This window comes from Camelus ferus, chromosome 3, assembly GCF_009834535.1.
Source record: "Camelus ferus isolate YT-003-E chromosome 3, BCGSAC_Cfer_1.0, whole genome shotgun sequence".
Taxonomy (NCBI): domain Eukaryota; kingdom Metazoa; phylum Chordata; class Mammalia; order Artiodactyla; family Camelidae; genus Camelus; species Camelus ferus.
Window position 1 is genome coordinate 41,153,107 of NC_045698.1, and position 576,716 is coordinate 41,729,822.

Here is a 576,716-nt window from a genome sequence, read left to right on the forward strand (position 1 = left end):
AGCTTCATCCACATAACAAAAAACATTGTCACTAATAGCTCCAGAGTTTTACATCTAACAGCTTTAGTTGCTGGTGAGAGACTGACTCAGCTCATTGAGTCCCAAATCCCAAAATCCTAGGTAATGGCTTTGACTAGCCAAGTCCTACTTTAGGTACCCATTCTTAACCAGTCAGTTATAGACAGAGAATCAGAGTCCCAGCACAGTTATGCTAACTGTGTGGAAGGCAGGGGAGGCAAACAGCTCCCAGATTAGGGGTGCTGATATTCAACAAGCAATCCCATCCATGACCCTGGTAGTAAACCTTCTTTTCCCGAGGTGGGATATGGATGTTGGATGCTTATCAAAACAAAGCCTTACTCTTCTCTGAGACAGTGGGGCCACATCCTTCAAGCTTACGTGGCATTTTGGCATCCAGACCCTACCAGGCACAAGGCATAGTTAGCACGGGCATCTGAGACCAGGAACTGGGTTGACACAACTATCTATTTTCCAAGTTCATAGTGAACACTGAGCAAAATCTCAGCAAACACATCCAGGTAATAAGTATTCTTAGTAAAGAGCAGATACAAACATACAGACTTACCTTAATGGACTTGATGAATAATTGATAAGTAATCAACCTATCCCCAATTCACCAGATAATTTCCAACCTTCTGTTTCACTGGCTATGTGGATCTGACTCAAAAGACCTGGTTAAAAAATAATACCTATTCCTAAATGGATGGTGAGTCACTTGAATACATTATAATCTTGTGTAGGGCAAAAAGACTTTCAAAAACTTTAACTCTGATGTTAATAAAAGTGAGAGGAATACGATTTTGTGTCACACTTCTTTTACTTGTTTTGATTGGAATGCTGGGTTCTTAGGTCTTTCTGAATTCTTTTCAGCTGCTTCCAAATCTTTTAGTATTTCACTTACCTTTTGCTCTGTCTTTTCTTCTTCTTTCAGCTATTGGTTTCTCTTTATACTTCCCTCTTCAACTTTTGGTTGAGATGTTTATCTACAGAGAAAAACAATTTCCTCTGAAGAAAGCAAAAATCTAACTTGCAGTTGTGAAAAGTATTTTACACTATTTTTGTATAATTACTTTCATTTGCTATAGTGGAGCAGCTGAGAAAAATTGCTCTAATTGTGTAATTTTCTGCAACTACTCTGGGACAAAAGTCATGGTAATTGGGTTTTTTTAAACTAACAAGTAGTCACAATTGGATAGTTCTTAAACGATTTGTGCTTATACCTCAGAAATTTTCAGTGGATGTACAATGTATTTTAAATGTTTTGCATCAGCTTATAGTCTCAAATTTGATTTATTTAACTTCAAATTTTAAAATAGATTGACAACTCTGATTATACATCATTTTCACTGAAGGGAGCTTTGCTAAGTTTTGTAGCATGTTCATCCCCACCCCACAGTCTGCTGTTGCCATGGGAGCCGAAATCCTGGCATGTGTAGCTCCGCCCCCAAGTAGCTTTGTCTCCCAGAGTGCTTTGCTGTTACTATGGAAATGCCTGCCTATTAATCTTGCTGTCCTTTTACCACCAAAGCACCCGTTAACTGTCTCGAGCAATCAAGTGATACTACCTACAGCAGGGAAAGGAAGGAGACAACTGCTTCCCATTCTACAACTGCAGCACTGATTTTAATCAAGATTTAATCAAGGAGCAGAAGGAACTAAAGCTATTCTAACAGCTCCCTTTTAAAAATATACAAAGCCGGATCTTTCTTGATGCACAGGCTCATGCCCTTGTTCATGCCCTTACTTGAGACCTCTGAAAAGCAATACTGTGTATTTTTAAAGCTACTTTTGTATTTAATATACATTATAAAATAGCACAGTGGAATCAGGAGGAAAATCGTCACTCATTTTTACAGACAAAAAGAATGTAATACTTTCCTATAAATTTTCTTGGAGAATGTTTTTGGGAATAGTCAATGAAAACCACCACCAAAAAAAAAAAAAAAATGTGCCCGCTGATTTGGACAAAACCTTATCATCCTATAGAACTTAGGTAATAAACATGAGTCAAGAGAAAATTAGCTTATGATAATGAGTTAAAGATTCTTCTGTAAGCTTTGCCTCTTCTATTACTTTCAGGTTGGGCATCTATAAAACTTTGGATTTGTATGGTTATTTGTTCAAAGTGAAAATAGGACTTACTGGTAATTCTGGAAGTATTTTCCAGGTCATCAGAAAAGAAAAATATTTGAGAACAAATCTTGGCCTGGCCAGCCTGGATCCGAGATGGTAAGTGTAGAAAGATAGACTGGCCCTGAAAAATGATATGTGCCCCACAGCTGTTTTTAAAACTAGGTAAAATTAAGGTGTATGAATGTATTGGGGGATGTAGTTGATGCCTGCAGTACAAAGATGCTGCTTTTGTGCTGAAAATAATCAAGTGGTATTGAAGTTGGTAAAGGAGGAGAGGGAAGAACCATGATGGGGAAATCCGCCAAGACCAGATATGTCCCCTCTTTTCTAAAGACCTGCAGGAGCAGGAGTGGTTGTGACTCTAGGCAGTCTAAATAAGGCTGCCTGTTACTTTGGCACTTTGTTTTGATGCAAGAAAAAAAATTAACGCATGAATATAGCACAAAATTTGAAAAGTTTTGTTAAAGTGTCTGATAAGAAAGAAATGTATGTTCATAGCCTACCACTAATACAGTGGTGAGGAAAGTCTTGCCCTAAATAGCAGAACTTGGCATTAGATTAGAATGAGAGGGGGAAAAAAATCAGATTGGTAGGATTTTGTCAAAACCGTCAGAAAATGAAGTGACAACTTGAGCATTTGAGTATCACCCTAAGCTTCCAATGACCTGATTGATTGGTTAAATCTATTATCTCCTCAGTAATTTTTTTTCCATCTTTCTCTATATTAGTTTCCTAGGGCTATCATAAAGTACCACAAACACGTGGTTCAAAACAACTAATTTATTTTCTCACAGTTCTGGAGGCTAGAAATCCAAAATCAGAATATCAGCAGGGTCATGTTCCCTCTGAAACACGTAAGAGAAAATCATCCTGTGCTTCCTCCAGCTTCTGGTATTTGCCCATAATCCTTGATGTTCCTTGGTTCGGAGATGGATCATTCCAATCTCTGCCTCCATCATCATCACGTGGTCATCTTCATAGCATCTTCCCTCTGTGCATTCCTATGTCCAAATTTCCCTCAACTTACAAGGACAGTCACATTGGATTAGGGGCCCACCCTACTCCAGTATGGCCTCATCTTAACTAGTTACATCTGCAGTGATGTAATGTAACCCTATTCCCAAATAAGATCACATTCTGAGGTACAAGTTGTTAGGACTTCAACATATCTTTCTGAGGACACAATTCAACCCAGAACACCTTCTCTGTGAAATACTGTTAGGAAAAGTACACAGGAAAATTAGTGAATAGTTATAAAAGTCAGTTATTAGAAATCATCACTTTAGGCCAGTTTGTTGGGGTACAAGTTAATGGAGTCATGTTTATTAAAGCTCAATTTATTTTCATACCCAGGAGAATAGACATGAGAAAGATGCTGGTGGTGATAATGATAGGAGCTTAACACTTACTGAACTGCTTATGATGAGCCAGGTTGTATTCGAAACACTTTACATGTATTTATTTAGTCCTTATGACCACCTCAGGAGAAAGGTTCCTGTTATCATTGCCATTTTATAGGTGAGGAAACTGAGGCACCGAGAGGTTACTTTAGTTGGTTTGAAGCAAAGCAGCCAGCAGAAATGCCCCTGCAACATCTGTGTTAAGTCTAGCCTCACTTTCTACTCTAAAGGCCTCACTGTGGTTACACTGAAGCATGGAGCTTCCTGATTTACAGAAGAATTTTCACCCACCCAGCTCCCCATAAATGAATGCAGGAAGGAACTATCTAGCTGGTCTTGTATATCTTTATATCAGCCCCCATTTCTCCTCCCATGTGAAAGGAATGTGCAGGTGCCTGCCCACATGGGTGTCTCTGAGAGGCAATACAGCTGGCATAGAATGTATCCTCTTAATACTAATTTTTTCAATAATTTTAGATGAATATGAATTCATTGCTGAATACCAAGAAAAAAAAAAGAATTCTGAGTCACCAGTCTAAGCACAATATGCCCCCAAAAGTGTATATTATGATTATTATTTACCCAGCTCTGGGAGAGAGAGGGTGATTTTATAGCAATTAAGACATCAATAGAAACAGATCTCATTCTCTTGGGATTTCTTGGATGCATTAGAGGAGCATACTGATTTGACTTGTTTGTCCATCCATGCATTTAATTAGTTCCACCAGACAACAACAAAACAAATTCTTTGTTGTATGCTTCTCAAATCTTCAAAGTCCTAGAGTGACTTTATGTAAACGCAGCATCCTCAAAAATAAAAAACTCCATGAATGCCCTGTCTCATCATTAGATCTTGAATGTTGGGGACAGAAACCCTTACATTGTATAATGTAACAATTTTCATATAATTTAGAAGCTTAAATGTGGCATTCAATAGTTACGAAACAATAACCAAGTTAATCAATTAAGCAGAAAGCTTAAATTAGAAGCAGTCTCACACTTTAGGTAGAATGACAGCTGTTAGCGCCACTCTCAAGGTCTTGAGACATTCTGCTCTGGAAGGAGCAAAAATGAAACCTGCTCTATTTGTGTTTGCCTTCCCTGACCAGTATCTGAGGACTTTTAGAACTTCTGATTGACCTCTGCGGGAGCCTTTGATGAAGGGACACATTTTGCAGCAGAGGATGTGTGTCAATGGGAGGGTACCTGACCACAGGGTCCACTTGTCCTACCATAAGCATATTCATCCAGAAGCAGTAGATCAGATAGAATGTTGGAATGGCCTGTTAAAGATTCAGATAAGGCAGCAGTTTAGAGATGAAACCCTCCAGGTTAGGGAGCGCCCTCAGATGCAGCAAGCCAACAGCTGGTGTATGATGCTGCACCCCAACAGCTAAAATATACGGGTCTGGGGATGGAGGGAGAGAAGTTAAACTGGCCAGTTTCATCTTCACTCCCAGGAACTCTGTATTTGTGCTTCCCAGTCCTACAACTTAGGTTCTGATGGATTAGAGGTCCTGGTTCCTAGTAGGGCTACCCTTTCACCAAGGACCATGGAAAGGGTTCCACTGAGCCTGCAGCCACAACTGCCAGCTGGTCACTCTGGGCTCTTCATGCCTGTGGACCAGCAATCAAAGAAAGGAGCTACTAAACTGATGGGAGAAATCTTTCTTGATGATCATGAGGTGCTGGGGTTACTGTTACATAATGTGGGCAGGGAGGAATATGTCTGGAGCTCACGAGATTCAGTGAAGTGTCTCTTGGTGCCTTATTCCTGATGGTGATGGTGAAGGGGAAATTGTAGTAATAACAGCCTAACAAAGGCATGGTAACTAGCGGGTCAGAGTCTCAGAGACAAAGGTCTGGGCTACTCCATCAGGCAAGCAACCTAAAGCACCAAAAGTGATGGCCAGGGCAGAGGCACTCTAGAATGGATGGTAGAGAAGGGAGATGATAAATATTGATTACAGCCTGAGAACCAGCTACAGCTCACGGTAATGTACTTGTTCTTCTAGCTTTCTTATATTGTCTTAATGAGATTGTGGCTGATCAAGACCTTGAAGAGGTCATGCCACAGAGTAGCAGAATGGGCTTATTTTGAGGCCAAGCAGGTAAGAGAGGGGAATACAGCAGTTAGTTTGTTTGAGATTTTTTTTCAAGTGATCCCTTGAGGAGCCAGTGATCCACAGAACATACTTTTGGGTATGCAGGTTTTTGCTTGTAGTTTAGATGATTTTGTTTTATTGATTTAAAAGTGCATCTCTAATGATTGAGCTATCTCTTTATTATACCACTGATAAAGACTTTTATTCCTATCATCTGAATTCCCGCCCCCCTCCCTCCACAAAAAGGAAGAAAGGGAAAAATTTTGAAGGCAGCAAAAATCCACCACCAAAATTGTTGTATCACTGTGGGTACTCATTATACCTGAAAAACTGCCTCAGTGTATCTAGAAACCACACTGCTTGAAGAGTACTGGTGTGCACATTTTGAAAACAAACTCCCTGGCCTCACAGATTATCATTTAGAACCTAGTGTTTTCTTAGAATGTATTACTAGATTCAAACTCATTACAGGGATTACTCTAAAGTGATGGGGTCACTTTGCTGAAAAGCCAACCTTACTCTAGTGAATTCTAACATTTGAAGAGATCAGCGTGACCTTAAAGGATTGCAATGATATCTGTCTTTCATTTAAGACTTCTGTGTCTTAGAATAATTTAGCTTGTAAATATGAGCTTGTTTGATAAGACTGAAAAGATATGTGCATTTGTTAAAGTGCAGAGCCAAAGACATACTTCTGAAAAAGGGAAAAAAGAAAAAATGTGAAACACGGAAAAAAGAACATCCTTCTGTCTGTCTGTGTCTGACTCTCTCTCTATCTCCATCAACTTTAAATAACTCCATAGCAACTATATATGCAAACATGTTGCTAGTCTTCATATTTCTCTGACTTGGAGCTCAGTGGTCTTGGTACTTGTGAGTTGTTTTCAGAACATTATTTCTTCATTTGGCTTTTCTGGCATCAAATTGGATGACATGTATCCATAAATACATTAATCTGTGTCATTTTTTTTTAGTTTTGCTTTCTTCCTGAATATTAACTCCCTAATTTTTTTCAACTCCTTGCTCATAATAAATTTCAAAGCAATGCGATATATTACCTCTTCCACACAACTTAGAATTCACTGTTTTACATTTGTCATTTGAAGATAATCAAGATTCTTTCACTACAAAATGACTAAACAGTGTGTCCTGAAAGAAGTAAATGATGGATTTCTTCTCAAAACACAAAGAGAATGGTATTGAAAACAGTGCATCCAAGATAGTGTCAGAAAAGTAACATTAATTAAATCTCCACACACAAATAATATTTGGTTAATCCTAACTTGCTCAAATTGAGAAATATTCTTAAAACCACTATTGACCCATTACTTGGTCCAATTTCACTTTACCAAGCCAATAGTAATAATGACAATAGTAATAGCTGGAGTTTATTGAGTGTTCACTGCGCATGAGGCACAGGCCCAAGTGCTCTGCACACATACTTACAGTCCACCACTTCTCCCCATCTCCACACCTTCACCTTGGTCCAAACCACCATCATCTATAGCTTGCACTTCTGGAGCAGCCTTCTAATGAGTATCTGTTACCTCTTTACAATTAATTCTCCACACAGCAGCTGGGGTTTTCCTTTACACAGTACTTTAGAGCGTATCACTCTTGCTTAAATTACTTCCAAAAGTCTCCCACTCTACTTAGGAGCTCCATTCCAAGCTCTTTATTGTGAATTGCAAAGCCATACCTATTGACCTCTGGGATCCCATCAGCCCCACAGGGATTCGTCCAACACATCAAGCCCACGCTGCCTCAGGGCTGTGGCAGTAGCTACTTCTTCTGCCTTCGCATCCTCAATATTGTCCCCTCAGAGAGGCATTCCACGACGGCCCAGTCTAAACTAGCCATCTAGTCACTACCTATTGCATTATTCTACTTGAATTCTTTACATAGTGTCCATTGCTATCTGATATTACCCTGTTTTTCTATTTGTCCATCATCTGATTCCTCCCCTGGAATACTTGCTCCTTCTCTGTACTATTCACCCCTAGAATAGTAACTGATACATACTGAGTGCTGAGTGAATAAATGAATGAATAAACATCCTTGTGAGCTAAGAACATTATCCTTAAGAGGAGAGGAACATTATATTTAGATATGAAGAAACCAAGCCTTAGAAAGGCTAAGTAATTTACTGAAGCCCCAAGATTGATATGATAAAACCAGAATCCTTTGAGTAGGGAAGGTGACAGAAAGGGGTAGGGTGAGGCAGGACAGGTAAGCAAGCAATTGCCCTCTACTGTTAAATTGAGAAGAAAGTTGACTTAAATCCACCAGACCTCTCACCACCAAGCACAGAGATAGCACTGCTCCATGAAGGAAAATAAAACACTTTAACCGTGGCACATTCAGTGCTTTTTACCTGGTGGCAATTTCAAAAGGGATTCTTCTCAGCCCATTTTAAGGAAGTCTTTGGAGCAATCACTCTTATCCTTTTGGGGCATCTCAGACAACTTTGAGAATCTGATAAAAAGTAAGAACTCTTACTCTAGGGAAAAAAGGACATCTTTCATATAATTTCAGAAGCTCTTAAACCTAAAGCATAGTTCTGATACAGAAGGAAGAGTTTTGTTTTCTCTCTGCAATATTAAAAGGAGTTTTTGGCCTCTGGGCAAGGCCAGCAGATATCCTCCCCTCCCTGGAAGAGACTGAGCAATGATATGGTCCTAAAGGCTAAGCCTTCCCTAACTTTAAAGAAGAGGAAGCCAGCTCTTGGTTTCTACTAATCTGGGCTCAGGTTTAAAGGACTACCCAGGCCCTTACTTACGAATCCTTCATTCTTTCACTCAACAAATATTTGTGAGCACCTACCATATGATAAGTATTGTACTAGGTTCAGAGGATACAGGAGAGCCAGGTGTGGCCCTTGCCTTCATGGAACCCACAGACTCATAGGGAAGGCAAATACACAAATGGACAATCTGACTCCAGAGCACCATGGAAATACTCTTCCTGTTCCCATTGCAGTAGGTGGTAAGTGAGCATCGTTTAATCAGCAGTAGAGTGAGAGAAATTCAAGTCATCAGACTTGTGTGACCAAAGGGTTTGCGTAAGGTCCATAAAACACATTTTTAAATACATTTTTTAGGTTTTGTTATATGATGTGTATGATTTACTTGAATTATACAGACCATCTGGAATGTATATTCCTGACGGACTTAACAGCTGACTTCTGAGGGAATGGGGATAAGGCTTGATGAAACTGCCAGGAATATTTTGATCTTACCTAACTCTGAGCTGCAGAAGTTTCATTTTCTAAAAGCTAGAGGCACCTGGGGCTTTGGGGAGAGAAGAATCCTTCTCTTGGCTAAAAGCACTTTTATACTAAACATTTATAGTGTAAATGTATAAACAGTTTATACTGTTCAGCTGCATTCCCACTCTTCAGCCTCCATAAATGTGAAAAGGGTAATATTAACTAAAGAAGAAAATGCTGTGAGGACATGAGTGAGGCCCTTACACTCAGGTCTGATGGAGCAGAGAAGCCCCCCTGAAGGACAATCAGGAGTTAGCCATTTTTTTTTAGTAGGAAGTGGCAGTGATACAGGTTGTGTCTAGGCAAACAGACGAGCATGTACAAGGGCAGAGTCAAGAAAATACACAGAATTCGGCCATCCACCTCTGCGTTGGTGGACTGGTCTTTCATCTTGGCAATAATGCTGGTTGAGCTTCTTCTAAATTTCCAAATCAGCTTATCTAGTATCCAACAGATACATCTTGTATCTTCCCTTAATCCGCAACATAAACAAACACTTTACATTCTCATTAGAGTATAGCCTCAAAATGTCTTCATATTATAATACTGAAGACAAGAAATAAAGCCTTCTCCTCCTGAAAGATTTTTTAAACTGCTTTGACAGAAGTTGAGTTTCCTCAACTATCTAATAGTTTACAAATTCAGGGTGTTTATGTTCAAGAACCTACAGCTTACTCATGAAGAGTTTATACTGTTCTTGTGTTTACATTGGCCCAAGTGCCATTTTAAAACATTACTTTGTCAAAGTTTGCAGCACATTCAAGTTGCTACACTTTCCAGCCTGTTCTTATCTTTAAGTCATTCAATAGCAGGCTATGAGGAAGTAACCTCATGCACTGTCTGTAATAGTAGTCCCTACCATTGCTTAAGCACATTTTTTATGCCAGAAATTTTGTTACATATCTCATTTAATCCTCACAATAACCCCATACAGTGGGAATCTGAAGCTCAAAGACAGTAAGTTACTCAAGCTCACACATCTAGACAGTGGCAGAATCTGACAGCTATGCTATTAATTATTGTAAGACTTCCAGTAATGTATTCTAATCTTAAGTTTACACTGGCATAAGTCTCTGTCATGGATCATCTTTTTTAAAAAAACAAACAAAAAAAGGTTTTCTGGATCATCTTAAAAAGTTTCTCATCATTGAGTATTACTAGGTGTTCCTTTTACTTGAATTAACTTACCTAAAAAGGAAAATAGTGTACTGATACAGTGTTGGTCACATCATAATTTCTCAGAAAGTACTCCTTGATTTAATTTAGATGTTTATCTGCTTGGATTCCTTCCTCAGACTGTAATAAGCTCTTTGAAGATAGGACTGGGTCTCCTTTATGTTTGGTTTTGCCTTAAACTAGAAAGATTCAATGAGTGACCAACAAAAATTAGGTCAACCTGCAGCTGTGCTTCTTCACATAAGGATTTCCATCTCATGTAAAAATTATTTCCTTTTTGTAAATATTGATAAAAGTAACAATAATAATTTACACACATACTGAAAATAGAATGGAAGGATTTACACCAAAGTAAGAATAGTAGTTCTCTTTAGTGACAGAATTACGGATAATTATTTTTCTCATATTGTTTTTCTGTATTTTTATATTACCTATGCTCTTAAATTTTCTACAATGAATTGGTAGTACTTAAATAATCAGAATACATTATGTTAAAATGTTCGAAAATCTAAACCAGTTAACATCAAAAACTTCAAAAGATTCCATTCCCCTCCAGATGTCATTGACTTTTGTTCAGGGAAGTTTAACTTCACAGGACTCTTCATTCTGTTCAACTACTAATGACACACAACAATTTTCTCTTGAGTACTTTACATATCCCTTTATTGTCCTTTCTCCTTGGTGACTAGTGCCCAGCACCTCTTGAATTCCTTCAAATTCTACTGTGCTAGAAAAGGGAAAGTCAAGTGAATCAAATGTGTCACTTTCAAATTGGACAATTTTGCAAATAGATTACTGATGCAGAGCTGAATATATCAAACATATCGAATGACACTTTTGTCCAAGGCTAAAGGCTTTCCAAGTTGATGACTGCAGCAACTAAAGTTGACACTAAAATGAGCTGGATAATTTTAAAAGCAAAACAAAGATTAAAGTAAAAGTGGGCACCCAGAAAATATCAAGAACAAATAAGTTTGCAGTGTTTGTTACTGTCATGCTAAGTTTGCTGTCATTGTTATTGTTGTGGTTACTACTTATCATTAACAATGATGAATAATATTAACTTCTCTTGCAAAGTGCTTTTCTATTTCTTGTGCTAAGTGTAAGTTCTATTATCAGAGGAGAAAAGTCAGGGCTAATGCATGTCAGTGCCTGCTGTGAAGTACTCTTCTAATGTTCACCACATTCATGACTTAAATGTCCCACGTCACCAACTAAGTTACAAAATAAGGTCATATTTCTTTTCATGTCTTATCCATAGTGATGCTCAGCTCTTAAATGCCCACAGTGCAAGGAAGTCAAAAGTTTCTGTAGGTTTTCCACAGCTTAAGTAATTTCAGGGATTCTTTGGACCATTCATCCTTGTTTTGCAAATTAGTCCCAGTGTACTTGTCCCTTTTCCCATTCTGCCCTCCAAACTCTACAATACCCGAGCTTTCATGTCTCATTGTGTCATCACAGAATGTACTCCCCCAGGCTGCTCACTCTGTGCAGATTTGATTAATGCATGGACACTGTTCTCTCCCTGATAGCCTTAAAGTCACAGTCAAGACCAATCAGTGGTGCTGGCCAAAAATACAGTGAAAGTTTGGCAGGTATAGTAGTGAGTGCTAAGAGTATCTTACTCTTCCATTGCTGTTGTCACTCCTAGAGCTTACAAACTGAAGCCAACTTCAGAGTCCCTGCCTCGTTCTCAGTTGAGTCCAGTATAATAGTGGGATCAACTCATCTTTAACTACTCTTTCCACTTTGTTAATGATTATCTCTCGACCACTTCACCCAATAGTCATGGACTCCTAATCCTCTGTCCCTGGTAGTGAAAATGGTCCTTTCCTCCCTAAAATGCAAGGCCCCTTTTTTTTTTCCACAAGCATGACAGAGTGGGAACAGTCAGAACCAACAGCAGAATCATTTATACCCACTTACAGATTGAAGTTCAGTCTCCATGGCCCAGACAAGGCCATCACAACACAGACAGTGCGTTTCCCAAAGTCAGAGTCGTTCATTCTTGATTATTACCTCTATAGCAGGTACAATGCTGCATAGTCCCCAAGTTCTATTTCATTTTCCTCTTCCTAGGCACGCAAGAAGATAATGTTTCCCAGATCCCTTTGCAGTTAGGCTGTAACCATATATGTCATCTTGCCAATGAGCTATGTGTGTGGTCTTCTTAGCTGAGACAGTGAGAAGTCCTTGTACGACCCTCCATCTCTCTTGTTCTCTGCTGCTGAGGTTAAAAAGTTAGGCTTTCCAGATATAAACAGCCTGGATGCTTTAATTCTGTCCCTATGGAACTAAAATTACCTTGGAGAGGTGGTGAAAAATAAAAATTTACTAAGTCCTACTACTTCATAGTCAGTGAGCTGGGTTCAAAGACACATGGTGAGAAGATAGACATTTTTCCTGCACTTATGATCTTGAGAATTATGTCAGGCTAAGGAGTTTGGAATTCATCTTAAGATCAACCATGGAAGCTTGAAGGATTTTAAGCAAGGACAGACCAGGATCCAATATTCATCTTAGAAAGATCCATGAAAGACATATGAAAAAAATATTTGAGGGGAAAGTACTACAGGCGGTAATCCAGGGAAGAGCTGATGATGGCCTGAACTTGTACGGCAGCAGCAGAAATAAGTGGGGATAAGAGATGCGGTGGGCGCAGAGAGAAATGGGAGGATGTGATAGGTACAATCCACGTACATATGAAAATTTAAATTCTTCTTAACTTTTTTTCCAGAAGACTGCTTTATAGGAATGTGTACTCATTTTCACAATTTACTAGTAATGTTTCAAAATAACCAAAAAAGAAACAGCTTTAGCTCTGAATGGGCACATCGGTGCTCTCAGCAGCTTGAGGCCGCTGGTGAGGACTGCTCTCTAGCGTTTAGAATCCTCTACTAGACACTTTCTTTTCACAGCATATGGAAATCCCCGACTCTGATTCAGAAGAGCCTGGAAAGTTAAAATGGTGGGAAGAACTGCATGTGGGCCTGTCAAGAATTGTATGATCATAAAAGAGAAAAAACTAACTTCAGTTCTCTCTCCTTTTCTTACTAAACAAAAAGCTCTTAACCTCTTCCATTCAGTTTACCGCAGCCCTCCATTTCAGCCCTTTATCTTTCTCCAAGCAACCACATAGTAAGTTTCCTTTGGCCTCAGGATAGAAAGACTCAAATGTCAAAGCCCATGATTCAGAGGAGTCTGGGGATTCACCCCTTCTCACACTTCCCTCACCTTGTCCCCACCTTCTTAGGATAGTTACATCTCCCCTTCTCCCTCCTTTATCGCACCAGCAAACCTCAACCTTTCTCCTTACATAGGCACTGTACTTCAGTATGTTCTGAAAAATTAACTCCTTTTTGAGATACTATTGTTTTGTCTTATTTCCCTTTCCTAAATAATACATAAAGTATGCTTATAGAAAGTAAAATGTACAGATACATTCTAACGTTTATTTTGTAATATTTTTATTCCTTAATTACTTTTTAACTTTGATTTTGGAAAGGGAAATCAATGATAGTTGAAACAGTAAATAATCTGGAAACTGTCAGAAAAGCATGAGGGGAGACCTGAGAGGAAAACCTTAACAGACAATACATTTTCTTTGTCACTTCATGGTTGGAGAGGATGTATTTCAGGCCAGAGTTGAGGATAAACCTCAGAACCCCTTATTTTTACTTTTTTTGATCATGTAGCAGACACCTGTGATTCTCCATGCTGCAGTCTATCGGCCCATTTCTGATTTCAGCCACAGCTGTGGTGGACAGTTCACATGGGAGCGCAGACCCGCCTCCCTGGCAGCCACCTCAACAATACATCTTTCCTCTTTCTGCTGACAAGTCTCCTCTCCCTTAGAAATGTAATGAAGGTAGGGGAATGTCAGGGATAGCTAAGTTCCTCCTTTGCCAGTCCAACTTTTCATTTTCATATAAGGGTTAAAAAGTCAGTGACTTGATAAACCAGAACCCATGTTGACTTTCTACTGGAGGCAAGGGAAGATGTGAAATAATATAATCATTGAATGGAAAAGAAAAAGCCATTTAGAGATAGTATGGTAACCCTTTTAAGTAAACCATGAAAATTTCAAATACTCTTTAGCACAATTAATGCCAAGGGTTCTAGTTTGAAATTGAAGAAGTTCAAAGTCCTGCTAACAAGAAAAATAGGCTTTCTTCATATGAGACTAAACAGTGTGAACATCAAAAGCATCAGGGCTACGCCTGGCAAGCTGGGCTGGGTTCTTAAGAAAACTAGTGAGGAAGCTCTTGCTCATGGGAAAACTAAACCGGAACTAGAACACCTTCAATTCATGGGACAGGGACTAACATTCTGACCATGAGCGCTGACCTTGACCTAATGAAAAAGAGATGCCATATTCATCCAACCGAAGCCTGAGGCTTTCAACTGTATGAGGCAGAGAAGGTGGTGAGGACACAGACCTAAAAATCCTCTTTCTGTGTGGAAGGGGGTTAAAAAACATACCCCAGGAAGGGGCTGGAGACACTGGACTAGGGAACTCCAAAGAGAGAACAGGATGGAAAGGAAGAAAGAGTTGGGGAAAAAAGAGCATCCAGAATCCTAAGTCTCTGGGTTTTTCCACTGCATGATACAGAAGGACAGATCAACTTACCACATCTCCTTCTCCCACACTGTGCTGGGCTTTTTGAGACACACATGGCTCCTCAAAAAGGAACATTTTATATCTCTATCATAGTGTGAGTTGTGTTGGTCTGGGAGGCTCTGGCACGGAGACTCTGGGGCAGGCAGTACTGGAGGGCATCGCAGCGTCAGTGCCAGAGTCCTTGTGCAAACTAGAAAAGAGCACCTTTTTCATGCATTGCCAGGCCAACTGAAAAAGCTGTCTTTATTGGATGAATTAGGCACCTCTTTTTCCAGCAGATACATGCCAGGGCAAAGCCTTCCCTCACTTCCTTAGTTCAAGACCTTTATGCAAAGCACAAATAACACAACACTGTGGCTCTGAACAAGTCAGGGACCCATGTTCAGCAACAACCCTATTCCTCTGTTCACACAGCAAAGAAGAGCTAGCATCAGAGGGAGGGAAGGAGAAGCCCTGCCCCAACACCATTACCCGTGGACCCTGACTGGTGTTCCTGAAGGTTGAGTGGGTGGCAGGGAACTTCTCCTGCCTTGCAGAGAAAGAGGTACAAGCTATAGGTGTGGTGCATGTTGAAGGAGATAAAACAGCATGGACCTGAGAGGGGGAGGTGAGGAGAAGGTCATGGACAGGGAGCACAGGGGCAGGAGCACAGGGCTCACCTTCGTCTCTGCTCCATTTGTGATTCTATCCAAAACCTGGTCGCATCCCCACACAGGGGAGAGACAGGAAGCAAGGGATGGGCCCAGGCCACTGTGGAAAGGGAATTTCAACCCCAAGGGGTAGTTAAAATTTATAATGCATAGTAAGAAAATTTTAAATAACAAAATTAAAAGTTATTATTTTTTAATTTTAAAGAAAATCCTAAAAGGTGAAGGCAGAAAGGGAAAGGGGCCCCCTTGGCCTCCAGGCCAGCAGACACCACTGACCCTGGGCGCAGGGACGCACACACCTGGGTAAGTCTCCACGGTTACACTTCACTGTCTGCAGATCGTGCCTGGATGGGCTTTGATGGACCAGCCAGAGAACAACTACTGTTATAAACATTCTTTCAATTAAAAAAAAAAAAAATCACTAACCTAAAAGCTGGCTTGTACTGTAGCTGTAAAAACTTAGAAAATGGGGCTGAATGAGCACACAACCTATGATGTAACCTGGAAAGTTCTGAAACAAATCAATTTCATGATAGCTTGTTTACTTGTCATTTTTCTCTCTTCATAAAAGTAAAATACAGCACCCCCCCCCAAAGGGCACTCTATTTGAGTTCTCTTTAGAAATGAGTTTTCTGTACACATTTATGCAAATCTTAGGAATTCTAATAAATTAGGCAATGACTAATCAGATTTCCTTCCCTTTCCTTTTTTTTTTTTTTTTTTGCTTCTTTCCAGGGGTGGAGAGAAGAGGGTTATGAGATTCCCTTATTGACTGAATCATAATTAAAATATATTTACAAAATTTATATTTCTGCATAACTTTTCAGGAACATATTTTCTGAAGAAGGTACAAAAGCAAAATGTTGCTAGGTGTAGCTCTTCTAGACAAACATTGACCAGTTTTAGCAGAAAGGTAGTACAGAAGGAATACTGCATCTGACTTCTGCATTTAGGTGCAACAGAACTTTCATTTGGCTTTTCTTCCTTTTTTGACAGGTTTGGGCTAAAATGTGGAGAGGTGTTCAGCCAGTGAGTCTGGATTGCTTGATGATGAACATTCCTCTTTTATAGTGTTTATCCAACACACATTTGTTGAGCACCTGTACACAACAGGTCCAATCTAGGCACCAGGGACCACAAAATGAATGAGACCTACCCTCAAGAAACTACCATCTAAGCAAGGAGTTAGACTCTAAAAAATAATTACAGCGCCTTCTAGTAACACCATTTCTAAAGGTACAGAGTAGAGTAGCAGTGTATCAGTTATTGTGTTTTGGGCTACAAATAGGAGAAAATGGGACTAGGTAGGCCTTAAATGATAAGAAATTTATTATCTAAAAGAAGTTTAGGGTAAACTAATTTAGTGACTCAATAACTCATCAAAACCCAGATTATTTCTACCTTTTCACTGGGTCATTCTCAACATGTTGACTATATTATCCTCATGGTTGACTCTGTCACAAGATTGCTGCCATAGCTCCAGGCATCATGTCCTCACACAAAAGCAGAAAAAGAATAGTTTGTCTTAACACGTCTTTTTTTTCTTAATAAGAAAGAAATTGTTTCAGAAGTCTCCCAGCAGACTTCCCCTCAAGTCTCATTGGCCAGAACTGTATCACAAGACGCCAAAACCTAATCACTTAGAGGAGAAATGAGTCCCTGATTAACTCTGACCAACCATAAATCATCTCTTGGAGCTAAAATTGAATTATCCCCAGGGCACAAGGCTACAGATTCTCTTATCAGAAAGGAAGCAGAAAAAGCATGAGGGAGGGGAAGGGGGGGGAGGAAGAGGTCAAGGAGGAGAAGGAAAAAGAATAGCTGTTGAGAAAAGCGACAAGGTATCCCACAAGAGGCCTAAATGGCAGTGATCCTTCCTGCCTGGAGGCTTCAGGAAAAGCATCCCAGAATTATGAAAACAAGTGCTAAAGGCTGAGTGTCGTCAGCCCCACACCCAGGCCCATCCCTGTACCTCCACACAGAAGAACCACTCCAGCTTAGTCCAGACCCTTTTTCTCGGCAGGGCTCAGCCAAGAACCACGTCTTTCATCTCAGATAGGCAGCAGGTGTTGCCAACCCCTTCTAAGCTACTCACTGAGGTACCTGAGCCATGGCTGAAGCCCCATCTGCAAAGCCCCTGCATTGCAGAAGAGTGTAAACTGCTTTCTCTTTAAATACAGAGGTAATTAATAATGACCTTTAAAGTTCTTTTTTAATGTCCTACAAAACTCAGTATCTCTCAAATAGTTGACAAGTGGCAACAGAGAACAGCAACAAAAAAAGAAAAAACACATAATGATATCAGAGTGGGCATTTGGTGACACTGTCATTGACCCCTCTTTAGAGAAACATGGGCTCATAGGAAGGCAGAATAAGCCAGGGTTCTCTGTGCCTGGTAAGTGCTGAGGAAGAGCCCATCAGAAAAATAAAATAAAATAAAATAAAAGTAAAATTCGTACAAAGTCCTCACGCTGTTCCACTTGAATAGAAAATGGTACGAAGATGAAAATAGAGAAGGCACACGACAAAGCCCAGTAACCTACAGTCCTGCTAAATAGAAAACGCAGGGCCTCACCACAGGGCAACTCCATAAAGCACTTTGGATGCCGGTTTGCTAATTGTGTTTGCTATGACACCAAGCACCGCTTAGCTGGGCTCCCAGAGTGTCTCCATAATGGCCATCACTTGCCAGGAGCGAGAGTGATTTTTATTTGATATCTATACAAAGCAGAAGCAAATGAATTACCATAATGAGAAGCAACATAATGATGTGGAGATGTACAAACTGCCATTGTGTTTAATAACAACAAATCCTTCCCTTTTGAATTAAATTTGCAGGAAGATTCTTATTGAAGCATCATTGTACTGAAACCAAGTTGTTTAAAAAAAAGAAAAAAAGAAAGAAACAACTCCAAAGTATTTCAAGTCCATGATTACTGGAAAGGTTGTTAGGAGAATTTTTTCCTTCAATTTTTATTCTCAGTAAAATCGACTTAGTTGTAGCACTACACAGCTGCGATTTGTGGAGTAAATGGCAAAGCTAAATGTGCCGAAACCCAACATGTTCCCTGAGCAACAAAGGGATGGAAGGCAAATGTTACAGTATTATTGACAACACTAGTAATGCTTGTATAAGCATCTGCTTCATAAAGGGGAAAAACCTACATTATAAACAAAAGGAGTTTCCAAACAAGGCCTGCCAGCTCAAATTCTGGCTTTGATATGAATTTTCACTTGTTAGAACAAATATTTCCTCTTTTTACCTTATCCCTCCAAAACAACAACAACAAAAAAATTCTCTGATTTGCATTTTGGAAACCTGACTCCATTTTTTTTTCTTTCTCTAAAATTATTTTCTGTATTTTCTGATATTTACCTGTTTCCCATCACTTGATTTTCAACAAAGGATGAAGGCATTGTTGAATAGCACAGTGTTAACATAAACCTGGTTCCGTGATCATCCTGAGGGTATTGTCCTCCTCTTAGACTGAGTCCAGTGTGTGAATGGGATGTTTCCTTCCCCAACCTGCCGCATCCCAACCCTTTCATTTACAATAGGACATCCTGGTTTCATTAATAGACCAACCCAGAGCCAAACCATGGCCTGCATTAGATTGAGCTAGACTTGGGAAAAATCTAAAGTGCACTATTGTAAGACTAGAAATTGGGAGCTTTGGGTTTCTGGATCCAGCTCACTACTAAAGTTCATGAAGGAAAGCCAATTTCTTTGTGCCTGTCTCAGTTTTCCCAGATGTAAAATAGGCATAATATCTGCTCCATCTATGTCATAAGAGTGTCCTGAGAATCAAATCATATTTAACTGTTAAGACTATGGTCCTGAGAAACAACAGAAGTTTTTTAGTAAGCCCAAAACACATCCAGAGAATCATGTAATTTATAAGGATCTGTATTTTGGTTTTTGTCCTTTTATCATCCAATAAATATTGAGTTTCTATAATTTACTATTCTATAATTTATGCAAGGCACAATCCTTAGTGCTATGGATATACAGATATAGATATCTATCTATCTATCTATCTATCTATATATCATGATCCCTGCCCTGAAGGAAGTTATAAACAAAATGAGAGAAGGCACACCATTATACGTGTGACAACTAAAATTAGAGTTCATACATAAGTACCAGTGGGAGACAGTATAACACAGTAACTAGAAGAACAGGCTTTGGCATCATACCTTCTGGGTCTGAATCCTACCTCTATCGTTAACTAGCCATATGACCTTGGGCAAGTTACATAACTTCTCTATACCTCAGTTTAACCATCTGTAAAATGGGGATAATACTACCTACCTTACAAACTTGTTGTGAGGAGTGTATGTGTTAATATACCCATAATTTTCAGAACAGTGCCTGGCACATACCTAGGACATATTTAATGTTAGCTGAACATCCAGACGTCTTGTGGTACAATAATTGAGAGGAGGAGAGAGCACTAAAGATTGTGATCAAGAGTGGCTCAGGGATGCTGATCTAGGGGGTATAGTTTGGGAAGGCTCAGTGGAGGGAGGGTGAAGGGGATGAGGGACCAGACGGCAGAAGCATTCTGAACAGGTTGGATGGCCAGCATGAATGTTCACAGCCCAGTTTGTGTGCGGCTACTTATGAAGAGAAGGGTCGGGATTGCCAAGTGGAGACACTGTGGAGGAGGGGCACTGAAACTAGGCACTCTAGCTGGGATGGACGCTAATCTCACTTTACATCTCCACGGCCAAAAGCTGGAGTGAGCAAGAGGGCCACATTTTAAAGCTTCCAGCAGACTTTGTTTCTCTACAGAAGAGTTAGAATTTGCCTTTCAAAGTATATTGCTTTTTGTTTTGGAGGGAAAAACAAAGCACTTTAACAGGCTTTTTGGTCCTACAAAGATTAATTTAAATATGCTATATCTGGAACAATAAAGTTCTTCACAGTGAGATGTTAAACTACTCTGCACAGTAACATTGAGGCCATCCAATTAGGCTTGCATGAAATTCACAGGATTCTACCTATGGACACCTGGAAAGGGAAGGAGAGAGAAAGGGACACAGAAAAAGAGTGAGAAATTAGTTAAAAAGTGTGGACACTACTGCCCCAGGAGTGGGTAGAAATTGAGATTCTACTGTTCACCAGTTTTCAGACCCTGTGCCTTAAGCAGTATGAGTATCTCCCCACAATAAATGAAATTCTGAAGTTAAAATAAACCTTTAACACAGAAAAGCTATCATTAGCATTCTGCTGAGGAAATGGGGACCCTATTCCAAACTCAAAGGGCCAGCCAGGCCCTGCTGGGCTTAGTGAGAAAGGTGTGTCCTTCTGCAATGTGGCTCTCCTCCAAGTGGTTTCCAAAGTTATTTCCTTATAGAGATTTTGCCTTACACACTGACTTTAGAACCTAAATCTCAGGAAAGATACAGCCCCACTGTACAAAAGATTGTTTCATTGTGGGTAGAATTTATCCCAACAGATTATGCTTATGGAGAAGAGGTGTGAGTGAAGACCAAGTATAAGGAGGGTTCTTCAACCCCCTCTTTTCGGGGGTTACATGCTGTGGCCTGAACTTCAGATAAGGAAGACAGCTGAATTCTGTCTTAGTGAAGAGAGGTAATCAGGCCCCTACAAAAGGGTTGCAGGCCAGGAGCTGAGGCGAGAGACCCAGTGGAGATCCTATGGCTTCTGGGCTCTGGAAGGATTCACATCTAGTGTTCAGAGTTAAAGAGTTGGGGAGTCTGTATTATAACATCTTCTGCTATCCCTTACTTTTCAGTGGAGTTTTGAATCATGAGGCATGATCTAGACTATGCTTTGGGCCAAGGGGTAAAGGACCGCAGGAAGGGCGGTGAAGGAGTAGCCTAAGGGAAGCCAAGGTCAAGAAGGTTAGAGCATCTGTGAGGAGCTGGCCAGGTCTGGCCCTGGTGCTGTTGCCCACGGTTAAGAAGCTTTCCACTGAAAATATTCTACTTCAATTAGTACCTGTCCTCCATAAGCACATGTTAAATGTGAGTCACTGTACATTATCCCTGCACAAAGCCATGAGGAAATTCTTCCCAGAGGAGGCAGGACTGGGCCCTGAGGAAGGGTGTTCCCTTTCCAACAGCTAGCCCTTCAGGAGCACCCAGGTCCTGCCTTGTCCTCCACAGCACTCCATGTGCCCCTCTCACTGCACTGGTCACTCAGGACTGAAAATGCCATTTGATTCCTGGGAAGAAAGATCCAAAGTGAGAGAAGCTGTGAGCAACAGACAGGACTTGGTTGCTGATAGGATGACTGGGGAATAAAACTATAGAACCTTCTCATTTCTTAGTTTGTTTCCTTACCAACTCCCCCCACCCCAACACACACACACACACACACACACACACACATACTCCATCTCAGTGAAATGTGTGAAACTCCATCTCAGTGAAATTATTTCCTAGCTTGGATTTCACATGTCAACCAAAAAATTAGAACTACTTTATAAACACTAGTCTTACCATGCCAGGCAATTGGCAAGAAGTTACAGGAGTCTGCAGTCTCTACTTGCTTTTTATTGCAGACAGCACATTCCTGGAGACCACGTCATAAAGTGGATCATTGAAAAGCAAATTACATTTTCCCACAGGAACAATGTTATAATTAGAGGCTGTATTCCTGACAAAGGACTTGGCTTCACGTAAATAGTAGACATGAACAAAAATATTTCACAAAAGTGAAGATTCAAGAGCTATAAATCCTTATAATTGTTTAAAATAATAAAATTTTCTCCAAGTATTATAAACCAGGCAGGATTAGAGGGAGTACATATTGATTATTCAGGGACTCCAATGTACTATAAAGTGTACATTAAAATATAACTACTGTGTCATAAATTAGAACCTGAAACTAACTTTAATATAGTCATTACACACTTAATTAACAATGGGAAAGCAGTGAAGTACCATGTTTAAATGTGGCAATGGGCATTAGGGGGGCAAATATGCAGATTCACTCCCTAGACTCTGAGCTCTGTGAAACCAGTGGCTGGACCAGCACATGTAGGTAAGTAGCTGCACACAGCTGGACTCAAACTCATCTTTACAGTAAATGGGCCAGGTATGGATTATCATTTGGAGTAAGTAAATAATTTTCTCTGGATTTTTGCCTCTTCATCTGTAAAAAAAGGAAGTTGAACTGTAAAATCTCTAAGGTCCCTACCAGCTCCACAACTCTAGGGCTGCCATTTTGTTCTCTTAGAATTCAGAAAAGTTTCTGGGCGTGGTCAGCTGCTACTTTGGTGAATCTCAATATGAACCTCCAGCATTCATCCCTTTCTATAGTCCCCACCCACATTCTGGGCTTGGCCACATGAATGGCTTTGGCCAATGGGGCTTTAGCAAGCAAGATACAAGCCAAGGCTTAATAAATACTTGCATATCTGGGCTTGTTCCCTTGGCAGACTCCCTCCTGGAACCCAAGTACCATGCTGTGAGAAGCCCAAGACCCACAGAGAGGCCACATGGAGGAGAACCCAGAAATCTGGTAGACTGCCCCAGCTGAGCCCCCAGCCAATGGCAGCACAAACTGCAAGTCCTGACAGTAAGCATCTCAGACTTCACAACCCAGTTGAACTCCCCAGATGACAGCAGCCCCAGCTGACATCTTGTGGCACAGAAGAACCTCCCAACTGAGCCCAGTCAACCCACAGAATCAGGAGAGATAATAAAACAATTGTTGCTTTAAGACACTAAGTTTTGGGGTGATATTATGCAGCAATAACGAACAGAAATTCAGGACATAATTTAAATGGCTTTGGGCTTTTGTTAAAAAAAAAACTGTTCAAGGAAGATTGAATAGTGTCTATTTTTCTCTATGTGAATTTTCCTATAATAAGAAATATTCAAAATATTTCAATTATCTTAAAATAGACTCAAAATACTGCAATAGTGTTCAATAAATATTTGTAGTAGATAAAGATGTTTCCTCTTCCTGAAAAACATTTTCCTCTTTACCTTCTCTTGAGAAAGTAGAGTTGTTCAAATGCACAATCAAATAAAGGTCACAAGGAAATGATATGTGCTTTTCACTCTACTTGACACTTTGTTGACAGCTCTCCGAATATTCCTTCTCTACTGACAATCCATAAAAACAATTATCCAGCAAAGCAACAACTTCAAAATAAGAATGTAGCATCATTAAAAAAAGGAAAAAAAAAAAAGGAAGGCAGAACTTTACTTTTTCCTAATAAGCTCTTGGCATTCAGAGCTGGGGAGAAGTGGGCAAATTCATATGAGTCAGTAGGTTTTCTTTAAGTAAACGGATGACACTCCACTCGCAACCTTTCTCTAGGAGATTCAAAATTATTGGAACTTACCAGAGGCACCCCTGATCAAGCCTCAGTGACAAAGACAAGGAGTCTACTCCATGAAACACTCAGCATGGGAAGCAGAAAGGGACTGAGTCAGGGGCCAGCGCCCTGTGGAGTTGGGGCACCAAAGGAATGGTGGTTCTGGGCCTATACTGTGCTCTGGGGCAGCAGCTGTGTGAGTGAATTTTTTTTTTGAAGTCCGTCAAGCTGGGCTGCCTGCTCAAATCTGATGCGAAATTCCTCTGGTCAGTGATCAATAAGGGGTGGAGGATGATGCTTCCTCAGACCTTGAAGAAGCGGGCTGCGGATGGGACTGCCCAGGTGCTGGAGGCTTCAGCCACTTTGCTCAGACACTGCCACACTGTCATCCCAGGAGTGATGAGTCAAGAGGCCTTTTGACTGCTCAGGTGTTGCCGTGCCACCAGGTCTGCACCTTGGCGATGCATTTACCCCAGCAGAAGCAAGTTCCCAGTGACAGCTGCACCATGTTCTCACTCTTAGGGGTCATGTCTAAGGTCTGGCTCTCGCAGAAAAATAGACCCTTAGGACATCAAGGCTCCTGAAGATTATCCCAGAAGGGTAGAACCAGGGAAGCAGGACACTGAGACAGCTCAAGCTGTTTAATGGGAATCCTTAAAAGAGATACGGTTTTATACCATACCTCTAAGCTGGCAAATTAGGTTGTGTCTATTTTGGGCACTTCAAAACATCTCTCAGATCACCTAAGATGTTTATAAGAAGTACATATATTCTTTAGTGAGTGCTTCCCTGTGCCAGGCTCTGTTTTAGACTTTTACATGTGTTATTTAATTCTCATATATGATTATGAGGTCAGTATTTTACAGAGGGAACTGAGGCACAACAAAGTAATTTTAACTTTCTTTTGGTTACACAACCAGTAAGTGGTGAGGCCAGAATTCAGAGCCAGCAGTGCTCTGAAATACCGAGCCACCCTCGCTGCCTTCCTGACATCCCAACTTGCTGCCTTGCTCCACTGAATATTACAGGGTATGTCCCGAAGGAAGCCTTCAGTGGACCTAAAGGTGAGGGAGAACAAACTAGACTTACTGCCCTGCAGCAATTATCTCAGGGACCTACTTTCTCTGTATCTTCCTTTCAATTTAATTAATATACTCAGTCATCTTATCCAGTGAGCGTAAAATTTGTTTTTTAGCACTTAACCCAACCTAGGACTGTAAACTACTTGCCAACATCCTCACTGGAGCTTGTCACAATACCCCACGGGAGATGCAGTCGGTGCATTAGGAGCGTGGTCCTGCGACGCAGAGAGAGCTCAGAAGGCCAGCTCTCCATTTCTCTTGGCCTGGTTCATTTCACCTAGAACTCTGCAATACAGTTCCCCAAGTGCCTTGGACTCTGCACGAATGTTGTTATTATCAATTAGCGGCAGTATTTACTATTGATGTAGCACTTCATACTACACGACATACATACAGTAAGTCCTTTCCTTCAGGTGTTGTGCATGGCTGGTCTTTATGGCCACAGCTCTGTTTGCAATGACATCACCTGCCCAGGATTATTCCTGTGGGCTAACTGATTTGCTTGTGGCAATTGCAGAGGTGCGTTTTAGAGAATACAAGATGAGCGATAAAGAGGAATGAGAGGAAGGGCAGCACAGCCTACTGTTGAAGGGAGTGGGCGAAAAGCTCAGAGAACCAGCAGCTTGTTTCTACTTACGATCATAAAAGTATTATTATTAATGAGGTTACTTTGCATTTTATAGCTCCTTTTCAGCTGGAGAGATCCCAAAGGGTTTTGCAAACTCTGTGTGGCTTCACTGTATTCGTGTAGCCGTTGCTCTTTTTCCCTCTTACTAACAGCAAAGGCAGTGACGGTAGCAAAAATCAATAGATTAAGCACAAACGTAGACATTATCATTTCCCCCCACCTCTGCCCAGTGTTAAAAAGGGGCTAATCTTTGCCCCCATGATCCATTTCCTAGGCAGGAAAAGGGGGTAGCAGCTCAGCATCTATTGGTGAGGGCTGAATTCCTGCCTGTTTGTACCACCGGGGACAATTAGAGAAAAATGAAACTGCAAGCATCAATAGGGGAAAGGCTGCAAAGAATTCCAGCTAGAAATCTTAAGATTTGCTCCTGTTTGTTACAGTGAAATACAGACTTTAATGCCCTAGAGACGCTAAAACTATAATGCCAACTCTGAGAATATGAAACACAAAAGAAACACAGGGTAAGGTCCTAAAGTATGAGATTTAGAGGAAATGAGTAGAACGTTGAAAAAGAAAAACATGGACATGTGTGGTATGAAAGCAGAAGAGTCTCAAGGCTAATAGCTACATTAACAACTCTGAGCGAGCATCAAAATCCAAAGTCCCCAGCCCCAAGTCCCCAAAGCCCAAGTACCTTGCTGAGAGCATGCTGTCTTTGGGGCCTGTTTCCCATTTGTTATTAAGTCCAGCTCTCTGTGGACCCAGAATCCATTTCTTGAGAATCATGATCATCTGCTTGATTTAGAAGATTTTTATTTACCTGAAAATTCTAAAGGCTGTATTTGGTACTAGCTATTGCTAGCTACACAGAGAAGCTCAAGAAATATGGGTTTCTTTATCCTTTTTTCCTCCGTAAAAAAACAATGGGTTAGATTCTACACAGTTTGGTTGTGCCATCCTTTATTTTTAATTATTTTAATTAAGTAACAAGTACATTTATAGCACTTACCATGTGCCAGACACTGTTCTAAGTGCTTAACAATATCACTCATTCAATTGTCGTAACAACCTTAAGAGACAAGTAATCCTGTTTTACAAAAGAAATTTACAGATAAGGAAACTGAAGCACAGAGAGGATAAGTAACTTTCCTAAGGTCACACAGTTAATGAGTGGTGAAGCCAAGATTCAAACTCAGGGACTCTGATTCAAGTCCATGTTTTTACTACTCTGCTATGCTGCTTTCCTTGTTCGTGCATAATTATGCACACAAATTTTGAGAGGTAGTTTTCAGTGGACCATCAGGGAAATATCAAAGCAAAGGGTAATGAAAACTTACAATTTAGGAAAATGGTTGTAATTTTCAGGTTGCTTCCATCAAAATCTTATTTTTAAAATCATTATCTTATTAACCTTAAATTCTAAGACATTTTTTCCCAAAAGAAGGAGCCATGCATTCATTGGTGGTGCTTCCTTTTTGTCTTCTCTCACTTTTTTGTAACTTCAAAGACGGGAAGGTGGGTAAAGGTAGAAAGGGTCTGACATACACAGGGGAACTGAGTAGAGTGATGAGCGCTTGGGTTCAAATCCTGGCTTTGCCACTTACTATTTGTATGACTTTGAGCAAAGTGCTTAATCTTTCTGTGCCTCAGTTTCCTGATCTGCAAATGGGGATAATAATATTACCTAGCTCATAGGCTGTCGTGAGAATTAACTGAAATAATATTTGTAAAGTACTCATAGTGCCTGGCACATAGTGAGCACTCCACAGAAACTGCTACTACACTGAGAAACTGGGCAGTAGAGTACAATGAGAAGGAAGTAGAAGACGAAAGGACAGAGCCATCCCCCTTGCTGTCAGTCGGCTCTCTGAGGGAACACGGGTGTGGTGCCTAAATCACTGAGGGCAACAGGAAGGCTGCCCACCTTTGAGGTGTGGCCTGCAGTTGAATTTCTGAACTCCCCACCCTTGGCCTCAGAGGGCCCAGCTCAGCCCAGAGCCACTGCTTTCCTCCCTGAACATCGTGCAGGCCCAGCCCCGGGCCATACTCACCACCGGCCCCACTGGCCGCCGGAGTGGAGCTGCTGCCTAGGCTGCCCGCTGGGCAGTTGGTGAGGGCTGACTGGCTTGGTCTGAAGTTGGGGCAGAAATCAGCCAGTGGACCAGGTAACTGGGGAGGAGCGGCACATGGTCCTGGCAGATCACTGCACCCCTGGCGTATTCTGCCCCCTGGGAAAGGGGATGGGGGAGTCCAGCCTGAGACTGAGGCCCTGAGGATGACTGTTTCTACTTCTGGTTGATTATCCTTTCTTTTTGCTTTTAGTTATATAAGTAATGTGTGCCTACTGAAGAACTGTGAGATGATAGTGTAATACAGTGAAAGCCCTTCCTTACCCCACTGTCTTATCACACTCCCTAGAAAAAACAAAACAAGACAAAACAAAACAAAAAACGGTTAGCAATATGGAGAATTCCTTATCATTCCAGACTTTCATGTACCTCTACACACACACACACACACACACACACACACACACAATGCTCTCTTTTCACCAAAAATAAAGGGGAGGGGCCATACTATTTACAGTTGTCTTCACCTTGTTTTCTTCACTTAAAATGTATCACATACACCTTTCTGAGAGAGAACATAGAACTCATTTTTATCAACTGCATATTCCTCAGCTGTATTAAGTTCCAAATGTTATTTAACCTTTACCCCAATGACAGTCATTTTGGTTTTTGCTGCTGCTACTGTCTGGTTGATTTTTTTGCCATCACATTCAGTGTTCCTGTGAAAATCCTGATACACATGCACAAGCACTGCTGCAAGAAATATTCCTAGAAATGCAACTGCTAGGTCATAACATGTTAGTATTTTTTAAATTTCAATAAATGCTCCAAACTGAGAAGAACCATTTCCTAAATAAAATGCAAGCTACTGTTATGATTGCTGTCCCCAAAAAAAGGTGATTGATAAGAATTTTACACTTCAAAGAAAGGGCATTGATGAATATTTCTTTTTTTAAAATGGTGTTTTTTTACTTAAATTTTTTTTTAAACCTCAAGGTTTGGCAAATACAATATTAAGATACATCATGAAGCAAATCACATTTTGTAATTAAAGTTTAGAAGATAAATTAAAGGAAGACAAAATGAACCAGTCCCAAATCTCAGTGCTGAACCTCATCCTTGCCTGATACCTCCCTGCAGTGGTTCTCTCAGTTATTCTAAACATTGTTTAAGCCTCAGACAAACTTGAATCAGAATCTTCAGGGGCGTGGCCTGAGCAACAGAGTTTTCAAATGTTTCCAGGTGATTCTGAAATATGGTGAGACTGAGAACACAGCTACAGCCCTTGCTAACTTCATAATTTCTGAAATTTTAGCAAAAAGGTAACTCAGTCATTCAGTGGAATTGCAATAATAAAAGAACATTAAATAATAAAAGAACATTAAATTTTCTAAATTTCAAACGAATTGAATTTACTTTTAAAAATGCAACTTCAAATATTTTTTATTTTCTTGAATTCACCATCATGCAATAAACAGTTGTTCACAACACGGAGGTCAAAGAGAACAGAGTAGTGGTTACCAGAGAGTAAGGGACGGGACAGGGCAAAATGGATAAAGGGGAGCACCTGCATGGGGATGGATGGAAACTAACTTTTTGGTGGTGAGCATGCTGCAGGGTCTACAGAAGTAGAAATACAGTGTTATACACATGAAACTTACATAAGGTTATAAACCAATGTTACCTCAATAAAAAATAAATCTAAAATATAAGTTGTCACAGACAAACATACATAATTCTGACTATGACCAAAGTTATCTGTGACAGGCAGATGTATGATTCTATAGAAACCAAACAACAGAATTAGCTGTAATGTTGAAGAAAACAAAGAAAAACAGATGAAGCCAGGCAGAGTTCACACATATAGTGGGAGTCAAGCAGAAGTTTTTGAAGCCCAAAGCCATGGAAAAATTCTTTGAAAAGCCAGGACGGTTGGAGCTTCAATTTTTAAAAATAGATGGGCACCGCCCAATGAGAGCCAGATAACAACCTGGTAAATGATTATTATTATGGTGGTAGTGCAATCACATCATAATAGAGGAAAAAAATAGTAAGAGAAGAGATTATCAGCACAGGAGGAGGTCAGGCCAGCAGCCAGCTCCAGTTCTTGTCAAGAGCCAGCAAAGATTCATAAAGTCAGAAAAGGTGATTATGGAACAGGGACTTGGGAGGGACTGTTCCAGGACTAAAATCCAGGCCCTCTTCTGCATAGAGTTTGAGGGAGGTGTCCTTTACCTTTTCTCCCACTAGAATCTCTGTGTCCAATGAAAAGTCAGCTATTTTAAACCAACAGGGGAAATTTTATGCCAGTGAGTGCAGTGCAATTGCATCTTTTCCTAATAGTCAATGAGCACTCCACATTTCACATCAGTTTGACCATAGCCTGCTACACCATATTCAGCAATTTCTAGGTGATTAAGCATTTAGAATTTCATTTTCTAGTTTTGTTATAATAGCAGCATCCTATACCTTTCCAACCTTTAAGACTAGGGTATGGTTATAAGGCTTAGAAAATTCATTTGGTAAAAATCTACAGATGGAGTCAACCACATTTTTAAGAGTGGAACAACACCTGGAATCCTAAAACTAGAAAAGAGTAACCAGGACAAGAAAAACAGATGATAACCCATGGATTTCAGCATCCCTGCTCCTGGTTAGAACCAGGCCCCAGGCTGTCCAAGAAGGAACAAATGAAGAACTTGAACACATCAAAGACTGCATTCAACCTAATTTGAAGGATTAACCCAAAACCAGACGAAGGACTTTGTAAAATAGTAAACAAAGCAACACAAAAATAGAAACTTCCACGTATGACTTTCCAACACCATCAAGATAATGATAGAGGCCCCTTCACTAGAAGACAGAATGCTTCTTCCTACATCTCCTTCAAGGATGTGTGTTGTGTATCAGCCTTGCTACCATGACATCAAAATAATAATTTTAACAGTGAAATCATATTTATTGCTTCCCCAGAAGATTGTTAAAATCTCATGGGCTTTTGTGCACATTTCAAAACAAAATTCTGGATTCACTGCAATGTTTTCAATAAACATGTATCACTTTGCTAAAGTCTTGGAAACCAAACAAGAATAAGGCAAGAATGGGATAATGCTATCAAAAAACGCTTGGAAATTTCTGAATGAGGAAAAGTTATCTAGTATTTCAGAGAGCTCCACAGTTAGAGCTTCTCAGAGGAGAGTACACGTGGATGGAAATATGCCTAGTAACGCTACACAGGCACCTGCTCCTAGGAAAGAAAGGAGACTTGCAGGAAGAAGAAAAGTTCACAGCAGAAGCAGAGAGCTTAGAAGGTAAAAACAAAGGTGACTCTGATCCACAAAGCAGGAGGGACCCCACAGCACACATGCAGTAAAAATCTGGTATAACATTTACTAAGAAATAGAGAAAAGAAAACGGCGGGGGAATTCACATGGTGTACATTCTACACAATTTAGCTATGCTATTCTTGTATTGATTTTTAGTTTTTATTCCAAGACACTTTGGCTTCTTTGTGGTGAGAGCTGAACAGAAATTAAACCAACAACTGGACCAAAAAATGTTAACAAAAGCACACAAACCGTGATTGTTTCTGCTCCCTAACCAGTGCCCAACGCTGGCTGCGGCTAAGGACCTGCACTTGTTTGCTGGACTACATCACCATGAGAACGACAGGCCTGGATTTGTTTTCTTTTTGAACTGTTTCCTCTAATTTGACTAACCGTGAGGCTGGTTTATATGTTTACAAACATCAAGATCTGGATTGAATTTCCAGCTGCATCGTCACTCAGCCTGTCAGCATCCCAAAGGCCCATGAGTGTAGGTCCCCTTTCAGGTGAGAGCCCAGCTGCTAAGTACAAACCTTTCTGATTTTCAGGCCAAATTCTCATTCAACTTTTGTGAGCTGGAGACGGTAATTAGAGTATGAGTTGGAGGAAACGTTGGGAAAAGAAAACAAAACAGTCCAGAATCTCATTCTGCCCATCTCCCTTTCATATCAAATACTACGTATTTACAAAGATCCTTTGTCCTTCTGGGTAGGGAGGAAGAGAGCAGCTATTCATCACCAACCTGTACTGTAAACCGTGGAGCAGCGGTAAACTGCCTGGGCAGAGGACATGGCTTGAACCTAACATCCTTACTCTTTCACATAGTGATTGTTGCCTTTTAGGGTCCTCCTGTTTCTGGAACGGTGGGGTCCCACATGTTGATCCCCACTGGGCTTCTTGCACAGCCAGCCAGCTTTTAATGGGGAAAGACACAAAAGGGACTAACAACTGTTTCAATCTTTTCCTCTAAGTGAACACTCTTTTTTTTCCCTTCCCTTCTGAATTATCGTTGCCACGGTACTTTAAGCTTCTCCCATCATTAAGCCTTCTGAGTGAAATATTGAACTGATTAATGTGGCATTTTCCACTAAACTGTTTCAGGAAATGTTGCACCTTACCAGTGGGATGCTTTTGAATAATGTAATCTCCTTAGTATAATTAAAACTAAGTTCTGAAGTTAGTACCTTTTCTCCCTGGAGGCACTCATCAAAATGTCAAGTGTTCTTTCTAGTAGAACTGCAATCCCATAATACAAACAAATATATTACCCACTGCTCCTCACTAGCAAGGGGCCCTTGTTGCATTTTATGTCACTTCATTTCTAACCTGAGCTAGCAGCACAAGAAATATGTTCACTGGAAACCACTGTGACCCCAGCACCCAGAGCAGTGCTCCATGTGAGCTGCATGGTTTGCATTCACTACTATTTCTTTTGACTATTTGTCTTCAACAGATGAACTTGTTGTTGTGGTGTTGTTATTAACGCTTAAAGAATATCATGGTTGTAAAACTCATTTGCTTTCCACTTATTTTAAAAGGAAAAAAAAAAATCAGGGAGACAACGCCCTCTTCTGGCTGAGAAGCATTTAGAGGACTGTGAAAACTGGAGCAACATTTTATCAGATTTTTGAAGACTGCTTGGTATACAATGAATAATAAACAAGTAGTCAGCATTATTGCTGAAGTTTGTAACATCAGTCTTTCTAGGCGCAAGGTAAGGTCTGGCCTGGGAGGGCTGGTTCCAGCTGCCTGGCTTTTAGGACCTCTGGAAGGAGAGAGGTGGGAGGACCATTCCCCAGGTGGCTATGAAATTGATAGAAACTGATGTCAAGAGTCCCATCCTTCTCTGGAACAAATATTAAATCCAAGACAAGGGTAAGTTCACTCTGCCAGTTCAAGAGACTTCTCTGTGAGTGGATAGCAGAGAGAACTTGGTATTTCTTGCTAACTACTGGCTTTCTCTAGAAAAATCTGAGAGGGTTTCAAAAGTTTCCAAATAGCAGCCTATTATTTTCCTATGATTATAATTGCTCTAATGGTTTGCTTCCCGAAGACTGTATTAGAGTCTCCTCCAGAACCTGCACCTGCCTTTGAGGAGCTCCATCCCCAAATCAAGCGGCCCTGCCAGTCTCCATCTGGGAAGGAGGTGGGAGGCGGTGACAAGGAAAACGCAGACTCTGGGAGACAGAAGGAGCCCAGCAGGACTTTGAAAGAGAAATATTCAGTGCTGGAACATGCTTCTTAGCAAATAATGTTTTCACTCTCTAGAATAACATGCTTCTTTCCAGGCTGAAAGCCAGGCTGGCTGCCACTTCTCCTCTTTATGCCTGCCAACTAGTCATTAGCAAACAATGAATGACAGGGTGACTGCAAAGGAAGGAAATGGGCATCAGCAGCAAAGGGAAAGCGAGATGGGGTCAATGAGAAGACATTATCCAAGTACCAGGCTGGAGGCTGCCCTTTTCACTGGGAGCTTCAGGATGAAGAAAAGGGCGAGGTCAGCAGAGCTAGGAATGCTGCCTTCTGGCCACACGGTTGGACAGGGGCCTCAAGACACATACACCTGCGGACATGCACACCTGGGGATGTGTGCAGCTAAGGGTTTGCAGACCATGACAATGGCTGGGGCAGGATATTTTCTATACCTGGACAATGAAAGAAATTCTTGGAGTGAAAATTTCTGGAAAGTAGTTTTCAGAACATCCAAGTTAAAGCTCTTTGGATGACAAGTATTAGAAACCCTCTTATTTTAATACAACTTAAGCAAAAAACAAGAATTTATTGGAAAGAACTCCTGGAGTGTCTGATACACTCCAAGGCGAGGAATTACAATGGGGGCAGGCTGCTTGTGTGCCTCGAGTGCGGAACCAAAAAGCAGTTAAAAAACAAGGCAGCCACCCCTGCTGCCTGCCTAGCTCTATTCCTCCAGCACCACGCGGCTTCTTACCTTCCTGCTTCTTTCTTCTCTCTAATTTCTTCTTCATGTGTATATGTCTGGGGGCCACAGCCGCAGAGTTTAATTGCCACCACTTCAAATGACCTATAAAATGAATAACTAGCATCTATTCATACCTGTTCCAGATTTCCAGGAGAGACCATTTGCTCCATCCTGCTTAGGTTCACCTGTTTTCTAAGCGGCCGTGAAAAGAAGGAAAGGTCATGCACTATAATCATGGCAATCGGGATTCACCCTAGAGAAGAGGATGATGGACTGGGAAGAAAATCTAATAATAAACACATTTTCACATTGACTCTAAAGGACCTTGAAGTGCAGATGAAGTGGTTTTATTAAATGTAAAATAATGAGCAATTTTTTGGATTTTTTTCCCAGAATTTTGCCTGTTTCTGAAAATTTTTAAAAAGGGAGGAAGGAGCACCAAATTGTATCCTACTATATAGTGGAAAAATAACTAACTTGGGAGCTGGGTGATCTGAGGACTGCTCCTGGCTCCACCAAACTGCATGTGAGCAAATGATGTAACCTCCTAACATACTTTTCTTATCTACAAATAAGAAATAATAGTAGTTACCCCGTCTGTGTCACAGGGCTGGATAAGAGTGAGACGTACATATAGGAGAGAGAGGAATTAGGAGAGTTTTGGCGTTCCATGGTTAATAACTATAGAGGCATGGAACTACATTACAGATGGCTACAAGAAAGAAAAACAATGGAATTGCTCCAGTCGCCATCAGCCTTATGTGTAGGACTCTGGAGGAACTAAGCTGTAAATTTTTAGAGAGTTAAAGTCTTCCAAAGCTACAGCAGTCGCTGAGGAAGTAATATAATATTAAAAACTAGGTGGAGATTGATGTTGGTGGGTGAAATAGGGAAGCTCCCACTGATACCCACTGGGTCAGAAACACGGCAAATCCGTGTTTGCTGGCGCGTTGGATGTAACCCTTTGTTTAGCAAAGTGATTCAATGGGACTAAAGTGCTGCTTTACTAAATTGAGTTAAAGCTGGTTATTGCCAGCCAGGGTGTGAAGGGGCTGGGGCAGAGTGACACCTGCCCAGCCCTGGGGGATTAGGCTGACTTCCCTGGCTCAGTAACTCCCTCCTCCCTCAGTGACTTTCATGCATCCCTTCTTGAAGATCCCTGCTCAAAGAAAATGACTTTTCCAACAAAAACACCATTCTTCTGGCAAGTGTGTCTTCCCCAGTTTGTTGTGAGACCTGGTAAGATAATGGATATAAAAGTGCTTTGAAAACCATAAAGCACTACACAAACGTAAGTTACTATAATTATGATGATTAACAATGTCATAAAGGGAAACCATTAAATCAGTCACATAAATTGACACATGTATTCAGTACCTGAAAGTAATCAAGCAGGGAGCCTAGAGCAATTTGATCATCTTCCTCTCCTTCCAAGTTCCTTTCCATCAAGCTTTTGCAGGTTTGTGCATCCATAAAATCAGAAGATAATTTGGCTCCAGGCTTTCTCTTTCTCAGCTGAATGGAGGAAGGCCTCCTTTGATTATTCCTTATTCCAAATCCAGGAAAGGGAAAATGTTTGTCTGTCTGTGGGACACCCCCCATGCTACCTACCAAGTGTTGCAGAGAAATGTCAAATCAGAGCTGAATTCTGGTTTCTTCTTCAAGTTCCTTGCAGCCAAGATGGGGAACGCAAGGGTTGAAGAGGTGAGAGAAGAAGGAGAGACAGAAAGACAGAGATAAGGACATGGACACAGCCAGGGACAGGGACCACTGTGTTCAATGGGCCTTCTTGTGGCTCAACAGAGATTAAATGAAAGAGCAGCAGTCATTCCTGCAGCTCCATATTACAAGGGGCTCTGAAGTACAGTGATCTTACTCCAAAAATAGGCAAGCAGCCCGTAAGAGCCACTCTCAGGTAGCAACCAGTACAGCCTGAGGTTTTAGGTCTAAGATAGCCATTCTGAGCTATAAACAGACTAAAATCCAAATTGAAGGACTATGGTAGAGGACAGTGGAGGCTCTTCCAGTCAATTCATGAAGGTGTAGGTAGAAATTGGAAAAGAGTCTATTTAATGAGTGTAGGAAATCCTTTGACAACACACAAAAATCTGTATTTTGTGAAATAAAAAATGATGGAACTGAAGAGAGGAAAGCATAATTTGTTCCTGGATGTGACTGGAAAAGGGGAGTGAGAAGCATTTTGGGAAGAGATAATGTTTGCCAGTTTCTAAGTGTAAGACTGCAAATTCAAAGCTCAAGAAACCTTTTCTCTTAGGTTCCTTATTTGCAATTAAAGTATGCTGACTGAGAGAGTTCTGGGTTACCTGCAGCTTCTAAAATGACGGCCTTCTATTCAAACTCACCAGATTCATAGTAATGACCATTCTAGACCTTGTGTCCAAATAATAATAATAACTCTTATTAAGATTAAAAGGAATGATAAATAAGTAGAAAAACAATCCTACTGAATTATCTTTTGAAAAATGAAAACTCACGTAACTTGCTATACTTAACAGGGCTTTTAAATAGTAGGATTACTACTCTTTTCCTTACCTTCCTTATAGCTTTTAAGAATGTAACTCTTTGTTCCTTCTCACAGGAGTAGTGGGGAAAATGATGAAGTTTAGAGTCAGAAGACCTGAGTTCTAGTTCTATCTAGTTGTGTGATCCTAAGAAGTCATTTAATGTTTCCAAGTATATGAAATGAGAATGATGATACATGTCCTTACTACTTTAAGGAATGAATGGGTAGGAAAGATGAGAATATGTATGTTAAAGAATGTTATAACGTATGCAAAGCCTTACACTGGTAACAAACCAATTTTAAAGATCACAGAATTACAACTAGAAGGTAACTTAATATCAACCTGTCCTAAGATTTTCAAGTCTTTTAAGATGAAGGACCTTGTCTTAGTCATTGCAAGCCATTATGACAAAGCACCACAGACTGGGTGAGCTATAAACAGCAGACATTTAGTTCTCACAGTTCTGGAGGCTGGAAGTTCAAGGTCAGGGCACCAGTATGGTCAAGTTCTGGCAAGAGCCCTCTGCCAGATTATAAATTGCAATCTTTTCATCATATTCTCACAGGGTGGAATAGAGCAAGAGCGCTCTCTGGGGTCCCTTTTTTAAGGGCACTAATCCCATTCATGAGGGCTCCACCTCTATCACCCGTGTACCTCCCAAGGGCCCCACATCCCAGTATCATCACATTGGAGGTGAGGATTTCAACATACGAATTTGGGGGAGACACAAACATTCGTCTGTAACAGACCTTTTCTCCAAACAAAATCATACATAACAAATAAAAAGCAGAGCAGTTATTTTAAAGCAAGGAAGGGGGAAGTACCAGATCCCAGTTAGATTTACACCACAACCAAGCCCAGGCCCACAGCACCCCTGGCCCAGCAGTCTAGCCTTGACCCTGGGAGAGGGGAAAATGTAGTGTTAGGTATTATTCAGTGTACAAATTTTAAAATTCACTGATATTTTCCAGTCTCTTTAAATTACAGTTGAGGAAACTGAGGTAACAGAGTGGATTACAATCAGTTCTGCTATAAAATATGCTTCTAAGATACCAATTAGTTTATACATGGTTGGTATATAGGGCAATTATGTCAGTAAAATATAGATGCTATGTTGGTTTATATATTTTTTTTTCTTAGACAAGGGGAGCCAGAATAAAATGAAGAAATAAAGGGAAAAGCCCTCATCTCTGCTGTCATACAGGCAGGAGTACTTTTAGCTCTATTAAAAGTAAATAAATACAGGCATATTTTGTTTTATTACATTTGCTTTATTTTGCTTTGCAGATACTGTGTTTCTCATAGTTTGAAGGTTTGTGGCAACCCTGGATTGAGCAAGTTGGTTGGTGCCATTTTTCCAATAGTATTTGCTTACTTTGCATCTCTGTATTAAATTTTGGTAATTCTCGCAATATTTCAAACTTTTTCATTATTATATTTGTTATGGTGATCCATGATCAGGAATCTTTGATGTTACTGTTGTAATTGTTTGGCAGTTTTTAGCAATATTTTTTAATTAATAAGGTATGTACATTTTTTAGACATAATGCTATTGCACACAGTAGACCCTAATTTAGTGTAAACATAATTTTATGTGCACTGGGAAACCAAAAACCTTGTGTGATTCGCTTTATTGCAATATTCACTTTTTCACTGTGGTCTGGGAACAAACCTGCAGTATCTCTGAGGTACACCTGTGAAGAGAAGTACCTGCATGGCTCTCAGCTTGTGGCAGGCTGCACTTCCTCCTGTGCCGACCTTGACAGCAGCACCACTAGCTCACGGCTCCACTTCTGTCTACATTACCTCAGTGCCCTCAAGTCAGCATTTCCACCCTATTGCTTTTGTGCTTTTTAAATATTCCATGGCGGTCTCTGGCTATGCCAAATGCTTGGGTTTTGCCAAGAATCTACAAGGGTGCTGTATAAGTCAGTTCAGGCTGGGTGGTTTAAACAACAGAAGTATATTTTTTCATAGTTCTGGATCTGAAGTCCAAAATCAAGGTGCCTGCGGAGTTAGTGTAGGATGAGACCTCTCTTCCTGGCTCACATGAACTCTCTCTGGGTGCTTAGAGAGAGCACACACTCTGGTGTCTCTTCCTCTTCTTAGAAGGACAACAGTCCTATCTGATTAGGGCCCTGCCCTTATGATCTCATTTAACTTTAATTAACTCCTTAAAAGTCTATCTCCAAATATGGTCACATTGGGGTTTAGGGCTTCAACATACAAAGGGGGACAGGAGTGCAGCAAGGACACAATTCAGGCTATAACATGCACCAGTCACGTTTTTGTTGTTGTTCTTAGTGTTGTATCAGTTTTGAGTGGTCTATCCTTCACTCCGTATTTCCCATAGGGTTGAAAAGATATTTTTAAATGCCTAATGTTGGTGAAGAGTTGAGGAAATAGTCACTCTCTTACACATCAAGTGATAAATGAAATTGACACAACACTTATGGATGGAAATTTAGCGATACGTGTCAGAAGCCTAAAAATTCTGCATATCCCTTGACTCAGACATTCCATTTCTAGTTATTTATCCTAAAGAAACACCAAACTGGAGCTTCTAGGATATTTACCATAGCATTAGCATTTGGAAAAACGAAAGTACTCAAAATGTTTAATAATAGGAGACTGGTCTATCACATGATGAAATTCTAAATTCTATAAAGCTATTAATGTAATAATGTAGAACATGGACCACAGAAATAAACATTTAATATAATAAGTGAATAAAAGTAAACTAAAATTATGTGACAGATATCACATATGATGTCCTTTTTACTAAAATATTACATTGTAGGTTATGGATAGGAGATACATTTTAAAAACTACTTCTAGGTGGTAAGATTAAGGCTGATATTTATTTTCTTCTGTTTACTCCTTTTTCCACAATGAACAAGCATCATGTTTGTATAAAGGAAAAAATACACACACACACATAAGTGTTTAAACTGTTAGAAGAGTAGCAACCGTAAGGCAAATTAGAACTTTTCTCTAAAATGATCATCTGCATCCATCACCCATTTCTTAGAATTCTGTACATGCTATGAATTCCCCAAAGACTGTTCTTCTTTCAGATGAAGAAGCCACAAAGGGATTACAACAACAAAAATTTCTTTCTAGACAAATAATCCTTATTAGGCAATCAATCACCCTGTCTTCTCTTACCCTCCATCCCCTCAAAAATCAAGCAAAGGAGGAGCCAGCAATACAGCTTAACAACAACACTTTCCTAACAGAATATGTCCTGCTGTTTTCTACAAATTTGATAGCTTGAGAGACCAAGGAACATGTCTAGGACTGCCCTGAAAGGTGATTTTAAACATTAGCATCATCCTTGTCAAGTAAAGATAGCCTTTCCTTTGGAGACTTGAACGGTTCCTTCAGAGTGGTTCAGTTCTCAGAGGCAAATATGTATCCAGGCACTGTGGCGGAGAGTATTTGCCAGTGAGAATATCAATGCCCAGGTACACACGCAGTATGTGTTTTGCTACAAATATTTTCCCAGTAAACAAGAATGGTGCCATCAAAAGAAAGGGAACACTAATTTTAAATCAATTAAATTCAAACAGAAATGCTTCCTTTGGGTGTAGTTGCCTTTTAGTAAGCACACTAATTTTGGAGACTTGTATTATTTACTCACAAATTGTTTTTGAAGTATCTGTGGCACTGAGAAGTTGAAGTCAAACCCATCTCTCCTTGCAGCTCCCTCCCAGTCCATGAACTACTGAGGGTGAAATTTAATGGGGCCATTACTGTTCATCACCTTGCTCTAGTCAATACAAATGCACACTCGGTCATTGTTGCATAACAGAGCATTCCTGTGCACTGCTCACTGAGGTGAAAGGGGATGCCCAGGAAATCAGGAATCATGTGGTTCTGTGGGTCCCTCTTCCAGTCACATTAGGACCACTAGACAGAAGAAAATGCATCAATATCAGCTGCTGGCCAGAATATCAGTTTGGGCAAGAGAATGGACTCTGGACTCTGTCCAAAAAGAGGGAGACTTAGTCCTAGACCTCACTTTAAAATGTGCCTATGGCCCTGGGTGGCCTCAGGCACTCGGGCCACATGGGAAGGGAAAGGTAGCAAGGTTTGTGTCCCTGCCAACCCAGCTTAAACACAGGGAGGATGACAGTCCGGAGCCTACAGAGATAAAGTAGTTGGATCACATCCAAGAAGAGAAAAATCTTCCAGAGATAACAACCATAGCCCAGCATCTTAAACAAACAGATCAAAGGTGGTACAAGGATCGCTGCGCATGTTTGCTCCCCTTCCAATGCAAGGGTCACTTAACATCCAGTGCTTGGGTTTAGATGTGCTGTCACTGTTTTTATTGTTGTCTGGGGTGAGTTACTGGATTGAAAGCAATTTGGGTATTGTCTCCTCCATGGGGTTGTGCAGCCAAAAAGAGATTGATGAAAAGCAGGGGTTTGGGGCAAATGATTCCAACAGAGCCTTCCTCAGAGCAATACAAATGATAAGGTTGTTACTTGGGAAAACAACAGGCCATAAGAGTGATTTCATTGTCTCCGATAGGGAAGGGTGGGCATAAACATTAAGTACAGTTCATGACATGGGGGAATGATGGATGATAGGATGCTACAGTCTTGTTTCCTCATAAGGATTTCTCAATGTTTGCAGGAGCCGTATTTTTATACAGTCCAGGAGGCAGCACAACTCGGCAGCAGTCCTTGACATCCGTACAGCACTTCAATTCTTACCAAACCCTTGAACACACACTGTCACAACTGATTGTCAAACACACACGCTAAACAGGAGTAGGGCACGCTCTGTTTTACTAATGAAGAAACTGAGGTTCAGAGAGCTAAATGACTGGCCTCAGTTTACCCAGCCAACAGTTTTCCTTCTGAAACACCACCATGCCCACTCAGGAGAAATCAGGAGTCTGGTCATTCTTTACTTGTTTCTAACCAACTACTTAATGAACCTGTGTTATGTCTCAGTTCTACTTCTATACAATGGGACTATTAATAATAATGTAACGATGCTTATTTTAAAATAAGGATTGTACGACTGAAACCTGGCAACATTTTAAAAAGCCTGTCAGGATACATTAGAAGCCACAAGCAAGCCTCGGACCACCAGTAAAAGTAATTCGTTAGCTCCATTTGAAGCCAACAAGAACAGCAACCGCCATCTGAAAGATGGTCCCCACACACCCTCAATTTTCAGCCATGGTTTAAATACAAGGTGATTCTAAGGGAAGAGAAATTATCACCAGCAAAGCCCATGAACAATTCCTGGGAAATAAAGATAGAAGCTGGATAATAAAGACTAACCTTTCTTTCTTTGTGTTTAGTCTAGTTTCACTTGCTCACGGGGGCTGCATACAGAGGCCTTGACCCCCACACCTCAGAACAGAGTTCCTTGTGCGAACGGCGCAACCCGGAACCTCAGCTCTGACGTGTACAGAAGCGCCGCGCAGACGCCTCCACCCACGATGGCGGAGGCGGGCCGTGTGCAGAGACGCTGCGCCCGGCGCCACGATCGGGCGCCTAAGCGGCGCGGCCCCTCCCCCATTCCGTCCCGCCCCGCTGGCGAGATCCCTGTAAAGTGGCACCGCCCACGGACTGTCCGGAGAACACGGACTCTTGAGATTAAGTTCACACCTCTTCATTCTCTGATCAAAAAAAAAGGCCTTCCTTTGCTTCTGAACCAGACTGGGGCATGTTCTGTTGGCCCCCAGGGCACCAGGCAGAAGGACTTTTGTTGCAGCTGACTCAAACAGGTCAGTAACACAATCTCATTTTAATCTTGGGTCTCATGTTTACGGACATTTTAATAAAAATGATTGTAAATAACATTACTAGCTTACATTTGTCGGTTGCATTAGTGACAATCAAGTGAGGAAATAGAATTACACAGCATTAGAACTGAAAAGATTCCAGGAGAAACCGAGGTTTTACACAGAACAAAACCTCATAGTTAAGCAAGCACAAGACTGGACCACGAGTTGGGAGCGAGCCCAGGAGTGAGGGGTTGCAGCCCCAGTCGTGTGGTGTTGTGTGCTTGATCTAACTTAACCCTCATTCCACCCCTGAAGACAGGTAGAGATGAACATTCTTACCAGCTGACAGTGGAGCCCTTTTGGGAAGGTGAGCAGACTGAGAGAGAGAGACAGAAAGTGTGGCACTGGGAATACACATTACACTTGGAGTTGGCAAGCCTGAGCTTGAATAGCAGGTCCACAACTTGCTAGTGTAAAGAAAGGCCTTAGAGTTAGCTTCTGAATCTCCAGGGTGCCAGGGGTGCCAGGAAAAATTTAGTGAATTAACCAAACAGGCCTGTGCTCTCTCAACCCTGCATGCATCCTTCTCCATTTAGCTGTGTGAAGCTAGTTAGAAACTTACAGCCATGTTTCCCAGGCTCCCTTGCCCAAGACTTCGTATTAATTTCTACCAGTAGGAGGCACTGGGGCAAGATCAGAGGGCGGGAGCAGAGGATAAGCTGTGCTTTCGTGCTCTTGCAGCATCTTTGGAGGTGGCTGCCTCCCTTTGTGATTCTAGCTCCTACAGAGGGGCTTCTCTCTGTGGCTCTAGCCCAGCAGCAGATGATGCTCCAGGATTCTGTGAACATGCTCTCCTCCCTCTGCGTCCCCCAGCCCTTGGAAAGGGGACTGATTCCTGAAGCTGCTGGTTTCCGCGTATGACCTCTCCTTTTTGATCGCTCTCCCCACACCAAATCCTCCTATTTGCTGTTACAGCCCATCCAAAATATGTGTAACCCAATGTCTTGTCTTAAATTTGCTTAAAAAATCTACAATGGGCTCCATTTCCTGAAATGCACCCTGACTGATACATAAATGAACCTAGCACAAGAATCACCACATAGTTAATGTGCAAACATCAAAACAATCAAAAATAAAAAGCTTTGCCAGTGTTATATACACTGGGAACCACATGCAGAATCCACTGTCCCATTGCGCCACCACTGGAGCCTTGTGGTAGGGGTGATGGCTGTATGAGAATTGGCTCCAATCACAGAATGCTTTTAAATATCCAGAAGTTTAAGATTCTTTTAATGACGCATGCACCAATTTAATGTAATTTCCGAAACAGGGATGATAAAAATACAGACCTACCTCATAGAACTGGTTGGAACAACTAATTAGCTCTCGTAAAAACACTTCAACCACCTAAAGTACCTCATAAAAGTTTATTATGAGTAGTAATGCTAATAGTTAAACATATAATGATGGGCATCAGATGGGCACGCTCCATGAGCTGATGGTGTTTTAAATCCTCTTTACAACCTCACTGATGTTTAGCAGTTCATATGTTGAAAGCTCTTCACAGCTGTAAATTAGTTATTCCCCATGACACTCACTGCTGAGGGATAGGCCAGTGTTATTTTGTATTACTATGGCAACAAACCCTATGTAAATGCCCGATGATAGAAGTTGGAGATGAGAAACAAGAAAGGTTAAGTGACTTGTTCAAGGCCACACATCAAGTAGGTGGCAGGGTGAGCTTTATAATGCAGAGGTGCCGACCCCAAAGGGCACTCCAGTCCACCTGGTCAACACTAAGGGGGTTATTGACGTTCATTTGCTTAGAAATTCAGTGAAACAGAAAATATCAATATGGTCTACATCTGGGAACAGAATGTGAACAATTTCAGTTGCAGGCATATAATTAGATGACGATATTTCGTTAGTCCATCAGTGACAGGCAGTAGCGGGTAGTGTAGCATGAGTTCTGAAGACAGGCTGTTTGGATTCATACCCCAGCTCAGCCTTGGCTGCAGGCTTGCTGTGCAGACTTGGACAGGCTACTTCAGTTCTCTGCACCTCAGTTTCAGAGACTGTAAGATTAGAAAAATGAAGCTAATAATGGGATCTACTTCATACGGCTACTGTGCGGATTTAAGGTAAAGCACTTAGAACCAGGCCAAGTACATAACAAGCATTCAGTAAGTGTCAGCTATTAGTAGATAGATGGATTTTACTGCTTTCGAACATTGTACCAAGGACAGAGATGCTTAAGACACAGACCTTACCCTCAACGAGCATTCAGTAGAATAGGTCTACAATGTGTAACTTGCCAAACAATACAAGGGGCAAGTGTTCTTAAGTGACCGTAAGTGTTCAAGCAATGCTAATGTTTTCAAAGAAAATGATGTAATTCCTCAGTTCTCTGATGGGGAGTGCTCAACCTGTTCCCTCCTTCACCTGTCCTTGGGTTTCTGCTTTCATTTAATTAACTTTATTTACATTTTTGTAAAAAGGCAGAGCACAAGTAAATAAACAGTCACTAAAAGGTTCCACGTGATAAAGTGCCATGGATGCTCGGAGGAGAGCAGGATCATTTCTGGCTGAAGTGTTTTAGGCAAGAGGTGGTACTTGAATTTGGTGTCAAACGATAAGTCTGGTTTTAAAACCTCAAGATGGCTGTGAGAGTTGATGGGGGAGGTCAGGAGGGTCGATGGAGGGAGTACTTGGACAGACAGGAACTATGGGATACCAGAACTTAGCAGAGGAAGAATGGAAGGATGTTCATTGAACATCTGTTAAGTTCCAGCAACTGTCTTAGCCCCTTAAATTACTTACCAAAGGTCACATACCTGGTAGGTGACCTGGCTGGGGCTCAAATCAATTCATCTATTCCAAATTTGAGACATTGACAGCTTTAAGAGGGGAGAACATGACAAAGTGTGGAACTTTTGCAAGATTACTCTGGGTATAGTATATAGAGAGGACTGAATAGACAGTCTGGGAAAAGCCAGAGAGGAAAGTTTACGTTTTACACTTTGTGAGGAGTGATGAAAGCTGGAATAGGATGGTGATGTAAGACTGGGAGAGAAAGGAGGATGGGAGAGCTGCACAGGGATTATCAGCTCTAGCTGCATAGTAGAACCACCTGGAGATATTTTTAAAACTCCTAATGCATAACCTCATTGACTATTATATACACAGTAGGTGGAAACAAAAGGATCCCATTTGAGCTTACACTAAAAAGAAATGAGATAAAGTTAAATTAAAAACAGAGAGCTAAGGGCATTTTTTTATTGTGGTAAACACAGATATCATAAAATTTACCATCTTAACCATTTTTAAGTGTACAGTTCAATAGTGTTAAGTAAGTTTACATTGTTGTGAAAGAGATCTTTAGAACCTTTTCATTGTTGCATAACTGAAATTCTGTACCCATTGGACAATAACTCCCCTTTGCCCCCAGGCCCTGGTAAACACCATTCTACTCTCTACATCTATGAATTTGACTACTTTAGACCCTCATATAAGCAGAATCATACAGTACTTGTCCTTTTGTGCCTGGCTTATTTTACTTAGCATAATATCCTCAAGGTTCATCTATTTTATAGGATGTGACAGAATTTCATTCCTTTTTGAGGCTGCATAGTATTCCATTGTGTATGATACATATCACATTTTGTTTAGCCATTCATCTGTCGGACATCTGAGTTGCTTCCAACTCCTGGCTATTGCGAATAGTGCTAATATGAACATGGATATGCAAATATCTCTTCAAGACCCTGCTTCTAATTCTTTTGAATATATATCCAAAAGTAGGATTGCTGGATCACACAGTAGTCCAATTTTTAATTTTTTGAGGAACCACTGTACTGTTTTCCATAGCAGTTGCACCATTTTACAATCCCATCAACAATGCGTAAGAATTAAGACCTCCCATATCCCTGACAACACTTTTATTTGTCTATTTTCTGTTTTATTGATGGAAGCCACCCTAATGGGTGTGACTAGGGCATTTTTAAAAGCTATAAGTAGGAAGATAATCTCTAAAACAAAAATATATATCACCCTAAATCCCAAAATAATTTAAAAAGAAAACAAATTACTTAGAGAAACATAGCAAACATAACATAAAACATAATAATAATAACAACATAAAATAACATGGCAGAGTTGTGACTAAACTTTATCAGTAAAGATGTATAGGGCTTAAGTCGTTTGCTAAAATGTTCTCTATCTGGCTCACAAAGTGAGACCCAACCATATTCTCTATTTAAGAAACACACTTGATACAAAGTAATTCATAAAGGCTAAAAATTTTTAAAGTGGGCAAAGATATTCTAGGCAAATGGAAACAATAAAAAAGCAGGGGCTGCAATCCTGATACCATCACATATATTCTTGGTGGAAAAGTAAAATGCATTGTATCTACGTTAGATTCCGATTTTGTAATGGCACTGTGGTTACGAAAGAGAATGTTCTTATTCTTAGGAAGTACATACACTGGGGGAGAAGGACTTACTCTCAAAGAGTTCAAAAAATAAAAAGAGAATGATAAAGAAAATGGTGCAAAATGTAACGGTGAATCAAGGGTATATGTGAGTTATTTGTATTTGTATTTCTTAAAAGTTTTCCCTAGGTTTGAAATTTTACCAAGAAAACAAAAAATTAATAATGCCCAGATCTAACTCCCCAGAGCTTCTAATTTGCTTAGGTAGGACCATGGTATTTTTTTTTAAAGCTCTCTAGATAATTCTAATGTGCATTCAGCATTGAGAGCAGGCAGACTAGTCAATCCATGGGACTTAATTAGTGATTGGATATGTGTGGTAACAGGGAGACATCAAGGAAGACTACAGGAGGCAGAGAAATGTTCCCCAAAGATATCCAGGTCCTTATACCCAGAACCTGTAGATGCTACCTTACATAGCAAAAGGGACTTTGTAGGTGTGATTAAGGATCTTGAGACAGGGAGATTATCCTGGATTATCTAGGCAGGCCCTAAATTAATCACAGGTATCCTTATATGGGGAAGGTGGAAGGAGACTGGCCTACAGAAGTAGGAATGTGATCCCAGAAGCAAGAAGTTGGAATGATGCAGCCAGCAGCCAAGGAATGCCAGCAGCCACCAGAAAACTGGGAGAGGTAAACCAGACTCTGTCGTGGAGCCTCCAAAAGGAACCAGACACTGATTTTACACCTTGATTTTGGCCCTGTAAGGTTAATTGCAGACTTTCGGCCTCCAGAATTGTCAAGAATAAATGTATGTTGTCTTAACCCACTACATTGGGGTAATTTTTTACAGCAGCAAATAGAAAACTAATATTAAGACTTGAGTGTTTTCGAGGTAAAGAGACAAAAGTGGTGCCATGAACAGAAGTCTGACTTTTCCTGTTCAAGAGGGTGAACTAATTTTATATCCACTCATTTTCTGAACCCCTGAAAAGAATGGAAAAGTGGGTAATTAATGGATGACACATTTCAACAAATTTCTGGAAGATGGAGGGAGGATAGGAGCATGGTGACAGATGAAACTGTGATATGGGAACACATCCCAAAACATCCGATTTAGGAGGCTGCAGAGGAGGTGAAACCTAGTCTGCCCAGAGTTTCCCCCCAAGGCTCCAAGCTCAGAGCTGGCATTTGAGACAGGTGACCACTGCACTAACAAGAGGATTCTTTGATGGTCTATAAACAAAATAGGTGTATTAGGGAGCACTATCTCCCCTTTATTCTCCCCTCTTGCTACAGGGAGCCCAGCATGTATCTGTGACAAAAATTTTGAGATTTTTAAGGAAACTCTTTAAGGAAACTGAATAAATATTGATTAGAATAAACTAAATTTTTATGTTGGATGCTTTGCCCAGAGGTTTGTCCTCCTCATTCTGAGCTGAGAAGCGACTCTAGGCCTGCTCACCCTGGAGTTAAACTGCAGGAAATGTACCCCAGACCTGTACGTGGTGACCAAGCAGAAGACCTTCCTCCACAGGACAGAGGAAATCCTTTTCTTTTCAATATAAATGAGCAATACAAGTCCATTAGAAACCCCAGGGGAAAAAAGGCAGTAAAAGCAACAATCAAAAGACGTTTGAAAAAATTCATGGTTTAATTATGAAGCATTCTATGACTTTAGGCAATTACTGCAATGTAAGGAAAGAGAAATCTTTTGACCTTGGGAGCTACAACCATTGTATCTTGAGTGGCCCACAGGACATTGCACTGGGCTCACAAAGAAGGATGTGCAGTCCTAACACACGACTTAGCTTTGCCATGAGCAATGTTCATACGGTCATAATAAAATCAATTCTGTTCTTTGGTTTTCAATCTGTAGCAAAAGCTCATAAGAATTAAATATGGTTTCAAGACAAATATAAAATGTTAACCATCTTTGCAGTGTAAAAGTTAAGACATGGCTGAGATGAGGCGGGAGGTGGCAAAGGAGGAGCGGACTAGACCTAAGTAATGAAGAGGATAAATTGGAAACTAGAGAGTGATAAATGTAGTATCTAATATCACAATGTTACCTAATAAAATAACTCAAAAGCAAACAACATGAAGACCAAATACTCCAAAGGTGGAAGGGTGGAGTGTAATACAAGTGAAATAAGTCTTGGTCTTTCATGGTTGAGTCAACGTTTATTACCTAAAATTTTTTTTAAAAAACCAAGTAATAGGAGTACATTATTTAGAGGTATAGAGGTAATCATTAGAAGACTTGAACTCAAAGGCCTGACATAAGAAGAACAGACTGGGATGGAGAAAGGAACAACTCTTCTGTTCTATGTGTTTTTTCTTTTTTACCATGTGGATGTATTTCCCTAATAAACACAAGTTTTAAAATGATAAGGTACTAGGGATATATTAGATCCTCAGTTGTTGGCATTCCAGTGTTATTTTCCAGAGGATTCAGTACCTTATGTTGCCTCAGTGCCATTATTTAAGGAACATCATGGTTATACGCTCTTATATCCCAGAGTCATGTACTCTATAGTTAACCACTGTGTTCTTGTGTTAATAAAGGAGGTGTAGGGAAGAGGAAGAGAAGGGAAGGAAAAGAAAACAATAGGGAAGTCAAGACAGAAGAGACCCTGAGAGGGTCAGATTGCTGAAGTCAGACTCAAGGTCAGACTCCTCCATCTCTGGATGGAGACTTCTAACAGGAAGGAGAGCCTTAGAGAGCATTCCAAGCCCAGAGACACTGTCTGGGCCCTTGTTCACACAGACCAGGAAACTCTTCAGTGATGGCAGTCGTGAGCTCTGTTCTAGTCCCCATTGCAACTTCCCCAAATAGGCTTCCTCCTGGCACTCACCAGCCCCACTCCCCTCCCCTCCACATGCACAAACACTGTCTTTCTCTACTGTTCTGCAATGTGCAAGGCCTTCCCAGGAGCCGCCTTCATGAAGCCTTTCTCAGTGATCTCAGCCCTTACCACTCTCTCTCCCTCTTGCTGAACTCCATGGGGCTCGACACTTTCACACTTGACAGCAGCCAGTAGGTACCATATGCTTTACTAATTGTTTGGGTTTCCTAACCCCTTCTTCCCAACCAGATCATAAGTTCTTTTAAAGGAAGAAGCGCTGACATCCATCTTTTGTCTCTTTTAGGAAACCTAGCACAGTGCTGGGCTTCAAATAAGCAACTACAACTCTAGTTACAGCAGAAAGTAGTAGATGAAGTTCTCATTTTAACTGAAACAAGTTTCCTTCCCTACCATGCCTTGCGTTGTGAAAGGGGGAAACTGACTCTTTGCTTGTCAGCTTTGTAACATGGTTGTGATGGCTGGGATCCCCTCCCTCATAATGCCAGCCACCTTTTATTCTCTGAGACAGGCAGCCTGGAGTGATGAGGGGTGGGGACCTGAGGAAGAGGAGGCACACCACCATGGCTGCCTTTTGTTCCAGCAGATACTGCCCCTTCTAAAGAGCAGAATCACCCAGATAGCAGGCATGAGTCCCTAATGCACAGGTCAGAGCAGGGCACGATGTATGACTTAACATTTGCTGCTGAGAGAATAGGGGTCCTGCGGGAAGCACAAAGGCAGGACTTGATGCGATCTAGAGAGGGAGGGCAGTTTGCTGGGCATCCACTGTCCTCATTCTCTCCACCATCCCTCCACCCCTTCCACTCTCCATGCAGATACCGCTGCCTGCAACAAGAGTTCTTCCAATTATTTCAGTGTCTGTGTCAAGGTCACTTTCCATTATTCACTTTAGCAGACTTCTTTCAAGCTCAGGTCAAGACCTCTGCTCTAGAAAGAAGCATGTCAACGTTTCTTCCCCCTGTTGCCCTTCACATCATGGCAACCATTCACAACACATGTTTGCCCAGAAAGCCCCAGGCAGCCAACATGCTCAGACAAGCTGAACAGAAAACTCTACTGTGTGTAGGAGGACGGAGTTTCTGGCATGCCCCGTGGCCCTGAAAATAACAATGGTTTTGCTATGAAGATATATTTACCTTCAAAGCTTTGTCCCCACATGTGTATAGAAATACAGACCTGCACACTCTCCTGACTTAACTTCTTTTCTCCCTTGTTCACAAAAGAATTCACAGAAGACAGGACACGCCTGGCTGTGTTTGAGTGAGACCAATTCTATAGCTCACTCTTCCTCAGATTTCCTTCGTGATTTTGACAGGGAAGTCTGAATCAAAGGGGACACTTCCATGGCAATAAAGAAGAAACCAAGAGTCAAGCTACAATGAGTGATTAAATTGCACGCTTTAACCATCCCTTCTGCGTTCCAGCACTTTTCCCCAGAGCACCCCCTGTAATTGTGCTGAAGCCCCGTGTATTATTTACATTTGCCTTATTTTCTTCTGAGGTCAGGCTTTGTTTAAAAGTCATTCAAGACTGGTCATACTTCCACTAAGGGTCAGTTGACGCTTCCATGTAATCTGCTAGATGTCAAATGTCATTATGTTACAAGCCCCAAAGCCAGCACATAAGGAAATAGATTAACCTAAATTCAAAGAGGTTGCAATATTTCTTAACAGAAACTAAATCTCTACAAGGACATGTCAAAGAGAAAGAAACAACAGTCCCACCGTTTACTCTGCTGTCTGGTGTACGTGACACTCATCTCTGGCACGTGGATATTTATGTATACTTTGTGTAATTCTTGCTAATTGTAATTATGATTGCTTACTACAGTTTCCAAGGTAACAGTTGTCACTGCAGTGCTTCACTGCCAACTCAATTTCCATTCTCCTGCTGATACAACAAATATTATGTGACATTTTAACTGAAAATATCTGTAAATGGGCGTCTGAGTGTGGTGTATTTCTTTAAAAGGGAGGGAAAACAATTATTAGCTTCTCATTATTCATCTCAGTGGCACTTTTGGTCAGTAATTACTTCAATTTTATATTTAGAAAGGAATGAACTGGGGTCCCACGAGGTCTTAGATTTGGAGGTTCTGGGTTCTGATCCTGCCTCTCCCTGTGACCCCCGTGATGTGATCCTGGTTCAGTCGCCAGGAGCTTGTCCAGAAACTGTGCTACAGTAAGCGAAGCAGTGCCCATGGGTGTCCTGTTCCTGCACCTTCATTTCCCAGAGTGCATTTTTCATGCGAGCATCCTTTATTCTCTGAGACGGGCAGCCAGGCAGAATGAGGGGTGGAGCCCAGAGGAGAACAGACGAAGCAGATGCTCTTCAGTGTGGCTGCCTCCTGTATGCCCCCTAAAGAGCAGAACCACCCAGTTAGAGGGTCAGAAACACCTCATGAAAAGAAGGTGTGCCTACAGTTGTTTCCGATGACGGCCAGGGTGAGGGAACTTTTCCTCAGCCCTGTAGTGCCCTGTCCAGGCAGGGATCCAGTCAAGGATGCCACTTCCAGCCCACCCAGAGATCACTTCCTGTCTTGGCAGGAGATGTACATAATATACACACTGTGTCTCTATTCAGTGTGAATGTGTGCACAGTGGCAAGAGCTCCGACCACTGTTGGTAGGCGATGATGCTGGAGCCAACCTCCTGGCTAGCCTTTGTTAGATTTCCAGTCTCTCCCCTGGAGTTTCTCCTCTTGCTTGTTTACAGCCTGGCTCCTAAACCACTGCCTGGCTCTGACCTGGTTTCTGTATTCTACTAGCTGGACTTACCTATCCAGGATGCCAGGCTGCGCCCACCTCTGGCAACTGTGTATGTTCTACCTCCTGGTCCCCACCCAAGGCACCCGTGGTCACCTCTGCTTCAAACTATGTTGTTTTTCTGTTCAGTTCTTCTTTCTTTGTTTCACTGTGTAATTTCCTGGAGATCAGAAACCATGCTTCTCACTTGTTCTCTACACTCCCATAAGATCTGGTAAGCATTTAATAATTGATCAATTAAAAAATTAAGTATCAACAAACATTCAATATCCATGTATGAAACAGGTATAAGAACAAACTGAGTTTGAGCATCTTCAAACCTCCAAAAACTTCCCATGTACTTCCACATTATAAAATAGTGCTCAAAGCAGTGATTCACTGCCACAGAGGAGCAGGAACTCTCCTGCGGAGTTTATTAAAAATATAGATTATACATAATCTGAACCGGTTCGGTGAACATATTTTTAAATTGTCAGCTTTATTAGGTGTGATGCCTTCACTGTGGTTATGTGTTTTAAAAGACTCCTCTATCATTTCACAATGCAGACTGAAATATTTCTTTAGAAAAGATATACCTGGGATTTGCCTTTAAATAAAGCCGGTGGAGGTGGAGAGAGGGGAGATAAGTACTGGTGAAATAAGCTCGGCAAGAGGTGGTGATTACTGGAACTCACCGGAGGGACGTGGGGCTCACTGTACTGGGAGCCTGTACCGTTGCCTTTGAAGTTTTTCATGATAAAAAGTTTTTTAAAACACATAAAGTAAATATAGCAAAATGGTAATAATTGGCAAATCTAGGTGAGAGTATGTAATCTCCTGAAAGTGAGAAACTATTTCGGACTTTCATGTATATCTGCAAATTATAAATTGTTTTTAAAAGAAAAAAAGCACAGATTCCCCAAAACCTAACCCTTTTGTCTTTTCTGAACCCAAATCTCTACAGTTAGGATATAGGTGGGTATATATATATTTTTTCTTTATATATATATATAAGTATAGTAGGTATATTTTTAAAGCATCAAGAGCTTGGAACCCCTACTAGCTCTTCATTAACATAATTTTAGTTACTTGTGTTACTTGAAAGTAGTAAATCTGCATTTCTTATAAAACACTTTAAATTTCTTAATAGTAATTTGGACAGACTTTACCCTGCCCTCACCCATATGCAGTTAATTCATATTTTAAAGCATTTATTGTGTATTACATGTTTATTCTCCTGTGAGATTATCACAGCCTGCTTAGAAAATAATGCCACCATCTGGATTCCTCAATTATTAAATGAAAACTTAATGGAAATACACTGAGGTGACCGACTTTGGAAAGGATACTTTCTGAATACATTAGGATGATTTCATTGTGTATTATTCTAAATATAAATATTTTCCTTTAACAAGAAGAGAAATAGTAATTATCCATTTAATCTTTACACATTTGTATTAGTTTCCTGTTGCTGCTGTATGAAATTACTACAACTTAGTGGCCTAAACCAATACAGACTTATTATCTTACCACTTTAGAGTCAGACGTCTGAATAGAGCTTATAGAACTAAAACCAAGTGTCATCAATGATGTTTCCGTCTGAAAGCTCTCCTTGCACAGCTTCTAGAGCCTGCCCTCATTCTTTGCCTCACAGCTTCATCACTCTGACCCCTGCTTCTGTTGTTACATCTCCTTCTCTAACTCTAACTCTCCCACCTGCCTCTTATAAGGACTCCTGGAGATTACATTGGACTCACCAGAATAATCCAGGATCATCTCCCCATCTCAAGATCCTTAACTTAATCATATGTGCGAAGTCCCTTTAACATGTAAGGTAACATATTCACAGGTTCCAGGATTGCGACATGGGCATCTTTGGGTGCTGTTGTTCTGTCTACTGCAATACTCTATTATTTTGCCCCTCTCAATAAGTGTAATAAGGCAGCCATTACTGCAGTAATGTTGTGCAGCAATGGTTCATGGCAGCAAGCATGTTCTTTTCTCACTCCAGGGTTGAAGTTGAGCTGGTGTGGCTCTGTTTCAGGCAGAGGGTTAAGGCACTTGGCTCCAGGGTTCAGGTTAGGTTTGTATCTGCTCCACATGTTTCAATCTGGGGTCCAGGCTGAAGAGGCAGAGACTGTCTGGGGCATGCTCTTCTCTGCACAATCACAAAAATGCAAGAGGCTAAGCCAAATCTCACATGGAAATGTAAAGCCTTTGCTTGTAATACAGCCACTCAGATTTCATTGACCAAAGCAAATCGCATGGCCAAACCAAAAATCAGTGAAGTAGGGACATATGCTTCACCCCCAGGGGGAGAGGGAAGGGAGTGACTATTTGCTGAATAGGAATTCAATTTCCTGTTAATTAGGTGTGATACTATCAAGCTGAAACTTCTTAGTGATTATATACCTTCAAAGTGTTTCAAGATTTGACAGGTCACTGAAATAAGTGCATAACCTCTCATTATGACTTCTTTAAAGGCACTGGAATGTCTCCAGAAATCTCACTCATTTAGGACACAGATAAAAACAAGGAAGCAGACAAGAAAGGCTACTGAGCCCCAAAACAGATAAATGAAGGTATGTAGACAACTCTCCAAACTACTTATTCTTACCTTACACACAATTCTAACAATGTTGAATGCCTCATATCTAGGTCCACAATGAAATACACCCCTCCTCCACAAGAACAAAACAAACAAACTGAAGCCAACAAGGAAAACATAAAATATAGAAATCAAATCTAAAAAGCAGCAAAAAGAATGGAATTATCTGATGCAGAGGTAAATAAACAGCTTCACATGTCTTAGTAAATCTTAAGATTCTAATCCATCAGGTTATAAACATGATTGGGCTAGATAATAAGATACATCACGGAAGGGATCTTACCCAACTTGTTCACCACTGTTTTCCCATTGTCTGGGACACTGCTTTGCACAGAGTAGGCATTCACTACGTATTACTGAAATTAATATTTGTAGCAAGTAAAATCTTCTCTTTATTATATTACATTTAAGATGGTAAAGAAGGATTCTCTGTGTGCAGGTATCTGAACCAACATGACTAAGTTGAGACTCTCATGGAGGAGTCAGGGGAAATGGCTATTAACAGGCTGCAGAGATATTTCATGAAACCCAAAGGCAGAAGAGCAGATGGGAAGCCAGAGAACACTCTCCACTCCCATCTTATCCCTGCTTCTCTATGCACATCTACTTTATAATCTGAATAGAGTCGTTCCTCCTCTCCCCAGGCAACAGGGAGGGTGCAAGATAGACACCCCATCGCCAAAAGTTTTATATTTCAGGACTAGACATATGCAAAGACTGGCTAGGTCTCCCTTGGTTTCCCTCAAATTCCCGGAAGAGATGATTTTTCTCCACCGCCTGTTCCAATCAACTAGCCGACAGGCAAGCAAAATAAATGTGGCTACCAAGGGCCTGTGTTTGGCAGACTGCTGGTATTCACACCATTGTGTGATCCCTTGCTCTTGACTGGCTCACTGCTAAAGAATAAAGTAAGTGCGGAGGGTATAGCTCAGTGGTAGAGTGCTTAGTATGCACGAGGTTGTGGTTCAATTCCCAGTGCCTCCATTAAATAAATAAGTAAATAAATAAACCTAATTACCTCCCACAAAAAAAAAAAAAAAAAAAAAAGGAATAAAATAGAAAATAGTGGTAAGCTATCACTTCCAATATCAGATTATAAAAAGACTTTGGCTTCCATCTTAGGCACATGTGATCTCTTGAATCACTTGCTCTGGGTATGCCTGATGCCTTGTCCTGAGCCAGTGCCATGCAAAGGCCCTTGTGACAAGGGACCAAGATCTGCCAAAAACCACATAACTGAGCTTGGCAGTGGATCTCTCACACCTTCAGATGAGACCTTAAGCCACAGATACCCAGCTAAGTCATACCTCAATTCCTGACTCACAGCAACTGTGAGATGATAAATGTTAGTTGTTTTAAGCCTTGACATTTTGGAATAATTTATTATGCAGCCGTAACTAGTAACATTAATAGATAACTAGTAACTTCCAAAGAAGAGGAATTGTTTGCAAGTTAATCATTCACTCTAAAATGTCTACTAAAGTCTGTAACACACTTACAAAAATACTTCTACCCCAAATGATTAAAATAAACAGGTTTTCATAACGAAAAGGCTAGTCCCCAACCGTGCAGCAAGCCTAGCTGCCCAGAAGGATTTATCCCCTAAATTTCTACACAACCACCGTTTTACTATATAAATTCTGAAACATTCATAAGCAGATTAGTTTTGTCACTTGGTCGCTTCCTGCTTGATGAATTATCCAGGCCTCTGATGTCTCTTCCTTCACTGTCCCTCCATCTCCTTTCCATTCCTTTACTATTAATTAGCATTCCAGTTAGACTTCTGGCAAAGGAGCTAAGCTGCTACACCAGCAGGTCAGGTTAGCAGCACATCAGAAGCTCTGAGTGAGGGTTTCACAATGTTACAAGTGGAAACAACTGACTGCAAGATTTTTAGTGTTGTGTGTTGGTTTTATTTTCCATAATATATCACTTTCTCAGTTTATCACAGGTAATTGAAAATTGTGTATTGGGGTTTTCCATTCCAGCCCTGGTCAAACCAGGAGCTTAAAGCTTTAATGAGTACTTCCTACTTGCAAGACACATAGGAGATGTAACCACAATTCATGCGGTCCTTGCCCTCAGGAAACTGATAACTTTGTGGAAGGAAAACATTTAAACACATAAAACAATGTAAGGACAGTACGTGTATGGTATAGATCAGAGCATAATGGACGTTCAGCAAAGTCTACTGTGGAATTGGAGTGATCAGAGGGAGATTTAGAAGACGGTACGACCTGAGTTGGGTATAAAGAGTCGGGAGAACTGAAAAAGAAGAAAATCAAGAGATGGAGTTCTACAGGTAAAAAAATAGAGAAGAAATTTTACAAATCTTGCTTTGAATTTTATTTGCAGGAATCTATTTTTTAAAGCATAAATAGTGTCTAATATATAAAGGATGTGATTGTATTCAATAGCCATGACCCTTTAGGCCTAGGGAATGTTAAGAGGACAGATGTGGACAGCAGAGGCACCAAGGAATGAATGTCTTGTTTCAGGTTCCAAAATTGGCATTCCAAGCAAGTTTTGTAAAAGGAGGAAAACACTCTTTGCTACTATCGTGGTTCACAACACCATCCCAAATTCAACCCCCTCCCACCCTCTCATCCCCCAGTACTATTATCGGGAGGAATCTGTTACTACTCCCTTCTCCACTCCTTTCGACCTATCTGGCTTGTGGCCTCCTGTTTGTGGTATCTTGTGGCACACCCTCCAGGGTGTGCATTAGTACACTGCAGAAAGTACCTGGTGGATAGAGTCTGAGGAGGATCAAATCAAACTCTAACAAATTGTTGGTGGAATGTTTTTAAACCATACATTGTCCCAAAAGTTTCTGTGCATTGTGCAAAAAAGAAACTTGGGAAACATTTGGTATTAAATAAAGTTTAACTGTTTTATTTACCAAAAAAAAAAAAAAAAGAAAAGAAAAGAAAAGGATCAGGGATGGGCTGCATCCACCCTAAAGAAGGGGTGTTTTTTTGTAATTCACTTGCCCAAAGGAGTAGCTTTTTTGCAATTTGCCCAAAGGCACTCTGTGCTAGCAGTGACCCTGACCACTGCAGGGTCCAAGCTTGCTATATATTTTGAAGTCAGTGCTATCACTCGGATCCTCCCCTTGTATCCAGCATCAATTGACCTGACAAATAATGAAATACCACAGATCCTACCTATCAACTAGGGTGAATCTGACCACAGTTTTCTCTAAGACAGTGAGAGAGTATGAGTTCTTTACAGGCAGCTCTGTTTACTATGTAAAGAAATGCAGGCTGTCAGAAGACTGTAAGTAGAGGCTGAAAGAGATACCCCTAGGCCCTCAGCCTGGAATGGCATCTTCATTTCTGATTGATGCCACCATCCCCAAAGGATACTTACCACACCTTGGTCTATGAACTAAAGGCTTAGCTAGGTGTCCCTGCATCTAATTGCTTCAGTCAAGCTCTCCAGGTATGGGCTGATCTGATACAATACTCTCTTGGTGCAACTCATCCGCTAAGACCTCGTCAACCACAAAAGAAAAATTGCTAAAAGATTTGAAAGAGAGATTATTGCAGTTTGGAAAGAGGAAAATCATTAAATATCTCAATGAGTGTAAATAGTCAAGTCTTTCTGAAATCAGCATATAACACGATGATGATGATGATGATGATGATAAATCTTTTTTTCTAAAAATGTCTTTTCGACATAAACTTAGCGACCACTTCACGAACAATTGAGCACCCAAATAATTGGAAATATTTCAGAAGAGCAAATGAAGCAAAAGAGATCATGGAAAGCTGGAAATATATGGATGCAATTTTGAGCCTAAATGAACGTGCAGCACCTTATACAAAATAATCAGTGAGATGTGAAAACGGATGTGGATCCCTTTGATTTGAATCAACAGGGTGTGAAGGGCTCTTATTATTAGAGAAAAACCTTGATGCGGTCTCGCCCTTGTCTAGATCCAGACATCCAAGGTCCTGACTTTGCAATGCAAAAGCCCACCACTGAACTGCATCCACACACGAGGCTGGAGAGCAGTTTCCACAGCAGTGCTCTTTGGCTGACTAACTCAGAAGCCTTCCTCCCTGTCATTCTTCTCCTGTGAAATTGTCCTCCCCATTAGCAATTTTAAAAAACCCTGGCCAATACATGACCTCCAATTCAGAAAAGAGAGGAGGCCTGTATTTTCACACCAAGCCCTGGGAAACTGGTGCACTGTAGCAAAAGGAATGACCAAATGACTATTCTCCAAAAAACTAATAGAGGGCAAGAAAGAGCAGTGTCCTTCCTATCCAAAAGAAAGAGTCACCAACCATTTTTTCAGAGCTCCAAGGAACCCTTAAGACTTTCTCTAGAGGTTTCCAAACTATGTTCAGCCAAGTCCTAGGAATATTGAGAAAGGCTACAGATAAAGAAAAGGATGAACAGATAAAGGTGAGATCATGGTTAGCATTTTCTTTTTTTTTTTTTAATTTTTATTTTATTTTTTACTATTATTATTTTTTAATTTTGGGGGGTGGTAACTAGCTTTACTTATTTATTTTTATAGGAGGTACTGGGGATTGAACCCAGGACCTTGTGCATGCTGAGCACGCACTCTACCACTTGAACTATACCTTCCCCACCGTCAGCATTTTCAAAGGAAGATTTACTTAAGACTTCCTTCAAAGTTAGTTTCAAAGTCACCTTAAAATTAAAAGGAAAGAAAATAAATATATAAAAATAAATAAACCTAATTACCCCCCACCAAAAAAGAATAAAAATTTACTAAAAAATAAAAATTAACAGGAGAAATTTGAGGTAAATCTGTACTGTGGCAGGATTACACCTTGAAATCTTAATCTGTGTTTAGGTTCTGTTCTTCCCTGTTTTCCCAATGATACTCAAGGCTGGTTTTTCCTTCTTCTAGCCAAAATGGAAGGAGAAACAAAATTCAAAGAAGGTGCTAGCTTGAGAATGGGACTAAAAGAAGTCTATGCATAAAGTCCCTCCAACTAAAGGCTAGAGGGAGAAGGGGTAGGAAAGGAAATTCTTCTCCTGGGAGAATTTAAGTTGGAAAAGAGGGAGGACACCCAGGAGCCTTCAAAGTGGGAAAAACAAAAAGGGCATTCTGTCTAGAGGACAAGGGAAAGGATGGAAGTGTTACCGATTCTCCCAAGTTGGTTCGCAGCAAAGGTCCTCCTGCCCAGTGTCGTTGGAGTCAATAAAGTGAGACCAAGTTCGGTTCCAAAGCAAAGGAAAACTTTTCTTTGATGGAAGGAGAGGTTGGAACTTAGGCTCCGGAGTCCACACTCTCCCGGACAGGCTGTGGGCCGGGCTGCTTTACGTGGGTCTTGCCGCGGGGAGGGGAGAGGGGGAGAGCTGGCGGAGCCGGCACGGCTGCGCTGCTCAGGCGCCAGGGCGAGGTGCCCGGCGCAGCGTCTGTGCACACGGCCCGCCTCCGCCATCTTGACCGAGGGTCGCGCTCAGCGCAGCCCTGAGCTGAGCGGCCTGGCGGGCGCGCGCAGCTGTTTTGCACTAGGAGCTCCAGTCAGAACTGCCCAGGTGCTCGACACTCGGCCCTCTGTGAGCAAATGAAAGGAGACAAAGCATAAAGGATATTTTAAAAAGGTAAGACTTCATTTTATTACCCAGATTCTATTTTTATTTGTCGGGAGTTGTTCATGGGCTTTGCCATGGACAGAAGGGTCGTAAAAGTGAGCTGACCCCAGTAACTGAGGATAATCATAGGAGAGTCCTGGGCATTGCTAATCCTCCAGAACTGAAGGTGGGTGACTTGAACCCCAAGGGTGTGTTTGAGGATGAGAAGGGAAATCTTTTCCCCGACCCAGGGAGAAACAGAATGGAAGAGAATCATCTGGGAAGTCTCTTAACTAAAGTGGAGATGGGTGCGTTGCCCTGTTCCAAGTCCGTCGTAGGAGAATGCCCTGAGAACCCTGTGCTATAGAAACAGCTGCATGAGCCTGGGGGCAGAGGGGGACATTTAGAAAAGATACTCCTATCAGAGACCACCGTTGTTTTACACAACTTTAATATGATCGGAACACACATGTAGATAACTAACTGAGTAACTGAGGTTAACCCAGTTCTTTTTACTTTCAAAGGAGCGTAGAGATAAAGGATTTTGTCGTGTAGTTGTTTTTCTAAGTAGATAATATGACTTTTTAAAAAACTGAAACTACTGTTGACAGCAGGGTGTGGGGAGGGATGGGGAGGCAGCCATACAAGGACATGTGCAAATTGCATCTGTGACCAGCAGTGTCATGGGAGCAGTGAGGTACCTCAAAACCATTATGCAATCTGACTATAACAGTATACTATTCACCAAGAATGCCTCACCCCAAAGCATCCGCCTCTTGATCTTTCTGGGTTCAGCGAGGTGGTAAAAACGGGTCAGATGACTTCAGCTAGCCACATCACAGCAGCTCTCAGTGAGAAGTTGTAATTAGTGAGATGTCACCAACAGTGGCATGAAAGTGCCCTGAACCCTGTCTTGGAGCATCAACATAGCTTATAAAACTCTGAAAAGTCTGCAGATATAACTGTCCTGATGTTTATGAGATTGGGTCTGAAATATTAAGAGGAAGGAAACTTCCTGGACACCCAAACTGATGTGCTGTGCTGGATCTCCATCGCTCATCAGGGTTCTCCCCAGTGGAGAGACTCTTTGGAAAAGATCTCACTCATTAACCACTAAATTAGGTAGAAAACATTTTCATGTTTTCCTACAGTTTGTGATTTAGAAGTCTTTTAATGTTAAAACAGACATAGGTACGTTGTAGAATTTTAAAATTCACATGAATTTCTAACATAAAAAAGTAAGAATTTTCCTATTTTCTGAGGAGATGAGGTTAGAATATGGCCCCAGACGTCCAGAGATGTAAATTTGATGTCCATACTATGAGGGATACTTAATGTGAAAGATTAAGAAGTATTGGCCTGGAGTCTATATACAGAGAAGCCTAGTAGATATAAATCACTCAGCTTCATGACTGACCATGCCAGAAGAGGCACTTGCCAATTGTTAAAAGCCCTTTTGGTAGACGTAGTTATCTAGGAGTCATCACATAACATTTATAAAAGGCAGTAATGTGGACAAAACACATGTCCAGGCAATATATCGCAACTTTCCTTCAAAGATCAATGGACCCTGTTAGGAAAGAGACACAAACTGGAATCCACACAATCTAAATCTGCTAAAAATAAAACATTCATTAGTTGACAGAATATTTCAGATGAACATGTTTTAAAAGATGGCAATGTTAGCTTCATCCCCAGATTTTTAATCATTTAATCATTAGGCTTTTTTCCTCTTCTTGTGTGTTTTCTTGGCCATAATAACCCAATCAAAACCACAGTGAAAATCTTCCCTTCATTAGCCCTGCCAGCCCCATACTCAGCTTCCGTGTTTCAGCTTCAGAACAAGTTCTAACCCTCTGCAATCTTATGCCTTCAGTTATCATCCCTCCCCAGCCTTCCTTCACTGGTATTTACCTTACTGCATCAGTTAGTTAGGCTGTAATCAACCCTATATCTCAGCTGAAATTTTAAAAAAAATAAAGCAAGGATAATTATTTTGAAATGAAATGAAAACTTCAGTAATTTGATTTGCAGGAAATGAAGAACAAAGTGTCACAACCTGAGTGCTTTTAAATAAGTCATAATTAATTACGCATGCATCTATGTTTGGATGCTCAATTTATGACTAATTATGCAGAAAATGTAATTGCATAGTGAAGTATTGAATCCTGCCTTCTCTTGCTCTCATTGATGGCAACCGGGTTTTTAGTTGTTGTTGTTAATGGTATGTACCACCTGTTGAAACTGTTGAAATGTTGTTGAGACACAAATAATCAGATGATCTCTCTTAAAATATAGTTGCCTTTGTTGAGAAAATTGCAGAAAGACCTAAAGTTGTTTCCTAATTTATCCTATTTTCAAAAAAAAAAACTTTATGTGCTTCTATAATCTTTTGTCCTCTACTGAAATACACTTGCTAAGAAATCACGTTAGGCCAGGTTTGTTTCTCCTATGGCTTTGCAGAATAGACTTTTTATTTTCTGGAAGAGTCATAAAGCTCGAAGGAATCATGAATGACCATCACATTTATGTCATTCTAGACAGGCTTCTTTTTAATGACACTGAAGGGAATTTATAACCTTTTCTCCATCTTAAGATACCTAATAAAGTGAATATCAAGGAAGCAAAGGAAATAAAACCAAATTTAAAACTTCCTCTGAATAAGTCATGGGAGTAATTGCATTTGCGAGTATTTTCTCACTAAAGGGGTATTTTCTCACTTGTTTATTCCAGCAAGCAGATAAAAAATTTCAAAAGCTCTTATAGTACTTAGCAAAATAACAACTACTTTGTTTTTTAGAAACTTCTAAGGAAGTTTTATTATATACAGTTGCCTTTTTTCAGTATAAGGCAAATAAATTCCAAGGCCTTTGTGGCCCAGTCTCAGAGAGGTATCGCCTATGAGAGACACTGTCCAGCCACTTAAAGTAAAAGCAGTTCCAGTCCTCTGAAGGTTTTTGAAGAGCCCATGGCAGATATTAGCAGAGCTCACCTATATCCATTTTTCACCTTCCAGGCCCATGCAAGACTGTTTCCCAGTCCCCTTGCAGTCAGACTGGCCATTCCAGGCAATGGGCTTCAGGCAAAAGTCTCTTCCTGGCTAAAGCTTGGAAGTGTGGTTGTGAGTTCCCCATGCCCTCTCCTCCCCTGCCATACTTATGACAGCAGAGTCATCAGATCAAAGCAGCTTAAGCCACTAAGTCACCACATGAAGGACTCCGGCCCACATGAGTCTGGTGATACCAGCACCAGACTTTCAGTAGGAAATGAACTTTTGTTATGTGATGCCAAGGAGATTTAGTTGTTTGCACCTTGCAACTACAGCAGAGCCTAGCCTGTCTTGCCATGTAAGCCATTCATTCCTCTCTGCAGCACTTCCTAAAGCACCTTGTCCTCTCCTCTCTCTCCCAGCCTACCTTGGTCTAGAGCTTCTTACTCTCTCAACCTCCCCACCATCCCCAGCGATCAGGATCCTGCATTGTTTTTCCTTCTCTTATCCTCCCTGCTCTTGAATCCTGTTTATTCCTGTAGAATGTCTTGATTCTGCATGACAAAGCTCAAGACCTGGGTTGACAAAAGCTAAACTCTATTTAGAGGGCTAAGGACAGGAATAAACTGAGCTTTCAAGGAAACAAGGGAAAAAAGAAATTTTCTTTGGAATGGGCAAAGCAGAGTGGAAGTAGTGGACACTTGTTGAAAAATGTTATGCCTACCATATTTGGTTTTGGTCCAAAAACAAGTGTGTTAGTAACTTCTTCTTACCTGCCTAACCTTTTGCGGTTACTGATATGTGTTTTATTTTTGAGCACTAGTGCTATCATTCTTTGACCTCTGTTTTTCAGAGCCATTAGAGGCAATCACCACAGCCATTGTCTATGTAAATAGGCCCCTCTAGAGTTATGCAGTGTACAACCTGCATGACTGTACAGGCACCATCTCCCTAACACTGGTAATATAATATTAAAAGAGTCAGAAAACAACCATAACTTATACAATAACAGTTAATATAAAAGACTATGCAAACTTGTAAGACTTTTACTCGATTTTTCAGCAATTGTTATTAATAAAATCTACTATTGCTAACATTTTACTAGTAGCTGGGGAGGTTATAAAAAGATGTAAGACATGATCTTGACCCTCAGAGAGGTTGCCTCTACATAGGGAGATAGGACGCAGTCACAAAAAGATCAGTATCAGTGGAGGGTAACACTTAACAGGGAAAATAAACAGAATTTGTAATAATGTGTTACAATCAAGGTGTGCTGAATGATCAAGGAAAAGGAGGGTGTCAAGCTGGACCCCAGTAGATGTGTGCAAATCAGAGAAAAGAAAAGAGATGTATCTTTAAATTTCAGGGTATGAGCTGCAGTGTTTGCTGACAGAACTATAAAGGGAGACTATTTGTCATTGTGTGAGACTAGACTACTCCCAAGGCCACCCAGAACAAACGGGAAGGGATGTCACTCTCATATTTCACAGGAATGTTTGGTAGCCACAATTTCACACCAGCCAGCTCATCTGAGAAAAAGCATTTCTTCATACCCCTTATCAAAATCATCTAATCAGCACTCATCCAGTGAAGGTGTAAAAAGTGCATTATGCAGATATGGTCCCTACCCTCTAGGGGATTACAATCGAAAACCAGCAAACCTGACTCCAACAATCACACAGACATAATTAGCACAGATAAGGATGAGGAATGTTATTTTCTGCAAGCCTCACTGCCATCAGACAGAACAATTTGTAGTCATCACTGGTCTGAGCTGAATTCAAATTAGTGACCCAAAGCCTCCACTGTCTGGGTGTTATTTTCAATCTCCTTAGCTATCCAATCTCCAGAAGTTTCATTTTTCATTCTTACTGTGCAGTCATCATCAACTACCAAAGGGAAAGACTGCAATCCAGACACACTAAAAATAGCATTCTTGCCTTCTGAAAGCCAGACTCAGATTTATGACAGTTTTAAAATTTGGTTCTTCGTCTTAAAAGTTCAACATTCTACAAGAACAGTGCAAAGTAATACCTACCTGGCCTTTAGAGCATGAAACACCATAACTTGCTGCAGTGGGAGATGAGGCCTTTATATAATCCATTTACATTAGGGAGAGATAGCATTTTCTTTTGCTTGACAGGTTGACATGCCCTCATGTGTTTTCCACTTAATCAGCAGAATCATTAAGGCACTGAGGGTTTTGATGGTCTCAATAAAAAACATCTATTTCTGTAAAACCTATCACTATAAATAATTTAACAAACACGCCCCCCCAAAAGGCTATAAAAAGAGAGGAAGAATTATTCTTTTGTACTTAAATCACAGGCTACTTAGAAGTTAAGCCAAAGCAAGTCCAGATTTGAAATGAGGTCAGGATGATGTCCAACAATAAATGATAAAGTTCAAATGAAAAGCAGATTGCAGAAAATATAATCCAATTTATGTCTTAAATATGTATTTTATATTTATTTAAATATATATAATATAAATTTAGGTTTATACTTCCATAAAAAAGGTCTGAGAGGATTATATCATTGTATACTGTTAACATTGTTCATCAGTGGTGTAATTTGTAGTAGGGGGAACTTTCAAATTCTCTGTGTTTAAATTTTTTTTACCATAATCTCATTCTATCAGAAAAAAAAAGATATTTCCATTTCTAAAATATGCACACATATGGAGACTTATATACATATATAAATGTATTACCAGTGAAAATCAAGCTGGATATTATATCTCTTTCTGACTGCCTGAATATCAAGACTCAGTTGTCAGGAATGGAGTGGCCTTAGCCTGGAAACTTATGCCAGGAACCTAATCTTAGTCTGGAAGGAAGAGGTAATGACTGAGACTGGGGCCAGGAGGGAATTGATTCCGTTACAGGATGTGTCCCCAGAAGAGGGGACAGCAGTCTACATTACAGTATCTCAGGGAGAACTGATATCCACAGAATTTGAGTTGTGGATTGGAACCTGGCAAGTAGGCGTCCCAGGTCAATAGTGTACACTGATTTCTGGGTGTACAGCAGTATCTTGCTTTGGAAACGAGCAGGAAAGGTGTTCATCTGGTTGAAGCAATACCTCAGTCAACCAGGGAGAGAGAGCAGGCAAGGCTTGGCAAGGCCAGCCCTGGACAAAAAGTTACTCAGAGCAGGCTCTGGTTTCAGCAGAGTTAGGGTAACCACCAGGCACCAGATCAGAATCCTAGCCAGACCTAGGACAGATGGTAGGAGTAAGCAAAAAGGCTGTAGCTACGTGGGCCACCCCACGCCCAGGTCCACAGGGTCATTTCAGATTCCACGGGCCCATACGGTGGAGAGAAGTTGCCTTCTTTGACTCCAAGTTTGATTCTCTTGGTTCAGGGACTGGGCCACAGACTGAAAGTTTTTAGGACCTAGGTTAGGGCAACACTGAGCAGGCAAAAATAACACCAGCAGTTTCGATTTGGTCTCTCTCACCAAAATTAAGAGGATTTTTTTTCTCTAATTCTCACCAGTTAAAAATAAGCAAGAAGAAGTCTAGTCCCAAGGGAAGGATTTCTGAAAATTTACAGAACTTTGTGTCACCACGGCCAGCACTACCTACCTGCTCAGTAACTATGAGCCTTGGAGGTCCTCAGTTAACTTACAAGAAGACAAAGGGAAGTCCATTTCACAGAATCTTAGAAGATTTTATCCATGTCATGATACCTATGTGGAAAAAAGGAAATTAGCATATGGCCTTTCCAGCCAATTTCATAAATGACATTCAGAATAAGGATTCTATATGAAAGAGGGGGGAAGAATCCTTCCTCGTGCAGTGACTGTGATCTTTCCTTTTCAGATGCACTAGTTTAGCTAGGAAACCAATCCCTTCCTACCTTTTCCTTAAAAGCTCTCAGCATCTTGAGACATTAAAGCTGACTGCGTTGGCATTTTAATCCCCACCCTTCCCAGAATCAAGAGATTAAATTAATACACATCCCGTTTATAAACTAGGGAAAATGTAAAGGTGGTTATGTTTTATGCTCAAGGCTATGAGCACTGGAGGGAACCATCATGTGCCGTATTCCCGGGGAAGGAAACGCTGGAGGGCAGGGAGAGCTGCAGCAGTGCTGCAGGCTTGCCTATTTCTGGGACAGCAGACCACCGCTGCTCTAGGGGGGGTTCCAAACAGCCCCAAATTCCAGCTGAGATCATCCTCAACATAGTCTTGCCTTATAATCCAAAGGCTCATGAAGTCAAAGCATTAAATTTGTTTCAGTGATGCCATGGCTTTCAGACCATGCTTCTTTGGGAAATGAGCATTCCACTGCTAAAAAATAGAAAAATGATATTTCTCCCACTCCTAATTCTCAGGGGAAAGAATCCTAAGTGAATGGACAGCAGTTTCTCAGTTTTAAGATTTTTCTCTTGTAAATGCTTCTCAGATTTTTTGTGCTTGTAACAGAGGCCAGAACAGTCTAGGGTAGTTGGAGCCACAGAAAGCCATGGCCCCGGCCAGATACATCACCCAAGATGGGGAGAGGATGTGTGGGAGGTGGGGAGTGGGAGAGGGGAAAAGAAGTGCTCTTCCTTCTCCTTCCGTCTCTGCCTGCAAACTCCTGCCTCGGCCTCCTGATGGCCGAACCTGACAGGAACCCCAGAAACCAGAGCCTGCAGGGATTCACCTCCTGAGTAACACACAGAGCAGAGAAGGGCAGTAAATGAATCTGAAAGCCAAGAGGGCAAGGACCAGCATGTATGGCATCTGATTTAGCAAGAGTCCACACACTAGTATGCCACATTTAAAGTATTAGCATTTCTGGGTGGTGCCCACCATTCTCCCCTAACATCAGGTATTTTTGTACCTGTCTATGTCTGAGCATGAATGTTGGATTTACTTAGCAGCCCACGGCACAGAGTGGTCTCTCACAGTGTTTCTAGAGTGTGTTCTGTAGACCCAGAGGTTCCATGAAGTGCTCCTGCAGCTACCATCAGGTGGAGTGAGCTGAGCACACCAGCTCCAACCTCCATCTCTGCTGAAGCCAGAGCAGTGTCATTTTTTTTTTTTAAATCTGTTTTACTGGGTCTGTATAGATTTGCTTGAACAAAATGCTTCTCAGCATAAATAGATAGCAATTTATTGGCATATGAAGCTGCTACCAAGAGTGATCTCAATCATCACACTTTATTTTTTCTCTTAGTTTGTTATGAAATTGAGTTATTATTTCTCCATGTTTTATACTCTACCATATTTATAGACTACATATAAAAATGGGCCACCCCAGTTTCTAGTATGTGTACATAGGTAGTTATGAACCAACTGTTTGGAATTTCGAATGCTTTTTCCCAAAATAATATCATCCAGGTAGTTAAAATCTCAAATCAGCCCCACAATTCCACTTAACCATAACATACCTGAAATAGGATTCTATGCTAAAAATAAACAAATTAGAATCTGGACAGCATTTTTAGGAAAATTCCGAAGGAAAGACGTATTCCTGTTTCCCGTCTGTAAGGCAGGAAATCTATCTCCTCTCCCTGAAGTAGAATCTGAGGCTTCTCTTCCTCACACGCTCTGCATTTTTCAAAGTAGCACAGATTTTGAAACTATCAAATGCTGACAAAGGTGAGATAAAATACTCACACTCGTAGATTACTTGGGGGAAGAAGTAGAAACAGGTATCACTGTGTTTGTCTGGATCTTCCGAGAAGCAAATGTCAAGACTGGATTAAATATACAGGAATTTTATTAGAGGAAATGTCGGTGCGAGAGAAACTGGAGAGTGAGCTGAGGAAGGCTGAGAGCTGTCAGACCACGATGCCATCTGACCTCGAGTGAAGGGAGGGAAGATTGGGGTGAGCAGCCGGGACTCTTGTGTGTCTGTCTCCGTAGCCTAATAATGTCCTGTTGATTCTATTTCTCTGGAGAACCTTAACTAACCTAAGACTCCTCAGTAAAATCACAGATACAGATTTGTGAAGTGTGAAGGGTTAATCATGTGTTCAGCCTGAAGAACTGACCATAACATCCTCCTAAAAGTGGACCCCAGTGCAGCATTCATTTATCAACTCCATCCCGAGTATCTTTTGAAATGAAATTTAGAAACAATCCCCTGCCTCCAAAATAACAACCAGCCAGTAAGCAGGAAGGCACAACAAACCCTTGAAAACCCTTTTACACTATTCAAAGCCAATGGATTTTGAGGACAAAAGAATCAAGTTCTTTGCAGAACCTCAATTATTTTCAGGGTTATGAAAAAAGAACAGCGTCTTGGCCTTGTCTCTTCCCAATGTGGGTATCTGAGTGCTCTGAGTTCCCATCCCCCACTCCCGGTATCGTGTGATGAGTTAATAAGGAGAAAATATTACTGCAGTCTCAGCTTTCACGTCCCTAATAAAGCCCATATTTTAAAGCAGTTATGGAACTTTGCACAGAATCCAGGTTTAAAGGCAAATTAAATACGTAAAAAACTAAGCCCGACAGCAAAGTTTAGTTACCTAAGAAACAACTACTAAATTTATCTCTTCAGTCAGGAGCGTAAGATAAATACTTCAAAAAACTCACTGCTTTTGCTCTCAGTTTTCCTTTAGGCTTTATTAAATAACACCTTTGGCAAAAAAAATGTACATATATAATTTAAAGCTATCCTAATCAGAATGAACTATAATAACTATGTAAAAGATTCTCTTTTTGCTACTGTAACGAAGCTTATCTTTCTGTCAGTTTGAAATATTGTGGGTTACTTCTCAATATCCATTCTTCTGTTCTTCCGTACTAGCAGAGCCTTCTTTTGATTCTGGGTGGCAGCATGCCTAGGCGAAAGCAGTAAGTCAAAATTGGTTCACATATTCATGACAATGTTGTTCTCCTTTGCTAGATACTAAATATCCCAGTTTCCTATTGCAGCTAGAAATGGCCATGGGACCCAGTTGTGTCTAAAAAGATGTAAGGGAAAGTCTACTAGGGCCTTCTAAGAGGGCTTTACTTTCCTGATCAAAGGAATATACTCCTCTAGCACCATCCTTCCCCACTTTTCCTAATGCAGAAATAATGTGTGGTACTGCAGCAGCAGTCTCCAGCTCATGAGGCAGCAAGCAAGAGGATGAACAGCAATCACATTGACGAGCAGAGGAGAAGGTTAGGTCAGTTCCTGAGATCAGAAGGGCAGGATTAAATTAAGAGTCTCAGAAATAGAAAGGGCCTGGCAATGCTATTTAGGCAATAAAATAGAGAACCAATGAAAAATGAATAGTAGGAATCCCAAGGTACATTGAGAATCCAGGTAAGGCTAGCATTAATTTGGAGCAGAACCATACTCTCATTCATATTGGGTAACAGTGTAAACTGGGATAACTTTTTTGGAGAGCAACATAGCAATATCTATCAGCATTTTAAATCCACAGATCCTTTAAACTAGCAATTCCACTACTGGGAAATTATCCTACAGAAAAACACAGGTGCAAAAAGACACATGCATATGGTTATTTAGTGCAGCATTGTCTAAAATAGCAACCTAAATATGAAATTGGGAAAATAAAGTACATACACTCATACAATGAAATGCTGTGCAGCTGTTCAAGAAAGAATGAAGTAGTATGCATGTAATGACATGGAAATATGCCCAGGAGACATTGTCAAGAAAAGCCAGAGCAATACTTATAATCCCATTTTTTGTAAAAAAATAAGTAAATAAATAATAACATAAGTTAAAAATGCTACATGTGTATATTAGTATATGTATAGAAAAAAGTCTGAAAGAAAAGCGTCAAATAGACAAAATGGAATCCAGTTAGTATGTTTTCATGCCTTTTCCAACAACTATTTTTGGTGCAGCAACATAAACTGAAAGCAGACAATAGAAATAACTCAAAGATGAGGTTCAACATGGGTAACAAGCAGAGAGAAATCCTGCAGATTCAAAGTAGCTCCAAAACCATTAGCCTTCTAGACAAGATTTGGTAAAGGAAGCAAGTGCATGCCAAAGAAGCATAATAAGGAGGGAGAAAAGAGAGGAATTAAGAGACTCAAAATTATTATCAAGGTCAAGAAAGGTTTCGGGAAATGTAATCTGAGTCTATAGAAGATAAGGAAGATTTTTATGGAAGAAATGGAGGATAGGGGCATTGCACTGGGGAGAAAGAAGGAGCTCTGAGCTTGAGTCCCTGGAGCTAGAACAGATCTGAACAATGGAAAAATCTGAGTGTTACCGGGGAGTAGGTTCTTGTCTCATCGCAGAAAGAATTCAGAGATGAGACACCGAGGTCAAGAAAGCAAAGTGAGCATTTACAAAGCGATAGGACACTCCCAAGAGGAGAGCAGGCAGACTTAGGTGAGTAGCTACCCTGCGTTTCTTTGGCAAGCTGATTGTATGGGGAGTAAAAATGAATAGGCAGAATATTCATGGAGTGTGGGAGGTTTGAAGTCCTATTCCCTAATTTTTATCCCAGCTCCACCTTCTCGAGGGAAGGAGGGATTTTTGTCTTTATTTAGTCTGGATTGGTGGTGTCATGGTGTTGGTGCATGATGGATATTTCTAATCTGCAAGGCTAATTTTATTGTAATGAGGGCATAATGAGCAAAAGGTTATATTCAGTTGCCAGAGATTCCCACCTTTCTTTGTCTGCCTCCAAAAACTACGTGGTTTCTTATCAGTAGGCAGGTTCCTGTTTTCCTCTGCCTGCCCAAGGACCCCCATTGTTTACAAGCTGTATGGTTTCCTGCCATTTGGCCCATTCCCCCCTTTCTCTACTCATATCTAGCTATCTGTCTCCTCTAACATGGGGAGGGAACATGCCTATGGTTGGCTGGTGGGGCAAACAGATTATGATGTCAGAGTCCTCCCTCACGTGTGCACCTGCAGACTATGCCTCCAAACCTGAGGACTGTTCCTGGTTTACTCCATGAGGTCCATTCCATTTCCATCAGCTTTTTTTTATCTGAATTTCTCTCCTTTATTGCAAAACAGTACATTCTTGAGATTTCTTTTCCTGGCCTCTGCTCCTAAACAAGCACACAGTTTCATGTGAGGGTTTCTAAGGGACTTTGTTGCTAGAATTTCAGAGGGTAACAAAATAACAAATGTACTGGTCTTTACTGTTAAATCAGTGGAATGAGCCTATTCCCTTTTACAGTGGTTGTGATATACCTTGATTTCAAACCCAGACCCTAAAGGCTGACCCATCCATCTTTTTAGTGCTGGTCAGGTTTCTAAAGTCCCTTTCCTACCATCTTTCTCTAGTTTTAGCTCCTTTGGTTTGAGTGTTAATACTTACACTAATGGGGAGTATTAGTTTGTAGATAGACACATTCCATTTCAGAGCACGTTTCACACCTGTCCCTCCCACCTCAGTGACTTCTTGATTCACTCAAAACCATTTCCTGACAAAGGCCATTGAAGTTGAGAAAAGTACAGTGAATCATCAATGAGAATGTAGACTTTTGGGGAATGAAAGCAAGAAGCTGGATACAAAAGTGATTCTGGAAGTCAATGGCAACAGTAACGAGCTTAAGTGAATGCTGTTACCATGGAATTGAAGTGAAGGGACTGTGATAGTGGTCTCGGTGTGGCAGAGAAGTTACCCCTTCTCCTCTACTGGGGAATATGAAAGAGAATGACCTCAGTTGATGAGATTTTGAGGGAGACAACATTAAAAAGCAGGAAACAAGTGTATCCATCAGAGTTTTTAATTTCAATATGTGTGAACCAACTCTTGGATACTGTATTTAGAAAAGGAAGTTATTAAAAGATAATTGGCTCACAGAATCTCCAGCAGGGCCAGAGAACCTCTTGGAAGCCTCACTGCCAGAAACAAGGTTCTCTATCTCTCTGCATAGAATTTGTCCTGTGAAGACGCCAGCATCTCAGCTGCTAGACACTTTACTTGGCTCACACTGCCAACACCAAGTCTATGGGACACCATTGCTGGACACCACCAAGGACAACTGCCAAGTACACTACCCACTTTTGGAACCACTGCTGTCACCTCTGGAAACTGGATTCACTGTTGCCAACAGTGGCTCCGTGAAAACAGGTTCCTGTGGTCTCCACTTCTGTGCATCTCCAGCTTCCAAAGCCAAGTCTAGTGCAGGTGTGTCTATTTGATGGGACCTGAAACGTGTGCTGTACCCTGGACTCAAGGGGGGGCAGCAAAGTGCCTTCCAGACTTTTTAGCTTCTCTCGTGGAAGCTAGCCAAAAAGTGGGGGGAAAAGTTTCCACACCAGGGGTCCAAGAGAGTGTGTGGAAGAGTTGAAAATATCAGACAGTTGGTTTCCACGTGCTAAGGAGTTCCATAAGATTGAGTGCAAGAGATGAGTAGAGTCAAGCCCTCAGCCCTAGGAGAGGTGAGGGGTTGAACTGGAGATGGGGAGAGAGAGCAGGAAGATAGTTTTTCCTGAGAACATTATTAAAGGATTCATTTCACTGATTAAAGAAAATAAATATCCACTATAAATAAAAGTACTGAAAACACAGTAAAGCTCAAAGCAGCAAATAAAAATGTACCTCCAACCTCATATTACTACTGTTAGCATTTTAACTATTTTTACCTCTTTTTCTATGAATATACAGACCATACCCCACATAATATTTTTACTGTTTTTCACAAATACCAAATTATAAGTTTATGATTATTAAAATTTCACCCTTCGGATACATCGTAATATTTTGGCATGTAACAGATTATTTTTACCTTAAATTTCTAGAAGTGAAATAAATGGGTCCAAAGAGTTTGAATATTGGCACATATTGTCTCATTGCTTCAAAAGTACTATGCATTTCCAATCATGAATTATTGAATATTTCATTTCTCTGAACCTTCACTGAAACTATGTGTAATCAATTTTTTAATGTTTATAAGTTTAAAATTTACCTACTTACATCTTTTCCCTTTTTTCTTTTGAAGATACACATTTTTTCATTTATTTGTAAGATTTCTTTAAATATAAGGATATAAATTCCATGTCAAGTAGGTTTAAGATACTTTTTTAAGTTTTCATTTATCTTGCAAGTTCTTTCTCACAATACAGAAGTTTGAGGTGTTTATGTAATCAAATCAATTTTTTTTATCTGTGTCATTTACCTTTAGATTTGTGCATCATTTTTTGAAGGCTAGCCTTTTTAAATAAAATTATGAGTTTGAACCACTGGCATAAAGGAAACAAATTAGCTGGTCCCTCAACCTCTCCTAAGCCAATAAATGAGCCCTTCTTTTAGTTGCTTAGGACGACTCCCTGGAGTCAAAAATGACATCTTTTTCTTTCAGATCACACCTCCAGCCATCAGCTCTGCCTTGAAACATATATCCAGAACCTGACCCCTTCTCTCCACCCCAGCCACCACCACCTGGGTCCTAAGCCCAGTTATTTCTCACTGGATTTTTGCCCATCAGCCTTCCAGTTTATCTCTCTTGGCTTTCTCTCTGCTCCTCGCATCTATTCTAAACACAGCAACCAGAATGACCCTTTTTAAATGAAAATCAAATTATACTAATCCTCTACTTATACCCTCTGGTGGGTCCCCAACCCATTCAGAGTAAAAGCCAAAGTCAGCACAGTGAACAAGAAGACCCCACAGGACCTGACACCAGCTCCTCCTCCTCTGCCCCCTTAGACCTCATGTCCCATCATTCTCTGCCTCTGTCCCTCTGCTGGAAATACACGGCCTTCAAGCTGTTACTCAAACTCACTAAACACTTTTCTGCCTCAGGACCTTTATATAACGTGTTCCCTCACCTAGGAATGTTCCTGCCTTAAATATCCAAATGCCTCACTCTCACTCCATTCAGGACCTCTGCTCGAACACCATTTTGTCAAAGGCTTTCTGTGATCCCCCTATTTCAAACAGCACCTCGCCATCACTCCCATCCCGCTATCCCCCACACCCTGCGTTATATTTCTCCATAGCATTTATTATCATCAGACCCATGTATTTATCATGTGTCTGTCTGCCCCTCCTAGAATGAAAGCTCTTTAAAAACAGGATTTGTTTTGTTTCCTGCTGTATCCTCAACACCTAGAATGGGGCTTGGCACTTAGCGGATACCCTGTAAATGTTTGTAACAAATGTAAGTAAATATTTGTCTTAGGTCGGGTTCTTTAAGCAGACCCCAAAGCAAGCGTAAGTGTGCAAATGATTTACTGTAAAAGTGGCCCGGGAGTAAGAGAGACAGGGAAGTTCCCAGCTTCAGCCGATTCCTGCAGGGAGCTCTAGACTGCACAGCTCCAGCTCAGAGTAAATGTTGCCCAGAGGCAAGGGAGCTGAGCTTTGTACTCCCTCATCAGTCAGTCATGGGCCACCCAGGGGGTTGTAAACTGACAGGCACTCCTGCCTCTCAGTTCTTAAAGCTCAAGAGAAATCCTCTGAAGAAGGAAACAAACATCAGCCATTAGTAGCAAAGCTATAGAAACTAGTAAAAGAAATCCAAGGGGCATCTGGACAGGGAATCAACAGTGTCCACTACACTAATGTATGAATGCATGAATGAGTGAATAAATGGATGGACGAAAGGGTGAATGTAGAAATAAGATGTTGAAATATTTGTAATTTTGTTAGTGGAAAATGTTGGGCTAATGAAAGGTAGATGTGAGAAGTATCAATTTGATAACAAGTCCTGTCTGTATCTTCCTGATCAGTGTGACTACTGGCTTCCCTCTGCATCTTTACTACAAAAGGAGGTTGGTCCTGACTAATACTGGACCACTGGATATTTCTACTGGGATGCTGCTGAGGACAGAATAGGATGGGACAACAAAAAGAACACTACTGTGAGCAGCACTGCTCAGATTTTCAGCCCCATACACTGTCAGTGAGAAATCCATTTGGATCAGTGGCTTTCAGAGGACATTCAGCTTCATGGGGAGGAGCTTTTTATAACTACATCCCTTTCTTTAACTTCTAGCATGCCCCCTTAAGAAAGCATATGAATATTTTAGAACAAACAAATACATTTTCCCAAAACCCTTGAAGACTTTAGCTATCAACTCCACCCTTACCCTAATGATGGATAAGCTTCTTCTTAGAATTCTAAGTCCTTGTGAAATAACCAGATACTAGAGATTCTGATTCACAAAGTTTTGTGGGTTCTGAGCATCCATAATTTTCAAAGCTTCCCAGAATATTCTGGTGCACAGCCAGGGTTAAGAAACTGGGCTAAGTCTTCCAACCACTCCTACCAAAAAATAATAAAAGAATCTCTCCCTCTTCCCGCTAAACAAGGGTACTGAAGGAAGGAGAGGATTTCCTCTCAACATTTAAAAAATGGATACTATAAAGGCATTCTTTTTATATTGAGTAATTGCTAACACTCTGTATTTCTCCCTATTGGTTTTATTCATATATCCTCATACATTCATGTATACAGATAGATCAGTATACATACCTATATATTGTTGGATCATTTGAAATAAATTTCAGACAGTGTGACCTCTTCTAAATATTTCAGCAAGCAATCTCCTAAAAATAAGAACCTTTTCCCAGATGACCACAATACCAATATTATACTATACCTGTCTGGGTCCAGTCAGATGACAGAAACCATGTGGTTATTTAAAAGATGAAATTTAATATTGGGAATTATTAAGAAACAGTAAGAGTAACTATGAAGGTGTAGAGGAACTCTAAAGACTGCTCTGGAGCTCAGAGAGAATACCAAGGGGAAGACACACTTGGAAAAGGAATTCAGATCTCATTGGAGAAGGTATGATTGCAGGCAATGGATGACAGAAAAGTCTGCTGGATTTTCTAGGCTGGAGCTGGCCCACAGTCTCCAGGCAGGCAGGAAAAAACCTTGGGGGCCCCAAGATCCCAGAGTGGAGAACAGATGTATCAGAGAAAGTCATATGACTGTGCAGGCACAAGATCGGGAGCTCACTGTGCACTCTGGACATGCAGCCAAGTCAGTGTGCCACCAAGTGTCCCCAGACACACATGCACCCCTGACCAATTAGACACCTGGAACAAAAACAAAACAAAGCACACATTCAGAAACCAGGAAGAGAAGCCCCCTTCCTCCTGCAGTTTTCCTCCTGTGCTCTCTATTGTTGCAGAGTTTAACGTTATACTTATAGTGAAGGAGAAATGCTTAAAAAGAGTCTACTCTGGTATTGCAGAGCAAGTACTGAAGGGTGAGTTGAATCTGAAGAAATACGTTGATAATTGGCATAGACCCACACCCAATAAAATTAATAATAATTCCCTGATATTGTTTAATCCCAGATCATATTTGACTTTCTCCAATTATCCCAATGATATCTTGCATAGTTGTTTTTTTTTTCTTTTTAACCAGGATCCAATCAAGGTTGTATTTGACTGTTCTGTCCTTTCAGTCTCTTCTGATTTAGAGCAGTCCCTCCCAAACTTTTAATTTTAAAGACATTCGTCTTTAGAAGAAATCAAATCAGTGTTTTATAGATGGGGTCATACTCTAGATTTGTCTGATTGTTTCTTCTTGGTGTTGCTCAATTTGTTTTCTGTGCCCTGAATTTCTCATAAACTGTAAGTTGACTCTGAAGGTTTGATTAGGATCAAGTGAGATATTTCTAACAAGAATACTTCATAAGTGACACTGCGTTTCTCATATTGCATTGAATCAGGGACATATAGTATTGGTTTTCCACTATTAAAACAAGAAACTTGACCACTTGGTTAAAGTAGTGATGGCCAGATATCTCCGCTCTAAAAGCCTGGTTCTCTCTTTGCAACTAGCAAATAATCTCTGGGGAGTTACTTTGACACTTTGAGAATATACTGTTACAGCCTTTCTCTTATTGGTTTCAGTGTTCAATGTGTCACTAGGGGTTTGTACAATGGAGATTTTCTAATTCAGTCTTTCTGCTATATTTTTAAGCTGACATTCTTCTGTAAAAAGGGCTTTCCTTTATCAACTGGAAATTAACTGCACTTTTCAAAAAAAGAGTGGAAAATGTATGATTCCCTGTTTTTCAGAGTCACAGAAAGAGTTATGATTAGAGGGAAATGGGAATTATTTTGGAGAAAAACATAGGTGTGGGTAGGCACGTCTGAGCACAACAGGAGAGCCCTGGTTCCTGCGAGACACAGGAGAGGGGATGAGAGAGGGGATGCTGGGAGGTTGGGAGGAAACCAAGATAAGCCATCAGTTTTGCAGTTCACCTGCCAAGGGCCTAGAGTGGAAACCCCATTATCTTTCCAGTTACCTTTGACATCTTAGCTGCAAAATGTTGATGCTGTCTTTAGAGATGTGACTATGTTTAATTTACAACCAATACTGAGTGAGCAAGTGACTACAGGGTGAAGAGGCCACGTGGACTGGTGTGTGTGAAAGTGCCCTGAAAATGTGACACAGTAAACAAAAATGAGACATTACTGAGTACTTTTGCTCTTACAAATAGTTATTTTCTCAACAGTTTAATGATTTATTGAAGAAAGTTTTTAAACCATCATCTCATTTAAAATTTGAAATCCTCAACTAAAAACCTAAGAAGCTGATTCTACTTTATGTGCCTAACATATTTTCTCCACACTAGGGTACATTCTACTTGGTTACTTTATTCAAATTTATGTATTAACCTATTCAAATTTTACAAAATGCATTATCTAAACAGAAAAGCAATAAGGCACCACGCAAAAGAGTATTGTACTAAGACTTATAATCTAAACTCTGGTATAGCAGCATAACCATGGGCAAGTTACATAACCTCTCACAGAATCAGCTTTGTCATCCCTAAAATGAAGATAAGAATTCCCTGGTGTTGTGGAAAGTGAGTGTGTATTCTACAGGCAGAAAGCTCTCCCTTTGTAGCCTTACACCCCCTCATTCTTGATATGTAAACTCGGTGAAGACACACGCACATGCACAACATTCAATTTACCACCTTAACCAGTTTTAAATGTACAATTCAGTAGTGCTAAGTATATTCACACTGTTGTCAATTTAGAGCTGTAGAACTCTTTGAACTTGCAAAAATAAACTCTGTAGCCATTAAACAACTCCCTACTTCCCTTTCCTCCCAGCTCCTGGCAAATACCATTCTACTCTCTGTTTCTGTGAGTTTGACTATTTTAGATAGCTCCTGTAAGTGAAATCGGGTAGTGTTTGTCTTTTTGTATCTGGCTTATTTCACTTAGCATAATGTCTTCTAGATTCACCCACATTGTAGCTTGTAACAGGATTTCCTTCCTGTTTAAGGATGAGTAATATTCCATTGTATGTACATACTGTGGTTTGTTTATCCACTCATCCATGTGTGAGCACTTGGGTTTCTTCTACCTCTTGATGGTTGTGAACAATGCTTCTATACACATGAGTGTCAAATATCTCTTCAAGACCCTGCTTTCAATTCTTTTGGTTATATACCCAGAAGTGGAATTGCTGGATCATATGCCAATTCTATTTTTAATTCTTTTAACAACCACCATACTGTTTTCCATAGTGGCTGCTGTACCATTTTACATTCCCACCAACAGTGCACAGGGTTTCCAATTTCTCCACCTCCTCCCTAACACTCATTATTTTCTGTTTTCTTTTAAATGGGTGTGACATGATATTATTTGTGTTTCTCTAATGATTGGTAATATTGAGCATCTTTTCATATCCTTGTTCATGATTTGTATACATCATCTTTGAAGAAATGTCTGTTTAAGCCCTTTGCCTATTTTTCAATCAGGCTTTTTTGTTCTTGTTGTTGAGTTGTGGAGGCATATCTTTAAGCCATACTTGTCTTGCAAGTTATTACGAGATCTAAAAAAATTCATGTATGTGGATCACATTAACTGTCACATAGTAGGCACCCCAAAAAATATTACTTGTTCTCAGGGTTGTTAAATAATACATAAAAAACTGCTTTAAAAATTAAGTGCTATGCAAATATGAGTTAATACTACAAACCTGTATGCAAAATATTTTAATTTTTTTCTCAGTTTCTCTACATTTAAATATATAAATATTTTATCTTTGGGGTTTTTTTTCTGTTTTTTAACTGTAATCCCTTTTTTCCCATTTTATTTCAAGTTTTATCAAAAAATAGCAGCCAAAATAGAATGAGTAAAGGAGTAGAAACAATAGCTAATTTCACTAAAGCAAAGTCAGAGTACGATATATTTGAAAAAAAATAAAATGTGAAGAAAGCTGCAACAGATTACACTATTGAAAAATCCTACGAGAGCCAGAACTGCTGTTCCTTTAGAGAAAGTGAGTGATGTTGAAAGATTAATAACGTTTGGATAACATTAATTACAGAGATGTTATAAATTCTAGTATTCCAGTTGCCATAACAACCCGCTATATGTTGGTTTTCTAATGACATTTCGAACAAGTGCTGAAGAGAACTGCATCACTTCAGAACTTTGATTGCTGTCATTCAGTGGTTTTTAAGTTGAATTGTTTTGTTCTTAAAGAGTCAGAATATGTCACTGTCTTCAAAAAAGTTCTCAAAATTATGGGGAGGAAATGCTACGCATTCCTATACAATTATAGAGTAGTCAAGAAAAAGAAATATATTTTGTTTTTAATACAAAATTAACAGACTTTTTCATAGGGGAGAGAAAAAAAATCACAGAAGGAAAGGGGAGAGTGTGCTTCAGACTTCTCAGAAGATTTTGTTCCCTCAGGAAATAACTTCACAATACAATTCTTCCTAGAAGAGCTTTCTCTTATTGGTTATATTTCTCTTCTCTCTGTTCTCTCTTTTCCTTTCACTTCCCTTCTTCCTTCTGATGAGTTCTTGGAACCCATGAAGCTGATCAAGTTGAATGCTCCATCTTCAAGTAAGAGGGGTGAGGTCATATCCTTCACATGACTTTCTGATCTCTCTTCCCTCTTCTGACCAACCCATGCCTTTCTTTTCAGGCCCTGCCCACTGTATATAATGAAAGAAAGATTACTTGCCACAGGCATGTATTATATTGAATGTTAATATTCCCAAGAGAATATGTTAAATATATATTGTTTCACTGACAAGAAGCAAAGTATGATTGCAATAGACATGTTTCTAAGTTCTTGCTCAGTCCATAGCCTACTCTGCACCTGCTGCTCGTGGGCACCCCTCCCCACCACCCACCCACCCACAAATAAGAATCATTGATTGAATCAGACGTGAGCACCAAAACCAACTCATCCATAGGCAAGTGAGTTGAAGAATCAGACTCTCTTTCTCTCTCTCTCTCTCTCTCTCTCTCTCTCCCTCTCTCTCTCTCTCTCTCTCTCTCTCCCCCTCTCCTTCCCGCTCTACGAGTTAAGCTTAGGTTAAGACTGACCATTTGCAGTGGTGTTTACAGCAGAAATGTGACGTTCAGTGGTAAAACCCTGCAGCAGGACTCTGGAAGGAGAGTGTTCGCACCATCCCCCCAGACCCAACAGAACCTCAGTCAGTACCCCGCGTTTCAGGCAATGAAGGTGGCATCATTCCATGTAAAGCACATCAGAGTGCTCTACAGATGCTGATCACAGTGTAAGGCCTTCTTATGTAACCGCGGGTCTGCCCCTTGGCCAAGTCTGCCATTAGCACCCTTACAACACTCTCTCCTCTATGTTTAGAACTCCCTCCACCCTGCTTGGATATCCAAGGGCTTCCATCCTGCCCTCCTCATGTCTCCTCCTGTGGCCAACTCTTCAGAGGCTTCCCAGGGACCAGCATAGTGTAGCCAACTCCTAAGAGGCTGATCTGAGCTCAGAGCAAAGTGAGCTAACTAGTCCAGTCCAGGCTTCTGTTGATCCAGAACCACTGCAGGACCAGGATCAGAGCTCAGAAAGCAAGTGGCAGGGAAAGAGGTGACAATTCCAGTGACATCAGCTGGAATTAACAAAGGTCACATGCATTCAACTCATTGCTCATCCAAGATGAAGCAAGTATGCTGACCCTCCCTTTCCTGTAAGTCTTCTCTGAGTCTCCTCTTAACCTGCTTTTACTGGGACATAGGTGACCAGGTAAGAAGAGCAGCCTGTGCCGGAGTCGCTCTCCACCCTCCTCACCCCAGTCTCTGCCTGGAGACATGACTTGTACGGGTTTCATCGGTGGACTCCCTTGTCCTCTGACTCTAGCCGGATTCTGCCAATCAGGGATCTCTGACAGGAGATGAGAGGGAGGGAGGCAGAAAGAGATCTGGGGAATTCATGTCTCTGGCTCCTTCCCTGCAAGAAGGCCTTGCAGTGATCTCTGTGTGATTCTCTCCTGCCAGGGTCCAGTAACGGATCCCTCCCATGTCTTTGTGAGCTCAGGAGTTTAACTGAATCCGTGGTACTGCATTGTCCTTTGTGAATTACTTACACACTGCCCACACCTTTGTAAAGAGTCACATTAATTGAATATGAGCGTTCCTTCGGTTTCCTGCTGGGAGCCTGATATAGGTAGGAATCCCTAAGTGATATGATCTCTCCTTTCTGCCTAGGATGGCCTTGAGTCCCATCCCACCTCACTCCCCAAGGATGATCTACCTTAAATCACACCCACATTAGGATTCTCCTCCATGCCTGACAGAAAGAGAGACGTGGTGGGAGTAAGGCTGACTGAGGAGTGGGGACAGAGAAAGGCAAGGCTCAGTATGGTCACTGACAACCCTGTAGCTTCTAGGCAGATGGAGGTCAGAGTCACAGAAGGCTGCTCCAAGCCCAGGTTGGCAGGTGTTCAATCAGAGAGCGTGGATTAGGCTCAGAAAAGCCTAAGAATGGCAGAGCTCTGGAGCATGTCAAGAGCCACAACTGGGGAGGGAAATAAGATTCAGAAATGTGTGGGAAGGTCAGAGGCTCTTGCCCAGGTCTGAGGGAGTACAGGCTGGCTGGTTGTCTGGAGGCACTGGTCAATAGGGGATGGGGTGAGTGGGGAGGCATCAAAGCAAGAAGCAATGTACTGGTTAAATAGGACAACCCTACAGATAGAAATTTAAATCACACACGGCCAGAGTTGCAAGGGGATTTAGAAATCACATATTTAAATATCTTCACTTCTAGATGAGGACTATTAGACTATAGACACGGAATGGTAAGGGAGAAATGAGGACAAACGCTGGAACTTCTCACTTCTAAACCCATGAAACCTGTGCCTCCTGAGGACATGAGGATACTACATTTTTAAATTTTTTAATCAGAACAGTTTTGAATGAAAACAAGATGTTATGACTTTGATATTTTGACTTCAAGTACAGTTTGAACTTGTTACCAGAAAAAAAAATTAAACATAGTAGAAATAACCCATGCAGAATCAAATGTATAACTAAAACCATATATGTTAAGTTTGATATTAACAAAAAACTGACTAAAGAATCTCATTGTGTTGGTCATTCTCAAAAGTACAAAAATTGACTCAGTTAGAATTACACTTTGTAGAAATAACACAAAATAAAACTGACAGAGGCAAAAACCGTACACGGCAAAATCTGTTATTGAGTTTAAAAGTTGACTAAAGAATTGAATCCTCTTGTCAAAAATTATACCTGCAAAACCTGACCCAGGCAAATTAGACTTCGTAGAAAATGACCATGAAAGAAAATTCAAAATTGCTGAAGGTAAAGTAGAGAAAATTTAATATGGACACAAAATATGATCATTGAATTAAATCTAAATTATTTCAGTGAAATAAAGTATTTGCCTGAACAGTAAGAAATTTTATCGAAGAATTCAGTTAATTCAAAGGAGCTGTTTTCAGAAAATAATTTCTTAATTATATTCTCAGCAATGTTGGAATAATTCTGATGAAAATGTTTGTATTCATTCAATAAAAATGTTTTCAGAGTCAAAACAACTGAAATAGAAAAATGTGGAATTTCTCTGGCAGCCTCCACTCCTGGGGACTCCTGCTTGAGCACTTTATGGTCTTTGAGGAGATCTAGAATCTCCTTCAGTGGTCCTAAAACATCTTTCTCTACATCAAAATGATATGCATTTAGTGAGAGATCGCAGCTGGTCACTAAAATCAAAGTTTACCAGAAGGCATGAAAGTTCCCAGATACCCTCACCACTCCAAGGAGAATTTGCACTTTAGAATCAACCTACATGTCACCTCACATGCATTAGGATAGCTATTACCCCCCACACACACACACACACTAAAGCAGAAATTAACAAGAATGGGCAAGGATGTGGAGAAACTGAAAAACCCTTGAGCACTGTGCAACCACTATGAAAAAAGTACAGTGGTTGCTCTAATATATATATATCTCCTATAGTGTTGCACTGTCCCCTGGCCCCAACCACATATTCCTAAAGGCATAGGTATCCTATGCCTTTGAGAAGATAATGCCAATGTTTGAAGCCACACCATGTGGTCAGAGCTACCAGGCTTCAGAATTTAGTGCCTCCGTGAAAGAGAAAATTCCCCTTTCCCACTCCCCTGTCTCAAAGTCAGGGTAATTGAAGGGAAAATTTCTGGAGTCATTACACTGGAAAAAGAACCATAACATTAAAGTTTTGCCACTGGTCACGTTCAGTACTGGAGTGAACACTAAACTACTGGGGCACCCACTGTGCTTTTCTCTTCTTGGCAACTGCTAGTTGTCCCTCAAAACTCACTTTGGGCATCATTTCCAGGTGAAGACTTTGCTGAGTCCACCCATCCAGCCATACTTTCTCACTGCCTCTCCTGGACCACTTCAGTACTGCAGGACCTGGGCTCTTTCCTGTTGCCAGGGTCAGTCTTGGCTGACCTCAAAGCGATGTGGGTGATTGTAAGGACACTTGAGGCAGTGAGGAAGCATGGGCATCTGTCTAAGCAGTCACACAGCCCGACTCTGTGGAGCCCTGGAATGTCGCTAAGGAAGTAACAGCAAAAACATGCTCCCCTAAGAAGAGGGCCCCTTGGCTGCTCACTCCTGCAACTATGCCTGACTCCCAGTTCAGCTTCACTTTTTCTCCAGCTCTGCTTTTGCTTCTGACCAGTTTATACTTCTACTTTTATTTCTTCCTAATTCAACTCTGGTTCTGTTGCTTTCTGGATTTCTCACACTGGAAACTAAGAGATCATCAGTTGAGGAGAATTATGATATTAGGCCTCCCAGAGCTGTTGTTAAGCCTAAAGATGATTGCCTTTGGCCAAGTTACAGGTTTCTGGTCAGTTTAATCATGGCCAAGTGACAGGGTTGCATGACGGAAAATGTGACAACGTATGAACAGTGAACCACCTTTGCTACGTTGCTCAGAAGGCATTTTGCACATAGTTCCATGATTGCACATAGTTCCATGATTGCACATATCATAATGTAGTCTAATCATTTCTCCACCTGCCCGGCCACCTACACCCCTTCACCTGAGGCCAGTGATGACGTCTCCCATCTATGCACCTCCAGCTGGTAGCACATTACCTGGCACATGGTAGACTCTCAGTAAAAGTCTGTTGAAGTTAACTATAATACAGATGAAATCAGAAAATCTGAATTCAAATTCCAGCTTTGCCATTTCATAGGTATGTGAACTAGGGCAAGCTATTTAATCTTTCTGAACCTCCCTTTCTCTAATGTTAAAAGATACCATTGTGGTAACTATTAAATGAAAAATGGACATACCTAACACAGGGCCTGGCCCATAGTTGCTCTGTGTGTGTGTGTGTATATATATATATAAAATAATACATAATAATTATATAGTAAGTATGTAGCATTATGCATTGTAAACTCTATCTGTTTATATACCACTGCCATGTATTGTAATTATGTAATTATGTAAATATGTAATTATGTCCGAATATGTCTTCTCTCCCAATCAGAGGGTGAGTTTTAAGGACAGGATCTGTTTCACTAACCTTTGCTCCCCCACCTCACCCCAGCTCTCTGTACACAGTAGGTATTTAATATAAATGAGTGGGGGTGGGGCATGGATTTAGAAACTGCATGTTCTTTAAATATGCAAATCTTAACATTTTTCAAGAATTAAAAACAAGCAGGAAATATGAAGCATCACAAATAAATTATGGTCAAAGTTAGTTTTAATAACTCTAAGTGCCTAGCAGTCTTCTAAGAGCCAAATGAAAACAAGGGTGACTGTGTTCCAGTTTTCCAGTGTGTGTCTCCACCTACTGTATTTACTGGAAAGTAGCTGAGGCATTCCTTCTAATAGTGAATGTTTCAAGCATGTGTCCCTGGACAACTAAGCTCCGCACTGGACACATAGACACGTATGCATCTGCAAGGACCACTAGAGGGCAGACAAACACTTACTACGCTTAAATGCAAAGCTAAGACCTGGCCAGCGTGTCTTGAGGGAAAAACAAATGAACGCACCACTGGCTTCTTAGGTTTGTTTCTAAATGGAAAAATACGTGTGGGCATGTCCAGATTTGAATTTCATGTTCCCTTAGTTAGTTATGCGATCTTTCAGCTCAACTTCCCTTTTGAGTTCTATTTCCTCCTTCAAGTTCTTCTCCTTTGGATTGTAACAAATAAACCTTTTATTTATTTTTTTTTTAGAGGCTTCACCTACAAAAATAAATCAAGGTGAGGTAACACAAGTAAACACTGCATGATTTAGTTGATGAAGTTTGGAAAGCTGAGTTTTCATTTGGGTTTGTTATTTAAAGTAAAGGTTTTTTTAAGGTTTGATTTCCCTAATTTTTCGTATTTTGCCAGCTTGGCAAGGTAGGAAGGGGGAAGGAGATTGGCAGAAAGAAGAAAACCATGAGAGCTAAATGTGTGTGTGTGCAGGTGAGGAGAGGGGTCACATTTATAGGGATGGAGGAAGGACAGGACAAGCAGATGCTATGGGGCTGGTTGGTCCCAGAAAGCAGAGTGGCCACCACAGCCACCACAGCTAGTCCTGGGCTCTCACTCCAGCTGGACAGCTATCCCTTTATTTAGCCTTAGAGCAGTTGCTCTACTCACACCTCAGTTACTTTGTCTAGAATGTAACAAATATATACTAGATGATTTTCCAACTCAAATATGAGGCTATGTTGAACGAGAGATAATTTGGAGGGAGTGGGGGTGGGGTGAAAATGCAGGATGAATGTTTATGTAGAATTCTGAGAATAATCATTAAATAGAAACAAGCAAACAAACCAGCAAACACACAATGAAGCCAGAGGCTCCTTCCAGCCAACCAGAGTATATAAACAGTACTCCCATGCAGACTTCCCTGGAGTACTCTCTCCTCACATGGCCAGAGCTCTCAAACACTGAGCTGCCCTCTGTTCTACTCCACGGGGCAGGGGAGACAGGGATCTGAGCAGTCAAGCAAAGACACAGCATGGCATGGTGGCTAGTCTTAGTTGGAGCATTAGAGGAGAAATTTCCAACCCAAAATGACAAACTAACAAAATTCTCAGTAAGAAACTTACTCATGCTGACTTAAAGCAACGTTTAAAAGAAATACACACCCGTGGGGATGGTACTGCTACTTTTCCATGGCTGGTGTAGCTCGGCTGTCTATGTAAGTGTTGGCTTTTTAAGACTTTTGGAAAAAGCCACTATCTTTCTATTTTATCTCCACAGTTGCAATTACTCTAATGTTACAGCACCCTAATAAGCAGCTAGGCTGTGGGTTTAGAGCTATTACTGCTCTCTGACATTGTAATAGCCAAGTAATGACTACTTACAAAGTTTCAATTATTTTTTATCTTAATACTTCTGAAAGTTCTCTCCAGATAATCACTGGAGAAGAAGGAGTTTCCACCCCATTTGTTTATTCCCATAAAACTAACTCTATTATAAACAAAAAAGATTACTTTGTAACAAGTACATATGAAAAATTGAAAGTGTTTTGCATGTATTAAAGTTGCACTTTCAGATATCCACCACTAGGGAATGCTGCTAAGTGCTTACCATAATTCTCAAAGTTTGAGTCACAAAAATGCAGGTTTCTAGGCTTCATAGAATCAGAATCTTTGGGGTATGAGGTTGGGAAATCTATCTTTTTTTCTTTTTTTTTTTAACATTTTTTATTGATTTATAATCATTTTACAATGTTGTGTCAAATTCCAGTGTAGAGCACAATTTTTTCAGTTATACATGAACATATATATACATTCATTGTCACATGAACACTAGGGTGCAGGTGTCATCCTGAAGTAGGGTTCGTTTTGGATATATGCCCAGGAGCAGGATTCCTGGATCATATGGTAAGTCTATTCCTAGTCTTTTGAGGAATCTCCATACTGTTTTCCACAGTAGCTGCACCAAACTGCATTCCCACCAGCAGTGTAGGAGGGTTCCCTTTTCTCCACAGCCTCTCCAGCATTTGTCATTGTGGGCTTTTTGAATGATGGCCATTCTGACTGGTGTGAGGTGGTATCTCATTATAGTTTTGATTTGCATTTCTCTGATAATCAGTGATATTGAGCATTTTTTCATGTGCCTTTTTTTTTTTTAGTGCATTAGCCTTAAAATATAGTTAATTTTATTGATAATAGAAATCTTTAAAACAGGCATCAGTGAATGCCATTTGGGTACATCTTTTTTTTAAAACTTTTTTTATTGATTTATAATCATTTTACAATGTTGTGTCAAATTCCAGTGTTCAGCACAATTTTTCAGTCATACATGGACATATACATACTCATTGTCACATTTTTTTCTCTGTGAGCTACCATAACGTTTTGTGTATATTTCCCTGTGTTATACAGTATAATCTTGTTTATCTATTCTACAATTTTGAGAAATCCCAGTCTATCCCTTCCCACCATTCGCCCCCCCCCCCCGGCAATCACAAGTCTGTATTCTCTGTCTATGAGTCTATTTCTGTCCTGTATTTATGCTTTGTTTTTGTTTGTTTGTTTGTTTGTTTTTTAGATTCCACATATGAGCGATCTCATCTGGTATTTTTCTTTCTCTTTCTGGCTTACTTCGCTTAGAATGACATTCTCCAGGAGCATCCATGTTGCTGCAAATGGCGTTATGTTGTCTGTTTTTATGGCTGAGTAGTATTCCATTGTATAAATATACCACATCTTATTTATCCAGTCACCTGTTGATGGACATTTAGGCTGTTTCCATGTTTTGGCTATTGTAAATAGTGCTGCTATGAACATTGGGGTGTGGGTGTCTTCATGTGCCTATTGATCATTTGTATGCCTTCCTTGGAGAATTGCTTGTTTAGGTCTTCTGCTCATTTTTGGATTGGGTTGTTTGGTTGTTTCTTATTGAGTTGTATGAGCTGCTTATATATTCTGGAGATCAAGCCTTTGTCGGTTTTGTATTTGTAAAAAATTTTCTCCCATTCCGTGGATTGTCGATTTGTTTTATTTACAGTTTCCTTTGCTGTGCAGAAGCTTGTAAGTTTCATTAGGTCCCGTTTGTTTATTCTTGCTTTGATTTCTATTGCTTGAGTAGACTGTTCTGGAGAACATTTTTGAGATGTATGTCAGATAATGTTTTGCCTATATTTTCTTCTAGGAGGTTTATTGTATCTTGTCTTGTGTTTAAGTCTTTGATCCATTTTGAGTTTATTTTTGTGTATGGTGTAAGGGAGTGTTCTAGCTTCATTGCTTTACATGCTGCTGTCCAGTTTTCCCAACACCATTTGCTGAAGAGACTGTCTTTATTCCATTGTATATTCTTGCCTCCTTTGTCAAAGATGAGTTGACCAAAAGTTTGTGGGTTCATTTCTGGGCTCTGTATTCTGTTCCATTGGTCTATATGTCTGTTTTTGTACCAATACCATGCTGTCTTGATGACTGTAGCTCTATAGTATTGTCTGAAGTCTGGGAGAGTTATTCCTCCAGCCTCTTTCTTTCTCTTCAGTAATGCTTTGACAATTCTAGGTTTTTGATGGTTCCATATAAATTTAATTATGATTTGTTCTAGTTCTGTGAAATATGTCCTGGGTAGTTTGATAGGGATTGCAATAAATATGTAGATTGCCTTGGGCAGTGTAACCATTTTAACAATATTGATTCTTAAGGTTGGGAAATCTATCTTTTTAATTAGTTTCCTGAGTGAATTTGAAACTAGCTAAGTTAGACACTAGTAGCTGAACTCTAACTAATATAAGTTCCTTGAATTCCTTCCACAAAAGAAAATTAGTTAAGGAAACTAAAGTATCCGTGATTAAAAAAGAGAGTATGAATATCCATATAAAGTGTATTCATGCCAAACACCCTTCACCACCTCTACTGCCCACCATCATCCCGTGGTTAGGCCATTGCAAAAACCTCCTAACCAGTTTCCTTGCTTTGATTTCTCTGAAATCAATTCTCCACAAAGCAGCTAGAACTTTTGGTCAACTAATCTTCGACAAAGGAGGCAAGAATATACAATGGAATAAAGACAGTCTCTTCAGCAAATGGTGTTGGGAAAACTGGACAGCAGCTTGTTAATCAATGAAGCTAGAACACTCCCTTACACCACACACAAAAATAAACTCAAAATGGATCAAAGGTTTACACACAAGACAAGATACAATAAACCTCCTAGAAGAAAATATAGGCAAAACATTATCTGACATACATCTCAAAAATGTCCTCCTAAGGCAGTCTACCCAAGCTAGAGTGATTTTTTGAAAAATAAATTCTGCCGTTTCACTTGCCTGCTCAGAGCCTTCCAATTACTACCCATCACCCTCAGGATAAGATCCAGATTTCTATCTGTGGTCTGGAGGCCTGGCTGGCCCTTCAGTCAGCCTTCCAGCACTGCTGGCCTCCACCCTTGCTGTTCTTCAAGCAACCCTCAGGGCCTTTGAGCTTCCATTCCCTCTGCTCTTCCCCGGACCTTCTTGGCTGGGTCTTCTTTTCTTTTAGCTGTCTGCTCAGATGTCACCGCCCCAGGGAGGCTTTTTCTCACCACCTAGCAGCAGTCCTGCCAACGGTGGCTGGGGGCCCAGGTGGGCACTGGGCTATCAGAAAGAGACACATCATTATAGGCCCTTTTGCTGTCACAAAACAGAAGTACAGTCCATGTTTGCTGAATGAATTAATGGGAAAATGTAAGCTCAGCCTAGGTGTAAACTGGGACCCTCTTTTTATTATTTGAACTATTCAGTGGCTTTTTAACTAAGCTTTCCATATATATCCACTCAACTTTAACACAATCTTCCCTTGTCTTATTTCTTAGTGATTTTCAGTAGGGGTTTGTAAGAGACATACCCTTCTAAAAAGTCACTTTAGAATTTTCAGGAACCAAGGGATATGTAAAGTTTAAACTACATGCTCAATACATTTCAAATTAATATTTTAATAAGTTATTAATATATTTGCTATTAATATGAACTAAAGAAAACAGGTTTCAACAACATTTCTGGCACTGTCCATCCAACCCTAGAGCGTTAACACAGCCTCTTCCCTGTAGTTGAAGATGTCTGGTGCGCAGGCCTCTTGATCCACTCCCTGTACTTGTCTTCCCTGCTCAGAATGCTGACCTTCACGGATTGCATCATGTGGGCTTTCTTACTCTCCATCTTACGGGAGTTTGGCCACTGGGAGTTACCAGCAGCAGGTAAGAGGATGAGATCCACAGCTCCCTCCCTGTGGGTATGCTTTTCTAGACCAAAGGACCCAGAGGAGGCAGGCAACCTTTTGCTAAACTGCAGGTCTCTCTCTGGGTTCTAGTAGCTGCCCCTCCCCTCGCCTCTTTAGACCTGGGAGTGGTAATGGATCCCTGAGTGGTGAGCTCTGGGGTGTTTCCTTTACTCCTGCCCACACCTTCCTACAGCCCTTTCACTAATCCTTCCTCAGTCACTCTGTTTGCATGAGCAGTCTGTCTACTCAGTCTGTCAGACTCAGACTGATGGGGGTGGTGTTGTTGTCATCTCTTTACAGTAATAAACACACCTAAGTTGCCTAAGTGACTACATTTCAGTCTTTTTCTCTCATCACCTCCTTCCCTTCATTTTCTGCACTGTTCTCATCAACAACTTCAATAATATTGACCTGTGCCTTTGCCAACACCAGCAGCCCGGAGAGTCTTAACATCCAGCAGCTCTGTACAGGAAGGGTCTTGGCTTTTGTTTTCTTTCAGAATACTTGTATTTTAAGCATAGAGAGCTTTTAAAAAAAGAATCAGCTACTAAGACTTTTTAAAATGACTCTCCCATAACACCTGTCACCCTGTTTATTCTCAACACCCCATAGCGATACTGCTTTAGGCAAAACTGGTTGTGTGAGCATTTAACCAACAAATGTCAGCAACTGGGAGCCCATAAGTAGCAGCAGAGAGGACACACAAGATGACTCAGTATGCCCTCTGAGTCAGCCTGGCAGGGGCTGGCCTTTCTTCTTAATTGTGGGGCACTGGACCCAGTGTCTCTGAAGTCACCTCTGAGCCTCATCTCACCAATATCAGACGTCCAGTCTCCTTTGAAAATGTGCACTCTTCCTCCTTCTAGCTACCATTAGGAACTAAGGTGCCTGGGCTGAGAGGCCTCCTGCGAGCTGGCAGTCCACGTCCTCAGCAATTAACCCCTTTCTGAGATCAGCAGCTGTTCATGCTCTTGCCTGGTTCTAGTCCTGGCTTTGGCACTCTCAATTTGTGGGAACTCAAATATGTCACTTCACCTCAATGACTTTGTCTCCTCTGTGATGGAGGTAGTAAAAGTTACCCAACTACAGGGTTGTCAAGGACATTAAAATCAATTTGGCTAACAATATGACACTGTAGAAAAGGCAAAACTATATAAGAAAAAGACCAGTGGTTGCCAGGAAGTCAGGAATGAATAGATGGAGAACAGGATATTTTTAAGGCAGTGAAACTATTCTGTATGATACTGTAACGGTGAACACATGACATCATATATCTGTCAGAGCCCATAGAAGTACGTAACTCAAAGAGTGAACCCTAATGTAAACCATGGACTTTGCTTAGTAAGAATGTACCAATATTGGTTCATCAATTATAACAAACAGACCACACTAACGCAAGATGTTAATAATAGGAGAAACTGTGCAGGGAGAAGGGATGGGTATGTGGTAACCCTTTGTACTTTCTGGGAAGTTTTTCTGTAAACCGAAAACTGCTCTAAAAAATAAAGTCTTACCATATGATCTCACTTATCTAGAAAATCTAGAAAAAACCTTGAACTCATAAATACAGAGAACAGATTGGTGGTTGCCAGAAGCAGGGGTTAGGGGGGTGTGCCAAACGGGTGAAGGTGGTCAAAAGGTACAAACTTGCAGTTATAAAATAGACAAGTCATGGGGATGTAATGTACAACATGGTGACTATTTCAGTAATACTATATTATATATCTGAAAGTTGCTGAAAGAGTAAATCTTAAATATTCTCATCATAAGAAAAAAGATAACTGTGTATATTGATGGATGTTAATTAAACTTACTGTGGTGATCATTTTGCAATCTATACAAATATCAGATCATTATATTGTACACCCAAAACTAATATAATGTTATATGTCAGTTATACCTCAATAAAATAAATAAGTAAAAATTAAAATTTTTTAAACAGAATAAAGTTATTTTTTAATCAATTGAGAAAAGAAAGTGCTTTACAGACTCTTAAGAGTTATGTTCACATACAGCATAGCACTCAAATGATCTTCAAGAATTTAATTTTTAAAGTGTGTGTGGAGGCCTGCTGAGAGTCCGTTCCGCATCTCAGGGCAGAGCCCCAAGTTTCTTCTTAATCGCCTGTCTCCGTGCCTACAGAGCTGGTCAAGACGCAGCGGAGGATGGAATGTCAATGAGCAGTTTGCCTTCACTGCCGGCTGAAAAGATTTCTACGAAAGCTAAGCCATGGTACATCGATTCTGCCTTCACGCAACCACCCCTGTGAGAGTTCTCTGCATCAAACACCTCTTTCAAACTGCCCAGGAAATTTTAATACAGAATATCCTTCAGCATTTTTCCTTCTAATTCTCTGCTCTGCCCAATATTTAGCTGTCGTTTCTGATTAAGGCCACGTTTTTCAGAGGTGTGAAGCTATGAGAAGATGTAGATGGGGATTAAGTTCAATTAGGTTAGGAAGGAGAATCTTTCCTCCTTTTAAGCCAGAGAATGTCTAAAATAGACAAAGCTTTTTATAGTGTTTTGCTGTGGGGACTAGGGACTGAGAGGGTGGCTGTTGCTGGGGTTCTACAGACATTTCCTCTGATGCCCCCATGAGCTTGTAAAGTGGGGGCTATGAATCACAGAGGAGGAAGGAGCATCAACCCTCAGTCACGTGGCAATTATGGAACAAGGATTCAAAATCAAGCAGAGGAAGCCCTGCCAAGTGACCCACTAGCTAATTTCAGCCAACTTATTCTTGGATAATGGTGGTCAACTGCATTACCTCTTATGGACAATACATGCAGCTTTGACAAGGACTTTCAAAGATTTTGACAAAGACCTTCAGTGTTCGCCATGCTATGATTGTTGGAATTCTGTTCTAGGAGCTATTAATAGGCCTGCTATGAAAAAAGAGGTTCCATGGTCGAATAACTGGGAAATGCTACACATGACAAACCCCTTTGTGAACAATAATAATGCATATTCACATGGTAAAGCCTCCCGGCAGCCGGCAGCTTAGAAAACTACTTAGCTTAGATTAACCCCGTTTTCCAAATGTATTTGAGCATTGAGCGCTTGTTAATATTTTCTTGAATACCAGCATGGGGAAAGTTGTCTTTAAAATAAAAAAGAAGGAGAAGTAATTAAAGATGGAAATTATAAGTACTCTGACATGATTTTGAAAGAGCCATTCTGGGGGAAGGATCTCTCATCAGTAGCTTTCCCACTTATCTGTGGGTGGGGTACTCCCCGTGCGGTGACAATGTCCTACGTCCACAATCACCCACAACTTGACGCTGAGACCGGTTATTATTGATTGGGTATTAAAGGTACTCTCAGCCAAGGAGCACTTACTTAGAGATTAGCTCTAGATTCTGAGGTAACACTTACTATTGTCAACTGGAAAAAAAAAAAAGGAGAAACAGGTGTCTGAAGAGAGAATAGAACAGAGTCTGATGAAAAGGAATGGAGGAAAACAAGCTGTGAATTTGACATCTCTTGCCTCCCTCCCACTCACTATCTGAATATGTAGACACAGGCATCTATGTATTTAGGGATCAACATCCCTAATGAATGGTACTTGAAATTTGAGCCACTTTGAATACAAATAGGATACATCGTGTTTGAAAATGGAAGGAGGAAAAACATAGACAAAGGGAGAGACTTCTTTGCTGCATGGGGGTGGAAGCTTAGATCATTGGAATCTAACAGTTGAGGTCACTTTTTAAAACCACTCCCAATTTCAGGACACAGAATGTCTTAGTCATCCTCAAAAGGTTTAGCTAAAGAATGTGACTAAAGCAGGAAAGCAGCCATAAGGTTTTCCAGAGGATGAGGACATGTCCTGTCTGGGGACACGCATGCTTGCCTCTACGCAGAGTGGGCCCCACAGCTGTCCCCTCTCGGTGCAAGCCTGCGGGGAGTGGAGCCAGCAGGGAAGCCTGCTATGGGCAGAATGAGGTGGGGCTGCACTGGAATGAGCCACTCCCTCAGAGAGTCTAAATGAGGGTAAGAATTTCTGAACCAGCTAGAGACCAAACCTATCCAAGAATAGAAGTGGAGGGGATGAGGACTTTTTGAGTTTCTTCCATAGCAATCCAGATTAGAACGTTGTTTCTAAGAAGCCTTTGGTTCACTTGGGAGAGCTCTGGTTTCAAAGTGGCCTTTCCTGCACATAGAGGTTTTCCAGTAAAATTGGTTGAATGAGTGAGGGTTAAGTTAGAATGCAGTGAAGAGTATCAGGCAAGGTCCTAAGCATGAGTTGCTATGGGAGGGAGAGACATCTCAGAAGCCAGCTGTGCCTCATGAGAACACTCAGTGGCCAAGTAGGATGATCTTACTGTGAAGTGGGCTTTAAGCAAGACATTCAAGTTAGAATCACAGCCTTATCACCTACTAGCTGTGTGATTTTGGGCAAGTTAATGAACTCTGCAGAGCCTTAGTTTTCTTAACTGTAAAGTGAAATTAAAAATCTCTAACTTACATGGGGGTTAAATGCAATAATACATGTAGTATACTTAGTTTGTGCTGACAGTTCTCTCCACGACTGGGTTAGGAGATTTGAGGAGAATAGGTAAGCAGATAAGATATAAGGAAAGAGAAAGTTAAATTCTCCTATGACTTGGTTAAATGTCCATGGAAAAAGACAATCTCAGTAGGGTTGCATCAGGTGAATTGAATGGGTCTTCTGCCCATATTTGTGCCTGGGTTTTTATGGCCTCAGCAAGCATGACATTGAACTGATATGACCAGACGGCTCTGGGGGAAATGGAAGGATGGGGTGTGTCTGAATTTGGAATGGGTGGTTTGCTTTGAAGAAATTTTTTGGTTTTGAAGAGGAAGAGTGCCAAGCTATGAACTTACCATGAAGCTAATATCTTAATATCATTCTTTAATTTTCATTTTAGTTTTAAATAAGCTCCAGAAAGTCTTCATTTTTTACACTATGTCCTTGGAAATAAGGTCAGAAAACAGAAAGGACGAAGCCAAACCCCACCTCCCACATACCTACTGTGCTACTGGAAAGCCAGACTATGGTCCCTCGCCAAGCTCGGCTGTTCCTAATTTCCCAGTTCCCTTCATGTCTGTGCACCATTCAGACACCTCACCTCAGCACTTTCAGACTGTAGGACAAAAAGGAAAAACTCTAGGATATTTTTATAAAATACAGTTTAAGATCAATTGGATGGTTTTGAATACATTTGCTTGCTAAGGGAATTTTTACAAGAGGGAAATAAAAGAGAAATTAGTTCAAATTTCCCTAGACAGATGTTTTAAAGAAATTTGAGCCTTCCCGAATGCTACCAAAAAGCTTTTCTAGTCTGAGAAAGAAGCAAAATTGTTCTTAGTTAAATGTTTAATGTTTATTATCATGAGTATATTAGTTTTAGAGCAAATTTATACCACATTGAGGTTACATTTTCGTGTACTATTAGTACATTTTATACATCATTAGGATCCCTAGTGTAATCAAGGTAACAACAAAGTAGGCCCAATTTATAGGCGCTAGAGAAAATTTTTACTATTTTTTTATTGGTTTAGAAACTTATATTGTCATGTATTTTATTTAATAATGTTTTGGAGTATTTGACCAAATGTCCCTGACCGAGGAATGCAATCTTTAATTATTACATTATTTCCATGAGAATAAACACTGTCACTGAGTGTGTTATGATTCAGTTTCCAGAGTACGTGGCAGCCAGAAGCCTGTCTGGGATGACATTCCTACATGTTCAGGAGGGTCAAAGGTAATTGAGTTACCTCCACTTTGTGTTGAAAGCACCCACCAAAATCTGATACGTGAGCAGGTTCCTGAGGCCAAAAAATAAAAATAAAAAGCCGAGTGTTTGCTTAGTAGTGTCCAAATAATAGATCAGGACCAGTTAGGTGGCTGCCCTATTATTCAGAGGAAAAGTGTGTGAAAAAATACTATTCTTGATCAAATTAGGTCCCCAACATGACAACATATAAGAGAATTAGGAATCCTATCACTGTTAAAAATGGATGGGAAAGGCACAAAATAACAAGAAACTTCATTTGGTGTCAGAAGATTACCAGAGGACAATATTTGCTGCAGTATTTGCTGCCTTTGCTAATTTAACCATGCATGCTATTCTTCAGTTCAGATCACGGCATATTTTACGTTCACTTTAGGGAGATTACAGATCAAGAAACATTTACTTGTATATCCCAAAACATTCAGAGTTAGTAGTAAAAATCCACGTATATGACATACATTTAGATAATAGCTACTGACTTCCTCCTTCAGAAAAGTAGAGATGCCACAAAGACTGAGCTCTCGATGTGAGGACAGCAGTGATTGTAGGCAGTTCTGTAATCCCTGAGGAAAAGGATTACTTCACTTTCTGAGGAGGAATTTATTTATACAGCATGAACAACTGTCTGCTGAATTTTAATTCTGTTCTTTCTCAAAAATAAATGTGGGCTTTGGTTTTAAAAACAAGCCCAGGAAATAACAGCCTAAGGGGGCCTGAAATAAGAAACCTTCTCAGACAGCTAGCAGGGATGTTCAATATTAATATTTGTTCCACAATGGATGTCATACACTTTAAGCCCTTGATCAGGGGTCTCTCTAAGGCTCTGTCTCAACCCAAAATGCAGGTGACCCCTCAAGTCTCAGCATGTGTTTGCCTCAAGAATGATATAAACTCATCTTTTGACCAAAACAAAGGCCAAAGGTGAATCCTGAGGTGTGATCAGCATCAATTATGAGCTCCGTGGAGAAACCCAAATGAACCAGAGAAAAACAAATGGGTACAGTGGTGGGATGCTGGGAGATTATTTTTTGTTTCTAATTTGTAAATTTTCCATTATTGTTGCAATATCTGCTTCACTCACAGGATGTGTGACAGTGCCGTAAAGTGCCACCCTTCATGGGGACCTGTGTTTCTTAGTATGGAGTTCCAGAAACCAGGCTGTTTACTTGGAACAGCTTCCAAAAATGGTCTTTGAAGTGTTGAAGTTTCCTGGAGATCTGTCCTCACTTCCATTATTTTCATACATAATAAGTCTCCTTTGGAAATCTCATCCATTCCCCCTGTGTAATCTTAGCCATAGTGTCAGTTATTAACTATATTTAGTCAACACGCAAGTTGCCAGATTCCCCCAGTGAGCACCAATGCTATATATCTAACCCCCCGATGAACATCTCCACTGCTTGTGCTGCAGCCCTCACACTCAGCAATGACCTCATCTCTCAGTGACTGGTACCTGCATCCAGCAGAACACCTTAAACCAGACACTTGAATGTCATCTTTTACTTTCTCTCCCTTGCATCCAATCCATGACCCAATCCCATCAATTCCACCCTCAGTTTCTCTTGATCTAGTACGTTCCTGTCCACCTCTATTGCCACCACTTTTGTCAAGGAAGCAGCCATCTGTTCAAACCTGCATTACATCACAGGCTTCTTAATTGGACTTCTAAGCATTTTAAAAACTCAAATCTGATTTTTTTTTTCTTACCCTCATGCTCAAAACCTGTTCCCCATTGCCCTTAGTCTAAAGCCAAACTCTTGGGTGGCATAAAAGGCATTTCTTGATCCATCTCCAGTTTATTGCTGTCTCATCTTTTGCACTCTGTAGTCTAGCCATTCTGACTTACTTGAAATTCTGTGTTCTCTCTTGCCTCCAGGACTTTCTGAAATGTTTTTGCTTCAGTCTAGAATGTCTTCCCCCTCTACTCCCTAAACCCACATCCCTAAATCTGATTAAATCTGTGTACTTTCAGATCTCAGTTCAGATATCTTCTCTTCAGGGGAAACCTCTTTCCCCTCCACACTGATTAGATGACCCGTAGTTTTACATGGCACTCAAATCAGAGCACTTACAGCTACTATATTTTAATTGCCTACTTATTTCTCCCCCCACTATTAGATTATAAACTCATTGAAGACAGAGATTTAGTCTTGCTCATAATTGTAATCTAGCACCTAGCTCAATGCATGACACATGGTGGGTGTTCTATCGTTGAACAAAAATGTATTTCTCCCATAATTTTTCTTAGGTTTTGGCAGCTATGATTTTGAAAGTTAGAAGACAATGTAAAGGAACAAATAGCAAATACATAAAAAGCTTAGATGCATAAGACCTGCCTGCATCCATATAATAAAGATGTATTTCCTGCAAGTAAATTTTTTCTGATCTTATGGGAGGAAATATAATATCTAAGTGTTTTATAGCATTAGAAAAGGAGAACCTTGACTTTCAGGTGGACAATACCCAAAGAAGTTTGATATCATCTTTGTTCAAAGATGTCACATTCCTGGGCTCCTTAGACACTCAGGGTGCTTCTTCATTAGTCACTCTCACATTGTGAATGCCAGAAACCCAACTCAATTAATTTAAACCAAAGGGGAGGTGCTTAGTTCATGAGATCCAAGGAAGGACTGAATAAATGACCAACACACAGAAAGGACAGCTATGCAGCTAATCCTCAGAAAGGACTCAAAGCCAACAACCAAAAGTTATTAAGACTTTCTGTGATTTTTGCAACACTACATTCTGCAAAACACCGCCTACTCTCTCATTAGTTCTCTCCACATAATGGGAAGCACCATTGTGTTATTTCCTAGGGCTGCCAAAACAACATTCCCAAAACTGGATGACTTAATAGAAATGTGTTGTCTCACAGTTCTGGAGATTAGCAGTTCAAAATAAAGGTGTTGGCAGGGCCATGCTCTCTCTGACAGCTCTAGGAGAGAATCCTTCCTTGCCCCATCTAGCTTCTGGAGTTTGCTGACAGTCCTTGGTGTCCTTTGGCTTGTACATGTGTCACTCTAGTCATCTGGCCATCTTCTCCCTGTATGTCTTCACATTGTCCTCCTTCTGTGTATGTCTTTCTCTGTGTCCAAATTTCTCTGTTTTATAAGGACACCAGTCATACTGATTCGGGTCTACCCTAGTGATCTCATTTTAACTTGTTACTTCTGTAAAGACCCTATTTCCACATAAGGTCATATTCTGAGTTAATAGGAGGTTAGAGCTTCAACATATCTTTTTGCAGGGGACACAATTCAACTTACAACAGTTTCCAATATTTGCATCTAAAGTTTTCTCCAGCAGAGGATAAGTTCAGAAGCCCTTGACTCAAGTTGTGTGGAGTTCTTACCCGCTGGACCAATCTACTGAGATAAGGCAGCAGCTACATAAGAACACGCCCATTTCTGCAGTAGCTGTATAGACAGGGAAAGGCACTTCCAGGAAAGAGGTGACGTGCAACAATTATGCCCATGTCTACTTCCCATCTAGTTTTAAGGGGACAGATCACTGTAAGAGCATAAAGAAATAGTCATCTCAGCAAAATGACTGGAAAACATTCATTTATAAGGAAGGGGGTGTTAGGAAATAGATCAAGAAAGGATTATATGCCATTCCATATCAAATGTTTTTTTTTAACATCCTAGCTGGGAAACAAACCAAAGCTTTTGTTCTATTTATTGCTGTTGCAAATGAGAAATGTGTTATTCCTCTTTTTCTGAGTGTATAATCAGCTAGTTTTTCTCCCTACATACAATGTTCCATTATGTACTTTTGCTCTTAACTTCTCTTATATTCTTGAGGTAAAAACATGTAAGAACAAATTATCAAAAATTGTCGCAGCATTGTAGCACCAGAAATAAAACTCTTTTCGACATTATGAACTATAATTAAATGAGGGGACAAAGGTGACTGAAAATTTTCTTAACCTGAAGATTAGGATGACTATTTAAACATACATTGGAGTTTTCTAATTGCGAAATTTATTTTCTCCGAAATAAATGGAGCAGGTCTGTTTTGGATGTCACTTAAAGTCCACCACAGAAATTGTGTTTTAAAATACTTATTAACTATAGAAAAACAATACTTCCTCACTAAAGACATTTTTAGAAAAAAATCTATGTAAGGATTTTTTTAATTAAAAAGCACCTATAATCCCACCACTAATTGCTAATGTTTTGATATCTTATTTTCTCTGCAGATGTGAACATATTTTTTAATTTTACAAAGTGATATTTATGTTATACAGTTTTATATCCCAGTTTTCTTCATTTTACCTTTTGTCATGAACCTTTTCCCCATAATTAATCACTGAAAATACATTTTAATGACAGCATAATAGTCTATAATATGCCATAATTTATATAATCATTCTTTTGTTGTTGGACATGTAGTTTCCTCATTATAAAGTATTTTTTATTATAAAATGTCCCAAATATATACATGCACAGTTTTATAGTGAACACAGCTAATCATCCCTAGGAGAGATGTAAGACTTCCAGCCATCACTATGAGAATTTCAATTTATTCTACAGAATCAGCCTCTAAAATAAAATAAGATCTAAATCATCATAAGGATTTTACCAAAGTGTGTACAATTAATAAACATATCCAATTCCTATTTTCAAGCTGCCTTGTATTTTGAAAAACTGCTCAAGTTCCTTGCCTTCCTCTAATCTTTTGGAATCCCATCTCTTACTAATAAATATTTGTAGAGGCAGAAAGAGGAGATGGAACTCAGAGTTCCTGTGTTGCTGTGTGTTGTTTTGGTGGGACTGAAGGGCTCTGCATTTCGCCTCTGTTCCAGACCTGCACATCCACGTTCTCTTGGGCAGTTTGACTAGGAATTATGTATAACCCTAGTCTTCTGGGAACACGTCTTTGGGCAACTTAATGTTTGTGAGTCAATTTACTATCTCTAAAATAAAGATGAGGAAAAGTTAACATTTATAGAGTCTATATGCTTTACGTAAGCTATCTCAATTAACTCTCTATAAAAATGTATTCACCACTTTTAGAGATAAGAAAACAGGCTCACTTGGAGTAGTAAAGAAACAAACTAGGATTTTATTCTGAAAATTGACCCCCAAAGCTCATGTTTCTCCCCAGCTTGTGACATGTTGCTTCCTGGTCTCACCTGGCCTGTGGGGAAGTTGGTTGGATTTGAGTGTCTCCTCTACCGTGGTGAGCACGGCTCCTGTGGTACATTTTGTATTACAGTTGCTTGGGATTGAAGGTGGGACCAAGGCCAGGTCTGGGGTGTAGCAACTGAAGTACTCACTTCATACACAAAATTTAAGGGGAAACAAAAACTCAGTAATCAAGATAAATAATATTTTAACGCGATTAATTTTAAAGAATCTAACTTAATGCCGAAAAGTCCATGGTGAACAAAATAACAAAGTTTTAAATAAAAACAAGAGCTGATAGACCTACACCAAGCCACGTTGGAGGCTAAGGCAGAAGGAAAAATGTGCACTGATATACACGCTTTTGTGGCTGTTTCACTATTTAATTATAATCAGGGCTAGGTAACATTACCTTCCACACATACGATTTTTTCCAGAACATTAGAGTAGTTAAAAACACTAAAACATTGTAAAGTAGATGTATTCGAACTGTATTTTAAGTTTGCATTATTTTAAGCTTAAATATTTTATTTGTACTGAAAACAGAATTTATAATCATTTCACTTTACTGGCTTTAATAAAAGCAAACTCATTGCTTTTATTTTCATGAAATTTTTATTTTCATGATATTTTCATGAAAGCCATTATCCAGTTTTAAATGCAGCACATACTCATTTTTTTTTATTGAAGTATAGTCAATTTACAATGTTGTTTTCATTTCTGGTGTACAGCATAGTGATTCAGTTATACATATATATTCCTTTTCATATTCTTTTTCATTATACACTATTGCAAGGTATTGAATATAGTTCCCTGTGCTACACAGTAGGACTTTGCTGTTTATCTATTTTATATATAGCAGTTAGTATCTGCAAATCCCAAACTCCCAATTTATCCCTGCATCCCCTCTTCCCCCTCTGGTAACCACAAATTTGTTTTCTGTGTCTGTGAGTCTGTTTCTGTTTTGTAAACAAGTTCATTTGTGTCTTTTTTTTAGATTCCACATATAAGTGATATCATATGGTATTTTTCTTTCTCTTTCTGGCTTACTTCATTTAGTATGACAATCTCCAGGTCCATCCATGTTGCTGCAGATGGCATTATTTTATTCTTTTTTATTTATATATACTGTGCGTGTGTGTGTGTATGTGTGTGTGTATAATATATATATATGTGTGTATATATATATATATATATATATAATATATATATATATAAAATCACAACTTCTTTATCCAGTCATCCATCAATGGACATTTAGGTTGTTTCCATGTCTTAGCTATTGTAAATAGTGCTGCTACAAACACTGAGGTGCATGTATCTTTTTGAATTAGAGTTTCCTCCAGATGTATGCCCAGGAGTGAATTGCTGGATGATATGGTAAGTCTGTTTTTAGTTTTTAAAGGAATCTCCATACTATTTTAATGGCTGCGCTAAACTACATTCTCACCAACAATGTAGGAGGGTTCCCTTTTCTCCACACCCTCTCCAGTATTTATCATTTGTGGACTTTATAATGATGGCCATTCTGACTGGTATAAGGTGATACCTCATTGTAGTTTTGATTTGCATTTCTCTAATAGTTAGTGATATTGAGCATTTTTCTCATGTGCCTATTGGCCATTTGTATGTCTTCATTGGAGAAATGTTTGTTTAGGTCTTCTGCCCATTTTTGGATTGGGTTGGGGTTTTTTTTGTTATTGAGGTGTATGCGCTGTTTGTATATTCTGGAAATTGAGCCCTTGTCAGTCGTGTCATTTGCAAATATTTTCTCCCATTCCATAGATTGTCTTTTCATTTTGTTTATAGTTTCCTTTGCTGTTGAAAAGCTTATAAGTTTAATTAGGTCCCATTTGTTTATTTTTGCTTTTATTTCTATTGCCTGGGTAGACTGCTCTAGGACAACATATGTAGCACACATTCTTTCTTTTGCCTCAGGCTTCCGAATAGCTCAGCACAGTGCTGGCCGGGTCCATGACTGAAACATCCAGCCTTAAATATCAAAGGGGCTCTGTAAACAGGAGTAGAACATTTGATAATATAGTACTCCTCTGCTTTCCTATCACAGCTCCTTTGGGTGGTAGCCTCTCTTTTCATAGAAAAATATCACAGTCAGGCCCCCTTTTAGGATAATGTTCTTCAAGACTGATGAAGACAAGCTGTGTTCTCACAGCAGCAGGCATAAATCAACCTCACACATCTGCTTACACTAGAGGACTGACTTCTCTGTGGACTTCCAACTTTTCTCATACTAATTATTGGTTGCAGTCTCCTAAATACCCCAAAATTGAAGTTTCACATAACTTTTCTGGAGCACATACATTGTTTTAACAAACATTTATTAAGCACCAGATCCCAACTAAATAAAGCAAACCATACCCCGGTTTGCAGGCTATACTATCCAGACCTATGTTTTTAGAATTCCAATTTGTAGTTTGTTTCATTGTGTATTTTGTCATTTAAAAAGCATGTATAAACATGTTTTATTACAGTCAGATCCATCTAATCATGCTTTCTACTTTTACAATTTCAATTACATTTGACACAACAGTCCTGTGAAGTAGGTAAAGCAGATATTATCTTTTATGGAAAATAATTTAGAAACTTGTATTTTTTTTAACATTTTTAAAATTGAATTATTGTCATTTTACAATGTTGTGTCAAATTCCAGTGTAGAGCACAATTTTTCAGCTATACATGAACATACATACTCTCATTGTCACATTTTTTTTCAATGTGAGCTACCATAAGATCTTGTATATATTTACCTGTGCTATACAGTATAATCTTGTTTATCTATTCTACATTTTGAAATCCCAGTCTGTCCCTTCCCACCCCCTGCCCCCTTGGCAACCACAAGTTTGTATTCTATGTCTATGAGTCTGTTTCTGTTTTGTATTTGTGGTTTTTTTTTAAAGATTCCACATATGAGCGATCGCATATGGTATTTTTCTTTCTCTTACTGGCTTACTTCACTTAGAATGACAGTCTCCGGGAACATCCATGTTGCTGCAAATGGCATTATGTTGTCTGCTTTTATGGCTGAATAGTATTCCATTGTGTAAATATACCACATCTTCTTTTTATCCAGTCATCTGTTGATGGACGTTTAGGCTGTTTCCATGTTTTGGCTATTGTAAATAGCGCTGCTATGAACATTGGGGTGCAGGTGTCATTTAGAAACTTGTATTTTTTAAAGCTGGAGAGTGTCTGGCGACCAGGCCCCCTTGTTTTCAAATAAGGAAATAAAGCTTTGGAGCAGTGAAAGCTCTTGAACTTGGTCACTCAGCTAGTACGTGACAAAACTGGAGTTAGCACGCTTTTTGAGTCCAGGTTTGGTGCTTTTCCCACAATGCCAAGTTGCCTCTTCTACTGACTATGCAGCCTAACAGGGCATGATTTCAGATAGAGAGGTGTAGACAGACAAAGTAGGAATGTGAGGTTGAATATGAGGAGGTCTCAAATGACCGAATTAATTGAAATGATGTACCAAGGGAGGAGTGAATCTTCTGGAGTGGAGATTGATGAGGAATGGGGTTACTCAGCCTTGGACACAGCAGTCAAGCTCTGGAGGCCAAGGCCTTTGAGAGTAGGGAAGCTGTGTGGTTACCACATGACGGGGGGCAGGAGTGTGGTCAGCACAGACAGAGGTCAGTGCATGGCCAACTTGAAAAAACTTGAGTCACAGATCTGGCCTGATCAGAATCAAGAAACAGACCAATGCTCAAAGTAGGCACCACTGAGAAGAGCTAAGAAAACTAGAAATAAAACACACTACGTTTCTTTTTAAAAAGTCAGGAGGAAAAGATGGAAACTTATAGCAATGGATGCCGGTGATGGATGAACAACAATGTGAATATACTTAATGCCACTGAGCTGTACAATTAAAATGGTTAAAACTGCAAATTTTATCATATATATCTTTTACCACAATTTTTGAAAAACCATGAGGTAATTCAGGTTGACCTAGTTCTCTCCACCTCAGAGGCAAATCCTTCTAGGTCAAGAAGAGTCAGAATCTGTAAAAGCCGTAGTTGGGGTGAAGATGGGGGAAATAAACCCCTCTAAGGGGACATTCTGTAATTTTGTGGGTGTTTTTGGTTTGCACAATGAATAGAGTATAACTGTTCAGGGTCCTAGGATTAGAGATCTCCAACAATTTGTGAATCAGTCATACGACGAAAGAGCTATCTCATGTCAGAGAAGAGCTTTGCATGTCATTCCTAGGTAAAAAATCTGTTTACAGAGATCTGAGCCTAAAATCTAACTTTCTTTTACACATAAAGCACAAAGTATTTTTGAATGGTTTTAAATGCACTGAATTTTCTAGGAATGCAACTACCACATAAATGCAAGGAAGATTAGACAGTCTCACTCAAACCTTCGCTCAGAGTTGTTTCTCATTTTGGAAAATCACATCAGCAATGGTGATGCCACGTGCAGGATTTGAGTTACTAATACAACATGCCAGTATCAGTCTGCATTTGTGGCTGTCAACATCATGGTGATTCCATAAGTGCCAGCATCTGACTACAACATGTGTTTCTTTATTATAAATTGCTTTCTTTAATTTCTCCTTTCTTAGGCCATCATCTTTTAATATTATATGTAGGGTTACTCTATTATCTATTCATTTTATTTTTAGAATAAAAGGTATTTGTGGTAGAAAACAGGTGCTGAGAATGGTGAGATGTTATCCACATCCAGCCAAGATGTCTTGAATGATTTTCAGTTATGAATGATTTTCCAGACACTTTGGGGGAATCTGGGCATTCTGGTGTCTGGACAGAGACCACTCCTTTATCACTGGCCTCCTAGATTCCTTTTGTGCTAGTACCAAGAGCCTAGCCTTGTCCAGACAAGCCAGAAGTATCTCTTTGAGTGGTCTGCATCATCTTCATTAAGGAAGAGGAATTTCAGGTATGTGACGGCTAGAGCCCTGACAAGGGCACCCAGCACAGAGTGCAGTTACTCAGGATTCTGAGGAGGAGGGCAATGATCAGTCCAGAAAAAGAGTCTACAATATATTGTCTGGCTCCAAGGATTGCTTCTAAATTAAGCAAAAACTTTAAAAGATATATGCCAAAGATTCATCATACACAATGAAAAGGAAGTTGAATTTAACTATGATTGCAGTTTTTCACAAGGTTGATCAATTCCTAGATCATTTTGAAAAGTTGATCACATCTTTTTGCTCCTTGGGGAAACATTGAAAAAGTCATTAAAGCAAAGGAATCCCATTAGGAAGCATGGTCTATGTCCTGGCTGAAAATAGAGGGTGACTCAACTCACAGACAGTTTCTATACTTCCTTCTTAATGGCCTCATCAATTTCCTTTATAATTATTTTCCTCTGATACACATTTATATCAGTTTATTTTCCTTCAATATATTTAATTCTCTTGAGAATTAAAAGGGACATTGTATATTTCTTTCAGAGCATTTTAAAAATAACTCTTCTTTGTACAACCACTTTATAAAAGCAAAGCATGCCCAAACTTGATTTCATAATCTAAATTGTACCATGAAAAAGCCAAAGGTTAATTAGGAAATTTACATCCTAATTACTTTATTGCTATGTTTATAATAGTAAAAAGCTGGAAACAACTTAAATGTCTACAACAGGAACACAGTTCAATAAAATACAGCACATTCATAAATGGAATACCATGCAGTCTCCCAAATGATCTAATAGAATCATTAATATTATTGAAAGATGTGCATGACATATTTAAATCATGAGAACATTACTCAAATTTTGGGGGGAAAAAAATACATATTTTTTAAAAACCTGAAAAGGTATACACCAAAATGTTACAAGTCATAGTAAGATTGTATCTGAGTAACAGCAACAATTTTTTTGTGTGTCTGAATTTTCTAAATTTTCTGCATATATATTACCTTTGCAATAAAAACAATAAGCCTTATCAAAATAAAGAAATACATTTAACTTTTGTTGACAACCAATATTTTCTCTGGGGCTCTCATATTTTTCCTAAGGCGACAATAAACTAAGCAATTAGACAGAATAGGAAGGTAAAAAAGCTAAGCTCATTTTCTTTATTAGTTACTCTTGGCCATCATTATGCAAACTCATCACCCCCAAATTCAAAATTATTCTACAGGATTCCTTTTTCATGAATGCTATCACCCAGCTAGCTGCTCAAGGAAGATTTTGTCTCCTTTTCCCCCAAATCCAGGTGCCCACTTCTGTCTAATGGTTTCTCCCTAATAGCTCCCAATTCTAACCCCTCCTTTCCCGTTCTCATCATCTTCCTGCCCAACGACTCCAGCCCCCTCCTGAGTCCCCTCCCTGCCTCCAGTCTTGTCCTGACCCACAGGGGCCCACATTGCTGACCTACGGAGCTTTTTAAAATTCTGAGCTGGTCGTGTCACTCCCTGCTTAAGCTCCTCCCAAAGCTTCCACTGCCTTCAGGTGAAGGAATAAACCAAGCCCTTCAGATTTGGTCCCTGCTTCCCCTCCAGCCCCATCTCTCACCACTCTTCTACTAAGAATTTTTCTGTCATAATGAGCTATTACTTCCTTCCAACAAGCAATGCCCTGTCACACCCCTCTTACTTTGAACACATGGATTCTTTTGCTTGGCCCACCTTTCCCAGTCCCTTCACTGACTTACTCTTCAATCCCTCAAACTGCACAGCTATCCTTTACTACCCTGTGAAGCACCTTCAGGCCACAAGCTCTATGCAGGGGAGTTAAGCCACAAACTCATCTCTTATACTAGAAATCACAGACTCTAGTGTCAAACTAGCCTAGTTCTGTTCTGCTGCCACTGCCTGTCAGGACTGTGCTTTGGGCAATGTTTTTTACCAGCAAGAATTGGCTTCCTCATCAATAAATGAGGATAAAATTAAAACCTTGTAAGGCTGTTCTGAAGTCAAACATGACAGTGTATATAAATGGCAAATAAGATCACTCCATGTTTTATCTAATTTTCTTTATATTCTGCTATGTGTTGCTTAAGCCAGTCATCTTACTTTCTTTTTTTAGAACACTGCAGCATGAATATAAATAAATGGATACACCAATGCAAAACTCTTGCCTGCCCTTAAGAACTCAGATTGTACTACCTCTTCCAGGAAGTCTTCCTTAATTACCCCCACCTTTTCTGCCTGGGTCTCATTTAGATGATATCCTATATCTGCATACTTCTGCAATCACAGGGCAAAATAATGACTTGCTTCCTGGGCTACATTTTCAATTCTCTTTCCTTAAGGGAAAAGACAATGTCTTACTTTCCTTGGCATCAGCAGATCCAACACAGTGCCTGACAAATACCAACTCCTCAATAAATGTTTGTTGAAGAAATGAATAAATGGCCATTTATAACTCATATCTTTTACAACCCAATTAATTCCCTTTAGACAATTCCATAGGTAATTTCCTGGGACAATTTTGAAATTTTTGAAAATCTCCAAAGGATCTCAAGCTTTCCTAGTAGGGGAAGATGTGTTTCAAGTTGACATCTGTGCTTTTTTCACGCCATTCACCCAAAGGCCTGCCTCTCCTTTTTGCCAATGTCAAGGTGGCTTAGATTTTTGTACCACTGAAAACCTTTCCTTTTCCATAAATCCATTTACAGATTCTTCCAGTTCATTGTAATCCTTCATCCTTTGAACTCTTAACATCTAGGGTCTATAACCGTTAATCCAACAATCACCTCTTGGATCATGTTCTCAACTGTTATTTTGCTTCAGTCTTGTTTAACTTTTTTTTGTTTATTTCTTATTTCCCTAGCAAAGGAAGTATATTCCTTAAAGGAGCTACCAAACCTTTCTCGTCAGGGCTTTTCCTGCAGTATGTCACATGTGTGCCCACAGATGTTTTTTAATCGACTTAAGACAAAGAGACTCTGTTTAAGGAGCTGTATCCCTGTTAGCCAGGTCCCACAGACCCCTGATTCCCTGACTCCCTCAATCCATCCTCTGCCTTTCTCTGCCCTTTCTCTGAGGGAAGCTAACACCTTCCAACTTTCTCACCAGGGCTCCTTTGCCCTTGACTTCTATTTGGGTTCAACCAGTAGAAGGCACAGTCAGGAGACCAATGATAGGAGGACAGAGTGGTAAGTAATTGCTTCTCTTTCTTGGCCAGGTCTGCAGTGTTGAGTCCTCCCAGGACTGTGGGTTCTCTGGGGCTGCTCTCTTCTAAGTTTCTGCCTCTCACCTAAGCTGCCATAACATCATCTCCTCCCTTTGTTTCAGGCCTTATGTTTCAATCTTTTCTTAATTCCCTTAACCCTGACCACAAGCTTCCATAAATAATCTCTTCATCGAGATCTCTTTAAAATCCCTGTAGAGTGTGCTCTTTCTTGTTAAAACCTTGACTGATACAGGAGACTTCAATTTAGTTGAGGTAAAACTGTGGTAACCTTATAAGTTACCATCCAAACCAGGACACTTGAGAGTGAAAGGGGGCACTATTAATAATTTTACCATGGCAGCAGGCATAAATTAGAACTGCCTGGGGCAACCTGGAATGAATGGAGATCCTCAGTAAATTAGAAGCATAAAAAGAATTGTTATGAGATAAAACATTTCTAAAAGAGATAATATTACAGGATAGCATAAGTGCCAAAGGGTGGAACAGACTTTCAGGGCTATAGCCATTCCAAGAGAAGAGAGATCATCTCTCCTAGGGGAAGACATCTGAGATCAGCATGGTCAGCATTCCTTCTCCAACTAAATGAAGTCACACAATCCATGTGTGCTTGGCCCGTTTTGTAGATTTCCTTCAAGAAATTTCATTTCCAGTTTAGACCCCACCTCCATCCCCCACACATACCCAGCATAACTCTTACCATTTCTTTCCATTGCTCAGGGAAAGCAGACACTTAAAATTTTAGTCAATTATTCCTTTTTAAAAACATCAAATGCATTCCTGATGCAGCTATAAGTCACTGTAGAAATATGCTATTTTTGATTCTTTGAAAATCATCTTTTAGCTTCATTTTGCAAAGATGTCTGACATGATTTATAAGCTTCACTTGCAAACTCAGGCTTTCTTACTAAAAATAACATAAAGCATAATAAGTAACCAAGAAACATTTTTAATGTATGTGTGTCTATTTTGCCTCTACAAACAAAGGACTGGACAATTAACAAATACTCTAAAGCTTTGTCACCCTCAGCAAAGGGCATCCAAACTCATTGTTCCCCCACTTCTGGCTGATTCAAAGCCACTTGGCAAGGAAGTGTTTCTAATCCTCATGTTGCTAGTAGAAGCAAGTTGCTATGAGTCCCAGTGTGTGACTTCAGGCTTGCCAAATCACTGCTTTGTTAGGCATTTCATACTAATGAGAACAGTTCATAAAAACACTTGCACCCCTACCCAGGAGCAGAAAGAAACCATGTAGATTAGTAAGAAGAGTTTCTTTTCTCCTCCTTCCCAGCCTGTGCCAGCCTGTGCTGCTAGGATTAGACCAGTGAAAATGGGGCTTGGAGAGATCCATTGTGAGAGATTCAGAAAGGATCATACAAGACCAAGACAAACAGGAGAGGAAAGCAATGACAGGAGATAAAAAGCAGGTGCAGAAGTTTAAAGGAAGTGGTACAGATCGATGCAGACAGGTAGGAGTAAAGAGAGGAAGTCAGCGAAGAGATGTAAAGGATGTAACAGTCACATGGCAGCGTCATTTCACGCTGGCAAGCCATTAAGATGTGAGAGAAGCAGTGTGCGTAGCGCAGTGTTAGCAGGATGCAAGGTTCAGGTGTGAGAAAAAAAAAACTCTGCAGTGTGCCTTTGATAGCAGAAAAATTAGAACTGACCTAAGTGGTTTTACAGATTTGTTCCATTTCAGGCCCAATTCAGATTCTTCTAAGGCATTTTCAGCATCCTGCTCACCTTATCATCAGGGAAGATCTCCAGCTGTTGCACTGATGGATGGAGAGTTTCTCCCTCTCTTGGTACCCGATACATGTCGTACTCTGTAGGAGGAGAGGGAGTGCTGGAAACTCCCTGATGAGAATATTCTGGGTCCATATGGGGTGTAACATTCTATCAGCCTGTGAATTTTAAAAACCACCCTAAGGCCCAAAACTAATCCTTCAATTATGGGCCATTGCCTGCTGTGCTTTGCATGCATTATGTGAAATGGATTATAACTAATTTTTCAAAGTCAGCAGATTGTTATTTACCCATATGTTGACAATCAGTTTGAAGAGGCAGAAATTGTGTGTCAGCTACTCCATGAAAAACACTACACCTACTCAAAAGTCCTCATTAGCAACATCTACCTTGGCTTTTCCTTTCAAAGCTACATTAAAATAATTTTAGATTATATATAAAGTTATCTGTAATTTATATATAAATATATTTATAACATTATATAGCTGTAGAAATTTCTATAAAACTATGTAATAAACATTAAAATATATAAAATAACATATGTTTTATATAAATGTTATATAATTTGTATGTAAATAATTTATATTCTATATATGTATAGAATAAATATATACTATAAAATTATATGAAAATAATTTTACATTGTATATAATTTATATATCAGTAATTTTGTTATAGATAATTTTTAAAGTAAAGGCCAATGTAAATCTTGCTGATCTGTGTGTGTGTGTAATATATGGTATTGATAAAAACCTTTTCTAAAATGTGCCCAGGATCAACATGACAAAATGTCAATATGTGCATGTGCATTTTAGAAATACACCATTACAATGGTTCACTGAAAAGTAACTACATTTATATACAACTTCATTTCCAGTCATCTCACAAACACATTATGAAGCCTACTTTGTGACAGGCACTATGCTGTATATCCTGACATGAACTCCAATAAGATACAACCCCTATTCTCAAGGAGTTCTGTAGACCGGTTTGAATAAACCAAGTTCCTTCACATATGACAAAGGTCTTGACAGATATATGCTCAGGTGCCAGGGGGATCTGGGAAGATCTTCCCAAAGGTGGTCTCAGCAGGACCTGAGTTTTGAAGGATGAGGAAGAGCTGGTTGAAGAGAAGATGAAGGAGAACAGAAAGGATATTCTTGCAGAGGATAGAGGGAACCGCATCTGGCTAAGGCACCAGAGCACGGCCGTGCCTGATGCATTTATGCCTAGGGCTCAGGGTAGACACTGAAGAATGGTAGACAACGAGACTAGCCAGATAAAGCCCGCGTCATTAGGGCCTTGTATGTTAGGCTGGCAGCCATGAGAAGATTTTCAGCAGCAACATAGCATGATCTGATGTTAGAGAAAAAAAGAAGAGGTTTAAGGAGAAGGGCTATAGGACAATACTGGAGACATTAAGCCATCCATGGAGGGAGAAAAAAGACAGTGGAAAGAAAGAGGTGAGATGACTCAAGTTATTTAGAAGAGAGAATCTGAGGTGTTGGGACTGCTTGAATATGGAGAATTTGTGGGAGAAAGCGTAGGTTTTCTCCCAGATTTCAAGCTAAGATCACAGGGTGAGTAGTGGTGCTGTTCACTGATACAAGACTATTGGAGGGTGAACAGGTTGCCATTGTTGGTTATTTTCATTTTGTGGTGTTATGAAAGGAAGGATTTGGGCTATTCTTGTCTGGGGAAACTGTGTGGTTCTGGAGCTCAGCAACGAGGTCTGAACCATAAACTCAAAAATGGACATAACCAGCGTATTAGCAGATGTTGAAGCCATGTGATGGGTCATCTGGGAAAAGTGAGTACAGGTCAAAGAGCAAAGCCAAGGACAGAATCTTGAGGTCCAGCATCATAAGGCAGGCAACAAGCACAAAGTATAACAGAGCAGTCATTTCTTTTAAATGAAAGGGAAAAAGTTTAAGGAGTGAGGCTTAGAGTGTCAGATGATACACTGAAGTCAAGAAAGGCTGAAAGAAAAGAAAAAGGTGTATTGTTTTAGCAAAGCATTTCAGTGTGTTGAGAACAATTAAATTTCTGGTATATAATTAATTGATAAATTTTAATGTGGTAATTTAATAACAAAAGACATCAATGGACTTTAACTCAACATATAGTCTACTCTCAAATGATGGCTGAAAGATCATCCCCCCACAAAATAGGACTGTTTTAAGGTCATTCACTTTGCTTGGTGTCATAGGTTGGATTCTCTAGAAGCAGATGCTGGGAAATGACAAAATGGAATCTGGGGTGTAAGATGTTTATGGGAGATCAACACTAAAGGGGAAGAGAAGGAGGAAGGTGGAGCAGAGGGAGATTTGCCTCTCAGAGTCTCCCACACCAGGCTCACTCAGTCACTGGAAGGACATGGCATCGGGAGGGGGTCTCTACAGCTGGGGCGGACCCTGAAGAGCAAACAGCTAGAGTGCTCTCCCACAACTGGGCAACAGCCCTTCCTTGAAGGAAATCTAGGCAGTGCACATTCGTCCCAGCCTCACACAGCTTGCAGCCTCAAATAGCTTGTAGCATCTTTGACCAAACATGTGAAGCAGAGCCTAATCCTGCTATGATAATGGTATTTGAAGTAGCCAACTATTAGTGCTTTGCCCCTGATTGGCATTATAAAGCCATTTCTCTGTTACAAATATGAAACAGTTTTTGATAGTAAAAGACATTAAATTATAGTCCCAACACATTGGTTATGTGAGTGTAAAAATCTGGACCAGAAAAGAATGTCATGATTACATTTGTTTTTGGAATTAAGTGTTGAATATTTTATATCTGAAGAAAAAAGAAAATAAATTGAAGCAGCAGATAATAAGGCAGTTGAGCTGTTCCAATAATATTTAAAACAAAGTTTGGGTTACATAAGTTGAGAGGAACATCATTTAACAAACACTCTTCCAAAAAGTGCTCTGTTACCGGACAGCCCTGAGAAAATAGAATGAGGCAATCTTATTTGGTTATATGTTGCATTTATACCATTTGACATCTCCTCCTTTGCAAAATAAATTTCCTCTGTGCCAGCTGTAATTAGAAGCTGAGATAAAGCTGCCTTAATATTCTGCATATTTGATCAGGGCTGCCAGCAGCTGTCAGATCACTGGCTCTGTTCTCATGCACAATGAAAACATCAAAGACATCTGTGGTTTTCCCTAAAATTAGTGCCAGAATTAGCCTCTCTCCTTTATTGTGTAACCAGCTTGGCTGTTTGCACAGCTAACAAGGGAACCTCCAGGCATTGTGGCTGGGTCTGTGAAGGAACACGACCAAAGGAAGATTCTGGAAAGTGGCCGATATGTCCTTGTGCCCAGCATAAGGCTTCAGTGCCTAGGGTTTGGAGTCACACAGACCTCAGGTTCAGACCTCAGTTTTCACTTCTTACTTGGGACTTTAGGCAAGTTACATAAACTCTCTCAGCCATAATGTCTTTTTAGGCAAAATGGGAATGATAATAGAACCTACTTCATGGGGTTCTTTTGAAGAACAATGAAGATAACTTATGTAAAGCATTTAGCATATGCCCACAGCTCATTCCTTCATCTAATGCCCTTTCGAGAAATAATAACTACAGTGCCTTTGAAACATTCATTTACTGATAAAAACAAAAGTATGGAAGGAACTCTCCATGAGATTTAAAGTTATGAATACACAGCACACGCGCACATGCACACACACACACACACACACACACACACACACACACACACTCACTGTCATCTTCAGAATTCCTAAAAGTCATGGAAACCTCTTGAAGCTTTTCCTAGCAAACAATGAAAGTCTTTTTCACTCCTGTTTACAATTTTGTGACAGGTTCTGAAGGAAACCTTTCATTTCCTTCTTATAACCATTCATTTCCTATCCAGTCACTGTAATCAAACGATCTGTAGTGACTCTTCTAAGGAAAGTATCAGGCTTTTAACTGAAAGTAACAGGAAGCTTGACTTGAGGACCTAAAACAATAGACATTTATTACCTCATGTTGTAGGAAGTCCACAGACAGGCAGCTCCAGAGCTGTTCCATTTAGTTGCTTGGTATCTCATCAAGGCTGCAGGTACACCCTAGCCTTGTGCTCTGACATCCCTCCCGTGTTGACTTTGTCTTCAGGCTACCTGTCTCATGGTTGCAAGATGGTTGCCACATATGAACAACTATATCTGTTCTTTCTGTGTCTCTTTCTAAAAAGAAGGGAACTTGTCTCAGAAACCTCCCAGCCAGTGTCTCAAGTCTCAGTGGTCAGAACTGAGTCACATAGTTATTCCTAAACCAATCAGTAGCAATGGAAATAATTACAGTGACTGGCTTCATGAAGCACAAAGCAGAATGGAACAAGATGGATTACCTGCAGAAATTAGGGGCTTGCAATGAAAGAGGAAGGTAGAATACATGTTTAACTTCCACAGTACCAGTACAGTTATGTATAGCTAATTCAGGATTGGAAATCAAAATCCTGCTTTTCTCCAGTCTTCCAGAAAGTACTACACATTTATATATATATGTATATATATTTATTTATAATAAAACAAATTAATAAATTAAATAGAGTTCAGAGATGATACTTGGTTGTACACATTGGTACAACATAATGGCTGGGGTCTGTTCTGATAGTCAGTGCCCATATGCCATTCCAGGCACCAAACAATTTGGTCGTCATTCTTGGACAACCATATGAAACTCTTAAGTTCCATGAGAGTAAGGACCAGGTCCGCTTTGTTCGCCATTGTATTCTCTGAAGCACATGATCAGCACATAGTAGATACTGAGTGAAGATGTGTTAAATAAATAAAGGAATGAAATGATACAAAAATAAATAATAAGACACGAGTGTACTCCGGCAGGACTCCTATCCCTCAAATCCTCCAAAATCCTCCAACGTGTACAATTAGAGCTATCTAAAGTCCTCCTTCCTCAGCCTCTGAGTTTAGTACTGTTGTTAACCTGGGAAAGTAAGGAACCCCAGGTTGGTAGCTTTATGTCAAATCAGACTTTTGCATTGTTCTTCAACCATCTCAATGCCCCAGCTTTTTCCTGTACAGCACAGCAATTTCTGGGCATCCCAGAACTGTGCCACTAATAAGTTAATTTCATATCCTTGAGTTCCAGACTGCCTCTGACTGGGAGCTAACACTTTTGCCAGACCTCCCCAAAAGCTGACAACCTATGGAAAATGCAATGCCCTCAGCAGAAACATGTCTTTTAAAGACACCACTTTTAAAGGCATGTGGTTGATCTAAAATGCCCATTCTGAGCACCAAAATCATACCTGCACTTTGTCAGTTAGGACTGCATGTGATCCCACTCTCAAAAGAATATCAGTAAGAATTAACATGGGGTTTTATTAAAGATAACTATAGGATTAATTGAGAATCCAATCCGTACTAAGAAAATAAGACAGATATACAGTTTGCAGTATAGTCAATTTTAGAAAAAAATATATATATACATTTAGGATTCTAATTTTAACTTCTACTTTTTCTCACTAGGATTTAATAAATCTTTCTGGCAGATGTTGAGCGGGGAATGGAGTCTGCTCTGGTCTAGTTCTCTTTTCCTTTATGTATTGGATAAGTTTCTGCTGATTATTTCTTTTCTGCAGGATGATTACTTTCTTGAATTGTACTGGCCAATGCCCATTGTAGAAAGTAATCAATCAATACTTGCTTCTGGTTGTCTATTTTTTAATCTGAATTTTGAACAAATTCGGATGAAGTCCTCATCAATTGATTTCTAAAGAAACATTGCTTTCACCAGGACATTTCTGCAAAATGTCTGCTGCCGGTGAGCTGTTCTGTTGGAACGGTTTCTCTGTCTATTCACTCAGTCCTGCAGCTCCTAGTGCTCTGAGGGCTCTCTGCTCCTGATTCACTCTTCTGTCTGTGCTAGGATGATAAGATGAGTTCTGAAGCCTGCTAGAGGCAGAAAGAGTAGAAATACAATTTCCTGTTTGAGTCCAAGCTGGGAAAGATTCTTCTATTGGTACATATGGACTCCATGACACTGTATGAGGGGCACCACTGAATATACAGCATTTAGCCCCTTGGAATCCACAGCTCATCAGGCTGGTGGTTTTAATTTAAAAGCTTTAATTTTTTTTTACTCCTTGACTATTTCATGCTGTTTTGGAGGGAGTATAAGCTAATGTACATTTTTGGAAAACAAACTGACAATAAATGTCAAATTTAAAATGTTTAGGCTATTTAGGCTTAGTGATCCTTAAAATTCACTTTACAAAAATACTTGTAGAAGCATTTATTATTTAGGATAGACAAACTAAAGTGAAAAATAACCTCTCAAATCTCAGGGGTTCAATAAAGTAAGTGTGTACTTTGTGCTCATATCACAGTCCAATGCAAGTCAAGAGTGGGACTCTGCTCAGAAAGTCATTCAGAGAACTGTCTGGTGACTCCACCCTTCTCTAGGTCTTTGGAGTCCCCTCTTTTAAGCTGGAAGTTGGAGAAAGAGAGTGTGTGGGAGATGTTTATGGTCCAGGTCTAGAAGTGAAAAATATCACACACTCAACCCACATTGTCTTGCCAGAAGTATATCTACAAGAACTTGCCCTATTTACCTGGAAGGGAGCCTGGGAAATGCAGACTAGCTGTGTGCTCTGGAGAAAAAGAAACAAGGTGTGGTGAGCATTGCCACAGGGAATTGAAGGGAGATGTCCTTCACACAGTTGCTTGTGAAAGCAAAAGACTGGTGAAAACCGAGTGCTTGTAAGCAAAGGTGTGGTTGGATGAATTATGGTGCAGCCATATTATAATAAAGGCTGTGGTTAAAAGAAAGTGGTAGTTTTGTGTGTACTAATATGGAATAATTCCTATAATATATTGACAGGTTAAAAAAAGACAACTGTATGATAGTAAGCCTGATATGGTACAATTTTTATTACAATTTTTATTACACATAATATAACAGGAATGTAAAGAATCTAGCCTCAGGGTAAGGTCTTGTTTTAAAAAAATTAGCCCTATTCACAAAATGGAATGGTATGCAGGTATTAAAAAGAATGAACAGCTATATCTATACTGGTATAGAGTTATCTCCAACAGGGGTTGTTAAGAGAAAAATACAAAATGCTGAGTAGTGTATAAAAGATGCTTTTATGTACAATTTAACATGTATATTCACATATATTTGTGTGCACAAATAAGATAAAAACTCACAATATTTTAGGGAAGGAAATCTGAGTAGACAGGGAACAGGGAAACAAACCCTGGGTTAGGACAGGCACATCTTTTGTAATGATTAATGATTAACCTTTTGTGCCTTTTATATTTTGTACTGTGTAGATTGAGTAGGCAAAATATATTTTTTAAACACTCAGTCCTGGAAAAGAGAGATCAGGCAATCAGAGGGAGAGGGGTAAGTCAAGACCTCTGCTTCAGTCACACTGACTGTGAGATGTCTACTAGACAATCCAAGGGTGACATCAGGGAGCAGTTGGATCTCAGGAGAGAAGTCAGGGCTAAAAATATGAAAGTAAGAGTTTTCAGCATATAGATGATATTTAAACCAATGAGAATGGTTGAGATCACCTCGGGAGAGTATAAATTAAGGAAAAGGGCCTAGAATCAAGCCTGAGTTACTGCAAAATAATGCATGTTTGTGGCCAAAAGTTTGGAAAATGCTAAAAAGCACAAAATAAGAAATAAAAATCAACTACAATCCCATTCTCTAGAGATTAAATAAATTAACATTTTTGTATATCTCTTTATAGTCTTTTTTCTCTGCATCCAAGAATGTGCCATTATGAACCTCTTTGTATAAAAATCTCTGTACATATTTGAAGGGAGAAAAATAAACTAGCATTCCAACAAAACTGGAATATTTGTAAAAGAAACACACCCCCCAGTAGTAATTTTTTTTTTTAATTTTAATTATTTATTTTTTGGTGGGGGAGGTAATTAGGTTTGTTTGTTTGTTTATCTAATGGAGGTACTGGAGATTGAACCCAGGACCTTGTGCATGCTAAGCAGGCACTCTACCACTGAGCTATACCCTACCCCCGTAAATTTCTTTAAAAATCCCTTTTACAACACACACACACACACACAAACACACACACACACACACACACACACACACACACACACACACACACAGAGAGCAACAGCATAGTGACAGAACTCAAGGATCTTCAGCTTCCTCTAAATACCCCCACCCCTCTTTTTCCTTGTAGGGCTCTGGCAGTGTTTTCCATCCCTCCTCCTGCCCTCTAAGATATGTATTTTCAGAAACATGTTGTGCTGGACATCCTCCGGTTGCCCCTCCAGCCCCCTTCTCTTTCCTGCTCTGTGGCCTGCTCTGAGACTGACCTAAGTGGATGACATCACCAGGCCCCTTTGCCTTCTGGCTTCCAGTTGGGCCAGGCCAGTGGAGAGCCTTGGCAGGAAATGGAAGGAAGGGAAGAGAGTGAGGTCAAGTTCTTTATCCCCTCAGATCCCTCCCTGCTGAGTTGTCAGCCTGTGTTCCAGTAGTAGTCCCCACTCCTTGCCCCATGAAGCTGGAGGGGGTAGCATCTCTCAAGTGTTACTAGCCCTGGGGTAACTTCTTTAAACCTTGCTCACCCCTTGGTAAACAGTCCTTCAATTAAGTCCTCAGTGCCCCGGCTTGAGTGTCCCATCTGTTTCCTGCCAGGATCCTGATTGATGCAAACATCTCAGGCTCCTTAAAGTTCTATGTCTATTTTAACTCATTTTCTTCATTGCCACAACCAAAAGCCTGAGTTCTAAGTAGGCAAACATTCTTTTTTTCATGATGGGAGGAGCAGGAAATGCATAGGGAAACTTTGTGAATACTACTTCACAATTTTTACCCCATATGAAACATTAATATAGATAATAAGAATCCATGCTATATGCACAAAGAAAATCTATAAAAAGTGACTAATCTTAGGAAGTTGGGGGTCAGGTAGAAAGGAGAAGATAGGCTTTCAGGTTTGTCTTCATGCATATTCTTGTTTCATTTTATCTTCAATAGGCAAGTGCTACTTTTGCCTACATACACACACACACACACACACACACACACACACACACACACACACAATAGTTAGTATATAAATATAATACGTATTTTTAAGGGAGCAAATACAGATTCCAGTACCCTACCCCAGGAACTCTGAATCAGCGGATGTGTAGTGGGCTCCTGGGGTGAGAAGCAGTGATGCAGTGATGCACTGATGCAGTGATGCACTGATACAACCATTCTGGCAGAGCCACTATGTGCATTTGTGCAGATGGGTCCCCCGTATGGATCCTGGTTGATGGGGGCTGACATCCAACCTACAATTCACTCAACAACCCTTGAAACCTGACATTGAGCACCATCTCCCAGGAAGAAGGGGTGGCTTTTACTAATTTGCACCAAAGCACCTTAAGACCAGAGCAGCCCTCTCCTACTTGTCTGGATCTGTGCTGATTTTCTGCCACTTGGAACTTTTGGCTGTTGTCTTCACTGCTTTTACTAGGAATGAAACTTCAACTTGGGACTTGAATTGGAGCTATGCTCTTGATACGCAGATCTTGCCTTTCCTTTTTCCTCACTCCACTCCAACCAGTGCTGCTCAAATCTCCTATCCCTTGGCCTTGTTCTAAGGCTTTTTACTAGAATAGATTTCTGCCCCCCAATTTTCCTGGTCTGACCCATTCCATAATTCCCTGATCCCCAGCTTAGACACTGCAGTAATTCTCTTGGAGATTTTCTCCTGTATTTAAATAGCTGTTTAACACTTCTTTGCCACTAACCAAGTCACCAGGAGTTATCTAATCTGAATTTAACTTCATTTTCGATCTCTATTCATATCTGACCTTTTTTTTCTTGAGTAGCTTCCACTTGAAGATACGTTAGAGTATTTCCTTATTTTCCTTGCCTTAATAGCCATGACATATGATGTCACCACCTCAGCCATTTCTAAAACAGTCCCATCTGCCAACCCTGACTCGGCAACCTGATTTTTTGGGGGTGGGGGAAGGTAATTAAGTTTATTTATTTATTTTTAGAGGAAGTACTGGGGATTGAACCCAGGACCTTGTGCATGCTAAGCATGTGGTCTACCACTTGAGCTATATCCTCCCCTTAGCAACCTGACTTTTTAATAAGCTGTTCTATTTTAAACTATGTTACACTTTCGAAGTAGTCATTAAAAATTGAATATATAAATATTACATTTTTATATACATCACATATATATTTAAAAATAAGGAAGTATCCCTTAAGGTCTCTTTACTATACAATGAAATTTTTTTAATGATAAATAGTATATCACAGCTGAATCAAATTTTCTTAAGGGTTCCAGAGTGCACTGAGGTTCTGTTATGTTTGACAGCAGTACTCCCTGGCACAGTTCCAGTTGACTCTTCCTGAAACAAAGGGACTGGGCCAGGAACCAATCACACTTCCTACTCTGTGATTCACCTTCAAAGGTGACCTCACCACTTTGGGAAGCTCAGACATCAAGTAACAAACTGAGGCTCCATTCACCTTCGGTTCAGCAGACTTATATTCCATTATCTTTCCCTCCCACTCAGGAGCAAGGTTTAGTTACTCATTAATTTTAAGGGGATTTCCTAAGAGACACCAGGAAATCTTTCCTGGTGATGTGAGCTGACAGCTATGAAAGTGCTAACAAGGGAAATTATAAAATCTCTTCGCTGGGAGTCTTTATGAAAAGCGAAATCAAATAGATCTTGTTGAGAAGTTGTATTTGAAGGGTCAGGGAGACTTGAAAGAGGTGAAGTGTCATCTGATTCTTTGATTTTGTAATAACAGATTGACTACTAAGTCAAAATAAGAAGCAACAATCCATTGACAGTTCATGATTCTCACATTCCATAGGTCTTTTAACCACAGATATGTGCTAGCTCCATTCTTACCTTCTTTGGGCTTAATAAAATGCAATACTGCAGCGCAGTATTCACTACTGCACAAACAGCAAGTTTAATTTGCTATTTGATATCTGATAGTAGCCCATCTCCCTCCTTCATGTAGTTCCAGTATCTGGTGGAACACAGAGTTTTCTGATGTAGGTAGAATGTAGGATGTGGCTCTTTAATATTCAAGTTCCCTTCTGCTCACTCTCTACCCTTCTTGTACAGGAGAGAATGAGCCATGAATACAGCTTGCCCATGTCTCCTGTTACATCAGAGCAGAATTCAGCTTTGACACACAGTTTCCACACTCGATTTTGCCATACAGTTCACTGTAGTAATCACTTGCTTTAACCCAATTATCTCTATTCAGTGAACAAAGCAGAAATCCTTAACTTTATCTGTAAAATCAAATATTTTTATCATTCATACATCTTACAGGTTCGCTTATGGTGACTGCATCACCACCATGTACAAATACCCCTGCAAAGTCATGTATCTTGGCTTTTCTTTTAAGGAGTTTGTTATTACGGTGCAGATGAGTTCAGACTATTCAAATAAAAGAATGTTACAATGGTTGAGTTTCAAAAGCCAAGTAACTGCTGAGGAGAAAAATGGGGAGGCTTCAAGTGCTGCAAACCAGAGTCGTCCTGGTCCCTCCATTGTCAAGGTCCTTAACCAGAACTTTTTCCACTGCCACAGCGGAGATGTGGGGCTTTATTTATTTATTGTACACTGAGATTTTTTTAGTTTTAGAATTCATAGAATAATGTTCTATTATTGAACACCAAGTATGTACCAAACACTATTCTAAGTGTTTTACTTTTATATCTCATTTAAGTATCATAACAACCCCATGAAATACCACTACTATTATCTCCATATTACAGTGAGGAAAAAGAAACAATGAGATTGAGTAACTTGCTCAGAGTCACAAGCAAGGAAGTTGTGGAGCCAGGATGTACTACTCGAGGTCCAAGTAAGCTTTTATTATCCAAAGGAGATTTTGTGTACAGAAAAGCATATTTATAATTACTTATATTTTTATTAATATTCAATTTATTAAAATATACCTTTTAAAATCTATATTTCTTTATAAATTTTTATACCAATATAAAAAGTCACTTCTACTTCTTTGATTGATGCTCAAATATCACTTACATTTGACAGCTCACTCTTAAAAGTATTTTATTTATACATTTAATTAATTAGATTCTCTTAGACATCCTAAATTATAATGACAAAAAACTCACTTGACAAGTCGTATAAAAAAACAAGCAAAATCTTTTTCTAAGTGATTTTATATATCTAATAAACCAGATCTTTAAATTTAGAAGTTTAAATCCTCTTCAACCTAAAATACAAACAGAATATATAGAAGTGACTTGCTTACAAGCCTAGTTACTAAGCTTGTTCTTAAATTTAATATAAAAATACTAAACTATAGGGTTTTATTGATCAGTTCATTATTTCTACATCTTCCTGGGGTTGCACATTTATTTACTCAAGCAAAGAGAACAGAGGTACCCCCCAAAACTACTTGTCATAGAAGCACAAAGTATGGGTGCCTCTTCTAAGATTAAGCCAGTGAATATTGGGGTATGCCTAAGTTTATGGTCAGATTTTCATCTCTACATCTTCTGGGCTTCCTAAACCTGTATTTCCAGCTTAGTTATATAAATTTCCAATCCCCCATCCCTTAGAATACTGGGGGGTTTCCAGACCCTCAGGTTTTAATTCCCTTCTGATTAACTATAGACTGTTCGATTAAGGCCTGGATAATAATGAAATTTTGAACCTGTTACTCAGACTTCAATTTCCCCCCTTTCATTTTCATCTTTCCCATCAACCACCTTTTTATGGTAATGTTTTCCCTTTTCTAATTGTCCTAAAAACCTTCTTATGCTTTCCGTAGCATCTCTACCTCTGGGAATGAGTTTCTAGCCATTACTATTTCCAATAGAAAAACATGTTGTTGGGACACTTCTTTTTCACTGTAGAAGTTTTACTGTAGTGTCAGAGTCTTTTTTTTTTTTTTTTTTTTTTTTTTTTTTACTGTAGAAATCTTGCTGTAGCCTCTACGAAGTACAGAACTGAATTGTCCTATTTAGAGGTCCAGGTGGAACCAGCATAAAGTATTTTTCCCATCAGAATGTGGTCAGAGCATAAAAATACCAGAGACATTCAAAAAGACCATGAATGTGGCCCAAAAGTCCCTGGCCCCAGCCTGTGATTACTACATAAGGTCAGGCCAGTTTACAAGGTCACAAACTACTTCACCTTAGTTGCTAGAAACTAGCTCTCTTCAAAATTACCCAAATGGTGCTACCCCTCAGTTTCCCAAATAGTCTCAGATGTGCTCAGGAATAATCTTTGTATTTGGCCTCTTTATCTTCCCACCTTGCTGCCACCTCAGTGATAATGGCCTGTTGAGAATAGCACTGTCCTGGGCACTGATGAGCCCTCCCTATCACTCCTCTGCCCTCAGGCGAAGAGAACACCAATCTCCTCCTTGATTCTGCCCAATTTCCCGAGTTTAGGAAGAATGAGGGAAAAAAACAACCCACCAAATTCTTACACCTCCCATTCGAAGTTGCAATTAGAGACCAGGGGGTGCACCCCCAAGAGGATACATTCTATTCCCTTGTGTGGAGGCCAGCTCACTTCCACCTCTAAGAATGATCCAAGTATTTCTACAATTTAGATTTCTGGGCAAACTGTCAAGTTTAAAAGAGAGAACAGAGATTCTTTTCTGCCCCAACCTAGAGCTCACCTGCCAAGCACTCATTTTCTGCCATGGGGCTGACTTCTTCCCTAGATGATCCATTCTCTTCAAGGGGGCACTGTTCTTACACCGTAGCCTCCAAAAGGCACCAAAACCATGGTTATCTCTCACATTTCCCATGATCCACCAAGCTGTGTCACAACAAGCCTGCCTGAGGTCTCTCCCCCAGCAAAAGTTAAATGTCAGCCCTAAGTGTATTCCCTATGCTTTTGGAGGGTTCTACTGCTGATATCCAGAGGGAAAATTCTTGGATAAAAAACACATATATACACATGGTGGTACAAATTAACTCTGCAAGAACAAGAAAAAATAAATAAGCACAGGGCTTCTAAATTCAAATTGAAGAAAAAGATTTTCAAAAGAGTGTTTCCCAACTTCTAAGTCCCTGAAGGACTTGTTAAAATACTGATTTTTGGACCCTGTGCCAGACCCAATTGTATAAGAATTTCTGTTGATAGGGCCCAAGGAATCTGTATTTTTAACAAGGCCTTCCGGTAATTCTTCTATATGTTAAAGTGTGAGAACTAGTGCTCTGAGGGCAGCCCACCCCTAACATTGTGGTGCCCAGGGCAAGGGTAAAAATGGAGTCCCCTGGCTCACCGCTTTCTCCTTCAACTCAGCTCCATCCTGTGCTGCAAGGGACCTCACAATGATCACTTCAGTTTACTCCTTTAAACTCTGTCTGTACATCCCTGGGCCTGCAAGCCTTCTCAGAAAATCAGACTTAGTAGAAGGGCCTGCACAGACCCTGGGAGCTGGATCAGAGTAGTCTGAGCAGAGGATTAAGGGGTCCTTGATACCCAGAATGCGGTCAGGAAGTGGGAGGATAGCTTTCCTCTGGCCCTGTGGACTCCTCGCCCTGAGGAGAGTCGTAGGCCAGAAGAGGAGGCCTAAACCCATTTCCAAGGAAAATATCAGTGGTGGAAACATAAGTTTCCTAAAAGGTGCATCCAGTTTATTTTACTAAATAGAGCTGCTCTAATGGATGTATCTGTTCCTGAATAACTCCTCTGATTAAGTTTTTTTTCCCCAAGAACAGTAGGAAAGATACTAATTTGTCTTGTAGTATAAGTTTTCCCAAAATAAAGGAACAGTCTGTTCCACAGGTAAGCTTAAGCCTCAATCCTTAGAAAGTAAAAAAAAAAAAAAAAGTTTAAAACTATGAAACGGCAAGTTTTCAAAATTACCACATCCATTAAATTTTCCTTGAAAACTAACAATTCAAAATGTTATTTTGAATACCCCGTTACACCACAGTGCCCTGTTACCTGAACTTCAAACCTTCTAGAGCCAATCTACATTTAGGAGGGGGAAATGCAGGATGAATGTTGTCTTATCTTTGATGATAATGAAGAGTTGATACAGTTGACACCCAGGAACAGATATTGGGCTCTGTACCAAAGCATGTTTTTAAGACAGAAAGCTTCTTGATATTTAAAGCTATTTCTGACTCATTATTAATACAAACTTTTCACCATAAGTAAGATAAACATTTCCAGAGTAAAGGCCCCAGTTCACTGCCTCCTTGATACCTTCACTGCCTCCTTGATACCACCACTGCCTAGGACACTTAGACACTCCCTCTTAGTGAATGGCACTGTGGTGGCCACACAGGAAGTTGTCTGCCTAGACCCTCTTCTCTGAGGACTGCTCCCTCGCCCTGCATTGTCTCCCAGGAGCCAAGTTTGTGTTACATAACTCTGCAGCCCTGGCAACAGTTTCTTGGACTGGGGGCGCCTGACTCCAACTGGGTCAGCTTGATTGCCTTTGAATCAGGAGAGACAGAGAGAATGTTTCTTTGTGTAGCTGAACCTGAAGTATGCAAATTTGGGAGCTGTGGGCCAGCAATGAATTGTTCCATGTGGAGTGGGAGCCAAGGAAGCCCATCTGCACAGACAAGTGAAACAGATGTTCGGAGAAGAGAAGGAAATACTTCCTGTGCTCCTACAGCGCTGCATTCCTGGTTTTGTATTCTGTGGGTCACCGCTGGAGCCTGACAATAAATACTTTGGGGGAGCTTAAGTTAACTCGTAAGGGTTTTTGTTACTTGCAGCTGTTCTACCTGGAAGGGCACCACTAGTGATGTGCCTACGTGCCTTGACTTGACTCTCTCCCATAGGCCCCCATCCAAACAGCCAGGAATTTTAATTCTTAATACTTCTTCAGCTCATCCACCTCTCTCTGCTTCCACTGCCACACGTTAATTCAGGTGCACATCTTGAAGTCATATAGACCTGAGTTCAAGCTCCAGCCTTGCTGATTGTGTGACCTTGAGCAAGTTACTGAACCCTCCTAAAATGAGGATAATAGTAGTATTTGCTTCGTGAGATTGCTGTAAGAATTGAACAATAGTGCGTGTAACAAAATGCAGGGTCCATATTGCCTAATAAATGCCTATTATTATTGCCATGCCACTGTTGTTTTTATTTATATTATGCTATTATTAAAGGCGAAAGTTTAAGTGACTTAGAGATCCTAGCTAAGTTGCTAATAGACCCAAACATACTTCTTTTAGGAGTCTATGTTTATCTTAACGACTGTGATAATGTACATAAAGGGCTTTTGCTTTATTAGACTATCTAAGTTATTTTAATTTAATTCAGGTCTTTAAAAGGTAGGAAAACAGTATTTATAGCAGACTTGATATATGAGATATTCTGATAAGCATTTTATATACATTTTTCTAATTTAACTTATAAGAGATGATACTATCTCTATTATAAAGATGGCAAAACAGAGGCTCACAAACATTAATTAAAATTACTAAGAGGCCGGTAAAAGGGGACAGATCTGGGATTCAAATCCAAAGTCCATATTCTTTCTATAATACTTTTTATTTTCCTGATTTGGAGGTATATTTTTATATTGGAGAGAGAGCTGGAAAGATTCATGACAATGATTGCGGTATACAATCTTATAAACATATCATTTCAACCTAGTATGATAGCAACAAAGAATCTTTTTTTCTTTTTCAGCAGAGAAGCATTGTTTAATTCAGTGAGTCCCAAACTGTCAACATCTCACTGTACATAGTTTTTGGACACAAAGCATCACACATATTTTCAAGGGCGAAGAATCTATTTTTGAGAAAATAATCATCTGAGTGTGTTGAGTGCCCTGGTACTTTGCTATCCCTAGCTGGATCCCCTTAACTCCACCTTGCACATTAACCTGAAGTGACAGTACTAACCATTCAGTTGGCAGTCTGGGCAGCTTAAATATAAGCAGAAGTTTGAACTGCTGATGTAACAGATATGAAGAGTCTGTCAGTATATCAAATGCTATATAGACACAGATACAAATATAGCTTTAGATGGAAGTAGATAAAGATGTGGATTCACAAGATATTTAGCTTCACAAGGCTTTTATTATAGGTATTTGACATGAATTTGGGATACATGAATTTTTCTTCTTGGTAGGAAAATTTAGAACACCATAACCTTTGTCAGAGATTTCTCTTTTTTAATGGGAGCTATGAATGTGGACATATTTACAACTCTCCTTAGTGTCTGAGTGTGCATATTATCTTTAGATAAACTCAAAAAAAAAAAAAAAAGAAACAAAATCAAAGGAGTTTTGATGCGTAAAATAATTAAAAATAAGAGAACAAAAAAAGTATCTCTTTGCTTTTATCATCTCAGATGTTTTTGATGTTCAGAGACTTATAAAAATGAATTACACTCTAAGAAAATATTCCTTTCTTAAATACAAATTCAGATGACAACAAAAATAAAATATTAAAAAACATGCTAGATTGTTTAAAAATCACCATCATGTTTAATAGCATTGTTGAATATGCTTCAATGCAAGAAGGAAAAATGTAGTCTGTCTCATTCTTTAAAAACCTGACTAGTAGGCAAGTCACTTGGCCTAATGTAAAGAGAATATAATTTCTCCTACACAGTGTTTATGTTGAGTTCCAAGAATGCCTGTGCAACACAGACTACCATTTGTGTCTTCCATAAACTAAAAAATGTTTGAGAGTGCACTTTTATTGTAGTATTAAAAAAAAAGGCTCAGGGATATTTTAAAATAGGGAAATATCTTTAGTTAAGCATGTTAAGTTAAGATTACATTGCTACTACTGGTATTTTCTAATCCTATTTTGCCCCGTCATATGCTTCTTCAGTGTACATTTTCTGCTAAAATTGAGGGTCAAAACAGAAACACATTTCTGGTTCCTGCTGATAGTGTGAACCCAAAATAGCCACCAATGAAGGCAAACATCTGTGACAGCTTAGCTAGAGCAGTTACTCACTAGTAATATCGCCTAAAGTGCCACTGCTTCTGCTCTTAGAAAAACATTTGACGTGCTTGTTCAGTATCTCGACCAGCACCCTCTAATCACCAAAGCAATCTTCTAGGGAAAGGATCTGTACAGAAAAATAACTTTCCCCTTAAGTTTGAAGCAGTCTATAATGCACACCACCAAAAGTTAAGAGAACCCACTAGTATAGGCATCAATCAATAAAAATGGGATATAGATGTAGAATAGATAAGCAAGTTTATACTGTATAGCACAGGGAAATATATACAAGATCTTGTGGTAGCTCACAGCAAAAAAAAAGTGACAATGAATATATGTATGTTCATGTATAACTTGTGCTCTACACTGGAATTTGACACAACATTGTAAAATTACTATAACTCAATAAAAAATGTTTAAAAAAATAAAAGTGATTAAAAACAAAAAAAATGGGATATAGAAAAAATGGGATATAGATGTCAGACTTTTAAGTTTAAAACATTTTAAAGTAATATTTTAAGGCAAAGCCATAACTTTCGTTGAGTACAATCATATGTATTGATACAATTGGTATTTTTCACTAGGTAAATGTCACTGGTTAAGTGTGACATGTTAATACTCAAATTCATCAGTAATCCACTGAAGAACAAGTTTATTTCTCAGTTATTGACATGAGGACTAAAATCCAATAGGAATGACTCTGATTTTCCCATGGAGGTTACCCATCCAGGAGAGAATACTTTGGAAAATTGAAGCTATGAATGGTATTAGATTTCCTAAAATAGATTCCTAGTGGTGTGGAAAAGTTCCTTCTCAAAACACTTTTGCTGTCCACCTTCTAACAGTGAGGGAAAGCACAGACTGTCCCATCACAGCTTCTAGCAATATCACGGTGCCCATGAAATCCATCCATTCATCCAGCAAATATTTATTGAGCAAAAGCTTCACTGATGATTAAAATATTCTTAAGAAAAATGCTGTAGGAAGTCTTTTTGCCAATTGTTAGTAAGTCACAACTGGATCTGACTGCTTTCTTGCGCTACTGGCCAACGTATTAGTAGTGTTGCAAACATCCATTTTACTAGAGCATCTGTCTGTCCTATCATGAATATGAAATTACACATTTGGATTTCATTATCTTGTGAATAATCAGGGTCATCAGAAGTCAAATGATGTTCACTTTTTGCTCTTGGGCTTTCTTTTGATGCATTTTGCATGGTAAGCTCTATGAAGGTCGAGTTTTTATATACTCTCTGCCTCATATCATTGAATCTGCAAAGAAATCTGCGAAGAATGTGGATGCAACATTCTTGATATGGTATTTCCCACTCTTATTCTGTGGAATGTGCAATTTCCATGTTATACTGACCCATTTAAAATAACTCCACCTGCATTTTTCAGACAGAACTTTTTAAGAAACTGCTCTTGAAATTAAGAGAAGTCAAAGAGAGAGTTGGCTGTTGCAAAAGGACACTGTGGTAGGTTGAAAATGACTCCCTGGAGATCTGCCCATGGGGTCCTAATCTCCAGAACCTGTGACTGCTGCCTTTGGATGAATTACACTGGATTATCTGAGTGGGCCCTGAATGCTGACACAAGTGGCCTTGTAAGAGAAATACAGAGGGAAATTGGCACAGATAAACAGAGGAGAAGGTGATGTGAAGATGGAGACAAAGACTGAAGTGATGGGACCAAAGCCAAGGATGCTAAGGAATGCTGACAGCCACCATAAGCTGGAAGAGGCAAGGAAGGAATTGCCCTTAAAGCCTCTGGAGAGAAGTCTTTAATTTGAGGGCTTCTGGCCTCCTGAACTGTGGAAGAATGAATTTTCTGTTGTTTAAGCCACAGAATTTGAGGTAATTTGTTATAGAAGCCCTAGGAAGCTAATACAGATACCTTTACTTAATTCACCAACTCAACTTTGCTGTCATGAAAATTCAATTTCATTCATACAATCAGAATTGCATTGGTTCTGGATGACTACCTCCCACTAATCAAACTCGTAAGAAATGGACTGAGAACCAGATTATGAATCTATTCATTTATCAAGGAAATATCTATGTTTTAATAACTGGGACTAATGATATGCTTAGAACATTTAGAGCTATGTTTAGAAGGAACAAGATTTCTCTCATAACCAGACTCAAGCACTAGACTTTCTGGGACCTCATCCATGTTGTCTGGGGAGAAGACAGAAGAGAACCAGAAATGATGGGAGAAGGTTAGGAGAAAACTGATCCTGCTGCAAAGCTGGTGCCAGCAAGGGCTGCTGGAAAATAAAATGTCCAGTATTCCAAGAAATGGGAAAAGTCATGTTTGGGACAGTCAGGTGTAGATATTGGTGGGGACAGGTCAAAATCACATGACAGTGGGTGAAGCCCAAACAAAGGGTAAAACTCATAGTCAGGGGGTTCAGGACAATGAATCTGTATTAGTCAGGTTCTCTAGAGAAATAGAACCATTAGGACTAGGAGAGATTAAGGAAGTGGCTCACGCAACTGTGGCAACTGGCAAGTGTGAAATACACGGAGGGACCAGCAGGTTAGAGACCCATAATGCAGTCTAGAGGCAGAGCTCCTTTTTCAGTCTTTTCTCTTAAGGCCTTCAGCTGATTAGATGAAGCCCACCCACACATTATAGAGGATAATCTGCTTTACTCAAAGTATACTGATTTAACTGTTAATCACATCTTAAAAATACCTTCACAGTACCATCTGGCTTGATATTTGACCAAACAACTGGATACCATAGCCTAGCCAAGTTGACATAAAATTAACCATCACTCTGTCTATTCAGAATAGGACTCCAACCAACAGAAAGAGAACACAAAATGCAGGATCCAGTTCTCCAGAGAAGGAATCAATGGAATAGAGTGAAGGACCCAGAGTAACCAAGCCTGGGAATTATTGGAGATTATGAAGAGAAGTGAAGAGTGCTCAGGATTGAACCCTGGAAATACCTATAATATTTAAGGTGGGGTCAGGTCTTAGGCAAAAGGGTTTATTTTGAGCATCACCCTAAAATATAGTTGCAACCTACTGACTCCTTGACTTTTGGTATTAAGATGTAGGTGACTGTTCAGTAAGTCCAGGAGCAGCTGGGACCATCATTTCAGCCAGATGGGTGACAGACTGATGTATATCAGGCAAGAACACCTTCTGGGTTATGATGTCAATAAGCACAGAAAGACACAATCAATACAAATTCCAAAATTCCAAAACCAGAATGTCTGGAAGGAAATCCCAAATAAATAATGTGATGTTGTTATCCAAGGAATTGAAACCACACAGGGTGAAAGACAAAACCAGAACTATGTCTTTAAGTTATTGTTGATTGGGGGACAGAGGGAAGGTGGTTAATAAGCATCCCTTCACTTGTCTAAAGTATCACTTATTCCTCTGAAGAGGGTAGGAAAGGGGGAACTTCCGGAAGTTGCTTGCAGGAGATGAAAAGCAAAGAAAAGTCTGAAGGGTCAGCTTTCCTGAGAGACTTTCAGAAATGCCAAGTACAAGTAGGGTTACTTTGGGTCCCAGGTGAGAAAGGACACAGACCCAGGGTCATGGAGCAGATGCTGACAACATCAGGAGATGGCAGCCTTAGCACAGATACCGTCACTAATAGAAATTTCACATGTTTTCAAACCTCATTATAGTCATTGCCAACATCTCAAAATATCATTATATACATCACTATGCACTTGAAAATTATGGTAGTTATGGGACATGATCATTTAATGTAATGGGTTGATAAAGAAATCCATGTATCACTTTATCTCAATTTTCAGAAATACTTTATTTGTTCAGTATATTTGATTTCCTTTGTAATCCTATGTATTTTATTTTATGCATTAAAAACATTATTCTGAGGTGAGTCCGTAGGCTTCATTAGACTGCCAAGGAAGTCCAGACACAAAATAAGTTAAGAAGCCTTCAATAAAGGCATCTATTATTCTGTCCTATTTATGTTCATTCATTTAACAAATGTCTGTTGGAACTTACTTTGTTCCATGCACAAACTCCTAACTCAAAAGTATTTTGGAGGAATTTGGGAGAATAAGTTTAAAAAGGAAACAGGACATAGGAAGGTATTAATTTAAATCACAACATGAGTGCTACAAAAATAATGACACAATGAAAGCCATGAATTTAGGGACAAATCCATTTGAAAGATTTCTTAGTTCTATGTAATTTGTTACTTCTAAGCTTCTGATTACTATATAATCAGGCTGACATATGACTAATACTGGGCAGGTCCAAACAAGTGAATTCCAGTTTTGTTTGGGATTTTGTCTCCCCATCTTTGTGTGGAGTCTTTCAGAATTTAATGGTCCTACTTCCCTTTGGGTTCTATCTCTCTGTATGACCGACAAAAGCTTTATCATCTTTCTCGTCTAGACTACAGACACCTAGACTACAGACACTGGGTGAATTAGTCACCCAGAAGCTTAGAGCACATTTACTTTGTCTATCATTCATTTCTAAAAATTATATTCACAAGTAGCAAGAATACACAGATTTTACAAAATGTGAGACATTTTGATGATAAAATACCTGAAAAGAAAGAAGATAGAAGTAAGTGTAAATCTGCCAAAGTTCATAGAAGTCACTTGTAGGAGTTGACCATTGATTATTTAAAGGAAATAGAATCATAATTACAATGAGTAGTAAATGTTGGCATTGATGAGTTTAACAGAGAAGATCATTACACCAAAATTTGAACCTCAGTAGAAACCAAATGAATGAATAACAAGACTGTAGACAAAGGCTAGACCTGATAGAAAGAGCTAATGGCATTAATCATGGTCCTAGCAATGTAAAAAGGCCAGAAGTCAGGATCCATGGAAGCCCAGGGTAAAAATGAGCAAGAAAAGTCCACAAGCAGTGAAGGAGGTTGGTATATGCTTCCTCTGCCCTCAGCCCACACAAAGGCAGGGATGAGCAGGAAACACTGCTGTTGTGGAGGTCATGTTTCCCTGGTTCTAATGCTGGCTTCAGTGGTACTGTCAAAAAAGTGGTGAATGTAGTATATGACAAACAATAAAACAAAGCTTTTGTTTGAGGGCCATTGAAGAAAGGATCTAAGAATAGTCTTCATTCTTTCCAGTCCTTCCCCCACAACACGCACACACGCACACACGCACACACGCACACACACACTCCCTGATAATTAGAAGCCAGGCACTTGATAGAAACTGCTATGGTTTGAAGTTCATGTTCTTCCCAAATTCATATGTTGAAATACTTTGAAATTCTAACTTCCTATTAAGAGGTGAGGGGGTCTCTGGGAGATAATTAGGTCAAGAAGGCAAAGCTCCTATACATGGAGTTAGTAGTGTCTTTATAAAAGAGACCCTGAAGGCTCCCTTGCCCCATCTGCTGTGTGAGATTGTGACAAAAGGACAGCCATCGAAGAAGCCAGCTCTCACCAGGTACTGAATTTGCTAGAGCTTTGATGTTGGACTTCCCAGCCTTCAGAGCTATGAGAAATACATTTCTGTTGTTTATAGGCTACCAGTCTCTGGTATTTTGTTATAGCAGCCCAAACAGACTAAGACAGCAATGTTTTACGGAGGTAACTTCACTCTGATCATACTTCTCTTCCTTTTAAAAACTAGATCAAGAATATATTGTTCCATACATTCACCTTCAATAGCTTCACATTTTCTACTTTACTATAATAGCAACATTTATAATGGCAGCCTTAAAACCTTTTAGAGATACTTTCTTTTTTGCCAAAGTACATGAAACAAAAAAGAGTAGGTAGCATTAAATTTTTTTTAGTTTAAACATAGGCATTAAACTCCCAGATGCTGAAGTCAGTTATTAGCAAATCTACCACTGTTGTCACCAAAATCTTAGAAGGAGGTAGGTGTTATAACAGCCATCTGAATCTTCCTTTATAGCTAAATAATGTAGTTAAAGCTGTAATCTATAGCTAATCTCATCTGACACCTTCCTCAGCATGTCAGCAAAGGAAATTAAAATCTTAATTAAACCCTTTTCATTAGATGTAGCAATGAAGACAGTGTTTTCACCCTAGCCAGGATGATGTTGCAATAAAAATGACTAGAACATGAGAAATGTTACCCTGTCTCAGATCAAGATTCCAGCCAACCTTTTCTTACAGTGACACTGAGTCTATCTTGTGATTTCATATCGAACTCCAGAGACTGTGTTGAACCTTGAACGAACTTCGTGTTTTATAACAAATATGTCATCCCTTCACTTATCTAAACCTTCACTGAACAGATACCTATTGTTTTGTCTACTGAGCAACTATCTTCCAGAAATTACCCCCATCCTTTTATCCATTCTCTAGGGATGCAACAGGTTTTGCAATATTTCTATAATGTGACACTGCCCCTAGGCATGATCAATTAGCCTTGGGAGTGGGTACCTGACCTTAAATGAGTTTATTGCTCACTTCCCAGGAATTTAAAAACTGGAGCTAAGAGAAACAGATCATCTCTTGCTAAGTAGCTGCTCTATAAATGCTAACTTGAGAACTGTTCCTACTGACACGTAGATTGCAAACAAGAAAGCTGATCTGCACTGAGAAAGTGAAAGATGTGGGGAGAAAGCAGAGATAAGGGAGATAAGGAGAAGAATCCTGGGTTTCCTTTTGTGCTACAGTTAGCAGCTCTATTCTTGAGCATCTGGTGCCTCTTGGATTCCACTAATTACTCCAGTTACTTTCCAATAAATCCACCCTCCTTTTATTGTTAAGTTAGTGTGAGCTGGGTGCCTGTTCCTAGAACCAACAAAAAGTCCTAACATTCACTTATTCAATAAATGTTTATGTATTTAATACTTAAATTACTTATACTTCAGTCTGTTCTACCTTTTGAAGATATAAATTTCATAAACTTTTAACTCATTTCATCCAAAGAGCTTGTCTTTCAAGTATCAATAAATGCCTTCTACTCTGAGATTTGATGTTAATTTTGTGTTCATCCTAACCATACCTTTAATTATTTAAGAACTTGGCTCATGTCCTCTATCTGTTTAGTTCAGTTCAGTTCACATATATTTAGTTGTCTGCATTGTGCCAGGCAGCATACTTGGTGATGTAGACTCAAAGGTGAAGGAGATCTCATAATCTAGCAGAAGAGAAATATTTGTAAATGAATGATTGCAATGTAGTATGCACAGAAGTGCATGCAAAGTATGAACAAGGGAGATTTTTTTTTTAACATTCTGACTAGTAATTGACACTTATTTTTTCTCCAGCATTCTTCCCCCAATTTTTCTAGCTATTTCTTCTTCATGTTTTCCATCCATTTAGTGCCTCTTCTCTTCACCCACGGGAATTGAATGTTCTTACATGATCTCATATATTATCTCCACTCTGGCCACATAGGCTAGAAACCTAATGCAAGCTGTGCAAATCACAGTACCCTTGGTACCCAGCCCCGCAAGTTGCCCCCAGTGAATCTCACCTCCTGTCATTCACACACTTGTGTAGTCCCCTCCCACACTGAATAAGGCTCACCTGTGTAACTATTAGGATACTAAGAGAAAACAGAGTATGACTTCCATGTCTAGGTCACAGAAAATATTACAACTGTATAATATATGTTACTATATATTATACCTCAATAAAAGATAAAAATAAATTTTAATTAACAAAAGATTTTTTAAAAAGAAAATATTATAGCTTCTGTCTTGCTCTTTTAGATCACTCTCACTGGGGGAACATGTCTTAAGAACATTCAAGCAACCCTATGAAGATGTCCACGTGGTGTGGAACCGAGGCCTCCATGTGAACTTAGCAGGAATGTAAATAAGTCCCCTTGGAAGTGGAGCCTTCAGCTTAGTCAAGCCTTCCGATCACTGCTGCTCCAGCTGACATCTTGACTGCAGCTTCATCAGAAATGCCTCTAGCCTCTGCGCAAGATAGAACCACCCAGCTGAGCTGCTACTAAATTCCTGTTGCACAGAAATTGTGAGAAAATAGGTAGTCATTGCTGTTTAAAGCTGCTAAATTTTAGGGTAATTTGTTGTGAAGGAACAGATCATTAATACCATACCCCATCCTTTGGTACTACATAATTGATTCAAGGATGGATAAATAAACCAAGTAAGGCCAATAAGTAATTTCCTCCCAATTTTTTTGATGGTCTATCACAGAAAATATAAAGACAGCTTCTCTTTGATGAATGAACTTATAAAATGTAGAACTTAAATGCTTAAATATTTCCACCAGGTGAAGGAAAGCAGTCTTAGGCAAAGAAGAATGAAGTTAACACAGAGAGAAACAAAATGGCAGAAGGAAGACATGATAGTGTTAGGATGTTAGTGCAAACTATTCCTGACACTCAGCTGGACCTTGTCCTTCTTTTGGCTTAGGTATTTGACTCTTCTCCAGAGTCCTCCATCCTGATGTTATTGCCTCAGGGCCTTTGCATATCTTGGTCATCTCATTTATTCTCTTGGCCAAATCCCTCACCTTAGTCACTGTGCAGATATCTCACCAATGAGACCATCCTGCCTAAGCTAGGTTATCCAATGTGTGATAGTTTTTTAATTTATCAACTTGGCTGGGTGGAATATTTCCTAGAATTCACCTTCTTATATGCTATATCTTCCCCTGGATCATTCTTCAGCTCCAACTCCTGGTCCAAGTGTGTATATTTATCTCCATGCCAAACAGCCCCAGTTTCTGCAGGATACCCTCATCACCAAGGTCAGAGGCAACAAGAATGAATACAGGTTGTCACTGGTCCTTGTGGGCTCACATCTGAAGCTTACGGATTCCAGCCTGTCTTTAGTCATCTTTCCCACTTTACATCCTTCTTCCCTCGTACATCAGCAGACACAGAGACAACAGTCCTACAGAGACTGCCTAACTAGCTTCCGCAGTTGTACAAGTCCATATAGAGAGAGATATAGATGATTGATTGATTGATTGATTGATCGTGTGTGTGTGTGGAGAGAGAGAGAGTAATAAGGTTTTTAAGGATAAAATGTTTTCATAAGATGGAAGGCAGTTAAGGGAAAACTATGCTCCAAGCTAAGGAATCAGCATATTCAAAGACAAAGAAGTATGAAATGGCTCAATAGAAAACATGTTTCCAAAAAGAATAAATAAGTAATTACAAATTGAAAAAAAAGAAAGAAAGCATGCATGTTGCCTAGAACACAAATGGCAGAGGTAGTGGTGAAACGGAAAATGAAATAGGTAAGAGAGGCCAAATACCGAGGGGGCTTGTATACCCCTAAACGCCATCTTACAGATTACCATCCCCCCAAATTTTATGCATAAAAACCACTTTCTAAAAATACAAGTTAAAAATGTCTCTGATGGGGCCTAGGAATCTGCTTTTCTAATATGCCATCCAAATGATTCTAGTCAAAGGTGTTGTAAGACCACACTTTGACAAACACCATAGTACAGTGAGGAGCTGCTGGAAGGTTTTAGGCAGGAGTATCACTTCATGAGATCTGAATTTTAGAAAGATTAATCTAGATGCAGTATGGCAAAATGGACTTGAAGAAGGTAAATCTGGATAGAGATTAACTAGAAGGTGGTTGTAATAATCCAAATGAGAGGTAGTAGTAGCCTCAACTTAAAGCAATAGAAATATTGATCCTGGAGAGAATTAAAACCTAAAGTACAAAACCTGATGATTGAGTGGGATGGTAGGGAGGCCAAGGGGGATCCAAGATGATTCCCAGACTTTTTTCAAGTAAATAGGTAGCTGGTTAGATAAAAGGATACAAATGGAAATACAGATTCTGAGGTTGGAATGTATTTAAAAATAATGAGCTTAGTATGATAGATTTTAAGTTCAGTATGCCTGTGTGACGTATTTAAGTATAGCTGTATAGTAGATAGTTACAAGTAAACTATTAATCAGGAACATTTTCCCCCTACAGCTGATGTTTTCATGCCTTGGAACTTCCATTAAAGTAACATTTCCATTAGAGTCCTTTTTCTTACTACTCACTGCCTTCTACAGAGGAGAGAGGCATCTGATGATGAATTTGAAGGAAGAAATTGAGGTATGTGCAATTCAACCCATTCTTTCTCCTTCCTTTGAAATCTGCCTGCCTGTAGAATTCAAATGTTGTATGTATTTCTACAATTACATGTAGAAAATGGAATACTGAAGGAGCCTTGAGGACAGAAGGCAAAGCAGAAGCTGTAAGGCAGCCACCGGCTGAAAGAGGTCATGTTCTTTCAGAGAAGGTCTTGGGAGGCAGCTTAGTCTGTTCAGGCTGCTGTAACAGAATACTATGGACTGGGTGGCTTATGAACAACAGAAATTTGTTTCCCACAGTTCTGGAGGCTGGGAGATCTTGGAAAGTCCAATATTAAGGGACTGGCAGATTCCACATCTGGTGAGGACTTGCTTCCTGATTCAAAGCTGGCCGTCCACACATTACATCCTCACCTGGTGGAAGGGGTGCAGTTCTCCAGAGTGTCTTTCACAAGGGTACAGTCCCACTCATGAGGGCTCCACTTTTATGATCCAGTCACTTCTCAAATGCCCCACCTCTTAATGCCCTCACTTTGGGTGTTAGAATTTCAACACACATATTTGTAGGGTGGGGAGACACAAACTTTCAGTCCATAACAGGAGTATAGGCCAAAAGAAGCCCTTAGCATCCGAGGGGGCCAAGAGGACTCTGAGAAGTACCCGGAGAAAACCTCACTCACCAACTACAAGGCAGAGGCCATCACCAGGCAGAGTCCAGCCATAGAGGACAGGTCCAGAGAGAGCCAGAGGAAGACCAGTTACACAAAGTAATTCTGCCCTCCCTCCTAGTGAACTCCAACCCAGTGAATCAGAAGGCAGAGGGGAGGAAAAGTGAAAGAGGTAAATTTGAAGGTCCTTGGACTGTGGGTCAAGCCTCGGCTGGTGGAAAAGTGGAGATGTGACTGGAATTTTAAGTGGACTCCGTTGCTTTGTAATGATTAAAAGAGTCTAATGTGGGATCTTCTTGACACATCATGAAGAACCTACCTAGTAAGAAAGCTGATGTAACATAGTTGAGGACAGGGATGGGAGAAAAATGAAATCTTTACTGTTTGTACTTCATTAGGTTTATTCTGTGCAATAAATTGGTGATATTCATATGGACACTTTTCTGGGGTTGAAGATCATATTCTCAGAGAGTTATATGACCTAATAAAGGAAAAGAATGCATAATGATTGATTGTGAGAAGAAAAAGGAACTAAGAGCAGACCCAGGAGGGATCCTAACTTTAAAGAATGGGCTGAGGAGCCAGCAAAGAAGACTAAACAGTCAGAAGAGGCAGGCCAAGGGAGGGGTCACGAGGGAAGCAGTTCCACAGTAATTTATGCTGCACAAATGCCATCTGGCTGATCCCCAGTCCTACCAGCCTATGGATACAAATTTGATCGTATTAATTCCCAAACTTCACTGGCCCAACCCCTCTGCTGTGCAGCTGATGTCACCCTTTTCCCCTAAAGTGTTCTTTTCTATGACTTCTTCATGAGATCAGTGTTTCTTTGTTGCCTCTCAATTCCCCAATACCTCAAAGCACAAAAATCCTGAATAAGCTAAATGGACTGCATTTCATTCATTCTTCCATGTGATGAAGCCACATTCTCTCCCCTACAAAAATGGGGAACATGACAGTAGCAGAGACTGCTAATTTTACTTTGACATCCTTTTTCTCTGTCTGTTTGCTATCCTGGGCCAAGAATAAAGGCTATATAACCTAGCTTTCCTTGAAGCTAGGTATGGCAATGTGATCAGGTTCCAGCAATAGACTGAGTGGAAGTCGTGCATACAACTACCAGGATATTTCCTTTTCCTTCTTTCCCTTCTTCCAGCTGATTGGGATGCTGGAATTACAGCAGCCATCATGGACCACAGGTGATCTTCGGAATGAGGAGGCTGCAGGGGTTGATACTGAGACGTACCTCCTAGCAATTTCTTCAAAGAAGGCTGCTGGCAGTGATGGCAGTAGGCAGACCACCACTCTCAGCCCCTTCATGTGCAGAGAACCACCTTGCTCAAGGCCATAGCCATTCCAGGGTGGCCCACATCCAGTGATAGATCATTCTGGCCTAACTCAAGACAACTCTGAGTGATTGGCTATAATAAGGCCTACATTACAGCCTGACTTTTCCCTCTGCTCACTCCTGCTCTTCCTCAAACCAACCAGAGGAGCCTTTGTGTGGCTGCTCCCTAGGGCTGCAGTGCTCTTCGCCCACATAGTCACAGAGCCAAACTCCTTCGTTTGTTCAAACCTATCTCAGAGATCTTTGCCCTGACTATCCTACATAATCCTGTAGACTATCTGACCCACCAACACTCCTGATCCTCCTCACCCTGCTCCACTTTTTCTTTTTTCCATATACCTCTCATTCTCTTACTATGCTATGTCACTTAGTTACTTACTTATGACTTTTTACTTATTTTCTTTCTCCCCATAGTAAGGTGTAAGGGCCCAATAGCATGAGGATAGGAACCTTGGTTTTGTGCACTAATGTGTCCCACGCACCTATAATAACGCCTGGCACGTAGCAGGCATTCAAAAATATTTGTTGAATGGGTGAATAAGTGAATAATTCTCAAGGAGAATTGTGCAGACATTCACTCTTCAGGACCCTGAATTCCAGAAATGGCTTGGAAAGAATTCTTTGGCAGCAGATTCACTATTGTATATTCTATATTATCCAATAAGAAAAAAATTGGTCATATGTTTTTATGGAGTACCCTCAGTCATTTTTTTTATCGTTTACATTCATTAGCATTTCACACACACACATACACACACACCTCTAAAGACTATGCTGCTTTATTTCACAGGTAGGGCCTGTGACTTGTACCAATGAGATGACCATCAAGAAGAGTAATTTTCCCTAGAATAGGAAACTTAGGAAAAACAAACCTGAATTTCTCAAGGGTGCTAATCCAGGGCGGCTTGCTGGGCTACATGATAGGGTACAGTTACTTCTAACAGGAACTGTCTGTTCTCAAGTACAATTCATTGCAACTGAGTTTAGAAACTTTGTTTTGCTTCATATTACCAGCTTCTGAAAGAGGTCAGTATTTGTGAGGTTTCAAGAAGTTTCCTTTGAAGTCAGCACTCCAATGAAAACGTGAATTAGATCAACTGAACACCCATGAAGTTGGCCTGAGGATTTACTTCTGTAGCTGTAAACTCTTAGGGGGCTTTCCTCTCCTGGACAAGTTCCTGCTTTTTCACCATTTGTCTTAAGAGTTGGTAAAGGTTATCTAAATGTCATGGTGTGAATTAGAAAGGTAGTCATGGGATTATGACTGAGTATAATTCAAACTAATCATTTTTCTGAAAAATAAAGAATATCATTTAAAAATATTTACAAGTAAAAAGATCTTTGACTATGAGCAAAATATATGTTGTTATTATTCAGTAACTAATTATTAGTTATTAATAAGGGATGGTGGTGTACAGATGTTAATTATATTCTCTTTTTGTTTGGGGGCAGTATGTTAATAACTTCAAGGAAAAAAGGTAGATACTCCATCACTGAAGTTCTTTTGTTACCCCTGGAGCAATGTTGCCCTCAATCAATCTACCCCTCATTCATTCAGGCTCTATAAAAAAAGCAGAGTTTGGAATGTAGTTCTAAAACACTAGACTTAAGCTCTAAATGTGGTTTATCTTTGGACAAATTTTCTATGTTTTCATGACATTGTTCTGCAGCAAATGATAAAGATTCATTAAGAGAAAGATTACCTTCTTTAAAAATGTATTAAAAGTCAAGTTTTAAATTCCTCAGTGAACCCCACCTTGACCATTTTAATAGGCTCCAACTGGTTTTCAATGAAACTTGATTATTATCATCAAATGGATAATAAGAAAGTTAGTGGAGGGTAACAATTAAGCTGTGTTTTATTTCATGCAGTTATCTTTAGCCAGGTCTCTCTCTTGGGTAGAACCTCCAGGAAGGTTCTCTTCCTTCTTCCATCTACCATCGTCTGGTGTCTTTATACTAATTATTTTCTCAAGCTCTTTCGCATTTAATACAGACTTTACTTAAATCCTTTGGCCTCAGCAGGCAGTCTTATTCATGAAGAATAAATAGCTCCTTGGCCTATTCATTAAAAGCATACTGCCACTCACAAACCAGCTTCTGGAATGTTCCTGAAGTGAATGTGTATTGCACTGCCCAGATCCAGGGCATTCATTTCCCCAGTTAAAGGAGTGTTGGCTACTAGGGGCTCACAGCTGAACTCCTCTTCAGGAGCTGCTCACAGCCAATGGAAGCTCCCTCGTCCAAGGTCCACTCCCCTCCTCCAGGGGTACCCAAATGCAAAAATTGACCCATGTGTAGGGTTACAGTTACTCCCTCATCTCAGCTTGAGACGACTTTGAAAGAATATCCTAGCTCTAAAGCTATCCATGGAATTATAGTGGCCTTTGTTTTCACTGCATCACTATTCAGTTTCTCCCTCTGCCCAGGCCAGCTTCTTGTGCTCTCCCAAATTTGTTGATCCAAAGCCACTTCCGGGTAAATTCCTGCATACTAATTTCAGAGTCTGCTTCCTAAGAATCATGACCCATGAGAATTTTTTTGGTCATAATTTAACCACTTTCAGTTATCATTTAGTAATCTAAAATTTTGATGGTGACTTGTGTATTAGTCATAGCAGGCTAACTTCTATAATAAATGATATCAAAATGTTATAGTGGCTTAAGCCAATAAAAAATTCCCTTTTACTCATCCCATGGTGCATTGCAGTTAAGTGGGGAGAGAGACAGGTATTCAGGGGTCCAGACTCCTTCCAACTTTGGGCTTCACCCTTTCCTAGGAGTCCTGTCCTTCAGCTGACAGATGAGGATAGAAAATGAGGAAAATTCATGGAAGTTTTGATTGCTTGAAAGAGTGCACATTGATTCTACTAACACTCCATTGGCCAGAACTTCATCATATGGCCACACTAAGATGAGGGAGGCTGAGGATCACCAGCAATCTCTGCTACTCATTTATAGAATTCTTGTGCTTTTCAAGCCTTTCATTTTCCATGACCTGTGACATTCTTATACCATCCTTCAACTTGCAAGGACTGAAAATTCCTTTATTAAGTATTTTAAAGGATTCATGGTCTCTCCACTCTAATAAAAGTTTCTATTGTGTGTGTGTGTGTTTCTTTAACAAATAAGAACTTTTTTAAAAAAAAAAAGAGAACCACAAAATTGCTTTCCTACCCAATAAAATTGACAATTCCTTAATATATATAACATTCAGTAGGTGTACACATGCCTCTGATTTTTCCTCAGAAGTCTTTTTTTGAAGTTCTTTTCATTCCTGGGCAGGTACCGATAGCTATGTCACAGTTCCAGCAACTGGCCATGACAGTGCTCCCCCTAAACTTCCCAAAACTTCTGCAGGATACATTTATTCCTTCTTTGAACTGCCCTGACTGCCTTTGTCACAACTACATGCTAATTTCAAAACCGTAAGCTAAAACTTCATGGATTCTCTGAGATCAGCTGCTGGTTTACTTGTCTTTTCTTCGGAGAGTCTTCATCCATTTTCTTAGTCATCACTCTTTTACCCATGGCACTGGCTAGTGCTTCAACAGCAGCTCTAACAAATGCCACAAGGCTTGGGGCCACTCCTGCTACAGTCTCTTCAGAACTAATATGATTTACAGGAAACTGCTTCTACATTCTGAGAAAAATAGCTTCTATAAAAAGATTTCCCAAATCTTCAAGTTCAATTTTTAGGATATATGTTTACTCAATGACATGTTTCAAATAGCACCTTATGGCTTCAGATCTTATATAAAACCAAGTGAGTTGATTTCAAAATGAAAATTTAAATTTTGCATTTTTTACATCTCTTAATGTAGCACAAATACTTCTCATCAAAAGGTTAGAAAATAAACTAAAATTGTTCCCCCAGGCTGCTTTACATCTTTAGCCCCATTTCCCCTAGTCCTTGGTTAAATGGTAAAATGAAGCTTGATAGGAGATTTCTGAAAATAATTTTTAGAAGCCAACTTGTAATAAGTCTACTAAGGAGACTATTTTAAATTCTACTAAAGATTCAATATCCCAGTGGAAGTCTGCCCCTCGGTGACTTCAGCTTCTGCTATAAATTCTGCCAAAGCACAAATTCAAACCCTAACCTGAGCTCCATTTGCTGTACATGACACATAATATTGACAGTGTCCTCCAGAGCTTAGGACAATACTGACATCCACAGGTGCCATGTCACTTGTATTTAATGGGATTTTGGGTGGCAGGCAGTAGAAAATCCAGCTTCAACTGAAACACTGAAGTGAATTTATGGACTATGTTGCAGAAAAATTCAGATAGGTCTGACCTCAGATAAGCTTTCATTCAGCTCAGCAGCTCAAGAATTTGGATGATACCCAGCTTCTTTCCCTCAAATTTTTGGCTCTGCTTCTTCAATGGTGAATCCATTTTTACCAGGCCCTAACTTTGTGGTCATAAAAATGGTTGCTCACAACTTTGGAGCTACTTTCTTCAGGTCCATTTTCTAGCAGAAAGGTGAGAGTTTGCTCCCTCAACTCAAGCCAATTCCAAGAACAGACATTCTTTGTACCTTATTAGAATGTTTTCATCTATGAACGAATCATTGGGTCAGGGGGATGAAATACAGTGACTGGCTTAAGTTAATCAGGGCCTACCCTTGGAATTGTGAGAGGAGGGGTCAATCCCACTTAAACAATATAATTGAGAAATTCAAGGTACTACTAAGAAGAAAGATTATTCAGAAGGAAGCAACAAATGTTCACAACACTAAATCTAAAGTGACTGACTTAGGCATTCTACTGAAATAAAATACAAAGTGACATATAGCTTTATATAAACTGGTTTTTGCTTTGTATTTTAAGAATTTGAACTCCAGAAGAGGTTTTAGGTGAAGATGTATTTTAACTTTTATTGCTGGTAGATAAGTTTGTCTTGTAAGTATTAAATGTGGTTGTAAAATTTTCATGGTACCACCACTTGGTGTCAGTAAACTAGAAAGATAAATTCCAACAAAACCTTGTCATCTGAAGTTGTATTCTTTAATATATTTTTCTAAATTATCAGTTACCTGTACATTCTTTGACTTCCATTTTGCTGGTTCTTGCTTCCCAAACTACATTTTATAGATATGCCAATATAGACTACTTCCTGCTTTATGTAATTACACCCCAGGAAAATTCTAATGTCAAGTAATGACAATCTTCTCCTTTGTTAAGAATCAGAGCATTCCACATATCACTCTCCTTTATCTTCCATGTTTCATATGTAATCACTTTCCAGTCTTGACATCTCTATGTCTGTCTTTTCTCTAATTCCCTTCCATCCCACTAATTCAAACTTGAATAAGCTCATACCTCATGAATCTTCCTCGCTGACCATCCTGATGCAAAAGTCTCCTCCTTTCTTTCTATTTGGCAAAATTTGTAATATTCCTTAAATAATTATAGCAGTTCTTTATCAAGGGCCTACTTTGTGCCAAGTGCTTTATAGCTCTTACTTCATTTTGTTTGATCATAATAAAAGCTCTATGACATAGGTATTACCCCCATTTTATAGACTAAGAAAATTTTGACTTCAAAAAATTAGTAACTTGAACAAGGCCATACATATAAGAAGCAGCAAAACTGGTATTTGAAACCAGGTCAGTCATACTTCAAAGTCTATACTTCTTCCATCACATCATGATGCTGCTCTATTAGTTCAGGTCATACCTGTCCTCAAAGGAGTTCCCTACAGATGCCCACACCAAGGGTAAACGTCCCTGCATGGTGTTCAAAGCCCACCATAACTATATCCACCTAAAGATTTTTTAGTCATTTTCAAGATGTACATCTCTTATCAGATATGTCTCTTCAATCTCCCTCCTGTAAACATTCGAGATCCTATATTTTTGAGGAAAAAAATCTTGATTATAAAAACAGTACATGCTAAATTAAAGGTTAAGCAATATAAAAGTGAATAAAGTAGAAGACAGAAGTCCACTATATTTAGAGTGAGCACTAGGGATAGAATACAGATTATAGATGTCTGGTTGCACACATTACTTGTATTCAGAAAAATCATGTTTACATTTTAACTGAGCTGTCTTACCTAGCATAAAAATGGTTGCATCGAAGAGGTTATGTGAAAAATATCCTGCTTCTGCTGCTTGTTTGCATTCTTTTCTGCTGTCTGTTTAGATCTCAGTCATTTTTCAGGGCTTGAGGAAGTCATACCTGTTGACCTCTACTCCCTTTTTAAAATTGAACTTCTTCAATGCTCATAAACAAAACATAAAAATATAAAGAGCATTTAAAAAATCTTTCCTGACTGCTCTAGTTCTCACTGACTTTCTTCTACTCTCTACTTAGAGCCTGTACCACACAATTAGCATTTAACTACAGATTGTTTATATTGTTTGCTATTGTTCCATGTTTATAAAAGTAGGTGACAAGGATGTGGGTGGAATTGTTTTATGGAGTCCTGGGCTGGGGTGTGGATTTACAGAATCATGACATAGTGATGAGTGCAAGGGAGGTGTGGAAACAGCTAGTCCTGGGAAATTACAGAAAATTGGGATGTGAATTCAGAGCAAGTGTCTGGAGCAAGTCCTGAGGCAGGCTTTGTACACAAACTTGAAGTCAGAATAAGGCAGTATGTCGAGGCCAAGAATTTGGTTAGAAACCTGGAAATCTACAGGAATGAGAGAGGGTATATTAGGGCAGGGATTAACAATAAAAATGATGATGATATATTATGTTTAGTTCAAATATTGTGTGAAATGTAATTGATGTATAGCATCACAAACATCAAAGTAACATTAAAACAACATTAAAAATTGCTCAATTTTACCAAAATTGTAATGTGACTATTTTTTGGCTGAGCAATTCTATTTCTAGGATGTTATCCTAAAGAAATATTCACACAACTGTACAAAGTGAATGCATTCAACATTGTTGATAAGAGCAAGAGATAAAATGGAAACAACCCAAATGTCTATCTAAATGCTTGTTTACTTACACTTTCCTTTACTATTCACAGATACATTGAAATAAGAGCCAACTATTAAAACAGAGATAGATCTATTGTAATAGAAAACAACAAATCTGATTCTATACTAGGTCTGTTCCTTTAACACTGTGCTCTCTTTCCTAGGTTAGCCTTGCTGGTTCTACACCTTTCATAAAAGAATGTTGCCTATAGCCTAAAATATACAGGATAGCCTATTGCCAAGGTTCTGACCATTAAGTTATTAGCACTTTTCCATTCATATAAAGATAGCAAGTTGCAGAATAAAAAATAACGTTTGTTTTGTTTGCTGAGCATCTGTGTTTCAAGTACTGTTCTGTGTGCAGAAGAGGTAACAAAGAACATTAAACAAGTTTCGTACCCTCAAGGAGCTTACTTTAGAGTGGGGGAGGAGATAAACAAATCAAAAAGTAAATACAGGAACAAGTTATCACAGGCTGTGTTAAGTAACAGAGTGATGTGATAGTAAAACAGGGGTGAGGTGGGGGGTAAGGGAAGACTTTTTTCAGGAGGTGATTTGTGACTGAGACCTGAAAGAGAAGAAACAGTCATGTGAAAAGTTGAGCAAGAGCCACAATCCTGATCTGGGGAAGAGCCTGATACATTTAAGGAACAGAAAAGAACTCAGTGAAGCTAGAGCAGAATGAGCAGGAGTGTGGTATCAGACAAAGGTGGAGAGGTGGCCAAAGCTAGATCATGTATAGTTATGTAAAGAATTTAGATTTTATCCTAGGAAGTTGGTGATTGGTTTTAAGAAGGAAGTGATAGTCTATCTTTTGCATTTTAAGTAATAACTTTCATACCCTTTGACCTGATATTTTCATTTGGAGGAATTTTCCCACAAAAAAAGTTTTACAAAGATGTTCATAATTGAAATGTTATTTTGAAGATAACCCAATAATACAATGAATGTATAAGCAAAAATGATTTAGAAATATATGGAATAGTATAGAGCTATCAAAAATGATAAGTGTATAGATTATAAAAACACACTGTAATAGTCATAAGAAATGAAGTCAAGCAAAACAAATATTTTTAAGAGAGATAAATTTATAAGGCAAAAAATGTCTTTAATACATTTCTACTGTTGTAAAATGTATTTGCTTTGTCCTAGCTATGCTCCACTCACGGTATATAACATATATTTTCCATTTAAACAGCCACAAAAAGTAAGTACTCATATTAACAAAGATTAGGGAAATAGAATGTGTTTGTGGGCCTTAATATTTATTGGAAACTTTGCTTTCTGTAAAGTTGATTACATCAGAACAGCAACAAAAATATCAAGTGCTATCCTTTAACAAGAAGTATTTCATGGAAACCTAGTCTCTCCAGTTGTACTTGACTTGGACTGAATACATTGAAAAAACTAACAGTGGCCATAGTTTTCTTAAGATAATGAGGATGTGTAGCACACCATCAATCACAGAGTAAAGTAAACCTATAGAAGAGTTTACTAAGCTCCTGAATTAATAAGAATTATTGTAAGCATATGTAAATGATTTTTAATTTGAATATATTACTACAAATGGTGAAAAGATCACTTCCTGTTATTTCTGAGTTCATACTCATCAAATTACTGAAAGTCTGGTAACTTCCTATACTTTAGAGGAATTTGTTATGTAAATGAAAATTAAAGCAAACATATTAATAAGTATAAAGATTAGAAATATCTCAATGTAGACAATAATTTAATATGACACTATATTATTTGATACCTTCTATATAGCTCTAAGTTCAATATGGAACTTAAAAGGCTTCGTAAATTAGGTCTCTACCAAAAACTTACCATTAATACAATCCAATACACTATCAAAAAGTATAAGCGAAAGTATACTATCAAAATAAGTTGATAAGTAGACTATCAAAAATATACTTGAAAGAACTATAATGAAGAAGGTGGACTAGGAAAATAATCAATCAATGTCTATTCAGTACCCAGTCCCTGAGCGGCCAATGCACAGAAAATATTGAATTATGAAAATTTGGGAATAATCAGTAGTTCTCAACCAGTTGTACATACGCCTCAGAATTTCCTGATGAGTTTTTAAAAATTAGACCACATTAAGTTCCCTCCAGAATTTTAAACCACTAGGCCTGGAGTAGGGTTTGTGCTTCTGTATTTTTATTAAAATCTTTCTTAGGTGCTTCTGATGATCATGGCTGGTGGAGAATCACCCAGATAGGACAACCATTATAGATTAGATTAGGTGGAGAAAGCTCCAAAAAGAAGAGAGACTTCAGCTGTGCCTTGCCAGATGGAAAGGCTTTAAATAGAGAAGAGAAGAGAAGAGTAAATCGTTTACTATATGAGCAGAAACTGAGGCAGAAATGGGCAAGGTATTGTTTGGAAGAGAGCAGGTAGGCCATTCTTCAATGAATTGAAGGCAAATAAAGATGGTAGGATCCACTGAATGAGGTAATTAGAGGGTAACCTTTGACTTTAAAAAAATACAATTCAGTAGAGGGTTGAATCCAGGTTTAGGAAATGAATGAATGATGGGGAATCAAGGTAGTGATTTAGAGCAGTTGTTTGAGATGTGGCAGGCGAGAGAAAGTAAAAAATAGAATAGAATTTAAATAGAAAGGGAATCAAGGGAAGATTTTTTTTCTTTCCAAGACAAAGGAGACTGAACATGTTTGCAAGCAGTAAGAGAGATCCTATGAAGATGAAAAAAGCAGTTATTTTAGAGCAAGTAAAATTGGAATTTATATCTCCCAGGTGTTTTTAATATATTTGTTTAAAGACTAAAATATAATTCAATGAAATTACACCAGTTTAATTAGAATTAAAATTTGAGTAAATTTAATGGGAATGGGAATCACTAACAACCAGAAATCTCCAAAACAGTCCAGGGCATAAAGTAGATAATAAAGTCAAAGAAAGATTCTGCCAGCCTTACCCATTTTCTCCACTTGATCCTAGATCCACAAACTTTGTGGAAGTAATGGAGAATAGATGCAAACATTGAATGGAAAATTTCAAGTAAGAAGATGTAGACAAGTACATGGAAATTGAGCTAGACCCGGAGCCAAGTCGTGCTTCTGCTCTTCTCCAGAGGAGCAGAAAACTGGTTAAGGTGAGTGCTGGCTTCTGCTTCAAATCTTGCTCAATAGTTTAACAGCCTCTTCTTCGGAATAATCTCTTAAAATTAATATACTAATGACCCCAAAGCAGAGAATTTTTTTAAATCTAGGCATTATAAGGATATTGGCTTGGCTCAATTACAACAACTATGATTTTTTTTTGGAATAGTTTATCAACTCAGGATAGGCTAGGACAATAGTAGCCACTGTTAACAGATATGACTTAATGGAGAGATCCTTAAGCAAGATTATTCTGGCTGTTAAGGTAGGATGGACTCAAGCGGGTAAAAGAATATAGACAGATCTGTTAAACTCTTGTTATCCTCTCCAGTATGAGATGATGAGGGCCAAAGCCAAATTGCAAAGTGTGCTTGATTTTATATCATTGGACATAAAATTCAAATTAATGATTTGAAGATTATAGTAGAATACTAGCTTATTTTTTCATAGACTGGTTTACTTTGTTTTTTTAACATGACTATAGTTTATAAATATCAAAGCACTATCACATTTTATTATTTCATTTAACCCTCACAAAAAGTTTCTGCAATTGAGAGAATGAAAGTTACTTTTCCAGGCTGTTCAAAGGGGTAAAACAAAACAAAACAAAGAGGTAACAGAGATTTGGAGCAGTTGAACAAGTTAATTCATTGAACAGATGCCTGAATGCCTATTAAATGCCAGTCACTGTTCTAGTTAGGGGTATGCATCTTGCTGATGCCTGAGTTAGAATCAGAATTCTTGACCCAGGATGTTGACTGAAGCATAGCCACATTGCATTTATTTATGGCTGCTCATCAGGAGGCCTGTGGCATACAAAGCCCAAGATGCAAGTCTTGGGAAAAATAAATACTGGATGGGATAAACCAAAAAACACAAGCCTTTGGGGTATAACCTATAAAGGAATGGTTTTTATGTTTGACACATAGCATGTCTCATACATTGTTTTATGGAGTAGGATGATGTATATATATTTAAAATACCTTTGAATATGGATTAAAGGTTTAGACTTCTTAAATTATATAACCCACAGGGTGCAAGGTATGTGTCACCAACTATGATAAAACAGTATCTTATGAAGTAATTTTTAATTTAATAGATGTATAGCTTGATTTCTTTGCATTCTTTAAAGAATTTGCAAGCAAATAAATAGATGCTTTATACCTCAGTCATAGAAACATCAGAGAATGAGATCTACTAGACAGAAGCTCAAAGAATTGAGATAAAACTCTCAAAGTTATTTAAAAAAAAAAAAAAACCTGAATCTTGATTTGGTCAAATCTTATTTTGAAACAGAGGTCCTGAAGTGAGATTTAGTGATGTCATTTCTAGAATGTAAAAGCAGAAGTTATTTTCTTAGTTGTCCACCCAGTGTTTTTTTCCTAGACATTATTTTTACTTTAGACTGGATTTGTGAAACTTTGTTCTTTTGACAAGTATGCCTTCAATATATTCAAGCTAAAAATGGAATCTGAATCTTTTAAGATTTTTTAGGGTCTGCTTGACTTGATTATCTGCATGATGTTGAAAACTCCACATATGCACCTAACACACACATATCCAGTTTCCAATTTTTTAATTTTTAAAATGTACGTTTTTAGTTATTATTACAGGGAGATTAACAATGACTAGAGAAAGTAGGGCATGGTAAGTATGTTTCCTCCATATCAAGTCCTAATACTAGAAGCACAGGTCACACGTTTGGACGTTTTTACACAGTGCTGTAAACACGGTTTCCATGGTCCCTGTCCACATGGCCTTCCTGCTCTGCCAGGATAGAATCCTGCTCTCCAAATGCTGATGTGGTCAGACTAATCAAGTGACTGCAGAAAAGGCACAGTCCTTAGTCAACTTTCTGTGTCTACCCTCTGTCCTTGAATCATAGTTATTGGTTTTATGGGCCAGGGAAAAAAACCTTGAACCCTACAGCAGAGACAGGACACCAGCATCGAATGCATCACAACCGAAGAGTCAAGGCCGCCCCACCTCAGGGTTTCTTTTTGAGTGGTGATGAGCTGTAAGGGCTACGAAAAGCAGATCTTCATTCCGACTTGGGGTAGGTGACACATCAAAGGTGTTTCTTATTTTTTTCCACAATTGGAATGGGAAACCTTGGGACGGTTACTTGCGTAGGCCACCTCTAAGCAGCAATAGAGGTGACACTCTCAAATGGAACACCAAGCCTCTGTTGTCAATGGCCAGCCCCTAAATTCACATCTCTCAGCCACGCGCTCTAGCCGGAAAGCCCTGAAACCACGGGGCCCTTAATCCATTCCAGCTACAGCGCCAATTCTTGGAAGACAGGATGGCACCGGTGTGCGGGTTCCCGCCTCTTCCAGGCCGCGCTCTGAAATCAAACTAGACGCGGGTTCGTAGGAGGTTCCGCTTCCTCCGCTTGCCTCGCCGCGGCCGCCGCCCGCCAGCCCCGCCGCGGAGCTAGGCGGGGCCGCCTCGAAGCAGCGGGGAAAGGCGGGCCGAGGAGGAAGAGACGCGGGAGGCGTGCACTGCGCAGGCGCACGGCGCCCCGCCTCCCCAGCGTCTGCTCCCGGGCGGGCGGCGCGGGCCCTCCCACTCTTCCCCGCGCCGCCTCTCGGCCCGGGCCCTCGCCTCACCCCGACGCCCCGGCGTGCGCGTCCTCCCGCCGGCCTGCAGGCCCGGGGCCTCTGCCTGCCAGCCCGCCGCTGCTCCTCGCGGCCCCGGCTCGCGTTCACGCTGTCGCCCGGGCCGGCGCGGCCGCGGGCAACCGCTCCCCCTCCCACACCTACCCCGCCCCCTCCCCGCCTTTTCCGCCCTCCCGTCCCCCTCCCTCGGCCCGCCGCCGCTGCTCCAGATGAGGTGATGGCAACGGCCAACTTCGGCAAGATCCAGATCGGGATTTACGTGGAGATCAAGCGGAGCGATGGTGAGCGTCGCCACCGCCCCTGCCGGCCGGGCCCCGCATTCGGCTGTGCACGGAGGGGACGCCGGCGCCGGCCGCCTCATTGATTGCTCCGCGGGGCTGTGGGGGCGGGAAGGCGGCGGCCGCGGCGCTTTTGTGTGGCGTGTGTGCGAGTGAGGCCGGCGTGGGGTCCGCGCCGGGTACCGCTGCAGTGCCGGGGCGGGGAGGGGCCCTGTTGGGGGCTGGACTGCGGGGATGCCGGCGGGGAGGGCCCGGCTGTCCCGGGCCGCGTCTCTGGGGGCTTCAAGCGGGCGCCCTGGAAGGTCCCGGTCCGGGGGCCCTTGCTCCTTCCGCTATCTCCATCCTCTCCGGGGACTCCAGCCCGTGGGGCGGGGGCAGCGGGCTTCGTTAGGGATGGCCCAGTCTCGCGGTTCACCCCGGCCTTTTCATTTTCCGGCCTCATCTCTGAAGGGGTGGGGGTGGGGAGAGCGTGAAGACTAGAGATTGCAGTATTTAGGGAACCGACTACCGGTCCGAGGTCGAGGTAGGGAGAAAGGCCAACCCCGTTGCTTTAAATTGTCTGGTTGTCAGGTTATCTTCGATTTTCATTTCTCGAGCATGCCTTTTTTACTAGTCCCTTTCTTGGACGAAGGATGCGGAGCTTGTCGTGCTCAGCCATGAATAAGGGTGGGGAAGCAATGGGAAGAAGTATTCAATAAGCTTCTCAAAGGTGATGAGACTGAAAGGGAAGGAGGGGGATGAGCGTAGTCCCTGCGAGGTACTACTTAGAGGGTGGGGGTGGGCCACCGGATGTTGATATTTTCACACCCTCCGGAGAGGTAACCGAGAGAAAAGTCTACAAGTGGAAGACACATGCTTAATTAAAAAAAAAAAAAAAAAAAAGCCCTAGGCTTATGTATCATTCTGTAGGTTCCTTTCTTTTTGGGGAAAATGTTTTATATCGCTAGCTTGGGGTGTGGAGTGAGACAACGCCAGCCAGGCTTAGAAATAATTTGTATTGTAAAGGAGAAAATGTGTGGAGGGAGATAAATGAAATTATCTTATTTCAATCCAAATATTGGAAGAAATAGAGATATGTAATACCTAGAGGCTTACAGTGTTCCTTATAACATATATTTTATTTATATCTTATTTATTATCCTTTAGCTTTGTCAGTAGTAATATCGCTATCACATCCACACCCTCTAGGTTTCTACCAGGTTTGAGCAAGTTATGTGAAGCTAGATTGACTTCATGTTATCTATATGATATATTGGAAGACCCTATATATGGCTAATGATTTTTTCCCTTCCTTTTATTTGACATAATTTGTGTTAACAACTGGAAGCATTATTATTATCCTGTATGTGAGAAGATAAATTATACCACTTGGAGCTTTAGAAGGTACTAATAACACCAGTGGGAAGGATGTCTGGTTAACTTGGGTTGAGGTTTCTTTATATTTTCTCTTTAAATTATTTTTCTCAAGCAGTGCTGTTACTGTCATTTCTCTTTTAGGTAAATGCAGTTTCACTGTATATCAGCAAAAGTAGGGTTTATATATTTAAAATCTGGGGGTGCAGTAAAATGTGTAAGTTCTTTACATTCTAAACCTTTAACTATGATTGTAAGTGTTACTGTCGAATCTATCAGAAAAAGTATTGTGGTATTTGAAAGGTTTCGATATTTTTATATTTCCTGGGGTAACATCTTTTTATTTAAACATATTGGGCTGGAAACAATTTTGGTTCTTTTGGGGTTGTAGAACAGAGACTTTTAATACTCTTTCTGCCTTCACCTTCTGCCTATACCAGAAACCCAGACATCTAAGAGCTTTATGCTCTTACATAAGAGCTAGTAACCAAAAATCACATTTCAAAGCAGTTTGCCCTTGAGAGAGAATGGAAATCATTACAATGTTTATCATCCTAACTTTTAGTTATGTACATATTTATCTGCCTCAGGTGCTTGGTAGAGCTGAGGTTAAAAGATAAGTAGAGAAATTGAAAAGAAGGGAATGATCATTTGCATTGGATGATGGTGTTTCACAGTGAAAATTGATGTCTGGGAGACTCCCCTCAAGCTTTCCCTTTTTCACTTGAAAGAAGCTGTTCTGTTTCCTCCCACTTCTACAGCATATCTGTTTTGATTAAAATACTGGTGGTCATTGTAACAAAAATAAAATTTGTGGTTGGATGAGCACTAATATAATGCCTGAGACAATGGAAATCACATGAGTGAGCTCTAGACTGTTATTAACTGGTGACTTGATGTTTTTCTGCATGCTTGCTAATGGTGATCCTTGTCCTTGTTTCAGCTTCTTCCCCATCAGTGATGCTTATATATTAAAAATATATATTCCAAGGGCAAACAGGTAACTAAAATGAAAGTTATTCCCATCTTTCAACACCCTACTCAAAACTAATCCCAGTAAGTCTTCACTGATTACTAAAACCGGATGGCCAGTCAGCTTCTGAATTCCTAAGTCATTCTGGGTCACTCGTGAGACAGCATATTTCCTTAAGTATTAATATTTGGGTACATTTCTCCTAATACTTTATTTTCAAACTGCACTGCAGAAGGGGTGGTATGGAGAATGCAATTTAGGGATGGCAGATTACCCACACTCATTTCAACCACAGTCAGGGCATTACGGGATTTTAAATTCCCTGAATTCATCTGTGTATCATCTCATGTGCTTAGCAGAGTTCCTTGCATGTAGTTTTTGAGTGAATCATTTATTACTGAGCTTAGTTTTCAAACATTATTTTAACTAACCATTAAGATAAGATCTTACATGGAAAGAAAACTCTTCCATCTGTGCTTATCCTGTACTGCCACTTCCCTACTATGTCCTCCTCACCCTCCCACACCCCCCTTTACAGGGCTCTTAGTTTAAGATTCTCAGAGTTGGTTGAAATTGAGTGATCTGAGACTTTCTGACCTTTTTTTTTGATATTCTGAGGTTAGAAGTCTCAGAGGTTAGGCTTGGACTCCTGAGAGTGTTCCTAGCCACAGGAGATAACCTGGTGTGAAATTGGAATGGTTTCCGGAAATGAGCCCTCATATTTATATATCTTCTTGCATGTGTCTTCCTAGTATCTTTTTATTCAATTTCTTTTTTAGAACACAGTGACTCTAAAAACTGCACTGTTAAAACATTTCTTATGTGTTCTACAGTAGCTGTGACTATCCTTTAGGGACTGAGAGTGATGAGAAATGTTTTGAATATTTAGAAGCTATAGCTAAGATGAGATTGTTCTTTGGGGGTCTCTTGGTCATAGGATTGATATTATGTGATCTAAAGAGAATCATACACTATTTCAACCAGCCAGATCCTTGGAGGTAATCTAGCTCTCATTTTTATAGCTGTGGAAACTGAGTTCCAAGTCACTGTAGGAGACTTGTGTAGATTTGTACAACTTCTCTATGGCAGCCGGGAACCTTGCTTACCTAGCATAGAAACCAGGCTGTCAAGAACTATGTCAGTAAAGGAAGAATTCTCTGTTATTTGGGAACTGTGTACAGCTTTCTGTAGCCCATTTAAGATGTGGGAAATTGCTTCTCACTCATGGGCAAGCCACTACAGAGCAGTGTTACAGAGCCCAATTGGAATGATGCAGTAAAAAGTGCTATGGTATATTTAACTAGAAAGTCATAAAACTCAGAACTGTGGTAGGAAAATATTCCTGTTTCTTAATTAAATGATGAAAAGAGTGCTTTAATTAAGCATCTGAAATCCAGAGGAAATTGAAGATTTCAAAGGACCTATCAGGAATCTTGGAGTTTAGGGCGAGCAATCTTTAGAAGATTTTAAATGGCCTAATTCTCTACCTTACCTACTTGTCACATTTATTCTTCTACTAGTTCATCTTTACATGTTCTTATATGGACTTTTGGAGAATAGACTGTGAATTTAGGTAATAAAATGAACCATATAGCAATATCGTTCCTTTTGGTACAGTTATGTCACTTTGATTATGAAGTGGGTAGAATGGAGGAAATTGTGGATTAATGATTTCCTTTTAACATGGTGATTAGCATGATGATGGTTCCATACTATGTTTTTGTTAAGCCTTCATAGTTTTCCCAATAGATTATTTAATTGAATCCTCACAGAAACCTGTGAGGTAAGTAGGGTAGAGGGTGGCAGATTCATTGTTTTATAGCTGAAGAATCTGAGGTTGGATTATTTGCCAAGATCACATGATTAATAAGGGGCATGGCCTGGACCAAAACCTAAGCCCTTTTACTCCTAGCTCTCTTTAAGTGCTGGCAAATATTTGCTAATGATGGTATAAAGTTGTATACTTTGTGTACTTTGATTTTTTTTTTTTTTGAGATATATAAAGGCCCTTTTAGCTCAGACCTACAATTAATAATGCTTAAATTTGCCAAATTGGTAAGAGCGAATTGATCTGACATTTTACTAACTGTAAGTATTAAGATTCAGCAATCTAAAGCTTTAAAGCCCCTTTCAATAGTGAGTCACTTGTTGCTTCCAGAACCAACACAGAAAGCAAGAAATCTATATTCATTGTCCAGTCACTTGATTCTTATGACAGAAATTTTGGAACTATGGGGAAAGGATGTGTGTCATTTTGTTTTATGTGTCATAATTTTTAAAAAATCTAGAGAAAATAGAAAAGAGCCAGTTAAGCTGGGGCACCTCAAAATAGGAAAGGAGGCACAAAGTGTGGAAAATCCAGGACAAGATTCCTTGAGAGATCATCCAGACTCATTCTTCCTAGTCAACTTTTAACACCTCTGTCCTGTAACCTAAAGTAATCTTTTAGGGTGTTTATTTGTTTTGAGATCATAGTTCTGAGCTTGAGAATACAAATAGTTTTTAACCCCTGGATAAAACTAATTTTCACTCTTCTAGTGGAGCAAATACAGGAAGGTTGCCCTTCCATCACATACCAGTTCTTTTGATTAAAGTGGTACTAACAATGCAGTGCCTAAGTGAAAATAGACATTAGAACTTCACCATATTAAATATTCAAGTGCTTTATTACACATAGTGTATGCTGTGCCAGGTACTTAATATGGAGAACTGAATACAAATTCATGGTCATTGGGATTTGTCTAGTGAAAACTTACACAAAATGAAATGAAGTATGGTTTCATTGTTAGTTAACCTTAAGTTTAACTTTTTCTACTATCTCCCAAGAGTAAAATGAGGGAGGAGTTTTCCCTTTTAAAAAGTGGTGCTTCTAAACCTAGTCCTGGGCTTTCTCATTTTGGGCACTATTTATTTTTCTTACGATCTTGAAGTCAAATTTGCAATTCAAATGGGCATATAGTAGGATGTGAGGGTATTTTAGTGTATAAACCTTAAATGATTATGCCGTATCACAGAATAGTGTGATCTCATATTTCTGTTTTCTTATTACAGAGATAATTAAATATAATTAAATATTAACAGCCTTTTACATATAAGGCATTCTGATAGGTGTTGGAGATACAAGAAAGAATAAGGCACACACAGTTCCTGCCCTCAGAAACAAATAAATAATTGATACATATAGTGTGATGAGTACTGATAGAAGTATACTATTCTGTGTGTACATCATTACTGCTTCCCTTTTTAGCTTTAGACTCTTTAGACTCTTGAGTCTTCTGGATGGAAAATATATGTCATAACATGCTGTCCCTGTCTTCTGCCCATGACCAATATTCTTTATCTCTTAGACCAGTATGCTTTCCTGGTGAACCCATATTCAATCTCAGAATTCTTAAAATACAGCACCACCAGTCCTGGTAGCCCCTGTCAGTCTGTTGACACTGGCATTATTTGTCATTACTGGTCTGTTTTCTATTCTCTAATACCCATTTGAGTTTTGACCTTGTAACTTTTAACCTTTTTGGTTTTTTTGATACCTAAAAGAATAAGCTTTATTCAGTTTTAAATTTTTGGCAGCACGTTCCTCTCTGCATTTGGGTGCTTGTAAACACAGAGACCAAGGAAGGAAGTATATAGAGCCAGCTGCTGGTGTTTCTGTGTAATTTGGGAACAGTCTCTCCACACAGTGTGGCCCAGGGACTGTAAGAATCAGGCACCTCCTTGGGGTATAATTTACATACTTTCAAATACTTTTCATACTTCCAAATACTTTTACATACTTTCGTACTTTTCTCCAGGGTTTTATTGGTTTTGGCACTAATTTTTAACCAGATTTCACCTGTATAAAAAGTTTTAAAGGAAAGACTGGATCAGGATGGAACATACTTATGCTAAAATTTGCTGAGTGTATACTGTACAAAGAATAACACCCCTTTATTAGAACTCTTGGCCAGCAGCTGTCTACTCAGCCTCATTTAGATGGCTTGTATCTTTCATACTACCACTTGAATTTTGTTTCTTTCTTGAAAGTGAATCCACCTCTTGGCACCAAAGGGTTTTAACATTTGTGCCATTTATAAGTCAGTTGCTTTGCTAAATGTATAATATTCAATATTTTGTTTGATTATTTATGACCTGTAAGGTAGACAGTATCTTCCCCATTTTATAACAGAGGAACCCTATGCTCAGAGTATATAAACTATTGTACAGAGTTTTAAGCCTTATGAAGGGCCATTTATTTATTTCTTTATTATTTTTTAATGGAGGTACTGGGCATTGAACCCAGGACTTCATACATGCTACACATGTGCTCTACCACTGACCTATTTCCCTCCTTGCAAGGACCATTTTAGATATTTATATTTTATGCATTGATCAAAGCTGTGTGGTAAGTGTATTTTAGACATGTCGGATATAGATACATTTAGAGAACATACTGGATAAATGTAGTTGAGGGAGTTCTGTTTCTAGGCTGAGTAGGCTTAATATAATGGTTCATAGCCCTGGCTGCTCATTAGAATCACCTGTGGGGCTTTGGTAAAAAACAAACATAACTCCCCAGCTATTACCACCAGTATCTGGTCCTTTGCCTAGAGATTCTGTTTTAATTGTTATGGTATAGAGCCAGGGCATCAGTATTTATTTTAAAACACGTTATACACTTGTGAAACTTAACTTCACATACACTGGAAAATGTGCACCCAGGATTGTGATCTGTTTTAGAAAAAGTAGCATCTCCTAAGAGTGATCTGACAAGACCTCATGGAGAGTGAAGTTAAAGTGGTTGGAGGAAGATGACCAGTACATTTCCCTGTCTTGAGGGGAAGGAGATGTTCTGGGAATGTGGCACAACATGTGAGAGGCCTTTGAGTTGAAAATGGAGAACCGTCAGGTAAAGGGCCTTTAAAACAGGCATACCAGAGGGCGATAGATGAGGAACGTATGGAAGGACAGGTGATCTGGGGCACCGTATTAAAGACTTGGAAACAAAGGTAAGGTAAAGCATCTTGGAATTAATTTCTAGGACACTTGGAAACTTCTGGAGGACTTAATCTCCTAAGAGCAGTAATAGAAGTCAGCTAGTGATTAGTGATAGATTAGAGGGAGAGTAGTACTAAAAATGAGAGCTAGCAAGGATAAGATTACATCAGTCTAGGAGGGTAAGCAATGATTAAAGAACAGATGAGGTACAGAACACTACCAAAATAATTGATGTTATATGCAGTGTATCACTTGTGCTGAATAAAGGGCAGATGTGTTGATAGGAATGAATTTAACATTTGGAAAGTCTAAATGTAGGTTATAAAATCTCCTTAGTCTGTCTCATCAAGCTAATCCTATTTATGAATACAGTATAGAAGACTGTAGAGCCAGTGTACAATGTAATATCAAAGAGCATCCAACTCAGGCTATTTATAGTTTTTGCCACTAGTATCTTACAAGTAAGTTGAGTCTAAGGTATGAGTCACTTCAAATAAATGTTTTTATGTAGATTAGAAATTTACTTAAGCTATAACTGCTTTGCCTACTTAAGAAAACTCAAGTTAAAGTGTACTAGCCAAGATCCTCTCAGAGTTCCTGGAAGGGAATGGGAAGGAAAAACAGAGAACTTAAAGGATCTGGCTTTGGCTCTTTGAGACATGGAGTGTTTCGATTCATAAAATGCGGCTGCTCTCCTTTACTTTTCCTTTGCTCTTATTTTTGGCCTATTTTTTTTCTGCCCTGGCTTTTGCCTTCCCTTTTCATCCTCAAGATTCTGAATATCATTTCAGTGTTTAGAATCTTAACTGCTATTTTCAGTTTAGGACTTAAAAATGGGTAAGCAAGAGATGAGTAGACAGAGCACAGCGGATTTTTAGGGCAGTGAAATTATTCCCTATGATACTGTAATGGTGAATACATGTTGTAAATTTGTCAGAACTCAGGATACAACACCAAGAGTGAATCCTAATGTAAAATACTGTACTTTGGGTAATAATGATGTATCAATATAGGTTCATTGTAAAAAGTGTACCCAGTGTGGAATGTTGATAGTATGGGAGGCTGTGAGTATGTAGGGGCAGGAGATACATGGAAAGTCTCTATACCTTCTACTCAGTTGTGCTGTAAACCTAAAACTGCTTTTAAAACAATCTATTCGTAAGTAGGGTGGTATGCAAACTTTAGACATTAAAAGTCAAAGCAACTCTTTTTTTTAAAAGAAAGTATTGGGGATTGAACTCAGGACCTCATGCATGCTAAGCATCCACTCTGCCACTGAGCTGTTACCCTCCCCAAAGCTACTCTTGAAATAATGGACCAATTAATGATAAGACTTTTGAGAATAAGAATCAACCCAATAGGGTTGCAGTGAAGGTAAATTTTTGCTCTTCATCTTTGTTATGCTTAGTCTGTTGGCCAACATGAGAGACTTTGGGTTTGCTGACAAAAATTTTTAGATGAGCTGTAGTGCAGATTGTCTGCCTCTGAGGTTCTTTACACTGTAGTTCCTTTAGAGTTCTTTGCATACTATCGATATTCCAGGCACTGAATCATTAATTAAATAATGATTTCACTTTTCTTTCTGTGGTATAGGTTGCCTTCAGGTGTTTTTATTCCAAGTAGCATTTGTTGCATGACTATTATGAGTCCCTTCATCTGATGCCTTTGAGGAAATAGATATAGGACTTTTCCCTAAAAAAGGATGTTTTGTCAGTTACAACAGAATATTAAATAGCTATTGCTGTCAGTGCAAGTACTCTGGCTGTATAATTTCTTTTCTTTTTTTTTAACATTTTTTTATTGAGTTATAGTCATTTTACAATGTTGTGTGAAATTCCAGTGTAGAGCACAATTTTTCAGTTAGACATGAACATATATATATTCACTGTCACATTTTTTTTTTTTTTGCTGTGAGCTACCACAAGATCTTGTATATATTGCCCTGTGCTATACAGTATAATCTTGTTTATCTATTCTACATTTTGAAATCCCAGTCTGTCCCTTCCCACCCCCCGCCTCCTTGGCAACCACAAGTTTGTATTCTGTGTCTGTGAGTCTGTTTCTGTTTGGTATTTATGTTTTGTTTTGTTTTGTTTTGTTTTTAAGATTCCACATTTGAGCAATCTCACATGGTATTTTTCTTTCTCTTTCTGGCTTACTTCACTTAGAATGACATTCTCCGGAAACATCCATGTTGCTGCAAATGGCATTATGTTGTCTGTTTTTATGGCTGAATAGTATTCCATTGTATAAATATACCACATCTTTATCCAGTCATCTGTTGATGGGCATTTAGGCTGTTTCCATGTTTTGGCTATTGTAAATAGTGTTGCTATGAACATTGGGGTGCAGGTGTCATCCTGAAGTAGGGTTCCTTCTGGATATATGGCCAGGAGTGGGATTCCTGGGTCATATGGTAAGTCTGTTCCTAGACTTTTGAGGCATCTCCATACGGTTTTCCACAGTGGCTGCACCAAACTGCATTCCCACCAGCAGTGTAGGAGGGTTCCCTTTTCTCCACAGCCTCTCCAGCATTTGTCATTGTGGGCTTTTTGAATGATGGCCATTCTGACTGGTGTGAGGTGATACCTCATCATAGTTTTGATTTGCATTTCTCTGATAATTAGTGATATTGAGCATTTTTTCATGTGTCTATTGATTGTTTGTATTTCTTCCTTGGAGAATTGCTTGTTTAGGTCTTTGGCCCATTTTTGGATTGAGTTGTTTGTTTTTTTTCTTGTTAAGTTGTATGAGCTGTTTATATATTCTGGAGATCAAGCCTTTGTCGGTTTCATTTGCAAAAATTTCTCCCATTCCGTGGGTTGTCATTTTGTTTTACTTACGGTTTCCTTTGCTGTGCAGAAGCTTGTAAGTTTAATTAGGTCCCATTTGTTTATTCTTGCTTTTATTTCTATTGCTTGGGTAGACTGTCCTAGGAGAACATTTTTGAGGTGTATGTGAGATAATGTTTTGCCTATATTTTCTTCTAGGAGGTTTATTGTATCTTGTCTTATGTTTAAGTCTTTCATCCATTTTGAGTTTATTTTTGTATGTGATATAAGGGAGTGTTCTAGCTTCATTGCTTTACATGCTGCTGTCCAGTTTTCCCAACACCATTTGCTGAAGAGACTGTCTTTATTCCATTGTATATTCTTGCCTCCTTTGTCAAAGGTCCAAAAACCCAAAAGTTTGTGGGTTCATTTCTGGGCTCTCTATTCTGTTCCATTGGTTTATATGTCTGTTTTTGTACCAATACCATGCTGTCTTGATGACTGTAGCTCTGTAGGATTGTCTGAAGTCTGGGAGAGTTATTCCTCCAGTCTCTTTCTTTTTCTTCAGTAATGCTTTGGCAATTCTAGGTCTTCTGTGGTTCCATATAAATTTTATTATAATTTGTTCTAGTTCTGTGAAATGTGTCCTGGGTAATTTGATAGGGATTGCATTAAATCTGTAGATTGCCTTGGGCAGTGTGATCATCTTAACAATATTGATTCTTCCAATCCAGGAGCATGGGATATCTTTCCATTTTTTTAAGTCTTCTTTAACTTCCTTAATCAGTGTTTTGTAGTTTTCCATGTATAAGTCTTTCACCTCCTTGGTTAGATTTACTCCTAGGTATTTATTACTTTGGGTGCTATTTTAAAGGGGATTATTTCTTCACTTTCTTTTTCTGTTGATTCATCGTTAGTGTAAAGAAATGCAACTGATTTTTGAATGTTAATCTTGTGACCTGCTACCTTCCTGAATTCTTCGATCAGCTCTAGTAGTTTTTGTGTGGACCTTTTAGTGTTTTCTATATATAGTAGCATGTCATCAGCATATAGTGACACTTTTACCTCTTCTTTTCCAATTTGAATCCGTTTTATTTCTCTCTCTTGCCTGATTGCTGTGGCTAGGACTTCCAGGACTATGTTGAATAGGAGTGGTGATAGTGGGCATCCTTGCCTTGTGCCAGATTTTAGTCGGAAGCTTTTGAGTTTTTCACCGTTGAGAACTATGCTGGCTGTAGGTTTGTCATATATAGCTTTTATTATGTTGAGATATGTTCCCTGTATAATTTCTTTTGGGGAAAAAAAAATCTATCTTATTCCAGGCTGTCTGCCATTACCTAAGTTTAGGCCCTCCTTACTCACAGACTTTTCAAAAGTTTAGACAAGTACATGTCTAAACTTTTGTGTCAGGTACATGACACTTGAAAGAATGCTTCTTATTAGATGAGCAGCTATACTGTCAGGAAAATACAACGTTATAGCTACTTGCTAGGAGTCTGCTGACATAATTGATGACTTTGAGGGCCTGACTAGATTCAGTGACCTTTATTTTTATAAAACTGTTGTTTGAAATTGTTTTGGGATAATATGTGGGTTACATTTTTACTAATTTTGTTTCCAGTTATTGCTGATATTGAGAATGGACAACAACATGGCCCTAAAAGTTGGGACGTAGTTTTATTGAGTGGTACATTGCCTTTAACCTTATACATATTCATTTGGGTTTAATTAAAGCCATTCCTTAACTAAATAAAACTTATTTTCCTCTTATACCTCATACCTTTTCTTCTTAATCTTTGCAAAAGATTTTTCTCTCCATTCTCTAAATGTTGGTGTCCTTCAAGGCTTTGTCCTAACACTGCAGTACTTCTCAAAGTAAATGCTTCTCTTCATCTCAGGCTAGCTGAAGACACATACTGTTTGTATGTCTAATGGATTACTGATTATCTCCACTAGAACATAGCATAAATACCTCAAATTCAGCATGTCCAAAATTGAACATCATCCATTTCCCAAATCTACTTCTTCAATATTTCTCATCACTTTCATTCACCCTATTGCCCCAGTCAGAAATCTAGTTGTCTTCCTTGACTCCTTGTTTTGTCTTAACCTTATATCCTATCATCAAGTTCTCTTAACTCTCATGTACCTCTTTAGTCCATGATTTTTTTCCATCCCTCTACTATAACTTTGATTAGGCTACCATTATGTCTTGCCTGTACTGCTCAGCAAATTCCTAATAAATTCCTAAGGTCTGTCTTTGGTTGTTGACTCTTTCAGACTAACCTTTCAAATGTATAAATTTGACCCTCTGATCACCTACTTAAAACATAACTTACTGTAGACCCTGAACAATCTGACCTCCCTCTCCAGTCTCATTTCTTGCCACTTATCTGAGACACACTGAACTTAGACTTGTACCTAACATTTCTAATTGCTTTGCTCCTTTTTGTCTCTTAAACATTTCATCCCTCCTGACTTCTAGACCATGATGGGTCCCCTGCTTTATGTTTTCCGAGTCCTCTATTTACTCTGCCAAATCACTCGTGAGTTTTTAGTATTTAATTATCTCTGGTCAGACTTGAGCTACATCATCTCCCCAGTGCCTAGCACAAGGCCTCTACATACTTAATACATTATCTATTTGCTGAACCAATGATTAAATGAATGTCTAACTGTGCTGCTCTTTCACTGATCTGTCTCTTCAAATTTTGACATTCTGAAAAAATTTGATTTGTGTTCATCCTCCAGTCATCAAGAGTATGACATAACAAAGTATGCCATTGTTTTCATTTTTTTTATTTTTTACTTTTTTCAGTTTGAAAGCCACAGACAATTTATCTTTCTATAATTAGATTAAGAGAAAAAAATGAACCCACTGTAGCAGGAAGAAGCAAGAGTCTACGGTCTGGCATTTGATGAGCTATTCAGTTACTGTGTATTTCTGTTGTTTTTCCATGACAGAACGTACGGCAGAGACTTGGGAACGCTCATGCCTGAAGCCAGGTTACTCTTATGTTCCATAACTATGTTGCTTGCAGGGCTGTTTCTGCCACAGTAGTTGGCTGTGCCCCAGACAAAAGGGTTGCTGGTCTGTTCCCACAAATCTTTATCCCAGTCTTCGTCACAAGGAGGGCACTGCCATGTGTTCTCAGCCAGAGTCTCTTGTCCAAGGTTCTTGGTTTAGTTGACTACATCCTACTCAATACAGCTTTTGTCATCACAGCTTGAGATACGATGACTTATTTCAGCCCGAGGAACCTGATGGCGAGCACTGAAGGGACAAGTAGCCAGTTTGTTTGTGACATCAGGGTGATTCTTTCTGTGCTTGATAAGATAATAAGGAAACCTGTAGGCCCTGATCTGGTGGTTTTTATCACAGGGGCATTATAATAGCTTTTCAGGGTCCAGGGAATTGACTCGGCCGAGACATGCTCTCCTGACAGTTGCCTTCGCCTGCCATTGCTTTTAATGTACGCTTTTAAGTTTACCTGTTTTGAATAGCAATAAGTGTGATAGTATACCTCTTCCTTACAGATGATATATTGTACATACAGGTGCTTCTTAATTTTATTTTCACTGAGTAATAACAATATCTTAGAGAACCTTTGAATGCATAAAATACTCTTATTCTTTTTCGTAGCTGCATTTTATTTATTTTTTAAAGTTTTATTTACCTAGTTTTTTTTTTTCTAATTTCATAGTTATTTATTTTAATTGAAGTGTAGTCAGTTTACGTTATATCAATTTCTGGTGTAAAGCATAATGTTTCAGTCAAACACACATATGATATTCCTTTTCATACTCATTTTTATTTTCATTATAGGTTACTACAAGGTATTGAATATAGTTCCTTGTACTATACAGTATGAATTTGTTTATTTTATATGTAGTAGTATCTACAAATCTTGAACTCTCAATTTATCCTTTCCCACCACCTTCCCCCTGGTAACTGTAAGTTTATTTTCTATGTCTGTGAGTCTGTTTGTTTTGTAAATAAGTTCATTTGTGTCTTTTTTTTAGGTTCCACATATGAGTGATATCATATGGTATTTTTCTTCCTGTTTCTGGCTTACTTCACTTAAAATGACGATTTCCAGGTCCATCCATGTTGCTGCAAATGGCATTATTTTATTCTTTTTCATTGCTGAGTATTCTATATTTGTGTGTGTGTGTGTGTGTGTGTGTGTATACACACATGTGTATACCAGATATATATACCACAACTTCTTTATCCAGTCATCTGTCAATGGACATTTAGGTTATTTCCATGTCCTGAATGTTGTAAATAATGCTACTGTGAACATGGCAGTGCATGCATCTTTTCAAATTAGACATTCCTCCAGATATATGCCCAGGAGTGAGGTTGCTGGATCATATGGTAAGTCTATTTTTAGTTTTTAAAGGAAATCTCTGTACTGTTTTCCATAATGGCTGCACTAAACTATATTCCGACCAACAGTATAGTAAGGTTCCCCTTTCTCTACACTCTCTCCAGCATTTATCGTTTGTGAACTTTTTAATGATGACCATTCTGATTGGTGTGAGGGTGATACCTTATTGTAGTTTGAATTTGCATTTCTCTAATATTTAGTGATTGAGTGTCTTTTCATATGCCTGCCGGCCATTTATGTCTTCATTGGAGAATTGCTTGTTTAGGTCTTCTGCACATTTTTGGTTTGGGTTGTTTATTTTTTGTTACTAAGTTTTATGAGCTGTTTGTATATACTGAAAGTTAATCCCTTGTCAGCCACGTCATTTGCAAATATTTTCTCCCATTCTGTAGGTTGTCTTATTTTTTATAGTTTCCTTTGCTGTGCAAAAGCTTGTAAGTTTAATTTGGTCCCATTTGTCTGTTTTGCTTTTGTTTCTGTTTCCTGGGTAGACTGCCCTAGGAGAGGAGAACATTGCTAAGATTTATGTCAGAGGATGTTTTGCCTATGTTTTCTTCTAGGAGGTCTATAGTGTCTTATGTTTAAGTCTTTAAGCCATTTTAAGTTAATTTTTGTGTATGGTGTGAGGGAGTGTTCTAACTTAACTGGTTTGCATGCAGCTGTCCAACTTTCCCAACACTACTTGCTGAAGAGACTATCTTTTCTCCATTGTATATTTTTGCCTCCTTTGTTGGAAGATTAATTGGCCATAAATCTGTGGGTTTATTTCTGGGTTCTCTGTTCTGTTCTGTTGATTCATATGTCTGTTTTTGTGTCAATACTACACTTTTTTGGTTACCATTGCTCTGTAGTACTGTCTCAAGTCGGAGGGTTATGTCTCCAGCTTTGTTCTTTTCCCTCAGGATTGCTTTGGCAATTCTGGGTCTTTTGTGATTCCATATACATTTTAGGATTATTTGTTCTAGTTCTGTGAAAAAATATTCTGGTTAATTTCATAGGGATTGCATTGTATCTGTAGATTGCTTTGGGTAGTATGTTCAGTTTAACTATTGATTCTTCCAATCTAGGAGCATGGGGTATCTTTCTGTTTCTTTAAGTCACCTTTAATTTCCTTAATCAGTGTTTTGTAACTCTCCGTGTATAAGTCTTTCACCTCCTTGGTCAGGTCTATTCCTGAGTATTTTTTAATGTGATTTGAGAAGAAATTGTCTTTTTTACTTTGCTTTTCTGACATTTCATTGTTAGTGTAAAGAAATATGACTGATTTCTACATGTTAATCTTGTATCTTGCTACCTTGTCGAATTCTTTTATCAACTCTAGTAGTTTTTGTGTGGAGCCTTTAGGATTTTCTCTATATAGTGTTACGTCATCTGCATTTAGTGACAGTTTTACCTCTTCTCTTACAGTTTGGATCACTTTTATTTCTTTTTCTTTTCTGATTGTTACGGTTAAAACTTCCAATACTGTATTGAATAGAAGTGGTAAGAGTGGGCCTCCTTGTCTTGTTTCAGATTTTAGCAGGAAGGCTTTTAATTTCACCATTGAGTATTATGTTGGCTGCGGATCTGTCATAAATAGCTTATATTATGGTGAGATATGTTCCCTCTATACCCACTTTGGTAAGAGATTTTATCATAAGTGGGTGTTGAATTTTATCAGAATTTTTTTCTACATCTGTTGAGATGATCATGTGATTTTTGTCCTTTCTTTTGTTGGTGTGGTTTATCACGTTCATTGATTTGCATGTGTTAAACCATCCTTATGTCCCTGGAATGAATCCAACTTCATTATAGTGTATGGTCTTTTTTATGTGTTGTTGGATTCTATTTGCTAAAAGAGTTTGAGAAGGATCAGTATGAGTTCTCCTTTGTATGTCTGGTAGAATTCCCCAGTGAAGCCATCTGGTCCTAGACTCTGGTTTACAGGGAGGTCTTTTTTGTTTTGTTTTGTTTTTTAATTGCTGATTCTATTTTACTTCTAGTGATTGGTCTGTTCAAGTTAACTATTTCTTGATTCAGTTTTGGTGGACTGTATATTTCTAGAAACTTGTCCATTTCTTCTAGGTTGTCCAATTTGTTGCCATGTAATTGTTCATAGTATTCTCTTACGATTTTTTTGTATTTCTATCGTGTTGGTTGTAATTTCTCCATTTTCATTTCTTACTTGTGTCTTCTCTTTTCCTCTTGGTGAGCCTGGTCAAAGGTTTATCAGTTTTGTTTGCTCTTTCAAAAAACCAGGTCTTGGTTTGATTTTTTTTCTTTTTTTTTTTATCTCTGTTTTATTGATTTCCTCTTTGATCCTTATTATTTCTTTCCTTCTGCTGACCTTAGATTTTGTTTGTTCTTCTTTTTCTAAGTCTTTTAGGTAGTAGTAGTAGGTTAGGCTGTTTTTATGAGATTGTCCTTGTTTTTTGAGGAAGGCCTGTATTACAGTGAACTTCCCTCTTAGGACTGCTTTTGCTGCATCCCATAGATTTTGTGTGGTTGTGTTTTTGTCGTCATTTGTCTCAAGTTATTTTTTAATTTCTTCTTTCATTTCGTTGTTGACCCATTGGTTTTTTTAGTACAATATTGTTTTGTCTCCATGCAGTAGTTTTTTTCTCGTCTTTCTGTGATTGATTTCTAGTTTCATGCCTTTGTGGTCAGAAAAGATGCTTGAAATAATTTCTATCCTCTTAAATTTGTTGAGGCTTCTTTTGTATCAGTATGTGGTCTGTCTTAGAGAATGTTCCATGTGTACTTGAAAAGAATGTATATCTGTTTTGGGGGGATGTGATGTCCTGAAATATCAACTAAGTCTAACTGTTCCATTGTGTCATTTAGTATCTCCATTGTCTTATTGATTTTTTGTCTGGAAGATCTGTCCAGTGGTGTTAGTGGGGTGTTAAAGTCTCCTACTATTATTGTATTCCCATCAGTTTCTCCCTTTATATGTGTTAGTATTCGTTTTATATATTTAGGTGCTCCTATTGCTGCTTATTAGTGATTGAATATACCACAATTTAGATTTTGCTGATTCTGTAGCTACTATACAGTCAGTAGTGTACTGAATAATCTTGAACTTGAATCTTTTTTTATGTACATGACTATATTTGTAGGATAAAGTCCTAGTAGTAGAATCTCTGGGTCAGAAAATTGTTTATTTTTAATTTTGATAGATCTTGCCAATTTGCTTCCATGAAGAGTCTGTGAATTTACCTTTGTATCTGCAAAACTGGCTGATTCCTCATACTCTTATCCACACAGTGTACAACATACATTTTTAAAATTTGCTAGCTTGGATTATGAAGTTGATACTGTGCCTATAGATTGTTTTTTTCTGAAGTTAAATGGCCCATAAAAGATAACAGGTTTAATTTTTAAAGTGTTTATGAGATCCATACATATAATGAAAAATACTTAAGCTCTAGTGTTGTGAGAATCAATATAGAAAAACAAGATGTCATGTATTGTGTCTGATTATAAGAATAAAGTGATTTTTTTATTAAAAATTTGAAAATGAATGTTACAGTTTTTAATCTGATAAACTTAACAGACTTACTAAATAATAGATTGGGATTTTTCCAACTCAGAACATGGTTAAATAAATTATAAATTTAGAAGACAAAGAGATAAGAAATTAATATCTTAAACATAAAGAATTCAAGCAAAAAAAAAAAAAAGAGCCAAGAATCTCAATAGACATTTTCTCCAAAATGACATACAGATGGCCAACAAGTATGTGAAAAGATGGCTCAACATCACTAATTATTAGGGAAATGCAAATCAAAACTACAGTGTGATATCTCACACCTGTTAGAATGGCTCTTACCAGAAAGTCAAGAAATATGTGTTGGTGAGGATGTAGAGAAAAGGGAACCTTTGTGTATTGTTGTTGGGAATGTACGTTGGTGCAGCTATTATGGAAAACAGTATGGAAGGTCCTCAAAAAATTTAAAGTAGAACTACCATATGATCTAGTAGCAATTCCACTTCTGGGTATTTATCCAAAGGAAACAAAATCCTATGTCAGAAGAAAATCTGCACCTTCATGTTCATTGCTGCATAATTTACAATAGCCAAGACATGGAATCAATGTAAGTGCCCATTAGTGGATGGATGAATAAAGATATGGAGTCTGTGTGTGTGTGTGTGTGTGTGTGTATATACACACACACACACACACACACACACACACACACACACACGCAGTGGAATATTATATAGGCATTAAAAAGAATAAAGTCTTGCCACTTGTGACAACATGGATGGTCCCAGAGGGTGTTAGGCTAACTGAAATAAGTCAGAGAAAAACAAATACTACGTGATCTCACTTGTATGTGAAATCTAAAAACAAAACAAAAAACCAGACTCAGGTACAGAGAACAGATAGGTAGTTACCAGAAACAGCAGGCATGGGAGGATGGCAAAATGAGAGAAAGGGGGTCAAAAGTTACAAACATATAAAATAAAATGTCACAGGATGTATACAACTTGATGACTGCAGTTGTTAATACTGTATTGTATATTTGAAAGTTAAGACAGTAGACTTAAAAGTTCTTATCATAAGAAAAAATTTGTAGCTGTATGTGGTAATGGATGTCAACTTATTGTGGTGATCATTTCACAATATACACAGATTATTTTGTTGTACCTTTGAAACTAATACAATGTTATATGTCAGATATATTTCAGTAAAGAAAAAAATCAGGTGGAAAAATTCACTTTTTTAAAGTGTACAATTCAGTGATATTAAGTATATTCCCAGACTTGTGTGACTGTTATGACCGTCTAATTTCAGAACATTTTTATCTCCCCAAAAAGAAACTCATACTCATTAGCAGTCTGCATTTTCTCTTCACTCCAGTCCCTGGCATCTACTAATAAACTTACTGTTTCAATGGATTTGCCTGTTCTGGACATTACATATAAATGGAATTGTACACTCTGTGACATTTAATGGCTAACTTCTTTCACTTAGCATAATCTGTGCTCACAGTTTATCCATGTTGTAGCATGTTTCAGTATTCTGTTCTTTTCTACGAGTAATGTTCCATTTTACTTATCCATTTGTCAATTGATAGACATTTGGATTGTTTGCAGTTTTTTTGCTGTTACGAGTACCATTCATCTACAAGTTTCCATGTAGGCATACGTTTTTTGGTTTTTTGGGTATATATCTACCTAGGAGTGGAATTGCTGAGTTATGTGGTAACTCTATGCTTAACTTTTCGAGGAACTGTCATACTGTTTTCCATGATTATACCATTTTACACTCTCTCCAGTGATGTAATATTTGAGGGTTCCAGCTTCTCCACATCTGTAATAAAATTTGTTACTGTCTTTTTTATTACAGCTATTTTCAAAGGTGTGAATGTACTTACTAGCCATTTGTGTATCTTCTTTAGAGAAATGTCTCTTCAAATTCTTTGTCTGTTTGAAAAATTAGTTTATTTATCTTTTCATTACTGAGTTGTAAAAGTTCTATAAATATCCTGAATAGTGTTCCCTTACTTTTCTTTCTTGTATGCTTTGCAGATATTTTCTACCATTGCATGGGTTTTCTTTTTTTGAGTAGTATCCTTTGAAGTACAAGTCTTAATTTTGATTAAGTCCAATTTATCTATCTTTGCTTTTGTTGCTGTGCTTTTGTTATATCTAAGAAACCATTGCCTAATTAAAGATGTAATCTACTTTTATGTTTTTGGTTTTTTTTTACTTCTGTAGTCTTTTCCATGACCTTTATTACCTAAAATATTTACATATGTTCTTCCTTGATCCTAACACTCATTCTTGACCTTTTAACATAGAGAGCAGATTGATTTAGCATTTGTCAGCAGACACTGCAGTTTTTGATACAAGATGAATAAGGCTTCAGAATATATTGGAATCCTAATAGTGAAGTCAGCTGTCTTTGTTACCAGAGTTGAAGGGTGTCTATTATGTGTGTAAGTGTGCATATGTGATACAATGTCTCTGGGATTTAGAGGAACCATAGTAAGCACAGCACAAAACCAAGCATAAAGATACATGTGGGAAACTGAATTTAAACTTGAACTGTGGTGAAGGTGATTTGTTTTGGTTTGGTTTCTTTCATGACCATATCTTTAATATTAAAACAGATCAATGCATGTGGATCAATTTATTAAAAATCCTTCCAGCTATACAAAAACATAGAAAAAAAGAAAAATGAATTTACAGGAAGGGATTTCTTTTTAAAAACAGAGAATGTGAAAACCCCATAAAATTTTATCTCCATACATACTGAAGTAAATTAATATGGTTGAGTTGATGTCATGTCTGGGATTTGCTTCAGAATAATCCAGTCGTGGTAGTGGGAGGAGTGACAGTAGGATTGGCTATGTGTTAAAATTAATTAAACTGAATGAAAGGTATTTGTCATTTATATGTTTCCTAATTTTCATAATAGAGTAAAGTTTTTTTAAATAAAAACCTTTTTTAAATGACCTAATCTTTCTCCTTGGTTTCAGATCTGCCTTCTAGATATCACCACATGGATTTCCTGCTGGTATTTCAAATTAAACTCATCAAAAATGAAATTTGTTGCCTTTATCTCCTCATTTCTATATTTCCTGTATTCCTTATATTGGTTAGTGGAAGCACCATATACCTGGTTTCCCAAGATAGAAATTGTAGGCATTGCCAACTTCCATAATTTCTTGAGGATTTTTGCTCCTCTTTCACTCCTCTATTCCTATCTTTTTTGATAATTGCATTGTTCATATGTAGATGATCCTTCTAGTACCGTAATCTCTCAGTTCTTTGAATTTCTTTCTTTCCTTCCTTTCAGTGGTCTTGCCCTTGGCCTTAGCTCACTATATCCTGACATCTTTATAATTTCAGTTTCAAGCATCCCGGTTGTTGGTCACCATCCTGTCTTTCTAGCATATTCCTTGTAGTATCCTGACTCCACTCATCTTTTGACCCCACTAGGATTTATAATCCTACTATTTTTATTATTCCTTTCTCCCCTTCATGTCCTCATTTACTTTCTTATAAGCACTCCTTTATGTATATAACTTCAACTCCCTTGCCCCCTCTCTTGATTGGCAAAACCCCAGATCACTCCCTTATATATGTTTTAAACCTCCATTCACTCTTTCCTAGCTGACTTTTGTCATAAAATCCATAGTGTTTATTTACTCACCCACACTCAGTAGATGATCTTGCTTGCTATTTCATCGCTGAGAAATATGAGCAATCGGAAAAGAGCTTTTTCAAGTCTACCATGGTAGACTTTGTATAGTAGTTAAGAATATGATTATTAGGGCGGAGTATAGCTCAGTGGTAGAGCGTGTTCTTGGCGTGCACGAGGTCCTAGGTTCAATATCCAGTACTTGGGTACTGTTACTGTATCCAAGTACCAGTATCTGTGCCTGTAACTGCCTTTCTTACTTAGCCAACTGCCTTCCTTATTTTGCCATGGATAAATTTTCTATTTTAGGCCAGTTTCCTCCACTTGTGCAGAGGATCCTATCCCCTTCAATCTGCCCAAAGTTACCACTTCATCAGTTCTCTCTTTGTGATGTAACATCAGTATTTTCTTTTTTACTGAATTATTTCCATCAGCATATTGGAATGTTGTTATTTCTCTCGTCTGAAAAACAAAAAACAAAAAAACTCTTGATCCCACTTTTACTTTTAGCCATTGATCTCCCTTTACTTGATTTGTTAATAGCATTTGGCAGTTGATTCACATTCTCTTCCTCAAAATAACTTTTTCACTTGACTTTTAGGACTTTGCTCTTCTGATTTTTGTCTTTTTCTCTGGCAACTTCTTGAATATCCTTTGCTGGTATCTCATTATCTCCCTGACTGTACATTGAAGACCAGGACTTCTACCCTCATTTTCTTGTTGATCACGCCTGCTTTAAATACTATCTATATCAGTGTTTTTCAAACCTTTTTTCTTTACTACCCCCTTTCCAAAGAGCCGTTTTAGACCTTTATTCCTAATCACACTGTCCCATGGGATTTTAATACCACACATACTGGGTATTTGTTTATGTGCTTTCTGTGACTCTTCTTTGTGTATGTTTTGCTCTAGCCAAACCAAATTTGCTATTTCACATTTTACCTTATCGTTACAAAGGTTTGAGGGAGTGATTATCTATTCTCTTAATCCAGATTGGCCAAGCATTGAAAGTAGAAATTTCCCTGGCTCAGAGGCACTACCATCATAGGCTTCCATAGGTAGAGTGGAGCAGAGATTTTTTGTGATGACAAATTCCTGGGAGAAGTAGTGACATTACAATCAAAGATTGAGATTTTGGCATGGGGCAGGGAATGTGGCTTACTTTGTATTCTTACTGCTTGATTATATTCTTAACCATTTGAAAGAGGGTATATTAGTCTGCTCAGGCTGCTATAACAAAATACCATAGACTGGGTGGCTTAAACAACAGACATCTATTTCTTACCTTTCTGGAGGCTGCAAGATCAAGGTGCTGGCTGTTTGGATTCCTGGTAAGAGCTCTTCCTGTCTTGCAGGTGCCATCTTCTCAGTGTGTCCTTACATGGTGGAGAGAGAACATCTCCCTTTTCCCCTTCACAAAGTCACAAATCCTATCATGAGGATCCTACCTTCAGGACCTCATCTAACCCTAATTAGCTTCCAAAGACCGTATCTCCGAGCAGTTGGGGTTTAGAACTTCAACATAGGAATTCGGTGGGGGGCAAGTGTTGGGGGACACAGTTTAATCCATAGCAAAGAAATTATGGGTTAAGTACTCTGAATCTGGACTGCTGTTCAAGACCACAGCAACACAGTAATGCATTAAGGAATGAATTTTGTATTGTAGTTAAGAATGTGATTATTAGGGTGGAGTATATAGCTCAGTGGTAGAGCATGTGCTTGGCATGCATGAGGTCCTAGGTTTAATACCCAGTACCTCCATTAAAAAAAAAAAAGAATGTGACTATTTTAAAATTCATTTTTAGTGATGAATGGTTTAATATTTTATTAATATTCAGCATTTTCCATTAAAATTCCATTTTTGTCTGTAGCAGTTTTATTTTTCATGTTTAGATGTGTGTATCATTATTATTTGGCTTGAACAGGCATTTCCCATATTCTACCCTTTCTGGTGACAAAATACTTTTTTGGGATTTGTGTTTTTGAAAATCACTTACATTGTGTTTATAACATTCTTTAAGGTTTTAAGAAAAGCTTTTCTTTCCCATTATCCTGGAAGATAGGAAAGGTAGACAGGCTAGCTTTTCAATACCAGGTACTTTTTCTTATTACTGTTGGCATATACTGCTGTTTCTATAGACAGTAGCAAGTTTGTCTTATAAGTGTTTTACAGTACAGTCATCTCATAGTAAAATATTCAGATTGCTTAGCCTCTTTTTATCCGTGAGAGGTTTTTTTTTTGAAAGATTCTGAAGTTTCCAGTCTGCTTAGTATTCACGTTAGCACATCTGCAAAACACTTACTACACTCAGTCACCTGAATTTAGGCCTTAAATTCCCTAGTGAAAGGAAGGTAGGTAAAAACTAATAGGGATGGCTGAATATTTTATAATGTTTTTGGCAACTTTCTGAGTTATGTTTTAATTTTGTTAATAAGTGTATGTATAAGACCATGCCCAAAACATACGAACATAGAAAGCTTGAAAATAGAAGGATGGAAAAAAAATATGTATAAGTCTACATTGCCTGGGTTACTGCTGTTAACTGTTGAAAAACATTCCAAAATATCCCTAGCTCTTGTTAGGATGTATTTAAGTATAAGAGAAGATGATAACGACATGTTGCCATGAAAAGGTCACAGAATAGTGCAGCTGTATTGGCATGGAATTCCCTTTTGAGTATATAAGAATTTAAGCCAGGGAGCAATTAGATAGCATTACTCAATATATGCAGCAGAATGTCTGTGAAAAGCAGTTCTTCAAAACTTTGGATTAGTGCTTCCTTTGGGAGCACATGTCCTAAAAAACTTTGGACTATCAGCAACGTGTTATTTTAGCACCACCGCTTGTCAAACTCTGGTATTCTAGACAGCAAATCTTTTATTGTTAAACAAATGAATAAAGATATATTTTGGATATTCTGTCACCCAGAAAAATGACATTTTAATTAAAATGTTTTGAGATTTAATTATTAAATTTTAGCTAGTTAATAAACTTTATGAAGTTTTTTAATGCTGTTTTGTAAGGTTTGTTTACATTTTCACTGTTTCAACTAGAATCCTAATTATATAATGTATGATGATTTTAGATATTCAGTTTTTATGTTCCCTTTACCAGTGGCTTTGGATACTTTAATACTTTCTTTCCCCAGCCCCAAATATGCAGAGTAGTATCAGGAAAGTATAGTGATTTAATACTTTTTAATGGGATCATGGCCCCTTTATAACATTTTTCTTATTACCTTTGTGGGTAAATAAGGATAGAAATTCTCAAATATAATTTACAATGGGCCCTTCTAAATGATAACGTTACCCAGATTGTTAATGTGTAGTGTGGTTCAGTCATCTCTATAAAATCCCAGCAAGTTCTGAAATTTCCCTGTCAGCCCAGAAAAACTGAGCAGTATTGAATTTTCACATCCCTTTTCAAAACAGTGGACAAATGAGGTAAGAATTTGAGAATTTGTAGTTTGTTTACAATATGAATGTCCCATTTTTTAGTTGTATTTTCTTTATGAACATTCTTAGCTGTACCATTCCTGTTTTTCTCTTCTAGTGTCAAAATTCCAGCTTTGTGTTTAAAGTCTTAAGAAAGGAAATGCTTGAACTTTTTAATTTAGTTATAAACAGTAACATCTTAAATGTGATAAACCAAAACAAAAAGGTTTCTATGTTTGGCAGTCATATTCCCCAGAGATTTACTAAACAGCAACAGCACTGTTAACCAGTGTCAGCTGAGGCATTATTTGTGCCCTTCTCTAATGGCTCCTTGTTCCACCATAGCTATTGAAGAAGGTGTGACGCTTACGTAGTCCTCATTAAGGATTCTTTTCATCATTGCTTCAATTAGCTAACAAAACCTGGCTATCAGAGTTTGGGAGTTTGACTTCTACTGAATCTGCTATAATTACCTCCAACAAATCACCAGATACTTTTCTGTCCTCATTTACTGGTCGTTGGCATCTAGGAAAAGATTGACATTTACTTTTGGAGAGAATATAAATAATAAATTATAAACTGCTTTGAGGTAGTTGGCAAGAAAAGAAATAATGTATGAATATTACTGCGTGTGTGTTTTTCATTTTCTAAATATTGCTCTTAGTAACATCCTCTGATTGTCATATTTAGTCTTTCTACTTTAAGGCAGCATTTTGGAAATCTTTATTTTCCCGTTGGAATGTCTCCATGTTCCTAAAGGAGCGTCCTTTTAATAAGTTGAAGAAAGGAATTGTAGCTCTTTTAAAACATAGCTTTAAAACAAACCTCTTTAGACAACAAAAGTTAATTAACATAACATGTTTTGCTATGACTCTACTTGGAAAGATGCACTCAAATTTGCATTGTACACTGGCACTGGTTCTTATAACAATGTATACAGTTGATTTATTTTACTGAAATCAATATTTTATATAAAATTTAAGAAATAATAAGAAACTTAAGATTTTAATCAGTTGTGTGATATGAAGTTCCAAAAGTTTTGAGATCAGTATGTTTTAAGAAAACTTACCAGGATTCTCTTCTGGTAGGAAGTGACTTCCAAATAAAGTGCTTCTTTCAGAGATTTATTTACCAGTTGCTTTGAATTAAGCAAGCATATGTATTTTATCCTCTGGAAACAGCATCATTCTCCCAAGCACTTGTTCTGAATGTGCAATATTTTATAATTCAGAGTAATATTTATTTGAGTATGGATATTTATACTTGCTTTTCCTCTTAGTCCCTGCTTGCAAAAAAAAGTGCGTAAGAAGCCTTTCAAATTATGCAATAGTATTCTGATTGAAAACTGAGGAGGTTACTAAACGTTTTATTGTTATATTAGTTTTCATTATATGGCTATATGCATGTGAATGATCAATAACTACTATTTGTTTCAAAGCGTGTAAAAAGATTTAAATATTTTTAGCTAATGATATTTATTAAGCATTGATCTCTGTCATGCTTTTAAACTTATCAAACTTTAAACAGAGACGTTAACTTCTAAGGGTTTGCAAATCACCATTATAAATAATCTTATAATTCAAGTTTTATTTTCACTCATTCATTTTAGTTGTGTTATTCTTACATGTTTCAATTTTGAAATTTTTGCTAAGGTCTTACTGTTTTTAGAAATATGAAAAGAAAATTTAATAGAAATAGCTGAAGAGGAACTGATAGAAATGTTTACTTTTTAGGAAGGCTCGTCCGATATATGCTCATGTATACCTCAACTCTGATTAGGGTAATTAGAAATAGGAAAAAAAAACAAGGAATTTGTTATCCTAGGTATGTCGCAAACAGCTGCAACCTTTTTAAAAACAGCATGAGTCTGAATGAAAATAATTGATTGCCATTTTTTCATATTTTTCCTTATGTTCTACGACTATATTCTTTTCATTATATACATGTATTTGTTAGCATTTTGAATATTCAGACTTTAAAATACATGTAAGGATACTTTATTAGTATTCTTGGATGTTTTATTTTGGTTCTCGCCTTCTGCATTTGCAACCAAATTATACTTTATATGCTAGACAAGGTTTATGCCAGCCTAATTGGTTGCTGGCATTTCCTAGCCTCACAGCTGCTGTGAATTTCAGCTGTGAACTGGGAAACATATAATAGGATTCTGTTTTCAGAGACCAAAAGGCGATTGTCAACATGTAAGACTTGTTTTTGACAGCTAAATAAATATATGAGATTTTATGGCACCTTAAGTAGCTCCAATAGCAATCATAAGTAACCATCTTAAATTTTAAAGATTAGAAAGCCCTGAAATATAGAATCTATATATTTGTTATTTTTGTTTACTGCGGCAGTTATTTGTGGGTATTTTTTCTGTTTAAAAAATCATTTGTCTTAGTATTTACTAACAGATTTTTAAAAGTTGAGATCTGAACTATTTTCCCTTTGATTTCACTGTAACAAATAGTTGAGACTTAACATGATGTAAAGATATTTCTTAAAATGAACTAAACATAAATGGCTTTGAAATACAGATTATGATTTCAAAATATTTTATGTATTTATAGTATTTGATTTGATAGATATTATAAATTATCCTGACATCTCAATTTGGGGTGAAATTTCTATTTTTCTTAGGTTTAACTATATGAAATTGCCATTTTTCAGGTTGAAAATGGTCAAATATAGACTCTGATTTTTTTTAAAATCTGTTAGTTCTCAATAGCAGAAACTAAAGGGATCCTGTTTTTAAACAATATAATCATCTACCACCAAGATCAGTAATCTGTTCCTGAAAAATCACATGTTGTGTGTGAAAATGTTGACAGGGAGCCTATTTGCCTATATTTTAAATTAAAAAAAAAAATTGCAATGTTAATTGCCCAAAACTCCCTAATTTCAAAATGTAAAACTGACACTGTGAATCACCTGCATAGAGTAAAATACTATCATGTTTAACAAACAGTAACTAAGGATAACAAATTCATTTCATATGCAGTAAAATCTTTTTTCTTTCATTCTGATTGTTTTTTGCCCATCCCCAATATTTTCTTTCAGCATTTTCTTAATTATTTTGGGACTCATTCAACACTTGGCAAAATAAGGACTAAATAAATATGAAGGCTGTGGAATACATTCAGGACAAGTATACAGTATCAGAAAGTAGCTCACAATGAGTATGATGCCTATGTTTTGTATCACTTAGATATTTGGCATGCTTTTTAATTGTGATTCTGACCATCTATCAGTTATATTTGGAATGCAACTCAGTACTCTGTTGTTTAAAATGCAAATTGAGTTTTAGCATATACAAATATAAATCTTTCCCTATTTAAACAATGGCCAAAATACCTTACATTGAAAAATAAGTTCTATGAAGTTTAAGTATTAAAAACCAAGAGATGTTCTACTGGGAAGATAACCGGGGAGACATCCTGCAGAATTTGCCTGTACTTTACAAAACTCTTTGCAACTATTTTTTCACTTCACTCTCCACAGATAACATTTTCTACACTGTAAAGATAAATTAAAATAAAGCTGGAAACTTTTAAATCTGTCTCTAGATTTTTAAGTTTTAAAGAATCATAGTTTTGAAACTGTAATAGTTATAATTAATTTATATAGCAGTGTTGACTTTATGTAATAGTGTGAACTTACAGTTTTCAAATCTGACTGCCATTTTCTGTGAGTATGATGTATGACTTATAGGTGGATCGGTGCTTCTGGTCAAAATACTACAGTAAAGTTCATGTACTGGCATTCATCTGCCCCAGATATATAAGAGAAAACCTTCAAAAAGGCATAGCTGAGCTCCAGAACAAAATCACTATGAAACAGGAATGGATCATAAATAGTAAGGAACAGGTGGGGCTGAGCAGGCAAAGATGGCAAAAGTTTGACTCGTGAAGAATTATAGGGGTCTAAAAAAAAAAGAATCAGAGTCAGATTCACTGTTTAAAGACAAAGACTTGAGTGGCTCCTCTTTAAAGATGTTAATAAAATTTCTGCTGGTTTGCTCCGTGGAGCTAGATTTATAGGAAATTTTTCTCCAAGGGAGGCAGTCAGTGTAATTAAGGTAGAAATACAGGGGTAGTACTCAGCCACCATGCACTGGGGAAGTCATACCAATTATTTGTGGCTTTATCTGTTCTGCTTGGTCATATAGCTCACCTTTAGAAATCATAAACAGGACACCTAGATTCAGAGAATCATAAAATTAGAAAATAGTCTGAACTGAACAGTAACAAAAAAATACTACACATGAAAAATTTTAAGATGCTGCTAAAGCTGTTCTTAGAAGTGTGTAGCTTTAATTGCTTGCTTATAAGGAAAGAAGAAAGGATAAAGATGAATGAGGTAAATAAGCATCCACCTGAAGAATTTAAGAAAGAGAACCAGCAAGATATGACCAAAGTCAGTTGAAAGAAAGAAATAATGACTAAGAGCATTCATTATTTAGTATCATATAATACAGGCGCTGAACAAAACCAAATGTTCTTAGAAAAGACAAACTTGACAAATCTCAGGTGATATTTATCAAGGAAAAAAGTTGAAAAATTGGAGATAAAAAGTGATTATCATTATAGGTGCCACAGGCATTCTACATAATTATGAACACATTTATGCCCAAAATGTGAAAATTCAATATAAATCTCCTAGAAAAATATAATTATCAAAACAGGCAGGGATAGTAAACTATATATATAATTACAAGATTACTGTAATCTTATAATTATTAAGGAAATTGAATCTTCTCACGAATAAAACACTAAGCCAAGATGGTTTTAACCAGCACGTAACAAACACTCGAGGTTCAAATAATTCTACTTTTACAATAACTATTCCAGAGTAAAGTTTGTATGAGAAAACAAACAAAAAAACCTGCTGGCCAGTCATTACTCTTGATCAATGATGTAAAAATATAAACAAAATATTCAGTGCAACTCTATTCAGAATCCTAACAGGTGGATTTTTTTATTGTTAATTTATTTGATTTTTGGAATTTGTCAAGCTGATTCTAAAATTTATACAGATATGCAAAAGGCTAAGATCAAACAAACTTAAAGAACAATAAGGCAGGAAGACTTCTTTTACCAGATAGCAAGACTTATCGCAAAGCTATAATAATAATAATAGACACTGTAGTTTTGGTTCAAGTATAAAGAAAAAGACTCATGTGTGTATGCTTGAAGTTTGACAGGATGGTATTGCAGATAAGTAGAAGGGAGGGCTTTTCAGGAAATGGCGCTGGAACAATTTGTTTTCCATGAGGAAAAATGGTAATTGTGTTACCATACCCAAAGATCGAAATGACAGTGGACAGTCCTGAATATAAAAGGCTTTAAAACTTTAGAAGAAAATGTAAGAAACTGTCTTAATGACCTGAGTCTTAGAAAGAATTTCATGACATAAAAAGCCATAATTGAAAAACATATACATTAGACTACATTAAAATTAAAAACTAATTCATCAAATACATCATAAAAAAAAGTGAAAAGATAAGCCACAATTTTGGAGAAAGTATTTGTAACACATATAATAGATGGTTGTTACCAAGGATATAAAGGGAATTTCTGTAGAGAAGTAATAAACAAACAGGAAAAAGACACAAACATCCGAATGGCCAAAATACACGGAATAGGTGTAACCTCATTAAGTCAAATTAGAACCACAGTAGGACACATTAAATTTGACAAATATTAAGTATTATTGTGGATGTGAAGTAATTGCTAGTGGGATTACAGATCTTTACAGGTAGCCAGTATAGGAAACATTGTAATACTAACTAGAATAGTTAGATATGCCCATACCGTTAATTTCTTCTCTTACTGTATATCCCAGAAACATTTCTGTATTTGTATCAGTACCCATGTATAAGAATGCCTTATAGCACCATTGTTCCTAACAGAGAAGCAAAAGCAAATGTCTATCAACAGTAGAATAAATTTTGACATATGTAGTGAAAATGAGTGAACTATGGTTAATATACAGCAACATAAAATAGTGTTGTGCAACAAGAAAGAAGTCTTTTTTAAATTTATTTAAACATTTTTTATTGAGTTATAGTCAATGTTGTGTCAAATTCCAGGGTAGAGCACAGTTTTTCAGTTATACATGAACATACATACATTCATTGTCATATTCTCTTTTGCTGTGAGCCACCACAAAATCCTGTATGTATTTCCCTGTGCTATACAGTACAATCTTGTTTATCTATTCTACATTTTGAAATCCCAGTCTGTCCCTTCCCAACCCCCGAAAGAAGTCTTAAAAGTATCCATTTATATACAGTTTTAAAAATAGGCAAACTTTAGGTTTCTTGTGTGTTACATTTATAAGTGATAGAACTGAAGAAAAGTGACAGTATGATTATCTCAAATATGGGGTAGTGGTTACTTCTGGTGGAGGGGAAAAAGAGGGGGAGAGAGGCAGATTCATTTAGGAAGGTAGATACACAGGGTTTCAAAGGTATTGTTTCTTGACCTGGCTTATGGTAAATACACAGGTGTTTGCTCTTTTATTTTTTTAAATGTGTATGTGTGTACAATATAATTCATACTCAAGTCAATGAGATTAGAGAGTTAAAGGATAGTGAATTAGGATGGAGTACAGGAATTTTCTCAAACTGGAAAAATGGGATGGTTGGGGGAGGGTCATGTGAGAAGATTGTCACAGGAACCCAATCCTAATTTGTTTCTTGAGCTATAATTCTGTATCTGTAGATTGTCTTATTAACACCAGGGCATGATTGCTATTAACAACTGACTTAGGATAAAGTACCTCACTCTCCCACTAGTGGCATTGTTTTCTCAGTCATCCAGGCTCAGAATTTTCTTATTATATACCTCTGTGGTGTTTATCAATCATGATTTTTTTCCCTTTGAAAAATCTCATTTATCTGTCCCTTTTTATTCTATTATGTAACTCCTTTGTTAATAGGTGACTGCTATTTGACTTTTGAAAATAATCAAATTATAAATTTTTACAATTTAAAATGAGGTATTTGTGTATCTCAACTGAACCATGTGTAAAACAAATAAAAACTTTTGAAGGCATATTAGGAAAATTGAGTCTTAGAGATTGTTTTTTAGAAACATCTTTTGGTAAAAATAGTTAAAAAAAAAAACCATGCTAAATAAGTACTGCAGATATTTCTAGTTACCTGATCCACTGGCAAAAAGCAAACACTTACGACTTCATTCGTTCATTCACTTCCAGCCTTTATTCATTTTTTTGCTGGAATTTCACATTCATTTCTTGTTGGATGAGTAAACTGGACTCTGATAGAGAGAAGCTAACATTTTCTTAGTCCTGCCCTACTAAACCTGTAGCGTTTAATCTTCACTGAAACTGATCAGCTGATAGATCATGTGATTTTGACTCTGCTAACTCGTGGTTTAAGGCTTTCTGGGTGTCTGCATTGGTAATGGAAGTTGTAGAGGTACCAGTGTTAAGAAGACTGCTGATACCAGGTGTTACCTCCTTGATTTCTTTATCTTCTTTGCTGATCTTTCCAAGCCTTTAGAGATTAAAGTCTATGTGAAATCATGACCTATAGTCCTAATACAGATTTAGTCCCACTGATCTGAGTCTCTTCTCACACGTGTAGTTATCAGTATACTAAGTCACTTATCCCTCCTTAGGAATGTTAGAATATTGTGGTAGATGCCTAACAGTAGAAATGGTGGTGTTGGTCTTACCTTTTGGAACATGAACGTGCTTTTCCCCATTCTAATTATTGTGGTATTTCTGTTAGGAGTTGCATGGGGACCTTTTTTTATACCCTTCTTCAACAACGTCAACCACAGCCTCTCCATTTCTTGCTAGAAGTTATTGTTTATGGTAGTCTGGTGTTCAAATAAATCTTCCTTGTGTCGTTTCCTATTGATGAAATCATATCAATGTCTTATATTAAACCACTTCACTTTCCCCAAAACCTTTGTTGTAATAATCTTCTTGTCCCCACTAGTGGGTAATTACTGTTGTGAGGCTACTAAGGGTGGTGGGGTGGGAAAACAGTGGCTGCTGGGTCTCAGTCTCACTATTCATTTTATGGAGATGGTGATAAATTTGGGGCTTGATGCAAGCAGTGGTGGCTCCTCTTAGGTTGTGTTGGTGAATAGCAGGGAAGCTCATAACTCTATGGAGTCCACTCTCCACTTCCATTACCAATTAAACTCAGTCTCTCGCTTATTCATATCCTGTGGCAACAATATGTATACACACTGCTTAGATCTCACTTTGAGAAAAAACTTCTGCTTCAGGGAGTGCTTTTGAGCTGAGGCTTTGCATTTCCTGAGAAACCTCCAGCCAGTGACTGAGCATGGTGTGAGTTCTAGGGTATTTCCACTTTGGCCCAGCGTGGGCCTCCTCTAATGGGCATCTTTGCTCAGGAACTCCCTGATGTGTTGGCCAAGCTGTCAGATCTGCATCGAGGTCTGAGGCTTTCTCTGCTCAGTCCTGCTTTGTATTTCCTTTCCTTCACAGACTTCAGATCTGTATTGTGGTCTGAAAGTTTTCCATGCCCAGTCCTGTTTCTTCCTCCTATTATCTCTCACAGTAAACCTCTTGTTCTCCTGTCTCAACATCTGCTTCCCAGAGGACCCAGCTGACACTATGTGTACAGGTTATTTACCTAATTTCTGTTCAAATCAGATTTCAGTGAGCATTATCTAATTTCCCTTTTTTAAGCCTCTCCCTTGAATCCTGCCAGTATTTTCCAGCTCATCATTTCCCTCCATCCTCAACACCTGCTTCTCCTCTAATGTCCGTTTATCTGAGTAAATGGCACCACTATTTACTCAGTTGCTTTTATATTTGTCTTTCACATTTCAGTCGTTGACCCACTTAGAACTTTTTGGGGGGAGGGAGAGTATTGCATGAGGTAGGGATCAGTCAGTAGAATTGAGAATTACCATAGTCAAGGAAGGATAAATAAGGTCACAGATAATGAGGGGTCAGATATGTAGGACTTTGTTATATAGGTCATTAAAAGACCATTGGAAAGATTTTGGCTTCTATTTTGTGTGAGATGGGGAGACACTGGAAGATTTTGAGCAAAGGAGTAGTGTAATCTGACTTAGTTTTTATCAAGAATGTTTAGGTTGTTCTATGGAGACTCGACAGTATGGCAGGTAGGGTAGAAGCAGACTACTTGGCAGAGAATCGCAGTAATGCAAGATCAAGGCATTGATGGCTTACACCAAGGTGATTGCAGTGAAAACACTAAGAACCAACACAATATCTGGAGGTGTCATCATTTTATTTTGTAAAAGCTCCTTAGGAGTTTCTGGTGCATAATCAGGGTTAAGACTCTATGCTATTATGGTTTATACATTTTTACAGGGACATTTGGGATTTAAGCCACACACACTTCTTCATCAGCTTAATTTAGGGGAGTTAAGAAGCGTAGTGATAATAGCATGTGCTTTTGTATCTAAGGTTAAAATCCGTGCTAGTTATTAGCTGTGTAATGGTGAGCTTCAGTTTCCTCATTTTATAAAGGAAGATACCTACTTCATAGGTATGTTATATTAAATGAACCAATGAGCTGGTCTTTGACCTATATTAAAAAAGTAGTAACTTAAAGAAGGGTATGACTTATCATATTGGAAAAAAATTTCAATTGATAATGCTCAGTTTTGGTGAAGATTTGGAGAAATAGGTCCCATTGTTGGTGGGAATATAAATGGAAGGCAGTTTTCAAATATCTATCAAAATTTCAATTTCTTTGACCCATTCTGCCTTCAACAGTTTTATTTATGAAAACATTCAAACTTATGTACAGATAACAAAGAACAACATCTTTTAATGGCAAACGTTTGGAAACAAATTACTCTTGGTAAAGGAGTAAACTGTGATGCATTCCTTTTATGGTATGCTGTGCAGTTGTTAAAATTAATGTCAGGCTTTAATGCTGTCATGGAAAGATTGCCAGTATATATTCAGTTTTTAAAGGAGCATCAGTATGTTGCTTGAGAGTATGTACTTAAATCTTCAGTATTTGAATTTTTAACAAGATTATTTATTTATTCAAATTTTATATGAGCCCATATAGAAAAGTAGTGATTGACAGTAAGTTCATACATAAATAATACTTAGAAAATTATTAGTATTCATATTTTCTTTAAAGATATATGCTTTGTTATTATAATATTCTTTGTTTTATGTATTATGTCTTTTTTAAAAGATATTTAAAGAACTATAAGTTATTCTAAGATAAATTATAAATGCCTTGGGGATTTCATTTAGGAAATATATATGAAAATTCCATATGCTTAGCATTTTATTAGATAATATTGAAAGTGCAGATATATAATGAATAGTCTCTGTCCTTACTTGGTTAGTAATCAAATGGGTAGGTAAGATGAAAACAGATGAAAGAAGTTAAAAAAATATATATATATACACACACATGCATATACTTATACTTGTGTATGGGGTGTGTGTGTGTGTGTGTAAACCTATTGATCTACTTCTAGGAATTTGTCTCAAAGACAAATGATGCTTGATAACAAGTGCATAATAACAAATGTGCAGTAGTATTTATTGCAGTGTTTATAATAGTAAAAAGTTGCAGATAACCGAAGTGACCACCAATAGGTATTAAATAAGTTGTGATAAACATAATGTAATATAATATCTGATAATAACTGTTAATGAAAAAGAATATGAAAATGAATATATGGTATGTATATGCATGACTGGAACATTGTGCTGTATACCAGAAATTGACACATAACTGACTATACTTCAATAAAAAAAAATGGAATGTTATGTAAAAATGTAAAATAATGATTTATATCTATAGTTATTAGCAGGTAAGATCCATAGTCTATTAGGAGAGAGAAAAGTTTAAGATATATATAATGTCTACTCTCTATAGACGGTAAATACTGGAATCGTCAGAGAAAGTAAGGGGTAGAATAGATTTGAATAGGCAACATGAAGAAAGAGAACATTTTAGACTAGTGTTTCCCAGACTTCTTGAACTCAGAATCCTTTCCTTAATTTTAAAACAATATCATCAATTTGTACATTATGTGATAGTGAAATTTAAGAAAAAAGTATTTTATATCAGTATAGTATTAAAAAATGCTTTATGAATTTTTGTTGTGTTTTCCAGAATTAGTATTGGCTCAGAAAAACTTTCTAAGGATTAGAATTGTTTTAATAGTACAAAATTTCAGGCATTCCATGCCACTGTTTAACCACTTTTCATGTATGCTGAAAATAAAACTTTCAGTCTAATCCAATTTCTTGAGTTCCTGGTCTTGACAAGTGGCAAATTGATGTTATGTTTCCATAGGCAAAGGTGTGTTCCATAATCCTGAGAATCTGTGGAAGTCTCTTGTAAGAAAAGTAGTATCATAGTCTTTTAAGTTTGTAAATTATAAAATTGTTTTTTGACAGAGTTTAGGAACACCGTAATTCATGGCATTTAATAAGTGTATATTTTATTACCATTTAGGCCGAATACATCAAGCAATGGTAACATCTTTAAATGAAGATAATGAAAGTGTAACTGTTGAATGGATAGAAAATGGAGATACAAAAGGCAAAGAGGTATGATCACTAGGTTAAATTTTATTTCTAATCTTATAATCAAGATTTTGAATATAGAACAAAATAGAAAGTAAATAATTTTAATATAGTGCATGTACTCCTTATCATTCCTTGAAAAACTTTCAAATGATTAAAAAATTTCTCTCAAAGAAAGGTAGATTCCTCCTGCATATCTTATGTGATTGAACATACAATCAAGATTGCGAAGTTCTACCTTAAGGGAGATTCTTTAAAATATATGTGGGTTATAATTCTAGATAATCTAATTTTCAAGATAATATCACTCATTAGGCTGAAATTGTTTAACATTTCATAAACAACATACATTTAATTGAAAAATGAAAGGTTAATTGTCAAAATGTGCTCTCAAAATATATGCATCTTTAAAAACAGATTGACCTGGAAAGCATCTTTTCACTTAACCCTGACCTTGTACCTGATGAAGAAATTGAACCCAGTCCAGAAACACCCCCACCTCCAACCTCTTCAGCCAAAGTAAACAAAATTGTAAAGGTTAGTGATGCAAATTCAGAGCAGGGTTTGTGTGTGTGTATTTTGGTTTGAAATGGACAGGCTGTGAAGAATATGTTTATGTATCAGTTTGTTTTTTTTAAAAACCCTTAATTCTTTCTGTCATCTACACATATTCAAAGATTGAAAGTTGTCTAATTTATAGTTTTGACATTAGGTAAGATCTTAGAAATTACATGCCTGATCAGGATTGTTTTCTGAGACTAAGTTTCTTAGGAGACATGGGTCAAAGCCATTTTGCTTATTAGCATTTATTGAATGAATCCATATAACTTGGAAGGCATGTTATTTTTATTATTTTAAAAGATAATTCCTGTTTTTTTCTATCAAAATGTCTCACTGTTAAAACTTTGTATCAAAATACAATTCTTTTTAAAATCAAGTAGTCCCTCAAAGTTAAGTCTGTAGTTTTTTTGTATTCAGAAATTCCTCTACATTGTTTTTATCTTCTAAAAAAATAAATGTGACATGACTATAGCCCTATAGGAATTTGTTATCTTACAGGAAAGACATACATAAGCATTTAAATATAACATGATAGAAACTCAATAATATCAACAAAACATTGCTTTTTAAACCATGCATATGAACTTAGAGTAGATTTTCGATTCATTTAATTTCAGCATATTGAGAGTCACTGCTTAGAAAGATCATTCATTAATACTTGTAAACAGACTGTTTTTCATATTTGGCTTTTCAACCTTCAAGGATCTTCGCAGTTTATCTTTCTTGGTATATCATGAAAAACTTCTGCTGTGCATTAGAATCACTTGGGAATTTTTTATAATACTGATTCCTAGGCCCACTCCCAAGCATTCAGTTTTATTTTCTCTAACGGGAAGCCCTAGAATAGCTTTTTAATAATATCCATCTGATTTGAATGTGCAGTTAGCATTGAGAACCGTTGTATTATTTGCTACCTTTTTAGAAAAAGTTTTTTGGAGGGCGGGTAATTAGATTTATTTATTCATTATTTATATTTATTTATATTTAACGGAGGTACTGGGAATTGAACCCAGAACCTCGTGCGTGCTAAGCACATACTCTACCACTGAGCTTTACCCTCCCTTCTTAATACCTTTTTTTTGAATAAAATGAAGTCTTGGTAAATAAATAATAGGACCAAAAATTTGCTGTCCTAATCTATGCTGTGTTGAAGTCTTTGAAAGTCTAGTGAAACCTTTTAATAAACCTGACAGTGTGCATTTTATAGTAGTTTGATGTTTCAGTTTAAATGAGCTGTAAGTTGTCTAAAACTAGTATTTTATTAATTAAATTCGACATTCAAAGATGAAATGTATGGTTTTGGCAGGATAGTATGATAATTAAAAAACATACACTTTAATGGGATTACTTAACCTCTCTGCTTCAGTTTCCTCATCTATGAAACCAGGATAACAATAATAATGATCTCATAACATTGTTGTGAAGATTAAATGTATTAATACAGTCCTTAGAACAATGCCTGGTTAAAGTTCTTAGAGCAGTGCCTGTTCATATTAATTCCTGAATATTTTGGGGCAGTGGTAGGATACTCATAGAAAGAAACTTAGATATTGATTGCATTAGTGGTAATTCATAGAAGGTTATTTACACTTTTTTTTTCCATTTATTTTTTCCTTCTTTTCTATTTAGTTTTATATTATTGTGTGTCTAACTACTGTTTGTTTAATTAAAAAAGCTGATTATGATAGACATATATATATGAGGAGTAAAGAGAGAAAGTGAAATGAACATTTTCTGTTTTGTAGAATCGACGGACTGTGGCTTCTGTTAAGAATGATCCTCCTCCAAGAGATAATAGAGGTAAAAATAAAAATTTACCTATTAATTTTGCCTACGGCCCTGACAAGGTGAATCAAAAGTAAACATTAGCCTTGACATTATTTATTTAAACTTTACATGGCTGATTTTAAGATCGGTATATTGATTTCCCAACACAACAGTGCCAGTGATACCAAAAAATGATTTATAAAGGTATGTGATGAATATGAAATTGCACGATATATGTAATTTTAATTCATCCTATTTAACCAGTAATTTTGCAGATTTGAAGAGAATATTATGAGAAAGAAAGGAATGGGGAGGAAGTCCGTTAATTGATTTCAAAAGGGTAAATTTAATCATTGTGACATTTTTACATGATTTTCTGGCTGACAGATTTTCAGAAAGGGTCATGGGTTACTTTGGAGTTAGCTGAAGACAAGTTGGACCAGGTATAAATTGTAGTTAATTGCAGGTCTCTCATATGTTTTCAGCTGGGTGATATAAAGTATAGTTAATTTCTTTTCTACTATTCAGCAATTCAGAATGGTCCTTCCTAATAGTGATGTTTCTCTGCATGTATGGATGGTGAGACAGGACGGGCATAGGTATTGGAGAGGAGATTGAAGGTAGAGGGAGAATCCAGCACTTGAAGCACTATCCTTTGAGCCTTGTGAAAATTTATATTTCTTTGTAAAATGTGGTATTTATATTTAACTTAATATTCCTTTATAGACTTTTGTAACTTTCATAGTGGGAAATTCTCCGTTCAGGATTTGCATATTTGAGGAGCAAAGAATGGAATTTGGAATACAGGGAGGGTTGAAGGACTTAAGTTTTTACTTTCTGTATTTCTGAATTGTGTAAGTTTTAAAAAATGAGAATGCATATAAAATACATATTTTGCACACTTTTGATTTTTAAATGATTATTTAAAATCAAGCTTGGCTTTGGTTGTTATATAAATTACTCAGATTGAGTTTTGTAGCTACAGTTACATTGGTAAAACCTAAGTCTGCACATGTTACTTGGAAAACCTCTTAGTTTGTCAGTTTACTGAACAGAATTGATTATTATATATTTTGTTTATACACACATAAGTAGAGAACCTGGCAGTTTACTAATGCAACTTTTAAGGATCAATTCTTTTTAGATATCTCTGTTCCTCTTACCAGGGTTTAACTTTACTAATTTTTTGTTCTGAATTTTAAAATTTTGTGTCACTTACAGTGGTTGGTTCTGCACGTGCACGGCCTAGTCAACTTCCTGAACAGTCGTCTTCTGCACAACAGAATGGTAGTGTTTCAGATATATCTCCAGTTCAAGCTGCAAAAAAGGAATTTGGACCCCCTTGTATGTAAATCATATATCAAGGATTCAGTCATTTTAGGCATACATGTATTCTCTCTTGGTCCACCTTATAAGTCCCCAAATGGTAAAGAGTATAATTTTTAATTGCAAACTTGATTGCAGATTTTTACCACTGTGGAAAACTTTTTTGCTTGTTAGTTTAGTTTGTTATTTTGGAGAAAAAAATTTATAAATATAAAACTATAACAGTGTTTCAGTTGCTTTGGATTTAAAATTCTGGCCAGATAATAATTTGACAGATGTTGTAGAAGAAATTCTTAGGCTTCTTGATCCTTTCCAATTCAAAGATCTTTGATTCCAAACCAAGAGATGACATGTATCAATTTGTTAGAGTCATTTTTCTTGACTCTTATTTGTGTATTGTCCTGTTCCTAGTTTTGTTAAAGCAGCTCATAAGTAAAGTTTACATATTTGGTATAGGCATGTTTTGTCACTGTGTACCTTTTTTGGTATATGTGGTAAAATTTGACATAAAAATTTTTTGTGTAAATACAGTACTCTAAAAAGGAAACTATACTTCTATAGCTCATCTATTTCTTTCAGCACGTAGAAAATCTAATTGTGTGAAAGAAGTAGAGAAATTACAGGAAAAACGAGAAAAAAGGAGACTTCAACAGCAAGAACTTAGAGAAAAAAGAGCCCAGGTTTGTAAAAGAAACATATTTTGTTTATGCACCAAGGATTTGACTGTGCCAGTGAAAGTGATTAGCTTATGAAAAAGTAATTAGGCATTCATTTAAAGATTTCAGTATAATTCCTTAAACTGATATTAAGAAATAACTAACAGATGCTTGGGAAAATAAGTTATCTATCATAACAGATTTTTACTCCATGTGCTTTTCAAGTTTTAGTGGATATGAGTTAGTCCTAAATCTTAGTCCATTTTAAATAATAAGCCACTGTGTTACAGAATTCTAATGGATGTATTATGACATCAAGAATAATAAGATTTTGATATTTTAAAAACATCTAAAAATACATTCAGAAGAATATCCAATTAAAATGCATGGTTATACTATAAATTTTATTATTGTTTTTCCATGATTAATAAGTTCAACATATCACAATGAAAGAGTGGAAATTCCTTGTGTTTTGATTTATACTACATGTTGAGAATGTAGCTCTGTAGTGCCGCTCTCATGTTCCCTTAGGGGGTAGCAAAACTTTATTAGCAGTGGAAAAATTGTGTAGAAGACTGGTCTTCTATCTCTTTATGGGTCTTCACATGTTAAAAATTCTGCTGTTGTAAACATAATTCCTCCATTGTACTTGTATTGTGTCTATTATATTCTCAGAACTTGTTTCCTGTAATAAAACATCAGGATTGTTTTCTTACTTAGGAGTATGTTCAAATGCCCTTAATCATAAAGATGTAGTGCCGTGGAACTGTGGAATCAGTATAATATTCAACCTAAATAAATCAGCTTGTATCTGAAAGTGACCTGAGAATGACCAGTTGGGTTTTGAAAAATAATAAAACAAATAGATCTACTGGTACTTAACACATGCCACCTACTGTTTTCTGTGGGTACTTCATAATATTTTTACGTCTCTGTGACCTCTTAATTCTTACTTTATATTCTGCTTCTCAGTTGACATAGTTGGTATTATTCCTTAGAAGGCAGTTTTGAAGCAAAAAAGTAGATTACAGTCAGTATTCAATAATTTGAATTTTAAAGATTTTTTAAATTATCTTGCCTTCTGATTCCTTTAAATTCTGTGTCCTACTATCCTATTGGGGCAGTTTTATACCATATCTTAGTTTTTTTTTATAGAGTCAATAAAAATAGTAAGTGAACGTAAAAGAATCCATATTTCTGCTTTGTTAAAACACGGAATTCGGATTTGGGGAGAAGAATATGATTAAATCTGTTTTTCCTAAGAATTTACACTTTTCTAGAGTTTTTTTATTCATGTTTGGGTTGAGCAGTATTTCTCTTCTGCTCAATTTTCTAGGATAATTAAGTTATGTATATAACAAATGAATTTTTGAAATAGGTTAAGTGTGGCTTTAATAAGGAGTGTTTCATTTGGAGCTAACAATGCATTTAGACTAAAGAATTGTTTTTAATATGAAAGCGATTCCTGGGTATATTATTAATCCTGAACTCAAACTATATCATATCTCCAGTTAAAGTTTGGGCTTGGCTGTGACAAAGGGCACAATCTGTTAGTTTTAATTTTAATTTTCAAACCATGTGTAACATAAATGCAGCAAATACCACAGTATTATAATTATAATAAATGATGAATTCCCTTTGTCTTCTTACAGGATGTTGATGCTACAAACCCAAATTATGAAATTATGTGTATGATCAGAGACTTTAGAGGAAGTTTGGATTATAGACCATTAACAACAGCAGATCCTGTAAGATTCTTTAAACCATTGGTCTGGAACTTTTTATGCTATAAATAAAAATATGTTTGATAGCCACTGAATTATTACTGTATTTAACTCTATAATTTTTCCTCTCTTTATGGGTGTTCATTTTCCATATTTTACAAAGGAAAATCAAGAAAATGATCCACCTTTACACTTATCTCCCGTAACTTGACATATTAGACATGCTTCCCCAAAATATACCCATTTCAATGCACAGCCTCCATGTCCTTGGTAGTGCAGAGCAACAGTCAAGGAGTGATGTCAGAAGATGCAGCTTCCTTTCTGACCATCACTTAGACGTTTATCTCAATCCCAAGCTTATATCCTCTTTGACATGGGCTATAGATCCCAGTATCATTCCAGTTTACTACTAGTTAATTTGTTATTTTTAAATAAATGTTATTCTGGCTTTTAGCAGTAAGTAATGGTTGTTGAGAACTGCTATAGACCAGAAATCTAGTGCTTGAAAAATGTTCTACTATCTTATTATACAACTTCTTTCCTATTGAAGAATGAGTATTTGTTGGATAGAAAAAATACTTTTGTAATTTGTATATATGAAAAATAATCCATCTGATGTAACATATACAGAATGTATTGTGTATTGGGTGCACACACACAAACACAAAATACATTTGTGTTGGGCAGATGTATAGGATTTGGTAGAGTAGTTTTTAATATTTGCAACTCATACATTTTAGTCCTTGCTGTTCCTCCATTTGTTTAACGCACTATATCTGAGTTCATATTTTGGGGCAGGGATTGGCAAACTTTTTCAGAAAAGGGCCTGATATTTTTGGCTTTGTGACCCATATGGTCTTTGTTACAGCTGCTCAATTCTGCCTTTGCAGCATGAAAAGCAGCCATAGACAATACATTAATGAATGGGTGCGACTGTTTCAGTGAAACTTCACAAAAGCAGGTAGTGGGCTGGATTAGGCTTTCAGGCCATCCTTTGCCAATTCCTGCTTTATGTTAAATATCATTACAAAGCAAGTATTGGGAATGCAAATTGTATGAAAAAATATTTATGTCAGAATTGGCATATTATAAAACTGTTTAAATTATTTTGGTTAATAATCTTCTGTCGGAAGGGTATATAGCTCAAGTGGTAGAGCACATGCTTAGCATACACAAGGTCCTGGGTTCAATCCCCAGTACCTCCTCTAAAAAATAAATAAATAAACAAACCTAATTGCCTCCCCTTCCAAAAAAAATGTTTTTAAATAATAATCTTCTGGGATTCATGTTTCTTATATATAGCTAGTTAACTTTGCTAACAACTTTCCCTATAATCAACCTGAAAATATGCTACTTGGTGGGAAATTTTACTTTTGTTGTATACAGCACATCTTGAAATGAATAAGACACCTTCTTAACATGAACCTAATTGCTACTAAGAATGATAGTGCTGTCTATGAAGTTATTTCTTAATGGTTTACCATATGACAAAATAAGCAAGTTTCAATTATACTTAGAATTTTTGAAGTAATTGTGTCTAATGACTATTAAACTTTGTGCAAAGTAATTTGTTTCTTAAGCTTACTTATCCTGTTTATGCTTTGCATAAATTTCTAAAACCTCAGGAGGAAATATTGCATAATTGACTTTTCAGTGTTTTATATACCATTGATAATCACTGAAAAAAAATATTTTACTTTTAGATTGATGAACATAGGATATGTGTTTGTGTGAGAAAACGACCACTCAATAAAAAAGGTATGCTTATTGAGCTCTAATTAAGGGTTGATTTTTGTCCTATTTGTAATTTATTTTAATAATAGCTGAAATCAGATTGGTTTAGAAGAGTTTAGTGTAAATCATTTCTATTGTACCTAACCATTATGCAGATTTCTGTGGTTAGGTGTGTTGATTTGTTATTGCTCTGTGAATGTTTGCCATTCCTCTGGGCTTCACAGAAATCTTGATTTTTTTTTCCTCTGTTGTTGAAATATTGTTATTGAATGGCATATTTGTGGGATATTTATATTTACAGGGACTTAACTACTTTTATCTAAATTCTTAACTACTTAAAATAATTTTTGTGCAGTAATTCAAATGCTTTGCAGATTACTGGGCATTGGTTTTCATTTATTCTTTCAGAAACTCAAATGAAAGATCTTGATGTAATCACAATCCCTAGTAAAGATGTTGTGATGGTACATGAACCAAAACAAAAAGTAGATTTAACAAGGTACCTAGAAAACCAAACATTTCGTTTTGATTATGCCTTTGATGACTCAGCTCCTAATGAAATGGTTTACAGGTAGGTAAATGTGTTTTAAATTAGAATTTTGTTCTTATACTGTGTGTTCATCACCACTCCACATCTTACATTGATCTTGACCTCTCTCCAGAGGTTTAATGTTCTTTTTTTGCCTTGAGTTTAAACAAAGAAGAATATGTAATAAACACTACAATGAATATTCATACTTGTTCTTGTTAATGCTCCCCAAATCAGTTTTCATTGCTGATTAACTTATATACTATCTAACACTATGAATGGATAAGAAATTTCTAGAAAATGTTGACATTTTCTGTACCTCTAAAAATGGCATGTGGTTAGTGTAAAGGACTTTTATTTTTTACTTTTTAATCTGTGCACTAGTGAAAAGATTTGAAATATCTGTTATACATTAGTCACTTATTTGTCTTAAGTCTTTATTTAGCATGTACGACCACTTAAGGGAAAACATTTTCTGTAAATCTGCTTGCATTTGTATAATTTTATCACCTTTTTAAACTTTGGAATAGTTTTAGTACATGAAATTCTTGTATGTCCCCTTATTCAACTTCCAAACAACTCATACTTACATGTATTATACATGGGTGCCCCAAATTTTTATCCAAATTTAGATTTTCATACATATTTTGTGAACATTTACTTTTAATTATTTAATAGGTCAGTGTTAACAGCATTGCTGTTTCCTTCTATTTAGAACTGTCTTTTGACAGTTGAATGCTATGTTTCATTGGCCTTTTATTTGTGTAAATATGACTGGAAAACAAAGTTAAAGAGTTAAGAGTGCTAAGAATTAAAGATGTTATAAATAAAATACTAATAAGACAACTCTATTAGTCTTAAGCGAGTAAACTGGGAGTACGGTTGTAAAGAAAAAGAACATATGAATGCTAGGTAGAAATATTGTCAAGAATTTATTTTAAAAGAGGATTATAAATTGTATTTTTTACCTTTCTGAGAATAGAATCCTCTCCTGCCCCCTCACTACCTTCTCTCCTTTCACTCTTGTCTCATAAAATGTCTGACTTTTATAATCATTTTCAAGAAATCATTATAAATGAAGGTATGTTTCTGTGTGTGTACAGATTTAGTAAACATTTGGTGTTTCATTTTCATCCTGTATTTGTGCTTCTTAACTCTATCAATATTTATTCTATCGCCTTTCTCTTATCCTTAACTTTTATGTATTGAAGAGTTAAGCCTTTTTTGGCCTGATCAGTCTGCAGACTCATTTCTAGTTCTGTTTGACTAGAGCTTTTTTTTGCTGCTTTTGTTCTGTACTCCAATCGTGCCTTTTTAAATAACAATCAACAGAGCTGTATAAAGTGTTCAACGTATATTATTTTGAAGCCTGTCTAAGAAGTAGATTTGTTTTCTATCATACTTTTTAGGGCTGTGCTCAGTGAAGTATTTCTTGTCCCTCTGTATCTTTTTGTTTTACCTCTAGCAGTGATTATACCAATATGTAATTTTTTGGCATCCTTTTACTGAATCAAGACTGTCAATTTAGAACTCAGTGTCTTATAAACATAATTTGTGTTTACTTATTCACATTTGAGTCAATGTACTTGTTTTCTACTTGTTTAGATGGTCTAACGTAATGTGTTTGTAGGATTCTTTTTTCCTCTCACCTTTTCTCTATTGAGATTACCACTCTTGATTCTGTTCTTGTTGAAACTTTTGATACCTTTGTTGAGTTGGGTTGTTTTTGTTTGTGAGGTTTCTTTTGTTTGTTTGCTTGTTTGTTTTTGAGTTTCATCATATATGTCTGTCTTTCTTGTCTGGCTAATATTATCATCTTTTGTCATTATTTTTGAAAACTTTCCTGTTGTGTCCTATGTATGTCTTTAGCTCAGTTGCTGTCAGTTGTTTTTCTCCTGTCCATTATTGTGATCATTGTTTTTTTGGATTATTGCTTGAAAATATGTTTTAAAGAGCTTTAAGCTATTCTAGGATAGGTGTATTTAAAATTTTCAACAAATCAGTAGGCTCAACTGTGACCTCACAGTTGAGCCCACTGATTTTTTAAAAATCTTGGTGTAAGATTTGCTTGTTAATAACACTTGATATTACTTTTATTTCTTATTTGTTTAATTTAAATGTTAACAGTACATTCTGACGTGCATTTTATTTTTAAGGTTTACAGCTAGACCATTAGTGGAAACTATATTTGAAAGGGGAATGGCTACATGCTTTGCTTATGGGCAGACTGGAAGTGGAAAAACTCATGTAAGTAATTCATTACAGTTATGTCCTGGTATGAAGCTGGTTTATTTTCCTTATAGCTTAATTCTAAGACCTAAATTCTTTTTTCTTTTTAAAATATAGACAATGGGAGGTGACTTTTCAGGAAAGAACCAAGATTGTTCTAAAGGAATTTATGCATTAGCAGGTAGTAGGTCCTTTTTGAATTTCATTTGTAATATTCTTCTTGAATATTATTCAGGTGACTTGGAAGTAAGATTTGGAAGTTTCATCCAGAATTTAAGGGTAACCATAATGCTATACTTAAAATGTATTATGTCAGTTTTTGCTTATCTGACTGCTTAAGAACTATGTTTTTTGGGCAGGAATCTTAATTGTGTCATTGTAATCTGGCACATTGTGGGAGCTTAGTGTTTGTTGTCAAATAACTGATTTGTTGGAAATTTCCATTTGGTATGATTATGAGAGTGACCTTATTATGACCGTCTATAATTTTAAGCTGTTTGTAAAGTAGTAGTAGTCTTTTGTTGAATATGAAGGAGAGTGACATCTAAACCTTAAATGTAGAAAAACTATTACTACTTTTAAATTGTTTACTTTAATCTTCATTTTTATTATTGATATTATCATTCTAAGTAAATATTAAACTGAGTCCTCTAAAAATAGAAAACTTGAATTGCTTTTTAAAAACAGTATTTGTTAAATCTTAATAAGTTTTCTCTATGAAATTTTTGACAGCTCGAGATGTTTTTTTAATGCTAAAGAAGCCAAACTATAAGAAGTTGGAACTTCAAGTGTATGCAACCTTTTTTGAAATTTATAGTGGAAAGGTAAGTGGAAACTTAAAAATAATTTTTTTTAGTTTTTTGAATTGTGGTTAAAAGATATGTAATGTGAAATTTATCATTTTAACCATTTTTAAGTGTACAAATTCAGCAAAATTAAGTACATTCACATAGTTGTGCAACCATTGTCTCCACATAATTGCTATATGTATTTGGAATAGTATGTTAAAATTTTGTGTATGAGTTTTTTTAAAAGATTCCCTTTGAAACTCTTTAACTTCAGTATTGAGCATTATTGTCCTAATAATAATTATTTAAATTACTAGAATTCTCTGAAGTAGTTTTCAGACTCTAAATGACTTTTTTATTGAACAATCCCTTTTTTTTTAAGCTAGTTTTTTTAATTTGATTTTTTTAAGGTGTTTGACTTGCTAAATAGGAAAACAAAATTAAGAGTGCTCGAAGATGGAAAACAGCAGGTTCAAGTGGTGGGATTACAGGAACGGGAGGTCAAATGTGTTGAAGATGTACTGAAACTCATTGACATAGGCAACAGTTGCAGGTAACTCTCATTTTAGTTAAGAAAGGGGAACTTAATTTCATAATCAGTTTTAGATACTTCGGGTATAGCATAAAATCAAAGCAAGTTTGTTACTCATTGTGTCTTAGAGGTAAAAATCATTGTTCATAAAAACTTTCAGTGTGTGCCAGATTAAACTGTATGAATTTCGTTATGTTTAAGTGTTAACGCAAAATGTCTCTCCTTTAATGTTTAAAAGATGAAAACTAGATTTTTAAAATTCTTTGTTTTCTAAATGAAAATACTGTTTGAACATATAAATTGAACTTTTTAACCTATCAGAATTTCCTTAATCACTTTGTAGAACATCCGGTCAAACATCTGCTAATGCACATTCATCTCGGAGCCATGCAGTGTTTCAGATTATTCTTAGAAGAAAGGGAAAACTACATGGCAAATTTTCTCTTATTGATTTGGCTGGAAATGAAAGAGGAGCTGATACTTCCAGTGCAGACAGGCAAACCAGGCTTGAAGGTGCTGAAATTAATAAAAGCCTTTTAGCACTCAAGGTAAATAAAATGCATTTAATTGTGAAAGTCTTTCAGTTGTGACTCTAATGTTATTTATTCAGCTGTAAACTGGTAGTACTTGTTTTGTGTAGTTAGTAAGTTATCAAAATTTAGTCATTTGTATTTGCAGTTATAGATTTATATTGCACCCAGGAAAATTTTTTATGTATATTAATTACTCTTTTTAGGGTGGATAAAGATTTCTTAGTTGGCAGGCCAATTCTGAGACTCCAGAGGGCTTTAGTCTTTTTTCTTTGAGGAGAGCAAGGAACCACAAAACTAAGCTAAGAAAGTTTCTGTGAAAAATGTGGAAAAAGTTAGTCCAGTATAATGTCTCTTCCTTGACTAGAAAAGCAAAGGTTGGCAGCACTGCAAGAAAGCATCCTGTATTTTTTCTTTTGTGGTACCTTTTTGCAGTTATCCTACTGCCTGTCACTGCTAAACGTTACTCATAATCTCCAGAACAATCTTTTGGAATAATAAAGTAGTTTGTTGGTTTTGGTTTTAGTTTTAGTTTTTGTTATTAATTTCATTTGCTTGAATTAAGGTTTATGGGAACATCTTTACTATGCTATCAACCTCTTAGTAGAATTTTAAGAGCTGATCAGGTCTTAAATGTTAGGGTTATAGTAAGAGATCTTTTAAATATGTTCTTTAAGATTACTCTTTATAAACAACAAAGTCCTACTGTATAGCACAGGGAACTATATTCAGTAGCTTGTAATAACTTATAATGAAAAAGAATATATATATAATTTATTTGTATATGTATGTGTGTGTGTGTGTGTGTGTGTGTGTGTGTGTGTGTGTGTGTGTGTGTGTGTGTGTGTGTGTGTGTGTATGGATAAATGAATCACTATGCTGTATACCAGGGACTAACACAGCATTGTAAATCAACTATACTTCAAACAAACAAACAAAAAGATTACTCTTTATAAGAAGCCTAATCTGTGAAACTTGCTTTTAAATTTTCAGGAGTGCATCAGAGCCTTAGGTAGAAATAAACCTCATACTCCTTTCCGAGCAAGTAAACTCACTCAGGTGTTAAGAGATTCATTCATAGGTGAAAACTCTCGTACCTGCATGGTAAGTTTATGTTTGTTTTGTTTTAATCCTAAGTGAATTATTATATAGTATCTATGGGAAAACTATAAAATACATTAATGACAGTCATTTAAATTCTTTTATTGTGAGAGATACAGTGACACTCAGTATGTAGTTTCTGCCAGTCTGATAGAATAATATTGCAGTGTAAATGCATTCTACTAATTCCAGCATCTGAGTCTTCTTGAGGTTGATTTCCATTGATTACTGTTTTCCTTGAGTATTGGTCACACTTTTCTATTTCTTTGTTTGTCTAGTAATTTGGGATTATATAATTTTCATTATGAATATCTTATAGACACTTTGGATTCTGTTATGTTCTTCTAAAGATTATTGATTTTTTTGTTGTTGTTTTAGGAAGAAGTTAATATAGCTGAACTTGTCTCCCTTGCTGTGGGCAGCACCTGACATTGAAATCTCTGTTTAGCTCTTTTAGACTTAGCTTTGTTTCTTGAAGTCAACTTTGTATACTTTTAGTTCAGCGGTCAGCCAGAGATGTGGGTAGTATATATGTAGAATTTGAGTTTCTCTCTCTGTGGTGATTTCTTTTCTGGGACCAACTTCACTTCCCAGCTGCTGTGGTGCTCACTTCTAAACTCTGCCCTTTAGTTTATTAACCAGTGAAATTCCAGGTTACTAAGGAAGTTTTAGTTCTATGTGATAGCAACAGGGTTTGCCCTTAGGCAAAAAAAAAGTTATTAGAAGAGGGGGTTACACAGTCACTCAGTGTTACTCCCTTCTTTTAGGTGTTGACCTCCATTTTCTGCCTGATGTTTGATCATTTTCTGGTGCTGTCAGAGTTGTTTATATTTTAACTGGAGTTTATAATTACTGTCTGATTATGGGTATAAGGTAGTGAATTATTGTGGAGTTTAGATCCTAATAAATCTTTTTTTTAGATAAGCATATTAACATTAGACCTTAATGAGCTATATGTCAATATTACTGTCATCATCATTTATAACATTTTCTTTATCTTTTGCATTTTTCCCTCATAGATTGCCACAATCTCTCCAGGAATGGCATCCTGTGAAAATACTCTCAATACATTAAGATATGCAAATAGGTATGAGAAATGATTATTTATCTTGAAATTTGAGGGGAGTATATCAATAAATGGTTTAATTTAATATCTGATAGGGTAAATTTTATTACATTGTTGAGTTTTCAAAAAAATTTGCATGTTATTTGTTGAGATACTAAGAATTGTTTTGTTATGTTCTAAAAATAATTGGGAATCTGTTGTATAATCTGGGAAGACCAGTTACATTTTTATTAGAGTTGGTATTTCTATCCTAGGACAGGATTATATTTTTCCATTTAACCAAGTTATATTTCATAATATTTGACTACATTTAAATCATGCAAATTCTTCCTGTTATATTAAGACACCAAAGTAAGTGAGTATCAGGAGCCAGTCTGTATTTCTTAAATTGTTTTGCTATATGCTGAAAATTATTTCTGATATTGAATGTTACACCTGGGAAACCTAGGGTTTAAGTAGTAATAGCACAGTTCTTCCTGGTGTCCTGCATGGGTTATATTGTATTACTCTTGGCAATAGTGTTACACACTTCAGTAGACAATTGGATTATTACATATGAAAGAACAAAAAGCATTATAGACAAAGCAATTTATTCCTTATAATTATGAAATGCCCTCGGAATTTGGGGTTGTGATGGGCATTTTTATATTTGTTCCAGAGATTTGTCCCCATTGCTCTTGTTTTGAATGACTATATATATAGTCTTAAATTTTTGTTACTACATACTGCATTTGTGATTTTAACTTGGAGATAAAATCCTCTTTGTATTCCATTTCTAGTATAAAGATTCTCTTAATTTTGCTAATAAACACAAGGATTTGTACTATATTTTGTTTTAATAATTATGGAAATTTTATTTTTAATCTTTTGTTAAAATAGGAAATGCATATGCATGCAGAAAAGTACCCAAAACATAAGTGAATAATTTAATAAATGCTTATAAAGTGAAAATTCCTATCGTACACTGAGAAATAGATTTCCAGTCCCCCAGAAAATTCCCAATATGTCCCTTCTTGATCACGAATCCTGAATAACATGCCTAAATCCATTCATCTCTACACCAAGGTAGCCATTGTCCTGATTTGTGTGGGAAAATTTTCGTATTTTTTTCTCTCTCTTTTTAAAAATAGTTTTACTACCTATGAATGTATCCCTGAACAATATAGGTAGCTGTATTTGAACTTCACATAAATGAGATCATACCCTTTATTCTTTTATATCTTGCTTGTGCTTCAACTAAAAAGATTTTTAAAAATCATACTAAGAACTGTTGGAAAGTGTAAACTTGTTGACCTTTCACACAAAGATACTAAATGACTTTTTAAAATGTAATGGAACTTTATTTTAAAATTTAATCCCCTTTAAACTTTGAATTAGAGATCCTAGCTACAAACCTTTAGAGTACTTTTAATCAATTTCTGTAATGAACATTTTTGATATTGTGGCATTTTTATCATTAAGTTAAAATGCTTTTTATTTCATAATCGTTCATGGGAGAGATGAGGAATAGCTTTGTATAGTAGAATATTACCATGTTGTAGAATTAAAACCCTCCAGGTCTTCAGACTTCTGGCTGCAAAGGAATCCCCCTAATGTGAAAATACTGTGTCTGGCCATTCCTCTAGTTCATTTTAGGTCCAAGTAAAACATTGTAATTTATTATCATGTAATGTGATTCATTTGCAACCATCTGGGACAAATAATTATGTCTTTTATTTCCATATCTCTAGGAATGAAGATTTTCAACCTTGCTTGATAACTCATTTGAGGAATATAATTCCTGCATATAGTATAGTTTATCTTGGGCAAGTGGGTTTCAAATAGAGGGAAAATGTGGGGCTAATAGAGTGTCTAAATTAGGAGATTCTGAAAGAAATAGATAAGAAATGGGGTTGGGAGTAAAAAGAGTTAGGTCAGTATTAGAAATTCAGGCTTGTCAGCTTGTGCGTAGGTAAGCTTTCCAAAGTGACTATAAAAGATAAAGGGCAGATGAATCCTGTATTGAACCTTTGAAAGCAGGCATTACCAACAGGTCAAAGAAAGATTCCAAGTGGAAGAAATTATTAGTTAGATCTATATGACTACTTTTGACATATAAAAACAGTAATTTCATTTAGTTCATTACCTAAGAGAAGTAATGAGAAAAACAGAAAATATGATTAGATTATTGAAGTGTTTAAATTACTTAAGGTTTGTACTCAATGCTAGGTTTGAACCTCAGTTATACCACATTCTGACTGAATGAACTTGGATGAGATTCTTTTTTGCTCTGAACCAATTTCTCATCTGTAAAGTGGTGATAACAATATCACAAGATTGTCATAATGATTAAATAATATAATGCCTATAAATTACTAATCATAATATCTGACATATAGGAAGTACTTAATAAATACTGCCTACTGTTATGAAATGGAATTGCCCCCAAGAGGACATAGGAAATCACAAAAATTGGGTCAGGAAAACTGTGATTTGGTTAAACATAACTACTGGAGACATTAGCAAAAGGTATTTAAATTCCATTGCTAAAGGCTTTTCTTCACCAAGGTTCTTCATCTGAATCACCAAACACAGAAAATTATTTGAGTAACTTTTTTCTGTTTGTTCCAAGGATACTTCATAGCTAATCCCATTCTAGGTACATAGGAAAGAAGTTAATTCATTATAAACAATGGATGTCATTAGGACTTAATTCTCTTATGTTCTGTTTGGAAAGACGGCAAGAATGTTGAAGACTCACTAATACTAATAAACAGAATATTCATGGTATTGACTACACAAGAAAATTAGATTGAGTGGTCATGTAGTTAAATAAGGGACATTTCAAATTTATGTGATTGTCTAGTTAAACTTCTGGAAAGGATCATGAAAAAAGGAGACTATAGAGTAGTGAATAAGTAGACAGAGAAGTTTGAAAACCTCTTCACATTGATTATTTTTAAAATACTCTATAAATACATTGTCACAACAGTGTTGATCCTTTTCTAAACAAATTAAACTGAGTACTAAATGAAGACTTGAGATGTGCATTGCTGTCTTTACAAGAACATTTTCTTTTAATTTGTTGCTGTTTTGGTGCTGCAGAGTAAAGGAGTTTGGAATTAGTCCATCAGACATTCCCTTCTCACAGGGTAGTGGCAGTCGCCCTGATCTCTCTCCTTCTTATGAGTATGACGACTTTTCTCCTTCGATTACCAGGTCCACTTCATTCTATACATAAGATGTTTATTTAACAGTTTCTTTTGGATTGTGCTATGTACAGATATTTCATTTATACTTCTTTTGTCCTGAGCCATTTTATTTTTCATTTTCATTTCATTTGGCAGGTGGTGGTTGTACTGCATGATCTTCATTTTTATGTACTTTATTATTTGCTGTAAAATGTTGATTTACAATTCAGGCTTCCTATTTCCCCTCATATTTTTAAGGATGATGTCATCTTTGCATGTTTACCATTGAAAGATAAACTGTCTTATTTAAAATGAGAAGCTTACCTTCCTTCTGTATGCTCTTGTAAACTCCCTTGTCTGCAAGGAAATCATAAGGATCCTCTTGACTTAGAAAAATATATGCTCTCCCAAATGTGTATATTTAAGTATAATGGGTGAACTTTATGATAGAACTATACATCTTATAATCTTTATAGATTAGAAATATAATGTTATATGTAGCTATTTTAATTGAGCATTATAACTGCCAGATCTGCAAAGTGTATTAAACTCTGATTTTTGGCAGTGATCCATGTATTGATCTGGGTACCATTGTTAGCATTTTCTTGTCCATATAATTCAAGTGCAACAATGGTCTCTTAATTATTTTGAAACACTGAATCTATATACTTGTTGATTCTCATTTGTTATGTAAAGTAATTACATTTGAAGTAATTGTAAACTTATACCTAAGTAAATTCCTAAGGTTAAACAGCTAAACATCCCTTTAGTATTTCCACAGATTTCAGTTAGATTTGATCTGGAAAGCTGACATCATCAGTATCAGTGTTAATTGAAGTACCTTGTATTGACTAGGTTGATATTTTCTTGTTCCTTTGCATTAGCCTTTGTTAATTTTAGATGCCCCTTATGTGTTTATAGGGTGAAAGAACTGACTGTGGATCCAACTGCTGCTGGTGATGTACGTCCAATAATGCATCATCCACCAAATCAAATTGATGACTTAGAGGCTCAGTGGGGTGTGGGGAGTTCCCCTCAGAGGGATGACCTCAAACTTCTTTGTGAACAAAATGTGAGTGACTTAATTTGGTTGTAATTATCTAATCTTAGTCATTTCATCCATAGTAGTATAGGTGGAAACTACCTAAATCGGCTTAGCAAACTACAGCCTATCGGCCTCCCATCTATTTAAAAATAAAGTTTCATTGAAACATGGCCATGCTTATTTAGAATAGAAGTGACAAAGACTATGGCTCAGAGCCCAAAATATGTGCTGAAGTTTGCTGACCCCTGATCTAAACTATTTTTTTCAGATTTTATACTGATATTAAAATCTGGGGATTTTTTTAAAGTAATGTAGGGAAAAAATAAATTTAAGAATTGTACATACAATGTATCATATATAGAGAGCTTAGAAACAAGATTAACTGTGGATACATGCATATATATTAAAAGAATGCATGAACTATATCAAAAATCAAACATGGCAAAATACTGACATTTGTTAAGTCTGGTTGCTTTCTATATTTTTAAAGTGTTTGGTGATATTTCATAATTTAAAATTTTGATTCCCCCATTATTCAAAAATAATAGGTGCCCATTGCATAAGGACAAAGAGGTATAAAGAAATAAAAAAGCACAAGTAATACACATTTTCACAGTTATTTCACTTATATTGAGTGATATATATAGTTTTGTGTCATTCTTTTCTCTGTAAGAATCCTTAAGTAGCATTTTTTCAAAATGATAAAAGGTAGCACTTATTCGTTGATATCACCTAAATTTATTGCTAGCTGCAATGAGATGTTCTTTGGAAACAGTATACTTAAGTTGATGTTTTTAATAGCAGTCTTCAAAGTCCAAAATATTCTAGAGTAGCAAACGTTTATACTACTTTTTGTTAATGTTTCAAATTACTCTCTAATAATAAAGCAGTTCTCAACCAGGAGTGACTTGTGTGGCCCCTCCTCCCACCCCCAGGAGATGTATGGAGACATTTTTGGTTGTCACAGCTGGGGTGCTGCTGCTAGCGTTGTAGCTGCACATCATGCAATGCATAGGGACAGCCTTCCTCCTCCCAAAAATGTCTGTAGTATTGAAGTTGAGAAACCTGGTTTTTGAACTATTGAAGATAAAGAACTACAAATGAGATCCTGACCTTAGTCTACCCCTGTCTTCAAAAGATTTGAGGGAAACCACAGTTGCTTTTAAAATCCTTAAAGCAAACCTTGCATTGCTCCTAGATACAGCGCCTACCAAAAACATGGAAAACTAGAATAAGATAGCCACTCCCTGTAGCAGATCTCTTCCATTGTATTTTTGCAGCTGTTGTGTCTCTACAGGTCCTTACTACGGAGAAGTTGGCTAGGTGACCAGAACTAATCTGGAGGCTTTAAAGCGTGACATCATGAGTTCTTGCAGCCTCCTCCATATTTGAGAGAGTGTAAATTTCTTTCAACTTTTCCTTCCCCAGGGGACTATCTTGAGATGGTTCAGCATTAGTAGCATTTAGTTGAGTATTGGTGCATGTATACATATTCTTACTGCTATAGTAAGTTTTAATAAGGTAGATTAAAATGGGTTAGTGTTAAGGACATTCCTGGAGATAAAAGTAATACAGGTAGACAAACTAGAGGGTAATCAAGTACGTTAGAACAGAAGTAGCTGTATAGGCAAAAATGGTATTCTGAGTGGGGTGCGTGGAAGTGATAGGAACTTGCATAATATCTTGAAGCAAAGGAAAGACAGAGGCATTTTGGTCTTGACAGGGAAGTGGCAGATAAAAAGAGTAAAGGTGTTTATCAGAAAGAGAGAGAATATGAGAGAATCATGCCTGTGTGTCTTGATAAAATGTCTCTACTCAGAAAATAAAAGGTTCTTTGGCCAACTTGATTATATAAACTTTCAGAGATGATAGTTTATTGATGAAAGAGTCAAATGTCTACGTGTAACAGACTTAATTTAACCAAAATATACACATATATTTAGAATTGTGTACTTTATTTGAAAAATGTCGCGTTTCCTACTGACAGTTCATAAAACAATTATAAATGAACTTCTATCTCACTAACATCACTTTTTGAGGAAATAAATCATTAGACATTGGAGTTGGGAAGGAAGTTCAAAAAAGAAAGCAAGGCCATAGAGGTTTGACTTGATGTAAGACCAAAATATGTGTTGTATATGTAGATGGGTTTTTTGTTGATGAAGTTGTGAATTGTCAAAGTCTATATAAAAATCGGTAAGCAAATTCTATAAATGCAGCTCAGAAATTAAGATGTACTAAGAGTTGAGACCTTCAGAACACTAATTTGATAGTCACAATCACGAAAGATACTATGTTTACATCTCTCTTCTAGGTGAAAAGTAAATAATACTGAGGAAATACATCAGTATATTTGTAGCCTGCGATAAATGTATTTTCGGAAAGTTGCAGTATTCCAAAAGAGACTGCTTTTTCAGGGTAATTCTGCAATAAACCTTGGGCTAAATGGAAACTATCCCTTACTGATACGCTTAAAGTTTGGGTTGTCTTATTGAGTGTGACATTAAATACTTTTGCCCCATAAAAAGAAATTGTAGCTTTGCCTTTCATACTATATTTTAGTAGTGTTTAACATCCCAAGCTTCCTCAATTTCTAAATGGCATTTTTTGTAAATGACATAGAAAAACTACTTTTTACAACATTTAAAAATATAAACTTTATATTATAATTTTTAAATTATTTTCAAGGAAGAAGAGGTTTCTCCACAATTGTTTACTTTCCATGAAGCTGTCTCACAAATGGTAGAAATGGAAGAACAAGTTGTAGAAGATCACAGGGCAGTGTTCCAGGTAAAGTAAGACAGAAACTTCCATCACGTTTCTTTAGAGAAATTAACAACTTTTCATAATTCTTTGAATATCACATTAAATCTAAAAAAAAACACTTGTTTATGTATATGTATTTGTAGGATATATGACATGTCAAATTTTGCATAGAATGACTGGTGGCTACAAACCTCTCTGTAGCTGTGGTGAAAAGATCTAGTTTATTTACCTCTTTTTTGCTTTTGTCAGTTGCTCATTTTTAGGGTGGTTGAACTTCCCTTCACTGCCTCTTCATGTTAGGCCAGTTTGTTTCACAGCAGTAGAAAAAAGTCTTCTAAAGGGTATCAGAGCTGTTGAAGAAGAGTTGGTCTGTCTTTGCAGAAAAGGAAGATTGTGCATCATCTGAGCTGTCAGTGGCAGATGAGGGGTGTTAAATCCCTGCCTGTAGCAGTAACTCCTTAGGTATCCATCCCACTGTATGTTCAACCTCTTAAAAGCACTTTTACTGTAAGATCCTCCCCTTAGTGTTTTTTTAAACAAAAAATATTCTAGCGGGTGATACCTATGAGGAAGCAAGGATAACATTTCGACATCTTTGTGTAGACTGTGTGGTCAGCTTGTCCTCACCCCTGCCCACTTCCTACAGAACTATGAATACCCTCTGAGAAAAAAGTGAACAACGGTTTACTCCCCCTGTTGAGTTGTATTCCTTCTCTGATGTTGAAGAAATCTTTATCTGTAAACAAACACTAACATTCCTCAGTTCTAGGCAATTCAAGCACCTGGATGAAAGGCTCAGAAATATAAGAGGACTCTTATAATTTCAGAATAGGATATGTGTTTATTAAAACTGTTACAGTTTTAGTGAAACCCTTATTATGAAAATCTCTTTAGAGGCCTGAGTACTTAGATTAAATCAAGAAAGGACACTTGAAGGGGGTGGGAAGGGACAGACTGGGAGTTGGAAATTTGTAGATACTGACAGATATATATAGAATAGATAAACAAGTTCATACTGTATAGCACAGGGAAACAAATACAAGATATTGTGGTAGCTCATGGTGAAAAAGAATGTGAAAATGAATATATGTATGTTCATGTATGACTGAAAAATTGTGCTCTACAGCAGAAATCGATGCAACATTGTAAACTTACTATAACTCAGTAAATTTTTTTAAAAAGGACACTTAAAATTTAAGAAAGTTGTTGTCTCTGCCCTTTTGGAACAAGGTGTCCTATAAAGATCGTCATTTCCTGTTCTGCCATTTTATCATGAAGTCTAAAAGTTTTTTGTTGGCAGAACTGGGTGTTCTGACTTTCAATCCCGTACTCTTTTCACAGTTCCATTCATTATTCCTCCAAACTGTGATCTGCTGTTTCTCACAATAGGGTTTTGTTTTAAAAAAATAAAGTATACAGCCAAAGGAGAAGGAAGAGTACTAAGGAGGGCAGTGTTAATCCACACATACATAGTTTTCTAATAGGTACCTATACCTCGGTCAACCAGTTCTGCCTGGTGATACAGTCTAATAATTAGCCATTAAATTGCGCTGATGTTTAGAACAGTGAAATTGTTATGTGCCCTAAAAAGCTAGAAAGTGTCCATTTTTACGTCCAAAAACTCTTCAATTCAGAATAATGTGACCTTGTTAATTAGCCATATGATTCATGACATTGCTAGAAAATGAAGCTCATAAATTCCACATATCTAAAATCTGTTAAGAATGAAGACTCTCCTTGAAGCATTTATGAATAGTAGTAAGTAGCTACTATTTAGTGGTTCATTTGACTCTTCTAAAATTGACTATCCATTGGTCTCTTATAGTCAGTAATTAGGACTGTCTCCTGGCCTAACCACTGTGAGGCCCCAAATAGGTATGTTAATTCCGGATGATTTACAAGCTCTAGGCTACCAAAGGCCTCATCACTTGGCACAGTAGCTTTATTATTATACCCATTCTTTCCCTGTTTTGGATAGCTGTTGAGGTTTTGAGACTTACTCTGTTCATTGATACACATATATTGTGTGTGTGCATGTTTGATTCATTTCCTCCTCCAAATGCCCACTCCAGGTAGAGTAAAAATAGGAAAATGAAGTCATCTTGTTTGGCCTGTCATATTGGTGTTCAAATTTAAGGAAATATTTCTTAATTTTACTCTGTGAATAAAAATGTTTTATGGTTATTAATATTTTAGAAAATACTATCTTCAGTATGATTGATTATGTTTAACATAAAATTTGTAAATTGGTTCCTATGTTATAAAGAGGCTTATTAGAATTTTTGTCATTTTAGGAATCTATTCGATGGTTAGAAGATGAAAAGGCTCTCCTGGAGATGACTGAAGAAGTAGACTATGATGTAGATTCATATGCTACGCAACTTGAAGCTATTCTTGAGCAAAAAATAGACATTTTAACTGAGCTGCGGGGTAACTCTTTTTTCATTTTGGCGTTTGAAATCTGCCTAATGTTTGTACATATCTAGTGGGAGGATTTCATTATGAGAAGACATCTGAAGTGAAATTTATGGGCACCATTTAACATCTTTCTAGAGGTATAAAGACATAATAGCCATTCTGCGTTTTTCTAAAAATGAAACACAATAACATTTCAGGTGCTCGCTTATCTTTTTTTTTTTTTTTTTGTCTTTTTGTCTTTGGGGACAATAAAGACACCTTACAATTAAAGAAGGGAAATATATTTTTACAAGTTTGTAAATTTTATATACACATTCAGTTTGTTTGGTAGGCCAATGCTTTTCAGAATTATTTCCTTGGATTAGATCTATTCAGGGTCATCTTTTTACAGCCTCCTTTCTGTGCACCTTGTGTCATGTTTTTCCTTTGAACACTTTGTTTTAAAAAAAATCAAGGGGAAGGCTTCAGGATTCTACTTTGCTTATGATACGGAGCATGTAGTTTACCCATATGCCATGTCTTTTTTCTCAGCTTTTAAATTAGCTTATCTATGTGCAGCTTCAGATAAACATTTATTATGTGTGGTGATTTCTTAGGCATTGGCAAATTGGCTGTCTTCATTTATATGCAAGTAGGCTTCTTTATGTGTGTGTACATGCAATGCAACATGAAACCAGATTGAAATTGCTAGTTTTTAGCACCAAACAGGCTGCTTACTTTTTTAACTAGATTCTTTCTAAACTTGGTTATTTAAAATCATATCCTAGAGTCAGCAGTGACGTTGTGCCAATTTAGAATTGTTTGTGCAGATGTAGGGTTTCTAAAATTTGTGCTTTTTTTTAAATGTTCTTCATGTTCAAGCCTTGATTTAGTGTTTTGATCATTTTTCTAATCTGCCATAATGCACAAGCAGCTTTTTCTATGTGTTTTATTCAGAAGACAGATAACAATGCTTTCTAATATTTTTTTCTCTGTAATATGTAGCTTTCATCTTAGTTCACTTCCTTTCCTTAATTTTCACAGGATTCTACATACCGTATTATTCAATCCTTTCTTAGGAAGTATTTTTTTTTTTGAACCTTCCAGAGATGGTTTTGGTATTAATGTAAGAAGTTTGAGAGCAATTATTTTATATTAGTAGGTATCAGATCCAGGAGTCTTTCAGTTCCTTTCTAAATTTCAGAAAAGTCAACTTTTTAAACATCTTTGTACTTAGAAAGTGGGGAAAGAAATTAAGATTCCAACTTTATAGCTTTCTTTTCTTCTGAAAGCCATAACCTTTGCATTGTTAACACATTTTAAGTTAGGTAACTATTTGGGGGTGTTGTCTCCTGTGTTTTGTACCATACTTACCAATATCCTTGATTTCTACTGACTAAATGACAGTAGCACCACCCCAGTTGTGACTGACAGTCAAACATGTCTGTAGACATTATCACATGTCCCTAGAGACGGGGTGGGGGCAAAAATCACTGTTGAGAACCCCTGTTATAGAAAAGATTTCTCATCACAGCTGTCTGTTATTTGCCTTTGCCGGTTTTTACTTACCTATTTCTTACTCTTATGTGACTGAATTTGTACATGATAGGTGGTAAGACACAATTTTAAGACCAAGAAATGTATGTTCTATAATCCCCCTTTACTGTCATACCCTTTTGTAATCCCTGGTAGGGAGAAAAAATAACATTTCTTCGTAAAAATTCAAATAATCTTTTAAGGTAAAATAGGAGCTGGGAATAGACATTTCCTAATATTGAGAGAAGAAATGTCTATTTTAGTTTAGTAGATTCATAGTGTTCCTTTCAGACATGGCTGTACATATTTTACACACAAATAAAGCGTGTTTACACTGCAAAAAGGAATTCAGATAAAGCTGAACACTGTAAAATGTGCCAAATACAACAGAAATATGTTGAAGATACAGAAAAAAACAAGTATTTCCAGGAATCTGTAACTAATCTATTGCTGTAGTTGAACATTGTATTGTGAGTTTCTGGGCAACAAAGAACAAAGGAAAAATTCTGTTAATGTTAAGAAATAAGAGAGTTGACTTGATAGGACCTATACAGTTGTGTAATGCAGTACTTATTCCCTTGTTCTTTTCTTTTTCCAAGATAAAGTGAAATCTTTTCGTGCAGCTCTACAAGAGGAAGAACAGGCCAGCAAGCAAATCAACCCGAAGAGACCCCGTGCTCTTTAAATCGGCATTTGCTGTTAAAGGATCCCAGGACCCTCACTACTGTAACATACAATAATGGTTCAGCTGTCAGGGCCATTTGAAAGTTTGAAATTTTAAGTGTCTGTGGAAAATGTCTTGTCCCTTCACCTGAATGACATTTCAGTTTTGTGAAACACTCCTTTGTCTGCGAGATGCTTCTAGACCAGGAGGCACAACCAAGATTTGGGAGTAGTGAAGCATTTTGTTTCATTTCCCCTAATAGTGATTTACTTTTGGAGATCCTTGCCAATTTTATTTTCTATATGATGAAGTAAGATTGTGGACTTGATCCAGAGGTGAGTAGTAGGGGGAAGCCGCAGCATTTCCTTTTAACTCAGTTGAATTTTCGTAGCAAGACTGAGCAGTTTTAAGTCCTTTGCGTGCATGCATACCTCATCAGTGGTTGTACATACCTTGCCCACTCCTGGCGACAGCTGTGCTCACCTCTTCCTGCTTTGTGCCTTGACTAAGGCTATTGACCCTAAATTTCTGAAGCACAGCCAAGATAAATTACATTCCTTTTGTCATTGTAAATTACCTTTACTGTGTGTACATTTTTACTGTAATTGAGACTTTTTTTGTGTGTGACTAGTTAATTTTGCAGGATGTGCCATATCATTGAATGGAACTAAAGTCTGTGACAGTGGACATAGCTGCTGGATCATTCCATCTTATATGTAAAGAAATCTGGAATTATGATTTTAAAACCATGTAACGTGGTTATAATTTTCTTAGCATTTTCTTTGTAAAGAACTAAAATATAAACTAGTTGGTGTATAATAAAAAGTAATGAAATTCTGAGAAGAGTTTTATCTTAGGATAATACATATATATGCAGTGTGTGTTCCAGTGTGGTATTAACAAGACTAATAGTGCAATTTGATCTTTACCAGTACCATTACTTAAGTTGAAGTGTCCATTAGCACCCCAAAATGTACCCTTTAAATGTACTGTTAAAGGAAATTGGCTTCTGATGCATGAACATTTACATATACATTGAAAGTAGTCCATAATAGAGCTGTTAGTTTAAGCCAAGTATAGACAGTACATAACTCCCTTGAAAACAAATTAAAGCTTAAAAAACAAAAAAAAAAAGAGTTGGCTTTGCCTTAAAAGGCAGATCTAACCCAAGTTCCACCTGTTACCTAATGTGTGATGTTTCACCATTATTTGGTGAGAATCACCAAATTCTCACCAACAAGTTGGTCTAGGGCATGTTACTTTTTAAACGGTGGCACTTATTTTTACAGATTGCTATTCCAAGGAAGAAAACTGGCCACTTTTCATGTAAATATTTTGTTAGATTTATCTCTCTCTCTAGGATTTTTCCCTCAGTTCCCAGGATAGTGTATAGGAGTACATTAACAAAAAAAAGTCTCCCAAGGATATCTTGTTTTGATTGACTAGGGAACTCCAGCTCACTCATATGGGCTACAGGGAAGCTGTGAATAGAGAGTCACATGAGCCAAATTCCCTACTTCACTGTTCATTTATGAACTCCGAGGGTAGTTGTGGGAAATCCTAACACCGTGGTGAAAAACTCCTCTGTAAACTTGAAATCTAGAACAAATGTAGGTTTTCACAACGTGCTTATTAATAAATGAAATCTATGGAATGAGTTTTAGACAGAATTTACTTCAATACCAATCACCTTTGTTTTGGAAGGGACTCAGGTTTTCTTGCAGCTGTAAGATATGTTCTATTTGTGTTTATTTCAAAGAGAAGAGGAAAAATGGGGAACTGTTACTATTGACTTTGCAGAGGCTGTTTTAAAAGGAGTTTCTGAGCCTAACTGACCTTCAAAGGGCAATAAAGATATGTGAATTTGCTCATTTTAAAGTCCAACAGATTAGTCTTAATTTATTATTTAAATTAGAAGGGTACTATCTCTGGAAGTTCTCCTCATATTCAAACATGCTGTCTGATACTATAATGGCTTCATTCTGATAAGTAATCGAAGTATATTAAAAATTGGTATCAGAAAAGATCTTGGTAGTATAATCGAGGACTTCAGTTTTACAGGTAGGGAAATCTGAAGGCTACAAAAAGGACTTAAAACTGAGTATTTAGAGGGGGATGGGGAAATAAGAGGGAAAGCTGACTTAAATCTTAAACAAGTATTTCCTTTAAGGATAGAGATGGTACAAGTGAACTTTGCAAAGTAAGTTTTGTGAGATTAAAAAATCCTACTCTTCAGTTTATGTAGTATTTATGTAACAAAAGTGGCTTGATCCAGCTATTATTTAAAGAATAACTTAAATTTTTTGGATCTGCGTTAAACATTATTTACTTTATCAGACTTGAAAGCTGATATCCCTGTTAATAAGTAACTAAAATATACATTATTTTAGTTATCTAAGATACCACTTTGCAGCCAGATTTCAAAAACAAATCTGTTTAGGCAAACAACTTATCTTCCCTTCTAGGTTCACTCAGTGTACCTTGTTAAAATAATTTGGAAACGCTCCTTCTATTAAGTTAGGTGTAAAGAAAGCCAACTGTCACTGAAAATATTTTTATTAATTTCCTTATATAAATAATCAGCTACTATAATTCTTTGTTAAGGGATATTAATAATAGTATATTGATAATGACTTAAACATTGTAGCTAATTAAGACTTGTTTATGACATTATTGAAATTCTCAACCTAACATTTTAAAAATAGCTTAAAACTAAGCTTTTTCATCAGGTATGTGAAAAAGTACTGAAAATTTTAATATTCTAGAAGTCATATGAATACTGGGAACCTGCATTTATGGCAGAATGGCTGGTTGGGATTTTTTGTTTGTTTTGAAATTGAAGGGCAGAGATTTTAACTTCCAAGCCAGCTATGACTTACAATACCCTTTGAAATTCTGTTAACTCTCACTGTCTCCCCAAGAGAAAACTGTATAATCTTATAGTTCATATCATTCTAGTTGAGCATCCTCATTTCACAGGTAAGGAATCATGGCCAGAAGTAATATGCCTGAACCACACGGTGGCAGTAGCACACTCAGGCTTACCCAGACCCTGATGTAGCCCGTTACGATACAGGATAGCTAAAGGGGTAGGCAATGATAATAACTGTACAGGATAAACAGAAAGACTGAGAGAAGCAAAATAACATTTTAAGAAACAATTGCTGTACTGTACACATAAATAACAAGAAATGGCATGCGGAATATGTGACTAAATATGCTTATATTTTAACTGTTTTTATGACTTGAAGGACAAAGGCCTAAAGAGTTAAAAGCATAAAAAGGTACTCCCAGATATATAACAGAAAATATAACATCTCTATATAATAAACTTAGAAATGATAACTTTTAAGTGTAAAGTTGTGCGTGTCTGCGGCTCTTGAACTTGAAGATTATCAGGTATAAATTGGACCCTGCTCTCTGCTATATATTAAATCAAAACCAAAAAAACCTTGGATACTTAGACTTACTACCTTAAAAATTCAAAGTAATAAATGGTGACAGCATTAGTAATACTAAATCAAAAATAGTCAAGCACAAAGTGTCCAAGCATACATAATTCATCTTCTCAAATTATTAAGAATGTAATTCTTTTCTTGAGTTTGAAAATTCTTTTCCAGATACCTAAGAAAAATGGATACCTTCTGTATTGAATCCATGTAGCAATCTGAAAAAAGAAACCAAAATGGGATGGTATTGAAATGTTAATTTGTAGCATGTAATAGTGCATACATAGTCCTATACTCTAAAACACAAACACATCTGCAAACCTGTCAAGCCCACTCACTCATAACAGTAGTCACTAAAGAAACTTTATTCAATTAAATTTATGAGAGATATATTAATTAAAACTACATCATTTTGGTGCCTCTTCTGTCATAGACTGTACATCTGAAGGCATGATGAATTTAACTATAAAATGATCTTAGACCTACACTCTCTGGCCTAAGAACACACCGAAACTTGTTCCATTTCAACATGGTAAATTAACATGAAGCTATTTGGAATTAGAAGAGAGGAATGGCTACATGTCCATGCTTCCTCTCTGAGCTCAATGTTATTGAGGTTCAAATTAAATACTTATACATTGCTTCTCTCTGGGCACCTAGCTACTTATCAGATCCTAGTTAGCAAATTGCATGTTTAGTAACCTTGAAGAAAGTTAACGAGAATGAAGGAAAATAAGATGAAACATTTCTATTTAGACCTGAGATTATTTTCAGGATGACCCATAGGGACCATGAAGATGAGTTAAGATGTCAGAAAAAGGAAGATGGGTACTTAAGAAATTAAAAAAGATGGGTACTTATTCAACTTCTAGGATTAACATCTAATTAAAGACTCAATAGTACTGCTAGCCTGCCGATTAAACAGCTATTGTCTTAATTACATACTGTTGTGTTTCTAACATAGAAAAGTCAAACCAATGACTTAGAACATTCTGCTCTCTTTTTTTCCTTCAGCCTCTTTAAAAATGAATTGGCTAAACAGGCAAAATTTTATGGTCTATTAGTTAGGAAGTCAAAGTGTCAGTGATTAAAAACAATACAGGTTAATAATTAACCTAAAATTACCTGAATAATAATTGACACTTATTCTGCTTTCATAAGATTTACTTGCTTAATTCAAGGAAAACAAATTTTGGTCTTTATTGCCCAGATAATTATGACACCCTTCTTTCAGTTCAGGTATGTAGAACTTGCCTCAATCCACCACAAAACAAGTTACTGTATTACTAAACCAGTTAGAAATGATAACCAGATAACCGATACTATTTCATACTTAAGATCTATTTGATAATAGCTATTCTCAATAAAGAAGAAAAGAATGAGACCCAGTTATATGTATTATGACTCTTCTACCTTACAGGCTACTTAGAGACAAACTATTAAGACTGACTATGAATGGGAGTTAGGGGAGGGGGCTGGAGGGGAGGACCACACACAACGCAGCACAAATTGCCACAGAGGTTATCTCCAGGCTCGGACTGTTCTTTACTACTGTTCTTAAAGAAAATGTTCATTCTGCTGCAGCTAACCAGCCTCCATCTTCTACACCAAATACTATTCCATGCCGTGGAAGTGCTATGCAATAACTCCCAGGTAGCACCTTATGCCGCTTAAAAGCCTTTAAATCTCTTAATTTGAAGATATCACAGTAAAGAAATGTAAACATGTAGGAAAAGAAAAATGTAATTACCTGATGAAGTCATCTATGTCCATGGAACGGGCCCGTTTGTCACTAAAACCTGTGCTGGTTAGGATTTGCTGTATTTTATCTGCTATGCTGAAATCTTCTGGTATTATCTATCAATATAAGATTCAGAATAAATGAACAACATATCTTTAATGAAGTCACATTGACTCTTTTTTTTTAAGTTCAGTAAGTCAAAACAGTCACCTTGTTTGTTCATGGTAGTTTTGGAAAGCCTATTTGTGCAGATAAGACTTGGATCTCTGATGAGTTCAGTGGTTGATCTTTAGCACATACAAATACTCATAAGACCCTGAATGAGTTAACCATGTGCATCACCCTTTTTCTTAAAAATTTTGAAAGTTCTCATGGTTATGGGCTTCACAAAGTACTTCATAACACATAAAATAAAGCTGTAAACTAAATTTTAGAGCAACTGTTAACTCCTTTAAAAATAACACATTTTCTTGGCACAAATTTTATTTTACCAGCTAGTTAGTTTTTCTCAGAGATGGCCTCTCCAACACTTAAGAATATTAAGTATTTTATACTTCACATCTTTCATCCAAAAATTTTTCTTTATCTAGCTTAAATATTTCCTATGTAGGCATATGTTCAGTGACTTTATCCATAAAGAAGAAAAATAGAAGTAGCAGTGTGGTATATTAAACCATGTAAGACCTGAGTCAAGAAATGAAAACTAGTTTGTTTCTATTAGTCCCCTCTACTTACATTTGGAATAGCTAGTAAGCAACAAGCAAGAAGGAATGGTCACAATTATTTTAAGCTGAGTAAGTTACACATGCCTAAAACTAAAAAATTATGACAACTGAATCTTTTTATGACTGAAAAAGCTGCAGTAGCTAAAGAGGATGGAGTGGGGTATTCAAGGTTGCTCAGATCTGTTGCGCAAATACACAGCAGCACTGACTTGTTAAGAGTCCAATAAGTTGTGCTAGTTAGATGTGACATACCATCTTTTAAGGATCCTATGTCATGTAAAATTAAGAATCTTGTGATGATAGGTGAAACAGAATAAGAAATAGGATATTTTAAAACAAATTATTGAAACAACAGGAACATTTTCTACTTACAGTATTATGGACTGAACAGTGAATTCTGTAGTTTTTTTCCAATAGCTGTTGTACTGCACTTGACCTACGAGCATAAAGAAATGATATCACCATTATGCCCAAATCAGATTATAATTTCCTTTAAGATTAAGTCTATATTCCATATGATGAAATTAAGAAACTAAAGTGTTGAATATTTAAAGTTATGATATAATCAAAAGCGACTAATTTTTAAAAATAAGTCCCAATAAACATCTCTTACATTCTTAAAGAACTCTACACTCTCCACAAAACATCATCTCAAAAAAAAATTTTTTTTTTCATTATGGCTTTCACCTCTCTTGACCTTGGGCCCCAAATTGCTGTTACATTTTCCCATGTTAAAATGCCAGGAATTTTTCAAAAGTATGGAAGGGGTCCATTGTCACCTCATTTTCCCAAGGGAAAACTAGGCAGATGTGTGGTCAGTTTTTGTTCTTTGCCCGTTTTGTAAAAAAACAAAACAACAAAAAAACCAAATGATCTAATTCCCATCTCTAGAAACTTCATTAAATTCTCCCCAAAGTACAAAATTAAAAAGATAAAAATGTGTCTGGACATGGATCATCTACGCTCTAGGGTATCTGTTCAAGAAAAGGATGAAATTCTAGCACTTAGCATAGTATCTGAAGCACTGAACTTTTATACATTATAAATTGGTGAACACTTACTTAAATGCAGCAGACAACGTCTTGTTTTTCCTAACAAAGGTGATCCTTACTAGGCCATCCCATTCCTGAAACAGTAGATGGATATTTTCTTACAAAATATCAAACTCTGCCTATACTTGCTACATATTATTTTGTTTTAATATATAAAACTGAAAGGAACTTTCTGGAGTGATTAAAATGTTCTAAATATTTATCTGGCTGGCACATATGTGCAAAAGTAAAGATGTATACTTGATTTTCCCACTTTTGTGCATCCTCAATTTTAAAAATTAGAAAAAATACGTATTTGTTCCACATCTGAACAGAGGACATGGCATTTATTTAAATCTAAGTATCATTTTCAAAAAACATGATTCAAAAAAGATACGGTTTAGAATATAGCCTGTACAATACACCTAACTAAACCTCGCTGAAGAAGTAATTGACAAACCATTTCACTGCCGCCAGTCACCACACACATTTTCATCCAACGTGATTGCTGTGAAGTTTTACATCAAGTCATCTGGCTTTCTTCTTTTTTTAAATCACAAAAATTAGAATTTTGATTAAAAAGTGTGACCCATACTACTACTCTAACATAACTATTTTCATTTTATCTTGTTTCCCATTTCTTATTCAAATAGATACATGTTTTCCACAGCTTTAAATTCAGCAAAGTGCAATGGCATTCTAACTTTTTTATTTTTTGCAGACGTTTTCCATGCTCTTTTGAGGTCTTCAACTACCATGTGTAAAATTATTCCATCTACTCCACCACAAGGATGTATCACAATTAACATTTTCCTGTTTACACTCAGGATTTTTCTGGTACTATAGGCACACATCTCGCAGCTTGGACTTTTTTTTTTCCTTTATGGAATGACCTAGTATTTTAACCTCACCTGAAAATTGATAGGTGGTGGTGGATTCTTAGGTTCTATCCTTACAACACTGGATTCCACCTTGGGTGGTGGTCTGAAGTTATTCTTTCCAACCTGTTAATGAGAAAATGTTCAAGGAGTCCTCTCAAAAACAACTTTAAATGAGTAATCAAAAATGCTCTCCTCACAGAAAGGCATAGCTAGATGCTCAAGGATGAGGTAAGCCATATTATTTCAACAACAGTTACTTACTTTCATTAGATGGTCCACACGTGCCAACAGCTGTGTATTAATTGAGAGTCTGCAGTATAATTTATCCCCAGGTTTTGCAACCAGTCGGAGAGCAAATTCTCTTTGAAACATAAGTATAGCACATCTGAAAAGACAGTAGAAAGGAATAAATCAAAAGGTCATTTTCAACTATAAATGTATTTTAACTTGAATTAATTTTCTCAGGTGGGAAATAGAGCAAAGCAATATCTGGGGTAAAGATAATCAGTCCAGCTGGTTAGGAGGGAGAACACTTTCAGCCTGAGCTTTAGCACTACAAAACGATCCGGCTGGCCTTGTTTTTCATTGTGTGATGGCTGTACCTCTAACCCCTTACACATGTAAGCCCCCAATGATCAGATAAGAAAGCACTTCAGATCGGCACTGGTCTATCATCCCATCTAGAAAACAGAACCCAAACAAACAAAATTGGCTCAGTAGCCGAACTATATTCATGGGGTAGCAAACACCCTTCTGGAAGAGCTGAGGCAGGTTGTGACATCAGCGTCCTGATTTAACAGGTTAAGGAATGTGTACGGTTTATTCAGCAAGCAGGAGGCATTTTGCAGACTCCTGAACAGGAGAAGAGATCTTCAAGGCTGGGATTTGACTCTCCAACTTTTTTGACAGTAAGTCTCACTAGGAAAGACATCTGACACTGAAACCAAGGCCACAAATATCTGTATGTCCATGTGTTTCTGTAACTCAAACAAAAGTTTCATGAAACTATAATCACCTGGACCACATGCACTGAATGCCCTGTGATATATTCTATATCATGTCATTTTTTTAAAAAGAGAGTCACGATTCACTTTATTTTATACCCACTAAGGAATTTTTGAACTGCAGTTTGAAAACCATTGGTACAGATTGTACTAGAAACCAGTTCGGAGGCCACTGTAGGAATCTACATACAAGGTAATAACAAGTCTGACCTGCGCTAATGGCAGGAGGATGAGAAAACAGGGAAAGGCCACCTGGCCTCAAAAGCAAGACTTACACCACACCTCTCTCAAACAACTGTCAATTGAAAAAGAAAGAAAGAGAGAGAGAGAGAGAGGGAGAGAGAAAGGGACCTCTACACAAATTGGCATTTTCTATGAAACATTCTCTAGTGGTTTTTCAACTGAATTAATTTTAGTCACTGGCTATCTGTCTTCATGGCCTAAATTGTCAATCTTTCTAAGATTTAACAGTAACTTTGGTCTTTTTGGCACAAACCTGAAAAAAGGTCGGTGCAGCAGCAGCTTGAAGACAAAAGGAGATGAGATCTGTAAGAGAATTAACTGGTTATTTCTGGGAAAGACACATCAGAGAAACATTTAGAATAATGGCCTCTGCAATTTTAAAACAAACCTGATAAGGCAAATTTGCCACACAAGCATCAAAGAATGGCAAATCTGTTTTCAACACATCACCCACCATTACTTGAAGTTTGCTAGCCAGAGGTCTGATGATGAGAAAAAAAAGCAATTAAAAAAATATATTGTTTCATGAGACTGAAATGCACTTTAATTCTTTTAGTGTATACTCACGTGCCCTGAACTCTTTTGTGAAGTTCAGCTACTAGCCGTGGGTCAAGTTCACAGGCAATCACCTAAATTAAAAAAAAAAAATGTGTAGGTGTGTGTATGGAGCATAAATCTTTAGTTATCTCAATAGTAACTCTTACATGATTTAAATGCATTAAACTTCTCTTCCCAATTCTACCATCAATATTCCTTCAACTGTATTCTACCAGCACATTCTAAAGAACTTATCTGAAGAGAGTTTAATGAAGAGACTATTTACGAAATGTGGGAATGTTGTTAAGGGAACAACAGAAATACCACCCAGAAAAGTAGACAACCAGACTGTGTGAGAGTCCTACCCAAATAACAGACAGAATTCTTGTGCTCATATGGCTCCATGGTTTATAAATCAACAGATGATGAAAAGAATATACAATGTCTTCACAGTAAATGTTCTTAGAAGCATACAAAGCAACTGCTCCCAGAATAAGTATATCACTTCTCTCAGCTCTAAGATCCAGAATTCAAAGCATAGATAACTTCTCAAGTAAATGAAAAAGGATGCCAGATAGGCTGAAATCTTCATTTTTATTCAATATAAGCTGAGGCTTTACTGACTTTCAGGAAGACGAGGTCTTCAGAGTAGACATACGTGCTGCCTAGTCTGTTGGGCTCCGGGATCCATTCTCCAGCTTTCTCTGTACCCTGTAGGGTGATGCAGTCCAGTTCCATTGCCCTCTGCCTTCTGGCTGGGATTGAAAGGCATCATAGGGCGTGTTTCCTACTGCCTGCCCCTGCCTTGCAGAAGCTCTGGCAGCGTCTGTGTTCTGCTATGAATGCCCCCTGCTCAGTGGCTCCCACTCTTTTTTTTTTTTTTTTTTTTTTTTAGTGTTTGGAGAACAGTAAAAATATTTTATTTATTTATTATATTATTTACTTATTTTATTTTGGCAGGGGGAGGGGAGAAGTAATTAGGTTTATTTATTCTCAGAGGAGCTACTGGGGATCGAACCCAGGACTTCCTGCATGCTAAGCAGGTACTCTACCGCTTAAGCTATACCCTCCCCTCAGTGGCTCCCACTCTTTTGGGCTCCAGTAACAAAGTTCCCTCCTGTTGTCCCTTGAGGCCTTTGGATGGTAACTGTTTCCTGCTATTGCTAGTCCCTAGGTGTTTCACTAAAGCTTACTGGTTCCCTTAACATTCCCAATTTTGGAAATAGCCTCTTCATTAAACTCTATTCAAATAAGTTCTTTAAAATGTGCTGCCTATTTCCAACAGAGAAGACAACAAAGGTTCCATTTAATTAGAGACTGGGTCAGCCAAGAGACAAAGAAGGTACCACCAGAGGCCAGGTGACACCCTGATCTCAGAGACCTGTGATCCAGCCCTTCAGGTCTCCTCCTCCCAAGTTCTAGCTTCCAATAACTCCAACCTCCTTACTTTGTTTCCCTGAGCCTACAGGTGGTAACTGCTCATTGTAGTTTCTATTTTTGGGTGACCTCAGTGTTTCCATTTTGTTCTCTTAGTCTCCTCACAACCATGTCACCAATATTATCCAATATTAAGTTCCCTTTATTGAAATATCTAATACGGATTCTGTTTTCCTGACTGATATATCCCATATTTTCTTTTTCTTTTAATCCGTTTTTAAAAATTGAGATATAATTAACACATAGCATTAGTTTCAAGTGTACATGATTGGATATCTGTATATATTGCAAGATAAGTCTAGTTAACATCCATTATCACACAATTAGAAATTTTTTTCTTGTGATGAAAACTTTTGAGAACTACTCTTAAGAATATGCAATACAAAAAAAAAAGGAAAGAAAAATACTATAAAAAAAAAGAATATACAATATATACAGTATTGTTAACTATAGTCACCATGCTGTCCATTAGATCCCCAGGACTTATTTATTTCATAACTGGAAGTTTGTACCTTTTGAACCCCGTCACCCATTTTGCTCATGTTTTCTAAAATTAAGTTCCTAGCAAAGGGGTAAGAATTACTTGTAAAACAAAAACAATTAATTAAAACAGATTTATATTTGTAAACCACTTGAGCTTGCTCAAATAGTCTTTTCTGATACCAAACACTAAAACCTCTTTTTACCTTTTTTGCCTTTTCTAGCAACTTCACAGTCATATTGCCAGTTCCAGGGCCAACTTCCAGCACCACATCAGTTGGTCTTAAGGCAGCCTATGAGCAAGCACACTTCAGCTTTACAGGCACATCTGAACACATCATTTCATTTACGTCTGAATATTTCTGTTCAAAAGTGCTCGGTTAGAAGATCTTACTCTGACTTCATTTTTAGGAGATCTCCTCATGATCTATGTGCTTAACAAAATTATCTCAGCAAAGGTGCATCTGAAAATCTAATATCTTTCCTAACCTGGGACAATAGTTAAGAGTCATAAAATTTAGGAGTCAGGAAAGCAGGAATAGCAGTTCTTTCTGAGTGGTATTCTGCTTTCTACCTTCAAAATGATTGTAACAGCATCTTGTTACCAACTGTTATCACCAAGTTCAGACTAGAAAGGTAAAGATTGTGATCTTGCCTGAGAATCATAGTACGTTGTATGTACCAGGACTTCCTAATTCTACATCCATGTATGGTTTCAGGGATGCAGGAGTATCCAGAAATTGAACATAAAACTGGGTGTTTGCATGCACACAGCTGCAGTATTCTGAGTCCATATCTCTCATCAGATGCCCAAAGGAATTCATGAACCCAAAGGTTAAAAAGCTAGCCCAACCCTCATTTTGCAAATAACACAGTCAAGATGAGATCCCTTAACTATGCAATGCTCTTTCTACAGCCCCAGGATGCTTCCTTAGCAGCCATGAAAGTAATGTGCACCACCTGTTCTCATGTCCTAGCACCCTAATCATCCAGAACAATAAAAGAACATCAATAACCTACACAGAACACTCCAGAGTTTACATGTGGCACCGGCTTGTACCATACAAGTTTCTCTGGGAAACAAACTTCCTAAGATGTCTGTTTAGACATATTTGGAGGCTCCAGAGTAAATAAAAACTGACTCTGATAAATGGCGCCCATAAAAAGTGGCTGGGAATAGAAGAATAATAATCTGGAATTGAACAAGCAGACATGTCAAGCTAAGAAGTAACTGTCTACCGAAGGACAAAAGAATCCGGAGCCTGGAGAAACCAAGACCCACAGAATGAAGCAAATCATACCGAAGACAGCTTGTGACTCCTACACAATTCTTCAATTCATTCAACAAGTATTTATACAGCATCTATTTTATGTCAGCCATCCTTTCTCTGCTTAGGTATTCCTAAGAATAAAACCAATAACCCAACAACTCTCTCTCCTCTTCCACACCCACCTTATCGATAATGCTGTTAACAATGAGAGGATTTTTCAAAATGTGCTGCCCAATCCCCGTGTTGAACATGAGTCCTGGAAGAGAACATGAAAATAGCCTTAATTTCCCAACTAAAACCAGGTATCAGACCATCCCAGAGAAGAAAGGATAGTTGGGGGACGATTTCTACGCCTACGAGAGGCACCAAACGTCACTCTCGGAGCCGGGACTGACACAGTGTAAGTCCACCCCTTCGCTGAAAAGGAAGCCACAGGCGGCGCGCGGGGCCTGCGGCCGGCGCCCGGGCAAGTCCGGGACTTGAGCGCTCCGGAAGCGCGGGCCCTCCGGGTCTCACGCTCCCGGCCCAGATCGCGGTCCGCCTCCCAGGCTGGGTCCGGCGGGAAGTCTGGACCCGACCTCACCCCAGCTCCCTCCCGGCTGTCCCCACCTCCGGCACTCTTCAGCTCCCGGCGCTGTTGTTGACGCTGGAGCCGGCGGCCGCTCGCCCCTGACTTGATCTTCGGCATCTCTGCAAGCAGCGGACCCACAGGCCGGGGAAGTCAGAGACGTCTAAATACGACAGCCCGGAATCACCGCAACACGTGGTAATCGCCAGCGGGCATCACCCGCACCCCTACTGGCCACGTGGGGGATGGGCGAGGACCCGCCCCCCGGTTCGCTCTGGAGTCCGCCCCCAAAAAGAGGGCCGACCTTGGAGCCCGGTGGCCGCCGGGAATTGTAGTCATAAACTGGAGGGGGGAAAAAAAATCTAACGTCGGGAGCCTACAGATCCCAGAAGACACCGCGCTACCGATTCTGGCGTTTTGGATTGGCTAGTTTAGAATCAGGGGCGGGGCCTGTCGCCCCTACAGGTACCGAGAAGGTTAAGTAGGTTTTGGTGTGGTACCTCGAGGTAGTGGAGGAGGGTTAAGTTATCTAATGAAATTAGGCCTGTCGATGCTTTATCAGGCCAGGTTCTGGAATCGCTGAAATCCAAAGGTTTCTTTCTGTCGCGTACCTCGCTCCTGTTTCCCAGCAGACTATGGGGTGAGAATCCCAGGATCTTGGGACTAGGAGCTTGCTCCTTGGGAGGAGTGAGTTCTCCGCCGCTTGAGTTGTGCAAAGGAACTCCAAGAATGTAATTTTAAGTAAGTGTCTGTTTCCACTAGAGCTGCTAGTTGCTTCCCTTCCTTCTGTGCCACGACATTCATTTCCTAAACCTTTACATATTGAGCTCCAGCAGTGTATTAAACAGGTGCTGGGCCTGGAGATTCAAAGTTAAATAGGAAACTGGTCTTCTCAAAGTTTATTCCATTGAGAGAATTAGACAAAAAGTCGGAAATTGTAAATGTAATTGGTGCGCATTGGGTGTTACGATAGGACAGTGTATCAGATTGTAAGTATCATGAATACAAGGTCCATGTTTGTTTTGCCTGGCACTGTAATGGTTCTCAGGTTTTAAAGTTCCTGTATGTGCCTTATTTCCTCGAAGAAACATGTTTTTTATGGGGGTGGGGTTGGGGGAGGGGGGTCATTACCAAAGCTGACTCTTCCCTGCACAGTTGTGTGCATTCCCAAGCCTTGCTTGTTCTTCGCTGTAATTCTAATTCAGGAAAAAATTCATATACCCTAGTTGCGTCTTCAACTACCTCTTTCATTCCACTAATCACTAATTTATTCCACAGTTTTGGAGAATGTACAGGCCAGGCACTGTGTCAAATATTAGGAATAAAAAAAAAAAAAAAGACTATGACATAATTCCTGCTTTTAAAAAACCATCTGTCGAGAGAGGCAGACATGCAAATAATTATAATAATAGTACCATCTGATGATCAATTATTTGCCAGGTATTTAAGGTCCATTATCTCATTTCACCATTCCAAACAGTTCTCTAAAATGGGGCCTTATTTTTATGTTCATTTACAGGTGAGGAAACTGAAGAACAAAAATGTTTAATGTTTTGCTAAGATCACACAGTAAGCGACAGCTACGTCTTTAATCTAGGTCTGTATTCCAAAGACTGTGCTTTAAAAGAGTCATGATCATAGCACTATGGCTAATACTTGAGGAAACTGGGGAACACTTTCAAAATACAATATTTGAGCTGAATGAAAAGACAAACAAGTTAGCTACAAAAGTTTGGGGACTGAAAGAGAACAGCACCCACAAAGCCAAGATATAAGAGTGTTTGAAAAGGAAAAAGAAACTTAGTATACCCGACAAATAAACAGGTAAGGTAAGTAGGGAGTTACCGTAAAGGGCCTCAAATGTTATGCCAAGGAGCTATGGTGGTCACTGAGGAACTCAGGTAACCATTTTGCTCTCTCTTCTCCTCTCCAGCTGTGAGAACTGCTGGAGGTCACACAGCAAGGCAGATAGGAGACATTCATGGGCTTCACATTTAGCTGAATTCTGATCCCTGCCTGGCCAGCTCTTGAATTCCCTCAAATCTTCCTCTCCCCTTTTCCCTCAGGGATCTTCAAAGCTGCTTAATTCTCAGGTCTCCTACACTGCCACCTCCCCAGCTCCTCAGCAGGGGGCCTTGCTTGTTACTTCACAGAAGGAATGCACGATCACCTCACCTTCCTGGGTCACTGCTCCACACACTGGGGGCACAGCGATGAGTGAAACAGTGGTGCTTGCGTTCTAGTGAGGAAAAACAGATATTATGTCAAGGTGATAAGTGTGAGGAAAAAAATAAAGCCAAGGAGAAAGAGGTCAACAGGGTGGGTGGGAGAAGCTTTTTTATGTAGTATGGTGGACAGCAAGGATGGAACCCAAATGATAATTTTCTTCTGACTAAAATAGCATGACCCTCCTGGAAGAGGGCACATAGTAAGCCACGTAAGACTAAATGACCGAGGTGAGTTTGCACATTGAGCTTACCTAGAGGCCAAATTGTTTGTCTACGTATGAACCTTGAGTCACTTGTGTCACAAACATTAGGGTACATGTTATGAGCTGGATTGTGTCCCTCCCAAATTCATATGTTGAAGCCACAACCTCTAGTCCCTCAGAATGTGACTGTATTTGTAGATAGTGCCTTAAAAGAGGTAACTAAGTTAAGATGAAGTCTTCAGGGTGTGACCTACTCCAGTCTGACTGGTGTCCTTATGAAAGGAGGAAATTTGGACACAAAAAGACACCACGGGAGTGTATACACAGAGGAAAGGCCGTATGAGGACACAGCCAGAAGGCAGCCACCCTCAACCTAAGAAGAGAGGCCTCAGGAGAAGCCTACCCTGCTAACACCTTGATCTTGGGCTTCAAGCCTGCAGAACTATGAGAAAACACATTTCTCTCAGTTAAGCCACACAGTCTGAGTCATTTTATTATGGCAACCCCAGCAAACTAATACAACATGTAATGAAAATTCATATTCCCAAATTCTAAACCAAACATTATGGGTCAGAAAAAGATTTGGCTTCAGCAACTCCATTTTTTTAACAGACTGTCTAGGAGGTTCTGATGCACATGGAAGGTAGGGATTCACTATTTTCTGCACTAAAAGAACACGATTGGTTGAAGAATTTCTTCACAAGTAAAAAAGGATGGGGAGGGCTACCCTCATCAGCACATGGAAATTGTTCTAATAATTGGGATCACTTACTATTCTGGCCAAATTTCATCCAAAAATTTTTTTTCTTTTAGTGCCAAGGCAGCATTTAGAAGTGAGATAATGTTGGGTATATATCTTGGATCCATGAGTCCTAGGGAATTGGATGATATTGGGATATGAACTCCATTAAAGAAATGAGCATGAAACTTATGCTGGAATGTATTTGAGTTATCTTTGCAGCTGTGAATGGTTTTATAATTATAAAAAATAATTTTATGCTTCCCTGGTTCATATTTATATCCTTTGTTTATGAAAAATAATTATTTTTCAGTTTGGGTGTGCACAGTTGATTCATTGCCATTCTTGTAATGCTTTGTTGTCAATAAAACATACCATAACTTGAAAAAGAATTATAATAGCATTTGTTTTGGTAGAAGAGGCTTATTAAAATTCACAGCATTCTTGAAATGATAACATTTTTAATGTGCCAGGGAAATAATAAAGAATAAAAATAAAATATTGAGAGTACTTTCCTGTATAAAGTATAATTCCTCACAGACGTTCAGTGTGTTCAAAAGTCATAAAAACTAAGATTGTTTGAATTTTACACTTTTAACATAGATTCAGTAATTGAAACACCATGTTCCTGTGAAAAAGGAATATAATTCACCTGGACAAAATAAAACAAAATCAAATTGAAATCTGACTAATATCCAGCTGTTTAATTTCATTAGAACAATGAGCTATTATTATTACTGTTGTGACAATATTCAAATCTAAATACTAAAATGAAGTGCTCCTTTACAAAGCAGGACAATTCAGAGTACCTAGAGACTTGATTTCTACTATGCTGTCTTAATCTTAACAGAAAAATGTGATGAAATTTGGTTGAAAGAAGTAATATACCTTGAATACTATGAGTAAGATTCTTCTATAAAAAATGTTCTAATTTTTTTCTGATCATTAAAATGCTGTCTTAAATTAATCAAATTAATTTTAAAAGAAGATTATGATCTCTGTTTAATACCAGCATGCTGAGTTTAAGCATTGCCAGTGACTATCTAATAATTGTCAGTGAAAATCTAATACATAATAATCGATACCTTCCAAAAGCATCTGTCAGATGAATGTTTTCATCATTGCCATAAAGTAATATAGATCATGTCACAAAATAAAGCAGTTTGAAGTTTTCCAAATACAACAAAAAAATTATTGCACTGAGATTTCTATTTGTGAGTTATCACAGAGCCTACTTTGTATTATATTTTTATATTTGTACTTATATTTTCATATTGCATTTTATAGGTTTCAAAGTACTTTCCACACAATTAGATTTTTCAGAAAACTGTGGGAAGTTGTTAGGGCAAGCTTGATTACCCTATTTTCCTTAGTCTAAGAAACTTAGTCTCATAGAGATTAAAGGTATTGCTCAAAGTCCTTCAAGTAGGTGGCATCAGAGGTAGGGGTGGAAGCCTGTACCCTTGCCACAGCAGGACACCAGCCTATTTCTTGTGGCCTCTGCTGGTCTCTACTTAACAACTGAACGTTGGCATCACAGTCAGTTACCTTTGGCTCTGGATATCTGTGGATTATGCATCGGCGTAGTCCAAGGGCCCAGTGTAGATTGTGCCATCTTCTGTAAGGGATTTGGATGTTCGGGGATTTTGGTATCCAGGAGGGATCCTGGAATAAATCTCCCGCGGATACTGAGGAATGACTACTCTCATCACTGATGGAATGGCAGGAAAGCAAAAGAGACTAGCTGAGCCGTTCTAAATACAGTGTAAAGCAATTTCACTTTTTAATAAACTAATGTATGGTTCAAGTGAATTCTAAAGTATGGAGTTCAAAAAATTAGATCTTTGTTTACCATAAATTTAAGAATAAATTGTGTACAAAGCAACAATTAATGACAGAGATATACTAAGTAAAACTAATTTTATTTTCCTCTTCTATGCATTTCCTGGGCCCCAAAGATAGGACAACTAAATTATAAACGACATAACAAAACCAAAAACTTAGCTTGCAAAAATTCTGAAAAATACAGAGAGTAAAGAGAAGATGAAAAATTTACGTATAATTGCAATATGTTGGGATAACCTCTGTGAACATTTTGACACACACTTTTCTCCTATTGTTTTAGCAACACATATTTTTACATAGTTGAGATCACACAATTTGCTGTTTTTTCCATAAAATACAGTAACATAAAAAGCACTTTTCCTGTTATTATGCAATCTTGATAATCAATACTGAAAGCTGCTATGGAGGATTTCATCTTGTGAATGTGTAAGGGCTTACTAAATCATTCCTATGCCATCATTGTAAAAAATAGAGCCATGCCCATTTTACTGCACGCATGAAAAATATTTTCTATAATTTGTATTATTTCCCTAGTATAGATTTCTAAGACTGGAGTTAGGCAAACTGTATGAACATTTTAGTCTCTGAATATACATTAATACGTTATATTCTAAAACACTTAAATCAGTTTTCGTTCTTACCAGTAGAATATGAAAAAAGGTTGTTTGAACCTAAGAAATACATAGGTACATGGTATTCTTACAGTACTTTTTCAAAACTAGAAATAATGTTATTTATTATTTTCTTTGATTATATAATACTTAAACATAGCAAATAATTTTAGATAATACCAAAAGATTTTAGAAAGGGAAACCTACCACCCAGAGTTTACTTCCATTAACATATTGATATTTTCCAAGACTTTTTGGATGTGTAAAACTCTTCTAACCCCCTGCTCCTACCTAGTTAAATATGATAGACATCTTTTAAGGTTAATGAATATAAATCTACATCACCATTTTGAACAGGTGGAGAATATTCCATAGTATGAACAGTATAATTACATATAATTTATGTAATCAGTTCTTAGCGAAGACATTTATATTATTTCAATTTAAAGAAAATCGTAAATAGGGTGGGTATAGCTCAGTGGTAAGAGTGCATGCTCAGCATGCATGAGATCCTGGGTTCTATCTTCAGTACCTCCACTTTAAAAAAAAAATGTAACTCAATAAAAAAAATCATGAACAAAACAATCCGCTACAAAATTGTATTACCAAGGGCAGATGAACTAATTTCTCAAAGACTTATTTTTTTAACGTGGTAAGCTTCTAATGAGTTAATTTATAAGCAGCTAATGCCCAAGACCCATTTTTACACAAGTTGCAGTATCAAATGCAGTGTAGCAAGTTGGAAAGCCTATGACTTTGGAGCACTTATTAGTTTTATATTGCTGCTGTAAAAAATTACCACAACCAATAGCTTAAAACAACACAAATTTATTAACTTGGAGTTCTGAAGGTCAGAAGTCTAAAATCATCTGCAGGACTGAGTTTCTTCCAGAGACCGTAGGAAAGAATTCATTCCCTTGACTTTTCCAGTTTCCCTAGGCTGCCTGCACTCCTTGACTTATGGTCCCATGTCACTCTGACGTTACTTCCTTGGTCACTTCTCTCTCTTAGACATTCCTGTCTCCCTCTTATGAAGACCCTTGTGAATACATTGGGCCCACAAAATAATCTTCCTGTCTCAAGATTCTTAATTTAATTGTATCATCAAAGTTCCTTCTGTCATAACAGGTAATATATTCACAGGCTTTGGGATTGGGATGTGTTTATCTTTTATTCTACCTATTACAAACCGTATGTTTAAACTTGAATCTGCTCCTCTATTTGAGAATCTGAAATTATTTAATTCATATGAGCATCATCTTCTAATCAGTAAAATGAGGGAAAGAATACACCCCATATAGGGTGGTGATGAGGGTTAATAAATTAAATTACAGGAAATGTTTACTGCTCAATGCCAGGCACTTAAAAACACTTAGAAAGGTAGCTGGCACATAGGAGATATATAGAAGAAATTAGTTATCATAATATAATTACGGAAACAAAGGAGTTGCATGTTATTATTTACCTGTTTCTTGGAAATTACTGGAGACAGGGGTGAGGGAAGCTAATTTTTCTTTAATTATAGCATTTGCTTCTTCAACTTTCTGCTTTCTCTTTTTGCTTTTCAATCGTTTTTTTGGGGACAGCACTGAATTTATGTTTATATTTTAAATATTCTGAACAGACCTAATGATGATTTAATTTAAATTAATTTAATATTTGTCTTTGTCTCCAAAAAAACGTGAGAATATGAGAATATAGCAACAAAATGCAGCTGACATAACAAAATAAATATGAGATTATTTATACAGATGTACACATTTGCATTATAAAAAGTATATTACTAGATTTTACGTTCATAGTAGCTGAAGCTAGGACCTCCTAGTGCATCTTAATTTGGTGTCCTAAAATTGTAGGCAGAATTTGTGTATATGTGCGTTTTTCTAAGTTACAGCTTTCCTTTGATATCCAAAAAATCCATTGTTCCAAATAGAAAAGATCCTTCTAAATCAATTTTAAAATTTCAATTAAAATTAGGTAATTTTTTCACTTTATTGCATATTCCTTATGCTTTGTTATACAAAGTGTGATCTATGGATGAGCAGCATTAACTGGAAACTCATTAGAAATGAAGAATCTCAGGTCCCACCTGAGACCAGCTGAATCAGCATTTACATTTTAACAAGATTGCCACGTGATTCTTTGCATGTTTAAAATTTGAGAAGTATTACCTTTCAGTAAAATTATAAAAGATACAATTAAGCAAAATAAATTAGAAAATAAAACATGCCCACAATACCAGCCAACAAACCCTGTTAACATTTGACATATATTTATTTCCAAAAATGGAACCACATGGAGCATATTGTTTTGTAACCCACTCTTTTCCTGGGGCATTGTGAACGTGTTAACATGTCAACATAATTCTTAATGGCCAATTTGTATTTTATTATATATGCATGTATCATGTTTTCGTCATTCCTTTCTTGGTGGTCGTTTAGGTGATTTTTATGTTTTTACTTTTAAAAACAGCTCTTGTGGGATGAACATCCTTGTAATGCAGGGCTTATGATTGCCTGGTTCAAAACCTAACTGCTACTTAGTAGCTGTGTGAATATAGGCAGGTTTCTTGACCACTCTGTGCATTAATTTCTTCATCTGCAAAATGGGCATAACAAAAAGCACCTCATAGGGTTGTTTTGAGGATTAAAATATATGATTCATGTCAAGATCTTAGAACAGTGTCTGGCAGGTTCTAAATGCTTAATGAATGTTACCTATTATTTTTATTCACCTTATGAACACTCAACTATTTCCTTACAACTTTTTTTTTCCTAAAGATGCGAAAACTTAGATCACTAAGCTAGCTAGTAGCAGAGGCAGAGAAAAGTGGATTTATTTCTTTTCAATCTTTCCACCCTTGCTATCATTCTGGACTAGACCTCCCAGCAAAATAAGTTATTCGTGGGAGGGTTGACTGATAAAAATAGGATTATTTAAAAATTTTTCTCTATCGAGACGGTTCGTAAAACAATGCAGTTTGGTAGCTGATGTCTAGAATAAGAAAGGGAAAATGGTTCTGATTTAAGCTTCGATCAACGCAGGAGACAGTTGATTTTCCCACAGTTGGGGCTGAGCGGACCTATGGTTTCCATGGTTACAGGTCGCGCAGCGTCGACTCCCTGCTCTCTATACTGCGCAAGCGTACAGAGCTGCCTTAGCCACCCGGCGCCTTTGGTTTCGAAGAGAAAGCTCCTCCCTCCTCTTCCGCTGTTGTCCTATCGCCTTCTTCCTTTGCCGAGTCCACGCGCTCTGGGTGTCCGTGACGCAGTATTCGTGCGTCCGCGTCGTTTGGAGCCGCGACGCTGAACATGGCGCGTTCCTAGAAGCCGCTTTCGGCATCAGTAGGCGGCGGCGTGTGGACTGGAAGCGTGGGGCGCCGGATAACCGACGCCGCTTCGTGTCGGGGCGTGGAAGCGGGAGAGCCGGGCCTTTGCGGACCGAACCAAACGGTGAGGCCCTGGCCTGAGGGCCACAGTGCGCGCGCGAGAGGAAGGGAGCAGTGGGCTGGGCAGCGGAGACCGGAGAGGCGAGGGAAGAGCGTGGGGCTACCCGGAGGCCAGGGGTAGCAGTAGCGCGGCGAGGGCGGCCTGCAGGCTTGCCTCTCCATTACCCTAAGAACCCCTGGGAGCTCGGGGCTGTCCCAGTCAGCCCGGGAACGGGAAGCATGGTCACGTACGAAGCAGGGTGCGGGGAGGCAGGGGCTGGGTGCCAAGATGAAGAGGACGTAGGGTGCTCATTGTGGCTCCGGCTGCGGGCCGGGGTGGTGCATATGCCCTTGGGGGATAGGTGGTGCCAATTTTCAGAGAACGTGCTTATCCTTAGTGTATTGTTACTGCACACACGACATTGCTACTAATAGCACTATTGTGAGTGCTTTAAATAGCCTTTAGACCCTTGCTTGCCTTTAATGAACAAATGAAGGAAGTTAACATGTTTCAGAGGACCTACTTGCTGAGGTATGGCCGCCAATGCTCAAGCCCAGCGACTTCTGCAGCTGTATATTTGAGGATATTTGTGATTCAGCAAAACTATTTTGAGGCCCGTTGCATTTGTCGTTTTTTTTTTTTTTAATCTTTTCATGACATAGTGGTGAACGAGGGAAGTATTTCAGAGTGACTTGACTAAATAGGTAGGACTGGTAGATTGCCTCCTGGTGCCAAGATTGCAATTGACATCCCTCCTCCCCACCCCATTTAAAGAGCTCAGTTTTTAGTGCGGTAGTGCCCTTGAGATTTGATTATTTTTCAGAAGGGAGTGAGGAAGAGCAGTTTACAGCCATAATGTTTTTTCTTTTTTGTTTCGATAGGGAGTTCATTCCTTCACTGTCACATTATTTCATACTTCTCTATTCAGTACAGAGGCTTCAGGTTAAAGGCAGAGTGACTCTACGATGTAAGGCATCCATTTCATGACACCTTTTCTTAAATCTTTCATCACTGAGGAAGATTTCCGTGAAATTAGAATGAAAATGTCTCCCTGTTGGTTGTGATAGGATTGTGGAATTTTTTCCCCCTGTAACCCCGGGTACAGGGAATAGTAGGAACAGTTTAATTATAGCAGTAGTTTGTGACAGTGTATTATAGCCCCAGGGCAGCTGGGCTGCCTGCCCTAGTTACACTTCCTAAAGCAGAAGAAAATGCTCAACACAAATTTGGTGTGGCAATACGATTGATAGTTCTAAACAGGTAGTTGAAGATTACTTGGGAATTAATATAAAAATCTTTAGGTTTTGTGACATAGTGAGTGTGTTTGCATTCAGGATCAAACCAGGATGCAAAAGAACCCTTGTAGCCATGTGGCAGTTAAAGTATACTGAAGATATTTCCAGATATATACATGTGTTTTTTCAGAAATGTTCGTACCTTGAGAGCGCTATGTTTGATTAGATAGATTTTAACCTTATATTTTTATGCGTGTGTGTTTGTATTTAATCTTAGGCTTCTGTTAATTTAGTGTTACTGATGTCAATTCCTTTCTTTTCCTATCTGCACCTAATGGGGACTGTCAGTTAATTTCAGAGTGTTTTAGGGAATGGCAAAACCCACTTCATGCAGCGTTCTTGAATGACAGTTCTGTATTCATTCAACAACAAACGTTTATTGACTAATGGGAAGGCAACCCAATAATCCTGTGTGTTCCTGGATAATGTTGCCGTATGTGGTGGGACCTTCACTGCTGTTTGCCCTCTTTCACCTGCGTACATGTCTGCCTCTATCTGTTCATCTCTCATTGTGCTCCGAGTTTTCTTCTCCTCAAGGACAGTGTTTCATCAGTGTATTAGTTTGCTTGGGCTGCCATACAAAATAGCAGAGACTGGATGACTTGATAAACAACAGAAATTTACCTTCTTGCAGTTCAGGAGGCTGGAAGTCCAAGACCAAGATTAGGGTAGAATTGGTTTCCTCGGAGGCCTCTCTCCTTAAGTTACAGGTGACCACCCTCTTTCTACCTCTTCACATGGTCGTACCTTTGTACACTAGAACCTCTGATGTTTCTTTTTCTTATTAGAACACCAGTTGTGTTGGATGAGGGGACACTCTGATGGCCTCATTTTAACTTAGTCACATCTTCAAACATTTTTATCTTCAGGACTGGAGATACTGAGGGTTAGGGCTCCAACATACGAATTGTAGTTCAGTCCATCACACTTGGTTATTCCATTTTTACTCTCAACTGGTATTAACTTATCAGGATTTAAATGCATTCATCTTAAATACACTGTTTTCGTTCTAGATTTCTCTTCAGTTTTATCTGTTGTTATTTCCCTTAAGTTTCTTTTGTTTTCTTTTTTTTAAATGGAGGTACTGAGTATTGAACCCAGGACTTTGTGCATGCTAAGCACACTGGACCCCTGAGCTATACCCCTCCACCTCCCTTAAATTTCTTGAAAAAGTTATTTGTATACATTTTCTCCACCTTCTTGTTTTTCTTCCCCCAAATGTGTTAAAGTCTGGGAATCCACTGCTGTCACTGAATTTGACAAGGTGAAGGTCACCATTGATCTCTTTATTCTGAAGTGTTAAGGAATCTTTTTTATCATTTGTCATTTTGACTAGTTGTCCTTCTTGAAATTTTCTTGACACAATAGTCTCCGTATGTTCCTTCTGTGTGTTGGTCGGTCTTTCCTTGGTTTACTTTTCTCTTTTTTCTGACCACTGTAGATACTCATTTCACTCTGGGATATTATCTTCTGCTCTCTTCTGCCTCTGCCTTCTCTCCTCGAAGGGTTTCATCCCTGATGACTTCAACTACTATCTCTATTTTGATGACTCCCCAAATCCCTCAAAGCCCAGTTTTGCTGTAGTAAAATTTATCAGGAAGATAAGCTGTGGTCTTGGTATTTTGCTTCTCATGTCTAAAGATAAAAGCAAAAATCAGTTAATTTCATTTGGTGTCAGTGGACAGCACTGTGATCAAAAGGAACAATGTGGTGGTCGATAGAGAGTATTGGGTTGGGATAAGAGACTTGAATTCCAGGTTCCCAGAAATGTCACTAACGAGCCTGTGACCCTCAAGAAGTCACAGTTTATCCCTTTAACCTTTTTGGGACACAGTTTCTTGATCAGTAAAGCAAAATGCTTAAATTAGATAAACTTACTGTTTAGAGAGCTGACACGGATGGCTCCAAGGTGATAGAAAATTATTTTAATGATTCAAAGCATGAATTTAGTGATAAAATGTGGAACAGTTCCTGATTTTGAGGGCACTGCTGGGCATACAGCTTATACATATTTTAATGAATGAATGTTTATAAATGCAGTGACTCCTTAGGCTAAACTCTCACAAAAAGAATGAGATTCTTCTAAGACAAGTTACATGATATCTTGGACCAGTTATTGGAAACTACTGATCAGAGATGCTTATATTTGGAGAGGACTGATGGTTCCTTAACAGTTGGCAAAAGGTTTTGATTAAAATTTGATCAGTTATAGTCTATGCTATTACTTCCATCTGGTAAAGAGTATCTTGCTCAAAATCAAGCTTACAGCTTTTCCTTCCTATTTCTTTAACATCAGAGAAGGAACTTTGAAACCAATAAGCATAATTGCTCTTCTTTAGTAGTTTTTATACAGGTGTGTATTTTTTTTTCTTTCAGCTAAACAGATGTCAAAGAGGGTGGTGGTGACACTAGTTGGGGCCTCACTGCTGGCACCACCTTGATGGGGGTCACTGTAGTTTAGGATAAGCTCCTTAACATTCCCTGTTAGTATTGTTCAGTCATGGGGAACTCTGATGTATACCAAACAGGCCAAAGACTTATTGGAGACTACCAGTGACATTTTACTAAAAACTTCTAGTGATACACAAATATTCAGGTTTATTGGATAGGACTTCTCTCACAGCTGGCTCCTGGCACTGTATCCTGCCTTCTTACATAGTATGTAATTTACACAATTATTTCTCTGTCTCCACCTACTAGAATATACTCTCCATAAGGGCAGGAATTTTTTTGTCTTAGTTCATTATGTATCTGAAGTGCCTGGAATAATGTCTGGCATTTATAGTTGTTCATAAATATTTGAATGAATGAACGAGTGAATGAATGATGTGTCTGAGGATTAGCCAAGTGATTGAGAGTTCAGGATTAGAACGAAGGGTATTAGATATTCCATTAAAAGGCACTGTTAAATTTGGTTGGCCCAATATGCCCCATTTCGAAGTAGTCGAAGATACTATGTGAACTGTTCATTCATTTATTCATTCATTTTTTTCAGTTATTTCAGCCTCTTGTTTACTTCTGTAGTATCTTTTATAGGTATTTCTCTCTTTACTGTAATATAAATTCCTTTACTTCCAAAAAGATTGTTGTGTCTTTGACCTCTTTTTCACCTTTTCTAAAAGTCTGCTTTCCACTCTTAGAAGTCATAATCACATTATTGCTCTGTTCAGTGCATCAGACGTTTACTGAGCATTTGCTATATCCCTGACACCGTACTAGGTGCTGGCATATAGAGATGACTAAGACACATTCCTGCCTTTAAGCAACTTGTGATTTTGTAGAAGAGACTCAAGTAAACAAGGAAATAGATGTAATAATAGGAGTATGTGATGTGTGGAACAGTTGTGTGGAGGAGGGAGCCTTTACTGTCTAGTGCAGTTAAAGATTCCCAGAGGTGGTGGGCAGTCGGCAGTGAGCAGCAACTTGAGTAATTTCTATATTGTGGTCCATTAGCTGCCATTCTAAAAAACATACACCGAGTAGACAGAATTGTATCATGACCCTTATCTCCTCACCACCCAGGTTTAACAATTATCAGCTCATGGTCAGTCTTATTTCATCTTACCTCTGCCTACTTCCCCTCTAACTACACTGGTAGAGCTGTTTAGAAACTTGGTCAGATTCAGATTTAACTATTTATTTTGGCAGGCTGCTTTGTTTTAAGATTTTGTTTTCTCAAAGTAATAATGTATCCATTTAAGTTTTCTGATAGAACTTTTCTGTTTTGATTATGTTTGGACTCTTCCTCTGGTCTTCACAGAATTTCATTTCTTTCTTGTCTTTGACACATTTACTTTCTCTAGTTTACCTTTGACTCCAGGCAGTTTAGCAATTTTGTAATATTTCCTATTCATAATTCCCCAGGAACATGTTTTCTGCCTCTTGTTCTTCTTTTTGTAGATTTGGGCTATAGATCATGATTTGACTTGCAGGAATTTAGCTGTCTTTCAAAGAATGACATCTTCCTCTCATCCCTCTGTAAGAAATGTTCCAATAATATATGGTAAATACTATATTGCTCATACATTGCACCATTCAAATTTTTATTTGCCCAGTACCTATTTTTCCAGGAGGAAAACTGGAGCTTTAAAGTTGTTAGTGTCGCTTTCTCAGTGGCTTATATCTGGCTCTTTCTGAATATTTGTTCTTTTAAATGTGGGCTACACATTTTCTCACTAGGTGATTTCATCCCTCTCTTTATATCATTCTGCCTATTCTTGTTCCATAGTTTCTCAATCTTTACTCTAAAACATTGCTTATGAATATTACTTTTTAAAAAATTCAGTCATCTATGTTGTATAAAACTCAGAACACACTCATGTGTTCATCTTATGTTTTTGTTTGATAAAGAGTATTTTAAACGATGCAGTATTTAATTATAAAAGTAGAGATAGTGCTGTAAGGTAGTTCTTCGGTTGTCATGTTTTGCCTCAATGCAAAGTTTTCTTTTTCATGTTTTCCGTACCATCATGTATTATATTAATCTTTAGGCTCTCATTCATTTCTTTCCTCCAGGAGATCTTTTCTCAGTATTCTTTCCCATAACTTCTTGAACCCTGAAAACCCTTGCTGTAGGATTGTCCTGCCACCTTGCAGATGGTTATCCTAGTCAAGTGGTCATTGAGAATTCCAGGGTTGCCTCTTGCAGCCCCAACATCCCCTGCCCATTTTTCTTGAGGGAAAAGGATACTTGGAACCTACTATTTGGGATGTCCTACTTACTTCTTAACCATCAGGTGGCACTGCAGATTACTCAACTTATTTTTACATCTTTAGAAATAGTAGATCTAGTAGGTCGTTATCTGGTAAAAAAAATAAATAAATAAAAAAGTTGATGTGGAATCTTTCATGAAAAAGACTTCTGAGTGAAATTAAGATACTATTGATAACAAATACAAATTTATTCTCCTTTTGTATGATGGAAGTATACAGTATATATATGTGATGCTTAAAGGAAGGTAAATAATAAGTTAGAATTTGGGGTTGGTTTCATTTTTTCAGATTGTTAACTATTGCAAACTCTTGTCCTTATAAGCACCAAATAGTAAGAACATTAAATGCCTTTTAGAGATGAATATTTAAATAGTTAAATAGATGAATATTTAAATAGTTAAAACTGCAATTCGGTTATAAGACTCAGAGTCCCCTAATTGAGGAAGATTGTCTTTTGGTAAACATTGCTATCACAAATCCAGGTAATATGGCAGAATGGTTTCTTATCAACACTTGCTACTGAAAACTGTTTGTAAGCTTTCTCTCCTGAACTTTTATGATCAGAGTGCAGTTATTGATCACATTATCTACTTAAGTCTGTATGTTCAATGTATTGATTTCTTGGTAGGTGCTTGACAAGAGAAATACGTGATGATTTCTTGAGAGGTTGGGATGTTTTAGGAATAGGAAAGAGAAATCAAGTAAATATTGGCATGGAAATTTAGAATATGTATAAAGTGAAAATTCTTGGCATTTTAAAAAAGGTATGTTTTTTTCATCATAAAGGTAAAATGTGTAGATCATTAGAATCCCCATAACCTCTGGGACTGTGATAACACAACTACTGTTTATAGTCTTATGTTTCCTGCTTGTCTTTTATTCTTAGGCATTTTTATATTTGTTTAGCTTTATTACATATATTTTATGTAGTATTTTTTATTTGACATTATAGATATTCCCCTAATTGCAAAACAGACTAAGAATATTTTAAAATCTTGACAAGGTTTAGGATTTAAGCTTGAGTTCTACCACCAAGCAGGAGTTTGTAGGTCCTTTGAAACTCTTGAGTAGGTGGGATATTTTAGGAGTAGAGAAGAGAAAACATGGAAGTATCTCCTCTCCTTATCATTATATATGTTCTGTTGTGTCTATTTTATTCCAAAATAGATCAGTCTTTGATATCAATCTTTGATTGATCTTTACATGAAGTCTTATAGGGAATGATTCAGTAGACCTGGTGGTTTTTTAACGTGACAATATTTGGAGATACATGGAAGCATCTTGGAGTCAAAACAATCCCTAGGAAGTGTTATTTACTCATAGTATGCAGGGATGCTGAACAACCTGTAACGCATGTGACAGAAGAATTTTCCTGTGCAAACTGCCAAAAGCCTCTGTTGAGAAACTGAAATGAATCGAAATGGTTGCAGTGTGGATTTGAATGGCAAGAGCATCTTTGGAACCTTCTTGGCTTATGTCAAATCTTATGTTTTTTCATCTTGCTTTAGTTTCTTGAACAAATGCTCTTTCTTGCTATGAATTAACATCATTTGTTGATAGTCTAGCCATGTATTTTTCATTTCTTCAGTCACTTTTCCCTTTCTCACTAATTGTCATTTATATAGTCAGGGCACTTAAAAGAAAATAACAGCTTTTCTAAAATGCACAGACCATACAGTTCACCCACTGAAAGTGTACAATTCCATGGTTTTTAGTATATTCACAGAGTTGTGCAATCATTACTAAATCAATTTTAGAACATTTTATCACCCCAAATAGCAGTCACTCTGCATTTTTTCTCAGTCCTTTTTCATGGCTTGATAGATCACTTTTTTAGCATTGAATAATACTTAGTATTCAATTTTGATACTATTTGATAGTAATGTTCAATATTCAATATCCATTGTCTGGATGTATCACAGTTTATTTATCCATTCACCTACTAAAGTACTTCTTGGTTACTTCTAAGTGTTGATAGGTATGAATAAAGCTGCCATAAACTTGTGTGTGCAGGTTTTTGTGTGGTCATAAAGTTTTCAACTCCTTGGGTAAATACCAAGGAATGCAATTGCTGGATTGTATAGTAAGAATATGTTTAGTTTTCTTAGAAACCACCAGTCTTCCAAAGTGGCTGTACCATTTTTCATTTCCACCAGCAATACCTGAGAGTTCCTCTTGCCCTATGTCCTTGCTAGCATTTGGCCACTCTAATAGGTGTGTAGTGGTATATCTTTGTTATTTTAATTTGCATTTCACTGGTGGCATGTGATGTGGAGTATCTTTTCAAGTGCTTATTTATTATTTTTATAATTGAGGTATAGTCAAGTGCTTATTTTCACATCTGTGTATCTTCTTTGGTGAGGTGTCTGTTAAGATCTTTCGTGCAATTTTTAATCAGGTTGTTTACTTACTGTTGAATTTTAAGAGTTCTTCATATACTTTGGATAATAGTGAATTATCAGATATGTCTTTTGCAAATATTTTCTCCCGGTCTGTGTCTTTGTCTTCTCATTCTCTTGATACTGCCTTTTACAGAGCAGTTTTTAATTTTAGTGAAGTCCCATTTATCAATTATTTCTTTCATGGATTGTGCCTTTGGTGTTGTATCTAAAAAGGCATCACCGTACCCAAGTTTATCTAGGTTTTCCTTTATATATATATATATATTTTTTTTTTTTTTCCTTCTTGATGAAGGCACTGGGGTTTGAACCCAGGACCTTATGTATGCCAAGCACGCGCTCTACCACTGAGCTATACCCCTAAACTGCTTTTCTGTATTATTTTCTAGGAGTTTTATAGTTTTGTGTTTTAAATTTTAGGTCTGTGATCCATTTTGAGTTAATTTTTGTGAAGGGTGTAGTCATTGTTTAGATTTTTTTTTTTCTTTTTGCATATGGATATCCATTTTTTTCCTGAACCATTTGTTAAATGGCCTGTTTTTCCTCTATTGTATTGCTTTTGCTTCTTTGTCAAAAGGTCAGTTGACTATATTAATGAGGGTCTATTTCTGGGTTTTCTTATCTGTTCCATTGATCTATTTATCTATCCTTTTGCCAATATCATTTTCTTGATTACTCTATCTTTATAGTAAGTCTTGAAGTCAGTAGTGTTGATCCTCCCAGTTCATTGTTCTTTAGCATTGTGTTGACTATTCCAGTTCTGTAGTTTCTCCATATAAAGCTTAGAATCAGATTATCTGTATCCATAAGGTAACTTGTTGGGATTTTGATTGAAATTGCAGTGAATCTGTAGATCAAGTTGAGAAGTGACATCTTAACAGTTTTGAGTCTTCCTATCCATAAACATAGAATGTCTGTTTATTTAGTGGCTCTTTGATTTTGTTCATCAGTGTTTTGTAGTTTTCCTTATATAGATCTTGTATCTCTTTTGTTACTTTTATAACTAAGTGTTTCACTTTTGAGGGTGCTAATGCAAAGAATACTGTGCTTTTAAATTTTCACTTCCGCTTTTTCATTGTAGATATGTCGGAAAGCAGTTGACTTTTGTGTATAAACCTTGTATCCTGCAGCCTTGCTATAAATTGCCTGTTAGTTCCAGGAGGTTTTTGGTTGATTTTTTTTTCAGAACTCTACATATATTGTCATGTCATCTTTGAACAAAGATTTACGTCTTCCTTCCTGATGTGTGTACCTTTTATTTTCTTTCTTATTACATTTGCAAGGACTTCCAGTTCCATGTTGAAAAGGAGTAGTGAGAAGGAAACATCCTTACTTTGTACCTGATCTTAGAGGGAAAGCTTTGAGTTTCTCACCGTTAAGTATGGTGTTATCTGTAGGTTTTCTCCACCTAGTCTTTATCAGGTTGAGAAGGCTCCTCTCATCCTTTGCCTTTTAATCAGATTCTTTGTCTTTTTATTATCAAGTTCTAAAAGTGCTTTATGTATTTTGGATATAAGCCTCTTATCAGATATATGATTTGCAAATATTCTCTTGCATTCTGTGGATTGTCTTCACTTTCCTGCTGATGTTGTTTGGTAAAGTTTTAAATTTAGTGAATTTATCTGTTTTTTTACTCCAGTTGCTTGTGCTTTTGGTATCATATTAGAGAGTGCTTTGCCTAGGCCAAGGTCATGAAGATTTACTCCTAGATTTTCTTCTTAGAGTTTTATAGTGTTACCTCTTCATGCTTAGCTGTATGATCCATTTAGAGTTAATTTTTGTGTATCATATAAGGAAGAGGTTCAACTATTCTTTTGCATGAGGATATCCAGTGGTTCCAGCACCATCTGTTGAAGATTATTCTTTCTCCTTTGAATTATCCTGGTATCCTTGTTGAAAATCAGTCGACTTTAAATGTAAGAGTTTGTTTGTGGACTTTCAAATCTGTTTCATTGATGTGTGTATCTATCCTATGCCAGTACCAACACTGTCTTGGTTACGGTAGCTTTATAGTAAGTTTTGAAATTTGGAAGTGTGAGTGAATTTCCCATATTTCCGTTACTGATTGTGATCTTAGAACATATTTGTATGATTTCGTTCTTTTTAAAATTTATTGAGGTATGTTTTGTGGCTTAGCGTATGGTCTGTCCTAGAGAATGTTTCATGTGTGCTTGAGAAGAATGGTTGCTTGCATTCTACTGTTGTTGTATGGATGTGTGTTAGGACTAGTTTGTGTTTAACGTTAAGACGTATTTCGTTGTTGTTTTTCGTAGTTGTTCTGTCCATTATTGACAGTGGAGTATTGAAGTCTCCAGCTGTTGTTGTTCCTGGTTCAGCAAGTGGGGTGGGCACGATTGAGGCCTCTGTGCTTCTCCTGATGTGCCTGGGATAGAGCTGCTGCCACGCTAGTGGTGCCTGGGTTAGGGAAGAGTGCCCCAGACCTCTTGGTTGTGCTTGTCCGGAGTAGAGCTACTGGGGTGGGTGAGAGATGCTGGCTGCCCCTCCTGGGGGAGAAACTGTAGCCATCAATTGGGAGCTGAGGTGAGAGGAAGCCCCATCTTCGTGGCTTCTTCTGCCTGGAGTATAGCTTCTGTCACACTGTGGGGCAAGAGTGAATTCATGGCTCAGATACCATGGATTCTTGCTGATTTTACCAAGGTGTAGTAGTATTTCTAGCATAAACGTTTCTCCATTTGCTGTACGTCCTTAAACACGCTTTGCAGAGACTATACATAGTTGCTCTTTATAACTTAAATCAGTTTCTGGTTGTTTCAGTGAGGAGAGGATCTGTGGAGCTCTTCATACCACCATTGCAGAAGTACTGTCTCTCACTTTAAACTGGAAACTGGATCTAGAGTCTTGATTAGATTATGGCCGATCATTTTTGGTGTTTAGAGATGGGTTGTATACTTCTTACTGCATCACATCAGGAGGCATTTAAGCTCAAGTTGTGCAGCTGTTGATAATAAATTTGCTTTTTTGGTTAAGCTGACTGACAGATCTCTTCATTTTAAACGTTTGTTTGTTTCTTCATTGCATTTAGCAAGTAACCTGTGGACACACTGGGAACATTCCATTCCCCAACAGCTGTTCTTTCACTTAATTCTTTTAGCCTCTGTTCTGTTACGGAATAAACTACTTTACCGGGAGTACCTTTTTTGATTTCGAAATTCTTTTTTCTTCAATTTTTATTGTAGTCTAACACCTTTTTCTAAGTCAGTCCGCTTACTCACTGCTTTAACTTTTAATAGTGGCTTGTGTGGAATGTCCTAAAACTAAGGACAAACACAGATATGTAGTAATCTGAAGAAAATTGTCACGGCGAGATTAAAGTTGATGCAGGCCTGAGGAGTCTGTCTGTTGGTAGCAGACAGAGGTACTGTATGTACTTGTTTCTTTCAATGAAAATTGGTCAGTTTCCACCTACAGGCAGATCTGTATTATCTTTGGATTTTGGATTTTACCAGAATTGGGAAGGTATCTTATAGAATAAAGCTTAGAAAGTCCACTTACAAGGTATAAGTTATTTTTAAGCTCTGGGTCACATATTGCTTGGTTGTTTAGACTTTAATAGACTCAAAGACTACAGTTAAGTCCAGTAATGAATAAATTGAACTGACTGAATTGAGAAATAGTAAGAAGGGCAAAATGCCTGCCTTTTTAATTTTCACCTTCTCCTATTATTGTTCTTAGGGAAAAAAAAGAGTATGCATTTAGATTTTGAATAATGCTTTTTTATAGTGTGGTTGAAAGCTAGTAAAATACTCACAAGCAGTGTTTCCTCTTGCTCATGATTTTAAACTATACATATTAATGAAAATCAAAGCAACCTCAGTGTATACATTATTAATTAGAAAACCTAGCCAAATTTAATCTTGCTGTTAGCTTGGTTGTCTACAGGGTCTTGATCATTGATAGAAACACAGAAAGGCAAAGGATACATTCTTCTAACATAGGTGTGGGATTTTTCTCACTGCGCATAGACAGCGCTTCCCCTGTGAAAGACTAGCATCCCTGGCCTTCAGGCCTACCCGGTGATGATCTTGTAAAAATCCTGTTAAGTGCTTTGAGAAATACCTCTGGCCATTTTCACGAGTTACTCTGTGTCTCCGTCTCCTTCTGCCTTCCACCCTGCTTTTCGTTTCTCATTCCTTCCTCCCCTTCTCCTTTTCTTCTTTACTGTCTTTCTCTGCCAGTCTCAGGTCTCCAGTTTTTTTTGGAGACTAATTGTATGTCTGCTTCACTACTATGTGCAAGTAGCAGTGGCAACCTTATTGTATTTCTGCATGCTAATTCGAAAAGAAAAATATTAGAAGGTTAGTTTTTCAGTGAACTACCCTTCAAACTGACTACTAGTAGTCAGTAATCATCTGTCTTTTATCTCGAAGGAAGTTTATTTCCACACAGCTACATTTGAATGACTATACACATCTCCCCTTGTTCTTTGTTGCCATTGTTGTCCTTTCAGGGGAATCCCACAATTGAGTACTGTATGAATATTTAATACATAGAAAATGAGGTACTTTGATTCTGATGGGTTCAGGAATCTTCTTCTCCAGGAACCTATTATGAGAGGGCATGGTGTGTTTGTAGGTGTTTGGGAGTAGGGTGGTGTGGTGAGGCCGCTTTATGTTACAGTTATCAGGCCTCATTCTGCCATGTACTAGTTTTCTACATGACCCTGGACAACTCTCTTGATAACTGTAAATTGTTCTTCTGTGAAATAGCGATATTAGTCCACATGCCAGATTTGCTTTTCATAGGTTTGTTATGGGATCTTTAAAAAATTTAATAGGCTTTAGTAATATGGTATTTTTAATAATTCATTATCAGTCTGTCATTCCTGAATTGTTGGTTTTTGATGATGTATTTAATCTGTAATTTAGGAACTGATTCCTGCTTAAAGCTTCCCTTATAAGTTAATTAGTACTTGGAAATACTTTCAATAGAAGTTATGAGTGATGGTTTGTTTCTTAGATTGAAAAGCCTTTTTACTCACTAGATATTTCTGTGGGGGTAATGTGCTCTGGATTCCAGCTGTATTCTAGAAACTTATTTTTTAGTTTGTTTTAATGAAAATAATTTTCTCCACCTCCCATCTTATCATCCCCCATATTTTGGTTAGAGAAAAATACTCTTGATTCTTATTTTAAGAACTGTCTCAGTGCTTGGCACAAAATTGGTTCTCCAAAAATATATGAGCTGAGCTCTCCCTCCCAGAATGGATGGGCTTCTTGGGAGCAAGGATCAGAAGCAAGAGGAGGGGACAGGGCATATTCTTCTGGAGAGGACCTGGATGGAGCAGGACACTAGAGGGATGGGGAACTCTGGCAGCTTCCATTAGAACTGGTGAATTGTGGGGCATAGAGATGACTACATGGACTTCACAGTTGCTTTGTTGTGAAGATCCAGAGAAGTGTGACATGTGAAGGTGTATATATATGTCAGCGCTCTGCACAATCTTTGCTCTAGGTAAAAATTGCTCTGTGGGTTGGCAGTAGTTAGTGATTCTATTTTTCACGTAGTGGCCCGTAACAGAGATATGGCTTTTTTCTTTTTGGGGGCTGAAGTTGGGGTAGGGATAAGTTCTGGTAGAGCCTTTCTCCATTATTGTATTCACATTAATATATTTATATTCATATTCTTCCTATCTCCCAGTGGCTTCTTTGTACATGTATGAAAGTCAAGGACTTTATTTTCCCCTATAAAGTTGCCACGTGATCTGTTGCTGCCTACTTCTCCAACCTCATCTTGTATTATCCCCTTTTCTCAATAGGTATCAGTACTGGCCTTCTTAAGTTTGCTTCTAATATTAGTTGTTTTCCCTATCCAGAGCTCTGGGTCTCTCTTGTCATTCTCATGTTTTTGTTGAACCCAAGTTCGTGTGCCCAGTGCACAGTGGGGCCAAACTGAAATGTCAGAGTTTGGAGCAGAGAAAGTAAGGGCCAAGCAAGGAGAACAGATGGCTCGTGCCCCCAAATCCTGAATTCCTCATTTTTATAGGCAGTTTTGGGAGGAGAGCTGCAAGGTGTGTAACCTTCCTCTTAATGGTTGGTGGTGAAGTAACAGAATGGTGTTCCAGGAATCTCAGTCATCAGCCTTCTGGTTCCAACAAGTTTGGGGTCTCTGTGCTTGTACTTAGCCTAAAGTTAACATCCTCCACCTGGGTAGGGCCCTTAGTTCCTGTGGAAGAACTTAGAGATATGTACCAGATTGTTATGCATCCCCCCTGAGGGGGAACCAGGGCCCTGCTCCATGCCACACTGCTCTTTTCCACATTCCCTCACTCCCCTAATTAGTAACTGTTTGAATCTGCTCTTTGAAACTCAGGAGGCTGAAAAAGCCTTTTTCCTACAAGCAAGAAATTGGGACACGGAAAGGCTTTTGTGCCTGGGAGGGCCTCACAGGGTCCTCCTACTGGGTTTCATTGTCTTTCATAAATATCACTAGAGAAACCTTCTCTGAACATCCAATCTAAAGTAACACATTCAATTACAATCTTTAACATTATCTTATTTTCTTCATTTCATTACCTCTTCAATTTTCTTTTTACTTTTGTTTCTTTCCTTTTTTAAACAGATACGTCATTTTCCATTAGAATGTAAACTACATGAAATCAAGGGCACTATTTTGTTCACTCATATTCTCATCACCTAGAACAATGCTTTCAGCAGTATTATTGGCTAAATCAATTAATTAGCTCCCATGTGATTCAGTGTGAAGTCCTTTATTGTTTAACATTGATCTGTTTTAATTCAGCAAATATTAAGCATGTATCATGTATCTTGTTGGGCCCATAAGACTACAGAGATGTCTGTTCTATCACTCAAGGAAGGCAATATTAGATTTGAAGACTAATATGGCTTTAGCGTTCAAGTCCAAGGACTGCCACTTAGTTGATTGTGACCTTGGCAAGGTAAGGTCTCTGATCCTTTAGTTTTCTACCCCAAAAATGGGGTTATATAATAGTATGTACCACAGAGAATTATTAATAGAATGAATAAAGCACTTAGTACAATACTTGATGTGTAATACATGCTCAGATACTTGCTTTTTTAACGTTTAATTTTTATTTTAGCTGGCTGCTCTTAAATTGCTTGGGGGAGAATCAGTGAATGTCTCTGCTCCTCATACCTTAGACATTTCCCTTGAGAGAACTGCAAATCAGTGCTGGTCTACGTTCTTTTACAAGAATGTATAATTGAAACTATGTTTTGTCATTCAGTGCATTAGTAGAGCTAGACTTTCTAAGTTGTACCTCAGTTTTAGATATTCTGAAGTTGTGCTTCTGATACTTTGACAGTTACTAAGATTTACTTAGAAAACTTTAAGCACTTTAAGATTTTTGCCCCACTGCCTCCTGCCTTCAGTCTATTTTCAATGAGTAGATTTGACGAGGGCATTGAGAATTTGCATTTCTGTTAGGTAATGCTGGTGTTGCTGATTGCCAATCCTTGGACCGGACTCTTGAGTGGGGTTTTTCTAGAGTTGTTCTAACATAGTAGCTACTAGCCACATGTGGCTATTGAGTACTTGAAATGTGGTTAGTTCAGAGTAAGATGTGCCTTAAGTCTAAAATATACACAGGATTTTGAATACTTAGTATAAAAATGTAAAATACCTCTATTAATCAGTATTTTCAAATTATTGACTACATGTTGAAAGGATAACATTTTGAACACATTGAGTTAAATGTGATAAAGCTAATTTCACTTGTTTCTTTTTAATTCTTAACATGGCCACTAGAAAAGGTAAAAATTACATACATGGCTTGTTTTGTGGCTTGCGTTGTATTTCAACTAGACAGAAAAACACGCTGCCTATTTCTTTAAAGTATCTTCTTAGGGCCTCCATAAAGTGAATCTCTCTTACATAGTCTGTTTTTGAAATCATACATTACCAACAAATCTTCTAAATTGAGTAAAAATCCATTCACTTATTTTTAAGTGGTAACAAACACAGAAACTTATATTGTTCAAGAAACTCCTAATTAGTGAGGGAGACAATATATATTTACAAGGTACCACCCTAGTCAGCTCTAAAATATAGGTAAGAACAGAGTACTAATTTAAAAATCTTAATCCAGTTTATTGGTAATTGATAATATTTTGTCTTGTTTCCAATTATTATGCCCTAGCCCTGCTTTACTCCCATGGACTTCAAAATTGTTAATTTCCTTAAAAGTTGTAATATGTTGGGTCAAATTTCTTGCTGAATCAACATTTGAGACATTCTCTTTTCATTAGTCATTGCAATTAATTACAGCTCTTTAACAAGGGAAGTAATTTACTTTGGCTATATTCCTTATAGGTTAATGACTTTTAAACTTTTACTATCTGGAACATTCTTCAGTTTTAGGTAACTGTTATCACAAAGCTAATTTCCAGTCACCTCTGCACTGAGAACTAGGTTTATTTTCGGTCATTTTTAGCTTTCAATTTTAATCTTACATACTTTGTATATGTATATTGTGAACAACTGCATATGCTTCCCTAAGTATATAATTGTACACAGTTTTGTATATGATTAGAAACAGAATCCTAGAGAATTCAATAAATTGCTCACGTATTTTTAGAATGGTTTCATATACTTGGTATAGGATTAGATGATCCAACCCTTAAGATCCTTTCCAACTTAGGGTTTATATTTTGTTTGTTGGTTCATTTCATTTCCCCCCCCATGATGTTTTCTTAGGTATGTATTTGTCTTTTATATTTTAAAAAATGTTTTCGACATGTATTAATGATGGCACATAAAATGATATTATGAAGTACTTAGCAGTTAGTCAAAGCGTTCCTTTCTCAGTTCTCTTCCTTCTGATTTTATTAAGGATAAAGTAGTTAATACTTTTATAATGTTTATCTTAAAAAAAAAAAACCTAAGGCAGAATACATTATGATTAGAGTCTTGGGCAGGCAGTGATATTTAACCAGACTTTAGTAACTTTGGGTTTTGCTTGTCGGGGTTTTTTGGTTTTTGGTTTTTGGTTTTTTCCAGTTTATTATTAACTTCTGTATATGGGACAATAAAAAGCAGTTTCCTTTAGAAGTTAATTTAAGCAAAAGCGACTTGAATTGCTAGAGATTTAAGTATTATGGATGGTACATTAAAAAGATAGAAATCCAGCAGAAACATGAGAGTAGGTAAATGATTGAAGTATAGGAGTAATTCAGAACATTGAAGCTTTTTCTCTGTTTACATTACTGTTAATTTTTTAAGCGTAATGTACATTCAGGTATGTTAACTTGTCATTGCCAGGTTTCCATGGATCTCAATAGTGCCAGTACTGTTGTTCTTCAGGTCTTAACACAGGCCACTAGTCAGGATACTGCTGTGTTAAAACCAGCTGAGGAGCAATTGAAACAGTGGGAGACACAACCTGGTTTCTATTCAGTGTTACTGGTAAGTTGTTTTAAAATAGTTTACTGTTATTTTTAATAAAATGAGACACTCTTGTTTTCATTGTTCTAAAATCTTACGTGTATTGGTCATTTAGTGAAATTGATCCAAATGTTTGGCTACCATTTCTGTTGCCACATATTAATTCAGGGCATGGTTCTTTGAGGATGTTTAAGAAATGTTTGTTGATGCTTGAATAAATAACCCAACAGGGTACTGGTAGTATCTGCTCGGAAGGCAACACTGCTGGTATTCTGGTTTAGCATGTTAATGCTGACCTGAAGATTGTAGATAGTACACTTCCATGCTTTGCCTTCATGCTTATCCTCACCCCAGTTAATTTATATCATTAGAGTCTTTCAGGTCTCCCCACTGCAGCATCAGAATCAGGTCTACCTTGCTCAGGGTATTTTACTTTTATTTCATTTTATTTTTTATGTCTAGTTTTTTTTTTAATAACACCACTTTATTTTTACTTTACTATTATTAATAATAATAATAATAATAATAATAATTATTATTATTATTATTATTATTATTATTATTATTATTATTATTATTATTATTATTTGGTGGAGGAGATAATTAGGCTTATTTATTATTTATCTTTTAAAATGGAGGTACTGGGGATTGAACCCAGGACCCCGTGCCTGCTAGGTCTGCACTCTACCACAGAGCTACACCCTCCCCCCAGGTGTTTCACTTTAAAACATCATTTTCTTTTCCACATCTAAAATTTTAATTTTCTTAACGTAGCTGATCTTTTCCTAGGTGTTATGGGAAATGGTTTAATAAATAACAATGTATGCTTTAAATAAATCTTTCTGGAAATTTAAAGCTTTTGGTTAATTAATCAAAATTATTTTATCAATGCCAGCAGTGGCCTTTCATTCCAGTTAAAGGATGTCTTTTTGTACAGAGGGTCTTTCTTACCCTTTTCTTCTTCTGAAAATTTGAGAACTCTGATAAGTGTTTGAGATTTAATTTCTGGCCATGGCAGTGAGGCTACCAATTGGATCAAAAACTGATTCAGTATTTGTGACTGGGTCAAAAATTCAGAGTAGAACTGTTTACTGTATCTTGTGAAATAGAAAACCATAGCATTTGACATATATATTTTGACTTCATGCCAAAAGTTTGAGTTGTTCAATTTAAGAAGATACTAGTTAATGCCTGTAGGGGAAATTAAATGTCTAGAATCATACTTAATATTCTGAATATAACATGAAAGTTGGCTGTTTGGCACAGTAACAAAAGATAAAAAACTGATTTCTAAAGATTCTAAAGAAAATATCTTAGTCTTATACATAATCCGAACATTGTGTTTGTAAAATTTGGCCATAGTGTAAATCTTTAGACAGCCTCTGAATGTCTTTACTCTTCATATGTCTATTTAAATGAATGTGCTCTGTAATTGTCCTTCTGTTTTTTCATGCCAAAATATAAAACACTTCTGGAATTTCTCATTTTAGTTACTGCTTGATCTTGAAAAAAAAATAGGCTTGCTTAATACTTTTGTGCAATGTATGAATTATTAATATTAAGTGTCTAGACCTTTTTGTTTTTATTTTTACCAGTATACTTTTCTTAGAGGGATAGTAAAATTTCTTTCAGATGGAATAGATTACAGTAGATTTAAAAACTGCTGAGTTTATTTCTTCCTCTTCCCCTGTACTCACTGTTGTGGCACATTTGGTCTAATTGAGCCTTAGCTGTCCATTTCAGTTTGGAGATTCCTAAATTTGTATACCTGATCTCAGGCTTGTGTTCCAGTCTGTTATTTAAAATACTTATGGACTATTTCTACTTGGATTGACACCTGAAGCTTGGCTTTTCTTGGTTCCTAAGTGTAGCTGAAATATGCTGAGATCCACCACCTTCCACAGTAGTCCCACATTACTTCCATTCATTCACTCATTTGCTCAAAAGATGTTTATGAAGTTTCTGCTTTGCTGAGCTCTGTGCTCGACTCCATGCATGAGACACAACTCAATCTAGTATGGAAGGTAAACATGTAAAGTGTTGAAATCAAATGCAGTTTATGTGGTGAGCGAACCCATGTCTTCTTTTGCAAGAGACCCGAAAGAGGGACTCTAACTCAGTTGTCAGGGGTCTTAAGGAATAAATTGGCATTATACAGCTTTCTTTGTAACTTTTCTTTGGTATGCACTTGATTTAAAAAAAATAGGATTATGGGATACATACCTATTTTTAATACTTAACATGTAAATATTTTTTGATAGTAAAAGACTTATTTCCACATCATTATTTTTGACTTTGAGGTTTTTCCACACAAGGTTCTGTTTAAGAGTTCAGCTCTAGGGACTTGAGTTGTTTTGGTCTGAGGTGTAGTACAATTTTAGTCAGTTAACATTCCTATAATTCCTTTTTGTTCTAGATACTCACTATTTTAGAAACATGTTTTAGAAAGCAGTAAAACACTTTAACTCTCACTGTTTGTGACATTTTAAGTTATAGTATAAATATTAGTTTTTCTATCCTTTTAATTTCCATATACATTTATAACTATCATTTATAAGTTTTTGATAACACTTTTAATAAATTTGTTGATTAATTTTATAAGTCACAGAGCAGTTGTAATTTTGATTATCAAAATGATATTGTGTGGTTTGGCATCTACAGTCATTTTTACATGTCCCACTACTGTGCAAGGCAAGGACTGCCTGTAATTTGGATTAACACAGTGGATGCATTTTTTGAGTAATGGTTATTTTTGAGTTGAAATTATTCATATCACATCTGCCTTTATATTATTTAAAACTGTTTTGCTATCAAACTTTAAGTATAATCACTTTGATAAGGGAGTACTTTGAAATTGTTTATTTCATAGCATAAATTGATAAGCCAGGGTATTTGACTCCTTAGAATCTTTGAATCTATGCTGTGATAGGTCTACTTTTTCTTTTTTAATTTAGAGTTTTTTATTTTAGTTTTGTTTTTGTGTTTATGTAGATGATGCTGTTTGTTTCCAAGTTTAAATTTCTTACTAGGATAGATTTCACACATACCTAAAAATAGAGTACATAATGAATTTCCACATACCTATTACTCAGCTTACATAATTAAAATACTCCTGAGCAGATATGCTTTCTTACATGAATCGTAGAGCTATCGATATGTAGAAAATAACAATATGATATATGTAGTGATAAAATTTAAATGAAGCATTTAATTAAAAATCTATCTGGAGGGGAGGGTATAGCTCAATGTGGTAGAGCACATGCTTAGCATGTTTGAGGTCCTGGGTTCAATCCCCAGTACCTCCTCTTATAAAAAAAAGGAAAAAAGTAAATAAATAAATGAACCGAATTATCCGCCCCCCCTAATCTATCCATACTTGATTGTGGTATATTAATGATACTTTTAACTTATTACATGTTCATTCTGATACTTTGTTTTTTATTTACAGAATATCTTCACAAACCACACTCTGGATATAAATGTTAGGTGGCTTGCTGTGCTATATTTTAAAAATGGAATTGATCGCTACTGGAGACGTGTAGCACCTCAGTAAGTTCCATCTCTCTCCCTCTTTCTGTGTCATCCTTTTCAAATTCAGGAAGGAATAAGACTTATCTGTTAATCTTCCTTCTTTATGTAAAAGAATGCATTTGTGCTTACTTCAGCAGCACGTATACTAAAACTGGGACAGAGAAGATTAACATGCTCCCTGAGCTAAGATGATATGCAAATTTGTGAAGTGTTTGATACTTAAAAGAAAAAAGTGTGTAACTACTGAAGAAGAAGTGTTCTACATAGTTAATTACAGTCAATATCCGTATTATTGCTTTTCTCCATGAGTTTTTCATTTTGTTTTTTTTCCTCTGTGGGTAAGGTATGTGGATTTCTTGTGGACTTTCTTGTCTGTGTTTTTGAGGATCTCTAATTTTATGGGCATAAAACAAATGCTCAATTAATGATTCATGTTGATTTTTTTTTTTTTTAAAGGAAGTATAAGGCTAGGATTTTGGAAAGTGTCATTGAGAAGGAAGTCCCAGATCATTTCTGAGCCAACTGGAAGTTAATTCCCTAGTCTTTCTGCATAATTGCCTCTGTGGTGGAAATTGGGTAGTATACATTTGTAATCTCATGAGGTTCAGTTGTAACTGCTCTGTGGGTGGTTAAGTGAACAAATTTCTCTTAATAGTTAATTACATGTTAAAGATAGAAAGATGTGTAGTCAGGACTCAGGAATTTGATAGGAAATAGTGAACTTTACCAAAGAAGTAACATAGTCTTTGTTCTCCAGTAGATGGCACTGTGGCACTACAGCTCTGTAGTTTTTATATTAATAAGACCTTTAAAAAAAAAAACTGAGTCCTCAAAGTGCATTTAAAATATACCTTTGAATAATATTACAAGTAACTAGAATATTTTAAGGCTACACTGAGGATACTATAGTATAAAGCAAAACTCTCTTATTTTAGAATTCATAATTTTAAGAGAAATGGAGTATTTTGTGATGAGAAATTATATTATTGAGTTTCAGGAAACAGTGCAGTAATACATATGTTTCTACTGCTATGGCCAATTAAATTTTATATGTCTCCTAAAATTCACTTTGTTTTACTGGTTATCTGAAGAATATGGTTATAAATGACGATCTTGGATGGGAGAGTAAATTATGATGAGATATTTCAGATTGTACTTTCATGTAAAAAATTAGAACTGGAATTTAGTTTAAATTTTAAAAGTTAAGGGAGATATCATGTGGTATTACATAGTTATACCCTAGGATCTTTTAGTATATATTGAGATACAAGCTAGAAAGGAGAAGAATGTACTTAGGGAGCAAGGATTAATTATCAAATTCATATTTAAATTTAAGACACTTAAAAAAAATCTGCTTATTTGTGTTTTTAACTAAGTTCCATCTTATAGTTCCCATTCTTATCACTATTTTCACAGAATGATTAATTTAAGCTTATATATTATTAGTATGTACAATGCCACTTTTGGGTCCTAATTAGATATTCTCCAGTTTCTACTTGGGATATAGTCTGAATTCATCTAATGATAACATGTGCATAAAATTGAAAGTGGAATGTTAACTGTTATTGGAGAGTTGCTAAAGACATGAGGATTTTCCAGGTTAATAGCTTATTTTCTTTAATATGTGTATTCTTTTGCATAATCTCTTTCCCTAATTTGGTAGGTAATTATTATATTCTCTTAATTTAAATTATGAAACCATGAAAACTGTTGAACCTGGCTCCTTGGCATAGAATAAAACTTGAACTTCAAGCTTGAATCAAGGCTAATAGGAGAAAACGTTATTTCAGGGATTTGGCTGATAGAAGAGAGCTATTAAAATTGGAAAGTGGAGCATAGTTATAAAGGGATTAGAGATCAGTTTTAATGAGAAAGCATAGACTTGCACTAGGCTTTGATTCCTTTTGCCTAAATGTTTATTTTTTTTCGTTGAGGTTTATTTGACATGTAATATTATATTGGTTTCAGATATACAACATAATGATTCAGAATTTTTATATATTGTGAAATGATCACAACCATAAGTCTAGTTAACATCTGTTACCATATATAGTTACAGGTTTTTTTTTTTTCTTGTGATGAGTTTTGAGATTTACTATCTTAGCAACTTTCAGATATGCAGTACATTATTATTAACTGCAGTTGCCATGCTATACATTACATCCCCATGATTTGTTTATTTTATGACTGGAAAGTTGTACCTTTTTACTCCCTTCACCCGTTTTTCACACCCCACCCCCCAAATGTTTATCTTAATCTTATTTTCTCATTTGTTTACTAATCTTGAGCAAGTCACTCTGAAGATTAAAAAAAACCTTTTATTGAAGTATAGTATATAACATACTTAAAAAGTGCATAAATGAAGGGTATAGTTTGAATGTTTGTAATGTGAACACACCCATGTAACTACCACTCAGAACAAGGTAGAACATACTATCAGCCCAGAGGCTTCCCTTTTGCCATCTCGCGGTAATCTACCTATACACGCTCCTCAAAGACCTGATGCCTGTCACTACAGATTAGTTTTACCTATATCTGAACTTCATACAACTGAAAATCATATAGCATGTTCTCCTGTGTGTCTGACTTTTATTCAGTGTTAGATTTGTGAGGTTGTTCCATGTAGTTGCATGGGGCAGTAGTTTACTCTTTTATGTATGAGTATAACATCCCATTTTAGGAACATATCATCGTTACTTATCTATTCTGCTGTTGATGGGTATTAAGGCTGTTTGTAGTTTTTGACTGTTAAAAAATAATGCTTCTTTGAAAAACCTTCTTAACGTCTTATTGTACAGAAGTGCTCATCTTACTGTCATTTGTGGTCAGATGTATGTTCACCTTTATTAGATACTGTCAGTTAGTTTTCCAGACTAGTACTAATTTGCCGTTCCACAGTAACATGAATGTTGGCATTTGTGTCACATTCTCAGCAGTACTTGGTCTAACCTGTTTTATTTTAGTCATACTGCTGTTCCTGGTAGTTTTTTGCATTTTCCTAATAAACAATAAACACCATTTTTATGTACTTTTTAGTCACCTGGATAGCCTATTTTGTGAAGGGCCTGCTGTTTGCACACTTAAAAGAAATTGGATTATCTTACTGATTTATGGGGTTTTATATACATTTTGTATGTAAGTCCTTTGTTGAATATACATATTGAAAATATCTTCTCCTATTTTGTGATTTGCCTTTTCACTTTCTTAATGATGTCTTTTGATGAAAAGAAGTTTTTAATTTTAATGAAGTTCAATTTAGCTACCTTTCTTTTATAATTAATTCTTTTGAGACCTATTTATAAAATTTTTGCTCAATGTAAGGTTGTGAAAATACTCTATGTTTTCTGCTAGAAGCTTTGTTTTATTTTTCACATTTTGGTGTATGATCTACCAGGAAGTAATTTCTGTGTAAGTTATGGATGTGAAGTAGGGGCAGTACCATGTATTTTTTTCCCTGTTGCACTTCGGTGGTTCCCCTGTTACATAGCAGGCATTTTGTATGTATGAATCTGTTTTTGGATTCTCTTTTATCCTGTTGGCCTATTTGTCTGTCTTTGCTTATTGTACTTTAGAAGGCTTGATGTAATTTCTCTTTCTTTTTTGAATTCAATTTGCTGTTCTTTTTTTTTTTTTTTTAGCTTTCTGAGATGGAAGCTTGTATAATTGATTTTCAGTTTTTCTTCTTTTATATACATTTAAAACATTAAGACTTTTCTTGTAATCATGGCTTTATTTCAGTTTTACAAGCCTTGATATGTAATATTTTCATTACTATTTAGTTAAAAATATTTAAAAATTTCCCCTGTGGTTTCTTTTTAAACCCATAGATTAATTAGATACATACCACCTAATTTCCAAACATGTGGGATTTTCAATATTTTTTTGTTACTGATTTCATTATTTAAAATGTACTGTCTTGTTTCATGATCCCAGCATATGGTATTTTGGTAAATGTTTTATGTACACTTGAAACGAATGTGTCTTTTGCCATAGTTGATTGTAATGTTATATATATCTATATATAAATTTGGTCAAATTTATCAATTTTGCTGTTCATATCTTCTATACTGTTAATTGATTTTGTGTCACTTTTTTCATCAACTACTGAGGTGCATTATTCTCCAAATATCACTCCAGTCTCTGTCTCCAGTGTCACATGGCCTTATTTTCAGGTGTCTCCTTGGTGTCTTTGTCCAGATTTTCCTCTTCCTATGAAGGGCACCAGTCATTGGATTGGGGACCACCCTAATCCAGCATGACCGGATTTTAACTTGATTGTATCTGCAAAGCCCCTGTATCCAAATAAGGTCACCTTTATAGGTATTTGGGGTTTGGACTCATACCTTTTTTCTGGGACACAATTCAACTCAACAGATGCTTTAAAGCTTTTTCTTTAAATTGAATGCAACCTGTATAACTAATTTTTTTTGGTGTGATTCATCCAATGGCAGCTCCTACATCTTAGCCCAAATGGAGAGGGTTTTAAAATTTAAGTTTTAAAATAAGTAATACATTCATATAGTTCAAAATTCAGATGTATATAGTCTTATACAATCTTATACAGTGAGTATTGCCCATCTCTGTCCTTTTGCTATCTAGTTTCTTTCCTCTTTTGTGGTTAAAATTATAGTATTGTGTTTATCCTTTTCTGACATGTAAAATGAAAGATTTTAAACTGATTGGTTTCTAATAAGTTTTCCATCCCAGGTAGTCTCTGAGTCCTCATCCTTTTCCACATAGAATAACCTCATTCAGATTTTGTAAAAAAAAGTCAGTGAAAGACTAATATTAACTCATATAGATTTTTTAAAGCCAGTCATTAATTTTTTTTGTAGGCAATTGTTTTTATGTCAATAAAAGCAAACTCAAAATATCACATTCTTTATTCTAATTTGTATTATTTCCTATTCCTTACTGTTTTGTGCTTCCTATTTATTCAATTGTGAGGGAATTTTGAATTAGTTGATGTGTCAGTGGAAATAATTTTATTTAATTACCAAAAACAATTAGAGACACCTTGTTTGAAAGGCTTTTTATTGTTAAAATTCTCAGTAGTGCTGATCTGCAGCCATTATTAGGCAGCATTCTCTTGCATAATAAGTATATCTTTTTACAGTGCTCTCTCAGAGGAGGAGAAATCTACATTGCGTGCAGGGCTAATCACCAATTTCAATGAACCAATAAACCAGGTTAGTAAGAAAATGAATGCTAACTGTTCTTTCTCTTCCCTTAATTTTGCTTCTTTTTCTAAACTAACTTTGTTTCTTGGCATTGAAAATAAAATCTTATTACATAATGTCCATTTGTGATGTTTATACACACATCTCTGATGGTTTTTAAATTTTGAGATCCAATTGTAGCTGTTAAGAATGTTGATTAGATTTGGCTATTAATGATTTAAAACTCAGGAGTCATTTTAAGATATACTTGCATAATTTTTTCTTAACTGTGTCAGTTTGTGAGCCAGTATTGAAAGCACATCTCTATATATTTGTGGTCTTGCTGCATAGAAATTAATTTTAGTGATTTAGAACCCCCCTCCCTTCCCCGGTCCCCCTTTAAACTGCAGGATGGCTTCAGGTTTTCCTCTGTTTAGTTCATCACATTTTCAATTCTCACTGTATGGGAGGGTAGATAGTAGATTATACAGTTTTATTTTTTCTTTCCCTTATAGTGAGATTTTTCTTTTAAGAATAAAATAATTAAATTTACAAAAATTATTAAATTTTTCCACATTACTACTATTTCTTACATTGATTCTTTTAATTTGAGTATTAAATTACACTGATATGTATCCAGTACAGTTTTATCTCAGCCTATTTAAATGATCCAAGTTCTCTCCTTTGCAGTTCCTCAGATGAGGAGATGAGGGAAGATGGAGAGAACAGTTACTCTCCGTGGGGCAGGAGGGTTTGGGTGATTGAGGGGTAAACTATTGTTTAGGTGTTCTGGCATCCAGCATTTGTGAAACCACTAATCTTAATAAATATTATTTAAATACCTAATATTTGTTGTTCATTTCTTCTCTTAGGTCAGTGGTTCTCAAACTTTGTGTCCTTAGAACTTCCTCATACTGCTAAAATAAAACCCTGAAGGGTTCTATCTGTTGATATTTACTGTATTAGAAATTAAAACTGAGAAATTTTAAAATAGTTATTAATTAATTAAAAAGTTATAAACCCCTTATTTGTTAATAAGTAGAATTTTAAAAAGTGAATATTAGCTATTTCCCCAAACAACAAATATTTAATGAGAATAGTGGCGTTGTTCTGCATTTTTGCATATTTCTTTAGTGTCTGGCTGTTTATAAGAAGATGTCTAGATTTTCATATCAACTTCTTCATTTATTGTGTTGTGATATATTATTTTGATCGAAGTTATATGGTAAAATCTGGTTTCACACTGGAATGTTGTTGGGAAAGGGAGGACCTCACAGAAAGGATCCTAGGCCCCCTAGGGATCCATAGACCACACTGAGAACTACTATCTTAAGCAGTTCAGTGAAATCTCATTCACTTTGTCTAATGTATAATTAACCAAAGAAGTAATTTCCAACAATGAATGAATTCCCTATTGATTGCTTTAATTTCATACTTTTTTTTCAGAAGATTAATTTTTTTTCCTTCTAGATTGCAACTCAGATTGCAGTGCTGATTGCAAAAGTTGCTCGATTGGACTGTCCTAGACAGTGGCCTGAACTGATTCCTACTCTTATAGAATCTGTGAAAGTCCAAGATGATCTTCGACAGCACAGAGCATTACTTACCTTCTATCATGTTACCAAGACTCTGGCGTCTAAACGTCTGGCTGCTGATAGAAAACTGTTTTATGATGTGAGTGATTTAACGTAGTTAATTTGACTGTGAAAACTGTGCTACCTGTATTACAATGTCCATAATTTTACTCCTAAATATATTATTGAAGGATTCTGAATACTTTTTAATTGACCTCAGAGGGTTCAGAATAATAGATATCTGAAAAGTTTTAAGCTGGAAAGTGATCTGACCAGTGAGATCACTCAGTTGCCAGTGAGGAGGATTGTTTGGTAGAGAACAGTATGAAGGCAAAGGGACTAGTTTGAGGCTGAGGTTGTTCAGTGGTGAAAAGAACATTTAGGAGGATATAGAGTTGAAATTTAGGAAGTTAAAGTTGACATGCCTGGGTAATTAATGGATGTAAGATCTCCCTTTTAATAATATATTTACTTTAATGCTAAGATGGTCTTCATGTACAAAATTATTTTCCCATATAACAAAAGCATAAGCTCCTAGTTGAGCTGCTTGATATGGCAGAGTAGTGCAGTGTACACTAAAAACCCTCCCTACTGCTCTACATGTCCCATCAGTTTTCATAGCTTGTTTTCCCTCTACACGAAATTCGCTTCAGAGGTGACAAATTACAAAAACAACAGTAGAGAGAAAATTGTTTTCCAATAACAATATTGAGCTTGATTAGACACAAAGGGAATTTGTTTTCTAGAAAACCATATAATTTTAATACAAACCTGATTATAAAAGTTGACATTAAGTACAGTTAAAATCTGAAGTCTATGAAAGCAAGGAAATTTAAGGTAGTTTTGGTAATTCTAATGTAATTATAAATGTATTAACCAAATAATATCTTGTAAAATGGTATGTAACCACAAAGGTACATGCTGTAGTAAATGAAGTAACCCAAACCAAAAAAGAAAAGGTTTTTTGGAAGCAAGTATATTTCACATGGTTTTTAGAAATATGGGTTAACAATTATGAGAAGACCTGGTTTCCAGTGAAGAATGTTTGTAACTAAGCAGCATTGGGATTTTGAGCGAGACATTTAAGCTTTATGAATCTTTAAAATTTCCTTTCAGTTCTAAAATTGTGTGATTCTATGAATTTATATCCTTTATTATTCCAAGTTAATCTATATAAACACCATTAAAGTTTTGAGATTGAAATCTCAATTACAGCATAATTTAAATATTGATTTTGCATTTTTAAGCACTCTTTTTCCTAGAAGACCTTTGTATGTACATTTAGTTTTATTTTTTCTTCTTTTGTATTTTCTTGGCATACAGTTATGTTCTTGATCTAATGGCTTTATTAGATACTTTGATGTGCAGTTTTGTAGATGACTAGTTAAACATTTTTTGTAATTAAGAAAATTTCAAATATAGTCTAGTTGAGAGAATAATACAACAACCCCTATATACTCTTCAGTCATATTTAACAGTTCTTAAGGTGTTGTCACGTTTGTTTTTCCTCTTTGCTAGAGCAGGTCTTGATGTCATTTCATTCAATAATATTTAGAGTATGAATCTATAAAAAGAGCATTTTCCCTAACCAGTTTTTATTATGATTTTTAAGGCTGTATATATTAGGAATTAATCTTAAATTTTTACTTCTTCCTAAAAGTCAGTCAGTAGGTATTGATTGCCTACTATGTGCAAGAGATATGTATGATGCTGAAGGAGATGAAAGACACAAATTGTCTCTTGACATTCATAGGGAATGTTAAGACACAGACCCTCAAAGATTATTTAGTAAACTGTTAGAACCTGCCATAGAAGAAAACTAGACACTGTATTATGTTATTATAGTCAAGGCTAAAATTTAGCAGAATTTTTAAAATTGAAAGATGTGTGGTCAATAATGTTCCCACTAACAGCATACGTATTATTTGCATGATGAGAATAAGAGGAAACTGTGAGGCAAGGTGAAGTCAGGTTACATTACTTCAGGAGAGTCTTCCTGATGAGTTACTGTTTTCTAAATAAACTAACAAAACAGAACCACATAGCTGCTTTGAGATGGCTTGACTATTATAAGATAGATCATATAGTCTGGTAGCAGAGATTTTCATACTTATGCCTTATTAACTTACAACTTCATGATGTCGTCCTTAGGGAAAATTCCCAAATAGCTGAAGTTATGAATGTTAAATTTGAGAATGCCAAGGTGCCATTTATATAGTATAACTCAAGCCTTCAGGATATTTATAGTATAGTGAAATTTATATAAAAGATAAATGTGTATTTATAAGCAAATCATCAAGTAGGTTCAGTTCATCTTGTTTTCGGTTTTGTTTGGGTGATTCTAATTGCCAAATAAATGCTGATTCTAGATCTTGTCTCTTGCTCTGCCAAATTTCATGCTGACTTTTAAACACATTATTCAAAGAATGACTCTTATAATATATAAAGGATCATTTGTGCTATGAGCCTATGTGGGGATTTAAGAGAAAGTGTATGTGAGAGAGAAAGAGTGTCCAGGCTTATATAAATTTGAGGCAAAGAGGAACCTTTTGGTGGGACTTTAAGGGAAAAAAGACTTAAGGTGACTAGCTTGATCCAAAAAAAAAAAAAAAAAAAAAAGTGGGTGGTGGGGAGCCATGCACTAAACAGAAGAGATTTTGAATATAGCATGGTGCTTATCCTTTTTGTATGGTTCATAATGACTTGTCTGGGTCCTAGGAAAAGGGGCTATTGAAGCAGTGCTGATTTATGTTTTGGTTTTTGACCCATTTGTGTATCCATTTGACAAATATTCGAGTTCCTACTCTGCTAGTCACTGTGTTGGATGCCTGAAATGCAGCTGTGAACAAAGATAGGATCCCAAATGGAGAGAAGGACAGTTTCACCTCCTCCTCCCTCATACTGAGTTTGTACCCTGGATACATGAGAGCATTGTCTAAGCATCAGTAGCTAAAGACAGCCTTATGGCTGTTGCTAGGATTAGAGGACTTCAGGGATTTGGAAAATGGGCCAGAGTGACCTTCCTGGGCCTGAAGTGTACCAATACAGGTTCGAGAACAAAATAGAAATTCGGGTTTACTTAAAAAGTAAGAAGGTAAGAGATGTTGCAAGTCTTTAGGAATGTCCTTCATTGAAAGTTAATAAATATCAGTTGAGAGATATTGGCAATTTGATTGGAAATTGTTTTTGAGGTCTTGTGCGCATCAAAGCTTCTGGCCTAATATATTTTGGTAATTTGATATGTATGTATGTCATAGTTAAGGAAACAAATTTATATTTAAATACTGTGTTGAGGAAAAAGCTGATTACTACTTGTTAGTATGAAGAATGTACAGGTATTTTAAAAGTTACTTGTTACGAATTTTTTAAATATATAGAAAAGAGAAAATGTTAACTGTGTTACACTATCACCTAGTTTTAGCAGTTAACATTTTGCTATTTTTGCTTTGTTGCTTTTTCTAAGTTATTTTAAAGTAATTTACAAGATATCATGATATTTTATTACTAAATACTTTGGTATTCATCTATAAAAAGATGGATTTTTTTTTATATGTTAAAAGAAAATTTTCCACAGATAGTTGACTGATTGAGGAGACTTTTATTCAACTATTCATGAATCAGGCAGCATCCAGTCCCAGCAGATAGGAGCTCCAAAGATTTGTGCAAGGTGAGAGATTTTTTGCAGACTAAGGTGAGCAGGGACAAGGAAGTTAGACTGGTTGGCCTTACTTGATTGGTTAAAGAAGGGTTACTTTCCTTGGAGCACAGGAAAGTCTTAGAGCAGGGTCAGGTAACTTGTGTTGGGTGGGCAGGCACTGACTGGTTGACCTAGATGTCTTTCCTGGGAGAGCCTAGCATATAACCTTAGTTCTAAATGTTGGTTTTGCTGATGTGGGACTTAGGATGAGCGAGTCCATCTTGGGCTTAATCTGGTGACTTTAACAGATATGATCATTTAACTTTTATCATCCTTAAAACACGTACAAAGAGTGATTTAATACTTCCAGCCAATTTTTATAAGTAGTTTGTTTGAGCCAGAAAAGTAAATATGGCAAGTACGTCACATTTGGTCATGTCTCAAGTATGTTTTAGGTTAGAATAGTATTCATTTTTTTTTTCATGCCATTGAAATGTTGAAAAAACATTTTTGATTGTTTGTCTTGTTCACTCGATTTAGGTTAAGCAGGTTTTGACAGCTACAGTCTATGTATAATATTTATTACTCCAGTGTTAGTGATCAATGACAAGACCTTGATTTAAACATTTTTTGGTGCTGACTTTTCTTAGGTGAAAAGTGTGATTACAGTGGTCTGGAGGCTAAAAAGGTTTAGGAATATTTAAAATGCTAAAAGAAAGAAAACTTCCTGTAATGTTTTGCTTTTGATATTCAGGAAGTGAAGCCTGTGTGCTTCTCAGTTAAAGCTGCTAAGCAGTCAGTGGGTGGCACTGTTTCTTCTGGTTCAGAAAAAGAAAAACGCAAGTATTGGGGGTTTTCACGAACCATTACTTAAAATGTGTCAATAAATAACTGATTTTCATATTGTTTGACTGAATATTTCCTCCCCCCTCTACATTTTTGAAAAGTAAATGTAGAAGAAATGGTTTTATCCCTCCTACTTGTGCTTCATTACTTTCCCTTTTCCGGCTGAGCCTTCTGTAAGCATACATTAGTTGGTATTTTCTGGAGCAGATAGAAACTTTTACAGGGCTTATGTTTACAGGATAGTTAGCAGTATTCCTTCCCAAATTCATGTGGCTTCTTTTTTCTTTATCTGTCTCCCTCCTTTCCCCTTTGGGCTCAAATAGTGCAGTTGCTTCTTTACTCTGTCCCTGTTTGTGTAGAGCCCTTCTGTAGGCTAGCTAAAAGCATTATGAATTGGAGCTGTATTAGATGTCTAGTGTCCTTAACTAGGTGCTTAGCTGCAGAACTGGAATATGAAACAAAGGAGAATATTAATTAAATTTTTCTTCATACTGCTGTTTTTTCCTTGATTTCTGTCACAGGTGCTGTATACTTTCATTCAGCAATACCTGCTGTATGCCAAACTAATACCTGCTACATTCCCAACTTGTTATCCGCTCTTTGTATCTCTGGTCCTAAAGTAGTACTTTCAAACTGTTACTTCTCAGGTCCAAAAAGAGGGAAGAATTAATAGATCAAGGTGTAACTCTGCCATTGTTATTTGTAAATGTTAATACACTATTTATTCTTTTTTTTTTTTTAAGAAATGGGGGTGAATATTTCAAACATTGATGAAAGTTGCTTAAGGTGGAATGGAGTAGAACCTTTGATTATTTGAAAGTTTTAGAATCTCATGTTCTAGAATCAAATTATAAATAGAGGATGATTTTATGGACTAAAATAGAATTTTAATTACTTTGATTCCACCATGATGAAATACTTTTATCCAGCTCTTGTGACAATAAGAAGCTTTGATACAGTATTTAGAGATGCTCTGTGATATATTTTGTTCTTTGATTTGGGAATGAGTGAGGAGGTTTTTATGTTTAGTATGTATCCTGTAATTTACATTGTGTATATGTAGGTAATGAAATTCTTAAAGGGATATTCTCCTGGTAACCAAATTAGTGCTTGAAAAAATTATAACAGTTAAGATAGTTTTGCCCTTTTTCTATCATTATTATAAAATACCTTTAAAATATGTCTGATGTGATTTCAAAATATTATGCTGATGATTTACTGTGGCAAATTCTCCCTATTTATTACCCTTCTTAAGCTGATCCCAAGTTCCATTTTGACAACTCTGTTTCTCAAGCTTAATCTTACTTTTAATTGAGGAACTAGGGAATGATTACCATTTTTTTTAAAAAATTGAGTCTGGCCTGTAGTGGTAGATGAGGATATTGAGAATTGGATAAAAGACTCTATGACTATTATGACTGAGTGAATTTTATGTATAAAAAACTCAGAAAAACATTCACTTTATATTAGCTGTATCTTGCATAGGTATTGTATGCAAATAATAGAATAGAAGGACACATTTTTCTATTGAGTGGTACACAGACGAGTTGGGACATACTGGAAAACTTGTCAGATGAAATTCTAATTCAGACAGTTCATTGCATCCACATTAAGAGCAGTATTGACCTTGGTTAGTGTATGGGAAAATTTCCCTTTTGGTAGTCATGGTAAGAAAATTTTGTTATTATTGAATTATTATATATATATATATTTTTTTGGATGGAGGTACTGGAGATTGAACCCAGGACCTTACACATGCTAAGCACACACTTACCACTGAGCTATATCCCCGGTCCCTATATAATTTTTGGAGAACAGGGTTTACTGTATCAATTCCGAATGTATAGGATAGTATCTATTTAAATCTGTTTATGTTTTTGTATTTAAAAGTTTAAATAGAATTTACTTATACGAATAATGCTAATGCTATTTATTTTACTAAATTACTGTGTAATTGGTAATAACTGTTTTAAGAAGCATTAGAACATAGAGTTTAAAAATGCAGGCTCTGGTGGGTCGGAGATATAGCTCAGTGGTAGAGTGCATCCTTGGTGTGCATGAGGTCCTGGGTTCAATACCCAGTGTTTCTCTTCGTTAAGGGGGGAAAAATGCAGGGTTTGAGCACTTTCCCTTGTTTAAATCTTTTTCTCCCTTTTAGTAATTATGCTTGTTTGCTCTTGTACAAATTACTTAACCTCTCTATGCCTCAGTTTTCTTACTGTGAAAGGGAAATAGCAATAATATCTAGTTTTTGGATTGTGGTAAGAGCAGCTCTTAGAGCAGAGTAGGATTTAATAACTTTATTCTGTTGTTAGTATGATTATTTTTCTCAAATAATTACCATTATCTGCATAGATACTTGTATCCTAAAAATACCTTTTAAAAGAGTTCAATGACTTTTAAGTACACTGACACAAAAAATTTCTATATAAAAACAATTTTAATAGAATCTGTATGTAAAAGTTAATGTTAAGCAAATTGTTTTAAGGAGGAGATACAAAAGACTATAAAACAGTTCAAGGTTTCATTTTTTTTTTTCTTTAAGCAAGAAGCAGATTCAGAATATAATGGTTTTCTGTTGTTATTTGAAATTTGGATATGCACCTTTTGGGTTTTATTTTATTTCTCATATATAGACTGAGTACCAAATGGGTCTGAAACTTAAAGCCAAGGCTATAGATTTCATTTTTTTTGTTCTTTGAAATATTTTCTACAAAAAAATTATACTTTAGTTTAAAACTTAACTTTTAGGTCTTATGTAGAATCCCTACCTCTTCTCTGCTTCTAAATCCTTCCATTACTATTCTTTCCCTTTATTCTGGCTGAAAAATATTTTTGATTTATATGTTTGAAAAAGTATAGAATTCAATGTAAAATTATATTGTGAGTGTGATAAAAATTAGAATGATGGATTTTCTGATTCTAGACGTATGTTTTAGTCTCAGACTCTCAGAAATGATTTAATTTACTAAGAAAATTATTAAAATTTATTGTAGTTGTAAGTGAAACTTTCAAGTTTTTTGAGGTAAAGCTTTTTTTCCCCTGTGTATCATGTCCCTTCTGTTTAGAATGTATATTTGCTTCTTTGTTATAACAGTGTTTTATGGGATGATGTTAATTTTAGACTCTTTTTATGATATTGTTGCTTGTGCTATAATACTGTATTGATTGAGATAATTAACAACACAGTATTTTGGCTATAATAACACATTAGGATTAAATTTTATTTCACTCTCTGAACTATTAATTGTATACTTGAAAATATGCTAAAATGACTTAGTAAGTAGCCATGGTACCTGTTGTCAAGCATGTACACAGGACAAGGGAAGGGCCAAGGCCTAGCCTGACTGATTGCTTGGTGAAGATATGAGTCACTTTTAGATTCAGACAGTTTATTAGTTATCTTTGATAAGAGAAGAGCAGTTATCCATCAGAACTGACTCCCTGTGGTCCTTGTCCCACACACCAAAAAGAATGACCAAAGCAATAGGGACTGGATAACTCCAGTCCAGGCTGTGGGATGCCCCATTGCTGAGAAGCCCATTTGAGACTTAACTAAGTGGTTTTGTGTTCTGCAGCTCTGTTCTGCGGGAGAGAAACTAGGAGTGGGATAGGATGCCTTATACCTTTTCAGAACCCTGGAGGCTGTGAGAAACTATCTTGTGACAGCCTAACAGAGGAGATAGGGAGGTGAGCAGGAGATGGTCTTTTAGCAGTTGCTTACAAGCCTTTCACCCTCTCATATTCCAGGAGGATCACAAGATGTACTACCAAGACTCAGACTAGCTGAGATTCAAGCCTTTGCCTTTGTGGCCTATGTAGATATGTGCAGAGTTGCCTGGGGATATGGTAAAGCTCTTTTTCTACACCTGGAGGCACAGGCCATTAAAATTACTGAATTGAAATAATAGAAATGGAATTTGATTTTTTTTAAATAGAAATATTATATTTACAAGATTGCATTTCTGACTGGTTTCTGATGCCTAACATTGTCAATACAGTGTTTACTTAGTTGAAATGACATACTTATATCTCGAATAAGAAAAAAACCATTCTGAAGTGTGCTAATGATAGCTAGTCATATGCACTTTTATTTAAAGTACATGGCCTGTAGTCTTAGCTGGATGGTGCTTAGATCTTCTGGAAAAAAGCTGAAGAAACCATGGGAAGATCTCAGTATAAGTCAGGTTTTCATATACCAGTATGTAATAGGCAAGCAACCTGACAAGTGATGCGGTTTGTATGTTCTTGACTTTAAATGCCCAAAACCATATGGGTAGGATCGGCAGAACATAGAAATTTTAACTTCTTTGTATTTCTTAGTATATTGATTTATCTGATAAACTGAGTGACAGTCTGTAAGTCAGTGTATATAAAAGTGAATGTTGCAGCTATTAGTGGAGGAAAAAAAAAGATGGAAAGTAGGAAATATCAAACTGCAATGCAGACATTAGGCTAAGTAATGTTTCAAGGAACTAATAGTATTTTTGAGGGGTGGTGTGCACATGTGTGCGAGTTCATAACAGCCAATGTAAACTATACTTGCTATTGTGCATTGTGACTCAAAATGTTTGAAATATTGCTGTACATGATTCTTGACTATTTTAAATCTCACTGAAGGTATGTGCTCAGTTTTAAAACCAAAATGTATTACTGTGTAGGTCTAACTGATTACTGGATTATGTAATAAGTTTATGAACAAATTTGTTGATATCTTTGCAGTTAGCTTCTGGAATTTATAGTTTTGCCTGCTCTCTGTGGAATCACCATACAGACACATTCCTTCAACAAGTTTCTTCTGGCAATGAAGCTACAGTTCTAAGTTCACTAGAGCGAACTCTACTGTCATTGAAAGGTATGGTTAAACTTGCCATGTTTATTTTTGAAACAACGTACCTTAGAACAGTCACCAGATAGTTCCTCTGGATGGACTCTCTGTTCCCAGTTGCACTGGTGGAAAAGTAAGGGGTTAATATTTCCCTCAGACACAAGGGCTCTTGTAGTTTATTTTTCTTTTGTGAGAATAGCTTTTCCTCTACCCTGACTGATTTATGGAAGCACACATAGTTCAAATGGATAGTTTTAAGTTATATTCACATTACTGGATTTCATGGCTCTGAATATATTCCTTTCAAAATACTTCCTCTTCTTTTTTGCTTCATTTCTCATTCTCAATCCATTATTATTGTCATGACAACTTTCCTAAACTTCTGTCCCCAAGGCTTAGTTGAACTCTGTCTCCTGGCTCTCTTTTCCTTGAAAACTCAGATTCCATCTTTCTTGTTTCAGCTCAGGCTCACTTGGATTTTAGAAGGTGCTTGATGGGGTACTATGTTGGCCTGTGTTTTCCTGTGCTTTGCCTGTAGGCATTCCCTTGGCATATACCTCTATTTCACCTTCCTTGAACCGAGTTTATCTTGACGAATGTGTTCTGAGGTTCTTTTCCTTTCTAAAACATTCACAGTCATTTTATTTGTCATATTCTCTTTGTCTTCTTTCTGTTCTGGTTGCTAAAGCTCTTTTATCTTATGTTTCTTAGTTTGATCCCAAGCAGTCTTTATTTCTCTCTTAGTATAGCTCATTTTGCATTCTCTGTTTTATTTATAAACTCGTTTATCATGCTCACCCTAGTACCTTAAAATGCCATCATACACTCGTGGCACTACTCTGATGCCTCACTTACATAAACCAGACAGACAAATGCACACACCCCAAGCTGTCAGTACATCTTGGTGAGCCTTGTGGACAAACTTGAATTATTTTCAAGGACTGTTGACAAGGAAAATCCAGTCCATTGTACAGGTGGTTATATAAGTGAGTGGAGGTGGTTTTGTCAGCTTCTTGAGGAAGAAATTAAAAGGCCTTAGAAATGCTTACTCAGAAAGAAATAGAGAAACTGATACAGGTTAGATACGCAAAGCAGTAAGTACTGTATTTAATGATTAAGGAATTTTCAGGAGTTCTTGTGATTGTAAAGTTTTCTTGTATTACTGATTTGAAAGCCTAAACCCTGACAGAAATGATACAACTTGACTCTGTATTAAGCTGCTTTAAGCTTTTCAGCAACTCAACATCTCAAGGTCTTACATACACATTAGCATTTCTAAGGCATCCCTGACCTAGAAAAATCCCATAGCATTTCTCTTTAAAATACTTGTTCTGTCCAGCTATAAATTTCTATCCTTTTATAACTTAAATACTTAGGACTAGAGTTTTTGCTACATGCAATCTTTGATTTTATATCTGCGTGCATTTAGTATCTTTTAGACATGCATATATTCATTATTTCATTCAACAAATTTATACGTTCTTGGCACTGAGGAGACAGACATAATAGAATTACCACACAAATATATGTACGTATAATGTTATGATAATTGATAATACTCCCAGAAAAGATTTTCCTGAGAAAGTGATGTTTGACCCAAAATCATAAAGGGTAAGTAGAAGTTAACTAGGTGATAAAGGGAGAAAGAAGGGACCATCCCAGATAGTGTGGATCAAGATCCTGTGGTGGGAAAGAGCCTGTCCAGAATAAGAGACACAATGTGAACCCTGTTTTCTGCTATTATGTTGCAGTAATTGATAGTATGAAACTGAAGGTCTTTAGATGGTTGCATTCTAAACCTAGTTTTGATACACTGCCTTTAGACCACCTCATGAACGCTAACTTTATTTTTAGTGGAGATACTGGGGATTGAACCCAGGACCTCTTGCATGCTAAGCATGCTCTCTACCATTGAGCTATTACCCTCCCGATCAACAATAACTCTTTAGTTGTATAGAAAACAATGCTGTGGAGTGACTTTAAAATTTGTAGTTTTAAGCTGCCACCATCCTCTTTTTACTGAATTGTTCTAAGTGTTTTACATGCATTGTACTATTGAATCCTTTAATAACTTTACAAAGTAGGACTTATTAACCACAATTTATAGATGAGGAATATGAGATCTAGAAAAGTGTCCAAAATAATAGCAGTTGTGGACGTTGGAGCTAGGATTTAAATTTAGATCTGACTTTAAATCTATTATCTTGCTTATCTTCTTGTATACATAAGTTTACTCATAAAATGTGATGCTTATAATTAAGAACTGTAGTCTATTCCAGGTTTGAAAATACAGTTTAATCTTTATGTTCCTTTTAAAAGATACTGTATTTTCATTAATGTAGCCTATAACTGAATAAAGGTTTTTGGTTACTGTTGAGTCATAGTTTAAGGTTTATGGAACAGAGGTAACCCTCTCACTTTCAGAATACAGTGGCTATTCCAAGTGAGAAGTAATAAAAATTATGTAAATTAAACAAAAATATGAAATATGGTTGTAGAAACATGAGTGGTTATAAGTGAGAAGAACTGCTTTTGAGTCACAAGAACTTGGCTTTAGTTCAATCTTTCTCATTTAGTAACCAACCAATTACCAGGAGTTACCATTCTTTATCTATTAAATGAAAGAATTAAGCTAGATTAACCTCTAGCCTGATGAAGCTTTATGATTCTGAGTCTTTATTATGATTATAATTTTAATAGGAAAAAATATGAAAAAATAAGATGTAAGTAAAGCTTGATTTTACTTTTCAGTGCTGCGTAAGTTAACTGTTAATGGATTTGTAGAACCACATAAGAATATGGAAGTGATGGTAAGTGAAAAAAGTCTTATTTTTTTATAACGTTGGGAAAGTGCTTAATATTATCCTAAATGTTATAAAGCTTATTCTTTTTACTTGGTATTCATTTAAAAGTTTTTATACAGTGACCATCTAGTTTTTTTTACTGTCTGTATATACTGTTCTACACTTTTAGACATGTGTTCTATTTTCACTACATCAAAGCAGCTCTTGTGTGAAGGAGAGGAAATAGGCCTAGGATAGTTCTCAAGATACCTAGGTACATTGAGAATGTTAATTTGAATTTGAATTCAAGTGAGCTCTTGTGAATTTGAATGCTGTTATAACATTACCAGGGTCACTGTAGACAGATTGATACCCTTGGTATTTTCCTTTGTCTGTTTTTGTATACTTAAAAGGAGATTCCCACCTCCCGACCCCACCCCATGGATCATAACATTTATACATACTCTGCAATCGATTTTAAGAAATAATATACAATAGGGGAAAACTCCATTGATAAGCACAAGTTGTGATGTTTACTCATTTTTGTATAGTGTCATATACTTTTCCTATATGCAGAAATATATAGCTGCATATATTTTACTCCTAAACAAAATATGATTGTATTATTGTATATATGTATTGAGTACTACATGTGTGTACTCAAATCTGTATTAGTTTTCACAGTGAGCTTAGGTCAGCTAAAGTGTTACTTTCTGTGGATTGCTTTGGGGACTGCATAGGAATTACAGGAAAAGTATATCTAATTGGGTCTTTAGGTCTGTCCTACTAGATTTGGCCAGAGCTGCACTTAAAAAAAAAAATCTTTAGTGTTATGTCTGTAAAATTTTGATTGCAATAATGGTTCTATTGTTAAAAGAATTAAAAAACTGCTAGTGTACATCATTATAGGGCAAAGACTATTTTTTTCTATGAAAGTGTTATATACTTTTTTTAAGTTAAAAAACACAGAAAAGGAAATAAAAAGTTATTTAAAAACTTACAGAAATATTGCTAACATTTGTAAATATCCTTTAAGACATCTTAATGCTTATTCTTTAAGACATACTTTCTCTCTTCTTCAGTTTTGTATAAATGAGACCTACATGCTGTTTCCTTACTTGCTTTTTCTTTTTTTAAAGTTTTTTATTGAAGTGTAGTTTATTTACAATGTTAGTTTCATGTGTGCAGCAAAGGGATTCAGTTATATACATACGTACATTTTTTTCTTTTCAGATTCTTTTCCATTATGTGTTATTATAAGAAATTGAATATAATTCCCTTATATAGTAGGTCCTTGTTTATTTTATATATAGTAACATGTGTCTGTTAATTCCCAACCCCTAATTTATCCCTCCCCGCCCTCTCCCATTTGGTAACCATAAGTTTGTTTTCTGTGTCGGTGAGTCTGTTTTTGGTTTGTAAGTAGAATTTGTATTTTTTAAACACCTTTAATATGGTATGATTCCTGTACAGTAAACTGCATATGTTTCGGATGTACAATTTGATGAATTTTGATAGATGTATACACCAATGAAACCACCACCACCACAATCAAGATAGCTAACATTTCCATCACTCCCCAAGGGGTGCAAGATTTTCAATTGCCAATTTATCCCTTCCCACCACCCTTTTTCCCTCTGGTAACCATAAGTTTGTTCTCTATATCTGTGAGTTTGTTTCTGTTTTGTAGATAAGTTCATTTGTGTCCTTTTTTTAGATTCCACATGTAAGCCATATCATATGGTATTTTTCTTTTTCTTTCTGACTTCACTTAAAATGACAATGTCCAGGTCCATCCATGTTGCTACAAATGGCATTATTTAATTCTTTTTTATGTTTGATTCATATTCCATTGTATGTATATACCACATCTTCTTTATCTAGTCATCTGTTGATGGACATTTAGGTTGTTTCTATGTCTTGGCTGTTGTAAATAGTGCTGCTCTGAACATTGGGGTGCATGTGTCTTTTTGAACTATAGTTTTCTCTGGATATAAGCCCAGGAGTGGGATTGCTGGATCATGTGGTAAGTCTATTTTTAGTTTTGTAAGGAACCTCCATACAGTCCTCCATAGGGGCTGCACCAATTTACATTCCCACCAACGGCATAGGAGGGTTCCTTTTTCTCCACACCCTCTCCAGTATTTATTATTTGAAGACTTTTTAATGATGGCTCTTCTGACTGATGTGAGGTGATACCTCATGATAGTTTTGGTTTGCATTTCTCTTATAGTTAGCGATATTGAGCATCTTTTCATGTGCCTGTTGGCCATCAGGATGTCTTCTTTGGAGAAATGTCTGTTTAGGTCTTCTGCCCATTTTTTGATTGGGTTGTTTGTTTTTTTGATATTAAGCTGTATGAGCTGTTTGTATATTTTGGAAATTAGTCCCGTGTCAGTTATGTCATTTGTAGCTATTTTCTCCCATTCTGTAGGTTGTTGTTTTGTTTTGCTTATGATTTCCTTTGCTGTGCAAAAGTTTTTAAGTTTAAACTTACTTGCTTTTTCTTAAGCTCAGTAGGTAGTATGGTTATTTTTCTTACATCAGGAATATTGTTATGTCATGTCTTTAATGATTATATGCTAAACCTATATAATTACTGTTGGTGTACTAATTTTTTTAAATGATAAAATTAATCATAGGTTTCCTCTAATTTACTTGCCCAGTTTCTATTGATGGACATGTAGGTTGTTTCTAGTTTTTAATTGCTGATAAATTATTATTGGAATAAACATTTGGGTACACATATCATTGTGTACTTTTCTAATGATCTCTAGGATAAATTCTTAGAAATGGAAATGTTGGGTTAAAGCCTGTGCACATTTATAGTATTAATATATATTATCAAATTGCCAGAAGATATATCAAAACCAAACCCAATTTTAAATACTGGTACATTTAAATATTTATGTTTATTGCCATACTGCCAGAAAAGTTTTTCCAGAAACCAGTTTGACAATTCCCCCTCAGTGCTCTCACTAGAATGCAAGTTTGATGAAGGCAGAGACATTGTTTCACTTACTGTTTACCCCAGAGTTTGGAACAGTCTCTGCCATATAGTAAATTTTCAGTAGTTATTTGTTAAATGAATGACTATATAATACATTAGAAATATTATGTCAGAAGGCTTAGTAATTATTTTTATATGTGGTATTATTCTGATTATAAAATTAATTGAAATATGGATGGTTAGTTGTTTCAGTTTTTTTTTTTTTCAGTGAAAATGAATTGTTTTGAATCACATTCCTATAAACCAGAATAGTGGTTTTCAGTGGATACTGCCAGTATTTTGTGAGCCTTTGGCTTTCTCTCGAGAGTCTTTCTTCTGTCTACAGAAATGTTACATGCCTCTACTCATCTATAAATGCCAAATTGTGGCTTTTAATGTATATATTGACTAGTTGTGATGAGAATAGAATTTTTATAAATTAAGGACCACCTTTAAAATAATATAAAGATCTTAAAAATAACAGAGACATGGAAACCTAATGTCCATGGACAGATGATTGCATAAAGAAGTTGTGATACACACACACACACACACACACACAAATACTACTCAGCCACAAAAAAGAATGAAACAATATCATTTGCAGCAATACGGATGGACCTGGAGATCATCCTTCTAAGTGAAGTAAGCTAGAAAGAGACAGAAAAGTACCATATGATATCACTTACATGTGGAATCTAACAAAAAGACACAAATGAACTTATTTACAAAACAGAAACAGAGTCACAGACAGAAAGCAAACATGGTTACCAGGGGAGGAAAAGGGTGGGAAGGGATAAATAGGGAGTTCAAGATTTGTAGATACTAACTACTGTATATAAAATAGATAAATAACAAAGTCCTACTGTATAGCACAGGAAAGTATATTCAATACCTTGTAATATAATGATAAAGACTATGAAAAGCAATATATGTATGTATAACTGAATCACTACGCTGTACACCAGAAATTAACACAACATTGTAAATCGACTATTTAAATTAAAAAAATAAGATAACATGGAACTCAAAAGATGCTTAAGATGCACTATATGAGAGTGGTGAGATTTTGCTCTCTGTAAATTTGGATTTGAATCTTGACTTAGCCTTATCCTGATAAGAGTGGCCTCACACTATTATTTTCCTTGATACTGAGTTTCCTTTTTGGTAATGTGGAAATGAAATAACAGTGCATACCCCATTGGATGTTGTGAGGATTAAGATAGATAATGATTTTTGTAATGAGGTCAGCAACTAATTAAAGTGCTCTGTAAGTTACCATTTAATGGTTATTTTAATTAGAATTCTTATTCTATTATTATGTAACATTAGTCAAGTTACTTAGTTTATTTGGACTACATAGTTTAGTCAGTTGTCTAATGCTATAAATTCCTGATTCTCTTGATGAGCTTACTAAAATTGATAGCCTTTATAATTTTCTACTTTCTCTGGAGAACCCTGACTAATAGGCTAATTTTATTTAAAAGAAAATAGAATAAAATTCCTTCTATCTTGTAGCTACTATATGGGATCATTGGACCCTTATTTAAATTTAAGATACTTAAGGGATCTCAGTGATCTTATTTTTCCTATATTGAAGCATTTTGCTGTTTTATCATCCTAGGAATTATTTTATTATTAGTTATCATTACTTACCAGTTCTTCTCAGCTGTGCATGAAAAGATTGAAATACTTTAAAATGAAAGAATGATGGACTTGCCAGAAGGATGAGGCAATAGTTTGAGAAAATTGTCATTCTGCAGTTTTCTTACTGTATTGTCCACGGTATTGCATCATCTTTCAAGAAGATATAAAAGAAAACTTCAGATGCTATCTCTTTATTTTACTATTAGCTCTCATTTAACACAGTTGAAAATTCAGAATTTTTCATTTTCTGCTTGAAATGGCTGAGAGAAGAAAATTGACAGAGGAAAATGCTTCATAGTTTTTACATGCATCAGAAGAGGGATGCTCTCAAAGAGACAAAGGGCAGCACTCTAGACCCTAATGATAGTAGTGAAATTGTTATAGTGAAATCTCAGCTTCTTTGTCTTCAGGTGATGATATCCTAGTTGAATTGTCTTAAATTCGAGAATTGATGAGTGAGCTGTGTATTGATTGCTAAGGACAAAGAGAAAATACAGCATTCTATTCTAGTTAAGTCATTTGTCAGGAAACCTTGATTGCATAGTGTTTTGTGTTAAAAACCTAGACCATCTCATTTGCTAAAAGGACATGGGTTGTCTTTTATGATATTATACACCAAAATTTATTGATAAAAAAGGGTCTGTGATGTTTAAATTCTTAAAAATTGTAATGAAGTTTTTTTCAGTACCCCTTTATATTTATTTCTGTAAAGTGTTCATGACATGTCTTAAAATATATTTTAAAAAATAGGGGAGAGTATAGCTCAGGGACAGAATGCTTGCCTAGCATGCATGAGGTCCTGGGTTCAGTCCCCAGTACCTCCATTAAAGATAAATAGATAAAAACCTAATTACCTCCCACCTAAATAAATAAAGAAAGGAAAGAAAGAAAGGAAGGAAGAAAGAAAAGAAAAAAGAAAGAAAAGTCTGTTGGACCACATGGCAAATGGTGATTGTTACCTCCTTTGGTATCTGAAGGCTCTTGTATTTAATACTTGAGATTGAGAACCTCTGCTTTAAACAGTTGTTACCATATATTCATATTATGCGTACTTACTATTGCTAAATATCATTCCTAGATTCTGGAATAGAGCAAAAAACAAAGCAAAGTTTTCTTAAGGATTTTTTAAAAAAAATATTCTTTTATTTATTTGTATTCTTGTTTAGGCAGTTTACAGAAATTTTCTTTTTCATGCATGTGTGTGTTAATGTGTGTGTGTGTGTGTGTGTGTGTGTGTGTGTGTGTGTGTGTTAATGGAGGTACTGGGCATTGAACCCTGGAACTCATGCATGCTAGGCACATGCTCTACCACTGAGTTATGACCCCCACTCTCTAGGATCTTACAGTTTAGTGGGAGGAGACAGATGATAGACACACAGTAAAATAGTAAGAATAGAGACTGTTTAGTGAAATAGAATGCTTAATAAATAATTTTTTATTTATTGTGAAGTGATTTAGGTAACTGAAATGAAATATTGAGATGAAATACTATAGTTTTTTCTCATGTTGTTTATAATGGTAGAATGATTTTTACTTTATCTAATTTTAACTTTTTAATATGTGATAGATATGTTTTTGGTTTCCCTGGAAAAGTGTAAGGTAAATACTTATAAGAGAATAAATTGAGACTCTATTCAAAAATATTCTTTTCTAGGGCTTTTTACATGGAATATTTGAACGTCTAAAACAGTTTCTGGAATGCAGTAAGTACTTCCATGACAGTAGGCTTTACTGTAGAATCCTTATTTATTAGTAGCTTTTGCTCAGCCCTTGCAAATCTAGAGAGAGGCTAAAAATCTTGTATCTTGGTAAATAATTCTCTGAAATTGAAAGCTTAGCTTTGTCTTCATATACCTGTCTTGTCCCAAGTATTGAGGAAACTTTTTTTTTTTAATCTATTTTGTATTCATTCCTTCTGCTACATTTCTACAGCTACAGCTGTTGTTCCATGCAGACATCCACAATAGTCTTATGTTTAGCTAATATTCATTAAGTATAGATCCTTTGCCAAATGCTGTTTAGACTTCTTATTGATTCGGTTTCTTTTAGTACATTATACTGTATATGTTTGAGATAAATGTCCTTAAATGGTACTTTCACTTTGTAAATTCTTGTTCATTAACCTTCACGGACTTACCTTTAGGACTCTTTCTGGTCTGCTACCGTACACAAGAGAATTTAGCATTTGCATTTGTGCTGTACTATACTGATGGTCTGTCTTCCCTTTGATTGTAAGCACCTTTACTCAGGATGGACATACATACGCACACAGGATACATGTACATGCATGCATGCTCGCATACAAATGTGTGTCTATCCTGTATGCATGTGCTTTTATGTGCGAGTTTATTTGGGGACTTTCTACCCTGAGAAAATATCTTCACTTACTCACTTTCAGGAAGTTGCTAATTGTTTTATGACAGTCATTTTCAGTTTAGTAAAAACATTGTTGAGTACACTGCCAGGCACTGTTTTGGGTACTGTGCACGCAAAGATGAGTAAGATAGCTCATATAATGTAGTTTATTTTTCTAAAAATGGGCATTTTTCTCTTGTCATCCCCATGGGGGAGGCAGAAGGAAGAATAGAAGTTCTTCCAGGAGAGAAGAATGAGGTAAATGATGAGACAGATTATAAAGAGTATGATTAGAGGGCAGGATAGTTAATGGGCTGATGGACATTATTCTGAATATGCAAAAATTAATTATGCCAGGGAAATTATCAGAAGAAAATTGTTAGAAGACAGGAAAAATAATGAGTGCATTAATCTTTGAATACTTTCTTTTTATTTACATTGCTTGAAAAGTATTTCAAGTGTGACTAATTTGGATTTTGAGAATTGCTACCCTTTTACTTTAAAATGGGCGCAGTTTGTACTTTAGGATTAATTTTGTGAAATGTTGCAATGAAGGTTACTGTGTGCAAGTCTGGGTATTGCTTTTTCAAAACTTAATTTTTATGGTTTATTTGTTCAGAGTTGGGAATACATACTAATGAATTAATAATGAAAATATTTTAAAATATATTTGACAGTATTTTTGTAAAAAGTTTTATCTTTGTCTTGGTTGTGAATTTATAGACTATTAAAAACTTGTACTAATATTTAAAATGTATTTGTAACAGGTAGAAATATAGGTACAGATAATGTATGTAGAGATAGACTGGAAAAGACCATCATTCTTTTCACTAAAGTGGTAAGTTTTCTTTTGATCATAAGTATGTTTTCTTAAATGAAATACATAGACTCAAATTTAGTAAGGAAAATGATTTTTTTTAAAGCATGCATTTTCACCTTACTGTAAAAGTAACTTAATTTCTGATTGTTTTTAGGAAAGCTAAAAAAACTCCTTTGTATCTTGAAGCCTTTAGAAGGCATATAATAACCATATGTCACAGTGTGTAAGTCACCTTGATGTAAAAAAATAAATCCTAATAAATACTAGAGAAGTTGATTCCTCTAAGGCTCGTTATTCTCAAATCCACTGGAAAAAGCAGAGATAAAGAAGATACCAGTGCAGCTCAGCAGGACATAGATAAGATGCCCCAGTAGATAATATCAGGAAGTCGGTATATTCATGACACATTATCAGCATTAATATCAAATGCCTTTTGAGTAGAATTTTATGGATGCATTGTGCTAGGCAATATGTATATATTTCTGATAAAATTAAATTTTTAAAAATATTAATTTTTATGAAATTTTGGGCTTGGGACTTGGGAAAAGTGTAAAGAATTGGGTTATAGCAATCAGGAAGACCTGGTTAGAGGACTGCATTGTCCCTAAAATAAATATCTGAAGACAAGTGGCAGTAACTAAATCTGTAGCTTATTTTCCCCTTTTCATTGAAGGTTCATCATAGGGTTGAGGCTGTTTGTTCCCTGGGAGGGGAGCAAATGAGTAGAAATGAGCTGTTCTTATTTTTGTGATTAGGTAGCAGTTACCTTTAGTTTCATTTGTCTTCATTTCTAGCTCTTATGTGCCAAATAGCCTCAACAGCCAAAGTCCACCTAATCTTCCAAGACCCAAATAAAATTGACTTCGAGTCTTTAAGTTAAAAACAAGAAACACAAAGCAAAGTAAAATAAGATGATATGGTTAGTCAGTGGGGCTGTGCAATGTTCACATACAATTTAACTTACGAAATTCTTATTTGTGATCTCCATGACTTTATTAAAGACTTTAAAATGTGAACATTTTAAATGTGCCTCCAAATAGAAATGAGTAACTTTGAATCCCTCTGAGGTTACCACTCAGCTTCATCAGTTATCAATGTGTGGTCATGGTCAGTTTTGTTTTAATTGTATACTACTTCTCTCTCTTCTCCTTTTTCTTTGTTTTAAAGCAAATCCCAGATATCATATAGTATTATCTGTAAATATTTTAATATATGTTTTTGAGTTATGACGAATTTAAAAAGAAACACAATCTTTAACGCCATTATCACAGTTAAAAATCCATGTTATAGATTTGGCTGCCCATATCCTGATGTGTTACTTAATATGTTCTTTATTTCTATACCTCTCTTCCTCCTATATTTCTTATAAACTTGTAGTTAGATATGGAGGCTTGATCACATTCAGGCCTTTTTTTTCTAAAGGAAAGTGCCATTGGCAAGAATACTTTATAGGTAGTGCTCTGTATTTCCCATTGCACCACATCAGGAGATGTACAGTGTGTGGTTGTCTAAGATTACTGAGTGAGCTATCCACTGTAAAGTTTTTCAACAGCCTTTTTCAATCGATTCTAGCAGCCGTTGATGATCACAGTCTCGATCTGTTGTTTGATTAGGGGTTACAGAGTAATGGTATTCTGATTCTATTACTCCTTTTGCATTGATTAGCTGGAATTCTTCTATGAAGAAGAAACCTCCCTCATCAGCTGTTTGATACACTGAAATACAGTTCATGTAGGATAATTTTTTGAGTCTTTGCCTTTATTACTTTCTTAAAGGCCCATCTTTAGTGCACTTAAACTTTTTGTATCACATTCATTCATTGTTATCAGATTAAGTATGAAGTGAGTTCATTTTGGACCCTGTACTAGAAATAATAGAAAGTTCAAGTAATGAGATATAATCTGATTTAATCCACACTGTATGGCATACTCCAAGAAGTATATTACATGTGAAACTGCACATACATGGATTCCCCACCAAGATTCAAAATTTTCTAAGTGATTACTAGCAAAGTTATGAGATGTACCTATGAATGATTATATTCATATATGAATTTGGGGATAATACATTTTAATTTTTTTTCTTTATAGCTTTTGGACTTCTTGGATCAGCATCCCTTTTCATTTACTCCTCTAATTCAGAGATCACTGGAATTTTCTGTAAGCTATGTGTTTACGGAAGTTGGTGAAGGTGTTACATTTGAACGATTCATCGTCCAGTGCATGAATCTTATTAAGATGATTGTAAAAAATTATGCTTATAAGCCATCCAAAAATTTTGAAGGTAAGTGATTTACTGGTAGTATTTTTTTTTTCATTTCCCTATTTTAATCTAAGTGTGAAGTAATTGCTGTTTTTATTTAGTTTTTTTGAAATCCATTTATTTGAGTATGAAAAATAAAATGTTGCTGGGACATGAAATAGAAAAAAGGATTAGAGTCTTTAATATGGAAATATCAGCCTTTAGAAACCATACTGTGCGTTTAGTAAACTGTCTTTTATAACAATGTAATATCAGTTGAAGCCTAGGGACTTGAAGAATTAAGTACTGCAGTAACCACTGCAGCTCATGTTGTAGCCTGTATTTATTTGTATAATTAAAAGTTTTTTCTGACTTTATGTAAAGTGGGGTTGCCTCTAGACAGGTTAAATTGTTGTGTTAGAGTTGACCCTCGGACAACATGGAGGTTAATCTGCGTGTAATTTATAGTTTGCCCTCTGTATCTGGGGTTCCTCTCTTCTGAGGATTCATCCAGCTATGGAGCATGTAGTGCTGTAGTATTTCCTATTAAAAAATATGAGTGTAAGTGGACCTGCAGAGTTCAAACTCGCATTGTTCAATAGTTAATTTGGAATTCATTTATGTGCATGTATACTGAGATGAATGAGAAAGTCTTGTAAGAGAGAGAGATGCACATTACTCACTTCAGAACAGTGGGATCATATGTATAGCATGGAAATGTACAAGCTATAGTGTGGTAAAACAAAAGCAAGACTGGTGTGTATGGTATGAATAAAGGCAAGAGCCTCTCTGAGATTTGTCTGTAATAAAAATGAAAATTTATACACCACTGTATCTTTCCCCCCAAGAGTGTACTTCTAGGTTTGTTGGAGTTACATAATCTAACTTAGATAGAATGTTTGTACAGTTAACTTGGAAATTTTATTTTTCTAGATAGCAGCCCTGAAACTCTTGAAGCTCATAAGATTAAGATGGCATTCTTCACGTATCCCACTCTGACAGAGATATGTAGAAGGCTGGTCTCTCATTATTTTCTATTAACTGAAGAAGAACTGACAATGTGGGAAGAAGACCCAGAAGGCTTTAGTAAGAATAATTTTTTCAGTTTTTGCATGGCATTTCTTCCATCAATAGATATCATTTATTTGAATGATAGATATTATAATATTGCATTTTAATATAGCATTTGATCTTAGAACCTTGTGAGTTTTTAATTTTAATGTTTAAAATTTTTAATTTATTTTTTTATTGACATATAGTCCGTTTACAATGTTGTGTAAGTTTTTGGTATACAGCATAATATTTCAGTCATATATATACAAATATATATTCATTTTCATATTTTTTCCATGAGAATCTTGGTTTTTAAAAATCAATTATTTTAGTGATAAAATTATTATTCTTTCTTTGTTAGCCATTAGTAGATATTTATAAGCAGAAAATGAATGACTTGTTCAAGTATGTAAAAGTTTTTCCAGAAAAATGCCTTTTAAACTTTTTAGATGTTATGAATTTATCATGTAGTTTAAAACAAAAATATAAAATTAACTGCCTTTCTCTATTATCAGGTCAGTTTCTACTTTCTGATTCATTCTGTATTTTATTTGTACAAATTTTTACTTCAGAAAGAAGTTGGAGATAAAATCTCTGAATTGCTGAATGGGTTACCTATTTAAATTTTAATTTAAAATTAACTTTTTGATGATTAAACTTTTTACAGGAGATCTTTTTATCTGTTTGAATTTAAGTAGTAGATAGGATAACTCTATCAGGGCCTTTGCCAAGGAAAAGCGAGGACTTGTGTACCTGATAAAGTACCTGTCTATGAATGAAGTGTCATGTGTGAGTCACTTGGGCCATTGTGAGAATAGGCTAAATTTTAGCCTCTTCTCATAACTTTGGCTGAGTGCCTTTGTGTAGTTACACACGTCTATTTCCAATATTTTTAGAATGCCTTAAACATTTTTGTGAGACTTACCTTCCATCTCTTTTTGTTGTTTAGAAGTATTTTAGTCCATTTAGAAAATACAGAACTGCACTGTATAACGCATCTTTTTTTTTTGCTTTTTCTCTTAGCTAAAATGTTATGTTTCATATTACTTTTTTAATGTGGTGATAAAGTACTATAACATGAAACACTGAATCCCTAGAGTTTGAAAGTCCTGAGAATATTTTACTTTAAATATAGGAAATTTATGGAAACTATGACTAATCATTTTAACTTATAAAATATCATTATTGTATGAAATGTTTCTCAAGATTGTAGGCATAGTGTATCAGTTATTGTCAGGTACCCTTGGGAATGACAAGTACTTTGAGCTTTCCTTCCTATAGAATTTTTAATGAAAGTGAGAATGCTTATGGACTTAAGCACTTGATAGGTGACTGGGGTATACACAGATAAGATTTGTGGCTTTTAGTAAAAAAAATCTGTGTAAGACCTTGTGTTCCCAAGGATTTATGCTCAGTGTTATTTTAAAACAATTCACAGCTCTATCAATATTATTTAAAATCTTTGTTTTGCAAACTGGGATTTTTGGAAACATCATTATTGCATTTGTGGAGAGCATGATTTGTCACATTTTTAATTGCAGCAGTGGAAGAAACAGGAGGAGATTCTTGGAAATATAGTTTGAGGGTAAGTATTGATTGAAAGAAAATTTGATTAGGGAAAAGCTTAACACTTCCATAACTCTTAGTAGAGAGTGATACTCTGTTGAAGGTTCCAAGCATTAAGCCAGGCAGATAGGAAATTATTTATGATTGCAAGAATCCGTATTTGAGAGGAAAGCACTTAATTAAATTGAGAATTTGTATCTGAAAAAAAAACTTTTAAATTGGAGGTTTGCAAAATGAATTTTTCTTCATTTTGCAAATGGATTGGGAAATAATTGTCATTGCAGGAATACAAAATGTTCTTGAAAGTCAAAGCTGTCTTTTTTGGCCAGAATGATTTTTTTCCTCCTAAGTATTTCAGTAATTACAAAGCTTCTTTTGATATGTTATTTTCTTGTACTCCCTAGTATGATTCTCATAGATCAGCCCATTGCTTTTAGTTACAGAACACTTTTTAAATACACATTGTTGATACGGCCTGCATTTGAGTAAGATTTATCAGATGTGGTCTTTGAACTGTTCTTTTTGTGAAGGCTTGTGTTTACATAATTTACATAATTTGCCATTATTTTTCTAAGCATGTGTGCTACTGTATTTAGTTTTATAAACTTCCATAGAAAATATTAGTTCTTTGGAAATTTTATTAAAAATTTACTGCTTTTTAAGTTTTTTAAACTTTCTCTTATGGAAAATGTCAGACATATTAAAAAAATAGAATCATATCATGAACTCTTCTGTATCCAAAACGTAGTTTACCAGTTATCAACTCATGGTTAGTCTTGTTTCGTATAAGTACTCCCTCACCCACCTGGATTGTTTTGAAGCAAATATCTGAGATATTTAAATTAAATATCTGACATCATTTAATCTGTATACATTTCAGTACATTTCAGTATGTGTATCCGTAAGATTCCTTTTTAAACATGAAGTGTAATACCTTACAAATTTAATTATACTCTCCTTTATATTATTAAACATCTAGTGATTCAGTATTTTTAAGAGCAAAAATGAATCATTTCTTTTATGTGGCTGTATTGTGGTTTCTTTTACTGTTTGTGTCTGTTAAAAGAAATATTACAGTCTGGTGAATTGAATTCATGAATTGCTATTGTTACTTACGTCATTGCTAAGAAAACATAATTTTTTAACATATTAATTCCTGGACAGTCAGTTATTCATAGTTCTGAATCTATAAATGAATGTGGCTCCAGACTGCTTTTTTAATTTAAAGAATTATTTAAAATGTAAATATTTCCTGTCTGCAGTTTTACCTTTTTGAATGCATGATGCCAAAAGATTGAAATAGTGAAATAGACTTTCCATGTTATGAGTTAAATTATTATAATTTGATTTTCTTTCCCACTGTGTTTACATAAAACAGTAATCTACTTTTTTTTTTTAAGTCAAGAATTGGGAACAGATTCAGAGATTTAGGATTTTAAAAATGAGTATTCTTTGCTTTATTGTAGAATTAATCAGTACTGTGAATAATTTTCACTAGAAATTTTTTCCCCCTCCAGCCTTGCACTGAAGTACTATTTATAGATATATTCCATGAATATAATCAGACTCTTACTCCTGTACTTCTAGAAATGATGCAAACTCTTCAAGGTGAGGTATATTTTGTGATACTTTGATTTATCTGTTAATGTTCAGTTAAATGCCGTGAGTGCCCACTACATGCAGTGCACTGTTTCCTAGATCATGTAATAGACATGAATTTGAGAAAGACCAAATCTGTACTTTTTTTTTTCAAAAAGGTGTCCTTCATGATAGAAAACAAGAATGGGCAATTCACAAGTGAGATAGACCTTGAATGTGATAGTCAGATTTTACTGTGGTAAACACACTAGCAGTGTAAGCAAAATAGTGGGCAGTTAAGTATATTGGTTGGGGAAATAGCTTATTTGGAGCATGTTGTGGGCAGTAGGGGGAGTAAAGGTTAAAATAATAAATGTTAACGTTTGACTGGTGGCAGTGGGAATGGAAAGAAGGTAATGGATTAAAGAGAGAATGATGAAGTGAAATTTTTAGTGTTTGATCATTGTATTTTGTACACAAGTAATTAATTAGTTAACTATTAAGAGGGGTTTATCACTTCTGTCCATTCTGCTATACTATAAATTTTAGGGAGGGGACAGTGAACACCTCTGTTTTGTTCACACCTTATTCCCAGGGCCTGGCACACTCAGTAACTGTTTGTTATTTGATTGACTTTCGGCAATTAACTGACTGCGCTTGGCAAGGGAAAGTTGTCAAAGATGATTCTGAAGTTTAGAGTCTTAATGAGAGGGAAAACAGTTATTAGTAGTGGTTGGAGATAGACTTTTACTTTTGGAGTGAGTGTATAAGGAGTCATGGGAGAAGAAAACAGGGTCAAGGGTAGAACCTGAAACTTTCACCTTTAGGGATATGAGGAGATGAATGTCCTGCAAAACAGCCAGGTAAGAAACCAGGTAAGAAGCTATACTGTTGCAGAGAAGTAGAAAAGTATGGGGGTGAATCCTGGAGAAGAGCATGTTGTCAGAAGTGTCCAGTGTTAGACGAGGCAGAAGGCAGTGGAATCTTCGGAATAATCTGTTTCAACAGATTATTTGATTGGTTTGAGTAGGAATCACGTTGTAAGGGATCAAGGATTGAGTAGATGGTGATGTAAGGAATGTCAGCAAGAGCATGTCCTGTAGGGAAGGAGACTCCTGATTTTGTTTGTAGTAGTTAGTTTGTAGTAGTCACTTTTTAGGCTTTTGTTCTCTCAAAAACCTAATAGAGTGTTCCTGCTTAAATTATAAACCTAGGGAAGAAATGAGCCATCTGTCAAGTTTTACTGAGTTCGTTTTTAAAGATAATTTGAATGTTAATTGTATTTTTCATATGGATTGATTTCTAATGTATCGTTATTTACAGTTCTTAATGCAAGATTACAGATTCTTAAATTTGGTAATATTTATACTGCTTAAGTTACTTTGTTGTTGAGTTTAGAACATTATTTCCATTTTCTCCCATCCATTTATTTATTTTTTTAAACCGCTATAGGAAAGTGAGTAAGCTAGTTGGGTTAAACTGGTAAGTTGCTCCGTGGTGGTTAAGTTTTCAGTGATTTCACAATTTAGTTATTTTCTTTCTGGTTTTAGAGCAATTTGCTTATGTACATCTGTACTTAATCTAGCTGTTGGACTAGTGAGCTTAAGAATTCATATTTAACAGCAAAAAAAATGCTTTGATAAACTGATAGAAATCTTTCTATTCTAAAGAAATAACTAAATATAGAAATATTCTAAGGAAATACAAATAAACGATTTTTCATGTCTTAACCATAGCAGTCTCCTCTCTGGATAGTAGTGCAGAGACTGTCAGCTCTTTTTCTCAAGTTTCCGCATTACATAATGATTTTCATTTTTCTGTTTACACTTCTCATTTTTTTTTGTCACCCTTGATACACTGTCGTAACCTGGTTTATTTGTTATGGGTAGAGCTTCTGATGTTAATTGCCTATTCTTGTTCTTTTTCCTATTGTGAGATTCATTTTTTTAAATTCTTTTTAAGAATTTTCGTTTATAATCAGGGTATAATACAGTAGTTAACAATTTGGCATATATTTTCTATAATATTGCTTGATATGACAATTTTCAAATATGTTATAATGATTTTTAAAATTACAATATGGTTTTACACGTTGTACCTAATGCTGATGTTCTTTAATGGTGATGATAACAGAACTTAAACTTTCTCTTTATACCTACGTGTATTTTTAATGTCACAAAATATATTGTACTTAACTGAATTGAGAAACTAACAAATTGCATTTAAGTATGTTTTTAATTTTTTTTTAATGTTTTAATGTTTCATTTACATTTACTGATGCTTATTTTTTCAGGGCCCACTAATGTGGAAGATATGAATGCACTATTAATCAAAGATGCTGGTATGTTAAACTAAAGTGATTTAGAAACATAGATTTTTTTTTTTTCAGTAGGTGATGTCTCTTTTGTGGCAAATTTATGCTGAGAGGGGTGGGATACAACTGTACCTAAAATAAAAGAACTGTCTGGTAGGAGAGATAACCAAGTAAGCAGACGGTGATTATAACATAGTACCTGCTGATTAATATTAAAATAGGTGGTAATCAAGTAGTCCTTGGAAAACCACAAGGTAGTTTTAGTGTGCCCAGGGAAGGGCTCCTAAAGAAATATAATATGAGGGCACAGGATAAGTGAGAGTTAACAAGAGGAGGGGTGTGGTTCCAGGCAGAAGAAGCAGTATGTACAGAAGCTTAAAGGGAAGAGCAGCAAGCACAGTTAAGTTTTGAACTGGGTATATTTTTGTTTAATTGGAGCAGAGAGGTTAAGGGCTTGTGGTGCAAGATGAGTCTGGAAAGAGGGACCATATCATAAAATATTGTACTTATTTGGAAGCAGATGTTATTTTATAATTTTTGTAATTTGACTTGAATATTTTCATATGAATGTAATTTTCTGTTTGAAAGCTCTAAGGAGTATTTAAGAAAAGCATAGAGTAAGGTAACTTAGAATGTTTATGAAATGTATTTAAATAATTTCCCTGATTAACATATTGTAGATTTCCCTTTATTAACATATTGCATATATTAAAGTAGTCCCTAAGGCTTAGTTTCTTACATAAGGACAATTAGCATTTGGCCCAGTATCTGAAATTTAAGATCTTTTTTCTTAAATCTTCTTCTTAGTATATAATGCTGTTGGATTAGCAGCTTATGAGCTGTTTGACAGTGTTGATTTTGATCAGTGGTTTAAAAACCAACTTCTTCCAGAATTACAAGTCATTCACAATAGGTAAGTATAAAACTTTGTATTTATTATTCACTTACTTTGATGATTTTCTGATGAAGACAAGAAGGCATTAAAATTGCTTAAAACTTTAAAAAAATCATAGTATGACTTAACTGATAGTGTCAAGTATAAAAAAGAATGACTTGTGAACCTTATAACTGAAAAATTAGCGAAATGGTTTGTTAGTATGTTACTTTACTTCTAATGTGAATTGTGATATGTGTGAAGTATTTGATGTTAGATGAGATAGTTTGCAGGAGGACATTTAATTTAAGGGAAGATGAAGATCTCTGCATTCTAGGAAGAAAATGTGTGCATAAGGATGCCAGCTGGAGTGTTAGCAGGGTCTAGGCCTGATGTCAGAAGTAGCCTAACCAAAGTAACATCCAGGAAAGATGACTGTCTTGGGATCACACAAAGCATATTGCAAGCCTTTGGGGCGATGGTGGAGTAGGATGCAGAGACACCATAGCAAAAATCATTTGGACACACTTTAGGTTCATATTGAGGTACCTAATCAGTAGTACAGATATGTCTGACATTTAGTCAGACTTTTGCCCAATGCTTATGTTTCAAATACTTGCCTAATTATTTTAATTTTAGGTACTGAATGAGTAAAATGGAAAGGGTAAAGTCTTTTGATAGTTTTTATAAATTTCTTCTTAGTTTAAAATTAGAGACTTAAAAAATAATTCCAAGCAACTTTTTTTCTTGTTTTGAGTTGGGCAGTTCTAGTTGTGTACATCTGGCACCTGTTAGAATGCATATAGTCATAGGTTAGTTAACATTTCTTGGCTACTTAATGGATAGAAAGCCACCCATATATGGATTATTTTATAAATATTTAGAGCCATAGAACTGTAGAGCTGGAGATGCTTTAAAAGTAGTTTTATCAGTAAGTAGCTATTTATCCATTCAGTTATTCATTTATTTAAACAACAAATGTTTTCAACACTGGAACTTGCTGTGCCCTGAGGAAGCAGTGGGGAGTAAGATGGGCTTGGACCCTGCCCTCAGGGAACTGGTGAGCCTTTGAAGGAGAAAGCCTTGAGTAGGGAGACAGGTGTGTCGCTTGGTTGTCCTTGAGCCCTAGAGGCTGCTTAGCCTAAACCTGTGCTGTCCACTGCAGTAGCTGGTATTTGTGGCATGGCTACTGAGCACTTGACATGTGCTAGTGCAGCTGAGGAAATGACTTTAATTTTAATTAACTAAAATTTGAATTTAAAACCTGAAGCAGTGTAAAATATGTATTGATTATATGTTGAAATGATAATCGTTTGGATATATTATAGTAAATTAAAAATTATTAAAATTTCATATGTATCTTTTTACTTATTTTAAATGTGAGTACCAACAGATTTAAAATTGCATGTTTGGCTTATGTTATATTTATTTTGGACAGAGATTAATCTAGACCAGTATTTCTCAAATTTTAATGTGCGTATGAATCATCTGGTGAACTTGTTAAAATGCAGGTTCTGGTTTAAGTTATGGGTCAAGGTCTGGGTCAGATTGTGTGATTCTGTCACACTTCCAGATAATGATACTGCTGGTCCAGGAATCACACTTTGAGGAACACACTGACCTCTCATCTTTAATTCCACCCCAAAATAACTACCATCTTGGCATTTGGACCTTCCTGAGCTTGATTCTCTTCCCAAAGATCTCAGTTCAAACTTGAATGTTCTGTGATTTCACCATTTTCTCTCCACAAGTCTTATTTGCACATCTGTCACTTTGTTCAAATTATCCCTATCCTTTGAAATGGCATTTTTACAGTTTTCTACCCAAAATACTGTTTATCCTAAGTGCTCAAATCTCATCTCCTTCTGCCTGCTCTTCTCTGTTCTTTTTCCAAAATCCTAGTATATAGTTTTTGCAGTCTTTAATTCTTCTAGGTTTGTTAAACATTTTGAGAGCAGGGAATACTTACTTGTTTTTGCAACTTTAATGAATAATTCTTTCTACGTGCTTGATCATCTTATAAAATCATAATTTTCTTTAAAATGTGGTATATCCATTAGTTTACCCCATTTATATCAAGAAAGAAATGTCATCTTGCCACTATAATTTATATAATATTAAGAAGAGATTTTGTGGATGGAATTCTTGGACACAAGTGGTTTTTCTCCTTGCATAAAGAACCTTCATTTCCCTTAGCAAAGATGACCATAGAGAAACAGATATGTGTGCATCTTACTGCAGATGTTTTATAGCTTATAAAATATGAATCATTATTTTTGGTAATCTGAGTCACATTTTGTAGTTGGGCACCTTTTTACAAAATCATAAAGTTAGGCTGAAGTCAGTGTAAATTTATATGAATATTTATATAAGTTTAGAAATCTCTCGAAGTGTTCTGAGAATAATCTTCATGAGATTAACAGAATTGGAAATGGAAAACTGAATACAGGAGCTCCTTTATTACTACTTTTTGTGGCCTCTCCAGCCTTAAGCTTTGGGATATTAGCTAGTTATACCTATTTTGATTAGCTGGCTTTGGTTACTTGAGGAACAGAAGTGGACTTGGTATTTTTGTACATGTATATGTTATAATTCTTTAATACAAGACAGTCAGATTCACAATATATCTCCCTAAGAATTTTCAGTTTTTTAGATCAGAACTTTATTACTAGTGTTTATACTGTGGTATATTTAGAAGTAGCTTTTAAACCTTTATATTAAAAAGTAAAAATTGCTTTCTTACATTTTAGATTTAAATGATGAAATATACTAAATAAAATAGACTTCTTAAGATATTTAACATTTTAATTTCATGGTTTTCCCTATCTAGGTATAAGCCATTGCGACGCAGGGTGATTTGGCTCATTGGTCAGTGGATTTCTGTGAAATTCAAGTCTGACTTAAGACCCATGTTATATGAGGCAATTTGTAACTTGCTTCAGGATCAAGACTTAGTGGTATGTTGCTTAAATGTCTTACATTGCTTAAACGTTTTAAAAGAATTATGACTTTAACCTATGTTAAAAGTTCAAATTTAGAAACGGTTTATATCTTTCTTTAGAATGTTGATGGCCTTTCAATGCTGTAGTTATTCCTTGGGGAGCAGTTTGGTTTGAGGGAAGGAAATCCTTTATTTGCCCTTCTCATCACTAGTCAATAAAAAAAAATTAACAAGCTCTACCAATCTAATATTATTTATAATTTTTTAGTAAAAAATAAGAAGGTAGTTTTTTAAGATACTTTTATAGCTTGCTCTTTTTTTTTTTGCCTTTAGAATTGTTTCTTTTAGGACTTTTTCTCTATGTATAGCATTGACATAATATTCTTGGTTTTGGTTACTGAAAACTCATTAATGACTTCTTTGTTGCTTTGTTCCCCTTCAAAGCAGTAGGTTTGCTGCTTTATTATGTGTTGGTTACTCAAAGAGATTTTTTTTAAGATGTTCACCATAGTGTGGAATAGTTTTTTTCCCCCTCTTAGTGCTTTATTTTATGCCTGAGTGAATATATTCATGACTTAATATACATTTTCTTTGTCTTGGGCTTAGATATGACTCCAGCATAGTCTTTGAAAAGTGAATCTAGTTGTTTTTTTCCCAGAGTTTCAAATGATTTTTAGATAAAATTAAGTGATTTTTTTCCTCTCTGAATTATGGTAAGATCTTGTTTAAATTTCTCAATATCCCTTTTTAAAAAATTTTGAACCCACCTGATTACCCTGTTTTTCAGCAAAGACTTGGGCCATACTTTTCACACGTGTGCCATGATAATATAAACTACTTTTAATGTTCAACAAAGAAAACATAATTAAAGAAATTATGAAATTAACAAAACGTAATTGCAGAAGCACAGTACATTATAAAGGCAGATTGAACTCCTCTTTGGATCGTTCTACTTTAGTGTTACCTACTTTGTTTAAATAATTGAGAATTTACTCTAAATATCATTTTGTAGTTCTTTAAATAGTTTAAGCATGGGTAATCTGTGCTTAAACAAGGGAATCCATTAAAAAATAAAAGAAAATTTATCAGAAATTTAAAATAAAAAGTATGTAAGATACGGTATTCTAATTTCAACCTGTGAGAAATACTTGGCTAATGAAATGTGGGAAGATAACAACAATGTACAAACACAGACATATGTACAAACATACAAATGTGAATATACATACACACACATATATACACACATGCAAAGTGTATCGATTCTGATGAATCTAAGTCTTCTCTGGCTTTCAGAGTCTATATTCTCTTGCTTGATTGCTGTGGTTGTGGAGTTGGGATAGATTTAATCCTGTAGTTGTCTGAGAGGCTTCCTAGTCTTATGTCTTATGTCCATTTTGCTATAAGGCTGGCTGTGGCAGAATAGAAATAGTGCATCAACTGGTGACTTCTCCAGCTGGCTTTTTAATTTTATATCTGAGGCCACTGTGTAGAGTACATCTGATACTTGCATGACAGTGTTGTTTGTTCTGGAGGAATATATTGCAAGTTGAGTGAAATTTTTTTAGTGTATTTGAAATAGTATCATAACTTCCTCAATATTTAGCAATTAAAATAATTTAGGCATAATGGGCAAGCATTTATAATATTGTAATATTTGGAAACTTTTTTGGTAATAAGTGTTGGGAATTTTGATTCAGTGTAAGATAATTGCTACTTTGAAAATTTTTACTTCTAAGCCTATTGTGATTAATCTTTAAAAAGGGGATGTTTTTACTTTTTTCATTTTAAAATCTAAGAATTATAACAAGGAAAAAGAAAAATTCAGTGGCTGACATAACAAGCATCTGGTTTTCCATATTTCCATTGTAATAGTGTTCCATATATATTGAAAATATTTCATTTAAAAAAATTACAAATGCAGTTGAATCTCTCTGTCTTTCCACTCTTTCTGTTGTCTTATTGAGCAGAGGTTTTTAATTTTAGTGCAATTTATCAGATTCATCAGTTTCCTTTTTCTGTTTTCTTCTTTTTGTTTCTTGTTTAATAAATCCATTTCCTTCATCCTTGGTTCTTTGTTCCATCTGGAATTTATTTTTCAACATGATATCAAGTCAGATTCCATTTTTATTATGTCTTTTTATAAGGACACCAATACTACAGTGCTTTATTGAAAAATTCATGTAAAAAATATCTTCTACATACTCCCCTTAGAACATGTTACTGAGTAGATGTGCTTATGGCAAGTTTCAGATTTGAGAATGTTGTTACCACAGTACAGAATGACTAAATTTTAGGTGAGAGGATCTTTTCCTAGGACTGCAGATGATTCCCTGACTAGAATATTTGATTTGCATACTGGGCCTCTTTATTTTTAAGTTTTCTGACCGAATTATCTCTTTCAACTTTGGAAATTATAAGTAATTAAAAAAATTTTTTTCTTACGTTATTTATGCAGCCTTCAATAAAATAAGCAATAAGCTACTAAAAATTGGCATTAGTGTACTCTTTCAACCTTATAAGAGGCTCTCTCTCTCTCTCTCTCTCTATGTATATATATATACACACATACATGATAAACTGTGGTACAACCAGCAGATTTATAGTTTGAGGGTACAGTATATTATGGTTATTGTCTGTCAAGCACAGAAATGGCCATCTTCATGGGCAGGTTGAATACCAGCATAGAAATAGTGAATTTTCAATATGGGAAGCCAGTTATGGAGTTTAGGAAGGGACTTTGGATGGTATGTACATGACTGTAGCAAACCCTGAAAGCACTGTGGGAGGTGCAGCTGGGATTTGGGCAGAGGTATTTTTAACAAGGTGCATTGAAGTTCTCCTGTCTTTTCACTCTTGTGCCTTTTATGGGACTCCTAGTTCTGTCAAACTTTCTGCCTTAACAGTTTTGATTTTGCTTTCTACTATGGACAATGTCCATCCTGTATGTCTCAAAACATTTACAGATTTTAAACTCTGGGCTAGTCTATGTTTTCACAGAATGAATTCTGAATTCACTTACATTCAGGCAAATATAATTTCCAAAGGAAATATCAAAAAAATCTGAGTTTGAGACATCAAAATGTTAGGCCACTCTGAAACTACAAAGAAAGAAAACATTAATCTAGTAAGTTTCCTGTAGACAGTTTTGGTTTTGTATTGATGTGTTTAGTATCCATATTATATGAAAATGAGCTTTAGAATTTTTTTCTTGAAAGGAGGTGAATAAACGAAAGACTCTTTATTCTTTTAGGAAGCTCATTTACATATGTATTTCAGAAGAAATACATCAAAATGTGTAATTCAGTGATCTTGACTTTATTGCAGAATAGAGAAAAAAATGTACCATAAACAGTACCAAGTAGTAATAGAACCACTGTGTAGGGTAATATTATTCATATCAGTATCTCTCATGCCTAGCATGGAATCAGAAAATTAGATGATGTTTATTGAAAAAGTTTAGAGATAAGGATAAAAGATTATGCAGTCATTATTCTGTTTATCTTCAGATTACTTTTTTTCAAAATGATTCCTTCATGTCTGCGTTATTTACATTTTCCTAGTGGTCCTATGTCCCTGAGACATTGCCATTTCTTTCTGGTCCCAGCACCATGCTCACTGTGTTAGGTGTGTGGAATACCCTTCACTGCTGTGGGCAGGCTGTAGTAGTGGTCAGGCGTTAGGTTAGTCCAAGTCTAGAACTCAAATCAGCCACCCTGACAGTAACCCCAAGGCTCTTTCTTATGCTGGATGTGGAAATGTCTGGTTACTCTTGCCTTTATGTAGCCATCTTCTTGGGAAGTAATGTTGACCTCTGGTTTCTTCTCATTCATTTCTCTGTTACTGTCATGCTTTTCTGGGATCCTTTCAACAATTCTGATAACTTAATGGCATTTGTTTGCCTCAGTATGGAATTAGTTTATCCTTTTATGAGTTTTCTGATGTTTCAGCTAGAGGTGTAGGGTAGGCTCAGGCTGAATTCACGTCTGGATCCGGTTCTGGATACTGAGAGTTTTATTCTCCTTCAGAAATTCTAGATTTATTCTATGACGAGTCCTGTTTAGAGTCTGGTTAAGGGAAGAGTTTTGTTTTCTTGCATTTATTTATGAAGTGTTTATTCAATAATATCTTAGAAACTGTTAGACTGTCTGCTACCAGTCTTCCTTCACATTCCCCAACTCTTCGTTCTATAAATCCAGGTTCTGATTTTTTCCCCCATTACTTGTGAATTGCTGCAGAATTCATTGTCTCTGTGCAGTAAGTACTTCCCATTTCTTTTACAGTTCAGTAGGGGCTAAGTTTGTTCTTATTTGTGTTTGTCATATTTTAAATGCTCCTCTGTTTTCTTAAACTGTGTGCTTTTTATTTTCCCTTATGTTCTGGCTTCCTGTTCCTGTAGTTAAACTAGAGTACAGGCAAATCATTGTTATTTGTTTCGTCTTTTTCTCTGCATGCAATACTGCACTGTCTTCTCTTTGTTTCATTCAAGTGTCCCTTTTGTTTCCTATACTTACTTGCCTAGGTATCATGGTTATGGGTTTAGTGCATCTCTGTTTCTTTTGTGGAGGATTTAAGGGTTGGTATGCTGGAAGTTTGGTTTCTCTTTGTGGTGGCTTTCATGTCCTGGTGTTTGTGAATTAAATTATTAACATAGTTCCAGTTGTATGCCTCATACTGTACTGAATGCTGACAGTTGGACGATGACTAGAAATAGTCCATGTCCTCAAGGGGATTGTCCTTTTCTTAGGCTTTTCAAGTTAGCCATTTTTATTAATACTTGTTTAGTATCTGGGTAGTTCTTTTCCTCTCTGCTGGGTTGTAAGCTCTTTGAGAGCAAGGACTAGGTGTGTCTTACTCAGCTTTTTTTCCTACAGCACCCACCACAATGTCTGGGAGGTACTGTTCCTTTTTGAATATTTTTAATTGCATGAGAACGTCATCTTTTCATTAGGTCATTTTGTAGTAGAACACTTTGCATGTTGTAGATCATCAGCAAACTTGTTAAATCATTTAAAACCCTAGGAATATTCACAATTTATAAGCAGTGAATACAAAGAAAACGCAGGCAAGGAAACACCTGCACTCTGGGTTCCTGGACTCTGGGGTTTGGAACTGTAGTACCTAACATTTGATGGATGTGCCTAATCAGCATGTCAGGACCTCAGAAGCTCCTGTAAAATGATCAGAACTGTTTCTTTGTGGAAAATGACTGCAAAGGCAAAACCCATTGCTATTGCAGGAGTAGAAAGTACAGTAGCATGTAAGAAAGTAATGGCTCTTAGCCAGGAAATGAAAGTTTTAGCTGTATTATTTTACAGAGCAGAACACAGAATTCAGTTGTGACTTGAGCTCATGTTATTGCATGTGGAATTACGAATGTGGTAGCTGATGCCAATTTAGCTGGTCACATCACAGGTAAAACTTGAAAGAAAATTAGGAGATTATGCTGTGATGATGTGGTTTACCCAGGTAACATGCTGATACACAAAGAAAATGTGATTTGAGAAGCCAAGAGATTGTGCAAACCTTTCTGTATTTGTGGACTTTGGGATTTAGAAAATCCCAGACTTTATCTTTCAGTTATTACAAGGATTTTCTGTAATTGGGGTAACAGATGGGAGTTTGTGTTCTTCCTGCTCCTCCTCCCTCTTCCTTTCTTACAAGTCCTCCAGCCTCCCCAACCCCACCCTGTTTTCCTGCTTCTCAACCTTCCCTTTCCCTCTGGCATCATCTTCGTACTCTCTTCTCTCAGTCCCATGCTCTCCACACACTTAACAGCAAATTTTTTTTTTCCCCTGGAAACAGCCACTGGATTAAAGACTCCTTAAGCAAATTAGGGAAAACTAAGAAGGGTGGGAATGACACTATTTTATTTTTTCTTTTTAGTCCTTGCTAAATAGGGAGAATGTCCTTTTATTTCTAGTTGTTAACATGATCTGTGACTTTAATATTAACAGAAAGAGTAAAGAAGTGATTGGCCAAACTTTTTTTGTCATTTGTTATTAATGGTGTTTAGTAGTTCTAAAATGACTCAAAATTCATGATATACTTTCTTTTAGGTCCGTATTGAAACAGCTACAACTCTGAAGTTAAATATCCTTTAAAAATTTAAAAAATACTTTATTGCAAAGAATTTTAGCAACACTTTAAAATTGTTAATTTTGTTAAATTAATTTTTAGCTAATTAAATGTATTTTTGATTGGTTTATTGTATTTGGTTTTTACATATGTTTTATCCTGGTAAATCTCATAAGTTCTCAGTATTCCTTAGCTGCTCTTCACCTGTTGATGATTTTGAGTTTAGAACAGATCAGTTTCTACCGGTAAGAATATCTATTTCTAGGTTTTATAATAATTTCTGCTTATGTCTTTTGAATATTATATTATTTTATAGCTTTAATTATATGTATCTGTTATTTATTAAAGTTGCATTTAATGGTATGTTAGATTATTTTGTAATTAATTACTTTTATTGATAACTTTAATTTGAAATAGTTCACTTTTATTCTGCTTGTTCTTGTTATCTTGTAATCTATTCTGGAGTTGAATGCTAAACTTTTCCTTTCACAGTTGCAAAACATCTAGTAATTTCATTTCATGTTGTCTGTTACTTTTACTCCTTAGGTTATCTCCTTCTGTTGTTTGTGTATATATGTCTGTCCTACACTAGATTGCAAATTATTTGAAAAGCAAAATACCGCTCTTACTCATTTTTTTTTTCCACTCAGTACTCAGCACCTAACATGGTGTTTTCAAGTAATTGGTATTCAGTAGGCACTTGTTAAATATGTCAGTGAATTGGGGCATTGATGTTCTTTTCAAGAAGACTAAAGACAAAAAAAGCTTTATGATACAATGTATATTTCTTGTGGGGTTGGGGTCATAGATGGGGAAACTTGAAGAGCAGAGACTTTGTTAATTAAAGAGTCAGGTATTTAGGATGCAAGAAATATTTTTACAAATCTGTATAAAAATGAACAGATATCTGAAAGAACAAATGTCTATGTATCTGGCATCCTATCATTTATTAGTTCCTACTATAATTTTCATAATGGAAGAGTTAAAAAGCCAGACAGCATTTTTGTTTTCTATTTCTTAATCAGAAATATTCTGTCATTCTTAGAATTACAAGTATTTATCTACAAAAATTTGTATCTCTACATAGCATATGTTAAAGGGCCACATCGGAGAGCTGGTATGTGGGTGCAGTAACTTTTGGCTTTAATGAGTGGACTGTGCAAAACTAAGGCATATGTGAAAGAGTGATGACAAGGCACTGCTCAAAATTTACTTTAGTTAGCAGTATAAATTTTAAACACAAAATGTGTAGACACAGTTTTTCTCTGAAAACATTTTTCAGTTTGTGGGTGAATTAAATTCTGAAATGAATGCATTTAACAGCAATGAAGAAAAAAGTCACTGCCTTAATATTAGCAAACTGAACAATTTGAAGTTGTATAAGTAATGCTAAGATTTTGGCTATTTGTCTTTTATTGCTTTTTATCTTATGATTTAATTTTATTTCTTATTTCTGTTTGTCTGTATGTAAAGACTTTTACATTTCTATTCCAAACTTTTATTTTTTTCTTTTTCCATACAGTATTTGGAAACGATGTTCACACTACTTTTTCAGTTACTGCAGCAAGTTACAGAATGTGACACAAAGATGCATGTTTTACATGTCCTTTCTTGTGTGATTGAAAGAGTCAACATGCAGGTAATTTTGTTATAAAACATGAAAATAAATTTTAGAGGGGTAAGTAGAGTCTGTGTAGAATTCATTAATTGTCTACATTGTTTAAATGTTAAAACATTCATCAAAATGCTTCTAACTTACAATTTCAGTTCTGTATCAAAATTGACATTTATACTTAAGTTTTAAAAAAATGACCTAAGAAAATTAAAACTGAAAAATAAAAAATTGTATGTGCAATACAGAAGTATTTAGGAAGCAGAATTATGTAGCTCTTAGCAAATCCAGTTTATATGTTTGATAATTCTTAAAATTTACTGTGTTTGAGGGCATAGCCACAGGTGTCTGTCAGCAATTGCAAATATTCTTAGAAGTCTGTTATTGGTACCTTAAAAGTTGAGTGTGTTTTGCAGTCTAGTCCACGTTATATCCATATTTGGTTTGATGTGTAAAGTTCTTCTTGGGGGAGAGGGGAGGAGAGGTAATTAGGTTTACTTATTTATTTATTTTTGGAGGAGGTACTGGGGATTGAACACGGACCCTGTGCATGCTAAGCATGGGGTCTGCCACTTAAGCTACACCCTCCCCCACACTTTAAATTACTGTTAATTTAAAGTTCTTAACAGTAAATTATTTTTTATTAAGCTTCCCCTATCACTGCTAATCTTTGTGAAAAATTGATAATCCAGGAATCACACTGTAGTTTTCCTGAAATTTCTTACATCCGAGTTTACAACTACATATTCTTGTTTGAAAGTGTGAGTAAATCTGTGAGGTTTTAGGGAAAGATAACTGATTTCGAATCCACAGTCCTGGAGTCTGCTTCTGGATCCATTAGTGAATTCTGACACCTTGAGCCTGTTTATTAATACTGAAGGAGTTGACGAGAATTGCTATCGGTGTTTTTTTTTAAGTGGGTGTAGGTAATTAGGTTTGTTTTATTTGTTTATTCTTAGAGGAAGTACTGGGAATTGAACCCAGGACCTCATGCATGCTAAGCATGCTCTCTACAACTTAAGCTATACCCTCTCCCCTGAGCATTACTATCAATTATTGAGTAATGACAAGTTACCAACTTCTCTGCCAAGTAATTTGCATGTATTTCTCATTTAATCCTCACAAAAACCTTTGGGTGGGAATTAGAATTTATTATTTCAAACTATTTGAAGCTTCAAGGAACTTGCTAAAGTTCAGACATCTTAGTGGCATTGCCAGTATTCCAAACTCAACATTATGCAACACAGTGACCGTTTTGAGTCACTGTTAGTTATTTTGAGCAGATCTGATTCCTAGCATCTAAAAGTAGTAATATCTTACAATTTTCTCAACACTTTGGGTTCTTATTACATTAATTACATTATTTTGATATTGCATTTTGATATTGGTTTGTAAACATTGAAGGAGTTTGGTCATTTGAGACTATATTTTAAACTCATTTCAAGTCCCTGTCTCTGCTCTTTAGCTTGGGCAAGATCTTTAACCCTGCATCCTCATGTATGAAATTGTAAAGATAATTCTGAGCTCCTGTAACTCACAAGGTTTCATAAGTATGAAATTATTACAAATGTTCAATATGCTTTAGATTACTGTATATTTGCAATAGTTTAAAAATGCCGCTTCTCCAAACCTCTAAACCTTTTTCTCCAGAAGTTTAACATTCCTGTTGCTTAGTTACTTAGAAATGCTTTTGTGTTTCTATCCATACTCATCATCAATAGCCTAAGCAGCTCAGGTGACTGTATCATCAGTAAATACCAGTAAGATACAGTTACCCAGTAGTACTTTTTATTTTCAGAATGTGGGTAGGAAATAGTTAGGAAAAATGTTTTCAGTAGATTCTTTAACATTTTCCTATGTTAACCTTTGAACAACACCATCATTTATATATCTGTCAACTATCATTTATATACAAATTTGGTTTTTGTCTGTTAGGTTGCAAACATTTTGAGCCATCTTAGAACAGTGTTTTCTGACACATAATAGTTTTTGAAGTTTTGGTAAAGTCACTGTCTTTATATCTTAGCATCCAATTGTTTGAAGATTATATTTCCTCTGCATTTGAAAAAGTAGTTGAAAACCTATAGTTAAATTTTTTCAGTGGAGGGATCCCATAAATACACAGAAAAAAATATGTTAATTGTTAAGTGTGATGTCAGACAGTCTTTCGACTTATGCAGTTCTGAAGGAAAATAATAAAATTAAAGGGCCTATGTGAAATATTAAATATTCTATTGAAAGTATTATCTGAAAGATGAGTTGTCATTAAGGACTTACTTTTTAGGTCCTTTGGATGGAACCTTTGTTAAAACATTTGTTAGTACATCACGTGTTTGGTTTTCACATGTTTTCTATAATGTGTTATGAATGAAAGTGGATATTTTTCTGTATACAATGAACTAACTCATGAGACTGTCATGCTCATAGTACCTGCCTGCCCTCATTGTTTTTTCGTGGGGTGTTTTTGGAGTAGAAGTACCAAAAGATGAGTTCTTTTTCATCTCAGTTGTGTTGTGCTGGTGGTTCAGTTTCTATTATAGGGTTATATAGTATTATTTAGCCCAATGCCTATAAAGCATTCTAAATTCCATGTATTTTTTAAATGTTACTGCAAATAGTTGATATTGGCCTACCAGGAAATCTATGTTATAATGATTTTCAGAATTGTATATGGACAGCATTTTTTCTTTCATGTCATTTCATTGAAAAATTTCAAATATACAGAAAAGTTGTAGTAAATCACCACCCATATATCCTTCACCTAGTTTCATCAGTTACTAGCATTTTACCATACTTTCTTTTTTTTTATATGTGCATATACAGAGTTTTAAAAATTAAACCATTTGAATTTTAGTTAGAAACACCGTGACACTTCACCCCAATAAATTAGACCTTTCCTTCTTAATCACAGCCATAATTAGATCCAGGGCACTTAACATTCATGCAATACTGTTTTCTAATATCAAGTCCATATTCTGATCTCCTCAGTTGCCCCAGTAATGTATTTTTTAACCTCTCCTACCCTAAGGGAATGTATTTGGCTCTCTTGTCATCACTTTGTTTTATAACCCCCAACCCTTTTTTGGTGTTTTGCAGCAGTGAATCTGTGAGTAATTTTTGAAGTAGTGTCTCTTGAAGCATTAATTTTAATTTAGAACATCAGATATTCTAATGACTAGAATTGGGGTACAGGTACTTCATGACTTTCATTTGTAATTGGGTACTTTGGTTTTATTACCTACCCTGTGTATAATTCATGCCATATACTTCCTTTTTGCCATGCCTTAGAAAGAAAGTATTCTCTCTAATTTGTTCAAAACTAAAACTGTTGTATTTTCCTCATCCGTAGAACATGCTGTTATATACTGGTTTTAGTTGCATATGCACGAGTTAGGTGCTTTGAAACCTGGATTTTTATATTTTAATTGGTCTGCTTTTATAAGCCAATTGGAGTGATCTTTGATTAAATGCTCAATAAATATCTATTATAATTGTATATTCACAATTTGAAAGCAATGTAATATATAATAAAGAGTCTCTTAATATTTATTCAGTTCTATCTTACTGAAATATTTGGGCAAATAGTGTAACTTCTTATCTTTCAGCACCTCCTTCCTCCCCCAACCCAGAGGGAACAAATCCTGCAGGTTTTGTTGGTTTTCTTTTGTTTGTTTTGCTATCCTTTTAGTGTATGGTGTTTTATAAGCAGAATAAAGAAACTCGCACTGTTTCTGGGAGAACTTTTAAATGTTAGTCCATGGGGTTGAAGTAAATAGTACTGAAGCTGTGAAGGTTTAGTATTTCTGATTTATCACCAAGGGTACTCTCATTAGATCAATTCCAAATACTGTGACCATAAGCCTAAAGCTGGAGCACTGTGTCCAGCTTCAGTGTGGATCCATTTTATTTTCTGGAGACTCACTGTCAAGGTGTGCTGTGCTTCAGAGTATATTTTTAAAACAGGTTAACTTAATCCTTAGTGGGATTAGCAGTTTTATTCTTTGAAAAGGATTTTCTCCTCCTGTAGTTCTATTATACCTTGTGTACGCCTTCACCATTTTATTTATCCTTTTTCATTGTATAAGGGTTTGTATGTCTATGTTTATCTCCTTTTCTTTCTGGTGCCTTGTCCTCAGGGTCTCTTACTTAGAAGATGCCATTAGATAACTGTTGAATGAATGAGTAAATGCTGACTCTTTTTAAAACAGTGTAATTTCCAATTAGGTAAGCTGTTAAAAAGAATCAGGTTATAACAGCATTTTCTATTAAACTCTGTCCTCAGTATGTTGTTTTATATTCCTGAATTTTATTTCATGCAATAAATTTGGTACTTGCTTAAAATTGTTTGAAAATATTTACCATGGAGCTCTGTTTAATGTTGGATTTATCTTTAAAAGAATATGTACTTAATACCTTACATCCAGTAAATATTAATTATTTGCTGCCTGGGACCCAATAGATCTGTCAGAGTTTCTTTTTTTCTCTCTCAAATGTGTTTCACTTTTTATCTATTCATTTATTTTAGTTGGGGAGGTAATTGGGTTTACTTACTTATATTTACAGGAGATACTGGGGATTGAACCCAGGACCTTGTGCATGCTAAGCATGCGCTCTACCACTTGAGCTATATCCTCCCCCCAAGAATTTCTTGAAGTAAGTTGCCTTCTTTACTAATAGGATTCTTTTGCTTCCCCTACTTCTGTTGTGATAGATACGACCATATGTAGGATGTTTGGTACAATATTTGCCTCTTCTTTGGAAGCAGAGTGAAGAACATAATATGCTGAGATGCGCTATTCTGACAACACTTATTCATCTTGTTCAGGTACGTTACTCCTTATTAGTTTCTTATTAGTGTTTTTTTTTTCTTTAAACTTTTTTATTGTTTTCATGTGATTTATGTTAGTGGTAGTAAAAGGCATCACATGTCTCATTCATGTGTGATCTAAACAGTTTAAAAACACCTTTTGTATGTTTATTATGGACATTTTTTGACATCTAAAAAGTATATTCTACTTTTTAAAGATGATTTCTTGATTAGCTGCAGTGGTCCCCAGTGATGGTAGATTCGTGATTTGTGCAGTTGTACCTTGCATGCATTTTCCTTGGTATCCAGGGCTTTTCTACATAAACTTATACTCCATTTTCATTTTTTTTCTTTGGTTTAAAATAAAACTTGTCCCTTTCAAAAATTGGGAAGGCAGAAAAACAGGTAAATTGCTTTTGAGGGAAGGAGTAAATTTGACTTTAGACATCTTGACTTTGAGGTATGGGGATATGCAGCAGGTAGAGAGGAACCTAAAACGTCAGAGAGAGAGAGAGAGATGGGGCTGTAGTTCTCATTTGAATTGTTAAAAAGTGATTCTGGTGATGAGAGGATGGAGAGGGAAGCACTTAAGGCTAAGGCTTAGAATATCTGGCTACAGGGAGGCACAAGCATCCTGTTTTTTCACTGCCCTTGCCCTAAAGTTTGAGAGCTCTTCCAATGGGGAGATCTCTCTTGGAATTGAGAATTACTACTCTCAAATGTTCTAATAAATTAAGAAAAAATCTTTCTATTATCAGTTTTAAAAAACCCTTTTTAGTCACCTTGATCCTTTTTTGAAACATAAACCATTCTTTCAGTAAATATTTATGGGTGAGTTTTATAGTTACAAATTACTGTATAAAGCAATTTTAGATGCACGACTAGTGATACAAAAAATTTTTTTAAAGTACTTTCCGTTTAATAAGTATCTGGCATAGTGTCTCTCCTTGTCTACCCTTTAATTCTTGTGATTATCCTGAAAGGTTTTACTCCTTTTGTTGATGAAGATACTAAGGCTAAGAGAAGCTTAGTGATTAGCCTGAGATGGCTCATGTAAATATCAGAACAAAGAGTCATCCCCACGTCTTTTGCCTTGTATCTCTGCCAGTTGCGTTTTTAAATTCAATTTGAGATTTCTGGAGGGTAGTGTGTCTCTTTAGGTACTGTTACCTCAGGAAATCTTAGGAAGCCAAGGTAACCTGTGTGGAATGACTAGAGTATATGGGGTCTTTTCCTTTAATCATGACATTCAAGTATCCTGTATATTTGTATAGTCCAGGGGTGCAAGGTTCCAGCTAAGTAATCATCTGCCTTTCTTGGAGAAAGCATATTACATTTAATATTAAAATTGAGACTGTAGCTTAAAGTAAGATTTTAGTCATTTGAGAAGATTGTACTAGGGTTATTGGTAAATTTCCTTTCATGGAAAATGCTGTCATCTTTTGACTTTTATTTTTATTTATTTACTTTCTTATTGAAATATAGATAATGTGCAAGCCACATTTTGACTTTTAAAATTTAATAGGTAGATATTAGTGTAAGTATTTGTATGTTTTTGTTTTCTAAATTCTGGGAACTCCGATTGATAATCTCTGACTGAGGAGGGTAATAATGGATGAAAATAAACTTTCTCATCTGCAGTAGTTGGCCTCAGTGGAAGTAGACTTTCATTCATTTGATAAACATTTTTTGAACACTTGCAATATGCAGTACAAGGTACTAGGCGCTGGGATACAGAAATTAATAGGGCAAGCTCTTTGCGAATATCCCAGTCCCAGGGACAGACTGAGCAGTTAAGTGCTTTTTTTTAGCAGTTAAAATGTGGTGGTGTGAGGCACTTGGTGGGTTATCTGTCTCGGACTTGAGGGTGAGGTGGGACGTTGGGGAAGACTTCCTTTAGAGGTGGCATCCAAATAGTGCTGATTTTAAATAGTGTTAAGCAAGAAGTGTTAATGAGATGGTGATTCAGGGATGAAAGGGGTAAAGATGTTTTACACAAATGGGCCAGCATATATAAAGCCCCCTAAATATCTGAGAATGGGATACTTTTTGTTTGTTTATTTATATATTGATTGGTTTTGCATGTAGATAAGTTAAGGAGTCAGTTCTTGAAAACTTTTTATGAAAAGTGGTAGTATCTCCGTTTCCTGTTTGGTGGAAGACTACTTTCAACACTTACAGCCCTGTCTCTTCGACTTTTTCTCTAACTCTAAATAAAGTATTGTTCATTCATACTGTTCATGCTTGATTTAAGCTTTGTAGGCATTATCTCTTGACTTCCCTGTACAGAAGATGAAGATTTAATTCTTTCATTCATCTCTATGTGACTCCTATCCTCCCATTCTCCCAATATAGTTAGATTGTAATTTAAATTTTGGGAACTATTTAGTGTCTTTATTTTTGTGACTATATAAAGCCTACTGAAGACTTATATCATTATGTTATGGTTAATTTTCTTTTTTGTACAACCATCCTCTTCATTGCCACTCTTAAAATTTTCTTGCTTAGTTTATAAGTCTTCTATTACTGCATAACAAATTAACATAAACATAATGGCTTAAAACAATCCAAAATAACTCATAATTTTGTAGGTCAGAGGTCCAACACACCATGTCTATACTCTTTGATCAGGATCTGGCAGGCTGAAATTGAGGTGCCTACCAGCTCAAATTCTGCCATGGGGGCTGTTTTCATAAGCACTCAGCTTGTTGGCAAAATTCAATTCCTTGATGAGGATTGGGGTCCCAGTTTACTGGCTGGCTGTCACTTGGGGCCCCTCTCAGTCCCTAGAGTCCGGCCACATTCCTTGATACATCGCCCCCTCCATCTTCAGCATCAGCGGTGGGGAAATTCTTGAGTGTCAAATTCCCGTAGGCTTTGAATCTCTGACTTTCTTTTATGTAATTAGTCAAAGAAAACTCTCTTTTTGTTAAAACTTACTTTATTTGTTTTTATTGAACTGTAGTTGATTTACAATTTTGTGTTAGTTTCAGGTGTGTATCAGTGATTCAGTTATTTATATATATATATATACACACACACAATGTATTTACTTACACACATGTATGTATTCTTATTCAGATTCTTTTCTATTATTGGATATAGTTCCCTGTGCTAAATAGTAAATTCTTGTTATTTATCTATTTTATATATAGTGGTGTGTATCTCTTAATCCCATACTCCTAATTTATCCCTCCTCCCACCTCCCCTTTCCCTTTGGTAATCATAAATTTGTTTTCTATGTCTGTAAGTCTGTTTCTGTTTTGTAAATAAGTCCATTTGTACTGTTTCAAATTCCACATGTAAGTGATATCATATAATATTTGTCTTTCTCTGACTTAACTTCACTTAGTATGATAATCTCTGGGTCCATCTATGTTGCTGCAAATGGCACTTTTTCATTCTTTTTTATGGCTGAGTAATATTTCATTGAAATCATTAAGATTTCATATATATCTCTCACATCTTTTTTATTCATTTATCTGTTAATAGGCACTGAAGTTGCTACCATGTCTTGATTGTTGTAAATAATGCTGCTATGAACATTGGAGTGCAAGTATCTTTTTACATTAAAGATTAAAGAAAACTCTCTTTTAATAGGCAAATGTGATTAGGTCAGACCTACTTAGATAATTTTCCTATCTTAATTACTTAAAGCCATCTGATTTGGGATCTTAATCACATCTGTGAAGTAAAACCTAAATTAATGTTTGATTGAACAACTGGGAAATGGCATGTGTACACCAAGTCAAGAATCATCTTAGGTAGTCATTTTGGAGTCCTGCCTGTTACATTTAGTTTCCTATGTAATTGAACCCATGCTGTATACAGTTATGTAAACATGCCCTCAGTGTGTTCACACACATCAGGTATTTTCTTACTTTCATCATCATAAATCTGGAAGATTCTTATGTGCTTTAGTCTGCACTAGTTTTACTGTATGCTTGTTCACAGCTGTTACATCTGGACTCTGTTTCACTGGCATCAGAAGGATTCCTTTCGCCTGTCCGTTCTGTAGGGTGCCTGTTTTCTGTACCTGTCTTCTTCCTTGTTTTACTTCCTCTTTCTGATGTATCCTGTGAATGCCAGTGGCATTCTGCAAAAGGTGCATGGGAGGTAAATTTTTTTTGAGATTTTTCATGTGTGAAAATGTCTTTACTCTGTTTTCACAATGATAAATAGTTTGGGTGTAAAATTCTAGATTTTCCCTAAAAATTTAAGAGGGAAAAAATTTTCCCTATGTTTTCCCCTGTATTTTTCTTACTGTTGATTTCTTCTTTTTCTTCTCTTTGCCTTTTTACTCTACTTTCTGGGGGATTTCTTCAGCTTTATCTTTCAGCCTTTCTATTGAGTATTTCTTTCCTGCTATAATACTTTTAATGTTTGTGAGTTTTGTTTTAAATGAACAGCCGCTTTATTGCTCAGAATGTGAGTTCTTTTTTTAATTAAAATATTTTTATTTATTTTAAATTTATGACATTAGTTACAGGTGTATAACATAGCGATTCAATGTTTTTGTAGATTATACTGCACTTAAAATTTTTACAAAATAATGGCTATATTTGTGCTGTACAGTATATCCTTGTTGCTTATTATTTTATACATACTAGTTTGTCTCTTAATCCCATACCCCTACCTTACCCCTCCTTCTGTGAGTTCGTTTTTGTATTGAATAATCAATCTACATCATCTCTCTTTCATGAATGCAATGTTTTCTTTTATTGTACCAAGAATGTTAGTGATATATTTTTTCCAAGATTTTATCTCTGTGTGTGTTTTGCAGTGCTGTTTTTATTTGTTTGTTTTTTTCCTATTTTTTGTATTAGATATTTAATCATATCTGTTGATCCTTGGTTGCCTTTTTTTTTTTTTTTTTTGCCTTGTAAAAATTTTAAGCATGCACAAAAGAAGGAAGAACAGTAGAATGAATCCTTAGGTAACCATCACTCAACTTCAAGAACCATGTTAACACTTGGTATAAATTTAAGAGTTGAGCACTAAAAAGCTAATTGGAAGGGTTGAATATGTATGGGAAGCTTGCTGATAGTGCATCTTGAGGATGATCTAGCTGGGTTTTGTACAGAACAGATGTTTTGGATCCATGTGTTTGAGATCTTTCCTCAGTGAAAGAGCCTTTAGTCTCCTGTCTATTACGTGTTCTGTCTCCCTGTTGTATATAGTATCCCTGGTGTTGATTACCTGATGTCTCCCTGTCTTGAGACCATTTGTTTTACATTACCAGAAATAAATGACCAGATCTGTGGTGGTTCAGGTAAGGGACAGTTTGACTATACACATGGATGAGATCTTGTCATCAGATGGCTTTTAAAACACTAGAGGTCCTATTATTTAAAAAAATTTTTTTTATTGAAGTATAGTCAGTTTACAATGTTGTGTCAGTTTCTAAGGTACAGCATAATGTTTCAGTCATACATCTACATACATATATTCCTTTTCATATTCTTTTTCATTATAAGTTACCACAAGATATTGAATGTAGTTCCCTGTGCTGTACAGAAGAAACTTGTTTATATATTTTATGTATAGTAGTTAGTATCTGCAAATCTTGAACTCCTAATTTATCCCTTCCCACCCTCTTTCCCCCTCTGCTAACTGTGAGTTTGTTTTCTATGTCTGTAAATCCGTTTCTATTTTGTAAATAAGTTTATTTGTGTCTTTTTTTTTTTAAGATTATTTAGATTCCACATATGAGTGATATCATATGGTATTTTCTTTCTCTCTCTGGCTTACTTCACTTAGAATGATGATCTCCAGGTCCATCCATGTTGCTGCAAATGACATTATTCTTTTTTATGGCTGAGTAGTATTCCATTATATGGCTGTATCACAGCTTCTTTATCCAGTCATCTGTCAATGGAGTGGGGGTCCTATTATTTTTAATTCATCCTCTTTAACTTCCCCTTCCCAAAGTACCTAGTGCTATCAATTCCTAAGTCTTTTGGAGTTTCATTAATATAAATCAGGGGTTTCTTGCTCCTTTTCACTGCTGGCTTTTAGCTTTGGTTTTTGAGTCTGCTAAGTCAGTTATTGCTTGTCTTTCCAACTTCCAAATATGAGTTGCTTTTATCTCTTCTTATGCTATCTTTGTAATTATGGGTTTAGGTTTTTAAAAAACATCCTCATATATCTTCTTGTTGGGTCTTGGGAGGGAACAGTAGTAAATGAATGTGTTAATAAATCTTCCAGCTTTCTCAGATATTAACATAATGATTTCTAGTATGGCCTTGTTTGGCATAGCTTCACACAGAATATAGAGCTTGGGTGTGGGGGCCTGGTTTGGAAGGTATAAGGGACATCTCTCAAAGTTCTGAGGAAGAACTGTTATCATTTATATTTTAGAAGGGTCTTTTGCACACCAGTGGGTACACTGGTTTGGAATGGGGTAAAACTAAAGTCAAGGAAAGTAGTTGGGAAGCTTTTCTGTTAATTGTGGAAGAGATGATGACCTCAAACAAAGCCATAGAAAGAAGGGCAAAGATTTGAAAAATACTTGAGAGAATAGAATTAAGAATTGTTTAGATATAGGGTGAGCAGGAAGAGGAACCAGGAGGTAGTTGTGATATAGTTTATCACTAGATGGGTAATGGTTCATGTTGCTTGAGTTAGGAAATACAGGAAGAGGAACTGTTTTTTAGGAATACGATGAGTGGTAGACTGGAGAGTTTGAGATACCTTCTGGTGATGATGTCCAGTAGTCGTTTGGAGTGTCTAGAGTTCAGAGATTTGGGTTGGAGTTAATAGATTTGGACATTATCAGCATGTATGTGGGACATGAGATGAGAGCCAAAGACAATACCCTGAGAAATGCCAATTTTTTGCATTCTTCTTTTTTTCACACTTAACTTTAAAAAGAAATTACAGATTCACAGGCAATTCCAAAGATAGCATAGAATGATTCTCTTGTACCCTTCACCTAATTTCCCTCCATGCTTTATGTAATATAGTATAATGTGATTTCCCCCTTTAAGCATTTCTGATAATTTTATTAATTAGTGATGAATTTATTTTTGAGCTTTCATAGTATTGTAGACAATGTCTTGTAGTTTTAATTATGGACAGAATGTTCAAATTTACTTAAAGCTGCATATCTGAGATTGGACATATTCATTCTTTAGGCCACTAGATAACAAACTGTAACTGAGAGAGTAAGTAGATTTACTGGTTTTTCTTTTTTGTTTTGTTATGGATTAAGCTTTGGAGAGTGAAATTTAACTGAATTTTAAGGCACAATATACTGCTTTATTAAATGAGACATATTTATAAATCTCTTCCTTTGGAAAAATCTTTAATAAGGTCTTCCAACTGATGTTTAATTATAGAAAGGGCCAAGCTTAACGTATTTAAGGGTAAGCTTTATGTACTTCCACTGAAGTATCTATACCCTGCTGATAAAAATTGAACTTACTGTTTATATATATGTATATATAGGTCATCAAAAGGGAAATACACATATATAGTGTTACATTGTAATTTGCTATAAACTATGTTGACATCTGAATTATTTTCTAAGTGGGGAGGTGTTGGATAGTTTATTTGGTTTCCTTTCTTTGTTTATCAGATTATAGAGATTAGTTTTGATTACAAATTGACTTTCTGTCTGTTCTGTTTTCTTTCAAAGTGCTTAAACTTAGTGTGATACACTTGAGTCATTCCCATAAGACAGTAATTAAGCAAGCTAGAATTTTAGATTAAAACCACCTCTTCTTCCTCCATCTTTGTATTCTTGGCTCGTTAAAAATATTTGCAGAAATTCTTCATTAAATAAGTAGTATGTGCACATTTTTTTTAAAAAGCTTACAAAAACTTTTTAAAAAAAATCTCCTTTACCCCCTTCCAACATCCTTTTCCAATACCCATATTTAACCAGTGTTAACAGTTTTTACTGTTTACTCCTAAGAAACATTTTTGTGCATATATCTTCATATCAGATATATAGTTATTTAAAAAAATGGGGCATGTGGAATTGTTATACACACTTCTTTTAAATCCCAATTTGTCATTTTGAGATTGTTTTTATTCCATACCTAATCCTTTTTCATGGCTACTCAGTATTCTAGAATATGAAGGTACTGTAATTTAATTATCTTACTGATGAATATTTAGATTGAGTTCATTTTAGATTATTTAGGTGAGATACTTTGTGATATTTGATATGTTGATGTTAATACCTCCAGTTGTCAGAGAGGCAAAAATAAGTATTTACATGAGAAATCTCTTAAAATGAACAGATGTATGTAGCCTTGGTATATATGGTTTTATTGCCATTAGGCAACTGAATAGTAATTTTTTACTATTTGACTTCCAGTTGTAAACTGAACTAATTTTGTTTTAGTAGTGCTTATAATTAGGACCATTCTTTAAAAATCTGATTTATTTTAATAAGTTGGTTTTAGGGCTTTTTTATATGATAGGTGATTTTTTTGGTGGGGGGTGGGACCATAGAGTGTCTTATGTTAAGTTTTATTTATACTTCCTATAGGGATTAGGAGCAGACAGCAAGAACCTGTACCCTTTCCTGCTCCCAGTTATTCAACTGAGTACAGATGTTTCTCAGCCTCCACATGTTTATCTTCTGGAAGATGGTTTAGAATTATGGTAAGAGGAAAAACTTGATACCGTGGATCTTTTTTTTTTTTTTCTCTAGCCTTCCCTACACTCATGCCAGTAAAGCAAAGGTCATGTAACAAGGCTTAAAAGCTCAGCATTTAAAAACAAAAACATAAAGTCAGTTTGCCTGAACTGAGTAACATAATAGATCCTTTTCAGTAACATCTTTTCTTGACAGCTGTCACTCAGTGTAGGCTTATATATCACAGTTAAAGAGAAGTTTCAGTAAGAACTCAGCTGCATGTCATTGTTTGGAATTTGGACTGTAAAATGGGGATCTTGAGCAAAACTGAAAATTGACATAAAACTTCAGTGTGTTAAGTGAGATATTTTGGGACGATAACTGAGTTGTTTTTCAACCTCTTACTACCTTACCGAGTAAGTACTGAGACATAATACCTCAGCCCCAAGTGTTAATGCTACTTAGTCCTGACATTATTTTACTGAGTAAGTAGTATATAGTGTTAAGTGGTAAAACACAAGCAAACAGACCCCGTTTCTGTGGCATCGCACTGCCACAGGCTGTGTAGAGAACAGTAGTAGAAATCTTTTTGCTTTATCTTACTGATAGCAGCAGTTTTCTGCAGGGCAAATCATTATTTAAGATATAGTTTATAATACAGGAAGGGTTTAAAAATTCTAATGTTGGAATTAAAAAAGCAATTACAGAAATTAACCAGAGGAAAAAATTAACATTTGTGGTATCCTTATTCCCTACCCACCCCCTTCCTTTCTCAGTTTTGCTTAGATGTCTAGGAATGTAGTTTTTTGATTCTTAGAAATTGTCTTTGGTGTAAATTATAAATTAATGATCTGTATCAGAATATTAGATGAACAATTTAAAAACATAACTAAGTAGGTACTTATTAATTTGCAATTTGTGTTTCTCGTATTCTTTTCTAGGTTATGTTGTTTGAACTTAAATGATTTCCGAATGATTTGATTGTAGATTAGCATGTGTTAGAACCTGTTATATTCATATATTTTTATTTGAACAGAATGGATTACTCTAGATCAGTTGTTGGTAAACTTTTTCTGTAAAGGAGCAGACGGTAAATAATTTAGGATTCCCAGGCTGTGTACTTTCTGTCCTATCTATTCATCTCTCCTGCTTCATTGCCAAAGTTGTCATAGACAATATGTTAACAAATGAACATGGCTGTGCTCCAATAAAACATCATTTACAGAAATAGGATGTGGGTTGGATTTGGCCCATGAGCTGTAGTTTGCCAGCCTCTACTCTAGATTACAAATTAAAACATTAATCTCTGTTGCATAAATGCTTTCCTGTAAACATGTATATTTTGTTAATTATCAGAAAAATTTAAAATATTAGTTATAATAAAGAGATTCATACTTATCAGTATTAAAGGTTTAGTATATTAATGTGTTTATAAAAGATATATAAATTTTTTAAGGATTATATTAAACAGGTAATAAAAGTACATTGCTCTACTAATGGTAATTTTTTTCACACTAACCTTTAGTTACATGTAAATCAAATTAAATCATTCGGGTACACTTTTAAAATTTACTGACATATTTCTTCATATGTTTTTCTTATTGGATTAGAACTCATATTTGGAATTAGATATATAGATGCCAATCCCAAGTACACCCACCACTGCATTAGATTTATAATCATCATCTGTGAGCCTCAGTTTCCTTATTTGTAAAATAAGGAAAAATAATTTTTACCTGCTTATTGTGAACATGAGATAATGTGTGTGAAGTGGTTCTCACTTTGTATGTGATATATAAAGCCTAAGAATTGGTGAGATTGCCTAGGAAGAAAAAAGCAGTTAGAACATTCTGCTCAGGGCAGACTCCTGAAGAAAAATATTTCAAGGTCACATGAGGAGCTATCAAAGATGGCAGCAGGGAAGAGCTGTCTACTGACAAAGGAGGAAAACCAAGCCAAGAGAGGATATTTCCCAAAAGAGGGAGTGGTTAGCTTTGTCAAATGTTGCCGATTGTCCTAGTAAGAGTAGAACAGAAAGGTCAGTGGAGATGATAAGGGTTTCAGTGGAGTAGTAAGAACAGTCCAAAGAATTAGAGTAGGTTAAATTGGAGTTAAGTAAGTACAGACTGTGAGCACTGACAACTTGTATGAGAGCTTGTACTATGGAGAGTAATGTTGAAATTGGGCAACAATTGACTGTTCTGGAGTGAAAATTTAGGGGTATGATGAGGCTCAAGAGAGTGAGATAATTGAAAGAGACAAGCAGGTGTGGGATTCAGCACAAGTGGAGGGGTTTTTTTAGCTGGAGGTAGGAAGACAGATTTCTGTATTGTAGTGGAATTAGATGGGAAGATGTTCCATATAATAGTTTCTATTTTCTCAACAACATACGAAGCATAGATGTCAACTCAGTGTTACAGGCTGGAATGGGAGTGTATGTAAGATCAGAGAGGTTTGTGGGGAGCAAAGGTATAAAATAGTTATGTTGGAGAATGGAAATTTGAACTTACTACAGTTAACCAGTACCAGTTGATGTTTGTGGTTGTGTATACAAAGTGAAACTCTTCAGACTGATTATGTGATTTATTTTTCCCCTGATGACGTCTTTGACCCAACATTGTTAAATTTTTTGCTGATACTAAAGTGTATGATTCAGGTCTGGATTCATTGCATTGTAAATACAATATGCTACTTATACAGTTTTCTTAAACTTAGTGTGAATTTTAATGACATATTGTAGGATCTATTCCTGTAATATAGTCACATAAATAATAATGATATCAAAGATGCAGACTTTCATGTATATCTATTCTTTTTAACTTGTCGGTTGTTAGTTCACATTATTTTGCTTTTTCATCTTGACACTGATTTATTGAAATACCCCATTCAATTTTCTTCATGTCAGTGTCCTTTTTTATTTCTAGCATTTTTGATCTGTAAGTTAAAAAAAAATTAACTGCACAAAATTTTGGTACTTTTTTACATTGTTATAAGATTTAATAAAATATGGTATTTAAATTCTTTAATGAAGAATTATGTGATATAATAATGTATGCAGTGGTTAATTTTCCACTTTTTAATTCCACCTTTTAATTCTTCTGCATTTAAATTTTATCTGATATAAATATTGTCATATAGTTTTAGATTTGACTTAACTATTTCATTCATCTTTTACATTTCAGCCTTTTGGTTTAAATTTAGTTATGTATTCTATACTGAGCAAATTTGAAATTTTATATTTTAACCTAACCAAAGATGTTTTACTTCAAAAGAATTTTATTGATCTTACATTTATTTATGTCTGTCTTGTACTTTATGGTCTCTCTTTTCTACATTTTTTTATGGAAGGATAACTTTAAATTTTACCTTTCTCTAGTCAGAGGTGTTGATACATACAGCTTTGTCTAGTCATTCATCAAAACAGTAACTTTTTCCCTTCCTTAATATGGTAGAGAATTTAGTGCTTTGACTTTGTTTATCTCACTTTCTTTTCCAAATCTTTATTTATTAATCTGGAATTTGTTATTAATCTGGAACTATATACCATTTCAATTTTATTTTTCGCTAGTTTAAAGTCTTCAAGGTTTTTTCCTCTTTTGAATAGCATAGTTTATGCTCTGGAAACTAGCATAGTAAATGAGAGTGACAGTGACCCGAGTGTCCTTTTTACTAAGATTGTGACAGTGAGAGGGAAGGAGCAAGCTTCAGAGAGTGTTAATCTGGACCCACTGACAAAAAGAGTTTTTTAAAAACATCTTCTATCATTTAGGATATGTCCTCCAATTTTTTTTTCTCAGTGAAATCTTGTGACTGTTGTAGTTTTTCTTTTAGTTTCATAATTATTTTAAGAGTGAATAGGATAAAAAGTTTTAAAAAATCTTTCTTGAAGTTTTATTCTTTAAAGTGGAATCAAATTCTGTTATTATTGACCAGGTTAAGATGTCTAAAGATACCATTACTTGTGCATGTTGGGAAGTACTTCATTTTGGGGGTGATGGTTTCCCCTGTGTAATCCCCTGCCCAGATCTCCCAATTTTGTCATTTAAAAAGCAAAATACTTCATAGATGCAAAATAATATGGAGATAACATTGTTTATAATTATTGATAACTTGTATAAAATGAAAATCCATTTTCTGTACTCTGAGTAAGAAATGGTTCAAGAATGTCTGTGAAATCCATGGTGTGGCATGTTTTTGAATCCTCCTGTTTCCATGCCAGGGATAACCCACTTACTGATTTTTTTTTCTTTTCATTCTTTGATTTTCTTTCTTGTATTTTAATATTTTTTAAATCAGGTAGGTGTGTGTATCTTTAAACAGTATGTTTTAACTTTATATAAATTGTATCATATGTTTTCTAACTTACTTTTTTTGCTTCCTGTTTTGAGATTCATCCGTATTGATAAGTTTAATAGTATGACTAACAATTCATTTACTCATTTGCCATTTTGTTTGATGTTCAAATAATGCAACTGTGAACATTCTCACACAACTCCTAGCCCAAATGTATAAGACCTTATGCCTATACACATTTCTACCTAGAAATGGTGCTAGGTAATATGTATTCAGCTTTATCATATACTAATTATTTCCAAAAGTGATTATATCAACTGGTACTCCTGTCGGCAGTCACAAGAGTTTCCACTGTTATGTAGCTTTGCCAATACATGATATGTCACGTGTAAAGTTCTGCTAATCTGTTGAGGGTAAAATTGTACCTTGTATTGGTTATAATTTATATTTTCTTGATTGCTAGTCAAATTGGATATCTTTATATTTTTTATAGTCAAACTTAATGCAAATTTTTTAATCTTTTTCTGCAAAATATTTGTTCATTTGTTCTGTTCATTTTCCTTTTATTGACTATTTTTTGGATATTATTTCTTTGGACACTATTCCTTTGTCAGTTATATATATTGCAAGCAGTCTTCTCCCAGTATATGACTTGCATTTTAACTTTTTTGAGGCATCTTTTATACATAGTAATTGTTAACTTTAAAGTAGTTGTATTTCTCGGGCTTTTTCTTGAATTTTTTTCTAATCTAAAGCCATAAAAGTCTTGTGACATCTTGTAAAGTAAAGCCTTACTCTTTTCATATAAGTCCTGGAATTAATTTCTGTATTTTGTATGGGATAGAGGTCTGGTTTCTCACCACTGAAAACTTTGCTTCCTGACCATTGGAGCCTCTTCTATCATACATGAAAAAGTCTGTTTCTTGTACTTTCTATTCTGTGTATGGTTTTAATTCTAATTACAGTGGAATATTGTAATTAGAATTTATTAGTAATTACTAGTTATTAGTACTAGAATTAATTAGTAATTACTAGAATTACTAATTACTAGTAATCTAATTAGTGGAGACTAACTACAGTGGTTGTATAGTAAATCATAATATCTAGTAAGGCAAGTATCTCCCCGAATCCCTCCTCCATACTTTTTTGTTTTTTTGAGAAATTTCTTGTCTATTCTTGGTCATTTGCCTTTCACGTAATTTTAGAATCAGCTTGCTTTATTTCCAGGGAAAACAGTGTAGGGATTTGAGTTCAAGAATAATTGATTCTGTATAACAATTTAGAGAGGCATCTTTATGATGATAGGTTTTTATATGAGGACTCTTAAAACACCATGCATTTAAATTCATTATGTGTTTGATGTGTAGAAATTCAGTTGATTTTTGTACATTGATATATTCAGTAACCTTACTGAACTCTCTTAGTAATTCACATAATTTGTTTATGAATTCTTTCTTCCTCTTTTTTTTTTTTTTTCCTATCAGTCATAGCTTCTGTGAATAAGGACTAGGTAATTTTTTCCTCTCCTGCCCTTGTATTTTTTATTAACTTACTTGGCATACCACGTGAGAGGCCCTTCATATATAGACTCAGTAGATGTGAAGGTAGACAAAGTAATAGAGAGTGTTCTTTGATGTGTGCTTCTGTTTTTCTAGAGAATGTTTTCAACATATCATCACCAGGTGTGTTTCCTATGAGTATTTGGTAGGTAGTCTATCTTACCAGGTTAAGGAAGTTCCTTTCTATTTATATTTGGATAAGAGATTTTGTAGTAAGTGTTAGATTTAGAACTGGATTCTTCCCCCACCCCCACCCTTGGCTTCTTATAGATTTTGTGATGATCATTTTTTTCTTTTTTAACTTCTTTAGTGGGGATTGAAGAGGTAAACCAACTGCACACTTAGGTGATAAAGTACAACCCATATTTTATTTTTTATAAAATAGTTGCTTTAGATTGCTGATACTGTGAGTGAGATTGGCTTATCATTGGCCTTTGTTCATCTTTATTAAGTTTTACTAAGTTCATGTTTATTAAACATTTAGCATAAATTGTTTACTAATTCACTAGCCCAGTGTCTTATTGAAGGGACTGATCAATTACATGTGACAAATGAATATATCAAGAAAATAAAAACATCAGAATAGCTCATCCTCTTCCACCTTAATTCAAGAGAGGCTGGGAACAAGCCAGGACACCAGAAAGGGCAAGGCACCGAGTGGGTGCTCCTTAGACACTTGCTAGTTCATCAGTGGTTTGAAGAATTGAACAGTGGCAGTTCATTCAATGGCTTTTATTGAACACCTGAAAAAAAATTTCTCTTTCCTTGACCAATTCAAAATGATCATGTTTTTGCTTCATCATTGTAATTTTATTGTATGTATTCTAGTAAGTAGTTACTTGCTGACTTTTGCTGTGTATATAGAAATCATACATAATTTGTAGGTAGGTTTTAATTTTGATGAATTTGTTAATTTTTTTACTAGAAGGATAATCTTTATAACTATATTGTCCAATTTTCTTCTTTAAATTGAACAGTTTTTTTTTTTATACGTAAGGTGTGTTGTTAAAAGTTTTAATGGTTGTGGAAAGTGATTTAATCATCTGTTTTCGGTTCCTAGGTTAGTGACTTTGGAAAATAGCCCATGTGTTACACCAGAGTTGCTTCGTATATTTCAGAATATGTCGCCACTTCTTGGTATGTAGTAAAGCATAAACTTACTACTGTTTTTGAATGCAACCATAATACTGGACATTATAGGTGACTATAATTATACCTTCTGTTTTTAACTAAAGCCTCTGATTTCGAGAAATAAGTTGGATAACATTTTAATAGTTCCTGGATTTTTTTCCTATGGTATAACTTTTTAGAACTATTTCTACATATTAAATAAAAACAAACACTGAAGTCACTAAATCACTAAATAGAAACTCAAAAAAGTTCTTAGGAAACTAATTACAAATTAAGTTTGAATTTTACATGGTAAAATTTCTATGTTTGATAGCAGTTCTGTAAAGTATTTAAAAGGCTATATTTATATTGTAAAACTGCTTCTGTGTACCATGGTTTTGTCCAGCTTCTTTTACAAATGGTCTTTTGCTATCAGTTGTTTACAGAGGAGCTTTGTACATATTTCTAATTTAGCTAAGGGACCACCAAAATAAAGATTATTAAATATTACAGAATCATTTATTGTTTGTTGAGGTATTACCTATGTATGAGCTTGAAATCAGCAGCACTTTTGGCACATGAAACCAGAGAACTGGGCACTGTGCTAAGAGTAGGCTCTTAGTCTCTTTTAGCCACCATGAATGATAACTAGTTAGATTCCTTTTTGCCAATCTGAATGTGTATTCTGATGACAATTAATAATAGAAAATCTGTACTTTTCTGTTACATATCAGCTATCATCCAAAAGTATGTAATATCTTAAATTAAAAAAATTTTTGTTTATAGAGTTACTATTTTGTGAGGGATTTTACAGTGCAGAATCACATTTCAGCCTCATAGAGTTTAAGAATTGTATGCAGTGCCATTTAAGTTTTTTCCATTTGGAGTCCCACTCTTCAAGACACACACATGAAGCATCTTTAAATCCTTCATTAGAACTTTGTATATACTAAATGAATAGTTTAATATTGTCAGGAGAGGGCATTTTTGTAGGAAAACACTGGGTGAGAAGGCATACTTATTATGGTAATATCTGAAGACTATTTTTCTCTGAGGACTTATTTGTAGTGAGCAGTTTTGTTAGAGGAAAAATATTACTGAGGTTTAATGACACACCAGAAAAATAGTCTCACTCTTGACAATTTAAACAGGTATGGACTAAGACATAATTATAACTGATTTAGAAAACAGCTCTCTTCATTTGCTGGATGACCATGGGGGCTAGATATTGTAATTAGTCCCTCCTGTTTTTGGAGGTTTTTAAAATTCTTCTACCCTGTTCTTCAGAATAAATAAGACCTCAAATAATACAAAGATACCATTTGTCTTCTAATAAAAAGCCATTTGATGTTTATCATCTAGTATCCCCATAAAATGATGGGAAATTTTTTAAAAGATGAAGACAGTGGCAATAAACCAATCACTTATTGCCAGTCTCCCAGGAAAAGTTTTGTCATTGAGGATAGGAAAAATCCTTTTCACTTTCCTTTACTATCTGAAGGCCTTCTAGTTCTATTCTGCCTAACTTGGAGATCATATATGATAACATTCTGGATAATCCACAGTGCTTCCTTATACTTGACCTGAGAATGGAAACCTCAGCTAGACCTACCATTATCAACTTTGTCATAAACATGATTCAGGCTTTTCACATATAGATGACTTCACATGGTAATTTCACTTCACCCCAAATTGTATTCTACCCCAAATTCAGCATACCTAGACTTTACAAGGTAGTGGGAGAGAGGATTGGTAGCCAGGAAGAAGAGACTGAAAAAAGCACATGACCAATCCTACTGTAACCTTATGATACTACTGTGATGGTGGATTTAGATATGTTCTATTTTACAGCTTTACCATAGTAAGCTTTGTAGGTGATGCATAGTCCTTGCCGAGCTTGTCCCCTGCATGGGCTTCTCTCTCCCCGTCCTGCCCCAGGACACACACCAGACTCCCATATTCTCTACAGGAGCTGTGGTCAACCAAATGCAACTGTAGTCAACAAATCAATAAGGACTGTCATGTGTTTAGAACAATAGCTGGCACATAGTAAGCATTATTTAAGTGTTTTATAATTATATTTATTATTACTACTACTATTACTATTAACATTATTGCTGTTTTAAAAGAAAAAGTACCCAACCACTGGCTCTGTAGGATTTGTTAGTTAACTGAATCAAGAACTAGTGAAATTTCTTTCTGTGATAATTAATATTTGATTTAGACTTTTTTAACTTTCAAAGATTTTTAAAAGTTCTATATTTCATTAGTAGTATCAGTGAATATAGATAATATGGATGCTCTTGAATTATGTATTCCCTACTTTTGTCTTTGAAAACAAAAAGGATTATAGAAAATTTGTTTTATGCATTGCGGTATTTATATTTGCTTCAATAATATGAAGAAATTCTGTTTACAGATTATTTCTGTCACACTTAGTATACCTTGGTATCAGTATTACCTTCATTTTTGCTTGAGTATTGTACAGCTAATTAATATTGCTTGACATGTGGCTTTTTGCATATACCTTCTTTCAGGTGAGCTTTAAAATTTGAGATATAACCATAATATTTATTTTAACCTTTTAAGAATATAGATCAAACTGGATATTCACTTTTCTTAACAGTGAAAACACCTTTCTTGTTATATCAGTGAACTTTAAAAATTTATTTAATGAATAGATAGCTATTTTTTTAAGCAGAAATAAAGCTCCTGGCAAGAAGTTTCTCATTTTCATTTAAAACACATAAAACCAACAATACTGATGTTTAACTTAACCATTTTTAGAATATGTTAATTAAATATGAGTAAATTCAAGACTAGAATTCATTTTATATCCTTTTTTCCAAATGTAAGTAGAACTGGAGATATTTTAAGTAGAACCAGAGGCTATAAGTACAAGTATTTCTGATAATTTAGTTCCAAAGACTTGTTTCTAAAAATACTTTAAATCTTTTTTATGGTGTTAATTTTCTTAGTATTCTCGTTACTTGAAACGTAAACATTTGACTGGCTTTTTCCATGTTGTTGTAAGTGCCAAACTAATGTTCCTTGACCGATTAAATTTTTCTGCCAGTAACTTCTTGTCTAATTTGGAAGGAACTTTTCCCACCTGCCTTCTTGATGATGTAGGGTATCTTACACATTTAGCTTTCTCAGAGATTAAAATAAAAGGAGAAACTATTATAGTTTCATTTCCAAACATAAGTAGTATGATTGAACATAGATTTCTACTGAATCTATAACATAATTCAGTAATTTTTCCTTTTTGTTCCCTTTATGATAACATGAAAGAATAAATAAAATGTAACATGAAAGTACAGAATAAAAATAGAAGTAAAAGAGTAGAGAAAAACAAAGAGGAATGGAATATAAATTTTAATTAGACAAACAGATATAAGTCATATGTACACATAGCATAACTAGATACTTTGGCCATAGAGTTGACTCAGAGCTCTCTTTGAAAGAAAAACTCAATCACTTAAATTAGGGATTTTCAGGTCAGACATTGTTGACATTTTGGGCCAGGTAATTCTTTGTTGTGAGGGTCTGTCTAGTGCACTGTAGGAAGCTTAGTAACATCCTTAGCCTCAACCTACTAGGTGCTAGTTTTAACAACCAAAGTTTCCAGACATTGCCAGATGTCCTCTAGGGAGCATAATTACCCATGATTAACATTTGAATTAAATTATTCACAGGGCCTAAAAATAAATACAGCTCTGTTACATGGTTAAAGTACAGCTCCTTCTGATACTAGGACCAGACAATAATTTTTCTTCAGAGTCTTACGAGGAACTCATGAATATAATGAAGTGTTCAATATACCTTAAAATAGATATATTTATTAATTTTAAGGCTATTTTTACTATTAGTATTTAATAATTGCCAGTGATAACATGCTCTAGGAAATTTAGTAAAAGCTATCCTTGGCATGATGGAGACATGAAAAGCAGTATGAAGTGACCTAATCCCTTGAGTATTTCCTTGTATAAACTGATCCAGAGATAACTTTTAAAGTATCTGTAAGAAGAGGTAAGCGCTATGGTTTTTAAAATCAGTCCTTCTTAGATATTGTTTCCTTCTTCATAGGTCTTGATAAAGTTTTAGATGACAGTGAGTTAGACATTGGACATATCTGGAATGTAGCTATTCTAAGTTCTCACTTAAATGTAGAACCCTTCTGCCTTACTTATCGCAGTGGCTGCCAAACAGTCTGCTGTTCAATGTTGGTCTGCCAAACATTGTATGTGCACAAGTGCAGACTTGACTTTCTCCTTGAGAGGAAAAGAACAATGTGAATTTTTCACAAGGATAACTTTATCCAGTACAATGGTCTACCCTTTTAGTCTGAGTTTTTTGGCATAATTCTGTTGTGGAAAATATTTAGATGACAGCCTTTTTTCTAAAATATCTTTCATTTGCATGGCAACAAGTTATTAGTCTCTGTCTTATTTATTAAATCCTAAAGTATAGAACTAATACCTTTAAAACATATTTTGAACTTAGGGTATGATTATCATTTTCCTGTGAAAGTTTATGAGAAATACTCATCTGAGTAGAGTGTCTTTTCACTTTGCTAGGATATGAGCTAAATAAGAACCTATGGCCTAGACCAGTGTTTACTGGGAAGAATTTTTTTCACCTGTCCTATTGCAAGTGAATATAATTTCTAAAATATTAGCAGTACAGAATGAAAGGTTTTAGATAAAGATGTTATTTTAAGGTCATGTTTTGAGCTGTATAATTTTATACATAAAATCTGTGTTCTATTGTATGTGATAAGACATGTAAAAAACACTGCATAAACATTTGATCATATTTAATGAAATAGTTTTCTACTTTGTACTTGAAAAGGAATAGCTAAAAATAATATCCTTTTCTGATACTATTCTGGTAATGACATTTTAAAGAACATTTTTATGTGTAAATTTTTAATAGGGGAGCAGATCTGAAGAACAAAGCACAAGGATTGAGAGTATCTAAACATAGTATAATTTTTGGCATTTAATAAGGACTCTTCATAAGTAGGGTAGCATGTTCAGTGCCAGCACAGTAGACACTCAGTAGATGCTTATTGAGTGAATTGAGTGAACCCATTTAAGTAGATGTCAAAATAGGATGGTAAAATGATTCAATTGCATGTTGTTTGCCATGCTGGTACTAGAAGTTTAGTTTGAAATGAAAGGTTGAGTCATGTAGTTATTTTCTGAAAGGAAAAAAAAAGGGAGCTAAATATTTTCTAAATTGTTTTAACTAGTGGGAAATATAAGGGAAAGCATTAATGTATAGGTTAATGCCAGTTTTTTTAGATAGGTATCTGTATACTAGGAGTCTGAATAGCATTCGGAAAAGATTTGTAAAGAGCATGTAACTTACCTTTAAATAAATCACTTCACTTAAACTAATTTTTAAACAATGAAATAATTTGTCCTTTTTAAAAAAATTTATTATTTTGGCAGAATTAAGTTCAGAAAATCTCAGAACCTGCTTTAAGATCATCAATGGTTATATCTTTTTATCATCAACAGAATTTTTACAGGTATGTTGTAGTAGTTTTTGTGTTGTAAAAATTCATGTAGTTATTATTTTTATTGTTTCTTATTTGAAATCAGGAGGTACCTTTTCAAAACCTAAAAGAGCAATCTGTTACTTTAAAGAGGGGGGACACTTTATAAGCATTGCCCATTACAGGACAGGTGTGATGCAGTTTCATGAATTATGTTATTTAATATAGAAAATATGCTGTACAAATAAATATATCCTAATATTTCTGTAAAAACCAGAAAAGCAATAAGCTGCATTTTTATTTTTTAAATTTTTCCTAAAGCATTCTAATTGAAACTTTATATGCTTAGAACTTTAGTATCTAATTCTCAAATAGATTATAATGAGTCCTAAATTGAATTTTTTTTTAATGGAGGTACTAGGATTGAACCCAGGACCTCATGCATGCGCTCTACCACTGAGCTATACCCACCCCCTCCAAAATGAATTTTATGCCTTTTTTGATATTGCAGATACATTCATCTGTGTATTTTGACTTTTCATTGAATTTCAGACATATGCAGTGGGTCTATGTCAGTCCTTTTGTGAACTGCTAAAGGAAATTACTACAGAAGGTCAAGTTCAAGTGCTCAAGGTATTCTCCTCTTTTTAATGAATACTGTTGTAAGGTTTCCCTCTGTATTTTGTTAAATTGGACCTTCATTTGGGTTTGGATGATTGACAAGAAGGGGAAGAATAATTCTAGACAATATTTGCTTTTAGCAATATTAAGTTGGTCTCATACCTTTGGACCAGAGTTCTCAAATTTGATTGTGCATACAGATCACCCAAGGATGTTGTTAAAAATGCAGATTTCACATTTCTCACAGGGTTTCTGCTGATGGGACCCCAATCAAGGTTCCCCTTATCCTGAGACCTTACTTTGTGTGCAATACTTTAAAAGCTTTCATAAATCATGCAGAGTTTCCTGACATCTGAAATTTTTCACCCCTCCAGTTTGTTGGACTGCTTTTGGGACAAAAATTTCCCATTATCATTTGGTACTTTTAATTTCAACTGGCTGTTGAAATTAGAGTACCAAGTTTGTATGATTGTGTGTAACTAAGAACCAATGTTGAATCATTGTGTTGTACACCTGAAACTAATATACTTTTACATGTTAATTTAAAAGAACTTAAAAACAAACAAACCCTGAGCTCTGAGTTAATCTTTATGCATTGTATCTTTACAGATTCCCAATGTTATCTTTATATTTTGTATATGGTTGTATATAATTAAGAAGTAACAGGCTCTGAGTTGTATATTTTTATAATATCTATGTTAAAGGCAAATAGTATCAATTAAATGTCTATGTTTACATATAAACATAAGTATACATAACTATATATTAACTATATCTTTACATGTATTTGTATATGTGTGTATATGTACACATATTTTGTATAGACTTTGTGAGAAACTGTAGTTGTTGAAAGCATCTTGTTTTTGTTTCTAATTTCTTAGCTATGTTCTAAGTCAGATATGAGTGCTGGTTAGGTGAAGTGTCACCATAGCATAACAAAATGGCTTTTTGTGTGTGAAAACTATTTCACTGCTTTAGATCCTAAAAACTATTTGATTTCCTCCCAGTGAAGTGAAAAAGTGTTTGCCCAAGGAGGTTCATTATAAGAAATGTGTTTAATCACAATAATTGTAGCATCAATTCATAATATATTTGGGGGCTAGGTGTGTATACATTTGTGCAGATGATAAAGTCTCCTTTCATATTAACCAGTAAGAGTAATCATCAATTGGAACTTACTCAAACATTATACTATTTTATGTGCTGTTCTTCAGACATTTATTATACATACATTCATTATACATATGTACGCACATGTAAAGCTCCAGATATCTGTATTAATTTGCATGTTAATTTGATTTTCAGATTGTTGTATGCAGTGTCATTGCTGATTAATCAGTCACTTACCATACAGGTCAAGGGTCAGCAAACTTTCTCTGTAAAGGACCAGGTAGTAAATATTTTAGGTGTTGTAGGCCATACAGTCTTTATCTCAACTATTCATTTCCCGCTGTTGTAGATTGAAAGCAGTCATAGATGACATGTAAATGAATGAGTGTAGTTATATCCAACAATGCTTTATTTACAAAATTATGCAGTTGTTCAGATTTGGCCGAAGGGCACAGTTTGCCAAACCCTGGTATTGATATTCAGTGCTTTCTTCTAGCCACAGGTGATAGGAAAACCACACTTTCTGTTCTTCAGCAATTCATTCTTCAGGGGGAAGGAGACAAGTAAACAACCAGCCCATATTCCGTGTTAATGTAAATAGTAGTTTTGGTTAGAGATATCTCAGAATTACCTCGGGAACTTTTAAAAAAATCCCAGTAAGGTATAAGATGTTAGTATTTCTTTTTAAATAGTTCCCCAGGTTATTTTCATGAGCACTTTTCACTGTGAGCCATTGCTGTTTATTTGCTTTATGTTACTCTGGGAGTATAGAAGTTGTCATCTTACCAAGTATTTTGCGGAGAACATTTTTCAGCAAGAAGGAATTGTGATGGGAGCTGAGTGAGTCTTAAAGTTTGGTAGGGTTAGGGTTGCCCAATAAAACATAGTATTTTTATTGCTTATCCTGGCATTCCTAGTAGGGTGAATTAGACTAATACAGTGTTAAATACTAAAGAGAAGTGAACAAGACTAAGAGCAGAGAGAATTCTGTGAGGATTATCTGTTAAGGGTGGAGATAGTGGTGTTATTTAAAACCTTCAGTGTCTGTAAATTGGAGGGGGTCATATGCCACACTGAAGTGTTGTTATGAAGTGCTGAGAAAACGGTGTTACATTAAGGGCTGTATTGGTTTCCTAGGCCTACCATAACGAAGTACCACAACCTAGATGGCTTAAAACAACAGAAATTAACTTATAATATTTACAATGATGGTCTCTCTCACAAGGTTCTGGAAACTAGAAGTCTGAAATCAAGATGTTGGCAGGGCCATGCTCTCTTTGAAGATGCTAGGGGAGAATCTCTCCCATGCCTCTCTCTTAGCTCCTAGTGGTTACCAGCAATCTTTGGCTTCCCTGGCTTGTACGTGCGTCATTCCAGTCCCTGCCTCCTTTGTCACATGACATTCTGCTTCTGTCTGTTTTCTCTTCTTGTAAAAGCACCAGTCATAGTGGATTAAGGGCCTACCCTAGTAATTTCATATTAACTTAATTATCTTGGCAAAGACCCTATTTCCAAATAGGGTCACATTCACATGTACTTGGGATTAGGACTTCAGCATATTTTGGGGGTCAACGCGTAACAAAAATTTACTGTCAAAAGATTGCCTTTGGGTGTGGAGAGGCAATGAGAAAAATCTGATCTGAGTAGATTTTGTAGATGAAAGTCACCCAGTAGAAGACAGAATGGCTCTAGGTGATACAAGGGATTGGGATTTTGAGTCTAGAGTTTATGTGGAAGGGGCTCTTAGAGTTCGTTTTCTCAGCGAGTTGGCAAGACTGATAGTGGTTGAAGCTGTAGATACAGTGTTAGGTGAAGAGTATAGGAAACTGGCATGACTTCAGCATTTTCAGTTAGAAAGGAGATAAGGCTGTCAGAGACGCCTGATGCCTGTCACTGTGAGGCAGAGTACATTGCAGAGTACATTGCAGTACATCACACTTGGGGTGAGGGGTGGGTTGAGTAATATTCATCTCAGTATTCATTCTTGAGTGAATTGTATCTTTCTGATGTTTAGGTTGATATTTAAGAAAGATTAAGTTGTATTAGAATGTCATCTTACACTTTAAGAGATTTCTTATAAAGTAGAAAGGCTTTTAGCCAGAGTTGAAATTAAAAAGTTCTTTGGTTAATTATGATTTTTCCCAGAGAGTTTATTTATCAAATTATAGTCTTCAGCATATTCTCTGATTTGCTGTTTGTATTTGAAATCACAGTAGAAACTTAAATCCAAAATTTTGATGTAAACTAAAAAGTAGGTATATAGAGAGTGAAAATACAAGAGAACTCTATGGTTTAAATTTCATAGGTTCTTCAGTTTCTTTTTTTAAAGTGGTGGGTAAGGCGAGAATGTGAAAGCCCTTGTTACCGAGAAGCTCGTGGACTCTGAAGCAGTAACAACAGGAATCTGTGTGTGGCTTGTTGAGACCCCAGATATTTGAGGCCTAGTCTACCATCACATGTCTGACCGTTCTCACCAGTACTGATTTCAGAATACTCTAGCTCCAAAGCTAACAAGCAAATAGCATTACACATGTTGGTTTCTAAAATGTTTCTGTGAATTTTTATCGCATTTATGCTCTTACCAAGCGGATAGAGTGGCAATACATAAGTATATTGAGGAACTTCATCTGTCTTATATAATCTTAGCTCCATCTTTTGCCTTGATGATATTTTCTTCTCTGAAAGTAGAGGACATAACAAAGAAATGATACTTTGGACTTAATTCTGACAGTTGGAGGAAAAACTGATTAGCAGTGTGGGAGTGATAGAAATTTGAGAGAAAATTGCTGTGTCATTTTGATGTTGTCTTTATAGGTTTTTCAGTGTGTGTGTGTGTGTGTGTGTGTGTGTGTGTGTGTGTGTGTATGTTTTATCTTTCTTTCTTCTCTATTAGACTGTAAGCTTTTCCGTGATCCTAAATTTAGTAAACACTAACAGTACATTTGGGATGTTATTCTCTCCTTGATCTGTGCCTTGGTTTGCGCACCCAGCTCTGCTACTTATACATTCTTGAGTACATGCTGAGCCTAAGTTCTTTTGTTTATTATAGAAGGGGTTGTACTACATGGTTTTTAATAATCTATAACTATGCATTATCTGAAATCTCCTATGTTAAATTATAATCTATAAATTCTAAGTGATGAAAAAGGTTCTTTCTTATGTTTAAACACATACCAGAAGAAACTTAAATTGAAAGTGGTTTTTTCTCCTGCTTTTCTGCAATATTATTAATAAAGTAATTGTTGAAAGACAACTTGTTCTGAGTCATATGGAATGGGATTGTGAAATTTATTTGAAAAATGAAGCACGTTTTTAGGATATGTCCTAAGGAAAATACTTACTTTCTTCTTACTATTTGTTTTTAATTATATTCTTACCAAATAATTAGACTCGGTAGAGCAGAGCAGGGAAGACTGTGGACTAAAGCAAAACTGCTAGGGTTATAATATTGGCTCTGCTACTTCACAGCTGTGTGAAGTGAGCAAGTTAATCTCTGTTCCTCACTTTCCATCTGTAAAATGGGGATAAAAATGTTATCTACTTCCTAGCGTTGAGGTGGGGATTCCATGAACTTACATGTAAAGCACTTATAATGTTGCCTAGCATGTAATCAGTTAATATAAGTGGCTTTTTTTTTTCTAATTATATAGTTATCTAATTATATAATCTCCCAGTGGGGGAAAATAGGCTACTGTGCTTCTAGGCCAGATAGTTTATTTGATTGTTAATATCCTTCGTTGCCTGTAAGAAAAACAGAACAAACCAAGTTATTCTACCTGTTCCTTTGACCATTCTCCTAAATAAATGTTTATTTAAAATAAAGAATGCATTAAATTTTTATAACTTAAGTAGGTAATTTGCACAATGATAGAGCTTTTTACTTATTCCAGAATCATGTTATCTCAGCTGGCTTTTTAAAATTAATTGTTTTTAATTCTTTCTTGCTTTTCAGAATAATACAACCTTTAAAAAATGTTTTTATTATGGAAAATTCCAAATTTACCTAATGCACAACACTACCCTTACAGTTTTACTAGAAGAAAAATCTAGTTGCATCTCCTTTTTCCTTGATGTGGAAGAAGGTAAAGTCATTGTTTGTCCCCTAGTTGTACGTAATGTTTTTCGATTGAACAATTCAGCACAAATCAGTTACCATGCAAATATACATTGAAATATTTATAACATTTAAAATAAGTTACACGTTAAACCAGCTTCTAAGTATTCCAGCTGGAAGTCATTAGTAAGATATAAATACTTGAATTAAAAATTGAGAACCTAATAATGTGTTTAAGACTGCATTTTTACATAACATTGCTATATCTAAAACACTGTTTGACCTGAAATCTCATAAACTGAATTTTATTATTTATTAAATGTATGTTAAATACTAGGCATATACTAATTATCATGAATAAATTACTTTTTTTACATAAATGAATATTTTAGGATCCTTTTATACTTCTACTTGAAAGCTGAGAAAACTCTCAAAATTTTTGGCATCTTCCTGTTCTCAGAGTTCCAGTAAAGCTATAATAATGGTTTTTAATATTAGCTCATTTTTTTAATACCTCTCAGATACTGTTTCTTAATATAATATGCCGTATAACATTTTAAATACATTTTTGACTAAGTGTCACTGTTATACTAATTTCTGACAGTATCTGGAAGTAACATTTTTGTTCTTTGAAGCAGAAAATTACAATGTTATGAAAATTGGATAGAGAGACAAGTATGCCTGCTTTAGGAGCAAATGGTTAAGAGCAAAAATAGGCTTTATTGTATTCTGTGACTTAGAACAAGTTAACTAGATGAATATAATTATGTTCTAAAAATACTCAAATATAAATTATTAGCATTTTTAAAATTTGAAATTTATCTATATGTATACATTCTTCTTTGAGTTTAGAAAGTTCTCTTTTTTGTCATGGTATTATCAAACATTAGTGAGCCAAATTGCTTTCATTCACTGTGATAAGCCTTATTTAAGATGGCACAAATATTTTTAAGGTATAATTTATTATGTAAAAATAATAGTTAATACTGGCATTTACTATATGGTACACATTTCTAAGCATGTAACATAGAGTTTATTTAATCCTCACATAAACCTATGATGATAGTACCATTCTTTCCCCATTTTTACAGATGAGAAATTAAATCACAAAGAGGTAAATATTTTGTCCAAGGTCACAGCTAGTAAGTATTGGAGCGATGATATAAACATAGGCATTCTGACTTCAAGATCTGTGCTCTTAACTACTTTGTTTGCAGTGTAAGCCTTAAATCAAGAAAATTGTTTTGAGTGTGAGGCTCAAACTAAAAGCCTGCATTTTTGACAGGGATTATAAAAGCACTGTCTGTTTCTAAACTGTTTCAGATATATTCAGAAAAGGGATGGATTAAAATTAAAGTTCAGAAGTCCTATTTTTGCAATAGCAAGATGGTGATAAAAAATTATTAGTAACAGATGATTGGATGATAAGATAGGTACTGCGGCTTATTCAGCCACACAAAGGAGTACTAGGAAGACTGAGAAAGGAATGAAGACAGCCTCACAGTACAGTTCTGGAGTAATTTGAGAATAGTATCTAGAGTTTTCTTGTATTTAAATAGTGCAACATAGATAGCAATGGAAAAATAAACCAAATTGATGCGAGTGGCTATGTAGGGGGAAGAGATTGAGAGACTGGAAGCTAGATCTTTCAGGGTGTATATCTCTTCTGTCCTTTTTGCTTTGGAGCTATACAGATGTTTTATGTGATATAAAATAATAAAGTAAAAGCAGTTCTAAACATGGGGAAAAAAAAACCCTGAAACATCTAAATCTAACTATTACTATCTTGGTGTTATAAGCCATCTTAGAAAATTGCAAGCAACTTTAATACATACTAATTCTACATTTATATCCCTGGTAGATTATAACATTAGAACAAAATAAACCCACAGGAAATTATAAATTGCCCTCAGTAGTGTTATTGTTATCAGTAATATTGGTATTGGTATTTTGAAACACATATGTGCATATGTGGATGTTTTTGTACATAGCAGTAAAAGCAAACAAGTTAAGGTTATCAGAATCTGGGATTTTTCAGTATAAGGGGAAAAAAGGTGGAACTATAAAAGCAAAGAAGGTATGTAAAATGCTGTAATCTTATATGGATTTGGTAAATTATTGGTATATACTTTTCAGGGAGAGAAAAATAGATTTCCCAATACTGTGTAAGCAAAGACCTAGAAACACTGTCAATTCAGTGGCAATAAACACCTCAGAGCCTAGACTGTGGTCTGTAAATACTGTGTCCTGCTGGTTGACTCCAGAACTCAGGCAAGAGAGACACAAGATAAACTGGGGAGATCTCCTTGTGCCAGAAGGAAGGGAAGGTGGAATCTGTCAAAAAAAAGCAGGAATCAACTTGAAGGAGTTCCCACTGGCTAATGATGGGACAGTTTGAGCATCAAAACAAAACTAAACTAACTGGATTAAAACACATCAAACATGCTAAAATTTCTGAGAACATAATGATTCCCCCCAAGAAGAGTAAGTTATGATTTAAATTCTATTAATATCTGTAAATTGCCTTATTTTAAACTATCTATTATTAGTTTAGTTGTCTTTAGTGTTATTTCCCTCTTAGAGATGTTTGGCAATCTGGGTGTACATGATTTCAATTAAAATATTTTAAAAAATCTTGTTTAGAAGTAAGAACACTGCTGCTGATCATGTTCAGTAGGATTTTGATCATTATGAAAGAACCTTCTTTGCAATGGAAATTTGAACTGTGTGACTTTTTGGTCACAACTGCAATACCTTCCTTGGACAGTGGGCTGTAGAGTGTCATGTCTGTGAGAATTATATAGGACCATTCTATATGGATTTTCCCATAGGTTTCTCAAGTTCAGTATCTTCAAAATGAAGCCTCATTGTTACTAATGGCACCATGATTGTACCCATTGACCAAACATGAAAACTAGGAGTAATTCCAGATTTCTTCACCTTTGGGCAGTTGTTTAGTTGGTTTTCAATATCTGATTAGTTCTACTTTCTGAATGTTCTCTTGATTCTAATCCACAATTTTTGCCTCCAAGTCTGATAATGGTATTTTCCTGCCTAATTTTTCAGAAAGGACCTCATTGTTTCTATGGTTCCTGGCCTTTTTGAATACAGAGACTCCATTTTAGTTCTGAAATATGTGAATCCTTTACACAACAGCAACTATACTTTTATACATAAAGAAAATGCATCAGGACAGAGTTGAATAGTACTGAATAATACTTTTCAATGAATTTATATTTTAAAAGTCATAAGAAGTATGTGATTACTTATACTTTTCTACACAGACTTCTGTAATCTTTAGAGTTAATTTTTTTTGGTGTAGTTTTTTAAGTGCAGTAAATTCTCTGCCACTTGTCTCTGCTCAATATGTTCATATACATTGATCCATCAGGATTTTATTACTTTCATTTTCTTATATAAGTCTGTTTCAGAGCCATGCTGACTCCCCCCCTCTTACTCTTCCTCTCCAAGCTTGTTGCTTCTTTTTCTTTTTCCTAGTATTCTGAAATTTTGCAGTGATATGCCTTCATGTAGGTTTATTTTAATTAATTGTCCTGGGCACTGCTGGACCCTTTTAGTCTGGAAAGTCTCTCTTCTTGACCCTTTAAAGAAAATACATTGTATTCTCCTGGAATAGGGGAAGGTTAGTTGCCCAAATATGCAGATTGGGGAATATCTGGCACTCTGTGTCTTAAGTAGACTTCCAGTCACTCTTATTTTTAGCTTTTCTTTTACCCTCTTTTCCAAAGATATATGGCTCTGCTAATCCCTGTGTCTTTTGATAGGGAGTGGTAGGGAGAAGATACACACGATGTACATACAGTTGCTCTCAGCTTTCTCTATTGCAGCCTTAGGTTTTAGCCTTCTCTCATTTGGTAAGTCAGTTACCTCTTGACTTTCTTCTTTGTAGATTCCAATATTCATCTCTCATTCCCTTTGTCCTTTTAAAATTATGCCCTCCTCCCTTAAGAATCTTTTCACTCTAATTTTTGTGGGGTTTCAGAAGGGAGTGAAATTGATGTGTGTCAAACAATCAGCAGATGGCCTTATCTTCCACTTGTAGATAATATAGATGTTTGGTGACATCTACCTCTGAGACTCTCTCTGTCTACTGCCTTATCTACATCTTCCCCCTCTTTATTCCAATCTATTTTTTTTAACAAAATAAACTTCACTGAAGTCCAGTTTAATCATGTTCTGAATCTCATCATCTCCCATTGCTTTTAATCAGGAACAGTGATATCTTTTCTCCTGTATCTCTTAGTAGATATCATAGTGTTTGACACACAGTAGAAGTTTTTATATTTTTTAAAATTTTCTTTGGACATTCCTTTTACTTTTTTGCACAAAACTAGACAATGTTATCATTCATTGTAGTATTTGCTTACTTTGAGAATGTTAAAATGTGCAAGGTGTATTTGATTGTCACTGTGCTGTTGGCACTTAATGAGCAGAGACCAGAGATGCTAAAAACCCCTTAATGTTTAAAACAGTCCTGCACAGTAAATGCTGCTCCCACGCAGAATGCCAGTAGTCAGTCTTCAGACACATTGCTGGAAGCTTTAAGAGAAACCTGGCTCTGCCTTGAGGCTGGTACTTGCCTACTACCCTCTCAAATGGTGTCTGTTTTCATTCTTACCCCTCAAGCAGTGGGGCTGAAGTGTGGAACATTTCTTTTTGGTCCTCACTGCTGCTCCCTGAGCACTGCCTTCCTTACTCCCTTAAAAGACAACAACAACAAAAAAACCCAAAACAAAAATCCCACCCCAGTTTGAATTTCATGCTACTTGTCTTTGTTATGGAAGGAACCCATCTCACTCATATAAAAGTAATTTATATACAAATTTGTCACCTGTATCAATCAGTGTACATGGTTAATAATCTATATAATTTATATAATAAATAGGATTATTTCTCATTTAATAAATATGCAGTGTATATGCAACATGCCCTTTTCCATCCAATTCATTGATAAATTTAAATGTAGACTTATTTTTGGATAGTAGCTATAGTTGTTACTAATTTCCCTTTTCACTATTAAAAGCCAATACTTTTGAAATGCCTTATTGCCTCTATAAGTGCAACATTTTTTCAAGGTTATTTGTTTAAAATGCAAAGATAAGAATTACATTAACAACATGATACCTATATTATCAGAATGTGATTAATTATAATTCAATGCAAGATATATAGCTGTGTCTAAACATGTATTGTACACTTAAATTGCAGCTTTTAATAGATTATCTTAGAAAAGTGTGTCTAGTGCCAGAATGTTGAATACTTCATGTACTTGTATGTATTCTCAGATTTGGTGCGTGACATTTAATAAATTGTTTTCTTTGCCTGTATTTTGTATAAAGCAGTGACTTGCATATAAAGTATTACCAGAGTGTCTTTCTGGCTTTTTAGGTTGTGGAAAATGCCCTTAAAGTGAACCCAGTATTAGGCCCGCAAATGTTTCAACCAATTCTACCTTGTGTTTTCAGAGGTATTATAGAAGGGGAGGTAAGATTTTTCTTAATCTTCTAAGACTATTGTTGGATTGTAGGGTTTTATTTTAATTATTTTTCTTCTTCATTGGAAAATTACTTCTTCATTGTTAGAAATAAAAGGAAAGCTTTTCTTATTATTTGATCATTTTGAAATAAATTAGGTAAATTAACGATTTCAGAATAGTTATACAGCTTTGCCCTTTCTCTGCACATAGGGAAGCATAGATTTCCCTTGATGTCTCATCTAATTCACTCATACTCATGTATATTTGTACACAAATACTTGAAGCAGAGGAATGGGAAAAAATAGTTTTGTTATATATGGAAAATATGAAAACACTGGTTATTTTCTAAGTCAAGCTCTTAAGTAGATCCATGTATGTCAGTGATGTTAATAATTGTTTATACTTGTACCATAACACAGTTTTACATACGCTGTATTTTAATTGTACAGAGGTATCCTGTAGTGATGTCAACGTATCTCGGCGTTATGGGTCGAGTCCTGCTGCAAAACACTAGTTTCTTTTCTTCACTTCTGAATGAGATGGCACATAAATTTAATCAGGAGGTAAGAATCATTTTACTTAAATTGAAGGAACTCTTCATCCAAAAAAAAGATTGGAAATAATTTGGTGAAGTAATGAATCTATAAAAGTCTTGTAGTATTTAAACTTTACTTTAAGTCTTAAATAACTTATGTTGTGCTATAATTTGGGAGAAAGAAGAACAAGGAATCTGAATGGCAATTAAAACTTAAATTTTGTTCTCTCTCAAAACAGGCAATTTAATTCTGCTTAGTCGTAGGATAGAATTTTGATTTGTTTATGGTTGCAGAGTTTTTATTTACTCATACATGAAATGAAACAGGAATACTTTGCACATAATCATGTACTGTCTTTGTTTTATTTCTGTAATGAACGTGTTCTTAGTGCCATGCAATGATTTTCCATTATCATTGTTGCAGTAAGTGATCTTTTCAGCAGAAACTTATTTAGAAATACACTGTAACTGAAACCAACCACCTGCGTAAGTAAGAAATAGGTTCTTAAGTGAGTTGGTTTCTTGAGACTATGTACATTGTATTAAAATGCAGTTTTTATGTTTCACGTTTTTAATCTGTTAAGATTTATAAAATATAAAAGGTGGAATATACTTGACCGATATCTCCAGAGTGGAGGGGCAATTTGTGAAATCTTTCAGTTTGTGTCTAAAATAAAATTTTCGCTTAAAGGAAATCAAGAGTAAGAAAGTGCAAATTGTAGAATGTATATAGCTTTTCCAGAATTAGAATAATCTAATTAGGGAAACTAACTTTTGTTTTGATGAACAGAAAGGAGAGATTTTTTTCATTAGCTTCATTAAATTTAGCTGTGATGGTATAATGTTAAAACAGTTTAAAGAATTTATTCAGTTGAGTTCAGCAAAATCTGTGGAGTGATTTTAATAATAATATATTTAACAATACAAATTTTATGTTATATTTTAAATCTTCACAATGACCCAATGAGATAATAGTATTTTTATTTCCATCTCACACCTGAGAAATCTGAGGCTTGGAGACTTAGTGACTAGGTCAAGTCTGCAAAGCTAGTAAATGATGGAGTTGATGTGCAAACCCAGCCTGGTATCTTAGTGACCACATTCTGCTGCCTCCTACACACTGGAACAGGCACTTCTCTACTAGACATTGGAGACACTTGGTTTCACAAGCTGATAGTAGTCTTTTAAGAGAGAGAGTACTTAAACAGGCGATTTTCTAATAATATTATAAGTATTATGTTAGAGCTATGTCCTGCATGCTATGGAAAGAGAAAGAAAAGCTATCTACTGTGTTAAAAATTTTTTTCTTGATTTTTTTCTTGTGATAAAATACACATAGCATAAAACTTACCACCTTAACTACTTTTTGGTGTACAGTTCGGTGTTATTAAATGTATTCATAATGTACAGTTATTACCACCATCAATCTTAATAACTTTCAGATTTGTAAAACTTGAGCCTCTATACCCATTAAACAATAGCTCCCCATTACCTGCTCCCTGTAGCTCCTGGAAACCACCATTTTAATTTCTGTGTCTAGAAATTAGGTTAGGTTTTGTAGATTTTAGTAGATTTTGACTACTCTAAGTACTTCATATAAGTGGAATCATACAGTGTTTATCTTTTTGTGACTAAATTACATCACTTAGCATAATGTCTTGAAGGTTCATTCATGTTGCAGCGTATGTCAGAATCTCCTTCCTTTTTAAGGCTGAAAATATTTCATGTGTGTGTGTGTGTGTGTTTGTGTATAAATAAAATCTCACACTTCGCTTATCCATGGATCAGTCAGTGGACACTTCAGTTGCTTCCACATTTTAGATACTGTGAATAAAGCTGCTATGAACATGGATATACAGATATCTCTTTGAGACCTGCTTTCTATTATTTTCGATATATATATATCCAGAAGTGGAATTGCTGGATCATATAGTAATTATACTTTTAATTTTTTTGAGGAACCACCATACTGTTTTCCATGCACCTGCACTATTTTAAATGCCTGCCCACAGTGCACAAGGATGCAATTTCTCCATATCTTTGCCAACACTTGTTTTTTTGTTTGTTTCGTTTTTGTTTTTATTTTTTGACAATGTCCACTTTAATGGGTGTGAAGTGGTACTGTAATTTTGATACGCATTTCCCCTAATGATTAGTGGTATCAAGCATCTTTTTGTATGCTCATTGACCATTTGTGTATCTTATTTGGAAAAATATCTATTCAAGTCTTTTGCCCATTTTTAAATCAGGTTATTTTCTGTTGAGTTTTAGCATTATTTATGTATTCTGTATATTTAACCCTTATCAGCTGTATATTATTTGCAGATATTTTCTCCAGTTCTATGGGTTTCCATTTTACTCTGTTGATAGTATCTTTTGATGCACAATTTTTTTTTAATTTTCAAGAAGTTCAGTTCATTTTACTTTTTTTTATTGCCTATGCCTTTGATGCTGTAGCCAAGAAATTGTTGCCAAATTCAGTGTTGTGAATCTTTTGTACTATTTTTTTGTCTGAGAGTTTTTATAGTTTTATTTCTTACATTAAGTTCTTAACTCTTTTTTTTTTTAAATTGAAGCATAGCTGATTTATGATTTTATATTAGTTTCAGGTGTATAGCATAGTGATTCAGTATTTTTACAGATTACATTCCATTAAATGTTATTACATGATAATGGCTATAATTCCCTGTGCTATACAATATATCTTTGTTGCTTTTCTCTTTGACCTATTTTGAGTTGATTTTTGTATATGGTGTGAGGTAAAGGTGTAGCTTCATTCTTTTGCGTGTGGGTATTCAGTTTTTCCAAAGCCATTTGTCTAAAAGACCATCCTTTCCTCAGTGAATGGCCTTGGCCCTCTTGTCAAAAATCATTTGACCATAAATGCAAGGATTCCTGGCCTCTCTGTTCTATTCCATTGGTCTGTATGTTTATCTTTATGCAATTATCATATTACTTTGATTCCGAAGGCTTTGTAGCACATATTGAAATCCAGAAGTGTGAGTCCTCCAGCTTTTTTCATCTTTTTGGAGACTCTTTTGTTTATTCAGGGTTACTTGAGATTTTATATGAATTTTAGGATGAGTTTTTCAGTTTTTGCAAAAAATGTCATTGGGATTTTTGAAAGAAAGTGCATTGAAACTAGATTGTTTTGAGTAGTATAGACATATTAACAATATTAAGTCTTTCAACCTATGAACATGTTTTTAAATGTTTCTGAATTCTCTTTATTAGTATTTTGTTTAGGAGTTTTGCATCAATGTTCATAAGAGATACTGATCTGTAGCTTTTCTTTTTTGTAGTATCTTTGTTGGGCTTTGTTACCAGGCTAATGCTGACCTCAGCATGAGCTTATAGAATGAGTTAGAAAGTGTTCCTTCCTCTTTGATTTTTAAAATTGAAAATTTTAAAATATTGAAGTAAGTCCCTGCTAATTAGAAAACAGTTTTAAGAGTAACCTTGATAAATGCTATAATTGATTAATAGTATAAATTTTACTATGAAACAGTTTATCATTTCTTTTCAGTTTTGTAAACAAATCTTTTGACTATGAGGGAGTATAATGAAGAAATTATGTTAATAATAAATTGCAATGTAGAACATCTTCTGATATGTTGAAGAATTTAGAACAGTGTGGAACATCTGTTAAAACTGTAGGACTCAGTGCAAAGTAAAACAAAGTGATTTCAATGAGAAATATTTTTATTATTTCAACAAAAATGTGATTTGTTATGACTAATGATATAAAATTCAGACACAAAGGTGCTGAAGAAGTTGTATCATTAAAGTTGACGTTTCTAAATATTTAAGAATATCAGTCATGTTCTATTAATGTTTCTGGCAAGTAAAGAATTTTTACAATAATTAGGAAAAAAGGAAATATCGTAAATTTATATTAGTTAATAAAGTGATTGAAATAACTAGTTAATAAAGTGATTGAAATAAACTGTCGAAGTGAACAGAAACATTTGTTAAAGTACCATCAGCATTTTTAAAATTGTATCACAGCAAAAAAAAAATGTGACAGTGAATATATATATGTTCATGTACAACTGAAAAATTGTGCTCTACACTGGAATTCGACACAACATTGTAAAATGACTATAACTCAATTTAAAAATGTTAAAAAAATAAAAAAATAAAAATTGTATCTACTATGTAGTTTTAATATAGTATCTTAAGACATGGAATATTTAATAGAAATTTCAAAAAATTAATATTGGTGGTACCGATAGTTACTTTCTGAATTTGTTTTCCACCTGTTAGCTAATAACATGTATTTACTAAAATGAGAAAATAAGATTTTTGAATTACTTGTAAATTACTTAAATGAGAAATTCATGACTTTAAAGATATTTAATGACATTTATTGATCTCATGTAGCTCAATGAAAGAATATTTGAAATAATAAACTTGGCATTTAAGAAAAATATTTCAATAAGAAACATTTACATGAATACCTCACTGTATAAAAGCTGCCAGTGTCACTCTAGGGAGAAAGGGTGTATAGCATCAGTCAAAAACTTTTTTCCACTTGTTCTAATTTGGTTCTAAGTCACTAAATTTAAGAATATGCAATGAAGGAAGTAAATCAAGTAAGTCAAAGCTTTTCTTAATAAATTTCATGTTTACTGTTCCATTAAATAAGCATCAGAAAGATGCAAATAATATACCTGAAAATCACAAATTGGATCTTGAAATTGGGAGAATATTAGGCCCGCAGTTTTACTTTTTCTTTTCATTTCTCCCTCAAATGTACTAATGTAATTAAGCAAATGTGGATAGTTTTCTTGCACTATATGAAAACTAAGATCTGAAGATTGCTCTTTGATATAGTAAAATTCTAAAGATATGTCAACATTTCCAAAATAATTTTGGGCACATCACCAGCTAAAACTATAAAAGCTTCCAGAAGAAAACATAGGAGAAAAAAAATCAGTTTGTTTTATATATATACACACACAAAATAGTAATTTCTGAATCATTTGCTGGTATTAAAAATTGTGAATACACTTTTTTTATTTGATGCTGTTGACATTAACTGAATAATATTCCAGTTTGAGTCAAGATTTTACATTTGAAAAATAACATCAAATATTTTCAACAATTTCCTAAGTATTTAGTCTCTAGGCAACCTGTAGTCTGAAAAAGCAGTAATTTCTCTTAATGTTCATAGTCATGAATCATCTCTCATCTTCTGTTAAACTAACTGCAATTACATTCAAAGCTTTTCTAGCCCTTCAAAATACTTTTAAATATTGAATATTTACAGATTCAATATTTCTAACGTCTCTAAAATTCATGCAAAAGTAATATTTAATTAGTTGGTTTAATTTTATTTCATTTTGAATGAACTGAGCTTTTACAACCATCATTGGCCAAGTTCAGGATACAATAAAGGAATGAACCTAAAGACTCAATATATTTTTCATCTGTCATCAAAGAAAAGGGAGCAGTCCACATGATTACACAATTTTTCTTACAACTAATATTTTGTTTTGGTTGAATAATATTTCACATCTCTTAATTTTCATGACATCTTTCACTTTCATAGTTTTTTCATTCACAAATCTTTCAACTTACATACCTGAAATAATTTGTAATAGAATAAGCAGAATTCTAACAGATTTGATATGTCAGCACTTCCACTCATCATAATACTGGGAGTCCTAAGCAGTACAATAAGACAAAAACAAAAAAACACATAAAAGTATTACAGATTGTAAAGGAATAAGTAAACCTGTACCTTGCAAACAACATGATTGTATATTACATTCTCCAATAAAGCTATTGGTAAATTTACTAAGGTCACAAGATACTTGGTCAGCATATAAAAATCAATTTCATTTCTCTTCATTACCAGTAAACAGCTGGAAACTGAAATTCTCAAAATGTCATTTTCAATAACATTAAACCTAGAAATATTAAGGATGGGTAGACTTAACAAAATATGGGTAAGACATGTAAAATAAAAACTACAAAACATTGCTGAGCACTCTGAAAACACCTCAGTAAATGTATATCCGTGTTCATGGATTAGATGACTCAATATTGCTAAGAAAAATTCTCCCTATGGATTTGTTTTTTGGGTTTTTTGTTTGTTTGTTTGTTCTTTTTTTGTTTTTTTGGTAGAAATTGGCAGGCCAGTTTTAAAACTTATGTAGAAATGTAATGAACCTAGAATAGCCAAACCTACTTTAAACAAGAACAAAGTTGAAACAGGTATAATACTATCTGATTTCAAGACATACTATAATGCTATACTAACCAAGAAACTGTGATAGCATGAAAATAAACATTTAGATCAATGAGACAGAATAGAGTTGAAAAACAGGTGCACACTTTAATGATTGATTTATTTTTGACAAATGTACCAAGGAAATTTAATGGGAAAAAGATAAGTCTTTTAGATAAATCATGCTAGATTAACCTATAACATGCAAACATATATGTGCATACATATGTATTTATATATGTATACATGTGTTATATATGTGTGTAACATAAACCTCATTGGAGGACACATTCATTTCCTCCTTTGGTTTTAGCTGACACACTCATTCATGTATTCCATGAAATTCCTCCCTTCTTTAGGTTCCAGGACATTGTAAGTTAATTTCCCTTTGATTTCCTTCTTGGTCTCTTTGATGTTTTCTCTTTTTCGCTCCCTAGTAAACCATATGCGTTTTCTAAGAATTAATCACCAGCCTCTGCTTTTCTCCAGCCAAGGTCAGTCCTTTTAGGGAAGACCATGTCTGACCTTTTCCTAACAATCCAATCCCAGTATCTTCATTTCAGGGTCTTCTGTCTTCTTTGAGCCCTCACATCCTGTGACATTTTCTTCTTATGAGTGTTCATTATACTTACTCTATATTTTTCTCTCGTTTATTCAGAAATTTTCTTGTCTTTAATTATAAAACACCCACCCACCCCCATCTTTTTTTCCTGTGACCTTAACGTATTGAAGAGCCTGGGCCAGTTATACCAAAGAACTTTGAGCCCTATCCTGGTGTCATTTAACTTATTCCTTCATCCCCTCTATTCTTGTAAGCCAGCACATTAAATCAATCTTCTTTTCAGCTTGCCATAGCCCAAGTCCTTGTCTCATGATTATAATATTAACATGATTCTAATATTGGGCTTCTTCCAGTCCCTCTTCTACAACTCAACTGAGTGATTTTTCAGACTGAATTACAGAATTACTTATTTGCCTATCTTCTCCTCTATTTGACTATGAACTACAAGGTCACAAAGCTAGGAGGTGGTTTCGTGTATCTGTAGGGGTACCTACTTCAGCTGATGATGTAAATTCTGATGGCTCAGAAGTCCATGATCAGGCTGCCAGCATGGTTGGATTCTTCTGGTGATGGCTGTTTCTTGGACTGCAGACTGCTGACTTCTCACTGTGACCCCACGTGGTAGAAAGGCAGAAATTATTTAAATGATTTGTTAATGATTTGTGCTATATATTTTGATAGGTAGTGTTTAAATTCTAATTTCTAGAAGAATAAAGATTATGTTAAATTTTTTTTATTTTTGAATATTTTAATTATCTTACCTCAAATAATTGTTAGAAGCTGCACAATATGAGTCTGAAAATCAGTGACCTAGCATAGTATATGTTTGCATGAAGTGGAGAAGATTTGAAAATACAACTTTACTTGTTCTTAGACCTTAAAAGAAAATTTGCCCCTGCACTCTCATATACTTAACACCATCTGTATCCCCAAAATATGCTTTAATTACCCAGGACTGTGTAACTAATGGATAGTTCTTCAGGTGCTGTGCATTTAAAAGTCATCATGTGGAAAGGTTTCTGAAATGTCCTGTGTTTTCTTATTATCTCAAATGTCTTCTATTTCCATTTTTAAAAATATATGAGAATAGGCCACCTCCATTGGGCTAAATATAATAATATACAGGAAAAACGACCTGTGGCTGGTGCTAGTATTGCTCCAACCCATTGGCAGTATGAAGGATTGAAAAGAGATGTTATCATTGATTCAGACTTATTTCTAACACTGTATTTAGAGCACTGGCTTTTCATAGAACACTTCTTTTCTTTTTTCACTTTTCAATATGAAGAAATGTTTTACACAAAGAATATGGCCAAAGAATATTGAGCCATCATGTTTGAGTGTAGAGACTAGAGGAATGAAAGAGAATGAAATACTGTTGAGTTCAAATGGCTACTTTTGACTGTAAGCAAGTTTTAAAGAACATCAGAATCAGATGGGACGAGGAAGATGGGTTCCTGTAAATCCAGATAGCTTTGAAGCAGGTAAGGAGAAACATTTTGGAGAAAGGTTTCTTCTAAACATTTGAAAACAGTTGTCAGATAGTACAGGAAACCAAGTTAATTGAGTGATTTTATATCTTTAGGAAAGGAGTTGGTTCATTGCAGACCGAGTCACCATTAGAACAGTTCTACCTCTAAGCATTAGCTAGTCAATCTTTCAGTCATTTGTTTATATTGAATAAAGAAAACTTTTTAGACTGATAACCTAATTTAAAATTTAGAGCCTTGGGGTATTGCAGAATGATGCTTTTGCTGTAAGGAAATTTACTGGAAAAATGACAGTACTTGTAGACCCCTTTTCTCTGAGGTCTTCTCTTTTCTTGTGAGGCATGAACAAGCGTTATGGAACTCAGGATGGGGAAACGTGTTTTGGGGATGAGGATGTTTCACCATTCAGCACCCCTATTTTCATCTAAATCATCTGATTTTAATTTATATCTCACCTTGCCTTCCCCCTATTTTTGACGCCTTGAGTTGGAGCTTCTCTGATTTCATTTTTGAAGATACTGTATCTTTGGACTTCTTTCGGAGTAGGGAAGGGGATCTAGAAAGTTCTAATTGTTCCTTACACAGATTCTCAGCTAGTTTTCCTGTTCTGAGTTCTGTATCTCTCCTCTGTCTTCTTTGTGGCCTGATGATTGTGGAGTTCTGAGAACCAGATCTATTAGACTGTTAATCCCCTGGCAGGCAGTTTGGTTTGAGGCTTTTCTGTTCTGCCAAGTCACTTCGCACTCTATCCACCTGCCATCTTTCAAAAACTTGTTGCCACCTTTACCCATTGTAGTTTCTCTTCTTTATAGACACTGAGGGGTTATTTCTTTGCTTTTTCTATTTCTTTACTCTGATTTTAGTGGAATTTCAGAGGGAGCCAGCAAATACTAAAATTGTTTTCACAATGTCAGTATGCTTCTAGGGTAAATGACTTTATAATAAAGATGCAATAAGGTGTTTGCAGCTGAATAATTTGAGTAATATTATCTGTTTATCTTTCTACAAAACTAAGACTGAACTCAGCTATTCTGTATGTATTTCCTTGTTCTCTAGAAACATTGTCATCTTATCCTTCCTGGCAATATCCTTTAATTTAGACTTTATAAATTTTTTTGAGGGGGGAGTTAAACATTTTGATAACTTACTCCAAATCCTACAAATTCTTCATCTTCAGAAGATGACTTACCTGCCACTTAAATTATAAGATTTTCCCCTTAATGAGTCCTAAATGTTTGACTTGAAGCAGCACACAGTTTTCAAATACTAGAGACATTGAAGGTCTTTTCTTTTTTCTACATGATGAATGATGTTTCATGGAATCTTATGTAAAAATGACATTTTATTAGTTGAATAGCAGCTGGTATGAAGGTTAGACTAAGAAGAAAACATTTGAAGAGAGAAATAAAAAATCACCGTTTGTATAGACATTTTATTCTGTCCTACAGGGAATATAATGATATAAAATTACTTAATTCTTACAGAAACCATATTTATAACTCATTCTTTAAAGTTATACAAAGTGATAAAACCAGTCAGAAATAAAATTCTTTCTGCAGTAGCTGTTTATTTAATTGTAGTATCTTCAGCATGATCTGCCAGGGTAGATTTTGGCAAATATTATCAAAGTAAAGAAATCTCATCATTTTTTTTCTAATGCCACTTAAGAAATATTTTGATTTTAGAAATTAGTTCTCTGAAAGTACTGCAGAATTCTTTTGTTGTTTCATGATTTTCTATAAATGATCATCAACATTTGTTCTAATTGTCCTGTTTCTATTTTTTATAGGTGCTGTGGTAGAATATTTTTATAATAGAGGAAATAAATGTGTTATAAATAAATAAAATTAGGTCATAGAGATACTGTCTTTGCTGATTACATCTTTATTTCAGTCACACGTATTACTATAGCTTTAGTTGTATATATTGCATTTTAATAACTTGATATTTGCTTTTATAATGCTTATGGTTGGTTTTTAAAATATTGCTTACTAGATATTTATTGCAGTAAATCTATAAAGCATCTGTACCATTTATTTCCAAATTAAGTACAAATTGAAGACATTGTGGTATAAATCAGAAGTTAACTAGACTGTATTGCTTCATGGTGCCCTTAGTGTATTAGTGGTATTTTCACAGTGCTCCTAGGCTAAAAGAAATATAAATATTTAGCTGTTTCTTTTATTAAGTAGTTGGGTCCAAATAATTTATACTCATGTCCTAATAATATGGTATCTGTTGGAAAATTATATACAAAAATCTAAAGAATAATATCTTTATTTCATTCTTAAATAACCATAATTACCGATTATTGTTGGAATGTGTATTGGGCACTACCCAGATGCTTAAACCTTAGAATTACATTGTTTTTTGTTTTTCTGTTGTACTCTGATTTTTTTGGTAGTATGTTCAAGGAAATGAAGTCATGGAAAGGAGTGTAATGTTAAAACTGGGAACTGTCTTGAGCTAGTAGTTCTTGCAGTTTCTGACAAAAATTTGTGTTTCTCTTCATTTAAAATATTCGGTGAGTTCACTGTGGTGGCATCTTGGTTTGCAACACTCAATTTGGGGAACTCAAGTATAAATAATTGTCTTGAGCTAAATGTTTCCTTGACAGTTTATTATTTTTAAAAATGTATTGAATCATTTCTTGGAAAAAATGGAGAAGTGCAAAAGTAGAAAAGTGTGGGAACTCAAGGTTGATCTTTTGTTACCAAAATCCATGAAGTTCAAACTTTGATAATAAATGCATTTTTAAAAAGGTGCTCTTAAAAAAGTGTAGAAGTGTTTACAAGCAGACCTTCAGACCCACTTTCAATCTACGTGATGAGTATACTTGGTTATGTTTTACTTTGTAGATTCTAACTGTATCAATCAGGGTTCTTTAGAAAAATAGAAGCAGTTCTGTGTGTGTGTGTGAGTGTGTGGGTGTGGGTGCGGGTGTGCGGGGAGGGAGGGATATTGAGGGAACATACACACATCCATACACATGCACACACATACACACAAACACGAGAAGAGGGGATAGATTTAAAGAATTGGCTAACATAATTATAGGGACTAACAATTGTAGGACAGGCTGAAAATGAAAATTCAGTATTTCTATATTGCAGTCCTGAGGGAGGATTTCTTTTCTGGGAAATCTTAGTTTTTGCTCTAAAGGCTTACCCCTGAATGAAGCCCAACCCACATTCTCTATGGTAATCTTTTTAAAGTCATCTAATTGTAAATGTTAATCACATCTACAAAATACAACTTCTAGACTAGCCTAGGTAAGTTGAACAAATCTGTTTGGCTCCCAGAATTAATTGGCTCTCAAATTAATTAGTCATTTTCTGGTTTTGATCAAAAAAAATTTTTTTTCCAGCTCAAGGCTTGCCCCAGATTCTTGTATGCCAATTCTGTAGTTTGCTAGAATTGAACTTTAACCATTCCTTATAAGGTTTTAGCCTTTAACAGTACTTATCCACAAGTAAGTAGCATTTCAAATATTTTGAGATGCCTCCTGGTCTTTTTTCAGATGGACCAGCTTTTGGGAAATATGATTGAAATGTGGGTTGATCGCATGGACAATATTACCCAGCCTGAAAGAAGAAAACTTTCAGCTTTGGCTTTGCTTTCTCTTCTGCCATCTGATAATAGGTGAGGAAATGTTTTCGTAAAATTTGTTTAATTAAAGCATCAAAATATTAGCACTATTGTGACCTTTGGTATTGCTGTATGTTGCTGAGCAGTGTTTTATGCATATGTATGCTAATTTTGTTAATAATGATGTGGCAAGTGTTGGTCTAGATCTAAAAAGATGTAAATGAGAGCAGTGAGTACTGTTTAACCTGGTTGTATTCATTTTACCAATTTATTTCATTCTTGTCTGAATTCCCATTTTTTAAAATAATAAGATTTTATTAGACTTATTTTAGGTCCTCTTTTATATAAATATATTAAATATATAATATTTCAATGTCAGTAGGACTTCATAAAATATATTATCCTTCTGGTAATTCAAAAGTATGCTATATAAATTTGTTATTATTTGTTATTTATTTTGGATTATCTTTAAAGAAGCTTACAAGTTTTTTTTTTTCTTTATGTAGATGAAGTCATTAAGTATACTTTACAACCTCTGTTAAAATTTTTATTTCTGTAAAGCAAATACAAAATGCTTTCATTTGGACATTTAAAGATTTTTTTTTTTCTTTTATCCCTGTCTTTATGGAGTTTGGCATTATGTACTTTTGGGTTTTTTGTTTTTGTTTTTGTTTCTTGGTACTTTTAATTTTAAAGGCATGAAAGCAGGTCTTAAGGCTTGATTGCTTGTGAAAAGAATAATGATAATATATTAGATCATTTTGTCTTAGAGAGTTTTTTAGAGTGCATACAACCTAGTGATAAATTAGTGAAATAAGTCCAGTTAGCCTTTAGAATTTCTTTTTTTAAATTTATGTGCTATTTCTAGTAGGTGATTTGGTGGATTAAGAACACAGGTAATTGTTTTGTCCTAAAACCATAACAATAGGTAATAATTTTTGAGTGCTTACTGTTACTCAAAAACTTGGGTTCACTTTCAGTGGATGTTGAGCCAAAAAACACAACCACGCCAAAGATTGGAAGAGGGTAGGAATTATTACCTGTAGCAAGTAAGGAGAACACTGGGGATCTTTCCCAAAGCAGCGGGGAAGTTTTGGGGAAGTTTCAAGCTAAGGGTACATACATATTCATGAAGAGGCTTGGGCAGTTGACAGAGTCCAAGCTTTAGTTGACTGAAGGTTCAAAGGAGATCTATGTCATCATCCCTCAGGTTCCTGTTGATCTGGGGTTGAATGCCTAGGGCTGGGGCGGGTGGTGGTGGTTGAATTCTGTAAAACATCTCAAGAAAGTGCTTCAGGCTAGTCTTTACTAGTGAAATAGAACTGGGGGTTTTTACTACTGATTTTTTATCTTTGCTATTGCTACTTCTATTGCTTGGTAACAGTTTGCTCTTTTATTCCCTTAAGATCATTATTACTGAGACCTGTAAAGGCCAAGCTTAGACCACAAAATGGCTTAGGCCAAAAATAGCTTCTCTTATGTCAAGAAAGCCATGCCTGGTACTCTTTCTCCAGGGACTCCCTGCCTTATCTGTTTACATTACCATATGTCTTATATTTTGCTAAGTGCTTTACATTTATATCTCATTTAATTTTTAAACAGTCCTGAATTATACTTATGATTTCCTCTTTTTATAAAGCAAGGAAATAAAATTAAATAACTCATCTAGGCTCTGGCATGTGGCATGTCATAGAGCAAATTTTGACTAGATGGCAGGGCTTGCCCTCTTAACTGTCAGGTGTTGCTACTTCCCAGGTTGATGTGCACAAGACCTACGTAGTTCCTCACTGTGAAACTGAGTGGCATCTTATTTTTGGAAACCAGATTCAAGTTACCAACATTTAGCTTACTGCTCTGTCCCTTTCTCTTAGTGGAAAAATAGTGACTAAGAGAATTATTTAGGCCTTTAAAATGTTAATGTTAAAGAACCTGGTTTTTGGCAGTAGCCAGCGCTCTATAAACATTTGCTGAATAAATGCTAATAAATTAATGAATGGTAAAAGATACTAAGGTTAGTAGAGCATGTTAGAGTTTTCTTTAACATACAGTACTGAGGTTATTGAGGGAAAACTTGAAATTACACTGATTAAGAAGTGTGGAAATATATCTAGTTGTATCTAAAGCTTTTTTATTTTAAACTTTTTGTGACAATACTATTTGCTTCAGTATTTAATTTTATGTGTGTGGTTTAAAAATATTTTTGATATGTAAGTTGTGGAAATAGATGGCTTCTATAAGGAAAATATTTCCCTATTGTGGACATTTCCTACCAATGCAGTCAGACAGTATATGATCTTCTGTGACTGACTTCTTTAAATTAGCGTGCTTTCAAGGTTTACATATTTTAGCAGTTATCAGTTTTTTAATTTTTTTAAATTGCTGAATAATATGTTTTATATGGATATACCATATTTTGTTTATCGATTCATCAGATGTTGGGCATTTGAGCTCTTTCTACTTTTTGACAATTATGAATAATGCTGTTATCTGCATACAAGTTTTTCTGTGTATATTTATTTTCATTTCCCTTGGGTTTTGCTGGGTTATATGATGACTCTATGTTTAACCTTTTAAGGAATTGGCAGACTGGTTTTTAAATTAGCTATACCATTTTACTTTCCCACCAGCAGAGGGTTCCAGTTTCTCCACATTCTTGTCAACATTTGTTATTATCTCTTTTTGATTATAGCCATGCTAGTGGATATGAAGTGGTATCTCATTGTGGTAGAAGGCTCTTTTAAATGGTTTGCTATAGCATTACTCACCTTTGGGAAGCTAACTTGACACAAAGACTATTAGTTGATTGATTACTATGTGCTGATTTGGGAGTCCCTTAAAATCATCAGTAAATATATACCTTAGTGTTTTAAGAATCTTACTACTCAGGTTTTGTTACCTTTTAACTGCGATTCTGGGCAAGTTATTTAACTTTTTTGCATCTGTTTGTATGAGGTTAATAGTAGTAGCTCTTGTAAGATTATTGTAAAAGTTAAGTGAGGTAATTCAGAACTCATTGGATATTAGTTTCTTTTGTGCAATGTTAGTTGCTTTTATATAATTGATGTTAAGAACTCAATAGATATTACTTAATTACTGTTGCAGTAGCTGCTACAGTTGATAATTGCTAGATCACATTTCATAGTGTATGAAAAAAATTCGTTTCATGTTTGAAAAAATTGATGTATTCTACCAAAGGAAGCTTATTCTTAAATTAGTACCCAGTGTTATTTTTTCATCACTGGACTGGCTCTGCTGTATAGTAGTGTCGTTTTCATAGAGGCACTGAAATACTCTGCGTGTATACTGACAAATAGAATTACTTTCATGGGATTTAGGAATTATAAAGGTAGTAAGTAATCTAATCTGTTGTTCTGTGGGAATTGAATTTCTGATGTGTTCTGATGTGTTGTCTCTGTTATTCCAGCAGAATTTGTCAGTTAGAGTCAAATTTGTGCATAGACACAGACTGAGTAATTTTTCTCTGGTGATGGTTTTGTTTAAAGTTTTCATTTAAGAGTATTATTTACAAGGAATGTTGCATATTGATATTTAGAAAAGCCAGGAGGAATTCTATCATACCACACTGTAAAAAGCCAACTTTGCAAATTCTAGGTCTCAAACGTTTTAGGTCCAAATACCTCAGTCTTCCTTTGCCCCATTTTCATGGATAGAGAGGAAGAAAAAAGCAAAGAGGCTTGGAGGCAGAGACAAAAGGAAATTTCACCTGGTTGATACTAAGAAAAGACCCATAGATTTTCGTCATTATTTTCAAGGGAATGGCTACTTTTAGATCTCCTGACCTTTCTTTGGATATACTTTTTTTGGAAATACTCTCTATTTACCAGAGTGATTTTAATGTAAATGTAGTTATTTTGCAGTTGCTTTGGATTGTCAAATAAGAACTATCTTGATAAAAATTGGAGAGCAAGAAATTACAGTAATCACTAATGTCTCTGGGCAATTTTTTTCCTTAATAAATACCTTTCTTTTTACCTTTATGATGATTGTAATCAGTTTAGTTTGTTTGTTTTAATTTGAAATAACTTGCCTAAATTTCCCTGTGGCTATAAAGTGGTACAATGATATAGGCTCTTAGGAGAATCATAGAAATAAGATACCTACTGCTTATGGAATTTAAAAAATACATATTTAGTTGACGAGGTCTTGGGAGTTGTCAATACTGAATTTTATGCAGATCATTGCAGTGGTTGTATAAGTTTGTGAAATAGCAGAGGCATTCATGTTAGTGTAATTACAGTTATGTCAGCGTTTTAAAAAAGTATGTGTTTGGTGAATTTGGTTTGAATTACATGTTACTGGATTAAAAATATATATTGAAAACCTGCTGTGTATAAAAAACTATTAAGTACGTATTGTGTGAATACAGAGAACTATGAGGCATAGACATTGCCCTTGGGAAATTTATAGTTCTAATTTTGGGAGTATACAAAAGAGTAGTAATCTTGAAGAGATGGTAGTTGATACCACAGTATTTCAAAAGTACAAGGTGGAAGTTAACATCACATACCAGTAGGGCATGGAGAGTAAGGACTGGGTACCTTGTGGCAGCAGAAGCTTTGTACTTGACATTTGACCTGTGTCTGGAAAGGGTTGATCTTGGTATAGATGTCCTGGGGAGAGTTTGAGGTATTAGGGCATGCTTCTCTGTAGAAATAGAATAAGCTAAGGTGCAATGACAGAGGAAAGCATATTTAGGGGAGTAAATATGATTGGAATCAAGAATCTGTACTAAGGAAAATTGGAAAATAATAACTGAAAGATAGAATGTGGTTAATTTATATGTGCAGATGTGGCATAATTGTCTCTAGTTAAATGAGTGAATAAGAAACTAGCAGGTGACTAGGAAATATTGGTAGAAGTTATGGGCCACTATTGAGGAGTTTTAAGAGAAAGGACATTAAACAAATTGGTAGCTAGAGATTACAAGGCGGGTTTCCTCAGATTTAGAGACATATTCATATCTCTATAATTGTGAAGAAGCCAATGAGAAATAAATACAGTTCTGTTTCACTTTTTGTAGTCTGCTTTTGGTAAGTGCAGCCAGCCCTCCGTATCTGCATGGGATTGATTCCAGGAACCCCTGTGAATAATAATCCACAGTCCAAGGATGCTCAAGTTCCTTATATAGAATGACACAGTGCAGTTGGCCCTCCACATCCGCAGTCGGGTGAATCTGAGGATGCAGAACCTGCGGATATGGAGGGCCCACTGTAGTATGTAAATCAGTTTATGAACTACTTGCATATAGCAGTGTGGAAACACATCATTTAAAAAAATGCTGTATTTATATATTTTACAAAATGTGTATTTTAATAAAATACATATAGTATATATATAAATAATGTCTTGTACAGCAAATTTTCTTGGGTTGTCTTGCTGTGGGCCTAACTTGTACTTAATTTAAAATATGTATTTGTTTATAGTAAATATTTTGTACTTTGGGTTGTAAAAAAACACAGACACACAGTGATTTTCTCACGAACTTTACATTTTGCATACACTTATGCATTGTTTCTATAATGAGCATTGTCATTTTCACAGGGTTTTTTCATACTATCTTCTTTGCGATTGTTCTTTTTCCTTAAGTATAATTGACTTACAATATTAGTTTCAGGTGTACAATATAGTCAGTATGTTCATGCATTATGAAATCACCACGGTAAGTCTAGTTATCGACACAAGTTACTGTCTGTTGCATACAAAGTTATTATATTATTTTTATATTCCCTATTCTGTACATTACATCCTTGTGACTTATTTGTTTTATAATTGGAAGTTTGTATGTCTTAATTGCTTTCCTTTATTTCGCCCATCTCCCCACTCCCTCCCCTTTGGCAAATACCACTTTGTTCTCTGTATCTATCAGTCTGTTTCTGTTTTGTTGTTTGTTTATTTGATTTGCAATTTAGATTCCACATATAAGTCAAAGTATACAGTATTTGTTTTTCTCTGTGTGATTTATTTCACTTAGCGTAACACTCTCTAGGTCTATCTATGTTGTCACAAATGGCAGGATTTCATTCTTTTTTTATGGCTGAGTGATTAATATTTCATTCTGTGTGTATGTGTGTGTGCGCCACATCTATTTTTTTTTTAACAGTATAGAACATTTTATTTATGGTTTATAAGGTGCTTTTAGATATCCTATTTTCATTACCTGGCCCTCAATTTTTTTATTTGTCATTTATTCATTCCTCAAATGTTTATCAAGTGCACATTTTATGCCGGGTGCTAGGAAACTGAGAGGATCCCACAGTCTGTGGGAGACAGGCAAGCAAAGAGATAATAACAACAACTACTATTTATCACAATCCTCCAAAGTGCTTATTAAAACCTAGATGATGGGCTGTACATTAGACCTACTGCATTAGAATCTTTGAGTGGGGTTCAGAGATCTGCATTTTAAATTAGAGATTCTCAAAAAAGAACATCATACACATTAAGTTAGAGAAGGATTGATTTCTGGAGTGTATGCTGGAAACCAGCATTGTCCTCAACGCATTGTGCTCAGCCATCTTTTTTCAGTTCCTTCAAGGATTCAAAACCCTTGCCACAAAGAGCCTTCCCACATCTGTTCCCTGGTCGGGAATCCTCTCACTCTTCCCTCGCCAATTTTAATCTATCCATGAGGCCTCAGTTTAAATGTCACTTCCTTAGGAAGTGTCCCTAATCCTGGAGGCATCAGTAGGGACTTTTATTCTATGCCTCCTTGTGACAGACACTGAAATGGCTGCTCCTCCTTCAAAAAAGGAATGTTAGGAGAAGGAAGGTCAATTGACAGCCTCCAGCTGTTAACTCCTTCAGTTCTACCTCAGCTTTTTTTTTAAATGGTTAATTTTTTTAATTTTAATTTTTAATATTTTTATAACTTTATTTTATAATTCATATTTTTAAATTGATGTATAGTTGATGTACAATATTCTGTGTTATAGGTATACAATATAGTGATTCACAATTTTTAAAGGTTATACTCCATTTATAGTTATTATAAAATATTATCTGTATTCCCCATGTTGTACAATACACCCTTGTAGCTTATTTCTTACCTGATAGTTTGTACCTTTTAATCTTCCACCTCCATCTTGCCCTTCTCCCTTCCCTCTCTGCACTGGTTCCTTCTCTGCATCTGTGAATCTGTTTCTTTTATATCATATTCACTAGTTTGTTGTATTTTTTTAGATTCCACATGTAAATGATATATTATAGTGTTTGTCTTTCTCTGTCTGACTTATTTCACTTAGCATAATGTCTTCCAAGTCCACCCATGCTGTACACCAGAAACTAATACAACATTTTAAATCAACTGTATTTCGATTAAAAAACAGAGAAACAACCCATTTAAAATATGGACAGAACTGAACAGACTTTTTCCAAAAGAGGAAATGCGGATGGCCAACAGGAACATGAAAAGCTGCTCAACATCAACAGTATCAGGGAAATGAAATCAGAACCACAATGAGGCACCATCTCACACCTGTCAGAATGGCCATCATCAAAAAGAACACAAACAACAAATGTTGGCAAGGATGTGGAGAAAAGGAAACCCTTGTACACTGTTGGTGGGAATGTAAATTGGTGCAGCCACTCAGAACTCCAAAAACGAACCACCACATGGCCCAGCAATTCCATTCCTGGGCATATACTGGAGAAAAACAAAAATATTAATTTAAAAACATACATACACCCTGCTATTAACAGCAGCACTGTTTACAATTGCCAAGACATGGAAGCATCCTAAGTACATCAATAGATGAATGAATAAAGAAGATGTAGCACATATATGCAATGGAATATAACTCACCTGTAAAAAAAAAGAATTATACTGCCATTTGTGGCCCTTCACTTTTTTTTTTTTTGCGCTTCAAAAACCAGAATTTTACAACTGGCATAAACATTTCCTTTCCCAAGTTGGGGGAGTTTTCTGTTACTATCTCTTCAAAAAATTTCTCAGGTTCTTTCTCTCTCTCTCCTCTTTCTGGGACCCCTATAATGTGAATATTAGTGCATTTCATGTTGTCCCAGAGTTCTCTTAAACTATCCTTACTTCTTTTCATTCTTTTTTTCTTTTTTCTGTTCTGCATTAGTGATTTCCACTAATCCATCTTCTATCTCACTAATTCGTGCTCTGCCTCATTTAGTCTATTTTGGTTCCTTCTAGTGTGCTATTCATTTCAGTAATTTTATTCTTCAATCCTGTTTGGGTATTCTTTATATTTTCTCTTTGCTAAAAACTTCACTCTGTGCATCTATACTCCTCAAGTTCTCTGAACATCTTTGCCATCGTTACTCTAAACTCTTGGATAAATTGCCTATCTCCTCATCACTTATTTCTTCTTCTGGGGTGTTATCTTGTGCTTTGGCCTGGAAGATATTCCTCTGCCACCTCATATTGTTTGTCTTTCTATTTATATTTCTAGATAGGTTAGTTATGTTTCTCGACCTTGGAGAGGTGGCCCTCTGTGGGAGACATCCTATGTGTCCCAGCAGTACACTCCTCTCTTGTCACCCAAGGACCAGGTTCCAGCCAGTCCCAGTGTAGAGCCTGGCCTGTGTATGTGGATTCCTTCCACAGGCTTTGAGATTGTTGTTTTCTTATTTCTGGTATCTGCCCCTGGTGGATGAGGCTGGACTAGAGGCTTATGCAGGTTTCTTGGCAGGAGGAGTTAATGCCTGGCCACTGCTGGGTGAAGCGTGATTCTGGACCTGTGGTGGGTAGGGCAGTGTCTAGAGGAGTTTGTGGCTCAGGAGGTCTGCTGATGGGTGGGACTGGGTTCCCATTCAGTGTGTTGTTTGGCCTGAGTCTTCCCAGCCCTTAAGCCTGCAGGCTGTTGGGTGGGGCTAGGTCTTGATGCTAATGATCCAATCAAGGTGTCAGCCTCCAGGAAAGCACATATAGGTGAACACTTCCAGAATGTCTGTCACCAGCTTTTATGTCCCCTGGGTGAGCTGCAGCCATCCTCTGCCTCCCCAGGGGACCTTCTAAAACCAACAGGCAGGTCTGGCCTGGGTTCCTATGAAATGACTGCCTCTGCCCTTGGACCTGGCGCACGCAAGAGTCTGTGTACGCTTCCCAAGAGAATGAAATCTCTGTTTCCCTCAGTCCCATGGGTCTCCTGGAGGTAAGCCCCACTGGCCTTCAAAACTAGATGACCTGGAATCTCCTCCTCCCAATGCCACAACCCTGGGCTGGGGAGCCTGACGTGGGGCTGAGAACTCTCATTCCTGTAGGAGGGCCTCTGTAGCTTAATTATTCTTCAGCTTGTGGGTTGCCCACCTGGAGGTAATGGAACCCAGTTATATCACAAGCATGCCTCTCCTAATGTCCTACTCTGGTTCCCTCTTTATGTTTCTAGTTGAAGATCTTTTTTGCTAGATTCCCATCTTTTTGTCCAGTGGTTGTTTAGCAGTCAGTTGTGGTTTTGTTGTAGTCACGAGGAGAGGCGAGCTTGTGGTTCTACTCTGCCACATCTTTTTTATCCATCCATCAGTGGATACTTAGGTTGCTTTTTCTTTGGGATTCTTGAATTTTTATTTCTAAGGACATTTATGTCCAAAAGATTATTTCTTTTTTTTTCTCACCCCCCCCCCCCCCCCGGTAATTTAGCCAATTAGGAATGAGACCAAACTGCATTCTTCTCAGGTCTATTCAGTTGATAAATGGCACTTAACCAATTTCTTTCACATAATCTTTAACAAGAACTCGTAAGTCACATTAACTATACCCCAAGAGATGAGGGACTGATGGTAATTCACATGGACAGCTTTGAAAAAATTTGTCAGTTTACTGTCCCATTCTAGCCAGATTTTTTGGAAAATCTTCAGGAAAGATAGAAATTTCCCATCAATCTGAGACTACATGAAGATTTTACAACATTAACTGGGAAAAACAAAGTCCCAACATGGGACCTCCACAGATAAAATCATTGACCAGATGAGCACTATGAGTCATCATGGTAGGCAGATGCTCCTTGACGGTACCTCAAAGGCAAAAGAAGGGACGTTGCTGAAACTTTTAAAAATAGGCATCCATCCTCCATAATACTCTGTAATTCCATGGCATTTCAGTGTCTTGAAAGCCTCATAAGTGTTTGTAACTTTGTCATGATGCTTGTGGTCTTAATGTAGTGCTTGAACTCTTTCCAGTGGAGTGAAAATTGCTTCTGTTGTCCCTACAAATGCTGCTGCTGTGCTAGGGGTTGCAAACTCCAGGGTACTGATATGCTTAAGGAGAGGCAAGATAAATCTTCCTACAGACCCAAACATAAGTGCCAGTGTAGTTGTCTTCTGCATTAATGTGGGGAGGATTCCACAATACAAGTTTCAAATACATTTCTCCTCAACTGAAGAACCGCATTCCCCCCGCCTTTTTTTAAAATTCTTTTTTCCCTTAATGGAGGCACTAGGATTTGAATCCAGGACCAGCCTGCCAGGTATGTGCTCTACCACTGGGCTGTTCCCCTCACCTGCTGCATCCTGGGTTTTGATTCCATACAGTGGTTGCCAAAATAGGACCTTCTGAATGGGAAATGTGTTAGCATTGATGAAAATTGCACAGCAGCCACACAAGTAATGTATTTCATTAACATTTGCAGTATGAGGTGATGTATCTTGTTCTGAAGATGTTAGGATTGATGGCCTCTTTTCATGAGCTTCTGAATTCACTGTGTTGTATAAGATCTTTCTTCATGAAGGATTTTTTTTTAACTCGTTGCACCATTTGGGCCTTGTGTTTTGGAGAATGGTAGCTTTTCTTTACTTTTTTTTTTTCATTTAACTATAGTTGACTTATTGTGTTAGTGTCAGGTGTACAGCTTCAGATTCTTTTCCATTATAGGTAATCACAATATATTGAATATATAGTTCCCTATGCTATACAGTAAATCCTTATTGTTTATCTGTTTTATATAGATATAGTTGTGTGTTTGTTAATCCCATGCTCCTAATTTATCCCTCCTTCTCCCCTTTCCCCTTTGGTAAATGTAAGTTTGTTTTATATGCCTCTGAATCTGTTTCTGTTTTATAAATAAGTTTGTTTGTTTGTTTTTTAGATTCTACAATCAGTGATATCATATAATACTTGTCTTTTTCTATCTGGCTTCACTTAGCATAGTATTTATTAGGTCCATCCATGTTGCTGCAAATGGCAGTATTTCATTCTTTTTCATGGCTGAGTAATATTCCACTGTATATGTATACCACATCTTTATCCACTTCCATATTGATGAACATTTAAGTTGCTTCCATGTCTTGACATTGTAAATAGTGCTGCTATGAACACTGGGGTGCATGTATCTTTCCGAAATAGAGTTTTTTCTTTTCCAGATACATACCCAGGAGTGGGATTGCTGGACCATTTGGTAACTCTATTTTTAGTTTTTTAAGGAACTTCTATACCGTTTTCCATAGTGGCTGCACCAGCTGACATCCCACCAACAGTGTAGGTGGATTCTCTTTTCTTTACTCCCTCTCTAGCAGTTATTATTTGTAGATTTTTGATAATGACCATAGTGACTGGCATGATGTGATACCTCATTGTAGTTTTGATTTGCATTTCTCTAATAATTAGCAACATTCAGCATCTTTTCATGTACCTTTTGGCCATCTCTCTGTCTTCTTTGGAGAAATGTCTGTTTAGGTCTTCTGCCCATTTTTTGATTTTGAGCTTTTTTTGATACTGAGTTGTATGAGCTGTTTGTATATTCTGGAAATTAATCCCTTGTCGCTTGCATCATTTGCAAATATTTTCTCCTATTCTGTAGATTGCCTTTTCATTTTGGCTTTGGTTTCCTTCACTGTGCAAAAGCTTATCATGTCCCATTTGTTTATTTTTGCTTTTATTTGTTTTGCCTTGGGAGACTGATCTAAGAAGGTATTGCTATAGTTTATGTCAGAGAATGTTTTGCCTATGTTCTTTTCTAGGAGTTTTCATGGTGTCATGTCTTACATCATGTCTTAAGTCTTCAAGCCATTTTGATTTTATTTTAATGTATAGTGTGAGGAAGTGTTCTAAGTTCATTGATTTATTTATATTCAGTAGTCCAGCTTTCCCATCATCACTTGCCAAAGAGACTGTCTTTTCTGCATTGTCTTTTCTTGCCTCCTTTGTCAAAGATTATTTGACCATAGGTGTGTGAGTTTATTCTGAGCTCTCTATTCTGTTCCGTTGATTGGTGTGTCTCTTTTTGTGCCAGTACCATGCTGTATTGATAACTGTAGCTTTGTAGTATTGTCTGAAGTCTATTGTCACATTACCCATGGCATTTTCCACGGAACTACAACAAATAATCCCATAATTTATATGGAACCACATAAGACCCAGAATTGCCAAAGCAATCTTCATTTCTTTATGATTGAATAATATTCCAAATGCAAATATTTGTATTTGTATTCTAAAATAGAAAGACTTTTAGTTATTAAATTTACATAGAGTAAATTAGACTTTTTGGGGGGATATGCACTATTATAAATTTTAACACATGTAGATATATGAAAACATCACCACAATTAGAATACAAGGAACAATTTTATCACCTGAGGAAACTCTCTTTTGCTACATACCTTGGGAGACACATCCTCACCTTGACCTCTAACTCTTGATAACCACTGGTCTGTTCTCTTTCACAAGAATTTTGTCTTCTTGAGAATGTCATATAAACAGAATCAGGTAGTATATATCCTTTTGACACATAATGCCTTTTAAATTCATCTAAGCTGTTGTGTATGTTATTAGAATGTTCTTATTTTATTGCTGAGTAGTATTCCATTGTATTAATATATCACTTCAGCCATTGAAGGATATTTGGGTATCTAGTACATTTGAAAAAAATTACTTCACAGTTTAATTTATTTTATTTTGGGGGGGAGGGATAATTAGGTTATTATTTATTTTTAATGGAGGCTTTTCCCCCCAGTGTTTCCATATAATTTTATTAGCAGTTATTACATCAAAATTCACATTTATAGGTTCCAAAGGACTATCTTAAATTCTAAAGTATATGTAATTAGATTTTAACAGCACGGTAGAACATATTCTCATAGCACAGCCCTTAAAAAGTCAAGAATAATACTGAGAATTAAGTACAGTTCTATCAAGAACTAGAAACGAATTCTGTGTGCATAGTGTCACTTAAAGCAAAGTCCATGGAAGTATAACATATTTCTATGGATGTGAATTTCAGTGGCAAACATCATTGACTTCCAAACAACTGACACCAAAGGAACTCCCAATTAAAACACAAGCACGGTGGCTCTCGTTTAATGTAAATCTATGATAATTCTCTAAAGAGACCTTGAATCCTTAAGTCTTGTAATACGATTTTATGCTGTGACACTAGTACAAAACACATCAACTCTAATGTATAGATTCTGACACATGACAACAGGATACTAAAGATAGCCTTTTTCTATATCAAAAAATGCTGAGTTTTCCAGTACAGTATAGGCTGGTCATTGCTGATGTAGTGAAATTCTACATCCATCCTATTTTTAATGGAGGATTGAACCCAGGACCTTGTGCATGCTAGACACACACTCTGCCACTGAGCTATACCCTCCTGCCTCTAGTACATTTTAATGGCTGTCTCCCCTACTAGTCAGTAAGTTCCATGATCATGACAGGCTGGACATTGTTAGCATGTGTCTTCTATGTGTCTGTCTCTCTCTGGATGTGTGTGCATACATACATTACACACACACACACCAGACACCATATATGGTCTTTGTTTTTAAACCATTTTCGTGTAAAGTGCACAGATGATGGACTTTTACCCGTGAATACTTCAGTCTAGAATCACGTATTGCATTCAGTTGTCATGTTTTTGTAGTCTCTTTTACACTGTAATGTCACTTCGTCAGCCGTCTTTCTCACTTACAACTAACACGTTTGAAGAATACAATCCTATTCTTTCTTCTCTTCCTTTCTTCCTCCCTCTCTCCCTCCCTCCCTGTATTCTTCCCTTGCTCTCTCCCTGTCCCTGAACAGAAGTTTCCTCGTTGGGGGTTTGTCTGCTGTTTCCTCATGATTAGATCCAGGTTATGCATCCTTGGTTGGAATATTACACAAGTGATGTGTCCTTCTTGAAACACCACATCCAGCAGTTTGGGGTGTCCACCTTCTTCTCATTAATGATGTTAATTCTGGTCATGTGTTGTCCGATTTTTCCACTATGTAGTTACCATTTTTCTTCCCAGCAGCTGTTAAGCAATCTGTACTGAGATACTGCTCCTTATTAAAATTTTCCCCTACATTGAGCACAGTAATAAAATTTTTTATTGTTACTGGACTATTTTTTTTTTAAACTGAGTTATAGTCAGTTTACAATGTTGTGTCAGTTGGACTATTTTTTATTGTAAACCTCATTCAAATTTTGATTCTCTTGAGTTTAGGATCTATAAGTAACATTTAAGATCCATAAGATCAGTAACTGCTTTTGTAACCGTTCTTTATAAGTAAACCCATATTGATTGGTTTATATATAGATGCTATATGTCTAAATAATGTCCAGATCTGTGTGAAAGATGATAATAGAACAGTGTTTTCTTATTTATGTGTTCTTGTACTTGTAATGGATTTTCTGAATAGAAAAAAAAAAGGTGTGTGTTGAAACCTGAAGCATGATATTATTTAAAGACAAAGGCAGTACAATAAGAATGAGAGAAAAATAATTCAGTGAGCCAATTTCCTGAAAAGAAAAGGGAAGGAAGCCCATTTAGGAACCTGAGTTAAGAGGTTCAGAAATAGTTTTAATGAATATTAGTATGAATGAGGAAAAGGATATGAGGAACCACTTTGATTTGTTATTCCAGCGCAAAATCAAAATGTCAGAATTCAGATTGGGGAGAATTATTATGCATTGGAGATATATGAAGATTTTATTTAACTTATTATAGGATTTAAAACTCATGAGAAAAATTTAAATTACCTAAATAATATGAACTGCTGTGAAATGGAAGTACTTAAAGCACAGGAAAATGTACCTTCTGGTAAACGCAGTGGGAAGCTGGGAAACGTGAGTTCTAATCTAAAACCTGAGAGGCCCGTTTTGCCACTAATTAGTGATGTGTTCATAGCAAGGAAGATGAAGAGGTCTCTGAGTTCTTTTTTTGCGGTTTTGATTTCTGTGGTCTTCCCTAGTAGTGATCACTTGTCTCTAAGAACAGCAACTCCTAGGTGAGCAGAAAGGCTAAACTTTGTTTTTCTGGATGTCAGAATTTTGCAGGATATCAACTGGAGAGCTCTCCTCTATTACTTAGATGTACTGTGTGTTATAGTCACTTTAGTTTACCTCAGTTTTTACAGTATGAGAAATAAAAGTTTCATTTTATTCTATCCTGATATCATTTTACAACCCAAGACGTACACCTTAATATATTAAGGTGCTAGTTGGTAGTATTCAATGTTCTTGATACTCCATATTTTTTTAATTATAAAAGAAGAGCGCAGAAGATAATGTAACAGCATTTGTGTTCACCGTTCTGAATTGTTCGGTTTTGCTACCTTTTTTATTCAAGGAATAAAATAAAATTGAAGTCTCTACAGTATATTCAAAACAATATATTCTATGCATTAAAAAATTCATAGAAATTACATTACTCTATTTGTATCTTGTTTCTACTTGCTTTTTCCACTTGATAGCTATCTGTTGATGTATAGAGTTTGTTTATTCTGGGTATTTTGAATTTTCATGTTTTTTAAAAAATACTTAGTTTTTAAATTATGAAATATTTTTGTGTTGGAAAAACTCAGATTAACTGCATTCTGAAAGAATAAGTTCCTGAGATTTCCTTTTAACAATACTTTTGAAACACAGATAGCATTACTTCCTGTCTCTCAGTTTCCTGTATCCATGGCAACCTCTGTTTTACACACTGAGTGTGGAGGAACCAGTGTGAAGAGTGGTGTTTCCTGAGCAAATTGCGACTTAAAGAAAAAAAAAGGTGGAGGGGGGGTGGTCAACAGTGCCGCAGAAAGAAATGCAGTTTAGAAATGTTGCTCTTCAGATTTAGAAGGAAAACCTTTACTTGAATCAGCCGATTGTTAATAATATGAATTTCCTGTTCTTGGTAAGATTATTTATTTAAATATGAACATTTAGCTGACACAAAAAATAATTTGGTTTGTGAAAACCTGTAGTTTAAAGAGAGTGTAATTGTTCTGTAATGAATTTGTGTTTTCATAAATTATGATGGTATTTATTTGATATTAGACTTTAAGTTGATAAAGGGACATATTATATCCAAAGATCGTTATTCCTGCATCATCATTTGTTACTTTTGTTATAGTCAGTTGTAATATTTTAAATTAACTTAGCAACCATTTTATTTTGCAGTTCACTAAATTTGAATTATTTTGTCAAACAGTGGGTTAATGGCCTGGAGGTGCTAATAATTCTGGAACATATTTCAAACTTACTATTTTATGTTATCACCATAGTTTATGATTTATGATATTTAGTATTGTTGTCTGATCCTAATAAAATAGAATAGAGTACAGAATTTCTAGTATTATAAAACTTTATTTAAAGAGCTTTTTGGTGATTTAAAGTTTTACCTTTTCTTTTTATAGCCAATTTTGATATGAACAGAAAAACCAAGAACAGGGCTATGTGTGGAGTACGTTTTTCTCTGCCTTGTCTACGACTGTTTCTGCTTGTTACCTGTTGTCTTGTATTATTATTCCGTAAAGAGGTACTTGGATGTTCGTCTGTTTGCCAACTCTGCACTGGGAGACAAGTTAACTGCCGTAACTTAGGCCTGTCAGTTATTCCTAAGAATTTTCCTGAAAGTACAGTTTTTCTCTATCTGACTGGAAATAACCTGTCCCATATAAATGAAAGTGAATTAACAGGACTTCATTCTCTTATGGGATTGTATTTGGATAATTCTAGCATTGTGTATGTATATCCAAAAGCTTTTGTCCATTTGAAGCATTTGTATTTTCTATATCTAAATAATAATTTTATAAAACGCTTGGAGCTTGGAATATTTGAGGGACTTTCCAGTCTTCGTAACTTATATTTACAGTCTAATCAAGTATCTTTTGTGCCAAGAGGAGTATTTCGTGATCTAGTTTCAGTTCAGTACTTAAATCTACAAAGAAATCGCCTCACTGTCCTCGGGAGTGGTACCTTTGTTGGTATGATTGCTCTTCGGATACTTGATTTATCAAACAATAACATTTTGAGGATATCAGACTCAGGCTTTCAGCACCTTGGAAACCTGGATTCTTTGTATCTAGAAGGTAATAATTTAACAAAAGTACCATCAAATGCTTTTGATGTACTTAAGAGTCTTAAAAGACTTTCCTTGTCTCATAACCGTATTGAAGCAATACAGCCCTTTGCATTTAAAGGACTTGTCAACTTGGAGTATCTCTTCTTGAAAAATTCAAGAATTAAAAATGTTGCTAGGGATGGGTTTAGTGGAATTAATAATCTTAAACATTTGATCTTAAGTCATAATGATTTGGAAAATTTAAATGCTGACACATTTAGCTTGCTAAAGAATTTAATTTATCTTAAGTTAGATAGAAACAGAATAATCAGCATTGATAATGATACATTTGAAAACATGGGAGCATCTTTGAAGATCCTTAATCTGTCATTTAATAATCTTACAGACTTACATCCAAGGGTCCTTAAGCCATTGTCTTCACTGACTCATCTTCAGGCAAATTCTAATCCTTGGGAATGTAACTGCAAACTATTGGGCCTTCGCGACTGGCTAGCATCTTCAGCCATTACTCTAAACATCTATTGTCAGAATCCCCCATCTGTGCGTGGCAGAGCATTGCATTATATTAAATCGACTGACTTCACAAATTGTGTTGCATCTTCAACAAATGTATCCAGAGCTTGGGCTGTAAAATCTCTTCATATTCATCACAAGACCACTGCATTAATGATGGCCTGGCATAAAGTAACCACAAATGGGAAACATTTGGAAAACACTGAGAGCGTTACTTTCTGGGAACAAAATCGTACTTCACCTGCCAGTATATTTTTTCAAGAGAATACCTTTGGTAACCCGTTAGAGACTACTGCAGTGTTACCTGTGCAGATACAGCTTACTTCTCCTGTTAACTTGAACTTGGAAAAAAACAGTGCTCTACCAACTGATGCTGCTTCAGTGTCAGGGAGAACATCTCTGATTTGTACACAAGAAGTTGAAAAGCTGAATGAGGCTTTTGACATTTTACTAGCTTTTTTTATCTTAGCTTGTGTTTTAATCATTTTTTTGATCTACAAAGTTGTTCAATTTAAGCAAAAACTAAAGACACCAGAAAACTCAGGGGAAAATAGACTTGAATACTACAGCTTTTATCAGTCAGCAAGGTATAATGTAACAGCCTCCATTTGTAACACGTCCCCACATTCTCTAGAAAGCCCTGGTTTGGAGCAGGTTCGACTTCATAAACAAATTGTTCCTGAAAGTGAGGCACAGGTTATTCTCTTTGAACATTCTGCTTTATGATTGAACTAAATGTTGCTATCAGAAAACTTCAGTGTCATGGATCTGAATAAAAAGGAAGCCTCCTTATAGAATTATAGACTTTATTTGCATATATAATGAATGATATGAGTTTAGCATTAATAAATGTGTTTTTAATATTTTGTGAATACTGTATTCATTCAGCATTTTCTTTGATAGACACAGTATTAAGTAACATAATAGCTAACATTTCTGTGTACTAAGCACTAGCTAAATACTTCACCTAATAATGTTTAATCCTTAAAAAGTGCTACAAGATAGCACTATCTACATTTTACAGGTAAGGAGACCTAGGTAGAGTGAGTTTAAGAAACTGTCCCAAATTCTCACAGCTTGTGACACTTTTGAGGTCTGCTGATTCCAGAGCCATGCTTTAAATGTCATACTATACTGCTGCCTGGGTGCTAGGGTTATAGCTGTGAATAGCGTGGACACAGTTCCTGTTCTCAGTAGAACGTGAATCTAGAGGAGGAGACACATGGTTACTGAATAGGATGGTAAGTACTGCACTTGAAGGTCCTATCTGGTGTAACATATTTGGAGGCGAGGGATGGCTTTATGAGAAAAGTGACACTGCAAATAGATTGTGAACAGTAAGTGGAAATTAGCCCAGTGAAAGAGAGCGGAGTACTAGGTAGAGGTAACATTGTTAAAAGAAGGGTTGAAGAAATAGAATACTGCTTTTCAGGAACTGAAATTCAGTCCAGCTGGAGTTGTGAGTGGAGTTGTGAGATTTGCTGCTAGAGGGATCAGATGATGAAGGATATTATAATTTCATGTTTTTCCCTAGGGCAGCAGGGAGACAGGGAAGGATTTTAAGCAATGTTAAGAGTAGAACATGCTGCTGTTTGGCTGCACTCTTTTCTGGAAGAAACGACAAGGCTAGAAGCAGGATTCATCTGAATCACTAATCTAGGGAGAGATTCTGGAGGTGTGAGCCAGGGTGGTGGCAGAGAAGATGGGTGGATCCTAAGATGCCTTGGTGATTGGCTGAGGGGGGTGGCAGGTGAGGGAGGAATCAGATGTTAGGATTTTGGCTTAGGCAAATATTTGCCCTTAGAAGATACACAACATTTAAAAAAAATTATTGATGTATAAACCTCATACAGAAGTAGATACACTTGTTTTAACCACCACTTAGGTCAAGAAATAGGACATTCAAATGTAACATTTATGTGGACATCTTTTGAGCTTAAGAATTATATAAGTAGCCAAGTGTTTAAGCTTTAAGGTAGAGGGGGACCCACATGTAATTATGGCATTTTTACTCTATAATCTTACCCACACCACAACAATAACAGTAAAATTTGCCATCTTTGTTTTTAAGGCTTGCAAAAATGGGAGAAGAAAGCCTGGGAAACGTTTTACACGTTTTTGAAAAATAGCTTTGGTGTTAGGTCTTCCTAGCAAGTTGGCATGTACTTCCCACATCCTGTTGGACTTCTCGTTCTTCCTTGTTGCAAGAATCCCCCTCCTTTGCTTGTTTTTGTTACTGAGCCACACTAGAAAATGTGTGCATGGACTTGTAATGTGCTGTGCTGCTTTGGACTAAGAGGAAAGAGCATGGGCCATGTGAAACTGAACAGAAGGCTGTTCTATTTACTGATCAGACTTTTTTTATATCCATCTCCCACTGAATAGTAACTGAATTTTTTTTTTCTCCTGAGAAGACCCATTTCACTTCGTTTCTTTTCTTAACTTTTCTTTTTAATTGAAGTGTAGTTGGTTCACAGTGTTGGGTTAGTTTCTGGTGTAGTTTCAGCAAAATGATTCAGTTGTATATATATAATTTTCATATTCTTTTCCATTATGGTTTACTACAGGGTATTGAATATAGTTCCCTGTGCTATACAGTAAGACCTTGTTTATCTATTTTTATATGTAGTAGTTTGTATCTGCTAATGTTTTCTCATTAAAACTTGTATTTCTCTTTTTTCTAATTGGATTTCCTGATGAGCTCTTAGGTGAGTGGGGAGGGACTGTTTATTGTCTAGTATGTGAATGGTTTCACGGTTATTGAACAATAGTAGCAAGATGATGGGCCCTTTTTTTTTTTTTTTTAAGTGTTATACTGTCTCAAGTACAGTTTTTAAAAAGTGCCCCTTACCTGTAGTCATCACTCTCCAGAAGTTGGTAGGCTCTGACTGCTGCATGCTTTAGAGTGGGAAGCCCTGTGGGTTGAAAGAGAAATACCCTGGCAGAAGCGGCGTGGATGAGAGGAAGGGGTAGTGTGCTTGCTGCTGGCCCCCACGTGCCTGGTTTCATTGTTCGCGGCTCTTGTGGCAGCATGTGGTGTGGTAGAGGGCACTATTTTTAGTAGGAAGTAGTTTTTTGACCCTAAGTAATGTGTAATTTTAATACATGTTGCTTTTCTTTTATCTCCATGTCTTCCTTTATCTCTTGAGTTTCTAGTACACGACCATAGACCCTTGCCTCTTCTTAGTTTGGATACTGGCCTTGGAAAATCTTAACACTTTTTGGCAGATACCTTCTATGATATTTCTTTCCCTAGCAGTTAATTCTAGCCTTAATATATGTTTGGGGTTTTTTCGTTTTGTTTTTTTTTTTTTTTTTTTTCTTTCACGTCCCTGGAGCAAAATTTTTTATATTCTAGTGCAGTTTCCTCATGTTTTGGCTTTCATAACCCCTATTCTTCAGTCTTCTGCTTCTCATATATGAAAGCCTCCTTAAGCACTGTCTTCTAGTCTTCCAGAATGGGGACCTGTGAGATAAAAGTCTGTCTGTCTGTCTGTCTTTCTATCTATCTTCCTATCTATCTATCTATCTATCTATCTATCTATCTATCTATCTATCTATCTTTCTATCTTTCTATCTTTCTATCTGTCTGTAGGTCTCTGCCCCAGGTCCTTGGCACAGAGCTTGTGAAACCTTGTAGTTTCTTAAGTGATAAGAACTCTAGGAACATCTTGTTCTACTGAGGCAGCTGTGGAGTGGGATCCTGGATGAGGGCTATTTCATCAAAGAGACCAAGAGATTAGAAGCTTGGAATTTTCAGCTCCACCCTAAGACTCTCCCCCCACCCCCCGCATTCTTTCAGAGAGGGGAGAAGGGCTGGAAGTGGAGTTAACAGTTGAATATGCCTGTGTGAGTTCTCCATAAAATTCCAATAGTAGTGCCTTGAGGAGCTGCCAGATGGGGGAACACTTCTACTTCTGGAGAGTGACATGCCCCAAATCCATGGGGACTGAAGCTCCTGTGCTCAGGACACTCCTAGACCTTGCCCCATGTAGCTCTTTATCTGGCTGTTCACCTGTATTTATTTTCTCCTTAAAAATCTGGTAAACATAAGTAAGTGTTTCTCTGAGTTCTGTAATCTACTCTAGCAAATTAGTTGAACCCAGGGAAGGGGATAGTTGGAAACTCTGGCATCTGCGGGATGGTGGCGGGGGGTGAGTCTTGGAGGACTGAGACCCTAACCTGTGAGATCTGATACTATCTCCAGGTGGCTTGTGTTAGAATGGAATTAAATTGTAGGACGCCAGCTGGTGTCACAGAGAATTGCTTGTTGGGAAAAACCACACATTTGGTGACCAGAAGTAGAGTATTATGTGTGTAGTAAAGAATACTCACCGAGAGAAACAGTGTGAAAGAACAGGGGTTTTTCCCTCCTCAGGAAGAAAGATCTGAGTTTTTTCCACTATAAGACCATACTCACTTGGAGTTTTATTCTTACTGTAAAAACAGCTAAATAAATTCAGGCAATAGCATTCTTGGCAGATGGAATCTTGCAGTGAACGTCCAAAGGCTGGAAGATATTTGTCGAAGAGAAGGCTGTTGTAGCTGGAAAGTTGAATGGACTTAGAGGAAGCCAAGAGTGGAAGCATCCCCATTTGGGAAGTTATGCTAGTAGTTCAAACTACAGAGAGAACTGGCTTGTAGCACACATTCACAGTAGGGATGTAGACGAGTAGGAAGAAAAAAGCAATGAATGTGACAGAATTTGAATTAGGTGTTGGAATGGTAAATGAGAAGAAAGATCAAAACTGAATCTGGTGTCTGGCTTGAGTCACTGGGTGGATAGAATTGCTCTTTACTCAGATAAGTGAAAAGAAAAGTGAAGTGAAAGAAAGCCTGATTTTGTTTTTCTCTCTTGTCTTGGTTTCTTTGTTTTTGTTGGGGAGGCACTCAAAAGTTTGGTGTTGACTGTCTTTAAGTTGTGCGCCTGCCAAGAGTGGATGAGAAGGATGCCAATGTACTAGGGTTCCAGAGCTCAGTGAGGTCGTTGCTGGCAGTATTTAGGGGGAATTTGGCAGTGAGCCTGCAGCAAGGCCAGTCTAAGTCGAAGGTGATAACGCATTTTCCCTGTAAGAAAAATCCGCATAAGGTTTTTTGGTCAGCTTGAACACACTGTATTTACAGAGCTGTAACAAAATAGTCAAATGTCTGTTAAATTAAATTGTTAGTTTAGTTATACATACATATTTTAAAATAATGTAAAATAATACTTTAGAGAGATTTTTTTCCTTTTATTTCATGATACAGTTTTCTTCAAATGCTTTGTATAAATCTGTATGCACACTGAAAAAAAAATTAATTGGTAGAATGTTTTATAATATGAAAACCTTTGTGAGGATAATTGTTGGGTGTAAACTTTTCATTTTAAAATAACTTAGTGAATTTCCACTATGAATTTTTTATCCTATTTCCTTGCCAGTATTTGTCAAGGGAACTAAACTTATTAATATGTACTCTTTTCCATGAACATGCAGAGAATTAACTGTGTAAAAAGGTTGCATGTTTCCATTTAAGTGACAGAAGTGTTTGCAGCCTAGGGTCTGGAAAATAGAGGGGAGGAGACCTGATTTTAGTGTAAATGTCACCACTTTTATAGCCTCTATTGTGGTAGGAATTCTGGAATAAGACTGATAAATAAGGGCGTTTTTCTTTTTCCCTTTTCTTTCAATAAATTACTGCTCTTTGCTTAATCCTGTTAAATATTATATAAGCAAAGAAGTATAGCTTAGAGAATATTTTATTTGATTGGGCTTTTAGTGCTTAAAAACTTACTTTCTTAAATTACCCTAATTTCACCGACCCCCTAACTTAATATTTAATGATACGAGTGAGTTCAGATATTATTAGGTATAGTGTACAAATAGTGTAATTGTTGTTTGGTCAGAGCAGAAAAATTTTAAAGTGACTACGGTTCTGATTCATTTCTTTCTTGGGCTTACTATTATGAAAACTGTTAAATCATCAATTTTAGACTATAAAACTGTTCAGAAAAGGTAATTGAAAATTTTGTCTGTGTTTCTGCATGTTACCTCCAAGGTCTAAGGCAATGAAGATGTGATGTAACTATATAAATCCATCACTTACAGAGAAGTAGTTTAAGGCAAACGCTATATGATGATGGGTCAGTTATCTAAAAAGTGAAAGTGTAAAATGGTCACTAGAAAAATACATATAAAAACTGGACAAGTGGAAAGAAACTAGAGTCTTGTTCACATTTAATCTAATATTTATTGTTTATGCTAACCAGTATTCAAATACTTATTTCCGTTGTGTCTTTGGGATTAAAAATTTTGCATTATCTTTCTAAGGGCATTTTGTTTTCTAAACACCTGTGGTTGGGTTCATAATGATACAAAAGGACAGAAATAATTTTAAGCCAGCATAATTTTTTAAGTTGGGTGAATAAACACAAGAAAGATGAATTGATTTTTTTTTAGTACATAGTTTTCAGAAGCAAGGAAAAATCACTCTGTGTGAAGTTTCTGCAATTCACATACTCTACAGATACTTTTACATACCCAGAAAATGCCCCAAAATGTCATACCTTTAGGAAACATTAAGTCAAAATTAAGAGCTATCATTTTACTCATGTGCATTTGACTGAAAGAACTTTACAGAAAACTATGTGGAATTGTTTTAAATGACCAGTTGGTCTTTACTGATTTGAGTAAAATATTTCTTACTCTCACATATTTAATGTTTATTAAAGTGATTCATATCTTTAATTAATATCACCTAGAAAGTGATACAACATCATTTACCAACATATTTGAAGAATAAGATAAGCAGATGTTTTAAAAGGCCTATCTTTTTTCTGTAGCGTAGTTTTAACTCTGGTATATGCAAATAATGTCAACCAAATATGTAAAATAAGGAAAGGGAAGTGTTTGTGACAAGTGAAAATGAAGGTTACTAATATTTTTTTCCCTTCAGTTTTACTTTTATTCTCTTCTTTCATCCTTGATGTTAAATTTTCCTTGCATTTTCTAACGTGGATGTTTCAGAAATAGATGCCAACACAGCCACTTTCTGTTCTGTTTTGTGCCTCATGTCTGGTGTAGAGTAATCAATCGTAATATGCTATGTACAACTGAGCTACCCATACATGTGATTTAAAAAATAAATAAGTAAAAATAATATTGTTTAAAAAAAACGAGGGAGGGCAGTTCTCGAGTTTTGGGGATCATAATTCCCATGGTTATTTATTGTGTGTTCATATCATGCATAATGTTACCCTGTGGGACATAAAAAGTAAACATAACACGTGTGCTATTCTTCAGGTTACTTAAAATCTTAGAGTGGGTTTGCAAAATTATAAAGGATATTAGGAGAAAGTAATAAAGAAAGATGCCACATGGCATGCCAAGTGAGTAGTGCAGAGGTTTTATGCTACTGGAAATTCAAAAGACAGGTTGCTCAATTGCAGTGGGTTAAAGAGTGGTTAGGGGAAGCTTCATGAAGGAAGTGTGAATTATGCTGAGTAACAAAAGGAGCAGAAGAATAAGCAGATACTGGAGTCAGGAACTACGGTAGTCAGGGGGTGATGACTTAACTGCCTGAAAACAGTGATGAAGGGGGAATAAAGCAGTATCACTTTGGAAAGGTGGGTTTAGTAGAGCTTGCTGAGGTTCATGATAGCCCTTGAAAATTCTTAAATTAAGGAGAAAGAATGAAATTTAAGGGACTAGAATAGAAGGCACCATTTGCCTCCTTGAGGCCTCACTTTAAGGAAACAAATAGAATCATTTGAGTCCCATTTAGCATTGTGAACTGAAAATAAGTTTATATCATAATTGGGATTCCTTTAGGAGGAGCATCTGTCCTAATGCAGTAAGTGAAAGATGAGTTAACTGGGAAATTCTAAGACCTGAGGTGATAGTAGAATGATCCAGTGTCTGGGAGCCAGTGAAGAGGATTAGAGAGGAGTGATTAGCTGGTGGTGCTTCTTCAGTGCCATCCGGACAACAGGATTCTCTGACTAACTTTAGACAAATGCCGTAAATAAGTCAGAAATAACCTGTAAAATTGAGAAAGGCAGCTATTTAAGATACCATAAATTGACTTAAAACAGAAAAAGAACATCCCATTTGTTGTTTAATTTGTTTATTCTTCCTGCAGATTTTTAGCCCATAATGAGCTCCCGAGTACAGCTTTTCTCAGTCTTTTTCCTTTGAATTAGAGAACAGGTAACGTTCAGATGTGTAGCACGCTTCATTCAAAGTATATGCACTAGACGTTAAGCTTCCTTTAGTTTCTGAGTTTCCTGAAGTAGCCATCTTTTTTTTTTATCCCTGGGACCTATCACGATGTGTAACACATTTTATGGGCTCCTAAAATGATGACTAAAATGAATGAACTTGACCATGATGACCTATTCACCAGAAAGAATTGGCCTGGGTAATATGACCACTTCTTTATTTATTTTTAAACATTTTTTTTTATTGAGTTATAATCATTTTACAATGTTTTGTCAAATTCCAGTGTAGAGCATAATTTTTCAGTTATACATGAACATGCATATATTCATTGTTGCATTCTTTTTCACTGTGAGCTACCACAAGATCTTGTATATATTTCCCTGTACTATACAGTATAATCTTGTTTATCTATTCTACATATGTCTGTCAGTACATATTTTGAACTCTCTACAAATTTTGAACTCCCAGTCTATCCCTTCCCACCCCTCTCCCCCTTGGCAACCACAACTTTGTATTCTATGAATATGACCACTTATTCTAATCACAACTTTCTTTGTAAATTAGTTGGTATCCTGGTCCACCTCCTACTTATTAATGCTCAGTAAGCCAGTCTTCTGAAGTCTTCTTATGGGTCCACACCAAATTAATGTTTTGTCTGGAATGATCAGTAGTCAATTTTTGTTTTAAAGTTTCTGAATGCTGTTTTTTCTACTGTGCTGTAGAAACTGTCCACGGGTTCCACGTCCATGGATACAGAGGGCCAACCATACTATTATTTTATAGTATAAGGGACTTGAACATCTGTGGATCGAGAAGAGAAGAATCGAGGGACCACTGTATAGACTAGCAGGGAGTTTGGCTAATTCTTTCAGATTGCTGTGTGCTAGTTAATGTGACTTGCCACTTCTTGGTAAGCACTGATTTAAGAGGTTAAGAACTGAGTGAGATCTAAAATTACATGGTTTCCTCTGGCTGCCTTTACTTCCCCCACATTGCACCTGACATCGATTTGAATGGATGGACACGAGAAGACTACTATTAGAGGATGATGCACTGAGAATTCCAGTAAAGTAATACTCATAACTCACAATATTAACACATTTAGAAGGAAAAACTGCACTGTTTTCATAAAAAAATTAATATCTAGTTCTTGGCTTGTTGTAATGTATATTAGGTTATCTAAGTACAGTGACTTTTCTCCTTCCCTTTCTTCCTCCAAACCTATTATTTCATTCCCAATTTATAGCTCTCTTTTGATTATTTCCATTTTAGATGTCTAATTACATTTTAAAGCATTTAATTCAGAAAGATTATGTATTACAAAAACCAAGATTGATTCTTGATTTATAAAAGACGGTTGAGAGAGTATTGTGTGAATAAAAAGGAAAATGAAGTCTTAATATTCAAAACTTCATAAATAATGCTCTCTATAAAAGAAATTTATTTTAGAGGCTTCATTTTAAAATGTTACATTTACACATCTGGAAGGAGCATTTTTATAATACTTTAAAAGGGGGAAAAAGAATTTATAACTTCTTAATGCTTGTTTTCTTTAATGTCTGTTCTGTGTTCCAGGAAAGTCCTAGCCACTTTTGGCTTTTTGTTATCCTGTTATTTGGGAGTGCTTTTCCCAGACTGCTTAATGAGTGGTAACTGAGCTGCATTTTTTGGAGTACTTTTTGAACTTGATTGCTCTGAAGATAGTCTTTGTATAACCTCTCCTTTTACTGATCCCAAAATGAAGCATGGGATCCCCTTTTCCTTCAGGCCTTCTCCTTTTCTAGAGTCAACTCTTCATTCAAAGCCAGATTTTTATACCTTTCTAGTCTGGGTCATAGTCATTTTTGCCTTTTCTGAACTTGAAGTGCAAGCCTCACCTGCTCTGGCACTTAATAGGCACTCCGGGGTCAGCACGGTTCCCCGTCCGCTGGAATTAAGCCCCACCTCTTACCCCCCAGCTAGATCTCTGCCTCTTGTGTCCTTTTCTGTGCAGCGTGGGTCACATTTCAGTGAAAAGAATGATTGGCTGGCTGACTGAGGTTGCCTCGCCTCTCTTATCTCATCGCTACTAGACTGTCCAAGCCTCTCACTTGGTAGCACTAGAAATCCAGCTGGAGGCAGGGGCAGGAAGAGGGAGGGCGAACCCCGGAGATCACACGGCTGACTTCTCCTCCAGGCCTGAGTAAGCATGGGCCAGGACAATAGTCTCTCTTCCTGACCACCATGTGCGTGCTGGACGTGTATCCTCTGGCCTGTGTTCAAGCTGCTTCTGTGAATATCATTATCCCTTCTTCTATATGCTGTTTTTCTTAATACTTCCTTTTGTCAGTCCTTCACTGATTCTGTCTTTTGGCTTTCTGTCTATCTCAGGTTCCTGAACCCATTAGATTTCTCTCAGAACTTTTCAAGCTCTGTTCTGGTTCCAGCAGTGTCATCTGAACAATCTCATTTATGACAGAGGGGTCCAGTTACTGCTTTTGGCAAGAGTTGTGCAATCGAAGTTTTATCTTATCCATGCTGCAGTTTGATGATTAGAGTCTGTTCTCAGCCTTGAAGGCGTAGTTTGTGAGTGTGCATGTCTGAGTGGAGGCCCAGTGCTCTAGAACTGTGTCATTTTCTAATTATGGCAAAGAGAACTTGTTACTCTCTCCTCAGAAACATATGTGTTCATGCTAGTAGTGCCAGCATTGATGAGTATGATAATTTGAGGTAAAACCTATAATCAAATGAGCTTGTTGTCAAGTTACACCATTTTTTATCTTTCTCTCCTACACTCCCTTTTAATTAATATTTCCCCACATAGTAGAACATGGTCACACTCAGGTTGTCAGATATCTGTTAGGAAAATTCATTACCGGTCTTTTGAGAAAATACACAGTACTCACAAATTCCATTGATTTCCTGGGAAATTTCCAGTTCCAGGAAGTATGGGGTTGATGCTTAGAGTGGTCTGAGTAGAGAAGACAGCTGCCTGAGTAGGCTGTCCCTGAATAATATTGAACATAAAGGCCTGGTAAAGAGCCTTGAAAGCTACAGAAGAATTGAGGGCTTTTGTCTTCTTCACCTAATGAGGATAGCTGTCCAGAATACTGCTGTGTTAAAAAGGAATCTCAGGCCGTGACTGCCCTAGCTTCTGTGATGGATGAGTGGTGAGGTACTCATCAGTAGGGAGGGAAAACGGCTGTATTCCTGCCCGCCCCAGTGTACCTGCCACCCCCGAGTCCAGCCTACACTTAGCAACATCTAGAGAAGTGAATTAACTTCAGTAGGATCGCATAGTGGCTGAACTTTTATTGCAAAATCTTGCTTTCTAATTCTTTTTCTAAGGTGTTCCTCACTGAACCAAATAAAGCAGGTTGTATATGTTTCTTTCTGTAGAGATTTTTTTAGTACTTATGTGAAGGAAATGTAGTAATATCAAAAATATATACTCTTGCAATAGAGTGTTATATGCACATTAAAATGTAACAGAATGATATCAACTTTATTATTTTGCCCATCTGGTGCAATAGTTCTGTAAAATCTGATCACATTTGAAAGTATAAACGAAAGATTTTGACTTTACAAAGGTGGGAGCATGACCCAAATTGTGTTGACATTGGGAACTACTTTACTGAACATTTTGAAACTTAATAATGCATTTTAATGCAGTATGAGAAACACATGTCCCTATGTCCCTTGTAGGAATGATAACTGTTAGTTCCCTGGAGACAGGAGTCATAATTTATTCAATTAGTTTTAAATTCAAGTAGCATAATTTTGTGTGCCGGTGGAAGGTTATGTACTTCTGCTTTTTTAAAGTCAGGCTTTTTAAGATGTAGTTGATACATAGTAAAACTTCTTTTAAGCATACAGTTTGACAAATGTATACAGTATATAACTACTGCCGTACTCAGGATGGAGAACATAGCCATCACCCCCATTCTCATCCTTTCCAGCACTTGGTATTGTCAGTCCTCTTAATTTTACTTTAATTAAAATCTTTCTGTAGTTTTAATTTGCATTTCTCTGATGACTAATGATGTTGAGCATTTTTTCAGGTACTTATATGCCATCTGTATATGTTCTTAGGAGAAGTCTTTTTGAGCTTTTGCCCATTTTTAAATAGAGCTATTTGTCATCTTACTGAGTTTTCAGAGTTCTTTTCTATATTCCAGATCAAAGTCCTTTATCAGATGTATGTTTTACTGATACTTGTCCCCCATTCTTTGGCTTATCTTTTTCTTTAGAAGAGTAAAGATTTTTAATCTTCAACATTTTGTACCTTTATCTTTTTAATTATAACATAAACATAAGACTATTATGATAAATTAAAGAATATTAAAGTATCTTGTTCCCATCTAATCTACCCATCTAGGTATTTAAATATACTAATAATCTAGTGAAAGAAAATTTTAGTGTAATATGCAAAGTATAATTCCTTCCTTAAGAAGTTTATTTTGAAGGTTTCTTTTATATTTTTAGACTAAAATTTCTCTTTATGTTCAAGAGGATAATTAGGAAAAGAAAAAAAAAAGGAATTACCTGTTGAAATACTACAGTTTAACCTGTTTTGCTCTTTTTTTATTCTAGTGTTATCCAAGATAAATTCTGTGGGATTATAAACATCTCAGTGGAGGGCCTACATGACGTCATGACGGAAGACACTGAAACAGGAACTTATAAAGAGTAGGTGGATCATTTAGTTAATTGCCCTTGGACTTGAGTAATTAATTATATCCTACATGATTTTTGTTTACTATAACCATATAAACATGGTATGGTCACTTTTTCATTTTGTCTTTTATAAAGCAAAATCTTGTTATTTTGCTTGTAGTATTATTTGATTTTGAGGTTAGCTTTATTTTGTTATATTGAAATTCTGAATTGGATTTCTTTGGTCTACTCATCGTTTTATGATTTGACATTAGGTGTTTTTTTTGTTTTTTTTTTAATCCAAGTATATTTTAGTGTATAAATTCTTCTTTTAACATGTTTTGAATGTTCTTCTTTTTTTCCAGTAACAATGTTCCCTGCCCTTCAGGCAAGTCATGGGGAACAGGGAATGGGTTAGCATCCTGTATTTGTGTTTGACTAATCACTGACACCTTTAATATATTAGAGGGTCACATGGTACTTGATTACTTCAAAAAGAGAATAGTTAAAATTACAATTGATCCTTGAATAACGTGGGGGCTAGGGGCGCCAACCCTCTGCACAGTCAGAACTTCAAGTATAACTCTACAGTTGGACCTCTATATCTGTGGTTCCACATCTGTGGATTCAGCCAACCACAGATCAGGTGGTACTATAGTGTGTGTAGTACTGTAGTACATATTTATTGAAAAAAATCCACAGTTCAAACCCATGCTGTTCAAGGGTCACCTATATATTCTTCAGGAGTTTAGTTAAAATCATGTTATCAGGAGTGCTGATAATCTAATATTTATATAACTATTAATTTGAAAAAAATTTTAAAGTATTACATCCTTTTATAGTTAGTAGAATTACCACATCTTTCCTCTTAATATTACTGTTAATAAAGAGGATGTTTATATAATGATAAGCAAGTCTTCATGAGGTTCCAAACTGCTTGGCTTCTCTCAGTAATATGCTGAGCCTGTTTTCTTTACGTTTTATAAAACCGTCTATAGCAAATAGGAAAGGTTGCCATTCAAGCCGTGTTATGGAAATATAATAGATATATGTTGTTGAATCTTATTAAACATACATAAATAAAATGTATCCGGCATGAAACTCAACTTTCAGGAACATTAAGGAGTTTGGATGAAGTGGAAATCTCAAACTTTTGTGATTACAAACCAAAAGTAAAAAAAATTCATGCCTGTAGGCAATTTTTTTAAAGTTAACGTAGGGTACGTAATTGTAAATACTGTGTTTTTATACATAATATATGGCAAAATTTACAACTCTTTGTGAAATATTTAGGATATATTCAAATGTTCCTTGTCTTCTTCAGAGTATATAATTTAGTTAGGGGAGGGTATATATAAGACCATAATGAAAATGCAAATAATGAGTTAAAGGCAGTTATATATGTTTTGAACAAAGCACACAAAATAGAATTCCAGATTGTGCTTTAATAGAATGTCAGAAAAAGAAAAGGCACTGTGTGTTACGATCTCCAGGGAGGAATAAGAATTGGGTTGTAGAAAGTAGAATATAATCACGGCATGGTTTAACTGGAAGGGTGAGAGGCAAGAAGTTGTTAGGAATACAGTTTAGAAATTATCTAGTGTAATTTCATTATTTTAAAGATTAGGATACAGAAGCTCAAAAAAGTGCAATGACACAACAAATTAGTGGAAGAGTCAAGACTAGAACCAAGTCTTCTGACTCGATATGCCATGCTCAGCCATGAGGAAAGTTTTGGTTTGGAAAAGAAAAATGTTGGATGCAAGCAAAGCACACTGACTAGGAGACCATTACAGGGATCAAGACTTGAAGGGCCAGACTTGTGGATGAGGGAACATCGGTAGCTGCAGCATATAACCACTGTTTTCTTTTCTTCCCCAGAAGTGAAACAGAAATAAAATTTAGGCTTTTACTAGCATTTTTTTCCCCTTCACTTGATACGTTGCCCCACCAGACAGCACTTCAGAACGGAGCAGAGAATACCAGAGGAAACCTTGGTTCCTTGACTGACGTTCTCCCCTGGGTATTACCCTAACCTGCTGGTCTCAGTGACCTCCTTGAGGTCTTTCTCCAGTTTTCCCTTTCTGATCCATTCTGTTCCGTTTCTTAAAATTAAAAGCCCGCTTCCTTATAGTACAAAGTTGTTGGGGCGCCGTTCTTTGCTGATGCTCAATTTCTATTGCTGGCCTTTTCCTTCCTGGGTTCTTCTTCATTCCCCAAGTATGCCATTTCCTTTCATACACGTTGCTTGACTCAGAAGATTTCGTCTCCTTGCATGTCATGCCCTCAGCCTTGCCCTGCTTGGCAAATACCTACCTCTAAGATCCCTTTCCATACTCTCAGGAAGAATTCATAGCTTCCTTCCCTGTTCCTTCATGGCACTTTGTACTGTTAATATCATCCTTTAAATAGCTGCGTGGAGTCACTAGTGGTCATAGGAGGGTCTGAGGCAAAGCATAAGGAAAGCACATGCTCATTATGACTAAAAACCATTAACACAGGATTGAAGGATTATTTAAACAAGACACCTTGGATGGAGAGACGTGTGGCATCTGGATGTAAAACAGCCCTGAGCTTGCTAACTACCAGGGCGAAAAGAGAAGCATTAGAAATTACCTAGTTCCTGTTTTTAAGCAGAAAGAGGTAGGTGTATCAGGAGAGGGAGACTGTTTCTTGGCCTGAGCCCAGAAATGAAACTTTGTTAAGATTTCTATATAAGGGACTGTAAAAGAGATTTTCACCTGCAAATAAGAGAAACTGAGTAAACTGGTTTTAACAATAAAGAATTCATTATCCCTGACCACAGAACGGCTGCAGGTGAGCGAGAATTAGCTATTTGTGACCTCACAATACCACCGAAGACCCAGGTTCTTTCTGCTCCAGCCCCTCAGCACGTTAACTTAGTATGCAGGCTGCTTCCCTCATCGTCACAGAGTAGTTCTAGGCATTGCAGTTCATGACAGTGCCAGTGCCAATCAAGTAATCTACTTTTTCCTTGTGTCTTTTTTTTCAATTTGTTAACATCATAGGACACTTTCCTAGAAGTCATCTCATCAGACTTCCCTTCTTGTCTAATTGGCTAGAATTTCTTAAACATGCTTCTGTTGAAAGGAGTCATCAACCAGGGAGTGGGATTGCCTTGATTGCTTACTGAGCCACTGGCACGGGGACTGGGATCGGCTTTTTCTGAAGTATATGGTGGCGTGGAAGAGGAGGATAACAAACAAATTCAGGATTCTGTTAGGAAGGAGGGTGATTACATAGGCAACTTAAGTGTCTGCTGCAGAGACTAATGGAATAATATCAGTTCTAGTTTTATTATAACGTTAAGACATGGGTTTGTACAGATTAAATGAAAAATATACTTTTAAAACAAATTATTTAAAAGCTTTCATGTTGCATGCTAATACTGTTGGTTGTGTTTGACATTTGGAGTTTCTTGTTGGGAAAGATTCTGAATTAGCAGCTAGAGTGCCTGGATGTTTTCAGTGGACGAGTGTAAGATGTGAGAGTTGGCTGCCTGTGTTCACATGTTAGTTTTCCCTATTTTAAACTGTTGTTATTTTTCCCTATTTTAAATTGTTGTTATTTTATCATAATTACTATTATTAACATTCATAGCCCACACATTTTAGTTTATTAGAAATCTATTCATTCTCACCATGCCTTTTATGTAAAAATGGTTCCCTGTCTTTAGCCTTTGTCAAAAAAAAAAATGAGATTTGACTTTTAATTGGAGATTTTCCTGCAACAGAGAATTTCTGCTTTGGGCTTTTCAATTCTTTTTTTTTTTTTTTTTCCTTTTTCTGTCTTCTAGAGACCCAAATGAATGCAATTTGCAGAATTGCTAACTAAAAATATTCTGCCCTTTGGGGATATATATATGCATGTGTGTATTTATATCCAGAATATACTTTATTATTAATGTGCTAATAAGTCTTTTAACTTAGGGAAGGGGGAACAAAGAGTTTTTACTATACAAGAAAGTTAACAGATTTTGGAATGCAGTAATAGAATTTTATTTAATAGAAAGCATACTTCCATGGCGATCCAGATTCAGTTCAGATAGAATTCAAGTCTATAGCAGGCTTAAAGTAACTAGTGGTAAGGAACTCCATTTTATCATTCAGTTCTAAAGTACACACTGGGATCTAGACTTTTTCTAGACATTTCACTTTATTAAATAGCTTTTGGGTTGAGATAACAAAGTCATAATTTTCCAATTTTGTGCCAGAGTTCCTTGGCCAACTAATTGTGCTGCAGTATTTTGCAGTTGACCCTTGAACAATGCGGGGGTTAGGAGCACTCACCCTCTGTGAAGTCGAAAATCTGAGTCTACTTTATGGTTGGCCATCCGTACCATGGTTCCTCTGGTTCCACATCCTCAGACTCAGCCAACCACAGATCATGCAGTACTGTGGTATTTACTGTTGAAAGAAATCTTGTATAAGTGGACGCATGCCATTCAAACCCATGTTGTTCAAGAGTCAACTATATATCCTGGTGGGCGAAGGTACGGCAGCTCCAAGAAATTAAGGCCATGCGATGAGTTAGCTGTTGAACTCTTGCTGTTTTTCAGGGCTTCTGATTTCCAGGTTAAGGTTCTTACTGGTTGATCCCACCCAGTGCACTGACTGGGTCAGAGGCAGTTGTTCCAAAACTTATTTTTTCAGTGGTGGAGGATAAGGAGAATAGGACACTCATGTCCCCTGCAAGAGTGAGCCTGAACAGATTTCTGGTGTCAGCACTTGTCCTTAGCCCTGAATCGAAAGTCATTTATGCAGCTCTGAGTCAGGAATTGTCCTTTCCCTGTACTTGCCACGAAACGTAAGAGAAACCAAGCTTTCTTTGCCACGGTTTATTGGTTGGGAACCTGTGACTCTGATAAATCACTGAATTCTGTTTTAAATTAGGAGCAGTGAAGTTCGTTCCATCAACTTGATTCACTAGACAATATTCATAACTTGTCTCCCTGGAACTAGTGTTGACTGAATAGGAAACTGTATTTATATTATCTCTGCTAATGGTGAAGAGCAGTGATACAGATAATCAGAATAAAATGATTTATAAGTGTCCTGCAGGTACAAGTGCTGTCACGGACAGCTTCCTTATACATAGTAATGTCAGTTGGAGAACAAAGTAGATTTTTCCATAATTAATAGTGTTTTAATGATGTTATTGTTTAAATTATTGCCACTGTTATGAAACATGTATAATAATCTAGACAAATGGAGATTAGTGGTAAAAGACAAAGTATTAATTTTAAGTGTTTGTAAGTATCATTCTTCTTTGTATATACCTTGCCTAATCAAGTAATTTATGGTTCAAAAGTGGCCTATAAATAAATTTCTTACAACTTATTCCCTAAATACTCAAGTAAAATGCTCCAAATATTTTTGGTGTGGTCCTTTTTGAAGTGAGGTATCTTTTTATAATTACATTTTTAAGATTACAAGTCCGATTTATCTTGCTGTTTCTCACATTTTGGTACATAGATGTATTACTGTTCTCAGTATTTTGAGGGTTTGTTTTATGTTATAGACATTTTTAATTTATTTAAAACTTTTTTTTTTAAACTATAGCTGTATGTTAATGTCTCATATTGAAGAACCAAAAGTAACAGAAGATGAAGAGCCACCCACAGAACAGGATAAGAGGAAAAAGATGGTAAGTTACTAAAGTAGTTCCTAAAATCTGGGAGAACCATATGTCATCATTATATTCTGGAGGTCTGAAAATATATGGTGGTCCGTTCATTCATCTATCAACCCATCCCTCCATCTATCCATTCATCTATTCATTCCTATTGCAGAATTAATGTCAGCTGACTGAATTTTGAAATTCAGGGTGTACTCTTTAAACAAATAAATTATATTCCTAGTACTGGAAGTTGAGTTTGAGTTTAACTGTTGATCTGAAATAATTGTTTCTTGTCTTAGCAGAGGGTTTATTCCTTTACTTATAGAAACTATGTGACCTTCAAACTTCATTTAAGTTTCAATGCTACTTCTTCTGTTTTGAGGAGACTTGCTGAAATATCATTATTCCTTGTTATTTCATGGAGCTTGTAATGAATTTTTTCTGAAATACATCACAAGCTTTTATTTAAAATGCCTTTAAATTAACTGCTAAATTGTTTTGAACACCATTAATTTTCACTATAAGAATCTGATAAGAAAAAGGAACAAAAAATAAGAAACATCTAAAATATCTTACCTTTAAAATTATAATCATGAACTTTTAAATACTTTGACACATGAATGTAAAATAGGTACATAAATCAACTTTCTCCTTTTTCTCTTGGAATCTCCTCTAGTCTCCAGACCTTACCAGTTACTAACTTCATTGTGCCTTCTTTCCTCATTTGCAAATGAGATCAACAACAGTATCTACCTCAAAAATAGAATAAGTTAACATATAAAATGGTCATGAGATAATGCTGAACACCTATTAATTACTATGGAAGTGTTAGCTATCATTACTTCAGTCTGCGCATGATATTCAGTCCTTGAATTACCCCACGATTATCCTCACGGGCCTCACACTCAGCTTATAGCTAATATGCACGGCTCTGACAGCCTTCTTTTAAACTGTGTTTGCGTTTAATCCATGTTACTTTGCTTTTATGCTCAGTATCATCTCCCTAGCAGCTAGTGTAGAGGAAAGGACAATATCCAAGAATTCATAAAACCTGAATTCTGGTCCTGTTGGTATGCTGTTGTGACCTTGAGCAAGTCACCTTGTCTCTGGAGAACTGTTTCCTAACTTGAGAAGTGAGTGGGAAATTGGATTAGTGGATTCCCAAGGGCCTATGAGCTAAAAATTGTTTTTTTTAAAGCTCTTAATGCCATTTCTCTTTTCCTTCAATATGTAGTGTCCTAGTGAAGTTTTCAGTTGTGAGTATAACTCTGGAAGTATTTCTCCTATGAAGAGAGACTGCTAAGCAGTATCCTAAAAAAATGGGAAGTGTTTTTTCTTCACTTAGAGTGATGATAGTCTTTGGTGTAACATAAGTGTGTCTTTCCCCTCTTTCACTTCCACTCTCTTAAGCCTTGAATATATAGTTGGTGTTACAGGAGAATATAATAGCGTTTTTCTTAATAAGGTTCTGAACTTGTAAATGCGTAGTTAAAGTGTTCTGCTTCCTTTCGGTCATCAGCTTTTGTGCATACTTTAGAAACACAGTGAGTGTGATGAGTCTGCCCTTTGCAAATCAATCTACCCAGATCTGTTTTTCATTCCATAAAGAATCCTCAGTAACAAAATATGGTATTAATTTTAATTCTAACTTTATTTTTAAGGTAGGTGAAATATGATCTCAAAGAGCAGTGTAAGAACATAGTTTAAGGAATAACCCTTACAGTTCCTTGATTCAGTTTTGTGGTCCTAAATTTCATTTGAGAGCTCATTTTTTTTATCATTATTATTCTATTTTAGGTAGTATTGATTTACAGAACAACTTTTATTTCTTAAAGTGGCTGCTTTTGTTTGAAATTAGTCATCACGGTGTGTATTTGATGTAGGTTTATATTGTCATCTCTGTTAAGATTTCCAGTGCCTTAGACCTAAAATTTAGTCTTATGCTAATGATATCACAGTGTTTATGATTAATTCTGGGATTATGTATCTTAGCCTTGACTAAATCTTAATTATGAATACAGTGCTAATTTTTCAGTAATTTTTCAATAACAGTTACTTTCATTGTATCTTGAGGGTTACAAGAATAAATTATATATTTCTGCAGTAATTATATCATCATTCTTGTACTACGATATCTTTAAAATTAGAAATTTTTTTAAGAACTATCTGGATGTGTCTTGATTGTAATTTCAAAGGGAAATGTTTACTGGTAAATGATTATTTAAAATAAAAACTGGTCTAGCTAGCATCAAGGGTTTTTTTTTTATTTTAAAATGAAATTTTTATTTACTTGGAAGAAAAAGTATAGCTGCTTGATTCCAAGGTTACATAATTGAAAGTTTTATTTACTTACTGTCATTGTTGTCTTAAAGTGGCCCCTGAAGTGTGGTGCCTTCATTTCAGTGGCTGCTTCAGTAGAGGAAAGCAGTGGTGATTGTAATTCAGAAAGGTGGATGATTAATATTATATCAAGTGTGCCAAGTGATTTTCCACACATTTTTGAGAATTCTCTATGTTTTGTCATAAGTAACAGTGAAATTTCCTTTCAGGAAAACTATTAAGCTGTCCAGACTTTTGATCATGTGCTTTTTTAATCTAGCTCCACTCTGTACAATCCATTTTGGGGAGACTAATATTGAGAAGATTGAACGTGTCTCGGGTGTTTCATTTCACTTCTAAGTTTCCTCTTTGTCTGGTATTCTCCAGTAGTAGAATCGTGATCATTTCATGACCTCTTCTATGAAGAATTCAGCTAATACATTAACATTTTAAGTTGCTTATAATTTCTTTTTTGTGAAGTGTGACATACTAGGCATTTATAAGTTGTAACTTCTCAAATTTAAGTTTTTGAGCATATTAATGCTTTCTGGCAACGTTATGGTACCTGCTAAGAAAGCATTATAATGAAACATTTGATTATTAATGTGTTGATGAGGTTATTTTTCATTATTGTTTCCTGTTACACAGTTCTCAGTTTAAGCCCTAGAAATATTTTGATAATCTGTTTCTGTGAATAGTAATCCAGTTGTCTGTATACTTACAAGAGGCTTTAATTGATAATGTAGTATAGAAGAATGGATCACTATTAAAACTATACTAACTTCTCATTCACTGGTGCTTAGTAGAAGCAGTAGTACAAAGATCTATCTAAACATCGTCCGTACAGTCTTGTGCTCTTGCTGTCGCACAGCTGTGCAAATTGATAGTATGTTAAGTTGGGCTGCATTTTACTTGATAAACTCATGGCCAGAATCCTAAGTCTCAGAGCAAATATAATGAACCCTGAGCATGCCTTGCCTGTTGCCTTAAAGTGAGTCTCCTGTGCTGCTATTGCAAGTATAGGGCTGGATCAGAGAGGGACAGAAGTACTGCATGGTGGGAATGGAAGTGTCTGAAAATCATAGCTGACAGGTGGCTGATATTTCCTCTTTCTGAGAGCAGATGAACTGCCTTCTCCTCCACTTCTGCACCTGCCTCCCCATCTCTTCTCCCCTACCCCGTCTCCTCGTCTCCTCCTCTCTTCATCTCTCCCTGGAAACTTAACTTGCTTGACTATAAAATCCAGCAGCTGTCCTCAGACTTTTACTTGGTAGAATATGGAGTACGTTATTGGAGGGAAAGCTACCCTATTATCAGAGGAAAATATCAGAGGAAAATGTTGTTTTGTAAACTTTTAGTCCAAATGAAATGTCAGCAGGGTGCAGTATAGTAGTGGTTCCGGGGGATGTTATTAACTCTCCCTGAATGATTTTGATAACTGAGAACCAGTAGGATGATTCTTTTGTCTGCTCCCAACTGCATCTAGAAAAACTCAGCAGAACTAGTAGAAAGAATTGTATTTGATTGTCACTAACAAGGTACTGTCTTCTTCTTAATTAAATGTCAGTGTCTTGAAATGCATGTAAAAAGACATTTTTGTTCTATAAATAATAATCAGAGATTAATCCATTAGTTTATTGGTGGTTTCAAAACTGCATTTTGAGAATCCTTGCTCTATCACATTCAGTGATCAAGGTAAATTATACAATTGTTGAAAATACTCTCTACTATTCAACTGGGATGAAATGCCATGCTGATTATGAATTAGAGCTTTTCGCATGTTCTCAGTTTGCCCAGTTTCATTACATTTTTCACCTCTACATTCGTGCTACATCTTGACCCTATCCTGATTTGGAACTGGTCCTCATTTAAAATCCTGAACTCTGGCATTTCTCTCTCATCACAGCCTCTTCTTCCTTATTATTCCTTTTCTCCTGGTAAATCTGTCTTGTACCTTTATCTGGAGCACTGTAACTTGTCCTTATTTTCATAATCACTTTCCCACCTTTTAACCTTGTTTTTCTACTATTTTAAACTCCAGACAAACCATACCTTTTGTTCCCCTGCTTTAGATCTACTACATTTTTGCACCTGGGAATCAAGCACACATGTTCCTTAAAAGGTCCACATATTATGTAGGTGCACAGCCAGGGAATCACTGCAATAAGAGTTTAACTCCTTGACAGTCTTTTACAGACCCCTGTAGTCTGACTCCAACCAGCCCTTTGAGCTTTGTCTTCCTTTCTCTCCACACTGTCTCCTAAACCAAATAATTTGTCTCTGTTCATATCTATGTTTTCTTGTCTCTGTTACACAGCTCATACTAGTCCTTCCATATGGAGTAGCCCCATTATCTTCTTGGTCTCCCCTCAGCTTACTTATTTGCCATTTTTCCTCATGAGGCACCCTCTCCTCTCACTTGATTACCCTTCCCATCCATGTCCAGTTACAGAAGTGATCTTGCCCTCTGCTAGACCTCTGTAGCACCTTCTTGATATGTTTTGACTGCCTGTGCCACCTTCATTTTTAAAAAGGCATTGGCGGTCACAGTATGAAGGATAGTGATCCCTGAGTAACAGAAAACACACAGTGTGAGTTCTCTGATTGCCACAGCTTACTTACTACGTTGAGTTCCCAGGGAGTGGCGCAGGGAGCCCAGTGGTCTCTCTGGTTGGAGGAGAGGAAGCTGAAAGTCTGAGGACACCAAAGTGGCTCAGGTTGCCAGGAAAGAGGGAGCTGCTCACACAGAATTCTGGGGATCTTCAGTGGGTCCCCTGTCAGTCTTCACCAGAATACTAATTAGCACATTACAAGTGCAGAAGTTACCCAAGTTCAGAGAAAGAACCTCCAGAAAGGATTGTTAAGGGAACAGTACTCAGAGCCGATACAGAGCCAGGAGGAGTCCCCATGGTCAGAGTGGAAACCTCAGAATTCACAAAATATTAGGTAGAGGACTCAGAATTGTATTGCCTCGTAGTGGAGCAAAATCTGAAAGAATCAAACGGTTTTCAAGAAACACAACTATGTTCTAGAACAAAATTCAGGACTATAGAAATAGAAAAATTTCCAATACCCAGCAGGGCAAAATTTGCAATGCCTGGCAACCAATAAAAAACTACAGGCATGCAAAGAAGCAGGAAAATACAATCCATGCTGAGGGGGAAATATTAATTGAAACTACCCAAGACAAGGTACTATGGTAGAATTGGTAGAGAAGATTATTACAACAAGTTTTTGTAACTGGGTTCCCTGTGTTAAGAAACTAGAGGAAAGATTGAGTGTGTTAAGTAGATATATAGGAGATATTTTTAAGAAACTCATATCAAACTTCTGGGAACTAAAAACTACAGTATCTGGTGAGATTAATGTAGATTAGATATTGTAGAAGAAAAGATTAGTGAGCTTGAAGACACAGCAATAGAAACTGTCCAAAGTGAAGCAGAAAAAAAGAGTTGGGAAAAACAGAGCTGTGGAATATCTTCAAGCAGCCTAATATACAAACAGTTGAAATCCTCAGATGAGAGAAGGGAGAGCAAAATAGGTATTTGAAGAAATAATGGCCAAATTGTTTCTAAATTTTTGAGCTCACAGATTGAAGAAGCTCAGAGAAACCTCAAGGCCAAGAAATTAGAGAACTACACCAAGGCGTATTATAATTTTGTTACTTAAATCCAGTCTTAATTAAAGAGAAAATCTTACAACAGGGGAAAAAGGCACGTTATATAGAGAAGAAAAGAGATAAGCATGATAGCAAACTTGTCATCTGAAACAATTCCAGCAAGCCAGCAGCAGAGCAGCATCTTTAAAGTATTGAAAGAAAAGAATGATGTCTTATTTTCACATTACTGAAACAATCTTTTGATGCAAATTTTTACTACTGAGAATAAAAATTGTTTTATTTAATCTCTACTTAATTTGTAAAATTTTCAAATTTTGATAACAGTGGAAAATGTCCTGTCTTCTGTTTTTTCTTTATTCAATAATATGAAATATTTACAGGCCATTAACATAACCTATAACTGTATCTTAGATGGCCCATGAGAATCTATTGTACTGATTGTCACATTTATCTCACTTACATTACTGGATATTTTTTGTGCTACTGCTTGAATAAAACTAAAAGTATAGACTTGAATGATCTTTAATGATTAACACAGAAGTGCTCATATTTGTTACTTTATGGTTTGCCATCTGACTTTCTTTTCCTCTTCAGAACTGCTCAGATGATCTCATTTTTTTCTTTAGTCTTTGATACATAGTGATCTTTAAAGTTTGTAGATAGATATTAGGAAAAAGCCACTAAGAAGCTGGTTTGTTAACAAGAAAATCAGGAAGGTCCAAATTGTTCATTATGTTTTTATTGATATCTATTAAAACCATTATAAATAGGTAAAATTTGTCTTTGTTCCTCTGTCTCCTAGAAAATTTTAAAACTTAATTCTTAAACTTTTTAACATTAAAGAACAGTTTAAAAAATAGTGATTACAAATTATTGCTTCTTATTTTACAAGTAAAACAATTGTATTATTTAAAGTAATTTTTGTTCATATTACTTATTTGCTGTCACTTATTTTTGGTTGTCATTTAATATATTTTCACCAGTCTGATTATCTTAAGGTCTAGCTTATTAAAAATGTGTGCAAATCCTCACACTCCTCCATTCTCTTAAAATCAAGTCTCTGTTTACTCTTAGTCAGGTACTGGGTGATTCTCCAACTGCTTATCTTGGCCTCCACCCAATGGCAGTAGAGTAGCATCTTCAAAATGAATGATTTTTCTTTTTTACTCATTCCACATGGATTTTTGAATGCTCACCATGTGCAAAGCAGTGATGTTTATGATCAGTATTTTCTCTGCTAACATGTATATCTACACACAGAACTAATTTTCTTGTGTATATTGATCTATACTACATATGTATTCTTTAAAACTATTCAATGCCATTATTCTGTTACAAAGCCAGTTTCTTAAAATAGGATATACTTGTTTTTATCTATGCTTTGCTCAGATTCAGCCTTCTTTGATTGACTGTTATCCTGCTTTTAATATATCCTTACTGTCATTTCTAGGTGATGCTAAAACATATAAAAGGCTGTCCTAGGACACATAACTTTACCTAAGTCTGGCTATATAAAAAATACTAAATATTTCAAAGTTTAATTTAACATAGCTTTCTTTACAAGTGAGACCCTCAAAATCGGTGTTAAACTTACCCCAAATCTTAAAATACGCTTTTGCAGTGGTTATCAGCTCTCACAAACTGTAGAATTGCAAGTGACATTAAATCATCCATGAGGATAGGAAATAATGACTTGAAATAATCCAACTGAGATGCAATAAAGACACAAATTGATAGCCAGGCATCCTCCTGAGATAGCAGTTCTTCCCTGTGATAGTGCTAAAATGTTAATCAAAAAATAGTCTGAGGTCCAGAGGTTAAGATCTTTCACAGTAGGCTACATAGTAGTAATCAGAACACACTGGAAAAGCAAATTCTATTGAACATGCCCTTGGTACTAAATAAAGTGATGGCTTCTAAGTTTTTGTTGTTAGTTGAGATTTCAGATTAATTGTCTGCTGACATCAGTATTGTTCTTAAATATTGCAAAACAAGCAGCCTCATTATTTCCTCATTATTTACTTGAATTGTTATTAAAAACCTTCATCAGGAAGAGTTCAATAGTTTGCCACTTCTCCGTTGGAAACTTTGGCAGTGTGGTATTGATACCAATATAAATTAAGTCTTTGTTTATAAATGAAGAATATAGCCTAGTTTGGGAGAACTTATGTAACATTCCAGTGAACATTAGACTGTTTTCTTGACAGTTTTGCTTTCCTCTTCTGCTTCTTTCTTTTTCTCAGTAAATATCAGTAATGCTAGTTGTCTTTTTATAAGGAGTCTATCTCCAGTTCTCTGTTCATTTCCATTGTTCTATGTATTCAATAGAGTGCTGGAAATCCTAGCCAGAGCAGTAAGACAAGAAAAAGAAATTAAAGGCTTACAAATTGAAATGGTGGAAGTAAAATTTTCCCCACCTGCGGATGACATGATCTTATATATAGGAAACCCTAAAGACTCAATTTAAAAAAAACTGCTGTGACTAATGAATGAATTCAGTAAAGTTGCAGGATACAAGATCAATGTACAAAAATCCGTGTGTTTTCTATATGCTAGTAATGACCTAGCTGAAAAGGAAATTAAGAAAACCCTTAAGTAGCATCCAAAAGAATAAAATACTTAGACATAAACTTAACTAAGGAAACAAAAGACTTATACACTGAAAACTACAAAACATCCATTAAAGAAAAGACGCAAATAGATATCCATGTTCATGGATTGGAAGACTTAGTATTGTTAAGATGTTCATGCTACCCAAAGTGATCTACAGATTCATTGCAATTCCTATCAAAATCCCAGTGGCATTTCTTACAGAAATGAAAGGCACAGTTCCAAAATTCATGTGGAACTACAAAAGATCTTGAGTAGCCAACCGAAACAGTCTTGAAAAAGAACAAAGCTGGAGGCATAACACTTCCTGATTTCAAAATATATTACAAAGCCACAGGAATTGTAATAGTATGTTACTGTCGTAAAGATAGATAACCATTTTTTTGGAGTAGTTTTAGGTTTACAGAAAGGTAACAAAAATAATACAGCTTGTTTTCATGTGCCCTTCATCCAGTATCCCCTAATGTCAACATCTTACATTAACATTGTACATTTATCAAAGCTAAGAAACCAACTTTGATATATTACAATTAACTAGACTTGAGATTTATATAGGTTTCACAGTTTTCCACTAATGCTCTTAGTTGCAGGATTCAATCCAGAATACCACACGTTACATCTAGCCTGGGTCTGTTTCTTTAAATAGTTTTCTGTCTCTTCCCAGTATTTCCATATTGTCATTTGAGCCTCAATATTGCTGCTTTTGTTTTCCTTGTAGCAGGTTTTTATCTCCTCAGATTTGTGCATCTAGGCAAACCTGCATGTAAGCAAAGATAATTGCATCTGTTAGAAATATATGAGAAAGATGAATAAATAATGGGATTTTGTAAGATTCTGCTGTGAATACTTGTTTAAATTTGGGCATATAGGTGCCAAACTGTTTTGACTGTTCACTTTCAGAAGTTAATTCCTTGCCTTCCAGTGTGTTCTTGGTGGTTGAAGCTGCCAAGATTTCTGACCTTTCTGGTTTATGACCTGTTGCTGTCCATGTCCTCCAGTGATAACATCTCGCAAAATACATAACAACCAGAATATTGCCGTTAATGAGTCAAGATATAGAACATTTCTATCAGCACAAGCCCCCTCATTGCCCTTTTATAATTAAACCCATTTCCCTCTTGCCCATGCCCCCTCCTTTTGATTGGTATTATGAGTGATTTCTATTGAAGACTGGACATTTTTGGTATTATGTTATGAGACTCTGAGTCTTATTTTAGCCAGCTTCTTCTGACACTGCTCTGGCAGGAGAAGTGGGTGTCCCACTTTAGTACTGCCAAAGAGGGGAAGAAGGTCATGTTCCCCACTAGGCCTCCACTGGTACCTCCTTGGGTGAGGACAGGGAGAGTTTAGGATCCCCCAGGGCCTCCGCAGATATGGGGGGGGGGTTGAATCCTTGTAATAACCCAGTGTGAGTGAGGATGGGGCCACAGCTTATTCTGTGGTGTTTGGCTGAAGTAGAGCAATCATTGTCTAAAAGTTTTGTCTTGCTATGTGGTCCCTTTCCTGGTCCTTTGGCTAGAGAGCAGGCTTTCTGCTGGAGCTTTTTTTGGTCTGTGTTCGTTGGCGTTCCAGGTTGCTGGCTTCTTTAGCCCCAAATCTGGGATTTATGAGACAAGAAGAAAGGACACTCAGCACTATGTCGTTTCTTTGGTGTTGGACTCCCTGGTCAGCCTGCTTTCTTCTCTCCACCTTTTAGAGTCTCCTTATGTTTGTTTGTACGTAGTGTCTGACAGCAGATTCATCTTCCTAGTTTAATTTACTTATTATATTAGAAAATGAATTATCTTTTCCAGAACATGCAACCTGGTAAATGTGGTACGCATTCTGTATTTTTTTACGTTAAATCAGATAATTAGGTTCATTATGTTGTGTGGACATTTGTATAAAAGTAGTAGTTCTGAAAATGCTATTAGTGACTTCAGAGTCTCTTAATTCTAGTGACCATAGGCATTTTTGCATTCAAAGAAATTATATCTGGATTTTTAGTGCATGTGCAGTCATCAGTCTTCTCTAGAGAATCATTTGGTTAGTTGTTTCATATATTTCTTCAAAGAAGGTATTAATAGCCATGATTAATGAGTGTCTACATCAAGCCAAAACAGACATTTATTAGCTAATGTATAGGGTTTTTTTTTTTTTTTTTTTTTTACTAAAAAAGTGGTTGTTTTTTTTTAAAAGATCTTTTAAGGTACACAGTTGGAGATTCTGTATGTTTTTAAAAATTCCTTCATCCCTCCACAACAAAAGAGGTAAATACTTTTAATCTTCTCGTGATTCATCAGTACACGTTTAAAAATATACTGATGTAGTGTTATGCTATATCTGGTGGGTTGACTATGGTGATACTTTTCCTTTTTATTAATCTGTTGGAAATTGAAGAGTGGAGATGTGATAACTTAACTGTTCACAATTTTCTAGAGCAAATTGAATCAACAGTTAAGCCACACTCTTAAGCTTTGTTTCAGTAGTTGGAGTGACTTCTTGAACGTCAACTTCAAGCTCAGCTTCTTTTCACTCATACTGTAGCAGGTGGTTTCAGTTACAGATAATTCATGATATTTCCACAAAATTCACATCCTCTTTAGGAAGAGGATCTATTTCTTAGTAATTAAAATAATATCGAACATTATTGCGTGTTGCTTAAGCGAGCAGATATCGTTAAACGTTCATCTTCGATTTCTATGGGTTTTGTAGAGTGACATCTTCAGGCTTGTGAATGCAGGGCTTTGTGTCCGCAGTTCTTGGTGTTCTTTCTCCTCTCCGTCCTCCAGGGGAATGAGTATTGAAATTACCCTGGCCTTGGATTTACTGTGTAGCTCTGGAATGATCACATAAGGGGTTTGATTTCAAATTCATGCCTCCTATGTCTCTGCCCCTCGGTTAACATTTTCTACTTGTGGTCATTACTTTAAAGTCTGTGTGCTTGGCTCAAACAGCAGATATGACTCAGCTACTTCCCCTACTAGAAGAGAACTGAGTCTCAGGAAAGAAGAGTTTCTCACACAGAAACTTAAAGCCTTGTATGCACTCAGCATTATTGATAATGAGAGCTATGTACAGCTTAAAGCAACGGTCTGTTATTTTTCAATTCTTAAATTATAAGGAACTCAAATACTGATAATACTAGTGGTGATGATGTCACAAGCTAAAACATAGCAGAAACAACTTGATAATATGTATCAGGAGTCGTGAAATTGTCTGTGCACTTTAATTTAGTAATTCTTCGGAGGCAGTGATTGATTTCCTCAAGAAATAATCTGAAATGTAGAGGAAAGCCTGTATACATAACAACATGGAACAGTGTGGAAGATTACTGAGCAACATTATAGTTAAAACTATTTAAATGAGACCATGATTACTTCAGCATGCCTGTAATAAAAAAATTATGACATAAATAGATTAAGAATTCTTAAAATGTGTTAGGGTAGAATTTTTTGTGTGATAATAGAAATGCAAAGAGCAGTTCTGATTGTGTATGTATGTGTATGTACGTATGTGCGGGCCACAGGCACAGAAAGGGCGAAGGAGGCCAGAATGTTTTCTGTTGTGATTGTTAGCTTTAAGAAGTGGATGGATGGGTTATTTTTAATTTAGTTGTATTTCTTTTGTTTAGCCTAGTCAGAGAGGAGGAGCACGTGTTTGGGTTGTTAAAATCTATTTTTATTTATTATTCTTTTCTTTTTAACCAGAAGCATATAAATAGTGTAGCCATCCAGGATAGGCCAGTGTTTCCTCTGTCAGTCCTGAGGGCCTCACTGAGCTGCCACAGCAGAGTTCCTCACAGGAACTCTGGACAGTTGTGTTTAAACGCTCTTTGGCATGTTCTGTTCCTTTCTACTGGGTTTTGATTCTTTACATAGATTGACTGTTGAGAAATGGGTCTCATCAGACAGGTTGTGCTCAGAGGCCCCAGGGAACTGAGGTTACACTAACTGAATGACGTTTTCTGTTCCACAGTGAGGCTGCTTTAGAATCCGTTGTAGGAAGGGGGGGCAGAAGCAGTTTTGTTGCTGTAAAAGAGATGACAAAGAATTGAGTCGCCCGCACGTTAAGAGGGACTCGTCTTGCCGCTCTGACCCAGTGTGGCTCCTCTCTGTCCCGCAGCTGGCCCTGAAGGACCCGGTGCACACCGTGTCACTGCAGCAGTTCATCTACGAAAAGCTCAAGGCACAGCAAGGAGCTGCTGGGAGAGCAAGGCTTCCAGTCCCTCATGGAAACGGTGGACACGGAGATCGTCACCCAGCTACAGGAGTTTTTGCAGGGCTTCTGAGAGCACGTGGTGTGTGGCTGAGGAACCCAGCCTGCCACCCGTGTGCGAGAGCCTGCTGAGAGGATGGAGAAATCCCTTGTGTGTGAAAAGAAAGATGCCAAGACCACACTTTTTACTAGAAAATTCAGCAAATAAATGTAAATCCTACATAACTAAAATCACAAACCTATTCCTCAAAAGAATTTAATTTTATATTTATGAGGGGCCCTGTGTTGACTAGAGGTAGATTTGACAACAATAGCTGCTTAGTTTCCTGTTAAGAGGAGAAACTGTTTGTTACCTTTTAATCATGTGCTCTTAACACTTGAGAAGAAGGTTAATGCCTGAGATGATTTTCTGCAACCAAAATTAGTACAATTTGGCTGCCTTATCCCTTTTTTAAGCTAATGAAACTGCTGCAAGTTTGAAAAGTGACAAAGCTGTTCAGATGATGCAATTAAAGAAATTTGTGCACCACATAAATGTATGTAACTAGTGACAAATACACTTTACTGAGACGATCTTGCAAGAGAGTTGCTTTCATCTGACATTGAAATCCCGTTTTATCTGACAGATGCTTTTATTTTCATTCTAGTAATTTGATATGGGAATTAGTAAGGATTTTTTTTCCCCTCTCATTTTATTTTCAGTAATTACCTTTAGTCTTTAAATGCACATTGTAAGGCCCGTAGAAGTGAACGTGTGGTACTGCAGTGCCAGGTGGGAGACCTCTGGCCGTGATCTGGGGCTAGTTCCTTTGTTACTGCTGGAGGCCAGGAGCCCTGTGAACACTGAGACAGGACCGGCCACCCACAGCCCCCCATGCTGGGATGTGGCTGTGACAGGCTGTTCAGCACTTAGCTGTCTCAGGTTCCTCAGTGCAGGTGTGCATCCGGACCTGGATGATAAGGGTACACCTGGAGGGCCCCGCAGCAGTCCCCAGGGTGCCATCACTCATGTGACAAGTCTTCCTTCCTTACTCCTCCAACATGCAGTACCAAAAGTGGGGAAAAAGGATAAAATAAAAGCCTTACTTTGTTTTACTTGCCATGGATTATAAGGAACCATTAAAGCATTTTTAAGGAAATATTCAAAAGGTAGGTTGGAAAATGTCTGATCTTTCTATAGAAAGTTGAGTACAGTATGTAACTGCAGGAAACCCACTGCCCCTTTGTAAGTTGTGGAACCCAAAAGGTATGGAAATATTTGATGTTTTCAGCAAGAGAAAGAAAATATGGTCCAAATTAAATTTTCCAAAGATATCTCATCTCTGATTTGTCTGATTATTTTTCCTGCCCCACACAATATGAGTTCATAAAAAGTGCCCATTGCATTTTAAAGGGAAGTTTCCTTCACACTCTGGCGTTGACTTTGTCCTAGTGGCCGCAGTGCTACGTGTAGCAAATCCTAGCTTCCCTTCAGTTTCTTTTCATTCAAAGAAGGTTCTTTAATATGATATTTGTTTATCATCACTCAGACCTCAGGGCTGATCTGAGAAGAATAATTTCTTTTTGTTGACTTAGTGGTTTTTATTTGAGGCGCTACTCCCATTAGTGTTACCAGAAATGCACAAACATGCTCCCATTTTTCAGTTATAGTAAAATACTCATTTTTCCAATTCCGGACAGATTTTGTTATAGTTTTATAGCAAATATTACTGAAATAGCCACCCTGCAAAAAAAAAGTAAAAAACTGAACTCAGGGAGAGAATTTGGTTCTTTTTTTTTTTTTCTTTTTTTTCTCTTCTTTTTCTTTTTTTTCTTTTTCTTTTTTTTTCCAGCTGAAAGGTTAAAATAGGCTTTGTAAATAGCTCAGAAAAAAAAATTATTGTATCTTGAATTTTTAAGTGCTCAATTAAGACATAAAATGTAATTATTGATTTACAGAATTCTGTTCATTAATGCAGCCTTATTGCAAACATATTGTTTTGTACAAACAACTTGGCCAGGCCTCTGGTTCAGCTGTGCCTCCTAATACAAGGTAATGATGATTTCTTTTCCTTAAACGTACGTCTTTTCTGTTTATTTTATTTTCCAGAGACTTGTCCCAACCTTCTGACAAAGGCCTATGTAGCCGACAGTAGCACCTTAAAGTTTTTATTATAAGTAGTGCCTCCTTCCTCTCTCTTACCAGTCATATTAGAGAAGCCACATCGTTAAATGTTGAAATACTCATATTTTCAGTTTCCCTTGAAAAATCTTCACCTTGGATCTTTGTTTTACCTATTCCTTTATTCACCTAATGTTTGTGGAGTTCCTGTTTTGTGCCATAGTCTTGTGCTAAATTCTGGAGTTAGAACGGGGTACCTACCTACCTTATGACATTTTACAATTCAGTGGGAACACACACTTGTCAATGTGATAGAAGAAAATAGTGGTTCTAATGGAAGCATATGTTCAGGAGCAGCTGACGTGCAGGGGAAGGGGATCATGTACAAAAGAGAATGATATTGGCATTGTATGATTTGATAGACCTTTAAAAACTGCTCTCAAACAGCGTAGTGTGGTAAGGTTTTTGGAAGTAAATGGCACTGTGGTGGAACTGGGCAGCTCTCTGATTCTTGACTCAGAGCTGTTTGAAATCACTCTGACGTACAAATCTCAGTGAGATTTTGAAAATGTCAGAGCTTTGTAGCCTCACAACCAACTCCTAATTCCATGAATTAAAACATAAGGATCACCTATTTAGGGTAGTAGCCTTCTGTTCTATTTCTACAGACCTTACAAATCCCAAGTGAGTAGAAGTTTAAAAGTTGCTGGAGAGCTGATGAAAAGTAGACAAGAGGTGCAGGTCACACACAAAAATATTTTCTTCCCCCAACTTTAGAAAAAAAAATTTTTTATATATGTATAGTATATATATGTTGTATATAGAGAGAGGCATTAAAAGAATAGTATGATGAGCACCAATACACCCTTCATCTAGATTCACCAAACTGTGCCATTTTGCCACATATACTCTCTACATAGACACGTACACATGTGTATAGTATATATATGCTTGCTTTTGCCAAATCATTTGAAAGGTACAGACACTGCACTCCCAGATAACTTCAGTATACCTCTAAGAATGGCATTTCTCTGCATACCCACTCATGTGCCACTGTATACCTAAGAAAATTAATGCAATAATATCTAATATTTCATATTCCAATTTTCCCAAATGCCCAAAGATGTCTTTTATATGATGCCCATTTGTTTTATGATCCAGAATCTATTGAGCATGTATACATTGCATTTGGCTGTTTAGCTTTTAAATCTAGAATACTCCTTTTTTCATGTCATTCACTTTTTTGAAGAATCCAAGAAAGCTGTCTCGTGGAGTCTTCGTTACTGTGCGGTGTTCTGATTGTTTCCTCATAGTTGGATTCAGGTTAACGTGTTTGGCAGCAAGACTCCATTGGTAACATGCTTGCCGGGGTTATCACCGCAGGAGGCACGCACGTCAGGTGGTCTCTTTTTTTTTTATTGAAGTATAGTCAGTTTACAATGTTGTGTTAATTTCTGGTGTACAGCACAGTGATTCACTTTTACATATATATATATTTCTTTCCATATTCTTTTTCATTATAGGCCCTTACAAGGTATTAAATATAGTTCCCGGTGCTATACAGTAGGACTTTTTTGTTTATTTTGTATACAGTAGTTAGTATCTACGTTGTCTCTCATTTGATGATGTTACAGTGGTTAAAGTGGTGAGTGCCAGGCCTCTCCATAATTTTTCAAATAGAACCTTACAGTACCAGAAATTTCCAGTGGTATTTTCACTTGCTTTGTGTTTTTGCCTTAGAACTCTTAACCTTTACTAGTTTGCCTTTTCATTTACAGCAAGTTCTGCAGTTTTATTTGAACCTAGAAAAGTCAATGACTGAGCTGTGGAAAAGGTATGTTGAACCTGGCGTGCGTTTCATCAACCTTCTTAAGTCTCAGACTCTCCATGGATTGCTGGGGTGCACCTCAGCCTATCTCCTTCTCTGTCTCCCCCACCCCTTTGTGTTTTTAAGGATATGCAACTGGAACACACACACCACTAAAAATGAAGAAATGAAGGCAAGCACTGCCTTTCTCATTTTTGTTACCAAAAAGCCTTTTTCGATTTGTAAACGGTTGGCAAAGAGGCAAATATGCAGCGATACTTTTTTTTTTCTTCTTTCTTTCACAAATCCTTTATCATATTTGGGCTGAGTTTAAAAGGCAGAAACATGCCAGACTTCAGAACATTTTCTTTTAGTGTGGTTTAGGATAAGAAGCAGTACAGTTATCAGCCTGCAAAATGGGGAGACACAAGAAAATAATGGCTCCTTAAATGTGAAGCTCTGATCTCAGTATCTCCAAAGGACTATGACATCTGACGCAGCAGGCCAAAGTCACTTTTTTCCCCTTAAGAAGAAACTGTATTCTGTCCCAAACACATCCTGATTAGTATACACAATGTGATGTCCCGTGAAGTGTGTCCAAACCAATCAAGTGGCTGTATGCAGAGCTGGACCTTCCCACATCTCCATACGGTTGTCTGAGGTTGAGCTTAGCCCTTGGGACAAATACCCTGATACCCTGGAAAAGTGCTATAGCTAGTGGTCTGAATTTCTCCGGTTTTACTTCTGGGCAGTTAGATTCCTGGCCTGGGGGACTCCTTATGGTCTGAAGCAGTTGGATGAAATTCAGAACTGAGAGTCCCTGACTACTTTTTCTCTTGAATCCTTTCTTACTATAACAAGTAGAGAGGGTCCAATTAGCCAAAGACCTTTAACAAGCAAGCTTTGCTTATTGTTCCAGTTAATGCCTGTACCCAACTCATTTGAGCCTGTTGGAATTTATTTAGCCAAGTGTGCTTTGAAGTATTGTCTAATTCAAGAAGGAATATATCGATGTCCTGGGCATCCAGCCCTTTTTTCCTTCAAAGTGAAACATTGATTTTCATGCCACCTTAATTTCCCAGTAGGGCAAAAGTAGAATGCAAGTAACTGCTGGAACGTGGAACAGGTAGGAGCCCAGGGAGGCTTATGGCGTTTATATCTGCCTGCCAAGCTGGAAATTGGCCTTATGACTAGAAGTCTGCTTGTTGGAGATTTTTATTGCAAGAGCAGGAAATTCTGGAGATGAGCTGTGAGTAAACCTGCCAGTGAGCTTTTTGTTTTCTCAGTAACTTTAGCCTGAAGCAAGATTCAGTATCTCATTTCAAAAGGGACAGGTCATTTCCATAGTGCTCTCTAGGCTAGCCCCAAAGTGACTTTCTTCTTTCTGTTTCAGTGAATATTGCAATTTAAGCGATAATCTAGACAAGCAAAACGTTTTGATTGACAGGGAAGTTGTAGCTCATAAACGTGTACCCTGAGCCCAGAAGGGTATTGACAGCCAGCCAGGGGAGGAGAGTCTATTGACAGTTCTGGAGGTAATTACAAACTAATTATGAGCTCTCTTTAGCCAAGGAAGGCAGCTCGGTTTATTTCTTTTCTGGAATGAAAGGCACACGTCTTGTGCTGTCTCTGGCAGTGAAATCAATACTGTGAAATGGCCTTTTCTGCAGCCTTGTATATTCTGTCTTCGCACACAGTGCTTTGAGAAAGGCTGAACCAGGTGAGCAAGTCCACTATTTTTTTCTACTTACTAGATAAGGCTGCTAAAGACAACTCACAGTATGGAAACATGGACACTCAAACTTACTGAGGTAATAGATTAGGGAATTGATTATTAGTCACCTTTCAAAAGGCTCCTCCTTATACATCTACTTAAAGGTAGGCTTTTTATTTGCTATATTTTAATATTTTTAGTCCAAAAATTTCAGAGCAGAAAGGGAATCAGAGAGAGAGGATCTGTGCTAACCTTACCATTTCACAGACGAGGAGAGTGGGCCCAGAAAGTGAGACCTACAGCCTTGGGTCCCCGGCACTTCATCTAATGTACTTTCAATTATATTTCTTTTTTAGAAATGGTAATGGTTGCCTAGGTTTACAATATACACTTTTTACTAACCTAAGTCCACCTTCAAATAACACTACTCGTGTGTAGTGTAGATACTTTATGACAGTGTTCCCATCCCACCCCTTACGGTGTGGCTGTCGATCACCTCACTCATCCATGTGCTATAATCACCCAGTACATTGTTACTATTACTTTAAACAGTTACCTTTCATATAAATTACGAATTTTAAAAAAAATATTTGATTTTACCTTCACTTATTCTCCAACAATCATCCTTTTTTAACATAGAGCTAAATTTCTGATGTACGTAATTTTCCTGACCCACACCCTAATCCTAACCCTTTTAACATTTGTTTTTGCAGGGGAGGTCTTCTGATGATGAATTCTCTCAGTTTTTGCTTGTTTGAGAAAGTCTTTATTTATCCTGAGCTTTTGAAAGATACTTTTGCTGAATATAGGTTTCCAGGTTGATATTCCTTCTTGTTCACAGTTTTTTGAAGGGAAGCCCACTATTACTTTTATTCGTGTCGTTGTTCCTCTGTAGGTAAGATGGCTTTCCCTCCCTCCTCTGACTTCTTTCAAGATTTTTCTCCTTGTCTTTGCTCTTCTTAAATATGGTTAAATATGATATGCCTACGTATCACTTTCTGGTTTATTTCTGTTACAGTGTTTTTGAATTCTAGCATTTACTTCTCATTCTTTCTTAGAATGTCTCTCTCTGCTTACAACACCCATCTGTTCATGCATGTTGTCTGCTTTTTCCATCAGAGCCCTTGACATACTAATGGTAGCTATTTTTGATTCCTTTTCTGATCATCCTAACATCTATATTGTTGTGGGACACAGCGGGGCGGATGGTTGATGACATGGTGACGCACAGGTTGGTAAAAGAATTTACCAGAGATAAAGTGTGGGAATAGAAAGGAGTATATTAGGTTACACTGCCGTAGGCAACAGCGGGCCACACAGGCGAGGGCTCCCTGCGTGAGCATCGAGGGCCGTTATTGGGATCTTTTGTAAATTCAGGTCCCAAGGTGCCTGGTTGGTTGTAGGTCAGGTGAGAAGTTTAGGGTCGCTGAAGGGTGGTGGGGTTTATGACTCTGATAAGGTGGGCTGAAACAAGCCAGCCTCAGCTACTGTGAGGTTATTACCTAGGGCTGTTAGTTTCTTAGGGCAAACATGCCCAGTAGAGAATGTCAGACATCTGAGAGCCTGGGAATGGGGAGTTGTTGGACTTTGAAGGAACTCGGTTGGCCCAGTATATATTACATGAGTCTTGTTCTGATACTTGCTTGAGATCTGCTCTGATTTCTTGCTCAGTCACAGATCTTGATCTGTTTTGCTTGACTTTTAGCATGCCTTTTAATTTTGTGTTGAAAGCTGGACATACTGTGTTGAGTGATAGGAACTGGGATAAATACTCTTCTAGGGTGAGCATGTCTATTCATCTGGCCAGGAGTTAGGCAGTGTTTAATGTTTGATGTTAGCTCCTGGTGCCAGAGATTTCCATCTGTTCTAGGGTTCTTGATTTTGTTTCCCCTCTTAACTTTGGACTTCCCTAAGTAATTCTCCTCAGAGAGAACCCAGGTCTGGTAGCTGTTTCAGCAGCGACCCACTGTTACACTGGAGCCCTGTCTGTGTGCTGGGGAGTGTGTAGGAGGGAATGCCCTCTAATCTTAGCGTTACGTCTCAGGCCTCTTAGTGGGCTTGAGTGTCTGGCCTGTGACTATCACATGTGTTTCTTCTCGGCTAGCTTCGTTGTCCCTGTGAGGTGTCCATTGAAATAAATGTACAGCCTAACGGTTGAGGGTTATGTTTTATTTGGCGAACGTTTCTGAGGACTCGAACCCCTTCAAGCCCGGGATGACAGCCTCTCCGATCGCTCTTAGGGACTGCTCCGAAGTGGCAGGGGAGGAGCCAGTAGTAGGAGTTTTATAACAAAGACCAGGTAGTTGGAACATTAAAAGATAACCATTAACTAAAGAAAACCAGACATCTCAAGTTAAAGAATTTAGTGCTTTTCTGTGTGTGGGAAGATGCAAATGTCTGGGCTTATTGGAATCATAGCTGTCTAGGGCTATGCTTCCAATGTGCTTTCACGTCCCTCAGGGGGCACCTGTTGGGGGTTGCTGCAGAGGCCAGACTGCCTGCTGGTCTGCATCCTGAGCTCGCAGTAGCATCTGATGACTTGATGACCATAGCATTCTTTATTTACTGACATGGCTTGCAGTATTTTTCAGTCACAGAGGTAAGACAGGAAGGCTAGAAGGGGCCAGAGTGAGAGGAATGCCCGTCCCCCATGGCTTTAGGCCAAGGGTCTGGTGCAGTCTTCTCCCTGGGAGGTAGTCCTCTGCTATGTAGAAAGCTCTGGGGATACTCCACAAGCATGGCCCTTCCTGTCCAGCTGCCAGAGCCGTGAGTGCATCTTTCTCTGCTCTTCACCAGGAGAAATTGATGGGGCTCCTGAAGGTAATGTTCACCAAACAAGGGCTTCCCCTAAGACTGTGGTCCCCTGAAGTGATCTACCAGTTTATGGCTCCAATACTTCTGCTCCAGGTAAGTAATTCTTCACTGTGACTCTACATTGGCCTGTGTCTGCACATTTTGGGAAGACAATTTGCCCTGCAAACTCAATTCTCTAATGAGTCCGAGAAGTCACTGGTTTTCAGTTTGTCCAAGTTATTTTCCTGTAAGGACTGGAGTGACTACTTCAAGCCCTTCATATGTCAGAGCTGAAGCGGTACCTTGTACTCCCCATTTGACCTTCCGTTATATGAATAACCTATAGGATGAACATTAGGAGAAGGAAAGTTCCCCCCAAAGACTAGCAGTTTTGTTTCTGAAATAATTTAGAAATAGCAGTTGAAAAACTGATAAAGCACAAAGCCCTTTCAAGCAAATTACATGGTTAATTGCTTTTTAATAACATTTTTTCCTCATTATGAAAGCAACCATGTTCATAGTAAACAGCAGTGTGTGACTTGCTCCAGCAGCATTGTGCTGTTCAGCTGTAGGCACAGAGTTGGGTTTTGGCAGGTGATGCCACTAGAAGAGGATGCAGGACTTAGGGTGAGATAATGGACAAAAAATTCTAAGATGGATGAAAAGGAAGTAAAGATAGAGGAAGACAAAGGATGGGGTAAATAGGAGGTTCAGAGGACTGCAGGTCCTGGTGGGGTTAGAACAGTGGTTGCAGGAATGGCTGATAAGCAACTTGGAAGGACCGGCAGGCAGAGGTAATGAGAGACGGAGACACTGAGGTTCAGGAGGAGGAGCTGTTTCAGTGCTGACAAGGGTCAGTGTGGGACCGTGGCACAGAATTCTACCTGATTGTATTAGTCATTCCCCTGTTCTACCCTCTGCAGGAGGTCATCGCCCAAAGGAAAAGGTTTGTTTATTTTTTATTTGTTTTACAATAGAGAAGAGTAATAGTCTGGAAAAATATGTGAAAAGCACTTACCACCTGTGCCTGGTGCATGGTAGGTGCTCTACCAGTGAGCGGGTACCCATGTGACTTGCTGCCATGCTGAGCTGTCTCCTGGCTCCATGCGCGCTCAAGTCACTTTAGAACTTCCTGGAACTGGACTAGGACATGCCTGTTAGGCCAAATTCAACTTTATAACGAGTGGTGTTTTGGCAGAATTTCTGTGGTGTGGTTTAGTAGCTTGTAGTCACAGTCATCCTCTGGGAATATCTCCAGTGTTTAAGTCACATCCCAATCATTGGTCTATATTCATTTACCTTTTCAGAAATAACACCTACTCGGGAAAGTGAGAAAGAGAAATTGTAACAACATCCTAAAAGACACCGGTTTGTTAGGGCTGCTGCAACAAAATGCACAAACTGGGTAGCTTAAAACAACAAATGTGTACTTTTATGGTTCTGGAGGCTAGAAGTCCAAAACTGAGGAATCAGTGGGGTGGCATCAGTGGGCCTTCCTTGCCTCTTCCACCTTCCGATGTTTGCCGTACTCCTTTGGCTTCCTTGGCTTGTGGATGCACCCCTCCAACCTCTGCCTCTGTTGTCATGGGGGCACCTTCTCTCCTGCGTCTCTTTCCTCTTATGAGGACACCAGTCATCTTAACTAACCACATCTGTGGAAGTGACCCCACTTCCTAATGAGGCCATATTCCGAGGTGCTGGGGTTAGACCTTCAACAGTTCTCGTTTGGGAGGGGACACAGTTCAACCCACAGTAGGTGGGTTTAAAAGAACCCATACTAAATAGTTTTCTGTTCACATTGTCCAGATGGTCATGTGTCTGATATCTATAAGCCCCAGTTCTATGGGTGGACTCTCTGCTCTGAAAAGAAAACCTAGTTCAGAATGCATTCATGGAGAGTGGAATGAGTTTTGTCTCAGTTTAAGGGCTAAGTCTGTGCAGACAGGAGCCTTGCTGCTGTGCGGGAATGGAGTCTGAGAGATGGGGTAAATATAGCCCCTTAGTAGTCACAAGCTCCCTGTAAAATAGTCAGACATCCAAGGCTTATGTACTAATCTTGCTTCAAAATGGTTACTAGAAAGTATAAGTAATTCAATGCCAAATCTAGAGATGTTCCTTGATTTCCATCCTGTATTTTAGTTAGGTTAAATAAAGACCAGGAACCACACTAGGACATTCATGCAAATCCCAAGGCATTGCATTTGCAGAGCGGGACTGGGTTTCATTCACTGCAAAATGAATTGCAGTAAACAAAATCCACTTCAGCACCATTTAATTCAACTTAAAATGATAATGGAATTCAGGCTGCCTACAGCTGCACTAAACTTATGTTCCATTCTTGATTTGGCCTCCAGAAAACACAACAACAACATTCAATTTAGCTGCTCTTTTGAGTTGTGTACTGGAAGGAGCATGGTCTTTGGAATCAGATCTGAATTTGATTCCAGGCCCCAAATTTTGCTTTTCCCCCCCATGGGAGGGAGAATAATGCCCCTCAAAGATATTTGTACCCTCATCCCTGGAAACTGAATACACTTAAACACGCTAAAAGGGAGTTTGCAGCTTTGATTAAGGTACAGGCATTGAGAGGGGAGAGCATCCTGTGTCAGTCAGAGAGGCTCAGTCTGATTACATGAGTCCTTAGAAGTGTAGATGCTTTCCCAGCAGTGCTTGGAAATGAAGGAAAAAGAGTCAGAGATGTTGTTGGCTTTAAAGATGGAGGAAGGGACCATGAGCCAGGGAGTTCAGGTAGCCTCTGGAAGCTGCGAAGGAAAGAAAATGGATCCTGTTTTTGAGGCCCCAGAAGGAATACAGCGCTGCTAGTGCCTTGATTTGGGACTTCTGACCTTTAGAACCAAAAGATAAATAAAGTTGTCGTGTTTGAAGCCACTAAGTTTGTGGTCATTTGTAAAGCAGCAATAGAAAACTAATACACTCACTAGCTGTACAACTTTCTGAGTCTTGTGCTTCTCATCCGTAAAAAATAATATAATAATACTGATCTTGTGCAGTTTATGTGCAGGTTAACTGAGATATGTATGTAAAATCCACTGTTAGTCATTTCATGACTGAGTGTCAGGAGTCTGTCCTGAGGAGTCTGGTTATTTTCTCTCAGGTACCTAACCTCCAGCTTGGTGAGTGGTTGCACTGATTCCGTGGTCCATGCCGTCTAGTCTGAGTGCAGTGTGTGCACCAGCAGGATCAGCCTCAGACTGCGAGCTTGTGAAAACCACCAAATTTCAGACCATACCCCAGACCGACTGAGTCAGAATCTGTATTTTTTAACAAGATCTCCAGATTATTCATATACACTTTAAAGTTTGGAATTCACTAGACACTGGTTCTCAAATATCACATGTGCTAACAGAGCAAATGCCTGGGTCCAGAATTTATGATTATGGGGCTTCAACATCTGCATTTTTAATATGCTTTCTAGTTATTTCTAATGCACAGAGGGTTATAACCACTGGAATAAATACTTAGAGATGGGCTTTAATGTATGAGATTCAAATCAGAATTATAAAATTTTCAATTAATACCTTTTTCTCTAAAGAAAGCAGTTATGCTATGTATGTGTTACTAAGTGGTACAATTTTAAAAGATGCATAAAGGAATAAACATCGAAAGAACAGCAGGAACACTTTCTCGCTAGTTCTTAGCTGTTCTGATTCCTGTTCTGGCTTTATCATATGCACTTGGTTAGACTCTTTTATAAGACACATCCAGCTTTTCTTAATTTACAAGCAATTCTTCTTTTTATTGTTTGCAATATTTTTATTTTTGATTTTTTAATTGAAGTGTGCTCAATTTACAATCTTGGCGTTAGTTTCTGGTGTACAACATAGTGATTCAGTTTTTTTAATATATGTATATTCCTTTTCATATTTTTTTGACATAGATTATTATAAAGTATTGAATATAGTTCCCTGTGCTATAAGTATGACCTTGTTGTTTATCTGTTGTATATGTAGTAGTTAGTATCTGCAAATCCTGAACTCCTAATTTATCCCTCCCCACCCCCTTTCTCCCTGGTAACCATTAGTTTGTTTTCTATGTTTGTGAGTCTATTTCTGTTTTGTAAATAAGTTCATTTGTGTCATTTTTAAAAGATCCCACATATAAGTGATATCATATGGTATTTTTCTTTCTCTTTCTGGCTTACTTCACTTAGTATGCTAATCTCTAGGTCCATCTATTTTGCTGCCAGTGGCATTATTTCATTCTTTTTTATGTATGGCTGAGTAATATTCCATTGTAGCACATCTTCTTTATCCAGTCATCTGTTTATGATTACAGTGATACCTCAGTGATACCCATTTGATTTGCATTTCTCTGATAATTAAGAAGTGGTACTTCTTAACTCCACCACTGAGGAACCTTGGCATTAAAAGCTCTTGGCTGTTTTCTCTTTAGCAAAAAAAGATCTAATAACTGTTCATTACAAATATCAGATGACAGACAAGAGTTTTTGTAAAGTTCTCTCAGTCCTGGGAGTACCTGCATCCCTTTCTCCGTGGACAGAAGCATAAAGTGAAATCTCAGCAGCTGGAATTAGGGCAGCCCGGCTACGCTTCCGTGACGCAGGGTACACAGCTGCATTTCGAGAATCAAATCTAATGTGGCTTCTCTCCAGCACACCCACAGCAGAAGATCCAAAATCTGGAGAACGTGCTCAGATTCAGACTGTCACCCTACCCAGGAGCTCCAGGTCCTAACAGCTGACAAGGGCTGTAGACAAGAGCCAAAACCAGGAACGAGGAACTGAGAGCGACCCCGGGCACGAGGGCAGCAGGTTAGGGGGTGGTGACGCAGCTGCTGGACAGTCGCCACAAACAGCTCTGAGCACCCTTCTTTACCGGGCAGCAAGGACATGAGGCAGGGGTTCTTCTGAGATCACCGGGCCCCCCTTCCTGCTAATAGCCATTGGTGTCATCCCTCTGGAGCATGCAGGGATAGCCTGCCGAGGAAGGGCAGGGCCGGTGAATAGAAATGCAGCTGAGTCATTTGTACGCTCTGCAGATGTAGCAGCAGCCCCAGCCTCCAGAGGCTAGCCTTGCTCGGTGTGCACTTACGGCCCAGTACTTACCACATGCTAGGAATGGTCCCACAGTGCTTTGCATCTGCTACTTTCCTTTCATGATACTACCCCCTCCACAGAGAGGGCATTGTGTACAGTAGCTGTGTGATTTGCTGAAGGTCACACTGCAAGCAGGTAGCAGAGCAAAGCTTTGAAGCCAGGCTTCCAGCTCCAGCGTCCACGCAGAGGTGAATAAATCAGGGTCCATACGCTTCCTGCTTTGTCATCTCTGCAGAGAGCAAACGCCCAGGGTAAAATGTTTTCAGAACAAGGCTGGAGGAAATCAGGAACGACTGGAACCAGGCACCAGCGCTCCAGCACAGGCGGGTGGATCTTTGCATGTGACAGAACTTGGGTGTGGGGAATGGAGCTGTAGACAGAAAGTCTTTTTTCTGTGGCTGCACTTGTGATGGAGGGTGAAGCTGTGAGGCGTGCTAACCTTCATCCACTACCAGCCCTTCAGATCGCCAGGAACAAAGACCACCCCGGCCCCCTGCCATCACGAGGTGAGGCCCGAGGAGAGGCGCAGTGTGCCCTGGGCGGGGGTGGAGAAGCCACACAGCAGACCAGAGAAGCTGCCCCAGCTTGTGGTCAGCTGCTGGTTTCCTTCCTGCTGCAGCCCCGCTGGTCCTTAGGCAGGAAAAAGAAGTGGAGGCTTCCTGGAGAGCAGAGGTCAGTATCTGGTAGGTGCACTTGGCCTATTTCCCACCACTCACCAAGGTCAGGGCGTGAAGAAGTCCCCCGGGAGCTCCAGTGATTCTGGAAGCAAGGCTGGCGAGGTCTGGCGAGGCCGGGAGCAGCTGAACCCGCTGGTCATGAAAATGACTCTGACCTCCCCCCAGCAGCCACTGCTGCCCCCTGACAGACAAAGGCGATGTCTCCAAGTTAAACTGGAGGAGGTGGGAGGTAACTCAGAGGGAGGACTCTAAACTGAACAATCCATCATAACTAAAGTACCTGAACTTGAATATATACTCAAGGGGGACTACATTTTCAAATAGTAGTAACTGAAAATAATGTCACTGTGGTCTGAATTATTGGTTTGAGGCAAATTTTATTTTCTCAGTGCTGAGTGGGAATGGGACTCCTTGGTTAAGGAAAGGGTGTACTATTATACGAATAAGACAAGTTTCATGTTGATCCACAGATTTAGGATGTCAGTATATACGCACCAGGCGTACTTTAAACATTTATCCTCACAGCCCGCTGAGGAAGGGCTGTGTGGTGGGGAAAAGGAGCAGCTGGAGTAGCTTCTCCCATGAAATTTCAGGTAGCTTTCTTCTTGGGACTGCTCTTTTTTCGGTGGGGGAGGGTGGTAATTAGGTTTATTTATTTATTTATCTTAACAGAAGTGCTGGGGATGGAACCCAGGACCTCGTGCATGCTAAGCACACTGTCTACCACTGCTCTGTACCTGCTGCCCAGGACTGCTCTTGTGGAACATTTTCGTGCAGCAAGACAATCAAAGACACCTTTTATACACACAAACACACACCGTGTTGTTACGAAGAAAGACTGAGCTGTGTCTGAGGACTGGGAAGGCTGAGGCTGGCCATGCTGTTTTAGAAAGGTTGGTCATGGAAAGCTGCCATCCTGAGGGGACATTTAAACAGAGATCTGAGTGAAGGGAGACACAGCTAAATACTATTTGAGATGCATAGTGGAACTGGAGTGAGGTTTTTTGGTTGGTTTGTTACGGAGTGAATGCTTGTGTTCCCTCCAAACCCACATGTTGAAGCCCTAACCCTGCAATGTGCTGGTGGAGGTGGTGCCTTTAGGAGGTGATCAGGTTTAGATGAGGTGGAAGATGGGGCCCCTAGGGTGAGATTAGTGCCCTTAGAAGACAAAGAGACACCAGAGCTCTTTCATGCTCTCTCTGTCTGGAGAGGACACAGTGACAAACCAGCTACCCACCAGCCAGAAGAGGTCTCCACCAGGAACCGAATCTGCCAGCACCTTGACCTAGGACTTCCTAGCCTCCAAAGATGTAAGCAATAATATCTATTGTTTAAGACACCCAGACCGTATATTTTGCTCTAGCAGCCCAAGCTCACTGATACAGTTTGATTTTGTCTTGCTAAGCCAATGTCTGCTCTGACCCACTTCAGGATTTCTGGAGATAAGTTCCAGAAGTTATTCCCACAGGGTTAAAAATTGCGGGGATAACTTCTGGAACTTACCTAGTTTCAGAGTTGGGTCTTTGGCTCAACAAGAACCAATCAGATGCAATAACACACAAACCAGGACTGGTCAGGGCAATCGGGATGTGAATTATCCTAGCTTAGTTCCTGGTCTGAGTGATAGATGGTCCTAATCCTGCCCTAGTTCCCCTGTTCCCAAGGTCCCCTGGGGCACAGTTATCATTGCTTCAGACTTGGGCAGCTGGCTGCTGATAAGACCTAAATTGGGGTTTAAGGGAAGAGAAAGTCTTTCTTAGACCTCATACCTAGGTGTCAAGTAATAACATAGCAATTTGGAAAAAAGAATCTTGGTCTGTCACTTGTAATTGTACTTCTCTGATGGGATTTATAGTTTGGAAGGAAGAGGTTTGGGCAGGACTCCTAACAGTCCTGCATCCCATGCACTTACATCATCTCAACACCGTTTAGAGCAGTGAATGTAGCATGTAGAATGAAGGCTCTGGCACCAAACTGCTTGGGTTTGAAATATGGCTCTGTCATCTAGTTGTATGATGCTGGGCAAATTACTTAACTTCCCTGTGCCTTTGTTGCCTAAGTGTGTGTAAGAATGATGCTTTTGTGGCATAAAGGGGCATAAAGGTTAAATGAGGTACTACCTGTAAAATGCTTAGGGCTGTGCCCGATATTAAAATGCTCCATAAATGTTGGCTATTGCGATGGTTACAATTATCATCATTATGTTTTAAGAGCTAAATCCCTAACAGATAATTGTCCTACTTTATGGATAAAGAAACTGACTTCAAATGTGGATTGTCATGGCCAGAGAAAATTGCAAAGATTTGAGCTGGGTTGTTGATTATGGGCAAGATAGGTGGGTGAAGCGGAGGAGGTGGAGGGGCCAGCCTGTGGAGTCAGGAGAACATGTGATGTGGTCAGGGAACAACAACGAGGTCAGTTCCACTAGGGAAGATGAATTGAGTTGGAGGATAGTGGGCAAGAGGGGCTGGCCAGTGGGGAAGGTTATGGGGCAGAAATCATCTAGAGGGTCTCCTAACTGGCTTTTCCTCTTGGCTGCCTGCGTGAGGTTTCTCTGCATCCAAGAGGGGCTGGATGTTTTCCTAGCAGGTCTGGGCTAAGAGCTGTTGGGTCTTTGGGAGTCCACTCTCACTCTGGTGAGGTGCAGTCCTTGGTTAAGATTCTTGCATGCTGGGCAGATACAGGAAGCAGCGTGTGTCTCTGGGTCCAGGAGTCATCCCTCATCTCAGGCAGAGAGACATTTATTTCAGCCTTAGCTTCCGTTTCTCCATTAGTTGTGAGGATGGAACCCAATTCCACCTGGCTTAAGAGAAGTGGGAATTTATTGGCTCACTTAGCTGGCGTTGTTGGGCTATATTGGCTTTAGGTGCAGTCTAAGCCAAGTGCTCAAACAGCACTGAGAGGACCCAGTTTCTGGCCATTAATTGGCTCTGTTTTCCATAGTGTTGGCTTCCTGGGCAGCTCCAGGTACATGTCATCTTCCTCCTTATGGAAATTCCAGCAGAAAAAGTGCTTCTTCCCCTGCTGCCCTAAGAAAGGTTTTATTATACCTGATTGGTTCTTGTTGGGCCACAGACCCAACTCTGAACCAATCACAGGGCCAAAAGAATGAGATGTTCTGACGGCCAGGCCTGCATGTGGAACTAGGAATAGACTCGTCAGGCTGGGGAGGAGCACAGGGGAGGGAACTGCCAGGACAAGGGTAAAAACAGCAGGGAACAAATATAATCAAAGTAGCTCCTTTGCATGGAACCAAGGAATGATGAGTAAAAATGAGATTTGTGTGTCTGGAATGTAGACCCAAGTGGCTTTTAGTCTTCATCATCCTGGAGAACAGTGCCTGCAGTGGTTTTCTTGGCTTTGTCAAGTGGGTCCCATACCCACTGCTGCTTGCTTGTTTTCAAGCCTGACTGCTTGTGACCACTGTCCTAAAACACAGTATTCCTGCTTTATGTTTCTAATTGGACTTACACAGCATTTGCTCTCCTTCAGTGTTCCTGTGATCTTGAACTCTTCAGTCTCTCCTGTCGTGCCTCTGTCTGAGCAGAAAGCTGTCCTCCAGGGAGTGACCCAGCACTGTCATCACATCTTATCCAAACCTGACCAGTATTTCAGGAGGAAGTCTATAATGTTTCCTCACTTCGCCCACCTGGACCTGAAAGAGTAGCTGATAATCTCCCGTGATCCATGGCTAAGCTCTGGGATGGAGGGGACCCGTGTCATTTAATTCTTAAATCCTCTTAACATAGGCTGTTTGACATTTCTGAGTAGGACTAAAGCTGCCAAGATGTAAATGGAGTGAATGAGTTCTGTGGTTAAGATTATACAAATATAAGCAGGGGCCTTGCCAACGAATGGCTTTCAGTGCCAGGCTGGGTGTCTGGACTTGTGTCCCGTTGACAGTGAGGAGCCACTGAATGTTTCTGAGTAGAGACAGACACCCTGTCCTCATGGCCACCACTCACTGAGCACATACGACGTGTTACGCCCTGCATCTATGTTCTTTACGTGTGTGATCTGATTTCATGGCCACAATAATTCTGCAAGAGGAGAACTTTTCAGATGGCCCCTATTCACCTGAAATCACACCTCATTCTTGGCAAGAATCCCTAAAACCACAGAGGTCGTACAGGAAACCAACCATCCAGCCTCCCTCAGTGCACCAAGGGAGGGTGAGAACTGACATGTTGCCTTTTCATTCTGTAGGACATAGCCCTGGGAGAGGAGTTTGTCTTTCCTACTGTTCGGCAGGGCAGCTGAGGAAGACGTCATGCAAGGGTTAAGATAACAGTGAGAAGGAAATGATGCAGTTCCCTCTCCAATCAGTTGCTTCCCTCTTCCTGGCCTCTTGCTTTTTCAGAGTGGAGATACTGGGCCCCGTGACCCTGGGTTTCCATCCTTTCCTCTTGGCTGACCGTCCCATTGCTCTGCCATCAGTTTCTCTGTTAATTACACACCCTCATATCTGAGCTTCACCTGCTCCCCTCTCCTCTCCACTGTCCTTTCCGCCGCAGAACGGCTTCTTGGACTTGTGTGACTCCGTCCCTGGCTTGGTCCCTTCATGCCTGTCCACACCACTTCACCTGTCTGTCTCTCAGTGTGTGCTTAGTGGGCTTTTGTTCAGCTTCCTCCTTTGTTTTTTTCAGTTCGTATCCTCTTGTCTGTTTTGATGGATTTGCTCCCCAGTGGAATTGCACTTCCTGCTGCTTATCTATCTGGCGTAGTCCAACTTTCATTTCAGTCAAGGTCAGCTGCTGTGAACCTGAGCCGCAGAGTAGCATTTTGTTCTCCATCTTACTTCTCCTTTGTGATGTCCTGTGTTCACACTGCAGCTCCATCACACACTGGCTGTGGGTTCTGGCAAAGCTACTTTACCTCTCTGCACCTCTGCGTCCTCCTGTGTGAAATGGGAGGGGTGTTAGTACTTCTCCGATAGGATTCTTGTGAAGATTCAACGAGCTATTTAGTATGTAGGAAGCATTCAGAACATTACCTGGCACAAAGTAATCACAAAATAAGTGTTAGCTCTTGTTTTGGTGGTGGTATCGCACTGTTCTAACATTTTGATTCACAAGAATTCCCCAAAACAGCCAACATGAGGCTGGCTCCGTGGTGGAGGGACAAACCCAAGTTTAAGGGTGACAGATGTGTGCCTCCTGCCAGCTTGGTGTCCCCTGAATCACTTCTGCAGACTTGGGAGGAAAGTCATCTGTCCTTCAGGGAGAAGAAGACATCATTCTTGCTTACCAGTTAAGTAATAAAGTAAAAAATAAAGTAGTTTGGGTAACTACTGACTTGGTAGAAATTTATCTCAAAACATAATGAAACGAAAACAAGCCACGCTCAGTGGGATTGGCACCCCATCTGTTTTGTTCCTCTCTGATGCTCCATTGAGATTCCTAAAGGCAGTTTGAATTTTGGAAGCATCTGGAATCAGCCAGGCACATTTTTGAAGCTGTTGAGTGCTGATTATAATCTGTATTTCTTGCCGCTTAGTGATGCCTGCCTACTGTGCGTCGGCCTCAGAGGATGAGGCCAGCCAGCATGCTCCTTCAGACAGCATCCAACCTCAGGGGGACTTGAGGGTCCTCACGGATCCTTTGTGTGTGTGTGTGTGTGTGCACTTTATCTTTGCTTGTGATTATAAATGTAGTCATGTTTGTTATTGAAACGTTAGAAAATAAAAGAGTAAAGAAACAGCAACTCAATCTATTCACCCAGAAATAAGCAGTCTTATTGTTGTGATGTGAACGTGGGAAGTATTTTGAGTGTACACACACCACTGACATCACACACACACCACACCTATTACTCTATGTGTTTTTTTTAAAAAAAAAAACTGGGATCATGTTGTATATAGCATCATATCCTAATTTTTTCTATCCTTACCTATTTTTTATAAATAGAATATTTGAAACCTGCCTTACTGTTTGCAGATGGGTGTTCTGTTGGTTCAGGTCCTCTGAGAAGCAGGTGCCAGGAGAGTACTAACTATGTAAGAAATGTATCGGGAGAAATCCCTGTGAAGGGCAAGGGGGAGGGAGCAGGAATAGGCAGGTGGGAAGGTGTGAGTGTGACCCCTGTGAAGGAAGAAGGATTGGTTAGGAAGAGTATCACAGTTCTGAGAAGCTCTCGCTGAGGCTGATGGGGAGTCAGCCCCTGGGCACAGGTTGCCCATCGCATGGTTCTCAGGTAGGATGGGAATGGCCTGGCTCCAGTGCCCCCACCGTGGTTGGTCAATGGTGGGGGTGAACAGCATGGAGCAAGCGTGACCTCAGTGTGAACACTGATGTGGATCCAGGGATAGCAGCTGGAGGCTTCCAGTCTACTGTGATCCCCCATAGAAGATTATATTGAAGAAGATCTGAATGACACAGCTCCCTGGTCACCACAGAGATACCATAATTTCTTTAATTAATCCTTTATACACCCTAGTATTCATAGCAGCGCTATTTACAGTAGCCAAGACATGAAAACAACCTGAATGTCCATCAACAGATGACTGGATAAAGAAGTTGTGATATATTTATATAATGGAATACTATTCAGCCATAAAAAAGAATAAAACAATGCCGTTTGCAGCAACATGGCTGGACCAGAGATTATCATACTAAGTGAAGTAAATCAGAGAAAGAAAAATATCATATGATATTGCTCATATGTGGAATCTTAAAAAAAAAAAAAGGACACAAGTGGACTTATTTACAAAACAAACAGACTCACAGACATAGAGAACAAACATGTTTATCATGGTTACCAAGGGGAAGGGCAGGGAGAGATAAACTGGGAGTTTGAGATTTGCAGATACTACTATATATAAAATAGATAAACAATAAGTTTCTACTGTATAGCACAGGGAACTATGCTCAATAGTTTATAGTAACCTATAATGAAAAAGAATATGGAAAGGAATATATGTATGTATACGTATGACTGAAACATGCTGTACACCAGAAATTGACACATTGTAAATTGACTATACTTCAATTAAAAAAAATAGTTATAGACAAGGTAAAAAAATTAATCCTTTATTATTAGCTATTTGAGAAGATGCTCAACATCACTAATCATCAGAGAAATGCAAATCAAAACCACCTTACACCCATTAGGATGGCTACTATCAAAAACACAAAACAAAATACAACAAGTATTGATGAAAATGTGGAGAAATTGGAATCCTTGTGCGCTGTTGGTGGGATTTATATAATTTAAATAATATAATATTTATGTAATATATAATTTATATAATATCGTACAACCACTATGGAAAACAATATAACATTCCTTAGAAAATTAGAAACAGAACTACATATGACCCAGTAATCCCACTTCTGCATATTACAAGTTTCAAAGAGATATGAGTACACTCATGTTCACAGCAGCACTATTATTAGTTATTTGACCATCCTCATTTTTTGCCATTAAACATTAAGAAGCAATAAATATTCTTTAACATACATCTTTGTGTTCTTCCTTGATAATTTCCTTAGGGTAAATTAATAGTGTGGACTTTTGCTTGAACATGGTGCATCAAAAATATAAGGTTTCTTGACTATCTCTTAAAACTCAGTTTTTAAAAATGTAAAATCAACAAAGTCTACAAACTTAATCCTAGAGACAGCAGTGGATGAGACTTTCATGAAAAATTCAAAAGGTGGAAAAATATGATAAATGTTAACAGATTGATCAATGGGAAGAACATTGAAACTCAAAGTGCCTGCAGAGGAGGCAGCCAATAAGTTGTGAAACTCTGAAAGGCTTAGGAATTGGAGGTACCAGGTGTCTTAGAAGAGTGTGGGGACTGAGAGCAGGATTGCCTGTAAATCTGCGTAAGAAGTCAGACCTCCCAGTGACTTCCACCGCCCCGGGTGACCACCCTCGCCAAGGAAATGGGAGGTTTAATCTCAAAGAGGCTGCTGACTACGGGATGCTAGGCTGGATGGAGGACATGGCCATGAAGAATAAAACAGAGATTACATGAAAGTCTACATACCAACCCTGGTCCCTTCCTGCATTCCACTCTTGGCCTCAGTTTATTCATCTGTAAAAATGGGGTAAGTTAATAATACTTACTTTACTTTTCAGTATTGTTTTAAGGATAAAAACGTAAAACATGTAAAACAGTACTTGGTTCATGGTCAGTGCATGTAAGTATTTGCTATCACTGTTATCGCCATCATTATATATATGTTGATCTTTCTCTTCCCATTTATCCATTTACCAAATCTTACGCTGTTATCTTACTGCTTTAGCTCATGAGGCTTTATAATGTCTCTTCTCTTTTACTTGAAATTAAACATGTGGGTTGAATTTTTTAGAGCATCGACCTCTTTAGATGATAGTCTTCCACTTTCAGAATGTGTATGTCTCCTCATTGATTCAAATATTCTGCGTCTTTTGAACGCAGTTTTTAGTTTTCTTTTTGTAATTTCTGTATATTTCTTCTTAATTTTGTTCCTGGACCCTTTTTAGTTGTTGCCAGTGTGAGTGGAAATTTTGATTCCACTGTATTTTCAAACTAGTCAATACTGCTATTTAAGAGGGCTTTACAAAGTTATTTAGAGGAGGCTACCTTATTAATATTATTAAATATTTTGTGTTTCTAATAGCTTTTCAGTAGATCTTGATGTTTTATTTAACAAAGCATTAATTCAACAGACGTACTTCAAGCTGGTGCTATGAGGTGGAAGCACCGTGATCAGTGTGACCAACACAGTTGCTTCCCTGTGGAGCTTGTGCTCTGATAGGGAACAGCGCAGAAATAGGTTAGAATGATCACAGAACTCGTTGCCTGCAGCTTCCTGGAGCCGTGGCAATAACCACATCCTTAGAGAAGTTGAATCAGTAGTGAAAAATCTACAATCTGCTCCAAATTGCCTATATTATAGGTAAATTTCACCAAATATTCGTGGAACATAATTCTGATCTTGAACTGACTCGAGAGAATACAAAAGAGCAAATGTTCCTCAACTTACCTTATAAAGCTACTATAACCTTGGGGTCCAAACTAGAAAAGTCTGGTAGAAATGAAAACTCAGCAACGTATTGTGTATATATACCTACATCTGTAGCTGGAGCTTTAATGATCTAGTTTGATTTACCTTAAAAATGCAAAGATGGTTGAACCCTAGAACATCCATTGATGTCACTCACCACGCTGACAAAACTGGAGAGTAGGTGAGAGGAAGTCAAGTACAGTAGAGCCACATGTTAACTTCTGCAAATTCAAGTCATGCAAATAAAGCCAAATGGTCCAGCAACATGTGCTAAATCTCTGGGAGCAGTCCTAACTGGGGAAATCCCACAGAGACAAGAGCAGGAGAAGGCATATCCACTCTTTACCATCTTGGTTGGGCCTGGCAATCTGGCAGGACCAGGCACCAGACTCCAGAGAGGAGCTCTTGGGCTGTGGAGCTTTTAAGCTCCATGATTAGGGAATCACTGGCTATTCCCCTGATGTGGTAGTGAGAAGGCTGAGGTCCAGGCCTTTGGGAATGTGTGGCAAGCTCATAGCAGGATTAGCCACCTCAGCTCCATCCTGGTGAGATGGGGATCTGAGTCTAAATCTTGTGTTTGAACAGGATATATAACTTCAAGCAGTAGGCCTTCACCAGTTTCCTTGGGGCCTTGCAGAAGAGCAACTCCATTTCTGGGAGGTCAGCCTTCAGAGAATCAGTCTTGAAAAAATAAAACCTTAACTCGCAATACTTTAAGCATAAAAAGTGAGAAAAATAACAAAAATTGAGGAAAGTTAGGTGTTATTTATATAGTCCTTATTATACGCCATGGCATTATCCTATACAATACACATTTCTTACGTACGTATTTTGTACAGGGTTGGGTATGCCAAATCTTTTATTGTTCTTTGTAGGTGATTCAGTGTGATTCCCAAGGATTGAAACATGCGTATTTTGCTTTTAAGACTCCATTAGAAAGCCCTTTTCTGGAAAGCAGTTCCTATAGAGACAATACTTCAAAGTCCTTGGAAGCTCACTTTGAACAAACGAACAAGCAAGAATTGTGACTGTGTGACAAGGGCTCAGAAGCCAGCAGCAGGCAGTCTGGGTCAGGCAGGAGGGCACTGGATTAGAACAGTATGAGGGGGCACAAGAGATGGTGGTGTGGCGCATGGATTAAGGGTGCTGAGTGATTTCCTAGTGAAGAGAAGTTAAAGCTATTAGTCGAAGTCACTCTTCATAGTTCAATGTGTGTAGTAAGCTAAGTGTATAGCATGCTTGGTATGGGGGTGGGGTTCAGTCATTCTCAACAAATATTTTTTATTTATCTGTAAAGAGATGAGTTGAAAAACCATTTTATACCTGGTTGTATACAGTTCCAGGAGTTGGAATGACCTCCAGTGATTATCAGAGTCAAAATTCTGGGTTCAGTTTGGCAATAGTTTATCAAATGCCTAAAAATGTTCCAAACTTGAACATGAATTTGGGACTCTCCTAACTAGTACAGATAGGTGTGCAAGCATTGATGTTTAGAGATGTTTGTAGAGTCAGCTTAAACTGATAATGCAATGCTACATAGGCCAAAAAATGTCAAATGATTCTTTCTTACTCAGGAAGCAGTTCAAAAGTAGGATTCCAGGCTGGCAGACGACTTTTGTCCAGGAAGTAATTCAGGGATCCAGCCTCCTTCCATCCTGTGGCCTTGTTGTTTCCTAGGGCCTTGCCACGTTTTGCATCTAGTGGACAGAAGGGGAGAGAGAAGGTATGAAGCCCACCACTGTTTGAAAGCCTTGGCCTAGAGTTGCCCCAGCACCGTTCCCTTTCTGTTCCTGTAACTCTGTCATTTGGCCGCATCTCACTTCAAAGGAGGCTAGGAAGTGTGGTCTAGTTTTACGCCCAGGAAGAGAAGGACATGGATTTGGTGACCAGGTAGTGGTCTCTGCTGTAGTGTTTACCATTTCATTGCTAAGAGTGAAAAAACATAAATAGTCTACATGAACAGCAGTTGGAGACAATAAATAAATTATGGGACGTCAGATAACCACATGGCATCTGAGCTTCCCTGTCCATTGAGACCGAAGTGAAATTGGCTCGAGCTCTCTTTCGACAGCCTGTGGAAAATTCAGTATCCTCTCCAGGACTTTGATGAATTTCCAGGGGCGAAGCACTTGCAGGCATTTTCAGTGCTGAGTCCTGGTTCCGTCAACCTCAAGTTTCACATCCTGACTGCAAGGCAGCCCAGACACACCACTCATCCTCTTTTCTTGGATTACCCTCAGACCCTTCTGGGGAGGCATCTGGATGTGCAGCCGCCTGTACTAAAAGCTGGGGTGGGTGTCACTGTTGTTTACCATCACTGGAGACTCCTGAAACGGTTTCTTACTCTGGGCCTCACCATATTGCCCTACCACTTTCGTCCTCCATGCTTGTGGATCCAAACACTCACAGAGGATTTATCTACTCTGGGTTTATGCTCTGTAGTAACACTCAAGGATAGGGAGGGTGAGATTTGGCTTTCTAATTCTCCAACTAGGCTCTATAAAGTGAATGACACAGTATACAATTTTCTCCACTGATAGAAATTATGTAAACTCTTATACTTAGGAGGCAAAAGCACCCACTGTCAGTTTTGTTTTTGCATATCTTTTTCATCCTGCTACTCACACATAATTCTATATAGCCATTACAGCTTATGCTGTATTGTTAAGTGAAAAAAGCAGGCTGTTGAATTATTTCTAAATTTTGTATTAAAAATACACAAAGATGCTTAGAAAAGAGATCAGGAGATACGCACCACAAGGTTAACAGTGGATAGTTCTATTGTGGGTATTTAGTTTCTTCTTTATATTTTTTTCTGTGTTACTTAAAATATCTATAATAAACATGTTTTGCTGTTATAAACAGAAAGGGAAAGATTGTTTTTGAAGACAGTTCTGTTGCCTAAATTGAACAAAACCAAGCAAATACTTTACCAAATTCTGTCTTCCTAGAGTCTTGTGTTCTATGGTTCATATTCTTATTACAAGTATTTGCTGAATCCCTCCCTCTGGGTTTAGAAGAGGGAATAATCATCAAGGACTGGGAACGGTGGGGGAATCTTGGAGACCCTGGTGGGACCAAGGACTGGCTTTTGAATGTTAGGGAGGATTTCATCATTTCAGCAGGTGTCCTGAGATAGCCCACTCTGAAGTGCACCTAATCTTGTTTACCTACCCCTTCCTCTTACTCCAAATCTCATGGGGTCTGTTCTTAATGCTAGACTTACAGAAGGCAGTGGTAAGCCTAATTGGCCCACAAGGACCCATTAGGGCCTGTCTAACACGAAGGTGAATCATAAACGTTGGAGTATTCTGTGCCATTCTTAGGCAGGATGCTCTTGACAAGTTGATTGTTGAGGCTTCCTTTCCTCCTATGAAATTGCAAACTCCTGGCTGGCGAGTTGGGTGTGGTGTGTGTCCTGATTACCAGAGAACAGCATCCTGATCAAGTCCATCCTGGTTAACAGTATCAGCATTGGAGCTGTACTGCTTGGAACTGAGTCCCAAGTCTGCCACTTGCCAGCTGAGTGACCTTGGGAAATTACTAACCTTTCACGCCTCAATTTCTTCATCTGTAAAATGAGTGTATAATATTTTTCAACATCCTAGAGTAGTTGTAAAGATTAAATGAGTTAACACTCATCAAGTGTGCCTAACAAGGCATAGTCATCATATAAGTGTAATTTGATAAATGAAGAACTATGAGCGGTGATAATGGCTAACTAACGGAGTGAGGTTAGAAGCCCGGAGGGTCCCCTGTCTAATTCTCTTCTCAGCAGCCTCAGGCCATTGCTAAATTGAATGAAGAGCTGTATCCATGTACTACATCAAGTTCCCAGAGACAGGAGGCGATTTCCCAATTTCATGAGATGTTACAGCCAAGGGGCCCTCGGAGTTGTAGTTCAGCCTCTTCATTTTGTATGTGGAGGAACAGAGACCCAGGGGCCCTCAGTCACTTGCTTGGCTCCACCTGGCTGGTTTACAGTGAGGCCACAGCCAGGGTGCCCACTCCAAACACATTTTGTATAAAGTTGAAATTACTTTTTTTTCCTCCATAAATAACTAATACAGTCAAGCTTGCATGTAATTTGGTAACAGGAAAGAGTTCATGAATAAGTCTCTTTTTGAATAAGTAGATTTCGTTCATTAGCATGCTTTCCTGTTACAAATTATCTATTCATTATCCTTATTGAAAACACTCAGTGCAAAACAGAAATTGCACCTGTAGGAATGTGAATATGTTGTTGGTGAATTTTGTCTTGGGCTTAAGTCTTTCTTGGTCTTTCAGTGACCTTCTCACTTCTCCCCTCTTCCCAGTCCTGTGAAATGCTGCCAGTAGCGCCCCTACTTTTAATAACATTAACTTAAAAACAACCCACTACCTTAACACTCCAGTTATCTTTTTCATTATCTTTGGGTATTATCTTTTTATTCTTGTCCATACACACATGGAGTTTTGCATGGCTATATCTGTAGTACGCATAAAACTTGAAGCCTGCTTTTCTCATCTAATATTATTTATAAATATTTTCTGTATCCACAAATTTCCCATAAATAGTCACTTTTAATGGATACATAATACATCATGATCAAACTAACCATAAAGTTATAAAAGTCATTTCCCTATTGTTGACATTTGAATTGTTTTCCATTTTAGGGTATTGAATATGGTGCTAAAATACATATTTTTTCCTGTTGATTTATCACCAAAGGACATAGTCTCAGGATTGGAATTGTGTGGTCAAATGTATGAATATTTTTATAGCCAAAGTTATACTACTGGATATTTTTTTTCCTGGTGACAGTGCCACCAGCAGCACACGCGTATACTATTTTCACCATGCTCTTATCAACGTTGAGTGTCTAACAGCTTTTGCTCACAAACAAGTGCCAGGAAAGTGTTCACTGAAGTGATGACAAATGTTGCTGAGTGTTATGTGGAATGAACTTGATAGTTTCCCAGAATGGAAAATGTCTGTTTCATGTCACACTCAACTAGTAAAACCTCTAAGTACTGTGACTTTAAGCTCCATGACAGTGCCTTGCACGGTAGGTACCCAACAACTTAGTGATTTACCTTTGTGTCCTGTAAGATGCTGACCTATGGTAGTTGTGCTACACACATATCACGGTACCCTGCCACAGAAAAGAGCTAAGTGAAGTGGGAGTGGAGGGAGGAAAAAGTGGAAGGGATGCTTTCAGATTTCCCAGGATGGAAAACGGGAAGCCTTTCCCTCAAATGCAGGGTCCCAGCCCTGTCTCCTGGTGCCCTGGGCATCACCGAATCTGTACACGTTTGCTCTCTGACGCCTAAACGTGAATCTCTTCCCTGCCCCTGCCACCCCCTTCCCCACCCGGCATCTTTTTTGCCTCAGTTTCCCCTCCGTTCCCTCTCCCCCAGGTTGGACTTGTGCTCCCTGCTCTCACTTGTTTGGCTGGGCATTCGGCACCATCCTCTACCTCATGAGGAATCCAAAGATTAAACGTGTGAGCCCTGCCTTCCCAGAATTTGAAGTCTGAGAGGAGAGAGAAGGCATTTTTAAAAGACAGCATGTAAATAAACATCATAAGAATACTTCAGGTAAGGTCCTCTGCGAGGTATCTTCTGGGCAAGGTATTTGAGAAGATTTTACAGAAGTGGCATTAAGACTGGGTTGTGAGGTCTGAGAAGGGTTTGGAGAGGGGATCTGACGATGTCCCCCAACTTTTCAGCATCCTCAGAGCCACCTGGCCCCTCGCTGCTCTCATCACCAACACGGGTACCCCAGAGAGCTGGATATGCCAGGGGCCATGCAAACGGTGGAAAGTCGTGCCTGGTGTATTTCCTTCTCGATTTAGAAGATGGTTTTGATTTTTCCATTTTTAGTAGGGTGAAACAAATATTTTGAAAAGTGAGTGTCCTTGAGCCGAGTGAGGCAGTACAAGGGCCACCAGTGTGGAGCCCAGGTATGTGGAGGGAGGCAGCTAATGGGGACCGCTGGAGGGTTTGAGGCTGACATTCCTTCCGCCTGCTCCATGCCTGTGCTCTATTACTCTTTGCTTGTGTTTCATTCACTACTGACTGTGCTGGGCTAGTCGTTAGGTATTTCACTTCTCATCCCTGGGAGAAGGGACACTGGCGTTTCTCGTTCTCTGGGGGGAAGGCAGGTGTGAGCTGTGGTGTTAGGTGACCAGGGCTCTAGCTCCAATCCTGGTGCCTTGTATCAGAAAAGAACCCAGGTTATTGATTGTAAATATATGAGAATTGAATCATTTGTATCATCTCTTTAGTTGTTAACATCTTCTCTGCTTAGCCCTCCTACTTGCCAACCCATGCCTCCTAAACTATTTCCTTTTCCTTTAATTGCAGAGCTCTGTCCACCTATGTACTTTAGAGTTGATCCTTTCTTCTTTTTCACCAGATTTTCTGGGCCATAGGGACATTACAGTTTCAGAGGGGTGCCTTCTGAAGTGATTTGTCAGAGGAAGAAGCACAAACCCCTGAAAACTTATAAATGTTTCTAAGTGCATGTTTAGTTTGTGTCTCAGAATCCTCGTAATTGCTACATCATTACGACACAGAAGGACAGACACATTTATCTGCGGCTTCTTCCAATTCTAATCATCCCGATAATGAAGTTGACACTCGACCTCCCCACCCACAAAGAGCCTCCTGTTTTTAAAAGAAAATGTAGAGTGCTTCAGATGTGGCCAACCGACTAAGAGAAGGCAGAATAAAAGTCATTTCTAAATGTACCCACTCCCTAGTCAGTACTGAAGAAAAGGTTAAGGTTAAAGGTGTTGAGAATGTGCTTCCCGCGTCCAATTTTGCTTTCGTAGGACACCTGCTCAACAGGTACCAGTGGTTCCATGTATCTTGGAAACTGAGGACACAAGAGCTTGATTCCTGGGTGCACAGTGAACTCTTGGAAGTCCCTGTGAAAGCTGCTCTCAGTGAGTGGTCTGAGTTTATCCTTCAGCACCGAGAAGAGCCTTTCCGAAGATTTGAAGAAATGGATGCTGGCCCTTGAATTGAGCATGCACCATCTAAAATTCCCACAGTTGGGTGCCAGCTCCCCTTGGCTTGTCCCTGAGCCCAGAAGAGCTGGGTCCCAGCTGTGCCCCCTTTGGGGACCTACCTCTGGCCCTTCTCCCCGTGTTTGATGCTCTTCGAGAATCCTTAGCCTCCTCACCCCACCTGCCCGCTCCTTTCCCTCAGCTCACGTTGTGGGCCTGCCTCTGGAAACGGCTTTGAAGTAAAGGAACACTTTCTAACTTGAAATCATATTTTTCTCCACTTGTCTTCCAGAGTTTTCTGAAAAGTTGGCTCAAAAGTGATAATGTTGAAGAGTCTACACAGATGCACAGCAACAGGACGTTACAGACATTTTACAGCCGCACAGTGTGTGAGAACACTGGGTTCTGGCGTGTGCTCTTCCAGACACTGTTGTATGGTCTGCTCAGTGCCCATCACCCAGGGCTGACCTGGGAGATACTGTAGATTAAATGCAGGATTTCTTCTTTTTCATTTATTAGATTGTAGGGCACTGCTGCATGAAGCCAGAAATTCAAAGTTGCTATATTACATCCTCTCCCAGTTGTGAGTTTGAATTATGGAGATACAGATAAGCCCTCTTTCTAAATACCTACTGTGTACCAGACGCTGAGCTAAAAGCTTTTCGTGTACCATTTCGTTCACTCTCGGCAACAATCCTGTGATCATTATTCCCGATTCCCGACTAGGGACGTAAGTATCCAGAGAAGTTACTTTCCTAAGATCTTAGCTATCGAGTCATGGAGCAGATGTTCAGTCCAGTTTCCTTCTCTTATTACTGCACAGGATGAAGGGCATGCAAAGCAGTACTTACTCTTGAAAATTAGAAAAAAAAAAAAAGTGTACCACAGGATTCAGTGTTTCCAGAAAAGAAGTCTGTCTGGCTGGCTCTTTTTTGAAGAATGCTAGATTGTCTATGAAAATTTAAAAAAGGCAAAGTTACTTTCTGATAATGTGGCTGAAGACAGTTACTACCTGTCTGCTGAGAACAAGTAAACTTCCACCCCCGGCGCCCTCCCTGCCGCTGGATTTTGCGACGCAAGGTCTGCATGTGCCCTTGCCTTCCCCAGCTCTGGTGTGTGTGTGTTCTTGGCAGCTTGGCTCCGTCAGCTATTTTTCCATAAAAGGTTCTGCCATGGCCATTGGCTTCCTCCATGGAGAGGATGCCAGGGGCCCATTTCTTCAATCTGTCCTCTAGCTTGAAACCCACACAAATGTGTCACTTCCGAATTTCCGTGTAACCTTGGGGTTGAGGAATGTCAGTTGTTTTTTCCTGTTCTTTCTGGAAATCTTTGTTTTAAATCAGAGAGGAAAAAGCTATTCAGGTGCTCTTAAGATTTTTTAAAAGCTCCGTCTGGTGTTGGTAAATGATTGCGAGTGATGAAGTTCCCCTGACAACGCGGGTGTCATGGTCACAAGTGCACCGGGGTTGAGGTGCAGGGGTGAGCTCGAGGAGGCCAAGGACCGAGGTGGATGGAGGAAGAAAGGCACGTGACCGGTGGGTGCCCCTCCGTTTGTACTCTTGTAGCCTTCTGCCCTCCCCTCCGGGCACTGAGATTGCTGGTTCTCTGTCATCTTCCCTGTGATTGCGACTCCTGCAGGCAGCATGTGATATTTACCAGGTGTTCCACAAACCTTTATGGAGTGAATGAATGAGTGAATGAGAGCTCTGATCGCCCATGCAGGCTAGATAAATCAGTATCTCAGAACTTGCCTTGCTTCCCCCTTTAAAATGGAATGGACTGAGGAGCAAGGCTATTTGTTTGGGTTTTTTTAATTGAGGTGTAGTCGATTTACAATGTTAGTTTCAGGTGTACAGCAAAGCGATTCAGTTATACATATTCATACACGTATATGTATATTTTCAGATTCTTTTCCATTACAGCTCATTACAAAGAATTGAATATACTTCCTTGTGCTCTACAGTAGGTCCTTGTTATTTATCTACTTTATATACAGGAATGTGGGTCTGTTAATCCCAGACTCCTAATCTATCCCTCCGTCCTTCCCCCCTGAGAACCACAGTTCCGTTTGGTTTGATATTTACATGCTCAGAGCTGTACTGTAATGTTATGCTCTAACAAGGTTTTCTTCCCGGCTCCTCCTGAGATTCTAACTCAGTTGGCCTGGGGTGGGCAGATGGAAATCAGTATTTTGTAAAAAGCTCCCTAGGAGTTTCTTTCCTTTCTTTTCTTATTCTTTCTTTCTTTCTTTCCTTCTTTTCTTATTCTTTCTTTCTTTTCTTATTCTTTCTTTCTTTCTTTCTTTCTTTCTTTCTTTTCTTTTCCTATTCTTTCTTTCTTTTCTTTTCTTTTTCTTTCTTTCTTTCTTTCTTTCTCTTTCTCTCTTTCTTCTTTTCTTTCTTATTTCTCTCTCTTTCTCTTTCTCTCTTTCTCTCTTTCTCTCTTTCTCTTCCTTCTTTCTCTCTCTTCTCTCCTTTCTTTCTTTCTTTCTCTCTTTCCTTTCTTTCTCTCTTTCTTTCCTTTCTTTCTTTCCTTTTCTTTCCTTTTCTTTTCTTTTCTTTTCTTTTCTTTTCTTTTCTTTCTTTCTTTCTTTTCTTTTCTTTCTTCTTTTCTTTCTTTTCTTTTCTTTTCTTTTCTTTCTTTATCTTTTCTTTTCTTTTCTTTTCTTTCTTTCATTAGGTACTGGGAATTGCTAAGCATACACTGAGCTGTATCCTCCCCACCCCCTAGGAGTTTCTACTGAGCAATCAGGGTTGAAAACCACCATTCCACATATACTTAGAGGAATTAGTACCTTATGGCTGATGGAGCACTTGGATGGGTTATGTCCTGCAGAATCCAAACCTTGTGGGGAAAAGCTGTTGGCTCCCCAAAAAGTTTACCCAAAGGCAGGAGACAAGGACATTTTCTGGAAGCTCCATTCAGATGCTCAACTCCATTCTGGTTAAGTGACTGCTCCTCTGTGGGACATCTCAGCAAGTATTTAACTGGCACCTTAGGTGGATTCTTCTGAGAGCCTCAGCGTCTTTCCTACATCAGCTTTCTCCTTCCAACGTCCTAGTCTAAGAGCAATGGCTTATTGGACAAACCTGAGAATCTGTTAAATGTATAGACACGGCTTCCTGGTAGAAATGCTGAATTGAAGACACCGGGGTTAGAATATATATATCTTGCTCTGAAAATGGAGTTTTGAATTATGTTAAAATGCTAGGATGCATGGAAAGTTCTGTGTATGCAGCCAACGGAGTGAGAACTATGATTATTTTTCTCAGGCTGTTAAAATAAAGACTTAAAAAAGCTTCCTGGCTTCATTTATTTCTGACCCCATGTGCCCCTGAGATGGAGTTTGTGCATAAGACAGCTCAGGTCAACTCTTTTTTGCCATGTGCTGGGGGCAGGAGTGGAGGTGTGGAAAGAGAAAGCAGGAAGTGGAGGTACCAGCTGTATTTTTCTTTTGCCTTTAAAGCTCTATGTTCTTAGTATATCTTATCTAGCCCACCATTTCCTTTTTCTTTAATGATTTAAAAAATGGATTTGGCCTCACACCTTTATCCTGTGTCCTGTAAAGGAAAAAGAAGGATGTGTACAGATGTCACTGCCCTGGAGTTCCTGCAGGCACATAATGTGTTTTTCCAGGGTAATTTGCAGAGAAATGGACCTTTGCAGACATTCAGCAGCATCTATGCAAGTTTGGCTGATAGTTTTACATATGGGAGTTTTGATTAATTGGTGTCAGGAACTGTGAATGGTCTAAGATTTTGCTCTCTTGCAATTTAACAAGTTAGCCTGCCAGTTTCGAGGATGCCGGCAGAGACTGGAAATTCCTGATGGAGAGACAAAAAACTTTATTACTCACAGCTTTAGCAGTGGCCAGAGTATCAGCTATTTCTTGTACCCTTTCCCCAAACCCCAGTTCTCACCAGGTGATGCAAGCAGGACGGGGTGCCACGTGCAGTGCAGTGCAGTGTGTTACAGGAGAGGACCTCAGAGCTCACAGAACTCTTTTATCAGGGGAAAGTAAGCATGCACTTCTGTATGAAGGTCAAGTCCCCTCTGTCTGCTTTTAGTGTTGGGCTGAAGCTGTACAAAATCAGTAAGAGCAAAGGTTTCCCTTTTTTGTTAGTCTCGAGACGCCAGAGGTCAGGGTTGAATGGAAAATCCAGAAAGAGTAACTACCCCAATCTGTACCCTAGGAAGGAAAAGAGTGATTTTTCTGATTTTAAGAAGAGAAAAGCAACAAAGATTTGCTCAACTTAGGATATAATTAGCTGACAAGCTTTTTTTTGAAAGAGGTGAGTTCCCTTTCAACAGATTTTGTATTTCTGAATTTGGAAGACGATAGAAGATAGTCATTTGAAAAGGACTAATTATAATAGTTTCACCTTTGAATTGACACTACATGGGTGGCAGAGGTAGAAACATCCTTATCACTTCAATATTTTCAGGTCTATAAAATGCAGAAGGGGGAACGGACACGTTTTCAGCATTTAGCATGTTGACAGCCAGTGATTTTAAAATGAGCACAGATTGCATAGCTCACTGGTCTCATGATGTCTAAGACAGGAGCTTTTCACATTATCTAAACATTCTTCGACTTTTCTTTATGGTTGTTGTATGTAAAATGGTCAAGGAAATTGAGCTTCCCACTCGTGCTGGTGTACTGATCTCTGCAACCCTCTGTGAATCTTGTTCCACCTCAGGCCACCCATTTGCTCACACTGTCCCCTGGTCTCCAGAGAGGTGGCCTCCAGGAGCCAACCCTCACTGCACTGCTCCCCTGTGGTGTCCCCCCCCCCCCATCTTCCACTCCAGCCCCTCTATCGACACGAACTTGCTGATGTCTATGTTCCATTTTCTTGGGCTCTTAGATTTCCTGTGTCACCTCTAATGGGCTGCTGTGTTAGATTTCCCTGGAGCAGGGCCACAAGTTAACACAGGGCTTGGGGAGACACACAGGTGGAGGTTTCTTCCCTGTAAAGGTTTTGGTGAAGGGGGTCCTTTGGGGACTTCTCCAAATGTTGATGGTTGTCCTCATCCTTCACTAGCACTAGTCCTCTCCCCTTCTTTCAATCCGGATGGTGACTCACACATCCAAGGACAAGGACCCATCACCAGCCCTGCCTTGTCTGCATTTACATAACAGAGGAGGCTGGACATAGTTGCCCATTGGTCCTTCTCCTCTGCAATTTCCCAGTAAATGGTTAAATGAGATTCTGCTCGAAATAGGCACTCACTGAGCACTTTCTACACAGCTAGATGCCATGCCCACTCTTTAATGATGTTTTATTGTATTTCTAGCTCTTCTCCTCCCAGAAAAGTGATCTCATATTTTATTTTTTGGTCTGTGAGTTCTCGACAGTACTAGAGTAGAAAAAAGGGCGAGAGCTCCAGTGAGCTGAATTTGAAGGACTCTCTTTTCTTTCATGTTTTCTTAGGAGCCTCCAAGTAGAGATTTGTTTTTGAGGAAACTATTATAGGATACTTGAATAAGACCTGAAAACAGCTACAGCATGTAAAGGATCCCAATGCCATGAGTCACTGTGTGTGATAGGAGGCAAAGCTTTTGACTAGAAGTCAAGAGGTTTAGCTTCTTCAAGACCTGAATTTACCCTGTATTTAGCTGTGTGACCTTTAGAAAGTTACTTAACCTCTCTGGGCCTCAGGTTATTCATTAGGCGTTAACCCCACCTTAAACCCCTTCTTTAATTTCCTTAACGCTCCCCTCTGAAGACATTTTAATCCCCAGAATCTGTAGATGTCACTCTATATGGCAAAAGGGTGAGTATGAATTTATAGGACAAAAGACGTGATTAAATCAAAGATATTGCAGGGGAGAGATTATCTGGGATAATCAGAGTGGACCCTAAATCAACCATGTGTATCCTTACAAGAAGGAAAGAGAGGGAGATTTTATTACACAGGCAGAGGTGAAGGTGATGTGACCCTGGAGGCAGAGATGGGGTGACACAGCCCCACGTCGAGGAATGCTGAAGCCACCAGAAGCTGGAAGAGGCAGGAACTGATTCTCTAATAGACCCTCCAGAGGGAGTATGGCCTTGAGGGATTCAGTTTCAATCCAGCGAGGCTGATTGTGGACTTCGGGTCGCGAGGATGGGGAGAATAAATTTCGGTTATTTTCCCCCATCAAGACCCCCTTGCTTTGGGCTGCTCTTCCACTCTCCCTGGCTTGGGTGCTGCCCCATGTCCATCTTGCCAGCCTCAATTTCTGAGCCTCCAGGGTAGCAGCAGGGGAAGGAGAAGAGAAGAGGCCGGGAAAGGTGGAGCTTGACTAGCACCGTCAGGACCTGAATTTTGTCGTAGGGTCCGTCAGGTGTTTAAAGTTGACTCTTTCCTTACTTGCGCTGTAGTCGGGTCTTCAGAGACCTCCCCGTCCCCACCTGCCCCTGCTCGTCCCCGTGGCTGGAGATCTGTGACCTGCACCTTCTCTTTGGGAGGGTGAGGCTCACGCTGTGGGCGGTTGCTTCCTCTTGCTCAGCCCAGGCATCTGGTGGGACTTTTGGCATCTTTGTGTCTCTCTAGGCACCGTCTTAGAGAGGTTAGTGCCCTCACAGGATTGACCTGGAGCCAGTCCTCAGTAGCCTGCCCAGGTGTCTCTGGAGTGCCCCAGCACTCCCTCATCCTCTGCCCTGCTACTGAGGCAGCCAGCCAGGTTTTCCAAGCTGAGGCACAGTGTCCCCCAAACCAGAGGAAACATGACAGACTCTCCAAGTGGCCTTGCTATGGCCCCTTTCCTTAGGCTTGAAGTGAGAGACCCCTGAAGTGGTATCTGGACTAAGCACACCAGTAGGTCTCTCATACACGTTTCTCCTCTTTCTAACCCTCATCACCTAGTGTGGGAGGAAGCTGGGTGTGAGCTGTGATGGGCTCAGGGTCATTGTCATCACCTCTGTTGTGAATCCTATACATGATGCTCTCACACCCACTCTAGAATGTGGCATTTTAATTTTATGTATTTATTATTTTTTATTGAAGTATAGTTGATTTACAATGTTGTGTTGGTTTCTGGTGTCCAGCATGGTGATTCAGTTATACATGTACATTCTTTTCCCATTCTTTTTCATTATAGGTTATTACAAGGTATTAAATATACCTTAATTTATGTTGTACAGTAGGACCTTGTTATTTATCTATTTTATATATAGTAGTTTGTATCTGCTAATCCCAAACTCCTAATTTATCCCTCCTCTTTTTTCCCTTCCCCACCTTCCCCTTTGGTAACCATAAGTTTGTTTTCTATGTCTGTGAGTCTGTTTCTGTTTTGTAAATAAGTTTATTTGAGATTCCATGTATAAGTGATATGATATGATACTTGTTTTTCTCTTTCTGACTTGGCTTCACTTCGTATGATAATCTCCAGATCTGTTCATGTTGCTGCAAATGGCATTATTTCATTCTTTTTTATGGCTGAGTAATATGCCATTATGGGTGTGTGTGTGTGTGTGTGTGTGTGTGTGTGTGTGTGTGTGTGTACATGTTCTTTATCTGTTCATCTGTTGATGGACACTTAAGTTACTTCCATGTCTTGGTTATTGTAAATGGTGCTGCTATGAACATTGGGGTGCATGTATCTTTTCGAATTGGAGTTTTCTCTGGACATATGCCCAGGAATGGGATTGCTGGATCATATGGTAAATCTATTTTTAGTTTTTTGAAGAATCTCCATACCATTTTCCATAATGGCTGCACCAACTTACATTCCCACCAACAGTGTAGGAGGGTTCCCTTTTCTTAGAATGTTGCATTTTTAGTTCTGGTGCCTCAACTAAAATTTCTATTTCACATCTTCTTATATCTCTGTTTACCAGAGGAACCAAGTACTGGAGCCATTACTCAACTTCAAAGGTATTTCTCTTTTATTCCTTCTGAATTTTTGGAAAGATAACATTACTTGGAAGCTTGCCTTAATCTGACCTGCCCTCTGGTCAGGATTTGCACCCTATCCTTGCCCCCCTGAATGTGTTCAGCACATTGCTGAAATTCGATAAATGGCAAACAATGTTACCTCATAAAACAAGAGTCTCTGCAAAAGATGATCAAAGAGCTGCTGTGTGCTGTGCGGGGTCTACAAAGTGTTCCCGGGAAGAACCCCTGGGGTTCTGCTTGGAGCTGGAGTGGAGCTGTCTAGTTCAGGGAACAACTATGGGCTTATGGCCTCTGCTCAGTAGGTGGCATCCTTCTCATTGCTTGCATAGGAATTAGGCAGAATTGACTTCTTTGCATATGTTTGAAAAGCACTGTGAAGACGGTGACAATCTCTGTGCTTGACCTGTTGGGCTGACTGAGAACTGAACAGAGCACCAAAGTTAATTCAACTCAGTAGTTACTATGACATGTGGTGGGTAACAGGGCAGACGGGCTGTTCATGACTTTGTGTTCAACTGGCAGAGTAATGAAGAAAAAACACATCTATATAAACTGGTAAACAATACATTTATGGATTCCTAGCACTAATGCTTCTTGGGAGAAGAAATAAGAAACTGCTAGTTTTTATAGAGATGGAGTTTCTTCTGATATGGAACCAGGAAGATGACACTTGTCTCCATCACCAAGTTAGCCATTCAGACCTGAAAGAAACAGGCCCATCCATCACCTGCCTCGCCTCAGTTGGCTATTGCTGCATAAAAAACCACCCCCAAATTCAGCTTAAAACCGTAAGCATTTCTTATGCTTATGGTCTGCACATCAGCTGGGTGACCCTTCTGGTCTTGGACTTTGGAGAATTAGCTCAAGGTCGAAGCCCTCACTTAGTCCAGCTCTCCCTTTTGGAGGTGGTGTGTGAGTGGAAAGGGCGTGGGTCTGAAGTCAAGAGGACTGAGTTCAAATCTCTGCTGACTCTTCCTGGTTGTGTAACTTTGAGTGAGCTGAATAAATCCTGTGAGCGCCACTTTTCTGGATGTAAAATGGGGTTGCTGGGTAGATTCAGTGCCACCCAGTGTCCCTGAAGCAGCCAGCACAGCGCCCAGGATGGAGCAGGCTTTCATGGAACCGAGGTTATCCTTACGCTGGTACATCACGCAGTGCGACAGGCGGTGCCAGTGCAGAGGTGAGCACGCCGTAGACACTGCTTGAGGTGTGGAGGGGAAGACAGACAAGAAAACCAGAAATGACAGCAGGCCTGATGGGTCCATGAGGAGCCAGCCCCCAGCTCAGAGGTGCTCGATGCTGAGACGAGGAAACAGCCCGCTTTCTGGTGTGTGTTCTCATCGTCTGACGGGAGATAGTCCCTTGTTTTCCAGCCTGAATGAGTAGAAACCTCAGCAGTCTTTTCTCCAAAGAGGCTTGATTTTGGCTCACTCTCCACCACCAACCGTGAGGTTCAACTGGAAGACAGGTGGGTTTATTTTGCTTTCCCAGGGAGACAGCATTTAAAGTAGGAAAGGGTTCCAAACACCTTTGGAGCAATCAATCTTTAGGGAGTAAGGGGAAACTGCAGATGAATTCAACCATTCTTACTGGAAAAAAGAAAGTTGAGAGATGAGGAAGCAATTTCACAGCTCTAGAGGGAAGTAGGGAGCAGAGTTCTGGCTCTTCTGAAAGTCGTTTCAAGGGGACAGCTTTGGTCACTATTTCATCGATTCTAATACAGGCTTGATGTCCAGAGCTACAAAACCTGAACCCCAACTCTGTTGCCACAGTTTATGGGATCAGAGACAAATGCCCTTGGATGTCTTCTGGCATTGGAAGGAGTTCACAGATTCTCAACTTGTCAGATAATATGAGAGTAGCTGTTAAGGATAGTGTCATTTTAAAACAATCAAGGGAGATACTGGAAGTGCAGGGTGCTGAGAAGCTGGAGAACTCAGCACAGGATGTTTCCAGTAGAGCCATGGTATTTTGTTTTAGAGTTTTTGGTGCATAGGTAAGGCTGGGATGGAAACAGGACACGTGGCTCTGTGGTATCAGTTACACATCAAGTTCCACGTGGTGGGTATCAAAATGCAGGCTTGAGCAGTGGGGTCTGACTTTCCCAGAATGCATCAGTGCTGCTTCCTGGTGACATGATGACACCTGTGGGAATGATCTGCACGTCTTCTGGAGGAAGGAAGGGAGAGAGCTGTATCTGCCCCTTTTCTTCACCTGTTTCTTTCCTCTCTAATTCATCCTCTACGGTTCTGCCAGAGACAGTTTTCTAGACACCAAATCGTGTTGTACGACATCTTGTCTTAAAACTCCCACAGGCTCCCTTTCCTATTGGCTGTAGGATGGATGTATTCCAAATCTTGCATGCCCTCCCCTCTCTCCATGCTCTGTACTCCAGCTGCTCAGAACGTCTCCCACTCCTGGAAGAGCCTCCACACTCCTCAGCCTGACTCATGTCTCCTCCCGGCATCTTGCCTCTAAGTGCAGACGCATTCCAGCACCCAGCTCACACGTCAGCTCCTCCCCGATGCCTTCCTCAGCTCAGAGCGTTCGGGATCCCAGAATCTCTCTTGGCCTCTCATAGCCCTTACACATACCTCTTTAATAGCCCTTCCTACATTGTTTTAAAATTATTATTATTTTGTATGCTTCCCACTCTAGACTTTGAGCTTTGTACTCAGCATTTAATAGGTCCCAGTGGGTGTGAGACAGGAGGGAAAGGGGCAGGCAGGGCACAACCATTCAAAGAATGACACAGTAATTAGTGCCAAGATGGTGGGAGATTCAACTCCCAGTAGACCTTGAGCTTTCATATACGCTAATTGAAACCCAACAGCATACCACCTGGCACTCCCACAGGTGCCGTGACAGTTTCACGGCTGACCATAGGAGGTCAGCGAGGGGGTGATGGCCTAATTCCTGGGAATCGCAACCCCTTCCCCACACTAGTTGGAATAACCCTCCTACTTGTTAGCATATGAAGTCACCTGGCCCATAAAAGCTAACAGCCCTGCACCTCGTGGCCTGTTCTCTTGCCTTTTGAGAAGGCCCACGTTCTGTTTATGGAGTGTGATCTCCTAGGCCTCAGTCACTCTATCTTGCCTTCTGAGATGGCCTGCACTCTGTCATGGAGTGTGCACCTCTGAATAAATCTACTTTTTCTCAGCTATGGCTTGCTTTTGAATTCTTCCCAGGGTGAAGCCGAAGACCCTCGCTTGGTGGGGCACATCCCAGGGACTCACCTGGTGAGTCCTCTCGTGCCCCACATTTTTCCTGCATCATCTTAGTACTGATTTGAAATATAACGAATAGGAGGCTGGCCTTGTTCTGCTTTTCCTGACTTCCTTTACAAAGGCCTTGTATAATTTGACTGCTTATGGTAAATCTGGTCTCACAGAGATGTTTGAATGACATATGCAAGTATATGTGATTAATGTCCTTTGATTTTGTGATTTTGTGGTTTTGTGAGTAAATTGTCAATTGGGAAATTGGTACTTTTTAAATTCTAAGGCTTGGGGAGGATTTGGAACTCATCATCACTCTTCAGGGCTAACCTAGAGCTTTGGAGAGTCAGAACTATGTGAAAAACTCAGGTCTTCTCAAAGAATTTAATTTTGTCTGGGAGATAATATGAGCTAAGGGTTGAATTGTGGATACATAGATACCAGGTACACATAATAGGTGCTCAGTAAAGACTAGCTCATTGACATGTGTGAAACAAAGAGAAGACAGCTGATAGGAGAGGGTTCTTCATGTCTGATTCTGAAATGGCTGCAAACCTTCTGATGGTTAGAGTTTTCTCAGATGCCTCACTCTGACATTTATCATGCCTTTCCTTAAAATATCCCTTAAGGACAGTAAATTTGCCTTACCTCTCAGCGTGGTTTGAAAAGCCAATGGTTGTGTGTGCCTGCTTTTACAGAAATTATGCAGAAGACTAAATCAGGTGATAAAAATTACTTCCAGGTGGTACAGTTAACAGCACATACCTCCCTTTTATCTGCTGTAATCTTTTAAAAATTGTTACTGTATTAATCCTTTCACCATTTCAGGGTTAATAGGATCTATCCAGGATTCTAGTTTCAATTTATTGTGAAAGTGCTAAGTGAAAGAATTTGTCAGAAACTAAGTACAATTCTTATTGCCTTAAAAATGGACCTTTTGCATTGTCTCAGAGTATATATTTTTGCAACTTAAGACTTGGTACTAGTTTTAATACTTAACACTGAATGCCCCAACAGAAAGTTTGGAATTACCTTGCATATTAAAAAAAAAATCAAGGTTGAATAAAACTTAAAATTCAAGTTTAAAAAAAAGAGAGAGAAAATGAGGCTCTGTTGCTTTTCAGGCTCACAGAAAAACTTCAGAAAATTTCAGAGAATTACTTTAGTAACTCTCAGAATCACCCAGCGTGGAGAGGCCTCTCGCACTTCTTTGAAGGAGGCTACTTGTTAAATTTTTATAGACTCCCTTCTCTGAAGAGCTCAAAGTACTGAACTATATGTACCATGGCCATGATTTTACTTATGTTTTCAAATTTGTATTACTCTTGAAAACAAGTCAAAAACCAATATTTTGTACAATTTAATGTTTAGGGCCAGGGACAAATTTCCCTGTAGGATTTTATTAACATCTGGACGAAGAATGTCCTGTCATAGCAGTAAACAAAGGACGTTGCGACCATCAAGCCATCAGCCACTGCAGAAGCCCCGACTGCGCACCCTGAGGGGATTCAGGATGGAGAAAAAGCAGGATCCTGGCCCTAGATAGTTAAAGTGCGTATCAAAGGAATGATTTCAGTGAGCCCAGAGTCTTGCATCTTCCCAGATGTAGAAAAACGCTAAATTCATTAACTTGAAATATCTAGTTTTCTCTAATTAACAGTAATCTTTTGATGTCCTGGCTACCTGGTTTTTAGGGGGCAAAAACTCCTATACATCCTGGCTCCTCCCTCCTCTCTTCAGAGCAGTCCCTCAGAGCTATTGAGAAATTGTCTTTCGGGCTTAAGTTCTCAGTAAGTCTGTCAAATAAAACCTAATTCTCAACTTTTAGGTTGTGCTTTTTTTTTTTCAGTCAACAACCCCATGAGGCCAAGATTTGACTGGTGCCCAATAAGAGGCTGAGAAGGTAGGTCCTGGGATGAAATGTGGTCCAGGGCTGGAAGGAGAGAGGTGTTCAGAGACTGAAGTGAGCCAGATGGGTCACTTTGGAACTTGGGGCACTATAGACAAATACATTCATTTCTGTCTGTGTTCTACATTTATTAAGCTAAGCTTTTTTTTTTTTTTTCAATGTGCTAAGGTGGATACACCAAGCAGTAGGGATACAGAAAAAAACAAAACAAAACTGCTCTACTCCTCAAGGTATTTGTAGCCCAGTGCGGGAGGCAGACATAGAAATAAAAGGTTGAGAGGCTTTGGACACCACAGGCTAATGTTAAAACCCAGTGTTGGAAACTTCAAGGTTATCTGCTGTATAAGGTGCTGAGAACGTGACCCCAAACGGGTAGAACAGCTTGCAGGGGAGACCTGAGGAAGCCAGTCGGCAGCCTGTCCTCTAAGAGCAGATCCTGGGATGCTCAGGTGTGGGGCCTCCACGTGGAGACCTCAGGCTCCTGCCTGCCTCCCCTCGCACGCTGCCCAGGAGCAGCATTGTGAAGTCAGGGGCAAGTTCCCAAGACATTTATTAGGTCCTGGTTTCACAGGTGGAGATTTCCTTTAGACACGAAGAAGCTGAACTGTCCTTGCTCCTCAGGGCAGGACCTCTTTGGCTTCCTCTCCGTCAGGATAATCAGGCATAGTTTCTCTGCAGTGGGTGACGTGGCCAGCTCCACCCCAGGCCTTTAGGAGAAGTCCTCCCTCTCCCCTTTTTTTTCCTAGAAAAGCATCTCCTTGAGTTTATCATCAGAGTGATAGAATCTAGAAAGCTGAAGTGGGACTGACGGAGGAGGCTTAGTGTCAGTGAGGCCTGCTCAGCCTCCCTTACCGGGAAACCACATTGAGCTTTGGGTCAAAAGCCACAGGAGAAGGCACTCGAGGATTCAGGAAAACTGAGTTACCAAAAAAACCCGAGCTGTTATACCTAACAGGTTTGGACAGAATGCTATGCTGAAAAAGAGGGTGGGAAAATGATGTCCTCCACCTGCTGTGATGGGAACAAGTTAGGGATGGTTGCCACAGCTGCTCCTCCAGAATAACCTTAGATCAATGAAACAGTCATCAAAAAGGACTCATTGGGAATAAATAGCTCACAACTGCCTCTCCAGTCAACTTATAACAAGTCTAAATAAGAGGTTTCAGGGCTTCCACGAGCCTCATGCTCTCAGACCCAGATGTGTGTCTTTTCTGCCTACAGTGTACAACTCACTTCCACGACTGAGATGTGCACATGGCCAGTCTCTCCTTCCGGACACCCTCAGAGCTCCTTTATCTAAGTTTTTCCCAGCTTGCCTCTCAACAGCTCTCCCATCACTTAAAACCCCACCCTTTTGCAGCAGCTGCCCTGGCCGGTTTCGCGCCCTCTTGAGGCAGCAACACCACAGCAGCTTTTCTTTCTTTGGCGTGTTAACTGTCTTTAAATTTTATTTTTTATTGAAGTGTAGCTGATTTACAAAGTTAGCTTCAGGTGTACAGCAAAGTGATTCAGTTATACATGTACAAACATATCTTTTCGGAATCTTTCCCATTATAGCTTATTACCAGAAATTGAATATAGTTCCCCGTGCTGTACAGTAGGTTCTTGTTTACCTGTGTCAGCCTGGGGAGGCTGGAGAGGGATCCGAGGAGGTGAGCTGCCCAACTGGAAGAAGGCATGAGGAGCCGATATGGAACAAAACAGCACTTTATTGCAGTACAAGCGGGTGGCGCGCGCACTTAGGAATACGCACTTGCCCTTTTATTATGCCCGAGCGTGGGTACTCATGCCATTGGCGCATGCGTATTGTTCATAATGCTTACTCATGCTACTAGTGCGTGTGTACATTTTCTTCTTACCACATGCAAGTTATTGTGAACTTTGGCCTGGGTCGCATGGCCTACTCACTTGAGACTGCCGACAATCTGTTTTATATATAATAGTATATATCTGTTAATCTCAAACTCCTAATTTATCCCTCCCCCCAGTTTCCGCTTTGGTAACCGCAGTACGTTTTGTATGTCTTTGAGTCTACTTCTGGTTTGTAAATGAGTTCATTTGTATCATGTTTTCAGATTCCACTTACAAGTGGTATCATGCAATACTTTCTGACTTCACTTGGTGTAGTAATCTCTAGGTCCATCCATGCTGCTGTAGCAGCGGCACCGCCTTGTGAGTGACTATCAGGTTCCTGTGTTGGCTGCATTTGCCTGGCTCCCTGAAGCTGAAGCCTGGCTGCACATTGGAACCACCTGGTACCTTCAGTCAAGTTCCAGCTAATCCCGCCCCAGGTGACTCCAATCAGCCCCTCTGGAGGCGGGGTGCAGACGCCGACGCACGCTGAGGGCCGGCCTCCTGCCGCGTTCGACGTGAGCTCCTGGAGGCGGCGGTGGCGGCCGCGGTGGTGCGGTGGCGTCTCCTGCGTCTCTGACTCTCCCCGTCAGTGTCGGTAAGTGCTCGGTGCTCACAGCGGACTCTGACTTCTGTGAAGGACCCGTGGGCCTGGCTGGCTCTGCTGGGGCCTCTCAATCCTCAGTCTAACTTTGAGGGACGGTGTGGAGAGAACCGGGGCCACCTCCCGCCTCCGCCCGGATGGGACGGCACTGCCGGGACCCAGCCCGGCTCTCTTCAGAAGCAGAGCACTGTTGCAGGCCAGCTGAGGGAGAGAAGGCAGCCAAACTTGTAAAAAGGGGCCTAGATGCTGCCAGACCAAACCAGCTGGCAAGAGGTTTGAGTCTAATGGTAAGAGATTTGAGGTGGGCCTGGAGAAACCCAGGCAGCAGGTCTCTGTTGACTGAGAACAATGAGTGTTTTTCACCGAGGTAGGAAGCAAGTTCATTAGAGCTCAGTCGGATTAGCTAGGCTGTCAGCCGCTCAGAGAACTCAGCCAAGCCCTGGAAATCCAGCCAAGGATGCTGGGCCAGCCTTCTCTGTGATTTCAGAGCGGCCATTTAACATTTACTTTGACTGTGATCCTACTGTGAATGAGACTTGGGCTTTCAAGAAAAAAGCGTCCTCTTAATCATGTGTGGGGTCCTGGAAAAGATACTGAATTTGGAAGATGCGTATTTCAGCTTGACCTTGGTTGAGGCTGAGTGACTTGGCCTCTCAGAGGCTCCGTTTGCTTATCTTTGAGTTGGGTTGCAAGACACCCTCTGCTAAGGGGTGATGTGGGCATAAATAAACGCCTTCTCCAGAAGGCAGCAGCACATGCTGGAAGTCACAGCTGCCACCTGTCTTCACTTAACTAGAGGTCCCTTGAGGGAAGTCTGGAAGAAGGCAAAACGTTCCCCTGACTAGTGTCCTAGTGTGGAGCCTTTACAACTGCAGTTGCCTGGGTCTCACGCTAGACCAATTCCATCAGAATCTCTGAGGGTGGGAAGCACCTTGGTGGATTTCTGTAGCTCTCCAAGTGATTCCAACTGTAGACAGTTTAGGAGTTAGTGGTTTAACCTGTGGGTTGGGAGCGGTAATCTTTCTAGACTTTTGTCAATACCCTCCTCTTACCAAAGAAAGGGGTGTAGCGGGGTCTGTAAGTCTTGAGGCGATAAGCCGCTGTGTAATAGCTTCTGCTGGATCATTGACTGTAATGTGGATAGTCTACAGCAAAAGGATAGAGATGGGGTTAGAAGGGGCTGTTGCTCCTCTATATTGACTAACTTGATTTTCTCTCCTTTTGATAAGAGTATGGAGGCAAAAGAACTGCATTTACGTAGTAGACCTTGTTCTGGGTACTTGTGCCTTTCGGTCTTCACAAATGCGTATTTTGTCCCTATTTACCCATGAAAAAGCCGAGGTTCAGAGGAGCTAAGTAGCTTGTTCAAGAGCTGGATGTGGGATATAGTAGAGTTGGGATTTGAATTTAGGTCTGATGCCAAAAGCCTGGTTTCAGAACACACTAATCATGCTTTGGCAAAATTCAGCATCAAAAGCATCTAAAAGCCTCTGAGAAAACGTAAGGGGATTTGACAAGCAGGCCTCTGAGCAGCTGGGAAGTGTAATAGTGTCAGCAGCATCGTTAGGGGTGGTCCTCCCAGGCCTTTCTGTCACCCTGGAGTTGGGAGTCAGCAACAGGGAAGCTCAGGGGCTCCATGTGTCTTGGCGTCGTTGGAGGCCGTTGTCTCATGTGGACTCGAGACACTGGCTGAAGGGAAAACGAAAACAGCAGGGAAAGAAGGAGTGAGGAGTGAAGATCAGTGGATCTCTCCATTGATCAGTATACATTCTGATCACTTGGGATTTAAAGAAATGGCCCTGCCTCCAGCCCAGCATTCCTTGTTTCTATTAATATTCATGAAATGAAAGAGCCACAAGTCTTTGAGGACCTCAGCTAGACGCATCTCTAGAAGGCCCGAGTTCTGAAATGGGAGCTGGTCTCGGGTGAGTGCCCTCTGCATGCTTTGGTGCCCATGGCTTGGACATGGGTGGAGGTGAGGAGATCACTGGTAAAAGAGTCCTGACTTGATGACATGAGAGTGGCCCGTCAGATCTGAGTACAAATCTAATGCTGCTGAAATCCATGATGTCTTCGATAATACAACCCACGCTGTCTGTGGACTCTTAGGACAATACTGTGTGTAGCTGAAGTGTGGAAGCAAAAACATATGCCCTTGTATATAAGCACCCCTGTCTTATTCATAGAACTGCAGATGGCTTTCCACTTGTGTTCTGTACTACAGTGTTCTAGACCCAAATTGCTATTCTTGAAACAATAAGTGAAATGAAGCAGGAAACCCTGAAATTCTGGGGTATTTTGGTCTTTAGCTCCTGTGTCTTTTCTAACAGCAAATTGTTTTTGGAAAGTGCTCTCTAGGCTTGATCTGTATGTAACCATCTGGAGAACAGGGAACGTGTACTGCCAAAATGTATATGTCTCTGTATGTTACAGCTTCAGCACTTTGACATGTATTACTAGGCAAGACATAGGAAGGGGGGCAGGTAACTACATCACAACACCACAGAGCCAGGTTGGCTTGTTTCCAGCCAAGGCGTTTTGAGTTGTGATTTATAGAGGTATCAGTAAGGAATCTCATTGACATATTGGACGTTTTTAAAGGTGCAAGTAGACCTAGTAGAGAGACAGTTTATTTAAAAAAGAAGTACTCTTGCTTCTGAATCAGAGAATTAGAGCAGTGTATGAGAAACGAGAGTGTGAGAGCAGAGATGGCTGCTGGACTTCTCCTGGCCGCTTTCAACACCGAACTGGCAGCACAGGTCAGAGCTCTCACAGGGCAGTGGAAAGAGCACCTGCTGGGGTTAGGAGACCCAGCACCGACGTGCCCTATCCAAGCTGTCGTATGGGTGTTGGTGGGCGATTCCATCTCTCCTTGCCTGTTTGCTCACTGGCTAATAAAGTAATAATGGCTACCCTATCTCACAGTGGTGTTGTGAGAATTCAGTGAGAGCTGTACATGACTTGGAAAGGCTGATTCCTCTACAGATGTAAGGTTATTAAACTCAACTGCCTCCTCCCAGTTTGCTATGTGTGTGTTAGTTTGTCTCAGTGTGCTGTGGACTGGCAAACACTGCCTTTAGGATGTGGGGGATCTGGGTGGAACACCAGGTTGAAAACGTCAAATTGGGTTGGTCTGGCTGATGTGATAGGAGTCCTGGCCTTTCCTCATGGCCCCTTTGGCTGAAGAGAATGATCCTTTCCAGAAAGAGGCTGAGTACTTCATCCCATGCTATGTAAGTGCTACTACAACAAAGATTGAGTCCATCTTCAGGAGAACAAACTCCCTAGGAGACAGGTTTTCTTGAAGAAAATCAGTCTATAAGTATATTTACTATTTGTAAGGTACTTAGTGGACACAAAAGAATAAAAGTTCGGGCTCTTACTCAGAAGGATGCTTGTTACTGTAGAGAAGGACATGGTGTAGATATATAAAGACAGTGTGTTAGGGTGGCTTCTGAGATGGGCCATATTCTTCCCCTCCAGTTGGGGACAAGGGCTGACAGATAGGGAGGCTCCAGGATATGCCAGTGTTAGTCTTCTAACCCATACGCGTCCTTCCTTACCCGTTAAACAGCGCCATCTGTTGGGAACCTAAGGGAGCAGTTCTCCAGCTTTTTGGTCTTAGTCCTATTATACTAACTATTACTGAGGATTTTAAAGAGCTTTTATTTTTATCTATCATTCTTTACCATATTAGAAATTCAGGAAGGCATTTAAAATATTTATTTCTTTGTTTAAGAGTAACAACAATAAACTCAATACATGTTAACATAAGTAACAGATGTTTTGTGAAAAATAACTATATTATCCAAACCAAAAAACTTAGAAGAGTGGCATTGTTTTACATTTTTCAACTCTGTCTAGTGTCTGGCTTAAAGGAGGGACAGCTGGATTTTCATGTTTGCTTCTGCATTCAGTCTGTGGCAATCTGTTGTGTTGACTGAGGCACGTGAAGGAAATCTGAACTCAACCAGCTATTTAGTTGGGAAAGAGACAAGTATTTAATTAGTTTTTTCTGATCATTGTGAATATTCTTTGATACTAAACCACAATTCAATAAGAGGTGGTGTCTTTAAAAACATTTTTTACTTCATGGAAGTCTTTTGTTTTGCCACATACAGATGCAGACGTGAATGTACTGACCTTTTATTTGTGTTATTTTAGCACATTTTAGCTATTTTTATGAAGCAAAGCAAGTTGATTTAAAATTTAAAAAAATTTATACAATTTTTAAAAGTTACTTTCCATTCACAGTTACTATAAAATATTGGCTATGTTCCTCATGTTGCAAAATATATCCCTGAGTCTCTCTTACAACCAATAGTTCGTACTTTCCACTCTCCTACCCCTATATTGCTGCCCCCCACCACTGGTAATCACTAATTTGTTCTCTGTATCTGAGTTGGCTTCTTTTTTGTTACACTCACTAGTTTGTTGTATTTTTTAGATTCCGCATATATGTGATATCCTACAATATTTGTCTTTATCTGAGACATACAGCTGAAAGTGAAGGTTCTTAGGGCCAGAGGATTTCTTGGTCTCTCTGAGTAACGTTCCTTCTTCTTTCCTGTGGTGTGGGTGGCTGTGGTGTTGATCTGCATGCAGGAAAGGGAGTTTACTTCTCTTTCTGGCTCCCTTTCCTTCACATGAACTTGGTTCAGAATGACCAGTTTTTGAGCTGTGAGTAAGGCTTCTTACTGAGAACCATGCCATCAAGAAAATCTCCAGACTTCTCCTTATCGTCTTTTAGTTACCTGTGGTCCCCAAAGGACCAGGCTGTTTCAAGGGGGATCCTGACACTGGTTAAAACATTTCACAGTGTGCGTCAGCTTCTTGAAGACTAGTGTCAGAGTTCAGAGGAAGGCGCATCTCTGGAGAATGGGGTGGTACCTGGAGGTGGTGACCTGGCACTGAACGTGAAGAAAGTGTGGATGGAGGGGACAGTCTGGATGTGAGAATGGCTGGAGGAAGGGTAACTCTGCTCAGACGGCTACTGACTCTCTGACAAATGTTTGGCTGGCAAGGAGTTGTTAACTACCGCATTGTTGTCCTAGGCCATATGTTTAGGACACCTGGGTTCTGGTGCTTCTGAGGTTACAGAAAAGGCAGAGAAAGGGTTCTACCAGATAGTAGGCAGTTAGGTCCCTTACCTTCCGTCAAAGGTTTCTACACCAGCTCTGACACTTACTAGCCCTGTGACCTTGGGTACCTTTTTTCAACTATTTTATGATGTTTTATTTTTTACTAAAATGGTTTTGTTACTAAAACAGTTTTGTTTCTAAAATGGGAATTATGCTAACCTTGCAGAGTGGTGAGGATTAACTGTTAGCACACGATAAGTGCAGGTTTAGGAACAGTACTGGCACAGGTGATTGATTAGTCATTATTATTGAGTTCTCTTTATTTATTATTATTCATTGAATCCTCTCATAACCCAGAGAGATAGAAGTGATTACCACTTCTAAGGCATAATTTCACAAAGATAAATTCATGAGGCTTGTGCAAATATGAAATGAACACATATCAAAGATTTTATTTAGCCTATTAATTAACGAAAGAACTATTAAGATGTAAAAACAAGTTCAGAGAGCCTTTGAGAAGCTAGGTATTCTGTAGGCAATGTTAAGTTAAGATTGCTGGAAAGATGCAAAATTGAGTAATCTACACCAGGCCCCAAACCCGTCATCTTTGTGGCTACATCTTACACTGGATAGAAATTATCTGCATCTTGTAGGGGAGGAAAAAGTTTTCCTTGACCTTCTTCAAGAGACCTTAGTCCTTGGTTGGGTCAGAAAATTAAACTGTCAAAGGCAGATTAACAGGAGAAAAGCATACAAATTTAGTTGAATTTTTATGTGTACATGGGGTCCTTCACAAGAGAATGATGACACAAAGAAGTGCTCAGAGCAGGAAGCTCTGATACTTTTTAGACAAAGAAACAATAAATTTGTGAAGAATTGACAAGACAGCAGGGTTTGGGCAAAAGGTAGTAAATGGTGAAGCAGTGACTAGCAAGGTAAGAGTTAGTGAACAAGGTTTGTTTGTACAGATTTCTTGCCCCCTAATTTCCTGTCTCTGTTGATAAGAATGTCTGTCTTCCTCCTCTTGGTTCTGGGAAGTACCTTCATATAGGAGTTTTATGACTTGTTTCAAGGAGGAAAGGGGGAGGTCAGAGTGAACTTCCTGCTTCTGTTTTCTCAAACTCATTCAGCTTAAGGTATACAATCTGCTCAGGTGCCATGTTTGCGGGTAGTGTGTCCTGAACCCCATCCGTTCCTATTGGACAAAAATTTGCCAGTTAAGCTCTGCCCCTACAGAGTAGAAAACTACCACAGACAATGGAAAGGCCAACGCAGAACTGCACTGAAAGAACATCTGTTAATCCCTTTTGCGTATTTTGAAATTTTAGACCATTTTTGAGATAACTCCAAGCTATAAATAAGGAAATTGTGTCTCAACGAGGCTAAATAACGTACACAAAGTTGTATGTGCTCTTCCACTGAGCTATACCTTCCCCCCTACAGTTCATTCTTGAAGGAGATGACTAGAGTATTCTAGACAAGGACCTCCTGGTCTCCTTTGAGGGAGGTGGAAGGGAGCAGGGAAGAGTTAAGAAAGGAACAAAGTCTCGGAATTCCCAGGACCCACAGGGTTGTCAGTCTGTCCACCATTAGCAAAAATATATTTCCTCTCTTCTCTGCTTTTTAAAATTTACCATGAGAATAAATGCATTTAAGGGCACCATGGGAGTCCAAGTGTGTGCAAAATCATTTATAGGCTCTGATGTTATTCTGGATTAGAGGTAAATACACTTGTTACTAATTTAATAACTCAATATAATTTCTTCTTACACTCTGTTAATACAATTACTTTTGAATGTGAGTGAAAAACTTTTAACTTAGGTAGAAATAAAAGATTTTCTAATTTTCATAAGTACCCCTTCCCTGCATTGTTGTTAGCAAGAATAAAATTTAACTTAAGATAAGTTTGAAGTGAAGGCAGCTGGTTGCTTCGTATTCCCTTTTAACTTTGTCAGAATTTGTCAAAACATGATCTAAGGCAGAAATGTATGGAGTAGGTGAACCAGAGGAGGTTTATTTATAAACAGAAACTTGAGCCAAATGCAGCAGTAAACTAAAAAAAAAGGAAAAAAATCACATTAATTGGTCTTTAAAAGTAAGGAAAAATGGGTAGAATTAAAAAAAACAAACAAACTAACAAGCCAGTTTAAACCAGATCTCAATAGTATTGGCGGGGGGAACTTACCATAGTAGTTGGCACCAGAAAATATCTCAGGGAGGCCATTGTCTTCATTTAGGAAAACCTTTGTGAGCGACTTTGTACGCCCTGGGGGTACGGGCTTGAAGAAGTAGGATCTTCTGAGGACACACCCCCCCTGTGCTGGGGTGGCTGAGGCTTGCAGCCTGGGGGGGGGGGCGGGTGGACCAAGAGGTCTTCGCAGTGGAGAACTGGGCCAGTCTTTTTAAGAACAGGGATATTTGAAAGTGAATATTAAAAATGTGTTTGCTACAGTGCAAACTCCTCTGAACTCCTGCAGCGTCAGGGTGCACGTGTTAATGATAGGTGAATGGTGTTTTCATTTTGTTTTGCTTTGGTGGTGACGGTGTCCAAGTTGCTGGAGAATTCAGGAGCGAATGAGTAGTTTCCAAGAAGACAGCTTTGAGAGGGAGGCCCGTAAGAGGTGGCGAGTCTCCAGGTAACTGAATTTGAGGGCTGATAGTGACCTTGGGAATGCAGCCCCTGGAAGGTGGGGTGTGTGGGAGAGGGGTCCTGAATGAATGTGTTTTAAATACCGAAGGACAGAATAATGGCTTCTGACATGTGAATCACACAATGGATAAAACAAAGCCAGAATATGAAATTATTCTCTGGACTAAACTCCTATGTCCCCAGTTTCCCTCACCTGCAGCCCAACAAGGATTGGGTTAATGAAGCTTTGGTTAAGAAGCCTCGGCTGGGATCTGAGTGGGCTGTAATCGAGGATCCTTGTGCTTGGTCTTCTAAAGGATGGTCCTCAGGGCTAATGATGACAAGTTGATACAGTTTAGTGTTTCTGTTTTGTTAGTAAGGAATACTGTTTGAAATGCAAGAGAAGGTGACTCCTGCCCTATGATCCTGCAGACTGAGGGAGGGCATGGCCATAACCAGAGATGACCAGGGGCTGATGGTGACTCAGCAACACGCCGAGCTTCCACCCACAACCACTGAGACCCTGGGGAGAAAACCCAGTGTCACGGCGGGCTCCACACGATCAAGGTCTGCCTCTCTTCAACAAGCCTCTAATCTGGTGGAAGAGTCAACCTTCTTGCCCTCAGATAAAATTATTTTCTAATTCTCAACATAAACTGCTCTTTCCTCCCTCTTGGCACTGTGGTTGTAAACGTGTAGTGACTTTGCAGAACCAGGTTCCTGCAATTTGTAAGAGCCACGTCTCAGTGGAGGGGGCGTTTCTGATCTGGATGTGCTGTGATAGGAAGGGAGGTGTTTTGCAAGGAACTTATCGATAAACTCAAACATGAATGATTTCCTCAGTCTCCACTGTTCCAGCTTTTCTGAACGTCTTCATCCTTGAGAGATTCCAAGGCATTCTTTGTTTTGTTTAAATTAAAGTTAAAAATACGTCAATTTCTGGGGTACAGTGTAATTTTTCAGTCATCAAGGCATTCTTAGTTGTGGCCTCGGTGCCCAGAGAAATGGAAGGAGAGATGCAGACACCGCCAGGGCTCTGGCTCCCCTTCCATGATTCTTTGGACACGGGAACTGCTTCAGCTAGAGAATCGCCCTCTAATTCCTGAACAGAAAGGGAGGTCAGTACTTGTGAACCTTGCACCCTAGGGGCTCGTGAACACCTCATCGACCTTCAGACTTCCCTTTTCTTAGCTTTGGATTCTTCCCAGCCTAGGGGCCTTACCTCCTCACGCAGCAGAAACCCCCTCTTCAGCCTGCCTGTCTGCAGCAGGGAAGGTGCATTTTCCTCCTGCGGCGAACCCTCTCCTCCCCTCCCTCTGGCAGGCTCGGTTGAGCTTTGACCAGCTCCTTCCTGGTCCTTGTGGACCCTACATCAGGCCAGCACTGCTGGTTAAAGCGGGGAGCTGTCCTTCCTTTTCTTTTTCCTTCAGGGCTTTGTGTTAGTGTCTGAGGGCTGCCAGGACACAGCACTGCAAACTCAGTGGCTCAAACAACAGAAATTTATCATCTCCCGGTTCTGGGCCTAGAGTCTGAGGTCCGGGTGTCAGCAGGGCTGGGCTGTCTCTGAAGGTACCCAGGATGGATCTCCAGGCCTCCCTCTTAGCTTCTGGGAGTTGCTCAGCGTGTGGCAGTGCAACTCCAAACTTCATGTGACGTTTTCCTGTGTGTCTGGGTCCAGATTCCCTCTTTTAGTGAGCACACTGGTCATGTTGGAATAGGGGCTGACCCTGTTCCAGTAAGATCTCATCTTTACTGGTTACATCTGCAACAACCCTGTTTCCAAATACAGTTACATTCTGATGTCCTGGACATTAGGACTTCAACATAGGAATTTTGGGGAAACAAGGCAGCCCATCACAGACCTACACAGAGATTTTTTTCCTAACGTACCCCATCCTATTTGGTCCCAATAGTTAGAGATACGTGAAAAGTCACTTCATTCTGGGAGCACCTAAAGCATCTGTTTTTTAACCAGTCCTGCTCACGACCGTCTCTGGGCGGGCTGCTTCCTTCCAGGAGGCCCCATCTGTTAGAGCAGCACTGCACCCAGGCCTGCACTGAACCGGGGCTGTCCCGATGCCTCTCCTTCATTAGGCTGCCTCCTCCCCAAGGACTGAGGCCCTAAGGACCAAGTCTGAGTGTGTTTCCTCATGGCACAGGCTGGACCCGTCACCTTGAAATGCTCCTGTATTCCACACCACCCCCTGGGTGTGAGGTTCTCCTTGCTGCTGTAACAAATTACCTTCTAATAAATGGCTCAAAACCACAGAAATTCAGAAATACAGAGCCTTACAACTCTGCAGTTCAGAAACCCCAGGTCAGTCTGACTGGGCTCAGTCAGGGGATCGGCTGGGGTCCTTCAGGCCCCAGGGAAGAATCTGTTTCCTTGCTTTTCTTTTGTTCTGGAGGCTGCCTTGGCATTCCTTGGCTCACAGCCCCTTCCTCACATCATTCTAATCTCTTGTTTCTGTTGTGACAACTCGTATTTCAGCGTCACATCTCCCTCTGCCTCCCTTTCATAGAGATAAGTGGTTATGTTTGGGGTCAACCAGATAATGCAGGATATTCCTCCATCTCCACATCCTTAATGTAATGACACCTGCATATCTGCATATTCTCTTTTGTCCTGTGAGGTTAAACTCACAGGTTCTGGGGCTCTGGATGTGGATGGCTTTGGGGTTGTTATTCAGCCCACCGTGCTGTGTTAAAACCAGACACAGTGACACCTCTCTTTTGAGCTTGCCTGGCCTGACTACTTTCTTCTTAAGGAAATTCCTGTCTTCCTCCAGCTTCATTTCCATGTCCTCTTTGGTTGGCTTTTGCTCCCCTACTGCTCTCTTCTGACGACAGAATCCCAGTGCCTTGAGACTGTGGGCACATCTGACCCCCAGAGATGGGTTAGGCTGAGCAAAGTCCACTTACTGTATTTCATAACATAACTGTTACTACAACTTGAAGTCAAGTGAAAGAAAAAAAAACTCATTAGTTTTCTGACTAGCGTTCAGTTGTCCAAAAATTTCCCATTAGAGATTGGCTAGGGCGTTCCCTGGCCTTCATAGCCTTCAGCTTCGAGGGAGGAGAGCCTGTTAGGTAGGGGGGAAGGTAGAAGATGCTGACTGAAGACTAGTGAAGTGCTTATGTGGTAATGCTGGCATCGGAGGTTTAGCACTGTGGGGACACCAACTTGTACGACTCTGTCATTTTGTCCAGTGGGGCTTGGTTGCCTGGGTATAATGCAGACAGCAGCATTGATCTAGGTACAGTTTTGCCTAGTGGGTGAGGCAGAAGAACAAAGGACAAGGACAGTGGTGTGTGCTGGGGACAGTGTTCTATTCAGGCTGGGGAGAAAAGTGTACTTAATGAATTTATGTGCCTACATGGTACTAAGTGCTTTATGTTGGATTCTCACAGAACCTGCTTGACAGGGCTGTTACCCTCATTTCTGACAGAGGGAGAACGGGGTCCAGAGAGGCTCAGTGACTTTCCAGGGCTACGTAGCTTCAAAGCAGCAACAGTTACGTGCAACTTCAGGGCGTCTGGTTTCAGGAACCCTCTCTTTACCTCTCATGCTGCTGTGAGTCAGGGCGGTGGACTGGGAGGGGGGAGGGACATCTCTAGGGACTGAGTGTTTCTATAAAGTCAGGGGAGTGAAAGGGCCAGGAGGTGGAGGGAGCGTGGATGTGGGGTAGAGTGAGCATTTGATTTGAGATGTGGAGTAGGTCAGGGTTATGACACAACCTAGATGGTAGCTGTGGGTGTGGGGAGCTGAAATGGAAAGAACCTACAGGTCATTGAAAGTCAGGGCTTAGCAACCTCTGAGGCCAGGTGTTGCCTCATGCAGCCCTGAGATGGTCCAGGGAGTGGAAGGGCTGGAGGTGGAGGAAGAGAGGAAGTCAGATGCCAGAGTCTGACTGATGGAGAGGAATGACTGGGAGGTTGGTCAGTGGTGGGGAGAAGACGGTATGAGCTCAGAGAAGTGTTTTATAAGTATGGTTGGAAGTATCATTGGTGAACAGGAGAAATGCAGTACCACTAAATTGGATTGTGAGGTTACAGGGAGCATAGGAGAAGGAGCAGATGCTTATGAGAATGGCTACAGGTAGAACTGAATTTATAGTTTTAATTAATTTAAATAGAAATTTAAAAACTGACACTGATTCAGTTATTGGAAAGCTTTTAGGTCTATCTGAACCCACTTTTCTATCAAATCTACTTTTCCATTGTAAATTTGATGAATCCCAAATACAGACCAAATACTTCTAAAGAGGGTATAGGTGTCCAAATTGAGATATGCTGTAAATGTAAGATGCTCTGGATTCTGAAGAGCTAATAGAAAGAATGTAAAATATCTCATTAGTTATTTTCTTACCTTGATTTCATGTTGATGTTTGGATATATTGTGCTAAATAAAATTAGAATTAATCTCATCCCCTTCTTTTTACCTTTTTAATGTGACTATTAGAAAATCTGAACTGACAGATATGGCTTGCATTGTATTTTTATTGGGCAGTGCTGTTAAGACCAAGGAAGACAAGGATGGGAAATGCCTGGCTCAAGGATGACATGGAATTGTCATGTCCTCAAGAGGAAGTGGGAGCAGACACACGACTACAGGAGTGACTGATCTCAGTGTTTCAGGCTTCCTGGGGTCCAGATGTGATGGCAGATGTATAGCTGGAATCAGGAGAGGTTACAGGCATTGTGTTCATGGGAAACGTTCACACTACTAATTACCCATCTTCCAAGTAGAGAAGTGTTTTAGAAAACTCCTAGAAAGTAAAATAAAGAAATGACTTAGGGAATTGGAGAGAGGGAGGATCCAGCTCATGAAGGAAGGAGACAGTAGCAGAAGGAGGGAGGGTTGCAGGTGTGCACAGGCAGGTCCAAGTCCTTTGTACCAATCTTGGAAGGTACAAAACTTTGAGAGACAAATAACATATTCCAAGTTTAGAGAGAGTCATTAATGGGCCAGATAATTACACCAATTGTGAGAACCTAGGCTACTAGAAATGAGAGCTAGAAGTATATTTTTAACTCTAGAAAAGGTTTTACTCTTAGGAATAGGAACAGAATTTCTTGGCTTCTGCTAAGTGAAGAGGTTCTCTCCATGGATAGCCTATAGACTTAGCACAGATCTCAACTTTCACGGTGTTTCCCTCTGGATGTGTGGTAGTGCTGATGAGAACTTGTGGTAACATAACTAACATGATGAAGACTTGTCAGTTTTCTTTCCCCCCCCTTTACAGTCAATGCTCAGGGGGAGGTGGTCAGGAGGCAGCAGCTGCCGTGAAAGCTCAAAGCTGGCTTAATTTCGGATGGTCATCCAAGAGATGAATGAAGAGGTTGAACTGTTTCTGTTTTGGGACTTCACTGGCCTTAACTTGCCTGCTCCCCTCCCCAAGTCAACCTTTGTCCTTCCTTCTTATCTAAGAGCATATTGAGGAATGCTCTAAGGTCTTGAGACCAGATAATCTGGTTTATGTGGCCATGTTGATTGTCCATATCTGCTAATAGCAAATAAGACTCTGCCCATTTCCTGCTTTCAAAAAGAAATCTTCTAGGACTCATTTCAATAAGGAGCTCAGAATAGGGTGTTCCATTTCTGTGGTCAGAGTAATGGGAGGATGTTTCTGGTTAGGCCATCAGTTAGCCATGTCCCTCAAGTCAGAACACCATGGGGACCCCTCCAAAGCTGCTCCTTGAGATCCAGATGCCCCCTGGGATAGCCCAGCATGGGAATAAGACAGACGAGGGACAAGTGCCAGGAGATCGGAATTCCAAATTTCTTCCAGCCATGAGCATTTCTCACGACTCTCTGGCCACCCCTTCTTTGGCTCTTCATTGTGTGGAATGAGAAGACGTAGAACTCCAGGGAGACACCTGTCTCACTCTGCTTTGAGATAAGACATTTGAAGCAATGGTTTGGCTTCAATCAAATCTTAGGCTTTACATTATTAATCTTTCTACTTAGCACATTTTTAGGCCACAAGTGAATTTCCATTTATAGTCAAACAAAGCTGGGAAACCAGGCTTCTTTCAAAAGCTATATTGATTGGCATCCATTGATTTTTATTTTTCAGCTCTTTAGTATATACTAAAAGGATTCGTCAAACCAAATACAGGTGCAGATTGTGGGAGGAGAGGAACATTAAGCTCTGTTCTGGGAACTGCATGTGAAAAATATACAGTGAAAAGAAACAGGAACCAAACAGCGAGTGGGCCGCTGCAGGGCTAGAGATGCAGCTGTCCCTTAACCTGAACTCTGCCATGTGAATGCTCATTCTGTATTTCTAGACCCAGTGTCAGTACACAATGCGGAAGCCTGAGAAAGTTTTCTGTTCTTCTGGTTATCCTTTGACTTCCAAGGAGATTTGCTAGATGGTTTCAAGGGAGTTTATCCCGTTCTAAAAATTCTCCTGAAAAGGAGACATCATGGTTTCCCTGATGGCCCCTTTTCAGTCTGCCAGGGAGCGCCTTGGAATGCCTTGCTTGATTTCTTGTGCTGTTTTCCCACTCTTTCCTGCTTTGGCTTCAGTGATGAACAAAAAGTTAGGCAGTGAAACAACACAACCCACACAAAACAGTGTGGCTGGTGTTTGTGTCTTGTCTAAGCCTCTGTCCTTTCATACCAGTTCCCAGACTCTTGGTTTAGCTGGGCAGGTGGCAGGTTGGACCCAGGCTTTCATGCTATAAGTATCCGTCTGAAAAGTCTAGTCTCTTCCATCAGATCTAGCCACAGCTCATTTCTATTCATGATAGGTGCTGTTCTTTTACAAAAATCTCCATCTTTGCTAAATGAGCCCATTGGGCTGGCCAGGCCATTCTCTTTCCAGCTGCACACAGTTGTGATCAAATTCTCTGTGGCCAGTAATGTTTCCTCATTCCACTCTGGAACCAATCGATAGGAACAAAAGATGCTGCAGTGTATCATTGAACAGATACGAGCTAAACAAATAAACAGCCTCCAGGCAGAAGACTCCATTGATTCATCTCTATCAGTAGTCAGAATGGAATGACTTAGGTATAGAGCCAACAGAAATTAGTGCACATATGCACAAAAACAGGTACACGCATGTTCATAGTGGCATTATTTGTGACAGCCCCAGACTCGAAGTATCTCAAGCCTCTCAACAGTCTGATGGATGAGTTGTGTAGTCACACAATGGGATGCCACACAGCAGAGACTGAACACGTGAAAGCCATAAGCCAGCGGGGACCTGGAAATTGCCTTGAGATGTGCTCAGGGATGCAGAGACACCGTCTGACAGAGCTGCCTGCAGAGTGGTCGGGGGGCTGTCCCACCCAACGCGCTAGTTGGGAAACGGAGCACACAGTTGAATCCTCTGTAATGCTTGTCAGCAGCAGGCCACAGTGACGCAGGGAACTTGCTGGAGAGATAACAATAGAGATTCTCTCTCCCATCAGATGTTCTCCCATAGGACATTCTGCTTCACTGCGTTTGACAGAGAGGGTTCATGGTGGTCTGTGTAATAAACCTTTCAGAGGGTTTACTGCTGAAAAGCAAGTAGAGAAGGAATGGCTCAGCAGTAGCATTCACACTAGCAGAATACGCATTTTAGGATCCTGGCTTTTGGGGGAACTTCTGAAATCATCCACATGGGTCCCCAGTGCCTGGTGATACCCAGTTAGAATGGCCTTTCCTACTTACTGCATCTCATCAGGAACTGATGAACCTGTTGCCAGATCACAGCGATTCAAGAGTATGTTGTTAATGGTTTATGGATGTACATCCTTCAGTAGATGAATTACATGTTGATTTCTCAGGAAATTGAAAAACCTGAGTAATTTTTGATAAATGAGGATTTAAGTTGGGTAGTTGGCTTCCACTCTGTACATATTGATAAAAACTATTATTAACTGATTTTTTGGGGGGGAGGATGGATCCATTTACTAGGTAATAGAAAATTTCTACAAATTAATGAACAGTATTTTTTTTTTCTGGAAACACTTGGGAAAAAAGAAAAACCCTCCAAGGTTCTTTCATTACAGTGCCATCACAGAGACAGGAATAGCTTAAAATAACCAGAACTCATGTTCAGAATCACAAATTCAGCATTCACCACTGTCAAACTCTCAAATGCACAGGCCTAACTATCCAAAGTGATTCAACATTAACTTGATCAAAAGTGGATTTGTAGGATATGCATAATTTGTGAGAAATCTTTGAGTTCAGAGAAATTGCTTGGTTGAAATTTCATTGTGTATAAAGTTGTTTATGTCTGGTTCTGTTAATGGTTTATGGATGTACATCCATAAACATTTTATAAAAGTTATTGAAACTTTGCATTTTGCCAGCTGTGAATTGAGGGAAAAAATGTCTGACAGTTTCAAAAGGGAAGACCAAGTTTGGGTCACCTTTTAAGGCCAAACCAGTGCTATTTAAACTTTGGATCATTAAGCAAAGAGATTATTGAAATTTACTCATCATGTCACAGGATGACACTTACCTGTGCCTCAATACTCATTAATAGCATAGTTCTGGGCAAAATTATGATGTAAATTTTGTTTCTAGATCTTTCTCCTATGGTGTCTCTTTCCTTTTTTTTTTTTTTTAACTTCCCTTGGCCCCAACCTCAACACAGCATTACTCTAGGCTTCCCTGAACTTGAACTTGGATGTTCTTTGTTCATTTGTTCTTCAGATCATTCATTCAACCATGTATCCATCTATCCAATATATAGATTTATTTATAACATACTGTACTAATGTAATAGAATCAATCTTAAGAAATACGTAGATTATTTTGGACTTTTAAGAGATTGTGTTCATCCTTTTGGGGTTTTATCTGATAGTAATTGTAAAAGGAACTCCAAATTGGTTGATTGAAAAGAATACAAATGGCAGGCTGATGGGGTATCTCTCAGTCAACATCCAGTAGTCTTTGGACTTGATTGTGGAAAGAGATTTTTTTTTCCTCTTCCTATTGTTTGATATGTTGTGCAAAGAAATGTGAGTTTATGCCATCAGTTAAGCCATCACTTATGTCCTCTCTGGGGACAGTTCAGTCAATTACTTACAGTCAGCATCTTTATCATGGGAGCTGCATGGTGGCCGATGCTTTAGTAGTTGTGTGCAGGTCTCTATGACTTTTTCTTCATCTCTCACCCACGAGTAAATTATAACCAGAAAGTGAATAAGAAAGAGTTACTTAAGTTCATGGTAAGGCAAGACTGGATAACAGGAAGCCCCAGCCGTTTGCAGCCTTGGAATGATCAACTCTGAACGGGCTCTTAGCTCTCTGTTGCCTGCAGGTTTCAGAGGCTGAGTTGAAGTTCTGGCTTCCATTCTGGTGAGCATGTTGCCAGTCACTCTTTGGTTTCAGTAGGTGACTCTCAGGTGCTGCTTCTGATGAGTACATTTCAGAAGAAGAGTAAGCTGATTCCAAGGAGACCGCAGTAGCCTGTGGGCCCCATCCTATTCATCTGCAAATGGAATGACTTTTTTTTCACGTTTAAAATTTTTAAAATTATTTTTAAAATGGAAGTATAGTTTATTTACAATGTTGTATTAGTTTTGGGTGTACAGCACAGTGATTCAGTTATACATGCATATATATACATGTATCTTCTTTCAGATTCTTTTCCATTATAGGTTATTACAAGATATTGAATATAGTTTCCTGTTCTATACAGTAGGTCCTTGTTTATTTTATGTATAGTAGTGTGTATATGTTAATCCCAAACTCCTAATTTATCTCTCCCTATTCTTTCCCCTTTGGTAACCATAAGTTTGTTTTATATATCTGTAAGTCTATTTCTGTTTTGTAGATAAGTTCATTTATATCATTTTTTTAGATTCCACATATAACCGATATGTTTGTCTTTCTCTCTGACTTGCTTCATGTTGTGTGATAATCCTAGATCGGTCCATGTTGTTGCAAATGGCATTATTTTATTCTTTTTATGGCTGAGTAATACTCTATTGTACATATATGCCACATCTTCTTTATCCATCTATCTGTTGATGGACATTTAGGTTGCTTCCATGTCTTGGCTATTGTAATTAGTGCTGCTATGAACGTTGGGGTACATGTGTCATTTTGAATTAGAGTTTTCTCTGGATATATGGAATTGCTGGATCATGTGGTAGCTCTATTTTTAGTGTTTTTAAGAAACCTCCATACTGTTTTCCATAGTGGCTGCACCATTTTACATTCCCATCAATAGTGTTGGAGGGTTCCCTTTTCTCCACGCCTTCTTCAGCATGTATTATTTGTAGATTTTTTGATGGTGACCATTCTGACCATTGTGAGGTGATACCTCATTGTAGTTTTGATTTACATTTCTCTGACAATTCGTGATGTTGAGCATCTTTTCATGTACCTATTGGCCATCTGTGTGTCTTCTTTGAAGAAATGTCTGTTTAGATCTCCTGCCTATTGTTAAATTGGATTGTTTGGTGGTTTTTTTTTTTTTTTTGATATTGAGCTGTGTGTACTGGAGTGACTTCTCTTTTTGGTTAAGTCTAGAAAGTGAAGGAGTGTTATCTTCCCTTTTGAAATCTCCTCCTGTTTTAAAAAGTTGACTTTTTCTCTTTTTAATTCTTTGATATCTTACCTATGGTTGAATCATTGAAAGAGGGACTATGGGATATTATATAATTCATTCCTTTCTCATGTCCTCAAGTTGTGATTCAGTTAATCCAGGAAAAAAGTATGGCCATCAATTGCAGGTGGTTTATTGAACATCTCAACTCACTGGGACTCAAATATGAAGTGGTTTATTTTTCTCCTGTCACTTTTTTTCAAACACCCTCTTTTGAATCACCTCTTCTTTTATAGCCTTTAACAATGTCTTGTGCAGATTCAATAAGTCTTCAGGCATTTTCAGGTTTTGAAAAGCCCAATCTTATCTGAAATTTCAGTCTCACATCCAGTTCAGTGCTACCTCCTCCCTGACCCACTGCCAGCCAGGCCTCAACTCAAAGTTTTGTATGGTGGTGAAGGGGGCACCATCTGGCTCTTCTTCCTTCCTTCTCTGCATTTAGCTCCTCCTGGGCTGGATGAGATGAGTGAGATCTCAGAAAAGAGCCAAAGTCTTTTGATTTCACTGCTGCTGTTTTGGTCCTTCCCTGGGTGTCCACTGCTGAGTGGCTCAGATCTGCGTGCTGGCTCCCTTTGGGATAAGCGAGTGGGTCCTTTGGGAAGGGTACGCAGAGGCCCCTTCAATGCAGAGTTCCCTGACCTGGGCCTAGAGAGGGAGGGGGATGCCGGAGCATTCACCACAAGCCAGTATTGTACAACTCCAAAGACTCTAGTCTTCCCTTCTTGTGAATCAACAGTTCTCCAAGCTGGCTGCATTTTAGAGTCACCTGGGAAACCTTTAAAAGAATATTAGTACCTGGGCCCAACTACAGAGATTCTGACTTGATTGGCTGTGCTCAGGCATGGGTATTTTTGAAAGGTTCTCCAGCTTATTTTAATGTGCAGCCATGTTTGAGAACTACTGTATAGGGGGAGTGGAGGGGTGATGTTAGCTGCACTCATGAGTGAGGGCTGTGGGATGTGGCTGGTGGCTCCCTGGGGCTCTCTTTAGAAAGCAGGATGTTTCAAATACTTGTAGCTTTGCAGCTTTGTGACCTTGGCTGAAATTCACAGTCAATGGGAAAATTTCGTTCAACGTTCTGTTTTGCTGTCATTTTTATAAGTCTCCCTGGCTCTCTTGCTGTCTTGGCATCTTCTCCTGTAAAGAGAAGGTACATATAAAGAGCTGCAGGTTCCTTTAATTAATAAAGGTAGAGAGGCTCTGACAGATAAATTCTGTGAGGTTGTACCTCAGTCCAGCAATTTCTGGAACACTCTGGAAGGATCATGAGCCCATAACACACTTCTGCTTTCCCAGCTAAGATTAACAAAGGTTTTCCTCAAGAAACTGCAGACACATTCAACCGACATTTTATTTCCTCTCATTCCTATCTCTCTTTTCTCTAACACGTTCTACTAGCAACTTCAGTATTTTTGTTGCTGAGATTTTCATCAGTTCCTGCTACTTAGGTGGTCCATGAAGTCATTGTCCTTTTGTCTTTTGACACAAGGATAATTGTTTCCATAGCAACAAATTTTAGCATCAGAAACTGAATGACTTCAGGTGAGGAATAAATAAGAGGAACCAGTGAACTTAGGGGGACCAGTATACTGCTCCAGATGCAGTGAAAGCCAGTATAAAAGGCATGAGTCAACACTGAAGCAGAATCATCCCAAAATAGAAATTTCGATTGTTTCCATGAATCTTCAGTGACTTTAAATGTAGTTCCTGTTGGCAATAAATTTAGTTTTTGGTAGGAATGCTGCCAAAAAGGAAACAAATGACTTGCCAAAATTAAATGTATGTGGTTTAAGATGGGAACAAAACGTGGCCTTTCTGGTGGCTGGGGACATTGGGAGTGTGTAGTTATATTCTGATCATAGATGTATACGGAAGCCAGCAAGTGCTTACTGGCATCACTTGGAGTGTGAAATTCTCTTCGTCTCCATCGTTTCCCCCAAGGGGCAATTTTGGAGTCTCATAGTTCTAACTAGAAAGAATTCGGTCTGTGTCATTTTTCTAAAAACAAAGCCCAAAACTGGCAAAATTGAATCTTAATGGAAAAAGCACTTGACAAAAGCTCAAGGGATCGGAATTCTTCTTTTTCCCCTACCGTTAATGAGTTCTGTGGTTTAGGGAGACTGATTTAACCTTCTTTCTTTGTTGTAAAGTAGGATGAGCCAGGCAATCTCTCCTTATGCTTCTTCACAGCTTGATTGCTCCATGAATTTCTGCCTTGTTGCTCATGTGTCACTCTACATTATGCAGGAGAATCATGATCTAGTTGATTTTCTGCTCCTCTTTACTCTCTTTCCAATTATGGGCCCTTTGGAGATTCTCATTACCAGATAAGAAGAAGAACTGAGCAGATAAACTTTAATTCTGGATTATCTGGGATGTGGGAGCAGAAGTGGCTAATCACTCATGATAATAGATGGCTCTCCTTTCCATCCTATAGACCTTATCAGTGCTTTTACTCTCAAGTGAGGCCCTGTGACTCGATTCTGTTGCTAGAACATAAGAAGAATCAGTGGGTACCACTGTTGAGCCAAGGTGGGTAGGAAGCAGGGTGACTGCTTTCTGTTGTCTTACCCCTTCTGTGTGCTGGATGTCAATGCCCAGAGCAACCTTGGAAGCATATGCGGAAAACAGCTGGGCCCTGAAAGACTGTGAAACAGAGAGCTATATACAACAGGAAAGTCCGTAGTATTTTCTGACTGTTGTGGGGTTTATTTCCCATAATAACTAGTGTTACCCTGACCAGTATAATTCAAAACATTATTTCCTATGTGATTTTCTTCCCTTCTCAACAACTCTGAGAAGCCTTTTCATTTCAGAGGTGGAGTATCACTATGATGATCTGGTTAAATTTTCTAGGAGGGTTTATTAATAGGAAATTTTGTTTGAAGTTTGGGGAGCAGTGATTCCTTTTCTGGAGATATGCAGTTAAGTTCCCTGATGCTGGTTTGGGAATGGGGGAAGTTGAGGAGATCTAATTCCACCAGAATGTACCCCCTCATCCTCCCACTGCCAGAGGAGGCAGAACCTGGATTATAGTGGTCCAGGGATAACCATGGACCCTAGAAATTGACAGCCTTTGAATGGACCACAGGAACCTGGGGGCTTCTGAGTTTTTTTTAGTCTTTTAAAGCTCTAGTGTTTTTCTAGTGTTTTTTTGATCCCTTCTTAAAAGGTATTGCTGACATCTGATTGAGCTTGTTGTTCTTGTCAATCTTGGCCAGTTGGAGCTTGAATTGGATTTAATTTGATTTAGAAAAATAAAGAAATGTGACATTTCTTATACTCTCGTGTCGTTGGTACCAGTTATAAATGGACTGATAACCCCTGTGGATGCTGTATGTAGGTGTGTGTGTAATGCGTAGCATTCAGTGGTAGAAAGCTGTAGTCTGCAACGTGAGAGTCTCACATGTTAAGCAAATACTGTCACTTCTGTTGTGTTGATTAGTTCGGGACACGTTAAAATCCATATATATGATGCTTCTGTCTACCTCCGAATCCCCAGCCCCGTTTATGCCGTGGATTGCAAACTCATTTTAACATCAGTTTAAGAAAAATAGTAAAAATTGATACTGTATCAGAACAAAGATTGTACTACACTCACTAAATCAGACAGAAATCTTTTCCAAGGTTATTCATATTCCTGTTAGCATCTTAGCTTGCCTAATTAGGTGTCAGCTGTATCTAGAAAATATTATGTACAAAAATATTAGAAAAATGTGCATCTTATGTGTTAAGTAGGGGAATAAATATTCTGAGATTTAAATATCTTTCTCTTTTAAGTAGATTATGTTGATGAAAAGAAAAGTTATACTGGAAGAAAGGAAGGAGAGTATCAGGGCTAACCAGTAGAAATAGAATGTATACAGTTAATGGATTTAGGGATACTGGTATAGATACCATGATCTTACATATAAAAAAATAATCAAGGAGAGAAAGCAGGTGTAATGGCTTGCATCCTTTAAACCACAATAATGAAGTGAATAGGAGTATAGTGTGTCCCTATAGAGCAGAGGGTGTACATCTGTTGGCTTAGAAATGGTCCTCCTACTCTACACCAATGGATTTATATTGAGGGGGAAACCTACATTAAAAGGAGGTCAAAAGTAATTAAAAGTGGTGCTGCCTGTAGTCTTGCTAGGTGAATGTTGGAGAAAGATCTGGGGAGAAGGGTTGGATGGGTTTGTAGCATAGATGATGAAGGAGGTCATTAAGGGAAGGGATTTTGAGTTGTGCATTGAAGGGTTAACTTGTGCTCAGCATGCTCAGGAGGGATGTCGAGTATTCCTGCCCCATTCCTCCTTCTGCTGACTTGTTGTCAGGTTACTGCAGGTAATACATCAGGTAGTCATGTATCCACATTAACTCCCTGCTTTGGCCTGGAAAAAGCAGTGGCCACAGAGGGGGCAGAGCTTCCTCCTGGGCTGTGTGGAAGTTTTGGGCTTATGTTTCTAGCAATCTAGGCAGCCTGCTGCTTATATTGTTTTTACTTATTTTTACCATAGAGGTAGGATATTTTAAAATAGGCAAAGGACAACGTGTATTGGTTTTCAAAGTGTAAAGAAAGATGCCAACTCCTCACTAAGGCAAAAACGTAACTTCGTTAAGTTCTGTGTCCCAGTGGCACCCAGTACAGCGCTGTGCTACAAACCCATCCGGCCCTTCTTGGTGACTCCCAGACTCCTCCTTTATCCCTCCCCTCTGCAGTGGTGACTTTCTAACTACCATCCTTTCCATGCTTATTGGATGGAATTCTGAAAAAGAATCCTACTTTTTTTTAAATCCAATTAGGCTATTTAGGTACTGTGAATAAATAGTTCATGCAGAAGAAAAGGCTAAATGCTCATTTCGTTCCTTCTGACTAACAATTTTCAGACCAAGCAGTTGATGTCCTTTAACTCCCAGTGATGTTCAGTAGGTGAGGTTTGGAGACTGTTTTGCTTGATTCTCTCTTGTGTCTTCTCTCTCTCTCTCTCTTTCTCTAACATTATAAATCATGGATTTTTAAGATGATTACAGGCATACCTTGGAGATAGTGTGGCTTTCTTCCAGACCACTGCAATAAGGTGAATATCACAATAAAGTGAGTCACATGTTTACACTAAACTGTAGTCTGTTAAGTGTGTAGTAGCAGTATGTCTAAAAAATGTATATTAATTATAAATACTTTATTGCTAAAAAAATGCTAACGATCACGTGAGCCTTCAGGGAGTTGTAACCCTCTCACTGGTGGAAGGTCTTGCCTCAGTGTTGATGGCTGCTGATTGGTCAGGGTGGTGATTGCTGATGGTTGGAGTGACAGTTTCTTAAATAAGACAACAGTGATGTTTGCCACATCAACTAAGTCCTCCTTCCATGAACAGTGCTGCTTGATGGTATTTTACCCACAGCAGAACTTCTTTCAAAATTGGAGTCAATCCTTTCAAACCCTGAAACAGCTTTATCAACTAAGTTTATGTAATATTCAAATTTTTGTTGTCATTTCAACAGTCTTCACAGCATCTTCACCAGGAGTAGTTTTCATCTCAAGAAAGGACTCTTTGCTCATCCATAAGGAGCACTTCCTCATCCGTTGGAGATTTATCGTGAGATCACAGCAGTGCAGTCACACCTTCAGGCTCCATTTCTAATTCTAGTTCTCCTGCTATTTCCACCACATCTGCAGTGACTTCATCCACTGAAGTTTTCAACCCCTCAACCACCCCTCAGAGCTGGAATTTTCTTCCAAACTCCTGCTGGTGTTGATGTTTTGACCTCTTCCCACAAATCAAAAATGTTTTTGATGACATCTAGGGTGGTGACACCTTTCCAGAAGGTTTTCAGTTGACTTTGCCCAGATCCATTGGAGGAAGCATGGTCTGTGGCAGCTATAGCCTTATGGAATGCATTTCTTAAATAATAAGTCTTGAAAGTTGAAATTACTTCTTGATCCATGGGCTGCAGAATAGATGGTGTATCAGCAAGCATGAACACAACATTAATCTCAACTGCAATCTCCGTCAGAACTCTTGGGTGACCAGGTTATTATCAGTGAGCAGTAACATTTTGAAAGGAATCTTTTTCTCTGAGCAGTGGATCTCAACAGTGGGCTTACAATATTCGGTATATCATGTTGTCTACAGCTGTGCTGTCATCCAGGCTTTATCACTCCGCTTACAGAGCACATGCAGAGTGGGTTTAGCATCATTCTTAAGGGCCCTATCATAACAGTCAATGAGAGTTGGCTTCAACTTAAAGTCATCAGCAACATTAGCTCCTAAGAAGGAGGTCAGCCTGTCCTTTGAAGCTTTGAAGCCACGCTTTGACTTCTCTCTAGCTATAAAAGTTCTGGATGGCATCTTCTTACAATATAAGGCTGTTGAAAGTCTGGTGTAGCACCTTCATGAATGATGTTAGCTAGATTTCCTGAATAACTTGCTGCAGCTTTTACACCAGCACCTGCTGCTTCACCTGACATTTTTATGTTATGAAGACGACTTCTTTCCTTAAACCTCAGGAACCAACCTCTGGCAGCTTTAAGCTTTCCTTCTGTAGCTTCCTCACCTCTCTTAGCCTTGATAGAATTGAACAGTTAGGGCTTTACTCTGGACTAGACTTTGACTTAAGGAAATGTTGTGCCTGATTTGATTTTTTATCCAGACCACTAAAGCTTTCTCCATATCAGCAGTAGGGCCCTTTTGCTTTCTTATCGTTAGTGCGTTTACTGGAGTAGGACTTCTAATTTCCTTTAAGAACTTTTCCTTTGCATTCACAACTTGGCTAACTGTTGGCACGAGAGGCCTAGCTGTCAGCCTGTCTCTGCTTTCAACATGCCTTTCTTGCTAAGCTTAATTATTTCTAGCTTTTAATTTACACTGAAAGACATGTGATTTTTCCTTTCACCTGAACACTTAGAGACCCTTGTAGGGTTATTAACTGGCCTAATTTCAATATTGTCATGTTCAGGGAATAGGGAGTCCTGAGGAGAGGGAGAGAGACAGGGGAATGGTCGGTTGGCACAACAGTCAGACCCACACAGCATTTACTGATGAAGTTTGCTGTCTTACATGGGCATGGTTTGTACATCCCAGAACATTATAGTAGTAATATCAAAGATGGCTTGTCACAGGTCACCATAACAAATACAATCGTAATGAAAACGTTTGAAATATTGTGAGAATTGCCAAAACGTGACACAGAGACATGAAGTGAGCAAATGCTATTGAAAAAAAATGGCACCCATGGACTTGGTCAGTGCAGGGTTGCCACAAACCTTCAACTTGGAAAAAAAATGCAGTATCTGTGAATAAAGCAAAGTGTAGTGGATTGAAGTATGTTTTTATCTAGGAGAAAAATGAAATGTATTTTTTATGTGCATTGAGAGGTACAAAAACCTAAGTCTAGATGTAAATTTAATATTGAAAAATAAATTAAGGTAGACTCCTGAAATCAACTTTGTTGTCTCACAGTAGCCTCTGCATAAGCATCCAGTGAGGCTATTTCACTTTAATCTCTTGAATGAATTTTTTAGATTCCATAGTCTATCTGTTCATTTTTATTAATAGAAAGTCTTCTGGCCTCTTGAATGTGACTTGTACTTGAATGCTCATAAATGCTCATAACGTCTTTGTTTGTAATAGCCTCACACTAGAAACAACCTCAATATCCATTAACAAGTGAGAGGAAAAACAAATTGTAGTGTATCTGTACAATGGAATACTACCCAGCAATCTAAAGGAATAGACTATTGATGTATACAATATGGATAGATCTCAAAATAAGTATACAGAGTGAAAGAAGCCAGACGAAAGTGATCACATACCATATGATTCCATTCACACAAAGCTCTATAAATGCAAACTAATCTTTAGTGATAGAAGGGAGAACAGCAGTTTCCAGGGAGAAAAGAGGAGGGTTTATATAAAGGGATACAATTCAATATCTTATAGTAACTTATGGTGAAAAACAATATGAAAACGAATATATGTATGTTCCTCTATGACTAAAGTATTGTGCTGCACACCAGAAATTGACACAACACTGTAAACTGACTGTACTTCAGTAAAAATATTTTTATGTATTTTTACTCTTATTATATAAAAAAAGGGATAACAAGACATTTTGAGGGGTAATGGACATGTCCACCATCTTGAGTGAGGTGATAGTTTCATGGGTATGTACATGTGTTAGTTTTATCCAGTTGCACACTTTACTTCAATAAAAAAATAAAATAACATATAGTCAGTTTATAATGTGTCAATATCTGGTGTACAACTTAATAGTTCAGTCCTACATATACATACATATGTTTGTTTTAATATTCTTTTTAGTTATAAATTACTATAAGATATTGAATATAGTTGTGCTATACAGTATAAACTTGTTGTTTATGTATTTTGTGTATAGTAGTTAGTATCTACAAATCTCAAGCTCCCAATTTATCCCTTCCCACCCCCTCCCCCCTGGTAACCATAAGGAAGCTATAAAGAAAACAAAAAGATAACCTACAGAATGGGAGAAAATATTTGCAAAAGATGAGACTGACAAGGGCTTAATTTCCAGAATATATAAACAACTCATACAGCTTAATAACTGAAAAAAACCCATCCAAAAATTCGCAGAAGACCTGAACAGTCAATTCTCCAATTGTACACTTTAAATGTGTGAAATTTATTGCAGATCAAGTATATCTCAGTAAATTAATTAACAACAACAACAGTCCTTGGTTCAATGCCTGGGGCCCAACTGCTGGAGTCTGAAGTCCTCAGCAGGCCTGGTACGTGTGTGCAGCCCTTAGCCCTTGTTTGCACACGTCTACCTGGGGAGAACGGGGAGAGCTGTTGCGTGACAGGAAGCAGGGTGCTGTGGGTTCCAAACAGGCTGCTCATGAAGTTTTCAAAGTGGAGGCAGCAGCACCCCTGCTCAGGAAACCTGGACTTTTGGTTTGATGAACAGAATGTGCCAGAAATCCAAGGGTATTTGACACCTTGGCAATAGTGGAAGTGACTGGTGTGTTGATCTGGAGAAGAGGGGTGAAGTTTTAGCTGACTCTATACTTCTCAGAGGTGAGAACCAGGGCCCCCCTACAAAACAAAAAATCCTGCAAAGAGAATGAAAGCTCAAAATTTAGTTTAATCAGAAATCAGTCCTCCAGTCTTTTTGGCTTGAGATGGAAGTGGTCTTTTGACTTATGAAAGATTCAGTTTTTTTTTCTTCCAGTTTTATTGCGATGTAATTGACATACAGCACTGTTAATTTAAGGTGTACAGCATAATGATTTGACTTACATCATGAAATGATTATCACAATAATTTTAGTGAACATTCATCATCTCGTATAGATAGAAAATTAAACAGAAATAAAAATTTTTTCCTTGTGGTGAAAACTCTTAGGATTTATTCTCTGAACTCTCATGTATAACATACAGCAGTGTTAATTATTTATCATGTTATACATCGTATCTCTAGTACTTATGTATCTTGCAACTGGAAGTTTGTACATTTTGCTGCCTTCCACCAGTTTCCTCTCTGCCTACCTCCTCTGGTAACCACAAATATCTCTTTTTCTACAAGTCTGTTTTTGATGTATAATTGAACTATGGTACTGGTTCCTAGTACACAACATAGTGATTCAACATGTAATCAGTTTTTTTTTTTCACTTCCCCTTTGTTCTGCCTTATCTCTTCTTCTGAATGCATTGTGGTGATATTTGAAGTATTTAAAATAAATTAAATTAAATTAATTAAATTAAAATAAGAAATACATTTAATAAATTAAAAAATTAATAAAATAAATAAATTTAATACCAATAAATTAAAATAAAATAATTTCTGATATCTAAACAAATCTGAGGACCAAATCTCTGACTTCTGTATTTATACTTTAAATACCAATTTTTTGGACCAATTTCAGTGATCACATTTTCTTTTTAGAGACTTGGAGAGACACTGACATAAAATAATATCTCAGTATTTCTTAGAGTGTTGAGTGGTATACTAGCGTATCCAGGACCCACATTCTTTAGTGTTAACAGAGAATTATGAATGTAAGTAGGAAGCTGTTCTGTTGTGACATACTGATTTTAGATGAGGGGAAAAGTTTTCAATAGTCTTAGGGGAAGGAAACCTTAAAGCTTCCCATCTGAAACAAACGAGTGTGTGATTTATGGATTTGGGTCAGTTTGATAATATATTTGAATATGAGTGGGATAGCTTTTTTGTGGATATTTAACTGGATTAATTAGTTTGAAAAAGTACTTACCGAATACCTATTATCTACCAGACATAATGGCGGGGGCTGTGGGCACAACAGTGATGAGGCCACGGTTCCTAGGTTACTCAGGTACATTTGTGTGTCCTTGGAGTTTTACTTGGAGACAAGAGGATTTTCATTTCATGCTTCAGATTCTTAGGGGTGTGCATTTGAAAGGTATACGGAAATCAGAGGCATATTTGCCGAAAGTGGGGAAGTTGAAACAGAAGGACAGACACTCAGAGTTGAGCGTTTCACTCTCTCTCTCCACCAGTGTCTCGCTGGGTCACCTTGCACAGGCTGCAGTTTCTCAAGTCCCCTTTCCCCAGACAGCCCTGTAATGGGGAGCTCATCATTGTTTGCATAGTGTTTTGAAATCTTCAGAAGCAAGCTGCTGTTAAGTGTAAAATGATATTCAAGAGACAAAGGATTTGAGGCAAGTGTTGGTTTTTTTTTTCCCTAATTCAAGTACCTGTTATTTTTCTCAGTGAGGACAACCAGACAGTGGAAACTGTCAATATTTATGATAGAAATTTCTTACTTTGTGATTTGGATCTTGTGGGAGGATTTTTGATTATTTATAATTGTTTACTTTTAGCAGGTAACCTGATTTTTTTTCTTTCTATTTTACAATTATTCATTTTATAGTCACAATGCTAGAAACATGAAGCAAGTGTCCTTGAGAGTTTCCAGTAGTTTCATTTACAGTTCCCTGTCCCCAGCAAAATAACCACAGAGCAGCATTTCTGGAGTCAGCCACTTGCGGGGTTTCAGCATGCGTCAGGGAGGCGGATAGCAAACAGCAAGAAGACACAGTGCACACAGGCCGGCAAGGCACTTTGTGTGTGTGTGTGTGTGTGTGTAGAGCATTTTACCAGTTATCTTACTGAAATCCTGTGAGTTGACTTCCAAATGTGATCTGGAACTTTACATGTAATACTCAAAGAGTGATTATAACTCTGTACTGGTGGTCTTGGCAGCCACTTGGTTCACCGTTGTTAGAAATAGTGATTACAAGCTTGTGATTTGTACCATTTTGAATGAATTGTCTAAACTCACAACACTTTGTCCTACTGGAAGTTTGGTCTGTAATATCAAGATTCTTAAGTTGGAAGTGTCCTTAGGCCACAGACTTGCTAATCAAGGAGGGGCCAGTCAGGTAGGGTCAGTGAATGCAATGGAAAGACGTGAAATGTGGCATGAAGTAACTGACGCCGATGATGGGAAACGCCAGGCCTTCTCAGGGCTGGAACCCTCTTCTCACTTTTGGCAGACACTTTTCAGCAGTACAAAACAGCAGTGCCAGTGTGACGTGTCAACGGTGACCCGTGGGAATCCTAGCCTAGCATCTGGAAATTTCAGCTTTGCAAATGGAAGGAAGATAGGCCAGGAACATGTTTTTGACTTCCTTTTGGTCAGATGCAACCTGGGCAGCATGCCGTGGGTGTGTGCCGGTGTTAGTTTGCAGCCTGGGATGTCTGGGTACCTGGCAGGTGGTGTGGAGCTGCCATTGTGGGGGAACATTCCTGGGGACTTGGGAGGCACTTTCCTCCCAGGGTGCTTCATTCGTTCGCATGTTTCTCCCATTCTGATATTTCTTCCCTTGCACATGTGCACAGTGGCCGTGGAGATGGGGTAGTGGCATTCTGGGGGCTCTGGAGCTCCCTTCCCCTATGTCATTTGGCTGGGCTTCATGGTCTAGGCTCTAAGAAGAGCGATCGAGTAGCTTCTTGTCATCTCTCTTATCATGCCCGTCAGTCTGCTCCAGGCAATCACATCAACAAGTGACTCTTCTGTGTCAGAAAGTGCAGGGGTCTGATGTTTGTGTCCCTCCCAAATTCACGTGCTGAAATTCTAATCCCCAAAGGTGACAGTATTGGGAGGTGGAGCCTTGGGGAGGTGCTTAAGTCATGGCAGTGGAACTCTCACGAATTATATTAGTGCTGTAATAAAAGAGACTCCAGCCAGATCACTAGCCCCTTCCACCAAGTGAGGATACAAGAAGTCTGTGACCAGGAAGAGAGCCCTCTCCTGACCATGCTGGCACCCTGATCTCAGACTTCCGTAACTGTAAACAATCAGTTTCTATTGTTTGTAAGCTACCTAGTCTGTGATATTTTGTTACAGCTGCCCAAACAGACTAAGACAAAGATTCAAAGCACATTATTCTTAGTGGAAAAGAGGAGTCACCTCCTTCTCCCACTGTGTTGTGTTAGTTCTTTCTCTGAAAATGACCTTGGTGGTTCTTTCTGTAGAACCAGAATTTCTGCAGGCAGAACTTCTCTCTGGGCTTTGTTTTGCACTGAGTGGCCTTGCCATTTGGTCCCAGTGAGTCATGCTGGGAGAGCTCATTCAAGCCTCTGGCATCTATTATTATCTAGACATTGATGACTCTCAGAATTGTACCTCTGGGTTAGAAGGTACTCCTGATGAGCTCCAACTCTGTATCTCTGTATCTGCCTATCAGCCACCTAATGGACAATTTTGTGTAGGTGTCCTGGGAGCATCTTAAGTTTATCATGTTCAAACCTGAGTGCGTCATCTTCCTCTGCAAAGCTGCTCTTCTTAATTTCTGATCTTTATAAATGACATAGCTGTTCACTCAGTAGCCTGTAGCCAGATGCCCTAGTGTCAGGTTTGATTTCTTTCTCTACTCTACCCTGACAATCAATGGCCAAGAGTCACTGATACCACCTCCTAAGGATCGTCCACAATTATCTACTTCCTCCTTCTGAGCAGCTCCACCCCAACCCAAGCCCACCACCTTCTGAATTTCCAAAGTGACATTCCTGCTTCCACTCTGACTCTTCTCTCATGCTCCTCACAGCATCCAGCTGGAGTGATCTTCCTTAAGTGTGAGTGTGATCATGTCACTTTTGTGCCCAAAACCTTTGAATGGCTTCCCTTTGTGTTTACCGATTCCTGCTTTTGGTTGCAGTCTTAGCTCTCCTCACTTCTCCATTACACTTCATGCTCCAGTCCCACCAAACTTACTCCTGTACTTTTTTGTCATCAAGGCCAGAAACTTGACTGTGTCTGGGCCTTGGTATATTTTGTTCTTCCTGCATTAGGGTCATCTCGCCACTCCCCCACACCACATACACACACACACACAGACACAGACACAGACACACAGATTTGGCCATTGTAGATGTCACTTCCTCTGCAAACTATTTCTTGATTCCCAGGTCTGGGTTAGGCACCCTTCTAATATGCTTAAGAACACCATGTGCTTCTCAGACTACTGTTATTTATTGTCTTAAAATTTTCATGTTTCTGCCCCCACCCCCCGTAAGCTCTTATTCTGGTTGTATCTTCAGTGTCTGGGCCAATGACCAGCACATAGTAGGTATTCGGTTAATTCTTGTTGAAATTGTTGATTAAAAGGCCACCTTACTTAAGCTGAACTTACAAAGTTAAGGCTCATTTACTGATTTGGAATGTACATGAGAGTTATGTGTCTGACCTGATTAAATATGTTTTCTTAAAAAATATAAGTCTGAGATGCAATAGATAAAGCAGTGGGAAGCCCTGGACTTTTCCTGGTGGGACGACAAGATGCCCTGGGTTCCCGGAGCTGCTGCTAGACTTGAATAGTAGCAAACTTTGCTTCCAGTGCTTGGCGAGGCTTCTTTCTCTTCATGTTGGACACTTGGCCTCAAAGGAGCTCTGTGGTGGCTGAGATGCTGTCGTGCCTGCTCACTCTTCACCTCCCCTCACACAATTGACCCTTGAGCAACACAGAGGTTAGGGGCTCTGACCCCCTGTGCAGTTGGAAATCCAAGTGTGATTTATAGTCGGCTGCTGCCAGTGCCACATCTGTGGGCTCAGCCAACTGTAGATCATGTGGTGCTGTCGTGTTTACTATTGAAAAAACTCCGTATATAAATGGGCCCTTGCACATCAAACCTATGTTGTTCAAGGGTCAGCTGTACTGTACATCCAAAATAGGGTAGGACTGGCGTATTTGTTTTTCCTGTTCCAAAAGAGTCTCACTCAGTACACTCATCTGTGCTTGTTTTCTTTTCATTTAATTTTTACCTAGTCTAATGCCTTCAATGGTACTAACACCTTGGTGCCTCGTATCTCCATCTCTAGGGGTCTGCCCTCAGTGCTCAACAATGTATTCAATGCCTGAAATTACTCCAAACTTCCATTTATTTATTTTTAAACATAGTATAGGATTAGCCTTCTCCCTCTGTTTTCTGTTTAAATCCTTTGACAAATATTTATTCTTTGCTTGGCTCTGTTTCCTCTTCAGCAGGTCCTTGACTTCACTCTCAATGAGATTAATTTTTTGAACTACCACCTTTACTTGCTTCAGATAAAATCCCTCTCCTCCATTTATCCACACTCTTCGACTTAACAGCTCTTCTCCTTCCCCAGTCTGCTTCTTTTTGAATCAGGAATGTTCTTTTTTAAAAAAAATTTTTGTTTATTTGTTTGTTTCATTGAAGTGTAGTTAGTTTATAATGTAGTGTTAGTTGCTGGTGTACAGCACAGTGATTCAGGTATGCATGTGTGTATTTCTTTTCATATTCTTTTTCTTTATAGGCTATCACAAGGTATTGAATATAGTTCCTTGTGCTACACAGTAGGACCTTGCTGTTTACATATTTTATATATAGTATGTGCAAATCCCAAACTCTCATTTATCCCCCCATCCCTCCTGTCCCCCCTGGTGACCATAAGTTTGTTTTCTATGTCTCTTGAGTCTGTTTCTGTTTTGTAAATAAGTTCATTTGTCTCATTTTTTTAGATTCCACATATAAGTGATATCACATGGTATTTGTCTCTCTGGCTCATTTCACTTACTATAACTATATTCGGGTGTATCCGTGTTTCAGGAATCTTCTTAAGAGCTGTGTGTGTGTGTCCATGCACTAAGGTGCTGTGACTGATGGAAAAGTGCCAACAGACGCTGTTTATCAACGTACCACTTCTTTAATTGCAAAGTATATAATAATTCACCTCCTTAATGATGACTCCAAAAGTAGACAAAGGAGGATGTTCCCAGCCAGATACGTGGGCTTCTTCATCATCCAAACTTGCCCCCCTGCTAATGACCCCATCTGCACAGAGGGAGGATTCCCTGCACTATTCTGGGGACTCAGGCTTATGTGCCTGCCTGCTAACCAGGTGCAGTACCCAGTTCAAAGCAACCGCAGACTCTCCCTCAGTATTCACAGCAAAGGTAAATTCTCTAGGTTACCTGTTCCCTACCAAGACCAGGGCCTCAGGCCTGCCTATGATCTATTTCTGCAAGCCAGTTTGATTTTTCTCTTTTATGTTACACCTACAAAGCCAATCAGAAAGCAAAATATTTCAACCTGGAAACCGGAGGAAAGCGTGCAGGCTGGCACAAGTGGCCCCTGAGAAAGCTCAGGGCAGTGTTCTCTGCAGCTTTCATTCTCTGCAACTTCTTTTCTCTGGAAGCCCTTTCTGCAGAACATCGTTGTTTTCAGCTAGACCTGTAGCGTCCACTGCTGGTGACGGAAACAATCACTAGAGACTTCTAGATATAAAAAGGAGAAAATATTAGGACAACCAGAAGACAGAATGAAGTTGCCACCTATGTATTTTGCATGCCCTAAGACAGTGTGAGTAGAAGAAAAGCTATTGTATATAAAAATGCCTAGTCTGGTGCCTCTATGTACAGTTACTTTCATTATTATTATTTTGTTTACCCCCATCCCAGTCAGTAGCAATAATAAACCACAAGTGACAGGCACGTGGCAATTACGGTTTCTGTTCCTGAGGAAGGCTGTCTCCAGCTCAGCATGGTTGAGTGTGTGTTTTTTACACTCAAGTTGCAACTGTGGTAGATGGTACGCAGGTGGCTACCACTTAGAAAATTCATGATGGCTAGGATGGTTCCCACGGAGCCATCATGGACTGAGTGCTGGGCATCCATGCCTAATTTTATTTTCTAGAGGATGAAGTTGGTATTCTGTTATTCGAAGACCTGTGGCATGCACTGAGTCTTGTGATTTTTTTCGCCTTCTCTTTTGCAGCCTACAATCTTTTCCTCCTTCCTTACAGCATCATATGGGGCTCTTTACCTTGTTGCTGCTGGAGGTAGCTTGGTGGGACTCCAGTTGGGAGCACCGTCTTCCACTAGCCAAGTGGTGGGATTTGACCCAAATTAGACTAGTTGAATATTCCTTCCTTGGAGTATGAATCTTACACAGAGAGACATAGAGGTTGAATATGGTTGGAATCCACATGTCCCACTGGCAGAAAGATCTTGTTTAAAGATAATTCCTTTTTCTCAGCCTCTGCAGCAATTGGATTCTGTCTGTGGTCAAATCCTGTTCTCCAGTCTCCTCATTGGTTCCCATGTACTTTTGTTAATGCTGGGCAACCTGTTGCCTGTTGTTTCTGTTGCCTGTGATCAAAGAAGTCTAGCTTTTATAAAGACCTGACAGTAGCTACAGGCCTGTTACCCAGGCTGCACCCTCCAGTCTGCCTGTCTTAGTCTGGACTTTGTCAGAGACCCTGTGCCCCAGAAGTGAGAAAGGTAAAGAAGTTTCTCATCTCTTAATAGAGGCTAATCTCTCTTGCTGAGTTATAAACACCTGTAATTATTCACTTGACTCTCTCCAGCTGCATAGCAGGTCACACAGATCAGGGGCTTGGCAAATGTTAACTGAATTAATTGAGTTGATTAAGGGCCAGAATGCTGAGTTCCAGTGTGAACTGCGCATTCTTAGCAATTGGAACTTCATTTCACCTTGGCCTCACTTTCTTCTTGGATAAAATTAGAATGATAATGTCTGCCCCACCCACTTTCAGTGGCTAAGAGGGTAAACCAATGTGATTTGTGAGGATTTTGTGGGTGCTGAAGCCACGAAAAAGCAGTTAGAAAGGAGACACGGGATTGAGCTTTGCCTCTGCCCAAGACCCCCTCACTGTGGACAAGCACCTTGCTCCTGGGCCCTCGGTTTCCCGATTTATAAAGAGAGGGGCTTGGACCCAAAGATTTTGAAGTTCTCTCTGACTTATAACTTTCTGTAGTTCTGTGATTGGCAAGTTAGAATTATTTGGTGTGGGGTGGCTGAAGTCATTCAGAAGTTTCACCTGTTGCTTTTCTACAACAGCCTAGTCTAAGCTTCCATCATCCCTGGTAGTGGCCTCCTGTCTCAGGTCACACCCTGGCTGTCTTCAGATATGCCTGAAGCCAGAGTTACACTGTTTCAAAGGAGAAATGCTTGTGCTTAATGTAAAGTTTAATGATGTGTCCTCCACATCTCCCTAGCTCTCTGTGAACCTGCCACATTGGCTTCTGTTCTTTGATGGGTCTCCCCTCTTTCCTGTTTCAGGGCCTTGTGCATAATTTCCCCTCCTTTTTTCTACATAACGCTTGCTTATGCCTCAGGTCTTACCTTGAAAATCAGTTGCCCAGAACAACCTTCCATGATTTCCCAGGTCTGGTCAGCCTCCCGTTAGGTACATGTATAGCCCTCTGCTCTTTTCTTTTCAGCACTTACCACACTTGTGATCAAATAATTAACTTCATAATTAGCTGTCTAGGGAGGGCCCCACTACATGGTAAGTTCCATAAAGGCAGAGTGTGTCTCTGTTCACTGTTGTGTACCGTCACCTGGAAGAGTCCGGGCACATTAGTCATCACTGGGCGTGAGAGGATTGCCCAGTTCGTTGGTTATTCCGAGAGAAGTGAGATGCATGGAACTGAAATCCAGAGAATCAGAGTTGTGTTGGGAGCCAGGGAATGTCTGCAACAAGAAGAGTGAGTGATTCTGTTTCTAGTGGTACTTGGTCAGGCCCTTCCTCTACTCCATTTCTCTTAATTTCATGTGAGGATGAATAGGTTTGGACTGCCTTAATTTTAGCCTAACTTGTCGTGTGGGTTGTGTCTCAGTTATCTGTTCTTACAAAGCAGAGCCAAAACTTAGTGGCTTTAAATGACAGTTATTTGTTTGCTCATCACTCTGTAGATTGTTAACTTGGATGGGGTTCACCTGGGGTGGCTCATCTCTGCTGCACTTGGAGCTGGTGGGGCTCATTCATGCTTTTCTATCCAGTTGGCAGACTGGCTGTGGCTGGCTGGTCCTGGACCTCCTTGATACGTCTGGGGTGTCAGCTGGGGGAGCTGGACTGGATGGGGCGGCTGGGCTTCTTCCTTGGGTGGCGGTGTTCCAGAGGGTGAGCGTGGAAGCTATAGGGGAACTGAAGCTTAGAAGGTGCACAGATCATTTCAGCCTCATTCTAATGGTGCAGGCAAACCACATGACCAACTCAGATTCAAGCAATAGACAAGTAGACTGCTCTTCTTGCAAAAAAAAAAAAAATGTGGTCATATTTAATCTATCACAGAAAAGCATGGTGGAAGACACGGGGGGAAAGCAGAAGTTAACATTCATACATATAATAAATCCCATGTTTTGGATGTAAGAAGTAGAAAATTTAAATAAAAATCCTTTCTTAATTGAATAAGAGGTGAACAAATGCTTAAGGAATACCAATGTAAAGTGATACCATATTGTCATCTTGCTGGGGTTCCCATTTGCCTGGATTGGAGTCAGTATAAAGGGTCCATTTGTTAGAAATGGATACATCTTCTTGTCTAGGGACTATTAGAGGGAGGAGCTTTTTATGCCAGGTGATTTAAAATCCAATAAACAGAGCTTAACGACAATATAAAAAAGCTTAACAACAATACAAAAAAATCAAGGCTTTTTTTTCTTTTTGGAGGGGAGATGTTAAAGGCTCTTAGATTACAAGGTCTCCTTTTTTACTTTAAATTAATAAGCATAACATGTCTCTATTACTCAGCCATCACTATTTGACTCCATTAAAAGTTGTCTTTCCAACTGGAGTAATAGTTCAGGTTTAAGACCAGCTGATTGTGTTAAATATAGGAGTAGGTATGTCCTGGCGTCTTGCCAGGCATGTCTCTTAGCAGGTGCCATTTGCCAGTTAACTTTCTTTAAGCCAGTATTTTTCTTTTCTAATAAATGCTCTGGTGTATACATTATTGAGATGTACACTGAAATTTATCTGTATGACAGTGTGCTTAGTTGCATGTTTAACTTTTTAAAAAGGAATGTATTGTCAGATATCAAAGTTTGTGCAAAGAAATGTGATATTTTAAATTCTTTTTTCTCTACCCAAAGTCCTCATTTACTACCTAATCATGTGTCTATTTTTAATTAACTGTCAAAGTGATGGTATTATTACTAATAGCTAACATGCATTGAATGAAAGGTACTGGGCAAACATTTTAAACATCTGATTGAATTTAATTCGCTCAGTAAATCATTTATTCTGTGAGGTATGGCTTGTCCTTATTTTGTAGATGAGAAGACTGAGACTGTGGGTAATCATCTTTCCCTGTGTCACCCAGCTAGAGCAGTATGTTATCTATATCTTTATTTCCATAGGCAACATTTGAAGACATAGTTCAGCTATTTTCCAAAGTTATGTTGTGTTCCTTTGAGATGGAAATGACTCAGTACAAAGAAGCTTTAATACATAGTCAACATTTTTGTGACCTTAATTTCCATAAGCTCATATTAAAAGGCTGTTCATCCGGATATTCAAGGAATGTGCTAAATTAATGACAATTTTGAGCTTCAGTTGAAATCAGTGTTAGAGGTCAAGGCTTGGCAAATGTTTTTAGTAAAGGGTACGATAGTAAATATTTTTGGCTTTGTGGGCTATATGGTTTCTGTTTCGACTACTCAGCTCTGCTCTTAGTGAGCAAAAGAAGCCATGTGTAAATGACTGTACGGACAGGTTCACTTTGGCCTTTGTGTCATAGTTTGCCAACCTCTATTATAGGCCGTTTTGTGTCCATTTGTCACGTGTAATGTAATCCTGATAAACTGAATTGTTGGAGTATGATATTAATAATAATACAGAGAGAGAGATCTGTCCTTTGGTATTCAAAAGTCTTGAACATGGGAGAACGTGCATCCAAATTAACTGACTTTGAACGGCTTTTGGCTTTAGTCATCAGCCTAATGGCTTTCTTAGTTTAATTTATTAGTAGCTAATTGAATTAAGATATCTATTGTGGAAGTAAAATGGGTATGGCCCTGCCACCATTAATGAATAGGTGTGCCCATCCTGTCCCACAGTCAGGATAAAATAAAACCCACATTGCACCCTTAGACAAGCCAAAAAAGACAAGTTTGTTCTGCGTAGTTTTAGTCTCCAAGGCAAAAAGAGTTCTTAAGCATTTCCTGTGAGTTACTGACTCCCTAACAAGGCAGCTTTATCTCTGACTTTTGCAAAACTGGTATCTGAAGATACATTATGACGTATGCAGATGTTAGCTGTGAGAAAACTTTTTTCCTTCATGAACAGATTAACTGTAAACTCAGTAACCTTGGCAATTAAAAAAGTGAATATACTCACTGTGTTTATTTGCTCAGTTCTCCTGCAGTCTGGTTTCTTTGCAACTTACTTGCAAGCAAGCTGCTGCTGCTGCTTTTTTGTATATGCTTTGTCTCTGATTCTTCCTTTCATGTATGTTAAGGTTTGCTTATAGTCCAGTGTGAACAGGATGAAGTTTCCTACTAGACACACAGAAGATTGGTAATTTAGGATTTTGAAGTTTGACCTAACCTTTAGGAGGCTGGTTGTGGCTTATTTTGACCAACTATGGATAAACTTTTGGTCACTATGGCAGGAGAAATCTTCGCTTTGACTGCCTTTCTTCCATGGTGACAAAAGGGGGCAGAATTTGAAGGAATTCAAATTGGAAAGAGTCTGGGAAAAATAATTGTAATTTTGAAATTCATAAAATCTTTGTGAAATCTTTATTGCCTGAGTCAGACTTGACCTTGTACTTATGTCTGATTCACATGGTGCCATAGATATAACAAAGCTAGTAACATCATCTAACATTCTACCTGTCTAATGACTTCTGTATTCTTTTAAGACAGTGTAAGTTTCCAAAAGAGCCATGAATATGGGGTAGGAGACCTTGGCTTTGCAGTCCCAAGATACGTAAGATTGAGACCTTAGCCAAAATGACCCAGAAAAAACCACCTGAATATCGAATTTGTTAGTGAACCCTGCCTTCCCATGATAGTTTTCATCATATGAAATATGAGCTGGTTCCATGATCATTGGTAGGGCCACCCAGTTAAATACGGCAGACTGAACACATGCATTTACCTTTGCTGGTCCTCACAGTCTCATGAGAAGAACAATAAAGAAATGAAGATAAACTCATGAGGGCAAAAACCAGGGAGGGTGAAGAGAGTAGGTAACCATTGTCAGAATTTTAGAACTTCTGAGAACACAACCTATGTGTCTATCAATGGATGAATGGATAAAGAAAATGTGACATACATACATATGTACACAGTTGAATAGTGTTCAGCCATAAAAAGGAAATCCTGCCATTTGTGACAAAATGTATGAACTTTGAGGACATTATGCTAAATGAAATAAGCCAGATAGAAAGACAAATATTGTATGATCTCACTTACATGTGAACTCTAAAGAAGTCAAACTCATAGAACCAGAGAGTAGGATGGTGGTTGTTGGGGGTACAATGGGATGGGGTTAGGTAGATGTTGGTGAAAGGGTATGAACTTTTAGCGTTAAGATAAATATGTTCTGGGGATCTAATGTACAGCATGGTGACTAGTTAATAGTACTGTTTTGTATACTCGAGATTTGCTGAGAGAGTAGATCTTAAATCTTCTCACCACACACATACAGGTAACAGTAGCTATGTGAGGTGATGGATGTATTTGTTAACTTGATTGTGGTAAGCATTTAACAATATATTTATATATCAGACCATTAAATTTTGGACTTTAAATACATATAATTTTATCAGTCAATCTTATCTCAATGAAGTTGGAGAAATAAATATGTAAAAAGTAGATCCTACAAAAAATTTTTAGAATGGTGGCTGTATAATATAGTAGCCACTAACTATATGTGGCTATTTACATTTCAATTAATTAAAATTAAGTAAAATTAAAAATTTTAATCATTCAGTCCTATTAGCTAATGTTTTAAGTGCTCAATAGCTGCATGCCACTGCTACGTTGGACAGCACAGATGTAGAACATTTCGTGGCAGAAAGTTCTGTTTGACAGTGCTGTTTAAAAGGTGGGAAGAGACAGACAAACAGGAACTGGGTTAGGTTTCAGATTTCTCTGCCCTGTTAAGTTACCTACATGGATGTAGTGGAGTAAATGGTGTCCCCCTTCCCCCCCAAAAAGATAGGTCCATGTCCTAATTCCCAGAACTTGTGAATGTGGTCTCGCTGGGAAAACACCCTTTGTAGATGCAGTTAAGTTAAGAATCATGAGATGAGATCACCCTTGTTATTGGATGGATCCTAAATCCGGTAAGTGTCCTCATGAGAGAGGAGAGGAGAAGGCTGTGTGAAAACGGAGGTGGAAGTTGGCGTCAGGCTCCCGAGGGCCAAGGAATTCCTGGAGCCACCAGAAGCTGGAAGAGACAAGGGAGGCTCCTCCCCTGGATTTCTCACAGGGAGCCTTGCAGATTCCTTGATTTTGGACTTCTGGCCTCCAGAACTGTGAGGAAATACATTTCTGTTGTTTTAAGCCACAGAGTTTACGATGTAGTTGTGTTTGTTTGATTGATTGATTGATTTACTGTAGCCCTAGGAAACTAATACATGGTGGAATTTAAGAAGATGAAATGTTTACTAAATAAAGAGTATGAATCCGAAAGGCTCCAGAGTGAGAGAAGCTGGGCAGGTATGAAGGCAGGAGTAAGGTGCCTTCCTGAGAGTCTGAGAATGAGACTTGAATCCCCAAAGGGAATTGATTAGCAGAGGGTAGTAGTACCTCCAGGTCATTAGGGTATTTACATGGGGGGCAGACGTCCCAAACTGCGGCTAGTGTCCTCCCAGGGCCGTGGCCATGGAGAGGGCCAGGGCAAGTGAGGAGCCTGCTCCTTGAGACTCGTTAGCCTCACAGCAGATCTGCTTCTGTTAAATGCTTCCTTGTGTCTCTGCAGAGTCAGTGTTCACAGATCAAATGAATTCATCCATGTCTCTGGAGAGCTAGGACTAGTCAGAAGGTTGTAAGGACACTGACCCAAGAGAGATGTTTTCTTTCTAGAATCTGCTTCTCCAGTTGGCAAAAATTAGGCCCATACTGGATGTCCTAATTTCCACACTAGATGAGTGACACAGATTTGATTGTAAAGAAACTTAAGGGAAGAGGGGGGAAAAGTGACTCTAATTAATACCTTCTTGAAGTCTTGCACTGCCCCTTAAATCTTTATTCTCAAACATCGTTTGACCTCCATTCTAACAGACACCACTTTACCTAACATGTTTGTGCTCATAATTCTTGACTGCATAGTTCTGTGTTTTCTCAAAAGGTAGGGCAGAGCTCCATGACTGATTTTTAATCCAAGTACCGACAATCAAAGAGGACTGAATTATGCTTTTCCCATGTGTATCAATACATGGAGACATGCATTGCTGAACAGAGAATAGCAACAAGATTTGTTAGCTTATCTCATTGGAAAATGGTCATTTTGTTGGATCAAGTGAACTTGCTGGTACAGCCCAGGTCCAGGATTCCAGCATTCTGTAAATCCAAGGTTCTGTGCAAGCCTCTGGTTCCAATCTACGTGTTCAGTCGTTGAGAGTTAGGGAAAACTTCACCCACTTAGGTGGGCTCCTGGCTCAGGATTTTGGCTGTACCTGGCGGGATGTGGACCAATAGAAGACTATCTCTTCTCTTTCTTGAAGGCAAAAGATACTGTCTCCTGTGCTGGGCCTCAGTGACCACCTTGGGGAGGATAAGAAAGCCACACAGCCCCTCCACAGTGCTCCAGAAGGTAGTTAAACTCAGGTGCCAAGAGGGAGGGAGAGGGAAAGCAAGTCTTGGAAGTTTCTGAGAGTGAAAGGAAGTTTCTGACTGTTCCTACGTGTGTAATATAAAATAAGTCCTAACCCTCGTGGCTCAATATATAATGGGGTTGTTGTGAGAAATAAGGAAATAAAAGGGAGAGGGGAAGGTGATACTAGTTCAAGTTCATGTATGTTCTTTTAAGTTCCAATATGGGCTTGAGCAGGATAGAGAAACTGACTTTGGGGGGGTGTTGGATTAAAGTTCTATGTATATGTATCCATATGTAGTTATCAGTGGGCCCCAAATAGTTACACAATGTCAGGAGAAAAACAATGCAATTGTTGGCCACTTGGAATCTTTTCCCTGTGACCTGGAGAATAGAGAATATTGACATCTGGCTGTAAAAGTACCTTTGACTTTCTGGTGCCACTAGATGCTGGTGTAGACTTGGTCCTTGGATGTCTCTGTTCTGACGTTGCTCTATGGAGCAGGCAGAGGCTCCTGGTTTCTCCATCTTTAAGGAATTTAAGTTCAACTTTGATTCTCCCAAGCTGATAGAAGAAAATAGGGTGTGAGAGGCTGGTTGTATCCCAGGTCTCGGGCGAGTCCCTGGGACACGCCCCGCCAAATGAGAGTCCTTGGCTTCATGCAGGAAAGAACTCAAGGGTGAGCCATAATTGAGTAAACGTAGATTTATTCAGAGAGATACATACCCCATAGACAGAGTGCGGGCCGTCTCAGAAAGCCAGAGAAGCCACCACGTGTGAGGGTGGTCAGAGGAAAAGTAGATACACACTCCACCGGCAGAGTGCAGGCCATCTCAGAAGGCAAGAGAGCAACCACGAGGTGTGGGGTTGTTAGTTTACGGGCTCAGTAATTTCAGTTCTATTAAGTGGGAGGATTATTCCAACTACTTTGGGAAAGAGGCTGGGATTCCCAGAAACTGGGCCATATCCACTTCTGGACCTTTTATGGTCAGCCGTGAAACTGTCACGGCACCTGTGGGAGTGCCGCTTAGCATGCTGTTGTGTTTCAGTCAGTGTATGTCAAAGCGCAAGGTCTGCTGCGGGTTGATTCTTCCGCCATCTTGGCGCTCGTCGCTGTGTCGTGCTGTTAATGGCTGTGTCCTGCCTCCTTCCCTCCTGTCTCAAAACCAGCATAAGAACTGGAGGAACCTGGGTCTCTTATGTTCTTTTAATTTTTATCCTGACCTTGAAATTATTTATTTATTTTGTTTCAGTTTTTTGAAATTATAATTAAATACATGCTACCTAATGCACATCAGCTACCTGAAATCAGTGAAAAGGGTTCCTTGGGAATTTTGGGATTTGACATTCACAACGGAGCTCTGATTGAACACATTCCCTTTCATGTCACAGAAAAGCCTCTGTCAAATTTTGCTGTTGTAAGTTGAATATAGTGGCCTAATGGCCTTTTTTTTTTTTTTTTTTCCTTTGGGGAGCTGGTACTTTGTTACAGAGTTGAAGGACTTTTATTGTTGCAATCACTTATTTAAAGTACTTTGAATATATTTTCTTTATTCTTCTAGTTTCTGGCTGGGATTTGCAGAAAATGATTTATTTTTTGATGGAACACAATTTTCAAATGTAACTAAAAGTAGTCTCCAGATAGGGAGACCACCAGCAAGATGAATACATTATGTAGCTTCTTTAGGTTTTAAATATTTAGAGCAAAAATCATGCATGTTTTATTTGCAGGATTAACAACCTTTTGCATTTACTTGGCCTAGGAAATAGGGATATTAGTGGATAATGACTTTCATTGTAACATTGGCAGAGACGAGACACTTCTATTGTAACAGGCTAGGATCGGACTCTTCCATTAGAGCTTCTTTAGTCTTATTTCTTAGCATTCCACATTACTTTTATAATTAGTTTCAAACTTAATCCTATAAAAATTTGGTGGGGAAAAGAAAGGAGGACTTATGTGAAAATTCACATTTGCAGTTGGATGAGTTTCAAGCTATTTAACACAGACCTTTGATGACTTATTAAGACAGAAAGGCCAAGTGAAGATATAAAGGGGTTTATAGTCATGTTATAGCTGTAGAATTTCCTTAGCTTTCCCCCCTACCAGAGATAGAGTAATAAATAATCTTGGGGCTAGAAGGCTGTCCTTAAGAATAGGGTGACTATTTGTAGGTAAACATTGAACTACATTTATTCTGTTGTATTAAAAAATACATAAAGAATTTTCACCAGTCAATAAGACAGGGATGAATTCTCCTCTCAAAAATGATGGCTTGATGGATAGGAAATAAGATACGTGGTTGATAAATATAATGAAAAATATTCATATAGTTTTATTACTAACAAATGAAAATGAAAACAAAATTAGATGTCAATTTGTCTATTAGGTTTGAAGAGATCAAACAGATTAATAATATCCCACATTAGTGAAAGCAAGGGGAATCAGATATTTATTACATGAACAGAGTGTGAGCAATCCCTGTAAGCTTCCTGATGGGCAGGATGCATATAAGAAAATCTTTCAGGAAGTTGATAATAGTTTGACTCAGCAATCCCATTTCTAGAGTTATCTTGAATGATAGGACATGTCCAAGAGTGTTAACGATAGCTTTAGAAACAACTGAAAGTTGTCTTAAGACATTAGTTACATGTATCGTAGAATACCAATACCAGTAAATATGTAGCCACTAAAAAGAGTGATATATGGATATATAAATAGTAGAATAGAGTAGAATATATTTCTACTAGGAACTAATTCTCCATGAGTCTCTCAAATTTCTGCAAGGTTTGAGAGCAGGCACACTGATGGCCTTTGTCCCAGACTATCTTTTTCAAACATGTTTGCATAGTGAACAACCTTAGAAAGTAGAGATGTCTTCCTCCAGAGCAAAGAACGGGCATGCTTACTGCCCAGGATGAAAGATTCACATTCTTAAAACTCAGGGTTATTTCCTTGCAATACAACCCAGGGTATGTGCTCAGGTATCATCTAGCTCTCTTTGCAATGCCTTTTGGGCACTGGGGAGTGGGGAACTGGTAGAAGAAAATGCCGACCCTCTGGCTATTGCCATTTTTGTGAGTAATAGTCCTTCATCTCTGACCCAGGAGTCTTGTGTCTTCTGTCAGTATTCATGAAACTGTGCCGTGTTAACTTGTTAACTTGTAGGGTAGAATGTCGGACCCTTCACAGTTTTTGACTTACCCTATTTCCTAATTAAAATTTCCCTGATTTATTTTTACCAGTGCTTTTAAAAAATATAAAGTAGTATGTGTACAATGTGGGAGATAAAGATGAAAAACGTTTTTACTAAGACCTCTTTCTAGAAAATACATACCATTCTGTACCTTGTTTTGTCATGGGTCCATGAAGGAAAAAACCTCTTTAAAGGTGAAAAACCACTCACAGTAATTCTAAGTTCTTTTAAAGCTGAACTTATCAAAAGATCAAACTTTTATCACGTACTGAGAGGTCATTGGGATAGCTAGTCTTTTTAATGGCTATCTATGATTACATTGAATGGAAGTTCACAGTTTATTTAATGAGACTCCCATTGACAGTTGGAGTTTTGGACTAAAACAAACAGTGCCACAGTAAGTCTTCTTCTGTAGATACCTTGGTGGATTAATGGGATATACCTATAAACTAAAAGAAAAACATTCTCAGACCCGTGCTGGAGTGTATTAACCACAGTGATCTTTGGGAGCCATAGGTTCATTTCATAGTACCAGGTCAAAATGTTTTTGAAGAACATAACAGAATGAAAAGCAATTAAATAGTGTGTGCAGTGTCTCATTTTGAATATATGAACCAGGAAAGGTCTGAAGAGGAGTCACTAAAATGATATCAATGGTTAATTCTGGATTGTGGATCAGTCAACATTAACCTTTATTTTCTCTTTATATAATCTTTCATATTTTCTGATTTTTTTCAGTGAGCATGCATTTTATAATCAGAAGGTTAGTAAAACTAATATGAAGGGACAAGAGACAAGGCTAGGGTGAAAAAATGGGGTACAAATACAAGACAACAAAGATGTAAATTAGAAGTTTTGTGTCAAAGGCACTCAAATAAGATGACCGTTTTTAATTAGAATGCTTTGATGCAACCTTAGCATTTCTTGAATTCAGAGGAAAGAAATGTTCCCCAGTGAAAATAGAGGCTTTTGCAACAAACCAGGCATTAATTTTTTTCTTTTATTCATTCTCCATGCTTATATTTTCCTTTCCTATATTTATTAATATAAATTATATTTCCCGAGTAACTACTCTGCCTAGTCCTGCTTTAGCTGCTTTATCAGATAACGGTGTCAGGGATAATACACTTTACAGTGATTTTACCTAGAAATTTCTCTCAGTTTGTGGTTAGTTGAGGACTTCATTTCTCTTCTGATTTTGTTGTGCTTTTGATCCTTTTGTTGTCAAAGGATCCTTTGATCCTTTTGTTGCTCATTAGCCCATCTCCTAGAAGTGTGTAATGCGTGACACAAAATTAAGAGTCATCAATTTAATCACATACTGATCAAACGGGTGTCTTGCAGAGAAACTAACAGTGAGTCCCCTCATTCTGGACAGAATGCATTTGTGTTCATTAGATGATTTATCGATTAACAGATAGCTAGTAGTTTAAATGGCTCTTTCCCCTTAGCTAGCAGCTTACACGGAAACACTAAAGCATGTGATGGCAGGACCAAATGTGCACTTTGTCTGGTAGACCCTCATATTTAGCCTCTGTAGTAGAAACCTAGTTCCTATTGATATTCCTATAGGCCTCTGGCTGACTTAAAAATAAATCATTACAGACAAACCATTAAAGTTTATGAACTGTGAGTGTACTTAATAGTCCAGTATAATAAAATACTCTGAGTTTCTCCATGGGCCATTGCTTTTACCTGAGGTCATGTGTACATTTCAAATACCACTGACCATTTAAAAGGTGATTATTCCAATACAGTGACTGCATGGCCAAAGCCTTTTAAAAGTGTTTGAATGTGTTTGACGTAATGGTAAGATTATGATTAAGACTGGTGAGATTAAAACTTTGGTGGTATCACTGAGTGTTTGTTAAATCCAACGAAAATGTTTGTTTTTGGTCCGTATCTAATTAAAACAATGTCTGACTACATAAATGCTATCTGTGGTCTATGAAAATGATGATAAAAGGTTTTTTTTTAATTCACTGCATTAAAAAAAAGCAACTCCAGTGCAACTCTGGTTTTCTCTAAAAGAGGACAATAACTGACCTCCTAATTTTTTTATCCTATTTTGCACAAGGTTACATAGGTTCTTATTTTATAAAGTCTGCAAAAAATGGAGAGGGAGTCAGATAATGGTTAGTAACTGAGTTTGCTTTCTGGTTTTGCCTTTTAAGCTGCCTGACACTGATTTAGTTACTTAAATCCTTGGAGACTTTATGTCTAAAATAAGAGTAACTTTACACTAGGGTTGTTGATTATCTGAAATAAAGCCGTGCCACAAAAGTAAACTTCAAAGTTACTGTACATATATGAAAATTTACTGCCATTGTTGTCTTTATCAATATTTGTACAGCACCTGCTAATTGTTTATAATATTCCAAGATCCACAAGATGGGCATGGGCTATCTAGGCACCAGATCATTTTACCAAAAAAAGACTTACTGTGGTTTCTGTATTCACCGAAAGCAGCATGGATAAAGAATCTCTGGGGCCTAGGAATGTGATATTGTCAAAGAAGCAGCCCCATTTTCCTTCTTCGTTTCTCCATTTCTGTTTTTTCTGTCCTTTCTTTTTTGCTTAAAAAATACCCCTTAGTCACACACCCTCCTATCAAGGCTTAGCATGTGGACACATGACCTTATGACCTTTGTTAAGACCCACTGACCAAAGACCATCAGAAACATACCTGAAGTCACAAAGTGTTAATCTAATAGTAGGGAAGCTTGTATACCAAGGGTCACCCAGGTTGTCTCACAAGGGGAGTCACAGAAAGACACATAGGGTTTGGAGATGAGAGTTAGCCAGAGGGTGGTCTTGGTGGGGACTAGTCAGAATTTGGAAACTAGGTGTCAGCCTTTTATATGAAGGTGAGTATGTTTCTATGTTAAAAACACATAATTATTGAAACATAATTATATTAACTTATTTCACTTGTATATAATTAATCTTAGAAAGCTGGATTTCTCTTTTGAATGATGGTCTTAAAGAAAATAGAATTTACCTTATGGAAAAACATTTCTCAAGATCACTTGCCCCCTGTTTGAGTATACTTTGAAGACTGCACAGACTGACCATTAGTCTTTGAAGAAGAACATAACTTTTTACCCAGACTGCTTCTTTGTATCCTTTGATCGTCAGTCAGATCCTCACAAGATTTGTAAGCTTAATTCTGACTCAAAAATAAGAACAGATTTTCATTCTCTTTTAAATGTAAAAAGTGAATGTCTAGACTACTTTTGATCAATATTTGTTTTGATTGAAAAGTACTAAAAATTCATATGTGGTTGATATTTTTGAGCAGAGAACCCATATCTTGATCCTAATAGTTTTAAAAGCTGACTTGTCATTCCGTTTCTTTCTTCCTTAGTTGCTCTTCAAGTCCCACTGTTGGTTATTTGCTACTCAAGAGACAGTTTTAGCAGGATTTGAAGTTTCGTTCCTATAATAGCATGAAGCCATTAAAGAAATAAGTTCAGTTTCATCTTGGCATTTATTTGAGAGTAGGAGACTATTACTGGCTGGCAGGCTCACATCTGTCTGAGTTACCTTCTAATTAGCCTGGCATATGCTTTGCGAGGCACTGTTTAGCTACACCGTTGGTCTCTCAACTTTTAAATTGTGCCTCCATCAGTAAAATATTTTGAAAATGTCTGTAAAATGTAAATTTTTTTTCAAATTGTATACATGTACTCTTGTCATTCTGGATATTAAATGGGAAGAAAGTCTAATTTCTTATTTTGAGATAAAAATGAGAATAGAAATTCTATTAATTCAAAACGTATTTTCTGGAGTCTGTAACCCCACTTGGGAAACCACAGTCCTGTATTTCTCATTCTTTAATAATTTTTCTGCTCTCATATTTCTTCTGGATGCATCTCACATCTCTTATTGTGTGACTGTGGAACTGTAACTCTCTCCTGAGGGGAGACTTTGAGATGAGGAAGGCCTGTGGGTGATCCAGATGCAGGGCCCCCTGGGTTGCTGCACCTACTGCACCAGCCACCCCATCTCCTGAAAATGTCAACTGGTAGTAATGGCCTGTTTTGTTCAGGAGGTAGAATCATTTTTAAAATGTGCTAGGGGAGTCTATGACTTAAGGGGTTTGGGGGCGGGAATCTCATTTTGTGATATAAATAGTCATTTGCTTTTTGGGGATATAAATCCAGATTTCCGTATGCTATTGGCCTAACTAGTTTCTCTAGCATGAACTTACAAGGTGGTGACAGGGCCCTGATCACCAGAGACTCAGAGGCTTTCATGATAAGTGTTACTTAGAATGGCTGATTGAAGCCAATATCCAGATAATTCTGACCAAACTCACTCTTTTTTGTTTATTTTTAAAAAATTGCAGTGTAGTTGATGTACAATATTATGTAAGTTACAGGTGTACAGTATAGTGATCCATAATTTTGAAGGTTATATTCCATTTATAATTATTATAAAATATTGACTATATTCCCCATGTTGTACACTAAATCCTTGTAGCTTATTTTATTATACCTAATAGTTTGTACCTCTTAATTCCCTACCCTTATACTGTCCCTGTCTCCCTCCCTCTTCACTGATAACCACTAGTTTGTCTTCTGTATCTGTGAGTCTGCTTCTTTTTTGTTACATTCACTAGTTTGTTGTACTTTTTAGTTTCCACGTGTAAGTGATGTCACCAGGCATTAAATTATGAGAAGTCCTGCAGTAAAGAACACTTTGAACTCCATTCAGCCCAGTGTTTCCTAAACTTCTTTGGCAGGGAACCCTTTATTTACATAAAATTTGTTACTTTAGCGTAAAACTGGTGTTCTTTGAAATACACTTTGAGAAATGCTAGAGTATGTATATGTATATATGTATGTATATTACATTTTACAATCACAAATAGTGGACTTGGAAGTCCCTATGAATAGTTGTGAATCTGGGGAGGAGCTAGCATGGCTCTGATGCAGGAAAAATGGATGTGGGTCATGAGGAGGGCCATGCCCCAGGCTTCGGTTGAGCCCCTGGGACGTGCCCCGCCAAGTGTGGGTCCTTCGCTTCGCGCAGGAAAGAATTCAAGAGCGAGCCACAGTTGAGTAAAGGTAGATTTATTTAGAGAGATATATACTGCATTGAGTGTAAGGCAAGAGAAAGGCCATGAGGTGTGGGAGTTGGGTGCTCGGATTAGAGTAAAAGTAGGTACACACTCCATAGACAGAGTGCGGGCTGTCTCCAAAGGGGGAGAGAGAGAGAGACCATGGAGGGCAGTGTTGCTAGTTTTTACTGACTTTAGGCTTCTTAGCTTCATATGCTAATAAGTGGAAAGAACAGTCTAGCTAGCCTGGGGAAGGGGCTGGGATTCCCAGGAAGTTGGCCATTTCCCACTCTTTGACCTTTTGTGGCTAGCCTTGGGACTGCCATGGTGCCTGTGGGCGTGTTATTCATCATGCTAATATGTTACATTGAGCATAGAATGAAGCTCAAGGAAGTCAAATCTCCCACCGTCTTGAGCCGCAAGGCCTCCTGGGGGTTGAATCTTTCTCCATTCTGGTATTAATTGTTGTGTTGTTCCTTGAATAGCTGTGCCCTGCCCCATTCCTGTCTTAGCTCCATGGTCGGTGGTCACTTTATAGTCACATGATGCTGCTGATCTGAGGGATTTGCTAAGAAGCCCCTCAAGACCAACCCTGGATTTGCTAATAATAATTCAGCTGTATTCCAAAGAGAATAGCCACCTGGTGCCTTGGAGAGGGCTACTGGACTAGATGTTGGCCCCGTTGTGCGCCCAGAACCTCTTTTTCTCCTGAGGCCCACTCACGTTTTTGCTGTCTCTTCCGAGGGTAGGGAGGGACAGGGAGGAGCATCTTGGAAGTGGAGAGGCTCAAGGACTGAACTGTGTCCATGAAGACACCAAAGTGGAGAAAGATGAGCCTGAATAGAGAGAAAGCCTTGAGCCCCGGCTGGAGGTACGTATCTGGTCATCACGGTTGCCGAAAGATTGGCCCTGTCCCTGACGAGTCAGAGAATTCAGAGACCGAGTCTTGGAGCTTAAAAGAAAAGAGGCAGCTTTATTCCTTTGCCAGGCAAAGGGGACTCCCAGCAGGCTAGTGCCTTCAAAACTGAACCCGTCTTAGGGTTGGGGCTTAGTGATGACATATGAACAAATTGGAGAGTAAAAGGGGATATCAGTCAACAAGAGTCTCTGGTGACGCTTCCTCCTGAATCTTGGCGAGTCTGTCTGGCAGCAGGGGACCGTCCGGTGGTCTGGAGGGGCGTCCGCCTGTGACCTTCTTTTTCTGATCAGACTCTTTAGGCACCAGGAGGGACTTAGGAGGGTCCTGAAGTTGTTGTCTGGTGACTCCCTCCCTAGGGGAATGACTCGGAATCCAAACATGATAGTAAGTTTCAATTGCCAGAGTGAGGTAAAACAAACAGAAACTTTAATAACTCTAACAGTGGGCCTGGGGCTGGGGGCCATGTCCGGTCAGTCAGATTTGCTGGCTGTTTTAAAAGTATAAGGCCAGGAATTAGTTAGCCTAAGCGTGGCTATTTTGTTATTTCTCCTTCATCACTGCTGTGGCAGGAAACTTGAAAATAAAAATTTTCAGGTTTGCATATCGTAGATATTATTTGAAGATCCATTTAATCATTTATTTAAAAGGTAAGCAGAGTGGTCATCCTTTAATCCTAGTCTTATGTGAATTTGATGTTATTTTACGATGGCGGTGTTTATGCAATAGCTACTCCCATCTAAGGGCTACAGACCAGTTAGCATCTCTGTTCTTTTTCGGTAGGAAGCAGTCACAAGTGGTCAGTGCAGAAGATCAACCTGTATGTACTACATTTTACCTAAGCATGAGTTTAGCCAATGTGACTTTTATGAAGTCTTCAGATGCAAACTCCTCTTCCTTCCCCAAATTGAGCCACAGAAGAATTATCCTATTTGTTTACCTCTCTTTGGGAAATGGCAGGCCGTTCTCTTAAATGCTATGACATTAAGAAATGCTTTCCCCTTAGAATGTCTGTGATGCTGGTAATTCCTTTAAGACCGTTTTAGAACTGTGGCTGTTCTAGCTTTGTACCCAAATGCATTGTTCTCTATTTTATGATGTTTATGAGGAAGCTGGGCTGAACCCGGAGAGCTGGTCCCTGGTTCTGTCCAAAACTTCCCACACTGTGATTTGGAGAAGGTCCTTTAGCTTCTCTGGGCTTCAGAGTTTTATATATTTGTAGTGAGATGCTGCAATCTTACGTTGGACCCATGCTATCCCTTGTGCTGATGGAAAGATAACTCCGCATGGGTAGCACATTGAAGCACATATATCCCCAGCTGTCTGGGGACGGTGCCAAGGGGTAGGCAGAGTCACAGTGTATCATGGCACATCTCCTTAGAGATCCAGTTTTCTCAGAGATTTAGGAGGAGGCAACATTATTTTCACATTAAAGCAAAGACAGTTTTGCTTGAGAACAACTTAAAAAGACATGAATTTTTAACTCAGAAGGTAAGAATGAATTTTGAAGCTTCCAACAGGCCCCCAGGGCATGCCTTCACCTCTCTTTACATTTAGGGGCTGTTTTAAGACAATGGCTGGAGAAGCACTGACCTAGTCCCCTGGAGCCTGAGGATAACACCAGTGGAGCCGGACTTTTCCCGTTATCACCGTATCATCTTCGTCAGGCTCCCTCTTGGCCAGGTGTCCATCTGCTCTTCTCCATGTACTCTAGGGGTGGTGACATCTCTTACACAATTATTGTGTGCTGACACTCTGCCAAGCCCTTTACATAATTACTTCATTTAATCTTCTCAAGAGTTAAATAAATTTTTATTAATTATCCCATTTTGGAGATGAGAAACCAAGTTACGGCTTTTAAGTTATTTACCCAGTCAGGGAGTGCCAGAGTCAGAAACTAAATGCTTGGTCTGTTCATCTATTCAGTGTGCCGTTTCCCTTCCAAACCTGTGGGAACATTCATGAGGCTGCCCCCTAGAGGTGGAGAGATGGGAGTGCAGGAAAAGGAGTGGAGCTGGAGAAACTCACCCCTTCTGTTTCAGAGACTGAATTTTAAGGGTCTGAGCATTATCAGCAGTGATATATCATGGCTGCATTATCAGTATGCCTTTTCAGAATCTAGGAGATTTCCACTGTACATAGTTTGACCCAAGTCTTGTATTTCAAACAGATTTATCCTTTTGCCCGATTGTGGTGGGGCATGTTACTATGGCACATGGCAAGGTCAAAATAGAGAAGGTCCCAGATGGATAAAGTACCTAGAGGATTCTAGATCTTTTGTGCTGCTAAGATAGAAAATAGAGAACGAAGGCAGTTTAGTTCCACTTAAGGAGCACATATTTGACACGCACTATATACCAGGTACTGGCCCTATAGTCTAGCTGGAAGACCCAGACTTGTACACAGACCAATTTTTTTGTTTTTGCAGATTGTGTTAAGTGCTAGGAGAGAGGTAAAGTAATACTCTTTATCTTGGCATTTCATAGTGTATATTCTCAAGGGAGAAGAATCTCTTTTTCTGTTTTTTTAGGGGGAGCAGCATGGCAGGTGGACAGGTTGTGTCCCTCCTAGTTCACAGGGCCTCTCATTTGCTAGTGGGCAGTGCCATGTGACATCCTGGCTTCCAGCAGTATTGACCCGACAATGGTGGCTGTTTGTGAAACAGGCATCAAGATTGATATATTAATGCATCATTTATTGGAACAGTTCCCTTTGTTTAGCACAGTGATTTTTGGCCTTATGAGGGAAAACTGTGAGAAATTTTGCCTGCTTCAGAAATTTCGGTTCCTAACCTGGCCGTCCCTTTGGCTTCATTAATGTTGTCTGTGAATCAGGGTTTGAAGTTCTTCAGTTTATTAAGGGAGCCTGAGGTGAGGGGCTTAGTCAGTGTTATCTTATCTCCCCAATCCTGCCTGCGGTTCCAGGAGGAAGAGGTTTAGTGGGCTCTGATCTCTTTAGGAAGCTTTACCTGAAATTCATTTGTGGAATGAAAGTTTTATGGGTGCACTCAGATCCAGACCCTGCTTAATGAAGTTCTAGGATATACAGTGAATGGTCTGTGTCTTATCCAAAACCTCATTTAAGCTTCTCAGATTCCCTTTAGCCTTTAGAATGACCCAACCTATAATTAATGCTAAGTATAATGAAATACAAAGGCATACTTTTTCCTTTAATCATTTTTCCTCCCACCAGCAATGAATATTAAACCATGGCTACGGCACTTAAATGTGTGCATTTTGAATTGGGCAAAGTGTGTAAAGAGTAATGTGAAATCATCAGCAGGTTGACAGATTAGAATATTTTTGTGAAAACACTAAAAGTATCTATAGTATAACCTTTCCAGGCTCCTTGTGTCAACTATTGTTTAAAGTAATTCAGTATCATAATCTATATTAGCCTTATTCTGCTTTATAAAGGAAGTTAAAATAATGGAAATTGTTATGACACTGGTATTATCATCCCCACTTTTTATTTGAGGATACTGAAATTTAGAAAAGGTAAGTAGCTTGCCTAACTTCATACAATAGTGGAGAGAGGGAGTAAAATCATTTTAACAGCCAGTTCAGGGTTTTTCCACTAAACAGTTTGATGTTCTGCTGTTTTATTTTCAGTTGGGGTTAAATAGGCATGTTGGTTACTACTTACATTTGATTGTACTTCTGACTTGATGTTCGTGATGGAACTTCCAGTTGGCCCCGGCACTCAAATAACTAGCTGTGCCATGCAGCTAATGCAAATAAGTGTGGTGGGTGGGCTATCAGAATAGGGAGTGTTGGGGATTGTGGCAGATTGGAGAGACTATAAGGAGAATGCCTTTATTTATCTCCACTGGGCATGCTGGCCTAATATTGCAAATCTCTGAAAATTTTAAAAGTATTTGCCTCTTAACTCTTAATCTTATTTATTTATTTCTTTAATTGAAATATGTTTGACATATAACATAAAGTTAAGGTGTACATGTTAATTTGATACATTTATATAGTGTAATTTGATTGCCATTATAGCAATAATTAGCATCTTTATCATGTTACATGGTTATATCTTTTTAGTGATTGGAATAATTAAGTTCTAGTCTCTCAGCAAGTTTGATGATTGTAATACAATATTGTTATTTAGATCTCTGGGACTTGTTTACTATTCATTGCAAATTTGTGCCCTTGAACAGCATCCATCCTATCCTTCCATCCTCCATCCCCTGGTAATCACCACTTTACACTCTGTTTTTATGAATTTGGCTCTTTTAGATTTCACAAATAAGTGATATCATACAGTACTTATTGTTCTTTGTCTGACTTACCTCACTTAACATAATATCCTCAAGGTCCATCTATATTGTTGCAAATGGTGGGATTTCCTTCTTTCTCATGGCTGAATAATACTCGTGTGTGTGTGTGTGTGTGTGTGTGTGTGTGTGTGTGGTGTGTGTAATATCATATATTATGTGCTTAATAAGGAATGTGGCTAGTGAATGGAAGATAAACCTGGATGTTACTATAAAAGTTACTTTAACAAATGTCTAAAGAAGTCACATTATGCCAGATCTCTTCCTATATACACGCACTGCTAACATGAAGACCTTTCTCTGCACTGTATGCAAAGAGAGTAACCAAAGCTACTTTCTATCCTTGAAGGTATATCCAGGTTTATGACAGTAATTGTGTTTACACTTTATGGTGCTTTTATATTCTGTATCTGTTCATCTACTGATGGGAATTTAGATTGTTTCCTGTCTTGGCTACTGTGAATATGCTGCAGTATACATGGGAGTGCATATTATATCTTTTCATTTTGGGGGGTATACATTCAGAAAATGACTGGATCCAGATCTCAGAATTTTTAAGATGAGCCTGAGATCCTAGAAGTCTCTGTTTTAAGTGTTGGCAAATAAAACTTCTCTTTCCTTTAAATTCTGTGAACTAAAGAAAACACATCTGTCAGGTAGATTCAGCCCATGATTGCAATATGGAGGCTTAGGTTTTTTTTGGATGTACATATGGAGGGTGTGAGTGATGGAGGGAAAGTGAGCTTTGCTTACTCAGAGTATAGATGCTCACACTGTCTGAAGCCAGGGAAGTCTGAGCAAACATGAGAGGATTCACTGGGGGTTTCCAGGCTGCTTTACTGTGGACTGTTTGGGGACTGTCCTCTTGTAGAATTGTCTGGAATGAGGGAGTCTTTTTTATAATTAAGGATTGACTACTGAGCCCCCACTCTCTGAGCATTGCTCACGTTCCAGTACTTGGCTGTGTGCACTATTTAATATCCTTTCTGCTCTTCCTATACTTCCTTCATTCCTTGCCTCATTTTGGGGAATTTTACTTTCAGCTGATGATGAAACTGAAGGATCAATACCAGTTTCAAATTTTGCAGACAGAAGCCTTTAGAAGAGGGCAAAGTTGTTGTTCTTAACTCAATTTCTTTTTGTTTGTGTGATCTATGGACTTCATTTAACCAGTTTCCTGTCCCTGCAAACACAGGAAATTGAAAAATAATTTGATTGAAATTTCCCAGATGCAGTCATATTTGTATTTCATGTTAGTTTAAAGTTTTTGAATTTTAACCAGATCTGGCACAAAGAGACTATGTCACTATTATATGCCCCCTGCAAAAGGAAGCATGATTCTGAGATTTTTCTTTATTGTAAAATTCAGATCTCCTGTGTATGTCTAATAAAATTCCATCTAGTTAGTTTAACATGTGCTGTGACTAAGAGGTTCTTTTACTGTATCAGTGAAATGGTTTCAACCTTCTTTTATTTTTATTTTTATTGAAGTATAGTCAGTTACAGTGTGTTGATTTCTGGTGTACAGCATGTTTCAGTAATACATATACATACATATATTCATTTTCACATGTTTCATTACAAGTTACTACAAGATATTGAATATAGTTCCCTGTTATATACAATATAAATTTGTTGTTTATCTATTTTATATATAGTATTTAGTATCTTCAAATCTCAAACTCCAAATTTGTCCCTTCCCATCCCCCCAACCATAAGTTTGTTCTCTCTGTCTCTGAGTCTGTTTCTGTTTTGTAAATATGTTAATTTGTGTCTTTTTTTAAGATTCCACATATAAGATATCATATGGTATTTTTCCTCCTCTTTCTGGCTTACTTCACTTAGAATGGACTCCAGGTCCATCCATATTGCAGCAAATGGCATTATTTTATTCTTTTTTATGGCTGGGCAAAATTCCATTGTATGAATATACCACAGCTTCTTTATGCAGTTATCTGTCGATGTACATTGTTTTTTCCATGTCTTGGCTATTGTATATAGTGTTGCTGTGAACATTGGGGTGTGTGTATCTTTTTGAATTAGAGTTCCCTCCAAATATATACTCAGGAGTGGGATTGCTGGATCACATGGTAAGTCTGTTTTTAGTTTTTTGAGGAATCTTCATGCTGTTTTCCATAATGGCTGCACCAATTTACATTCCCACCAACAATGCAGGAAGATTGCTCTTTCTCCACACCCTCCCCAGCATTTATTGTTTCCCAACTTTTTAATGACGGCCATTCTGACTGGTGATACCTTATTGTAGTTCTGATTTGCGTTTCTCTAGCAATTAGTGACATTGAGCATCTTTTTATGTGCCTGTTGGCCATCTGAGTGTCTTATTTGGAGATATATCTATTTAGGTCTTCTGCCCATTTTTTCATTGGATTGCTTGTTTTTTTGATATTAAGCTGTATGAACTAATGGTATATTTTGGAAATTAGTCCCTTGTTGGTCACATCATTTACAAATATTTTCTCCCATTCTATAGGTTGCCTTTTTGTTTTGTTGATGGTATCCTTATCTGTGCAAAAGATTTTAAGCTTATTTAGGTCTCATTTGTTTATTTTTGCTTTTATTTCCATTACTCTAGGAGCTGATTTGAAAAAAATTATTGCTGTGATTTGTGTCAAGGAGTGTTCTGCCTATGTTTTACTCTAGGAGTTTTATAGTATCTGGTCTTACATTTGAAGACCTAGGATTAAAGACCTAAATGTAAGACCAGATACTATAAAACTCCTAGAGTAAAACACAGGCAGAGTTTATTTTTGTGTCTGGTGTGAGAGAATGTTCTGATTTCAGTCTTTTACAGGTAGCTTTCCGGTGTTCCAAGCACTACTCTTAGATTGTCTTTTCTCCATTCTCCATTCTTGCCTCCTTTGTCGTAGATTAATTGACTGTAAGTGGATAAGTTTATTTCTGAACTTTCTATCCTGTTCCATTGATCTATGTGACTGTTTTTGTGCTGGTATCATACTCTTTTGATTACTGTAGCTTTGTAGTATAGTCTGAAGTCAGAGAGTATGATTCTCCTAGCTCCATTCTCCTTTTTCAAGATTGTTTTGGCTATTTGGGGTCTTTTGTGTTTCCATACAAATTTTAGCATTTTTTTTGGTTCTAGTTCTGAAAAATGTCATTGGTAATTTGATAGGGATTGCATTGAGTCTGGATATTGCCTTGGGTAGTATGGCCATTTTAACAATGTTGATTCTTCTAATCCAAGAACATGGGGTATCTCTCCATCTGTTTGTGTCATCGTCAGTTTCTTTCATCAGTGTCTTATTGTTTTCAGAGTACAGGTCCTTTGTCTCCTTAGGTAGGTTTGTTCCTAGGGTTTTTGTTTGTTTGTTTGTTTGTTTGTTTGTTTGATGCAATGTTTAACAGGATAGTTTCTTTAATTTCTTTTTCTGCTATTTCATTGTTAGTGTATAGATATACAACTGGTTTCTGTATATTACTTTTGTACCCTGCAACTTTACCAAATTCACTGATGAGTTCTAGTAGTTTTCTGGTCATTTCTTTAGGGCTTTCTATGTATAGTATCACGTCATCTGCAAACTGTGACAGTTTTACTTCTTGTTTTCCACTTTGGATTCCTTTTGTTTCATTTTCTTCTCTGATTGCAATGGCTAGGACTTACAAAACTATGTTGAGTAAAAGTGGTGAGAGTGGGTATCCTTGAATTATTCCTAATCTTAGAGGAAAAGCTTTCAGCTTTTCATCATTAAGTATAATGTTAGCTGTGGGTTTGTCATATATGGCTTTTATTATGTTGAGGAGTGTACTGTCTATGCCCACTTTCTGGAGAGTTTCTATCATAAATGGGCATTGAATTTTATCAAAAGCTTTTTCTGCATCTATTGAGATGATCACATGGTTTCTATTCTTCAGTTTGTTAATGCAGTGTATCACATTGGTTGATTTGCGGATATTGAAAAATCCTTGCATCCCTGGGATAAATCCCACTTGATCATGGTGTATGATTGTTGGAGTTGATTTGCTGGTAATTTGTTGAGGATTTTTGCATCTATGTTCATAAGTGAGAGATATAATTTTCTTTTTTAAGTAATGTCTTTGGTTTTGGTATCAAGGTGATGATGGCCTCATAGAATGAGTTTGGGAGTGTTCCTTCCTCTGCAATTTTTGGAATAGTTTCAGAAGGATAGGTGTTCATTCTTCTCTAAATGTTTGGTAGAATTTGCCTGTGAAGTCATCCGGTCCTGGACTTTTGTTTGTTGAGAGTTTTAAAATTACTGGTTTGATTTCAGTACTGGTAATTGGTCTATTCATATTGTCTATTTCTTCCTGGTTCAGTCTTGGCAAATTTTACCTTTCTAAGAAATTGTCCATTTCTTCTAGGTTGTTCTTTTTGTTGGCGTATAGTTGCTCATAGTAGTGTATTATGATACTTTGTATTTCTGTGCTGTTGGTTATAACTTTTCTTTTTTCATTTCTGATTTTATTAATTTGGGCCCTTTCCCTTTTTTTCTTGTGAGTCTGACTAAAGGTTTATCATTTTTGTTTATCTTTTCAAGGAACCAGCTTTTAGTTTCATTGATCTTTTCTATTTTTTTTTAATCTCTGTTTCATTTATTTCTGCTGTAATCTTTGTGATTTCTTTCCTTCTACGAACTTTGGGTTTTGTTTGTTCTTCTTTCTCTAGTTGATTTAGGTGTAAGATCAGGTTGTTTATTTGAGATTGTTCTTGTTTCCTGAGGTAAGCTTGTATTGCTGTAAACTTCTCTCTTAGAACTGTTTTTTCTGTATCCTAGAGTTTTTAGATTGTTGTGTTTTCATTTTCATTTGTCTCTAAATATTTTTTGATTTCCTCAGTGATCCAGTGGTTATTTAGTAGCATATTATTTAGTCTCCATGTGCTTGCGGTTTTTGCAGTTTTTTTTCTTATAGTTGATTTCTAATTTCATAGCATTGTGGTCAGAAAAGATGCTTGATATGATTTCAGTTTTCTTTAATTTACCAAGGCTTGCTTTGTGGGCCAGCATGTGATCGATTCTGGAGAATGTTCCATGTGCACTTGAGAAGAATGTGTATTCTGCTGCTTTCAGATGGAATGCTCTATAGATATCAATTAAGTCCATCTGGTCTAATGTGTTATTTAGGGCCTGTATTTCCTTATTGATTTTCTGTCTGGATGATCTGTCCATTGATGTAACTGGGGTGTTAAGGTCCCCCACTATTTTTGTGTTACTGTTGATTTCTCCTTTTATGTCTGTTAACCTTGTTAAACTGCCCTAAATACTGAGGTTCTTCTATGTTGGGTACATAGATATATTTACAGTTGTTAAATCTTCTTATATTGCTCCCTTGAGCATTATTTAGTGCCCTTCTTTGTCTCTTGTAACAGTCTTTATTTTAACATCTGTTTTGTCTCATATAAGTATTGCTACTCCAGCTTTCTTTTGGTTTCCATTTGCTTGGAAATGGAGAGCCCTAACTTTCATTTCTGTATGTTTTTCTAGCTCTGAAGTGGGTCTCTTGTAGACAACATATATATGGTTCCTGTTCTTGTATACATTTGCCCAAAGTCTTTTGCTTGAAATGTTTAACCCACATGCATTTAAGGTAATTATTGATATGTATGTTCTTACTGCCATTTTGTTACTTGTTTTGGAGTTTGTCTTTGTAGGTCTTTTTTTCTTCTTTTTGCTCTCTTCTCTTGTGATTTGATTTCTGTAGAGTTACATTTGGATTCCTTTCTTTTTTGTGTGTATATCTATTATAGATTTTTGGTTTGTGGTTACCATGAGGTTTTGGTATAAAAGTCTGTATATATAATTGATTGTTTTAAGTTGCTGATCTCTTAATTTCAAATGCATTTTAGATACCCTGCATTCATACCTTCCTCCCCTCACAATTACTTTTCTTATTTCTAATTGTAACCTTTTCTTTTTTACCTAAAGAAATTCTTTTAACATTTTTATAAAGCTGGTTTGGTGGTGCTTACTCTTGACCTGTAAAGTTTCTGCTGAAAAATCAGCTTATAACCTTATGAGGGTTCCCTAGGATGTTATTTGTTGCTTTTCTTTTGCTGATTTTAATATTTTATCCTTATCTTTAATTTTTATCAATTTGATTACTATGTACTTTGGTGTGTTCCTCTTTGTGTTAATCCTGTGTGGGACTCTTTGTGCTTCCTGGACTTGAGTGACTTTACTTTTCACAAGTTAGGGAAGTTTTCTCCTCTATTATCTCTTCAAATATTTTCTCAGCTCCTTTCTCTCTCTTTTCTTTCTGGAACCTGTATAATGCAAGTATTAATGCATTTCATGTTGTCCTGGGGTCTCTTAAACTATCCTCATTTCTTTTCATTCTTTTTTCTTCTGTTCTGTGGTAGTGATTTTCACTAATCTGTCTTCTAGTTCACCGATCCATTCTTCTGCCTCAGTTAGTCTGTTCTTGGTTCCTTCTAGCGTATTATTCATTTCAGTAATTGTATTCTCCAACCCTGTTAGGATATTCTTTATATTTTCTAACTCTTTGCTAAAAATTTCACTCTCCTCCTGAGTTCTCTGATCATCTTTACAATCATTACTCTGAACTCTTCCTTGAGTAGATTGCCTGTCTCCTTATCACTTATTTAATCTGGGATTTTATCTTGTGCCTTTGCCTGGAACATACTCCTCTGCTGCCTCATTTTGTCTATTTCTATTTGTATTTTTAGGTAGGTTAGTTATGTTTCTCAACCTTGGAGAAGTGGCCCTACGTATGAGATATCCTGTGTGTCCCAGCAGTACATTCCCCTCTTGTCACCCAAGGCTCAGGGTCCAGCTGGTCCCAGGGTAGAATCCGGCCTGTGTTTGCAGACTCCTTCCACAAGCTGTCATATTGTTGTTTTCTTACTTCTGGTATCTGCTCCCTGGTTGGTGAGCCTGGACTAGAGGTTTGCGCAGGTTTCCTGGCAGGAGGAGTCAGTGCTGGGTGGAGCTTGGTCATGGCCCTCTGGTGGGCAGAGCAGTATCTAGAGGTATGTCTAGAGGTGGCTGTTGGCTCAGGAAGTCTGCTGATTGGTGGGACTGCATTCCCCACCCAGTATGTTTGGCTTAGCACTTAAGCCCACTGTAGGCTAGCCCTAGTGGGGTTAGGACTTGGTGCTGATGACCCAAGCAAGATGTCAGCCTCCAAGAAAGCACATATAGATGAACATTTCCTGAACGTCTGCCATAAACTTTTGTGTCCTCAAGGTGAGCCACAGCCACACGCCCACCTCCCCAGGAGAACTTCCAAAACCAGCAGGCAGGTCTGGCCCAAGTTCCTATGAAATCACTGCCTCGACCCTTGGTCCTGGCACAAAGGAGATTCTGTGTGGGCTTCTCATTGAATGAAGTGTCTGTTTCCCCCAGTTCCATGGAGCTCCTGCAGTCAAGCCCTGCTGGGATGGTCTTCTCCCAATGCTGGAACCCCAGGCTGGGGAGTCCTGACATGGGGCTCAGAACTCTCACTCCTGTGGGAGGGCCTCTGCAATATAGTTTTTCTCCAGCTTGTGGGTCGCCCACCCTTGGGGTTATGGGGCCTGATTATATTGCAAACATGCTCCTTTTACCATCCTGCTGTGGTTCCCTTTTGATGTTTCCAGTTGAAAGAGGTTTTTTTTTTTTTTTGCTAGGTTCCAGTCTTTTTTTTTTTTCCTATGGTTGTTTAGTGTGGTTTTCTTATAATTGTGAGAGGAGGAGAGCTCGTGGTCCTTTACTACTCCACCATCGTGACAGGAAGTCATGCAATGGCCAATTCATATACTCAGAGTTCTGTGTCCTTGAGAATAAGTTAGGGGAAAAGATAGTTAAGAAGTATGTTTGGATCCCACAGACCTCTGGAAAGTTCTGTGCTTTTACTTCCTGGTAGACTGTGTGCCACTTAGTTTTTTAAAAAAAAATCTTTAAAAATCAAATCGGGCTAGTCCTAGCATGCCAATCAAATCTTAAAAGGTTCATTTTCATGTAAATAAGCTATCAACTTACTAATAAGTGGTATAAAATTATATATCATATTTTATTTTACATAGTCAGAAGATGAGAAACCGAATATAATCTTAGAAGACTAAAAACAAAATGAAAAAATTTAAAGGTAAAAAAGTTAAAGATGCTAAAATTCATAAATTAATGAAAGTTGAAGGGAGGCCAGTGGCCATTTTCAGAGTTATGGTAGATAGTTTAATAGGTACAGTGTACATAAGACAATAGAGTCAGTATCCACTGAAGAGAGAGAAGGAAGAAACTGTGCAATGGATGTGACACTGGATGAGGCTGCCAGGAAAGGCTGAAGAATCTCTGGCACACCCTTGGGCATATTAGGGCATATTTTTATACACACGCACAGCACGCACGCACGCAAATTGATTTCATGCTGGGTATCTTCCCCTTCCTCCTGCAGATCTTCTCCACCCTGCTCTGTGTGCTGTGTGACTGCGCTAACAGGCTCCCTTGCCCTCTGACTTGCATTTCGGCTAGTGGCAGGCAGCAGTAAGGGATGGGAGAGTGACAGAGTGAGTCCAGAGGTTCGTTTTCCTGGCTCCCTTGCTGCCTGCATTTATTGGGTGATTGTAATCCATGTGGCTGCTGCTCTTCTCCATGACAGATTTTTAAGGCTGAGTTGTTGGGTTAAAACATGGGTTTGTAACAGGAATGTTGGCCTATGCTAATTGCGTCAAGAGGCAGTGTGAAGATATTTTCCAGTGAAAATATTTGCCATGAAGAGATGTAAGCTACCGTTGGAAAAAGTCCATCCATTTTACAACGATTCATTGAGGATCTGCCACGTGCCAGGCACTATTCTAGGCTTGGGGGACACATCAATGGACAAAATAAGTCCTGCTTCAAGACTGACATTCCAGGAAAGGAGATAGGAAAACACTCATATAATGCCAGACAGTGAATTAGATGTGCTGTAAAAATAAAGCATGTAAATAAATAGGATATATATCGGAGAGGGAGGTCAAGGAAGGTTCCTGTGAGGGGGCAGTCATTAAAAGCCTAAATGACGCAGAGCTCTGAGCTGTGGAGCCGTCTGTGGTGGGGGCATTCCAGGCACAGGAACAGCCAAGGGCAAAGTCCTGAATGGGGGTTTCACAGCTGTGCAGTGGCACATCCCACATCTGCCTGTCACTTCGAGGCAGGATCCGACAGCTCTGCTTTAGTCCACTCTTTGGTCAGGGTTGGAACAGGATGTTCCCTGCAGAGTGAGGTGGCTGTGGGCATGTTGGTGCAACCAGTGACTCTACCAGGCAGGGTCAAGCGCTCACGTCAATCATTGTAGGAAAAGAGAGAGAAAAGTCATTGCAACCTTTTAAGTTACGTATGTATTGCCCAGTGACCCTTAGAGAAGGTAGACCTGGCATATAATGGGGCCTCAATAAATATTTGTTGAATGATTTTATGGAATGTGATTTCAGGTAGGAAGGGATCAGTCGTTGTGGGTTAGCTGGTAAGACCAACGGATGGGTGGTCTTTTAGTTTGCCTATTTGTAGAGTTGTCTTTGTCTGCTTGTCTTTCTCATAATTATGAAGGTTTGGCAAGATGAGATAATGGATGTCATTAGTGATTTATAAATAAAAGGTTTACTGCTTGCAGGGTTGTTAATTCAGCCTGGCTGCCAGAGGGCCATTTATTGCCTTGGAATGGATAATTTGTTAAATGACACATAAGAAAATTGCAAGGATTAATATTCCTTTCCAAAGAGCAGTTGACTCTTTTTTTATCCTGGTCAGTCTAAATATTTGTTCAGAGCCTTGAGTTCCTTATGAGAGGAGCTATAAAATAACAATATAATCATCTCTTCATTTTCTTATTTAGAGCTGTAAGACCTGAGGAAGAAATATAATATTCAAAATGGGTACTGGCACACTTAAAGGAACTCCTGCAGAGAGCAGAAGCTTGCCAAGCTGAATGTTAGAAATCACAAATGACATGTACAGCATTGGGAGAACACCCAGATTTGCATAGAAGCTTGAAAGATACATGACAGCCAAACCTCGTGCACTTTTGTAATCAAGAACAATACGTGTGGCTGCCTGTGTGAAGTTTAATCCTGGTTCCTCAGAACTCTGTACTTCTTCCAGCTTGGTGGGATGTACTTGGTAACATAAGGTGCAGAGTTCCTTCCATCAGAATAAGGGAGCCCTTTGTGTGCCTTTGTTCACCTACGTGAATATAGAATGCCTGTGTTGGATTACCTGAGACTAGTTGAGTTCACGAAGAGCCCAAAGAGGAAGTTTCTAAGGGTATTTGCAGTCTTTTCAGACCTGTCCAGACCGTTTAATTACAAAGACAAGTTTTAGTTTAAATTAAAACACAAACTTCACGAAAATAATCAAATTACTCAACATTGAGAAGCCCACTGTCTGAAAGAAATCCAGGTACCTACCCTAAAAAGGGAAATATTCACATTAATAGAATATAAAGCCTACATAATTCACTGGGAGTGTCAGGTGTGTGAGGCGTGGAGTGAATATACATAAAAGGCAATGCCCTGAGACCCAAAGGGAGCTTGATGTGAATTACAACTGATATGGTGTATTTACCCATATGGATATTTAGTGAATCAAGCATGCAGTGCTCACCCATTCAGCTGTTTCAGTGTTATGCCTGCCTGCACTGAAAATCTCATCCATGAGATCAGGAAGGAATAATCTGTGAAGCTTCACCAGCAAATGGATTTTTCTCCATTTGGGAAGTTCAGTTTTCACTTTTATTGTCTTCTGTGTTCATCTATCCTTGGTCTAAGTGATAGCCTTGGGTAGTAAGTGGGATTTATAAGGAGAATACTCCTGGACCCAGAGGTCCTTAAGCAACATTATGGTGACTATTCCAATCCCCAAACAGGACCCATGGTCTAATGACTGAGAGTTATATTGTTCTTTGGGTTTTCGTGTGTGTGTGTGTGTGTGTGTGTGTGTGTGTGTCTGTGTCTATGTGTGTGTGTTTCTATGTCTATGTGTGTGTGTAATGAAACTACCCTGGAAACACTGGCTGGAAATCATTGACTTGGAGAAGCTGAGAGTGATGGCTGTCTTCAACATCTCAATGAGTGTGTGTTGCTGATCACATCAGGATAGACCAGTTGGCACCCAACCAGTTTCTTCCCCTGGAACGTTTGTCATCCTTGTGCCCCCTTTCTTCTTCATTTTGTGGGCCAGGCTGGGTGGATGACGAGCGAGCAGACTCCTTGGGTTTATCCACATGCCAAATCCTACCTCCCCAGCCACAGCCCTCTTTATTGTCTCTAATTTGTCTTCCCCTTAATAAGTAGCTGTTTAGACAGCAGTCAAAAAGTACATACAAAGCTCAAATCAAGGTTTGTCAATTTTGGGGCAGTAATTGATGGAGGAAGAAACACAGTCAAAAGGGGAGTGTTGGAAAATGTGATCACTAAAGGTAGATAAGAGAAGGCTGTGCGAATAGGGGAGGGCGAGGCGTTGGGGTGCACGGACTTAGCTTCCTTTGGGATGGGCCTCGGGTTGTGGTCAGACATCATCTCTTTCACGAGTGGTGGCAGCACTCAACTCATTCTAAACAACAGGCATCCCTGATTTTTATGCCGAAAGACACTTTCTCCAATGTGCTGCGGGAAGGCCAGATGGCCTCGTCATTGCTACTCAGTGGCTCACAGGGCTCCGGAGAGCATGCTGAGCTTCAAGTCAGTAGCAAGAATTAAGCAATCAACTCCTTTTTCTAATTCTTATGCATTTTGGAAATGTGCCCGTGATTAGCATTGTCTGAAAAGCCTCAAAATAGAAAAAAAAAGAATCACTTGTGCTAAGCAAAGAAGGATAGGAAAACTCCTACGTGAACTTGGAAAGAGAACTTAAATGAAATGCCTAATTAGGGCATGATGTTTGAAATCAGAGAGAATCAGGTCTGTAGTGCTTTTTGGGAAGGGGAATGTTTATTTCTATTGATGGAGGTCGTGTAAAGTTTTAAGAGTTAGGTGAGATCTAGTGGCCTCTGAGTAAGCTGCAGCTCAATATTTGATACCTATATTTGAGGAAGATAAAACCACTGTTAGTCAAATGGATCTTTTAAATGATGGAAAGATGGTTTTTTTTATTGTTCTGAAATAGAGTGCTTCACAAAGACATTTCTCCTTGTCCTTTAGTCTTTTTTTGTGTGTTTATTATTTCTATACACACAGCATCTAACAGGGTGATTGACACGTGGTGAACACTTAAAACTGTGTGAGAAAAATGAATGAATGGCAGATTCAGAACACGACCCTGTGTATTGCTGCTGTTGTGATCATTGTGTGAGAAGCACTGAGCTGTTTATTAATTTCTTTGCTGAGCAAGTAATTGTTAATCTTCTATTACAGGCCTAGTTTATATCTGGAGATATAGCAGTGAATAAAACAGGCAAAAGTTCTTGTCCTTTGGTGTCTGACAGGCTACTATTTTCAGTTAGAATGACTGAGTTTGAAGATCATTGGTTCTGATTTGACTTTCCCTCTAAAATGGTATGTTTCTTCGAGTTGGACAGTAATATGATGGTTAAATGCAAAAACAGAACAAAGCCCAACAACTTTTTGGACTTACAGCCCCAGCACCTGCATCTTCCTCATTTTCTGGGCCCCTTGCTCTCCCTCTGTTATCCTCACTCTACAAGGAGGAGAAAGTTGCAAGAGGGAGGCTGCCTCCGTTTCCCTGGTCAGTGTTCCTTCAGCGAGGCCAGTGACCGGAGAGCACTGAGACAATGCAAATCTATGTCCACGTGATTTAGCTCCTCTGCAGGCCTGGAAAGAGTCAGTTAGTGAGAAAAAATAGGTTTGCAATATCAGAAGGTCTCTCTGGTGCGGGTGCTCAAACTAACTTGTTTTACACACAACTCCAAAACTTTCCTTTCTCATGTAGCCTTTGTCTGAGCACAGCTCTCTCACAAAATCCTCCAAGGCTTTTTCTGAAAGTGGTGTAAGCTCTCGGCTTGAGCCGTCCAGGAATGTATCCACGGGCCACATGTGGCTCTTGGACACGTGAAATGTGTTGAGTGTGACTGAGGAACAACGTTTTACATATTATTTGATTTTAATTAATTTAAAACTAATAATTCAGATTTAGAAACATGTTATGAGTGTTTGGAGCCACATGGTATCTATGTGAATCTGATTTTCCAACTGTTAATTTGATGAAATCTAAATACCTGTTAAGTATTTCCAATGAAAATTTAAATGTCCAAATTTAGATGCAATCTAAGTGCTAAGTACAGACCTGATTTCAAAGACTTAAAACAGGTAAATTGTCTCATACATAACTTTAAAAATATTGATTACATGTTTAAATGATGTTTTAGGTATATTGGATTAAATACAATACACTAAAAAGTAAATTTCTCTCTCTCTCTCTCTCTTTTTTTTTTTTTTTTTTACTTTTCAAATGAGTCTACCAGAAAATTTAAAACTGCACGAGTAGGTTGCATTATATTTCCTCTAGGCCAAGGGTAGTTCGTCCTCTAGTTACCATTCACATGTGTTTTCTTCATTAGGAAGAAGTTACCATAGGGTGGAAGGCACTCCCGCAGAGCAACCAGGAGTGGCCTGCAAGGTGTCAGCCTTCACTGAGATCCTAACTCTCTTTTGTTCACCTCCCAATGAGGCCTTCTTCATCTTACCAGCCAAAATAATTCTATCTGCTGTCTCTCTTTCTTCTTCCTTTCCTCTTCCTCATTCTTCTCTCTCTACTTCTTGCAAATCTGCAGACCTCACCGTTTCTCTTGAGTTAAATAATTTAACTCATGCTATTTCTACTGCCTAACCTTGCATCTTCCCCATCCCTCCCCACATGTGCCATAGATTTCACCCTTGAAAATCCCCCCTCTGATCAATACAGACTATGTAATTCACCTTACATTGATGCAGTGTTGAATACTGGCTAGTGTTTTCAGGAGGGAATAGCATAATTAAAACACCAATTAAAATGCATTCATTTGTTGCTGGACACATTTATTCTAAAATATTAATTATTTTCTTAAATGAATTTTTCTCCCTTGGCCAGAGGTGTGACTGTGTAGTAAGCAAGCTGGATGTGGGGAAGAGGTGGACGTCAGAAATAACTTTACTGTCATAGTCTGGATGAACAAGAGAATGGTGGTATAATTAATAGAGATAAGTGAATGAATGGGAGGAGCTGTTTTGGGGCAGAAACTGAACATCTTGGATTGGATATACTAGTTTTGAAGTGTCCACAGGCACGGACGGAGTCAGGTATCTCACAGGCATCTATGAATGGAGGTCTGGAGCTGTTCTGTCCGATATGATACTCAATAGCCATTGGATTTAAATTTAAATTGTGTGCTCCATAGTCACATGTGCCTAGTAATGACTGTATTGGACAGCACAGATTAGACTACTTCTATCATCACAGAAAGCTCTAGTGGACAGTGCTGGTTCTACAGTTGGGGCTGACTGTGGTGGGAGAGGTTTGGGGTCACTGACATAGAGATGATAGAGGAAATTGGGAACTAGATAAAGTCACTGAAGTGGAAGAGGGTGTGATGAGAGAAGAGAGAGTACCTAACCTAGGAAAAATCTCATTTTAACAGAATGAGCAGAAGAGAAGCATGAAATACAATCTCACTTTCCTCTTCTTTTTTGCCCACTATGAAAAAGGGAACTTATTGTGTAGGTTGTGAAACTCCTTGTATGTAATGGCTATTGAGTATGGCAAAGGACAGCGTATTCAAAATACAACTTTGTGAAAGATACATTGTATTATAAACTGTAATTTCTGGCACCAAAGCAAAATATCTAGACTGTGGTATTGGATCACTTCTGCAAAGAAATGAGTGAAATGGTTGGGGATTTTTTTTCTAATAACTTTAGGGCTTAGATAATTAACATGTTCAATAGAATCTCTTTCAAATACAATTTGCTTTAATAAGCTTCTGGCAAGAACAGGGTGATAGTTTATGGACTGGATTCTGAGATACGTTCCTGTAGTGCAGATGTTCTGTTCTTTTGATTAAAGCAAGTGCCTCATTCTTCTGGTGCCAGACGTGAGATGGACAGAATCACTGACTTCTGTGGGAGTTCCAGAGCCTGACCTGAATTCCTGTCCATTCCAGGGCTATTCCAGTCCTCTAGGGGTGGGGTCTTTGGAAGACTTGAGGATGGCTGAAAATGGTGGTAATGCTTTCCTTAGTTGTGTTCGTGCCCTTGAATTCATGGATTGGCTCATAGAGGTGGACAAACATGACTGAAAATGGAATCAGGCTTCACCTTAACGTGAGGCACATAGGTTGGGAGTAAAAATGATAGAAGTGCAAATATTATAAAATGGCCAGTTTGATCACTAAGATGTCTTTTGAAAAATTCTTGGCCGCCTGGTCCTTGGAAAATATCTAGTTTGAGAGAGGATTATATCATGAAGAGCTAACAGGATGAAATGGATATAGAAGGAGACTTAAGTGGAACTACTATTCAATGTGGATATTTAATATTTTTAATTTAGTTGGTAGCAAATGTTTATCCTATTTTTATTTAGTATAGCTCATGTTGAACTACTCTTTCTAAGAAGTAAAGTAGGATTTTATCTGCTATTTAAATGTATTTGTACTCAGAAATAATTTTAAAACATCAGAAATAAGATTGCTTTTTTCTCTTGAACTGACTTATTGTTGCCTCACATCCCTGTTGTTCCTCTGGTCCAGCAGAAACGCACATTCATCTCCTCAAAGCGTTACATCTATTTAGCACATAAGCCATGAGTTTGGCTCCCTTGCTGGACCTGAGGCTACTGATGGGCGTGACGATGCTTCATTCATCTCTGTGTTCCAGTCATCTGCCAGAGAGCTGGGCTTGCAGTAGGCTCCCAGTATTTTATTTGTTGATCCCTTGCCTCATTCTACAAAATACTTGAGGCAGCTAATAAGTAAACATTAGTTGAATTGTGTTGATATCTTTCTATTTTTTTGATCAGCGAAACGTGCATCCAATTATATTAGCGTGTTAGGTTTGCCAAGGCAAAATTCCACAGACTGGGTGGCTTAAACAATGGAAGCTCGTTTTCCCATGGTCCTGGAAGTTAGAAGTCCAAGACTGAGGTGTCAGCAGAATTTATATGTTCCGAGGCCTCTCTCCTTGGCTTGCAGGTAGCTGCCTTCTTTCCATGCCCTCACGTGATCTTTCCTTTGAGGGCATGGGCCCCTGAAACTCAGATTTTATCCTTGTTTAAGGACACTAGGCCAGATTGGCAAGGGCGCACCCTAAGAGCCTTGCTTTAACTTAATCACTTCTCTAAAGGCCCTCTCTCCAAATATGGTTGTATATTCTAAGGTATTGGGGGTTAGGACTTCAACATGTGAATTTTGGGTGGAGGCAGGGACACAATTTAGTGATAACACAATTTTATCATAATGTTATACTAAGTTGTTAGAAAGTGAAAAGAAACAAGCTAGGATGTGGTCTTGAACTACATCATTTAGCATCAGGAATTATATGACGAGAAATTGTTTCTGCCCATTCCCATTTTATAATTCACAGAATCAAATGGTTTGATTCAGAGACCAAAGAAGTAGACAATATTTTATTAAAAGAGTGAAGAAATTGTGCCTAAGAAACAACTAGAATAAGCAGTTTGGCAAGTGATGGGAGCCACCTCTCAGAACAGGTTCTCAACAATTCTGAAACCAAAAGATTATTTTCTAGGATTCTTTCCAGTTGAGTGGTGAGGCAGTGTAGAGCAGACACATTTACTCAAAGGATCCTGTCACCTATGAAGCAATGAGTGGTTTCACCAAGGCTGTGTGTGTGTGTGTGTGTTTCTCCATGAAAACATGTGTTGAAATTGGCTTTCTCCTATGAAATGCAGGGCTTGAGCAATTCAAAGAACAGCTCAATTACTCAATCTACTTTGAAAATGAAAATGTAAACATCAAAGCAATTTACTTGTTGGTAATTTTCTTTCCTGCTTTGGTCATTAGCCAGCATTATTCATAATTGTGTGTGTGTGTGCGTGTGTAGATACTTGTTGCCCTACATCTGTTCAAAGTGACAATCTAAATAAGGCTGCTAGTTGTATGTCCGTATGATGAACAGATTTATTTATATGTTTTCGTTTAATTAAAGCTCTTCAAATTTGAGTTGGATATGTGGTTCATTTTGCTGACTTGAACCAAACTGGTAATGGTTTTCTTTGCCAAGAGTTTGTACTAGAGAGGCCAGTAGTTTCTTCCATCAATCATTTAATCTTAATTCCTACATATCCTTCTTAAAAGACAGTCTACTCTCTCACATCCTGATGAGTGGGCAGTAAATCGGGTAATAGTTCTCCTTCCTCTCCCATCAGAGAAAGTTGGGTCTAGGATGGACAAAATGGACGAATCAGATTCTTCTTCCTGGAAATTTGGAGTTGGACTGCAAGATTCTAGTCTCTGTTCAATACCTGAATGAAGAAACTGAGAAAGCAGGGTTGGGGCAGATAGGGAGAGAGAAGAAAGAGGCAGAGTTGAAAGACCAAGTGGTTCCTGAGGGATAGAGGAAGTTTCTGACTTCCTACTTCCTTCTTCTAGGTTTCTGGAAGCCTGCTTTTACCTTTCTGTCCTTGGGAATTGTTAGATATTCCTTCTACCTGCCAGTAATGTCACTTTTCTACTTAAGGTCTCTTACCCTTTTTGATAGATTTCATCAAGGTCAGTGTAGCAATGAGTGGTTTCACCAAGGGTGTGTGTGTGTGTGTGTGTGTGTGTGTGTTGCAGAACTATTGCTACTTACTGTTGAGTTCAGAGGTTTGACTTTTTTCCATTGAGTGCTCCTTTCCAGGATGTTTGAATAAAACCATTAGTAGCAATTAAATAAATAAACCAATACGTGGCTAGCTGTTATTTACTGCTCACTGAATGCTGGATGCTATCATCAGATTTCAAATGCTTTACATTCCCCATTCTCAACAGAATCCTACGAGGTGGGTACTGTAATTATCTCCACTTTGGAGACGGGGAAGTGGAGGCTGAGAGAGGCAAAAGGAAAGCCTCCTTTGTCAACGCCCCCTTCCTGTTCAGCGTGGCTCTGACGGTTGTGTCTCCGGGTACTCACAGCTTCGTAGAGTACCCTCCCACATAGAACCAGGGCTGGTCTGTGTGACCAGTGTAACACAAGTGACAGTGTGATGTCCCAGATTTGGTCAAATGAGGGAACTGCAGTGTTCATCTTGTTCTCTTGGGTTGCTCACTATGGGGGGAAGCCAGTCACCATGCTGTGAGGACACTCAAGCAGCTCTGTGGAGAGGCCCAAGTGTAGAGGAACTGAAGCCATCCAGCAAAACCCAGCCCCAACTTGTTAGCTATGTCGGTCAGCCTGTTTGGAAGTAGACCTTCCTTTTCCAGGAAAGCTTTCAGATGACTGTAACCCCAGTCAGCACCCGACTGCAATGTCAGAAATGCCCAGTCAAGATGCTCTTGAATTCCTAACGCACAGGAACTGTGAGGTACTGTTAATGTTTAATGTTATTTTAAGCATGTACGTTTTATCGTAGTTTGTAATACTGCGTATGGTATATATGATCATATAGTTTATATGTTTGTGAACTCGATTGAAACCTCTTTCTGGGTAAAAAAAATAGCTGTCCTTGTGCATCCTTTTCCACCTCATTCTTGGCTCAGTATCACGTGTGTGCTTGTCGAGTGAATTAACACGCATAGCTGTGGATAGTAGAGCAGCTTTTTGGAACCCCAAGGGCTGAATAAGCGTGTGAGAGGTTCTCCGCGTTAACCCCATGTTCCTACTGTGCAGATGGTTATGCCTTACATGAAAATAGGTGAAGGCAAAACACCCTTTCATTGCTGTGGATCCAAGGAAGGTGTTGAATAACAATAATTAGGTTTGTGGAGGTGTTAAAGGTGAGAAGGAATTTCTGTGAAATTAGTGGATTACTCAGTGGAAAGGAGCCTCGATATGGCCTGGTTTAGATAAATGATTATTTGATTATGGGAAAGTCTAAGTGCAAGTAAACTTCTGAAGTAGTAGAGGAAAGAGGGAGAGGGAGGGTCACCCGACAGAGTGAGGAGCAGCCTGTTCGAAGGTCCTTCTCATTTTGGTACAAATGTGAATGCTTCAGAAGACAATGACACTGGATCCTTACGGCCCCTCATTCATTAAGATAAATTCTTCGCATTTATCAAACTGTTGAAGGATTTGGTCTCAGGATAGGAAAGAACTTTCTAAGAAGAACCAAATGCAGCACACAAAAGGAAAAGAATACAAATTTGAATAATAAAAGCTTACACTCTATAAACCAAAACCATGATTAGGCAAATTAAAAGACAAACTGGGAGAAACATTTTCAGTCTGTATAATAGAGGATTAATATTCTCATATTAAGAGAACTTGCACATCAGTAAGAGAAAGTCTGAAGAATACTTTCATATCATAAAAGCCCAATAGTACTTTTAAAAAAATAAGAAAGTTGATTTTTGCTAAATAGTTATATTATTTGAAAATTATTTTAGCACATATAATTATGTTGTAAAATTGTTTAGTAAATTTGACGATGTTATGAAATATTTATATTTAAATTGCTCTTAGATTCATTCTATATTCACTTTATAAACAAATGTTTATCAGTAGTTCAATAGTTTGATTTTTATCGAAAGATTTTATGAGATTTTATCTCGTCCCATTGATTCTGATTCTCTCAGGAGATCATTTCACATCTGCTTTATTTTGACCCAGCGCCACTCAGCTACAGCTACCAACACCCCAGATGCTGTCATCAGCTGCCATCCTCATACTGAAATAAAAGGTTCAAGTGAGGGCTGTTTTGGGATTTCAGAGTGGGTATCAGATACACCTGTTCTGATCTTGTTTCATTCTCTCTGACCCTTCAAATTGCCTGAAAAAAAATAAGCCTATCTGTGATGGACCTTGAGAATTTAGGGGGTCGTAACCGGTAACTGGGGTTTTGCTGTGACCCAGTAAAGGGACCGTGTGCCATTTGGAAGTGTAAAGTGATTCCCGAGTAATTAACAGGTTCCTGCTGAGACTGATTCGTCAGTAAGCGCTGTCACACAGTAGTCAGAACACAGGCATGTGCTGTGTAACCTGCTCTAATGCGTCTCTCTGGTTCCAGTGCCCTGTTTGGTACTGATGATGCCTCCACATCAAAACACCACTGAAAAAAATGCTCTCAAGATTTCTAAATGTTTAACATGGAAATTAGTTTTTGTCACTGCAGCAAGTTCCTCATTATAATAGCAGCTTCATCTTGGAAGGCATCCACATGAAGGTGGACGTCAGGCAGGGTGGTGAGGGAGGGAGGAAAGACAAGCTTGGACCCGATGAGTCAACTGAGCCTGGACTTCCGTGCCGCCGAGGATCTGCATGGTGTGATTTCCCTCAGGGCTGACATGTGTCCTCTGGAGCATTTTGTGGAAACAGCCAGCTGGAAAAAGGTCCTTATGAAATGTCTGTTTAATTTTTAATGTTTATGATCAGTAGGAAAAGCAGCTCTGAGGAAGCAGAATAGGGAGAATTAACTCCTGCTCTCTTTCCAAGGTCTCAGAGCTGTGCTGGCGTCGGCTGGGGCTGCACGTCCTAAGGGGTGGTGCTGATGCACAGAAGGAAATGAGAAAGGCATTGCCAGTGGGGGCAGAAGCCATGTGACCCTGAGGGCTTCTCTGCTAACAAAGAATTTATTACCGTGGTTTCTTAGTCTCAGGATGGAGAGACGGATAGAGCTGCACATGCATTTGCACAGTATTGCTTAGCACTTCCCCACTGCCCTACCTGAATCGTAATTTTCTAGGGAACAGGTGATGGTCAGGGGTTGGAGGAAGGGGCAGAGCCAGCTCTGTGATGCTCTTCTAGGGCCTTTGATATTGTAGAAAACTATTGTCTGGTTAGACTCTCTACCTTTCTATACTCCTGTCCCTGTCAATTTTCCTCATCTTGTCTTCATTTTCTTTTGTATTAAATCTTAGATTTCTGCCCTACCCATGGAAGCCTTAAAAAACGTAAACCTACGAGTGGCTACATAGGCCCTCAATACTGGAGGATGTTACAGATGATTGAAGTGTTTCCTCACTTGACCTTATCAGTACTGTAAGTATTTTGTGAAATGTGTGTGCTGAAGGCTGAGAGGATTGTGGAGGTTAAGTGATTTTGGTTTTATGGCCTCAGGAGCCTTCAGTGCAACATGGATACAAAGAGCTCTAGAAAGTGGTGAGTGCCAGGAGAGGGAACAGATGCAGTGCTGTGGGAGAACAGAGTGCACGTGGCTGGGGCCCTGGTGGGCTTCATGGAAGAGGTGGGCAAGAAGTTGTGTTTGTGAACTGGAAACTTGGGGGGTGACCGTCTGTGATACGTCATCCCTTGTTATCCGGTGACTTCTTAGGGCAGTGGGATAGAATCCAGAATATAAAGCCATAGGAAATGCCCTTCATCCTGAACTCATACCAAACAGCAAACAAACAGTTCCCCCTGCTGCCCCCAAAACTCCTCAAATATTTCCTTTCCCCCTATACCATTTTAATCATGTGAGATGTTCATACTATCTTACCCCTGAGGCCTAAGAAGATCCTTCAGGGACTTCAGAATCAAAGGAAGATTAAAAACGCGTTAAAACAGTTTGCCTCTATAATGTAATCCTACTCTAACTCATCGACTGTTAGTCATGGTTGAATACGAGGTGAGTACGAGTATACGAATGGAAACCTTCCCGAACATTCTTCATCAATGGACTTTCCTAAAATAGATCATGAATGGTCTCTAGATATGAGGAGTTTTCTCTTCAAATGGTTGCACCTCTTGACTCGTGATTCTAGGAAAAACTGCAAAAGAGGTTGTCTTCATCACTTATTTCATTGTCATTCATTTTCTGTGCTTGGTTCTGTGCGAAGTGTGAGGAAGTACAAAGGCAAATAAGGCAAAATCCTTTTTAAAAGGAAGCTGAGGGAAGGCAGATAAGAAAGTAGACTTCTATCTGCAGGTTAGATCTAACCTGTCAAGTCCGGTGAAAATAAAGAGGAGTGAGAAAACATGCAGAACATTAAAGGTTACGCTAACTTTATTGCTTTTTGTTTTTAATTGAAGTATAGTTGACTTACAGTATTACTAGTTTAAGGTATACAACATGGTGATTTGATATTTTTGTACATTTGTGCACTATTTAGTTATTGCAGTATTGTTTACTAAATTCCCTTTGCTGTACATTACATCCTTATGACTTGTTTATTTTATAGGTTGTACCTCTTAATCCTCTTCACCTATCCCTCCACCTCCCCTCTACCTGGCAGGCGCTATTTTGTTCTCTACATCTGTGACACTGTTTGTTTTGTTGTGTTTTGTTTGTTTTGTTCTTTAGATTCCAAATATAAATGAGAACATACAGTATTTGTCTTTGTCTAACTTTTTTCACTTAGCATAATACCCTCCAGGGTCATCCATGTTGTCACAAATGGCAAGATTTCATTCTTTATTTTGGCTGAGTAATACTCCATTGTGTATATATACATTGTGTGTGTGTGTCTGTGTATGTGTGTGTGTTCTACATCTTTATCCAGTCATCTGTTGATGGACACTTAGGCTGCTACCATAACTTGGCTATTATAAATAATGCTACAGTGAACATTGGGCTGCATATATCTTTTCAAATTAGTGTTTTTATTTTCTTTGGAAAAATAACTGGAAGTAGAATTGCTGGATCATATGGTAGTTCTATTTTAGTTTTTGAGAAACCTCCATACTGTTTTCCATGGTGGTTGTACCAATTTACATTTCCACCAGCAGTACATGAGGGTTTCTTTCTCCACATCCTCACCAGCATTTGTTATCTGCTTTCTTTTTGATGGTAGTCATTCTGATAGGTGTGAGGCAGGTCTCACTGGGGTTTTGACTGGCATTTCCCTTATGATTGATGATACTCAGTACCTTTTCATGTACCTGTTGCTCATCTGTATGTCATCTTTGGAAAAATGTCTATTCAGCTTCTCTCCCTATTTTTTAATCAAATTATTTGTTCTTTTGATTTTGGGGTATATGAGTTTTTTATATATTTTGATATTAACTTCTTATTGGACATACCATTTGCAAATATCTCTTCTCATTCATTTTCATTTTGTTGATGTCTTCCTTTACTGAGCAAAAGCTTTTTAGTTTGATATAGTGCCATTTGTTTATTTTTGCTTTTATTACCCTTGCCTGAGGAGACAGATCAAAAAAAATATTGCTAAGATTGATGTCAGACTGTATGCGTATGTTTTCTTCTAGGAGTTTTATAGTTCCACATCTTACATTTAATTCTTTAATCCGTTTTGAGTTTATTTTTGTAGATGCTATGAGAAAGTGGTCTAAGTTCATTTTTTTACATGTAGCTGTTCAGTTTTCCCAACACAATTTATTGAAGAGACTATCTTTTCCCCATTCTATATTCTTGCCTCCTTTGTTATAGATTAATTGACCATATGCGCATGGGTTTATTTCTGGGCTCTCTATTCTATACCATTGTAGTGGAGGACAGGTTTGGAGTGCTGATTTTCTGGGTGATCCTTGTCCAACCACAGAGCAGGACAGATGAAGTGCATTTATATTGGTTCCCTGCACTTCAAATTGTTTTTTTTTTTTTTTTCACTCCCCCATTTGCCGATGGGGCAACTCTTTATTGGCTATTGATTTATGCAGGGGGCCTAGTCCTTGACCTGGAGCCTTTTTCATCAGTATAGACATTAACTTCCTCTTCTTTTAGTCCTGAGTTCCCTTCTTGTTTATGAAATTCTTGAAGAAGATTTTTTTTTTTTTGCTTCCAAGCCTACTATATATTTTAAGTGATATTCTTATAGTCAAGCATGTCTGTATGTTTGCTGTTGAAACACTGTCTTCCATCTTAAGTAGAAGCCCGGTCTGCTGCTTTGAACACTGAGGCACTCACTAAGGGAAACTGGGCTCTGATAATTTGACGTTTTGTTCTGATAGTCTACAGAGTTTCCAATAAATAACCAAAATCGCAAGTTGAGGTTTTATTTTCTATACTTAAAGTCCAAGATACTTATTTTCTATACTTAAAGTTAGGGGTTCCATATTAGTGTGAGGGCTTAAATTGTGTTCCTGCTAGTGTTCAGACATTTTTGGATATGCCAGATTTAACTCCTGGAGGATGAACTAGTCAATGATCTATTTGCAGGAATGTCCATCTCAAGGCAAGAGAGCAGAGGAGTTCAGGTTTGGGTCAAGGACAACATGCTGACATCAGAGGGGCTGGCCCATTCTGAGCATCATTTATATCATCTCCCCTGGGTAGAAGTAAAACCAGGCTAGGAGTGATATCTGAAAATACTGTTTTGAAGAAATGGCTGTAAGTCGTTAGGCTTACAGGGAAACACAGTTTGGGGACAGATGTGACAGAATGTAGTGTATGCATGAGGAAGAAGGTCCCTTTCTGCTTCAGTGAAGAGCGCAGCAGAGCCTGGTCACACCGCAGGCTTCAGTGCAGCAGCCTCTGCATCTTCTTGTCAGCCTCCCCGGCAGCCTCCGCAGGGACAGCACAGGCATCAGCTTCGGAGGAGGGAGCAGATTAGGAAAATGTGGCAACAAAGGGACGCCTGCATTCTTGCACGCTCTAGTCACTTTTTAAACTTTTTTTAAAACTCAAGTATAGTCCGTTTACAGTGTTGTGTCAATTTCTGGTGTACAGCATCATGTTTCAGTCCTACATATCCATACATATACTCATTTTCTTCATTCCGCAGTCATTGAGATGACAGTGTAAGGTGTGGGAGAAGTGTGGTTGTCAGGGTATGAAAATGTCCCTCAGACGCGTGCCTGGTATTGAGATCCGAGACTTCTTTGGACTTGGCAATGGAGAAAGGATAGACAGCAAGACAGTGAAGACCACGATGCTCCAGAAGTTGTCAGAATGTGATTGTCATTACAAATGACCTCTGCTCATTCGGTTTTCTTCAGTTGAGCTTCACAAGTTACCACCTATTTTCCTCTCTTAAATTTACTTTCTAAATAGTTTGAGCTATGTATTATTATCATCCCTTCCCACCCCAAAATAAAGCATGTGTAGTATTGCGGTCTGGCATGCCTTCCAATAACACTAGTCCCAAAGTAGCATATCATCATAGCGATACATCCTGCATGACGTGTTGGTAGGCGCTATAATGTAGGCAGAAACATGTACAAAGTGAGTAGAAGTTTTATTAAGGCAAATTCAGTGCTCATAAAAAATGGAAAAGTGCTTTTTAGTGGAAGAGATGCATGTTTAATATGTATGTTTCTGACAAAAATCATGCCTTGTGTATGAGTTTTTCCAATGCATATTTTATAAATGTTTACAAAATGTGGCAAGATGTGCTGAAAATTTACATAATGAATATTCTTTCTATTTGTAAAGATTCTAGAGAAAAAATTTACTTGGAAGAAAGAATGAGAACATTTGATGAGGGTAGAAGAATGATGATGATAGTGGTCCAGCTGGGGTAACCATTCATCTCTGGCACAGGCGTCGAGAGCCAGGCTTGAGAAGATCACGACTGCCTGTATTGATGTCAACTTTAGCAGTTTAAGGGCTTGGTGTCCCAGTATCCTCATTCCTTTAATGACTCAGAATGGATACTTTTATCCATGAATTTATCTAAACATGTGAATATAAACAGACCTCATATGGAACTCCTGTTTCATCATGATCTTGAACAAATTCTTTCATCTTTCAGTGCATAAGGTTCTATACGGATTAAATTGGCATGGAGGTACTCAATAAATGTTAGTTCTGTTTAGCAGATACCTACAAAATCACAGTGGCATACAAAAATAATCATTTATTTTTTGATCATGGGTCTGTGAGTGCCTCTGCTTCATATTGTGGGTTAAGTTCTCGTTTGTTCCGTGCAAATTTACTCTGGGATCAGGATGAAGGGCAGAAGCTGACTGGGACACACTCTTCACTTGGTGGTAGTCAGAAACTTGGAGGGATGAGCAGATGTGTTGGATGGCTCTTAAAGTTTCTGCCCCCATTCTGTAGGTCAAAGCAAATCACATGAACAAATCTAAAATCATTAGGACAGAGAAACATTCTCCCTCCATGGAAGTGGGAGGGGAAAGGAGTGAATATTTGCTAAGTAATAATTTAATTTACCACACTTCCTTTCTTGCCCTTTTAAAGATTTTAAAAAATGTTCTTTGAGCCTGTTCCAAATCTAGTTCTAAGCCTACCACAAACGTAGTAGGCGCTACATAGACTAGTACTTCTTTATTGTTGTAAAAGGAAACCTTTATTAGGCAGGTGATATTTTGCACACTTCATTTATGATGCCATTCTGATCATTTAGGTTGATAGTTACAGTTTTGTTCTTTTTAATCTGGGCTAACTGGCCTGGTTACTGACTGAGGGTTATACCTGTGCTGCCCTATATGGTAGCCACAGGCTACATGTACCTTTTGAAATTGCATGGAATTCAAAAATTTAGTTCCTCATTTACACTAGCCACATGTCAAGTGCTGAGTAACTACACGTGGCTAGTGGCTGCCATGCAGAGTAGCACAGATATAGGACGTTTCTGTCATCACAGGCAGTCTGTTGGACAGCACTGGGTTACATACAACAATAATAGTGTTAATGACCTTTATTTATCCAGCACTAACCCTGTGCTAAGTACCCTGCTCTGTGTGCCGCATCCCTCAAGTTCATCCTTGAAACCATCCTGTGAGATCACTACTCTTACCCTCATTTTTCTAATGAAGAAACTGATGCTCAGTGATGTTAAAATAGGAGCAAGCTTGCCAATGGGTAACTGGCAGTGTCCTGTCTGTTTGACTCCAAAGCTCTGTCTCTGAGCCATTAAAATGCTCAGCTTTCCAATTTCAGGCCATCTCAAGAGCAGATGCTGTGATGTCCTAGCAGAGCATGGTGGGGGGCAGGGTGCTTTGTCCCAAATAGTGTCTGGAATGATGAGAGGGTAGATCAGGAACTGGCTGATTGGGTAGCACAGCCGTGGTCTCCAGGCCCTGTCGTTGGACTGAGAAGAAGTGAAGACATGGCTGTGGTTATAGTTGGTCCAAAAGTTCCCAGACAATCTGTTGCCTCTTCAAAGTTGATCATGATTCTGCCTGCTTTTGACCTAGTAACTCCTGTGGAGTTAAATAATTGGTGCTTTTTTCTGCCGAGGGGCCTTAGCAGGGGTACCTTTTTTGGAGGAGTTAAGAGCTCTTGAAGAGCTTCTGAACATTATGTTTTCCCCAACCATCTCCTCATTATCCTGGTCGTGGTGAGATTCCCGAGGCATAGTAATGAGTGTCCAGGAGTTGTTTGAGAGGCCAGGGTTCAGATTCTGCCTGTGACGTGGGGGTGTGGGAAGATTATGTAACATCCTTTTTGCCCCAGTTTTCTCATTGGTATAATGAGGTTAAAATGGCCATCACTCAGCACTGTTGTGAGGTCTAAATGGATTCTATAGCATACAAGCATATTTATAGTAGAAACACATCTCACACATACATGCTAAATGTTGGGGCCGCTCTACCTTAATGTTCTGTGTAATCCCAGGACCTAAGCAAAGATGGTTCATGGCCCATCATCTTCTTTTTATAACTGCTTTAAAGCTTTAAATCTGGAACATTGTTTAGAGATAGCTATAAAAATATGGTAGCATTTAAAGTAGTTTAATGAATATTTATGTTGCCCTTTTGTAGCCATACCTACTTCCCTCCCACCCTCGCCCCTTCCTTAACCCCTGACAGGCACTAATCTGATGTACATTTCTGTAATTTTATCATTTTGAGAATATTATATAGGGTCAGTCTGTTCCGGTATGACAAACACGCTAGTTATGGTACTAAGGAAAGATGTGTATTAGTTGTTCTCTTTCACTACCCTTCCAAGAGGAAAATACCTTTGTTACTCAGGCACATTCATGGGTGAGCTGGCAATTATTTAATGGAAATAATGTGCCAAGAGCAGAAATTGTGGAGAAGCCTGGAAGCTGAGCTAGATTTACATTGGAAATAATATAGTTACTGGCAGAAGGCAGTGGAATAGATTAGGAAAATGAAAGGAGAGATTCTACTGAGGCTAAGGCTTGGGGGATATTTGGGAGTTTGTAGAAATGGGAAAAAGAAATGGGAGGGTATCTGCTGTGAATGAACAAAATTGAAAGAAGAGATAGGGAAAGAGAATTTTAAGAAATGTTGTATGTTATGAATGGAATACTTCTTTGGTGATTTCAGTAAAGCTCTAATGAGTTCTGATTATTTTCCAACTCTCAGGACTGTTCTTTCCTTGAGTGCAAGACCATGCTAATAAGAATGGACCATGAAAAGTTGAGCTTCATCTAAGATGGAAATAGTAGTTTCAGTGGGAAGAGGTGGGTTAGGAGCTGGAGACTCATAGTAGCACAGTTATATTTCTCTCTGGAATTTAAGAAAATGAATGTATAGTTGTGCAACCTTAGCCTCACTGGGGTTATCTAGAGTTTATATTTAGCATTTGCTCAATAGCACTGTCCTTTGCTTACCTACCCCAATGGGCACTATTACTGTACATTCTTTTTTTTTTTTTTTTTTTACTATACATTCTTTTTCTTGGTAATTAGTTCTGTTTATTTATTTATATTTAATGACTTTTAATGGAGGCACTAGGGATTGAATCCAGGACCTTGTGCTTGCTAAGCGTGTGTTCTACCACTGAGCTATCCGCTCCCCACTACTGTACATTCTGTTAATCATGCCCTTTATTATCCATTGCTTAAAGACACTAAACTAAAAATAAGTATGAGGGGCACGCTGAGTTGCCAGTGCTGTAGCTCTTCCTTTCTCTGTGATAAGTTTGATAACATTATAGCCAACAGTGATTTGTAAAATACAGGTTAATTGACTCTCTTACACTTAAATTGCATCTGGGAAATTTTTTTTATGTAGGAGAAAATCTGTGACGTGAGGGGAAAAAAAATTGTTCCGTGGTCAAACAGTTGGCACCTCTGTATTCTCTATGCATATCCCGTTCTGTGGGTTGCCTTTTTGCTCTGTTTGTGGTGTACTTTGATAAAAATTTTCTATCTTGATGAAGTCCGGTTTATCTGTTTTTTTTCTTTTGTTGCCTGTGCTTTTGGTACTTTTTCTTTAGGTTATTAATTATGCTGGTTTTTGAAGTGATTTGGAGATCCTCTTTTAATAATTTGGTTTTTTTCCATGCCTGTACTTTGAATTGATACCTTTCTTTAGATGTGGAGCCTGGATACCTTTCCACTTTAGAAGCATTGTTACCTGGTTTGGTGGGTGGAATAATGGTGGTTTTGGAGATGTATTACAGTATGTAAGACAAAAAATAGTTTTAAACATAGCTTAAAGGAATATTTGTTTTTGCCAGCCTGGAGACTGATTGAATTAAATATGAGTAAGAGTAGAAAGCATGGTTTTCCCCCAGGAGGTAAAAACCTAATTTATGATCAAAATTTAATGTGTGTTTATTCTGAATATTTATTTTGTTATCTATGAAATGCATAGGCTGAGTATGCTGGACTGAGTTAAGGCTTACATCTGTCCTTTTAATTGATCCATGTGACTTAGGTAAAAGATTTACTATAGAAGTAATGTTAAATTCCAAGAAAATAAACTCTATGAGCCATTTTCATGGATAGGCAGGGATTTCTTTTAGATGATTTGTCACAATTACTTTGAAAATATTTTCAGAAAACTTACCACAAGGCTTGTATGAAATGAGGGCCTCCTTTATCGCCGTTTGTGAAATCTCAAGGAGGAAGATCCTAATTGGGTTTTAAAATAATTTAAAAATAACTGTGGCATCACACTCTGTTCACCTGCGGAGAGGGTGAGTGGGATGTCCTGATTAGCCCTCTGTGGTCAAGTGCTGATGACTCTGGAAAAGAATTTCTGTGATCCTGGAAAGTGTCCAATCTCTGAAGCTTATTGACGTTTTCCAGTGAATCCTGCCTAAGAGAAGGCTTCTGACCGAAATAGGCATGGAAAGTTGGATTAATCAGACACCCACCATCTTTTGGTAAAGGTCAAATTTACATGTGGAGGTTGATGGATCCCATACATAAAAGAGCACAAGATGCATACATCCCCAAAATGTTTTTTTTCTATTCTCATCACTCCCACCTGTTTCCCTCATTTCTTCCTTTTGGCTTATTTGTCACCTCTCCCATTCCTTTATGACTCATTATCTGGTTAGGGTGTGAGTGGCTCAGGGAATCCAGATTTAAGGATGGAAAGTTCCCAGGGGAACCAAATGGCCTTGAGTCCGAGCTGGGTGGGCAAACCAGAGTCCTGTTTTCCTTTCAGAGTAGGGATCATCGCTGACTGTGTGAGAAACCATTTTGATTGGCAGGAACCGGGAAAACACAGTTACTAGACATTATCCAAGATAGAGTCCAGGCACTTTGACAGGAGCCAGAAGACTTATAAGGACTGAAGGAACAAAAAGTCCATGTAGAAATTCAATGCTGCAGTATCTCTTTTAATTGGCTTTCCCTTTTCAATCCCAAGGCTGCCTTTTTATGGTTCAGTTTTTCATTATTTTTTGATCATACAACTTGGATAATCTTTTAAGTGGTCTCCACCATTTCCCTCTCTTTCATTTGATTCATCACACCTCTGGGATCAGATTGGTCTTCCTAAAATATCCAGTTGAGCCATGTCACTACTCGAGACCCTTCAACAGCTCCCTGTGGCTTTCCAGGTTAGTCATCTGTGTTCTTTCGCTTGGCTTTAGGGGCTTTCATTCTCCCACTCTACACTATTTTTATAGTCTTAGGTCTCCTTGTTCTCTTATAATGACTTTAACTCATACCCAAATGGCTGGTTCCTGAATGTGCCCTCTTCATTCTCTCTTCTGAGTAATTTCCATCACACCCTCTACTCCTCTTTAGTCAAAAACTTACTGATACTTTAAGTCTTTTTTCAACTGGAGTTTCTACTGAAGATAACATCCTTTCTTTGACCTTTCCTTGTCTTTTGTGAATCATTACTATGGTGTTCTTTTGTGGTAATTTTTTCATATAACTTTCTGTAAAAAGAACGAATTGATTTACTTTCCCTCATATACCCTAATTAAACCAGGACTGTTTTACTTGTGATGAACTATAAGCAGAGCTCTTGGGACCTAGGATGTTTTAAACAGTTTTTAAGAAAGAATTTTAAAGATGTGCACCAGGAAGGAAGAAATTTAACCTAGAGAGTATTCAGTTATAAAAAAAATGGTGATAAGCAAGGAGATTTCTAAACATGTAGGTAATTTAAATAAGTATTTACTAAAAAAAATTAATTTGGAGGGTTTAAAAAATCAAGATGAATGAAAATATTAGACATTCAGACACATGGAAGAGAGAATCTAAGATTCTTTTACTGTCCAGGTAAAGGGTAAAAATACTGATTTTGTCAATTCAAATATTTGTGTTAAAAATGTAAGGATATCCATTGGAGGCTGGGAAATAAAATGCTCACCTCTAACCAGTGAATAGAAGAAAAGGGAGTGAAGAAAATGTGATTAGTTTGAAGAAGGCAAGAAAGAACAAAATAGCGTCTTCCTCTCCAATGAAAGAATGTTAAATAGAACATATAAGGTAAAGTGGTGAAACTAATAAAATATATTAGTAAATTGAATAAAAAAAATACATAATCCTGCTATATTCATTTTATATCTGTTACATTTTATACCTGTATCAAACCCAAAATGTCATATAAGGTTTGAAAAGATATATAAAGCAAACACTAATGCAAACACTAATGCAAAGAAAGCTGGAGTAGCCAAATTATTATCAGTTAAACTAGACAGGGGGAAAAAAGCATTAATAGAAATAAAGAAGGTAATGATAAAATGGAATGTAATCATAAAAGGAACAATTCACCATGAAGATAGAACTATCTTGAACTTTGAAGCTCTTTTTTTTTTTTTTTAAAGAAAGCAAAACAAAATAAAATCTGTTTTATTTGGAATTCAAAACCCTCCAAAATCTGGCTCCAGCCTACTTTTACAATTTTTTCCCATTTGAAATTATAAGCTCTTAACAGCATATTTCCAAATTATATAAATTAAAAAATGGAAAGAATCACAAAAATGGAATGATAATTCCATGATAATAATGGGAAATTTTAGTAAACCTCTCATTGATAAATCACCTGGAGTAGAGAAGTAAGAATTAAAAAAACAAGAAAAAAAGTTATGATTTATTAGTTAAACTCTGAACCTACCAAATTAGAAGACATTTTTGAAAGGCATGTATGAACCTTTTATAGAAATTGGTCATATTATAGGCTACAAAACAAGTCTGTACAAATGTAATGAACTTATCACATAGACCATGATCTTTGACAAAAATGGAATAAACTAAAATATTGATAACAAAAGGATAGATAAATAGATCAATGGACAAGAACAGAAAGTCCAGAAGTAAACTCACATAAATGCAGTGAACTGATTTTTGACAAAGGAGCAAAGGCAATACAATGGAGAAAAGTTAGTCTATTCAACAAATGGTGCTGGAGCAACTGGACATCCACATGCAAAAAAGTGAATCTGGACACAACTTACACCTGTCACAAAAATTAAAATGGATCATAGATCTAATTGTAAAGTGCCAAACTATAAAGCTCTTAGAAGATAACATAGGACCAAGTCTAGATGACCTTGAGTATGGTGATGGCTTTTTGGATACAACACCAAAGACACGATAACATGAAATATATAATTGATAAGCTGAATTTCATTAAAGGTAATGAAAACACACTGTCAAGAGAATGAGAAGACTAGCCACAGACAACGAGTAAATATTTGCAAAAGACATTCTGGTAAAGGACTGTTTGAAATGTCCAAAGAATTCTTAAAATTCAACAATAAAAAAAAAAAAAAGAATTAACTAATGGGTCAGACTTGAACAGACACCTCACCAAAGAAAATAAACAGATGGCAAATAAGCATTTGAAAAGATACTCTATATTATGTCCTTAAGGAATTGCAAATTAAAATGACAATAAGATACCACTATACACCTATTACATTGGCCAAAATCCAGGACACTGACAACACCAAGTGCTGGTGAGGATGTGGAACAATAGGAATTCTCATTCATTGCTGATGGGAATGCAAATGTGTACAGCCACTTTGGAAGAGAGTTCAGCAATTTCTTAAAAGATTAAACATACTTTTACCTTCAGGTCCAGCTATCACAGTCCTTGGTATCTACCCAAAGGAGTTGAAATCTTATCCACAGGAAAATCTGCACACACATGTGTATGGCAGCTTTATAATTGCCCAAACTTGGAAGCAACAAAGTGGGCGAATGTATTAATGAACTATGGTATGTACAGAGGATAGAATATTATACAGCACTAAAAAGAGATGAGCTATCAAATCATAAAAAGACATGGAGGAACCTTAAATGCATATTAGTAAGTGAAAGAATCCAATCTGAAAAGACTACCTACTGTATTATTCCAACTATTTCATATTCCAGAAAAGGCAAAACTATGGAGACCATAAAAAGATCAGTGGTTACTGGGGGTTGGGGAGTAGAGAAGAATGAAGAGTGGAGCACAGAGGAATTTTAGGGCAGTGAAACTATTCCATATAATACTATAATGGTGGATACGCATCATTACACGTTTGTCAAAACCCACAGAATGTATAACACCAATAGTGAACCCTGATGTAAGCTATGGATTTTGGGTGGTGATCTGTCAATGCAGGTTCATTGATTATAACAAACATAACACTGGTGTGGGGTGTTGATAGTGGGGGAGGCTGTGAGTGTGTGTGGGGTCAGGGTATATGGAAACTCTGTACCTTCTGATTAATATTGATGTGAACCTACAACAGCTATAAATATTAAAGCCTTTAAAATATTGTTAACAAAAAGGTAGTTAAAGAAATCACACCCTCTATATTTGGAAACTACTTATGGATTTAATTCTGGTTATGAAAGTACAAAATTACTTTTCAAAGATTAATATTACATTACTTTTTGGAATTATGTATAATAGTGAGAGAAAGTATCCCCAGTATTAACAAGACCAAGAAGCAAGTGTAATACAGTGCAAGTAAGGGAGAGGGTAAAAGTGCTCTAAAATCCTTATTTCAAATAGAGACTCAAATTTTGCCATTTCATTCTTCATTGAAATTATTAGAAAAATATAGATTAAATAAAGGTTTTGAAAAACTAGAAGAAATTGGCTTTAGATAGGATCAATTAATGTTGTAAAAATCTTAAGTTCTCCCTAAATCAATCTATAAACAGGGAACTTCCAAATCATCAACAGACTTTTTCTGAAACTTAACAAAAAGACTAATAATTTTCTGAAAGAATGTGAAAAAATGAAAAAGTTTTAAAACAGAGGAAATATCAACAGAGCTTACCTTGCCAAATATTAAAACGTGTTATGACAATGTAATTCTGAGATACTCTGAGGGTAAATTTAAAAAAAATGGAACTTTATGTAATGAAGATGGCATTTCAAATCAATGAAATAAAGATGGATTATTTAGAAAAAAAGTGCTAGAAAAATTGTGTAGTTTTTTGGAAAATAATGAACCTAGATTCACTGATATAAATTCTAGGTAGATCACAGATATATACTTACAAACAAAAAGCTTGCCAACTAAATAAAAAGACAATAAAAGCTATAGTAGGAAGCATGGCTTTCTATTCATGTTAAAAATATATTTGGGTAGATATCTTCCTAATTATGGATTGACATGAAATTCCAAACCCATAAAAAAGTTTGGATAATCATGGACAATAGGAAGAGCTACCAATATTTATTGAGCATTTTCAAGTACTAGGTACCATTTTTGGCTCTTTAAATGTTACTAAAAAAATTTCCTTACTATCATTTTTTTATTTTATGGGGAGGAAGTAATTAGGTTTATTTATTTTTAGAGGAGGTACTGGGGATTGAACCCAGGACCTGTGCATGCTAAGCATGCACTCTACCACCTGAGCTATACACTCCCCCATAAATTTTCTTTTATTCATTTAATACCCTTAACCTAAAGAGTTACAGTCTATTTTCTTACTACAACTCTTTTATAGTTTGGAAACCAAGGTAGAGAATGGTTAAGTTAACAGTAAGTAAATGGTGAAGCTGGAATTCTGAATCCAGTTAGTTTGACCGCAGACCTCAAATTCACTCTGTGGCTCTGCTGCCTTATATACCTACACCTACACCACACTGCCTTATATCACAGAAAAATGAGCACAGCAAAATTCAGGATAAAATCAAAAGAAAAATGACAAACAGGAAATTGTTAGCAACACCTAGTCACAATCAGAAGCCGTTGTGCCTTATACACAATGAACACCTAAAAATTAGTAAGAAAAAGATACACCACTTAATAGACAAATGGACACATTTGTGAAGAGATGATTTGTACAACAAGGAACACAAATGGCTAATAAATATGAAAAGATCTTCATTCCCACTAATTATTAAATTAACATGACTTCATGAGATAGCTTTTTCAACTGTCATTAATGATTAAAACATTGATAATATAAATGTCAAAAGCATGAGGAAAGTTTTTCTTTTATACATTAGTTGGTGGAAGCTTATATTGGTACATGTTTTGAAGTGTCAGTTTAGCTATATCTATTAAAATAGAATATTTACAAAAGCAGTTACACATCTGGGAATCTATTTTATAGAGATATTCCCACATATATGCAGAAGTCTATATACATATGTGATTACTCACAACAGTATTGTTTATAATAGCAAAAAACTTGAATCTATCTAAACATTTATCAATAGGAAATTAACTAAATTCAAAATAAGCCAAAGAATTATTAGTGATAATTTTCAGAGGAGGAATTGAAGGATCATGCGGGAATTCTACTTTTTTCTTTTCATATGTCTTTATTTTAATATTTTGTAATAATAGAGTAGTACTTTTGCAATAAGAAAAAATGATTAAGATATTTTTAAAAAGGTATTTTTAGAAAAAGCCTACAATTTTTTTTTTAACTTTTGAAATCTCTTTCCTAGGACTTTTTTTTTTTTTTTTTTGAGTTATAGTCAGTTTACAATGTGTCAATTTCCAGAGTAGATCACAATTTTTCAGTTATACATGAACGTGCATAGATTCATTGTCGCATTCTTTTTCACTGTGAGCTACCACAAGATCTTGCATATATTTCCCTGTGCTATACAGTATACTCTTGTTTATCTATTCTACATACGCCTGTCAGTATCTACAAATTTCGAACTCCCAGTCTGTCCCTTCCCACCCCCTTCCCCCCTGGCAACCACCCACAAGTTTGTATTGTATGTCTGTGAGTCTGTTTCTGTATTGTATTTATGTTCATTTTTTTAGAAAAAGCCTACAATTATTAAAACAGAGTCGTAATACTAAAACACAAGTGGTGATAAGCACTATATTAAAAGGTTAAACTATGGTGATGAAGGATAGTTGTAGGAATACAAGGATGGTTAATATTAGAAAACTTGTTTGTAATTTATCAGAGTCAAAGGAAAAGTAGATTTGATCACCTTAGTAGAAATCCAAAGATTTTAAATATCAATTCTGATTTTAAAATGTCTTAGTAGACATAGAAAGATATCTCACTGAAATGATTAAGGTTTTCTGTCTGAAACTAATCGCTAGCATCATACTTCATAGAAACCTCTAGAATCATTTCTTTGAAATTTATAAGAAACAAGGGTACCCCATTCTATTCTCCTTTGACAAGATTCTGGACATTTAAGTAAGAAAATACATAACTATAACTAGAGAAGAAAAATATTTTTCTCAAGTGATATAATTTCCTACTTGGACAACTCAAGAGAAGTAATTGAAATGAAATTACAACTAATAAGAGAGTTCAGACAGGTGTTTACTTATAAAATATTTGTAGTTTTCCTATACGTAGTAAAAACCAGTTAGAAGAGAAGGGAGATCCTTTTTGTCTTCATAAATTGTTTAACAGATAGATAGTAGTCTGCAAATATATTGGAAGAAGATACTAAGCCATGTTACAAAAAAGATTGCAGTAATAGTTATCAAAGTATTAACTATACTTATTATTGAATAGATAATGGTTATCATGGTTGAATAGTGTTGGATAATAAAACATACCATTTTAATGTTATTCTATTTATTTAAAAATCTTTTTATTTTATACACTTTCTATATTACTTCTATAGTAAGAAAAATTACAAATAATTTTAAATATGTGTTGTCATCTGTGATTGCCACATTCCCTAAGAGTATCACCTATAAACCGATTATTGCAACAGTAAGCCACATTTCAATTTGTACTGTTGAGAAAATATCAAAATTTGCATAACATTTTGCCCAGCATATGCCAATTCATTCTGTTGTATTCTTTAAAAAATAATCATGGGAGGTAAGTGTGGCTGCTAGTTCAGTGTGAGATTCAGCATTTGTTCAGTGTATTTCAAACATTTAAACACATTGGAACTATGCTGCTCATTTATCAGAGCATCCCAGCTACTTCTGTGAGCAATTTTTAGTGGAGTAATCTTTTGCATATTGAACCATCTGTGATAAAACAAAATGTTCTGAATTTTATTTACTTCATCTTTTAAATAAACAAAATGTAGTTCACAGCCTTGACATTGTACTTGTAGAAGAAAAGTACGTCTCTACAGTGATGATGATTTCTTACCACTTGAAGCTATGTTATACCTTTTAATAATGTTTTTAAGGTGAATCCTAGCCCTGATGATCACATGGGACGCAAAATAAGTTTATAAATCGCACAACAGCGTGGTTGAAGGACAAATTTATAGTACTTGACCCTTTGTTTTAAAGTAGCTGATTCCCAGCACTTCAACGTCAAGGATAGCCGTGGTGAGGACGATTTCTGCTATTAAGCTAAAACCCAATTACTTAGTAAGAGCAAGTTCTCAGGTGATTTCAGTTAGACTTTTTTCTCTAAAGCTACTAACAGACGAGAGAGACCCAGGAAAGAGTGGGGCTAGAAGGGAAGGAGAGAAAGGAGAATTCAGTGTGAGCCTTTTTATTCGAGAGAGCAGCATCTTGGACACGCTCACTATTGAATTCGTCCAGGAAACATGAAAATAGCTTCCTGATCCAGGCAGCATGGGAGTCAGACAGGGCCAAGCCAGGTAGAGTCACGGTAGAGCTAGGCTTTAAAACTGGGGTTTTGGGGAGCTCTATTGGTTGGGGTGTGTGTGCTGCAGTGAAAGGTAGTTGCATTTGCCTGCCTTCTCTACAAAGTTTTGAGGACCCCTCATGCTGTGCCCTACCTTTGTAATAGAAAAAGAGTAGTAGGATTTGCTAGATCATGTCAGTGATGCCTGGGGAGCCCAATTATTTGGGCTGTGGATTGTCAGCACGAGACGTGGACCACTTCTGTCATGTTTTTACTGCTCCCCTAAGGCAGTGCCTGGGCTGGAAGTTCTAAAAGCTCAGTGTGCTAAGAGTGATGTAAGGGGCTTGTTAAAATCCTGATTCCTGGCCACCTTTTCCCTGTTTCTGATCCAGCAGGTCCTCAATATCTGCATTTTTAATCAGATCTCTAGGTTATTCTGTTGGGACTTAGGTGTCCCTGACAGGTGAGAAGGAAGGCTGAGGGGGAACAAGTGGCGAGATGGGGTGGGAAATTGTGGCCAGTTGACTCTCCTCTCCCTGTTTTCTGCTGCTTCTGTTTGCTGTGATTGGCCTTGCAGGTGGGGGAAGAATGAGTGAGGGTGAAGAAGAGTCCACCACGGGACTTGGGTGAAATGTGACATAGCATCCTTGATGAAATGTGACATAGCGTCCTTTCTGTATGGAAGGTCCCCGCTTGCACTGATTGCATGTAGGGGGAGAAGTCTGCAGAAGTGGAAGTGACCGTTTGAGGGGGTGGTCTCTCCCACAGTCATGCCTGCTTCCTTCTTATCAGTATCTCAGAATTTGCCAGGCCCGAGGAAGAGAAAGTTGGTGCAACTTTTGGGCAGACAGCTCAGTTCCCAGTACATTATGTTATTAATGAGCCCTGGTATGACTGTGGGTTGAGTCAAGTAATCATCTCACAAAAAGGAAAATAAGCTTCTACCGAGCTAATCCTGACCCATTGGGGAATTAATAAATGAACCATAAAATTATAACTGTGCAAGAGGAACTCCATAGAGGCTGTGTTTATATATATAAACTTGGCAAAGCCTGTAAAGCACAGAGAGTCTCCAGCTCTAATCAGCCCATTTAAAAATTGTGCCTACTTAGGCTTCAGTATAATAGACCATTTGATCTTTATTTTCAGATAGCTAAAGACTTCGCAGACTCTACATAGGACTGAACTGTATGAATAGGGCCTTAGTGTGCAATTAGTCACTTTTTTAGCCGTTTATTTTAAACCACTTATTGCAGAATTATTTGTCCTCAATTCTGCCTGCCAAGAGTACATATGTGCTAAGGTTACCTAGTGTACAAATTCATAAATTTCCTGGGGATGATGGAAGGATCCGATTAAATGACTCCATTTTCAAATTGTGGGCTCCCAGTTGGGGGATTCATTCAAAGGTGAGTTTTTCACCATCATACACACTTCCAGACTTAAAACTGTCTGGAAGTGCCATGCTTGTATCCAAGATCAGGAGTGAAAAAAGGTTTTAGAAGGTTCTTCCCTGATAGAGAAGGCTGAGAAAGAAGACAAAGAAAGCTGCTACTTAGTAGAGTCAGCCTGCAGGTCACCTCTCTGCCTGGACCCAAGAAAGCCTTGCTCATTCTTATGCTCAGTGGAGTTAACGTAGAGCCAAGATGTTTGAATAACATCTAGGAAGAAGAACCATCCATGTTAAATTACAACTTGGGAGTCATTGATTTCATGCTCAGAAGGGGAGGAAGTTTGGTGATGGGAAATTTGGTACAACTGTTAGGTTGGACCAGCTGGTGACTAGGATATGGCAAGGCCACAACTAGAGATGTAGTTGTGTTAAGATCTGTTTCATCCTCTTTCAGATAGTTCTGGTTCATAGATTTATTTTTTGTTAGGTGGTGTGTTTTAGAGGTAAAAGTTTGACTTGAATTGTAATTTGAAGGAATTGCCAAGGATTCTTTCCTGCGCTAGAACATCTGGAAGGAAATAGATACATCATTTAAAGATGAAAGAGATGTTGTTCTGGAGTTTGTAACACCACTGCATATCTCTTTGAGATAACCCTAAATCCAGTGACAACAAAATACTGTGTACTATGTGTTCCCCTCAATTCTGAGGCAGGAACAACAGAGGATATAGAGAGTAATTTCCATAATAGTGATGAAAATTATTAAAGCAGCCAACTTTTGCAGCCAGATTTTGAATAATACAGACATTTTTGTGAAGCTAGAGCTACTTGTAGGACTTCACAAGATTCTTATGTTTATCAAACCCACAGACATATTATTTTCAGCCATAGCAACATCACTAACCGGGGCCTTTGGAGTGGTATAAAATTAAGCAGTGACTAGTGTTTTTCACATAAATTTGATATAATAGCATCTGGTTTGTGATGACTTTTTAGCTCGTTGTTTGAGTTGTGGGATCACACAATTTGGGAAGCAATACAGATTTCCTTTTAATGAAAAAAGCTTAACAAAGGAATGGAAGGCAAATCTGATTTCATGAAATATAACCAAGGGACCAGCAGTGGAAGTCACACTGAATCCTCCTCAGGGCAATCGTTTCATGTCTTGTGCTTTCCACCCCTGTTAGCACTTCATGTGTTCATTCCCAGTGCTAATTTAAAAGAAAATGGATCAACATTAAGAATTAATTTAATAATTAGGATTGGTGTTAGCAGCAAGCCTACAGTACATTTGTTAGAGTAGAAATGTCAATGTCCCAGGTGTTTTTTGGTCACAGGCATTTTCACAGCATTAGATAGTCCTTCCAGTTTGCTTTCCTTTTGCCACTAAGCACCTAAAGACCAATCCCAAAGGACTGAAGCTGTCCCAGTCCCAACGACTTGAGAAAAACCAGCATGAAATATTACAAAGATGATAAAACCAGGAAAAATGAGAACCCCTGTCAGTACTCCTCAATGTATTTACTGTCGTAATCATTTTAGAAGAGGTTTCTGCGGCATCTGTGAGTTTGGGGAGATTTTAGTGGACTTTAACAAGAAGGCCATGTGGTGCAGTGCAGAGAGCAGTGAACTGGGAATCACCTCATGTGGCCCCTCCAGGGATGATTTGCTCCACGTTCCCAGGCGGGATTACCAAATATTCTGTTTCTTGATTTTAGTGCTGATCACGTGATAAATTCATTTTATGAAAATGGTGGATACACTTTTCTGTATGCACATAACGCTTTAACACAAAGTTTAATAAAGCTTGGTGCATGCTATTAAGGGGAAAAATATAGTTGTAGCTTCAATAACAGCAACAACAACAAAATCATGCCCATCCTATTCTTGTTGTGTCCTGCGCACGCCTCCGTGGTTGCATTTTCCACATTGCATCCTAATTATCTGTTACATGACTGTCACCACGATCATACTGTGAGCCCCACTAGTGTAGGGAAGAAAATAGCTTTGCAGGCAATGTCTAGAGCAGTGCCTGGCACTCATTTGGACTCCCTCGTTGATTGCTTAGTACATCGGTGATTTAATGAAAGGAGAAATAGATTCTGGTTTTTATTCTGCCCCTGGGTAACTGTGTTATGTTGCAAAAAAAAAAAAAAGCCTCTCTTGGTCTACTTGTCATGCAGAGAAGTAAGAGAATTCATTACAGGATGGCTAAGACTTTTTCCAGTTTGAAAATTCCATGAGAATATATTAAAAATACAATACAAATGTACTGGAAATATTGTAGAATATTAACTGTATCCCATGGTGATTTAAATTAGTGAAAATAAGGACAACTTAAAAAATCAGAACTGCAAATAAAAGGTAATTTCAAAATATAACCTGGGCTTCCCATTTATAAAAATAAAAATCGAGTTAATCTTCTGAGGGTTGTATTTCCCAGCTTAATCCAATCTTTCATTTTTTTTTGGTAAGAGAAAAAGCACTTAATGTAACTTGAATTTATGATAATGAAGCAGAAATAAAAAGTAGGGAGCCAATTTCTCCCTTTCAAAAATGTCCTTCTAGGCAGGAAGGAATAATACAGACTGGGTGTATCCTCCCACTTGAAAGCTAGATGAAATATATGAAGCAAAGTTTTTCAGAAAATTGTTTATCAGGCAACTCAGGACGTTGATCTCGGAGGGTGGGAAAACAAAGCAGGGTGAACCATACGATTTCTCCAGCCTTGTGCCTCACGTGAGTTCCAGGCTGCAGGGGAGGGAGGAGGAACCCAGGGAGTGCAGTGATCTCCATGGTTTGAAGAGGTGGAGTTTAGGGTCTGGGGAAGTCGGTGTGGCTCCAGTGCAGAGGACAAAGTACAGTGAGGAGGGAGCTGGACAGATCTAGAGATCAGTCCTCCTCAAGTCTTCAAAGACTCCTGATCAGCAGGTGCTTGTGGGAAGCTACCCAAGTCTGGGGAAAGAACCACCAAAAAGGAGCAGAGGGAACATTTCATGGAGCTCATCCAGAGCTGGGAACAGTTACTATTCCTACTGGCTAAAGGTGGAAGATGTCATAATTTACATCAGAGAAATAAGAGTATTCAGAATATTGCCTCAGTTGTGGGACACACTTAGACCTAAACAAAACTACTGAATCCAACGTAAGAAATCTTAACAGCAAACCTCAAAAAACAGTTAAACTCTTTCCAATGATATGACGGCATCCCAGAATATAGTGTGAAAATATGGGAATACAAAAATATCCAGTACTCAACAAAGAAAAATTCATCATATCTGGCATCCAATAAAAAAATTACCAGGCATACAGAGGAACAGGAAAATATGACCCATATAAGAAGAAAAATTAGTTGATAGAAACATGCCCATAAATGACATAGATGATAGAATTAGTAACAAAGACATTGAAATGATTGCAATAACTGTATTTCTTATTTTCAAGAAGAAAGAGGAAATATTGCATATGTTAAGTAGAGACATAGAAGATGAGATAAAAGAACCATACAAAATCTCTGGAGAGAAAAATGGAATGTGTAAGATGAAAAATACAGTGGATAGGATAAATAGATTGGATATTGAAGAAGGAAGGGATTAGTGAACTTGAAGGTACAGTGCCTTGGGGTGGGGTCCCTGCAGAGAGCTGTGGCATTGGCGGCCCTGGAAGAGAGCTGTGATGTGGGCAGCATCACTGTAGGCAGCTGTCACAGGCAGCCTCCTTCCAGGCTGTGGGGACAATGATGCCATTCCAGTGGGTTTGGAAGGCAGAGCATCAAGTCAAAGAGGATTATTCTTTAGCCTTAAGGTCTAATGAAATTTGCTCTGTTAGGTTTTCGACTCCATTTTTCTTCCCTATTTCTCCATTTTGGAATGAGAATGTCTGTCCCATCATTGTATTTTGGAAGCACATACCTTGTTTGGTTTCAAAGTTTCACAACTGGGAAGGAATTTTTCCTCAGGATAAATCAAACCTTGTGCCTTGCCCATATCTGACTTAGGTGATATTTAGGTGAGACTTTGGGCTTTAGACCTAGAGTTGATGCTGGGACAAGTTCAGACTTTGGAGGTTGTGAGTTAAATGTATTTTGCATGTGAGAAGGAAATACATATTGGGAGTCTAAGGTTGGAATGCTAGGGACTGAATATATACATACCCCCAGATTCCTATGTTGAAGCTTAATCTGCAATGTGATGATATTAGGAGGTGGGGCCCTTGGGAGGTGATTAGGTCATGAGATTGGAGCCCTCTTGAAGGGGATTAGTGCCCTTAAAAGGAGACCTCAGAGAGCTCTGTCACCCCTTCTGCCTTGTGAGGACACAGCAAGAAGATAGCTGTCTGTACCAGGAAGTGGGCTCTTACCAGATACTCAGTCTGCTGGTATCTTATCTTAGACTTCCCAGCTTTCAGAATTGTGATTAATGTTTGCTGTTTAAGCCACCTAGTCTGTGGTATTACTGTTTTTTAATAGAAGCCTGAATGGGTGAAGACATCATCCCTTGAACATAGGAAATGAGGCTCCTGCCCATCCTCTGGCCTTCTTCTTCCTCCTGCCCCACTGTTTCTGCCCCATAAGGCCATAGTTGGTTATGTCCCCATAGTTGGCTTGGCTGGGATTGGAAGGGATAATACACTGCTTTTAGCTATCAACCAAGAGGAGAAGACAAAAATACCCCATTAGTTGGAACTAAGTTAGATAATGTTTTTTGTGTTTTATAAATATATTCTTAATACTGTTTCAGTATTAGAAAAACTATGCTTCAACATCTGTTAAATGTTCTCTTACATGGGCTTTTGTGCTTCCCCCCAGCACTCTGGATTTCTTCCCTTCTACACATATTAATTATTTAATCATCACAATAGCTCTCTGAAGTCCCATGGTTATTCCCTTTCTACAGATAGAGAAACTGAGATGTGGAGACTTACCCAAGGTCACCCAGTGATTCCAACCCAGGCAGTTGGGCTCCAATCCCATGCGCTTAATCACTGTGCAGTCCGGGAGAACAAAGGTGTCAGTACTCAGAGATGAGCCATCAGTGCTGACGAGCTCACTGTCCGGAGGAGCACGGCCAGCTCCGTGAGGGGCCCTCGTGTTCCTGAGTACAGGGCGTGGTGCCACTGGGTTGCCATTTGGTTGCCCACTTAAAGGGCGGAAAACAACAATAGCTGCGTTGTTTCTAAGCCCAGAGGAGAGGCCTCTGTTCGGGAGAGTGGGGTTAGGGGACAGGTAGACAAAGCACTCCACTTGGATATTTAACACAGAGATGGACCCTAAGAGTCTGAACATGAGTTCTTTGTTCCCCAACGTGGATAGCTGCAGAGCACCCCCCAGCCATGGTGCTCGTGACCTTGAAGTCAGAGTTCCCAGGGAAGCACATTTCTGTGTTTGAGGAGGCCCAAGCCCACTGGGTAATTGTGCATTCAGCGGTTTCTCCATCCTGTCTCTAAATGCGCAGTTGGTCTTTGTGTAGACATAATGCTAATGTCATTCTCTTTCCCCTGCATACAGAGGACCAGATGGGTTTGTGGTGACTTGAGGACAAGGCTTCAGTGGGAGGTTATATGAATCACCGACTCGTAGGCCTGTGAGCTTGAGTTCTATGTAGGTAAGTGTACGATGTCTTTCATAAACACTAAATTAAATGCAAACATATTTTTATATTGTCATCACTTTGAAGAGATTTATCTCTCAAAGCAAAACATTATCTCTAACTCATACATTCAGTCCATGCTTCACTGAAAGAGTGTTTTTCTAATTCTAATCCTCAGAAGTCAGCCACGAGGCTCCCAAATATTTCCATCTTTTTAATGATGCTTGCTTTAAATTCAAATCCCATTTCTCAATATCTCTTTGAAATAGTTGAGAAGCTCTGTCATTTTTCAATTATTCCTACTATGTTAAGAGGATTTTGAAGTCATCTGTTAATGAGCCCTGCTCCCTCCTTGTCTGCGCCCAACAACAACTCTCCATTGCAGGGAAGAGGGCGAAACTAATGTGATCCTGGATTGGGGGAAGGAGGGTGGACTGAGCAAGGCGACAGTGCTATCAGAGATTGAAATAGATGGTGTTTTGGTCACAAGCGTGTTACCCACAGTTCAGTTCCCTAAGGGCAGACGTCCGATGTTGTAATTTGGAACAAATATAAGAAAACAAGTAAGGTGTTTGAATTTGTAACAAATATAAGAAAATGGGCAAGACAGCCCCCATTTACTGAGCACTCACAAGCTACAAGGTGTCGGGCCAACTGCATTGCAGTATCATTAAATCTTTACAATAATCCCACGAGTAAGTTTTATGATTACTCACCATTAAAAGGTGAGTGAATGGAGGCTGGGATAACTTGCTTCTTTAGAAGAGGTGAGGTTGCAAAGCTGGTTAGTGGCAGAACCAGGATTTGAAACCAGTCTGTCTGAGCCCCAGGAACTTAGTTTTTAGCCTTATGCAATGCCCCACTTACTCCACATAGAGCATTGAGGGGAGCCAAAGAGAGGGGCCAGAAGAAAGCATTTCCTCACTTCTGCATACAGAAGATAACAAGAACCTCAGTTTTCAATCCTGATTCAGCGAACATTTACCAAGCTCCTGTGATATGTGGGATGCTCAGGTAGGGCTGGTGTATCAGGGAACTGGGTTATGGACACTCTGCTGGGGCACTGGCATTTCAGACATCGGCTCTAGTAGAGCAGAATCCTCTCTCTCTCCACTTAGGACAAGACTCGGAGTATAAACAAAATGCTCCCTCATCTAATGGGGACTGAAGTCTGGAGACAGTAGTTTAAAATTCTGAAGAGTTTTTCCGACTCTTCCAGAGATTCTCTGGGGATATTTCAAAATTCGCTTCGATTCAGTAAGTGTTTAATAAGTGCTGCTGCTATGCTGCGTCTAGGGTTTGTACTAAAGAGACAGAGGTGAGTGAGGTGTCTTCCCTGTCTGGGGACTGCTGATCTGTTTCAGATGCAAGTACAGAGATTCTGTTACCCTCAGAAATAGATAAATGGGTGAACACCTCTACCCTGAATACAGTTTCAGAAACATTACCTACATATCTGCAGTAAAATACCAAAGGAGAAAAAAATTAAAAAATTAATGAAGTAAAAGGGGAAAGGAAAAGGTTAGGGTTTGAAATTAAGCTTGGGAAATTTTTAGCACCAGAGGCATAGCCCAGTGTTCTGTGCACCATTTTGCAGTCAGCTGGTCTTAAGCTTCCTAGCTGTCAAAGCAAAAAGGGAAACATGATCGGTCATAAAGCTCACAAGAGTCACAGAAACATATCTATCGCTTAAGAGAGGCATGTTCTTCCAGGCATCAAAACCTGAGAAAGAATTTTTGTCCTGGGTCTCCCTAAACGAGAACCAGATGAAATAGTGACCCATAAGCTCAACACCACAGCACATACTGGTAAATAAACTGAGTAGGTATTTCCAAGGTGGTTTATTAGCATTCCAGCTAAGTTAATAATGCCAAAGGGAAATGTGGAAGATAAACATCTCTAAGGGCTAATGTGGTTCAATCCAAGAGCCAAGGTGGGTATTGTTCTGGGTCACCCTGGGGGCTGGAAATTCACCTCTGATCTGGGGGACACGTTCTGAGATGATCTCTGTCCTAAGTGTACAAGCTCCTCAAGAGAAGTGGAGTTAGATGCTTTCCCTTTTTCCTACCAGGTGTACTCAACCTCCATTGCTTATGGCAGCTTGATGCCTGCTTATGGTTTTCTTTGTGGTTATTACATGCCTTGGAGTGAAGCAGCCTGGGGTCTGTCTGCTTCCCTGCATTGTGTCCCTGTGGGCAATTTGCTTATCCCCCCTGAGCTTCAGTTGTTCTCTTCTGTAAGTTGGGAGAGGAGTACCTGCCTCACAGGTTTATTGGGAGAAACAAGTGAGATGATATATACAGTCACAAAGCTCTGTGCTCTGGGGAGAGCAAACGCTCAACAGTGGCCATCAGGAAGATGGAAATACTGATGCTGTGGATGAAAATGATGATATATACAGTCACAAAGCTCTGTGCTCTGGGGAGAGCAAACGCTCAACAGTGGCCATCAGGAAGATGGAAATACTGATGCTGTGGGTGAAAATGGCACTTGTCTTCTTTAGATTGCAGGGGGGATGCCCTTTTTTCTGCTATGACTTTAGTGTCGTCGAACAACTTTTATTACATTAGTATATTTTGCTAGATTTTCTTCCTACTAGGGATTCAGTGTAACATTTCTAATGCTTTATTTAATTTTGTGTAATTTTCTTTTTTTTTAACATTTTTTATTGATTTATAATCATTTTACAATGTTGTGTCAAATTCCAGTGTTCAGCACAATTTTTCAGTCATTCATGGACATATACACACTCATTGGCACATTTTTTCTCTGTGAGTTGTCATAACATTTTGTGTATATTTCCCTGTGCCACACAGTGTAATCTTGTTTATCTATTCTACAATTTTGAAATCCCAGTCTATCCCTTCCCACCCTCCACCCCCCTGGTAACCACAAGTCTGTATTCTCTGTTTGTGAGTCTATTTCTGTCCTGTATTTATGCTTTGTTTTTGTTTGTTTGTTTGTTTTTGGTTTTGTTTTTGTTTTTTAGATTCCACATATGAGCGATCTCATATGGTATTTTTCTTTCTCTTTCTGGCTTACTTCACTTAGAATGACATTCTCCAGGAGCATCCATGTTGCTGCAAATGGCATTATGTTGTCGGTTTTTATGGCTGAGTAGTATTCCATTGTATAAATATACCACCTCTTCTTTATCCAGTCACCTGTTGATGGACATTTAGGCTGTTTCCATGTTTTGGCTATTGTAAATAGTGCTGCTATGATACATTGGGGTGCAGGTGTCATCCTGAAGTAGATTTCCTTCTGGATACAAGCTCAGGAGTGGGATTCCTGGGTCATATGGTAAGTCTATTCCTAGTCTTTTGAGGAATCTCCACACTGTTTTCCATAGTGGCTGCAGTTTTGTGTAATTTTCTAAAGCTCTTTTTTGTAAGCGCCAAGCCAAACACTTGATTATCTCAGGTTCATGAAAGAAAATGCAAAACAAAATGAAACAAAAGCACTTCAGACCAAAAGAAGCTTCGCCAGGCTTTCCCAAGACCCTTTGTAAGTATCTGAGAGAAAACAACACCCGTGGCTTCAGGAAATGCACTGGAAACCTGTGAGGCTGTAGGTCTAATTTTAATTAAAATTAAGATTTTCAGAAGGAGTGATTTATAATGCCCTTGGTTAATAGACAATTACCAATTTGCATATCTGGATAGTGCATATTCAAAGCAGGTGATAAAGGCTTGCAATATAAAGACTCAGAAAGCAAATTGCTGGCTGATCTTGGACTATACCAGCAGGCGTGTGTCAAGTCTTTAAATGCTCATAGCTATAAACACGTGCTCACTCTTTATCTTGGCACTTTGTTTTCTCTGCCAGCATGGGTCTCTTGTGCAGGTGAGGTGGCACAGGGACCAGCTAAGCCTCTGACCCCCATCTCAGTCAGTCCCAGGGGACAAATTCCAGTAGACACTCAGGGAGACGTGGGTCCACGTTATACAGTTTCTGTTCAGTTTCCCTGGGAATTGGAACACTTTGAATTTCAACAACTCTTTGTTGGAAATCAGAGCCTGTGAGCTTGAGCCTGTAGCTATGATTTGAATGCCTCCAGGATGCTATGTGGCACTGCATAAGGTCACACTATCCCAGTCCTATTTCATACTTTGATTTGGATGGTGGACTAGAGAACATCTTATTAAGTGTGCAAATTAGATCATGTTAAGTAAGTGGCTTGAGTACCTGGGAGAGAAAGATTGGATTTCAAAGTAACCTTAGAGAATGAGTCAGACACAAATGGAGGAAGGTTGGGCCATGATTTTGTGTATGTATACATCCCCCCTCCCCTTCCCACAGAGAGCAGACAGACTGGGATCATCGTATCCACTGTGTCTGTAGTTGGCACAGAGTGGCACTAAATAAATATCAGTTTTAATTGAATTAGTCTAACCAAAGGATTCACTCAAAAAGATCAGAAATGCTTTCCTAGCAACCTGGTTGACAAAGGCATCTGAGATTCAGCATTTGTTTTTTTAAGCAACTAAAAAGTAAAGTCCATAATTTTCAGCTGTCTTCAGTGCTAGTTGCTTTTGTTGCCAAAACAAAACCTAAAAACAAAAATGAAAACAAAACCCCCCACAGAACGTAGAACAATGAAGGAACAAAAGCTGGTGTTCTTTTTACTCTTCTTGGCTCGTCTTTCCTTTATCCTGAAGATGCAGTTGGGGTGACATATAAGAGATGCTGATGTAACTTTTAATTTAGATTTGGGGGCTGACCATGGTGGACCTCGTTCCCATGTATTGTTCCTCCACCCACAGGGAAACCTCAGGTCCTCTGAGTAATCCTGAGCCATGCTCTTTGTCCCGTGCACTATAGACAGTTGGAATAGACACACCGTTGGAATTGTGGATCTCTGAGATTCCCCTGAAGGGCAGAGTTTGTTGAAGGGTCATAATTAACTGTTAGAAGACTGACTTTAGGTGGAAGGGTGTCTTGTTCAAGGTGCTCCCTGCCGGATGCCCAGAGCCCTCTCTGGCGGCTGGCCTTCCCTGGGACATGCCAGTTCACATTCACAGCAAGTCCTGATAATTTCTTTTGCTCTGTGACCTCTGGATACTCTTTGAAACAGTTATTTCTCTCATTATTCCACCCCCTTCAATGTTTTCTTTCAGTATTTCACACCTTTTCTTTCCCCCCAAGCTTTAAATAAAATTTACCTAGGCTGGAGAGCTAACTAGCAACCTGAAACAAACAAACAAAATTCTCACTTTCTTGTTGGATTTTCTCAGCATCTTTAGATGTTTGTATTATTTTCAGCAGTTAGGCTAAATTTAGAGGAAAAGGAGATTTGGAATAATTAACTTAACTCTCAATGGACTGGATAAAATTACTATTCACCTTTTTCTTTCTTATCTCCCCTTGCTATTTGTTTGATGGAAAAGTTTACTTTGAACTCTGGAGCTCTAGAAGCTAAATTTTGGTGAAAAATGAACCCAGAATTAAGCATAGACAGACGCTTGGCCCTTTTGCTTCTGTGACTTCAGGTTTCGTCCCTCTCTGGGAAATTAATGCAGTGGCCCCTCCTTCGCAGAAGTGGAATGCTGTTAAATGCTCTGATCTACGTACTGCTCTTCGGATGGTGTGTGTAACATAGCAAGGGCTTTGTAAATGGTGGTCATATCATCAACAAAAGAAAAAGATAGTCTACTGAATGGAAAAAAATATTTGCAAATCGTATCTGTGGTAAGGGGTTAATATCCAAAATATATAAAGAACTCATACAACTCAATTACAACAAGCCAAACAACCTAATTTAAAAAAATGGATAGACCATCTAAATAGACATTTTCATTAAGAACTAATAGATGGCCTAAAGGCACATGAAAAGATACTCAGCATCACTTGTCATCAGAGAAATGCAAATCAAAACCACAACGAGATATCATCTCATACCTGTCAGAATGGCTAATCTCAGAAAGACAAATAATAAACACTGGCAAGGATGTGGAAAAAAGGGAACACTTATGCACTTTGGTTGGGAATTTAAATTGATGCAGCCACTATGGAAAACAGTGTGGAGGCTTCTAAAAACCTTAAAAATAAAACTACCATATATGATCCAGCAATTCCACTTCTGGGTATTTATTTGAAGAAAATGAAAACACTAATTCAAAAAGATATATATATTTTTCTCTTCATTGCAGCAGTATTTACAATAGCCAAGATATGGAGACAACATAAGTGTCCGTTGATAGACAAATGGATAAAGAAAATGTGGTGTGTATATAGAATAGAATTTATTGTCATAAAAAAGAATGAAATATTATTATTTGTGACAAAATGGGTAGACTTTGAGGGGCGTTATGCTAAATAAGTCAGAGAAAGACAAATACTGTATGATCTCACTTACATGTGGAATCTAAAAAAAAAAAAACAAACCACCAAGGTCATAGGTAGAGTGAACAGATTGGTGGTTGCTAGAGTCGGGGGTGGGAACTGGGTAAAATGGGTCAAGGAGGTCAAAAGGTGGAGACTTGCAATTATAAAATAAATAAGTCATGGAGATATGTAGTTGGTGACTGTAGTTAACAGCACTGTATTACATGTTTGAAAGTTGCTAAGAGTGTAAATCTTAAAAGTCCTCAGAAGAAAAGAATTGTTTTTGGTAACTGTGTGTGGGTAATGGATGTTAATTAGATTTACTGTGATTCACACTGATTCACACTATATATAAATATTATACTTCAGCCAATATGCAAATATTGTACACCTGAAACTAATGTAATGTTATAGAAAATTACTGACATAACCACACTGAGAGAAGAATTCTTTCAAATGACTTTAGATACTGTTTTGACTCTATATTTTAATACACTATGTTCTAAATATAATCAAAGAAAACAAACAAAAATAAGTCATTATTATTTAGTAAGGGGTTAATTGTCCAGTACGACTTGGAATTGCCGTCTTAGTAAAAATAGTCACATTAAACTGCTATCAGATTCAAAACTTGTTTATATTGGAGCAACTGCCCATTTACCTTTCCTGTACATGTTGGTTCAGTCAGTCAGTAGAAAGTTAAAATCCACGCGGGCAACACTGACTTTGTGTTGCAGTTTTCCTCAGGGGGTGGGAGCGAGTTCAGACTCTGAGGATGAATTGATAGCTGGGTAGACTTCAAGAACAGCCTCCTTCCATGCTTCACAGACACTGGTGTTTTGTGACTTATTAGGAAGCACAGCAGAAGAAAGCGTTCTGCAGGCAAACTCATGTAGGGACTAGTTCCCACTGCAGGAAATGGACTGGTTTTGCCTTAGGCTGCCCAAGTCAGAAGCCTAGGAATCACTTTTTTTTTTTTTAATAGAAGTGTAGTCGGTTTACAATGTTGTGTTAGTTTCTGGTGTACAGCATGGTGATTCAGTTGTACATATATATTCCTTTTCATATTCCTTTTCATTATAGCCTATTACAGGGTATTGAATATAGTTCCCTGGACTGTACAGTAGGACCTTGCTGTTGATCTATTTTATATATAGTAGTTAGTATCTGCAAATCTTGAACTCCCAATGTATCTCTCCTGACCCCCTTTCCTCTCTGGTAACCATGAGTTTGTTTTCTACGTCTGTGAGTCTGTTTTGTAAATAAGCTCATTTGTGTCATTTTTTTAGATTCCACATATAAGTGGTATCATATTGTATTTTTCTTTCTCTACCTGGCTTACTTTTTAATCCCCTCTTTCCTTTACCCCACTGTATACAATCCACCAGCAAGTCTTCTTACTCTGTTTCCACAGTGTACCCTCTCACACATCTTCCTCCCGCTGTCTTCTTAGCTGTCCTCTCCAAACAGCTCTTCCAGAGCTGTGATGCAGCCTACCTGCCCCACCTCCATGCCCCCTACTCTCTAGAGCAGGTCCAGAGTGATCTTTGAATAGCTAAATCCCAGTACTTCATTCCCCTGCTGAGAATAAAGCCACACATCTTCCTCGTCCCTGCCTTTCTCTCTGACCTCATCTTTCATTCCTGCTACCTTCACTCCATTCTGGCCGTGGGGGCCTTATCGCTGTCCTTGAATTTGACAATCACCCTTCTGGCTGAGGGCCTTTGCGTGGAGCAAACTCCTGGAGCTGCTGTTGACAGCAACACCACCTACACCTCACACCACCTACCCCTATGTGCTCAATCATGTCTCCTTGTTCTGTGCTGTGTTATTTTTAGAGATCATACCACTACCAGAAATTATGTTGTTCATGTGTTTACTTGTTCCCTAGCCTCACCCAGAACATAAGCCTTTTGAAAGCTGGGATGTTGTTTGATCACCAAGTGTCCTAGTACAGTGCCATGCGTTTCAGAGACACTCAGATATTTATTGTCTAAATGAATGAAATAGTGGTTACATAACAGCAGATGTTAGATCTTACACAGCCTTAAAAATATGGTCAAATATATGGCCACTAGTTCTTTTAGGACACATCCTTTAGTCATAAAATAAAGCGTCATTTTGCTTTTCTGTAATGACAGTTTTAGATGAAACTTGCAAAATTAAAACTTGTTTTCATCCCCATGGTGGCAAATTTAAAATTTAAAGTAAGAAAGAATACCTTGGTTGCCTTGAATGTAAACCTGAAATTGAAGTGTTATAAAAATATTTTTAGACATTCAATTAAATGTTTCCCTTGGGCCCTGCAGCAGCTGGTAAACATTACACGCTAAATAAAAGGTCTTTTCTTCACTTAATATTTTACTTTCAAATGATATATGTATTTGACAAGTCTAATGCATTTATTTTAAACCCTAAAGCAATTCTAAAAGAATGAATGTCAGATAGAGATTTATTTTTCAAAATTCTTGGAAGGGCTACACAGAATGTTTTATTAGATGGTGACTTTAATTTTTAATTAAAGTGAAAAAGAAAACCTTTTGTTGATCAGAAACCAGTTTAGTAATATTTCAATGTTCTTTCTTTTTTTTTTTTTTTTTAACTAGACTATTTCCTTTATAGACTTGGGTTTTCAATGCAGCAAAAACATTTTTCAAACGAAATACTCTAGAGCCTCAATATATAAAACAGTAATATCCTGACTCCAGTAGTCATTAGTTATGTGAGCTCTGGAAAAATTACTTAACCTTTCTGAGCTCGTTTTCTCTTCTATAAAATGAGGATAAAAGTATTGATTTTATGGGCTTGTTGCAAAGAGTAAATAAAATAATCCACGTGAAGCTTCCAGCTCAGCACTTGACGTAAAACAGGCAATGGATCAGTGCTGCTTATCTTCTGTGTTGCTCTCTCCCTCTGCCTCCCTTTTCCCCAGTCATACTCGGGGAGTTCCTACTATGTGCCTAGCACTCGATGGGGACTGAGTAGAACAGCAGTGAACAAAGCCTGGTCCCTGAACTCAGGCTTAGAGAAGCCCTTTGCATTAAAGACTTTTAGTGTGGCTTGGAGTTGCATGACACAGGGTTTATAACTATATATATCAGTACAAATTCAGCACATATAGTAGCCAGGGTCAGGTTAAAAACACTGCAGAAGACAAGTGTTTTTGTGTGATATTCATGGGTGTATGATACCCAGGGCAGGGTTGCAAAATCAATTTTAAAAACATTGGGATGCACCAAATGGTACAGGTTTTGCTTTAGGACTTCTCAGAGCTCTTACCTTGGGAAAGTGCATTATGACTCTCAAAGAAAATCCCTGGCAGTTCTGTGCACATATTAAGGATTCAGTAAAAGTTTGATTTGTACATATCGAATCAGTGGTACACGTACACACATTTTCTAAGACTTTGTGGGAGGAAAGGAAATTTCCAGCTGAGGCTACCTTTCTTCTATAGGCTGTACTTTCCTGTGTGGGACTCATGTTGGACTCAAAGATGAATCCAGTGTTGACAGATGGAAAAGGGGGTGAGGAAAGCACTCTGGGAGGAAAAAGGTACATGAGATTAAGCTTTCCTTTCTTGTAGAGTAAGCATTAAGCAGCTGTTTTTCTATGGAGGACTATGAATGACAGCAATTTAATAGTAGCTGGAGTTAGAAAACCTAGCATTCGGGTAGTGCTTGAAAAGCTGGGTAAAACCTCAACAAAGTTGTATTCTAAGATTTTTGACTTTTTTGTTGAGTTTTTTTTTTTTTTTTTTTTTTTTTTTTTTTTACCAATTCTGGATTTCATGCTTTTTATTCTGACCCTGTGACCTTAGGAAGGCATTTTGGATAACTGCGTGATTCCAAAGCTTTTTCCAGGCAAGAAGTAGGCACAGAATGATAAGACTCACTCGACAGAAATAACTAACATTTTAGAACAAAACAGAAGTATGGCCAAGCTTGTGAAGATTTAAATGTGTTTAGGGGCGATTTTATGTGTGCATGGAAAAGCTGTTACATCCTCAATCAGTTTGCTGCTTGACCTTTTCCTGTCATTCCTCTGCCTTCTTTCAGCTGTCCAATACTTGCTATTTGTTCAAGGAGTCACGATGCCCTGAGTCTGTCCTCATGCTGCCCTCATCCTGGTCTCTTGGTGTCTCACTTCTCCCCATTTCCTTTACATCTGCTTGCATGAGTTGCCATACTGGTTTTCTAGTTGTTGGGACTTGACCTGGACAAGTATCTAATTTGGTTCCAATCCTTCCTCTTCCCTTGCTGGAGGTAGAAACTCATCAGTCTATTAAATTAGTGCTCAGGAGAGAAACTTAGAGGAGAACTGAGGGACTCTTCTTCAGTTCCCCAATTCTATACATTTTTAGGGACTTTCTAAAGGCCAGAGTCTATCTTTAAAGACTATAGCTCAGTTTCCAATCTTTCTACCACCAGCAGTCTCTTACAATTTTCTTCCCTTGATACCAACTTTTTTTTTTTATTAAGAATTTTGTCTTCTGAACAGACATAACCAAGGATATGTTTTCCTGTTAATTAAAGCTTCCATTTAACTTGATTTAAGTATCAGCACCCTGAGTTGATATGACTACAGTCACTAGGGAAGAAACTTGATATTTTAGCCCATGCATCTATATTTCAGATAAATATATGATATACAAAGAGAATTTTGATATTAAAAAAAAATCTCTAGGACCCTAGGAAAATTGGGGATTCCAGGTTAGGGAAATCATTTAAACTAAAGAAATGATTCTAATGGTGAATAGTTCAGTGGTATTATCTCAGGCTTGTTGGGAGATTTTGAAGGGCACTGAGGGTTTGATTTGCCAGTATTCATTAACACATACCTTTCCTCACTCTCATGCATGTTTGTATACCATATGTGTGAAAAATTTCTCCTTGTAGAGGTAAAATTTAGGAGGAAATTTTTGAAATATAACTTTGCCTGGATAATTTGTAATAGGAATTTAATGGTCATTCTTCTTGAAAGTTAGCAAATACTAGAGGTTAATCTTAGACTAGTCCTAGAGGGGTTTCAGAAATATGCTGAATGTCAAGGATTGAATGATTGAGAAAAGACAAAAGCCAGGTCTCCCTTTCTCTCCATTCTCACAGAAGAATGGTTTTATCCATACCTTTTTCCAGCAGGAGAAATCCTTAACTACACAGGCCATGTTTATTATTGAGAACTGACCTTCCTACTCATGGCAATTAGAAGAAATAAAGGACTTCAACTCTTCATAATGTTTAAGGAGGGCCAAGAGAGATTCTGAACTACTGGTGGAGGGAACACACTGGAAAATCAATCAGGAGCTGAAGTGGAGGAATCTATGTAAATGACTGTGAGAAGCACCAGAAAGTTGGTGTTGAAAGAGATGTTGTACATTCAGATTACTATCAGATTTTTCACATGGAATCACATTAATACTAGAGCAAATGGTGTGTTCTTCAGATTTCAGCAATAAAGGAGAAGAGAGAAGAATTCAGTTTTAAAAAAAATCACATTCTCATTATGCAATGCAGTGGTGTGCTACAGAGTGAGAGAGAAAGAATTATTGGAAAAGATATGAATGTAACTTTCAGGTACTTGGTAACCAGGATAGCAGATATGAAAGAAGTCATTGTCAAAGAAGAAAGAGTTCTATACATTTATTTTTTAAAACTTACTTGGAATCATCAGGTTTTCTTTTTTTCTCTGAAAATAAGCACTTAATTTTAGAATTGTTTTTGACGTAGAGAAAAAATTGCAAAGGTAGTAGAGAGCTCTCATATACCCCGTACCCAACTTTCTTTGTTATTAATGTCTCACATTAGTGTAGTGTGTTAGTGACATTTCATGAACCAGCACTGATACATGGTCACAAACTGATGTCCATACTTCACTTTATTCAGATTTCCTGTTTCCCCACGCCGTCCTTTTCCTGCTCTAGGATCCCATCCAGGATACCACAGGACGTTTAGTTGTCATGTTTTCCTTTAGACTCCTTTTGGTTGTGATAGCTTCTCAAACCTTCCTTGTTTTTGATGACCTTGACAGTTTTGAGAAGTAGTGGTCAGGTATTTTGAAGATTGTCCTTTAATTGGAATTGGTCTTATATGCTTCTCATGATTTCACTGGGGTTGTGGATTTTGGGGCTAAAGACCATAGAGATAAAGTCCTGTTCTCCTCACACACTGTTACCGTGACTTCTCACTGTTGGTGTGAACCTTGACCACCTGGCTGAGGTACTCTGTGTGTGTGTGTGTGTGTGTGTGTTGGTGTGAGTCAGGTTTCTCCATTGCAGAATTACTCTTTTTCCTTTCCCGTACTTTTTGGAAGGAAGATACTCTAAGCAGCCTTTACTTTAAAAAGTGGGGAGTTATTTGGAATTTTGCCAGAGAGATTTGTCCACTCTCCCCCACTTACTTATTTAGTTAGTCGTGTATTCACATCAATATGGACTTGTGGATATAGTTTCATTTTGGGGGTTATAAATCGATACTACTTTATTGCTCAAATTGTTCCAGTTTGGCCTTTGGGAACTCTTTCACGTGTTGACATACTCCCATCATTGTGGTTTTTAATTTTATTGGAAAATTTTCTTACTTCTGGTTCTTGGAGAAGCTCTGGCCTCACCTTATACATTTCCTGCCTCAGTCCTGGAATCAGCCCTTTCTCTAAAGAGCCCTGGTCCTCTTCCTTGGAGGATGGTATTCTAAATCAAGATGTGGGTGCTCACTTAGGGGCTGTACACCGGGGCAGTGTGGGCAGGGAGTGACCTACTAAGAGCTGTCTTACTCCCTGTCAGACCCCTCCCCCCGTTTCATGGGAAGCCTAGAAAAATGCAGAGAGGTCAAAGGAGATGAAAACCGGCTTAGCTGTTTGTCCATTAAGGCTTGATACCCAGAGATTCATTTGCTGGGGGCTTTAGTTTAACCTGCAGTCATCATACCATCAGTTGGAACATGTGTGTATGTGTTGCTGAAGATAGACACAGCCTGGCGTTTTGCAGTCTGCATTTCACCTCCGCTCTGAAAATCTCTGGTAAGAAGCTGGCTTGCTCAGCCTGAGTGTGTGGGGGTTTACAGCTTACGATCTGAAGTTCACTGCCCGCGATCTGGTTGTGTGGAGCCACATTTCACTTCATAACTGAGCACCTGAATAAATGTGTGTTTTTTGTCCAACTAAACAAGCAAACAAAACCACCCTTGAGCTGAAAGGAATAGGAGGCCTGCTATCCTTCAGTGCAAAAAACCCAGTAAAACTCCAACTTGCCACCGCATGTGTCCAACCTGACAGGTGTGAACTGGTCATCAACGTGTGTCTCTGCGGGGGGAGCCACGTGCACGTCTGTGGGAGCAGAAGTGCGATGCATGTGAAACTTAGCCAGCTACTTTTGCAGAGCTGTGATTCTCTTAGGAAAGTGAGAAGGGAACCAACAAAAAAGAAGCAGGTACACAGCTGGATAGTAATCATAGAGAGCGTTGTGGTCAGCTGGTCCAACATCCTTATTTTATAGACAAGAAAAGAGCTAAGTCCCCTGCCAAGCTAATAGAACTAAGTAGGGGCAGCCCGGAGCTCGAGCTCGGGTCTTAGACTCTGAGGCCGGTGCTGTTTTCATGGTGCCTTGCATTAATGACTAGATAAAGTCTTAAACCTGCTTTATGTTCAGTGTTCTTGGCAAGTTAAGAACTAGTTTATCCATCTCTCAGGTTTCATTTGCTCTCCTGGGGAGAATTATTTAGCAGCAGAAAGCAGGGTATAGTCTATGGAGGTATCATGCTTAGCTCCTCAGATAGGCTTTGGAAGTCGTATAGTAAGCCTGTATCAGGAAAACAAGGGTTGGCATAGGCAAAGGGGTCTGCTAGCCCTGAACATTATTTTGTACCCCACGCTCTCAGCCTTACTATTAGGGATCTTTAATTAATGTCCAAATTCAGGATACGACATCATTTCAACAATTTTATCAAGACTGGCTACAAAGATGAGAAACTCAGACTGGCACAAATTAAAGAAGATAATTAAAAGAAGGTAACAATTTGTGTCATATACTAAAGGACAGGAAGTGATGTACAACAAAGCCTAAGGAGGATTGGAATTAAAGGGTTTTCAGAGGATCCTCGAGTCGGTGAGTAAGTCAGTAAATATTGACTAGGTACCTGCTGTACACCAAGTACCTGGGGACACAAGAGCAAAGAAATCAAAGTCATTGCCTCAAGGAGTGGATGTTACAGTGGGGCGATTTGAACAGTAAACAGGCAAATGGGTTAGTAGAATAATTTCAGTTACTGGTAAATGCTATGAAGAAAATAAAATGGGGGAAATGATATAGACAGTGATGGGGCAGGAGGTTCTTCTTTGGCTGAGGTGTTCAGGAAAGGCCTCTGTGAGCAGGTGACATTTGAATTATGAGAGGAGGTCGGGCCCATGAAGATCTGGGGAAGACACTTCCAACTAGAAGGAACATAAAGTACAGAGTCCCAGAAACAGAATTGAACTTGAAATGGGTGAGGCATGGAAATAAGGCTGGTGTGGTTCAAATGAAAGGACTGAGGAGAAGAGTAAGGGAGATAATGTCAAAGGAGTGAGCAGAGGACAGATCATACAGAGCCTTTCGACTTCGGTAAGAAATTTATATTTTGATGTGGATGCAATGGAAATTTATCAAAGAGTGGCAGGCAACATAGTAACTGATCTTTCTGCTGTTTGTAGAACTGACTGTGGTTAAAGGCTGTTGTAGAAGTTTAGTGAGAGAGGATGATGAGGTGCTGGTAAAGAACTGGTGAGGTGTGGTCAGGGTCAGGATAAGTTTTGGAAATAGAGCTCGTGGGACTTGCAGATGGATTAGATATGGAATAGGAGGCAAGGAGAGGAATTGAGGATGACCTGTAGAATTTTTGACCTGAAGAACTGAGTGGATGTTGGTGCCATCTGTTGAAAAGAGGCAGATGAGTAAGTCCCTGTGTATCTAGGAAGATGTGGACTGAGGGATCAGACATTCTTTTGGCTATGTTAAGTGTGAGATAATTTTAGATAGCCATAAGAAAATGTCAAATACGTGGTTGGATGCTTAAGTGTGGTGTTCAGGGAGAAACCAAGACTGCTGATGTAAAGTTGAATTGTCAGAATGTGCAGAATGTGTTTACATTGTTTAAAGTCAAGGGATTGAAGGAGATTAGCTAGGAAGAGAATCTGGATAAAGATCAGAAGAGAGTCAAAAGCAGAGCCCTGGAGGCATGAAAGCCCTTAGAGGTTTGGTAGAAGAAAAGCCAGTCAACAAAAGAGACTGAAGAAAACATGAGGAAACCTCCTGTCATAAAACAGAAAACCTTGTTTCAAGAAACAGCAGCTCTGTCAAGTGCTGCTGAGAGGTCAAGTAAGCTGAGGGCTTTGTGGTTGTTTGTGACTTTAATACGAGTTGTATCAATGAAGCAATGGGGCAAAATCCTCATTGCATTGGGTTGGAGGCAAGACAAGGGAAACAGTGAGGATAGATAACTGCTCCATCGTGGGAAGAAAAATGGAATGCGTGGACACAGATTCAGTTAGGATGAGAGTTTGATGGTCGGAAAATACCATTCTTATCTGATTGCACTTAGTTTCCCTGTGAAGTATGAAGTGAGATCTCTGATATTTGATTCTTTTTTTCTCAGTTCTTCATTTTCCCATTCCCCAGATTACTGAGGATAGCACCTTAACTCTCCCATAACTTAAGCTTGCAAGTGTCTTTGGCTTTCTGTGGCACTAACTCTGATCTCAGACTGATGTGACATTACAGCTCTGGGGACCAACATGGTCTTCCAATGTTTTTTATGTCTCTTAGTTCCGATTCTTGAGAAGGAGAACCTGATTGACTCATGCTAGCCTGTTGGCCTTGGGTTGGTGTCTGCTTCTTCCACTTGCTTGCAGCGGGAGGTCTCCGTTACCTGGTAGAAACAGTAGCAGGCCTCGCAGCAGCTTAGGCCTAGTGCTTTATCATGGGCTTTTCCAATGAAGACAGTGTGGATTGGACAGTGTATTAATTTCCTGTGGCTACTGTGACAAATTACCACAGGTGTAATGGCTTAAAACAATAGAAATTTATTTTCTCACAGTTCTGGAGGCCAGAAGTCCCAAATAAAGATATCAGCAGGGCCGTGCCCCCTCCTGAGGCTCTCGAGGAGAATTTGTTCCCTGCTTCTCTACTTCTGGTGGCTGCTGGCATGCCTTGACATTCCGTCACCCCAGCCTCTGTCTCTGCCTTCACTTTGCCTTCTCCGCCCTTTGGGTCTCTCCTCTGTGTGTCTGTTCCAATACTTCCTCTACCTCTGTCTTAGAAGGGTACGTATGACTGCATTTAGATCTCACCTGGTTAATCCGGAGAGGTTCCCCCTTTCAAGTCCTTTTACTTAAGCACATCTTTTGCCACATAATGTAGTAATTACTCTTTCATCCTATAAGGTCATTTTCAAAGTTATAGAGATCTAGACATATCCTTTTTTGTGGGATGGAGAGGGCACTATTCAGCGCACTATAGACAGGCACTTGAAAACCTGAAAATATCTTTTGGGGCTTTCCTCTTTGTCAAACATTTTCTGAAGTACAAGGATGGAGATGAAGGAGGAAAGGGTTGGATTCAAGATTTTGCCGGCATCAGTCTCTCAGTAACTGTCTCATCAGAAGGATTTGTGGTAACTTAGATATATTAATTCAGAGTCCCACGGAAAAATAGCACCAATTGGCACCATTCTGGTTATGAGGGAACAAACCTGTTTTATTCTTATTGAATAATGTATGTGTGTGTATGTGTATGTATGCACATATATATGCAATGGATGACCGTGGAGAGAAGTTGACTGTATGTCTCCCTCGATTTACAATGGGGTTATGTCCTTATAAAGCTATCAAAAATAGGAAATAACTGAAGTTGAAAATGCATTTAATATGTCTAGCATGCTGAACCTCATCGCTTTGCCTAGCCTACCCTAAACCTGTTTAGAACACTTATGTTAGTCTACAGCTGGGCAAGATCATTTAACACGAAGCCTATTTTATAATAAAGTGCTAAAAATATCATGTAATTTATTAAACACTGTACTGGAAGTGAAAAACAGAAATGTTACGTGGGTGCAGGATGGTTGTAAATGTAGAGTTGTTTACCCTCATGATCCTGCTCAAAATCAGGAGAGAGCACCATACCGCGTGTTGCCAGCCCAGGAGAAGATCAAAATTCAAAAGTTGAAGTACAGTGTCTACTGAATGTGTACCGCTTTCACGCCATCATAAAGTTGGAAAATTGTAAGTCAAGCCATCATAAATCAGGGACTGTGTATATAGGTATTTTCCGTCTAATCTGGGCTCTGTGAAGTGTGGTCAAACAATTTATTAAGGAAACAGCTTTTACCTTTCTGTCCTTTCTTGTCAGTTGTCAGCCAAAGAGGGGGAAAAGAAAGGTATAGAAATAGAAAGTAGCTGCTGGGCTTGAGAGAGGATGGAGAAAAAAATATTTATATTTATAGCTTTATTAAAACTGTTGGAGTTATTTCCTCTGCCACAGTGTGTGTTCTTTGTGAAATTCCCTTGTTCTGCTCTCTTGGCTCCTGAAAGCATCATTACACTGCTGTCCTTGAGTCAACCTTTCTTGAGGAAATCCTCCTTTTAAACAGTTATTCTTGTCAGTGCTTTTTCCTCCAGTTATCCAACTCCTGAGTCCCACCTACTAAATTAGAGGAGAGGAATTATTCTAAGAATCCTATTAATAACTTTCTCTTCTGGGATGGCCAAAAACCCCAGATTTATTTCCTGTGAGAAGCACTGTCCTCATGTTTACATCCAGGCTGCCTAATTTGACATTAGATTAAATAGAGACCTCTTTATCTGTGGTCTGTGGAGTGTTTAGCAGTATCTGTGTTTACTAAGCTCACTCATTTTGCCCCTGTTCTCACCCTTGCAAATAAAAATGAGCTCTAGAAATTAGGAGTTTGGGATTAACAGATATACATTACTATATATAAAGCAGATAAACAACAAGGACCTACTATATAGCACAGGAAACTGTATTCAATTTCTTATAATAACATATAATGGAAGAGAATCTGAAAAAAATGTATATATATGTTTAACTGAATCACTTTGCTGTACAACTGAAACTAACATTGTAAATCAACTACACTCAATAAAAAATAAAATATAACTAATTATCAGAGAAATGCAAATCAAAACTACAATGAGGTATCACCTCATACCAGTCAGAATGGCCATCATTCAAAAATCCACAAATGACAAATGCTGGAGAGGCTGTGGAGAAAGGGGAACCCTCCTACACTGCTGGTGGGAATGCAGTTTGGTGCAGCCACTGTGGAAAACAGTATGGAGATTCCTCAAAAGACTAGGAGTAGACTTACTATACGATCCAGGAATCCCACTCCTGGGCATATGTCCAGAGGGAACCCTACTTCAAATGACACCTGCACCCCAATGTTCATAGCAGCACTATTCACAATAGCCAAGACATGGAAAGAGCTTAAATGTCCATCAACTTGACTGGATAAAGAAGAAGTGGTACCCCCCAAAATAGGATATACATTCTTTTCAAGTGCACATGGAACATTTTCTAGGATTGATCATGGACTTGGGCACAAAAGAAACCGCAACAATTTTAAGAAGATAGAAATTATCTCAGGCATCTTTACTGACCACAATGCCATGAAACTAGAAATCAACAACAGAGAAACAAAGGAGAAAAAATGGAAAGCATGAAGATTAAACAATATGCTATTAAAAAACCAATGGGTCAGTGAAGAAATCAAAGCTGAAATTAAAAAATACCTTGAGACAAATGAAAATGAAAGCACAACTACACAAAATTTATGGGACACAGCAAAGGCAACGCTAAGAGGGAAGTTTATAGCGATACAGGCCTTCCTCAAAAAAAGTACAATCTCAAATAAACAATTTAACCCACCAACTAAAAGAACTAGAAAAAGAAGAACAAAAAACCCCAAAAGGCAGCAGAAGGAAGGAAATTATAAAGATCAGGGAGGAAATAAATAAAATAGAGATTTAAAAAACCATAGAAAAAATAAATCAAACCAAAAGCTGGTTTTCTGAAAAAGTAAATAAAATCGACAAACCTCTGGCCAAACTCAAAAAGAAGGAAAAAGAGAGAACACAAATTAGCAAAATAAGAAAGGAAAATGGAGAAATTACAACAAATAAAATAGAAATACAGAATATCATACGAGAATATTATGAAAAACTATATGGAACCAAACTGGATAACGTAGAGGAGATGGAAAAGTTTCTGGAAACATACAGTCCACCAAGACTGAATCAAGAAGAAACTGACCACTTGAACAAACCGATCACTAGAAATGAAATTGAAATAGCAATAAAAAACCTCCCTACAAATAAAAGCCCAGGACCGGACGGCTTCACCGGGGAATTCTACCAAACATACAAAGAAGAACTCATACCAGTCCTTCTCAAATTCTTCCAGAAGATTGAAAAGTAGGGAATACTCCCAAACTCATTCTATGAAGCCACCATCACCCTGATACCAAAACCAGGCAAAGACACTACCAAAAAAGAGAATTATAGGCCAATATCACTGATGAACATAGATGCCAAAATCCTCACCAAAATATTAACAAATAGAATCCAACAACACATAAAAAAGATTATACATCATGACCAAGTGGGGTTCATCCCAGGGACACAAGGGTGGTTGAACATATGCAAATCAATCAATGTAATACATCACATCAACAAGAGAAAGGACAAAAACCACATGATCATCTCAATAGATGCAGAAAAAGCATTTGATAAAATTCAACACCCATTTATGATAAAAACTCTCACCAAAGGTGGGTACTGAGGGAACATATGTCAACATAATAAAAGCTATATATGACAAACCTACAGCCAGCATAGTACTCAACGGTGAAAAACTCAAAAGCTTCCCACTAAAATCTGGGACAAGACAAGGATGCCCACTATCACCACTCCTATTCAACATAGTCCTGAAAGTCCTAGCCACAGCAATCAGGCAAGAGAGACAAATAAAAGAGATCCGAATTGGAAAAGAAGAGGTAGAGGTGTCACTATATGCCGACGACATGTTACTATATATAGAAAATCCTAAAAGGTCCACACAAAAACTACTAGAGCTGATTGAGGAATTCAGCAAGGTAGTAGGTTACAAGATTAACATTCAAAAATCAGTTGCATTTCTTTACACTAACGATGAATGAACAGAAAAAGAAAGTAAAGAAACAATCCCCTTTAAAATAGCACCTAAAGTAACAAAATATCTGGGAATAAATCTAACCAAGGAGGTGAAAGAATTACACACAGAAAACTATAAACCATGATGAAGGAAATTAAAGAAGACTTTAAAAAACGGAAAGATACCCCATGCTCTTAGATTGGAAGAATCAATATTGTTAAAATGATCACACTGGCCTAAGGCAATCTACAGATTTAATGCAATCCCTATCCAATTACCCAGGACATATTTCACAGAACTAGAACAAATCATAATAAAATTTATATGGAACCACAGAAGACCTAGAATTGCCAAAGCATTACTGAAGAGAAAGAAAGAGGCTGGAGGAATAACTCTCCCAGACTTCAGACAATACTATAGAGCTACAGTCATCAAGACAGCATGGTATTGGTATAAAAACAGATATATAGGACCAATGGAACAGAATAGAGAGCCCAGAAATGAACCCACAAACTTTTGGTCAGCTCATCTTCGACAAAGGAGGCAAGAATATACATTGGAATAAAGACAGTCTCTTCAGCAAATAGTGTTGGGAAAACTGGACAGCAGCATGTAAAACAATGAAGCTAGAAGCACTCCCTTACACCATATACAAAAATCAACTCAAAATGGATCAAAGACTTAAACATAAGACAAGATACAATAAACCTCCTAGAAGAAAATATAGGCAAAACATTATGTGACATACATCTCGAAAATGTTCTCCAGAACAGTCTACACAAGCAATAGAAATCAAAGCAAGAATAAACAAATGGGACCTAATGAAACTTACAAGCTTCTGCACCCCAAAGGAAACCACAAGTAAAAGAAAAAGACAACCTACAGAATGGGAGAAAATTTTTGCAAATGAAACCGACAAAGGCTTGATCTCCAGAATATATAAGCAGCTCATGAGACTTAATAAGAAACAACCAAACAACCCAATCGAAAAATGGGCAGAAGACCTGAACAAGCAGTTCTCCAAGGAAAACATACAAATGATCAATAGACACATGAAAAAATGCTCAATATCACTAATTATCAGAGAAATGCAAATCAAAACTACAATGAGGTGTCACCTCACACCAGTCAGAATGGTCATCATTCAAAAATCCACAAATGACAAATGCTGGAGAGGCTGTGGAGAAAGGGGAACCCTCCTACACTGCTGGTGGGAATGCAGTTTGGTGCAGCCACTGTGGAAAACGGTATGGCGATTCCTCAATAGACTAGGAACAGACTTACCATATGACCCAGCAATTCTGCTCCTGGGCATATGTCCAGAAGGAACCCTACTTCAAATGACACCTGCACCTCAGTGTTCATAGCAGCACTATTTACAATAGCCAAGACATGGAGACAGCTTAAATGTCCATCAATGGATGACTGGATAAAGAAGCGGTGGTATATTTATACAATGAAATACTACTCAGCCATAAAAACCGACAACATAATGCCATTTGCAGCAACATGTATGCTCCTGGAGAATGTCATTCTAAGTGAAGTAAGCCAGAAAGAGAAAGAAAAATATCATATGAGATCGCTCATATGTGGAATCTAAAAAAAAAAAAAACCAAAAAACAAAAACAAAAAAACAAAGCATAAATACAAAACAGAAATAGACTCATAGACATAGAATACAAACTTGTGGTTGCCAAGGGGGCGAAGGGTGGGAAGGGATAGACGGATTTCAAAATTGTAGAGTAGATAAACAAGATTATACTGTATAGCACAGGGAAATATACACAAGAACTTATAGTAACTCACAGAGAAAAAAAATGTGACAATGAATATATATATGTTCATGTATAACTGAAAAGTTGTGCTCTACACTGGAATTTGACACAACGTTGTAAAATGATTATAGATCAAAAAATGTTTAAAAAAAAAGAAGTGGTATATTTATATAATGGAATACTATTCAGCCATAAAAACCGACAACGTAACGCCATTTGCAGCAACATGGATGCTCCTGGAGAATGTCATTCTAAGTGAAGTAAGCCAGAAAGAGAAAGAAAAATACCATATGAGATCACTTATATGTGGAATCTAAAAAAAATAAAAATAAAAAAATAAATAAAATTAGGGGGAGGATATAGCTCAAGTGGTAAAGTGCATGCTTAGCATGCATGAGGTCCTGGGTTAAATTCCCAGTACCTCCTCCTAATTAATTAATTAATTAATTAATTTTAAAAATTAAATTTTTATAAAGGAGAAGAATGAGCTCTAGAAATTGTATGAATGAGGACCCAGGCTTTGTAGGGGAAGAACACGGGGGACTCCTCTCAGGCTTTTTAGCGCCTGAAGGAGGTCAGTGCTCCTTTTCACCTTCAGTGTGGTCTCTTGAGCCACTGACCTGCCTCCCACCCACGGAGCAGTGGCCACACGGCTGCTACCCTCCTCTCCATTTAGAGGCAGCCAGAAACCAACCCTGAAGTGGAGGCTTTGCGGATGGGTTAGAGAGGCTTATCTGCTTTCCATAGTGTCAGGTGGAGAGGGTCTGTTTGAATTAAGCACCAGAGAATTACATTCCCCAAAGTACTTTTGGATGGCAAATAGTCTTAGCACTTAAGTAAATTCCTGAATTATCTGGATGATTCACTTTCTGGATTTGAAAAGGTCACCTCTAGACCTGAGCCTGGGTGATTTTAACATTCTCTAGGTGGAGCCAGATATCCCCTGTTTTAACCCCTCTTCTCTAGCGGAGTTATTTTTATAACATGGTGTTGACGGCCCAACACCACCC

At 37.8% G+C, this 576,716-nt stretch overlaps 4 protein-coding genes, 2 non-coding genes and 2 pseudogenes across 9 annotated transcripts; 5 read left to right on the forward strand and 3 right to left on the reverse strand.

Annotated features, from left to right (window-relative positions):
- The first annotated feature begins 154,767 nt into the window (after positions 1-154,767).
- Positions 154,768-219,502, forward strand: KIF2A (kinesin family member 2A). Of its 3 annotated transcripts, XM_032472919.1 has the most exons (21): positions 154,768-155,145; positions 191,657-191,751; positions 192,145-192,264; positions 194,034-194,088; positions 195,277-195,399; positions 195,961-196,061; positions 197,690-197,785; positions 199,465-199,519; positions 199,904-200,066; positions 202,181-202,271; positions 202,371-202,434; positions 202,986-203,077; positions 203,452-203,594; positions 203,917-204,121; positions 205,097-205,207; positions 206,224-206,291; positions 209,355-209,468; positions 210,362-210,512; positions 213,174-213,275; positions 215,546-215,681; positions 217,784-219,502. In XM_032472919.1, the coding sequence occupies exons 1-21, from the start codon at positions 155,082-155,084 to the stop codon at positions 217,867-217,869; spliced, it is 2,235 nt and encodes a 744-aa protein (XP_032328810.1). In that variant the 5' UTR covers positions 154,768-155,081; the 3' UTR covers positions 217,870-219,502. The 3 variants fall into 3 exon arrangements, with proteins under 3 accessions (XP_032328810.1, XP_032328798.1, XP_032328805.1); XM_032472907.1 differs by lacking the exon at positions 209,355-209,468 and having other exon boundaries at positions 154,773-155,145; XM_032472914.1 differs by lacking the exon at positions 209,355-209,468 and having other exon boundaries at positions 155,046-155,145; positions 195,277-195,342; positions 217,784-217,965.
- LOC102507795 lies at positions 168,038-187,916 on the reverse strand (annotated as a pseudogene).
- A 1,480-nt stretch (positions 219,503-220,982) lies between the features above and the next one.
- On the reverse strand, positions 220,983-231,492 carry DIMT1 (DIMT1 rRNA methyltransferase and ribosome maturation factor). Its single transcript, XM_006188202.3, has 12 exons — positions 231,257-231,492; positions 230,830-230,903; positions 229,583-229,669; positions 227,490-227,551; positions 227,311-227,404; positions 227,176-227,225; positions 225,937-226,060; positions 225,706-225,798; positions 224,825-224,889; positions 224,136-224,199; positions 223,048-223,154; positions 220,983-221,515 (listed from the first exon to the last, which is right to left on the reverse strand). The coding sequence occupies exons 1-12, from the start codon at positions 231,333-231,335 to the stop codon at positions 221,473-221,475; spliced, it is 942 nt and encodes a 313-aa protein (XP_006188264.2). The 5' UTR covers positions 231,336-231,492; the 3' UTR covers positions 220,983-221,472.
- An 8,627-nt stretch (positions 231,493-240,119) lies between these two features.
- Positions 240,120-408,343, forward strand: IPO11 (importin 11). The gene is given in 31 exon segments (XM_006188200.3): positions 240,120-240,293; positions 257,935-258,078; positions 261,506-261,606; positions 266,705-266,777; positions 268,218-268,421; positions 277,527-277,659; positions 280,384-280,442; positions 286,706-286,754; positions 288,174-288,244; positions 290,317-290,509; positions 291,401-291,553; positions 293,062-293,105; positions 294,604-294,694; positions 296,958-297,005; positions 297,786-297,891; positions 300,683-300,809; positions 306,853-306,886; positions 307,076-307,116; positions 308,394-308,510; positions 313,195-313,308; positions 321,791-321,906; positions 328,793-328,869; positions 334,302-334,381; positions 334,901-334,981; positions 345,543-345,638; positions 346,080-346,193; positions 357,973-358,094; positions 388,577-388,672; positions 394,222-394,306; positions 406,932-407,003; positions 407,005-408,343. Coding segments are annotated over 30 exon segments (2,928 nt in total). The 5' UTR covers positions 240,120-240,293; positions 257,935-257,940; the 3' UTR covers positions 407,098-408,343.
- LOC116662915 lies at positions 261,710-261,811 on the forward strand. The gene has a single exon (XR_004318998.1). It is a non-coding gene; the product is annotated as a U6 spliceosomal RNA (small nuclear RNA).
- TRNAT-GGU lies at positions 274,823-274,894 on the forward strand. Its single transcript has one exon. It is a non-coding gene; the product is annotated as a tRNA-Thr (tRNA).
- LRRC70 (leucine rich repeat containing 70) lies at positions 357,973-376,643 on the forward strand. Of its 2 annotated transcripts, none has more exons than XM_032472953.1 (2): positions 357,973-358,094; positions 374,626-376,643. In XM_032472953.1, exon 2 carries the CDS (start codon positions 374,637-374,639, stop codon positions 376,530-376,532), a length of 1,896 nt encoding a protein of 631 aa, XP_032328844.1. In that variant the 5' UTR covers positions 357,973-358,094; positions 374,626-374,636; the 3' UTR covers positions 376,533-376,643. The 2 variants fall into 2 exon arrangements, with proteins under 2 accessions (XP_032328844.1, XP_006188261.1); XM_006188199.2 differs by lacking the exon at positions 357,973-358,094 and adding an exon at positions 373,894-374,123 and having other exon boundaries at positions 374,626-376,642.
- On the reverse strand, positions 367,400-370,010 carry LOC102507545 (annotated as a pseudogene).
- Positions 408,344-576,716: the final 168,373 nt, after the last annotated feature.

Bases quoted from the DNA above. Each gene is read 5' to 3' on its own strand.
- LRRC70 (XM_032472953.1), top strand. From the start codon at position 374,637: ATGAACAGAAAAACCAAGAACAGGGCTATGTGTGGAGTACGTTTTTCT.
- KIF2A (XM_032472919.1), top strand. From the start codon at position 155,082: ATGGCAACGGCCAACTTCGGCAAGATCCAGATCGGGATTTACGTGGAG. The intron at 195,400-195,960 runs GTATGTAAATCA...TATTTCTTTCAG, and splicing joins AAAGGAATTTGGACCCCCTT to CACGTAGAAAATCTAATTGT. The intron at 196,062-197,689 runs GTTTGTAAAAGA...GTCTTCTTACAG, and splicing joins TTAGAGAAAAAAGAGCCCAG to GATGTTGATGCTACAAACCC.
- DIMT1 (XM_006188202.3), bottom strand. From the start codon at position 231,335: ATGCCGAAGATCAAGTCAGGGGCGAGCGGCCGCCGGCTCCAGCGTCAA. The intron at 225,799-225,936 runs GTAAGTAACTGT...TCTCATTAACAG, and splicing joins GTGTGGACCATCTAATGAAA to GTTGGAAAGAATAACTTCAG. The intron at 224,890-225,705 runs GTGAGGTTAAAA...CTACTGTTTCAG, and splicing joins CACCACCTATCAATTTTCAG to GAATGGGATGGCCTAGTAAG.